The sequence below is a fragment of the Emys orbicularis genome, chromosome 17 (genome assembly GCF_028017835.1).
Source record: "Emys orbicularis isolate rEmyOrb1 chromosome 17, rEmyOrb1.hap1, whole genome shotgun sequence".
In the NCBI taxonomy this organism is placed as follows: Eukaryota; Metazoa; Chordata; order Testudines; family Emydidae; genus Emys; species Emys orbicularis.
Window position 1 is genome coordinate 13,431,527 of NC_088699.1, and position 529,393 is coordinate 13,960,919.

At 42.7% G+C, this 529,393-nt stretch overlaps 15 protein-coding genes and 4 non-coding genes across 28 annotated transcripts; 8 read left to right on the forward strand and 11 right to left on the reverse strand.

The window, feature by feature from the left end:
• Nucleotides 1–6,271: 6,271 nt before the first annotated feature.
• On the reverse strand, nucleotides 6,272–44,181 carry CRCP (CGRP receptor component). Of its 6 annotated transcripts, none has more exons than XM_065418232.1 (6): nucleotides 44,124–44,181; nucleotides 39,454–39,490; nucleotides 32,543–32,641; nucleotides 29,567–29,661; nucleotides 14,254–14,311; nucleotides 6,272–7,618 (listed from the first exon to the last, which is right to left on the reverse strand). In XM_065418232.1, the coding sequence occupies exons 1-6, from the start codon at nucleotides 44,129–44,131 to the stop codon at nucleotides 7,472–7,474; spliced, it is 444 nt and encodes a 147-aa protein (XP_065274304.1). In that variant the 5' UTR covers nucleotides 44,132–44,181; the 3' UTR covers nucleotides 6,272–7,471. The 6 variants fall into 6 exon arrangements, with proteins under 6 accessions (XP_065274304.1, XP_065274305.1, XP_065274307.1 ...); XM_065418233.1 differs by lacking the exon at nucleotides 44,124–44,181 and adding an exon at nucleotides 40,588–40,639; XM_065418235.1 differs by lacking the exon at nucleotides 39,454–39,490 and having other exon boundaries at nucleotides 32,550–32,641.
• Nucleotides 44,182–44,399: 218 nt separating this feature from the next.
• On the reverse strand, nucleotides 44,400–44,470 carry TRNAG-GCC (transfer RNA glycine (anticodon GCC)). The gene has a single exon. It is a non-coding gene; the product is annotated as a tRNA-Gly (tRNA).
• A 5,947-nt stretch (nucleotides 44,471–50,417) lies between these two features.
• On the forward strand, nucleotides 50,418–72,015 carry ASL (argininosuccinate lyase). Its single transcript, XM_065418267.1, has 17 exons — nucleotides 50,418–50,489; nucleotides 50,793–50,857; nucleotides 53,969–54,163; nucleotides 55,969–56,052; nucleotides 56,696–56,752; nucleotides 58,832–58,929; nucleotides 59,865–59,942; nucleotides 60,757–60,834; nucleotides 61,581–61,633; nucleotides 63,432–63,494; nucleotides 64,507–64,621; nucleotides 67,000–67,084; nucleotides 68,199–68,258; nucleotides 69,557–69,640; nucleotides 70,082–70,162; nucleotides 70,702–70,808; nucleotides 71,770–72,015. The coding sequence occupies exons 2-17, from the start codon at nucleotides 50,846–50,848 to the stop codon at nucleotides 71,918–71,920; spliced, it is 1,401 nt and encodes a 466-aa protein (XP_065274339.1). The 5' UTR covers nucleotides 50,418–50,489; nucleotides 50,793–50,845; the 3' UTR covers nucleotides 71,921–72,015.
• Nucleotides 72,016–75,491: 3,476 nt separating this feature from the next.
• GUSB (glucuronidase beta) lies at nucleotides 75,492–99,042 on the forward strand. The gene is made up of 13 exons (XM_065418295.1): nucleotides 75,492–75,708; nucleotides 78,487–78,675; nucleotides 80,294–80,475; nucleotides 81,896–82,038; nucleotides 86,198–86,385; nucleotides 87,529–87,681; nucleotides 88,578–88,756; nucleotides 89,791–89,937; nucleotides 91,107–91,191; nucleotides 92,880–93,056; nucleotides 94,061–94,196; nucleotides 96,990–97,138; nucleotides 99,009–99,042. The coding sequence occupies exons 1-12, from the start codon at nucleotides 75,511–75,513 to the stop codon at nucleotides 97,136–97,138; spliced, it is 1,926 nt and encodes a 641-aa protein (XP_065274367.1). The 5' UTR covers nucleotides 75,492–75,510; the 3' UTR covers nucleotides 99,009–99,042.
• A 2,831-nt stretch (nucleotides 99,043–101,873) lies between these two features.
• VKORC1L1 (vitamin K epoxide reductase complex subunit 1 like 1) lies at nucleotides 101,874–120,569 on the reverse strand. The gene is made up of 3 exons (XM_065418108.1): nucleotides 120,376–120,569; nucleotides 104,712–104,821; nucleotides 101,874–103,728 (listed from the first exon to the last, which is right to left on the reverse strand). The coding sequence occupies exons 1-3, from the start codon at nucleotides 120,567–120,569 to the stop codon at nucleotides 103,502–103,504; spliced, it is 531 nt and encodes a 176-aa protein (XP_065274180.1). The 3' UTR covers nucleotides 101,874–103,501.
• A 4,739-nt stretch (nucleotides 120,570–125,308) lies between these two features.
• On the forward strand, nucleotides 125,309–127,768 carry NUPR2 (nuclear protein 2, transcriptional regulator). The gene is made up of 2 exons (XM_065418109.1): nucleotides 125,309–125,647; nucleotides 126,321–127,768. Exons 1-2 carry the CDS (start codon nucleotides 125,309–125,311, stop codon nucleotides 126,327–126,329), a joined length of 348 nt encoding a protein of 115 aa, XP_065274181.1. The 3' UTR covers nucleotides 126,330–127,768.
• Nucleotides 127,769–129,530: 1,762 nt separating this feature from the next.
• CHCHD2 (coiled-coil-helix-coiled-coil-helix domain containing 2) lies at nucleotides 129,531–133,334 on the forward strand. The gene is made up of 4 exons (XM_065418152.1): nucleotides 129,531–129,704; nucleotides 130,792–131,044; nucleotides 132,229–132,385; nucleotides 132,965–133,334. The coding sequence occupies exons 1-4, from the start codon at nucleotides 129,655–129,657 to the stop codon at nucleotides 132,973–132,975; spliced, it is 471 nt and encodes a 156-aa protein (XP_065274224.1). The 5' UTR covers nucleotides 129,531–129,654; the 3' UTR covers nucleotides 132,976–133,334.
• A 10,270-nt stretch (nucleotides 133,335–143,604) lies between these two features.
• Nucleotides 143,605–158,557, forward strand: PHKG1 (phosphorylase kinase catalytic subunit gamma 1). Its single transcript, XM_065418349.1, has 9 exons — nucleotides 143,605–143,687; nucleotides 146,038–146,213; nucleotides 147,994–148,048; nucleotides 153,013–153,078; nucleotides 153,584–153,747; nucleotides 154,318–154,408; nucleotides 156,061–156,214; nucleotides 156,706–156,831; nucleotides 158,306–158,557. Exons 1-9 carry the CDS (start codon nucleotides 143,605–143,607, stop codon nucleotides 158,555–158,557), a joined length of 1,167 nt encoding a protein of 388 aa, XP_065274421.1.
• Nucleotides 158,558–162,292: 3,735 nt separating this feature from the next.
• Nucleotides 162,293–173,058, reverse strand: SUMF2 (sulfatase modifying factor 2). 2 transcript variants are annotated; one of them, XM_065418253.1, is made up of 9 exons: nucleotides 172,881–173,058; nucleotides 171,109–171,262; nucleotides 169,574–169,688; nucleotides 168,604–168,648; nucleotides 167,295–167,445; nucleotides 164,844–164,899; nucleotides 164,175–164,259; nucleotides 163,393–163,558; nucleotides 162,293–162,515 (listed from the first exon to the last, which is right to left on the reverse strand). In XM_065418253.1, exons 1-9 carry the CDS (start codon nucleotides 173,011–173,013, stop codon nucleotides 162,410–162,412), a joined length of 1,011 nt encoding a protein of 336 aa, XP_065274325.1. In that variant the 5' UTR covers nucleotides 173,014–173,058; the 3' UTR covers nucleotides 162,293–162,409. The 2 variants fall into 2 exon arrangements, with proteins under 2 accessions (XP_065274325.1, XP_065274326.1); XM_065418254.1 differs by lacking the exons at nucleotides 164,844–164,899; nucleotides 167,295–167,445.
• Nucleotides 173,059–175,104: 2,046 nt separating this feature from the next.
• Nucleotides 175,105–186,115, reverse strand: CCT6A (chaperonin containing TCP1 subunit 6A). Its single transcript, XM_065418569.1, has 14 exons — nucleotides 185,939–186,115; nucleotides 185,544–185,607; nucleotides 184,353–184,487; nucleotides 183,419–183,592; nucleotides 183,129–183,232; nucleotides 181,820–181,930; nucleotides 181,062–181,221; nucleotides 180,713–180,795; nucleotides 180,169–180,265; nucleotides 179,557–179,704; nucleotides 177,755–177,888; nucleotides 176,701–176,803; nucleotides 175,888–175,960; nucleotides 175,105–175,466 (listed from the first exon to the last, which is right to left on the reverse strand). Exons 1-14 carry the CDS (start codon nucleotides 186,073–186,075, stop codon nucleotides 175,394–175,396), a joined length of 1,596 nt encoding a protein of 531 aa, XP_065274641.1. The 5' UTR covers nucleotides 186,076–186,115; the 3' UTR covers nucleotides 175,105–175,393.
• Nucleotides 181,363–181,494, reverse strand: LOC135891095 (small nucleolar RNA SNORA22). The gene has a single exon (XR_010562242.1). It is a non-coding gene; the product is annotated as a small nucleolar RNA SNORA22 (small nucleolar RNA).
• LOC135891092 (small nucleolar RNA SNORA15) lies at nucleotides 182,078–182,213 on the reverse strand. The gene has a single exon (XR_010562240.1). It is a non-coding gene; the product is annotated as a small nucleolar RNA SNORA15 (small nucleolar RNA).
• On the reverse strand, nucleotides 183,813–183,944 carry LOC135891094 (small nucleolar RNA SNORA22). Its single transcript, XR_010562241.1, has one exon. It is a non-coding gene; the product is annotated as a small nucleolar RNA SNORA22 (small nucleolar RNA).
• A 14,223-nt stretch (nucleotides 186,116–200,338) lies between the features above and the next one.
• Nucleotides 200,339–207,198, forward strand: PSPH (phosphoserine phosphatase). Its single transcript, XM_065418551.1, has 5 exons — nucleotides 200,339–200,493; nucleotides 201,510–201,644; nucleotides 203,286–203,431; nucleotides 204,920–205,068; nucleotides 207,088–207,198. Exons 1-5 carry the CDS (start codon nucleotides 200,354–200,356, stop codon nucleotides 207,196–207,198), a joined length of 681 nt encoding a protein of 226 aa, XP_065274623.1. The 5' UTR covers nucleotides 200,339–200,353.
• A 3,774-nt stretch (nucleotides 207,199–210,972) lies between these two features.
• NIPSNAP2 (nipsnap homolog 2) lies at nucleotides 210,973–234,213 on the reverse strand. 2 transcript variants are annotated; one of them, XM_065418229.1, is made up of 11 exons: nucleotides 234,116–234,213; nucleotides 233,444–233,470; nucleotides 227,601–227,740; nucleotides 227,470–227,515; nucleotides 222,400–222,494; nucleotides 220,240–220,310; nucleotides 218,778–218,918; nucleotides 217,516–217,547; nucleotides 214,347–214,441; nucleotides 213,060–213,143; nucleotides 210,973–212,321 (listed from the first exon to the last, which is right to left on the reverse strand). In XM_065418229.1, exons 1-11 carry the CDS (start codon nucleotides 234,211–234,213, stop codon nucleotides 212,257–212,259), a joined length of 894 nt encoding a protein of 297 aa, XP_065274301.1. In that variant the 3' UTR covers nucleotides 210,973–212,256. The 2 variants fall into 2 exon arrangements, with proteins under 2 accessions (XP_065274301.1, XP_065274302.1); XM_065418230.1 differs by lacking the exon at nucleotides 233,444–233,470.
• Nucleotides 234,214–237,820: 3,607 nt separating this feature from the next.
• MRPS17 (mitochondrial ribosomal protein S17) lies at nucleotides 237,821–242,569 on the reverse strand. 3 transcript variants are annotated; one of them, XM_065418367.1, is made up of 4 exons: nucleotides 242,494–242,569; nucleotides 241,657–241,745; nucleotides 240,040–240,186; nucleotides 237,821–238,724 (listed from the first exon to the last, which is right to left on the reverse strand). In XM_065418367.1, the coding sequence occupies exons 3-4, from the start codon at nucleotides 240,160–240,162 to the stop codon at nucleotides 238,434–238,436; spliced, it is 414 nt and encodes a 137-aa protein (XP_065274439.1). In that variant the 5' UTR covers nucleotides 240,163–240,186; nucleotides 241,657–241,745; nucleotides 242,494–242,569; the 3' UTR covers nucleotides 237,821–238,433. The 3 variants fall into 3 exon arrangements, with proteins under 3 accessions (XP_065274439.1, XP_065274440.1, XP_065274441.1); XM_065418368.1 differs by having other exon boundaries at nucleotides 242,515–242,564; XM_065418369.1 differs by lacking the exon at nucleotides 242,494–242,569 and adding an exon at nucleotides 242,396–242,416.
• A 5,067-nt stretch (nucleotides 242,570–247,636) lies between these two features.
• Nucleotides 247,637–274,691, forward strand: LOC135890738 (merlin-like). The gene is made up of 18 exons (XM_065418143.1): nucleotides 247,637–247,669; nucleotides 249,872–249,980; nucleotides 253,152–253,277; nucleotides 253,682–253,804; nucleotides 259,036–259,119; nucleotides 260,113–260,181; nucleotides 260,439–260,521; nucleotides 261,742–261,817; nucleotides 262,669–262,806; nucleotides 264,636–264,710; nucleotides 265,744–265,857; nucleotides 266,343–266,465; nucleotides 267,419–267,636; nucleotides 268,580–268,682; nucleotides 269,792–269,919; nucleotides 272,344–272,494; nucleotides 273,188–273,397; nucleotides 274,656–274,691. The coding sequence occupies exons 2-18, from the start codon at nucleotides 249,891–249,893 to the stop codon at nucleotides 274,689–274,691; spliced, it is 1,947 nt and encodes a 648-aa protein (XP_065274215.1). The 5' UTR covers nucleotides 247,637–247,669; nucleotides 249,872–249,890.
• A 1,419-nt stretch (nucleotides 274,692–276,110) lies between these two features.
• Nucleotides 276,111–283,992, reverse strand: SBDS (SBDS ribosome maturation factor). The gene is made up of 5 exons (XM_065418062.1): nucleotides 283,783–283,992; nucleotides 281,349–281,478; nucleotides 279,990–280,190; nucleotides 279,179–279,343; nucleotides 276,111–278,396 (listed from the first exon to the last, which is right to left on the reverse strand). Exons 1-5 carry the CDS (start codon nucleotides 283,908–283,910, stop codon nucleotides 278,268–278,270), a joined length of 753 nt encoding a protein of 250 aa, XP_065274134.1. The 5' UTR covers nucleotides 283,911–283,992; the 3' UTR covers nucleotides 276,111–278,267.
• Nucleotides 283,993–285,358: 1,366 nt separating this feature from the next.
• On the forward strand, nucleotides 285,359–408,423 carry LOC135890899 (S-adenosyl-L-methionine-dependent tRNA 4-demethylwyosine synthase TYW1-like). The gene is made up of 16 exons (XM_065418373.1): nucleotides 285,359–285,428; nucleotides 287,215–287,357; nucleotides 288,157–288,297; nucleotides 288,863–288,964; nucleotides 289,702–289,896; nucleotides 291,425–291,706; nucleotides 293,016–293,138; nucleotides 306,712–306,838; nucleotides 323,332–323,384; nucleotides 326,868–326,986; nucleotides 339,187–339,296; nucleotides 343,053–343,230; nucleotides 346,882–347,017; nucleotides 380,061–380,171; nucleotides 393,639–393,806; nucleotides 408,202–408,423. The coding sequence occupies exons 1-16, from the start codon at nucleotides 285,359–285,361 to the stop codon at nucleotides 408,421–408,423; spliced, it is 2,280 nt and encodes a 759-aa protein (XP_065274445.1).
• The last annotated feature ends 120,970 nt before the right edge of the window (nucleotides 408,424–529,393 follow it).

A 529,393-nucleotide genomic window follows, 5' to 3' on the forward strand; every position in this document is an offset into this window, starting at 1 on the left:
CCAATGTGCTTAGACAGATTCTATTGCTTGTGGCCTGCAAAGGACTTAAAGGTTTAATGATGTCTTCTAAGTGCACTGAACATTTAACCAAAGCAACTTGGCTGAAGTTCTGTTAGCTCAGTTAATTCTTATAGTCTGAAATCTTTCTGCAGTAACAGAATATTTTCTTTCGTGAGGTTTACCGCAGTTCCAACCAAAACCAGATTGCCATTGACTCGCTGTGGGATCTTGGGTAAATCACCAATGCCAGGCCTCCGTTTCACCATCTTTAAAATGGGGTTGATGCCACTGACCTGCCTTATAGGAGTGTTGAAATGGTTAATTAATGTTCTTAAAGAGCTCTGGCTTCCTTTGAAGAAAGAGGCTATGTACATGCAAAGTATTCTTATTAGCACAAGAGGGCTGTGTTAGGATATCACATGGCTAAACTGTCACTACAGATTAAAAAATAATACTGTTCCAGAGAAACTCAAAGGTGCTGTCTTCTCAGCCACACTCCTTTCCCTCCTGCAACACCCCTATTTTCAGAGGGTAACATCCATGTGTATCTATCCTGGGCAATCAGAAAAAAATATATATACTTGATTGGGGCTGGAAGGCAAACACAGAAGCTTAATGCTTCAAATCTGAAGGTTTGGTAATGTATAACTGTACTAATATTGATACCACTTCTCTCTCACTTGGCTGCTTTCCAAAGTGCTTTGCAAATAATTAATAACGAATTAATCCTCCAGTTAATTAATCCCATAGCATTAATTACATCAAACGGCACTGTGCAGAGCAGGCAAAAATCTCCCGGGGAACACGCAGGCTTGTGAGCATTATCTGCCCGATGAAAGGTTACATTTAGGGTCTGGATGACATGAAGGCCACCAGCTGTGGTTCACGCTCCCACATGGCAACAAAGCTGTCTGGCTTCCATCAGCCCCTTAACAGTCACTGCAATCTCAAACAGAGACATGGCAGCAGCAGCACCTCTCTCTCTCTTGCATTTTCTCGCCCAGTTCTTCCACCCACTACCCCAAACTGGCTTTGAAGGACCCAATGGGGGAAAAACAGTAGCAAAAAGCTCTCGGCAGCCCTTCCAAATGGCAGCAGCAAGACACTGCAGACCTTCTTGGGTAGGGACAGAAGTAAGACTAGTAGCAAGTTACAGGGAATAATTACATCCAAGCCTTTCCACAGAGCTTCAGGTACCAGCTTCCTTCATTTCCCTGCTCGGGGCCAGTTTCCTAGCTGTCTCCAGCTACCCAAGAACCTTGAGGAACTTCCACCTTCCATCTCTAGGTCTCTGCTACATCACCACAATCTTCTTACATTAGTTCTAGGATTCTACCAGACCACTGGTTTAAGGAGCAAAAATGCCAATCTTTTGTCCTCACAGAGCTCTAATCCAGCCTACCCTGAGATACTGAATTTTGGTGTCACCAGACAAGCAAAACAGATCTGCTTGAATTAGAAACTGCAGCACCGGAATCCCACTCCTCTTGAACTTCCCTAGATGGATGGAACCACTCAGCTGGTGTAAAGCACCATAGCTCCACTGAGGTCACCAGCTGAAGAGCTGTCACACGGGTTTTTATGGCCAGAAAGGACCTACAATGATCTTCTAGTCTGATATCTTGCATAACACAGGCCACAGAACTCCACCCAGTAATCCTTGCAGTGGAGGAACTCGATCTTCCCTGCTGTTTAAGTGAACATTATCAAGTCCAATAGCTTGTGATGGTCACCCAATAATTTTGTGAAAATTCCAGTTTGGCTCTGGACCCAAATTCCACGGCTCGGGCCCATCTTGAATTTAAAAGGTTGGATCCTGTAACTGAACGTTATTTTACCACACAGTTCAGTTGTGCGCTATCTCTGTTACAAAATGATTTAAATGACTCCCAGCATGGGGAAAACATGCCTGTATCAGGAGGTACTTCCCAGCAACACAAATGCCAATGCTGATAAAGACTGGTGCTTAACTTTCCAATAACTTTAACATAAAATTCCTTGTAATGAACTCTCTCCTCACAGACCAACAAAACGCACATAATCTCGTCAATAGTATTAACAGGACATTAGAACCTTGCTTTTTTGTTTAGATTGAGAGCCATTTGGGGCTTGTGTATGCTGGATTTTTATCCACCAGCGGAGGCGAAAATGCCAGTATAGACAAGGCCGCCAAATGACCACACTGTTTTCACCCCAATCCCAAAACAACACGAAAAACCAAACACTTCAATAAAGTCACAGCATCGCTGGGAGTCAATTATTGTTAAAAAATTAATTCAGCCATCGGATGCACAATTGTCTAAAATGAGTGGCTGTTCATCCTCCTGGCTGATGACCTTGCCCTTCCTGGCACCGTCCCTTTAACAATCCTGGTTTTTTGCATTTACATAGAACTCAAAGTGCATTCGAAAGAAGATAAATGGTATGAATGCCATTGTACAGATGTGGAAACTGAGGCCGAGAGAGAAGTGACTTACCCAAAGGTCACATAGCAGGTCTGTGTCAGAGCTGATACTAGAATTCAGGTCTCCTGACGCCCAGTATCTTGCTCTAATCACTAAACAACACTACCTTTCTATGGTTAGTTATCTTCACTAGTTGTGTCATGTCTAAAACTTGATGGCAAACTTGGGGACAGTGATTGTGTCTTCCTGTTTGTTCTGAGACATAATTAGCACTTTTTTGGGTGCTGTAACAATTAATAATAATTGTTAAATACAATTCAAACATGAAGTAACATTCATTTCCAAACACATTGGTTCAACTTCTTGTCATCTTGCCTTACGAGCAAAGCATCAGCTGATATACCACATGCTGCCACTATGGTCATCATCCATTATTAGGAATCAATCAGTCTTAGGGTGACCAGATAGCAAGTGTGAAAAATCGGGACGGGGGGTAATAGGCGCCTATATAAGACAAAGCCCCGAATACAAGGACTGTGTGTATAAAATCAGGACATCTGGGCAGTGGTCACCCTAATCAGTCTCTCCATCACTCCAATCTCATTCTGCCGCTGCCCTCTACTGGAGGAACTAAAACTGCTAATAAGTAATGGAAACGAGATTTGGACACCTGTACTTTTGGAGTAGGAGGTTCTGAGTTCTATCCCCCCTCACTATAAAGTTTCCAGGAGCTATGGTATATATACACACTTGTTCAGTTGTTGAAAGGAGTGAGAGGCTCCTGGCTGGCTGCTAGGGACCGAGTAAGAACTGAGCGTGTGGAGGGCTACAGAAAGATGTCCTGGGAATACAGCCCCATACCAGGGCTGGACTACTTGAAGACTAAAGCCCAAGGAGGGTTAAAGAGAGACAGGCCCTGTGGACTGTATACCCCAGAAGGGATTTGTGCTGGCTAATGTGCAGACAGTGTGACTCAGCCAGAGTCACTGAAAACCCACCTGAGAACCACTGAAAGGGGTCTCCAGACCTAAAGAACGTAGACACGCCCCATCAGAAGGGGGCACTCATGAGAGGTGGGTGCCAACGCCGTTACAGAGACAAAACACTGACAGACAGATGTGGGTGTGCAAGGAAACAATGACACAATATTGGTCAGCATGACAGGCAGTGATCTCAAGATAGCAGCTATCTACCCGTTAAGTTTTTTATAGGCGTCGTGGCAAAGGACAGTTTTGAGGAGGGTTTGGAAGGAAGATGATGCTAGTTTTTTGGGATCTTTAGAGCAGGCTGCTCCCAAGCATAGGAGCAGAAGAGAAAGCACAAAAGGTGTTGGGTTTTTTTGAAAATTTAATAAGTGGGTGGTAGCAGCATCACCGGCAGCAAAAGTCAACATCTCAATAGCAAATGAGAGATGCATATGTAGGGTGGAAAGTGGGGAAAAAAGCAGCTTACATTGGATCCAATGAGAAGAGAGAGCCAGTGAAGAGATGCACGGAGAGGGGTGACATGGTCAAGGCACTGGGCTAGAAAAATGATCTTTGCAGCAGCATTCTGAACCAACATTTAGTTGCACTTGGATGGGTCAGTTTAGAAGGTAAAGTATTTGTAGAGCGATAAATGCATTACCCGACACACTTTATTACTTGATATCTCAGTTTCTGTAGAAACATAAAAGTCCAATCTCAGAACATACGTAATACAAGATCACTGTCATTTTTTATTCCACTTTCTCTCTAGCCCCTCTCCTAAGGCTCTTGTCCACGGCCTTGCTCATTTTTCACTTTGACTACTCTAAGTCTCTGGCCCCTCCTATCTCCAATCTATCCAGAACACTCTAGACCACAGTTAACTTCATCTCCTCACAATTTGAATCCCTTCACTAGCCTGCTGTCTTTTACAGCAATAATGTCAAACCCATCCTCACCTTCGAGACACTACATAACCTTAGAGCCTACACCTCTGCTTTAATTTCCTTTTACTCTTCTCCCAAGTTCTCCCTTTACTATCCCTTTCACCATCTCACTCTAGTTTTCATGCCTTTTTTCGTGCTGTCCCCTCTGCTTAGAAACATCTACCAAATTCTTCTCTATTAAGTGCTCCCTCTCTTTTCTTTCTTCAAAATCCTCCTCTTTCAGAAGTCCTACTTTATTTTCTGCAGCAATATTTCCTCCACATCATCCTTTACCTAAACTTCTGTGATATGTTTCATCCGGTCTCTCAGGCCCAGATTCAGCAAGGTACTTAAGCATGTGGCTAACTTTAATAATGTGGGTAGACTCATTAAAATCAATAGGATTATAAAAATGCTTAGAGTTAAGCAAATGTTTAAGTACTTTGCTGAATCAGGGCCTCAGAGCGTAAGTTTTTGGGGGCAGGGAATGTGTATTGCTCTGTTTTATAACCCAGCATGCACTTGCAGTACTAGATAACAGATTAGCAGTAAAAAAATAAGTGGCTTTAGATACTAATCAGCTCTTTCATGTAACGTACAGCACACCAGAAGATATCATCACATATGAAGTAATATTTGTTTTCCATAAACCATTTCTGAGTCTCAGGATCATGGCTTCCAAGTAACCAATCGGAGTGCAAACAAGCATGAAGCAAGAGCCGTTATAGTTCCAGAATCCACCGCCTGTATTTGTGCATCCAGAAAATACAGGCAGCAGGTTAAAACAAAATTCCTTAATGCAATGCAGATGTTGAAACCCTATATAATCTTTCTCAGAATATCGTTCGGCAAAATACTTCCAGGAAAATGATCATTTTTGTGTCTTCATTGAGATAAGTAGTCTATTCTTGTATTTGTACAAAAGTACATATTTTTATTCTTCTGGAAGTGATTTACTGTTAAATACTTTAAATAATGTAGTAAAAGGGCAGTTTACTAGAAATCCAAACAACACATTTTCAACTTTCAACATAAAACCACACTGACGCTGGCATATATATCAAATCAACAATTCCCGACGTGGAACAACCAGCTGAAGAAAGCGGTTAAAATACTCACTTGTATTTTAAAGGGACTTGTGATTTTGCTTCTGTTTGCTCTGTTAGCTTTATAATGACACTTCATGAGCTCGCTTTTAGAAAATACAATAAATTCTAATAGACATGGCCCATTCCTGCAAGCTGTCGAGCACCAGTAATGACCCGTAAGAGCCCAAAAGTTTCATTTTAAAACAAATTTAAAAATGTATCTTTCAGTAGTCTGATAGTCCATTAACTATTTTGGAGGGCTTCCCCTCCACCCTCTACTATGAATATTTACATGCATTTAACAAGAAAAAAAAAAACTTGGACCTTTCCTTTTAACACCATAATCACTATACCTTGTGCTAAAACACGCCTTGGCTTTCAGCCTTAGAATTTATTAACCTGATATATAGTTATTTACTTCCTAAAGATAGTACACCTCTACCCCGATATAACGCGACCCGATATAACACGAATTCGGATATAACACGGTAAAGCAGCGCTCTGGGGGGGGCGGGGCTGCGCACTCCGGCAGATCAAAGCACATTCGATATAACACGGTTTCACCTATAACGTGGTAAGATTTTTTGGCTCCCGAGGACAGCGTTATATCGGGGTAGAGGTGTAGTACTTATAATTTCTACTTGAATAGCACCTTACGTCTCAGTACCTCAAAGCATCTTACAAATATTTATGAACTGAGCATTACAACACTCCTGTGAAGCAGGTATTACCGTTCTACTTTACATAAGGGAAAACTGAGGCAGAACAATGGTAAATTATTTGCCCAGTGTCACAAAGGAAGGCTGTGACAGAGCTGGAAACAGAAATCAGATATTCTGACTCCCACTGCTATCAACCAAGAAATTCCTAGGAGTTTTTTCAAACTTTTTATTTCGGCTTTTAACACATTATAATGATTGGTACAATTTTTGTTTGCAGTCATAGCATAAGAAGAAACAGCGTGGCCTGTTACCATATATGTACGATTTGTGATTTAACGATCTCTGACACTTTCAACATTAAGTGCTTGATCCTGTAGTCTGTGGTCAGACAAAATTCTTATTGACTTCAGTGGAAGTTTTGCTTGAGCAAGGACTCGTTAAACTTCTGAAAACAAAATAGGGAAATTCTTAGTTAAGGCTCTCGTGTCATCATTAACTCACCCAGTTGTGCCATGATAGCATAGCTCATGTGGACTGTGCAATCTTCTACATGTAAGACCTAGACAACAGGTGATTCAAAGAAAAGAAAAGAAAAAAGCAGCCTTATACTTCTAATTTTTGTTTGTTTGCATTACTGAAAACCCGAACTTTATCGGCCAGATCCTTGACTGGTGTGAATCAGCATAGCTCTCTTGACTTTGTGGGATTCTGTCCATTTAAATCAGCTGAGGATCTGGCCCTATATTTAAAATAAGCATAGGGTCATATCAGAGGTGTCCTTGAGACTAGTTACCATATCAATACAGCCTTTACATTCCTTCCACTTCCATGGTATAACCCTAAAGATAGTAGTAGTTATAAGGATCTATTACTACTGATCTTATATGGATATTAAACAATTTTTGAACTTTATTCTAACTGTGTATCGATACCCTGAAATGGCTTCTTCCACACAGAATGGACACTGCATTGTAAACTGCACTCTGGAAAACAGTTGAGTACTTCAAAAACATATTAAATCAATTATAATTATAGTGTATTGGTATGATAATTAGAACATTGCCAGCTGCATATAACCCTACTCAGAAAAGAACAGCTGTTACATGGGTAATGGAAAAAAAGAATATTCAAGCATAAGGTTTATTTTCACTATGTCACAAACTGCTGTGCTATGAAACCAGTTACTATCTGTCTCACATCTCACAAAAGGCTGACATGAGAGCTCTCCTTTGATTTATGTTTCTTATAAACAACTGTTGCTCTCATGATTTATACAATAAAACATTAATATACTGTACAGTGATGTCACACAAGATTAAGCCGTGGGTGAAAAACCCCAGACATGGTCTTTGCAATCAAAAAGTTTAGCTGGTTCTTTTCTCATTAAGCTTTTGATGATGTTGCCAACTTAGGTTCAGATGCTGTCTATTCTGGGTCATCATCTTCTTCAGCTGCCATTGTCGCATGTCTCTGCAGCTCTTCCTCTGGGTTCCCTGGAAGAATGCTGGAGACTGTCTGAAGAAGTGACTCAATCTGCTCTTCTGTTAGTCTTTCTTCACTTTCCTCTACCATCTGCAAATCCAAAACAACCTACTGTCATTGTAAAATCCACACTTCCTCCCTCACCTCCAGAGCGAAGATTTACCCAGTTAGGAGATGCTGCATTAACTGGACATTACACATTGTCTGATATGCAAACTAAACTTGCTTGTAAAAAGTTGAATCCTTTTGATAAAAATGTACTGCAGAATGATAGTTGCTCCATAGTTATGATCGGAACTAGCTCTCCACTATAAGCCAGATTTGTAAGACCCCATCTTCTCCAAAAAGAAACTTATTTTTCTAAAATGTCACTTTCCATATGTCATCCCAAGGTACATTGGTATTTTTAAAGTAAAAGTGTAAAAATGAGCCAGTTTTAAAGTTATAGTGTTATGAACATTTGGCAGAAGTTTTCTTTTGGACCTTTTTCTAAGACTTTGGGCTCAGGACCTCTCTAACATGACTTGGCATAACATTGTCCAAAAGTGCCTGAGTGATTTAGGAACCTAGGAGCCTAAAGTAAATAGGCTTTAAGCGCTTAGATCATTTTTGAAAAAGGAACTTTTGCAAACATTGTCTTTGCTATAGAGATTCCAAATTTCCTTTTTTTTTCGGTTAGCCTGCTGAGGAAAGGAATGCCTTTTAGGTTTTGTTTGTTTGTTTTTAGGGGTGTTATTTTTAAATGTAGAAATATAAACATTTAGGGTGGGATTTTTAAGAGTGCTCAGCACTGTCCTCTGCTCCGACTGAAATCAATGGGAATCTTTGCCAGGCTTCAATGGGAACAGTTAGGCCAACACTGAATGCTTTGCACCTTTACGGTTTTTCCTTTTATTCATAAAAACATTTGACTATTCATTCAACACAGTGCACTAGCAGAAAACATAGGGAGCTCTGCCATACGCTAAGGCACCCTAAGTACTTAATTTTGAAACAGTTAGCTCTAAAAAAGTGAACAGTATATTAATTCTCCTGTATACATCCAACAACATATTATTACTTTAGAACACAACAAAAGGGGATATAGTACAGGCAACGTGGCAGGGTGTAACTTGCATGGGTTGATAGCAAGTTTGGAGAAATATATGGCAGGAAGAAAATGGCTGCATCTCTTAACTATTCACTTCCAGACTGTCATACTTCTAATTTTTTTTTCCTGAAGTAAAATTTCCATGGAAATTATAAATGATATTTTGGGGGTCATTCATATCTGTTGACACAGTAAGCTAGATCCACAAAGGGATTTTAGGCACCTAAGTCCAAAATTAAGATCCTCAAAACTTTTTTCAATTTACTTTTCCTTGCTAAAGCAACTGAAAAGTCTTGAATTCAAACAACTGACCTGTCACCCTATTACTAACAGTGCTGGCAAGAGAGAGAGAGAGAATGTAGTCTACCTGGTTTTGCACCAGATTATAGTGTTATATTATCAATTAGTAAGTATTATTGTAGCGCCAGAGCCCTATTGTGCTAGGCACCGTACAAACATACAACAAAGACAGACCTGTTGCCTCTTAGAGAGTCAAAGCTAGTTAAGATTGAATGATTCATTCTCAGTGCTAATGATAGTGCATTAATTGTCCAGAATGTGGCTGCATTTGGTAAACTGTAGTGTTTAATCCTGCTGCAATTCCTCATGTGAATAGTCATGCTGACATTAATAGTAATACTTGAATAAGGAAATCTTGCAGGACGGGTTGATTCCAAACAGTGACTTAAGCATTCACCCTCGTTCTTCTTTAGAAGTACTTATATATTGGAATGGGATAAAGTCTTTGTGTTTGGGATGGGCTGAGCGCGTGCTATTGAGGTCTATGTTTCTGCAGAGGTGAAGTATAACCAAAGAGCTCAAGGATCAAAAGAATAAACTAGAAAATTAGATTTCCTTCCCCCCTCCAAAAAAAAGAAACAGCAAGTGTAATGACATGAAATGTTTTATGCAGTTAGAAAACAGCAAAGTAACAAGATAAAGGAGACGTGCAAAAGATTAAACATGAACGAGATACAGATAAAGAGACAAGTGGAAATGAGTCAAATAAAAACATCAAACCAGGGAAACAGAAGGAGATTCAGTGGCTCGTTCTAAGTGCACCAGACTTTAGCACACTTCTGATTTGCACACAGGCTCCTGATTTACAATTATAAGACAAAATGCTCCCTGATTACTGAGGAAACACTAACCTCACAGAAAAAATAATATAGAAGGAAAAACACAGAAGGAGGGAAAGAAACAAACCTTTTAAGTACTAACATTTATAACTAAAGTTTCACAAACAAAGGAACAAATACCAAATCACTTATGGATTATAAAGCAGTCCTGCTAACCTCTATCCTGCAACTGGCTAAAGTTGTAAAAGCAACAAACTCTAAGCAGAAGGGCATGCAAAACTTTAAGCTAGGGGAAAATAAAATACATTTTTTTTGTCAATGAATTATTTATAGTGTATTTATTGGCAGGACCACACAATCCAAATGGAGATAGATTACCTCAGCAAATGATGCCATGTGGAGACTGTATGGCATAGTCAGCCAACATTTCAATTGGACTGACATTTTTAATGTTTATTATGTTCTCCTTGTTTATACTATGTTTGGAGATGCGGGTGGGCTTTAAAAAAGCCTCATGTAACTAGTGGAAAGCACCTGGCATTTCAATAACAGAAGGTACATGTTAAAAAACAGTCTCCAATACAACCAGACCGGCATGTGTCTCTCTCAAGGCTCAGAGTAAGAACCTTATTAAAATCAAAGTGGAAGAAATGCAATAAATCATAGTGTCCATGCTACTGGTTCTTATAAATAATTCCAAAGATGATGCTGCATTTCAGCACTCACCTTTTTGCTACCCTAAATCATTGTAAAATTTCTCTGTAGCAGATGCTGTAGCATATGAGTTGCATTTATATATATTTGCATTTGAATATATATATGAATATATGTTTTTTATTTCAGGAAAATGCAATTGTGTGGCTAACAAGATCAAATTTATTGCCATGCTGCAGTCAATCATGCTTCCCATTTGACACAGACAAATACTTCAATTCAATTATTACATTCCAATGGGATATGTTAATACTAGGAGCAACAGTCACGAGTTTTTTCTCCTTCTACTCAGCAATGGTCACTATGATAGGTTCAATGCAGGAGTCAGGAGAAAAGATATTGTAAGTGAGCACTATTCTGTAATATGATTGGAGTAAAATATTTTCAGCTGAAAAAGGGCTGTTTCCTTAGGCATTTGGGCCACAAATATATATTGCAAATGCTGGAGAATAAACAATACAAAAAACTTTAAAATACCCTGCACTGGTGAACAATTTTTGATGTATGAAGAGAACAATCTGTGGGTTGCACACTATTGTTTTTCTGTAGATAATAGTTTCAAGACCGTATTAAATGCAAAAATCAATAACAAAAAAGAGAAAGGTGCATTTTGGTACTTCTCAGAGCTATAATCACAATATACTTTTGTTCCAATGTAGGAGACACTTTAAGCAAGGAAATACCTGCAGTTTCCTCAAATGTAGAGTAATTCCAAGATGTTCAGCACAAACATACTAAGAAGACAGACCATAAGAAAAAGAAATACAGCAAAAGGCTGAATGGCTGGATTCATCTCCTTGTGATAGGAAACTAGACAAGTACGCAATGTGCATTGTTTGAAACGAAACATGAAATGTTTAAACCTTCCAGCCTTTTGCATCTTCCAGAGGAATAGGTGTTGTTATTCTCTGGTCAACAATAAATGGCAATCTGCCAGTTTGGTTGCATGGAGTGGATCCCATGAGGCAGTGAACTCCCAGGTGTGGAAGTCTAGTTTTAAAATATGTAAAATTAACACCTACTGCTCCAATGAGAGACAGATGTTGAGCAATCTGTTCTTTAAAGAGAAGCTCCTCAATCTTCTAACACATCATTGTTAAGCATTACATAAAGTTGGAACCCATGTCATGGTTAGATCAACATCACTGTCTTTCCTTCTTTCTCTGTGTGAGTCACTGAGCCATGAACAACATATGTTTGAGATTAAAGCTAGAGGTCAAGACAGCTGTACTGCATACAATGTTTTATCCAGTGGGATAAGGATTAGAATTTCATACTGCTTTTGTTGTTATCCTTTAAAAACTATCTCAGCACAGAGTCTGGAGAAGGCAACTATAAACAAAGTGGAATGATTTATGCAAGAGGAGGACAAACAAAAAAGACCTGAATTAAAACAAAAAAAAGATACCTCACCACAGAAAGATGCCTTTTAGATTAAATATAGTTACCCTGACTTATATCTTGTGCACTATTACAGGGCAGGAATTATACAGGAGAGAATAAAAAGACTTGAAGCCAAAAAGGAAACAAATAGTATTAAATATCCTTTTACATAAATTACTCAAAATAAATGGGGGGAATCACACACACACACACACACACACACACACACACACACACTCTTTTGGGGACGTGGCTTGTTTTGTAATTCGTTCCAGAAGGTGCCTCTTTTTAAAATTGAATTAATTCACTTGCTTTTTGTGAAACTTATGGTTTAAAATGTTCAATATCAATTGCTTCAGATCTGTATCCAGGGATGAGTCAAAGCTTTTAAGAAAAAAAAAGTTCACAGTGCAATCAAGATCATTTCAGAGTTCATATTAATTTACCTATATATTTTGCCTTTCAAATCCTCTACTCCAGCTAACAGACTTGCTTTCATGGAAACTTGTGTATAGACAATCCTTGTCCTCCTGAAGTCAATGACAAAACTCCCAGTGGCTTTTGTTTTTATGTATTAAATTCCTTATAAATACATGGAGGTTCTACTTGCTTGAGGATGCTGTAACACTAACTCTTGTTAACAGTAAACAGCCATTCATTACACAGATCCCAAAGGCAACCTTCCCAAAAATGGCCTGTGACAGCCTAATATTTGTTACTCCACAAAGATTGACTAGTTTAATAAAGGACCTATGTAGTTTAAGTTTTCTGCTGACTTAATTTGACACAATGCCATGTGTATATATGAGCAATCCACTCATCTTAAACCTATTGTGATGTTGGAGAAACTTGCACAGGTACATCAATAATTCACTCTATTGTCTAGTTTGGGCTACAGTTTGGGGATAAACTCAAGATTAGTTGCCAACTGTAACATTACATTACCTCCTAAGAGTAATTTCTAATTATATAACAGGTTGCTTTGGGTTACTTAGAGAATGGTTACATACCAAAATTGGTGAATTCGCATTTAACTTGTTTTATTGCCGCAACACATCAGTTTTAATAGAGCAATTTTAACTTTTATATTGCTAAACCTTGAAAGAGTTGAGGTACAAATGATGTACCAATGCAGTCCCTTTACTCCAACTCAAAAGTCATATTTTGCTTACACCTGCCTCACGGATTGGAAGCTGAAACTAATAGCTGGATATTGGAGCATAAACAGATACACTCCATGTGATGTGGATAGACAAGATAATTAGTGACTGAGGGAGCAGTCAAATACAAAGGATGTCTTGAAAGTGACAATAAGATGAGTATATTTTAAGAAGAAGAGAAGACAGAATATGAACTAGGCTGAAATCTGATGAATTGTAAGTGCAATGCAGGAAGCTAATAGAAAGACAGAGAAACTCTCAAACATTTGAAGGCTCTACTTCTTCACTTCTGAAAAGCTACCTAACCAAACGAGTGAAGCCTTCATGCTCTTGTTTGTAGCTGCAGAAAGTGGAATTAACTCATAGATAAACTTGACAATAGCAGTTCCTAGGGACTGTTCCTCCTATCAGCTGTTTTTACTGCTAGAAATTCTAGTTCTTGGCTATCAAGGATTGTGAGAAATATAGGATGCAATCCTGCTAGCATCCACTTCTAACCCTTACCCTTTTGCAACAGAATGCAATCCTGCTATTACACAATCAAGTGTCAGGATAAGATTGTCAACAGATGTTCTCCATGCAAGACAGCCTTATTAGAAGAACAGCCTTGTTATAATAATCTCCTTATTAATACAGCATTTGTGTTCTTTACACGATGCTCTGGAGAACATTTAACCGATCTATCCCTTTTTGTCTGTAATATTCCTTTATCCAAACGTTATGTTCCAGCAGATTGATAATGGATGACTTCCAACTGAAAGCTTCCCAGTGTACAGTTCTCATGCTACACAGTCACTTCAAAGGCACAGCGGCAGTCATTGCTAACTATTGTTCTCTTCCAAATTTTTGCCTTCCCTGTACCTTAGAAAAATAATGAAAAGGAATATACCACAGTAGTTTCCTAAATCAAAATTCATATTCCAAAGTATTTGACTTTACAAAGCAACAGAAGAAACCCCTAGGTAAATGTATTCCAAGGACATGAGATTATACCTCCATTTAACAATTCTGATGGCTATTTTCAATCTGAAAGTTTCAGATTGAAACACTGACACAAACATGAGAGTGAAGAGTTGCCCCTGCTGTGGATTCTGAGAGGAAGAGGGGCAAGTCTTATAGAGAGGTCTCATAGGGGAAGCAGAGAGGAAAGAAAACAAATAATCAGAAAACGTGAATATAAAGAGGTGTACAGAAGTCTTATCAGTCAATGACCATGAGCAAACGATTATTCAATTGCTCTTCAAGATTAAAGTTGCATTAATATATGGATTTTAAGCAGTTAGGAGAACTGTAACTTACCAGCTGTATCTCAACTGCAGTCATTGGCCTGTGGTTAAGCAACTGTAGCTTTTCTGCTCTGTTGAAAAGAAAACAAAAAATTATATAGGATTCTGAACAAATGAATGGTCAGATGCAAACCCTTCCCTAATAACAGAGTTATTTCCAGAGGTCATTTTCACTAGAGTTGATGCAAGGTCTCTGACCTTGGTTGTCATGATAATTCTGCAGATATCTATTCTTTGGCTATCTACCCAAACTAGTAATTTAGCAGACCAAGGTGGCAAAGCAGTTTCCATTACAATCCCTTGTTTCCACACATGCACAACTTACTGAAGCATTCATCTTTCGAGCTGGAATTTTCCATGCTTTGTCTCTGCCTCAAATAATTATTTATTAATAATACTTTGCACTCCTATAGCACCTTCGACCTGAGGATTTTAAAACACTTTACAAACATCAGTGAAATTAAGCCTCAACATGCATGAGAGGTAGGAAAGCACCACCAAGACACTGAACTTTACGATGAGTGGCTACTGAAAACCAAATTTCATCAGATATAGGATCCTTCCAAGCCCAAGGGATCAGCCACTTAGCCAGGTCAATATATAAATCAGATCTTACCCAATAATCACACTGATGCCAATCCTTTAGTAGCTAAAACTAAAAGTTTAATAATCTAAAAGAAGAGAGTTATTGAATGATTAATAGATCATATACATATAGGTGACTTTTAGAGTTCATAGATCAGGATCATAGCAGTGATGGAATGAACTGCTAGCTTGCAAAAGTCTCTCTAGAATCGCCCAAATAGATTGGGGGTCATCAGTCCTTGTTTAGAGCTTCCTTGTTAAAAATCCAGTCCAGAGAAATGAAACAGGAAATGAAGACAAAAAGGAGATGTCTCAGGTGTCTTTTTATATCCTCTGCCAGGTGCTTGGAATTTTACTATACTGTCCCAATCAAAGCCCACAGCCCCGGTTTGTGGAAAGTGACTGGCCAAAGATGGAGTTTAGGGTCACATGTCCTTACATAGCTGGCTGGATCACCGGGGTTGGCCATTGGCCTCTCGGTGTCTGAGGCATCCTCAGGGAGAGCTATCTGGGCGGGATAAGTTTCTTCTATGGCCCATTAGAGTGAAGTGTCCTTACTGGGCCATCAACACATAGCTGTCTAGCCTTGATGTAAATCTATTTGTGAGGTGTCACTCAGGAACAAACACATGTGAGATACAAATACATAGCCAATATTCATAACTTTAGATACAAAGATGATACAGGGATTTAACTATGATAAAGGTATTATATAAATGGTAACTTTTCCACTGACACCTTACATGATATACTTTGTAGAAGAGTTGTTGCAATTGTATAACAGTGGTAGCAGCAATGATACAAAGGGTCATTTTCAATCAAAAAGCATCATAAGCATTCTCCTTCTAAACCTTTCAGAAAACTGAAAGGTAAAAAGGCTAAGTGACTTATTCAAGATCACACATGAAGTCCATGACAGAAACAGAAAGACAATTCATGTATTCTGACTCCCAGGAGAATCTAGGTATTCTGACCACAAGTCCAGGATTCCTTCTGTGTTGTGTTAAATTTGTTTTGTTTTGATTTTAAGTATATATTTAGTGTTATAGTTACATTTTAAATTATTCAATTTCCATCCTTCTCTACATACAAGGAAAAAAATAAAATTAATTTAACATTTATATTTAAGCACACACATCAAATAGAGGGTTAAATTCTGCTTCTATTGAAGTCAATGGCAAACTCCCACTGACTTCAATAGACAAGTATCAGGGGGTAGCCGTGTTAGTCTGTATCCACAAAAACAACAAGGAGTCCGGTGTCATTATATAATGCCTGCATCTGTAATTTTCACTCCATGCATCTGAAGAAGTGGGTTTTTTACCCACGAAATCTTATGCCCAAATAAATCTGTTAGTCTTTAAGGTGCCACCGGACTCCTTGTTGACTTCAATAGAGTATACACCCATAAAGCCTAACTATACCTTGGATTCGCTCTGCATAATAATTCTCTCAATCTACAAATTAAAAAAAATATTACAATTGTTTTCCTCTTTAGAAGCTTTATTACTAAAGTGGAAAGAATGGAAGAAAACATATTTCAGTATTTATTTTACATCCTAGTGAAATATATATCCTCCCCAACAGCTAAGCCCCAAGGTGCTGTCATACGCCAGTATGTTTATCTCACTGCTCTCAAAAGCTACATTTTAACATTCTGGTCCTATTGACCAGGTCATGATATCGAAGTAGCAGTGATCTCAGCAGGCCTTAATGGTTTAGGGGAGACTCACACAGCTATATCACACTGCTAGAGATAGAACTGGTACAACTGGTGAGGGAATCTGCAGCAGTAATAAAGACAGCTTATAATAAAACGTCAGTAATTGTAATTTAGTAAGTTTAGATACAATGAAAATGGGAGTTAAAATACAATTTTAAAACCCCCCTTTTGAATAAAAGTATTTGTTCAAGAACTATTTTAAAATTAGAGGAATCTCCTTTCTTTATTGCAATCTGTATTTGCCCAATATTTCTTTATTGTTGTTGTTATTATTAATGAGTAAATTAGAATAAAAAAAGAATCCGTTAATATTTATGGTTTTACTAGTTTGCCATCTAGTAGTAAGCTACCATTTTAAAAGGACTAAAGCTTCTTTCCAGGTTATTTAATAGAATTCCAAAGAGCATTTAAATGTATATTTATAGCAACTCCAAATAGCTTCTCATCAGTTTCTCAGAACTGGAGGAGGTTTCAAGAAAGAGGAAACCTCACATTCTTCAAGAGGAAAGAGATGCCAAAACTCACAGAACTGTGCTCACATGTCTGGGCCCTTGCAACCAGCTGGTCATTGTCTCCAGGCCTATGCCCTCCAGATACTAGGGATGTAAAATATGAAATGATTAAATGGTTGACCGATAAGTATTAGTCTTACCGTTAACCCTCCCTTGTTTACCCACCTCCTTCTGGGTGACGATCAGCTGGCAGAAGTCCTTGCTGGGTGCCGGGGCAGAGATGCCATTTTTGGGACACCAGCAAGAGGTGATTATGGCAACCAGGAAGGGGTGGGCATCACAAGAGGTCACTGGGAGCCTAGCCCCCTCTTAAAGGGGCTGGGTCGATAGTAACACTCTAGCCCAACGGGGTCTTCGGCCCAGTGACGAGGAGGGTCCTGTACACCCCTTTGTTGGTAAAAACAGTCCCTTCAGCCCCGCTGACCTGAGGGGTGACCCCGGTGGAAGGATACCACTCGCTAGGCCAAGAAACACCTGGCAGTGCAGGGAAGCAGGATGAGCAAAGAGCCAGTCCAGGGCTTTCGCGGGGGGAGGGTGTCGCCAGCCAGGTAGAGGGAGCATGTTTAGGCCATGGGGGGCAGGCAGAGGCTGCGGGCCCCGTCGGGGAGTAAAGTAGTCCCTGGCCTCTGCCTGTGCCACTGGACGGCGCACTGGTCAGTGCTGTGGTTTCAGCTGATAATTGAAGGGAAGGGAAGCTGCTGCTGGGGTGGCACGGAGCGTCTGCGGAGGCCGCATCGGGATAAACTAGGTACCTGGGGCTTCTTTCCCTTTTCCTGGGTACTGACGATACGAGGGGGTGCTGGGACCCCTCAACTGCCCCAGGCGCTCCTGGCTAGGCCTGTTGTGTCACCCCCAGTATGAGTTCAGCTGCCCTTCCCCGTCTTTCCAGGGCAAAGAGGGAGGGGAGACGCACCATCCTAGGCACTGTGAGGCCCGAATCGGTTAACCAGTTAACCCATTAACTGATATAATTTTAATAGTTTAAACAGGTACTTTTTAAAATGATATTTACATCCCTACCAGATACCATTTCAGTCCTCAGACATAGTACCAGATTTCCAAGGCTGACAAACACCTTACAATATTTAAGACACTTCAATGCCTTATCACTTATGTATGCGCCCTAGTAACCATTCAACAGCCAAGGCATTAACATGAGAAAACAGTGACAAGTGATATGCTGCTCTGGTTTGTGTGTGTGCACGAAAGAGGGAATTTAATACTCATGAAAGGACCCTGAATGACAGCCCCGGAGACTGAAGCCCTCTGTTTATCCACAGAACATACACAGCATAAGCAGCAGTAGTACAAACTTTTCCAGGCTGCTCCACCAATATGTCTCTACTCTGACCTGAAGGAAAAATCCCACATTACCAAAGACAGGATGACCTGACAGGTCTTTACCATCTCTGATGTCCATGATTCTATGAACAGAATATTCCTATGAGAGAGAGAACACGGCTCATTCAAATCTGAACCACGCTGGTGAGGCTGAAACAATGGTGATAATTATGTGTGGTGATTTTTGTGATGTGGATGCATACCCATTAAGAACTCAGACTACCTTATTTCACAGGAAACTCCAAAGAGCTTCATTTCAAATCTGGCCAAAAACAATGTCCTAAAGGAGAAAGACTCTATCATATTTTACTTAATTCCCCGAGCCGTTCAGTTACCATTTTTATAAAAGCACTGGAAACTGTTCTAAAATAAGTCTCAACTTTAATACATTCACAATACAGTTTTTAATAATAATACGCCTGTGAAATACTTTATATTTAACAATACAAAAAATTCTACATTTGAATTCAGCACTTGAGATGACAGCATGGTCATGGATGCATCCCTTAAAGTACAACTACCAAGATTTGTTCTTCAGAGGAAAGGTACATATTTACTAAAATAAACTGAGTTTTCAAAGTGTTTTTAGAAATTCCTGTTATTGTTTCACTACCTATACAGTGGTAGTGCATACCTTATAATGTTTTACAAAACAGGTAAGGATCATAATCCCCATTTTACAGATGGGAAAATTGAGGCACAGAATGACTAATTGGCAAGAGTTCTTTTGTATGCTTTGTGTTTGAAGATTTGAAGAAAAAACAAAGATACCATCTCCCTTGAAATAGGGATCAGCTAGTGTCCCTAGCCTGTCCAGAAGGCCTGTCCTTCCTTGGCAGTGTCTACACGGGGGTGAAGAAGAGAAAGCTCCTTGCTCCATATCCTCCCATGCAGGGTTTACCACAATCTAACCCAATGTATCTAACCCAGTTTGTCCACTGCAGAGACTACATACTCTCTCTTCTGTCAGAGTACTTGTTCAAGGTTTTTTCCTCCCATCAATAATCCTTTTTGCAGCACAGCATTTAGCCTCTTTAATTCTGAAGTAGGACTGATTGCACAAGAAGAAAATGATGGTTTACAAAAGACATGCAGGAGTCAGTATTAGACTCATTTTCTGTACACATTACCCTTGCTTTGGTTTTGGAGAGTCAAGGATAAGAATCCAATATGCTTCTAGTCTCTGGGAACTCTGAATATACCTCCACTGTTTTTCCATATTAGCCATTTATGAAGATTTCTCTACCAATAATCCCAAGCTTGTTTACAACAATACAGTGTCTGTTAAGAGTGTAGCTGGATTTAGAACTGAGCTGAGGTCACATTGCTGGCTGCTTTCTGTCTAAAAGAAAGTGTTTATTACTGTTGGAGTTCATTACTATTGTGTGCAGCTGAAGACACAGACATGTAAGAATGAATGCTGATTAAAGATACCAGCATAAAATGTTCTAATGCTACAATTAAATTGGAAAAACAATCACAGAAGGAAAAAACCTACACTCGTAAAAGAATATTATAAAAAAAGCAAAACAAAACAAAAAAACCCACCCCACCCCATATAAAAAAGATGTCCTGGCTTGCTTGGGGATAGGGTGCTAAATCAGTGTCTTCAACTGGCATTGGATTAGGCCATGGTTCACCTGAGTAATCATATAAGATGAATTTTTCCTAGAGCTGAGAAGCAGTATGGATGGTCCAGTGGTTTGAGCACAGGCCTGAGAGATGAGCGATACCAAGTTCTAATCCTGGCTTTCAGTTTGGCTTGCTATGTGGCTTTGGCAAGCCACAACTTCCAGAGCTGTAAAAGGAGGATAACATTTGCCTCCCTCACAGAAGAGTTGTAGAGATTCATATTTGTAAAGCACTTTGAGAAAGAAAAGCTTTATGTACCAGTTAAAATTATTTTTAATATTAAATGACAATAGTCTAACTGCAAGTTCCTCACGCTACACACTCAGGCTTTGTTTTCCCCTCCCCTGCCATTGCTGCAAGATGCATGTTACTCAGTCCTTCCAGGTGACCCCAATCACCTCTATCAAGAAAAAAATCCTTGACTAAATAAAGGGAAAAAACTGTTTATTCCTAAACAATGGCTCTTGTTCTTGTTTTTCAGGCTGGAAGGAGCAGATGTCCTTGGATTTTGACCCTCTCTGCGCTCGACTTCAAAATGAGTTTGAAAAAAGTGTTTAAACAAATGTCTAGCTAGAACCAATTCTAACAAAATACTGGCTAGCCATAGGGTCGTAGGTTAGAACATTTAAATATATGTATTATTTGTAACATGGTCTGGCCGCATGCATATTGGTCAATCCAGTTGTGTTAGGGGCTGGTTTAAAATGATGAACCCACGTTTCAACATGGTTTCTTAACTCGGTTTGAGCCCCAGTTTGGATGGCATGCCTGCCTTGAGGTGGGAGAGATAGTTGCCACTGTTGCATTTAAAGCATCTTTTAGCTTTTGAACAAGTTTTATTCTAGAAAGTAAAGTTATAATAAAAGGGGCAAGGAACTTAATACAGAAAAAATAACAGCTGGGATCAGGTGAGTAAGCAAGATGTCAAGGTTTCCATTGCAAATATATAATTCTGAAAAATACACAGGTTTAATAATCTAATTTATAGCATCTAGCCAAAAAGAAGTCACTAACAAAGTTGTAGCCTGCACTGAACAGAATGGAGCGAGGATATATTTTATGAAAACTAAACAAAATGGTGGATCAAAATATTACCAGAAAGCAGAAGCTGTTTTGGAAAACCATTTTTGCTCTGCAAGTAAAAACTCTATTAATGGGGAAAATTGGGTTTTGACAAACCATCTTTAGCATGTCGGTTTTCCAACTAACATTGATATATGTAACATTTAGAATTATTTATTCCCCCAAACAATGCGGAGCAATAGGTTCCATCTCCTCGTACCTGTCAGGAAATAATAAAGATATTTTAAAAATACAGCTGTTTGAAAAAAATTCTGTGGAAAAACAAAAATCCCTCATTGCTTCTTCCCAGAGGTACCATAATTCATTATGGAAAAGAAAAACCTGACATTGTTTTTCTCACTTTTTACTAAATAATTATTCACTACAGAGAACATAATCATAATTGTTTGTTTGTTTTTTCCCAATTATGCCTTGAATATTGGTCACATATAGTTTTTGTTTGTTTTTTTCTCAATTATGCCTTGAATATTGGTCACATAACCATAGCTATGTCATCCTGAATATTAAAGATGTTATAATTTCAGTCTTATTTATCTAGATTCTTCTAGAACAATTTTAAAAGACACAGATCTCCAGTTAACAATACCGTGTTATTGGCAGAACAGACAACAATAAAAACAACTATAGACAAATGTACATCATAACTAGAACCATCTAATGTGATCATTAAGCAGAAATACTCATCAATCCTTGAGACAAGGAATATAGGTTCCAAGAGTGTAAAGCAAGGTCATCTCTCAAAGGGTGTTTTGACTTAAACGTCATCAATAGAAAACATAATAACCGATAATGTCGGTTTTTAGAAGGCTTATCAGCAATACAATATAATCTCAATGAGAAATGCTTCAACAAAAGATGAAATCATACAGACTGTTCTCAGTTTCCAAAATTTATGTGCAGAAAAATGAGGGGATAATTTACAAGAGGAAAGTAGCAAGTCATTACAATGTTTTATCTGGGCAATTTCATTGAGCTTTTGATCATAGTGCTCCCTTGCAGAAAAATGACTAAGTGCATCAAAAAAAACATTAGCAGCAGGGTACAAAAATCAAAAAGCAACATGAACAGTTTGTATGTTTTTTTATCCTAAGATGCCTGAACAGGTCCTAGCAGGTTATAAACTGCAAATACTAATTTATACTGAAAAAAAATTAGAAGCCTCAGGCATGAGTTTTAATGTCTTTCAAACACTGGGTATTTAAGATTGCAAACAATGCATTTGAAAAAAATATACAGGGCTTCAACTGGAGACACAAAGGAAACTATGAAAAGTTACCAAGGGAGCTATTTGAATACCAGTAACTAGTCATCTATTTACTGATCGACCTAAATACTGTTCTGACCATCAGAATTGTAGGTTATCTTCTGCTGGTAAATCATTTTGAGATAATGGTTGGGTTGATCATAAAACTAGGCTGTGTGAGTACGTTGATAGTAGTATGAATATTTATTCCCATGGTTATTTTTCATTCAGCAACCTACAACAAGAACATGTTGTCTTATAACTATTTGTTTAGGAACTATCCAGAGGTAGGGATTTGTTTAACAAATAATCCGCATGCACATAAGTGGAATAAATATAGCTGCATCTATTGCCTGGGAGGTCCGCGCTGGCAGTTCCCTCTCCTGTTTGCACAGATGTACTCTAAGGGTATGTCTACACTACAGCTGCTTCTGCAGTACAGCTACAGCACGGCAGCTGTGCGGCTGGAGTGTAAACACTTCCTACATTGACAGAAGGAGTTTTTCCACTGATGTAGGTAATCCACCTCTTCGAGAGGAGGTAGCTAGGTCCCTATAGGTTGACCTAACTATAGTGCTCAGGGGGCAAAAATTTTCAGTCTGAGTGACAAAGATGGGTGGACCTAAGATTTAGGTGTAGACCAGCCTAAGTGTGTGCTGTGAGAATACCACAGGGGATGTAAACATGGAAGCTCCTCTTTCCTCTGTATAAACAGCAAGCCCCTGACCTCCCTTTCCCCAAAGGAGAACTCTCCTCTTCTCTTGCATGCTGCTGCAGGGGAAGGGGAGATAGAAAAAAAATTCATGTATGCCATGGCAGAACAAGTACCCATGCCCTATGACACTAGCAATAGGTAGGCTACCCCCTACTCACTATATAAGCCGGGATTGAACAGCCACTGTGTTGTATTAGAGCAAAGAGCTCAGAAACTGATCTGCTCCCATCTAAGCCAATGTCAAAAAACTCTCACAGATGTCAAGTCACATAGGATCATGCCCTACAAGTGTATGTAGGGTTCCTTGCTAGCATATACACATGCAGAACCTGATTATAAACTCCATCAAAAATAATCTTCCCAAGAGGCCAATGTTGCCAGTCTCAGTATGAACCCACAATTAATGCTGCCTTTGCATGAACAAGAATACACAGCAAAGAATTTAGGGTCTGAGTTGAACTCATGGTTAGTTATACCAGAAAAACGCCAGGAACTTTGGAATTCAGGTCAACCCATCTTTAACTTGCTATAGCATACCTCGTTTAGGCAGCGCATGCCCTAACTAAGATGTGATGTGTGCTGTTAACTAATTAACAGCACACTGTTGCAATGCCTCTGCAGATTTAAGTCGTATTGTGGATGCTACAATAACAAATACAAATAATTAAGTATTATGGTGAAAATTAAGGTGGGAGCACCAACTGTGATCAATAGCAACCCAAATGAATTTTGTACATTTACTCTTTTAACCAAGTCCTTGTAATCAAACGTTAACATTAATATAGATATTTTAAGTAGTAAAACTCTCTAGGTTGTCCTTTTCAAGTTCTACACATTCTCATGGGAAAAAAATCTAGTACAAGTGCTGTACAGCAGGTCTGAGCTCTGGTAGTCTCCTCTTGCAATAAAGGTGGAGATCTGCACAAGTGGGAAGAGTAGCCTATCAGCGCCAAGATCCACCATTCAGAACTAAAAATCAGAATTTCCTCCCTCTGCATGGAGGCAGATTTATACTTAAGGAACATAATTTTTCTAGCTGCTAGAAGAAAAATCATATTGTGGCATATGCTACCATTACTTTATATTTTATCACATGCTTCAAACACACAGGGTTAAATCCGATCGTCCTAATTCAGCCAAGACTCCCCACTAGGCCTCTGGCTGGAATCAAGATTACAGGAATTGCTCTGTAGATAATACGCCCAATTATGATTGCACTGAAGCGTGGGAAGTACAATGGATATTTTTCAGGAAGCTAGAAAATTATGCTGTTACTTAAGTGGTACCATTTTGTCTTCCAAGAAATGTTTTCATTCTGAAAACTCTGGAGGAGACAGCAATGACAAAACACGCAGCCCACCCTTAAACATTTTAAGGGTTTTGCTTTGTTATAATTTTTGTCAATGACAAGGGAACAGTAAAATCAGGATGAAATACATTTTAAAGTGCTACTGATCTTCAGATCCAAATTTCTTTGAATTTGTCGGTTTAAAAACTAAAAGGACAATGTCTGGGTCCTAACTGTAATATACTTTCAAATATTTAGGTCCACCTGATATCTAAAAATTGATTCTCCTAAAATAAAAATTACATAATACAGGCAAGAAAAAGTGAGAGAATAGTCAATTTCGATTTAAACTCAATTACAAACCATAAGATTGACACCTGCTCTTTTAAATGAAGTGGTATTAACAACCACATAGAAAAATATCAGATCCTTCTACAGAGGACTAGACCTGGAAAATAAATCTAGAGTGACACACAGTATCTTCCCCTTGTTGCCTAATTTTAGGGTATTAATATTATTGTTTATTTTAATAAAGGTTATAGGCTCGCCAATTGATCTGATCAGAACTTAATAAGGTTCTTGTCCCAGAATCAGGCTACACAGAGTCTTGCAAGGACCCTCGGGATGTATGACAAGGACACTCATGCTGGGAACAAAACACAAGAAAAGACTTTTATTGACATAAATGGAATAGTAATCAAATGGAAAAGTAATCAATCAGAATTAAAACAGAAATAATACTGTTCTGTCTTAGAGGTACATGTGATATCATTTACTATAAAACTTCCTAGGTTAACATACTCACACCCTTCCTTGATAACCTGGTAGTAAGAGGCAAAGGACTAGCCTCGACTGTGGCATGCCAAAAGAGTCCGATGGTCCAGGTTCCTCAATTCTCGGGTGGAAGATGAAAAACTTAGGAGAAGCTAGAGAGCTAGAAAGCTATAGAAAGACCCAAGAAAAACTAACCTAAAACCTAACTAAATATGGTGGTTTGCCCCTTTTATAGCACCTGAGCACTATGTACCCACCTTCTATGTCCAAATTTAATTTCCTTACCCACATACTATAGGGTACGCTTACTCTATAGGCTGGTATATTCATAGGTATTAATGTCAATTAGCTCATTCTCACATGTGTCATTTCTGGCCTGAACCGGTGGTTGTTATTTCCATGTTCTTTGTGGTGTACCCATTAAGTGTAGAGGGCAATCGGTAAGCCACTTATCTATGTCAAAGATCACAAACTTGCTTTAACTCATCATCTATGCTAAAGGTCACAAACATATGTATGCTAACCTGCTTTAGCTCATACTGGATGTGGCCTGTAGGTTCCTTGAGTTACTGCCAAAATACTCTAATACAAAGCTATAAATCTATTATCTATTATAATCAACAACAAACCCATAAGAAAGGAAATAACACAGCAAGCAAGCAGGCTAGACCTTATATTTCCAAATACAACACTGCTGGATTTGCTAACGAATTAATTAAAGCATAAGACCTCAACGAGGTAGTTATATAATTTACTGGGATGTTAGCTTATAGCTTTTTTACTTTTAAATTCTCTGTTCCAAGCCTTGAATTTCATCCAAATGCTGCTGAGGCCCAAGTATGGCTACATCTCATGTCAGACAGTATCAGTGAGTTAGGTATTTGCATGGCTTTGAAACTGCCCGTTAGCAAGCCAATTGGCTGAAAGCACTAAAAACTAGAGGTTTTAAATTGTTTTAGTATATTTTACTGCTTTGTTCTCTCTTTAAGAGGACTGAAAAATAAATTCACAGGGGTTGCTAAACGCCCAACAAGTGTGTTTTGGAAAATGCATCAACATCACTGAGCACAGCAGTAATAATGAGAAATTTAGATCAGACCAGACCACTGATCCCGGAAGGCCACTATGAGGAATAAGAAAAGACTTGTGGCAGTTATTTTAATGAGCTCTAACTTGCAAGTGTAGCCAACGCCTGAGCTAACAAACCCATCTAAAATTCTGCTATATAACAAAAAGAACAGGAGTACTTGTGGCACCTTAGAAACTAACAAATTTATTTCAGCATAAGCTTTCGTGGGCTACAGCCCACTTCTTCAGATGCATCTGAAGAAGTGAGCTGTAGCCCACGAAAGCTTATGCTGAAATAAATTTGTTAGTCTCTAAGGTGCCACAAGTACTCCTGTTCTTTTTGCGGATACAGACTAACACGGCTGCTACTTTGTAACCTGCTATATAACAGTTCCCCCTAGTGTTCAATAGGTGCAATAAAATGGAAAAAGGGTTTCTCATTCTCACATAGTTCTATTGAGTTGCATACCTTAGTTCTTCCTGTGCCATTGACACATCAGACAGTACAGTTCCTCCACGGACTAAATCACTTGCCAGTTATGGTACTTTTTCCCTGGTGATCCCAGCACATCCAAGATCCTCCTGTCACTGTCTTCTGCCTGTTCTTTCTTGTCCTTTCTCACTTTCTCTTTCCTCGAATACCCAGCTGAATGTTTGCTTAGTGTGTCTCCCATCTTCCATATGATGTACCTCTCCCAATCATCTGAACCTTCTTTCTTTGATGATATTTTCTAACATGTCCTGCTCTGTCAGCTCCCTTCCTCTCACATTTGTTATTTTATTATTCTATAAAATGTATTGTCTCTTCCACAGGCATCTGTGATGGGAAGCCTCTGAGTCTCTGGTCCATACAGTAGCATGCTCAGCACATTCACATTGTATCTTCTCTTTAGTTTGACGGGGAGACTTCTGTTTGACCAGATGTTGTTCATCTTTTCAAAACATGGTGTTTGCTTTTCCTCATCTTGCATGAATATGTTTATCAAAGACACCTTCAAATGTCATTACACTGCCCAGATAGCAGAACACTTTTTACCTGTTTAATTTCTTTTCCATCCTCATACACTTTTGCATCTGTTGTCCAGTTTCTTACCTTCATAATCTTGATTTTCTCCGCATTTATTTTCAATCCCATTTTTGTTGCTTCCTATTCTACCTCTGATGTAAGAGCAATCATTCTTGTTCCACATCATACTTAGTAAAGCAGTATCATCGGCGAAGTCAAGATCATGTAACTCATTTCCGCTAACTCATTTTACACCATCCACAATGCATTGTGTTGTCTGTTTCATCACCCAATTTATTGCTAATGCAAAGAGGACTGGTGATAACTCACACCCTCATCTAACTCTAGTCACAATATCAAACTACTGACCCTGTATTTCAGCACAGGGAGAAATGTACAGTATATAATTCAGTGACGCTTGCTGTCTACACAAAAAAATGACTGTCATGGGGATTTCAGGAAAAACTCTTTCACTTTAAGTGTCAGCTCTTTATAGTAAAAGCTCTTCTCATACACACTAATACTTCCGTGTCAGACCTGGAAGGGATTAGGAGAGCTTGTCTGAATGCTTGAAGTTGAAACTGTCCTCCTAGATTATGTAATTTGCTCAGAAATCCCCAGAATGCTTTCAATTTTGTTGCATGAATGTGGTTTACAGGATCTATGTAAAGTACTCCATTGTAGGATACAATGCTGGCATACTATCTGGGCAATTAATGTTGACTACAGTTGAAACGAATGAAAGCAGCACAAGCAAAAATGACAGTATTGATATTAAAGTCAGGTGGCTTCTCAGTACTAGTACCTCAATGTCAACACTGAGAGTGATGCAAAATGATCCGCAAAATGTTGCTAACACTCTGGGCACAAGACACAAGGTTTGAATGGATTTTCTTTCTGCCCAACTTACTGCTGTTTCCAAAGAAGTAAGCATTTCCCTTGTAGTACTGTACATGACAGATAATCTTAACATGTGTCTTTTTGGGACAGAACCAAATTAGTTTTCTCCCCAGAGCAAGATTTCTTTATGGAATCTCCAGAGGAGAAAAAAGTAGTCAGAGAATCCACGTGGAGTACACTGTTCCCTTGTGGTGTTAAGCAAGTGGGTTAGAAACAACTGAGCCTTTGTGAAAAGCTGTGTTTGAAAAAGGAAGGATGGAAAGAGAGAACAGATTAAAGCTACGCAGAGGGGAAAAATTGACTCACTCCTCCCAGTTCTCATGAGCCTGAAAATTTCTGACAGGCTTCACTCACAGTTTGATGAGGTGTGCAGGAGACCTAGCCATTTCGGGCACTAGGAATACCCAGTCACACTAATGCCTAAGAGAAAAAATGTTTTTGAAGCTTGTTGGAAGTATGAGGGAAGCCAGTCAAACTTCCACTCTGAATTCCCCAGAAGAGACTATGGCTCTTGTCTGGGTGTTTATTCAAGTGAACGCAGATTTCCTGGAAATCACAGAGGATACACCTTTAGTGTCCAAGGAAAACAGAGAGGGGAAAAGAAATATCTTAATTTGCTGAACATTAATTAATTAGAGGGTACAATTCTGGGAAGCTGCTGAGCATCCGCAACTCACAGACTCAGGCAAGAATTAGTTTCTTCAACAGATTACACATTTCCCAGACATCTCTATGGGGACCTTATGTTCAGTCACACTAGTATGCCTATTCTTTGCTGGGGAGACATCAATTTTTTTTAGGAATGGAGTTATTTTTCTGAGGATAGAAATGAGCAAGATGACTCAACACACTGAGGTTTTTCTTAGCGTCCCTTTTTATTTTGCTGAAAATCCATCCACCTCACATAGTTTCTACCTCAGCAAACATATTTTTTAATACTTCTTTGCATTTTGACTATGAGAACTCATGCTGAACACTATAAGGCAAACAGTTTGAGAAAACTTTGGCAAACAGCATCCATTTAAAGCAAATGTGCATGTGTGTAGGTGTTCATCTGAGAAAAAAGGATGGTTAGACAGAGAATTTTAATTTTGTCCTTTATTTTTCCGTGAACTGGGTTAGACAAGTTAAGCAAAAGCAGACAAATTATTACATTATTTTTATGTAGAGCTGGTTTTGAATATTCTCATGCACTCTTATACACATACAGGTCCGTCACATCTTAGGCGCATTTAACATGCACGATTTCAGCTTTACGCAGTCGGCAAAAACAAAACAAACAAACAAAAAGAGAAAAATAATTTAAATACTGTTTCTGTAGTGCGGGCGATTCCACCCACCATTACACTCAATGTAATTTTGACTATACACAATTTTCGCTTTAGGCGCTGACTGTGGAACGTAACCACAGCGTAAGATGAGACAGACCTGTACTCAAAAGAAGATCTTTACTTACTTGGTTAGTTTATGGCCTTTCATTGCTATGAGGAAATCTCTCACAGTCTCAGGACTTTGGAATCTGCATGGTGTTTTGGATATGTATTTCAATGTCTGCACAAGGTTGGAAAAAAACATAGATTATTACACATTTATTTTTGCTTTGAGTCATATGAGATCTCTATGAAACAAGTTATTTTATGAAAAATCTCCTCACTCCTTCTGAGAGAAGTCTGACTGGGGAACTTAGTTCTTTAACGTCGTTCAGAAGGTGGAATGTGCTGTCATAATTGGCACAATCATTTGGATTTCCCTTGATTCACGAAGATCATATTAATTTTTGCTGAAAGTGTAAGCAACAGGCAGTATATAAAAAAGTAATTATGTGATGGCAATTATGCCAGCACTTATCTAGGAAACCCTTCTGAAGTTGGTCCATACAGAGAGACACGGTCTAATGCTGAAAGACAGGAACTCCTATGTTCTAACCCAACTCTGAGGGTTCCCTCTGTAGTGTTGGACAATCACTTGACCTCCCTGTAACTTCACTTGCCCATCTGTAAAATGGGGATAATATCTACCCAGATTTGTAAGTGCACTGAAGTGTATGGATGAAAGGTCCTTTTTTAGTGCTAAGCATTTAAACACATGCAATTCAAAGAGTATTCACCTGTAACACATTTTCTTTATTAATTTGAATGAAATAATCTTAACTGGCAGATCAAATTGGGACCAAGGTATTTTTAACATCATCAGAGATTTAGAATGTTTTGTATATGTATAATTCTAACAATACAGAGGATTTCAAAACCTTGTTTAAAAAGGCATCCAGTTGTTAAAACCGAACTGAAGAAGAACCTTATCGTATTCATCCTTGGGACCATGTAAAGTTATTTTCTGCCAAGTGTTCATGAATTCAGTGCCAATGGTACTCTCATTGCCAGGCCATAAATAGCTCATTTGAGCTCCACAACTGAAACAAAGCCTTCCAGCATAAGGATGTTTTCATCTTTTACAGCTGAAAGCGTACTGTAATCAGCATATTTGGCAGTGCTTTCCCAAAGAGCTCAGAAGTTATTTATGCAGATCACAATTAAAAAAAACTTTGCAAGGATATTGTAGTAATTTATTCAGATATTTTCAGTGAGACAATACACTTCCCTGCTTTGTTGATCTTTTACACTAACATACGCTTTAAAGGATATGTTATGTTTTGTTTCTCTGTTTAAATGAATGAGAATCCAAGATGACAGATAATACATCTTTCAACTTATCCGAGCCTGTCATCCTAACTAAATGGAAGGCTTGGTGAAGAATCCCTGCTTTAGTTTTAAATAAGTATATGCAGACTGCAGTTTACAGCTCCCTTTTTAATTTGACAATAACTTATGAGCTTTTGTGGGCATTGCTTGAAAAACACCCACTATAAGGAATTGGGATCAGAACAGGCTTCCAGAGAATTCTTGCATTTTTCTGAAATAAAAAAGTACAAACGTACTAAACATTACTATTATTTACCAATTTCCCCATTAAAATACCATTTTCTATTAGAGGAACACAGCGCTATTTCAATTCTATAATGATTTCTTTTCAAAACTCTGCTGCTTCTTCCATTAAAAAAATCAATTAAAAGTATAAAAATGTCATATTATGGTCAGATCAAAATTCAGTTCCTGTTTACTAAGATAGATCCAGCAACTGCAATACCAGTGGGCACATGCATGCACAAAACTTGTGAGTGTGTATGCGTGATGGACAGAAATAATTCCATTAAGACGAGTACCTAAAGCAAGTACACCTAGAATTAGTCTCTCTCTTTCTACTGGCACAAATAAATGTCTAGATGGCAAAATGCATGTGAAAGCATTTCATATACTGGCAACAATATAATTAAAGAGTTAAACTGTAAATTATGTTTAGACATAAATATAATCACAGAATGGTCTTTTCCCCCATATATTTGAAACACATCAGAATGAGATAGTAAATCTCAATGTAAAATTAAATTAGATTTTTGTAAACTCGATTTTATCAAATCTAAGGCTTATAAATTGCAATTTTGTCCTTTCAAACAAAAAACAAACAAAAAAAGTAAGCCTGGACGAAATCTTGCTCGCATGAACAGTTCCCCAGCAGTCAATGGGACTATTCATGCAGGCCAGGAAAGCTGGAACTGGCTCAGTATTAACCATGGTGATATTAAAGACAATTCTCTTCCACGGCCACCAGAGGTCAGATTACAATTGTTTTAAGTAATTACATTTGATAAAGCTGCTAATTGAAGATATTCGGAACCATCCCATCATGTTAACGATCAGTAAATAATAGTTTTAAAGATTTTTCTAACACCACATCAAACATTTAATACTGAATTTACCAGTGACTGAATGTATAATTTAGTTACACTGTGTAATCCAAGATAGTAGTTTCTTTTTTAGTTGGAGAATTTAATTTACTTGTTTTTAACAGAGAAATCTATAGACCATGTGTGTTCTAAACCTCAGGTCTGAAACTCCTAGCCTCCCTGGAAGTACAGATTCAAATACAGGCAGCATATGCTGGCAGGCTTAAAAAATATATTGAATGTAGTTTGCTGTGTTGAGGTCTTTTGAATGACACCTCAAAACCAGAGCCACAGCCAGTCTGCTCTCTATAAACATTAAAAATCCTTTGGCCATTTTCATAAGAGCAGGAGTTTGTCCTTGTGTCCTTGACCAAAATTGCTCCTTTCCTCCATGATGGTGCACACCAGCTAGCCAGCACTTTCCAGCTGTATTTCAGTTGTGCTGTACGCACACAGTTTAAGCACCACTTTCAGATTTTTTGGGGAGGAAAGTTATATTACAAAAGTCAAATATGTATTTACTGAAACAATGTTCATGAGTAGGAAAATTCCAAGACTTAATTTTGCATGTGTGATTGTAAATGATGAACACTGTGACACAGTCCGGCCTCTGACTTCTGCTAGAGTGCTAAGGGCTATAGCTCTACTCACTTCGTACATGATAGTGTTCAGATTCTGCTGGCCAGAGCTCTGTTTGTGTTTTCCACTATCTTTGCGCTGCTGCTTAAGATCGGTAAGTAACTGGAACACCTAAAAAGAAAAAAAAATTAAAAGATTTTTTTGAACTAGTTTAGCATTTTTTCTACTGCCATTTTTTAAACATGTGTTATTAAATATTACCAATCAACTACAAAAGATTGCACTGCTAGTGACTGACTGTGGGATTAAAATGGAGACATTTTGGTAATGGAAAAATTATTTGTGTACAAGAAATGATGAGACAGCAGATCATTCTAAATTATGGTTATTGGTCTTGAATTACACCTCTACCTCGATATTAACGCTGTCCTCGGGAGCCAAAAAATCTTACCGTGTTATAGGTGAAACCGCGCTATATCGAACTTGTTTTGATGCGCCAGAGTGCGCATCCCCGCCCCCCCGGAGTGCTGCTTTACCGCGTTATATCCTAATTCATGTTCGTTATATCGGGGTAGAGGTGTATGTTGAACAAAAAGATGTAGGAAGTGTTGGACCAAAGCTGTAGATATTTGAATGGACTATCAGCACTTGTTGAAGCCTTACCCAAAAGCCCCCATGAAAAAAGTGGTTACCAGAATGAAACTATCAGCCACTTAACTCTATTCCGTGCAACTGCTGGCTATGTGCCACACCCTGCAGTTCTCAATTGAAACTCCCACTGAAATCAATGTGACTGTTGCTGGAATACCGGCTGCAGGATATGGCCCTATGTTATAGTATGTAATGTGTGTATACGGATTAACCTACAATATTAAAAGAAAAATATTCAAAATATTCTGTTTTACAGAAACTTAAGTGTGCTGTAGGTGCAAGAAGAATGTGTGCCCTACATTGGGTTTCTGTAATGAGCCTACCAAATTAGAGCCTGATGCTGCAAACATGACTAAGTGTAGTGGTGCTACTATAAATTCACTTCAGTGGGGCTGCTTGCAGTGAGCACTATGCTTAATAGTAAGTATTTCTGGGATCAGCTTAGCAGGGTGCTCAGATGCCACAGTGATAAGTATGGTATAAAAACCTCACTAGATTTTATTAGTACTCGAGTTCCTTAGAAAAAATAAACACAAGCAGCAATATTGTTGAAAAAAGAGTAATAAAGACGTCTCCACGTTTTTAAATGCTCAGAACTGTAGGAATGAAATTAACTATTTGATGTGTTATGTAATAAGAATTTTTAAAATAAATTATGTTTCAGTTTCTAAAATAAAGTATTGACAAACCTACTACACTGTTGCTACATCTTCTTGCATGACAGTCAGAACTGTAGTAAAATGTAAAGACAACTTCTGTTATTCTTTTCGGCCCCAATGCAGCAAAGCACTTAGGCTTCAGTGGTTCACATGCTTAAGTGCTCCCAGCCAGGCTGTGGGAGGCATTCAGTACAGAAATGTTTTAAATAATCTATTTAAAATTCCTTTTATACTCTGTGAAAGTTCTGTGTTCACAGAGAGCCCCACAAAATGCATCCTTATGGGTCATCACTGATACCAAGAGTCTCCATGCCCTGATACCAAGAGTCTCTTCTGATGCATATATTGTCCTGGAATAATGCCTTCTGGTGCGTCACTAATGAGCTCAGAAGAGGGAGTAGATTTTAAGTCTAAAAAAGAATTCTCTAAATATTTAGTTAAAAAACAGTATTTCTCTATCTAAGCATTTACACTGTACTCATTATATTTGGGCCCAGAGTAGCAGATGGTATTATTTTTAAGGTTGCAATAGACCAAAAATAAATACTGCTTACATGCCCCATTTCTGAATTGTCTGTTGTAATTTTTAAACTTACTTTAACAGCAATGCTGCTTGCTGCCTTAAATTCTGGATCCATAACCACAGATCCATATTAAACTACAATTGCATTGCCTGGGAACAACTTGGCTACTTGTGCACTTATTGTGAGTGCCTTCGCCTCATGCCTCCCAATATGTTCAAAGCTGATAACAAAATCTAAGTAATGGACACCCTTCTATTTCTGCTTCCTTAGTATTTAACACGCCCCACTCAAGTTTCACTTATAAATCCCATGGCCTTGTAAAAATTATTGTAAAAATTGGTTCATAAAACTACAATGAAATATGATGAGCAATGTTACCAGGTTCATAGAACTACAATGAAATATGATGAGCAATGTTACCAGTAACTCTGCCATTACAGCAAATGTTGCTATAACGGATCTTCAAACAAAGTGCAGTCTTTATATACTAAATACAGTACAAGTAAATATAACCAAACTGGGACTTGAAAGAGGACACTGATTCCACAAACCTACATACAAATAAATATCAGGTTAAATGAGGGAAAGTGAATTAGAGCTGCATTTACACTCTACTTATTCTAACCAATGCACTACTCTTTTGTAATATTTTCTCTTATAGAAGGAGATAGGGAAGAAAGCATATTGTGCAAGATTCCCCCTGCCTTCATCTTCGGCAGCACAGTTCCTTCAACACTAGTTGGCATTTTCTAACTGTGGTCAAGAGAAACATGACTAGCCCCAATCCTACGTGGGATATCATTTCCTATAATTTTGCACATCTATTTAGCACCTGCCACCTGAGGATCTCAATGCACTGTGAACACACTAACTGTATACCACAGTACATACCAATACACTACTGAGCCAGGCAAGTGTTGTTTGCAGATGATGAAAATGAGGCACAAACAGGTGAAGCAACTAGCCCAAGGAAATCTTTCAAAGAATCAGGGATAGAACCACTCACAGTCCTGTGCTTCATTCAGACATTTTTAGTGCAAAATATTAGCTTGGCACTGATTGAGTTAGACACGCTCGTCAAGCTGCAATACAGAGAAACGAAGGCACAAATAGCAGCCCGAGAGAAATAGGATACTAGTTTTAGAGGAATCTGTAAACTGAAGAGTGCTGAAAAATGTGCTTAAAATGCCTACAGCTGCAGACACTGCAAATCCCTTCCTGAAAAGAATTAAAAAGCTATATGTGCTGAGACAACTATGCTGAGAAAGGGAAATGGTGAATGAGCAGTCTCATCAGTAATTCCATTTTCCACTTCCTTTCACTTTCTCACTCAGCACATATGGGTATATATGGCAATAGTGGGGAGGCATTGAGGCTAAGATGATGACGGCACAGACCGAGGGACAGAAAGTGGTTTTAATAAGTGCAGATATTTAGTGCATATAATTAAGGGTCCGATCTTGCAAAGTGATCAGCACCTCACTGCACTGAGCCCTTGTTCTGGGGTGCCAGAAGATTTACACAATGCAAGAATTCTTCTTGTACATGAAAGGTAGGATCCATACCCAATTTTACCATAACATCCTTGCATGTTGAAAAGGAATACAGAGAAGTATTGGAAAGGTCTGATTCTGCAGCAAGCCATAATTTCTTCCATACTTCTTGCTTTCCATTCTGAGATGGTAGATTTTTTTAAATAGATATTTAATACCACACTTACATCCTCTGACATAAAACCATGGGCTATTTTCTATTTCTTAAACAATAAGATTCCTTCCAAATATTTCATTAAAGATCTTCTAATGACTGACAGGTGGCATACTCTGCCCTCGTCAAACACTTCAAGACTTAGCTCAAAATCAGGATGAAATGGATATATAACCCCAAAACTTCAGCAAGGAAATAATCTGAAGAAAAATGTATGGTTTTTAAAGCCTTTAAAAAAAAATGCACTGAAATCCTCAAGTTACCTGATTGAATTTGCACCTCATACTAATGTCACATTTCCATCTTACCATCACCAAAAAGGCATTTTCACTCTGAAGACTGTAAAAAAGGCTCAGTAAGGCCTTCTCGTCACTAAGAAAAAAAAGGTGTTTTCTTAGCTAACATGGTAAAATCTTAATGAAGGCAAGGGAGTTGTAGTTCTCATATGTGTTAGCAGGTCAAGGTAAACCCTAGGCTCCCCTCTAGAGTTTACCTGGCCCCACTAACACATTTCCAAACAACAAACTATTTGCCATTACTGAGATTTTACCATGTTAAGAAAACACATTTTTTCTGTAGTGTGGACTTACTCCAAGATCTTTTAAAACCAAGCTGTAAGAGACTTACAAAGAGCTTTTTTTTTAAAAGCACTGATTTTAATTTCAGTAGGTACTGCAGAGAGTTCTGAGCTGCAGGATGGTTCAAGTTAAGCATGAAATAGTGACCCTGTTATCAGCAGCCGTTTCAGAAAACATCTGGATTTTTTTTTTTTTTTTGCAAAGATTTCCTCCAGTTCTAATTCTGTTTTTCTCTGCAACATGAAAATGGATTCAGCAGTTGATCACAGAAATGTAGGGCTGGAAGGGACCTTGAAAGGTCATCTAGTCCAGCCCCGTGCTGAGGCAGGAACAAGTATACCTAAGCCCATTCCTGACAGGTATTTGTCTAACCTGTTTTTAAGAACAGGGATTCAAAACGACCCTTGGAAGCCTGTTTCAGTACTTAACTATCCTTGTAGTTGAAAGGCGGTTCCTAATATCAAACCTAAATGTCTCTTGCTTTAGACCAGGGGTCGGCAACGTTTGGCACGCGGCTCGCCAGGGTAAGCACCCTAGCGGGCCGGGCCAGTTTATTTACCTGCTGACGCGGCAGGTTCGGCCGATCGCGGCCCCCACTGGCCGCAGTTCGCCGTCCTGGGCCAATGGGGGCGGCGGGAAGCCGTGGCCAGCACATCCCTCGCCCGCGCCGCTTCCCGCCGCCCCCATTGGCCCGGGACGGCGAACCGCGGCCAGTGGGGGCCGCGATCGGCCGAACCTGCCGCGTCAGCAGGTAAATAAACTGGCCCGGCCCGCTAGGGTGCTTACCCTGGCGAGCCGCGTGCCAAACGTTGCCGACCCCTGCTTTAGACTAAACCCAATAATTCTTGTCCTATCTTCAGTGGACACGAAGAACAATTGATCATCCTCCTCTTTATAGCAACTATATTTGAAGACAGTTAGTAGGTTTCCCCTCAGCCTTCTCTTTTCAAGATGAAATATGCCAACTTTTTTTTTAACCTTTCCTGTTAGGTCAGGTTTTCTAAACCTTTTGTCATTTTTGTTCCTCTCCTCTTCTCTCCAATTTGTCCACATCTTTCCTCAAATGTGCACCCAGAACTGGACACAGTATTTCAGATGAGGCCTCACCAGGGCTGAGTAACGTGGGACAATTATCTCCCATGTTTTACATAAAGGACTCCTATTAACACACCACAGAATAATATTAGCTTTTCCCACCATAATCCCCAGATCCTTTTTAGCAGTACTACTGCCTAGACCAGTTCCAGGGAGGCTAGGAGTTTCAGACCTGAGGTTTAGAACACACATGGTCTATAGATTTCTCTGTTAAAAACAAGTAAATTAAATTCTCCAACTAAAAAAGAAACTACTATCTTGGATTACACAGTGTAACTAAATTATACATTCAGTCACTGGTAAATTCAGTATTAAATGTTTGATGTGGTGTTAGAAAAATCTTTAAAACTATTATTTACTGATCGTTAACATGATGGGATGGTTCTGAATATCTTCGGATGCATCCGAAGAAGTGGGTTGTAGCCCACGAAAGCTTATGCTCTAATAAATTTGTTAGTCTCTAAGGTGCCACAAGTACTCCTGTTCTTTTATCTTTCCATGTATTGATATTATGGTGATTGCTTTATAATTGCTTGGGTCCTCTTTGTTCCTCTTTCTAAAGATAGGTACTCTGTTTGCTCTGCTCCAGACATCTGTGACCTCACCTGTCCGCCAGAGTTCTCAAAGATAATCGCTAACAGTTCTGAGATTGCTTCAGCTAGCTCCTTAAGTACCCTAGGGTGAATTTCATCAGGCCCTGCTGACTTGAATACATCTAGTTTATCTAAACATTTTTTAACCTGTTCTTTCACAGTTCAGGCTTATGCACCTTTCCCCTTGTTGTTAATATTAATTGTGTGAAGTATCTGGTCACTATTAACCTCATTAGCAAAGAATGAAGTAAATAGGCATTAAACACCTCAGCTTTCTTGATGTCATGAATTCTTAACTCTCCTTCCCCACTAAGTAGTGGACCTACACTTTCCTTCATCTTTCTCTCACTCCTAACTCACTTATAGAACCGCTTCTTATTGCCTTTTATGTCCTTTTCTAGGAGTAACTCAATTTGTGCCTTAGCCTTTGTGATTCTATCTCTACATGCTCACGCTATTCTTCTGTACTCATCCTTAGTAATTTGTCCATGTTTCCACTTTTTGTAGGATTAATTTTTTATTTTCATGTATCATTCTCTTGGCTGTATATTCATTTCTGTCTTAAGACTGGTTTAAAAATGTCCATTTAGGCACTACTTTCCACAGGTACAAAGTTGACAACTTCAAAGATTTTGGGCCTGATGAGAGAACAGTATAACTGCAAAGAAACCAGGGCAGTTGCCCAGATGTAAAACTGGTGTAAAAGAGAATCAGACCCCAGGTTATGAATACTGCATACAAACAAAGTAAGGGTATTCAGCAAATTGGTAACATAAAAATGTGGGAGAAGAGAAAAGATAATCATTAAAATTATTGATGTTCTGAAGGACTATTTTCTCATGGATTTGAGGACACACATACAACACTAATATTTGGGTTTGGGTTTTTTTTGTTTTTTCACAGATTTGGGATCAAACCCTGCTCACATTCACCATGCAAACAGTACAATAAGAGCTTTTCTAGGTCCCCTTTAAAGCCAGGAATAGACCCCATTTTACCAAACTTATAAAAACAAAAATTTCAAATGTGAGAAATCAGAAGTTATACACAAATCTCCCTGATTTCTTGGTTACAACTCCCTGGAGACATTATTTGTATTTGGACCAGGACATGCTCTCATTGACATCAAAAGGAGTATAAATTGTCAGTTTAAAATCATGGTACAAATAAACTTACCTCAAAGTTACTCAGCAATGCAGCATTTGCGTCTTTCCTGGAAAACAAAAAATTATGCATGTCTCAAACGAAACTGTCAAAAATCTATTCTCTATTCTTTGCTGATCTGTGTTGACACTAAAAAAAAAGGAACACTTCTTGTTAATTTCTGAGATTTTTTTTTTTATAAAATCTTCAGGATCACAATTCTGTTAAATCCTCTATAATTTCTGGCTATTGCTGCCTTTCGGAGTTACTTATTTTTGCACACTCCAAATGCAGCTATTACACAAACTAACTGTTTAAGAATATTTGGCTACAACTTAGCCCACAAAGCATCAGGAAGTGTTTAACTTGCACAACAGAATCCTCTGAACTGGGACACCCCACGGAATGGCTTATCATCCTAATTAAGAACCTGCCCCATTACTCCAGGATTAGATAAAACTCCCTGAAGTTTTGTCTGAGTGAAGAGCGATAGGCAGAACCATTACAGAAGACTATTATAAAAAAGAAAAAACTATACTGTACACAATACAAATGAAAGAATACAATAATATTCATTGCACTTCATCTTAATTTTGTTCTTTTAATGTTTATTTGACAAGTTCTACACTAGCAGACTGAAGTTTAGAGCTTCCCACCAACCAAATGCTTCCCTATTAAGTGAAACGTATAATAATTCTATCCCAATTAACCAAGAATCATTGACATTCACTATCATTAGGCTAAACAGGTTTGCTCTGAGTTAAGCATGCCCTAACTAAGTAGAGGATGCTGTAATTTTATTTTTTAAAATAAATAAATAAATGTTATGTAGAAAAACTAGCCAAGAGCACAATACATTCTGCTGAGCAAACAGACAGTAGTAACAACAACAGAAAGTTACCAAACAAAACACACAAAAAACACTTTTCTCTGGGGTCTGTGTTGCACCATATAAAAAGGTAGAATGTATTGTCAAGTAGTCAACTGTTTGAATAGAACTGTCACATTCATCACATTCAAACAAGCTAAATGCCTTCCACAAACTTCCACAGGTTCTATTATTGATTTTAAATGAAAGGGACCTCCTAAACTGACTCGAGAGAATCTTCAGCAAGTAAGCTCACACACACACACACACACACCAGTTTTCATTCATGTTTTACAAACCATATCACTTTTGTTTATTTGGTAAATGCAGTTATTTGGAATCTTTGCATTCAGTCAATCGCCACAGAAATCCCTATGGATGAGGACATTCTTTGTTATAAATAATAATAATGCCATGGAAGAATCACATATAAAATCATCCAATTAAAAAAGTGAGATGATTATGTGCAGTAAACACAAGGTTTGCAGGATGTGGGTCTGTGGAGAATAAGCTTTTTAAACTACATTTAAGTCAAAGGATTGGTTTGTTTTTAAAACTGTACACCTCTACAGTTCAGGGACTTTTAGGGCACAATGGCTTAAACTCTTTTCATGTACCAATGTGTGCCAAACCTAAACCCATCCAGACCTTGGATCTTCTCAACATTTTGTATTTTGCCAGGCTAGTAGGATTTTAAACTGAACAATATAATAGAAACATTATTGCTAGTGTGCTTATTCAAGTTGAGTTACCTCTTTATGAAAAACTGGCACCGTTTATAAAGTATAGATTTCAGTTTTCACATCAGTCCCAGCCCTCTTATGGGTAATAAAAAATAACCAACCAAAAGATTTAAAGAAAAGAATGTACATAAAATACCAGAACTTATTTTATTTTTTATATCAGTTCGATATATAGTTTTATATCAGATGTCTAAACATAGCACTCCGCTGACTCAGAGTTGAACGGAAAAGGAAAACTGACTTGATTTCAACACCAACTCTGTAATGTATTAGAGTCCCTTCAAGAGTTATCAATGGCCTTAATTGCTGTACTAAGTGAAATATTACTGAAAGATTTTTCTTGATATAATACTATTTATTTTACTCTATGGGAGCCCTTATTTTTAAAAAATTATTATTGGCACCTTATGCTTCTAACATTGAAAACTACATTCCATTTCTAAACCAAAACATTTTGTGAACTTTTCGGGGGGGTGGGGGGGGAAGGAATATAACAAATTTTCATCTTTGAATCTCTAGAGCTTTGTGACAATTTTATCTGAAGATTTTCCTCTTCTAAGGACTGCCTGAGGAACAAGATGGGGGTGTTTGTTCATTAGGCCCCAACAGGGCTGAGAGTTCTACATGGGGTGGACTGCACAATATTCCCACCATATTCAATGGGTCTCAGCACTGGGCAAAGGTCCACTCCCACGGACTCACTGCAGGATCAGGATCCTGCAACCACTTATGCACATACCTAACTTTACTATCATGAGCAGTCGCATTGAAATCAATGGAGCCATGCTCAGCTGTAGAGTTGTGCATGTGCATAAGTGTTTGTTTGCAGGATCAGACCCTCAGTTATGATAGGTCCTATTCATCAAAGGAATGAGTAGGAATTTTTCAATGGGCCAGATCCTGTCACGTGTTGAATAGCCCCTTATGTCCTGATCCTGCTAATTGCTTTGTGCATACACAGAGGTCCTTTCAAGCACAGTAGCTTCCAGGGCAGGGGCCTTACTTTAAAAGTTGCAACTCAGTTTAAGGCTGACAGAATACGGTCCTATATTTTTAATAAAAACAACACCCCTCTTCAGTATCCACCTCTGAATTTCAGTAAGTAGCTTTAATTATAAGAATGGAGAGACCGCGTCTCAGATGGTATAGAACACTGTTAGGTCCACTGATGTCAGTGAAGAAGCTATGCCGACATACATCAGCTGAGGTTCTAGTACCTTAATACCCATATTTATCAGAAATCAGTGCTGTATGTATGTAGATAACAGCACAACTCAACATTTATGCAACTTGCTTTCTATAAATACTAGTTTAATAATTATCTCTAGCATTCATTTTTAAACTTCAAAATAGATTAAATGAAAAATTAGATTATTTTGTGTCTCAGAGATATTGCCAAAATGGTAGTTTAACTTTTTGGAAGTGCGTACTACTGTCTATTTAGAAATACATAGGTTTGTGTTGTATACATGCACAGCACCTAGATATACAACACATTGCTGGAGTTCCTAGCACTACTGCCCTGAACCAGCACTCTTCTGCTGTAGTAACTTTCTGGTTTGTTTGTTTTGATTTTTAATTTTGTTTCATGTTTTTGTTTATTTTTGTTTGTTTGCCTTAATTGCTTTGAAGGTTTGTAGGCTAGGCAAGAATTTGACTTGCCTCTTGTGTTTCGAATTGTAGGTACATGCACATTATGTTTCCATCCTCTCTGTGCCAGTCTGCTCCATTCTTGCAAGCAGGCATAAAGGTCCCCAAGGAGCCTCAAAAGCAGGATTTGGATTTGACTTTATGGCAAGATCAGAGAAAGAAGATGGGGAGAATGTTATGTCCATGCACATCTGACTAGAAAGGATGGTTTTATTAGAGGGTTAAAACTATTCGCATGGTATTTTACTCAAATAGATGTTTCAGCAATATTTTTCAAGCAAACAAAAATGCAGTTTCTCATCAGAAAACTGTTAACAAACTGTCCAAGAGCACTGGCCTAATCCGGAGTATCAATACCTAAATAATTACAGTTTTTAACATATTCCAAGTATTTCGCCTCCGTGCCTCCCCAATGTTCCTCTTAAATTTACACAGGGAGAAAGTCAGGTGATTATTAGATTTGGGGTGCAACAAAGCACTGCACTACGCCCACCATGCAAAGCTACTACCCTTCGTATATTTCATGGGTCCCCATAGTACTTTGCAGCTATGTCCTGCATCCCACCTCAATTCTGCATCAGTGCAGGATGATACTACATAGCACCGATGAGGTGAGAAGACAATTATTCTGATGTGGTATCGTGATGGGAAGCACTAGATGTCAAGGTTCAGCCTTGGCAGAGTACAGACCCCTGTGACTTGGGGACACAACACTGTCAAAGTGCAAACACCACCACCTTCTGCAGCCCTGACCTTGGCCACGGAAGCAGCTGGCAAATGGGTGAGGGGGAACCCTCACTCCCACAGGTTTAAGGGGCAATTTCACCTCACCTCAGCAGCCCTGTGGGGTCAGGATCCCACCTCCTACACAAAATTCTCAGTCAGCCCCAACTGAAAGGGAAGCCCCCGGAAAACACCTCACGCACCATGCTCAGCTCCCCCTTCAGGCAGATCCCAACCAACAGGGGGGTCCCCTTATCCTTTAAAGTCCACATCCCACTCCTGTAGCCAGACCCCGCCCCAAGAGGAGCTCCCCTGTAGCCAAAACCCCCTAGAGGGGATTCCCTCCCCCAGCTCCCCTCGCATCCAGACCCCCCCCCATTTGGGGCTCTCCTCCCCCAGTTCCCCCTCCAGCCAGACGCCCCCCCAAGCAGGGGCTCCCCTCCCCCAGCTCCCCCGCAGGCAGACCCCCCCAAGAGTGGATCCCCTCCCCCAACTCCCCCTCCAGCCAGACCCCCCCCAAGAGGGGCTCCCTCAGTTCCCCCTCCAGCCAGACACCCCCTCTCCCCAGGAGAGGCTCCCCCAGCTCCCCCTCCAGCCAGACCCCTCAGGAGAGGGTCCCCTTTCGGTGGGTGCTCGGCCGGCGGGGGGAGGGAGGGGGCCCCTCAGCCGCGCCCACGCGGTGCCCGGAAGCGGCCTACACGCGCGCCGAGGCTCCTTACACTTCCATCTCGTCCACCCGCTGCCTCCTGCCCGCCGGCGGAGCCGCACGCCGAGGCCGCCCCCGCCCCTAGAGCTCTAGTCCCCGCGGAGCCGCGCACTGGGGCCTCCTGGCGGAGCTCGGCGCTGGGGCCGCCTGACTCAGAGCGCGCAGCACTGGGCCCCTTCTACTGTTGTGGTCCTCGGCGGGGGCCCATCCCCATCGCCTGAGAGACCCGCAGAGGCAAAAGTATTGAATCCAAGTTATTCTGGGGGAAGCAGGGGCAAAAAGCGATACTTGCATTGGCCGGGAATCGAACCCGGGCCTCCCGCGTGGCAGGCGAGAATTCTACCACTGAACCACCAATGCAGGTGATAACAAAAACACTCACTACCCTCTACTTAATTTAAAAGAGATTGACTGATTCTCTGGTTTTTATTTTCCATATATACTGACCAAAATGTGTCCAATATATAGAAGCCTTTCACAAATGCCCTGAAAATTCACTTACCTATCTTCAAAATATACTTGTCCCCCCTTTATCCTGACAATACTTTTTTGGGGAGGAGGTGAGAGGGAAGAATATTCCACTTGCCTATTAAAAAATTAACTAGTCACTGTGGATAGAAAACTCAGTACATATAGAAGCCTTTCAAAAATGTCCTGGAATTTCATTAGCTCTGGTTCCAAAACTCTTGGCTACCCTTTACCAGGATAATAATGGTGGGGAAAAACATATCTCACTTGTCCATCAAATCAAAAAAATATTGACTATGTGCAAGCAGAATTTTGCTAGTTCTGCAACAGATATATAAAACCTCTTCCCATTCCCACCCACCCACTTCTATGTGTATTTCATCATCCAGGTCATGAGCACTCTCAATCCCCTTTTCTCCCCTCCCTCCTCTTGCACCCCTTTGTATATATATTGTATTATATTTTGTATGGTCTTTTAATCCCAGAGAAAACTAGAGCCACTCTGCTGAGTAGATACAGTTGAAAATCCCATTGGCTAGGGCAGGCAAAATTCTGCCTGGGCCACTGGCTGCGAGGCAGGAGTAGATGAATACAAGAAACAGTTTCTTCTGTTATTGATCTGCCATTCAAGAATCTATGTATAAACAGTACAGCAATGATTCCTCCAACAACAGGCACAAAGTGCTTGTTTCTGGGGCTGCACAGGGAATTCACAGTCTTGCACGGACTCAAACTCATAAGGATAAGATTTAGCCATGGGCATTTTTAGTAAAAGTCATGGACAGGTCAGGGGCAATAAACAAAAATTCACGGCCATGTGACCTGTCCATGACTTCTCCTATATAGCCCTGACTAAATCTTTGGTGTTTTGGGGGGTTCCGGGTGTGCAGCTGCTGCTCTGGAGGGGGGGGTCTCTGCTGGTGTGCCTGTTGGGGGGGCCTCTGGGGTGCCCACTGGTGTGCCTGCTGGAGGGAGGGCTGGCACAGCAGGGGATGGCCCTGCCGGCCTGGGACCATGGCAGCCGCCACTGCTGGCGGGGGGCTGCTTGGGACCGCCGCTGCTGCTGGTGGGGGGCAGCCCTGCCAGGTTAGGACTGATGCACTGCTGCTGGCGGAGGGTGGCCCAGGACCGCCGCTGTTGTGGGGGCAGTGCGGCTGACCCAGGGGCCACCTGAGGGCCACCTCTGCTCCAGCGGCCCTGGGGTCAGTCGTACTTGCCAGCTGCAGAAGACACAGAGGTCCCAGGAAGTCACGGAATCCGTGACAGACTCGCAGCCTTACTCATAAGCCACTGTGAGTAAATTTAGCACCCAACTTGTTCTCCAGCATCAGGACCTGAAAGGAGGCAACTCCACGTGCCCTCCTGGCTTAGGGCCTTGCTCTTAGGTGGGATGCTGCACACTATCAGGCCACCTCTGCCAACCCTTAATGATCTAGACAGGCGACCCAACATGCAGTGTCGTGTCTTAAGAACAGTCAGCCTTTTATCAGTGCAAAGGACTGAAATATGAATGGATCTCAGGAGCCTGGATCAATAGACTAGATATCAAGTTAGCATTGCTATTCTTTTTCAGTGTGGCATGCAGGGTAGTTGTAGCCGAGCTGGTCCCGGGATATAGAGACAACTCACCCACTTTGTCATTCTTTTTCAGGCCCGGATTCCGTAATCCTGGAGTAATAATACCAAACAGGCAGAGAGATGCCCTGTAACTTTTCTGTTGGTTGGAGCAAGTCTCCGGATTGCTGCCTGCGATCCTACGTGTGCATCTGCTCCCAGTTTGATGAAGGGGAAGAAGAAAGTTATGTTTCTTTTGGGAATACAGTGCTTCCAGATTGTATTCATTTTTCAAAGTTTTTTCAACTGATCTGTTCACCCCTGCCTCCACCTTCCCTATAATACCATTAGATTTGGGATTCAACATCCTCAGCATATTCATTTTTCCTCATGGCATCTCTTTTTTATCTCTCTCTGGAATTCCATTTTATTCCTAATCATCTGCATTTTCAGTTTCCTTCCAAGGCTTTGCTGATGGACGCTTTAGGGACTACACCCTATCCCAGCTTCTTTTTGTTTTAGTTGCTGAGTCTAGGAGCTCATGCATTACCAAAATTGCCACTATGGGTCTTGCAAACAACTTTTCAGGAGAGGCGACAAAAGCAGTAATTAGCTCAGTGTTTCTAAATGCTACACTTTAGATTGGACTAGGGGTATGAGATACACAGAATAGAACATCCATAGAGAACACAGATGTGGGGTTTTCGAAATGTGCTCAGCGTGTCAACATTCTAAGCATAGGATTTTGATTGTTACTGCTAAGCCTCGGTGAGAGAGGGGCCTTGGTATTAACTATTGAAAGCAGGGGGCCTTGTAACTGCTATTGAAAGCAGATCTGCAGTGTTTGTAGTCTTTGTTATGAAAGATGTTTAGCGTAGTCAGCATTTTGCTGATCACCCTATAGTGTCTTTTTGGCATTCAAAATTAATTAAACCATTTTTTTTTAAACAAAAATGTCAACTCTGCTCCACACCACTCCAGCTGACAGTGCATTTGACTAGCGGTTTCAGTCCATATCACGGATGTACCTTTAGTTTTTCTTAAAGCAAAGTCACTGTTAAAAAAGAACCTTTTGAAGAAACTGAAAGGTAGCACTTTTTTTCACCTCTGCTCTGCATCGTGAATCAACAAGCTTCTACAATTAGGCCTATTATTATTGTAGCATATTTCTGGAAACCACTCAGAACACTGAAGGGAGTTGAACACCACCAGAAAAACACTCCTCAACGAAAAAACTATAGTTCAGAAATAGTAAGTTCGTGACCTTAATTTACAAAAGCAAGCGCAGTTAAGGCTCAAATGTCTAGTACCTAGGGGCAATGAAATGCAGTGAAATAAAATTAAACATGTCCATGCTCAGCTGCTGCACGTGCAAAATGCACTTTCAGGGCTGCCCGAGTACATCAGTTTGGAAGAGCGTGTAGCAGGAAACATCAGTAAAGGGGTGATGCTCCACTCTCTGTCCCCAGCGGGGGACGCAGTGCTATGCTCTGGCATTGCCATTCCATCAGGGCCAAAGAAGTACCTTGCATCTAATTAAATTAATTAAGTACCTTGTATTTTTTTTTTTTTAATGCTTCTGTGTCACTTGAGCAAGTACAGGTCTGTCTCATCTTACTTACGCTGGGGTTACGTTCCGCAGTCAGCGCCTAAAGCGAAAATCGCGTATAGTCAAAGTTACATTGAGTGTAATGGCGGGCGGAATCGCCCGCACTACAGAAACAGTATTTAAATTGTTATTTTTCTCTTTTTTGTTGTTGTTGTTTTGTTTTTGCCGACCGCATAAAGCTGAAATCGCACATGTTAAATGTGCCTAAGATGCGACAGACCTGTAAAAGATTGAAAGAATAAAACAGAAAGCGAAAGAAAATAAAAAAGAGAATGAAAAAAATATCTGAGATCTGAGTGTCTGATCAGGCCTGTTTTGCCTGTTTTGTCCTATTTCACCACTGCCCCCTGCAGTGCTTTACTTCCTCGCTCAAAAGCACTCCACAGAAGTCCTTGCTCATTGCCTGTCCCAATCCCTGAGACTTCTGTTTTGACCTCCAGTTTCATTTCTGTTTTCTGCAGTTTCCTTGTTGCTCATCACTGTGCAAAGGACTGATTTTGAGCTGCCTTATCCAGAAAAAGTAGGACAGAGGATTAATCACCGCCTAGAGACAGGCAAGTATATGAATATAATAAACCAGAAAAAACATCACTGCTACAGGCACCTGGACACCAGTGATGGATACCATGTAAATGCTTTTGAAGATGAGATAAATAAGAAAGATATTGTTTGATAACACCCACCAAAGGCACTTTACTTGCAAAAGTAAATCACCTGGGTTTTGTGCTGAGGCATGTAAGAGAAAAAAGAACATAAAATAAATTCCGTTAGAATGCAGACAGGGATAATACTCAAGTGATTTACAATTTGGCCTCAGTCCTGACCCAACTGAAGTCAATGGAGTTTTGGTATTGACTTAAGTGGGAGCAGGTCCAGTCACTTGATAACTCATGGAAAATATCTAGTAATAAGTCAATGGATAACCAGTACCTGGTTGCCATATATGGGGCGTGATCACCAGTCCACCTTTCACATTGGGAAAGTCCATTCCCACATCATCTTCCTCCAGGGAGACACTATCCTTGCAAGGGTTGTATAGATTCTACATAGCCAGTGTTGGGGCAGTGCAACACGCCTTCTTTACATGCCTCATCTTGTCATAAGGAAACTGTGCACTGGTTGTTTGGCCAACACAACAGCAGCCCCCCACCCCAGGCCCAACATAAGGAAAACACCTCCCCAAAGTGAGAGCAGGAGGAGAGGAGAGGGTGAAAGGAGAGAATTGGAAAAGAGGAGTAAATAGTGGGATTGAAACAAGAGGGGATGAATGGAAGGAGAGGCCAGACAACAGGAAAGGACCAATAAAGGAAAGAGAGATCCCAAATGTGCACAGAGGAAATGGCAAGAAGAAGAGCAAAATAACAAGGAAATAGATGAGAAAAAAATAATCTAAATAATCTGCTGGGGATCTGATGGCTAATTCCCTAAGGATTAATTTGCACCATTTCTAGAGTCTCTCCAATGTCTTGACACTGCAGATTGAGAATATTGCATTGTAATGTAACTAACAAATAATGCAAATAATAAAAAAGTCTCAAGTAAAAGATTAAAAGAATGAAACAGAAAGCAAAAGAAACAGAATGGAAAAAAAAAAAAAGAGAGAACACCTTTCACTGTCTGGAGAGGGAAGGAGGAGAAAGCACCCCCCTTGGCTGCTGCATTATTTAATATTTAAAGCCAAGCAATAGATTATTTTTGGGGGGGAGGGTGATTTCCTTGGCTTCCCCCTGCTCTGAAATGAGTGACTGAAGTCCTCAACTTCAGTTTTGAAAATGCACACCGCTAAGCAACATGTAAAAGTTGGCATCCAGGATGCCACTGCATATTTATATTCCATGCCAGAAGCAGCACTGGTATTTCAACTTGCACAGTTTAGCATCCAAGTACCATTCCGTTGTGCCTCAGCCTGCCTAAAAAAAGTCAAAAGGCTAAAAAGAGCCACTCATCAAGAATAATTCCAGGTAATCAGCAAGACTTGGAACCTTATAAACTATTCCTGCAATATCCACAGCAAATGGGATTAATGGAATTGTAGACGCAGAGATGGAAAAGACCTATTAAATTCCATATCAATCCCGCCATCCTTGTCAGACCAATAGACAGAGCAGACTGTTCCGGATTGATCCCTACCCACAACAGGTATAGAATTGAATGCAGTTTGCATGGGTATGTCTCCAGCTGGTGCAATCTTTTTTGGAATGCAGAAGATTTTAAACGACTACTAAATAATGAGCTGAGATTTCAAAGGTCTGTCATTGAAATAAGCAGTGGTATTGTAACCCGGGTGGTTCCAAGAGAGTAAAGAGACAAGGTGGGTGAGGTAAGGTATCACTTATCAGACCAACTTCTGTGTTGCTCCCCAGAAGGAATCATGTGCCTTACAATTAACCCCCTGGCAGGGTATTTGCCCCAACATACACAATGCGGGAGTCTCTCCCCTGTACCCCATAGCGCCCCCCCCAAGTAGTCTCCCTACAAATGAGATAGACTTGGGGTCAGCTGTGAGCACCGATTTCACCCCCTCTGCAGATCTCTGTCACTTATTAGCAATGCAGATGTTGGAGCATTAACCAGAGGCAGCATGGAGGCGGACGGAGAAGAGAACAGCCAGGATGGGGGGCGGGGATTGGCGGTGGGAGGGAACCTCCGGCCCCGCCCCGGGGTGGGCGTGGAGTGCCCGGTGGCATGAAAAAGCAGCCGGGCTGGGGCTAGCGAGGCGAGCAGTGTCGGTGCTTTACAGCAAAGCAGGTGAGCAGGGCTGGTCACCACAGCGGCGCGGCGCGTTTCGGGTTACACCAGATCTGTCCCTGTTCGTTATTCCGTGCGGTGCAATTGCCTTCTGCCTTGTGTAACCCGGCCTGAGCCAGCCCCTGGGCTGCTGCGGGCGGGCACTGACGATGCAGCTTTCATTATGTGCTTTTCTTGATCCTGGTTTAGAGTAAACAGATTGCAACAAAGCTGGGGGTACTTTCCAGGCAGGAGCGGCTACCCCAAAGCTGCCCACTGCCCTGCCCGGCTGAGGGGAAGAATCAGTGTCTTCTTGTCTTGCAGGTTGCACAAGTTGCTGAGGTTTCTGTAGGCGAGAGGGGAAAAAGTCATCCGACATGGCATCTGAGGTGAGTGTGAGCTTGGATGCATCATCAGGAGCTGTCACCTAATTATCAGTGTTCCTATCATGGGAGCTGCTCCAAATGCAAAGTACATTCGTTTGGAGGGAGTTTGAGCCAAAAATATGGCAGACCTCCATTTATTTGAGGGGTTCTTCCCATGACCAAGACTAATTCTTTTAGGTGGCTGTCGCGCTCTCCTGTTTATCACACTTTGGACACCCACTCATAGAGTTGCTTGCCCAAGATGCTTCTCTATACAAATGCTGCATTCTCAGCACTTGCCCCAGGTAGCAAAATCTGACCGGTTCCCATAGCGGTTCGTGCTTTCCATTTTCAAAAATTGCTATCACAGTCTTCTTGGCCTTATTTGCTATTGTGCACCATTGTTATCACTATTCTGATAAGCGTCTCTCATCTGTCAAAATTTGCTAGCCTTGGTCTTTCCATTGTTGGTCCAACTGGTAGCGAATTTTGACTAGGGGAGAAGCCCGTACAAAATATATTATGAAATTCTGTGACCTCTAAAAGATGAGAAAAACTGTTTGCATGTTCACAGCTAGACTTTTTTTTTTTTTAATCACTTGCAGTAAAGGTTCAGTTACCTCAATTGTCTGTTTATGCCTGAATTAATATGGGGAGAACCTGAAATAAAACACATAAATATGTCTTTTCCCATTCCCCAGTCCAAATGCTTCTATGGTCTCGTGTTGATCTCCAGATTTCATCCCCCTTCACTTGTCCTTAGTACAGAATTGATGAGGAAAAAATCATATCTACTCTAAAGTTCTGCGGAGATCAGGCTGTGTAATTGTATAGGTTTGACAGGCAAAATGCCATTCACTTGAAACAGTAGAGGAAATCAATATGATGGCAAAATCTAGGTGGTAGCGAAGCTGAGACTGTACAGAATTTGACTAACAAAATTTAGAATTAAAAATGGCTGTATTGACAAAGCTGCCCTGAAAATAAATTTTTAAAAATCTCCAACTATAGGCCCTAATTCTACAGTCCTGGGGGCAAAACTCCCCAGGACTACACTAAGTGTATTGCCCCCATAGGGACTGTAAGATAGACCCCAGGAACAATCTTTGTTCATCAGGGATTGGTAGATAAGTGGAGACAGTCCTTGGGGAAAGACTTGCTTAACAATGACCCCGCTAGCTGATGAAATAGTGGCACTGATTAACTTGAAACTGGGTCCTATCCAGTCCTCTGCCAGAGAAGGTGGCTGTGATTCCTGGCCTGCAGAGGGAGTAGAAGGGGTGTGAGAAATATATTAGATGGGCACAAGTATCCATTTAAACTCTGCTACAGGCACTTCCTGTAAATGCTTCCCAATTGCTCCTCTGTCTGCTAATATCTGCTTTGGAAACTTTATTTTTGAATCTGTTAGGCCAAAGCATGGAGTTTTTACACAGCAGACATCCCATTTGACGTCAGTGGGAGTTTTGCCTATGTAAGGACTTCAGGGATGTGTCCATCTGTGTAAACAAGTGACATGGGACCAAGGGACACATGTTTCTGTTTGCTAATGAAGCAATGCCGTTGTACAAATGCATGGTGAAATAGGTCACACGCAGGTTTACGCATTTGAGTGGCTTAAAGTGTGTTCGCTTCAGAAGGGTGCCCACAAAGAATATCGTAATGCCACACTCCAATGTCAAATTAATCAATGCAGTAGATTTACACCAGGGTAAACTTTGACCCATTTGACTTACTCTGTAAATCCAGAGTAACTGCGTTTAACAGACCAAAACCTGTCCTTAAAACTTAAAACACAGCAGGCTTGAGTCTCCTGCCACTTACACTGTTTTTATCCTGGTGTAACTCCACTGCAGTAAATGAAGTTATTCCGGATTCACACCAGTATAAGTGAGGAGAGACTCTGGCACAATGTGAATTTAAAATACTTCATAATTTCAGAAGTGTTTTTAATAGAGGTAGCTTGTATCTGCCCACAGCTCCCTCTCACTTAAAACCCCTCCCCTGCTTTTTATTCTTTATAACGAATGTATCCTTCTTTGTTCAAAACAGTGGAAAAGTTCTAGTCTTTGCTATGTCCTTTGCTGACCAATTATTTTGCTCTAAAAGGATGTCAGTGGCTTTCAACTGCTTTAAAAGCGAGGTCAATGCTGGTTGTGTGTCACATGCCCTTATACTTGCTTTGAAAAATGAGGACATAAAGATGCCATACTTGTGTTGGGGGCAAAGTACAATTGGTTAGCCCATGATCCAGCAGTAACGGTTCAGTAGCTAGACACTAATGACAAAGACAAACTGCCCATCTCTGGAACGGCATGCAAGAGTCCTGGCATTCTGAATATTACGTCCGCCTTTTTCTGATCTGTGCTCTTATGATGACTCAAAGGCTGTATTGCTTATTATCCGAGCATTGGCCACATTCTGCTCTTAGATGAATACTGGCAGTTCCCATTCGCTGCAGTTCAGAAGTGATGTATAATTATTTGCACTGTGGTAGGGCCTAGGACCCCACTGTGCTACGTGTCAACACAGAACAAAAAGATAACCCCTTTCCCAAGAAGTTTACAATCTAAATACAAGACACGAGACAACAGGTGGCTACAGACAGATAGATGGGGGAACACAAGGAAACCATGGGCAGCATGGTAGGCAGTGACCTTAGCACACCAGCTGCCGAGCTGTAGTCAAGATTTTGGTAGGTGATTACAAACTGATAAGCGTTCATAAGGGAGACGGACTCATGATAAGGGTCTGGGAGAGAGAGATGTAACGGGAGAAGCTGCGGACAGGAGGGTTTCAATGTATAAGTTTAAAGCAGGGCCTCCTTGCTCCCTTTTGTCCTGGCCTCTCTCTCTGCACAGGTTACAGCAGCGTAAACTCACTTAAAGCACCTTTGACATTACTGCCAAAGTTGGCCTGTTGATTCAATGGAAGTTAGTGTCATAGGCCAAATTAATTGACAGAGTTGTACTCCCCTACACCAGGTCTCAATTTGTTCCTTCTAATCTGGTAGATTCAGGGATGCAGTCCCACAGAATTAATACTCATCCCAAAGAGTGTTTCTTTGAAGGTTCTTTCAGATTTACCAGCATGTCCTTTTAAGCTGCATTTTTTTAAAAACTTCCTTTTCCACAGGGGGATAAACTTTGGGGAGGAAGATTCATAGGAGGCACTGATCCCATCATGGAGACTCTCAACTCTTCCATGACTTATGACCAGCGGTTGTCGGAAGTTGACATCCGAGGGAGCATGGCTTATGCCAAGGCTTTGGAGAAGTCTGGGATTCTAACCAAGGGTGATTTGGAGAAGATTCTGAGTGGATTAGAAAAGGTATGTATTTGCTTGAGCACAGAGTGTGGTAAAAGGTTGTCAGTCTGCCACAGGTACCCACCCTGACTTGAAGCTTTAACCACTGCTACTTGGCTGTTGATCTTCCTCTTTTCAGGTAGTCTACATTGTAATCTTCCTTAGTCCTGATTCAAGAAAACATTTAAGCCCATGTCCCATTATTTAAAAGTAGGCACATTACGTGCTTCCCTGAATAGAGATGGTGTCTTGAATCATGTCTTTGATTATAAAGTTGGGGGTCCAGCATCTGTCCTGACCCTTGGCTTATCTCTGCTTCCTGTTCAGTTGTACGCACTCTAACCCACGTTGTGCTTAGGCTGTTCCATGCCCCCAAACAGTTGCCTGGTGGAGATCTCCCATTTTAGTGTCTCTGTTCCTGCAGGCAGAAACACCTAATCAAGCACAACAAATCTGTAAACCCACTCCAAGCCCCTGCCATTTCCGACTCTGAAAGATTTGTCGTTTCTGTCGATAGCTATAGCATCACAATATCTGAAGGTATTACAAAGGTGAATGATTTCCCAAAGAGGCAACTCATGGTCATGAGTCCTTTATTTGCTCTTCACTTCAAAAAGAGGAGGGGTTTTTGTTTTACTGACTTCTGTAGCATGCCTGCACCACTTTGTTTTTGGAGACATGGCAGTGTATGTCTTGGGACTACTTGGATATATTTCGAACAATTGATCCCTGGAATCCTGAAGAGTAACACGTTCTAATGTCATGAACCCAGGCCAGGGAGCCAGGAACTCTAGTTCTAATGTTGTCTGACATTGGCTTGCTCTTGTGGCCTTCGGAAAACTCACTTAATCTCTCAACCCTCATTTTTCCCCCCCATCTGTGAATGACTAGTGCTATATGTGTGTTAAAGATAGTCCCATTTTTAAGATCAACAGCCTCAATAGCATCTGTTTAAGATGTGCTTAGATCTAGAAGAAACAGAACCCTGTGTTTAATATAATGTTGGCTGGTAGCCTGTGACCCCAGGTAATGCGGCAGGAATGTGGGTTCTGAAAGTCTTCTACAAATGTTATTAAAGGCCATTATAGAAGCTGGGACACCCTGCTGAGGTGCATTCAGTGCAAACCCCCTTCCCAGAACAAGCAGTACTCAGGAATTGTTTCAGTAGAAATTGGGAGTGTTCTCTTTGAGCTGACGCACAGGATGCTCTTGTGTCTGGCTGTCTGAATTAATTCACCATATTGTATAGGGGTGAAGAGAAAAGTCAGCCGATAAGCCAGGGGAATGCATCTCTGTTAATCCATTGTTGCTGCTTACACACTGTGAACAATGGGGAATCCATACAGTGTTTACGTATGAAAATGTTGGTGGGTTGTATTGCTGGTTGACTTTTCAACTCACTTTGTCAAGTACATTTTTAACCTCCCGTGTCTTAAAGGTTAGTAGCTAGAGATGGAAAAACAGATTCATGGAGTGCATCCCCCAGAAAGTGCAACAACACCTATTCCTGCACCCTGAAGGAGGGTGTGGCACTGATCTGATGCAATTTTAATGAGACTTAAGATGTATTTCTAAACTGACAGCAAGAGTCTCTTAATAATGCTTTGCACTTTTTAGTTCCTGATTTTGATCTCTTGTGCACCATTGTGCAAGTTCAGTGATTTCAGTAAAGTTATTTAATCACACCAGTTTGAGATCAGGATGAGGCCCCAATTACTAGATCTGAGGATCGCAAAACATTTTACAAACCTGACTGAATCAAGCCTCCAACACCCTTGTGCAGAAAAGAAGCGTCATTAACCACTGACTAGTGTCTTTTGCTGATGTAGATTTCTGAAGAATGGTCCAGGGGAGCCTTTGTGGTGATCAAAAGCGATGAGGATATCCACACTGCCAACGAACGCAGACTAAAGGTCCAGTTCCTCTAATTTCCTCATAACTTCCAGGTCATACCTCCGATCAGTCTGGCAGTAGTAAAATAAGTCTTCTCCCCTTAAATACTTTGATCTAAGTGTTTCCTTTTTAGGCTACATCCCTATTGAGAGAATTAAAAATATGTTGCAATGACAAAACTCTTATTTATACGTTTGGTGGCGTATATATTTTTTTCCATCTTATTTTGTATTCAGAGTGAGAGAAGGCCCTCCCAAAATATTATTAGGAGAAGACTTGGCCAGACCTGGCCCAAAGCAGCCTTGGGCCCTGATCCTACTTATGAATGTTAATCACATGCTTAACATATTATTAGTTACTACTGAATATGTATAGTCTGGTGGCACCTAAAGGCCCCAGTAGGGATTATTTGTATTGCAATAGCATGTAGGGCCCCTGATCGGGGCCCCATTGTGGACCACGCACTGTCCTAGCACACAACAAAACTGTCCCTGCCCTGAATTGCATGGCTCCAGTGTATTTGCTTGCATAAAGTTAAGCATTTGCGTCAGCGTTTGTGAATCCAGGCCTTGGCTTTTAAGCGCAGGTGGGGTCGGCTTTCTCTGCAGTCCTTATCGTTCCAATACTGCTAACGCTGATGGGAAATTCTTCTGTTGCCCTTAGGAGCTGATTGGGGATGTAGCTGGGAAGTTGCACACCGGACGAAGCCGGAATGATCAAGTATGGCAAGAATTGCCTTGTGTCATTCAGTACTTGCTTTGTCTCTTTTATTTCCTTTTACCTCCTTTCCCTTTTCTTAATTGACATCCACAACATGATCCCTTGGGACTTAGTCACTGCAGGTGTGCAGCTCATCTAGTGGCCCATGAGTGCTGGGTGGACAGAATGAGCGCAGTCACTAAGCAATGGTATTGGGTATGAACACAAATTGTACTCCATTTCTTTTGGCAAAGACGATGCAGCCAGACCCTTGCACAGCGTTCCTTTGGAACGCAATAGGAGCTCTGTGCAAAAGAGAGAACCCGAGTTGCTTCAAGACTCTTTCAAACAAGTTGCTGCTGTTCCATGGCAGGCTTCGGGGTTTCCACCTGGACTGAACATCATTCCTGCGTGAACTTAATCGTCCAAAGCAAGGACAGAACTCGGGACTCAGTCCCAACCACTTGAGCTGAAGGTGAACCCGAGATAGCTGCAGTACTAGTCATAGTCTGATCTATCTTCTGCAGCCACTAAAGGGTGATCATCTCACGCACGCTGGAGCAGGTTAGAAGTGCTACTAAACAGAGGGAGTGGCGCACATGTGCACTGCTTTGGAAAGCATCTAGCTCTCTGTTGAAGACTCTGGGATCTAGTAGCCCTGAGGGAAACTTGCATTTTCCCAGAGAGGGGGTTAGGTTTGTGCAGAGAGAGGCAGTGTGTAACCACACTGTGTATTCTGTTTCCATTTCTGAGGGACTTCAGAATCCTAAGTCTAGCCCATAGTCACGGGAATCCTTCTTTATAGCTCACACATGTGTACTCCAGCAATTATATGTGAAGAGCTTTGCAGTTACCAAAGCTGTTGCTATGGTTAGGCGAACACCTGCAGTTAATTTTTACACTTCTGCTTTGACCTCTAGCAGTTTTTCTAACTTTTTTGGTCACTGTTAATTTTATAGTCCCAGTATATTCCATTTTATCATCATTACTCAGCAATACTGACTCCTCGTCCTTTTCAATTCAGCGCTTCAGATGTTAGTCCAGGCTGCTGACTGTTGCAGTAATTTCATTTGGCAAGCCATATTCTTGACCTTTGGGATGAATATTGTGTTTAGATCCGATTTACTAAAATGTGGAGTCCATAACTTTTTTCCCAGACTCATTCTCCATCCCCCACCTTCTAGTTCTTTTTGTTTCCCTAGATAATTTTGTTTTTCACTTCTCTCTCTATGGGCCTGATCCAGGACCCATTGAAATTAATGCAGTCTTTCCAATGGCTTCACTTCAGCACCGGATCTAGTCCTGTGTGTCTGAGCACGGAGTACAGGTTTCCCAGAAAAAAGCTTAGGGTTATCTGTGAGCTTTTGGCCTCTGACAGGTAGAGGGGGGGAGGGATAGCTCAGTGGTTTGAGCATTGGCCTGCTAAACCCAGGGTTGTGAGTTCAATCCTTGAGGGGGCCACTTAGGGATCTGGGGCAAAATCAGTACTTGGTCCTGCTAGTGAAGGCAGGGGGCTGGACTCGATGACCTTTCAAGGTCCCTTCCAGTTCTAGGAGATGGGATATCTCCATTTTTAAAAAAAAAAAAAAAAAAAAAAAAGATGGACCAGACCTCTAAGCTTTGGGCTGCTTGATGTTATATTTTGAGTCCCTTCATGCTTGTATTGGCTTATGTGATTATTTTCCCCTCTGTGTTTGTCTTCTGCAGTGACTGGGACCTGATCCTAACATCAGTGGGAGTTACAGGTTAATAGCACCTTTCGGGAGCAGACCTTCTATTAAGGGAACCACTGATGGGGCCTGGGCCAAAGCCCATTGAGGTTAATGGAAAAACTCCCATTGGCTTTGGATCAGGCCCCTGGAGAGCAAATTCAAAGATAGTGAAACTCCCATTTAATAATGAATTAGATTGAAAGCCCTGAAGTGTTTGAATGGCATCCGTAAGGCACTGGGAAGTTGTTTTTCCTATTGAAAGGGGGGGGCGGGGGGGTTGACTTTGTTATCTGGTTCCCCAAGCTGGCAAAAGTCAAATACCTGGTGAGTATTGTTTGGTCACAATGTACATCATGCTCCATCTTGACTGACTGGGGATCTCTTGCAGGTTGTGACTGACATGAGACTCTATATGCGAAATTCCTGCTCTGTCCTATCTGCTCACCTGTTGCAGTTTATCAAGACTCTGGTGGAACGGGCTGCTGCGTAAGTCCTTATTTTTCCAAGCCCACGCTATGAAACAAAACGCTGTGGCCTCTCTTGGGGAAGCTGCTTGTGTGCTGTGATGTTAAAAATTCTGGGCCAGATCCTTATCTAGCGTAAATCAGTAACACTCCATTGAAGTCAGCGGTGTTCTTTCCATTCAATTCGTACAGTGTCCATGTGCAGTCAGGCAAAGTGCGTGCAGCTGCAGCTGATGGTCCGGGTAATAGGTTTGGCCCTTTCTTTCCTCTCGGGGAATGGCTGGCCTGCTGCATGGAGACTTCCTCTTATCCCAGATGTATCCTGGCAACAAATCATGTTGAAGAGACTAAAACTTAATTTTAATAAAGCAAAATCAAATAGAGGCAGCTGGGACTGCTCAACCTTTCCAGATTGTAACGATTAAAAACTGTAATGACTTTAGCTGCTGACTAAACTACAGTGAGCCAAACAATTTATCATAGACTGATGAGCTTTTGTTACAGGATATTTTCATGTCCCAGTTCTCTTCATAGCTAACAAATAGGAGGATAAATAACTACTAGACAACAAAGGGTTGGTACTACCCTAAACCAATAATGTTACAAAAGCATCTTGAAAGCCTAGTGGACTATGCACTGGACTGGGAAGTCCTGAGTTCTAATCCTGGCTCTGACACTTGGTTCATGGATTTAAGGCCAGAAGGGACCATTGTGATTATCCAGTCTGAACGCCTACGTAACACAGGTCAAACAACCCCACCCAGTTATTTCTGCATCAAGCCCATAGCTTCTGTTTGAGCTACTGCATCTATTATTAAATTATTATTGTGTTCAGTACTTCCTGGCTTATTGTGAGCCTCCAGCACATAATTTGCAGGTTGTTGGATTTGCTAGATTCTTTTGAACTGTAGATCAGCTGTCTCCCTTTTCTCCCTCCTCTCTTACTACTTATTGCAGAGAAACTGATGTGATCTTTCCTGGCTACACTCATCTGCAAAGAGCTCAGCCAATCCGGTGGAGCCACTTTTTACTCAGGTAACTTCATAGGATCTGCTGTGACAGTTTGTCCTTGGGGACCAACTCATTGACCGCTATATGTGCAGCCATGTCACATTGGAACATCAGCACGTGGTGACGCTGCAGTGGCCCCCAAAGCTAACCTAGGAAGCTGCAGTTTTGCAAGATGTCTGAGTTGGGATGGGTAGCACACCAAACTTCACGCTACCAGGAGCCCTATGCTGAGTTAACCTTCCTTAATGCTCTTCCTCGGTTGTGGGTGGGTTCAGAGAAGAAACACAGGGGCTGAGTGAATAAAATCCAAAGCTCTCCCTGCACAAACAGCAGGCAGCCAAGCTCAGGAACTAAACTTAAAGTAGCTCATAGGCTCTGCCACAAAAGACCATGGGACCAACCCTAACAGCTCCATTTTAATCTGCACTTAGTTTACCAGGGTTCTGAGCCCATGGTCTACTTTGAGTAGATTTTGCAGAGAGCAGATGATTGAGGGGGCCATGAAAAAGAGGGCACCTGTCTCCCACTTAGAGGTGGTCCCTGTAGGCCAGCGTTACAGCTCACTGGAGGGGGTAGCATGGGGAAGCTTGCACTGCTGCTGGCCTTTCCATCTCTTCACTGACAAAGCCCCCCTCACCATGGTATCTGGGCGCCATGCTTTCCATGCCCATGGTATCCTGGGCTCTGTGATCCGCTGATAAACGGGATTCTGGTCTCCAGGGTTGACAACCTGGCACTCCTTACAACAGCTACATTCCACTTTAGAGAGGAAAATGTGAAACAGGCTTCTTTCCTACCGGTCATCTTTTTTTTTTCCTTTTGTTTTTTTTCCCCACAGTCATGCAGTTGCATTCACCCGCGATTCTGAGCGTCTGGGAGAAGTGAAGAGAAGAATCAATGTTTTGCCGTTGGGAAGGTAAAGCGTTCAGTTGTTTTGCTTGTTTTTTTGGGGGGAGTAACACTTGTGTATCTTACAGAGAAAACACAGATGTGAGGGTTGGGGTCCTTCCACTCCGTGAGCCCAATGTGAGCTGTATGTGCTGATGGAGGAGGTTGTTGAGCTCTCAGTTGGAAATAGCTCAGAGGGCAAAGCTTATAACCTTCTTGTGCAAGTAATATACCCCCCCACACACTTTTGATACATTCTTTCTGACTACCCTAATCCTTGCTCTGCATCATCTACGGCATTGGAGGGATCCATCTGTGTGATATCCATTGATGGATTGTTAGCCTACTTGAGTGAATGTGGACTGAGAGCACTCAGACTGCTAGTGCTTCTCAGGTGTAATGTTGTGCCTTCAGCCCAGGGCCCCTTGGAAGGCAGATATTTCAGACATGGCTGTCTGGATTTGCAGAAGAGATCTCCAGTATCTATAGGCTCTTCTGTTGGGTACAGGGTCCTGCCCTAAACACTTCAAAATAGAAACCACGCCTTATTCACGTTGGTTGACTTTGGCCAGGAGCTAACCAAATGTACTACAGCTGCCCACATACAGTGTGCGATGGGGCAGTGCAGTAGAAAAAGCAGCCAGGTATCCCCAGTCTTAAGACGGGCATCTCTCGCCGCTTTCTGTAACTGGGTTTGTGTTGTGGACACTGCTGCAGGTTTGTGAGTGTCCGAAGTGCAGCAGGTCATGCATGAGGTTTCTTTCTGCCTTGCAGCGGTGCTGTAGCTGGCAACCCACTGGGTATCGATCGAGAGTTTCTGCGTAAAGGTAAATTGTCTTTCCATTCACAGAACCGAGTTAGTGAGGGACACAAGTCTGGGGATGGTAACAGGTGGACTGCTGCATCATAGACTAGATCACTTAAGCAAAATGCTGACTTTTGTAGGTACTACATCCTTTTCATGAGGTGGTAGGGGATTAAAGCTCCCATCAGCCAAATGCATTTAATGTACATTATGAGGAAAGCAGGACAGGCTTTAGGAGTTTAGATGCCCCTCACTATACTTACTTCTGGTGTGTGGGTAGAAACTGCTTCCAGTTCCTTTCCCCTCCTTATCCTTCCTCTCGGTTCTGCTCTATAGAGCAGGGGTGGGCAAACTTTTTGGCCCAAGGACCACATCTGGGTATAGAAGTTGTTTGGCAGGCCCTGAATGCCCACGAAACTGGGGGTTGGGGTGTGGGAGGGGGCGAAGGCTCTGGCTGTGAGTGCAGGCTCTGAGGTGAGGCCAGAAATGAGTAGTTCAGCGTGTGGGAGAGGGCTCTGGGCTGGGACAGGGGGTTGGGGTGCAGTTGGGAATGAGGGGTTTGGGGTACAGGAGGGTGCTCTGGGCTGGGACCGAGGGGTTCGGAGGAGGATCAGGGCTGGGGCAGGGGAGGGATATGGGGGGGTGGCTCGGGGGTGCAGGCTCCAGGCGGCGCTTACCTCAAGCGGCTCCCGGAAGCAGCAGCATGTCCCCCCTTCGGCTCCTACGCGGAGGCACGACCAGGCAGTTCCCGGGCAATGGGAGCTGTGGGGACCTCGCTTGGGGCGGGGGCAGCGTGCAGAGCCCCCTGGCTACCCCTACACATGCCGCTGCTTCCGGGAGCCATGTGAAGTGGCCCCCAACTCTGCTCCCCAGATGGAGCGCCGGAGCAGGGCAAGCCCCAGACCCCACTCCCCAGCAGGAGCTCGAGGGCCGGATTAAAACAGCTGGTGGGCTGGATCCGGCCCACTGGCCGTAGTTTGCCCACCCCTGCTATAGAGGGTCTTCACCCCACTTCTCCTTGCTATGCTTTCCCCTTTCCCCACAGTAGCAGGGGACAGACAGCTAGTTCCCTGCCCCCAACCCTTTCTCTACCACTCTTAAGAGAAGCCCTGGTAGTGGGGCATTTTGCTACAGCAGTCACTAGCAGGGAACACTCCTCTTTGCATCTGCCTAAGATGAAGCACAGGCAGCAAGATGCTGATCCATGCACTCTGACAGCAGTAGACCCCAGAGGCCTTGTTAAATTCAGAACCCTCCCTCAAAGACGAGGCAGTACGTCCCTGAGTTTTGTGGGTCCCTGAAGCGAACTCTGGTTGGAAACGGAGCACTCTGGTCACAGATAGCTCCAATCACCATTAAACCAGGTGTTCCAACTCCACTGTCTAGATATGGTGGAATACCTTGCCATACTGCTTGGAAAATAACAGGCACTAGAAGGCTTGGTCCAAAGCCCATTGAAATCAATGGGAAGACTCCCATCAACGGCAACATACTTTGCTTAGGGGTCATAGTCCTTCTCTTGTGATAAAAATACTCTCTGAAGTGAGATGAGATTACAAATATTTGATGCTCTGGTGCCTGCAAGAGGAACACAGTAGCAGAGCTTATCCGCTACTGTTCCCTTGAAAGTCTATGGCTAATAATTAAGGCCCTGATTCTTCACCACTCTTAAGCGTGTGCTTAACGTTAAGCAGTTGGGTAGCAATGGCACTACTCCTGCTTAAAGTTTAAGTACATGCTTGGGTAGGCTGGTGAAGCAGGGCTTCAGAGCTCAAATACTAGCCACTGGTTTGACCCTGTGTATGTTTTTTAAATTGCAGAACTTGACTTTGCTTCCATCAGCCTGAACAGCATGGATGCAACTAGTGAGCGAGACTTCGTGGGTAGGTGCAACTTTATCACTCCTTTTTTTCCCCCTCTCTCTGAATGCTCACCGGGAACCTGCTTCTCTGAGATTCTTCCCAGTAAACTTTTCAAGGGGGAGAAAAGCTCAGATGTGGTGTTTTCACACACACACACACACACACACACACACACACACACACACACACACACACACACACACACACACACACACACACACACACACACACACACACACACACACACACCCTGCACTTCCTGGTGTGAAGATTGAGCTCTTAACCTGGCAATAAATACTACATATGGATATCTGGTGTTATATTTGTGACCCAAAGCCACTGAAGTTGGGACCCTGGGGTCTGGATCAGGGCTGCCCAGAGGATTCAGGACCCACTGCTACTTCGGCGGCGGGTCCCGGGGCAGAAGGACTCCCCGCCGCCAAATTGCCGCCGAAGACCCGGAGCGGAAGAAGCTCCAGGGGCCCAGGCCCCGTGAGTTTTCTGGGGCCCCCGGAGCGAGAGAAGGACCCCGCTCCAGGGGCCCTGAAAAACTCGTGGGGGCCCCTGCGGGGCCTGGGACAAATTGCCCCACTTGCCCCCCCCCCTCTGGGTGGCCCTGGTCTGGATCCTCAGCTAGCGTAAATCTGCAAAGCTCCTTTGACTCCAGTGCTATGCCGATTTACCTATGCTGAGGATATTGCCCCTCCAGAGGAGTTGAGTCCCTCATGTGCTAAGGAGATGGAGTCACCATTAATTTGAAACTATCAGAGCTTTGTGCAACAACCCAAGTGACGGGCCTTCCACAAATCTAACAGATCTCAGGCAAATGCTTCGAAGGTGCCTAAGTGACTTAGGAGCCTGAGTCCCATTGACTTCAATGAGTCTTTGGCTCCTAAGTCACACTTGAATTTTACCTCAAATGCTTATGGCTGTTCACAGCCTGAAGTTTCCTGTGGCTAAATTACAACTGTGACTAGCAATGGCAGCCAAAATAAGACTTTCATATGCTTTTGACTGTCACCCTTCTCTACAGTGGAGTTTCTCTTCTTTGCCTCCTTGTTAATGATTCACCTAAGCAAGATGGCTGAAGATCTCATCATCTATAGTACAAAGGAATTTGGCTTTGTGACTCTGTCTGATGCCTACAGGTAACTCTCTAGGGCTTATCTCAGTCCTACCCCCCCCACACACACACACCCCAACCCATTTCCCACATTCCAAATAAAAGGAGCTCATATGAATTGTATTCAAACCTTTTATATAATATAACAGGGGATCGTGGAGGGAAAAGACCCAAAAACCTCAATCGAGCGAGTTGCTATAAATCGGCATCGCTCGCACCCTGCACTGGGATCAGGAGGGAGATGTGTCTAGCACTCCTCAGAGTGGGTTGCTATGATAGAGGGGGGCTTTCACAACTGGCCGGGGAGAATAAAGATGGCCCTGGGGCATAGCCTCCCCAAAAGGTAGTCTGCTTGGTGGGCTGGCAGTAACATACTTGTACTTCAGATGTCATCTCCCCAACCCAACGGAGCATGCTTCCAGCACCCATTTTTCCGCACCCTCTTTTCAACCCACTAGTATCGCTAGCTCCCCAGAGATGCATGTGTCCTGCCCCCATCACCACAGCATAGGCCTGGGTGGTTTGGGGAGGCAGGGATGGGCACTATATATTTGCCATATCCTAATGACCGCCTTGGCATTGAGCTGGGACTGGCTTCTCGATCAGGTGTGAAGAGAGAAAATTAAAATGTACTCAGATGTGGAGCCTCCTGCTTGCAAAGTCCTGTCAGATGCCCAGTAACAGCATGTGTTTGAGCCGTCTCTTATCATTCACTTCTGCACCTGGACATATATTCCCTGTTAACCTGATTTTTCTTTTAGACGCAGGGAGACCAGGTTACTTGTGTGACTATTTCCATTTTGGAACGAATCGCTGCTAGGAGCAGGGCCGGCGCAACCCATTAGGCAACCTAGCCTCACTCGGCCTCTTTGCCTCAGTTTGCCTGCCTGTAAGATGGGCATGGTTCTGCTTCACAGAAATATCATGCAAATTAATACTAGCGTGTCGGACGTTAGGAGCTTTATAAGTGTTCATATTACTAAAAAAATATTTGGACTCTGATCCCAGTAAAGGCCAGATCCTGTAGCCCTACTCTGCTGAATCTTGTCATACCCACTGGGCATTTTGCCTGAGTAAACACTTGTGGAATCAGTCTGTAAATGAGAAGCCTGGGGAAAAAAAAAATCCTCCTATGCTGGGAGTTCCCGTAAAAAGGGCCTTTCCTTAAACAGCCTTGTTTTGCAATCCTTCCAGATTTCCTGTTACTAGTCTCATTTCTCACTCGGACGGAGTTACCAAGCCACATTTTGTTAGTATATCCTGATACGAGAACGACCACACCCTTAGGGGACTGGGCTCCCTTCAATATACGTACATAGCTGTTGAATAAGACCGCTAAGATCTTTCTATCTAGACAGAGCTAAACCCAGAGCAGCTTTGATACTAGCTCAGGAGCCGGGATGCATGGTAGCTGTAGACAAGATGCACATTAAATGTATCTACACGCATCCCTGCTCTCTTCCCATGAGACAACCTGGCACGTCTAGGCTGAGTTAGGGGAGAAGCAGCACGTATGGGGGATCTGAGAGACCCAGGGGGGTGTGATAGTTTGCATCTTATTTAAAGTCTTCATTAGACAGACACAGAATCACTCTACTCCAGCTGCACAAGCAGCATTTTAACATGCAGGGGCTCTGATTCTGCTCTCAGCTGTGCTGGCTTAAATCCGGACTAGTTCCATTAAAATGGAGCTACAGCAGCGTCAAAGGGACAGGCTCCACTCCTGCCTTGTTGTGTAAACGAACCAAGCGGAGTAGGCTGCAGAGCAATAGCACGCTGCTCCGGTGCACAAAGGATCCAATTCATCCTTGGTGTAACCCCACTGAAGTCAATGGAGTTTGCAGGGATTCATGTGGCCCCATGTGTCTAAGGCCAGGTAAAGGAACTGGCAGTTCCTTCAGCACACAGAGAGCCACAGTTGGATTCCACCCAGTGACCCCACCATGGGATCTTACGATGAATTGCCCGTGTCTCCTTTAACATCCCAATGCAGCGTGTGGGACTGGGGGCTGCAAAGGACTAGCGAGTGGGGCAAGGAGCCGTTCCCGCATGCCAGCCCCGCTGCTAACATGCCAGAGCTGACGGGGGGGGGGGGGGGGGGGGAGGGGCAATGGGTTTAATATTCCTGACGTTGTCTGGAAAATTCCAGACATCCACTTTCGACAGTTTGGGAACCCCTGCCCCTACTGGGTGTGTCGAGGAAATAGCCCCGTTGTTCATGATGAACGCTGGAGAGCACCGGGTATTTCCTGCCACGTGCAGTTAGACTGTGCATGGTGGTGGCAGGTGTAGCTTCCCTGGGCCTCAGTACAGTGTACAGAGCCCCCGTGAACTCTTTCCCATCTCGCTCTCTCTACAGAAAGGGACCTCGCCAGTCTAATGTGCTCCGTGTTTTGGTTTCAGCACAGGGAGTAGCTTGATGCCTCAGAAGAAGAACCCAGACAGTCTGGAGCTGATCCGCAGCAAGGCTGGACGTGTGTTTGGAAGGGTGAGTCTGCAAGGGGAGGAGATGTCCGAGCGCTGGGGTGCTCGTTACGATCGTCTTTATCCCCAGTTAGCGTAGTTGGGAGAGAGATTTAAATCCCACCCATCATACTCTGGTTCTCTTCCTGAATCTGGGGGAGCCACTGGGCAAGTCCGTTGGAGGCTACAGCTGAAAAGGTTGGCTTGACTGGTGTGTGGAACATGAGACGCCTTGGGCCTGATGGCTCAGAGGTGCTGACCGTCCACAATTCCAGCTCAAGTCAGTAGGAACAGAGGGTGAAAACTGAGATCAAAGATGTGCCAGAGTTTGGGACACCCAAAGTCCGAGGCCACTTTAACAATTATGCCCTAACTTCCCTTATGTATCAGTTTCCTCAACTGTCACCTGGAGATAATGGTGCATCCCCACCATCTGCCAACCCTCCGAACATGCTATTAGACAAAGTAGAATATAATCCCTAGGAAAGGTTGTACCACAAGGCTACAGATATCAGGCAAAGCACACCTCCCGGGCTGTATCCCAGGTACACACCACAACCTGGCACTGATTGCAGTTAGATCAAACAGGACAACATGGATGATCAGCAACAAAATCCTTACAAAACACACAGCACTACTTGAAGCAATTGCACAAGGTGGCCACCAAGCATTACAAGTAACCCCTCCACTGGCAAGACTTGGCCTCTTGGTGGTAAGGTCCATCCACTGTGAATAACAGGCATAAGAAGGCGCATGTCTGCTATACAATTAATAACCATCTACAGAATCCTACTAACTGTAGTGGAACTCTGAGAATGGTCCGTCTCTTGTTGTTGTTTTGTTTTTTGTTTTTTGCTGGTCTGCCAGTAGGTGTTTGCTTTGGTTAAGGTTTTAAAAAAAAAAAAAAAAAAATCTGGCAAATAAAGGGCTGATCCTATTCCCAGTGAAGTCCAGGAGAGTCTTCCCACTGACTTCAATGGGCCCTGCGGGGATTAAGCTTTAAATGAGCAATGTCTGGTGTACAGAAATCTGGCCAGAGGATGCAGCCTTGTCTTTGGAGCTCTGCTGAGTGAAACTGTTTAAAATTCCTTGCTATTCTTGTTTTAATCCAAGTACCATAACCTTCCCCTTCTTTGCAGTGTTCTGGAATGATGATGATTCTCAAAGGACTCCCAAGCACCTACAACAAGGACTTGCAGGTAAACCCCAATTCTCATTCCATTTCTTTGCATAGACACAACAGAACACTGTCTCTCCAAAATCCATTAATACCTACACACTGCACATGACCTGCTTGGTACATGGTTGTTACATATTCAGAGATGAGGGGGTTTAAAGACTGCAGTTTGTATTTGAGTCGCTCCAAATCCTAATGATGGATTATGGAACAAAGGACAATTGAGAATTTTAAGGCTACAGAGCTAGATCCTCAGCTGGTGTCAATCCAGTATATTGATTTGAATGCAGCTATGCCAGTTTACACCAGTTGTGGATCTGGCTCAGGGTCTGGATGGCTTGGAGGCCTGATGATAGGACACAGCAGTTTTATTGCCAGATTTACTGAGGCTAGGTCTACACTACCCGCCTGAATCGGCGGGTAGAAATCGACCTCTCGGGGATCGATTTATCGCGTCCCGTCGGGACGCGACAATCGATCCCCGAATCGACGCTCTTACTGCACCAGCGAAGGTGGGAGTAAACGCTGTCGACGGGAAGCCGCAGAGGTCGATTTTGCCACCGTCCCTACAGCGGGGTAAGTCGGCTGCGATACGTCGAATTCAGCTACACTATTCGCGTAGCTGAATTTGCGTATCTTAAATCGACCCCCCCCACACCCCCCGTAGTGAAGACGTAGCCTGACTCAAATCTGGCCCAGAGTGACTGCGATCAAGGGTCTCTATCCTCTGACAACTGTTAGCTGAGCTACATTAAGGGCGTTGGTGAGGTTGCCATCCGGTTGCTACCTGGAAAGTTTCTGCATCACAAACAGCACCAAGGGTAGGTGTCACCAGCCAAGAGCTGAGTGGGTGTGGGGAATGAGCTACTCCTGTGCCCCTCTCAATAGCCACTCCAGAGCATGTGGCAGAGAGCAGCGTGGAGAAAGCTTGCGCTGTATTTGATACAGGCCTTGGCTCTCTTGGGCTGGCAGTCTGGCACCTTTCACTAGCACATAGGTTCACTTAAGATTGTTTTTAAATGAAACAATCTACAGTGTAGTCAGATGGCCCCCTGCTGAATTCCCATTGGCTGGGCTGAACTGCTATTAGAATGTCCTCCTCAGCTGGGCACTAGACTGCACGGGGAAAGAAGGCTGTCCTCATGCCCAAAGCTCCATGGGCTGGCAGTCTTCCAAGTGTGGTTATTCCCACTCGTGCACAGAGACCGAATGTGTCTGGTCAGCACGGACACTGTGTCCACTCACCAGGCTGCTGCTGCTCTCTGCTTTGTCCACTGCACTAGGCTGACTGGTTTTGTTGTTGTTGTTGTTAACAAATAGGAAGATAAGGAGGCCGTGTTCGATGTTATCGATACTTTGAGTTCTGTGCTACAGGTGGCAACTGGAGTCATTTCCACTCTCCAGGTAAGACTAACTTTTTACTACTCTGTTTTGGGTCTGCTTCTGCGCTTGCGCACTGCTGTGTAAATCAGGAGTAACTCCATCCAGGTCAAGTCTTGCTGATAAAAAGTGAGATCAGTTGAAACTGATCTCACTGACATTCCCGTATGCAGACCCCTCGAACAGGGGGGTTATATAGGGGGGAGGGTCTCTAATTCAGCAGGAGGGAGGGAGTGGTCTCCTAGCTGAAGCTTTTGTGCCTCCCAGCAGTTTAAAATGCAATATCTGGATCATCTACTGTAGTCAAACGAAAGGCAGAGAGTACATGTCTTACTCTGGTGGGTTGTTTTTGCAATGAGGCCTTTCAAAAGCCAGGCCTCTCCTGGATGAAATCTCCTGTGTGAGGACTCTTCAGTGACCTGTTAGTAGCTGTTCATTTTCTGCTTATGGTCCTCACTTCCGCAGATCCATAAGGAGAACATGGAGAAAGCCTTGAGCCCTGACATGCTGGCTACAGACTTGGCCCTCTACTTGGTTCGTAAAGGAGTAAGTATTGAGGAAATCCTAATGGAAAGCATGATGGAGGGTTTTGAAGCCGCAAAGACTCATTGGGGTGTGTCTTGGCTTGACCGTGCAAAGACAATTGGGCTCGGTTCTCCTCTTGACAACATCCCTTGACATCAATGCACAGTAGGAACAATGTTAAGCTATTCCATTTTGTGCCAACAGCTGGATACTTCAGAGAAAGGGGTCACTCTCTCCTTTCCCTGCGAGGCACCTAGTTATGTCCTGTTGGATCCCCAGCTGGTGCTGTTTGTGTCCTGAGCCAGCAGGACTGAAAGCCCCTTTGAATGTATCCCCAGCAGTGTAACTGTTGCATTGTGGCCTGGCAGACATTTTTGCAGATAGTGTTACCCTGCGTAACATGTACACCCTGTATCCCAGAAACCCCAGCCTCTGACAGCACTGGGAATGTTGCATCACCTTGTAAAACAAGGTCCACATTCACTTAAGTGTTCACACACTCTTTGGTCCTGGACCTTAGTTGCTTGCTCACTTTTTGTTGTATGTACTTCTAACTGCAGATGCCATTCAGACAAGCCCATGCTGCGTCTGGGAAGGCTGTGCACCTAGCCGAGACAAAGGGCATCGACATTAATCAGCTCACTGTGGAGGACATGAAGAGCATTAGGTTTGTATTCCTTAACTTAGCTTTCAAAGGCCATTTGCTAGGGTTCTCAACACTTGTCCCCTTGTTGTACAACTCCCACAACATCATCTCACCTGGGCATGCCTGTTCCTCAAGCCCGTCTGGGCTGAATTACCATGATGCTACTGAAGTATACATCTGGACAGTGGGTCCTAAAACTATGCCTGTGTGAAGGGGGGGCACCCTCTTTACCCATGGGGATCTGCCTTTCAGTTGGAGCCAGGCATGGACAGGGAGATGTGTGCTGGGGAGGGGAACAGATCCTGCAGCAATTCTCGCCAAAGCACTAACTTTCCATTTTTCCATGGCGTAACTAGAAAGTGATTTTATTTGTCAAACTTTTCGTTGCTGTTAATGCCAGCACCAGAAAGGCCTGGCCTGCAGTCAGCTTCTGTAACTGACAGTGTGTGACTAAGCAGCTGATTCCCTGAAGCAGGGTGGATTGATGGGAGTCTCTCCACGGACTGTAGTAGGATTTGGATCAGGCCCTAGGACCCAGATCCTTCAACGGGAGTTAGGCACCTAAATATCTTTGAGGCACTGGGCTTAAATGTCTTGCAGATTTAGACATGCTCCCAGTTCTAACGCGTGTGACCAGCTCTGAAAACTGAAGGCCTGGTTCTCCACGGCCTTGCCCCTGCCTTGTCACTGGCATCTCCACAGAGCAGGTGTAGAACACTGCCCTTCTGATCGGGTAGTATTTTACACCCAGCTTGCGCTCACTGTGCACAGACGTAACTGACTACACAAGGTGCAAGGCAGGGCAGGAGGAGGCCTTGGGAATTTTGCCCTGGACTTCAGTGGGAGTGGGATTGGGCTTCATAACCTATGCAGTTACTGGAGTGTGGCATAGCAGGCTTGCAAAGCTAAATCCGTTCAGCCTGTGGGACAGACTCCATGGTGGAGCTCTCCACTGACACACCTTCTCGCTTTGCTTCCCCAGCCCCCTGTTTGGAACTGACGTGTCTCAAGTGTGGGACTATGCCAACAGCGTGGAGCAGTACACCACGCCGGGGGGCACATCCAAGAGCAGCGTGACAGCGCAGATCGAGCAGCTGAGGGAGCTTCTGAGGAGACAGAAGGATCTGTTTTGAGCGCGGGGAAACTGTCCCGTTCACGCGAGTTTCTGCTTATCGCATGACTCCTGAGTTAATAAACCCAGGGGTGTATTGTCTTTCACTGAAAACCCTGCACACCTGTCGTGTCTTTCTTCCACAGGAGAAGCCCCACTGGGGCTTCTTCAGCTATCACGAGCGCTGGCTGGGCCAGAGCTCTAAGGAACAGAAAGCCCACCCTGACCTGAGCAAGCCCTAGGTAGGGGAGTTGTCGCTTGGTCCCCATGGGCTCTAGAAGGATTTTAGCGCAAAATCATCCGGGTTTAATATCAGTAGAAAAAGACCTTGGGAATGCAGGGGTCATGGGTACAGCACAAAGAGGATCAAGGAACACCAAAGGGGCTATCCAGCATATTAAGGGGAAGCAGAGGCGCTGACTCCATGGGTGCTCTGGGGCTGGAGCACCCACAGGGAAAAATTGGTGGGTGCTCTGCCAAATTCACGCGGCAAGCGCTGGGAGAGAGGAGGAGGAGGAATGCAGCGTGCTTGGGGAAGAGGCGGGGCTGGGGCGGGGATTTGGGGAAGGGTCCAACAGGGGCAGGGAGGGGGCGGAGTTGGGGCAGGGCCGGGGGCAGGGGTGTGTGTGAGCACCCACCAGCCCCAACAAAAGTTGGCGCCTGTGAGGGAAGTCAAGTCCCAGTACCAGGAGTTGTGGTGGTTTTCCTCTGCACACGCTTCTATCTCCTCCAGGGCATCACACCCCTGGCTTTGTATCCCAATCAGGTGGTGAGGAGTTGGGGTAGAAATAAGCCACTTTCACTCTATGTAAGGCATCTATGTAAGGTAACGCCCTTTCCGAATGGGAGGGGAGGCTCAGCCATGAAAAATAATCCCCCATTTCCCAAGAATCAAGGCTTTCCTTTCTCTGGTACTAGGGTGGACCCATTGCCCTAAAATGAAAAGAAAATGCTCACTCATTTTCAGGTGCAATTCAGAGTCACACAAGCCAGATGTTGTTTGCACCAGTCACATGCTCAGTTGCTCATTTTCCATGTTTTAGGACTCCGCTCACTCTGTTCTGGCTAGCTAGCTGGCAGAGGGAAAGCAATACCTCTGCTGGCTAGCTAGCTGGCAGAGGGAAAGCAATACCTCTGCACGAGTGGAGCCTTCTATGAAAAGGGCATGAAATAAGACAGGTTACACTGACGCACAAAACCAGCGGCTCAAAAAGGAGTGCCACCTCCTGGCCTTAAGTGGGTGTGTTATGGGTTGCAGAGCCAGCCCCTCCCCCCTCAACAAAATTAAAATCAGGCTGGGTTGCTAAGAGGTGCACTTTAAGCATTGTCTTATCAAAGCTGCAGTGCCACTTTAATCACAGCTTGGCCTCCAGTTTGCAGCTATTTTCTTTCTTTTCCCAAACCTCCTGTAGCTGAGACACTTCCCTCTGATCCCTATCGCCAAACTCGTGGTCAGCAGCTTTTAGCCACCTACTGATGTGATGGCCATTAATGCCGATTGACAACTGCTAACAGCCAGAGGGTACGTGTTGCGTGACACGGTACTGCTGGCCCCAGGAACAGAGCTGCACAGAGAATCATACCCAGGTGTTCTGCATGACCAAGCATTCCATGAACACAAGCTGTCTAACATACCTCCCATCCCTTCTCCATCACTCACACGCTAGGCTAATCCCTTCACTTAGACCATACTGGAATAACCAGAGCTGTTGTCTCGCTAAGTGAGTCACTGGGACACAAGATTCCAGTGACTAACTGCCAGCTGCTCTGTCATTGTGGCCATATGACTTGCAAGCCAGGAGACTGAAGTGAACCAGAAAAAAATCTTACTCTACCTATAAAAAAAAAATCCATCTCCTCCCACCCTTGCCTTTCTGTGCGTCTTCCTCTGCTGCCATTTCTCACTGTAACGGCGTTTAATCCTGTCGCGGTTTGGGTGGGGGGTGCAGTTTGAATGAAAGCTGCTACCCAATGACAGCCCTGACCCTGCCGCTGACAGTGTGCGGCTGGACTGGAGTCTACGGAGTTCCATGCAGGTGCCGCAGTGCATCCCTATGTCATCAACAGACGAAATGGGGCTCAGGGTCCAATCCTCTCACTAGTAACGCTCAGGAGTAGCCCCAGTTATGATCATTCAGGTGGCTTATCTTTCTTAGCCATTTCTAGAGCATTGCTCTTTGTAACACCTACACACTGCATAAGTAAGGAAAGCAGGATCGGTGGCATAGACTTTAAGGTCAGAAGGAACCATCATGATCATCGAGTCTGACCTCTTGCACATCACAGGCCCCAGAACCTGACATCAATTCCTGTAATAGACCCATCACCTCTGGCTGAGTTACTGAAGTTCTCAAATATTGATTTAAAGACATCAAGTTACAGATAATCCACCAGGCTGCAGAGGAAGGCGAAAACCCCTCCAGGGTCTCTGTCAATCTGCCCGGGGGGAAATTTCCTCTTTACCCAAAATATGGCGATCAGTTAGCCCCTGAGCATGTGGGCAAGACCCAGCAGCCAGACACCTGGGAAAGAATTCTCTGTTGTAACTCAGAGCCCTCCCCCTCTAGTGTCCTATCACTGGCCATTGGAGCTATTTGCTAATAGCAGTCGGAAATCAGCTACATGCCCTTGTAGGCAGTCTCATTGTACCATCCACTCCATAAACTTTTCAAGCTCAGTCTTGAAGCCAGTTAGTTCCCCCCCACTCCCCTTGGACGGCTGTTCCAGAACTTCACTGCTCAGAAGGTTAGAAACCGTCATCTAATTTCAAGCCTAAATTTATTAATGGCCAATTTATATCCATCTGTGTATGTGCTTATGGGGCCTCCATCACCATGGTAGCAGAGCACCTCACAAGTATTTTAAATGAACATCATGTCTCTTCTTACCAGCCTGGAAATAAATTTGGGCCTTAAAGTCACAGGGCAAACTTCTATTGTCAGTGAAATTCAGAGTAACTCCACCTATTTAGGTTGAGTCACTCTGGGTTTATATACAGGGTTGCTAACTCTCATGATATGTGGTGTGTTTCTTAAAGCCCCAGCTCCTGGAGTCATATGACTGTGCAAGGATCTCAGTTTTCCTATTGTAATAAAGTTAACGTCTAGCTCTCACAGTTGCGGAAAAATGCTTGATGACCCAAAAGCACCCGAAAGGTTATAAAAAAACCCTCAGACGATAAATAAAATTAATCTAAATAATTATTTTAGTTCTGATGTGGGGGAGGGGATTTGCATAATGATTTCTGACTGCTTGGGGTGGAGGAATCCTGAATAACTGAGATCAGAACCTGGCTCGAATTCTGTATTGGAAAATATTTGTTATCCTATTTAGACTGTGAGCTTGCCAGGACAGGGACCACATCATCTCACCTTCTTACTGGTCTGTAAAGTGACTAGCAATTGGGCTCAGTGTAGGTAAAAGACTATAATCCCCCGGCCCCAGGGCACATCCACTTTCTTCCACTGTCTCAGGCACACAGAGAGGCTGGCAAGCCCATAAGCAAGATGGCTGCAGGTGCCTCCAGCTGGAAGTCATGTGAGTGTTCCTTGCAGTCAGGTGGGCCCTGGATCAGCTGACTGCCTCTTGCAGAGCTGCCTAGCAGACAGCAGCATGGCTCTGTGCTGTGCTCTGTGCCTACTGCTGCTCTGCTGCCAGGCTCTGGCCCTGGGCGGAGGGATGCTCTACCCCAGGGAGTCTGCCTCCAGGGAGCTGAAGGAGCTGAATGGCCTCTGGAGCTTCAGGGCTGACTTCTCGGCGCAGCGGGACAAGGGGTTTGTGCAGCAGTGGTACCGGAAGCCCCTGAGACAGGTATGGAGGGGGGCACCTCTGGGGCAGTAGTGGCAAAGAGGGTATCTGCCACTGGCCTTGGCCACCGAAGAGAGACATCGGGCCAGCCTGTGAGCGGAGAGTCTCCACTGAGTCCCTGCTGTAGGGGAGTTAAATGCCTTTGTCTCCAGGGCTTGGGGCCCAAACCAGAACCCAGCCCCGGAGTTTGGATCCAGTAGCATGATCCCATCTCAATAACGGGGCAGATGGGTGAGAACGCCACATCCCGGCACCAGGATTTCAACCCCTTAAAGTCAGTCCTCCACAGAGATAAAACAGAGCTGTGAGAGTCGGATCAGGGTTCTGGTTCAGGCCCATCTCTAATGAAAAGCAGGAAACGAGCATCATAAATATCAGAATGAGACAAGGAAAAAGAGCCCGTTTCCTCCCAGTTTCTCTTCATTATATCAGTTTCCATCCTGACCCTCACTTGCTGTTTCCTGAAACACAGGCGTGAGTGTGAATACTGTATTAGAAAAAAAAAAAAGGATCTTTCTGTAGTACAACTTAACGGTTCTTTTCCTGTTATCTGGGCACGTGATTTTAGCTTCCCCTTTTCGATTTAACTTGAGGCAAATCAATTGCGGTTTACTCCCTGCATTGCGTGAATAATGTTTAGCATTTGAGTAGCACTTTTCATCTTCAAGATGCTTTCCAAATACTAATCAATAAAACTGAGCAGCCTTTTATTGTTTCTCCGTTTCATTCACAAGGGCCTGAAGCAGGAAGCTTGGAAAGTGTGTGAATGTTTGATTGAACTGTAGACAACATGATTATAGCAATCCTAGTGCTACAGAAATTAATACCATTCTCTAAAGAATAGTTATACATGCTCAATGTTGGAAAATTCAGGAAATAGTGAATGATTCTAACAAATAGCCAATACAAAAAAAAAATCGTGGAGTAAATGTTGAATCTTTTCCAAATGAAAAAATGTGTACAGTAAATCTAGAATTTACTTCAGAAGAATTATGAATACAAGAAGGCAAAGTGGTGTTATGTTTTGGTGTATTTTTTTAAAGGGGAATAACCATTGGAGTGCGAGCTGCTGAAATTATGGGGCACTTAGAGAAATAAATAATATATCTCGGAGAGGCGAGAGAGAGAACTGCATGGAGTACCATATTTTGTAATATAATTTGAGAACATGTAATAGTGAAATAATTATACCATCTCTAGAGTTTCCTTATGTCATTCCTGGAGGGAAAATAGCAAACCATTGGTTACACTTTCTAAAAGGCATGCAATTATTTTTGAATAGTTGGGGGGGGGTGTTAATATTTATAGGATGGCACTCAATCAGGATTGAATAGTTTGTAATCACTGAATAGTTATAATCTTTTACAGTGTGCAATATCGCCGAGATCCTCTTGCTTAAAAACCCACTGAATTTGCCACGTTTTGTAGCTGTAGAAAAACTACCTGGTGCTCAGAAGACAAAGGGCCAGATCGTCATCTGGTGCAAACTCAGTGTCCGTGAGGCTACACCAGTTTCCACCCGTTGAAGATCTGGCCCCAAACAGCCCAAATTCTTGGCAGCCATACTACTACTGCTTGCTATGACCAGTGACTTTAAGGGATTGTGCCTAATTGTCTGAAGTTATTTGCGAGAAAGGATGGTCCCGTGGTTAGGGTGCTAGTCCGAGCCTCAGGGGATGTAGGTTCAATTCCCTGCTCCACTACAGATTTCCTGGGTGTCCTTGGGCAGGGCACTTAGGGCCACATTTTCAAATGTATTTAGGTGCCTAAAGATACAGCCAGTGGGATTTTAAAAAGCACCGAACCAGATTAGGTGCCTAACTCCCATGGAAATTAACCAGCTTAAGTGCTTTTGAAAATCAACCTAAGCAACCCTTTGCATCTTGAGGCACCCAAATACCTTTGAAAAGCTGGCCCTTAGACTCTCTGGGCTTCCCATCTGTCAGATAAGGATAATAATAATTCCCTCCCTTGCGAGGATAAATACGATGGGAATGGATGCCACAGGAGTGCCTAAGAGATTTATGCGATGGCGGGTGTGCAAAGGTCCCTGTTGGGGTTTGGGGCTCCATTTTGTAGAAATAGCACAAACTAATTGTACAGTTGGCCACTCCCATGCCCTGCGCTGTGGCCGCTGTATGTAAGGAGTTTGAGGGGATTGGGATTGATGGAGCAGAAACGGGCACTCTTCACTAAGTGTGCAGGTCAGTTTTTGAAATTTATGCACGTGATTGTTTGTTATCAGTGAACAGGGGGAGAGTTATAATCACATGGGAAGCATGAGCACAACAGCCAGATATATTGGCTGTAAAAGTTCCTTGTAGATCCCGCCCTGTGTGTTAATGAAAGGTTTTCTATCCCTCAGCACTCCTTGCTGGCTAATTGGTGTAACTACATCAGCAGTAAATTCTGAACAGTTAGATAAATGCGACATGAACATAATCCCAAACTCAAAATCAATTTGCCTTTTGCGATGGGCCTGAGGTCAGCCTGATGCAATATGATTTTAGGTGGAAATTATGCAGAATCTGGTAGGTTCAATCTAAAATCGGGGGGAGAAAGGAATTTCCCTTTGCATTTTGTAGGGGTCCATTCCAAGTAAAGGGAGAGAAACCCCTGGTGGATTTACAGCAGTTGACTGACATCAGAATCTGGCCCACAATGGATGTGCCAGTGCACCTTTTCGCCCACAAGCCTATTTTTAAACTGCTATCAAACTTCACACTTATTTTTTAGTCCCAAGTGAACCATTTCATCCTCTGTCTCCTTTGATCCTCTCAGAGTGGGCCTGTGATCGACATGCCAGTACCCGCCAGCTTCAACGAGCTCACTCAGGATCCCAACCTGCGGCAATACACTGGCTGGGTTTGGTATGAGAAAGAGGTGCTGCTTCCCAGCAGCTGGCTTCTGAATGCCCTCAACACCCGCGTGGTGCTTCGGGTTGGCAGTGCCCATTACTACTCCATAGTGGTAAGTATGGTGGCCCGGTGAACAATTTGCCGTGCATTCCGTCTGCTCAGAGGCTCTCGAAATACCCGCCGCAAAAGCTGCCCTTGGGGACCCCCACATCCTGTATTATAGAAGAATGTTCTATTATAGAACATTCTTCTATAATACAGGATGTGGCAGCTCTGACAACACACTGTGGGCATGTCTGTATCAGGGGTGCTGGAACAATTTTTATAGTGGGGGTGCTGAGAGCTATTGAATTAAACAGTAAACCCTGTTTATAATGGAAACCACTACAAGCCAGGGGGCAGGGCAGCACCCCAAGCTCCAGCACCTATGGTCTACACCAGGGGAGGGCAAACTATTTGGCCTGAGGGCCACATCTGGGTATGGAAATTGTATTGCGGGCCATGAATGCTCATGAAATTGGGGTTTGAGTGCAGGAGGAGGTGAGGGCTCTGGCTGGGGATGCAGACTCTGGGGTGGGGCAGGGGGTTGGGATGCAGGGGGTGGCTCAGGGGTGCAGGCTCTGGGCAGCGCTTACCTCAAGCAGCTCCTGGAAGCAGTGACATGTCCCCACTACAGTTCCTACGCGGAGGCATGGCCAGGCGGCTCTGCTATATCCTGCCCCATTCGCAGACACCCATTGGCCGTGGTTCACGGCCAATGGGAGCTGTGGAGGCAGCACTTGGGGTGGGGGCAGCATGTGGCGCGGAGCCCCCTGGCTGCCCCTATGCATAGGAGCCGGAGTGGGGACATGCCAGTGCTTCCAGGAGCCATGCTGTGCGGGCCCCGACCCTGCTCCCCGGCTGGAGCACTGGAGCGGGGGAAGCCCCAGACCCCGCTCCCCAGTGGGAGCTCAAGGGCAGGATTAAAACGGCTGGCGGGCTGGCTGCGGCCCGCGGGTGTAGTTTGCCCACCCCTGTTCTACACTAAAAACACTGCAACGCCGATGTAGCTGCACCATGGTAGCACTTAAGTGAAGACGCTCCTATGGCAAGGGGAGAGAGGTCTCCCGTTGGCGTAATCCACCTCCCCTAGATCCAGTAGCTGTGTCGGCGGGAGAACCTCTCCCAGCTACAGCTCTGTCTACATGGGGGGGTTAAGTTTGGCATAACTACGTTGCTCAGGGAAAAATCCACACCCCTGAGCAGCGGACGGAGTTATACTGACATAGGTCCGTAGTGTAGACCTGGCCTATTACTTAGTCAGCACTCTGCAGTTTTTCGCTTTGAAAGTCCAGCTGCAGCTTCCGTGTTGTCTGCAAATAAGAAGAGGAGCCAAGCCACAGATCTGGAGTCCAAAGTGCAGAGGGTTCAGAACAAGGACCTGGTGGTGCTTTTCCAGCTCTAGCTTCATTGGTCCTCTGACCTCTGAGCTAGTAGCTGAAGTGTTGCCCTATTGCAGGGCTGAAGGACACCAGATTTTGATGCACCCGAAGCACCCATGAAGGTGATATTGGCTTTGTGTGACTCCACTGGGAGTTAGGTGCCTAGTAGAGCTGCAGGGGTGGGCCCTTGGAAGGAGAACTCTGACTCCAGCATTAGTGTTCAGGGAGGTCATGTTCTTCCCCCCCAGCCCAGGCTTCCCTGTGATATCTAATACTGCCACTCCGCCCTTGCTGTTCCTTCTTTTGCAGTGGGTCAATGGAGTGCAGGTTACTGAGCATGAAGGGGGCCACCTCCCCTTTGAAGCAGACATAAGCAGGATTGTTCAGGGCAGCCCCGGAGCTCTGTGTCGCATCACCATTGCGCTCAACAATACGCTGACACCTCAGACCCTGCCTCCCGGCTCCATTCAGTTCATGACGGACGAGTCTAAGTGAGTTCACTGAATTGTACCTGGGCTGTGGTGGAAATTACACACCAGAGTTATCCTCGTTAATCATCACAGCATAGGAACTCATTCAGCACCTCCAAGTAATTTGTGAACCATTAGGCCATGTTAATCCCTGTAGTATTAATAGCAAATATGTTGGAACATAAGAACGGCCATACTGGGTCAGACCAATGGTCCCTCTAGCCCAGTATCTTGTCTTCCAACAGTGGCAGATGCCTCAGAGGGAATGAGCAGAACAGGATAATTTATTGAGTGATCCATCCCCCAGTTGGCCAGTCCCAACTTCTTGCAGTCAGAGGTTTAGGGACACCCAGAGCAGAGGTTGCATCCCTGACCATCTTGGCTAATAGCCACTGATTGCCCTATCCTCCATGAACTTACCTAATTCTTTTTCAAACCCAGTTATCCTTTTGGCCTTCACAGCTTCCCCTGGCAAGGAGTTCCACAGGTTGACATACATTGTGTGAAGAAGTAGTTCCTTTTGTTTGTTTTAAACCTGCTGCCTATTAATTTCATTGGGCAGCTCTTGATTCTTGTGTTATGTGAAGGAGCAAATAACACTTCCTCATTCACTTTCCCTAAACCATTCAAGATTTTATAGACCTAGATCATATCCCCCCTTAGTCATCTCTTTTCTAAAATGAATCGTCCCAGTCTTCTTTAATCTCGCTTCCTATGGAAGCTGTTCCACACCCCTAAGCATTTTTGTTGCCCTTCTCTGTACTTTTTCCTATTAGAATAGATCTTTTTTGAGATGAAGTGACAAAAATTGCCTGCAGTCCTCAAGGTGTGGGTGTACTGTGGATTTATGATATTTTCTATCTTCTTATCTATCCCTTTCCTGATGGTTCCTTTAGCTTTTTTTGACTGCCGCTGCCCATTGAGCAGAGGTTTTCAAAGATTTATCCACAGTGACTCCTTTCTTGAGTGATAACTGCTAATTTAGACAACATCATTTTATATATATAGTTGGGATTATGTTTTCCAATGTGCATTACTTTGCATTTATCAACATTGAATTTAATCTGCCATTTTGTTGCCCAGTCACCCAGTTTTGTGAGATCCCTGTGTAACTCTTTGCAGTCACTTTTGGATATAACTATCTTGAACAATTTTGTATACGGAGTAATTCCTGTCTTTTAACCAGTTACTGATCTGTGAGGGGATCTTCCCTCTTATCCCATGACTGCCTACCTTGCTTAAGAGCCTTTGGTGAGGGACTTTGTCAAAGGCTTTCTGAAAGTCCAAGTAACTCTATTCACTGGATCCCCCTTGTCCACGTGTTTGTTGAAAGGGACAATGTGGTCTATTGCAGGAGTATTTTAATAGTACGTCGCTAACATCTGTACTTTGCTTTTTAATTCTTGTGAAATGGAATGTAACCCTTTCCCCTCCCTCACAGGTACCCTAGGGGTTATTTTGTTCAGAACACAAGGTTTGATTTCTTTAACTACGCTGGAATTCACCGGCCGGTCATGTTGTATACAACCCCCTCTGTCTACATAGACGACATCACTGTGACTACAGCCTGGGTGGGGAATATTGGTAGGTATCTAGGCAATTATGACAACTATCTTCCTATCCAAGAGGGGAGATGAAAGGAGGCAACGGGAAAGCTTCCTGGTGGGGAATTTTTGGATAGGTTGAACTGATCATGCAGTAGGTTTAGTGTGGGCAGCCACGTGCCCTCATTTGATCACAGAAGTTGTAAAAATCTCCTTCAGGGGTTTAAAAAAAGAAAAAAGGCACTTGCCTGACAATAGAGTCCAGAGGCTCTCAACCAGGAGTATGCAGAGGTCTTCCAGCGGGTACGCCACCTCATCTAGATATTTGCCTAGTTCAGTGTTTCTCAGCCTGGGGATCATAATTCCAATGGGAGTCGTGGGACAGGTTTTGGGGAGTCGCAAGTGCAGAGCTGACATTAGGGGGTGGCAACCAGGCAATTGCCCGGGGCTCCATACCACAGGGGCCCCCACAAAGCTAAGTTACATTCTTCAGCCCTGGGTGGCGGGGCTTGGGCCCCGGGCAGCGAGGCTCAGGCTTCGGGTACACTGAAATGTAAGTACAATATTTATATTCCGATCGATTTATTTTATAATTCTATGGTAGAAATGAGGAAGTCAGCCATTTTCCAGTAATAGCGCGCTGTGACACCTTTGCATTTATAATGTCTGATTTTTGTAAGCATGTAGTTTTTAAGTGAGGTGAAACTTGGGGGTACGCAAGACAAATTAGGCTCCTGAAAGGGGTACAGAAGTCTGGAAAGGTTGAGAACCACTGATCTAATCTAGTGAAAGGATCCATGTGTAGCGTCTTGAGGTGGAATTTTGTGTAAGGGCCAATCCTGCTTTGACTGCCATAAGGACTAGTGTCAATGGAGAGGATTTCATGAGCTCCACAGGAATGTTCTGGACCTCAACACACGCACACTGTGCCACATAAAAATCCTTCTGTGTACGCATCTTAGGTACTAACATGGCCCCTGTTTCTCTCAGACCTGAGCACTGACAGTCTTTAATGCATTTATCCTCACAACAGCCTGTGAGGCAGGGTCGGTCTGTTATGCCTGTTTCACAGGTGGGGACCTGAGGCCTAAACAAGGTCTCACAGGTAATCTGTGGCAGAGCAGGGAGTTGAACGCCGGTCTCCAGAATCTAAGACCAGTGCCCTAAACGCTAGATCGACCAGCCTCTTCCTCCTTTCAGTGGGGCTCTGAGCTGTATGCATCCTGTACTAATGCGTAGCCTTACGAGCCCCAAGCTGGCTCCCACCGGGGTCAGTGGCCAAATTCTCGGTGGTTTTAAATGGTTCAGGTTCAAGGTACGAAAGTGCCTGACAAAGGCCTAGTTGCTCTTCCCCTTCTGGACACTTATCAGATAGGTGCATTTGGGTTCCCCCCACGCCGTTAAACTTCCTGAGTCCCAGCAGTGCTTGGACGCTGCCTCTGGTTTTCTAGGCACACTGTCAGGTGCAGATCCTGTGTCTTCCACCCCCTTCTGAGAACTGAGACCCCACAGTCCAACTGCCTAAGTCCTGAGAGTAGGCAGGCTGCCCCATGCCCTTTCCCAGAGCACCAGCGCTGGTTCACCATTTACCATTTCAGGAACCCAGGAGAGTTGAACCACATAACACAGGCTTTGCAAAAGGGAATTCTAAACCACTCGCTCTTACTTGGGACAGCACAGACGATATAAAGATTCAGACAAAATATTAAACACACACATTTCCCTACCTCAGTTTCCTCACCACTCGGGAGCATTCTTTGGGCTTAGGTCAGAGTGCTCTGGGGGTACTGTGGATCCTTCCTTTCTTATAGCTTCTCCTCCAAATCATGGAACTTCTGTCTGCTCACTGCAGTGAGTACCCTCTTTAATGCATGCATACTCTCTTCTAGCCCCCCCCATGGCCAATAAGAGCCTTTCTTTTATAACCTTCAGTTCCTTTGTCATGTGACCCTCTGATCAGCCTTGTCAGGTGATCAATGTCCCCTACCAGGTAAGCCATTGCTTAGTTACCAGCCCACCTGTGCAGACTGGTGCTTCTGTAGCCAATTCTTTGTCTCAGGGTGCTTCCCTGGGAATAGAGGACCATGGAGTTTTAAAAACTCTCCACTGTTAACCCTGTGTCACACTCCTGGGAATTTCAGTTCAACATGGAGGTAAAAAGACAACTGAGAAGACAACCAGCCCCACGTTCAAAATGCAATCCCCAATATCGAACAAAACTCATGAGCTGTATATAGACAGATTCCCCAGATTGTCCCAGCACTTCTCATTCATAGATCTCAAAGCATTTGATAAAAGAGGATCATTAGCCCTTTTTCACAGATGGGAAAACCAAGGCACAGAGTGGTGAAGCGACTTGCAGAGTTGGTACCCAGGTCCCCTAGTTCCCAGTCCAGTGTTCTGTCTACTGGACCCTGTTGCTAGGCACATTACAATTCCTTTTACAGTCTTAATTGTTTCAGCTGCATCTCCATGGCTTGCCTTTTAACATGTTCCTCTGATTATATGGCATTGAGGATGATTATCCGAATGACTGCAATTGCTTTAAAGCCATGTCAAATGGCCATAATCTTCCAGGTACACACAGAATATAAAAGTCCAATTAAAGTGGCTCATATCCCTTAGAGAGGTAACCTCCAAAGGCAGATAAGAGTCTAGGGAAATGAAGGGATTTTTGCTTGCCTGGTCCATTTCATTTTGCATGTACGGACGCCTCTCTGTTTAGCGCTGTCACTTGTAATACATTTAATTAGTTTCCCTTGCAGCGTTAAATTGAGGGCAGCTGCTCACAAACCTGCTTTTCCCTGTAGCGTGCCTGGTGCCGGTGCAGATACTAGGCCAAGGTGGGTGCTGTGAAGGGTAATTATTTTCCCCACCCCATTTCTGACAGCAGCAGGTCCTTGCAACAGGAAATGCAAATCTGGCTTAGATTTCCACCCCCTGCTCATATTAAGCAGTAGCCAATTACTTTCCATGTTTCCTTTTCTGATACTCTGACCCTATGGCCCTCTTATCTTTACACTCTGCACTGTGTCCCCCGCATTTCCTGCTGTGTAAATGTCAGGCTTCTCCTCTGCTATGCCCTAGCCCTGCGCTTTCCTGCATCTCTGTGCACGTCAAATCCTCTGACATGCATCCCTGACTTCACCTACCCGTCGCCTGCTCCTGCCTGCCTTCCTTCTCTCGCTCCACTGGCTGTGCTTGGAACAACCTCTCCAGGCAGCCCCCACGCTATCTGACAGCTCCCGGTTCCATCAAGTCCCCGGACGATGAATCCCGTTCCCCCTCCCACTCCAGGCTGGGTGTGTTCTGTGACTGTGCCTTTAGATTGTGAGCTCATTTGGCGGGGACGTGGTAGGTAGTTCAGTGCAAACGTACAGAGCTGGACTGAGAACAATAGAGTCAGGAAGCCAACTCTGACGAGCGTATACGTGTGTGTATTTAGCACTGTGTTAACAACCAGCCCTGGAGACTGAAGTCCTCTCTCCACAGGAGGTCAGCAGGGGCAGAGGCATTGCCAGCTCCGCCAGGCTGTGTGCCTGAGCTTTGGTCTAGAATTCTTCAGGGTGAGACTGTACGTAGTCCGTTCATGGCTTGGCCTCTCTGCTGAGCTTGCCAGCAATGGGGCCAGTAGCAGCAATTTTGGTTAATGTGGACACCAGTCCAATGAGAACTGGCCTGAGACCCACCAAACTCATTTCACACGGGCATGGTGCCTGCGAGCCAGCTAAATTCCAGTCTTGGGCTTGGTCACTGGGAAGACGAGCACTATGGTACCAAGCCATAGTTGGGTGTCAGCTCATACACGGTACCTTCTTTCATCCACCGATCCCTTGGACTGGATTTAAAGTGGCAAAACCTTTATATCTCGGTACCAAGCTCATGAGTCAAACTGTCCCCACAAACCATTTACAATATAGAAGTTGGGTGAGGAAGCGATTCTTCAACTCGACTAATGCAGGGTATTGCTCTAAAGGAAGCACTGCTTCTAAGTCAAGGCGTTCAGACAGGGAAGAAACAATCTGTGTCACTCCAATTAATATGTATCAATCACTTGAAGCCCAGTGATGTAATTATTGGGAGAGCACCCAGCCCTGCTAACCTTGGTGATGTAGGACCCACATCACAATGGGGTTACCGGGAAACATGGCTGATGGGAGAAGGGTCTCCAACCTGCTCCATGCTCTCTTTTGGGCTAGGTGTGGTGCGATACCAGGTTTTGGTGAGGGGCAACACCCGCTACTCCTTGTCGCTGAATTTACGGGAGAAAGAGGGGAAAGTGGTGGCTACGGGAGAGGGACCGATCGGGGAGCTGAAAGTAGTGGAGCCAAAGCTTTGGTGGCCTTATCTGATGCACGAAAACCCCGGATACCTTTATTACTTAGAGGTAAGATGCACATATTTGTCTCATTTTGCGTGTCTCTCATTTCATTCCCCTCCTAGGATTACAGAAATCCATGGGCATCATGAAGCCTGCCTACCTTAATCCTCCTACCCTAAGAATCCTGCCTACATGCTTTCACTTCATGCCATAATCAAATCAAGTTTCACTACCTTGTTGGCGTACTGAGCTGAAAGCCAAGCCACTGGGAAAGAGAGGGCTTGCTGTGTAGGGAGGGAACACGAGGCCATTGGCTTCAGAATCTTACCACAGTGCTTGTAATCCTCGCTGCTCTCTTGTCCCAGGGCCCAGTCCATCCCTTACTGAAGTCAAGGGGAGTCTTTCCGTGGACTTTAGAAAGATCTGGAACAGAACTCGACAAGGAAAGGGAGGGAGATGGCCCAGGGAGTGAGAGAGGAGATAAATGATCCATCTGGAGCAAACTGCTAACCTGCTGCACACATTTAACAACTGCAGTGAGCTCTTTCCCCCTTAGTACAATACAGGCATTCGGCTTTGTTTTCAGCTTGCAATCTTGGAGGATTAGATGTCCTACATGGCTGTCTTTATCTCCTCTGCCTGAGTGGGAAATTAACTGTGATGTAGGGTTTAGAGAGTAGATCCACTAACCCACAGTCAGTTTGCAAAGCCCCAGGTGCATGTTGCCTGTGAGCCGGCTAAATTCTAGTCTTGGGCTCGGTCACTGGGAAGACGAGCACTATGGTACCAAGCCAGCAAAGATGGAGGGTTCTGGCTGTTGGGGTTGGATGTCAGGTCAGAGCTCTTGGGAGGAGCAAGTCCCAAGCCAGCCAGCCTGCCTCCCTTCCTCCTCCTCTACTCTCTATCTTCCCCAGCCTGGGCTCCTGCTGTGACCCACTTTCCATAGGTTGATCCTTCCCTCAGGCCAGGAGGGGAGGTGGGTGCCATCAGGGGGGAAGACTGGGAATGTGGAAGAACCAGCCAGTGTAGGACCGCTCAGAGGTGGGGTTGGCGCAGCTGTAAAATGGATGGGGAGCGCGCGGCTGGGTTGGGCTGCCTTCGCGGGGTCAGGGAGACGGAAGCATTGGCTGGGAGGGAGGCAGAACTGAGCGTATTCTCCTCAGTGCGGTCAGGGTTGAACGCGGAGGCTGGTTTGTGTTGGGGATCCAGGTGAAGCTGTCGGCGCAGGTGGGCGGTGAGCTGTCGGAAGATGTGTACACGCTTCCCATCGGGATCCGCACCGTGCATGTCACCAGCAGTCAGTTCCTCATCAATGGAAAGCCCTTCTACTTCCATGGAGTCAACAAACACGAAGATGCCGATGTAAGAGCACAGAGCGGGGTGAGGCGTGGGAGGCCGCTCTCTGCGACTCCTTCGGAATCTGCTCCAGAAACACCACTTCTGGCCCCACCCCCAGAAGGGGTCCGTTGCCTAGCATCCCCTCCCCCCGATGCACATATGCTGTTGGCAGTAACATTGTGAGGTTTATACAGAGACATCCATGAGGCACCAGGCCATTTTGACCCATAGCGGCCCCAACTGAGATCCGAGCCCTGTTGTGCTAGACACTGTGCATATGCCTATTGAGAGATGTTCTTCATCCTAGAGAGCTTACAATCCCAAATTGATAAGCCCGACAAAGGGCGGGAAGTAGTATTATCCCCATTTTACAGGTGGGCAACTGAGGCACACACTTTAGTTTGAGGATACACAGCTGCGAAACCCACTGCCTCTGCACAACACCTCAGCTGGTACTGTGGAAACAGCAAACCCTGTTTCCAGTGGCTAATGATTTTTCCAGCCTTGGTGAGCCTTCCGCCCCTCTCCCCTCCAAAGCTCTTCTGCATAAACATTCAGTTTTCAGCTCTGTGGGAGTCTTTTAAAACTCGCAAAGACAGACATATTATAGCGTTTGAAGCAGAAAGGCTCCCACGCTGTCCACTCAGGACAGAAGCTAGGCAAGCCTGAGCGTGTCCCTCTGCCCTGTGAAAGTGAGTGGAGAGCAGATGGTGCCCAGCCGGTTCAGGCTGAGAGAGGGAAATGTAGTAACATGTTTAGCTGAAGCCAGGGCTCCCCAGGTGTAACACACAGCAGTGCTGTCAAGCTTAGGGAAGCAACTGTGAAGCGCTTTGAGATCCTTCGCTGGACGGTGCAAGGGCAGTGCAAAGTATTACCGAGTTCTTATTCATCCTGGATTGTCCTGCCTGCTTTCCCCCCAGATCCGTGGCAAAGGACTGGACTGGTCCCTGATCGTGAAGGACTTCAACTTGCTGCAGTGGCTCGGGGCCAATTCCTTCCGCACTAGCCACTACCCCTATGCAGAGGAGATCATGGACCTGTGTGACGCATATGGCATTGTGGTTATTGACGAGTGTCCGGGCGTGGGGATGAGAGATCCGTAAGAGATTGTTTGAAAGCTCACTCCACCCTTTGTATTTCTCCCTGCTCAAAAACGATTCTTTACGGAGCCCCGGCTGTGGTGGGTACTCAGCACAGCCCCTGCCTGGGAAAATGGCTTTTCAGGTATGCCGAGCATCTGCAGCTCCTGTTGACCTCAGCTTAATGTGCAGGGACTCGACACCACTTAAAAATCAGCCTGTGACAAGTTCAGGCCTGTCTACACGCGCTGGTGTGACGGAGCAGGCTAGAGCTGTGCCGTTTCTCAACATCGTTAACATACTGTTCAGTCTTGCAACGTAGATGGGCCCAACCTGCATTCCTAAACTATGCTGCAGCCGTGGGTTGGAGCAGGGCAGTAGCACACTTGTATCCCAGCTACACCGCAAGGGTGAGCGGCGCCTTATCCCCATCGGGGACGGAGGCAGAGGGAATCGAGCTGTAACTGGAGCTACCAACATGGTGGCTTTGAGTAGAAAGAGAACCTAGTTCATCTGAGCCTCGTTGGCCTTGTTTTGTTTTTCCAAACCCCAAATCAGGGGTAGCTTGGTCCTGGAGCCCATTTAAACCAGACCACCAATGTTTGGGTGGGTGAGGGGAGGTTTGGCTCAAAGGCTCTTGTCTGGGGTCCTCTTTACTTCAGACACACAAGCTGCGCTGGGTGATGGTGAAATCTTGCCAGTGCTGTAGAAGTCTCTGAAAGGCTGCCTAGAAGTACGTATTTTAAGCTGGAAGTTGAAAGAGGAAGAGGCGGTGGTTTGGCTCCTGAGAAGAGGGAGCAGGTTCCAAATTCAAGGGGTGCGTGAAGTAAAGCATATTTTGCTAGAATATCTAAGGGGCTAGCTGCTGTTCTGCAAATAGTTATCCCCATCCAGAGATACAGGGCCATCTGGTGTGGTCAGATTTACACCAGGGATTAATTTTGGTCCCTGTGCTCCAAGACCAATTCGTTACATTGTTAGTATCAATAATGGATTTCAGGTGAGTTTTATTTAGCATTTTAGTGACCTGCTCTTGCTTCCTTTTGTCTTTGAGGGAGAACTTTGGGAACAAATCACTGGCACACCATCTCATGGTGATGGAAGAGCTGATCCGCAGGGATAAGAACCGGCCATCGGTTGTGATGTGGTCTGTAGCCAACGAGCCAGCCTCGGAGCTATCGCCGGCAGCTTACTACTTTAAGTAAGTGTGTGTTCTTGTGCGGGGATGTTGAGACTCAGTTTGATGGATGTGCATCATCATTTTTCAGGTCAGAAAAAGGAGTTGCATGGGGAAGTCTGGCAGGTGTTCAGGGATCCCTTAATCTATTTTAGAGTTTCTTTGTATACACGTTCTATGTACTTACTACATATTTCCCCAACGCACCTACTGTTTTGCATATTGGGTTTAATGCCCCGCAGCAGCACGCTAACCAGTTATTTCTCTGAGCTAAACTCTGAAGAGCCAGCAGGAGATCTCTTGGAATGAGATATTCCTTCAAGACTAAGCCCAGGTCTACACTAGCAGGGGGGGTCGACCTAAGATACGCAACTTCAGCTACGTGAATAGCGTAGCTGAAGTCGGCGTATCTTAGGTTGACTTACCTGGCCATGAGGACGGCGGCGAGTCGACCACTGCCGCTCCCCCGTCGACTCCACTTCCACCTCTTGTGAGCTGGAGTTCCGGAGTCGATGGGGAGCGCGATCGGGGGATTGATTTTATCACGTCTACACTAGACACGATAAATCGACCCCCGATAGATCGATCACTACCCGCCGATCCGGCGGGTAGTGAAAACCTGCCCTACGGTTCAGGTAAGGCAGAATTGGTGGAGGGTTTGGTCATTCCTACCTACAGAAAAACCAGGCTCCAAATTCTCTGCTGGCTTACCTCTATGGACTTCAGTGGAGTTAGGCCAGCATAGAGCTTGGGCCTGCATACTGAAGAAGCTGTGATGATTAGAGCAGTACCACTCATTTGTTCTTGCTGGGGCAGGCCACAGCACCTTATCTTGAAGGCTGCAGAGACACTGCCCCCTACCCCTTTCTCGCTCACGCTCTTTTAAAGTTATGTTTATGATGTCTTATGGGGACGGACACCTCTCCAGTGATTTGTACAATGGGTGTGTTTCACCCAGACAAAACAGTCTCCTGGCCCTGTGAGCTCTTAACACGTATTATTCTTAGCTAGAATTACACACTTTGCGGGGCATAAACACCATCCAAGACCCGCACTAGTTCACTTCCAAAACTCCTGCCCGTTAAACTAAACACCGGCTCCAAAGGTTGGGCGCGTGGGGGAGTTTGCTGATTTTTGTGGGGCTGTTTCTCCTTTTTGGTGATGGACACTTGTGTTTTACTGTTTGTAAACAGGACAGTGATAGCTCACACTAAAGCCATTGATCCTACCCGACCCGTAACCTTTGTGTCAAATGCTAATTACGCTCATGATCATGGTGTAAGTTTCATTTCTTTTCTCCTTTGTTTGCTTAATAAAACTGGGTAGATTTTAGGAATGTTAAATAACCCTCTTCTTCCCTCCTGCCCCCATTCTATTGAAGATTTTTGGAGGAGAGAACGTTTGAGTTGCATGGAGAAGCAAAGTTCACAGCGCCTGATCCTGCCGTCATTACTCAGGCAAAATTGAGTCCAGTAGAATGACTAGAACGGTCCCTTCTCTATAATGGTGTGCAGGATCAGACCCATTGTGTAACTGTATAACCCTATTGTGGATGTTCTGTTGTTTCACTCCTTATTGTACCTATTAGCCCCTGAGCCTCTCACTTGCAATAGGCAGTTTCTTAAAGCAGAGAATAAAACCTCTTCAAATGGGAACAGGCCCCAAGTATAGTAATGAATGTTTGTCTCCACTCATTGTAAATGTCTCTTGCTCTTCTTGGGCAGATGCCTATTAGCTTTCCATAGTCTAACCACCCCCCATGCCTGGCTTGAGCCTCTAGTCTGAGGGTATGTCTACCCAGCAAAAAAAGACCCATGACAGGTCTTTGCCGGCTTAGTCCTGCTATAGAGGCCCTACATGCAGAATTGAGGGCCTTGCTTTAAGTGCTAGTGTGTGAAAACTGGTCTCCCTCTGGAATTTCCTTGGAAATCAAAGACAACGTAAAAGGCTTTGTGATGTTTTCAGCATACCATGTCTGTGAAACAAGTCTATTTTTAGATGATGAGTTTGTCTGGCTACATATGAGGCGTGTATATAAACGACTTTCACGAGTACCTGCGAGAAATCCCATTTCATTTTCCTTTCCAAGTAAGCTAGCCTTTCCTCTCTAAACTGGGCTGTCCTAGAGCTAGCATGTGTAGCCTTTTGGAAAGCTATGACTTTTCTTCTATTGGCGCAGGATCAAAACCATTGGGGTTTGTTTCCATTTTACACATAGCAAAGAGGGCACTGCTGTTGATTACCCCAATGTCCCATCTATTGCTAGTTGCATGCACCCCATCATGCTCCAGTGGAACATGCTTTTTCCGACAGCTCAGGGAGACACAGAAGAGATTTGAAGAACTTATACACTGTAAATTCTGATTTCAGAACTTTATTACAAAACATGTTAAGAGAACATTGGATAAGTTACATATAACATCACTTTATCTTCAATGGGTTAGTGCCCTTTGTCATACTGTCCAGGTGGTAGAAAAGGCATATAACTCGCAGAATGCTTCGTCCTAAATTACACCACTGATGCATGAACTTAGTCACTACTCAAAGTAATTGACCACTAAGTTGATCATCGTGTTATTTAATAAGTTAAAGAGGATGTTTAAATGCATAAACAGATCCAAGACTCATCTTGGAATTTCCAAAAAGACCAACAAACCTAGGGATGAAACAGTTAATCTTGTTTAATTGGCTACTTTGCCTACCTAAATCTATAAGAAAATGCCAAAATTAACATAGGTTGATGGGGAAAACTGCTTGACTTGGTGAGTTTCCTCCTGTTTTTTTCTGGGAATAGGGTGGGTGGTGGGCAGTCTCATTTTTGTGTTAAAATGCTGTGGGCCAAATTGATCCTAAGTGTAACAACTGAGGTCAGTGGAACTACGGCAGAGACGGATGTAGCCATAGGAACATATGTAGTAGGTTACTTTAGGGTTTGTTACAAATATTACTCTACATTATTTCTCTAGGCTCCATACGTGGATGTAATTTGCGTAAATAGCTACTTCTCCTGGTACCATGACGCCGGCCATCTAGAGGTTATTCAGCTGCAACTCAATACACAGTTTGAGAACTGGTATGAAGCCTACCAAAAGCCAATTATCCAGAGTGAATATGGAGCAGATGCTATTGCTGGGCTTCACAATGTGAGTTTCGTAGCTGTGCCACTTTGGGAAACACAGTGCTGGTCAAGGAGGGAGGTTCAGTCACAACCAACCAACCCATGACATTTACTGACCCCTTAATTCTGAGACATGCTAGACACAATGTGAAATATACTCCTCAGCTGCCATGCACATTATACTGGACTCTACTGTTGAAACACTGGGCCCCATTGAAGGCAGTGATAGCACCAGAGGAGATGAGTTATTTAAGTAAAAGCACTGGCGTATGCTGTAAGCCACTAGTACATTTCCATAATCTCGGAGTCACTGGCCTCCTATAATTTTTTTTTGCCCCTTTGAAAACCTGTCAAACTTTTAACATTCTGATTGTGGTAGTTGGTCCTTTTTTCCTTATTCAAAACACTGCTAAAGAAACTGGTTTACAAAGTGTAAATCATTAACTGGCTCTTATGCGATGTTGCAGTTTTCCTTTTAAGCTGAATCATTGACAGTTAGGCTACAGTTAACTCACTGATTTACACTTTTGTGGTCAAACCTCCAGAAGATGCATCTTGGAATATTCTCTCAGTGCTTTGGCAGTTGTGGAGAATATTCAGCAGACAGGAAGATACAATGCTGGGGAGAAAAGTCAGTTCATTATGGGGCGATGAGATTGTGTAGCTTCAGAGAAACCATTTAGATGTAGCACTTTAAAAGCCGTTGCCAGGAAGTACATTCAGAAGTTGATCAATCAAAAAAAAATGTTGCTAGTTTCTTCCCTACGAATCAAAAAGGAGCTGCCAACATAGGTAGAAGAAGAATTCAACACTATCTAAACTTCCCCTGGCAGTTTCAATTAGATACCCTTCTTTGGTACTTCTAACCTCTGCTAAATAGCCACCACATTCCATAGATATGGCTATAATTCAGTGGTGGAGGAAGCGAATGAATAATTGTACAACTCTTTTCATATGAAAAGTCAATTGAAAACTTTTGCTGACACCTGCTATGTCCTATGTTTGAGTCTTTTCTCCCTTTGGTTACAGGACCCACCTCTTATGTTCAGTGAGGAATACCAAAAGGCTGTGCTAAAGGAATACCATTCAGTCTTTGACAAAAAGAGAAAGGAGTATGTGATTGGGGAGCTCATCTGGAACTTTGCTGATTTTATGACAGATCAAGGTAGGCTGAGATTCCATTCTATATTTAAGCTGCAATGTAAAGATAAAGATTTTCTCCCCTGACATCATGGCTTTCATGTTACAGAACTGAGGGTACAAGATTTAAGTACAAGCATGTGTTCTAGAAAACCTAGTTAGTATATGTGGCACTGAAGATTGTTAAATGCAGCATAACCTTTATTTAAAAGTTCCCTTGTCACTTTCCGCCACATAAACAGCGGAGGGGGGGGGGGGAATGAAGCATGTGCTATAGTATTAGGCTACTGGCTCAACCATCTGTCCCAAAAGCTTCCTTTAACTTCATTTTCTCTGCCAACTCGGGACAAAGTGCCCTCTCCAGGGAATTGTGAAGAAGACATGAGCACCATTAGCAGACCAATGGCAGCCTCGTCATATCTTGTTATAAAAATAGTACCATTGTTTGGTGTACACTGAACAAACTGCTCAAGTCTTTAGGCATTTGGGGAGGGTCAGCGCTACACTACAAAAGAGAACTCTCCCTTCCCCCAATTCATACACGAACACTGCGGCTAAAGCTGTACTCTAGCCAGACTGTGGGTGTAGGAGATCACTGACTTCTACAGTTGGCTGTGTTCTTAAAATGCAAAACAGTCACGCATTTCTGCTTACTGTAATAATCAAGAAGTCTGTCCTTTTGGCAGCTGTAGTGTTCAAAGCTCCCTTGTGTAGCATGCAGAAGACTTCATGCTTTTCACGAAGAACTTCAGAAACATCCTTTGGAGCCAACGCCCACAGCTTGGTCCCTTTATTTCGCCAGCGTCAGCACTGTTCGATGTTAGTTGATTTAGGACTGAGAGCACAACCTTGTCACAAAGTTGTATGTTGAGCTCTACTCTTCCATTACAGCTACTCATTGAAATGTAGCTAGAATTTAGGCCAGTTGGCTCTGATGCTTTAAACTAGGGCAAAGTTCATTAAAATGATGACTTAGTAAGACATGGAAATATTCTATTTTTGCTGTTTCTCTAGAAATGGGTTGTGTTCCAAACATGCTGGTTCATGTCTAACTCTTGCATTAAGGCAGGGGGAAAAGTGACATTTTTCCATGACCAAGTCAAGTATCTGGCTAGGACCTAATTGCAAAGCAGCATTTCCTATGCTGAATGGTCTCTCCTGTGTCTAGGTTGTGTTACGAAGTGTCCCACACGCTAAGGGAAGTGCTGTAGGAGCACCTTCATCACCAGTTTGTGGAGATGGTGCACTATGAGAGAATGCAAGTGAAGTTTGTAGAGGGACCCACCACTCACTACTCTTTCCCACCTCTCCTCTTCCCCGTCCTCCAAAATGCTCAGCCTCAACTATCCTTTTTTACTTTCTAAATTCTGCTCAAAGTTGCTTAGGTGTTTCACAAGTAACTCCCATCACTACCGCTGCACCTACACTGGCAAACCGCATTAATCATGCTGCAGGCAGCTCCTCCAGTTGTAGCCACAGAGGCTATGTACAGCAGGGCTAGATGCCATGATGGTAAAAATGGTTGATCTTGTATGCTACTGTCTCCACCACGGGTGAATGACGAGTCTTGTATGTTCCCAGGTCAAAGCTTAAGCCACAGTACAGAGAATCTGTTGGAGTTACAATTGTGACTGAGGGCTTGTCTACATTACCCGCTGGATCGAAGGGCAGTGATCGATCCAGCGGGGGTGTGGAGGGTGGGAGGGGGGTTGATTTATCATGTCTAGTCTAGACACGATAAATCGACCGCCGAGCACTCTCCCATCCATTTCGGTACTCCACCAGGACGAGAGGAGTAGGCGGAGTCGATGGGAGAGTGTGAGCCATCGACTTACCACAATGAAGACAGCACAGTAAGTAGATCTAAGTACATCGACTTCAGCTACGTTATTCACAGAGCTGAAGTTGCATAACTTAGATCAGTTCTCCTCCAGTGTAGACCAGGCCTGAGAGATGGTCAGCAGAAGCAGCGTGAGCAGTGTATTTAGTGGAATACTGTAGGAATCTGTTCCACAGGTGCTAGCTTCAGTGACTTAAGTAAAGAGCATGTGAGATACAAGGCTCTAAAGAGACCAGAGAGACATGGGCATAATAAAATTAGGAGCAGTGCAGGAAAAGATACTGATTCAAAAGGAATAGTGGGGAAAAAATTTGCAAACTTTGTCTATGACAAATCAATGCAGCTTTGGGCTTCATGCAGCATGGAGGAACGGAGGCCACTTGGAGAAGATGTCGTTTGGACTGGTTTGATTAAAAACTGAACAAATGACTAGTAAATTGGACAAAAGGGCATGAAGAGCAGTAAAGGAAAGGAATGCAGGGTAATACGAAGGGTGAATAAAGAAGAAAATCTAATTGAGTATCAAAGTAAAGTTTTTCAGTGAGATTTAACTGTGGAAATAGAGCAGAAATAGAACCCCCAGCTATTTAAGAGGAGACTGGTCATAGACTATTAAGCACTAGCTTAATTAAAATTGATTTAATTAAAGCGATACAGCCCATTCACAGGCACACTTAAAGCCATTTGACAGCTGTGAACCTATGTAAATGTGTAGTAGTTTAAGCTAAATCAGTTTTAATGAAGCCAGTGTAACAATAATCATCTTCCATATGTAGGAAGGTGGTGACTTAAGTTTCTTCTGTATAACTTGGTTGTGAAAAGTTGCTACTAACATTCTTTCCCTTTGGCTGAAGAGTTAATCCTGTCACGTTGATTACCGCAGGGAAAGAAGAGGTATCTTACTCTGTACACAGATGCTTTATTTTGTGATTCTTCTGTAAAAAACCTGCTTTATTTTATAACTTTTTATATCTACAGCAACCAGTCGTGTTTTAGGAAACAAGAAGGGGATCTTTAGCCGTCAACGACAACCAAAGGCAGCTGCATTTATTCTAAGAGACAGATACTGGAAGCTTGCCAATGAATCAAGTTGTCTCCATCCAACACTCACATATTACAATTTATGAGTGGGTATTAAGCTCAGATGTTTCCATTAAATAATATTTTGCTTAATGTTTACATTTTACTGAAATCTAATATTACAGAATTAGTGCAGTGTAAGTGTTTGAAATAGTACTAAAATAAAAATATTTCCATACCATGGGTTCTATTTAATACACACACCACCAGGGAAATTGAAATATATCCATAGAAAATTAGTAATCAATAGGCTGCATGGTTGCAGGTGGTAAAGTGGATACCTAACATTCTTAATAACTAAAGTATTTGAGAGAGGTAGATTGGGAGACATGCATTAGCGCTCCCGATTTTTAACACTGTAGTGCAGGGGTCGGCAACGTTTGGCACGCGGCTCGCCAGGGTAAGCACCCTAGCGGGCCGGGCCAGTTTATTTACCTGCTGACGCGGCAGGTTCGGCCGATCGCGGCCCCCACTGGCCGCGGTTCGCCGTCCCGGTCCAATGGGGGCGGCGGGAAGCCGCGGCCAGCACATCCCTCGCCCGTGCCGCTTCCTGCCACCCCCATTGGCCCGGGACAGCGAACCGCGGGTCAGTGGGGGCTGCGATCGGCCGAACCTGCCGTGTCAGCAGGTAAATAAACTGGCCCGGCCCGCTAGGGTGCTTACCCTGGCGAGCCGCGTGCCAAATGTTGCCGACCCCTGCTGTAGTGTTTTCATACCCTATCCCTGAAAATGGGGTGCTGGTTAGCTATGTTCTGAAGGAATCACCGTTTCCCCTCTATCCTCTGGTATCTCAAAATGTGTACTGTAATTGATTAGGGCTGCTCTACTCTAAGTGTACACAGCTAATTCTAGTTAGTATGAAATCTATACAACATTAGGTCGTTTCAGTGTACCACAGTAGCTTCTACCCTACCACTCCAGTCAATCATAAATAGATATACCTATGTATAGCAGCTCCAGTTCTTTTAAGTATGAACTTCTCTACTAGGACTACAAGGATGAGATCCAGCCCTGACTTTCAGCTTGGAGGAGCTTAATTCACATGTGGAGGTCAAACCATGGTATTATTCTCAGTAGATAGGTTAACCTATCACTTAACACTGGGTTGAAATATAGATATTGCAGCACCCTCAATATTTTTGGGGTACACAGATTTGTTGAAGTTAGATATGCAGATTCATCTATCTTATAACAAATTCAGGGTACCGGCCTTACCTTATTGGCTGCAATCCAGCTAGTATAGTGGAGGTAGTTAGTCTTTGTGTAAGAAGTTTTTATAAGTCTAGCCCTACAGCAGCATCACCTTTGCCAGATCCATGTTGCTGAACAGTGGTTGCTTACTAGATTTTGGACAGTAACTGATGTGCATTAAACTGCGTGGGTGTCCCCATTTCTGCACACCATCACCTGACCAGAATGTTTAAGCATACCATCACTTATAGTTCTCCTTTATGCAATGTCTCCTTCTCATCGCCTGACCTAACTGACTTAAATTTCTGCCCATATATAAAGAAAAGAAAATAGTTGCCACTATTTATTGGATGGTAGCATAGTGTTCTTTACCCTTGAAGCAACGCATTAGAACCCAAGGGCAATTCTAACTGGCACATGCAGCATTAAAAAAGGAAAGGGACACTCACTACAGAACTCAGAACAATTTTCTTTTAGTTTCCAAAAGAAAACCCGGACTACGAGTATGTCATGTTTACATTGCATACTTAATTAGGAAATCTGTAAAATGTAAGTAACTAAAACTCAGAATATAAAAAAGTTTATCCATGTTAAAAAGCAGTCACTCAAATGTTATCCAGTACCTTACTGAATACCATATTAATCCAATTACCAGTGTTTGAAAGTCATTTAAAAACTTCTTAATTTCTAAACTTTAATTTTCTTTCCCCATTTCAACACTGACAGAATGACATACCAACAGCTGCCACATCAAGATACAGAGACAGATTTGACATGGTTAATGCATTACAAACTAGGACTCAGATCCCTACAATATGCACAGGACTTGCAATTTCAGTAGAAAAAGCTACACTTTTGTTCACTCCAACAAGACAGATGGTAAGGGTTCAACATCCATTTGTATGGTAAGGACAAATATCAAGGAGAGTAATTTCCTGCTTAAGTTCTCCACAGCTCGTTTAAAATTTAAACAAAAAACGGGAACACATATTGCAGGTTTAGAATACTGAGACATTGTCAGAGTGGAGTTAAAGCAGATCTTCAGGCCTAACAAAAGTGATTAAAGTAACATACTTCGGAACATGTCTGCATATTGCTTGAAGAACTGTAAACAGTAAATCCTCAAGTCAATGGTGCTCAACCTTTACGTACCCATGTGCACACAACATTCAGCAATACATGAAGCTACAGGAATTTTCTGCACTAGTATCTCTGGGGACTCAATGCTTCAACCTTCTACTGCTAACATACATCTTCTTTTGAAAAAAGAAATCACAACTGAGTACATTTCTACAAACAAGATTACAGTACTGGCTTTAAAAACAGTTTCTAAGGCTCAGACTGAGTCCAAAAAGGCCTCTGATTGGGTTCATTCAAGCTCTTTGTTTGAACTGCACTACTGCAGTATAAGAATGATTGCAGCAAGACGTCCACAGGTCATTTCTACATTTATTTTTTTATACCAAAAAAAGTTGTGCAACAAATAAACATTCTTATATATTTACATTGGTTTTCTTTACCTGTTAGCAAAATTGTATTCTAAACCTCTGATATAGAGTATCTATACTGATAAAAGGAACATCTGCCCAATGACTCCACTTTAAATGGATGTTTACTCTGGAGTTTAAAGCACTAGTAATAAATATTAGATGGAACATACTATACAGAACACACACCTAATATTTAGGCCATGCTTAATACAGTTTTACGGTAACAGAATACTTCACTTTTTTTGGACTAGTTTTGTCTAGATCATGTTTAAACAATGTTGGCTGAACCAAAGTCAAGTTTTATCAGATTGTTTATTTAAGTTTAGTTCAAACAAATTAGGAGCCACACTTGCCTCCTGAAGCACCTAACCAACCGTTTTGACCAATCAAGACCTATTAGAGACTTAGTACAGTAGAAGACGAGTACTACAGCATACAGACATTTCTCTCCTCTAAATGGAGAGATTTGTTCTCACCTCTGATACTTAAAGTAGTAGGAAATGTTTCATTGGCCTTCTTGTAGCAAATATCTTACAGTAAGAAGCCTTTTCAGGAATGTTTGCTTTCTAAGCAAGTCTTGGGATTTGATTCCTTTCCCTCTCCTCTTATCACCCTCCAAAGTCTGAAAGGATAGAAGTCCAAATTTTGAAGAATGTTTGTGTTTTGAAGAAAGCACAAAATTTTATGAGTGCTGAAGTCACAGTTGGGATGGAGACAGTTTTTTTTGTTTGTTTTTTAAGTCTGGATATTATTTGCTAGCATTTTGCCTTATTCTTGTACCCCAATCTTTCCATGAAAGTTTACCAGAAGTTACCTTTAATTTGAAAACGCTCAAATTAGCAGATTTCAGTACATTTGGCATGACATTTACTCTGGTTGGGGGGTGGGGGGAAGGGAGTAAGTACTAGCCTGATACCTGGCACATTACTAATTAAGACCTGAGCTGTTTTACTGGAAGAAAAATGCTGTCTCTCATTGGCAGCAGTAAAGAAGAGAGGTCAAGAATGGGCTGTTTCTACCAAGAATCTAATTGTTTTGCCCTTTATTCACACAAATTGCATTTTCTCTGACACAAAAGAGAAACACAAGAAGAGGAAGGGGTCATTTCTAGCAAGTGTTATTTCCATGTTAGGATGAATTATAAAGTAAACTAGAAAAGCACACCAGAAAAAGATTTAAAATTAAGGGTCAGATTTGCAAGTGTGCGCACGCAGCATCGTGGCAAACTCTTATGGAGGCCAAGCCTGATATACACACAAACGGGGGCTGCAGGCGGGTGCCTTTTGCAAATCTGGCCCTGGATGATTCTGCTGAACAAACTTTGAAGTTACAGACTATGCCCACACAGTTAAGCACAGGGACACAGTGAAGATAGTCAACACCTATATTTTCAGTGGATGGTTTTTGGTTTGAGGGTTTTTATGCATTAACTCATTAATTAGACCAAATAATACTACTTATACTTGTCTCAACTGCTGCTTATTCTCAGATATTAGCATTGTGACTAATCATTTCAAGCAGCACATGTTCACCTTTTCTTTCATTGAAGAGATGCCTTAGTGTAGCAGATCACATGAATGTATCAAAATAAATCCATACAACAGATTCAACAGTGGTATTTCCCCAAACCTTGAGCCAGGAGAGGGTAAAGCTTTGAGGTACCCAGTTTAAAGTTGCTCATGTCAAATTCAAGGCATTTGAGAGAGAACTAAACATCAAGACAAGCTTTAGCTCTACTCCAGTCAATACAAAATGTATTTAATGAATACACTGTCTAGAGTTGTTAGACAAAAGAGACAAGTTGTTTAGTGTAACATGTAACAGATGTTACTCATACCATAGAACTCCATCCATAAATCAATCTCCACCTACATCCAGGGTAAGAACCAGAAATTTACCTCAACAGTAAATTTAAATACTGTTGTGAATTCATCCTAAATATCTATCATCGCTATTATACATCATACTTTCATAGTTAAGTTTATTTTCAACACTTTAGTGTTTAATTCATTTTACAGTACAACACGTAAGAATAGTGTCCCTTAAGTAGACTCACGTTTAGTAGAATCAACTAAACTTGCTTCTAAATCTGAAGATGTATTCTTTAAAAGATCTAGTTCAATCTAGCTGACATGAGGGCAGAAAAAGCATGGCACCGGCTATTGGAAACTGTTGAATCAATGTATTTTGGATTCACCGAGTTTCAGAGAATACAGTATTAACTTGTTTGAGGGTAAATGAAGTATCAGATTATCAGCCCTACATGTCTGTTTAACACATTGTCTTAAGGAACCAATAATATTGCTACCACTTCTCATTCTAAGGACTAAAATGGACCATAGAATACTTTTCTACATACTGCAAGTTTATTTGTTAAATAGCAAGGACACTTCTGCCTGCCAAGTTCAACACACACAATATTTGGTTTAAGAATTTAAGACAGAAGGCACTTTCAACATTCCACTTCAGGATATTGAGTGTAGAAACACTGTTTACGATTTTGTTTACTTTTTAAAAATAGTTATTAGAAAGAGCAATGATAGCACTAGTGTTTCATTTTCAAGAGCACATGTACCTACTTATCCCATTCAAACAGATAAGGCCCCTTGAAAGGCCAATACGTGTCAGTTCTAAAGTTCATTTCTAAATATAACACAAATCAAAGATCCTGAAAAAGATCAGTGAAATTTCTGTTTAGTCAGTGCATTACTCAGCTAGCCCAGTAAGTCTCTGGTACCCACTGTAAATTACAATTCTATTTTGCAGCCTTCAATGTAATGTCAGATTGTTGTTGGTAACACTGTATTGGGCTGTCTGACACCAGTTTAAAATGAAAAACAGATCTGCATGAAAATTAAGCCATTCCAAGAAGTGTTACTCAAATATCTTATATAAGAGATTTCTCCAGTTTCAGAATACCCCCGCCTGCGTATTTATTTCCCAATGGTGGCTTTTTGCAGGCCATATTAAACAGTCTTCATTTTGTACGGATATTAAATCACAATTTCATTACTGGATGTACCTGAAGTTTTAGCTTTAATTCCATTTTCATTAATAGGGAAAAAAGATGGAGCAAAGGTAACCATCACTTGTGTTGCTGCACTCACTACTACTAGTGCTTCTCACAAGACACTATATGGGCTCATTCCTTCCATTATTTCAATCAATCAACTATAAGCTGAACATTCTTAAAGTTGCTACACTAACAAAATTGACTGTACAGTGAGAGTTTTGCAGGAATGGATCCAATATTTCTAGTTATTTACAATATCATGTTTTAGGCAAATCTACATGTTTAAGTCCATCTGCTAAAAATGTAATACACATACTGTAAACATGGCAACATTAAATATGGTACCTCTATTCTAGGATATTTAAATGTCATGATCACATCTCGTCATATCTGAAGTTGAATTTATACACAGGATATTTTCTAGCGTTACCCACTTTACAAGTTGCGAGGAGTCTAGATTTTGTGTGGCTAAGAAATTTCTTCAAAGTAAAGTTAAAGCTTGTCTTTGATTGTATTAGAGCTTTCTCTTTTGTAGCCATATTTAAATTGAAGATTAGCACAGAAATTATCTAGGGCCCCTTCCAATTTACAGTTATTAAAAATATCAGTTATGATTCTTGGGAAAAGTGTCTGATATGAAAAATAAAAAATTACTGCAAAATAAACTTAAATGGAAGTCAGATCTTCAGACTATCGGTCAAAAGTTCAAACATGTGTTATTCCTGTTTGGGTTGGAGTTGCCGTTTCCAGGCCTCATTCAAGTAAACTAGTCGTTTGTAGTTGATGATAAAGAGAATGAAGTTCAGCAAATATGTGATGACGCATATAATGCAAAATTCCTTCAGCACAAAGTACAGAATGTATGCCAGGTACAATGACCCTACTACTGACACTATGGAGGATGTCATGAGGATTAGAGCTGCTACTGCACTTGCTGTCATACCTGCAACAAAAGACAAAGTTATTATTGCTACTTTAATGCCCTCATTCCATAGTTGAAGCAAAAAAAATGAGGAAGAACTAACATTTTAACTATTTCTTTTCAGTGAGTTTGTATTCATACAGCTCTGTTTAAAATACCATGAGTCCACGCTGGTTGCAAATCACAATTTGGAGCAGAGTTTCTAGGTTCTGTATTACAGTTCTTTTTTGATCAGCAGTGAGAGTGGTATTTTCATCATCTTTCATGTTCCTGAATTATGGGAAAGTTACAGGTTGATCAGGTTAGATCAGTGGTTCCCAAACTTTAACAGCCCGCGAACCCTTTTCACTAAGTTGTGAAATCTCGTGAACCCCCTCCTAAAAATGAATATTTTCAGGGATTTAAGTTTAAATTTCCTCAGTGTGATGGATGACCCAACTGCCCGCCCCGCTCTTCCTGGGGCTCGGGTTTGGGCTGCCAGCTCCCCCGCTGACGGGGGCAGGGCTCAGGCTGCCAGCCCCAACTGCCCGGCCCCGCTCTCCCTGGGGCTCGGGGTGTCTGCCCTGCAACCGGGTCCCACCTGCTGTCTCCAATGCCCAGGGTCCTCTGTCTGCCATTAGTGAAATTTTTCTGGCAAACCTCCTGTAACATTCTGCAAACCCCAGTTTGGGAACCACTGGGTTAGATCTATGAACATTTTCATTGATTTTATATCAGATTACAGGGGCCAGGCAGAGATGGGTTTGCATGTGTTACTAGTCACACATTTTATATCACTGGTTTGCCTGCTTGCCACATGCAGTCTTTGTGCCAGTGCTCATATTAATGATAGAGGAGTTTTAGAGCTACCACTGTGGCTGGACAGCTAGACTGGTGTAAATTGTGATTTGCACTAGTGCAATTTATCATGGTTTCATCCAGGCTTAGCAATGTTTATATCAATGTCCTGTTTTATTAACATCTATGTTATATACTTTAGACCATAAACAGAATTAAATACTTACCAAGTAACATTTGTAGAATATAAAATACAAGTCCAAAGACACTGTTTGGCTGATTTATTGCACTGTCCTTTCCAAAGATGGAACCCAACAGACCAAATCCTCGACCCCATCTGTAAGATAATAAACACCAATAATCCCAGATTTGAGATCTGCTTCTTTCTAACCCAAATTTCATTTTAGCACCATAGGAGGATGTTCTGGTGTAACTAGCGCATTTCCTATATGTAGCTCAAACTTCGCTTTAAAAAACAAATACTTTGTCACAGTGAGGGTGCACTGGATACAACACTATCCCATGCATCAATGCTAAAATTGGGATTTTGTACATTCAGTACCAATATAGCCACAAAAAGTGCAAGACACATTATAACAAGTCATTTATTTCTCTAGAAGTTATCAGTGAAAATCTTGCCAATGCATATAAGCTATAATGGTAAGTCAGGATTTAGCAGAATCTCTCTCCACAATATTATACAGAATGTGATTCTGATGTAGCATCTCAACTGGGCAGGCTTCAATTTTATAAATGATAAAGTTATAGGAGTAATAGTACAAAATAGCAAATACAGTAAGAAGGAATTTTTAAATCAACAATTGTGTATTTGTGCTAGAAACGGATGGTTCCTTCTAAGGCTGAACACTTCAAGAAATATTAGTGGCCAGAGCAAAATAAGGATAATTTTTTAAAAGTGACAACTGAAAGAGGAGATAAGCAAAGTGCCGTATATACTCGATCATAAGCCGGTTCATTTATAAGCCGACCCCCCCAAGATGGATAAGTAAAAATGGAAATTTTTTATGACCCGTTCATAAGCCGACCCTATAATTCAGGGGTCAGCAAACTTTGGCTCCCGGGCCATGAGGATAAGCCACTGGCGGGCCGAGATGGTTTGTTTACCTCGAGTGTCTGCAGGCACGGAGGTAAACCTAAGTAAACAAAGTGTCCCAGCGTGCCAGCTGCTTACCCTGATGGGCCGAGACAGCAACTGGTGGGGAAATATTTTTTGGGGGGGAGAAGCTGGGGGTCAGCCCACATGTCCCCACCCCTAGCCCGGGACCCCCCCCCCCACTCTCCCCATCCCATCCCTTCCCACCTTATCTGGGGATGGCCAGGGGAGAATGTCTCTGGCCTGGCTGGAGCTGCTCCAGCAGGCTGGTCAGCGCGGCCGCAGCCTGCTCTGGCGGGCCAGACCAGGTGGCGCGGCCGCAGCATGTTCCAGCGGGCTGGGCCGGGCGGCATGGCCACAGCGTGCTCTGGCGAGCAGGGCCGAGTGGCACGGCTGCAGCCTGCCAGCCCCAGAGCTGCAGCTGCTTCGGAGGCTGGGGGGAGAGCAGCGTGGCCAGAAGCGGAGAGACTCTGGCCCCGCCTCTTCCCTTCTGGCTGTGCTGCCTCTCCTGGCTCCCCCAGTTGCGGGGAGGGGCTGTGTCCCACCTCTCCCTCTCTATACCCGTTCATAAGCCGACCCCCTTCGCTGGTGCTTCCCTTTTTTACTAAAAAAAATTCAGCTTATGAATGAGTATATATGGTAACTTGAATACTGAAGCAATGTTAAATTACAGAACATTAGATTGCTATTACTATTCATAAGTTAGATGTCACCTGCATTTTCTCCAACTATCAAGCCAAAGTTTCCCACACTTTCACAGCCCCAATGAGGATGATTTAGTGCTTTTCATCGCCAAAACACTTGAAAATCAGGTAAGCTTCTATGAGCATTTTCAAAACATCCTCAGATCAGATATAGTTAAAGCAAATCAGCCACTTTGGAAAAGTGGGCTTATTGGTTTAACTACTATGCCCACCAACTGCCTCATCCATCTCCCCCAAAAACTGTACAGAGAATTACACGCTAGTTCCTAACGCCAGTTCCTAGATAGAGTATGACTAGATAGTCAACCGTAGTAAAACCACACTAATTTGTTCCCCAATATGAGTGTGTTCCTTGGAAATGCTACATGAATCCATGTTCTCCTAAACCTCACAATGAATGCATGAGAAATGAAATTCAAGTATAAATATTAAAACCCATATTGCTTAAACAATTTGTTCTTCCAGTGTTAAAAATAGCAAAATGCCCGGTTTCCTCCGTAAGCCAAGTGTGAGCAAAAGAGTTGGGTTTTTTTAAATGAAATCTTACACTAGGCAAAAATGGAAGTTTATGACCCTATTCACTGGTGGAAGGCTTCCTATAGCTAGTGGACTTTCAATCCTAGGTATTATGCTCTTACCTACTTTGACCTCAATCCTGCAAACACTTATGCACAGGTTTAACTTTATTAATTTGTGTAAGGCCAGGTCTATACTACACAGTTAGGTCAACGTAAGCTACTTTACATAGACCTGTGTAAGCGTCTACACTAAAATGTAGCTCCCACAGATGTAAATCGCCCACTACATCGACTAAACTCCACCTCCACGAGAGAAGTAGCACTTAGGTTGATGTTTTTAGGATAGACACTACATTACTTACATCGCCTGTTGGCTGTCAGCCCCAGGGTGAGGGGGCCTCCCACTGTCAGGCCTTGGGTGGGGGTTAAGTCAGTGGAAGCACTCTTGGGGCTGGTCTACACTGGCTGAAGTCGAAGTATCTTAGTTCGACTTACCTGGCCGTCCTCACGGCGGCAAGTTGACCGCCGCGGCTCCCCCGTCGACTCCGCTTACTCCTCCTGCCAAGGTGGAGTACGGGCATCGATTTGGGGATCGATTTATCGCATCTAGACGAGATGTGATAAATCGATCCCCAATAGATCAATTACTAACTGCCGATCCGGCAGGTAGTGTAGACGTGGCCTTGGTGAAGATGCACAGAAGGAGCACAGTGTGGACATGAAACACCCCTTTAAATTACTGCGGTGGCTGTACATCAACTTAAGTTGACTTAGGATATGTTTACACTACAAAATTAAGTGTGACAGTTCAAAGACTGGAAATCCTGCAGCAGATTCCCATTGTTACCACACTCGCCTCATCATTGCATACAGTTTCACACCATAAATCTGTGTAAGGAGTGAAAAGATGTGAAATTCTCTTGTACTTGTTCCTTTCAGTCTCTGTCTAAAATGGCAAAGTGCATTACTAACAGTCAATTTATTATTGCTGATATTTAATCTGTTAGTGATTTGGCAGCATTTAATTACTTTATAAAACTCCTGGGTGGAGCTCTAGTGCTTCTGATGCACTACTTCTCACAAGTGCCACCTCTAGAGTTCATGGTAATGTCCCTCCTCAACACTAAACTTTTCTTTCTCAGGTGATCATAATTTAAACTGAAGTAAATATTTGTGATAAATAGCGTGCAAATTACAAGGCTACCAGTCTCAAAACCAGAACCAGATTTGGGTTTCTTAGCCCTGATCTTACAGGACTTGTGAACACAATACACTTTGTATTCTGAAGAAGTGAGGTTCTTACCCACGAAAGCTTATGCTCCCAATACTTCTGTTAGTCTTAAAGGTGCCACAGGACCCTCTGTTGCTTTTTGTATTCTGTGTTGTAATTGAAATCAATATATTTGAAAACATCCACAAATATTTAAATATTTAAATAGAATACCTTTATTTTAATTGCGCAATTAGTCGCAACTAATTTTTTTAATCGCTTGACAGCCCTATAAATAACTAAATTAACTGACTCTTAGCTGACAGTCACACTGTTTCATGCCATCTAGTCTCTTGGTAACAAAGACTTCAGCCTGCATTAAAACAGTGCTTCACCTCATTGAGTGCTCTTTGTAGATTCAAGCAGATAGTACTCTTTGAGTGAATGCTTGCTAACAGAGCTAGAACAATTTTTATTGCAACCTGAAGGGACAGAAGGCTCAATTTGCGTAAAAAGTATTTGTGATTTAGAAGATTCACAATTGTTTTTAAATGTGAAACAATGCGGCATTGGTATATTTGTACTTCAGTCTGGAAAAATCAAGACTTCAAGTCTAATCTTTCAGTGATAGTAATCTGAAGTGCTACTTGCAAAAGGAGTAGGTATAAAGTGCAGGCTTCAGAATTTAAACCATATGATTAGGGAGTCGAATGAGACTTTCATGGGGCACAGATTATCCCACAGCTGCCTGCATTCTTACACCTTCCTTTGAAGCATCTGGTCTGGCCAATATCAGAAACAGGTTACTAGACTAGATGGACCACAAGTTTGTTAAGAGTATGGCAATTCCTATGTTAACAGATTAACATGTGATTTTCAAATTAACCACATGTTCTTTGACTTTTGTATTTTGTTATTCTGGTGCAGATGATTTTCTGGCTAGCTTCTTTTTTATATAAGAAAAATAGCTTCTTTAATAAATAGGCTCCAAATGGCATAGTAATCCATGGATTTGATATTGGGTCAGTTTTTCCATCCATAGTAAGAATGGACATGTGGGCAGATTTCCATCTCACAGCTATTATTATTATTAAAGCTTTTGATAATAGGACTTCTAACAGTTCCAGGATTTGTGGAGCTGTTCTTCTGCATTGTCCCAAGAAGGCCACTGTACCAAATGCAGCGTTGCTGTTTGTTTAGGTTTATGCCAAGCTTTTCCCAGAACCTTTCCCAGATTAGACCACATCCACCACCTGTGTAATCCTCCATAGATTTGAATCACAGTGAAATATTGCGTGCTCTAAGATCTTTTGGAGTTTATTTACATGGGAGGAGCAGATTTTGGCTTTGCTAAAGAAGCCTTTACAAATCGGAGATCTTAACAGTCTTGGGGATGATGCATCTGAGTCCTTCCCTATGCAATTTTATTTTATTTTCAGTATCTTTGGGAATTCCAACATGGTTTACAAGAAAGTTCAATTTCTGTAGTAATCTTTCTAGTTTCCATTCCGTAGCCAGTGAAGGTTTTTGGAAGAGATTGCTTCTTTGTAGTTGCAGCAAACTATTTGTTATCAACTTGTCTGAGAGATTCAACAGACTTGGCTTTGACAGACTACAGAAACTGGGTGCCCTACTCAATGGTAGTAACTGTTCTACTAATTACCAGTCCCATGCAATCAGTGCCACACACTTTATTGGCTCTATTGCTTTGGATTAAGGAATCTTTTTGAAGTATAATTCCAGTCTTACTTTATTGAACAGTGCTAGTTTGGCTGTTGGCTTTACTGCTCAAAAGTTCTTCAGGGCCAATGATTTTCAGCTTATAAAATGCTACTGTTTAATACACTGCTATAAACTCCCTATTTAGGTTATGGCAAAGTTCACAATAAAAAAAGGAAATTCAGTTAAACACAATAGTTAATAAAGGACTGGCTGATGCAATAAACTCAAAAAAACACAAGAAAATGTACCACTCAAGATCACCAATTCCTTCCCTTTATTGATTTGTCACTGCTGGATCAGACAAGTGTTCAGTTGCGAAAGGAATGCAAATGAAAGTACTGCATGATTTGGTGTTACACAAAAACTATACTTGGCATGTGATACTTATGCCACAAGCAAGTCTCACTCAGTTAGAGGAGAGGCAATTTGCATGAATTTTAAGACAGTTTTTAAAAGAAGCTTCCTTTAGGAAAGATTTTGCTGCATGCTTCAAAGATAACTTCAAAATACCATTTTAAAATTTTCCTCATTCAAGTTATCACAGCTTGTCAGCTCTACTTAAGTTGTTTGCAACTAATACCCCTAATGTTTTAAACAACCTTATGACTTCAAACGGTTCTTAAACATTTATGTAAAAAAGATCTCACAGTAAAGAACCTGACAATAAATTTAGAATAGTTTATCTAGCTTTACCAGAATCACTAAAACTGTGAATACTGCACACAATTCTATTCACACTATGTCCCTTCTGAAAGAGTGGAATGTTGACAAACCCTTTAGATGTTGCCTATTTTGACTTGTGGCATTTAAAAAGGCTCAGAAGCAACCAATTCTTAATGTTTTATTAAATATATGCAATTACCTCTATTTGACACTTGTTACACCATGGCACTGATGTGTCATTCTGTCCATCCATGATAAATGATCAATGAAAACTTTAGAAACTGTTAATCATTAGCTCTGAGCAGCTATGAATTTCACTAATGTTCAAGAACAATAGACCCAAAAGAGTGCACTTGAAGAACTGGCTGCTCCATTATAACTTAGCAAAGGCAGCTAAAAAGACTCCAAGTAGCATCTTTGCTATTATGCATCTCAAGATACTTTACAAGTGACTAAATAAACAGCTTACATGTTTAATACTGGTTTAGGAGCTGGCAAGAGCTATCAGTGTCTCAAAATGAAAATGAAGGTAATTCCAAGCTTGCTGAGCACAATAAAAACAAACCAAAAAAAAATTAAAACCCTGAAAATTGATGGCCAGGCATCAAATGACTATCCAGAAGACTATACACCCAGATTCAATTTGAAATGCAAGTTCTAATAAGGTCAAAGCTGGCCTGAACTCATGGGGTGCGCCTTTGATCTTTACATCAGCTTTTGATTAAAGGACCTAGAAAGTGTGTTAATGTGTAGCAAGGGTTAGAATCTTGGTTGCAGCTTTTGCACAACTCCGATGGAGATTTTGGATTAAGCCTAGTTCATAACTATAAGGTCACTTGGGTCACTCTGCCAGTCTTAACTGAAGCTCTTCAAAAACCAACAAGGAATAGATTCAAAGTTCCAATTTGTAACCTTGCCAACGTGCTCAAAAATACATTTAATACGTTTACCTTCATGATTGATTTTAAATATTAGTATACTTAAGAACAACATTTTATTCTATATACACCTTTTACACTTCACATAAGAAATAATAAATAAAAAATTAATCGTGATTAATCCCACGATATAAAAAATTAATCGATTAATCGTGATGTTAAATAATAGAATACCATTTATTTAAATATTTGTGGATGTTTTCTACATTTTCAAATATATTGATTTCAATTATAACACAATACAAAGTGTACAGTGCTCACTTTATATTTATTTTTGATTACACATATTTGCACTGAAAAAACCAAATAAATGGTATTTTTCAAGTCACCTAATACAAGTACTGTAATGCAATCTCTTTATCATGAAACTTGAACTTACAAATGTAGATTTATGTACAAAAAAAATTGCATTCAAAAATAAAAACGTAAAACTGTAGAACCTGTAAGTCCACTCAGTCCTACTTCTTGTTCAGCCAATCGCTCAGTTTGTTTACATTTGCAGGAAATAATGCTGCCTGCTTCTTGTTCACAATGTCACCTGAAAGTGAGAACAGGCGTTCTTATGGCACTGTTGTAGCCGGTGTCACAAAATATTTATGTCCAGATACACTAAAGAGTCATATGTCCCTTCATGCTTCAACCACCATTCCAGAGGTCATGCGTCCATGATGATGACAGGTTCTGCTCGATAACAGTCCAAAGCAGTGCAAACCAACACATGTTCATTTTCATCATCTGAGTCAGATGTCAACAGCAGATGGTTGATTTTCTTATTTGGTGGCTCAGGTTCTGTAGTTTCCGCATCAGAGTGTTGCTCTTTTAAGACTTCTGAAAGCATGCTCCACACCCCGTCCCTCTCAGATTTTGGACAGCACTTCATATTCTTAAACCTTGGGTCGAGTGCTGTATCTATCTTTAGAAATCTCACATTGGTACCTTCTTTGCATTTTGTCAAATCTGCAGCGAAAGTGTTCTTAAAATGAACGACATGTCCTGAGTCATCATCCAAGACTGCTATAACATGAAATATATGGCAGAATACGGGTAAAATAGAGCCGAAGACATAGAATTCTCCCCCAAAGAGTTCAGTCAAAAATTTTATTAACGCATTGTTTTTTTAACAAGTGTCATCAGCATGGAAACATGTCTGCTGGAATGGTGGCTGAAGCATAAAGGGGAATCCGAATGTTTAGCATATCTGGCACGTAAATACCTTACAATGCCGGCTACAAAAGTGCCATGCGAACGCCTGTTCTCACTTTCTGGTGGCACTGTGAACAAGAAGTGGGCAGCATTATCTCCAGCAAATGTAAACAAACTTGTTTGTCTGAGCGATTGGCTGAACGAGAAGTAGGACTGTGTGGACTTGTAGGCTCTAAAGTTTTGCCCCCCCCCTTTTTTTGAGTGCAGTTATGTAACAAAAAAATCCACATTTGTAAGTTATGCTTTCACGATAAAGAGATTGCACTACAGTACTTGTATGAGGTGAATTGAAAAAATACTGTTTCTTTTGTTTATTATTTTTACAATGCAAATATTTGTAATCAAAAATAATAATATAAAGTGAGCAATGTACACTTTATTGATTTCAATTACAACACAGAATACATATTTGAAAATGTAGAAAAACATCTAAAAATATTTAATAAATTTCCATTGGTATTCTATTGTTTAACAGTGCAATTAAAAATGTGATTAATAGCTATTAATTTTTTTAATTGCAATTAATTTTTTAGTTAATCGTGTGAGTTAACTGCAGTTAATCGACAGTTCTAATAATAAATAATAATTATAACAACAGCAGCAGCAGCTAGGCTACAATCTCACATATTTCAGCTTTTAGATCTATAGCAGATTCACAAGCAGATGCTAATTTTATAGCAGACACTGCTGGTTATTCAACTTAAGACTCAGCAATTTTCTTCATTCTAGGTAAGCTTTGCTTTGCTAAGCTACTTAGAGTATGTCTACACTTAAACCACTGCAGCCGTGCCTGCTGTAGTGCTTCAGTGCACACACTCACTACAGCAACAAGAGAGGTTCCCCTGTTGCTGTAGTTAATCCACCTCCCCAAGAGGCAGTAGCTAGGTTGACGGAAGAATAGACTGTTTGATATAGCACAGTATGTGGTATAGCAGATGGCAAGTTTCTGCACTGAAAATAAGATTTGGAAAGTAACTATACTCGTGGCCTTCAAAACAACTTCTTTCATACAACAAAACTGATTAATCCCTATATAATTGCAAAAGTTTTCAAGTATCCTAGTATTTTTGCTCTGGGACTGCCCAAAACCAAGACCTGGTCTATTCTACAGAGTTAGGTCAACGGAAGGCAGCTTACCTCAACCTAATTACGTCAGTGTACATACTATACGCCTTGCTCCTGCTGACCTAAGTGCCCTACTACACCGACATAACTCCATCTTCACAAGAGGAATAGGGCTTATGTCAGTGTAGTTAGGGCAACACTGTGTCCATGTAGATACTGCCAGTTATTTACATCCACTATTGGCTATTATTCTTGTCAATTTCACGGCTCTATGCTGCAGCTGTGATACTGACAAGAAAGTCACTCACAGGGCTGTTACCCTGGGGCAGATGAGGGGCTCCCCGCTCTGAGTCCAGCTGCACCGAGGCTCCCCGGGCTCTCAGACCCCCAAACTGCCCCTCTTAAGCCGGTGGGAGTGCTCCTGGTGAGGACGTGCACCACCGACAGAAGAAGGGCAGTGTGGACATGACCCACTGCAGTAATTACTGCAGTAGCTGCAAGTCGACCTAACATAGGTTGACTTAAGTTTGTAGTGTAGATATGTCCCAACAATCTGAAAGCTCTGTTCAATGTGAACTACAGAAGCCAAGTTAAACCCCTCGGAAGATATTTTAGGGTCAACACCAAGGGACCTGTGTTTTCATACAACGTAGCTACCTTGGTAGCTTTAATACTATAGGAATGACTGCAGCTGAATGTCCACACACTCCTGACCTTCAAGAAAGATCTACTGCTGAAACTTTATTTTTTGCTGCACTGAGTCAGCAACATCCAACAAAAATACTAGCTTGCACTCAATGTGGTTGAAGTCACAAAAGACAGACCAAAAAGGAATCTGTATTGGTGCCTCACTACTGAAGAATGAATAATATTAAACAAAACCACCAGTAAAATTTAAAATTAACACTATTTGATAAGCCAGTTCCAAAGAAAGCCAAATACCCTGTCTAGCCATTCTATCCCAGATTGCCGTTATGGTTGCTAACTCTTACACCTCAGTCACCAATAGTTGCAGTAGTCAGGGTTACAAATATTAGAATATTCTCTTGAAGCTACAGCAATATAAAAGTGCTGATGTCAGTGGACTTACCATTAAAGAGAAAGATAACTGCTATTAAATGTTCTTAACTTGGAATCAAACAAACTTGACAGACATCAAGTTTACAGGAATTGCCCCACAACAGAACTGAATAGGAACCTGTAATATAAACATCAGGTTAGGTGTGAGGTCAAAGAAGCTTTGATCTATGTCCCATTGGTTTAGATATGGTTTAGGGGTGGTTCTTGTGAACTTAACCTTGATTATATCTAAGGCCTGGTCTACTCTTAAAAGTTGTACCAGTATAACAATTTTGATTAGAGGTGTGATTTAAAAAAAACACAACACCAAAGTAGTTATACTGGTAAAAGTTCTAGTATGGACGCGATCACACTAGGCTGTATATCTTTTTCCTCTTTCTGTACAGGAATAAACAATACTGGTATAAGCATTTTAATTAATACCAGTATCAATGTCCAAAATAGGGGGTTTGTACCACTTTAACTATGCCAGATATTAATAGAAGTACAACTTTTATATTTAGACAAGCCCTAATCACTATTAATTGTATTTGATAAACTGGTGAACAGATGCCATTGTACAAAGAAAAATATTAGTGGTTACACAGCAATGCTCAGCAACTCCACATCAGACAACTGGAGAACTGCACAGACTTATCCATGAAAACAGCAAAGTTTTCTAGACCATGTTTATAAATTAATGACTTTTTAAATTCAACTATCCAAATATATTTCTTGCATAAGATATACATACAGCCACCAAATGTTTTTCAGCAGTCACCTTAGAAAGGTTGATAGCTGACGTCCTTCCACATTTTGAAATACCTTGAAGATAGAGTTCCTGAAGTAGATTGTTCAAAGAGTCGCACCCAAGTCAATGTCCACTCTTAAAAGCTATTGGACTTATCTTTATTCTAGGACTTACTTGATAAACTTAATGTGCCCAACTAGATCAATATTGACTATTTCCAAACCATCCACATTCAGCCACTTGGTGAAGGCTGCAGATATTGTTCAAGATGTAAAATTAAACCTGCCCCAATGGTCACTCACACTAGCCACCAGAAATCTGTCTCAGAGTTGCCACCAACATGTTAACGCACATTGTGTTAGGAGGCTATGCATTAATAGTCATACGCTGACATGCTCCACTCAATAAGACATTTAAAGATCAACCTGGAAGATAGCCAGGAAGCGGAAACATATCTGAAGACCTGAAACAGTCCATTGCAGCATGCAAAGGACAAAGTAGAAAAAAACCCAACAACAAGCCTTTAGATGAGAGGATTTAAAATTTAAATGTAACTTTTTAACAGTAAAGTAGCATGAACATCTTTGCATGTTTCATTCTGGGTATTTTTGAAGCTACTCTGGGATAGCCTGCTGTAAATAACAGCTCGACTATCAGTTCCTTTTGTGATTGCTATTAACAGATTTCATTGTAATTAAAATTGTACCAGCTACTTACAATTATTCTTAAACATAAAAGAATTAAGTTATTAAAAACATTACTGTAATTGCCAAGTGAAGATTTTGAATGTTTCCTTAATTCCTAACATTTTTCTCAGCTGTAGTAACATGAGTTTACAATGTTCTTGCTAACTTTTGCTTTTTATCCATTGGTAGTTTGTGAACTCCCTCCTGGACTCAGTTATACTTGGACGTCTCCCAAGGCTTCCCACGTTACTGAAGTGTCAACACAAATAGTTGGAGAGCATTCCATCTCCAAAAGGAAGATAAAATGGTAGAAAGAAAAGTTACTCCATAGCATGCAAGAGATATTAATAGGATAACAGATTTCTTGTATTCTGTAATCATATTAAAGTATAATTTGCCATCGAATACTGAATTTTAAGAAGTTACTTGTAACTCACAAAGTAAATTTCAGTTAAATATAAGCATTCTACATCCTTATTTGAGTATAAAGTGTGTTAATTATAAAATTAGGCCCTTTTTATAGTTTGCCATATATAGCAAAATAAAATTTATATTTATGTATATAATAATATATTCTTAAGAAAGTGGTCTTGCAATGTTGAGCAAACTGTCATTTTAGAGTGTCCTGATACCAGCTTGAAATAAACTCAACAGAAACTTTTATATGTTGAAATATAAGCCAAGGAGCTAGATTTCTCTGATTAATTCTTCATGATGAATTAATCTCCAGATACATGGTTTTCCAGGCCTCTCCCCGTCAATAGTAGCCTACATGAATTATTTCCATTTTCAATGCTGAGTCAATACCTGATTCAGCTTATGAGTGACTTGTGAATTGCTAAGTTTATTAATGAAAAAATATCTTCCCTGAAGACCAGAAAATTAATCACCAAACTGACCAGATCAAAGGAGAATAAATAAATTTATAGACAAGCTAAATTACACATTTACTTTTAATCTAAACACATCAACTGAATATTTTTAAGAAAGGTATTGTCCCAGGAGATTCACCTACAAACCAACAGATCCCATTCAAATTCCAGTCACAAATCTAGCACAAGGAAGAAAACTGTTGCACAACACTAACAAATTAAAGACTGGTCTTTCAGCTGAAGACAGACAACTAACTACTCTATTTGCTGTTGATTTGTGAATTTAAATAGCAGATCAGAATAAGAAGTTAACACTAAAATTACTAGCATACTTGAAATTGCTGGAATACCGTAATTTGAGCCTTCACTGTGTCTACCAATTTTGACTGGAATTTAAGTTCCAATGAAACAGTACTATTGCTGGAGGTATCAGTAACTATTTAACTGAAATACAGTGAAAGGCAAGACACAGTGTAAAAAGAAACAAATTTCCATTTGGCCGTGGTTTAAGAGTGACTATTCTTTCAACAAAAATGCACAGCTCCCATGCCACAGATAATCCTCTCACTTATGTTTTGGAAAGATTATTTGCTGAAAGCGCATTCTTCTCCTAATATGGTTTGACTAAAGAGAACTCGCATGCTCAATATCACCTGTTCCACAGACACCCTTTGCATCACCGCTCCACCTGTCCTGAGTTACTTCTTTGGTCCTTGCACAATTAACTCAATCATATCAAACTTTTCTACTTCCTTGATATCACTGCATGCTCTGAAGCTCTCGGAATGTCTATAAAATTGTAGGGAAAACACATAAAAGCCCACAAATACCACATCACAGGAACCCAACACTCAGGCTGTAGTAGTATTAGTAAGTGCTCTAATTACCCAAATACCACTTAGCAATTAAAAATTCCTTAAAAAAAAGTTAGAGCACTTCTGCATATTGAAATACTTTGTAAAAATTCATCACAAGACTGTACTTCATTATTTACTTACTTAAAACTTGAGGCCTTATACATATGCACCATTTGGAATACAGAAATTAAAGAAAGTCATGTAAAAACCTGTGGGCTAATCCTGAAAATGTTACTTTGGACTACTGTACTCCCACTGACTTCTGGCCCAAAGGTTGGAAAAATTGATTATTGTGACTATTGCCCCACTCAGTCAAAACACACAGAACCAGACTTCTGATTTTTTGTTACAACTTCAGTAACAATTATATTGTTAATGTTGCTTGAATAGTTTAACATAAGTGGCCTAATGACAGTTTAATGTAATTGCTCAAGTTGTTTGACCATCTTAATCTAAAGAGAGAGAAGACTAAGATTTTAAGTTATTTCTCAAAGAGACATGACCAATTCTCAAGCCCTTTCTTGGTTGAAAGATTAATCTGATGACTAGCAGGAAAGCAAAAATGAAGTCCCCACCCAGAGCCAACAAACTGCCTTTCAGAGATTTGTACATACACTTCTCAACACAGTACGTTGCAATGTTGGTTTCAATCACGGTAAAACTAGTTTTAAGAGTAAGTACTAATGTTAGACTAAATTAGAGAGCAAATCCCATGTGCTCTTTAATTTATTACAGGATTATTTTTCCTATGATTAAATCCTGATATGACAATACGATAATTGCCTAAAATAAGTATTTTGACTGCTAAAATATTTGAGTTAAATAGGAAAAAAGACATTTCTGCAATTCTCACTGAATTTAAGCCTTAGGTGTTGAACTAATAATCATGGATACGTTATCCCAAAAGCATCAATAAAAAACAAAACTTTTCAAAAATATAAGGAAGTTGTTTGGAGAGTATACATTTGTTAAAGGACCAAATCCCTCCAGCTCTACAACTTGTTAAAAAATATAGAGAGAGATTTCTAATCAACAAGTGAATGCTGTCTTTGGAGAATCCTCTTGTTTCTTAGGCCAAAAAGTCATTCCTATTAATTTGCTTTAAAAAAAGATTTAGAAAACTACATGCACTTTACCACATTTGTAAGTGTGTTATAGTTTGAACAGTGAATGCCAAAGTTACACACTATTAGTGTAAAAAAAATAAGGGATACATAAATTCTCAGCACCATTTATGATTAAATAACCTAGCTGCTTCCCAATGGAAGTCAGACTAGTACCATATAAAATTTATAGTCTATTAATCTCCCAAAATACCTGTAAAAGTGGAAGGCTGCTAGAAAGCAGCTATCAATTTACTTGTACTACTGATATTTCAATAGACAAGCTCATCCTGCAATATTAAGAAAAATGAAAATTTGGAATGGGGTCTTCAGTCCTGAAGCAAATAAGTCTTACCCTTAGTTTTAAACATTAAGCATTTTGCACTATGGGGTAAAACAACACTTATTGAAAAAGCACTTCAGCTGTTTATGTTAAAATTAAACAACTTAAACATCCAATATCTTAAATATTTTCCTCAAACACTGATTATTTACACCATTTAATTTTGATGAACCACGGTTTACCAAAAAATGCCTGGCACCCTAATCACCATGGATTACAAAACACTAATTGCATGTACTTAATCCTCAAACCCTTCTTGTGCCCCACAAAAGGCACAGAAGAGCAATTCCTACCTCATTCCCTCAATGAATGACACAACAGCAGCTTTCTAGCAGCCCGGGATCCACCCCTCATTTATCACAAGCCAATGACTCGATTATCATTTCCCCAAGGCTGTATCCACCAAAAGCAATTGAAATGAAGATCACAATCTGGCAGAAAGAACAGGAGTACTTGTGACTAACAAATTTATTAGTCTCTAAGGTGCCACAAGTACTCCTGTTCTTTTTGCGGATACAGACTAACACGGCTGCTACTCTGAAATCTGGCAGAGTGAAATAAACACGTCTCCTAAGGGCAGAATCCTCCACCCTTGAGGAGACACTGACGACACCCCTTTACTATTCGTCCCGAGCCATGAAATCTCCGAGTCCTGAAGGCCTCAGTGAGAGGCTGAGGGAGGCAGTGAGGGAGCCTCCTTCTCCCCCCCCCCCCGCCTTTCCCCTTGGGGAAAAGGAAACGCACCCCGGTACCCGCCCCACCGGGGAGAGGAGCTTGCTTGGGGGGAGGAAGGGGTCCTTCCCAATCCCATTACCCCTCAGCTAGAGAAGCGCCAGTCTCCGCGTCACACCGAGATTCTCCACGTCGCCCACCTGCCTCCTCCACCCACAGCCCAGAAGCCAACGCCCCCACCCCTCAATACCTGTCATCCCCAAACCCACCCCTCCCTCCTGTCCCTCCCACTCCTGACCCCCGCCGCCGGGCTTTCCCTCCTCTCCGGGCGGCCCCGTCCTCTCGGCTCCCTCCCCAGCCCCGGCCCCCGTCTCTGGCGCCTGCCCCAGCCCCCGGCGACTGCCCCCTCACCGGGAGGCGATGGCGGCGGAGCAGCGGACCCGCTCGCTGATGTCACACAGGGCCCGGTAGTGGAGGTCCAGGCCCTTCTCCCGCTCCAGGTGGCAGGCGTAGAGCGAGAGCAGAATGCCGGCCGCGCACACCACGTAGCGGGCCACCCGCTCCCAGCGCGGCACCGACACTCGCAGCAGGACGGGCGCCGCCATCTTCCCCCCTCCCTCCGCCTCAGCCCCCGTCGCGGACCCGGCAAGGGGACAGCAGCGCACGCGCGCCGGGAGCCCATTGGCTCAGCAGCTCGGCCAACCTGGACGTGGCGTTCCGCGACGCCGGCACGCCACCGAGCAGCGCCGCCGGAGGTGCGTCAGGGCGTTCCCAGGCGCCACGTCCAGGAAGGGGTGTAGCGCGCGCGCACGCGCCTGCCAGGCGCGCTCAGGTCGGAAAGCGGTCACAGGGTGGCGTGGGGGCGAGAGCCGTGAACCGCCGGGGGGGGTTGCGTGTTCGAATCCCTCCGCCTTGTGGTGCGACCAGACTCTGCTTGATCCCCGGGCGACAGCCACTCTTGCCTGTTTATATCAATGGGGGAGAAGGGATCCCCATTGATATCAGAGAGGGATGGGGTCCATGTTGTGCTAATCCCAGACCATCCTCCCTATGTTGGCTCCCCAACAGCTTTTAGGTGTACCCATGGTAGGCTGGGCATACCCTGCCGAGAACAACCCATTAACGTCGCCCTCAATTTTGTGAACGAAGGAATCTACCCCAACAGATCTACCCCCCTACTCAATTACCAGTTTTGTTTTATAAATGCTGTTGCCAGAGCCAGAAAAAGTGCATTAGGACATGGTCAAAGCCAAAGGGCACATGAATAATATTGCATGGATACGAGGGGGAAAAGAAAACATCAATATGGGGGTAGGGCCTTAAGGTGCTTCTAGATTGGCTCTAGATAACTAATATTTTTCTGCCAGAAGCCATGTTGTTTCCATGAACATCCCAAACAGCACTAAAATGTCAATAAACAACTCCAAACTCACTTTAAGAAATGAGTTAATAGACGCTTCATCCTGCTCCCTTTGAAGTAAATGGTATTTGTGGCATTGACCTTGGTAGGACAAACCATCAACGGGTTTTAGCACATGCATCTCTTTTTGAAGTCCCCTTTATGCTTTAGTCCATTTGGAGAAGAAACAAGAAAGGTATAAGGTATACCATTGTACTTAAGAACAAGTACTTCCATTAAGCCTTACTGTAATAGAGACATTTATACGGAACACATCACAGGACACCGTCAATACCGCATTGAGTAACCGAGACCGCCGACCAGGGAAATAACCCACTTCCTTCCCTGAAGGACCAAGGGACGCGCCCCACCCATGTACTTATCCGCTACACCGATACTGACTTGGACTCCTTATTCATTCCATGGGTGGCGTACCCGAGCCCACTTATCCACTGACACTTTAAAAACCCTTGCACCCCAATCTGGGTCTATGCAGGTTATGCGATATGTATGTATATTCTCATCCTTGCAAACTATACCTGTAACCCCCCATAACCCAAGCCTGACCCCAGATATACAGTACCTTGCCTCTTAACTCATGTATATTTCATTTTAAACATTAACATTAATAACAATTTTAAATATGAGAGGTTATGGAATAAGGAAAAGGGGGAAAGGGTATGTATAGGACAATAATCTTAAATTGTGTCTAAAAATCATCAGTGATTTGTAGATTCTTTTCCTGGTAATCTGCAGAACTAAACATTTTGAGAACCAAGCAGTAGGGTGATTAAGGAGGAGAGGAGATGGATTCATGAGAATATGTTTTCTTATGAATTAACGTCCTAGAACAAGATAGTCTAGAAAATAAGGTTTTTCTGGCAGGAGCAGTTTCGATACATCTCTGGTTATAGTTCGAGAAGCCAGCTAGAGTCTCTGAACAATAAATACAAAAATACAAAATAAATATAACAGCAGAGTCTAGAATGAGCCTTGCACTACCATAAGCACCATCCACACCCACTATCTTCCTCCATATTTAAAGTACAATCACAGCCCACCTATCCCCCTACTCTCTTGAGCTTTCTGGGCTTGCTGCTAGCTAGACATACTAACAGACAGTAAGTCAGTACAATATGAGCCTCTGTAGAATTTTCCAAGGAACAAGAAACAACAGAGCAACACAATGGCAGCATTCATCGCTCAAATGATGCCATTAGTGCCTCTTTTGTTCTATGGGACAAAATCAATACACAGAAACACATTGTGAAATTACTGCAGCAAAGAGAAGAGATGTATTGCTCAGGACTCATAAAAATGTATTAACAATAAAAAAGGCTGTCCTTGCTCTCTAACAAGGGTTTAAGTTCAAATAAATGTCTATTGCTGTCTAGGCTCTAATTTCTACTGATGTGGTGAAAAAAAGTCTGGTTGCACAGAAGAGATAATAAAGGTGAGGTGTGGGGGAACAGAAACAACCCTATCTCTTGCCTGGCAACAGTCACATTTTTTAAGTTAAGCCCCCAAATAACACAAAGTCTCCAGTCAAGAATATTTTTATATATAATGTAAGAACCCAGGCAGTGCCTAAGAGGTGCTTAGCACCTTTAATTCTCATTAAAGTCACTGAGGGTTGAGGACACAACTCTTCACAATAGGCACTCAACAGGTACAGGATTGGGTCCTGAATTTTTACTTCAGGTGGAACACAATTTATTTTTGCTCTGTCAACTTTTGAATGATGCTTTCCGTGTCAATGGCTGATTTATAGAGGATGTGCTATTGGGAATCACTATGGGCCCAATTTAGGAGAGAGAATTCAAAACTAGTTCCAAAATCTGAAATGACTACTATCTGGAATCCAAATTCTGTATGAGAACCTATAGAAACACATGGAATATTTTTCATATAAATACAGCACAGCAAATATTTTTCAACCTAGTTAGATTGGCAGCTGAAGTAATAATATCTTTAGAAATTATTAAAAATATTAATTATTTCCTGGCTGACAAACAAAACCAAAAAAACAGGGACATTTAGGGAAAGATATATGCCATGGAGATCTTGACAGACTGGAGAAAAGTCCAGGAAAAAGAATGACAGAGATTCAGAAGGTGGAGGAATCAGCTTCTGACACAATAGTAAAGGTCCAAACCTGCAAACAGTTTCATATAGTCCAATTGATTAAAAAAAAAATCCTGCAAACAGTTTTGTATAGTCCCATAAATTTAAAGAAATTATGTGTGTGGTTTATTTGTTGTATATATCACACTAAATGGGCAGGTTACCTCACTGATTTGCTTTTATCAAATATTTTGTTGCAGTATAAGTGGTCTGTTTGTCTCCTCTTTAATACAGGAATTAACAGAAATTACATCTGTGATTCAAGCTGCGCTTCAGACTAATAATACTTTACAAGCTGATAATACTAATGATGTGATCATGGAGAGAGAGTATCACTAGTCAGAGAACAGCAACATCGTACATAACAATGCTGAAATAATTTCCTAGCAGTATTTAATATAATTCTAGTCTTGTGCACATCCCTTACATAGCAGCAAACAACTGAGGAAAAAGGAATGACAAATTTTTTCTTCTGGTAATTATTCCTCCTTGGACTTGAGCATTAAGTTATAATGTTACATGGTAGCAATCGTATTAAATATATGAACTTCTGAATGCTTTCATACAATACAAATAAGAGATATACCTGCCAGCAATGGGAAATAAAGCAACTTGAGATTTTGCTTTTGGCTGATTCCCTCTGCCACTTGAAAAAAAAAAAAAAAAACCCTCACAAACACAGAGCCCAATCCCAGGTCCATTGACTTCAACAGGAGTCCTTCTATTTACTTCAGTGGATATTAGGTCAGGCCCCTAATCGGGGGAAAAAACTTTCCTACATTAACTGAATAAGTAGGGATCAGGAAATCAGAGGGACAAATTTATCCATGGTGTGCATATACTTAGGTTGTTGTAAGCTCTTTGGGGCAAGGACTATCTTTTCATCATATATTTGTAACGTAGCTGTGGATCTTCTATTGTACATGTAAATAACGAATCCTTTCTAAAATCTGAATAAGCTGGCTATCTTGTGGCAGCAATATCCACAGGTTAATTGTGCTGTCTAAACAAGTATTTCCTTTCATCAATTTTCAGTATATTGCCTTGCACTTTAATGTGTATGAAGTATCTAATAGGAGTGCCCAATTTTCTTTTTCTAATGCCTTTCATTATTCTTTTGACATCTATCATGTCCCCTCTCTGTACTAAAAAGTCCTAATCCTTTCAATCTCTCCTATTTTTTGCCACCTATCTCTGAACCTCTTTTTCTAACATATCCCAATCCCATAGTGGAGCTGTAGTGATCCTTTGTGCCAAAACGGATGTGCATTGGGCAAGAGAGAGCCTCCCACTCTTTGCATATAGGGAGAGATAGATAGCAAGGGTCCCCTTTGTATATAGGCTTGGGGGGGGAGGAGGCCCCCCTTTTTCTAGATAGACAAGATGAGTGCTCCCTTTATATATAGAAGTGGGGTGCAGGGGACCACCCCTTGCAGATATAGATTTGTTGGCAGGGGACTCCCCCCTTTGGGTATGAATCTGCTGTACAGGACACACCCGCACTTTGTATATAGACTTGGGGGCAGAACCAATCCCCTTGTGTATACATCTGGGGCAAGGGGCATGCCCCTCTGCATGTAGGCCTGAGAAGTGAGAGGGGGAACCTTTGGCATAGGCTTCTGTTGCCATAGCAACCCTGCAAGCCCAGGGGCCGCTAACCTTCAGAGAGGGAGCGGCATACTCTCTGACGCAACAAGAGGGGTGGGGTTTTTGGTGAGTTAGAGCCCGCCCTCCGCGGCGGAGCCAATGGGAAGGCGGAGCGGAGTGCCCCCTCCCCCAGGTGGGCGGGACAGCGCTCAGCCAGAGCCGGGCTCGGCAGGCATGCGAGAGCCAGGGGCCCGGGAGGAGCCCGAGGGCCTGGACGCCGCCAGTGCCAGGCCGCAGAAGGCAGCGCCCCCTGGGGCGGAGGAGCCCGAGGAGGCCGAGGCCCGCTACGATCCGTACGAGTGGTACAACGTGCGGGAGTGGAGCGGGCCGCGGGGCCCGGGCTCCGGCGGGAAGGGCCGCAGCCGCCGGGAGAGGGAGCTGCGCACCAACCGCTACCTCCCCGCCGGCCACGAGAGGAAGATCGCACAAAAGCTGCGCAACAGCCAGGCCAAGCGGCGCCGCCGGGAGCAGCGCGGGCCTCGCTCCACACGGGCCGGGAGGCGCAGCGCCAGGGCGAGTTACGCGCTAGGCCCCCCGGGGGGGGGTCCCCCTTCCCCACCCTTCCCAAGGCCCCGGCCTTCCCAGGGAGGTGACCCGAGCGCCTTGCACCGTCCCCCGCCCCGAAACCCCTTTGCAGCCACGCAAATCTGTACCTCGCTCTTCTGTCATACCCCCCCCCCGCCCACCCAACTCGCTGTTGTGGTGGGCGAGCCCCAAACCAGTGGTATCCCCTCTGAAAGCAACCCAAGGTCCATAATGTTCCTTCTCCCCGTACTTAGCTTGTAAGCTTCCTGAGATGGGGACTTTTTGTTCTGTTGGTACAGCACCTGGCACAGAGGAGACCAGGTCCAATGACTAGGACCCTTAGGCTATATGGTAATACACATAAATAATAATAATAATGAGCGTTAAGACTAACTGCGGTGATAAAACTTCATCGCCTCTCTCTATACGCTGCTCTTTCCCCCTCCAACTTCGAAGCGTCAGTATGTGCAGCCCAAGGAGCTGCCTGATCTTGCTGAATTTAAGGCACCACCACTGTAAATATTCTTGGGGGAGGATTGTTTCGTGCTGATTACAAAGGAAGAGGGTCGGCTTACCTCATGTTTAAATGAAACAGTGAAATGTCACACAGTAGCTGATCATGTAACTAAAAGAGACAATGTGTTGTGTCCATTTCTTGCAGGCTGAATAGAGGACCAGATGTTAAACATCTTCCCGCATTCCAACTGCTGTTCCGCTTAGAAAAAGGGAGCCCTGTTCAGGAATGCTATGCAATGGGATCTCCTTAACCTCACCTGCTGCACTGCTTAAATACCATGTCTTGCAGGACAAATAAGTGACTTTTTCAATAAGACCAAGGTCCTTGGTACTTTTTTTGCCTCATCTTGTGTTATTTTATATAATGCCAACAGTATGCTAAGAACTTTACAGACAAATACGAAGCCAGGGTTTCTGTCTTGGAGACTTTACATTTGAAGGCACTACAATCATATCTTTTAGTATGGATGCTTGTGCCCAGGTGAAGTTTCATTGAAGTCAGGGTTCCTTGCTAGTAGATCCTGTTGCAGGGTCCATAGATGCATACTTAAGTAGTCTCGTTGAACTCAATGAGCTTACTCAGGTGTGTAAAAATTTGTAAGATTGGGGCCTTAAATCTCAGGGTTGTTAAATCTAAGGCCTTGATTTTACATGATCATATGTGCAGGTGGATCTCTTGTACTCACAAAGAACCCAATTGAAGTCAGTGAATGAGAGTTGGTGTGGGCACTGGGATCCAATGGCACAGGTGAGTTTGGAAAATCAGGGCTTAAGTGAGAGAGTTGTGATTTTCAAAGCGGTGTAAATTAGGGAGGTTTTAGGCATCTTTAAAAATCCCAGCCAGAATGTTGAAAAGGGACACCATTACATGGAATCAAGGGGGTTGTTTTGTTTTTTTAAGGGGGATTAAAGTAGTTTCAAATATATATATTTTTTAATTTTCAGTATTTTCAAAAATATCTCTGTCCCTTATTGCTGTTTGAAAGACCCATACAAATAGGGGAAACCGCCTAAGGCCTCTATCGTGCACATGCTTAATTTTACTGACATGAGCAGTCCCATTGTGTACTATAATAGGGGCTACTGCCATGCTTAAAGTACGCATGTGCAATTACAGTAGCAGCAAGGGGCTCTCATCAGGATCAGAACTCTATTAGATGCTTCACAACTGCAACAGGCATTGCAGATATGGTTCTTGCTCCAAAGAAGGCACATGAGTAGTCTCACAGTGATTTACACAGGCATGTAAAAGTGTGACATAGATGTTCGCAGGATCTAGGCCTTAAAATACAGGGGCAACTACATATTAAGTGGTATCAAAACCACAGAATAAACTGAAATATACGTTCTCATCAAGTTCTGGTGATCTTAAGTGTAACAACAGTAGGTTAACACAGAGTGTATTTTAAGTATATCCCTTTTAACTGTCCTGTTAGGGCAATGTTGGTGTTTTTCTTTGTTTTGAAATGACTGGTTATGTATATTGGCATTGGGTTGTTCATAGTACCTTTATATATACTGGTTAATTGTAAATAACATTTCTAATAAATGATAGCTGTATGAATATATGTAAATAAAGGTATTATTGGCTTATTTTTTTTAAAAAAGAGTGGCTTTTATTGTCAGTAAAATCACATAAGTATCTGATTTTGATCCTGGCAATTTTTGGGAGTTGGGTTCTATCAGTCCCCCTGCTGCTCTTAAGATTGTTTTTTTTTTTTGAAGACTTTAAACGAGCTGTGTGTGGGTAGACAGCTGTTCCTGCACACAACTCTGTGTGGAATCATGGTCATAGTTTTTCTGATCAATACTCGTTTTTTTACTTTCTAGACAGTTGTCTAATCTGACGATAGGTCCCCTCTGTATGCGAAAATGACACAATTATGCTTTTTGGGGAACTGGAAATTAAATATGGATAAACAGAAAATGTTAATCGAGGCAGTGAGATATGAAATAAAGGTAGAGGGGAGAGATATCTGCTACTCCTTCTGATTGTTTATTACCTCAATGCTATAAAGCTGGAATTGATACATGCTCTAGAGAACAGGTGAAACTATTAATAGATCAAAATTAAAAGGTGGCAATAAATTTAAACAAACAGTATAATTTCTCACACATGCTAGACCAATCAGTTTAAAAGAGAGAAAAATTTAGGACATTAGCTGAACAGGTGTTGTATTACAGGGTGCTTTGTGCGAGAGTCTGTACCCAAATAAGTTTTTGGAAGTAGTATTTGTATAGTACTAACACCTTTCAGACATACGAAAAACCTTTCACATTAACTAAACTTGGCTTAATTAAATATATAATAACTCATTTAAACACAGACTATATACAACAGCATTCACAAGACTATGTAATTTGATTGTAGATAGAGAGTCCTGTGGCACCTTTAAGACTAACAGATGTATTGGAGCATAAGCTTTTGTGGGTGAATGCCCACTTCGTCAGACGCGGCATTCATTCACGAAAGCTTATGCTCCAATACATCTGTTAGTCTTAAAGGTGCCACAGACTCTCTGTTGCTTCTTACAGATCCAGACTAACACGGCTACCCCTCTGATACTTGATTGTAGATGATTCTACTCTGTAAGACTTTCCTACCAAATGCATTTATTGGATCTGTAGTCACTTTACTAATTGGTTTCCTCTGAATATTTGTTATTTTTCATTCTCTTGGCTTGAATTTTGAACAGTGGTGCTGGTGAGGGACATTAAGATGCTTTTACTATTATTAATTCACATTTCTATTTTGACAGCACTTGGAGGTCTCCATCAGGAGTGGGGCCCCATTATGGTTGCTATACAAACAGATACATTAAGTTCTTTATCATTCTTATACCATATAAAAACTGGCCATTTATAACTAAGTTTTCACCTTGTAAATGTTAAGATCAACTCCACAAGAACAGTGACCACCTGCTGCTCATAGGTTCTCAGACTGGCCCAATAGTCGCACTTGACTTCCCAATACTTCAGCCACTTCATTGACATCCATCGGCCTATAGATAGGGCCTTAACCAAGGACACAGGGCAGCCCTCTAGAACATCCTTCCTCCACCCAGCAGGGCTTCTGTGGGGATACAGGATAGCTCTTAAGGGGATTCCAGCAGAGCCTCCTCGGTGGGTCCCTCCCCACCCAGCCTGGCTTGGAGAGGGAGGCTGGTCTGAGGGCAGGTTGATGGGGCCAGGAGCAGAGTCTCTCCCATCCATGGCAGGGGGTGGAGACTGGGCCAGAGGAGCCTTAACAAGAGGGAGCACAGAACTCTTGCTATCGCGGAGCATTGGCCCCGCCCTCTGCGCCGGGCGCGCGTGTGACATCATCAGGGCGCGCCGCTGCTGGAAACACGGTGACCTTCAAGGGGGCGGAAGCGGAAGCGGCGGATCAGTCAGGCTCGCGGCCTTCGCAGGGAAAGGAGGGTGCAGCAGACGCAGTCCCGGCCGTTAGCGAGTCCGCCCGCCCGCCCGTAGCCGCCAGCATGCCGAGGGGTAGCAGGAGCCGCACGTCCCGCATGGCGCCCCCGGCCAGGTGAGCGGGACCGGGGGCAGGCCAGGGAGTGGGCGAGGAGTCTGGCGGGCAGACAGGGTGCGCTGAGGGGGGGCGGGCGAGGAGGAGGGGTCGGGGGGCACGTGGAACAAGGGGTGGGGGGGTCCCGTTAATCTCCCCTTGTCTCCCCAGGCCTGGCAGGGCAGCAGCCCCCCCGCTGTCGCACTCAGTTACAGCCCTTGCGCGGAGCCGGGTTCATGAGCTGGGGGCTTTCACGAGCCTCCCCAAGCGAGCACGGTGCGCGCAGGGCAGCGGGGAGCTCTGGCTGAGCGTCCAGTGAGGCCAAGGATGATCGAAGGCCTCGGTTATGTAACAGTCTCCGTTCTCTTCTCCTGCAGAGGGAGATGTTGTTTGTTGAGCGCTGTGGCCTTGTCGAGGCGGTCAATGTTTAACCGGCCTAGAGCCCATCCGATTTGTAACCGGGTTGGGTAGTGCCTTAGCAGTCGTGAACTAAACTAGTTTGTGGCACCTACAGGATGGACTGGCTGTGGATCAGCCTTGGCAAAACCCAACTGGCTCTGGTTTGAAAATCCACGACACGTCGATTATCCCCTGGTTCACACATTTGTTGTTTTCATTCACATGGGCAGGGGGTCTGAATCTCATGTATCCATTTGTGAAATCTTTACGATGTTCTCAAAAAGGGGACCTAAGCCTAAAGCATGAACAACTCTGACTTGGCCTTGTCTACGCTACGGGAGGGAGATCGATCTAAGTTATACAACTTCAGCTGAAGTCGAGGTACTTAGATCTTTTTACTGCAGTAAGTCAACAGCTGACACTCTCCCACCGACTCCGCTTGCGCTTCTTGTTCTGGTGGAGTACCGGAGTTGACGGGAGAGCGCTCAGCGGTCAATTTATCGTGTCTATACTAGATGCGAAAACTTGATCGCTGCCCGCCGATCCGGCAGGTAGTGTAGTCAAGCCCTTAGTACTGCAAGATGTGCATGTGGTATAAACATTACAGGTATTCAAAAACTCAGCTTTTAAATGGGGAGCTCTTTATAAAGGTTGGTTTTTTTGTTTGTTTTTAATTTTGTTGCATTAATGATTTTTTTTTCTAACACAGTCGTGCACCGCAAATGAGAGCTGCACCCCCGCCCCCTGCAGCTCGTGCTGCAGTACCAGCACCTGCCCCTGCATCTGCAGTGGCGTCTCCTGCTGCTGCACCAAGGCAGCCTGGTCTGATGGCACAGATGGCTACAACAGCTGCAGGAGTAGCAGTAGGCTCAGCTGTAGGACACACACTGGGTCATGCCATGACAGGAGGATTTGGTGGAGGAAGCAGCTCTGAAGCTGCAAGGCCTGACATTACTTACCAGGTACATGGCTTGATATTGTATCTTAAGTCTGAGCTATGTATGAAATGGGAAACTTGTAAGGTGAGCCATAGTGACTGACATTATAATCCAATGACCGCTTAATGCTTGGAGATGGTATATGGGGATACATGTATAATTCTAGTCTAGTATATTTATCCTGCAAAGCAGTTACCACCTTACCATTTATGAAATGTACTTCAAACAAATCAAACTTCAAATAGTTTAAATGGGTAGTATCATGTAGTGGTGGTTATACTGGGTTTAGAAGTGACTGGCTCTTGACACCCCACCTCACAACCCCTCAAAAAAGGGGAATGTAACAGATATGCTCAGTCAAATCTAATGCCTTTATGGTTTGATTGGTAGATTAGCCATCAGAGTAATAAGATGCTACGGGTGGAAGCTTTGGGGGTATTCAAGCGTTAACTGCCATTCTAGGATTCATTAAGAGTTTGTGATGAAGATCTGAAATATTTATCCGTTGGATTTGTGCACAAGAGAATTTCCATGTGCTGCTTTTCACTCAAGTAGAAAAAAGACTAGATTGATTAAGATGGTCCGTTAGAGGCTAGGTATAAGGCTCAGATTCTGTCAGCTGCATTTGAACATCTTATCTTGTTCTTCTTTTGTACCAAATTCTTAATCTTACTGAAATAGACTGTGGAGAGTTATGGATCAGCCTTCCATTAGTGCCCTTTCTGATCTCGTTTTTCTTTAAAATGCAGATACAACTGCAATCCAAAACATTAGCTCATTTATCAACAAGCTTCCTAAACATAAAGGGGACTAGGAAAATACCTTAATGTTTTACTGAATTTAAATTGACCTCTGTTCACCAGTGTGATGCTTGGGACCAGGCTTTTTTGGGTAGTCTTGTCCCTGTGTTGGGATTTGAATCCCTTTAGGGACAGTTCTTACATTGCTGAACTCTGGATGAAATCCTAAATTTCTAAGAATGGGAAGACTCCCTTTGACTTCAGTGGGGCCAGGATATTACCTCTAGTATTTGAAAGTTGCACAACTTGCAATGGAGCTCCTGCTGCCTTCTTCACAGGGGAAGAAATAAGCAGATGTGTACCTATTGTAATAGGTCCTCTTAAAGTGTGGTTCTCTGTAGCTGGAAATCTTCATCAGTGTTCATTTTTCAAATATGTGAATTTGTGCTTCTGTGGCGGCTTTTTCAGGAGCCTCAAGCAGCCCAGCCTGCATACCAGCAGCAGTCCCAGTACCCCCCCTGCCAGTATGAAATGAAGCAGTTTTTGGAGTGTGCACAGAACCAGAGTGACCTCAAACTGTGTGAGGGCTTCAGCGAGGTGTTGAAGCAATGCAGGTTTGCTAATGGTGAGTAGCTTATTTAGTTGTGTGTAGTCTGGTACAGATTTAAATCACCTAATCAATAAGATTAATTATCTCAGGAACTGGGCCTGTTCCTAGTCTCTCTATCAGAAGTGGACAAGAACCAGCATGGTACTTGGTAATATCCATTCTGGTTTGCATGTCAGGGCCCACTGTAGTCATTTGCAATGGAACTGAAAGAATGCACAAAAGCTTCTAATTTGTTTCCTCCTTTGCATGTCCAAGTCTGAAATTAAAGGTGGAGTCCAAAGGAGCGGTAACTCAAACTTGTACTAGCTATGCTAAACTCTGTAAAGTGCATTTACAGTGCTTGTCTAATTATGGGTGTTACTCTCCATCGGAGACAACTCTGCTGTTCTGCTTTTTATTGAGGAGAAATTGCCAATTGTGCAACTGTTAGTCTACGCAAGCACAGTTGGAATATGAAACTTAGTGATACCTAATGTCACTGAGGAATTAAGTCTTCCTGAATCGTACAAAGCAGATTGTTCACTATCTGTGGATTAAAGGTTTTCTCAGCATTAAAATTTATCTTGTCACTAATTCTAACTGTTTAATTTACAGGTTTATCCTAATCAAATTCTACAGAATGAAGAAGCTGAAAATGAGCATTCAAAGATCTGAAATTGAAAGATGCTTCAGTAGTAAACTTCTAAAGCTATCTGTGACATCTTGTTAGTTCATATATTCACAACTGAATGCCCAAACCTTGACAAAACGTAAAGGGTCCATTAGATTTTTCTGCCACATTGATAAACATGCTGGATTGTAACAGGATAGTTCTAAATGAGAGAGCAGGGGAGGGAGATGTAGAAGATTCTGAAGATGGGCAAAATATTTCAAGGGGCCTAATCAAACTAGTTGTTCTGCTGATTACATTGCTGTTGATGTGCAAATGTGAGACTAAGACTAAATAAAATTCTCAATGTTTGAAGTGTGTCTAATGAGTTATCACTTTCTGTGGGAATAAGATGTAGAAATAGATCTTTAGGGAAACACCCCTCCTACTTTGTTAGCCTAAGGACAATGTTTTCAGGAGAGCTTAGCACACACATGCCCTATTTATGCTGATGAGCACTCTTGAAAGTTTGGTCCCTACTAAAATCCAAGGCCTCTATGGTGGCATTCTCATAAATGCTTCCAGTTCCACACGCAAGGCCAGGTAGGCAGGCGGAGCTTCAGAGTCTCAATGCATGGATGAGACGATGGTGTAGGGAGGAGGGGGTTAGATTTATTAGGAACTGGGGAAACTTTTGGGATGGGGGAGCCTATACAGGAAGGATGGGCTCCACCTAAACCAAAATGGATCCAGACTGCTGGCACTTAACATTAAAAAGGTTGCAGAGCAGTTTTTAAACTAAGAGATGGGGGGGGAAGCCGATGGCTGCAGAGGAGCAGATGGATTGGACAGAGATGTCTCTTAGAGGAGAGACTATTGATAGAGATTCTCTAGGCTTTAGTCAGGGGGAGAGGATGGAAGAGGATAAAGTATGGGTCAGATCAGATGAGAAACATTCACATAAAGAATCTGACACATCAGAAAAGGGAAGACAAATAAACAGTGACAAGTTTTTAAAGTGCTTGTACACAAATGCTAGAAGTCTAAATAATAAGATGGGTGAACTAGAGTGCCTCGTGTTAAAGGAGGATATTGATATAATAGGCATCACAGAAACCTGGTGGAGTGAGGACAATCAATGGGACACAATCATTCCAGGGTACAAAATATATCGGAAGGACAGAACAGGTCGTGCAGGGGGTGGGAGTGGCACTATATGAAAGAAAATGTAGAATCAAATGAAGTCAAAATCTTAAATCCACATACTCCATAGAATCTCTATGGATAGTAATTGCATGCTCTAATAAGAATATGACAGTAGGGATCTATTATTGACCACCTAACCAGGACAGTGATAGTGACGATGAAATGCTAATGGAGATTAGAGGGGCTATCAAAATAAAGAACTCAATAATAGTGGGGGATTTCAATTATCCCCATATTGACTGGGGTATGTCACCTCAGGACAAAATGTAGAGACAAAATTTTTTGACACTTTAAAGGACTGCTTCTTGGAGCAGCTGGTACAGGAACCCACAAGGGGAAAGGCAATTCTTGATTTAGTCCTGAGTGGAGCGCAGGACCTGGTCCAAGAGGTAACTATAACAGGACTGCTTGGAAATAGTGACCATAATATAACAACAATTAACATTCCCGTGGTGGGAAGAACACCTCAACAGCCCAATACTGTGGCATTTAATTTCAGAAAGGGGAACTATGCAAAAATGAGGGGGGTTAGTTAAACAGAAATTAAAAGGTACAGTGACTAGAGTGAAATCCCTGCAAGCTGCATGGACACTTTTCAAAGACACCATAATAGAGGCCCAACTTAAATGTATACCCCAAATTAAACAGTAAAAACTAAAAGCCACCGTGGCTTAACAACCATGTAAAAGAAGCAGTGAGAGATAAAAAGGCATCTTTTAAAAAGTGGAAGTCAAATCCTAGTGAGGTAAATAGAAAGGAGTATAAACACTGCCAAATGAAGTGTAACAATGTAATGAATGCTAAAGAGGAGTTTGAGGAATTGCTAGCCAAAAACTCAAAAGGTAATAACAAAATGTTTAAGTACATCAGAAGCAGGAAGCCTGCTAAACAACCGGGGGGCCCCTGGACGATCGAGATACAAAAGGAGCACTTAAAGACAATAAAGTCATTGCAGAGAAACTAAATGAATTCTTTGCTTTAATCTTCACAGCTGAGGATGTTAGGGAGATTCCCAAACCGGAGCTGTCCTTTGTAGGTGACAAATCTGAGGAATTGTCTTAGACTGAAGTGTCATTAGAGGAGGTTTTGGAATTAATTGATAAACTTAACAGTAACAAGTCACCGGGACCAGATGGCATTCACCCAAGAGTTCTGAAAGAACTCAAATGTGAAATTGCGAAACTATTAACTATGGTTTGTCTAACCTCAGTACCGGGCAAATTAGTTGAAACAATAGTAAAGAATAAAATTGTCAGACACAGAAGAACATAAATTGTTGGGCAAAAATCAGCATGGTTTCTGTAAAGGGAAATCATGTCTTACTAATATATTAGAGTTCTTTGAAGGGGTCAACAAAGATGTGGACAAGGGGGATCCAGTGGACATAGTGTACTTAGATTTCCAGAAAGCCTTTGACAAGGTCCCTCACCAAAGGCTCTTACGTAAATTAAGTTGTCATGGGAGAAAAGGGAAGATCCTTTCATGGATTGAGAGCTGGTTAAAAGACAGGGAACAAAGGGTAGGAATAGATGGTAAATTTTCAGAATGGAGAAGGGTAACTAGTGGTGTTCCCCAAGGGTCAGTCCTAGGACCAATCCTATTCAACTTATTCATAAATGATCTGGAGAAAGGGGTAAATAGTGAAGTGGCAAAGTTTGCAGACGATAAAGTATTCTATGCAGCAGTGCAAAAGAGGTTAGGGGTAAGACCACATCTACCATGCCATACACATTTCTGCTTTTCATCCATTAGCAAAAGCTGCTTATCTGATAATACATCTTACATATGTTAAGAACATAAGAATGGCCATACTGGGTCAGACCAAAGGTCCATCCAGCCCAGTATCCTGTCTGCCGACAGTGGCCAATGCCAGGTGCCCCAGAGGGAGTGAACCTAACAGGTAATGATCAAGTGATCTCTCTCCTGCCATCCATCTCCATCCTCTGACAAACAGAGGCTAGGGACACCATTCCTTACCCATCCTGGCTAATAGCCATTAATGGACTTAACCTCCATGAATTTATCTAGTTCTCTTTTAAACCCTCTTATAGTCCTAGCCTTCACAACCTCCTCAGGTACGGAGTTCCACAGGCTGACTGTGTGCTGTGTGAAGAACTTCCTTTTATTTGTTTTGATATTTGCTGCCCATTAATTTCATTTGGTGGCCCCATGTTCTTATATTATGGGAACAAAGTAAATAACTTTTCCTTTCTCCATCTCCATTCTGCTATCCTTGAACAAGTACACTTAAACTTGATCAGCTTGTGTTTAGGCTGTAGGAGACATATGGCTATGTAAATTGTTAAGGTGCGGATGGAATTAAGGTTGGATACTATTCTTGAAATAAAGTGCAAGGATGCATGTAGATATGGGGAGAAGTTTGATAAGGTCAAGAGAGCAGTGCAACAGTTTGCATAATGGTCTGGGTAAGAATCTTTACCACGCTGTATCTTAAAGGTGGCTTTGTAGCCTGTGCACTTGCTCTTGAACTAAAGCAGAGATTTTTCTCTTCCCTCCCCATCATGACTTCACATTTTAGCCTCAAACTTCCTTCCGTAGAGGTTCCCTAGGAATCCTGTGTGGCTGCTCCCACGGGCGCCATGGCAAGACTAGCCACAGTAGTTTAAACAGTGCACATAGAATCCCAGTTGCAAGGAACTGAGCAGATGTACAGCAGCAAAAGAGCTGAGACAAGAACTGGGAAAGGCAAAGCTGGCAGATGACCCACTTCAGGGATGGAGAACAGGAGTACAAGGGGCTCAAAGAACCCTCTCAACGTTATTATTGAGTATATATATGAACATAAATGTTCAGCGCTCAGAGGGGGGAGCGAGCATGAAGGACAAAGGTGGTGAAGATGGGGCTTCTGCCTTCTCACCTTGTTACTACTCTGACCAAATTGGCTTTAGCTTAATTACCTCCCACTCCTCTGACTGCACTTCAGAAATATCCATGCTGGGGTTACAAGTCCTTTCTATGCTCTGTGTGTGAATCCCATAAAATCTTACCTAATAACAGTTGTGAATTGGCTCCAAATGCTTAGAAAAAATACTGATCACTTACAAGAAACTACTCAGCCTGCTATTACCATTCAGTAACATGGAGGAAACCCAGGAAAGCACTGCTACCTATTGAATGGTTTCTGATCCCTTCAAAATAGGGCCATTCATGTTGCTTTCCCTGACCTGCCACTCCTAAGCAGAAATTAAATGAATGTTGTGGCGATGTACGCTCATGCCTGAGGCTCTGACATTGCTTCCAAGTCGCACTGCAATTTATTTTTGGCTTTGCAGCCCTCACACGGGCGCTGACCTGCAATGAGTTAGCAGCCGTGCTGAAGGCTGGGTTGTTATTGTGGGACTCAAAGTGGTCTGAGTCTCAGACCCTTAGTGTTCAAGTTCGTTTTGACTTTTGTGGTAGTAATTTGATCCCTAATCGCTGCTCCAGGAAAATTTGGGCTGAAAGTAGACGGCAGAATCTGCAAAGAGGTAATGGTAAGTAGGGACCTGCTGTGACTAGAAACAGCTCTCTTTAAAGGAAACAAGCAGTAGGAGTACATCTACAAAGGAGAGGGGGGGGGGGGAGCGTATGAAGCAACAGGTTAGAGCTACAAACCATTGATATGTTGTGATGTTTTATATAACACTGTACAAGTGATCACCATAAATCCTTCTCAGTTGTAAGGCAGAGATCCTTGTTTTCTTATGTGCCTGTGGCATGGTGGGTCCTTTTGGTACCATGGAGGTAATTATGTAATCTTGCTGGAGTTGAAAGTCTCTCTCAAACCCACTAGTGAATGCTAAAACCAGCAAGATTTCTGAAATAAAAGTATATTGTCTAATCAGGCCTTTGGAATAGATTGTGTCCAATTCTGCTGTCATTACAATATTATAGCAGTGTAACTAGAATGACTCTATTTACTGCACTGGTGTCAAAGTAGAATTTGGCCCATTATCTTGCAATATTGAGCTTTACCCTTTTACCAAGTATGTTAATTTAAAGGGTGCATCAAGAGTAGAAAGACTGGTACTAACAGTTCAGAGAGATGCTAGTCCTGTATCTGCTATATTCTTTAGGGTTTAATATGGGGTGGCCAAACCATGGCTTGCGAGCCACATGAGGCTCTTTTACAGTTAAAGTGCGGCTCCTGGAGCCCACCATGTCCCTCCCCTCCTCAGTCCAACAGATTGCCAGGGATGGGGAGTTCGGGGTTTCTGCCCTGCAGCGGGGTGGTGGGGATTGGGGCTTCAGCCCTATGGGGCGCACCTGCAGGGGCCCTGAGCCTTGGCAGGCACCTCCCATGGGGCAGAAGCTCCGAGCCCCCCCACCCCGCCGCAGGGCAGAAGCTCCGAGCCCCACCACCCCGCCGCAGGGCAGAAGCTCCAAGCCCTGGCAGGCATGCCCAGCTCTCGAGGTTATGACGATTATCGTATGTTGCTCCGAGGGTCAGTAAGTCTGTGTGTATACATTAAACCAGGGATGGCCAATCAGTTATTTCAGGCTCTCAAAGTTTCAAAATACATGCTATGGGGATAATATGAAATGCAGACTTGGTGCAGATGTCTAGGTTTATCCATGCTGAGATAATCAATTTTCCTTCTCTAATTAAAGAGTAATATTACCCTGATAAAGAAGTCTCCTTTTACAGGACCAATACTACTACTGGACTCTCCTGCTGTTAGTTCTTTACAACAGCTGCCTGGAAAGGGGGCCAGTGGATTTTAAGCAAGCTCTGTTAGGCTGCAGCTTGCTGCATCCATTGAAGTCTATGGGAGCCCTCCCGCTGAAGAGAACTCCAAATCTAGGTCTTTTCCCCAAAAAACTAGACAAAAAAAAAGACCTTAAAGGTCTGATCTTGCAAGGTGCTGAGCATCTCCCAGGAAGTACAGAGCATTCTCAGCTCCCACTGAAGTCCTCCAATCAGGCCCTTAAGCTTTTAAAAGCCCTTAGGACCCCAGCCTGCAAGGTGTTGAGCACTTCAGCTTGGTGTAGCAGTAGAGGGCCCTCAGCACCTCATGTGGTGGGACAAGACATGACCATGAGAGAGGCCGTGTGGTGGGTGTATGTGCCCTGACACCACCTGCCTTGCCAGGTGCCACCCTTGCAGCTGAGCTCAGTAGACAGTGAGCTTTTGCTATGGGTGTGGGACTCACTCCCCCTGTATACCTGCCTCAATTTCCCCCTTAAAAACAAGCCAAATCCACATGCCCTCTTGAGGACACTTTGTCAGAGGTGTGTTGGTGTTCTCTTTTCTCCATCTGATCCTTCCCCTTATTTAAAATATCCCCTCTGTCTTGCCTTAGCTATTGGTTTATATAATGCTTGTGCACTTTCTAACTTTTATGTTATCTCCAGCAGCTGAAAGAGCTTATAGGCTGCTCTTTATAAATTCAATGGCCCTAAGTTAATTGATTGAAATTGGTTTGTGTTAGTTAAATAAGGAAGAGCATCCAGCCCTTAGCCCTGATATAAATAAGCTAGACTGATATTAAGTGACTCAGAATGGAGCACAGGTCAAGACTGAAGACCTTCAAGAAGAGCGTTTTGTTTCTTTGAACCAGGCCAAGACAGACACCATTTGAGGACATGATCTGAATGCACTGCAGAGAAATGAAAGCACCCCTGTAGGTATTGTAGCAGAATCATCATGTTACTGATAGGTCAAACAAAAAGACAACGTGGAGGCAAAATTGCAGCACTGGGACTGTCTGGCCAACTGCAACTGGCCATGAAATAAACTTGGTGAACAGCCCCTCCAAAGCTTTCTGGCACGTTTACAACAGAAACCGCTAATGCTAAACGGCTTGTGTTAGAGGCCTGTTTTTTCCAGTGGTGCTGAGCACGCACACAATGGCTGGAGAATTTCAAGAAGGCCAGGCTCAGCAAGGAGCACCGTGGGAGTTCAGTTCCTGTCCCTAGAGGTGTCTAAACTGGGGTACTGAACAAACAAGGCCATCTGTGAAAGTCAGGGCCTGACCCTACTTCCTTTGCAGCCAAGAGAGCGTAGCGTTGCCAATGTTGTATTTAAAAAATAAGGGACTGTTTTCTTAGTACCTTGTGTAACCCACAACCCTCCTGGGTGCGGGCTCTGTCCCATGTAGTGGTACCGAGACCACTGAGAGATTAATGACTCAGCTACAACCTTAGCTAACAGCCATATGGCTTTTACCTCATGCAGTAGAGGGTCATGCATTTAGCTCCAGAGGTCCCAGGCTCAATCCCGCCAGCCAACGACCGGGGTCTGTCGGTGTTACACCCGCACTGCCCCTCCTCTTGATATTATCATTATTAAATAATAAAGCACTCACCTACATTCGCCAGGGGTATTTCTTGCTGCTTTTCTGCAGCACTCAGCAACTACCAGTGTTGTACAGAGAGGAAAACGTAAGGGACATCCCTTGTAATAAGGGACTGTTGGCAATCTTAGCCACTGACTTCAATAGAAGCAGCGAGTTCAACCGCCCCGCTCCCTCCGCACATGCACACACACAAAAAGAAACAGAAAAGAGTTTGTAAGTAAGCACTGAATGTCTCCAGGGAGATTCTGAGCACCCTTAACTCTCACTAGGATCAGGCCCTAAGTGTGCAGGTGCTGAATGGACTCTTGGAAACTTGGTTTCAAAACTGCTGTATTCCACAGTGATGATACTGGGAGTCTTAGAAACACAGAGCGTGTTATCCAAACCCTGACCTTATGAAACCGATCTGCTGCAAGCACAGTGCTTCATAACACGGAGCCTTGTGGAGAAGTACAGATCTGAATGTCTCATAACTAAAGTTTATGCTGATCAGCAGAATATCCTCCTAGCAGAAGCAGCAGCTCAGATGTCATCCAGACCTAAAACTGTATTTGGGTGGGTTTTTTTCTTTCACCGAGAGTCATTTTTATTTATTTTTTTAATGGATTTAAAAAAATCCAAACACTTTAGACAGTTTTGTGACGCCTAATGTTTCATTTGAAAAGCTGACAATAATGTATCATTATGGGGGGGGGGGGGAGAAGGGCTCAGAAATAGCCATTGGCCAGTCTTGTTGACGTGCTATAGTCTATGGCAAAAGGACCCTGATGAATAAGCCAAAGATTTCTCAAGTTTCTATTGATTCAGGTTGCCCAGCATGAAATATCCCAAAAGGCCTGGTTTTCAGAGCGCACCAATCACCCGCGCTCTGAAAATCAGGGCCTTTTATCACAGTGGTTCCCAAACTAGGGGCGCGGCCTGTTCAGGGTAAGCCCCTGGCGGACCGGGCCGGTTTGTTTACCTGCTGCGTCTGCAGGTTCGGCCGATCGCAGCTCCCAGTGGCCGCGGTTCGCCACTCCAGGCCAATGGGGGCTGCGGGAAGCGGCGGCCAGCACGTCCCTTGGCCCGTGCCACTTCCTGCAGCTCCCATTGGCCAAGAACGGCGAACCGTGGCCAGTGGGAGCTGCCATCGGCCGAACCTGCAGACGCGGCAGGTAAACAAACCAGCCCGGCCCGCCAGGGGCTTACCCTGAACAAGCCGTGCCCCTAGTTTGGGAACCCCTGCTTTATCACATCTCAAGTGGGGTACCAGAGGCTTTTGAAAACCTTGGCTGTTGTTGATAGTGAGAGCAGCAGTGGTTTGAGCACAGGCCTGGGAGCCAGATACTCTTCTGATGCCAGCTCACTGTGTGCACCTCGGCATACTACTTAATTTCTGTCTCAGCTGCCTGCCCCCCGTAGCTGTAAAATTAAGATCGTTACCTTCATTCCTCCCCAGGCTTGGTGCCCGGGTTCAGCCAACTATCCCTATTAGCCAGGCACTTGAGCACGCTAGAGTAAATTGGACTCAAGCAGATACTTTGTTGAACTGTGGCTATAGTAGGGGTGCTGGTGCTGGCCCTTTGAACTGCTTGCTTGACTACAGGAAGGAATATCCCTCCCCTGCCGTCCCAGCAAGAATCCAGTTTTATTCACTAGAAGTCTTCCTGCAGGACTGGAGAAATTTTAAAGGGCCTGTAGTACACCCAGCAACCGGAGTCAATGATTGCTCACTCCAGGCGAGGGGTTAAGCAGACCCTGTGTGGCAGCGCTCTGGCAACGGAGCCTGCGTTCCTCGGTCTGTGAGATAGCGAGCCAGGGAGCTACAGCATCGGTTCACGCCCAGTATCCTCAGTGAAAATATCCCCGTGCTCACTACAGCCTCTACTATGAGGGATGCTATAGGGACAGGACAGTCAGGAAAGGGACACGATTTCACAAGTGATTTGGGGTACCTCAAAGTTTGGTGGCCCCAACTTGTGACACCTTAAAGTAGCCTGATTTTCAGACGGTGGGTGCTCAGCGCTTTCTGAAGGCCCTTCTAAGGCAGCTGAAGACGGGAACCCCAAAAATAGAGGCCCGGTCATCAGCTGACCCTCAACCTGGGCTCAACTGTAGTCTTGTTAGGTCTCTTGCTCCTGGGTCCCCAATGGAAGCCGCCACCCCTGGCCAATCTCACTGTTCCTGGCAAGAGTTCAGCTCACGCTTGGGGTCTTTTAAGAGTCCAACTACAGTTCACTTGTCTGTAGTCCCTGCAGGTGCTTCCTAGGTCCTGTCACAGGCAGGAAGCAGATCTGCAGGGTCCCTTGCTCACATCAGGCTCATAGTGTCCCCCAACCGGAGGGGGAGGAAAGGCTGGCTACTGTCTCAGACAGGGCAGTGTTGCTACTGGAGCTCGCTGGCAATCTTCCTACACCTGGGCAAGCTTTCCCCCCTCTTCTGTGGCCAATTTCACCTTCTTAAGCTCCCCTTCTCCAGATGGTGCATGTTCTGCAGGTGGGCCTAATTGGCGCTGCTTGAGTGCAGGACGGCTGTGTGTACCAGCAGGATGGGGGGTCCCAAGCTTGTGAGACACTTTGGTCCATTGAAGTCAGTGGCATGTTTCCATAACTTCAGTGGGATTTGAATCTGGCATAGAATAGGACATTCCCCATCAGTGAAATACTCCCTTTCATTTCCTTCCCCTTCTATTGCCCACCCTGACCTTTTCCTGACTTTAGAAGGAAGCAGAAACAAGGCCAACTCCCATGAGCACTGCAGCATGCCACCTCATCAGCACTGGTGTGCGCACATATGGCGAATGAATGGACGTGGGACAGTGACAAGTACAATTTTGTTTGGATTCTGGACCAGACCCTCAGAGGCAAGCAGGCTCCTAACTCCCATTTATTTCAGTGGCAGTTAGGAACCTCAGTGCCTTTGAGGGTCTGGGTCTCTGTTTCTAGTTCTAAGATCTATCAGACATCAGGACTCCAAATACAAGACAGACAAGTGGAAATCCAATAATACAGAGGTGCAGGTCCATTTTTAGCCCTGGAGACTAGAGGGCTGGTTAGAGGAAACAAAGACAGCCATGGTACTATTTAGTTGCTTTTTTTCTTGTTTTAGCTATTTGTTACCTTGAAGCAAGACTTTAGAGTGGGCGCAGTGAGGATCCAAACATGACCAAGGAGGAGGAGCTACCAGACTGGCATTCGGCCCAGGAATTTTATCAGAATTATGACCCGAAGGAAATTCTGGGCAGGTAAAGTGGGGTTTCTTAACGATGGGCCAGTTGTTTGTAGACAGAATTGCCAAAACCTGTTTGCATTATTCACACAATTAGTCCCACTGATTTGAATAGGACTCCGTGTGAGAAAGTATTGAGTCCTATCGTCCCATGTACAAACAATGATATAGTACCTTTCATCCCCAAGTATATTCACAAAGCTGTCCAAGAATACTGAGATGTGGCTACTTCTGGAGAAGAATTATACAGCTGCGTAAGAATGAGAACCAGCCTGACTGTTTAGGGCAAAAATTGCTGGAAGACACCTCATCTGATAAAAAAAACCTCCTGCTATCATTTTGTGCAGAGGCGTTATGTTACTAGCACTTTCTCGGGGTGCCCAGGACAGTTAGTCACTGTGTTACCCCTCTCCCTCAGCAACAGAGAGCATTGCTAGAACTAAACTGGGTGTCAGCTCCCGAACACTGCAGTCTGTTAGCCACCCAAACAATCTCCTCAGGGCTCTGCTGGCCCTTACTTTGCCTTGCAACTCTGAAGTGCTCCCCTATAGAGTCCAGCCCCTGTCACTGGACGCTCTCAGTAACTACCAGGTTCACTATTCCCCAGGGAACAGTGTACCCACAGCTTGATTGGTACAATTCAGATTCAGGTCCTTTGTAACACCACAGCATATATGGATAGTGAAACAATCTTACGATTATTATCAAAGATTCAAATGATACTGGGGAAGGATAATGGAAACAGAAATGGTTATATGTAAAACAAAAACGGTACAGCACGCTTCTGAGAGTCTACACTTAACAAAATCCTTCTCTAAAGCAGTTTCTGAGGAAAGCTTCCTTGCAGCATTTCCTACCAGGACAGGTTGGGATCCTGTGCTCATGAATACAATCTCACTGCCTGATTACCTCCTCAAGAGCAGGATGCCAGAGTGCTGTCCCTGGCTCCCAGTTAGAGTCCAAATGAACCTTTGAAGTGAACCCCCAAACAAAGCACTTCCACCTCTCCTCCACTGTTCTCCTCTTTCTGTTAAATCTTCATTTAGCTCAGATCTCTGGTCTGGCAGAAAACTGTTTCCAGAGGAGTGATACCTTAATGCAAACTATAAGGACATATTTTCAGTATATATAGAAAACAGGGGCATTTGCAGAAATCTAACTTTGACCCCTTTTGGGGGGACGGGGACGTTCTGTTTGCTCTTCTCCCCGCAGCCCAGGGGCTGGGAGGAGCTCGCCACCATGGCCCCAGAGCTGGAGGAATTCTGTGCCCCCAGTGGATTACTGAGGGGGGCTGTGCCCCTGCTTGCCCCCCCACCCTTGTGCATGCCCCTGATAGGAAAGATAGGAAGAGGTCAATATGCTCCATCAGGAGCTCTTTAATGATGTGAAAAATCCAAAAAGGAATCCTATCAAAAGTGGAAACATGGATGAAATGCTAAGGAAGTGTACAAAAGAACAGCGCAAACATGTAGGGACAAAATCAGAAAGGCCAAGGCACAGAATGAGTTACTGCCTTTTTTGTTCATTGCTAGGTGTAAGAAATGGTTCTTTAAAGACATTAGGCGAAAGATGAAGGAAAGTGCAGGTCCTCTAATGGAAGTCGTGTATGTAAGCACAGGAGATAATTGTCCTACTCTACTCGGCACTAGTGAGGCCTCACCTGGAGTACAGGGTCCAATTCCGGGTGCCACACTTTAGGAAAGATGTGGACAAATTGGAGAGAGTCCAGAGGAGAGGAACAAAAATGGTAAAAGATTTAGAAAACCTGATCTATGAGGAAAGGTTAAAAAAAACAAAACCCCAAACATGTTTAGTCTCGAGAAAAGATGACCACCAATAGTCTTCAAATATGTTAATGGGTATTATAAAGAGGACGGTGATCAATTGTGCTCCATGTCCACTGAAGGCAGGAGAAGTAGTAATGGGCTTAATCTGCAGCAGGGAGATTTAGGTTAGATATTAGGAAAAACTTTCTAACTCTAAGGGGAGTTAAACTCTGGAATAGGCTTGCAAGGGAGATTGTTGAATCCGTATCACAGGTGGTTTTTAAGAGCGGGTTGGACAAATATCTGTCAGGGACAGTCTAGGTTTACTTGGTTCTGCCTCAGCGTAGGGAGCTGGACTTGACTTCTTAAGGTCCCTTTCAGCCCTATATTTCTAGGATTCTATTTGCAGATACTAGATAGGGTCCACAGCAGCAGCTTGGGGAGTCAAACTAACATGTGGGAGTCCCACTGCATTTTCCATTGACCCAAACTCCCTTACCTCATCCTGTTAGCACTGTGCTAGTGCATGAGCACCAGGAAGTGAAACTGGCTAGAAATTTTCCTCCTATTCCAATCTTTTCTTTGTCTTGGTCCTGGCAGAGGGGTAAGCAGCGTGGTTCGTCGGTGCATTCACAAACCCACCAGCCAAGAGTATGCGGTTAAGATTATAGACATCACAGCTGGTAATTTATCCCCAGAGGAGGTCCAGGAGCTGAGGAAAGCCACTATCAAGGAGATAGACATCCTTCGGAAGGTCTCAGGACATCCCAATATCAGTAAGTCAAAGCATTAGTATCACTGGGCACCTGGGTAACAAATTGATCAGTGGCTTTTCCCACCCCATTTTCTGTTCTAGGTATTCACAAGAGTTTTCAGATTTTGATTAATCCCTTTGGCTCCTTGAGCTGAAATCCCTACATGGAAAGGATCCATCTTCTGTGGATGCCCACCTGATGGTGTCTGATAGCGATATCTTGCTGGGAGTTGGCTCAAATCCTAGATGAGCAGGGCCCTCGCGAGCCCTTCTGCCACTCACTGCTTCCCCCAGACCCATAATGATCCCAGTCAGCATTGCTGGACAGAGCACAGGACCTGCTAGAAGCAAGATCCCAACGCCCCATGGAACCTGCAGCTGGGGAAGACAGACTAGATGAGGTGTTAGGCCCCAGATCCAAAGCTCACGGACGTCAGGGCTCTTAGTGGGGAATCGGTGTTGACAGACGCTATCTGTGATCCGTGAAGATCTCTGCTTCAGGGCAAAGAGTGTGGCTTGGTCTACACTACAAGCTTATGTTGGTTTAACTATGTCGCTCAGGGGTGTGGAAAATCCAAGTGACATAGTTAGATTGACCTAACCGCTGGTGTAGACAACTTCTCCCGTCGATGTAGCTATCACCTCTTCAGGAGGTGGAGGCCTATGCTGATGGGAGAAGCTCTCCCCGTCGGTGTAGGTAGCGTCTTCACTCAGGGCTACAGCACACAGCTGCTGCATTCTAAGTATAGTCAAATCCTGTGGGTGGCTAAAACCTGCAAATTGACACAGGGCAAGCATCTCACTTCAGAGCCTGCCGTGTTCACATTTGATTCCTCAGGACCTTGGCTTTGGTTTGCAGGCTCCGGTACCATATGTGGAGCCTGAAATTCTGCCCTGACACCTCTGGTGTTGTGTGTTTCACTTGTTAATGACTCAGCTCTTCTGAAAAGCACAGGCTGTGACCTCCCAGACGAGGTTTCCAGTTCTGCCTGATGAAGGTATTCTAGGAAATAGAAAGGCAGCTTTGCTGATTCCTGGGATTGGTTAGTTTCTCTTCATATGATTCCAGGAAGTCCCTTTCAGTGCAGTGCCATTAGAGGATCTGACCAGAGAAAGGGCTATAGGAAGGAACAAGGGGTGTAGCTAGCATCCATTTCCCTGCAGGGACAGGATGCAGTCCTACTGCCAGAAGTTTTAGGTAGCAAAGCTGGCATTGGTGTCAACAACAACTGTCTCATTTTTCACTCTGCTTGGGGAAGGGGGAGGAAGAGCCATTCAGGAATTCTGTGGTCTGTAGGGAGGCAGAATGTAATTTCCCCAGGAGGTATTTGGCCACTGTGAGTACATACCCTTTGGTGCCAGGGGGTGAGCACAGCTAGCCAGGACTTTGGCTTGCATCTCATCTGAAAGGGGAGGCCTCTAGTAGCCCAGTGGTCCCTAACCGTGCTGGGCCATTGCCTCCTCTCTGATTCACCCACACTGCTTTCTGCAGCACTGGGTTTTCCTTGGTGGTGTCCCAGCCAAAGACGAACCAAGCTCAGCTCAGGACCCAATCCAGCTAGGTGCTGGGTGACTCCTGCAATGTGTCATGCACTCTGAGCTCCCACTGAGCTCAGTGAAAGCCTAGGGCACCCAGCCACCTTCCAGGATTGGGGAGCTCTGAGATGAGCTCACATTTTCGTCCTTAAGGAGTCAGTGGATTAGAGTCTCTTTGGGGCAGGGAACATGTCTGACTGCACGTACATAGAGCCCCGTGTAAGTTACAGCACTGGCATGATAGTTGATATCATGTTTTATTGCAGTTCAGCTGAAGGATAGTTATGAATCCCACACCTTTTTCTTCTTGGTGTTTGACCTGTAAGTACCATCTGTTGTTTTTGTTTGTTTGTTTGTTTGTTTTTTTGGGGGGGGGGTTGTCCTCCTGTCTGTCTGATCAGTGGGGGCATGGTCTGTTCAGTGACACCCATTCAATCCTTACTGAAGTCAATGGGGTTTACAGTAATGTATCCGACAGCAAAATCTGGCCCCTGGGATTTATAGATTTTCCTATTAGTGGTCGCCATACCAAACTGAAGTTGAGACCATAAAGGAGTGGGCCCCATACCGCAATAGATCATCCTTAGCCTGATAACATGCAGCGCTGGCTTTAAAAACATGCAAGACAAGTAACATGCTGGCACTCTGAGCTATTCCTGGCCTGATCCCCTCTCCTGGCAGCGAGTCCAGAGGAGATTTCCTTGGTGGTCTCCCCGCCAATCACTAACTGAGCTCCACTCTGTTTAGGACCCAGTACAGCCAGGTGTTGCATGGCTCCTGCAGAGTGCTGAGCATGTCCTGCTCCCAGTGACCTCCATGGGAGCAGAAGGCACCCAGTCACCTCAGCACCCAGTTCATAGTCAGGCACAGGAGAGTTGGGTGTTGTGGGGAGAAGTAACTGCCAGCCAATTACCTCTAAACCTCAGCATCTTGGAAGGGTCTGGCTGGTTAATGGAGGTGATCTTCCATAACAGAAACCAGCTGACGTGTACTTTTCTGTATGAACCAAGCAACCAGTGCAGAAAGCCTCCCAAGCGCCTGATCTGGTCTGACTCGAACACCCTCAAACTCTGGCTGATCGAGCTGGGATTCTGGTTTGGATCCAGCTCGATACCAGAGGCACGTGAAGCTGCCCAAAGAACTACGCAATCGACGCAGATCCCTGCAGGTTTCTCAGGAGCTCAACCACCCGTGCACATACAGCTGGCTTCAGCTGGCAGAGGGAAAGTTGTTCTATCAAGTAGCTGGTGCCAAGCAGTGTGAGGTTAGGAATGCGGCACAAGGCAAAAGAGGAGTTGAAGGTGGGATTTTTTTTTTTTTTTAAATGTAGCTGTTCCTGCCATGGGTGCCAGATTTGTATAATTTTTGGTGGTGCCCAGAACAGGTCTAAGCAGAGCTGTCCCGTCCATAGGACGGACCGGGCCAACTGCCCTGGGCCCTGCGCTTTGGGGGGCCCCGCGCTTCAGTGGAACGTAGGGTCCAGGATGGCCTGAGGGGTTAGCGGGGGGCCTGGTGCCTGCAGCAGCGAGCAACCGGGTCCCAGCCCGCTCCGCCCCATCCCGCCGGCTCCCAGTGTCGCTCGGGGGAGGGGGCAAAATCCAGAAAGAGGCGGGGCTGGCACTTGGCAAAGGGGTGGAATGGGGGTGGGGAGGGGCAGAGCAGGGACGGGAAGAGGTGGAGCAGGGGCGGGAAGAGGCAGGGCAGGGGCAGGGACTTGGGGAAAGGGTGGAGTGGGGGCGGGATGGGGACAGAGCGGGGGCAGGAAGAGGCGGAGCGGAGCAGGGCAGGCTGGGGCTGGGTCGCTCACTGCTGCCGGCGCCAGGCCCCCCGCTAGCGCCCCATGCTGCCCTGGACCCTACGTTCCACTGAAGCGCGGGGCCCGGGGAAGTTGCCTCAGTCCGTCCTAAGGACGGGATGGCTCTGAAAATATAAGCCCAAACACTGGTGGAACCAGGCCCCCGTTCCTGAATATTGGTGGAGCATGGGCACCATGGGCCCATATAACTCAGCACCTATGGTTCCTGCGGTCCCGGCCACAGGCAAATCAATCGCCAGAGCGGTCACTGGGAGGAGGTGAAATGCATAGTCAATGACAGAGAGAAACACGATAACACTTTGCACTTCCCTAGCATCCTCCGTCTGAGGCTCTCAAAGAGCTTTACAAGCCGAGTGCACTAATCTCACTGCCCCGTGAGGCTGGGAAATAGCGTCACCCTCACTTTACAGCTGGGGGAAGAGAGAGGGTAAAAGACTTGCCCAGAGTCACGTCCCAAGCCTGTAGCCGAGGTGGAAACAAGTGCCCCGCTTCCTGTTTCCCACGCTGTGCCCTTGGAGCCCTGCTGCCTGATAACTCCATTCTGGTGGGCGGTTGCTTAGCCAGGATTACGAAGAACACGGCCCTTGAGTTTGCCTTCCAGCCACATTAAAGGTCACAACAGTCTGGTTGAGAGGGGGGAACATCCCTTTTATAGAGGGCACCCTCCAGTACTCCCTCAGCATGGCAGGTGATAAACAGGAAATCCCTGGATCCAACTGAGGGGAGAAAGGTAGCCAGGAAGGGCATGGTGAGACCTCACATGGCCCTCAGAGTGAAGGCATCTTTCTTATTCTTAATGGAGATATCCTATCTCCTAGAACTGGAAGGGACCTTGAAAGGTCATCAAGTCCAGCCCCCTGCCTTCACTAGCAGGACCAAGTACTGATTTTTGCCCCAGATCCCTAAGTGGCCCCCTCAAGGATTGAACCCACAACCCGGGGTTTAGCAGGCCAATGCTCAAACCACTGACCTATCCCTCCCCCCCCCGTCTTGGCTGGCTATGATGCTGGTTCAGCTGGTGTCCCCGTTCCCACCTTACTGTTCTTCATCCCCTTCTATCAGGGGCTTCCCTGTGTACACCCACCCAGCCGGCTAGCTAAATGAGAAGTGAGCGTCAATCTCCCGTCAGCAGACACCAAGCAGGTGGCCTCTGTTCCAGTAACCGTTGCAAAAGGGCATTTGTGAATGGAATTTCACACAAGCCCAAAAAACCAACCAGGCGCCCAGCAGCACTTTGCAACGTATCCGACTCTGCCAGGACTCAACGCTGCATGCCCAAGAACATTCTCTTCACTGCTAAGGCTTCAGCCTCCCCTGCCAATACAGGGCTGGCTGCACAGGCAGCCCTCCCCCCTTTCCTCCTTGTGGGAGCGAGCGGGGTTGCTCAGGTTTCCCTGTAACCTTTGGCGAGCTCTGTCATAGATCCTGGAGTCTATTTATACATTTGGCCCCGTCTGCGTCCCCAGAACGATCTGTGCCTTATGTAATGCTTCAACTTCTGATCAGTCAGGGCTTGTGGTTTCAGCCAGCTCTTTAGAAGGTAACCAAGTGGAGTGGGAAAGGTGCGAGCTCTGTGGCTTAGACCTGATTTAACTCAGGGTGTGATGTTGCACCGATTTGGTTAAACCAGTGCAACTTTGTGCGGGGACAAGCCCAGAGAGATGCTTTTCTGTCGCTGCTTTGAGGTGGCTGCATTAACCCATCTTCTTACACCTCATAGCCACCCTTAGCAGAAGAGCCCCTGGATCTGAATGCATTCAGTGGGGCAGTCTAAGCAAAAACATGTGTCTCCTGTAGGAAGGCTCCAAAAGCTAATTGATTGCAAGAAATCACTGCATGTATCAGCCAAAGAACTTCTGGGCCTGGACAACATCTCTTGTGATGTCAGGGCACAAGGGAATGCAGCTCCGGCTTCAGGGCCGCCCAGAGGATTCAGGGGGCCTGGGGTCTTCGGCGGCGGGTCCCAGAGCGGAAGGACCCCCCGCCGCCGAAGACCCGGAGCGGAAAAACTCTCGTGGGGGCCCCTGGGGGGCCCAGGGCAAATTGCCCCACTTGCCCCCCGCTCTGGGTGGCCCTGTCCGGCTTAGAGAGTCATCACCAATGGAGCATGGGAGGGTGTGGTATTAGCCAATACTGTAAAAATGGGACTCAGGAGATCTGCCACCAACTTCCTGTGTTGTCTAGGGCACTTCTAAAAAGAAGTTTAAATTTCAAGCTTTTCTCTGTAACTATGAGGAATTAACTATGAGTGTTAATTAACACTCCCCCCCCCCCCATCAGCTTCCTATTTGAGAACTAATTACTAGTAGAGTGATCAGAGTGAAGGCTCACCCATTTGCACCCTGCACTCTGTCACAGAGGGGCTGAGAATCTAGGTGAAAAGTCCCACAGAAAAAACAATAAATAAATAGTTTTGAGTGTGTTGGGTGGTCAGAAAAACTACTATTTGTTGTGTAAAAGACTAGGGGAGTGTTCCTTTAAATAGTTTGTGAACCCTCTAGTGATGCTCAGGGTGTTCTGTTATAAAAGCTGCCAGAACCCAACCAGAGCACCCAGCATACATATGTAATGATGCCTTGAATGTTGTGTTTTTTCAGTAACTAGGGTTATTTGGACCCTACTGTGCCTCTGTGGTGCCTTCATATTATGTTTGTGGTGTAAAAGGCAAGAGAAACAACATTATTTAGAACTGGCAGCTTCTTATCCACCAGATCTATTGCCTGGGGGTGTTTGGAATCATCTCTGTGCTCTTTAGTGATGAAGATAAAGGACTTCCTCTCAATAAGTCAAAAACAATTCCAGGAGAGGGATCTGGGTTCTTTCCTAGTCCTGCGTCAGTGGAATTGTTAACTAAGTTCATTTGCAAAATCTTTATTACTGGTGATGATGCAAGAACCAGAGAGAACCCACCTTGACTCTCAGAGTGAGCTTATGGGGCTGATTAATGGGGGGGAGAGGGGAAATCTACTTCCTTTTACTTGTGAATTGAGTAGAATTCAGTGTTACCAACTCTCAGGATTTTATTGTGACACTCAATCTTTGTTGTTTTTCTTAAAGCGTCAACTCCTGGAGTCAAGTGATTATGTGAGACTCCCAGCTTTAATTTTTTTTTTAAAGTATGATTCCTCATAGTTACAGAGAAAAGCTTGAAAACATGACCCCACGGGGTTCAAAGTTCAGAAGGCAAATCAAAAGAACCCCACATTTATTGTTTTACAAATCTCATGATTTTAAAGCCAAATCTCTTGATTGTTTGAGACCTGACACTTGATTTTTGCAGGCTTGGGGTTGGAGATACTGAGATTTGCTTGAGGTCACAGAGAGACAAACAGGGAGCCCCCTAGACCTTTTCCAGGGTTGTCGCTGCATTTTACATGTAGTGGTTGATTCCAAAGATTTTATTGCCATTTTACATTGTGGCTGTGACTCAAGGCCAGCATATTTAAGTGCCTTGTCTTCCTAAACACAGAATGAAGAGAGGAGAGCTCTTTGATTACCTCACAGAGAAAGTCACCTTAAGTGAGAAGGAAACCAGGTATGGTGAGACAGACTTGAACAGCACAGTGGTTCTGCCAGCATTTCCACCTGGACAAACAGTGGCACTTTGGACTCACTAGTTGCAAGCTCCCCCAAAAGGTCTCCAGATCTGAAATGGGGTCTCTCACAGCCCAGGTTTCAAACCTTTCAGTTCCTGAGTTTGCCCAAAACTGCTGTTCTCCGCTGGCAACTTGTCAGGAGTGCAAGGGGTTGCACTTACAGGCACCTTTTGGTCCACACCCAGCTTCAATGGAACATAAGGACAACCAGTGTCTGTTCCTAGGGCCAGGTGGCAAAGCTCACTCTCAGGCTACTGAATTGGACACTGGGGTTCAGAGCTACAGTGCTCATCCCGTTGCCTAGAAGCAGGATGAGCTCAGTGTGTCTCCATCATTCTCAGGCTGTCTGTGGGGAGAGGAGAAGAGGGTATGGGATCTCTTTTTGGAGGGGTTGCTTGGCTGAAAGAGGACTTATCTCCTCCACCCCATTATCATCCCCTCTAGGAAAATTATGCGTGCACTGCTGCAAGTGATCCAATACCTCCATTCCATGAACATCGTCCACAGAGACCTGAAGCCGGAGAACATTCTCCTGGATGACAACATGAACATCAAGCTGATGGACTTTGGCTTCTCCTGCGAGTTGAATAGGGATGAGAAGCTCAAAGGTGGGATGATTATTTGATCACAGCAGTCAAAGGAGGAGAAGACCTTCTAGATTGTCTATGCTATCCCCTTGGCAGGGCAGGCTTGCTCCTTCAGTCTATACGCAGTACTTTGTCAAGCCTTGCTTTAAGCGTCTTAACCGATGGGGCTTCTACCACTTCCCATTATATTGACTTCTCCTCTGGAAGTTCATCCTAAATTTTCTCTCTTGATTTCTACTAGTTGCTCCTAGTTACACACTCCTATGACATCCCATACTAGCTTTCCCCCATCACAATCTTACTTGCAGATACTAGTTATTTCATAACCCATTGGGATGAGATTATTCAAAGGCACAAATGGCTGTTTGGCTTGGTCACTCTTCTCCTTGCCCACATTACAGGTTATAACTCGATATTGGACTTCCCAGATAAGATACCAATGAAGCGTGGTTAAGGGCTATGTAACACACACTGGAAACATTCTGTCCATCAGCAGCCGCTCAATGAATAGCTATTTACTGGTTACAGGGTGGTACAAACCTCTGCAAATTCACTGATGTTAAAGTGAAAAGTTCCATCCCTTTCTTGCAGAAATCTGTGGCACTCCTGGTTATCTAGCACCTGAAATATTAGAGTGCTCCATGGATAAGGGCCATCCAGGGTATGGAAAGGAAGTTGACATGTAAGTAGAACATTCATATGTAGTGACAAACTTTCCTAGTACCTGGAGTGAACATCTCCTCCCTTTGCAATGGGGTTTACTTCTGAAATTCTCATGCTTTTGGACGCCGGGAAAAGCAAGAGGAGCTCATACAAACTAGTCTCCAAGGATAAGAGATCTGAATACCAGCCACAACTGGCTGGGGTCAGTGAAGAGGTTATACAGTACGCAGAGCGAATGACATGGGCTAATGGTCTACACATATGACAGCGAGCCAGGAATATCAGATTTCTAATCCCAGCTCTAACATAAATTCTCTGCCTCAGTTTCCTCATCTTTGCCTATTTGAGCATACAGTGCTAAAGAAGTAGTATTATTTACCATCAACTGTCTATACCAGGGGGATAACAACCCTGCTAACTAATCCTCACAACACCTGTGAAGCAGGTGAACGGGGGTTTTGAAGGGGAATAACACATAGGTCCAGATCCATAAAGGTATTGAGGTACCTAACTTCCACTCAATTCAATCTGGGCTTTAGTGCTATGTAGGTGAAAAGCACTAACGGTCATTAATAATAATGAGCGGTGCACGATTGGGTGTCCAAAATGGTTCTTTGCCTTTTCACACTGACAAGCCCTGAAATTGGGTTTTATACACCCACTGAGAGCGCCGTCAGAAAACAGTGCTCTTCTAGGGCCTGATCCTGTTCCCGGTGAAGCAAATGGGAGCTTTGCCATCGACTTCAATGGGTGCAAGGCCAGACCTGTGCAGATTAGTAACTGTAAATAGACACGTGAGCTGCTTTCTCAGCTCTCTTCTTGGGTGAGTCACCTGAATTAAACCGGGCACCTGACAAGCCTCATGTGTGCAAAGGAGATTTGCTGTGCAAGGTTCTCCCATTCCTGGCTGACCAGCCGTGACAGAGCGACTCCAGCCCACTCCCCACTGACAGCACAGGCTTGTAAGGGGCTGACTCCTGAATTACACTGCAGTCCAGTCCGGACAGCTGACTCCTGCACTGCAAGGATGGGGCTGGGGGGCATACAGGGCTAACTGGCTTTACCAGTGATAAGCCTGAAAGGCAAAATATCCCTCTCTCATGGTCCACCAGAACTTCCCCACAGTCTAAAGCAGTGAAATCAGAACAGGTCCAGAATAAAAGTCTCTAACTCACAGCTTCCCTGGGCTAGCACAATGGCTCTGGTGAGCAAGGAGGACCACTCCACTCTTCTGCCTCAGCATCTACTCTGGCTTCCTGTTCTTTCCCACACAGAAGTCGTCATAGGTTGTTTCTCCTCCTACACAGCCCCTCACCCCCCCATGCTTCCTCCTTATGTGCCTAACCCAATGAGCCCCACCTGAGGGAACTCTTCCCTCCTCCTTACCAGCTGAGGCAGTTTTTCACAGGTGTGGCCTATTCTGCCAACCCTCCCCTCTCCCAGCTTGACGGAGTGTGAGGCTCAAACACCCCAGCGTAGGCCCAACCCGGCTCTGGCCTCCAGTTTGGTAACTGGGCCCTATTTGTCTAATAAGCCGAGCACCCCGGAGACATTTGACACGCAGCTCTGGATCAGGATTTTGCAGTTGATGCCTGTCTTGGCTTCCGTGTCATGAGCGATACTAATGAATGTGCCCAGGGGACTGATACCGGTCTGCTCTGCCTTTGGCAGGTGGAGTAGTGGTGTGATCATGTACACCCTGCTGGCTGGCTCGCCGCCCTTCTGGCACCGGAAGCAGATGCTCATGCTGCGGATGATCATGAGCGGGAATTACCAGTTCAGCTCTCCAGAGTGGGATGATCAGTCAGACACAGTCAAAGATCTGGTGAGCGCTTACTTGCCGTGGAAGGAATGGGAGAAACAGGGAATCTCTCCAGCTTTACTAGTGGGGTAGGGTGGCCTGGTGGATGCAGTAGTAGTATGGGGATTCTACTCCTGGTTCTGCCCTGTGTGATCTTGGGCAAGTTACTTAGTCTCTGTGCCTCTTTTTCCCCCTCCCACCTTTTATCAGTCTTGTGAGTATAGCCTGTAAGCTCTTTGGGGTAGGGACTGTTTCTTACTGTGTTTATACAGTGCCTAAAGAAATGACACCCCAATCTTGGGTAGGGCCTTTAGGCTCTACTGTCATACAAATAATAACCCTCAAAGTATTTCTAGATTCTGCTCTTCTTATGCAATCTCGAGGCCTGAGGAACCAAAGACAGACAAGAATCCAGTAGTGGGGACACCTGATGGAATGCTCCTGGGACAGGGTAACAATAAGGAGAGAAGGGCACGTCCGTCTGTGCCAATCCGTCTGACTGTGCCTTCCTGCAGATTTCCCGGCTCCTGGTGGTGAATCCTAAGAAGCGCTACACAGTCAACGATGCGCTGGCCCACCCGTTCTTCCAGCAATATGTCGTGGAGGAAGTACGGAACTTCAGCCCTTTAAGGAAACTTAAGGTAACAGAGTTTTTTTAGATCCTTCCATCAGGACTGGCTGACAGTGACATTTCAAATATGTTAGGAACGAGATCGCATACAGCCTTCAGCTGGTTTATTATTTATTCATCATGGTCGATAGCCACGGCTCCAACATTGATTCGACTGCTAATGAGGGTGAAGGATCAGGCTCTTAAAGATGAGCCCAAACCATAACTAAGGAGCCAAACTTTGGGACTGAATTTTGTAGCCTGGGTTCATCTCTAATGCACAGGAAGTAATAGGACTTAAACAAAACGGATCTATCCAGTAGATCAGTGCTTTAGAGAGACAATACAGTGCAGGTACTTAATACATTATAGATGACCAGAAGGAGGCCAGTTTCAAAGCAGTGCCCATGTAGTTTATTTTTTGATATATCCCAGTGGGTTTAACACTGAAATTCTTAATGGAAGAAGCATGTTACACAGAGGGATTTAAACAAGGAAAAGGTAGACTGGGCCACAAAATGGCAGATGAAAGTTGGTGTTGATAAATGCAGAGGAATGCATATTGGAAAACATAATCCCAACTATACAGACAAAATGATGGGGGGCTAAAGTAGCTGAAAGAGCTCAAGAAAGAGATCTTGGAGTCCCTGTGGATGGTTCTCTGAAATCATCCACTAAATGTGCAGCAGCAGTCAAAAAAAGCAAACAGAACGTTAGGAACCATTAGGAAAGGGATAAATAGAAGATAGCAAATATCATGCCATTATATAAATCCATGGTATGCCCACACCTGGAATATTTGTGCAGTTCTGGTCTCCCCATCTCAAGAAAGAAATAGATTCACAATAGAAAAAATACAGAGAAGGGTAACAAACATTATTAAAGGTATGAAACAGCTTCCATATGAGGAGAGATTAAAAACACTGGAACTGTTAGGCTTGGAAAAGAGATGACTAAGGGAGGATACGATAGTCTATATAATCATGAATGGCATGGGGAAAGTGAATGAGGAGGTGTTATTTACCCCTTTGCATGACACAAGAACCAGGGGTTACCCAATGCAATTAATTGGCAGCAGGTTTAAAACAAACAAAAGGAAATACTTCTTCGCACAAAGCATGTTCAACCTGTAGAGCTCATTGCCAGGGGATGTTGTAAAGGCCAGCTTCAAAAAAGATTAGATAAGTTCATGGAAGATAGCATTGACAAACCTATTAGCCAAGATGATCAGGGATGCAATCCCATGCTCCAGCTGCTGGGGCTGGTCGACTGGATGATAGGAGATGGATCACTTCATAATTGCCATGTTCCGTTCATTCCCTTTGAAGCATCAGGCATTGGCCACTGTCAGAAGACAGGAAGATACTGGGCTAGATGGACCATTGGTCTGACCCACTAAGGCCATCCTTATGTTAATGAATCAGTTTAAATTGATAGTCTGTTGATTAATTTCAGTTTTCCAAAGCACTTGCCTTTTCACATGAACTGGCTACATTTCATTTCAGGTCATCTGCCTGACAGTTCTGGCATCAGTCCGCATCTATCATCACTATCGGAATGTCAAGCCAATTACCAGGGAGGTAATGATGAGAGACCCCTACGCTCTGAAACCCATTCGCAAACTCATTGATGCCTGTGCGTTTAGAATCTATGGACACTGGGTGAAGAAAGGAGAAGCACAGAACAGAGCAGCCCTGTTTGAGAACACTGCAAAGGTGATTTTGCTGAGCTTAGCCGCGGAGGAAGCGTTATTTTGATTTATCCCTGAGTAAAACTGCTTCAGCACCATCTTAGCTTAAGTTTGTAAGAGCTAAGGCGAGCAGACGCTCTGAAAAACTAACCGCAGTCTCCTTTATGTTTTCCCAATAAAATCTCAGTAGATAATATTAAAACCCAGGGTGCACCAAACCCTGACATCCTTATTTGGCCTTCAAAAGACGCCATGTGCACAAACCTCTACAGAGCCCCATCCAACTTCAATGAGTTTTGCCTGTGTAAGGCCCCCGTGCTTTGGCCTTGCCAGACCGATATTCAACTTTCCTACAAAATGACATTTAAGGGCCTGGTTTTTTTAGAAGTGGCCTCTAATTTTGCAGCTGTAATTAACAGTGTGTGTAAATATACCCTCAGATCAGGCAGGTGAACATCTTAAACGCCAGCATTTGTGCCCCAAATTAATTCCACCGGAATGGGTTTTTTTTTGGGGGGGGGGGGGGGCTGGAATGAATTTCAGGCACAAAATTGGTCACCAAGATGAGGCACTTTTGAAAAAGAATAGAGATGGGGGCCCAAGCAAAAGCCTAGCTGTGGCATTCGGGTACAGCTCCAGCTCTGAACATCACAGCTCTGTCTTCTCTCTAATGCAGAGGGAACCAACAGAGGATGCAAGAACAATAGAATACACTTAGGGCTTCTCCTATAGGAACCACACCCTTTCATTGGCAGGATGGGCCATGCTCCCCCGAGCTGTGGTAACAGAAGGATGCGAGCGAGCACCCTCACACCTGTGGGAAATCCTCGCCAGCAGTGGTGGCAATATTTTCTGTTATTGCTGTTTGCTACGATCAGGCTCATGTCGCTCTTGCTGGTGCCCTCCTGCTTACATCTAGGCAAACCTTTGCACCTGCTCCAGTGCAGTCAGTGGAACTCCACGTGGGCGCAGAGGATCACCCTTGGGAAGCAACTTGCCAGATTGGGGCCTCGGTGTCTGGCCCAGACCAGCCTGAGGTTTCAAAGCCTCGCTTTCATTTGGTAGTGGGCACGACCTGTTCTGGGACGATGGTAGATTGGCCGTTGAATTGTTAGAGGCAAGGTAAAGGCAAAGATAATGAGTTTGGGGCACAATCGAACACCATCAGGCCAAGGTAAGCAGTGGGGTCACAGCAGCAGGAGGGAATCTAAATTAGATGGGGAGCTGGGTAAAAAATAAATCAGTGCGATGTCAGCAAGTTCAGGGAGAGGAGGAGTGAAGGTGAGAGGCAGGGGTGTGGAAAGCAGCTCCACCAATGGGATGCTTGCAAAATACTAACCAGTTACATTCAATTGACTGAGGTTAAAAACCACATGAAGAAGCTGGTCAAGCTTTGTTTTTACAAGGCGGATGTTGCTATTAGAGACCCATGTTTCCAAGCTTCTGGGCCCAGCCTTCACCGGCAGGACCTTAAGGTAAGATGGCTTATCCCACATCACTTTCGAAAATCAAGTCTTTCAGGGCACGAATACCCTGGTTTGGGTGCCGCACTGCAAAGATGAGTGTTCACTGCCTGTTTTGCCATCTGTAAAATGAGGCTAATGATACTGACCTCGCTTGTAAGGTGCTTTGAGAGCGACTGATGAAAAGTGCTGTATAAAGGCTAGGTATTATCCACTGAGCTCTCGCTTCATTTAGCTTTGGGGCTAACACATTTTCTACTCTATTAAGAAAAAATGTCTTTTCCCCCCCACCCCCCAGGCTGTAGTACAATTGGCAATTTATAACTCAGCCTTTAATACAAGCTGAGGAAACCTTCCCTGCCTGCTTGTCCACCAAACCCTGAAAATAAAGAGAGAAGCTGTGACAAAACCACCACCCTCAAATTTGTGTCAGTAGGAAAAAGTGGACCTGTCCAAATCCCCCAAACGGCAAAAACATGTGAAACAGTGTGTGAAAACAGCAATCAGAGCCTTCATCTTAATGGACTTGATTGACTCCTTCCATCGTCGATGGGGCATATTCTGAAGGGTGACTAGCATCTCACATAGCACTCTTCCTAGCCAACAGATTCCATTATGCCATTATCCCTGCCAGCCTTAGTTACTGCTATTATAACCAGTCAATCTATAAATGACGCCTTAAGCGTGACAGATGTTTTGTTTCCAAAGCTTTAATGCACTATGTTGAAGAGTAGCAATTCATTTTATGCATCTACACCTTGGGCTGAGTTTTTAAACAGCCCTTGAGTGACGGAAAATGCACATTGCAGCTAACGGTGACCTGTATACTGCATGTGTATTTAGGAGACATTTTAAAAGATATAGGGCTAATACACAGACCTCACATTGGTCAAAATGGTCAAGGGCTTCAGTTTATTTATGTCTATTTGATCAGTGCATCTGTACATGGTTTTGTAAACTGTTTACATGTCAATAAATAGGCTTCATTTTACTTAGCTGGTGGGACGTTGCATTGTTAAGCTGGTGCCTATGGTATTCTTACTATCAAGCAACATAGTATTAGGCTGGGATTTGCAAAGGGGTCTAAGGCATTGGCAGACAGTGGGAGTTGGGCACCTAATGGGAGTTAGATGTCTAATGCCGTTAGCTCACCCCCTTTTGTAAATCTCAGCCTTAATGCTTAGCATTTATATTCAAATGCTTTACAGACACTAAGTAATTCATCCTCCCACTATCCCTGTGAGGTAACTATGTTTTATTATCCCTATTTTCGAGGTGGGGAAACTGAGGTAGAGCTGAGGTTAAGGGGCAGATTGTCAGAGGTATTTAGGCACTTAAAGATGGAGATAGGTGCCTTTAAACCAATGGAAGTTTGATTTTAAAATGGGAATTAAATCAACAGGTATCAGATGCCTGGGTGTTTCTGAAAATCCCATTAGATGCCATCTGCATCTTTGACAATCTGGCCACAAGTGACAGCCTCAGGTCTTCTGGGCTGTGTCTACAATGCACTTGCTTCCTAAAATTTCCCATCACTGCAGCATGGGTGATGATAGCAACCCTGGGAATGTTTGTGGAGGCTAGTCATTGGCACGGGCCTGGGACATTTAGGTTATTTACTGTGAATACAACTGTCTAACCCTAAGAACAGTGAAGCTCTCAAAACAGGCTTCCTAGGGAGGTGGTGGAAGTTTTTAAGAACAGGTTAGACAAAGACCGGTCAGGGATGGTCTAAGTTTACTTGGTCCTGCCTCAGTGCTGGGGGCTGGACTAGATGATCTCTCAAAGTCCCTTCCAACCCTACATTTCTGTGATTCTAGACACTGTGTTGTGGAACAGTGCTCAGAGCCATGATTGTAATACCAGTGGTTAGTGTACACTGGTGCAGGTGGAGCTGTGACCATGGAGAATTATAGGGGGAAGAGAGTGTAGTGTAGCAAATGCAAAGTGTGTCTGAGTCAGAGCTGGGATTAGAACTCAGGAGTTTCTGACTCAGCCCACACCTGTCTCTCTTGGTCACCAGCAGGAACAAGTGCAACCCTTACTCACACAAGTAGTTCTTACTCCTATGGAGCCAAGTCCTGCACTCCTTATTCAAGCAAAACTCCCAGTTTTTTTCCAAAGGGAATTTTAGCCATGTAAGAGCCTAAGCAAAGGCTGCAAGAGTTGACTCATGGGCAGCCTCATCCGTCTCCCTGGGACTACTCACGTGTGTACGTGTTTGCAGGACTGGGCCCACGGGGAGAGAGCAGCAGCATCTTCTTAAAAAGTCAAAAAGAATGGAGACAACTGGACAAAACCACCCTCAATGTCTAAAGCCTCCACTCTGACACTGAACATTAGTAGCAAATGTTTATTTTTAAAATTGGCCAAACTTCAATCCAACACAGCTGCAGGGAATCGCTGGCATCTCCACAGGAGAAAATGTCTCCGGACCATTCCGATACGTGATGTCATCACAGCTCTTTTTTACTCTCCGTTTTCCTGGTTTTCTGACTCGGGATGTGGGCAGCACAGCGGAAACCCAGGTTATCCGAGGCGGAGTCCGGTGTGTTACCCATCCTAGGAAAGGACAAAAACCTCCTATGTAGATTCAGTCATAGATTTTAAGGCCAGGAGGGACCATTAGATCCTCTAATCTGACCCCCTCAATGACACAGGCCATAGTTAGCCCTGTTTTGAGCCCACTAACCTGTCTTTGACTAAAGCACATCTTCCGGAAAGGCATCCAAGCCTAAAGTGATACTGAAACATGGGGCCATTTTCAAAGAGCCCGGCTCCAATTTAGGCAGCTAAGTAAGTGGCCAGATTTTCAGAATAACTCAACCATCAACATACTGCGCTAATGAAAAAAACCTGGCCCTTTAAATTAGGGGTCTAAATGGGAGCAGAGCATTTGGAAAAATATTGCCCTTAACGTACAGAATTGCTGCAAAGGGGCTGATGAGTGATGCAGTTCCTCCACCGGGCTTTTTAAGTGATATCTTCTGACAATTAATATGGAGAAGGAAGGCAAAGCAATTTCATTATTTAGAAATTATGTAATTTACATAATCGATGACAAAAATGAGTTTGTCTGTATGATTTAAAACAGATGAACATTATTTCCCAACATTAATTACACTTTATTGTTATAATTCTATCCTTATGTTATTTTCCCTTCCTTCTCACACTGTTGTATTGGGTGTTATATACTAGCTGGCATCCAGCCTTCATTCCAGAGTTGGCTGCTGTCCACATAGAATTTGAGAAGTGTTTGGGGATTTATTAATAATAATAATAATGAAGTCTTCACATTAGTTAAAAGTAAATAATTATTAAATAGCAAAAATAAAATAGCAAATCATTTGAAATATATCTATGTAGTAAAGGTTAAGTTACTATAAGCCCCCCAATGTGGTGCAAAATAGCACTTGGCCACAACAGTAAGTAAACCTACCTAGTAGTAACACGAGCTTTGTGATTGGCCGATCCATCTACTGTGTCAATCCAAGATGCACCTCGCAGGACGTGCATTTTCTGAGCACGCTGCCTTGACATGGGTCCAGGAGGTTGATACTCTGATGCAGTCCATTCCCAGGTGTTTCCTAACAGGTCATAGAGCCCTGAGATATAGAAATTGCTCATCAGGATCCATAGGAGGACACATACACTGTCAATACAAAGCCCTTTTGGAAGCACTTTGGTGCAGTGAGGGTTGTTTAAGATGCCATCAGAAGAGGATGGTCTAATGGCTAGAGCAGGTAACCAGGAATCAGAAGCTCTGGGTTGTATTCCCAGCTCTAATACACACTCACCGTGACATTGGGCAAATCACTAAACTTCACTGTGACCATCTATTTAGTGGGGTAATAATGCTTGCTTACCCTCAAAAGGGCATTGTGAAGCTTAATTAGAGAATATTAATAAAGTGCTTTGAGATTCTCAGATGAAAGGCATTACAGAAGGGCAAAAAGTGATCAAGTATCATTATTATAAATCATTGCATGCAATGTTGTGCTTGTTGCCTTAAAATGTATCATGTCAACATCAGCCAATTTAAATAGCATTCAGAAATCTCAATGTGCCCAGCATCATCGTATCTAGATGCCAAGAAACTCAATGTCAGTTTAGGTTTTAAATTCCCGCTATAATCTTGAGACTTTAATTTATTATTTCTAAATTGAAATTAACAAAAGAATTCATTTGCAAATTGGGGCAAAGGTGCCTACTAGCCCATACCATAGTTGTTCTGAGGAGAGAATGCATTCACTGGGGAAACACCATGGTAACCATCTTCTGCCGTATCGACCTTTGGGAAGATTCCCTGTGTGAAGAGAGGATTTTACTTTGAGAAAAAAAAAAAAAAAACCCTCACCCAGGATGGCATAGAAAGGAGCAAAAGGGCTTGCGCTTTACAGAACCTCGTCATGCTTAAAATAACAGAAACTGTCTAACAGTCGTAAATTACATAATGTGAAGATACTTTAATATGACCAAGCGATAGCTCAACCATTCAAAGTGCTAAAGAGGGAGATCCCTCCCCCATGAAACTCTGAACCTCAACAGCCGCAAATGTTGAGGAATCTGGATTCTGCTTCCGCCGTAGAGAGTTGGGTGAGATTGACGCTTTGCAAGGCGTCAATTTATTTATTTATTCTGGTTAAATATTAAATATTTATGGATAAATATTACCTTTAAATTCTATATCCTGGAAGTGAGGGGAGAGAGTAAAATGGTGGCAAATTTAACAACTGACCTGACAGCCCTACCAGCTGAGGTTCAATATCTTGAAGATAAGTCAGTATGATTTACTAGCTAAATGTTTCCTTAGGTCACTTTAGGACATTTTTCTTCATCAATAAGCCATCAAGGCAACCCATCACAGACATGATGGTATTAAGACCCTACCTGCCAGAGATTTGTACGATTTGGTTGAAACTTGTTCCCCCAAGGATATACTCTGCCTGTCAAAAAAGAAGAGGTGGGACCAATTATTTCCTTCCTGTTCAAACCAGGACACCAGTAGGAACTGTCAACTTTACCCTTTCTCACTGATGTACGGGGACCAGTGCTGTTCAACATATGCATACATGGTCTGGCAAAAGGTATAAACAATGAGATGGCAAAATTTGCAGACAATACAAAATTACTCAAGATAGTTAAGTCCAAAGCTGACTGCAAAGAGTGCCAAAGGGATCAGACAAAACGGGGTGACTGGGCAACAAAATGGCAGATGAAATTCAATGTTGATAAATGCAAACTGATGCATACAGGAAAACATAATCCCAACTATACATAAAATGATGGGAGTCTAAATTAGCTGTTCAAGATCTTTCTTGAGCTACGAGTCATTGTGGATAGTTCTTTGAAAACATCTGGTCAATGTACAGCACCAGTCAAAAAAGCTAAAAGAATATTAGGAACCAGTAAGAGAGGGATAGATAACAAGATGGAAAATATTATAATGCCACTATATAAATCCACAGTATGCCAACACCTTGAGGACTGTATGCAGTTTGGTCACCCCATCTCAAAAAAAGATACATTAGAATTGGAAAAAGGGCAACAAAAATGGTTAAGGGTTTGGAACAGCTTCCATATGAGGAGAGGTTAAAAAGACTGGGACTGTTCATCTTAGAAAAGAGACGACTAAGGGGAGATATGATAGAGGTCTATAAAATCATGACTGGTGTGGAGAAAGTAAATAAGGAAGTGACTATTAGCCAAGACACTCAGGGACACAACCCCATGCTTTGAGTGTCCCTAAACCTCTGACTGCCACAAACTGGGGCTGGATGACAGGGGAAAGATCACTTGATAAATTCCCCTGATCTGTTCATTCCCTCTGAAGCATCTAGCACCAGCCACTGTCGGAAGACAGGATACTGGGCTAGATGGACCATTGGTCTGCCCAATATGGACATTCTTATGTTCAAAAGGAAACCATGCATTGGTTTTAAAAAGAAACATCATTTTAACTCTAAAGGACACAGTGCACAGCCGGGAGGGCAGCCAGTGCCCTCAACTGCTGGTCATCAGCCCTTCTGATTACCACTCCTTTCGCCAGTTATTCTGGCAGGGATTTTCAAAGGAGCCTAAGGGAATTAGGCACCCACCGCCTAGTAAATTGCAATGGGAGATTTGAACATCTAATTCCCGTAGACTCCTCTGGAAAAAAATAAAATCACAGCTTCTGCGCATAGTGATTTACAGACATGACCTACACATGGGGATCAATTCATCCACCACTAAAACGCAGCTGCCTCTGGAGTAGGACACTGCCGACTTCATACTGCTGTGAAGTGAAGAGGAATATCGTACCTGATTGAAAATGCAGGGGGAATTTTTAGGTTGGACATTAAATTTGGAGCTGGTATTTGACCCGGATGTCAGAGCTAATGTCTCTTCCCTTACAAAAAAACTGTGGGAACACAGGCATTGACAGACTTGATCAGACCCATGGGTCCACCTGGTCCAGTATCCGGTCTCTGACAGTGGCCAGCACCAGATGCCCCAAAGGAAGATGCAAGAAACTCCACGTAGGCAGATGGGAAATCATCTGCCCCACATGCAGGTCACATCTCATTCTCAAATAGAGGTTGGTTTAAACCTTGCAGCAGGAGGTTTTTTAAATCCCTTCCCATACTCTTCTTTTAAGTTTTGCATTAACTATTATAACTCTGGATATTCTTGTTATCCCTATAAACATCCAATCCCTCTGTGAATCTTCCTAAACTCTTGGGGCAAAGTCTGGGCTCCATCGAAGTCAGTGACAAAACTCCCGTTTGACTACAACGGGGCCAGGATTTCACCCGTGGCCTCAATGGCATCCTGTTGCAGTGAGTTCCACAAGCTTTGATGTTCATGTCTCATTTGTAAGAGGATCAAGCCAAGTTCACTTCTCAGGACCATGCCTCATAACTGAACAACTAATGCTATCCAGCCAACTCCAGGACTGCCCATTATCCCTGGCGGAATGCACGGCAAAGCATGAACGTTAAGGACCAGACCCAGCTCTCGTTACTGAGAAGAGAATTTGGCCCCCAGAGCTTTAATCAGAGAGATGGCTCCAAAATGTATTCATGTACCTATTTCATAGAGTCATGGGTTTTAAGGCCAAAAAGGACCATCAGATCATCTAATCTGACTTCCATCCACATCTCCCTACGGAGACCAGAACCCCCAGCAGAGGGGAAGGTAGAGCTTTGAGTCTGGTAGGATTTCATTATTTAGGAATACAAGTCCTCTCCTGGGTCATCGAGTCCTGGCCCCTGCCATCCCACCATAGAATCAATTATAATTATTTGATGACTTAGTTTGGTTTGAAAGAGATCAGTTCAAAGAGCTTTTCTTACATACTCTCTAGTCCTCCCCTTGCAGCAAATTCCCACTCTGCCTCAGTAGGGAGTCTCTTCCCTTTCCACTTGCAATATGCCTGTGCATCATTCCAGCTCACGTGTAGCACTGGGTAGTCCAGCTTGGTTTTTATCCCAGATCCTGGACCTGCTGGCTGAGGAGAATTTCATTTAACAGGTTTTCACTGAGCCATAACAACTTTATGTAAAATAAACCCAACAACAGGAAACAGTACAGAGTCTGGTAGGCCTATGATTAGACACACCATCTATACTGCCCTGAGCATCCACCACCCACTTTGCTCTGCCTATCTGTAAGGCCACTGAAATATACAAGAATCTTGGACTTCAGGTACTTCTACCTGTGGGATATTTGTATAGTTCAATGGCTTGTCAGCTAAGGTGGCAACACCTTTGAAATCTGGGAGGGGGTGAGAAAAATCTGGGGACACATTTTTTTTTTAAACACCAAAAACTTTCATTAGCCCAAGACAACTTTCTGGAAGGAGGGAGGGTACAAATGATAAATATTAAGCTAAGATAGTCTGTGGCAGAGGAAGGAATTGAACCCAAGTATTAGGTTAGTGGTCGAAATACTGGCCCAGCCTGCCTCACGTGAATGTATAGAAGGTCATACCCTGAACTTCCGCATGATTTGGAAATGCATCCTTTTCTACATGGTACAGTGCACCTTGCCTTTGACTACTTAGTAGAAATCAATCTAACTAAAGACTGGAGGATATGCATCTGTCTCAGTTAAGGACAGAACCTCAGAGACTTGCGTAACACACAGACACCAGTTCTATCTACTCTGCTAGAAAGGCATGGCTGATAGTGGAGTTTATCCCTAGACAATGATCTCAAACAGGTCTGCAGATCAACTGTGGCTTGTCATCACTTCCAGGTAGCTGGCAGAACTCCCCAATCGCAATGCCCCCTAAATATATAAACAAAATGGACAAGAACAGTGCACAGCCGGGAGGGCAGCCAGTGCCCTCAACTGCTGGTCATCAGCCCTTCTGATTACCACTTCTTTTGCCAGTTACTCTGCTATGGATTTTCAAATAAGCCTAAGGGAATTAGGCACCCACCGCCTAGTAAATTGCAATGGGAGATTTGAACATCTAGTTCCCGGAGACTCCTCTGAAAATCACAGCCTCTGCGCTTAACTCTCAATTTCCTCCTTTTATGTGAGTGGAATCGCTAATGTTGTAATTAATGCTGTTTCTTTTCCCCACTGAAGTTCAGCCCATAAGCAGATAGTCTCTGAAGCCCTATGGGATTGCAATTCGCTCCTTCGAAGGACTGCTCACCTGTCGCCAAAATGCATTGTCAATCGGCAACCACCAAGGGGCAGACTAAGAAAAAGAAAAGAGACCAGATTAAAAAACACAATCCTGCCATCTAATCATCCCCAAGCCTTGACTCTCAGTGCTTAACCCCTTTCACAGCATGCGGAGTAAGGCAGAGTATTTTTGAGTTGGGTATGGTATGGTTAGATTCTGTGGCTGGATATGAGCAGCTGGTTCATTTTAAAGACATTTCTATAAAGCTCATAAATACAGTACAGGGGGCATCTGATTTTAAAAAGAAAATTCAGGATTTAAAAAACTCCTTTAAAAATGTAGGCTTTCCTGTTTTCAGTTCTGATGAATAAATATGAGGAGATGCCTTGCTCTCTCCATACTCGCCTAGCAGATCCTACTGCACACTCTGCAAAGAGTCCAAAGTAGGCTACAAACTGGGGCCTTAAATCACGTAAGGCACAATCCTGCTCTTATTGGAGTCAACAGGAGTTTTGCTCTTGGTTTCAATGGGAGCAGAATCAGGCAGGGAAAAAGCCAAAATATTAAACCAGTTGTTACCTGGTGGTAATATTCAGCAGGAAAAAAAAATACCCATTGCAATCAACAAGGTCTTCCCCTCAGGGGTTAATGTTTATAGCAAGATAAACAAATAAGGTAACATGGTCAGAAAATAAAGTGAAAAACTCCCCAGTGAGTCCAATTCCCTCCTACTCCCTGGGGTGTGGAGCCTAAGCTTTCCAAAGGCTTGCATCCCTTCTTCTGGGCACTTGGCTAGAGCTGAAGTTAACGCCTCCTTTCTTCACATAAGGCCATAACAATAAACGGTAGACTTTTCAGGTATGGCTCTGCTTGTATTTATTCCACCATCCTGACACCACTCTGTTCTGAGGACAAACACCACAGCCCTCTTTTCACCATCGTGAATCAACCCCATAACATTGTTCATGTCACTTTACACACTCCAAATGGACTTTACCTCCAGTTTTTGGGTCACTTTTTTTTTCAGCTCTTCGGATACAAAATCCTCAAAGACAAAGCTCCAGCCGAAGGCTTCTGCTTCCGTTTTATATTTCTTTTCTCGAACAAACTCCCTGGTGTGAACAGGTCAGATATAGGTCTCTGGGTAGCATTCCCACAAGGTTAACATCACATGCACAGTAAGTTGATAAAAGTAAATGCAATTTACAAGAGCTATTCACACCATTTATAGTCTATTGAGCCCCTGGTGTAAATCCATCCCTGGTGTAAATCCAGTCAGCTCAATGGAGTTAGGTTTGGAGATGAAACTGGCCCAGTTTGTATTGGTTGCATGGAACTGCTATACTGATGTGAATTTTTTTTTAATATTTAAAAACAAATCTATAGAGTTTCTTTATTTAATTTATTAAAACAAACCAACCCAAAAGACAAACCAACCAACCAAGCCAGCCGAGTTACTCGAAGTGCCCATTCTAAGCTGTGAGTTCACTTTGCAAAAATTCACATTGAACAAAAGTCACATGCAACCACTTAAATCCACTGCTACTATTGCAAATCTGTCCCCAAAATTTAATTATCCAGGGCAGTGAATAACCCCGCCCAATCTGTGTTCTATCGCCTCCCAAAATAGCTGAGAATCAAGATGAGCTTCGCAGCATGTCCAAAAAGGACTCATTAAGATATCAGAATAATCTCTGCGCCAATGCAGGATAGTCCCTCCAATACATGTTCTAGTGCTTTGTACAATCCTTATAAAATATATTATAGGAAGCAATTGAGTATTAATAGAGGGACAGCTAGAATCTAGTCATTAGATGGCCCAACTTCTATGACTCTGCATTATGGAGAGTAACATACTTCAATGGGAAAATGGAATAGCCATCCTCTGACTGCAGTATATTGCAGTTTCATAACAGAACAACAAAGCAAAGTATTTACAAATCCAGTACAAAATAAAATACGAAGCTTTGGTATGTTACCCATGTAAAACCCCAAACAGCTGGAAAGGACCTGTTTGCTAACTAACATATAATAACCACAAGTGAGTTTTCTGTTTATCATTTCTTCTCAACAGAAATATTTGCCTTCCAGAGTGTTTGAAAACCCATTTGTATTGCAAACTGCTAAAGTAAAATGTTAACATCCTTCTGCAGTGATCCACAGATGTAGAGCAGGATTTTATAATATTCCAGAAATGTTGAGTGATCATGAATATGGGGAGATTCTCAGCCTTGAAAATTCAAATTGGTTTTCCTTAATCCATAGAACAGCACCGGCAGTAGATGTGCAAGTTCACATGCTGCTCTGCCAATGGACCTTCACTCGGACCTGGTGGGATCACCTCTAGGCATTGTAGATTGGTTCAGTCTCTGTGATCAGTCACTGGCCTCTCTGCTGAGGCTGCCAACAAAGATAAACCCAGCAAAGATGGCTTCAGTCGCTACCCAGACCAATAGCATACAGGTGAAAGTCTCCATCACCCTGTGCCATCCACTCTCTGCAAACTAAGCAAATGCTAAGTGTGGGCCTTACCTGAAATCCCGGTTGGTAACAGGATATTTGTCAATAGCAAATGACTTCACTGTCACCGCCTCGAGAGGCCCTTCATTTTTACCATCAGGTGAATTTGTTCCCATTTGGAACTTCCCGCCAGGCAGTCGTACCATGTTTCCATCATCTTCAAAAACTAGGAGAGATGTTGTGATCCAATAGAACATTAAATAGTAACAATAAAATCTTGGAGTGCATACATTCTTTGCTAGAGGTATGTTTGCATGCTGGGGAAGAGGGATAATAGAGGGTTGATAATTATATCTAGCACCTAGACAGTGCTTTATATCTTGAAAGTCCTTTGCACAGAGTAAGTACACTGAGCTTATTCCTGGTGTAACTCCATGGAAATCAATGAAATTATCCCTGAGAAAAATTTAGTCCATTCACTAATTCTCTCTATTCTCCTAGGAGGTAAACAAATAAGTATTATCTCCATTTTACATCTGGAGTAACTGAGGCAGAAAGGCTAAGTGACTCACTCTAGGTCACACGGGATAAAGCAGCAGAGTTGGAATCTCTTTTCTTAATACACTACAGGACCACTGCTGCTAAAGATACTGATATCTGAAAGACGGCCCGTCTGCATGGGGACAGATTAACCACATAAAGGAATCAGTCTAGCAGCACAAAACGCCCTCAGCCCACCCAGACTGGATCTGCCCTATGAAAGTCTTGTAAATGCACACAGACTTTGTAAAGAGAGGTTTTATTGTGAAAGAATCATTAGAGAATCTACACTGCAAAGGGTTCACTGAAGACAACTGCAGCTCAAGCTATTGCTTTAGATCAGATGCAGGGTTGGTTGATGGCACTTTATTGAGTGACATTCCTGAGTATCGCTTTGAGTTGTGAGATTTGAGTATTCACTCCTGGCATCTGGTCTCGTTCATCAGTTTTTACATGCAGGATTTCAGGCCACCAGGGGAATCTCCTTTGAAAGTATTCAAGGTCTGTCACTTTTCACTTGCATCAAATGACCCAGGATTCACTAAGGGAACTCTGAAAGGAGTAGCCCCTCCCCAGAGGGGCAGACCCAGGGTAAATACTGTGTTAACATATGTAGAAATGACTGTGCAAACCTTCAGAAAGGTAGAGAAGGGGAAAATACATCGGGGTGGAGAAGTTACCAGACCTTTACAGCTAGGAAATAAATTTGGGGCTGGGGGCAGGAAGAAGGGAAGAGGAGTAGGAAGGGAATTCCCCTAGCTTCCCCAGCATCACAATAGTCATTGAGAATTAGGTACCGGTCTGACTGAGTAGCCACTGGGCCACCCCACAAACATCAGATCTAGAGCTGAACTTTGTGGGGAATCCAGGAGGATTCTGTCTTCAGCTTGCACTTTAGCGCCAGTGAAGGCATGGAGTTCTCATCTAACTTTTCCAAAGGTTGGAGGTGGGGAGGTGCTGCTCTCTTCACATTGCTCGTTTCACCTAACTGTTGGAATAAGTTTAAGAGTTTGATGCTTGTTCCGTCAAAGGTATTTAAAAGGGAGCAGACAGGCCCTTTCTTCCTTGTTTTCACACAGTTGAGGATTCATATTAAGGCAGTATTTCAAGTCTCTTTTGCGGGGAGGATTTTAAGGTTGGTGAGAGTCAGGGAAGACACTTCCTTGAAATGAGTTCTGGTTAATGCAGCCCCTGACAGAAGGGGACTAAGTGGGGACAGGCAGCACTTATTAAGCTCTGCGGCAAGGAAAGAGCGTAAAGGGTAAAGGAGGTGGAGCAAGACATGCTTGGACACATGCACTCACCTTGCAGACTGTAGCTGCTCCCTAACACACAGGTGCCTAACAGGAGAGCCAGCTGCACTCTCCCAGCAGAGGAGAACGGTAGCATTGGGGACAGGAACGGGAGATGAACTGGAGGAGGAGGTTGAAAGGCCATCCGTGACCCAGAAGGGCTGTGTACTGGGTTGAAATGCTTCCGGGATCTCCGGCTAGAAGGGAGGCCAAAGTTCTTCCTAGCACGAGTCCCCGCCTCCCCCTGCATGGAAACGAAAGCAGGGAAGTGATGAAAGGGGAGGAGTATGCGTACAAGCGGCAGCAGAGAAGCTGGGTACTTAGCCCATGGAGTCAGTAGAGAAATGAGAGAGACGTTGCATTAAGTCGTATTTAAGCCATAACCAAAACCCAGCCCGTGCAGGATTGTTCCTGATGGTGCAGTAAATTAGTGCACCAGCTATTTAGTGGCAAAGAGGCAAAAGTCAGTCACTTTTGGCTGAAGCATTTTCCTTAAAATTGTTACCCAGAATACCTAAGATCCCTCTCATTTAAAGAGGGGAAAATATCTTATCCTTCTCCCTGCCTCCCCTCAAAAGCAAGCCTAAAACCAGAACCTATTTTGGGCACTTGACAACACTTTTCAGCTGATCAGCTTTGTGATTTCTATTGTGCAGGTATGCAGTTTGACTGCTTTGCATGGGTTATCATTACAACAAAGGAAATGTGTTTTGATTTTTAAAAAAAGGCAGGGGGGGTGACTGTAGGCTTCCATAGAGGCAGACGGTCATACAGAGGATGTAGATCTTGGAACTGTTTTTCCTTTTTTTTTTTTTTTTTTTTTTTTTTTTGAAGGTGACTAGCCCTTATATTGTGTACCTTTAAATGGGGAAAGCACTGGTGACCCTACCTGCCCCAGGCAAGAGGAGACGGTGTTTCCACTTGCAGATAAGAGTCTTTATGGAGGAATATCTTGAATCTACTCTTACTGAAATATGTTGAGATTTTCTGCGGAGGAAATTTTGCAGCTTTAGAGCCTCTTTGTGAGCTCTTACATACACAAGGATTATAGAGGCTTGCTTTTTAACTCAACTCTCCAAAGACTGATTCCTCAGGTAGTGATATATGACTGTAGTGTTATAAGATATTGTTTCAGGACTTTGCTTTTACTCAGTAGGCCTCATACTGTATTCCTTGTTCACCCATGCTCCATGTTTTGGGACATTTGGGTGCGCAAGGAATTATCAGGCCAATGCCCATATTCAGAAAAAAAAATATATATATATATATATATATATACTAAGATAGTAGAATGGAGAAATCAGTAAGCATGGCCAGAGTTGAGAGAAGTTAAAAATTTCTTGATCACTGTTACAACAAAAGGCATGCAAGACTGAAGCTAGAAGTTTTGTAATGTGGAAAATACAAGAGACATTACCAGTGGTAGGTTCCAGTGATATCAGGAAACCATAACCCAACTAGTTGTTCATATACTTGAAGTTTTGATGGAATTGTAGCTGGGTCTGGTTCAAGGTTTGACTATTGTCAAACAGTTCCTATCCATCCCTCCCCCTAAAGTCCTCAAGCTGCTGCTAAAGCAGCTTGTGTCATTGGTGAATTCACATCTGAATTATCAGATTCTGCCAATAAAATCAAAACAATACTCTAGGAACTCGCCAGCAAGTTTGTGGACTATTTTAAATCACACTGGATTGTAGATCACCATTATACATTGCTAATTAAATTAGAAGGAAGGATTATGCCTATAAATATGTATAGCTTTCCACATATAGATCTCATATCACTTTACAAATGAAGGTGCTGTTTACCCCACGCACACTTTGTAGATAGGGAAACTGATGCATAGAGGTGACATAATTGCAGTAAATCAGCACCATAGCTAGGAAAAGAATCCAGGTCTGACTCCCACCCAGTCCAGTGTCCCACACAAAAAACATTACCTCCCAGATAACTAAAGGTATTCTTCACAAACCCTGTGGAGACTCTCTACCCCAGCAAATCTTTCAAACTACAAAGAGTTTGGTGCAATCCAATCTGCATGAGTATGTGAGCCACAGAAAGTCATCCCTGCCTGGGGTATTCTAAGCAATATCCAGAAAGGTGGTGTACAGATGAGTGAATTCTGAGAAGTGACACTTCCTCCCAGTTGACAATTACATAACTACATTGACCTGTCCCAGAAAATTAGCCATCCCAACCAAAACAATGTTAAGTAACTGACAACATTACAAGATAAGCACAGAACAGAACTGTTTATTGGGTAAAAAGACTAAGTTGTACATTTCAGTGCAATTAAGAAAAAAAATAAATAACTGATTTTAGAACCTAATATTTGAATAGGTGCTAATGTTTGAGAGTGGCCATGTTTACTCCAAAGAGAGAGCTACTTCTGTTACTGTGAAGATCCATTGGAAGCTGCAGAAAATAATGCCTTTAGCTGGATTTTTTTTTTTTTTTTTTTGAAGTTACTTCATAGGGGCATCTCCCTATTCAAGGCTACCATCACAGTTGAGGGCAGATTCAATTCAACCTTTGAGAGACGACATTCCAGCTCGCATAATTTCATCAACCAAAAGAATGTTGCTAGCGATCACCGTGCTAGAAAGATCAAAACATTGATGGTCAAAACTTCTGTATTATTCTACAGTTCATCCAAACAAGAGTACCAAATGCATGCATCTCCCCGCTCAGTCCCCACCTCATACACACCCACTCCATAGATTATGGAGTTTTGTTTAAAAACTCATATACCAGCTGTTGAAGTGTCATTCTGTAAGTTCTTAAAAACCAATCTGGGGCTTATTTAAGAAGTATGATTTCTCTATGGAGGACAGAGGTGAAACAGATAAAAATGACTAGTCATTTTTATAACACTATTGTACTCACGTGTTTTTATTTCTACACTGTATCTTTAGATAGTAAAGATTAAACCATCCCATATAAATCCATCAAATTTGACCATTAGCAATGGAAGCCTATTTTAGTTTAAAATGACAAAAAAAATTTACAAAAAATTTACCACGAATGAAGTAGTTGTTTTTTGACATTATAATTATCCCAAATTCCAGCTGCTGCCGGCACCATTGGTTCACCTGGGAATGCAAAATAAATCCCCTTGAAGGCAATTGATACATTTTAGCATTTTATTAATGTAGTTCAAAATCTTGTTACAGACAGTAGGAAATCACAAGATATTAACATTCTCCCCCCCCCCCCCCAACATAACATAAGAATGGCCATCCTGGGTCAGACCAAAGGTCCATCTAGCCCAGTATCCTGTCTTCCGACAGTGGCCAATGCCAGATGCCCCAGAGGGAATGAACACAACAGGTAATCATAAGTGATCCATCCCGTCGCCCATTCCCAGCTACTGGCAAAACAACACTTGCTGCTGCCACCAAGAGGCAAACCAAAGTTCTCCTACTTCATACTAAATACTGGCCTTCCACCTTTGTGTGCCCATATGTTGCAATGAAAAATACATTTTGTAAATGAGTCTGTCTGAGCCTCCAAATGGGGAATAATGGCTAACCAAGTCAGTTAATTAATTCTCTTGCATAAAGCTATATTGAAGTTAAGTATTATTCATCATGAGTGAAGAAGTATTCTTCTAGTAATCTAATCAACTAAAGAAGCTGCTGATTGAAAAACCCGTCAGGTCTTACAAGTCCGCTAGTCCTGAAACATCTTTGGAAGCTAAAGCATGAAAGACTTGCTGTACATAAAAAAAAAGCTCTATATTTCCCTCAACAGAAACAGCACCACTTTGCTGGCTCAAAATGAAAATTATTTAACCCCAATTGTCTAAAGAACATATTTTAAAGTTTCTTACCAGTGTTCAGATCAACTCCAATAAGTTGTCCTGATTCTGCATATTCGGCCAGAACTTTCACTAGTGTTTCCTGGGGGTCATAGCCAGAGTTCTGAGCAAGAACCTGGGGGTGGGGAGGAAGCATGTTTTATGTATTAAACTTAAGCCATGAAACAATCTACAGACAGTGCATCATTAACTGTTAGTCTCTACCATATCTCCCAACACATCCCCCTGCCCGTATAACTCAGACAAAAATGAGGAAGGATATACATCGGGGTGGGCAAACTTTTTGGCTTAAGTGTCACACCGGGTTTCCGAAATTGTATGGAGGGCCCGTTAGGGGAGGCTGTGCCTCCCCAAACAGCCAGGCGTGGCCTGGCCTCCGACGCCCCCTGCTTCTCGCTCCCTGATGTGCCCCTCCCCCCCCGCCCGCCCCATCCACCCCTCCCTGTTCCCTGACCGCCCCCAGACCTCCCACCCAACCCCTCCTCTCATTCCTGATTGCCCCCCAGGACCCCTGCCCCATTCAATCCCCCCGTTCCCCTCCCCCATCCACACTCCCATCCCCGACCACCACCCCGAACTCCCCAGTCCTCTATCCAACCCCCCCCCCCCCCCCCAGCTCCCTTACCTTGCTGCCTGGAGCACCCGTGGCTGGTGGCACTACAGCTGCGCTGCCCAGAGCACCAGGACAGGCAGCTGTGCCGCCTGGCTGGAGCCAGACATGCCACCGCACAACACAGAGCACCGGGTCAGGCCATGGCTCTGCAGCTGTGCTGCCCGGCAAGAGCTTGCAAGCCCACTGCCCAGAGCATTGCGCCAGTGGCGCAGTGAGCTGAGGCTGCAGGGGAACAGCAGGGGAGGGGCCAGGAGCCAGACAGGAGGGTCCCGCGGGCCATAGTTTCCCCACCTCTGATATACATCCTTGTCTTCAGTTCAAGACATTTATTACTCATGTCTGTCCTCTGGCAAAAGGCTCTTCAGCAAAGTGGACTACTGCTAAGACATGTACAATTTTCTACATGTTATAACTGCTCTGAAACTATTACTTTAACCAGGAGTACTTTTATACCTTAGGAATTATGAGCAGAGCATCAGCAAAGGCTTGAACTCCAAACTGGGCTCTTCCTTTCACATTGGGCTTATGTTTCACAAGAGCATCAGCTATTGCCACTTCTAATGCACCAGCTCCTGGAACTACACATCCTGTAAGAGATAAGACACACTAGTGTACAGCCACATCAAACAAACAATTTAAGTTAGTGGTCATGAAGCTCCCACAGAGGCAAAGAGGTCAGTTAAGATTTGCTGACTGTAGTAAAGAGCTCCAAGCTTTTACTGGGTGGAAAGAAAGCTAGGAAGTTAAAACTAAAGCCCGTATGTTTCTACCATATTCACTAAAACATGCCAAGATATGGCCGGCTATCTAAAATATTGATAGCAGTTATGTTTTAGGCCAACTGTAGACATTTCAGCAAGACAGCAGAAGAACCAATATTCTACACAAGCCAAGATTAGTAGTATTACATGAAGTAATTTAAGTAAAAACACAGTCTAAATGTAGTAAAAGGTTTTTACATTAACAGTTCACAGTTCTCATGTGTCATTTTTAGTGAAAACATCTAGAGAGCCACTTTGTTTCACTGTTTTTTCCTTCCCTGAAATGGAGATTGGAATAGAAGAGAAGTAGCAATTCTGCAGTTTTCTTGGAATAAAACTCAAGTTTTTGTAACACCATACATATATACTAACTCAAGATATTTTAAACAGATTTCTGAAAAACAAGTTATCGGTTCATTATTTCCACTGATAAGAAATGCTATTCTAATGATACTTCCAAGCGGGAACTCCAGACTGATGATGCAGAGTAATAAACCTTTAGATGACTGGAGTGCAAGCCTTTCCTAGCCCTCCTCTATACTGTCAATGGCACGTAGGGTACATATAGCTACGCACAGCAGTGAAACATAGGCCGCGTCCACACTGCAGTATGTAGCTACACCTGGCAGAGAGAGTGAGAGTGAGAGTGAGTGAGAGTGAGCGTGAGAGTGTAGGAAGGGAGGAGGAGAAAGAGAGGGAGCAACAGCTGGGAGCTGCCAAAGTCTTTCTTTGCAGCAGAAAAAAACTGCCAGAGCTTTTCCCCACTGCTGGAGCCTTTCACTCTGTTGCAGGGAAGTGGTGGGACACTACATGTCTACATTGTTTTTAGCTATGGGAGGCACTGCGTGTAGAGATCCATGTAGGGTATATGATCTAGGGTTCTGGCAGGTCTCTACTCAGCCAAGCAGTGCTTCATGGTCTACACTGCTCTTTATACTTGTGCTAGCTGGGTGTGCAGTGTCTGTACTCTACATGCTGCCGCAAATGTAGGCATACACTTTGCAATTATGGGTATGTATTTTTTATTCTCCCCACTTCCACATGCATTGACTTTAATTAGATCTAAAGTTTTAATAGTTTTCCCTGTAGTGATTAGAGCATCTTGTACTAACAGTATTCCAGCAACTTTAACTGCAGCACTTAACTTACTGTTAACATTTAATAATACTTATTCCCTTTCTTGGAGAAAGGCAACACGAGGTTATTAATTTTGTCACCTAACATGTAACTGAAGTTACAATAGCTGACCAAATGTGTGTGTCCATCTTTCCTATATACCCACTTTAAAAATAGTAAGGCACTGGGAACACATCAAGTAGAAGTGTGCTTTAGCACAGTGTCCGTATAAACTACTAACAAAAGCTAACAATTTATCCATACTACTCAATAGAAAAATACAGGCATATAGATGTGCATTGGCAGGTATATTTTGCACATTTCAAGATGTGCCTCATAAGACCTCATTAAATGTAATAAAAACACCAGGAGACTTACCATCCTCAATAGCGTTTTTGACAGCACGTAGCCCATCTCTTACTGCATCCTTGATTTGCATGAGTGTATGTTTATTTGGCCCCCTGATCAACAGGGTAACAGAGCGAGGGTTGTCACATTTCTCAATGAAGGTAAACTTCTCTTCACCCTATATGCCAATAAGCAGCAAGTTTCTAATATCACATTTTTGCTTAACAAAAACCCCACAGCATATCCATGTAAATCACTAAATGAAAAATATTTAACAAGGGTGCATCTGAGTATTTTAAGACCGATGTCAACAAGAGAGTTATTCAGATAATTTTGTACTGGACCTTTCAGGAGGGGAGGAGAGATAGAAGGGGAGACGTTTGTCTCTTCATCTAGGCAAAATGTTTACACGTGACAAGGAGCAACGAGAAGAAGTTCCAGTGACTTTTTAGGAGACTTCCATTATTGCTCTCAAACTTCTAAATGAATTTTCATGGGCGCCTAAATGTAGGCAAAGACCTCCATATGTTTAGAAGTAGCAGAATCAACCAAGCCTGAACTGAAAAGATTGCTACAGACACCAGATAGGAGTCAGAGGAATATCTAATTTAGCCTTGGTTACAAACTCAAGGTCTTACGCACCAGTACATACTCGTAGACAAGACCAGCATGCCCCAAACAGTCAGCGTTGATGTCATCCACAGAATTCATAGCCATACCACCACAAGCAAGGGTCAATCTGAAAAAGGATGTACATAAAACACTTAAAAGCATGTTACTTTTTTTTTTTTAAATAAACTAGAGAATCTTAGTTGCCTGAATGGTCCTGAGTGAAGATGCTTTTCACACCATGCCAAAAATTGTTATAACATATAGGCTGGCCTCATTATTTGTGAATGTATTTCAAGATATTAAGGATTGTTTATTCAGGTGATTATTTCCTAGTGTTCAAGTTTAAAACATTTCAAGCCTCTTCTACACTACTCTGAGTTGAAAGCTTACTGCAAGCTTTAGTCTCGTGTCAGGATTCTCCATGATTTATACTGAACTAACAGTTTTTACTCCTGTACGAAGTGTATGTGCTTGCGCTAACAGGATATTTTACTTCAGTTTTGAAAGAAAATATACAATGAACTAAGAATAAGTTTGTAACACAAAAATCTCTATTCTTTCCCCAAGAACTGACCTCTCCATGTTCCTCCTTTTTGCTCTGCGCAAAGCTACTATTCCTTCTTTTGCAAGTGCATCCAAGGAAAATGGGTCAATTCCCTATAAACAAACAAAGAGAGAAGTACACATTAGGAATAAATAAAAATAGATTCAGTCCAGCACTAAGTACCAAATTCTACTTCAGTATGAACTGAATGTAAGTGGGAGCTATGCCATGTATCTGAAAACACGCTGCTGACCAAGCCTGACTAAGGCTTGTCTGAAGAAGCCTATACAGTTAATGTAAAACAAAGCATCGGGTCAGTCAAAAATACCAACATTTTTAGATAATTTTTCCAGTTACCTTGTATTCTCATTTATCTCACCTTTTGATTGATCACAATAAATCCTTTATTTGAATCACCACAGACTCGCTTTTTCAAATCGATGATTTTGTTCACTCTGTCTTCAATGAATTTTCTTTCAGCTTTTACTAACTTCTCTCTTTCTTCTGCACTCTTATAAAAGAATCCCGAGCTCACCTCTCTGCATAGAAAAAGAAATTGTTCAACATTACTACTAATGCTCTATAATGTTAAAATAGCAGAATCTTAAAATCAGAAGAGGACTTAACTTGTATGTTTCAGTTAAGACCTCAATTAGTCCTGTACTATAATTTTAGCTAAGACGTGTACAGTCCTTTTGAATACATGTAAAAGGAAAAGGATTCCTTCCAATGCAGAGGTACAGCACAGAATTATTCTAGCACAGAGTTATACCAAGGGAACTATGAAGTATACTTGGGTGTTCACTGTGCAATGCAAGACGTGTTGAAGGCATAGGGGAGACTTCCTGTCATTCAGTGAGCCAACAGAAGGGACTATTATGCTAATGTGTCCACAATCCAGCCCACCTCAAAAGCCAATTCATCACTCCACTACTTTGGAGTGAAACATTTGACTTCATTTCCTCCTTTTACACAAAACTAGGCTAGTTCAATTTTTTTTTTTTTTAAATAAAGGGATATTCTAAAATATTTATTACTCTTAGTACTCTTAAAAGGTTTAAGACATATATGCAAATATTAATTCACATTGCCAGAGTCAGGTATATTTCTTCCATTGTCTCACTGGTGACTACTTACGTTTTTTCATATTCTAGTGATACATTGCAAGTAAGGATGTAAGCATCTTCCACTCTTTTCTTCATGTCAGGATGACGAGCACCATGGTCCAAAACAAGTCCTCTAATCAGCCTGTAAAAAGTCAGTAAGATTACCTGTAAGAAATCCTTTATACACAGGGTAGGAAACTTCTGTTTCCCTGAAATGTAGTCATAAAACTAATACCATGGTTGATTAAACAGGTTACTTACCATACTGTCATATTAAGAATTCATTGGATCATGTATCCTACTTGTATGGACATGCCAACTTTACACAAAGCATACCATTAGGAATAAGTGAAAAGGAAATATACTCTAGCATAGTGTCTGACTGCATTAGCTACTGAAGAAGACAATGCAGAATTCATCCATGCCATTGAAGTTAAACATATCTACTTTTTTTTGTAATTTCAAAGAATTCTGAAGCATTACGATTCTCTTAAGATGTAATTCTGATAAGATTTTATACATCTTCACTTAAGACACATTAGGAGCCACCCCGGGCGGCCAATATTTTAGAGTCACAAAAGGTGGAGACAACGAGGAGTCCGGTGGCACCTTAAAGACTAATAGATTTATTTGGGCATAAGCTTTGGTGGGTAAAAACCACTTCCTTCAGATGCAAAAGGTGCACTTCTTCAGGTGCAAAAGGTGGAAAGTTGGATTTCCGTTCACCTTCCATTTTTGATTAGTTACCTAAAACTTCCACTTCTATACTGGAAGTGGACTTGCATTCCAAAAGAGATGGAATAGTTAAAAAGGAATAAGACACTTTATGTTTTTCACACTGACAACTGTTTTAAAACATTCTTTGAAAGTTAACATTTATATACAGCAGATGTACCTAATGTACATTTTATACTTGAAATTAATCTGTAGTGATAATGATGTTCAAAAAAGTGTATCAGAACACTACAGTCAGATTCTCCAGCATAAAGGGACAAGATTTAGTCTCACTTGTGTCCAGTCCCTCCTGGCCTGTTAGAAGATTAGCATAACAGAGAAACTGAAAAATAGCCTTTTTTCTGTAATTTATTTTGTAATTCTGACAATACTTTGCTACTAATCAGTTTTGTAGTTTTCCCCTGCGTAGTCAGTTTCCTCTTTTCAAACAAAACAGGAGTAAGAAAAACAGGAAAATGCAATTGTAAATTGACAAAAATTGGCAAAGGGACTCAGAGGTGGCATACTACCTAAAGTTATCTTCAACTGTTTTAAAGCAATTAAGTTTCAAGCTATGATTAACCTTGAAGTACAGAATGCATAATCAACATTTTATAGCTACCTACGCTGTTTCAGTTTCTGATTTGTGCTTCATCTCCATAATCTCAACCATGTAGAGGTCGATAGGCTCATCTGGTTTTCTGATCGCCAAAACAGCATCTACTACAGCCTGGAATAGAAGAGAATGCCTCCATAAAAACAATGCATTCTTCAAAAAAGCCATCCACCCAGTATTCCCCCAACTTTTGTACATTCCCACTCCTCCCCCAAATAGTTACAGAACAAGTTGAACACCTGGAGTTCCTGACATGAAAGGACAGTAAGGTAAGATGATAGACAACACATGCACACTTGCCTCTGTTAAGATATCAGCAAGTTCTGCATGAACTTTAGTACGCAGGGACGTTCTGGCAACATCCACAAGTGTCTCCCTGTCCATCTCCTTGGTTACTTTGACTTTCTCCAAAACTTCAAGTGCTTTTTCCTTTGCAGCTTCAAATCCTTCGGTGACTATTCTAGGGTGCAAGCCCTAATTTTTTAAAAAAGTTAACAGAATGATGAGTGGACATTTTTTCACACTTGAAAACTCCTATTTACTAGTTTTACTTGAAAAGCTGAGATTTGAAGTGTTATCTCCAAACTTCGGATACCACAAATATCCAGGACTTTGGTGCTATAAGACTGTAGTAAGTTAGAATTTGCATGCTACACCGGGGTGGGGGTGGGGGTGGGGGGGGAGGAGGAGGAGGAAATGTACTGTCCTTCTGAATACATGTAAAAGGAAAGGCACTCCTTCTAATGCAGAGGAAAAGTACAGATTATTCTAGCACAGAGTTATAGCCAAGGGAACTACAAAGCACACTTGGGTGTTCACTGTGCAACATGAATTAATAAAGGTATCAACTTAAGTCTCCTGACACATACACTGCCAGCAATGATTCCTTACTCTAGAAAGGTGCCTCTTGGTGTCATACAATTAAAAGACAAGAGCTTTAAATCCAAATAGAAATAAGTCAAAAACAAATGGTAGATACAAGATACATCCTGCATCCATCATAGATGGTTTCAACCTGTAATAACACAACCCTGGCTAGTTTAACATCATCTATTTTAGTTTTTACCCAATGTATTCACACAATAAAAGGTGTCTCATAAGAAGGTCATTCTGGAAGAGCTCTAACACCTGAAGTTTCTTTTATGAACATGAAACATTAATTGCAATGATGCTGAACAGTCTCAAAGGAAAATGTTCACTCATTTTCTTATGTAAGTGAAAAATTCATACGTACCTCAGAAATATAGAGATCCGCCTGCTTCAGCAGCTCTCCAATGATCAGAACATTTGAAGTGGTACCATCTCCAGTGATGTCATCCTGTGCTGTTGCTACTTTTGCTATCAAGGAGGCTGTTGGGTGTTGTATTTGCTAAACAAAAACAAGACACTGAACAATAAATCTTGTTGAATTGTTATGGGAGTAACTATCTGAAACCAATTTAACAATTATATCTGGCCAGAACTTACTTTTCATAACCAATAGTGCATCTGAATGATTTTGTTTTTATCAGTTTAATGTGACACCATCTAATTAAAGAATCGCATTTAAAGACCAAGCTATAGTGGTCATAGGCTTTGCATAACTGGTTTTGACCAAAAAAGCAATGAAAATAAAGAACCAAAGCATGGCACTGGTTTCTTCAAACATTAAGAAGTCCTTATCAGCCGAGTTATCCTAAAAGGATCATGTATACATGCCTGACAGAGACTTGGGGAAGAAGAAAAGGGACATTATTTTAAGAAGCCGCACAGAAAAGTTAACCTTTATGCTTATATGTTCAGTCTACTCCATTGAGTAGACAGCATTTAAAAGTATGATGTAAAGTACAGCACAATGAAAGACTGCTGTAATATTTCATTTACTGAGCATTTGGTAGGGAAACTACAATGTAGTTATGAATCTGTGTGTGGTGGAAACGGACACATGGACCACACCCACCATGCAGCCCAGTACATTTTTTTCTAAGGTTACATCTGTACCTTCCTAGATTTGGCCTCAATTCTGCATGTACATCTGCCCAGAGCCCTACTGTTTGCAATAGAAATGCAGGCCTCTCCCTGATCAGATGAAAGATTGGGACTGTAGAGACATACAAGTGTTATGTGAAGCAAAATAAATTTTGGGTCAACAACAGCTTATTTAAGAGTAACAGGCAGGATACTGCATGAAAGATCTAACCCTTTCTGAGGTCTGAGATATAACAGATTGGTAAACAACAAACCAATGAGGCAACAGATGCATTTTTACTATGGAATTATTAACTTTCCTTGATGGTTGCCAACCCATAAGATTTAGCGAACATCTGCCCAAATTACACCTGCCTTCAGCCACTGTATGAGAAGCCCCGTTCACCACCACCACCACCGCACGGAGCTCCAGCCGTTCTGCTCGCTCCAGGGGGCCGGGGGAAAGGGCCGCACTCACCATTTCGTGAAGCAGCACGTTGCCATCTTTGGTCAGCTTGATCTCTCCAGCGCCAGACACCAGCCTGTGAGAGGGACAATGCAGAACGTCAGCGGCTGCGCAGCCTCCTCCAGGCCCCGTTCCCCAGGGGCCTGCGCGTTGCCCACCCCAGCGCGTGGCTTCCTAGCCGCCTGCATGGCCGTGGGCCACCGCTGCAGCGCCGCATGGGGGAGGGGGGGCCGCGGCTGGCGGGAGCCGAGGCAGGACCACCGGAGAACCCGCCAGTCACTGCGGGGAGCGGCTCCCGAGGGCGCCCATTGCCCTCCCCACCCCACCGGGCCTCACCGCTACACCCGCCTCAGCCACGCGGCCTCTCCCGGGCCCCCGGCCCGGCCCCCGCCTCCCTCGGGTCTCACATCTTCATGGTGCCCTTGGGGCCCAGATTGGTCCGCAGCACGTCCTGCAGGCCCCGGGCCGCGCTGATGTTCACCGCCAGCGCCGCCTGGGCGCGGGCCACCTCGGCCTTCGGGTTGAGCGCCTTCACCGCCGACATCTCTACAGCGAGGCCGGGAAAAGAGACGAAACCAGGTCCCCGAGTCGCCGCCCCTCCCTTCTAGAACACTCCGCCGCGCCAGCCTCGCCCGCCCGCATCCCATTGGCCAGGCCGAGCCTGCTGCAGTACCATTGGGCAGCTCCCTTGTCGTTCGTTCCCAGTGCCCGCCCCCTGCAGAGGCCCTCGCGGCCGTTGGAAGCCGTTAACATGCAAATCATAGTAATCACGTGCGCGTATTTTCCTCAACATACGCAAGATCTCATTAATATGTAAAATCTTACTATTGTACAATCATGGCTAGTCATGTACGATTGGGACTCTCACTGTATGAATAACATAATTAATATGCACAAAATAGCTTCTCACAGTTATAGCTATTTGTATGCAAATCAAATAATTAACATGCTTCTAGGTCATTAATGGGTATATTATGTAGTTAGCAATGACAATCCCCGAGTTACTAAAATCACAAACTCGCCTGAGTTAGAAATTAGTCAATTTTTTTTAAATAGTGGATTAATATTTAAATTAGCTCAATTAATAACAGATAAACTCAATATTTCAAACAGCCTTCTTTGCTCTTAGTGCTACTGCTATACCCTTGATGTTCTGCTCAGAGTAATAAACAAATGTCCAGTATTGCCAGTCCCCAACGTTCAAAAATCATGAGTCAGGCTCCAAAAAACTGAGCTCTGCTTGAAAATCCTGAGATTTCAAAAATAATAAAATTTGAGTTTTTCTTTTTATTTGCCTTGAATTCTGAACCTTAGGGTTCCCTTTTTCAAGATTTTCTCTGTAACTATGAAGGCTCAAAACTTGCTTGTTTTAGATGAAAGTTGAAATTCTCAGGTAATCACAGGATTTCAGGAGCTGGGGCTTTAAGGAAAACAACAAATATTGTGAGACTTACGTACTTGCGAGAAAATCACGAGAGCTGGCAAGACTGAATGTCCTCAGTGGGGTGTTTTGAAACCAATTGAACAATTATATCTGGCCAGTACTTTCTGGTGAGAGAGCAGGATACGGGAGTTTTGGGAGACCTGGTTGTGAATGATAGAGATAGGTATGGGAGCCCAAGAGTTTCTATGCAGATGGAAGGTGCCAACCTGCTTGGGTTACTGACTTTTTGACTGTTTTTTATGCAGTTGGTGTGTGAGCATCAATGGGAAATATATCAGCATATTTGGACCTCTGTGGTTTTGCTGAGCTGCTGGCAAGTTATTCTAGTGAGGAACCCCAAATAAAAAATACCAGGTAAGCTTTCTTTGTCATTGCATTCATCTTTTTTAAAATTAAATATTCTAAAATGCAGGAAATTGCACTTGGTATCTCAAAATGTACTGTTAGCGGGGACCCCTGGAATTCTAATTTTAATTGTTTGTCTACTAGATGGGTGTCTAGCTACAGGCCTGGAGAAAGACTGCACACATGGCTTTTTGGGATCTCTATCCCCATATATCCTGCAAAGGATAGCTCAGTGGTTTGAGCATTGGCCTGCTAAACCCAGGGTTGTAAATTCTCAATCCTTGAGGGGGCAATCTGGGGATTTAGTTGGGGATTTGTCCTGCTTTGAGCAGTGGGTTGGACTAGATGACTTCCTGAGGTCCCTTCTAACCCTGATATTCTATGAAAGGAGACTCCACACATCTCTGATACTCTCCCCCAAAGAATTCCACAGTCCAAGTATCACACCCAGACATTTTGACATGCACCTATGATTAGCAGGCCTAGCCTCTAGCTGTAGCACGTAGCATGCAACTGGGCAATATAGTCAAGCACACACACACACACACTCCCTATCCTTCATATTATGCAATTTCCAGGTCTACGCAGGGCCAGCGCAACCCATTAGGCGAGGGCACTACAATTTGGGGGGCGGCGACCGCGGCGATATTTCGGCGGCAGGACCTTCTGCCGCCTCTGTGGGGGGCGGCATTTCGGGGCGGGACCTTCCGCCGCCTAGGGCGGCAGAAAAGCTGGCGGCGCTCCTGGGTCTATGATCTTTTCCTGTGATGTTCCCTGGAAAGGGGGCAGTTGTATTGCCAATATAGATAAAAAGGGGTCAGTGTCGATATGAATCCAAGTCACAGGTGAAGCCATCTGTAAGGCGTTCTGGTTTAGCCCTGCCCCAGCCCTGGTGCCTAGAGTGTTCAAACACTCAGGAGCTATTTCAGACAGGGGGCTTTGATTTAGTGCAGGAAAAAAACTTAGTCACTTTTTTGTTTTAGTTAGAGTTTTGACATGTTTTATCAGAAAGAAAAGCCAACTTCAAAAGAAATCTGACAGCCCTTAGTTTAAGTCAGTATCTACACTTCTCACCAAATGGGGTTTTCTCAGGAGCCTCAAGGAGTTAGTGTCCAATTCACAATGACTTTCAAGGGGGTTGGGGGTGCCTAACTCCACTAGGTCCCAATGAAAATCCCAACCAAAAGTCTCTGTGCTTCCTCCCCGGACCACACATTTGGGGGCTGCTGTTTCAGAGTATGTAGAGCAACTCTTTCTTATTACTACTTTTATATTTGTAGGGCACTTAAACTCCCATTTTGCAGCAGTCTTTTAGGGAGCCGTGCAAACCTGTCGGTTTATAGCTCATTTTCATTTCAGTTGTTGAACTGTTGTGCATTTAATTTTTAATGTACAATAACAATATAAGGGCTGGAGTAAATTGTCCATTGAAGTCAGTGGTGCTGTGACAATTTACATCAACTGAAGAACTTCCCTATAATGTTTAAATGGATGAAAACCTGTCTATTAAACCCACCTAAATCTATTGAAACCAAAGGGGGGATATTTCTACTTGAAGTATGCAATAAGAATTCTGTTGGCCAAATTATGCAGTCCTTACTCAGGCAAAACCCCCATTGGGATTTTGGGTAGAAACCATTTTCTCTCACCTTTATCTGATTCAATTTGTCCAGCATCAAATTGTGATTAACCCATGTTAAAATAAACTGTTTCTAAGCCTGTTTAAAAACACAATGTCCTGACAAAGATAAAACTAATAAACAGGATCAGACTAGACATTAGATACGTCAGTGTCACTCCAATAGGGGGTCCTGGCATAGGAGTACTCTGACACAAGAAGCTACACATAGGTGCTCATATTGACCACTGATTATTTAAATATTGTTAATATTTGAAACAACAAGGATGACATAGAAGGAGGCATAGATAAAGCTTGTGACTTTAACTAATCCACATAAATTGGAGGAATAAGGTTGCCAGCATTGCAAAACAGCTGATGCATGAAGTGTGACTGGCTCTTGACAATCTTTTCATAAGGATGCCAGTCACAAGACTGCCCATCAAGAAGTGAATAAATGGAGCTATATCAGCCACAACAGCTTTCCTGCCTTTGAATATAATAACCAACTTAAAAGGAGAGACGGGGTTTTTTTTTTTGTTGGCTTCCTGAAGCTCCCTAACTAATGGTTACAACTAGAGCTAGTCAAAAATTTTCTGATGGAATACTTTACCACTGGAAAATATTGATTAATCCAAATTGAAACATTCTGCAGGAACGTGTCAATTTTGGCAAAATGTAATTAACTGCCCCCATACCCTCAGCTTCGAAATGAAGCATTTCAAACTTATCTGAATGGAACATTTTGATTTTTCATTTAAAAAACAACTTTGTTTCAAAATGTATTTTAGATTACATTATACACTATAATATAACCTTTTAAAACTTTAAATTGAAATAAAATGTTTACATTTTAGCTAAACAAAATGTGTACAGTGACCTGAATCAAAATTTATTGAAAATGTCATTTTGCAGGAAATTTAGAAATTCAATGTTTCTTTCCAATTCAGAACAAAACCAATTTTGAAATCATGCAATTTCCCATAAATGGAAATTCCAGTTTCCACACAGCTCTACTAACAATCCAGATTATTCATAAAAAGAAATCCACCCTCTAATTTTGGAAACCACTATAATTTCAGCCCCTAATTGAAAATCCACAGGAGTGCCAATATGAAAGACCATACGCTATCTTCTACATTTGTTTAAAATACTGTAAATTTGGAGTGATCACACTGATCTAAATAGAGCCACTCCAACTTTATATTGGTGTAAAGGTTGAGGCTTGATCCTGCAAGATGCTGAGCAGCCTTCTGGTTTTGATACAGCAAAGTACCTAGGCATATGCTTAACTTCTTTAAGATTGTGAGTAATCCCATTGACTTCAGTTCTTCACTAAAACACATCCCTTTTTAAAAAATGAGAAGGTCTAGAAATCCTCCAGATCTAGCTTTTCTATTCAGGAAAATAATCACTGGCAGATTTGGCTTAAAGGAGGCCTGGCACAATGGGCAGATCCCAACGTAGCTACATCAGTTTACATCAGCTGAGGATCTGTCCCCAAATCTCCACAGGTACCTCACAATTCCTTCCTATGTTTCCATAGTCATGTGTAATATGTATCAGAGATGTCTACATTGGCCTGTCAAACCTTGTATAAAGCAAGTTCATCTGAACCGTGCTTGAACTGGCCAAGCTAATTTAGTGAAAGCCCCAGCCTAGAAGGGGGCTACATTAATCTTCAAATAGACCAATACTTCTTACGTCTCTTTGGTACCATGTGTCTCTCAATTCAGGTGAGAATGGAGATATTCCTCAACTCCAAGCTGGACAATTTAAGGGGTCAGATCCTCAACTGGCGTAAATCAGTTTAGCTCCACTGACTAAGAATTCTTCTGTTACAAATATAAACACCGAGTTATCCTTAGTTCAGGGGACAGCCTTTGTAATCGTGTTCCTTGGGGGATTACTCTGCATTACTAGGGATAGTAACCCTGGACCACGGCACCTAACATCCCTACACCCACCTCTTTGTGGTTTTGTGCCAAGCTCTTTTGGTTCATTTTGCTGAGGCTTCAGAACCCTCATAAATTTCTGTAGCACAGAGTGACATATTAAACGAGCAACTCCTCCACCTCTCCTTACAATGCTCTCTCTGCCAGTGCCGGTACATCCTTAGCCAACCAGGGAGCTAGCAAGGCTGGGCTATAGGGGCTCCTCCTCCAAAGGGGGCAGGATTGCACCTCTCTTTCCTAAGCCTGTCAGCGAACAGCTGAACATCTCTAGTTTCATGCATGTAACGATTTAAAAAAAAAAAAAAAGTAGCCGTGCTTACTCAGCAGATTATAAAGAGCTATTTAGAAAATGCACCTTTCTTCCTGATCAGTCCGTGCCTTTGTATATATATGACCAAAGGTCCCAGCTGATCATTTCTTTCCCTGCACAGCCAGGAGGTTTCCAGCAGCAGCAGCAACAGCAGCCACGGGCAATACAATACTGTAAGTCACCAGGACTTTTTTTTTCTCTGTTTAGAAGGGGATGTCTCTCTGAAAGCTCATATCCAGCTTGCTCCCAATTTGTTTTCTAGCAAAGACAGTATGTGATGGATTTAGTTTTCAGAACCCTTTGGGTATTTCTTGTTGTTGTTGGTATGATTGTGTTCTCACACCAGATGCAGTGACAGTGAGGTGCCGGTTTTGCAACAAGAGCATAAATGAATGATGCAATCCTATAGAGGGGAATCATCATCACTTTGCCAGATGAAAGCACTCCCCAAAAAGCTGGAGGGGTCCTATGTTTATGGCTATCTCATTTGGTCTCCTTTGCCTTTTCCTCATCTATTTTTTTATAAAGTATTTAAAGCAATTTACCCCTATGCATTGCTGTCAAATGTCAACTGACAGTTGCAAGTAACCCATCTGTTCATTCAAAATGCAAATATTTATTTACATTGCTTCCTTTAAAGCTGAACTGAAAATCAACAAGTTGAAGCAGGCTCAGTGATACTAGTACACCCAAACTCCCAAGGACTATTATTTGGGCTTTTAATGTAATTACTACTAATAATAATTTGCTCAAATATAGCTCCTTTCATCTGAAGAGCTCAAAGTGCTTTTCTAGCATTGTGAATTAAGCCTCACAACAACCTTGTGAGGTAGGTATTTGTATTCCCATTTTACAGATAGGGGAATTGAGGCACAGAGAGATTAAGTAATTTGCCTCATCCTAACATGCAGCCCAATCCAGCACCAGCTGAAGTCAATGGAAAGACTCCCATTAACTTCAGTGGGAGTTGGACCAAGCCCCACAGTACGTGGCAGAGTTGAGACTAGAACCCATTACTCCTGACTCTCATTTCTCTTTAGTTCACTAGAAACAATGTAATACAGTAAGAGTTAATTTCACACCTGTGCCACAAACCAGGGTTCAATTCTGCCAAGGGAATATAGTAATATCTCAGGATTGATTCTGTTCTCACATACACAGATGTAAACAAGGAGTAACTCTTTTGAAGTAATTGATATTACATGAGGGTTAAACCAGTGTAAGTGAGATCAAAATCAGGCCTCTTGTGCAGTCCATTACTATTGATAAGGCGTTTACAGTTTCACTGAAGAGGAAGGGGGTGGGAAAGTGGGAAACACCAGATACTGTTTGTGATGTGCACCACAGCCCTAATGAGCTGTTTAAGGAGGTACTTTTGGTAACTATTTCACTAAGGTTGAGTTGATCTTCAGTTTTTTATGGCAACAAGTGCAAATGCAACAAAAAGTGACGATGGGGATGGGTAGCACTTCTGAAAACTAACATATGATAACAAGTGAAGTGAGATTGGGATGTTGATTTTCCGATCTCACTAGACAAATCAATGCCTAGTTACGTCAGGCTAGAAATAAACGCAGCCAGAAAACCACATGGCTTCTAAACGTCATTCCCTTTTTCCTCTTGAAGTATTATTTATCAGACGTTTTGCTTTTCACAATGTACACAACATTCTTCCTCAAAGGATCAGAAAACTGGAAATATTTCAATTGTTTTCTTTAAACAATAACATTTGGCACTGCATAGCTGCTAGTCCTAATCCACTGGCTCCATCGCCACTAGGTTGTGTAACAGAACTCATCTGTAAACTGTGGATGTGCCAGTGCTTCTTCTGAGTGTCCTGGCAAATCCAGATGGTTGTGGAAAGATCTACTTTCCCTTCCTTGCCACTGTGAAAGCTTATGGCCAAATAAATTTGTTAGTCTCTAAGGTGCCACAAGGACTCCTCATTGTTTTTGCTGATACAGACTAACACGGCTAGCACTCTGAAAACTGCCTTCTTTGTTCCTCTTTTCTCTTCATCGTTATCTTTCCTTTCCCCCAACTTTTCTACTTTGCTCTTCTTTCTGATTCTCTGAACCTTTATTCTCTTCTCTTAAATCTTCTCTGATCTCTCCTTTTCCACTGGCTTCTCCTCTTTCCCATTTTCTTCTTTCACCTTTTTGTCCACCTTCTTCCATTCACTTATCAGACTTGTATGAATGCTTGCTGTGTGGAACCTTTCCAAAGTTGAAATGACAGTCAGAAGTCTAGCCTTCCTTCCAGAAGTCAAATGCAGTAACTCCTCGCTTAACATTGTAGTTATGTTCCTGAAAAATGCTACTTTAAGCGAAACGATGTTAATTTTCCCATAAGAATTAATCTAAATAGGGGGGTTAAGTTCCAGGGAATTTTTTTTTGCCAGACAAAAAAAAATATATGTATACACACACACACACTATAAGTTTTAAACAAACAATTTAATACTGTACACAGCAATGATGATTGTGAAGCTTGGTTGAGGTGGTGAAGTTAGAGGGTGGAAGAGGGAGGGATATTTCCCAGGGAATGCCTTACTGCTAAATGATGAACTAGCACTCGGCTGAGCCCTCAAGGGTTAACACATTGTTGTTAATGTAGCCTCACACTCGACAAGGCAGCACAAATGGAGGGATGAGACACAGCATGGCAGTGGTTGCAAACATTGGAAACTGAAAGGGGTGATGAACCCACACTATCCCACTGGAGCACACCACTCCCTCCACTTTCCAAAATGCTGGCGGGGGGTGTGAGACACTCTGTGTGTGTGTGTGTGTGTGTGTGTGTGTGTGAGAGAGAGAGAGAGAGAGGGAGAGACAGAGAGATATGCCATGTGTGAGTGTGCGAGAGAGACATGCATTGCCCCTTTAAGTACGCTGACCCCACTCTAAGTACACTGCCTTTTAAAGTACTGTAGATCAGCAAGTTGAGACAGCAGCTGCTGCAAGCAAGCTCCCTCCATCCTGAGCCCTGTCGTGTCTCCCCCCCCCAGCTCTGTGGAGATGGGGTACATGAGCGGGGGGAGGGGGACACCCTGCCATTAGCACTCCTCTTCTCCCTCCCACCCAGCACAGCAAGCAGGAGGCTCCTGGGAGCAGCTCCAAGGCAGAGGGCAGGAGCAGCACACGGCAGTGGGGGGAGGGACAGCTGAACTGCCTGGCAATTGATAGCCTGCTGGGTGGCTGCCGCACAGGGAACTTAGGGGAGCTGATAGGGGGGCTGCCGGTGCATCCTGGTTCCAAGCCCCCACCAGCTAGCTCCAATGGGCTGCTCTTTCTACAAGTAGTGGACAAAGCAGGTGGCTCCCAAACAACATTATAAGGGAGCATTGCACAACTTTAAATGAGCATGTTCTCTAATAGATCAGCGGCATAACAATGTTAACCGGGACGACGTTAAGTGAGGAGTTGCTGTGCTAGAAAGAGGCAGGCTTTTCCAATTTGATTTACCTGCATCTTTCATGTGGAGATAGGCCTAACTGATCTTAGTTGTGGGAATTCATCCTTTTCTGTCTATACGGCACAAACCTCAGTGCATCTATGCTAGTACATTCTCTTTTTCTCAATGCAACTGATCTTTGTCAGCCTTAGAAGATTACATAACCTCTTGAACCATGGGTCTCTGGAGTAAAGCCAGACACGTGATAGTTCCTGGTTCTCTTCTACTTGGAAGTTTGACAAAGTTTTCAGTTCTCCTTCCACTCTTTTTGAGATCTCGTACACTATACGTCTGCGCAATGTCCTGGTCTTTATGCTCATCTGTTTCCAAGCAACACCTGCTTGTGAATAACCTAGCAACTCCTTCCTTGTGCAGGCTGTGCTCTTAACTGTTGTACTCCACCTCATTTGAGGAACCGCCAGAGAGAAAGGTGCAGGTCATTGCTTTCAGCACTGGAGAAAAGTCAGATTAGAGACCACCTCTGTCTACTTCCTCCAGTGTCTCCCCTCCCTCCTTCCATGTTTGTGCTCTGTTTGAAGAGGTTCTTAATGGGTGGGACATGACCCAGAAGTGGGTCCCCAGGGGTGCTTTGTTGGTGTGGCAAAATCACTGGGTCAGGAGGGCCCAGTGGGAGTTTGGGCTGACGCTGTGACTGCTCCCTCTGCCCCGACCCCTATTGTTCAGTACCAGTCACGGGACAGCTCGGTGCTCTACCTGCTCCCCTGTTACTTTCAATTCCAGGGCTAGGGAAATGGCTTCAAGATTCTGTGAAACTGGTTCTGTAGCCCCTTGGAATGATGCTTCCTAACCCTAGAGCTCCTTGAGCTGTGCAGGCATGGAGGACAAAAGAGGAAGAACCCCACTTCACCTGAGGTGTATCAACCCTCACCAATTCCAGCAGCATTGGCTATACCTACTTAAGAGCCCCTCACTGCAGTAGCATCAGCCTCTCTACCCCAGGCATGCTCTGCACCAGCTGCCACACCCCACAAATCCTCCATCACCACCTTTTTGATCAGCAGCCCAAAATGCCCCAACAATTAGTTCATGACTCAAAATCCTAGCTGTAGTGTGTGGTGGGATGATTTTCCAGAGATTTTGCAGATTGCAGGCCAAAGGAGATTAGAAACATCTGCTCTTTTTTACACATCAACCCCGGATTCTTCTCAGGGATCAAGATCATACCGCCTAAGCATCTCCTTCCACAAAACATGGCCTTAAAGTACTTTCCAAAGAGTCACTGCATGTAATAAAGAGAAGGAAGTATTGGTCTCAGTGGTGGCTTCACAGCTGGCATCCATGTTTTTTCTCTCCACCCTATATCCCAGTCCATCAAAGTCAGCAGCAATGGCTACGTCACAGCAGGGAATGTCCAGGAAAGGGAGCAAACTGGAAGCGCTGATCCCAGGGAGAGGCAGAAGCCAGTTGGCGCCCATGATTAGGGTTTCTGCCTATCCCAGTTTTCACAGGATAGATCAGATTTTGAGGAGGCATATCCTGAAAATATATTTCAGGCTGGCACTACATTATCACATGGCAATGCTGTGTCGCCACAGGATGATATTGCATCCTGATGTGATATTGCAATGCAACCTCACGTTCTCACGATGCAACATGATAACTGCATAAGGATGGATCAGCATTGGGACATCATGACACAAATGTCATGCCACTCTGATACAACATGTTTGTCCGGTAAGGCAAACTTTAAAACCAGCAACTATAGCCAGGGTTGAATTCTTGATGGACTTCATAATTTTTCTGCAGACTGGATTTTAACAGCATGCTATCCCACAAATGTCAGTACATGCTCTTTTCAATTCCATTGCTCAATCACATGGTTTTCCAACTCTGCCCCAAAGTCAAAGCAAACAATTCCAGTAATGGCATGACCAGGCAGATATGAAGTCAATTTCAAGTTAAGGCTGATGCAATGTAAACCTGGAATTCAGTCACATACCCACCCACTGTGAAACCATAGTTTAGTACCAACCTGTAGGTATTGCAGGGAGGTTTATGTTTTATTCCTATAGCTACGTCGTAGCACTAAGTTTCTTTTGCATGCCATGTTCATGTAATATTATTGTATTAAGTGTTCTTTATCCAATTGCATAAGTGTAAAGTGGTGCATCACAGAAAAGTACATGATGATGTCCCTACTCCAGAGAGCTTATAGGCTAAATGCTCGGGGTAGATTGAAGTTTACAATCTGCCCTGAGTGAGGGACAGTGCGTAGCTGCATTACCCCAGAGTCAGAGTCCAGTCCCTGCTTCCCCGTAGTGCCCTGAGAGAAATAGGCTGCACCAGCCATTTTCTTAGAACAGGTTACTCGCCCTCCACACTGGCTCAGCTGTGCCAGAGCTCTGCCCACTCCTTCTGCCCTACCTACCCACTCCCAGCCCACCTGCATGGGAGGGGAATAGCAGCCCTGCAGCAGCGGTTCTCCCCATGCCCCTCACACTCCTACCTGTGGGACAGATAAGTGCAGGAGGGTAAGGGGGCTCCTTACATCCCTGTGTGAGAGCACAGCAGAAGTCACAATCTGGTTCTTGTGGAGTGTGCCACACAAAACCTTAAACCAGATAGACAGACTACATGTAGCACATACTGCTATTTCACAGGTGCCTTAGTAGAGTTTTATTTTTAATAGGTGTTTTTTGCCAGCTAAATCTCGGTCTCTGCCTCTCGTGGTGCTATTTCATGCCCAGTGCTGATAACGTCCTGCTAAATACAGAGGAGCATTTACAAATAAGGAGTTACCTGTTCGAGGTAGCATCTTTGGCTGTTGTCTTCTGTCTCATAATGAAGTACTGGAGCATTCCTATTTATTCGGTTAGTTGTGTACTACATGAACATTTACATGTCAGTCTCTTTGACGACTATGTGTGTAGTACATATGTTTTCAGTTATTACAATAATTGTTCATAGATCCTTTCATCCCAAAGGATCTCAAAGCTCTTTCCACAGGGTATATACAGCCATTTCATCCACTGGCAGGGCCGAGTGCCATAAACATGCATGGTGTTTTACAAAACACAAGGACCCTGCTCCAAGGAATCTCACTCAGACAAATGCCAATACATGAGATAACAGTTTACACACACGTAGCCATGGAGACATCGTCAGTCAGAGCTCTGTAAGAAGGCTACTGTTTAGGACAGGAAGTGAAGAATAACTCAACCAATTAAAAATGCATTGGGAATGTAGGTAAGGTGGATGCAAGTACTCAAATGGGAATTCTGCCACATGACTGGGCTTAATGCCCCTTTCACATGGAAAAGGTCTTGGGATGGATAAGTGAGCAGGACCTCATTCTTTATGTTTCATCAGAGGCTTTTATTTCTGAGTCAGAGTCCTAGCAAAGTGGGGTCCTGGTCCCTTACTGGGGTTCCTAGGTACTGTGGTTATACTAAAGGTAAAGTATAATAATGTGGATCTAGATCATGAAGAGCCCGTTAAAGTCAATGGAAGTGTTGATCAATTAAGGACTGCTGAATTTGGCCCTAAGTTCTTACTTGGTTTTTAATTAGTCCTTAGATAAAATTCGTATCACTCTCCTGGGAGTTTTATCCAAGAGAGGACTAAGTAATAAATGAGTGAGAACTTCAGGATTTAGCCCAATAATAATAGGATGGACTTAAATAGCAGCTTTCCTTCTGAACATCTCAACTACATGTAGCCTACCTATAGGTGGGCAAATAGTATTATCCCCATTTTATAGACTGGGGAACTGAGGCCATGTCTATACAGAGAGTTTGAAACAGCAATAGGTCAAAGCACACTATGGAACTTTTAGTGCGTGGGGGCAGGGTCCACACAGCCAGTTAGTGTGCAGCATGCTAGTGCACTGTAGATTTACACCCCCGCTTGCCATGCACTAACTCTCTATAGGCAAGCCCTGAGACACAGAAAGGTGAAGAGATTTATCAAATGTCACACACAGGTGCATTGGCAGCATGGGAAATAATAATAGGACTAAGGTTTCCTGACTCCTAGTCCCCTGCTCTAACTATTCAGCAATGCTGTCTCTCAGTTGCTATCAATCCTACCACCTACTGTCTCTGGAGGTCTCCCATCCAAATACTGAATCAGTTCAATCCTTCTTAACTTGTGACACTTACCAGGATCATGCCACAAGCAGGTATATTTGCAGGCAAGGTGGCAAAGAAGTTGACCGTGAGTTTTCTGATATATATTGGGCAGAGGTGGGGAGACTATCCTGGAAAAATTAAAACACTTACCCCACTGCACCCGCTGGCAGCTGTTTTAACCATTCCCAGAGCCAAGCACTTTCTTACAAAATCAAAACATCTTTTACTTTAAAGGTGCCCTTACAGAGCTGGGTGTGTGACGATCAGGGCCCCATCTCCATTGGCAACAGTGAGGAGCCCAAGTGTAAGAAGCGTGTTTTAAAAGGACAAGAAATATGTTCTCTGTGGGAACCAGCCAGGTCCTCTGTAAGGAGCTGTAGGGCGTCTTGCCATCAAATTGTAGATGAATACACAAGAGGCAAACAAATCTGCATACAGTTTAGTGTGATGAAAAGAAAAGATGAAGCTGTGTGACATGACACCAGATGGCAAGGCATTTTCCCTTCACTCGGGAAGATTCAGGTTAATCACATACAGGGATGTATAGTAGAAAGTATAGGTGATTAGAAAACAAATCAACCCCAAAACAAACCAGCCAAACAATAACATCTGGGGTACGGGGTAGGTCTAAAGCTGTAGCACTGAGCATTTCTCCTAAATACAAACCGATTGCTAAATATGGAATTACATCTTGCCTATAAAGAGAAAAAGCACAAGATGATTAGTGTGATAGCAGGAAAGTATTCTTATGCTGTTTAACACCCAGCTGTAAATCTTGTGTTTCTGATCTGCTGAATTAACTGTGCCCAACACAGCCAAGTGAACAGATACAAAAGAAAGGGAAAGCTATTGTATTTCAGCAGTTATTACGCACCCTGACTGTCCAGCTGAGTGACACTTTCAACTTCTAATTTTTAAACATAGTCCTCTGGGGAAAAGGTTGTGGTCTCATGACATTGTGACTGATGTCTTGATGTGCTGGGTCAAGTTCACTGAGACCAGGAGTATAGTAGGATTTATAAAAGAATTATGTTTACTGTCTGCTGGGCTTAGGCAGAAACTTCGCCTCTGGGCAGATTAATCCCTAACTGTCCTGGATGTGATTTCTTGCATAATCCCCTGGAGCATTTGGCACAGGCTTAAATGGACCAGGGGTCTGATCCTATGTCCTTCTACAAGTCCTTGTGGTGAGAAGTCTTGTTCCCTTAGACCTGAGAGGGTGAGCTGGAATTTAGTGTCACAATTTCTGCAGGAGAGCTGGATTCATAGTTGTTTCATGAAATGTCAAAACTATAAGCTTGAGCCCCATTGGAGCATCAATAGGCAGCCCCTGCAAAGAGCGAATCAACAGCTGAGCCAAATCTCCACTGCCCAACCCCAGCTTTGAACTCAGACTGATCATCAGCAGGCAGGCACCACAGAGAGCAAATCAGCGACTGAGCCAGATCTTCACCACTGCCCACTCTCATTAATAAGGGCTGGCTGCATTCAGCACTAGCTGGCAGATGACAGATCAGTTTCTTAGATGGCTCAACACAGAGTGCAGTGCAATGACAGGCAGAAAGAACTTCTCCTCTTCTCTTGCAGCAGGAAGCTTTCCAGAAGGATGGCCTCCCTCTTGGAGCTGAAGGAAATCTTCCGCAATGCCGATGCAGTGTGCTTTGATGTGGATAGTACAGTCATCAAGGAAGAAGGAATCGATGAGCTGGCGAAATTCTGTGGAGTTGGGGATGCTGTGGCAGAAATGTATGTACACAATTTGGTTATTGATTCCATTGGCATAGCAATCAATAGTAATAATGGCTCAGCTTCATCCCTGGCCAGTGGAATTACATCAGGGATGAATAGGTTAAAGAGGATCATAGTAATAATAAATAGCATCAATGAATACTGGAATAACTTACAATTTGGAATTGTGGATATATGGGGCCTGAGCCAACGTTCATTCAAATCTGTCCAATGAACACCAGGCCCCTACTTTGTTACGGGGCTTTTAGTTAAACTTTGCAAAACAGTAGCACAGCCTGGTCCCTCTTTTTTGTGAAAGAAAGAAAATACATCTTGGGCCATTCTGAAGCCTGATCTTGCCCCCATTGGTGCCAATAGCCAAACTCACATTAACTTCATAGGGAGCAGAATCAGGCCATTACTTAAGGAATGCTGGTCCAATATGGAGAAATAAAATAAAGATTTTGTCAGCTGGTTCAGCCATGCTCAGGTACAGCATGATGTCAGGGCTACCTATCTGCTTTGCCTCATGGTCCTCCTAAATCACAGCATTTATCTTTAGAAGTATCAATGATCCTCTTCCACTGAGCCTGGGGAAAGTGTCTGTTTGTGGATGCTGTAAATAAATATCTTACAAACCTCAGACTTAATGAGTTGCCAATAAGTAGTCATCAATCATCAGTTCAGCTCCACCTTTTTTAAAGCTCTTTGCTGCCCATCTTCTGTATTTTGCCCAGTAATACTGGTCAGGTAACTTCAACCTGCCATGTTAGAGTGCTCTCCCTCTTTGCTCCATTGTAACTAGAGGTGGATCTGAACCGCCACAACATTTTTGGAGGGGGATTTGAAATCTGGCAGCAGTTCTTAAATATCATGCAAATTTCTCAGCTCATACCTTTTCAGAATGTGTACACAACAGAGCCTAGAACTAATGGCACTTATGAATAATTCTTCTTCAGTTAAAAGTCTTTGTGACAAATCATCTCCTGTCGAGTGTAACTGATTTGCATGGATTTGTTTGGATCTCAATTTAGGACACGGAGAGCTATGGGAGGCTCCGTGACATTCAAAGCTGCTTTAACGGCACGACTAGGACTTATACGTCCCTCCTGGGAGCAAGTGCAAAAACTAATTTCAGAACATCCTCCTCAGCTCACACCAGGCATAAGGTAAGATGCGTTTCAAGTGAGCTTCCAAAGCCACAGAAGGCCAGATGCTCAGTTGGTGTAAATCAGCATAGCTGCGTGAAGTCAGTGGAGTTACACCAGCTGGGGATCTGCCCTAGAATGTTTTCCGGCTTGACTTTTACATGGTATGTGATGTTCAAATCGGGATGTTACAGTGGGATGACTCCATTTCTGTGGACAAGTGTCCACATCAAAGCAGGCACCATCTCGGTGGGTACTAAGGGGCATCCTCATTGACAGTCTCAGCACACAGGCCAAGGACTGAATGGTTATGGACAATGATCTATCCCGTCACCTTTAGAAGTGGTCTTTCTAGGTCCAGGGTGTGGCCCTTTGATTGCACTGCTGTTGCCCTAGGCGTGTATGTTCTGGAGATATAGAATCTGACCCTGTGAAGTGCTGAGGGCATTCAAATCCCAGGACTGGGCCCATCTAGAGGAGTCCATTCTTCAAGACTATCAATTCATTACTAAAGTCACCAACGAAGTTTTAAAGAAATTGGGGCTCAGAGTAAGCATAACTCATTTCAACCTAATAGGTATTTTCTACCCAAAAGCAGTAAGTGGCTGAAAAAAGGCTCTTATTAGAAAACTGCCCTCCTAGCAGGCTCTAATACTATAATACCGAACAGTGTTGTGAGAAGATATTGCATCTGTGTTTTCTCCTTGAACTGAAACACAGATTTGTTCTCTCTGTAGGGGCGGCAAGAACACAAACAGCACATTGTGTCCTTGTTTGGAATCACGTGATTCTCTTCTCTTTACTTACACTCACCCTCTTCCTTTTCCCCCCTCCCCTTTCCTGTTCAGACAGCTCCTCTGCTTTAATCCTGTATTTTCCTGTCTGTGTTCTAGCACTTCCTCTCTTGCTACCGCCTCTGCCGCTTTGCTTTTGCTGCTTGTTGGTCTTTTGTTTTAGGGCAGATCTTGCCAGGTGCTGAGTGCCTTCAACTCCCCTTGTCCTCACGGACTGGGGGTGAAATTCTTTTATCTCCGATACAGCTTTTGATGATTCTTTTTCTGTAGCTATTGCCTTTTCTACAGGAAGGCTGTTGCTGTCCAGTGTTCCCCTAGGAACTATCCAGCAAGAGATACGGCTCAGGGTCAGTGAATCCAAAAGATCAGCTTGTGCTTTAGATAACTTTAAGCACATTCTCTGTGCGGCTTGGTGCTATGGACTCAACCGCCTATATTGCTTGCATATTGTGGATTTTTTTGATGGTCTTATTCCCACATTCAGGAGAATTTCTGGGCTGGATCAGTTCTCATTTGTTCACTGGAATTGACCTGAATGTCAAGAAAGTTGACCCGAATATCAAGAAAATCAGTTCCCTGATCCACTAATTTCTGAGCAACTAATTGCCAGTCTGTGTCTCAATATAATACAGATTTGTTATAGCTCCTTTCATACAAACTCTACATGAGCCTGCAAGGGAAGAAGGGAAAGTGTAAGGCTGCACTAAAGTATGGTATTGAAACCCAATTCCTGAATAAACAAGGATAATGCAAATTGTAGTCAGCTTTGTTAATGAACGATATAGTTGGGATTCCTCCTTCCCTCTCTGTTATTTCCTGATCTTGCTAGATATTCAGGGCTGGTTGTTGTGTTTTCTTTTCCTATAAGGGAGCTGGTAAGCAGGCTTCATCAGCGAGGCATCCAAGTCTTCTTAGTATCCGGAGGGTTTCAGAGCATTGTGGAGCACGTCGCTTTACAGGTGAACATTCCAACAGCAAATGTGTTTGCCAATAGGCTGAAGTTTTACTTTAACGGTAAGATGTGATTGATGGCTCTTTTTTCTAATCATTGATTGTGGGCTACGGTGGCTTAAGAATTTAATGGAAAATCAACATATTGAAATATGATCATTTTGCTTCTATGAATGACCTCTCTGAACTGAGGCTGATGGTTCTCAGTCCCGTTTCTTGTGATCAAGCATCCACGTTATAAATACCGTCACTACAAGTGGCACTGATTGTCCCTTGTTGGCCGTCTTAGCAGAGAGGCCAAGGAGAGGTCAGGGTTAAGGCAGTTTGGTGATGTAAAAGCATTTTAAAAGTCACAGGACGTAACACAGAAAATGAAGCGTGGGTTCCAGTAGTGGCTTTATAGCCACAATCCATGCTGTACCGGAACCATCCAGCCTGCATCGTCTCAGTGCCAGTTCAGACACAGCACCAGGCAAGGAAATTGTGAGCCCCTCTTCTTTCTCTCTCTCCTGATGTCTGCCAATCAAACTCTGGGGGGGGTGCTGTTCTGTGGATGGAAAACCGCAGACTCCTGGGATGTCAGGCTGGCAACTTTCTCCAGCACTAAGTCGTCCCCCCTCACCCCTCCCCTGAAACCCCTTCTCCCAGAACTCCCCTCTCTCCTCCAAACAAAACAAATCCAGTTGCAACAATTTCTGGCTGTACAAATTGTTCATTGGAAGCTATTGTTTTCCCTGAGACAACATAACACGCTAGGGTAAAGAAACAAGCATGGGAAATACCCTACTAGTAATGATAGTTGGTTCAAGCTATTGTGTGTCTAGAATAAAAGATCAAATACATTTTTTTTTTAATTATGGGCTGTACTAGGGAAAAGCAGCAAACGTTGGAGCTCCTTTGCACGGCAGCGGAGGCGTAGAAAGTCACATTCTTTTACATTCTTGCTAGGGGTTTGATAAGATTTCTCATTAATAACAACACAGTTTCAGTTCTTTTAGCTTCTGCTCTCAGTGACTTTGGGGTAAATCCAGAGTAACTATTGACTTCAATGGACTTGACTTCAGTGGAGTTGCTCTGGATTTTACACCAGTGTAGAATTGGGCTCAGTGGGGCTCATTATTCTGACTTACACTGATTTTAATGGGGTCACTCCTGGATTACACCGTGACAGTGTAACCGAGGGTAGAACCTGGCCCAATGCATCTGTGAATTTGTGGAATTTTTTGCCTTTGCTCAGCATTCAACACTGTGAAAATTCACATCTTTGTGGCACTGTAAGACCCACAAAGTGATTTAGGTCAAATCCTACAGTTTTTAATGCATGCTTAATTTCCAATTAATTCAGTGGGGGCTTTATGCATGTAAAGCCTTCGGGATTGGGCCCTAATTAGTTATTTCCTAATGAAAAGGCCATGGACAATGTAAAAATCCCTCTTGATTTTCAAGAAGTTCATTGGTGTCTTTCCTAGGTACCTGTGATTCTCTGCAACCCACTGAAGCAATTGCACATGCTGCCCAAGTATCTAACTCCTCCTCCCCATATGTTTTTAGGAGAATATGCAGGGTTTGATGAGACACAACCAACAGCTGAATCAGGTGGAAAAGGAAAAGTTATCAGTCATCTGAAGGAACAGTTTCACTTTAAGAAGGTAGTTATGATTGGAGATGGAGCTACAGACATGGAGGCATGTCCCCCTGCTGTGAGTATCCAAGAATGGGATTTCCCCTTTAAACAAATGCTTTCTTATATTTATATATATAAAGCAATGGCAAGACATCATCTGTTTGACTGTTATACAGTATTTAAGGGGGATCGTTAATGCCTTTCAATCTATTCTGAAACAGTATCTTGTGGGCTATTTGCAGCAGCAAGGGCTGTGACAGAGATCAGATTTCCTGCCTGACACCAAGAGGGGGATGTACTGATGGGCATTCACCTCCCTGTGTCAGCAGGCAGTGGGATCACCTCAGGGTGGAACAAGGGAACAGGCCATTCACTCATGTACCCCTTTCATTCTGGGCCTGGGTCACACACGCACACTCATCATGTCTCTCTCTTCTTTGTGCCATTTGAGCAAACACCCACACCTGCAGCTGAGGTCATCACCTCCCTGCCTCTCCAGCCTCTTATATGAGACCTGAAAAGAAACATCATAATCCTGTTATCACCTTACACGCATCACTCTTCCTATAGCCCACCCAAGCTTCTCTTCTGACTGCTCCCTTTGGCTCCTTGACCCACTCCCAGCTCCTTGCCTTCTTTCATGTTGCACTTGGAACAGACTTGGAAGCCAGCCAAGCACACTCCCTCAGAAATCTCCTGAAAACCCTCCAGTGCCACTAAGCAGCCCACTAATGCCTTCCAGCTGGTCTGGACAATATTGTTCAGCACTCAACCTGCCTTTTAGACAGTGGCCAGCACCTCCAGATTTGCAATCCTTTCTTTGGTATTGTTTACCTTTTTTAAAGGCATTGCTTGCGCGCGCGCACACACACACACGCCACATCTTTTGTCAGCGTAGCACTAGGATTCCTGCTATTACTGTTAGTATCATGGTGCTTCTACACAGATTCCATCAAGTGCCAAGATCTCAACCTGGGCCACTGATTTATGGTGCTTAGGAAGCACGCTCCTGCACCCTTCTGGTGCATGTGCTGCCTAATACTAGCAGAGCAAGGGTGCTAGTCTGATGGCTTGGAGGGGTGGGTACCAAGATCCTTTCTTGCACCAGAGATAACTTCTCATGGGGATGGAGCAGACACCTGCCATCCCCTCCCCTGAACATGGCAGCTTTCACAGAACTGGGAATAATTTAAAAAAGAATTAAACACACAACCTAAAAAACAAAAAAAAAGTGCCTTTTTACAGTGGGTGTGGATCTAACTTGCAACCTACCATTATAGTCAAGTACCTTGCTAGAATAGTAATGCTCTTGCTCTGTCAGAATCAGGAAGCATGTACCTTACTGTGGGCCTGGGATGTGCTCCCTAAGCACCATAAAATCAGCACTGCAGTATAAGGAACATGCATGATGCTAGTTCCAAGTGCCAGTGCTTGTGTGATTCTGTTATTTTTAATGCTAACAGTGCGGATCTTGGCAGCAAGTGTATGCACTACGCTTCCAGATTAATATTTGTTTAATGCCTTAAATATCTCATGAAACAGCAAGAAGTGTAAGTTTAAATGTTGCATTTTCATTGATCTAGATTGTCTAGGCTCTAGAAATGATGATTGTTCTTGGTTAATGATTTGAGCCATTATTAGTTAATGATTACGTTTGGTATCTGTCACACGAGGTGAGTGGAGTTAAAATAAATAGCATAGGTATAATTGTGATATTGTGCATAAACATTCGCCTGTGAACTCCTACTGGACCGTTAGGAGTTCAAGGTACAGTAGCAGCGTAAGTCACAGGAATTTTCCTCAGATTTTTCAGTGAAGTCTCAGATGTGGACAATCTCAATGTCACAAGGTATTAGAAAATGACCCTGCTCCCATGGCAAAGTTCCCATTGACTTCAAGGGTGCAAGATCAAGCCTTTAATGAAATCCATCCTAGGAACAAACACAGAAAGGCAAATTTTTTTTGGTGAGGGGTTTTTGCTCCAGTTTTTGAGGATAAACTCACTTTTTAAAAAATTGAACATATTTACACTAAAAATCCCCATTTGATTAGCGGAAAGCTCAATAGACAAACCTATTCATTTCTGTTTTGCTAGGATTGCTTCATTGGATTTGGAGGAAATGTAATCAGGAAACAAGTAAAGGAGAAAGCCAAATGGTACATCACTCACTTTGACGAACTGCTTAAAGAACTGGAAGAACGATAAGTTATACAGTAACATAGTATTTTTATTAACAATTATAGATCAATATATACAATGCAATTAAACGTATTTTTGTTTGCACAATTGTGTACTAAATTTTTTTGTTTGAATTTGATGCTTCCAGATAACTTCCCAAGAGGTTCCCTCTCGTACCTGCAGTTCACACTGCAAGTGGTCCCATTCCCATATATTACCCAAACATTTGCTAATCAGAATTCTTATGGGGCAATGGACGCCTTTTATCCGATAATCTTTTCCAAGGTGGAAAAGTCAATGGATTCATTCACTGGCCCATCACAACTGAAAACCCATGTTAAGAATTTATTGGCAAGTTAATAATAAATTATTGGTCTGTGGTTACTTTATAATGTATGTTTCTTCAAATCACTAAGGGCCCCATTCTGCTACTTTCATTCAGCTTGAGTAGCACCGTACTCTCCCGCAGAAGGGTCAGATTTGCTTGGTGCATGACAGGGAGGGAAAGGCATTCACTCCCTGGCTGTGGCCTGACCTACATTAACTAGAACACCATCTGGCTAGGGTCCCTTATAGATCACATGCCAGCTGAGAACTGGCCAATCAGTTACTTTGCCTCCTCACGCTCCCAACAGCCCCCCCTCCCCCTACTGGCGTGGGTAGGTAGGGCAGCTGGCACAGGGTCCAGCTATGCTGGATGTGCATCAATTGAGAAGTCCTCCTGCTGAGGGAATTCTCAGCTGGCCTGAGTGGTGCAAAGGAACCACTTCAGGGTGGAGAATCTGGTGCCATGTTTTCGATGTGCGTGTGTTTGCTTTGTGGAAAACAGTGAGTAACGCCACACTGAGCTGAAAAGCTGCTTTGGAATGTGAAAAATAAGCTGCTGCCATTTGCTGAAAAGCATGGTCAGGGCTCACAGTTCCAGCAGAGACGTGCCATACTTAGTTATGCGATGTACAACTAACTCACTGGGGGCACCGGCTAGACAGTTTCAGAGGTCACACCTGAGTGTGCAGTTGCTTGCTCAGCGTGAACGCTTGTTGGCAACTTCCTTAAGTTCAGATTTCACATGTCCACTTATAGTGGTATAGAAAGGACACAAATGTATGCAGCGTAGTTGTAGCTGTGTCACTCCCAGGACATTAGAGACACAAGGTGGGGGGTTTAGTCCAATAAAAGATATACCTGAGACACAAGGTGGGGGAGGTAATACATGAGTCATTTTCTGTACAAAATTCCAAAATACTGCATGAAAACAGTATGGAGGAAAACCGACGCCCAAGGAAAGATGAGCATACTATCACCAAAAGATTTGATTTTTTGGCGACTCCTTTCAAGTTTGTTCTTTAGCAAGATTTAGTTGATTCACACCAAGGAGCAGCTAAACCCAACAAGCGGATTTATTTTTGAAAAGGTCTTTCCAAACAGACCTTTCTTAGTGAGGGCTGACTTAGAGGGCAACATCCGCTCTGCTTAATAAATCTGCATCTGTACTCTAGCAATGGGCAGGACAGCAGGCTGTTTACTACAAGATTCTTCAGCGGCCTACAAAAAATACTCTTTTAAATTCATCTTGAAGGAAATCTCAGCAAGTTCCAAGAACAGCTCATGTACAATAAGTCTTTTGTTTGGGGAGGAGTGTTTGAATAGGGTGAAAGAAAGCTCTTGCTCTTGCTGTTATTCAGGGTGTTTCCCTGCTCTCCTCTAAGGCCTGGTCTACACTAGGAGATTGTCGAATTTAGCAGTGTTAAATCGAATTAACCCTGCACCCGTCCACACAACGAAGCTATTTAGTTCGACATAGAGGTCTCTTTAAATCGATTTCTGTACTCCTCCCCGACGAGGGGAGTAGCGCTAAATTCGACATGGCCATGTCGAATTTGGGTAGGTGTGGATGGAATTCGACGCTAATAGCTCCAGGAGCTATCCCACAGTGCACCACTCTGTTGACGCTCTGGACAGCAGTCCGAGCTCGGATGCTCTGACCAGCCACACAGGAAATGGAAGTTTCCAGGCATGAGACTGTTTTTTGTTAAGATATCATGACAAAAATCTAACATCCAATACAGCAGCTATGGCACTCACTCAGGCCCTGACTCTGCAAACAATTGTACACATACTTAATTTTAAGCATGAGTAGTCTGACTGAAGTCAATGCGCTAATTTAAGCATATGCAGAAGGGTTTGTACAACTGAGGCCTCAATGTACATCTGAAATTCTTCTCCACGCCCGTCACTGTGATTGAGAGTGGAAAATGGAAGCGTGGATTGTACCTGATATTTCACAGGGGTTCTTCAGGTGTGGTTGTTTTGAAAAGTAAGAAAACCGTTCTCCATTGGGCAAACACCAAGCCACACCTCTTCCTAGGTGGAAACAAGAATTATTATTTAGCTCAGTAAGCAGGTGGCTCTCTTCTCCTGGCTGACCTCTTTGCTCTGTAAAGCACGGAGTGCTAATCAGAGGCAGTACAGCAGTGAGACAGCAGCAGGAAGAAAGTTTCCACATCACAGGTAAGGTGCCAGTCCAACTGCATACAAGATCCATCACAAAAGTGCCCAGGAAAGTTTTGGGAAACAATGCAAGGGGTAAAGTAAGCAGGCAGGTGATCCCCTGACAAGAGGGGAATAGGAGAAAGTAGAGGAAGTTACAGAGGGGAAGGGAAATGCCCTACTTGACACAGAAGAGGAAGGAAAATCATGCAAAGCCATTGCTCACTTACGAAAAATCTGTTCTTCAGTCTATGCTCAAGCACATGCATTATATTCCTTTCCCCACACTTTCTCTCGTGTGTTTAGATTGTAAGCTCTTGAGCACACAAACCGTCTTTCACTCTGTTTGCACAGTGGCTAGAAAAATGAGACACTGGGTGCTACCACAACACAAATAATACCGAAGTTAGGAAATCATTAATAATAAAGTTAGGAAACTATTAAGATGAAAGACCAGATGTGCACAGCTGCTGGAACTAGGAGTGATGAGTGTGTGTGTGTGTGTGTGTGTGTGTGTCAAAATGACTGTCAGTACATTAGCTTTTCACCTGTGAAGACCAAGGTGAAAATACTGATGCCAGTCAATAGTAAGTTTAGGCATCTAGACTGGAGCACCGGAGTACAGGGGATGGAAATTACAGGCTAGCATGCAGGATTCAACCTAGTCTCCATGGTCTAGCACTGCAAAGCCATTCAACAATTGGGCATAATTAAGTAGCTCTACTCAAGAGAGGCCTGGCAATAGAATGAAACAAGGATGATGCAGCTCAAGGGGTCAAGACTGAGGTATCAGCAGAATGTTAAAGCTTGCAGTGCCAGGCTCATCCCTCACTCTCCTCAGCAATGAATGTGTTCAATAATTAAAAGCAAAAATAAGCCCCCCACAAAAAGGAATACAAATTAGCATGGATCATTTGAAGCCATACCCTGCAAACCAACATGGGTCCTGATCCTGTAACCGGATCTGGCACCATGGATCCTTGCACCCTACATGGAGATCTGCTGGCTCTACATGGGTGCAGGGCTCCACACCAGCAGATCTAATTGAGGGATCAGGGCTGTGGGCATACTTCCCATTTCCACATCCCAACACCACACACTTCACAACCTAGCATCTTATTTGGAAATTGTACGTAAATATCAGCTGACAGCATGTCTCTGTGGAAGTGATACGCTTCTGAAAAAAAAAGGCACATTATGGCAATGTTGGCCATCTAAACTGAAATACTGTATACTTCTCCCCTACCCCCCTTTTTCATAACAAACACTGCACAGATGGATGGAGTCATATGGTGCCAGTAATATGTGAAAATTAAAAGGATTTTATTGACTGATATGTTATTGCAGAAAACTCATTGAAATGTACCAACTGGACATTCAGTATGTGATTTGTACATACAATATATTACAGTGATTCTTTAACTAGTTTGAATAGACATTGTTTTCACTTACAGGATGGTCACGTCATTATAGATACTAAAAAGTTGATATGCTCTAATCTAAAAGTGAAATCAAAACAGAACCGGACATAACGATACATTGCTTTATGCTAATCATATTGACTCAACATGCGCCATCATCACACCTCATTTCAGATGCACCTACTGTATTGTTAGTGAAACACCTGATCAAGCATATATCTGAAGTCATGATTGCTTATTAAACAAAACCTCTTTTCCTAGCCTTCAGAATTATTTTCAGAAATAGACGATTAACAAAACATGAGTGCCTGTAAAATTTCACACCAGTGTTCCTTGCAAATGTCTACTCCAGTACTATAGATCATACAGCCCAAAGCATTGATTAAATAATTTCATAAAGTTAGTTCCAGATATAGACACCTAGATGGATGTTTATTTGTTTCTACTTCAGAGCCTTATCAAAATGGAATCCACTATTGTCTGTACATTCAACTATCACCTGATTTGTAATTCATTTTCCACGAATACTTGCACTTTGTTTACAAGTGAGAGTAGTTCAGTAATTCTACTGCACGTTATAATTTAAATATTCTTGGCTAGTTTGTAAATTCATAATTATTTACTGGCTCAATTTCCAATAAAACTGATATAATGGTATGAATTTCTCAGATACAAAGCTTTGTTTAAATCTCTCCTATTTATGGGAACCAACCAACACTGATTTTTCAATCGGTAATTACTACAAAACAAATATACATTTTCCATTATACAAAAGCCCCCTGAACTGTAACAATTTCCCCAGGATTTAAATACAGCATTAGTTCAAGACTTTAAATGGCAGATGTGCAACTCTCCCTTTGCTGCTACTGAAGCGTGGGCATCAGTACACATCAGGACACACCACATACTTGTATGCCAGGCTCAGCTCGAGGTGCCAGTTTCACAGATGAACTGGGTATGTCTTTTGAGTTCTTAAACTACAACCCTATTATTGTTTCCCCGGTACATTTCTAAATGCATAAAGTCTTTAGATTCTGAAGAAAAGAGGTTTCTTTGACAAGCTCAATATGGTACTTTTATGTTTCTTTGACCATGATATATGATGTATACCATCAAATTAATTTAAGACAAATATTTGTCACTTCAATCTATGTAGGCACAGGTAAGTCAATAACTACTGAAGTGGAGAGATCTTCAATGGTATCATGATTCTGGACTCCATTTCCTGAATAAGTGGCACTGAAAAAAGAAAAGACAGGCTCTCATTTACTAATAAAGATCCCATTAGTAATTCTGCATACTCAACTTGGAGTACCGCGTTCATCAAACTACTCTACTCGTTAGTGCATGTCCAATCTTTACTAATCACCAACCACCCCTCCCCCGTCACCGAAGAAAACACCTGTTGCTTTTCAGCAAGATTTAAGGTTAGCTTGCAATTGTACTGTAATATTTCCATTGTAATCTGATGGAACAACATTTGAAATATTTAGCATAGCTTACATGCCAGATTTGTTATGAAAGCTGTTTCTGATATCAAAGGTCTCCTGGATCCTGGCTCCAAAGTCTACTTTCCCTCTTTAGAGGAATTTATTTCACAGGGCCCCAATGTTTCACATTATAGCTTGTTACAAAGAAAATCTAATGGATTCTTTTAAAGATATATTTCACTATTTACTGCATAAGTTTTTGTGCACAGAAAATTAAATCTTTGAACAGATCTATTCCTTTAGTAGATGCTCTTTAGTACAAACGTGTTTTAATACAAACATTTATACAGCAACTACTTCAATTTGCTGACATTTACAAAAACTGAAAACAGATTATTTAAACAACTGACTTTGTAACTGACGAACATACCAGCAAAATAAAACATTTATGACAGTGTAACTTACTGAAACAATCATGGTGGCATCTCTGTCCATTAAAAAAAATATGTTTACTCCATGGCCCATTCTAATTTAGTTCAGCTCTTACCTGTATAATATACTAGTTCATCCCAGCCATGTTTATTCCATGCAGAATTTCTTGTATCTTCTCTGGACTGGAGGTCTTTGTAAGCTAGAGGAAAAAAGTACACACACAAAATTTAGTACTAAGTCAATGTCCTGCTGTCCATAACTTATCATATAACATAACATATCACGCTTTAAAATATTTAATTCTGTGGTTAAGAGGCTGCAGTCATTTGGAAGAAAAAAAAAAAAAAGAGCTTCAGATGCTCCTCTTCATACAAAAGAAAAGCTCCAAGACCAGTGGAAAGGGGGAACGCAGAGAGCGCGAAAAAGTAGGTCTACAGCATATATGGAAGCCATTCCATGTGAATATCACATGGCTGGTGCTCCCTGGGTTTTGCTGCTCTGCCTGACATTTAACCCTGGCAACCAGCCGTAAGTATTTCTAGGAAGGTTGGTAAAAGTCACTGTAGGTCATTGAAACATAAAGCTCCACCCCCATGCTGACTTTCCCCTTTCAAATGGAAGTAAGATGCAAGTGTGGCAAGGGATGCCAGAGGCAGAAAGGGCATTGAGGGGGCCTGAATACCATAATTATAGCTGCATTAGAAATAGATTAGACAGATAATGCAGCACATAGGGGCTGGATCTCTGCATGGGTGCTCTAGGATCCATGGTGTTGGAATCCAATTTCCTGTGGATATCCTTGAGGTCTGAAGGCTGCAGCGCATGTTTCCTCAATGCAGTTGTTAGATTGTGAGCTTCTCTGAAGAGGCCTGTCCTCCTGAACTGTCTGGAAACCACCTAGCACACAGTGGGTGCCACTGCAAATAAATAAATAAATGTTCGACTCTCTCTGCTGTGAGGGGAGCAGACAGTGGTAACCGGAAGAGATACTTGATTTTTCCCTCCCTCTAGAAGGGTCTGATTTGACCCTTAGAAATTAAATCTTCGATTACTAATTTCAGTGTGAATTTGGCCCGAGGGAAGAAACTGCAGGACTGAACTCATTATGTTCACTTTACTTGAAGCAAACAGTAAGACTCTGATAAGAAAGGTTTGTGATGCTTTACTGTAACTTCTGACAGAAATTACAAAAGGACAAGGAAATGTTTATTTTGTGCTTTTAACTTTGGCAACTAAAACTGCAAAATAAAATTTAAAACCCCTTGTTGATATCAAAATGCAATTCACATGGTTCTCTCTCTATTCCACATCTCGTTATCCTGAACAGAATAGGTCCTTGTTTTAAGGACCTATTCAGTATAGTGATAGAGGAGTGAGTGTAGCAGAAAACAAAGAAGCCTACCCCAAAGATGATGAACCATATATAACTGTCCGATTTGTGAGAAAAATCCTCCAACTGCTTCATTATTGTCCTGTCGGAAACGAATAGCACGAGCCCTACAAGAGACAAATGGAACCTCTAGAAACAGTAGATGGGCACAGGAAACAAGTGGTGATTGGAAGGAAAGCAGAGTTAGAATTAACCCCATCTCAAATGTTAAAGCATTTTGCAGCAGATTCCAGATGTAAAAAACAAAAATACAACCCAATTCCCAGCAACAAGCAATTAAAATAGAACTTGTTAAGCCACATTAAACTTGGAGACACCCCTTTATTAGATTGCATGCTGATCATTTTCTAGTCTTCAACTTTTTAATTTTGGAGCCAGTAGGATAATCATTGTTATGGTTTAAAATGGCAAGAAATTTCTAAAGGTTTATCAAAAACGGAATCCTCCTACCTGCCAACTTTATACTACTTTTGAGTGTTAGTCATATCAGGAAGATATGCTATTTGTGAATGTCATCTTTCACACTTACACACATGGATTTTAAGTTACTGGAATGCAAAGTTCTTGTACACATGCATCTTTCCTAGGCAGTTGCATCTCATGATGCCGCAAGCCTAATTTTAAACTTTTAACTCAACTAGAAGCTGCTACATTTTCTAAAGTGGATCTGTTGCCAACCTACAAATGTATCTGAATGTGTACCTCCCCAATAATAGTAGGAAACCAAATTTACTGGCAAATTATTGAAATTAAACCAATTATCTTGATGCACATTATGCTGTTTGAAAACTCGAGTCTTCATTCTTATTCAAAACAACTGTAAATACTCACAATCATGCAACCTTAATTCATTAGAATTGATTGGATTTAGCTACTGTAAATGCAAGGAACTTATACTGGTATTAAACAAGATAAAAAGCAGGAGTATATACTGAAGAGGAGACAAACACTTTTACCTATATATCAAAATATAAATGTGATAATCAGTAGGATTTTAAAATGAGTTTTATTTTAAAAAGATAAAAATCTAAGGTTTGGTATTATAAAAATTGTATCTCTAACTTTGATGCTGAGGAAGCCAAGAATGATCAACATAGTGTTAAGTAGTTAACCCTCTGAGTTTCAAAGGGCAGTACTTTCTAGCGAAAACATGCATTGCCATGAATTCTGCAATACAGTACTGCTTTGCTCAGAAGGCAGTCGGGACATCTGGCCTTAGTTGGGTACACCCAGCATAGGGAACAGAAAACACTCCGTGAGAAGGGGGAGGATTTGTCCCTAATAAAACTAGCAAGTAATTCAGTATCCAAAACCTGCTGAAGCCAAGCACTTTCCACTGCTTCCTCGGCTGCCCCTGTCCCATAGGAAGCACGGCTCGTGGAAGACTCTAGCATGCACTCCTCAGTCTGGGAACCCTCTACCCATAGAAGTTGGCTCGAGGTTACAAAGCAAAATGAAAGATCCGAGACTACATTTAATTCCAATTAAATTGAATCTACAGAGGCCTCTCACGGGGGAGGGGGGGGTGAGAAGTATGCTATTTCTAGTGACAATCCTTCAAATGCATGACTTCCAGAAGCAGCAACACACATAAATGATTAGAATCTTGAGACTCCTTAATTTTTTGGGAACAGAAAAAAAATCCTTCCTTGTAAATTAAAACTACCACCACCTAACCACTGCCAATGTCTTGTACTGTGTACTAGTCAAACCATAAGGATGTTAACTTTGGGGAATTGGCCAATGGGTTAGGAGTTAGGTGACCATATTTTCAAATGAAAAAACAAGCATGTTTTTGCAGTAACTTTTTTCTGATCATCAAATACTCAAGTCCTCTGCCTTTTGGCGCCTTTCTTTGATCTGTTCCACCTGAGCTAGAAGAATTCCATCTGGAGCAACAGAAAAACCAAAGGAAGGCTCTGCCTCTCCCCACCCCCCGTGTTCCTCCATACCTATTTTCCCTCCTCCATGCAGGTCTGGCAATTTTAGAGAAAAGGGAAACAACAGAGAGACCATCAACCCCTCCCCCCCCCGCCTCCCATTTCTTGAGGGGTCAGAGCAGAGGTTTTGCACTAATTAGGCTGGATCATTGGCCTTATTACTGCAATTTTGGCACATTACAAGTTATAACAAGCTTTGGTTTTGAACAACCGTTGGCGTGTTACACACACTCACTGTGGGAAGGACGAAGCAGGGTCCTACCAAATATCTTATAGCAGTATATTTGAAACATTTTGTAATGATAAGAAACCTGAAAATTTTGATAGATGAAGTAAAAAACCGGGAAATTTCAGGTGTTCTGAAAGAAGTTCTCAGGAAACAGACATATGGAAAACTGGGAAACAATCTCTTTGTGTAAAGGTATTTGTTTGTTTTGATCACACTACTATTGACAAACATGAGGGGGACGGGCAAGAGTGTAGCTGGTAGAGATGTACAAGTGAGAATAGGCGAGATTCTTAGTGGTAGAGGACGGTAGTTCATTTTGTAGCTGTGAAAGAAACCCAATGCCAGTAGTGCCCAGGTGTATTAGAAAGGTGATGGTGTCCCTTCTACAAATGTCTACTCTTGCCAAGAGTCTGAGCCTGCTCTTACCGAAGTCAACAGCAAAATTCCTATTAACTTCAATGTAGGAGGATCAGGCACCAAGTCAGTAATATTGGTGCTGTCCGTGAGGAGACTGATTGGGAAAGTAGACTGAACATAGGACAGCATGCAAAATAATCTAGTTTTAATCTTGGCTCTGACATCCGCTCGCTATGTGTCCTTGGGAAAATTCCTTCCCCAATCTGTGCCTCAGAATCTTCAATAGTAAAATTAGGATAATACTTCCCTTCCTCACACAGTTGTTGTGAAGATTAATATTTAAATGCTTTAAGGATGAAAAATATGATAGAAGTGTTAAGTATTATTTACTTCTCAAAAGAATGATGGCTTTTAAAATGACAACACACAAGAGAGGTCCCAGCATTGTTCAGGGAGGCACTCCCTTTCCTTCCCAGAAAGGCAAAATAAAAGAACTAATTTGTCAGAGTTGTGTAGGACCAGAATCAGCTTATTAGCTCTGTGTATCTGGAAGGGTGTGGGGATTATTCTACCATCTCCACCTACATGGTTTTAAACTATGAAATGTAATTAATAAACTTAAATTACAGCACACAACATGGTGAAATACACTTACCAGTAGTTGCCCCATTCAATCATTGTTCCAGGCTGAAAGAAGAAGAAAGAAGTTTCAGGTCTAGTATTTTAAGAAAACTAGAGCACTGGGACAGTTCTCAATGTTTTTGAAAATGGATCTGACAAATGTGAAGTTATATGAAGCAAAAATATAAAGGGGGGGGAGGGAAGAGGGTCTTCCTTCCATATTTCACAAACTGTCAGTGATATGCCTGCTGCTTGATCTAAGCACCATGTTATGACCATCAATCTTCTGACCAAGTTAAGATTTACAGGGCTCCCATTCTGAGTCTGTTAACATGCCACATTAACCAACTGAAGGAGTTCCTTGAGTGACAGAAGGCACTTCTTTCCCCTGAGAGGCTGTGCATGCTGCCTCTGCAGGGTCCTTAAATGTAAAAGGTAAGAAACTGAGATTTGACTTTTCAAATATTTTTAGAATATAATTGTTCAGGCTTGACAGACCATGCCAGCTGCTCAAGTCCCCACTCCTGCCTGCTGGCATTATTACAGGTTTTTAATAGTGCTTCCAACAATAATATATTTTTAGCATGTCTTTTCTGCCAAACTGAGCACTGTTTAATTTTCACTAATCTGAAAGGTGTTTTTTTTAAAAATAAAAATGAGGGAAAAATAAAAAATACGATGGCATGAGCCAAGAGCCATTGAGATCCATTATCATCATCATCGATTACTTGTATTATTGTAGTGCTTATCGTGCACTAATGACAAAGGGGAACTAAAATGGTTTTAAACAAGATATTGACATAGCCACAAATGTCAGTGATGCTTTTTTGAGCTACTTCATCTTGCACGTACATGTTAGGAGAACAGAACATTGAGAATTCAGTCATCAATATTACACAGGCTTCCATTCTCACAGCATTTCCATTTGAAAAATACCATCATTTATCAAACACATTGATTCCTTTAAGTGCTTAAAGTTAGGACTGTCTATTCATTTGTAATTACACTGTACAGCTATTATATTTTCTTTCAGTCTCTTGCATGAGTGTGTGCGCATTTCAATGAGAGGCAAGGGTGCTCAGCACGTCTCAGGAAGTGGCCAGCACCTTGTAGGATCCAGTCTTTATAGCTGGATTCTGCACACACTGAAGCCAGTAACACTTTTGCCATTGACTTCAATAGGAATAAGACTAGATCCTTAGTTTATTTTTAAGAAGGTCTGTGTTTTATTGTACACGTGTGCTGAATATTTTCAATTTTTAATCATTTACAAAAGAAAAAATATTTGACACTTACTCTAAGTTGATAAGATCTCAGTTCATAAATATTAGGACCCTCCCTGGGAACAGGTTCATTCCAGAAACTAAACTCCAACAGAAGCTGGTTCTTGCGAGAGAGAAGCATGTTACCCCTTTCTTTGCGAAACTCCGTGAATTCCTTAAAAATAATAGTCATCATGAAAATTTAATAAGTTACATTAACAAATTCTACTCTTCTATAGAACATAGTGGCTGAGATTTTCAAAACCACCTTGGGGATCTGTACACTCAGTTCCCATTGAATTTAATAGTATCCAAATTCCTTACGCAGCTTTGAAAGTATCAATCAGTGTGTTTACACATCACAGTCTCTATTAACAATTTTTGTACTGGGCAGTTTGCGTGTGAGCTGTTCTAATAAATGCCAAGCTAGGTAAGTAAAATCCAGAGGAGCGATTTTCTACACAGGCTGTACTGAGTGGCTTCATGGCAATAATGTTTTAACTGACAATTAGATTGTGTGTGTTCTGAATGGCCACTGACAGTATCCTGAAGAATGTAATTCATTGTTTTTCAACCTGGGCTGGTGCCAGATTAGTTAAAGTGGGTGTGTGGGACAGAGGAGAGGATCAGGGTGGGTGAGGAAAGATGTAGGACTCCAGATCTACACCATCCCCATATACAGCAAACATGCTGGTGCATTTGCATGTAAAGAAGCAGGTAGCTCATTAAAAGCTAGCGGACATTCTTCCATGCTTCCACACAGCACTTAAGGTCACTGGCTGTGGCAGCAGCTCACATGTACAGTGCTGAAGGCTCACACAGCAGCCTGCCAGCTCAAGCATCACTTTTCTGCTCCCATTGTAATAAGTATAGCCTGGGCTCCAACAGATACCTCCAGCCCCCAGCATGTGACCTTCAAATAAGTGGGAAAATGGGGAGGGGAGAGGAAGAGTATCTGCAAAAATCATGTAAAAGAGCATAATGAGAATAAGACAGGAGGGGGGGGGGGGGGGGAAAAAACAAAAAAACAGACAAGACAAGAGAACCAAGTAAAGGAGCAGCATAATGTGAAGGGACATGGTGGTGGGGGCATGCCCCGCTAGCAAATAGGCTCTGACAAAAGAGCTGAGAATCACAGACCATTCATAACAGCAGAATATAAATTACTAACACCACTTTGCACTTCTACAACGTTTTACACCTACGGAACTCAAAACGTTATATAAACATTAATGCATTCCACCTCAGCACTCGAGAGGTGTGCGTGATCCCCATTTTACAGACAGGTCCAATGAGGCACGGAAAGAGGAACTGACTTGTCCAAGGTCACACAGCTAGTCTGACAGAGCTGGAAATAGACCGTAGGAGTCCAAACTTCTAGTCTTTTGCTCTGACTTCTAGACTATGTTCTCTAGGGACACTGGGAAAAATATTTCTCAGTAAAATATTTATTATTTCTAGCCAAAGTTTAAAATGTAGTCTTCATTTAGACTTACTTTATTTTGTCGGAGCTTATTCATGACCTCGGTAAGAGCTGGATAGCCTCCCTCATACCGCCAGAGATGTACTGAAATAGAAATAGACCTTTTTAGAGGCTTATGACAAAAGATATGAAACACCATAATGTAAACAAGGCCATTAACACTACAGAATGATACAAAAGTAAAAGCTGGCTAGCATGTTCAAAATGTATTCTCTGTGCAATACAGTGGAGCTATTTGCCTTTTGACAAGGGGCTTCCCCTGCTATTCTACAACAGATGATTTACCCTGAAGGCAAGAATGTACAAAGATTTCTGAAGGGCACTTTTGCTGTACACTACTTAGATGTGATGCTTTTATGTGACTATAATTAACGTTGAGCTTCAACTTAAAACAGTGTCTTATGCCAAAAATGACTTGGTGCACAGCTTCAACTGATAGTAGCACAGTGGTGGCATTTGTATTTCAATTAACTACACAAGCAGAAGGAGCACAAAACTTTTTTGTGGGATAGATAAATAAAATAGATGCCATTGTTAATTTTTTAATTGCTCAGTGATAAGAGGCAACCTTCAAAAGTACACCAAACAAGACCCAAAGCCTCTAAAATACACCGCTACCTCGATATAACGCGACCCGATATAACACGAATTTGGATACAACGCGGTAAAGCAGTGCTCCGGGGGGTGGGGCTGCACACTCTGGTAGATCAAAACAAGTTCGATATAACGCGGTTTCACCTATAACGCGGTAAGATTTTTTGGCTCCCGAGGACAGCGTTATATCGAGGTAGAGGTGTATTTGGAATCAGGAGGACTTTCCTCATCAAATAATAATTTCAAGATGGGTGCCTATTTTTACCTAAATTTGACAATGCCCTTTAAGTGCTCTGTGTAACAAGACTTTTTTACAAGCTTTTAGAATAGCAATCGACTCCCATTCCCACCCTCTTTTCTTCCATCTTCCCTCAAAGACCCACAAAAGCTACCTTTCCTCCAGTGGAGATGGGGTGGGCATGGCTTCCTCTGAACTAGTTAATGCTGCTTTGGAAATGATTGCAGGGACATTCTCTGTCAGTATGCTTCGGAATTAACTGTCAAGCAATATTTCAGGTTTATTCCTCTCCGTACCTAAACATTCTCTTCATTTTTTAAAATACTCTCTTAGAAGCTGACAAATCTGTGTCTACAGATATCCTCTCACCTTTGGCCAATGCTAATATTATAATTATATAATATTCAGCGAATACAGCTGAAATTAACATGCTGATTATGTGGTTCCCACAAAATGAGGGCTGCTGCTATATACCCCTTTAACTTCTCAGAGACCAGGGACTGTTTTAAAAGCCATTTAACATCATTTAGAAGTCTCCCCATACCACATTATAACACTGATATAACACTTTGTAGTTATAGAGCATATTTTCAACAATTTGAAGGAATGCATCTGAAGAAGTGGGTTTTTACCCACGAAAACTTATGCCCAAATAAATCTGTTAGTCATTAAGGTGCCACCGGACTCCTTGTTGAATTTGAAGGAAGGTTACATTTTGATCCTGAATTACTGGACACTGTGTGTTTAAGGAAGAGATACCTAGGGTATTAGTACAGGACCCAATTGGCCGGGAGACAACAGTTCCATTACATTTTGTGATAACTTCAACGTTGCATAACAGTGCCATGCAGAACAATTATAATAGGACACGGAAAGTCAAAGTTAAGCTTTTAAACTGGCTAACACAAGCTAAATTCTATCTCAGTACACCTTTTAAGCCTAAATTTTCAGAAGTGTGATCTGTGCCTGCAAAATAATGCAGGTGCAAAAATATGCAGGAACAAGAGGAAGGGGCTTACCATGTACTGCCACCCTCTCATTGAGAAGAGGTAAAAGTGTATTAACATAAGTATGCAAATATGTTTGAAAGAGAGTATTAGATTAGTGCTGCCTGAACAAGCACATTTTATGAATCAACACTTCAGTATCAAACTCAATGTGATAAAAACCAAGCAATTTTAAAGTTAACAATCATTAACCAATTATTTTATGGAATCAACAGCACACATATCCTGAAGTACACTGTTAAAGGTTTATGAACAGTGAGGACTTAAAAAGAAACCTGCCAAGCACACATTTCACTTGTACGGTTTTACATTCTGTTGTACTTCTATCTCCTACCAGCCTGATCTTGCTCTCCGTACCACGTGTTCCAAGTCCCCACCAGTGCACACGGGTAGTGTTTTTCTTCATGAATCTTTGGCAGCACCTCTTGACTTAAAAACAAGGAATACAGACACTACGTTGCATTTCCTTCAGGGAGGCTACATTTGATATGCATAACAACTCATAATTATGCCACCACATGTTCATTATAGTATGAACATTCACAAACTTCATTTTTCAGAAGAGAAAGCAGAAATACAAAAACCTGCTGTATGCAGGAAAAACTGATCACTACAACTCTCTCTATGTAAACTTAAGCATAACCATCTGTAAGGCTGTATGTCTAATACACAGCATGACACATCCGGTCTTTTGATGTGAACCCATAAAACATGTAATGTTACCTGGCAGGTTACCTGATATATTAGCAAGTTGTCCCAATCTGAGGGTGTGCAAAACACCTGCATGACTTGGTTCAGGAACAACTTAAAAAGTTTTCTTTTGTTAGCAGCAATGGTAAGACACAGAGATGGGAAAGGATAATTTGTCTCCGGCACTAAAGTTCTATAACTGACATTTCTATTATGCCACACAGATGAAAATAATCAATCACTTTGTCTGATGGACATGAGTAAAGTCAAGTGATGGCTGCTCGCTGTAGCATTACTGAACAGATTAGAAAGCAGACCAGGTCTGAAACTAATTTATCCATTAAAGCACAATGTACACAGCAAAAGCTGCCTAAAATCCATCTCCTACGTGCAACCTGGTCTTGAGCAACGACTGGTTTCTTGCATGGTTGTTTAAGACAGTTTTCACTGTATTGTACTTTGGTGAATAAGCTTGTTTCAGACTAGCTGAATTTTCTCTTTATTACGTTTTATTGCTGAATAACTGTCAGACATTTAGCATTCTGGCTAGCAGCCACGGATTCTATGTACCATAATAAACAGGGAAGAAGAATGGTCTTATGTGTAAGGAACAGCATTCAGAGTTGGAAGACCTGGGTTTTATTCTCAGCACTGCCACTGACCTTTCATGTGACCTTGAGCAAATCTCATTACCATTTGTGCCTCAATTTCTCCATCTGCATAACAGGAATAATACTATGCACTGATCTCACAGAGGAGCTGGGAGTTTTTAACAATTTATGTTTGTGAAGCATAAGAAGATCCTAGGATAGCAGTTGTAACAGAAATGTAAATTATTATTATTATTACTACAATAAAACTAAAAGCTAGTTTTTGCTCTAGATTAGAAAGAATCCCACCTGATTCATTCACATGTATGAGCACCACCTTTTTGCCTTTTATTATTGGAAGTCAAATTGGCTCTCAAAACTTCAGAATGGAGCCCCCTATCTCTGAAGATTCATGAATTAGTGTTATACACCGCTACCTCGATATAAAGCGACCTGATATAACATGAATTCGGATATAACGCGGTAAAGCAGTGCTCCGGGGGGGGGGGAGGGGGGGAGAGCTGCGCACTATGGTGGATCAAAGCAAGTTTGATATAACGCGGTTTCACCTATAACGCGGTAAGATTTTTTGGCTCCCGAGGACAGCGTTATATCGAGGTAGAGGTGTATCTGTCTTTGTTCTACTATTTTTCTATTAATTCATACAGTCATAAAAATGTAGGACTGGAAAATGTCATCAAGTCCAGGTTCCTGTGCTGAGGCAGGACCAAGTAAACAAGACTAGACCATTCCTGACAGGTGTTTGTCCAACCTGCTTTTAAAACCTTCACAACCTCCCTGGGAAGCCTATTCCAGAGCTTACCTACCCTTATAGTTAGAAAGTTTTTCCTAATATCTACCCTAAAACTTTCTTGCTGCAGATTAAGCCCCTTGCTTCTTGTCCTACCTTCAGCAGACATGGAGAACAATTGATCGCAGTCCTCTTTATAACACCTCTTAACATATTTCAAAACTGTTAAGCAAGTCCCACCGCAATCTTCTTTTCTCAAGACTGAAGATGCCCATTTTTTTTTTTTAAACTTTTCCCCATAGGGTCAGGTTTTCTAAACCTTTTACTGTTTTTGTAGCTTTAACAGCAGGAGGAAAATGGGCCATCTTGATTATCACTACAAAAGTTTTTTTCCCCCTCCTGCTGATAATTGCTCATCTTAATTAATTAGCCTCTTAGAGTTGATATGGCTACTTCCACCTTTTCATGTTTATGTATATATATCTCCTTACTATATGTTCCATTCTATGCATCTGAAGAAGTGGGCTATAGTCCACGAAAGCTTATGCTCAAATAAATTTGTTAGTCTCTAAGGTGCCACAAGTACACCTTTTCTTTTTTCTAAAGACAGCTACTCTGTTTGCTCTTCTCCAATCCTCTGAGACCTCACTCATCCTCCATGAGTTCTCAAAGATAATCGCTAATGGTTCTGAGATTGCTTCAGTTAGTTCCTTAAGTACCTCAGGGTGAATTTCATCAGACCCTGCTGACTTGAATCCATCTAACTTGTCTAAATGTTCTTTAACCTGTTCTTTCATAATGCAGGCTTGTGCACCTTACCCCTTGTTGTTAATATTGTGTTAAGTATCTGGTCACTATTAACCTTATTAGTGAAGACTGAAGTAAAACAACAAGGAGTCCGGTGGCACCTTAAAGACTAACAGATTTATTTGGGCATAAGCTTTCATGTATCTGAAGAAGTGAGGTTTTTTACCCACGAAAGCTTACCCAAATAAATCTGTTAGTCTTTAAGGTGCCACTGGACTCCTTGTTGTTTTTGTGGATACAGACTAACCCCCTGATACTTGAAGTAAAATGGGCATTAAACACCTCAGCTTTCTTTGATGTCATCCATTCTTAACTCTCCTTCCCACTAAGTAGTGGACTTACACTTTGGTTCATCTTTTTCTCACTCCTAACGTACTTATAGAACCTCTTCTTATTGCCTTTTATGTCCCTTGCTAGGTGTAACTCATTTTGTGCCTTAGCCTTTCTGATTATGTCCCTCGGTGCTTGCAATGTTCTTTTGTACTCCTCCTTATCAACTCATCCACGTTTCCACTTTTTGTAGGATTCCTTTTTGATTTTCAGATTATTAAAGAGCTCCTGATAAAAATCACATTGACCTCTTCCTATCTTCCCTTTGCATCAGGATAGTTTGCAGTTGTGCCTTTCATATTGCCTCCTTGAGAAACTCCCAGCTCTCCTGAATTCCTCTTACCCTTAGATTTTCTTCCCACTGAACCTTACATACCATTTCTCTAAGTTTGTCAAAATCTGCGTTTTTGAAGTCCATTGTCCTTATTCTGTTGCTCCCGTCTTTCCTTTCCTTAGAATCGGGACATCTATCATTTCATGAGCGCTTTCACCCAAATTGCCTTCCACCTTGGGATTTGCTACCAATTCCTCCCTGTTGGTGAAGCCTCCAGGGTCAGGATGCCAAGATTCATGATGGCTAATCCTTATCACCCTGAGCTGGCAGGATGTAACAAGGACTCGGACTGCTCAAGCTGAATTTTTGGAGATACTGAGGGAAGTTCAGGGAAGCTTCAGGTTTTCATCCCTCCATTCTTAAGATGGACCCAATTCTCTCCTTTCTACTTGAATATTTAGGCTGACTTTGGTTTGGAAAGACCAAATCAAATACCATAGCTTTCAGCAGATTGCTATCACTGTCCCTTTCCTTGAAAATAAACATCTCTGCTTTGACTTAACGTTTATTTATCTGATGAAGCAGTGCCATTTCTCCACTTCCCTACCTCATATAATTATACATGTTTATACTGAGCTGGTTGAAAGTGATTTGCTCTTCTCCAGGTATGCTTTTCTTCTTTCAGTCATGAGAGGAAAAAAGATTACCATGGAAACTACTTTTTAAAGATTTCCCCACTTGTGTTGCAAAGAACCACCTTTGTTTAATTTAAATGAAGAAAACTGTCCCCCCCAGTACATTCTCTCTACTTTGGGCAGTTTAACAAAGGATCATTCATACCATACTAGAGATGTAATAGTGATTTTATCCAAAGCACTTTACAAAAATTAATTTATGAAACCTAGAAGAACCCCTGTAAGGTAGCTATGTATTATTCCCATTTTAGAGACGAGTAAATGGAGGCACACAGAGGTCAGGTAACCTACTCATGGCTACACGGAGAGTCATTAACTCTCTTGAGAACAGAAGTCAGGAGCTGTGACCTCCACCTACCGTTCTAGCCAATAAACCACACTTAAAACAATACTGGTTGCATTACCCTAAAACAATGTTCTATTTAATGGAGATCCTCTCTTAAATGATCAGTGTCAATGAGAAAGAACTGCCATTTTGCAACATGGGAGGCTCATGTTTCCCAACTTGAGCGTTTAGCTCTTTCAAAGTGTAATGGCTACGGCTCTAATGCAGCAAATATACAGCTAAATCAGAATTTCCATTTCTGTAACTGGTCTTTAAATTAGTACAGTACATTAAAAAACAAATATTGATACTTATTTTTAAACAGCAAGAGAGTTTTTGGAAATCCTATATAACAGCCCTGTGAGTAAAATTCACTGCAGATCAAGTCCACACAAGGATTCACAATACCTCAATTTATGGTTCTCAATAATGTCACTTTTCATAGAAACATCAGGGTGCGTGAATGTCAAATCTTGGGGTTTATCCCCTCCCTCAAAGCTTTACTTCTGTTTTATATTTGATATTTAGTGGCCCCTCCCAAGTGACCCTCTCTCTTTTCTTCCAGTCTGTAGACAGAACTCTCACCAGGTAGATTCTTACATTGTAGCTGAAGGAAGGGCAAACTGGGACAGCAGCGTCTGCCTAAAAAGGCTGCAGTAGCCTTAAGACAACTAGGGGAGGGAAAAAATGTGCACCTGCGTCCCTCTCATATACACCCTAAAAACAGGATCTGGTGCAGTTCAGTGAAGGAACAGCCCAAAAAAGGGGCAGTAGTAGGGGAACTGGAAAGAAGCATCTGTGCCAACTGTCTCCAAGAATAAATGGTTTATTCACAATAATTCTCTTCTTCCCAAATAAATATATCACACATCAGCCAATTTACAGAATCTCATTGCTCAGATTCACATGTTGAAAACCACAAAGTATAATATATAAACTTACCAAAGTTTGTTGTAGGCATCTAGATATTCTGGCTTTACATTGTGAACTGAAACAACAAAATTCAAGGATAAATGTAGTAGCAAAAATAAAATAAGATAAAAGGAAATGTTAAATATAAAAATATCACCCACACTGTATTTTATACAGACTGCTGGTCTCCCTTTTGGCTAGTAGATTGGAGTGAGCATCTTTCCTTGGATCCACTTTGCGAACAAAGAGTGATTTTAACCAGCTGTCTTCACCTGCTCTGTTAGTTGATGATGCCAGCCCCCTACACATCAATGAATACATTACATTGTCACTGAATGTTTATTAAAAATGCACAGACAGGAGGAAAGTCAGTCAAGATCAAGTTTAACATAATATGGTAATGTATACAGAGGAACGATGCTAAATCTTCCCATTACCTCACTCTCCAGCAGTGTAAAGGTACAATGTTTACCCAGCAAGGTATACACCTATTGAAAAGACTTCCTGGGATGACACAGAACTGGTGCAGCTATACTACCCCACTTGCACCCCTTGTGCTGAGGAAGGGCATGGATAGAATGCTTCTGTGTTCCAGCAAGTCCCAGCTGATGCAACAGACCCAGGAGCCATTGCAGTCAAGCATATGGTAAGTAGTTTTGATGCTGCTCTAAGGCCTTGTCTACACTGCCACTTTACAGCGCTGCAACTTTCGCGCTCAGGGGTGTGAAAAAACACCCCCCTGAGCTCTGCAAGTTTCAGTGCTGTAAAGTGGCAGTGTAGACAATGCACCAGCGCTGGGCGCTACTCACCTCGTGGGGGTGGTTTTTTTTACAGTGCTTGGAGACCTCTCTCCCAACGCTGGTGCGGCGACTACACAGCCACGTTAAAGTGCTGCTGCGGCAGCGCTTTAACGTTGCTAGTAAAGACATATCCTAATTTATATCAGGTTTTAAGCCAACCCCAAAACACTGTGAGGCATAAAACCACTTTTGCTTCCCTGCCCTGCTCCTGCATTGATTAGAGCTCTGTAAGAGCAGAGAATGGAAGCCACTATATACAGTATATAATTTTTTAAACTCTCTTTGCTCAAGCAAGATATCTACATCCTCCCAGAAACTTGAGGTCAAAAATGAACACCCTAGTGCAAGTGCATGAGAAAAGAGTGTGCAAACACTGCTTTGTTTACTGTGAATGGCACAGTAAATGCCACATGTTCCTGTGTTTACTGAAATAGATTTCAAGAAAGCATCATGGAAGAGAAGATATACAGGTTACAGCATACTCTACTTTGGGACTAGATTAGAGTGGCAGACATCAAGGAGTCTGCATAGATTTTAATTTTTGAACAGTAGCCATTATAATGTTCAGGATTCAAATTCATTTTCTTTGTTCAATATTTACAGTTTTTCCCACTTAAAAACTGAGTTGACTTTGATAGATTGTCTGAAAGCCTAGCTAGCTTAACAATTTAGTTTCTGCAAGTACCTCTGCAAAAATGCTATTTTTTACCTTCTTACAACAATACAGTACACAATAAAATCACTAAAGACAACACGGTTCTTCTTAAAGTAAGAATATATTAGGACTATTTTTTCCCCTTTTTCAGTGGTAGAAAGACACCAGAGCCACCAAATGATGTGCACTAGCTTTATCTACACCAATACGAATAATCTTTCGTTCAAGTGAACAGCAAACAGAAAAGATTCAGTTTTTACTGCTTCATCTTTATAATATACTAAGGTGGCCTTGATCTTACAATATTTTCCTTCCTCCCGACCCGTTAGAAGCATTTGCTTGCAGCTTCTCCCCATTTCCTGGAGGATTGTGGAAAGATTTTAAATTATTTAATTATACTTAATTATTCTGGAGGATTTTAGTTATTGGCTGGGAGATCCATAGGACAGATTACAACTTCCAACTGTGATATTGTCTTTCAGGTCCTAAATAGACTGTGAAAATGTTCCAGAAATAAAAATGTTGGAAAAAAACTGTTTTTGGAAAAACAACACCTTGCAGTTCACTTTAAAAACACATAAACCCCCCCAATTCCCATTTTTAAAATCCCAATAATAATGGGGCATAAAATGATGTGGTAGTTTATATTGCTTATGCAAGCAACATGCTGAAGGAAGCAGAAGACATGTGACAGCTAAGAAAAGAATAGCTGGGAATGAGGTGACCTTCAACACAAAGAAGTGACATGAAAACCTCTCACTGCTCCGCTCCACTTATTGAAAAGTGTATTCACTTTCTCTGACCCCATCCCAACAACTATTGTGTAGAAAGCTAAACAGGATACTACTAAACACAAGTATTTACAAAGACCTCCAGTGCCAAAGATATTGCCTGGGGGGTAGAGCTAATGCAGTTGATCTGTAGCCCTTTTGTGCCACATAGCCAATGGAAAGGGCTTAGAGGGCCAACTTAAGTCAGGCCTTCTCTCTATTATATAAGGTTGATACGTACTTATCTTCCCTGGAGGGTGTTGCGAGGATTAGTTGATGTTTTACAAACATCCTGACAATAAAAGTCCTAAGTAATCATGTTTACTTCCTCATTTGTGCACTAACATTACCACTATCAGCAGCAAGAACATGAAGAGTTATGGGGATACTATTGGATAACCAATTCTTCAGCTAATAGGAGACACTTATGCCTTTGTTGTTATTTGCCACATAAAATTAGGAGGTAGTTTTCTCTTAATTTCTCAATGAAATGGTGACGTTAATAATACTTTGCAGTTGCATGGTACTTTTTATCCAAGAATTGCAAAGAGCTTTATGAACATTGTTTAATAAAGTGTTACTATACACCTGCTAACTAGCATTAGCAACATTTTACTTATAAGGTAACAGAGAAAGGTTTCAGTTAACATTTCTGATAGTGGACACTTGTTCTGTGTCCCAAGTTCAGACAGCTAGGATTTGATTTTTAATTGTCCTGAACACCTGCAGCTCCCATTGATTAACATAAAAGTCATTGGTGCTCAGCTGGTAAATCCTGACTTAGGTATATCATGTTGGGCATCCAAAAACAGACAGGTCCCAAACTAGTGGCCATTATTGGGAAATTGGAAACTGAACCCAACTTTCTTGACTGCCCATCTTGGGCTTAAACTGCAAATCCATCCTTCCTTTTTAAAACACAGACATGTATATATATTTAAACGTGAAAGACATTCCCTATTAGCGTTACAAAAATCTGAAGGAAAAGTCTTGTTCTGAAATAAGTGTGTTCACATTCAGATAAGACAAAAAATTCTAGACATGTCATGTTCCCATGGGTTTAAGCTGGGAGAGTTAGAAAAGGAATCACATTGGCTAACATGAGAGTCAGAAAAATAGATAATGCTGCATAAGGGCACTTAGCCCACAAACTACAGATCCTTCTGAAAGTGTAAGGCAAAATTTATTGTGAACACAATAGTTCTATTAGAAAAAAACTGTTTTAATCCCCACTGAGATACTATAAGGCACATAATTATACAGAACATTTCAGTTTAAAGACCAAGCTCATTATAAGTTACAGTACCTGAGCAGGAGAAAAAGGAAAGAATGTATCTGAACTTTAGCATATTGTAACTGAATAGCAAATAATGCATTTTTTTCAAATGAATGTCTGATGCAACCGGGGCTACAGCTTCTGGGGCTAGACTTGAATGTCAGTAATCAGTACACAGTGAATTTTCACAGCAGAGGACTAATCAACTGAAAAATAAAAGTTAGTAAATTAAAACCATGGCCCAATTTAATGATTATTGCTGAACAGTCACCTTCTCAAGAGTTTGTCAGGGACAATAATGAAAACCTTGAAATAAAACAAATGCAATAAACCTACAACCATAAGAAATCAGCTTTGTAGGACATATTACTAGGTAGGGTACAGTATTTGAAGATTGTAAAGTAATATGATTATCTCTGCTTTGAAAGTTACTACTTCTTAGATGTAATCCTGGTAGTATAGAGAGGTCCTCAATTCCTAGGTGTATTTTATAAGGACACTACAGTGCTTAATATTTTTTAATAAGAACACTATCAACTAAAACGTGAGCAACATTTAGAATTTTGGGAAAGAAATCATTTTACAAAAGTTCAGGTCCAACAGGTATATTTCCAATAATTTGTTTTAAACATCTTCCAATATAAACAGTTGTTTTTAAACAAAAGCATCTTCCTCCAGTGTTGTCAATTCAAAGATTGCAGTGCTAAGAACTTCAAAGAGAAACTGACTATAACCAAAAGAGAAACTGACTTTGTTGATATTAATTGTTGAGTGGTAGTGGAATGCAAAAGATAACACCATATAAATGGAAAAAGAACTTGGATTTTTAGAATTATTTGAAATAATAATCAAATTTATAATAAATATGCTTACAATATGAATTATAAGTTGACAGCATCCCCTTAAACTCTCCATAGTTTTACTTCTCAGTAGTTTGAAGTAAGACTTATTTCCTTAACAATTCTCACCATTTGACAAAAATGGATACTTTCCTATATTTCTAATTAATTTTAAAATCAGCATACATTTTGTACACAGTATCATCGATGTTAGCAAAACTTTGAGAACTGTCTCTCGTGTCTTACTACTACAAAGCCAGTATATGTGTTGGTCTTAGATGAGCTGTTTTCCACCAAAAATAGTCCAGCTATAGAGAAATAGATTTTCTTTAAAGGATATCCTGACTGCTATTCTGAGCTTTGAAAGAGACAGAAAAGACCCAAGTAGGTCTAATCTCTTTACTAGTTCAGAAATGTTCTCTGCAGTAGAACATTAGTGTTTTAAATATTTAAAGCCATGGCATTCCCCAGTGGAAGATCATTCCACAGTCTAACAGACTCATAGATTCCGAGGCCAGAAGGGACCATTGTGGTCATCTAGTCTGATCTCCTGTATAACAGAGGCCACAGAACTTCCCCAAAGTAATTCCTAGAGCAGATCTTTTAGAAAAACATCCAATTTTGATCTAAAAATTGTCAGTGACAGAGAATCCACCATAATCCTTGGTAAATTATTCCAACGGTTAATTACTCTAATTGTTAAACATTTATATCTTATTTCCAGTCTCAACTTACTGTCTGGGAATGTTTCCTGATATGTCCTACCAGATTATAAAACAGGTTTAAGAAAAAGTTACTTGACAACATCTCCCTAATGCCAGTAACACAGCATAAAATTTTTGGTTTTCTGGGGGCCATATTTCTCACAGCATTACAGGCAGCCTATTGTGGAATCATTATCAGTCCTTTTACTAAGGCACTGCCTGATTTTGCTAGCTGTGGTCCCAATCCTACAAGCATTTATGGATGTTCTGAACATTAAGCATGTGAATAATCCCACTGAAGTCACTGGGCCTTGCTAGGTACTCAGAGTAAAGCATATATGCCTAAGTGTTTGCAAGATCAAGGCCTACAACTGCACCTGGTAGGTAAGCAATCATGCAGTGTGCAATGGTGTGTCCACAATGGCTTGTATAGAGAGCAAATGATCAGCCAATGTGTGTATATATTTGAAACTGCTAGTGGCTCCTTTAGATGTTGTTTTCCAAAAAACAACAACAACAAACAACCCAGAAAAAAATCATTGATACCCAAGATTTCAAATGGACACTATCAGGTTAAAACAATGTTACAAAACAACTTTCCTTGTTTTAGAAGCATCATTGGTAACTTGTAACAAAGAGAAAGTTAGAATTTTGAAAATGTAAGTTTATTTTTCACTGTTTTACTTTTGGCATTACCCTTCCATTGAAAAATAGTAAAAGACTAATCAGTTTCTAATCAATTTCACCTCTCTTTTCTCATGTACAAGCTCAGTGGTACAGTAGGCAGCTGCAAATGTTTATTTTAAAAATTGCCTACATTAGATTAAAAACACACAGGGAAATATTTCTATCAAGTTTTCTTTTAGCCGAAAACCTATATTCAAGTTAAGTACAAATCCTAAATTTTTGCCCTGACACCATCCCCCTGAAAGAGAGAAAAATTTGAAAGAAACACTTAACTGAAATTCAACCAACAGGTTTTGATTTCTGTTCTAAACAAATATCAAAGTTAACGGAAAGTATAAAAATAAATCAGAGGCTTCAAACCCATTCCAACAGGTGCCTGTTGGGGCATGGGGCATCAGACACTTAGACTACGTCTCGTGGGTTTCCCTGTGGGGGTGCGTGTGTAGGGGGGTTATATAGTCCGATGGGTCCCCAGTCTCAGATGGGGAGCCTCCTGTGTGTGCAGAAAGGAGGAGTTTCAAACCCAGGATGGGGGAGGGGGGTTGTGTGGGCATGATCCCAAATCCGGATCGTGGGGCGGGTCTGAGGCGGACAGTACATCTGTGGGGCGGACTTCCCAGGCCCAGCTCGGGGCCCCGCATGGGGGACGCACAACCTGGGGTGCATGTGGAGGGGCGGGAGTGGGTGCCCGGTGCGGGCTGTCCCTAGGCGGGGCGGGGAGGCCCATGACCTTGCGGGAGACCCCGGGCTAGGAACTCCTACGCGGGGCTGCCCCTCTCCCGCCCCACCGGGGGGCTCTGCCCCCAGTCCCGCAGCCCCCCCCCCCCCGGCCAGGGGGGCGCCATTTACAGTCCGGAAGGAGTCAGCGAGGGGCACCCAGGGGGACCGGACTCCCAGCGCCGCACTGCAGGCCCGGGGTCCCTCCTGGAGGAGCGCCGTGCTCACCTGAGGGCCAGGCTGCCGCGGGCCGGGAGGCGAGGCCCTGCCCTGCCCAGCCCGCCGGCTCCCCCCAGGCTCCGCCGCAGCAGCACTCGGGTCGCCATTTTGCTCTGGCCTCCTCCGCCCAAGTTCGCCCGGGCCCGGGAGGACGACTCGGGCCTGCAGTACCCGCTGGCGGCCACTGGGGGAGACAGCGGGGCGTGAGCGGCCCCAGAGCGGAAGAAGGGGGGCTTGGCGCTCTGAGGAAGGGTCGAGGGGGACAGCCCCCACCCCTTCTCTGCACCCCCCCTCCAGACCCTACTCTTTAACCCCTTGGCTGCTGGGCTTGGTATCCGTGGCCCTACAACTCCCGAACACATCCCATTAAGCCAGGCACCTGCAGCATCAGTCTAAGGGGATGGAGGGGATTTTAGGGTGGAGGCCCTTTTGCCCCCATGCAAATCTGTTAAAGCCTATTTTAACCCACTCAGTATAAGGCCCTTGCGGCTCATGCCAGTGCCTTTCCTCCTCCACTGTTGTCTCTCTCTCGCAGGAGAATAATTCTGCATCTCATCCACACTTCAGAGAAGAAACATTTATTATCTCTGTAAGAAGACCAGGGTGCTGGAGCCAGCTCTGCCATTGGCTTCTAGCCTTGGAAACAAGCCCTTTCATCTTTCCGTGCCAGTTTCCTCCTCTGTAAAATAAGGATAATACTTTGCACGTGCTTAACTTTACTACTGTGAAGAGTCCCGAGGGTGCATAAGTGTTAGCAGGCTTGGGGGCCTAAGGTATTACTTGCTAACCCTTGCCACTGTGGTTTCCACTCTGCAAGACAAAAAACCCAGCCATGTGCAGAAGTCCTAGCTCTGAAGAGCTAACAGTCTAATGGTTGGCTGCTCTTTACACTGTTGTTCCTTTCATGAAATGTGTGATAGACGCACAAGTATTTTGTGTTCAGGGTTACCTGTAGCTTCTTACCACTCCAAGTTATTAGAGAGTGGAATGCTCTTTTTCCTGTCGCCCTCCCATTGGAACCCTGCAGGAGCAGATATTAACACACACATTTGTTCCAGTAATACATTGAAGTAATGGGAAAAACTCAGTCTTTTTCAGTTATCACACTATGTTTCACTTGTCACTCATAATTACAATTTCATTTTTTTGCTGGAGGAAAGAACCCAAACTGGAAAATACCTTCACACTGGAGATATGGCATCTGTATACCACAGTGCTGAGAGCACACTACATAGGCAAGGTGTATTTTCCCATACATACCAGACAAGCAAGGCTGTACTAACAGGGTTAAAGCAAATGTAGGGGTGCTGAAAGGGGTCAGTGTAACAGCCCTGGAAACCATTATACTATTATCGTCAGCCCAACCAGCAGCAGTGCAAAACTCCTCTGAGCTAGTGTGTGAATGTGCCTCAATCTTGACTCTGAAAACAAACCACTTTTGATGAGCATAGTGGATAAATTACAGACTCTCTAGCTCAAGGTCCTGCAAAATACATGAATAAAGATGTAAGCATCCCAGACTCCCACTTTCTAAATTAAATACAGAACTGATTTTTGACATAACTTTAACAATGTAAGATCTTCACCCCCACACAAACTAAAAAATATTTTCCTTCTCTCATCTTTTACTCTAGGCTTAGGCATTAATTTAACAAGCATAAAAAATTCAGACTTTTTAAAAAAAAACAAGGACTGTAAAATATACTATATATTATCAACTTTTAAAGTAGTAGTTGAATTTTGGGACTGCTGCGATTTATGTCATTAAGGTATACAGGCACGCATGGCTAGAAAAGGTACAGTAAATAGGTATTTTAAAAGAACTGGTGATAGTTGTGAATAAGTAATTATCTCTCCATGACATTTCCTTCCTTAGGCTCTCTGCTGACAGGGACTTCAGTGAAAGTCCTATTAATTCAGCGAACAGGTACATTTCCACACCACATGCTTCCAGCTAGCAAGGGTGTCAATTAGATCTTTGTTAAAACTACTTTGTGTAGAAAAACAAATCCCCTAATGACTAAAAATTATATGTAAGCCTATCAGAGCAACATACTGCACTAACAAAAGCTTTGCCCAGCCAACTGTTTTATGGTGGTGAGCACAGAGAGGATATAAATTCTGTTAACACCATAAATGTCCAGTAGTGTGAAAGGGTTTGACTTGTTCAACAGAAAATGAGTTCAAGTACTGTTTATAATAGTTAATTTTACAAGTTTTGGTTTAAAAAACAAATAAAGTTCACTTGGCCAGTTATTTTAAGATTTGATATTAGCACACACTGCACGGAGACCTATACAAACTTGCATATACAATGTCCTTCAATATTAGTGAAGTCTGATGTTGCATCTTAAATCATTGATAGCCACTGACTTAAGACTCCCCATTTACAATTTTTTAAAATTAGCATACCTCAGATTTTTCTCAGGTATGTATCATGTTTTGATTTAAGCAGAATGAATGGGTATGTTAAATCTCCAGGAAACAGCTTGAAGCATTTTTCACAAGTCATCTCCAGTCTGAGAAACATGAATTCCATTCCCTGTTTACATATTTTTCTCCCGCAATATTTGAAAAAAAACAAACCAAAATCCAATCACTCTAGTGCTATATAACTGCTAGTGCAGAACAGTGGGCACACGGATAATGAATGAGTTGATGAGCAAAGCATGGTTTTTGGCAACCGCTGAACAGATTCGCAAGCACCAGAGCCTAAGCCTTTAGTGTAGCATTTCCCACAGCATAATGCAATCACCCCTGGGGGAGGAAAGCGTATAAATTAAAATGGGTAGAGCTTTAACCACACATAGTAGACTGGAAGGGGGCACAACTGATTTCATATTCCTGAAGAGGGGCTCAGTTTCCAAAATCTTGCTTTATCAGTAGCACCTAACCCTGCAAAGTGATGGATGCAGGTACACCTATACACCCATTTGAAGAGTCAGTGAGTGAAGATTCCTTCCCCCAGCTCTGGGCCTGGCCCCTGTGCAGGTGCACCATATATGTTCTTCTGCTGACCCCCACAAACCTTGTATTTTGGGCGTGGGAGAGGATGTCCCGGTAGATTTGGCTGCTGAGCAACCCACAGGCCCTGGAACAGCTCTAATTTATGGCAAGGGGCGCAACAGTGTCAACAGGCCCAGAATCACAGCAGCACCAAGTCAACTGTAATCCTGAATTGCCCTGGACTATTTGTTCTTTGTTACAGCTTTTAGAGACTTGATCCCTGCATCTCTGCAGGATTTGGGGCCTTAATCAGATTTTTCTTATTAAGAGATAAGACTTCAGGCATCTTTACTTCCACTCTTTTGTATTACATTTATGGGATTTTTCTAATATTCCTATTTTGTAACTTTTCTATTTGCAGCAGAATACTTAGGTTAAAAGAGATACATCCCTCCCCTATATCTGTGCTGGATACACATCTACTTTTCCTTTGTTTTACAAGCTATTTGAATCATGAAGGACCCACTTTTCTCCCTCAGATACGGATTTTACCTCTACCTATTGGTTAAGAACCTCTCTCATGAAAGTCAATAGCAAAACTCTCATTGACTTCCCATTCCCCTTTGACTTCAATGGGTGCTGGATTATGTCCCTTCACTTTGTCAAACTATGCCATTGTTTCATTGTAGCCTTTTATCAATTTCACCTTTCCTTTAGTATGTCTTGTGATAAAGCAGATAAAATTTGTAACAGTAAGCAATTAAAATTAGGTGGTTTAAATGCACATGATTCTATTACTCATTTTATACAGAAGGTTTATGAAATGTTATAACAGGCTTACTGCTATAGTGTGGCATTACTAATAATAAAATGAAATAACATATATAAACATATGGCTATAAGATTTCTACAATATTTTAAAAAAGTTTTAATTGTGTTACTTTAAATATAAGGCTACAAAACTCAGATTCAGTTCCAGGGTTCAGACAGTCAAACATGGGAAAAACATCCTCCCATGAATATTAAACTATATATAGATTTATTCTCTTAAACATCTTAATAAAGAAGAACCATTCTTAATTTTGTGACTGAGGTGATAATTTTGACATTCTTGCTAAAGATAGGGCAAAACTGTGTGTTAAGAAAATAAAACATTGAGAACACAGCTTAACTGTGATTTAAGTTTTTTCCACATTATTTCTAATTGATAAATTCCCCAATTTTAAAATATCTCTGTCATTTTGGTGTTGGAAGTAATTCAGTTTATTATTTATTGTTACTAACAATAGAAAGATTTTACATCCTAAGACAATGGGTACAACCAATCCCTCATGTAAAGATGAGAGGTAAAGCCCTCGGTTTATTGGCCTCTTCCCACCCTTTATTTCTCTGTTGAGGAAACATTTAGTTCTTGGAGCTTTTCACTTAGATAGGTGGTGTCTGCCTCAGTTAGACTTTCTGAGTCTGTTAGACTTTCCAGGAACCTGGTTCCTGCGCAGGCCTTTCCAGTCACTGGGTCTATGACATTTCCAACCTTGAAAACAATCTCAGCCAGTTCATGTTTCACATTTTTGGTCCTCCGCTCAGGCAAAGCTTTTAGAAGAACAATGTCTCCGATGGCACATTGCTGCAATGGATCATGAGCGAAATAAGTTTTTCGCTTGTTAAAGAACTGTTGGAGAGAAGGAGAAAAGGAAACCCAGGCATTAGGACTCAAAACTAAAAGATGACCAGTAAACTTATGTTCAAATGCAAAATGAATTGGAAGTTTCGCTATCAGGCTGATAGTGCAGGTATGCATAACTAACTGGGTTTTTGCCCAAGCAAAGCCACTGATAGATGCATATGGTATAACGGTAGAACTGGGCAAATGTAACATTTGCTCTTCTTCACCCAGGATAGGTCTTTTGCCCTAGGTACTGTCACTATTCACCAATCCCTGACTCATCAACTCCATTCTTGACCGCTAGTTACCTCTGGTTTATCATCTCAGTCCCTCCCATGCTTAAGAGACACCAGAACGACAGTGCATCACATTCAGCAAAAATGGTTGTCAAGGCTCTTCCAAGCCTAATAATAATTTGCATAAACTGCAGAGGGGAAGAGGTCAGGAAACTATATAATTCTCATCCTTCTCAATTCACCCAAGTCCCTATCACTGTGGTATTAGTGTTGCACCAATATCTCCCATATGAGCACATTTTAGTCCAGTTTTAGTAACTTTTATTGTCTGGGGAAAATATCAGGATCCTTTGAGAAGATTATATAAAATATCTATATCCTTTGAGAAGATTATGTAAATTAGGATTGAAAAGCTGTGTAAAATGCACACTAAAACAGAAAAGAGTCAATTACAAATCTAACCTACCTTCTTTTATCTTATAAAGTGCAGAATTGACTAAAGGGAGCATAGTTTCTCTTGAATCTAGTCTTTAATAATAACTGAGGGAGGCTTGCCTTATAAATAGTCCGATTATTTTATTATTGATAGATCTATATTGATTCAGTGGTTCAAATGCTAAAGAATATTTCTGCAATTACTTATTCAACAAAGTGGTTAGGATAAAGATATAGTAGGCAATTATTTTAATATCACCATATACAAACACATTTTATTTTATAACTTCAAGCTTTCAAAATGGAGCAAAACCCCAGAAACTTATAATTTTTTTTTAAAAGGACTTTTCAAAAATCAAAGCACGAAATTAGTAGTCCACTTTCCCAGCTCAGATCAAAATGTGTGTTAACAGAATCATTCAAGGAAATACATTTAATAGATAATCTGATATGGCAAATTTTATGTTTTTACACTGGTTTTCCTTTCTATGCAGTCATATTCAGAGCCAAATTACCACTCAATGTTCTTAATTAGTTAACAATGTAAACAGTTTACAATGAAATCCTAGTATTTCAGAAAGTCAATACAATTTTCTTTGATAGTGAATATGAAAATGATCTTGCAAAGTAAGTTGGTGACCAGACCTTACCTTTAGTAAATAAGGATCCAGCACAAGCCTTGTCACTCTCACTTTGGCAGTTTTGTGCATTTTGGTTCCAATTACTTTCCCTATTATCCATTTTGCATGGACAGCTCCACGTAGTCCAGACATTGTTTAGCTATGATCATCCAGTGCCTGGAAAGAAAACTGCAATGTTACTTCATAAAAAAAATGAAGTGGTTTCTGATTAGTGCCAAAATGACAAACCTGGTCCCAACCCAATCTCTCTTTTAATCCTCAGAAGAGGTAAGGCACAGACAGCAGCAGTTCAAATTTCCCCACATTCCCCTTCCTCCCCCTTGTATCAAAACCTACAAGTAGGTGTGTAAATGTATGTCAGCCTCTACACCCAATTTTGAAGACAGCAACTGAGGTAGTGATTTCAGGGGTGTAGACTTGGACCCCTTGTGTCCACTGAAAAGTGAACTGCACCCAATTCATTTTACATGGCCCAAATAGCCATCCGATTAAAATGCTGGATCCAAATTCGTAACCTAGAAATGAAAAACTAATTATGTTAATATGAACCTAATCCATATCCAAATGACTGTTCTTGTCTTACCTTTCTTTGGTATCTTCACTATAACCACCTTACAATTTTACCTAACATGAATAGAATGATGTAGAACAGCAAAAAAACCAGAAACAAACAAACAAAAGCCACAAACAAAAAAACAAAACTGCTACATGAGATATTCCACAGTTTTAGGGATAAAAATATTGTACATTATGTCTGTATATTCCATGATTATTAATTCAGAAACTGAAACTTGAAGAAGATGTCATGATACTTTCAAGATGCACTGGGGGCTAACTAAGTTAAATGTTTTTTTTCTCACATCAGATGCAGTCCATGAAATGACTACTTTTAAAATTAGTTCTGCTGTGCAAATAAGAGTGTGTGAATATCACACCAGTCCTGTCTAAACAGGGAAGAGTTTCTCTGCAGTTGCACATTACCTTGATGAGCCCAAAAGGAAAACTACATCTTCAGAAATAAAAATAAACTAGGGCAATTTAAAAATTATTAGTTCAGTAAACACCTGTTCCCCTTGTCCAAATAAACTTTGCTAAAGACAGTCGTCAACACTAAAGGAATTATAATATAATACATGGAGATATACCTATCTCATAGAACTGGAAGGGACCTCAAAAGGTCATTGAGTCCAGCCCCCTGCCTTCACTAGCAGGACCAAGTACTGATTTTTGCCCCAGATTCCCTAAGTGGCCTCCTCAAGGACTGAATTTACAACTCTGGGTTTAGCAGGCCAATGCTCAAACCACTGGGCTATCCCTCCCCCCAATTCTTAATCTGGCATATTGTTTTACTAGTTATTTCCCACTAAGCAACAAAAGCAGAAGTACATAACTTATATACATATATACAAGGTGAAACATACTTTTATTTCTACAGTACTCAGCACTAGAAAAGTAAATAATACATTTAAGGAAATACTACAAAAGTAGAGAAATGTATATCTGAAGTCCCAAGCCTGAGAGGGTGCTAACACGAACAGTTTTTCTTGTCATAGACCTTGCCAAATTCCAGCTACAAACAATTAATGTGACAAAGAAAGAAAATAGCATTGATCTTTTCTGACACACCTTTTGTGCAATGTTATGCTTGGCTGAAGGGTCTCTCCAAAACCCCGGAGATACTTCCCTCTCTATTTTTTACTGTGATCTCCACATACCTATATAAAACAAACAAACAAAAGCACAGTTCAACATGGGAGTTAACAGCCAGATCTTCCCTGCACATTTACACGCAATAAAAATATCAGTTCTCAGTTGCATGGTCTAGTGGTTGGAGCATTAGACTGAGAGTCAGGATTCCTGGGTGCTAACTTGTTGAGTGAACACAGGGGACAAGTCGTTTTCCGTGACTCTAGCTCATTGGGGATAATGATACAGGAGTGTTGTGAAAGCTGAATCACTAGCGTTTATAAGGCATCAGAGATGCACTGGGAGAGAAAGTGCTGTAGGCAGGAAGGCCCAGATCCTTACAAGTATTTAGTCACCTAACTCTCATTGATGTCAATGGGAGTAAACCACCTAAGTACTTTTGGAGGATCTGGGCCGAAGTGGTCTCACTGGGAGGGGAAGCATTTAGGGAGAAAAAGATCAAGTCAAGGCAGCTGTCGTGGCCCTGTCCTGAGAAGCCCCCAGAGCTCCCTCTCTGCGAGGGCCCCGCCCCCAGAGTCCCCCTCACTCAGAGTCCCCCTCTCCCGCCCTTAGAGCCCCTACTGCCCCATCCCCCACACCCACCCTCCCTCGGCAAAGGCCAGCCCCAGAGCCTATCACTCCCCCGACCCCAGCGCCGAGCAGAGGCCCGGGACCGTACAGCGGCCTCCGCTCTAGGCCGCGCTCCGCCCGCGGGCTCTGCCAGTGCAGCACGCCCCCTCCCCCAGCGAAGCAGGGACCGAACGGCCAGCTCCTCACCGGCCAACACTCCCGACTCACCTCACCGGCCGGCCGAGAGGGAAGAGCCAGTGCCGGAAGGGGCGGAGCCAAACCCGGAAGGGATGGGACTGTCCCTGAGGGGCGACAAGGGGGCGTGGCCAACCGCCGTAGAGGAAGGGGAGGGGCCATTTAAAGGCACAGGGGCGGTCCATGCAGTAGCAGTGTTACCCCTGTCCTCAGGGGAGGAGAAAGGGAGGCCCCCTGCTGTGGCAATGGGTGGAGGGGTATGGCTCCCTACCTCCCCCGGGATTATAATGGGCTGGAACAGGAGGGGAGCTTGGGCTGCAGCCCCTCAGGCAGGGGAGGGGGAGCTCTGTTGCTTGTAATAAAGGGGAATCTGGGCTCAACTTCAACCCCTGCACCTGAGCAACAGGGTGCGCCTACCAGGGGGGCCGGGAGGGAGGCCTGGTTGTGCGGGGTGGCTGGACTTGGGCGGTGGGAATGGGGTGGCTGGGCTGGAAGGGCCTGAAGCAAAGGACAGGGAGGAAGAGAAAACAAGACCTGAGGTGAGATGTTTCATCTTGCTTCTAGGAACGTCATGTAACCATGAGCTTGCTCTTGCGGTGTGTTCAGGGTGACCAGATGTCCCGATTTTATAGGGACAGTCCCGATTTTGGGGTCTTTTTCTTATATAGGCTCCTATTACCCTCCCACCCCTTGTCCCGATTTTTCACATTTGCTGTCTGGTCACCCTAGGCGTGTTTCTGGCAAGTACTTTCCATTTACCCACATTTTGCCACCTCCAAAGGTGGTTGAGGATTTTGAGTGTGCGCTCCCTACAATGTGGTCTGCCCAGGTGGCAGACAGAGAAGTCATGTCTTCTTAGAGCTGGTCTACACTGGGGTAGGGGGGTGGGGGTGGGGGTGGAGGGGTATCGATGTAAGATACGCAACTTCAGCTACGGGAATAGCATAGCTGAAGTCGACGTATCTTATTTCGACTTACCTTGGGTCCTCATGGCGCGGGATCAACGGCCGCAGCTCCACCGTCAACTCCGCTACCGCCGCTCGCCCTGGTGGAGTTCCGGATTCGACGGGAGCACGTTCGGGGATCGATATATCGCGTCTAGACGAGATGCGATATATCAATCCCCGATAGATCGATTACTACCCGCCGATTCGGCAGGTAGTCTGGACGTACCCCTAATTTCCTTCGCTGGCCAGTACTGGCCCTGGGGAACTACTTTCTACAGTGGAGGGGAAAACTGCAGTCTTGTGTCATGGGACTATTCTAACCCTACCATTCCTTGCCACCTTTCCCATCGGGGCCAGGATCGCGTCAAGTCATGGTTCGAGCAGTCACAAAACCCCTCTCACAGATGGGTATGAGTAGAGCTGGTTGAACTCTTCATTGTGATTAACTTAGCTGAAGATTTTGTCAAATTATTCATAATTACATTTTTCATTATTCAGCTATGGGTGTATTTTGTGGATTCCTGGTTGGAGGTGCCCAAAGGAGATGAGGATGCAAAGGTGTAGGAACTGAGGTGCCTTGTTCCATTTCACCAGAGTCCCTGTTAAGAACTATGTTTAAATAAAATACCCCTTTGTTTTATTGTGAAATGGTGTCCTTTTGCACCGGAGGAAAGCAGAATCTGATGAAATGGAGGCCTTTCTCAGAGGGGTTTATTGGACCTCCGCTCATTCTCAGACCAAAATCAGATCAATGGGCCAAATTTTGCTGTTACACCTGTATAAAAGTTTACATTGGTGTAACAGACACGGGAGTTTGGTCTATTGTCCTTGCTTATCCATTTCCTAGTAGAATTTGGATATTTAAGAAATTGACTTATACTGTAGCTCAACTCTAAAGCCTGGTCCACAACTAAAATTTAGGTTGATCTAGCTATGTTGCTTAGCAATATGAAAAACTCACACCCCTGAGAGATGTAGTTAAGCTGACCTAAATCCTGCTAGGTCGATGGAACTATCTACCATCTCTTGGAGGGGTGGATTAACTACAGCAGTGACAAAACCCTTCTATTGCAGTAGCATACATCTACACTACAACGCTATGGTGGCACAATTGCAGAGTTATAGCCCTAAGAATGGCAAAGGATAGCCTTGGTGAGTCTCTGCATTCTGGGCAATGTGCTTTTGGTAGCTTGTTGGCACTGTTACCCCCATCCCATTTCTTTGGCTTTTCCTCCGATTTGGGGCTAGCTGAACTGCATTCAGTTTTGTTTCTGGGTAACTTTTGGTCTGTGATTATATTGGCCATTGCCCATTTCAGTGTCCTACTCTCTTTAGATTTTATCATCTCATCACATGTCACCACAGCAGGAAGTAGCAAGAGGCAGGGTGGTGTTTACCTAAGAAGAGTACATAGCACAATCTCCTTTTTTTAAGGTGGTTGGCTGCTTTGAGGTAAAGCTACTCTTTGTGATTGGGGATACTGTCAAAATAATACGATCAAATATCTTTAAAAGGGTTGTGACACTCTCAGTTTTTACATATGTGTGCATCAAGATTTACAGGCTTCTTCCTGAAGCACTCCTTATGTTTTAAGGTCTTGCTGCTTAAACTGCAGTGAACGGAAAATTGGGGAGGAGTCTAGCCAGCACAGGCAGGAAATGGTTAACAGCTATTCATATCACCTGGGAAAGCAATTCTTTGATTTGTCAGAGGGCGCTAACAGGCTGCAATTCATAGGAAACAAAGGAAAGGGAAGCCTGGATTCTTAATTTCAGTGACAGAACCGAGGAGTGAGGCTGGACCTTGATGTGTGCTGCAAAATGTGGAATTTGGGATTGAAAGTAATTTTTTTGTCCTATCTTGGTTCAGAGAGGAAACAGGGAAATAAATCTGGTTCCAACTGGAGAACTTTGAATAACTCACAAGAAGTTATCTGAGAGGTAAGGAAATTATTTATATCTCACTCACATGTTAAAAATAATATTTAAGCAAATCCGGGTGGGGAGCACAGATAGAAATCTTTAAATTCAACTTTTGTAAAAGAAACAAAACACCATTTAGCTCTTAACTATCTGCATTCTGTTTATTTGCACTAATTTCTGGTCTTAAAGTATAGAAACTTGGGAAACAGGAAAAACAGATGAGGCAGTGGAACTTGTGAATAAAAGTTGCAGTAAATACTTCAGTGATGATGAAGGCAAGAGCCTTTAAAAGCACTATATTGGCAGAAACACTGTCTAATTTGAAAGTACTCTGCTCCTTTTACTGCGGGATCTCAAAGTGCTTCACAAACCTTAATTCATTAAACACCATTTCAAAGTGCCTGTGAGGCACAAATTTGGCGCCTCCAAAAAGAGTTTATCGGACATGCCTGAAGATTCTCATGGTTATCCACAGACCACGTACAGCACAGTCATTGCCCCACCAATGTGCTTGAATCCTAATTTGAAAGAATTAATTAATCCTAATTAAAAGCTGACCCTTCTTGGCTCATTCATTTCTTGGTTTATCTGCTGAGAAAACAAGGTTGCCAATTAAAGAGGTGTTTGTGTGTGTGTGTGTGTCTCTCACACACACACATGTGGATGCTCTTCCACTTGGATGTGTCTATGTTTGTGTGAGACACACTTGGATTTGGACTGAGACTGCTAAATTATGATCTAGCCAGTAACACTTTTACTCACTATCTGTATCAGCCAGAGCTGGACTAAAGCAAGTGCCATATAGGTGAAAGCGTTTATATCCCATATACAGTTTCATGAACAATCCAGTTACTTTGGTAGTACTAAATTGAAGGTGAATAAAACTCAGCTTCTTGGGAGGGTTAATTACAGCGGCCTTGGTTGAGATCTTTTGATACCCTGGTTTCTGTAATTGAATTACCTCTGGTAGCTATATTATGACTAGCAGGATTACTGATTCCACTTTTTTTCCAATTCTGGTTTAGGTTGATGTCGTAAGTCTAATGATCTGGATTGTTTACACTTTTGACAAGCTCTTCAGAGCAGTGACATGTTCTGTTTTATATGTCTGTAAAGTACAATGCACACCTATGTGCTGTATAAATAAACTGTAATCCTTGCAACGCTCCTGCAAGAGTTGCCTTGCCAGTTCTTCCTGCTGCTATTTTCCTTTATCATTCTTCATCCTGATCCCTTGGTCCAGGTGCTAGTTTCTGGGTTTGTCCACGGGCTGTAGCAGGCAGGAAGAGGGCTGCACTCCAGTGAGGAGTGGCTGCTTGGGTCAATTCTGGAAGTTCAGAGTGCTTAGCAAACCATTTTTCTCAGTGACCTTGGTGAAAGGTGGGGCCATTATAATTTCGTTCCAGTAATTACATTAGATCACTGCATTTCGATTTCCACCTTTCAAGCAGAGCTTATGTCATTCTTCAATGAGTTATGAGGGGGAGGAGGAAGTCCTGGAAATTCACCACTTCTCCACGGTTCCCTGGCTCTAAAATGTCAATAATTTTCTACCCAGCCAATGACTGTGTTTTTCACCTAACCCTCTCTACGTACCTGCTGTGGCTTGCATTGTTATTTACTAAATATTATGACATGCTTCTGTTTATCACAATTTGTAGCTTCTGTCGCTCCGGGAATTTCGTAAATAAATCATTGGAACTCAATGAAGGAGATCGTATTTTGATACAAGTTGCCCATGACTCACAGTCCAAAGTGGTTATTACTAGCAAGAAGACTTGACACTGTTTACCATTTTGTATTTCACAAAGGATTTCAAAACCTGATTATGCTGGCCTGCAAAGTTTCTTTTATTTGAAAAGGTTCCTTTGTTGCTAAGGGCCTGACTCTTCTCTCACTTACAAGGGTTTTAAACTGGTATTAGGGCTCAGTAGAGTTACTCTGGATTTAAACTGGTGTGAAAAAAATCAGCAGTGGGTCCTTGGATTAATCATTGCGGAAAAGCTCTCCTCTTATGTTCCTCAGAGTAGGTCTGGTTGAAACTAGAAAATTCCCTTTAGTGAGAAATTCTGACATTTCAAAACTTGGGGCTGTGTAGTAATTTTTGTTGTCAGAAGGCGGTCATGGTGCAATGAAGTTTGAGAACCCTTGGATTAATGAATTCAAAGTATACATTAAAAACAGATTACGTAACTTCTTGCTCTCTTGTCTCTAGCTACTGATTCTCTGTCTCTGCAGGACTGGGGATAGAAGGTTTCATTCCCCTGTTTCACTTTGGTTCTGCTGGCATCTAACAGTCATCTCCTGTACCAGTGCTAAGTACGTCTTCTGTAATACTCTAATACTTCCAAAAAGTACAACACACATAGTTACCTTTATAAAAGGAAAAGCTGTGTGGGAGTGTCCTTTTGAATATACTAGACACACAAAAGTACTATTACCGTCATGTGCACTGGTCACATCTAGAACAGCTTGGAGGATTGGGGCCTTAAAAGGTATCAAAGTAATTAAACACTTGTTTTCATATAGCTTCAGTTCAGATCCTTACTGAGACTTATGATGGTGGCTGAGCTGGCAAAATGTTAATTTAATCTTTTGACAGAAGTACAACTTTGTATACTAAATACAGAGGCAGTATACTGTAGTGGTTAGAATGCAGGCTCCAATTGCCCTGTGGACAATTTGGATTGGTTAGACTGGTGAAAAGTGGTCTCACCCCTCTAGGAAAATACTTCCAGTACAGGGATTGTTCTGGAGGTGTGAGTGAGAGGGTTTGGCTAGGGCACGTCTGTGTCCCAGCTGTTCCTCAACCACATTACAGCACGTCGGCCTTATAGCCAAGGCACAACTTGGCAGTGCTGATCTGTGCCTGAGCCTGAACCAGCCTCCAGCAGCCTCAGGATTGGGAGAGTGTGAGCCACGTCCCCATGATTTCTGCAATGGTCTCAGTGCTGGTGCAGGGATCGATTCTTCATTGAGAATCTATTCCCGACTCTGCCATTGTTGTTTGTGTTTTGTGTATTGGTTGTGTGACCTCGGGTACCTTACTAACCTGCTCTCTGCTTCTGTGTTCCCATCAGTGAAAAGAGAATGTGCGTGCTTGCTTGAGATATTTGGTTGAAATGCAAAATACATGGAAAATATTGTGTATCTTTGCCAATTTACAGCTTAGTAGAAGAGAAAAAAGGAACAAAGATGCTTTATAAATTATTGGGAGGTTCAGACAAATGGACCTTTTCAATTTAAGCTAGGACCTTCTTTAGGAATTTTTAAAAACAAGATTGGAGGTTAGCCACACTATAAGAACAGCCTTAGTTTGTAAGAAACCAAGAACTCTGGGTCTCTTCTTGGCCTATATCGCCCTCAGATGTTAACTAGGCTGTGTATGTTTCAGATCAAAGCTATTAATTCCTGTTTTTAGTTTATGGAACAAAACTTTATGGACTACTTTCCTACACTCCTAAAATCTGAGGACAGCATGGTGCGGATCCATGTCCCACTGCCGAGCCCCCTGTTTGCAATGTTTAGTTGGGCTAGAATCGACAAAACCATCTGGCTATGGGAGTAACACACATTTTCCATATAGTTTTATATATAGTACTCAGTCAGCTGTATTTAAAATATATGTTATGTGGGCTTATGCAAAACTGAACTAAACTCACATCACAAGAACTCGTGTGAAAATAAATATTTAAATTACCTTACATCAATGAGGCTTAACTGATCTTTTAAATATATATCCTAGAGAAGTATTAAAATGTAATTTATTCACTGCATATGTTGTTGGCACATGTGTCAGTAAGATGAGGGCATCCTCGGTAACAGGCAGAGCAGGATTAAGAACAAAATTGTCCTCTCTGGTCAGCGCTGTGGATCTCTGCTCTTTGGTGTGTATTTTTGTTGCGTATTCTGCAACACAACTTCCATTGATGTCAGCAGCAGTTCTGTGCTCAAAGAGTATGGCATATGCAACATAGATCCTGGCTTGGGAGGGAGAATTTTGTCTAAGTCTGTAAAGGGACAAGATAAATGTCATAATTTGTGTTATTGCAACACAATAGCGAGATGTTGTAGTTTGTAATATTTTGACATTTATACTGCAACGCTGCAACAGATGAAGGAAACACTTCAGTACCTTGGGGGACTGGATCTGAGGATGTGTGGCTCGCATGTGATAAGAGGCAGTCAACAGGCCCTTGCAATGGTGGGTCTGAATATCTGCTCAAATTGGAGGAAAAGTTGGAGACTTATTCATATAAATAATACATTAAGAAAAAGTTTGCTCCTGTACCGTAAAATCTTAATCTCCTTTCTTGGTTATGGTCTGGATTTTCTATTGTTGTCAGGTACGCTATCACATACAGAGACAACTCATAATAGAGAGTGATTTCCTCCTCCTTTCCCAAGATCAGACTTATTTTATATTGGGATTTATTAATTTATTCCAGAAAATACACAATTTGGGGCTGCAAATCTATTTAAATGTATACTTTTGATAATGTTACTCTTGTTCAATTCTAGCTGCAGTTGTCCTGAAAAAATGTCCATCAGGGGACTGAAGAAGAAGCAACCTAAGACTTTTAAAGTGAAAGTTATAACAATGGATGCTGAAATGGAGTTCAGCTGTGAGGTAAGCTTCCTGGAGGTGGGGGAAAGAGAGAGAGAGAGAGAACCGGGGTGGCTCCAGGCACCAGAGCAGCAGGCACGTGCCTGGGGCGGCAAGCCGCGGGGGCCGGCCTGCCGGTCCCTGTGAGGACGGCATTCAGTCTGCCTTCGGCGGCATGCCTGCGGGAGGTCCGCCGGTTCTGCGGATTCGGTGACAATTCGGCGGTGGGTACGCCAAAGACGCGGGACCGGCGGACCTCCCGCAGAAACGCCACCGAATCGGCGTGACCAGCGGACCGCCCGCAGGCGCGTCGCCGAAAGCCACCTGATTGTCATGCTTGGGGTGGCAAAACACATAGAGCCGCCCCTGGAGAGAATTTAAATCCTCCATGTTACTAAGGTCTGACTTGGAGAATTCTGAGTACAACCACAAACAGGCTTTGGAAAAATAATTGTTAATCAGGGGCCTGGATGGCTCAGGGGCTTGGTAATGGGATTTTGAACCTGACTCTGCACCGTCCTGCACCTTGTGTAGTCACTTACATCTGTGCAAAGTGGGATTCTGATCTACTAGCATTTCATGTGTATTTTGCACAGGTGGTTAATGAGTACATGAGGTGCAGGACAGTTGAGAATCAGACCCATAGTCTCTCACCTGTAGGGTGCTGGTTTGAACCCAGCTCAGTTCAGTATTGCCTGCAAGGCATTGCTATGTATTGGTTGTTCAGTGACCTGTGTGAAGTAAGTTGGGTGGTCTCAGTCCAGTTCCCAGTGGATAAGTGTCCACGTTACAAAACCACTTAGCACTTGTTGCCACCTTGGGGATCTCAGCAGAGAGGCCAAGGATTGAATAGACCGAACTACCCACAACCTTATAGTAGGTCCCTCCAACTTCATGGTGGAGGCATGCCGATGGGGGAAGTGTAGGGAAGCTTGTGCTGCCACTGACCCTGCCCTACATATAGCGGTAATGATTAGCAGCACTAACTTAATAAATGTTCATTTTAAAGTATTCACCAAAATACACTGACATGGTATATGTGAAAAGACAGTCGTACAGGTAAAGAATTAATCAAGGCATGCACTCTGTAATGGGTATCCATTAAAGTCCTCAGTTAATAGGCTATTTAAGAAATAAAGGATCAGACCTAAGGTGAGGGACCATTAATTGTCTCAGAAAACATGTTCTGTTATGCACCCTTGACGTCATATGCTCAATAAAAACCTAAAACTACCTCCGTAAAATTAATTTCTGATTGTAGCACCACAGTACAGCTGAAGTGGCATTATGCCAGCTGGAGAGATTTCAGTCTGATCCTTCATCCTAGTCAGACTGGTGTGCAATACAAGGACCTCTTGTAAATATCAGTGTGTGCGCACATATATAATCTTTGTACAAATGACATAGTCGTGTAAGGTGCTGATTGTGGCCCATTCCCACTGACTTGAATGGGAGTCGCGGGTGCTGAGCACCTTGCCAGAGCAGGTCCAGGGTCTGTAACTTATTTTACAAGTTGCAGAATGATATCCCCCTGCATATTTGAGTTGGGAACTAAGACCTTATCCTCAAAGGTGCCTGCTTGTTTTCTGGATTTAAACACCATTACCATGCTCAAGTATATTTGTTTAGTCAGAATAACTTTTAGAAAGTCCAAGCTCTTGTCTTTTCTGGGGGAATCTTTTTTGGGGGGCAGGGGACAAATCTGGACACACAAGCTAGTTCTTTCCTTCCACTGGTTGACTCCCCAGTAAACAAAATCGAGAAATACAGGCTCAAAAGAAGAGAGTGAATGAACGCCACATGCAGGAGAATAATGCAGCAGATGACCAGTCACTGGTTGAATTGGGGTTTACTGTGGAGGAAATACAGAGATGGCCAGCTGGTCAACACATACTAAATCAACAGTAGCAAAAAAGGGTGGGAAATGATTTTATTTAAAAATCAAAGGTGAAAATTTAGAACTGGTATGGGTTGAATGAACTTGCCATTGTGCGAGTTGGCAATCTTGTTTGGGATTGTCAGTTCTGGATGTGAATTGTTACATAATCCTTGGTTTTTAGAAGTCACCCAAAGATCAGATAACCTAGTTACAGGTCATATGTTGCTGTTACACATTGATCTAAAATAATTTTGTCAGATTAACAGAAATAAAGGATTTTGGAATATTGCTTACAGCTCAGGAACCTTGTTAAATTCAATGTAATGTACTCTCTCCCCCCTCCTTTGCAAAATATTATTGTTGTTTTTTTTGGTGGGGGGTGGTAATTTCCTTCTCCCCATCCAAATATTACTCATAAATTCACTTTTTTTACCATGAAGTTCTCAGGGTCTGACCCACGTTATTAGACAGCAACTCTTGTAACACCCCGCCATATAGGAGAAACAGATGTGTAGCCTTTTCAGAGGAAAAAAAAATAAAGCTACGTGACTGTGTGTGAGAGAACTTCAGGTCCTTTAATCAAAACCTTCTTCCTAGACGGAGCTGGCCTAGCAAACTAATTCATTCTATATCTATGCCAGGCCTATCATTAGACTATGTCATTAAATTTTTTTCCTGGATACAACAAATCTTGCCTCTATCGTGGGATCAGTCCCATCCCAATGAAGGCAATGGCCAACCCCATTGACTTGACTGGGAGTAAGGTAAGAGCCTGTATAGTTAAGAGGTCAAGCTGGTCTGTGGTGTAACTCACTGAAGTAATGGAGTTACATCAAGGATGGATTTACCCTATGATTTTTATGCATTACTGTTCTTCTAGGCTTGGGCTTCCCTTCAACCCACCTGCCCCCATCTTTCCAATTTGCATGAATTATTAAATAATACTTTACAAATTATTAATAAAAGTTTGCAACGTAGCACCATCCCTGGTTTTATATGCAAGTAAAATACAGGATAGAGAAGTTAAGTGACGTACTCAGAAGCTGCACTGTGAATCTGTGGCAGAGCTTAGAAGAGACATCAAGAAGACTGGGCTTTTGGGCCTTGCTCTTGGGCCTTTCCTCTGACCACTAGACAACAGTAACACATTTATTTGAAAAGCAAAAGGTGAGATAAATGCAGTTCTCAGGAAGAATGCAAACCATGACCTGCTTAATCCTCCATGCTTTAGAAAACCAGCCCTAGAGCACCTCATTAAGATAATAACATTTGAAAAATCCATTGTCATTTTTTTTTCTTTCCCATTCTCATTCTAGATGAAGTGGAAGGGAAAGGACTTGTTCGACTTGGTGTGCCGAGCATTAGGACTAAGGGAAACTTGGTTTTTTGGCTTGCAATACACAATAAAAGGAATGTACACCTGGTTAAAGATGGATAAAAAGGTATTGAAAACAATTAGCCTGTAAAAACAGCAACCTGTCAACCTCCTTTCAGCTAGGTTACTCCTACAGGAGCTACTACTTCAGCTCAAGAGGTAAAGGCTCATATGTTTAGCGATGACCTGTGACTTCTAGATTTTTAAGGCCAGAAGGGACCATTGTGATCATCTAGTCTGATCTGCTGCATAAAATAAACCATAGGGTTTCACCAACTGATTCCTGCATCAAGCCCATAATGCATAGTGTTAGTTGTTAAAGTTAGAATCGGCAATGTCCTTCCTGCTCAAATCTGAAAGGGTTGCTTGGCTCAAATGCTGGCTGCTTTCTAACTGATATCTGGAATTGTGTTCTGAGGCATATCTGCACCATTTTCACTGCTGCTTCTACTAATGCTTATTTTTAAATAGGTTTTGGATCAAGAAATCCCCAAAGAAGACCCTGTTAGCTTTCGGTTTTTGGCTAAATTTTATCCAGAGAAAGTGGAAGAGGAACTATTACAGGAAATTACCCAGCATCTATTCTTCTTGCAGGTCAGGAGGCAGTTTTTAACTGTTAACTTTGTTCATCCCATCCCTTTTCATGATTTGTCTTCTTTGTTCTTGTCTGTAGTTTAGTCCTCAATGTGATGCTGCCCATAGCAGGCAAGCTGCAGTTTCTCCGTGGAGTATCCTAGTTGGAATCCATAACAATCATCTCCTCCCCTGGTCAGTGGGCTCAGTCACCTTATTAAACGACCTACCCATTGTTTGGGCTACACCAGCTCTGGGTCTCCTGGTGGCTTGTGTTGCTGTGTCCCTATTACAGGTGGATTTACAGCTGCTGGGACTTACAGTCCAGAATGTGAATCAAGCAGTCAGTGTTTTGGGTGTTAATCCCATGTGAACATAACCTTTGAGTATTTCAAGGTTCATTCATCATTATTGATTACCTATTTTTTCCTCAGCAAGGGTGAGAGAGAGAGAGAGTGTGTATGTGTGTGTAAAATCTTCAAGCAGACCCAGGGAGATTTGGAGAAGCTTTTTACTTGATGGCTGGGGTGAGAAGGAAGAAACATAGCAAAACCAGGAAATATGAACAGCTCCATAATTTTTTTTTTTTTTTAAGACCTACAGTTCTTTGGTCTGGAAATCTTCTGAGCCCTGGGGTTTTCAATTGTTTGAAGGCAAGATCAGACCAGCTTAGCAAATCAGTGTCTGTAGTCCTTGTTGCTGCTGCCTGTTGTTTCTGTCTCTTGCTCTGCTTCCTGGATTTCTACCCTTGGGCTGAGAATGGACCTTCATTCTTCTGATTGTATCCATCAGTTTTCATACCTAGAAAGTCTGCCCCGAATATGTTTTGAAAACCTGTTGGGACAGCAACATAAGAGTCAAGGAATCCCTTATGGATTCAATCACACTGAGGGGTCATGTAAAATGCACAAAATTGGACATGGAAATCCGGGCGGTCTGGCAAACTCTTAAATTTTATTGGGATAAAAAAGTAATTTATATAAACAAATCAATGGACTCATCATACTTTTGGCCTAAATCTCTTGCAAACTTATTACAGATAAGCCAAGTTTAGGACTGGTCTAACTCTTCAAATCAAGTAAACCGTATACCCTGTTTACTGTACAACAGCACCAATATACTATGTATGTTTCTCTGGATAGCATTTCAGGGATATTCAGAAGTCCTCTGGCACCTTGCATGCTCCTAACTTCTGCCAGCCAATTGGAGTTGTGTTCCCCATCCCTGGGAATTTAATGGAATCCCACTGCACACAGAAGTATAATTGACCCCACTCCCTGCAGTGGGGTTGATTGCATTAGGAAATAAAAATGGTGGTTTTGCTGGGAGAGAATGGAATAATTTCCAGCACTTCAATAACTGTTAAGAGGGGACCTGTTACTAAAGAATTGGAGTTGCTCTTTGTTTTCAGAAGCATAGTGCAGTAGTTGTGAGAGCAGAATTCTTGAGTCAGGACTCTGGGGTTCTTTTCTCCTCCTGACACCCTAAATGATCTCAGGCAAGTTGTTTAGCAGCTCTGTGCCTGTTTCCCCTCTTTAAAATTGAGATTATCTCCCTCTCACTGGTGCTGTGAGGCTTAATTAGTATTTGTTAAACACGGTGAGATCTCTGGATGGAAGGTGCTAAAAAACTAAGATAAATTCTACTTGTACATTAGAGCTAGTAGCTCTGCAGGGCTGCCTTTCTAATTGAATTGCCAGGGTTGGTCATTTCCATTACGCTTGTCCTGGAGTCTTCTATGGTTCTGGTAATCCTTTGAACGCTGTGCACTATGCGCCAAATTCTTGTCTCATGCTGAGTTAACAGGCTTTGCTTGGTGACCTACATAGAGATGGGTGAGCTCGAATCCTTCCCCAACCTGGAACAAAGAAACCATGTTGTCTCGCCACAGCTGCTAGACTAGCCCTTCTTATACACCATGCATGAAGGTTTTGGCCAATTATTCATAGAACCACTGCCAATTCCTCGGCCTGCCCCAGCCCAACTTCTCTGCTACTGTGTACAGAGCCACTGTAGAGCGCTGCTCCATCTGCTTCTCAACAGATGGCTTCCTCTTTGTAGCAGGACCAGGGCAGTTCTGCTTGTTTTTGGAACTTGGATGTCTGTGCAAAGGAGGTTGGAGGCATGGAATATGATTGTCTATATGCTGTATGATATTAAATATAGAAGCCCAGCAGGTATACTTGTTTCCTGGCAAGTATTAATTCATCAAGTAGTTGGACAAATGCCATTGTTCCAAGGAACTGTTGTTCCATTTGGATTCTTTTAACCACTTGACAATTGGTTTCTTGAATCCTTTAGGAAAGAGATGACAGGACGAAAACTCTCCTCCTTGCCTTTCTTTTAATCCTCATTTTGCCTTTTTTTTTTTTTTTTCTTTCCCCTTGAGCCTGCCTTGACTGGCTTTGACTTTCAGATATGCAATTAGTGTAATTCTTCTCATTCCAAAGTAGAAAGACATGGCAAAAAACAAATTTGAACTTGCAGAGTTTCCTGACAATAAGAATTTAAGATTGCACCTGGATACTACTAGGAAAGACATGTACAGACATCTGCATGCCTACAGATTTCAGCTTTATAGACTACTGAAATGTCTAAATATTAATGTGGCATAATAGCATTTTGCCATATGTGTGAATAAAACTACATGACTAAAACTCTTCATAGTTGTTCTCTAATGGACAGAGAAAGTTATCTGCTGCCTAAAGACTTATAACAATTCGTGTTTGTAATATTTAATTTCAAAATCCCAAAGACATGCATATAGAATTTGTCCAAGGACATTTTCAATTGTGAAAGATATGATTTGTAACATGGAGTATAAAAGCTGCAATTTTCCAGTTTGGAAGAAAAACCCTTTCATTCTTTCCATTTTAGCAGCTTAGAAATGAGTTTCCCTGCACTATAACACAAATTCACAGATTGTGCTCACCAAAGGAATAAAGTTTTTAATAATAAAAATCCTTCCTTGATGTTTCATTTCAATTCACAGAATCTGCTATCCCAATGCATATTTGTAAAGATAACTGAGTTACCTCAGGTCATTCCTTCCTTCTATTTTGGAAGTGTTTAAGGCTATAAATTCCTCAAGACTTTTTCTGTTTCCAGGTTAAACTCATTTGCAATTGAGAGGGGGATTTGTGAATATTATATTGCAATTCTCCTTTAAATTATTGGGCTAAAATCAGATTTAAAACAAACAAACCCCCTCACATTAGTACCTGTGTTACTACTATCAGTTTAGATTATTAAAATGGAAAGAATGTTTAAAATATTTAACTTTTTACCATTTATGTCGTTTTTTCCTCCTGAACTTTCTGCACTTTGCTCTGCCTGGTCAACTAAAACACTTGTTAGTTTCACTATTTTACTAGTCAGTTTTACATTGTGGTTCTCCTTCACTAGTCCAATGTTGCAATGTTTAAACTTCAAGCACTGCAGAACTGTATTAACTGAGGTGGTTTTTTTTACATTTGAGAACATTTCTATTAACTTTACATTTTGTAAGGCTGTTTTAAAACAAAATTTAAACTTTTGGCCTAAGCTACCTGGTAGAGCCCTATTTAGATACAGTGGGCCAGATTCCCAGCTGGTGCAAATTGAGGTAGCTCTTCTGAAGACAATTAAGTTGTTATGCTGATTAACAGTAGCTGAGGAGCTGGCTCACCTCTTTTTTTTTTTTTTTTTTTTATTGGTAAAAGCAAGATGTGTGTTAGCTTCTCTCCTGGATATATATGCTTGAGTGCCAAATAGATGGGTGAGAGAGAGAGTGGTGATTCATTCCGCATATACGAATGTGGGATAATGAGTAAACCTGATGATTCTAGATTCACAGTAATAAAAGCTTCTCCCTTACATTTTTCTCACCCGTATGGAAAAAAAACCTGCTCTTGCCATTTTAAAATTTAAGAATTTGTGATGTCAAGCAAACTGAGCATTATATTTTCATTGGGTTTTCTTACTGCTGTTAAAATGTTTCTTCAGTTTTAACACTTACTTCTGAGACAATTTTCATTTACATTCAGGGAGCTTTACACCACTCTGGCAGTGTACAGGGGCCTGGAAATGGAGGCCTGTTTGTGTTGCTGGAGTGGTATAAAGCAGGCTTTGTATACATAAGAATTGGGCCCTTGATCTCTAGTTGAACACTTGTTTTCCAGGAAAATGTTGTATCTCAGTAATTCTCAGATGATCTCTGATAATATTTTGCTCTTGTAAAGCACCTTTTATCTACTGTAAGGTAGACACACATTTTTATTTTCACACAGAAAAAAACTGGCTTAAAGTGAAATGAAGGCTAGAGGCACATATTAGTGGTTTGAAGGCATATTACCTTTCAATAACATTTGAGTTAAGAGAAAATTCAAATTTCAGAAAACCAGGACAGAGTTAAGATGAAACTCACAAGAAACCCAAACCTCTGACAGATGGAAATTCGCAGTTAAAGTAGCCAAAGGACCTTAACTCTGTGCCAGTAACGAAGTGCTGAGAAAATAAGAAACATGCTCTATCATATGGTACTTTAGCCATCCAAAACAAGTGCCTTCATTTTAGCATTGATCTCAAAAACTAGGATACTTTCATCTTAATCATACAGTGGTTGAGCATCTTTCTGGCCTTCTCTATGGTCATATACAACATGTGCACACAAATCTTCCAAATTCCTGAATAGACAGATAGCATATGGAAGGCAATCATTCCTCACTCTTCATTAGGGTCCTGATCTTCGGAGAGTGCTCACCATCTATGATTCATGTGTCATCCAACTAGTCACATGTCTTTAGACCCCAAGCTAATGTGTTTCTCTATAAAAGCCTCATATGCCTGGATCATAAGATTAGAGCAGTTAGATGAAAAGTGTGCAAGTTAGCATGGTGAGAAATCATTTCACTTAGTATTGGATATGTGGGCATGAAACAAATGATAAAATCCATGTTCTGTAGTACACTTTTTTTTCAATCATCTGCAAGACCGAGTAGATAGCTGACGGCTATCTCTGTGGGGATAGCCAAACTATCTTAACTGTGATTTCCATAGTTTCAAAGGTTTGGGTTTCCTGTAAATTTAACCTTAACTTTGAATATCCTGTGTTTCTAAAGTGTATTTTTGTTTGTTTGTTGCTGTTATTATCTCATAACTGTTAATTTCTGGTGCCAGGTTGTGGTGAGAGCTTGTTTGATTCACTTCAAGCTTAGTTTAAGTCCTGATTTTGGATTGTCTTTCATAACTTGGTATTGTTTTTCCATCTTTAGGTTAAGAAACAGATATTGGATGAAGAAATCTACTGCTCTCCAGAGGCTACAGTTTTATTGGCTTCTTATGCTGTGCAGGCTAAGGTTAGTGCACAAAAGTGGCTTTTCTTTTTATTCAGTTTTTATCAAACATGATTATACAGTTTTAACTAACACAGACAATACTGTTAAACTTTGCTGTGAAGAAAGTAGGTCAGCTGGGGACATGGAGGTATTGCAGAAAGAGGAGTGTTCTATTCTATATAATTACTTGCAATTAGGGAGAGAGAGGCTTGTTTGCTATTTTACATTATGCTTTTAACAAGTTAGAGGACTAAAATTAGATCCTGTTCTCTGGATTGTCCTATTGCGCTAAGAGGCAGAGTGTGAGCATGTGAATATCTTGACCCTGAAACATCTGTATATAGCACTTTGGTATAAGCTTATATTAAAATGTAAAATTATTCCTGGCTCTTTAAAAGACGTCCATGGATCCTGCAGGTGGCTGGTTGCCCTCAGTTCCTACTGAAATCAATGGGAACTGAGGACATTCCGCATCTTTAAGTATCAGAGGCCACCATATGCTCACAGGGGTCAAAATTGCCCAATGGCAGAAGGTCAGCACCAATCCCTCTGCACTGCTGACTGCAGTAGCCATGTGTGAGTGTGTGTACAGGAGGAATAGCTGAGCCAGCAAAGCCACCACATCCTCAGAATGCAGCTGAAGTGGGCTCCTTGTCGCCTCTGAATCAGCTGAGGCGAAGGAGGATGTGGGAGGGTGGGACAGGGAAGGAGTCACTTGATCTGTAGTTACATGGATTCACAGACTGGAACTTCTGCAAAGGGCTGTGGAGGGACTGTGCCTAGTATTTCAGTCCATAGACTAGAACAGTGGCTTGTTGAAGCCACATGCCTTGGCCACAGACTAACGACAAATTCCATACCCCAAACCCATCTAGTGGATCCCTGCACAAAGCCCATTTACTTGGGCTGTACTTCCCCCTTGAGGCAGTCATTCTAGACAAAAGTTGTCCAGCTACCAAATTCTCCAGCATCCTGCAGGTATTTAACCAAGTCTGTTGTCTTCTTCTGTGACAGTATGGTGACTATGACCCGAATTTTCATGAGCCAGGCTTTCTTGCCCAAGAAGAGCTGTTACCCAAAAGAGTAAGTATTTCCCATGCCTGAACATGAATATTTTTAGCTGCATGAAGAAGCAAATATTTTCATGGGGCTGGCTATAACCCCAGGAATTCACACTGTTCGTGTATGTGTGTTTGCTCTGAACTTGGCAAGAAGTCCCAGCTGTGAACTTTGTTGACACTTATACACTGTGTTGTTTGGGAGCGGCAGGTAATAAACACCCCACTGGCAGCACGTCTTCATATGTTCAAAAGAAAACCAACTCCTTCCCTGCTCTGTAGGTCCTCAGGCAGTATCAGATGACAGCAGACATGTGGGAAGAAAAGATATCAGCTTGGTATGCAGAGCACAGGGGTATTGCCAGGTACTGTAACACTTCTTGGGAGATCATAGACATATCCATTACATCAGTACAACCCAGTTGGGTTTTACAGGTATAAGTCAGCGGATGGGTGTCTGACCCCCATTTATGTTGCTTTATCAACATTGTATTCCTAATAAGAACATTTATTACTGAATGGAAAAATACAATATTTTGGTACTAAGATCCTGCTCATACCAGATGCTGAGCAACTGAGAGAGACTTAGTGCCTTCGACTTGCATTGAAGCCAATGGAGGGGTTGAGGCCCTGTTTCAGAGGCACGCCATACCAGGCCCCATGTTAAGCTAAAGAGAATGAACCTCCCTATATCTCAGACCTACTTAGGGAAATCCGAGAGAAATTGCTAGGGTTATAGAGGCACGAGTCTACTTAGCTAGGAACCAAGATGGAGGGGGGGGAATCGACCTGTACAAGAATCATGGGGTTTGTCTTGGTGCTGTTCCATGTCAATGTTCCAGGGCTTATACAACTAACAGTGATGTACTCAAACCTGTTTGGCAATAAAATAAAACTCAATATGAGTTTTAGGCATCCAGAGTTGATCTAGCCCAAGTTGTTTTAATTCATTTGTTCTTTATTTAGCTGCCCTGGATGCACATTAACATTCTCTCCTCAGTATTTATTATTTTGCCTGGCTTGAAAGAAGAATGGCAATGATGTTGATGAGTGGCTGAAAGACTTTCTCTGTTAGTCAAAGGGCAGCTTCGGTGTGCCTTTTGGACTTTAATGCAAAATGTTGTTTGGAGCCTCTTACAGCAATACTTCTCAGTGAACCACTTCCTGAGGGGAAAACTCCTGTGTCATGCAAGACCATGTTAGAGTAGGTCTCTAGCCAGTGGCATCTGTTAACATCTGAAAGAGGCAAAACTGACACACAGAGATGAGATTGGAGCCAGTTACCAGTAATGGGTAAAGGTTATACTATATGTGACTCAAACAGGGTTGGTAAAGCTTTACTCTGTTCATCTGGAGTAGACTGCACTGGTTAAGCTGTCAGCAATAGATCATGCACTTAACAGTGCAGCTCTTAAAAGCTGTACAGCAAAACTTAAGCACAAGTAAACCAAATTACAAAGGAGCAAAAGACCCAGTCACCTGGTTAGGATTGCTCTCTTCAAAATAGTAATGGAAAATTAGAGAAGAGGAAAATTGGTTGGAATTTACTTGAATTTCCAAGTGTAATCACTGTTGTGCTTTCTAGGGATGAAGCAAAGATGAACTATTTGAAAATTGCTCAGGACTTGGAGATGTACGGTGTCAATTACTTTCCTATTGCTGTAAGTGTATCATATTAAGCTGTATTTTTATTTACTATAGATTCATTGATTCTAAATCTTCAGCCCAGTGAGGGCCAGTGTTTCCTGAGCAGGGGACTTAGAACTAGGATTCATAGGTTCTGTTTCCACCTCTGCCACTGACTGGCCATGTGGCCACGGACACACTACTCTCTCAGCTTACTAGTCTGCAAAATAAATACAATAAGTTCCTGTGAATAGAACTATTAGGCTTAATTATTTAATGTCTGTAAAAGGTCTTTGATATCAGCATGTGATGACACCCTAGTGAGGTCACCTCAGGGCTGCCCGTGGGGGGGGGGCAAGTGGGGCAATTTGCCCCAGGCCCCGGGCCCTGCAGGGGCCCCAACGAGAGTCTTTCGGGGCCCCTGGAGCGGGGTCCTTTACTCGCTCCGGGGGCCCCGGAAAACTCTCGTGGGGGCTGGGCCCCCGGAGCTTCTTCTGCTCTGGGTCTTCGGCGGCAATTCGGTGGCGGGGGGTCCTTCCGCCCCGGGACCCGCCGCCGAAGTGCCGGGTCTTCGGTAGCAATTAGGCAGCGGGGGCCCCCTGCCGCCAAAGACCCCAGGCCCCCTGAATCCTCTGGGTGGCCCTGGGTCACCTATGGTGACTGAGACTGGGATCTCTGGATCTAAAACTATGTGCTTCTACTGGCTAAGCTAAAGGACCAGGCCTGTTGGCTAGAGGTGGCAGCAGACTAATAAACCTCTTATATGGTGGAGACACTAGCCTCTAAAATATACAAATAAATTGCTTAGAATAAACAAGCTGCTGGAGTGTGGTTGTACATGCCACTAGAAATGGTGGTGTTCATAATTTATTGTATTCCTTTGCAGCAAAATAAGAGTGACACAGATCTCCTACTTGGAGTTGATGCTAAAGGTATTCACGTCTACAGCATAAATAACAGGTTCTCTCCAAATAAGTCTTTTGAATGGAGTGGTATCAGAAACATTTCCTATAGTGAGAAAGAGGTAGGATGGATCTAACCTATTACTCTCTTTGCGGTTGCGCGTGCACACACAGGGATTCTTGTAATAGATTGGAAGCAGTCTGTCTGTCTGAACAGCTGAAAAACCCCCGAGGATGGGGGATTTGTAACAAAACTCAGAATTATGGGCCTAATTTCCCCTCCCCCCCCCCAGAGGTGCTGAGTACCTGTAGCACCCATTGGTTTCAAGGGGAGCTATGGGTGCTCAGCCCTCCCTGAAAACTGAGCACCTCATTGCAATCTGATGGCTCTTTGACCTGTGAAAAAAGTGTGGTGGTTTTGTGTTCATTTTCCAGAAGATAAGGCCTACAAAAGCCACCATGATTGGCTCCAGTTGCCCCTGTGGAGAAGCCAAGGATTGAATGATCCATGAAGACTGAACTCTATCTTCATTTACAGAGCTAGTGCCTCCATCCTGACCTGGAGGGACTATGGCAAGAGAGGGCATGTAGGGAGGCATTTGCATTTTCTACCTGCACTCTATCTGTTCTGTGAATAAGTAGAAGACTTCCGTCTCCAGAGCTATAAATCCAGCACATTTCATAAGAGTTCAGTTGGATTTAAAGAGATTACAGATCATCCTCCATACAAAGAAGGGGGAGTGTGGAGGGGAAGGTGTGAGAGATACCTGAAATATTGCTAACTGGAAGACTGATCAGGAGAAAACATCAGCACTGGAATCCCCAGGAATTAACACTAAAAGCGGAGCACAGTCTGTCCCTTTCTTTTCAATGAGTCCTTTCAAATTGGGGTCCAATTCTGCTCTGGTGTAAATCCAAAGTTAGAGGTGTGCATGTATGAAAACATTCATTATCTTCTACTATTCAAACACAGCCTTGCTTTGGGCAAGATGTTTGAATGACTGTTATCCACAGAATAAAATGAGCTATAACAAGTTTTATTTATAATCTCAGTGAAACTGTATCTGAAATCAGGTGACCGGCACTGAGATTATGCAACAAAATGCAAATGAGTGAATCGGAATAGAGTGCTAATTCATGAGTCACAGCGAAGGCCAGGATCTAAAAGAAGGGAGCTGCTTTTATTGTACTGTTGAGTTGAATTCAACATAGGAAGTGAAACACTGTGCTGGCCCCCTTGCAATATAGCCCTTTTTCACTGACTCCTCAGAAAACAATTTGGGAGATGGACTCTGAATAAGGAAAAGTTCCGTGAACGGGTCCTGATGTCCAGTTTTTATCCTTCAGGCCTTTTGTTGTGTATTTCCTGTTTGTTTGGTTTATAACCAGAGCTAGAGTGACCAGACAGCAAGTGTGAAAAATAGGAATGGGGGTGGAGGGTAATAGGAGCCTATATAAGGAAAAGACCCAAAAATCGGGACTGTCTCTATAAAATCAGGACATCTGGTCACCCTAACCAGAGTGGTGTTGGATACTTCACAAGGGCAGGCTTGGAGTATTAAATTTGTTAAAAAGACAACTTCTAGAGATTAATAATAACTTCATTATAATGATGACCATTGAATTTGATGGCCTCAATCCAGTTCATCACAAAGCCACTGTCACAGCTGGTACTAACTGGCCCCATTGCTGGCAGCTTCAACTTCTAAAATCCCCTTAGCAATCTGATTGCAGGACTGGAAACCAAGAACTCTTGTTGTCTAATCCCAACTCTGGCTCTGATTCTCTGAGGTCTTGAGCAATCATTAACGTCTTGCCTCAATTTCCCCTCTATGCTGGGGATAATACTTTCACGTAGGTGTGGGTTCGTTATTGTCTGCTGTAGAAATAGTATTGAGTAGTTTCAGCTTTTTATTGATCCAGACTTTTCTGCTTCCTTTTTTTTTTCCAGCTAACTATTAAACCTCTTGATAAAAAAGCAGAAGTTTTCAAATTCTTTTCCTCGCAGCTCAAAGTGAACAAACTGGTAAGTGGGCTGCTGCTCTTTTAAAAAATCTGAATGTAGTAACCATTTCAGTTGCATTGATTGATATCAGAATGAGAAATCTTATTCTCAGAATACGCCATGGTCATGTGTGTCATGAGTATTGGTACTTAAGAGGCCTAAAGCCATAATAAAAATTAGTGTTGCAGTAATTTAGTAAAAATTAATGAGAGAAACCGGTGTACCATATTGTGCCCTACATGAGAGAACCCACCCGGGGACCAGGAAACTTTGTCTGTCTGAACACTTGCTTTTTTCATCTAAATTATTCTGTTTGTGGGTGACTTTGCCCTCTTTTTTTAGAATGGGCATGGGAGGAGACTCACCAACTGTGTAAAAGACCAGAGAGCCACAGGGAAATCCTGCAGATCTAAGGCTAGGGCATTGTGGGAAGGCATGATGCCCCCTTTGCTTCCTCAGGAGCGGTGCTTCTGTGGATTCTCATTTCCTCAAGGAACAACAAGGAAAGGGAAGCAGCATACGATACTGCTGACTGGGTTGCCATTATCTTTCATTGAAATATCCCTATGGGATTGATGGGGGGAAAACACCGGCTCAGTCCTCTCCCTAGCTAACCAAATCCTTTCCCAACCTGCAGAGCCCTCATCTTATTATGCACCTGTGGAGGGTCTTCTGCAGATGACCTGCCATGCCACTACTGCTCTTCTCCCTCATATGCCCCCACCCCGACTAGTTCCATTTACCTCTCTTACACCAGCAGAACTGGAGGAGAAATTGGTGCCAGAGAAGGTGACTGAATAAGGAAAGAGACTTTCAGCCTGTTCTGAACCTGTCCAAATCATATATTTGCTGACTAAAGATGTGCCTTACCTTGACTTGCTAGGCTAGAAACCTACAAAACTAATTGTCACTTTTATTGGAGGGGGAGGAATTGCTAGCTCCTGATGACTCTGAAGTTCGCCCCCAAGTAGGAGATGTGTTTGCATTCCTGTGCGGTGCTCTTCACCCAGCTCACTGCAACTCACTTGTGTTGCAATTGCTTTGCTTTTTGCAGATTTTACAGTTGTGCATTGGAAACCATGACTTGTTCATGAGAAGGAGAAAAGTAGACTCCATCGAGATCCAGCAAATGAAAGCTCAGGCCAGGGAGGAAAAGGCTAGAAAAAAAGTAGGTTCCTTCTGCTCCTTGTTGCTGAAAGTATTTATTATTCCATTCACTACACATACATTATTCTTCACCCTACTTGTTCATATCATGAGCAGAGATGAATTTGTGTGTGTGCGCGCTCTCAATGGTGTCTGTGTTGATGCATGTGGAGGGACTGAGAATATGAGCAGCTGTGGGAGGTGTGGAATGTCAGAGGATACAGTATGTGTGTTGTGTATGGGTGGTATCTGTGGTAGAGGGATGCGCATGTGTCACTCCTCCCTTTGTACTACACCTGCGCAAGTGCTCCATATTGACAGCACTTTTAAATAACCAGGCTCACCAGCTGTCGGATTCAATACAGATGAACTGCCCTGGCAATTTGCAAGTTGCCCTGATAGTGGCAGATAGCCGTGCAGCAGCCGGACAGCTTTCAGTTCTCTAGAAATATTTACCCAGTTTGCTCTGCAGTCCCAGTCGGTGAGCATCACTCATTATCTTTCCAGATGGAGACTCAAAGGCTGGCCAGGGAGAAGCAGCTCAGAGAAGAAGCAGAGCGAGCCAAAGAAGAGCTGGAAAGGCGCCTCTTCCAGATGGAAGATGAAGCCAGGCAAGCCAACGAGGCACTGGTGAGCATTGCAGTAGTCTGTGAATGTCATCTGGCCTTGGGCGAAGTCAAGATTTATTAGCTCCTTTTCCTGTGGCGTTAGCTAGGACACTGAGGGAATGTCTGTACTGCAATTAAAAACCTATGGGACTGAGTCTCAGAGCCCAGGTCAATTGACTCTGGGTCACAGGGCTCAGGCTGCGGGGGTAACAATTGCAGTGTAGCTGTTCGGGCTCGGGCTGGAACACAGGCTCTGAAACCCTCTGTCCTCATGGGGTCTCAGACCCCGGGTTCCAGCCCAAGTTCGAACATTGACACTGCAATTTTTAGCTCTGCAGCCTGAGTTGGCTGACCTGGGCCAGCCATGGCAATGCCACAGGTCTCTTATTGCAGTGTAGATGTGCCCTGAGGGTTATTGTTAAGGAAAGGAGGGAGATTTTCTGGGAGGCAGGGCATGCTTGCACTCTTGCAGGGAGCCAGGCCTGCCCCCAGTCTCCATTTGCTGGGAACCACCCACTTCCCCCTGATTTTTCTGCCAACACCTTGTTCAGGCCTGGAGCCAGAGGGAGAGGAAAGCAGGCTGCATCAGGAACTGAAGCTGTGGAGAAGCCAGTAGCAGGTGGGACTGGTAGCTGAAAGGAGGCAGGCAGAGTTCACTAGGCTCTGCCCATTTGGGAGATGTCTTAGTCCAGTGCTGAGTAAAGGAGGAGAGGTCTTATATGGCGGAAGGAGTGAGGGAGAGAGGAAGGCAAGAATACTGGAGCAGAGGGAGACTAGACATCCTGGAAATGTTTACTTGGCTCTAGGCCCTCAGTAAAGAGGGCTAAGGACGAATATAATGATCCTTGGTATGTTAAGGCTTAACATTATTATGATCTGCAGGGGAAAGACCTCCTGCTTCTAAGCTGACTGGAGCTATTTTTCCTTTCTAAATGTTGCATCATAGTAGCTAAGATAAATCCTGTCTCTTTTTAGCTCCGGTCCCAGGAAACAGCAGAGCTGCTGGCTGAGAAAGCTCAGATTGCAGAAGAAGAGGCCAAACTGCTGGCCCAGAATGCTGCAGAAGCTGAGCAAGAGAGGCAGAGATTGGAGATCACAGCACTGAAAACCAAGGAGGAGAAGCGTCTGATGGAGCAGAAGATGCGGGAGACAGAGCTGATTGCAGTAAAACTGGTGAAAGAGTCGGATCGAAGGTTAGATTTGCTTGTGGGTCTGGTGGGTGGCATCTGTCGGCCATGGCACTTGTGGATATACTGTGGGACTATCTTCCTACAGTTTACGTGTGGAAGGAGGAATTCCCCAGGTGACACTTCACAGCTTTGTGCATCTTGTTCGTTCCCACCTTGTACCAGTGAATTTGAAATTAGTGCCAGAAATTTTAGCAAAAATTGCATCCTCCGCTGTAGAGTTTTAACTGTAACTGTGCAGCAACTCCTTCTTAGCATTATCGAAAGACTGAGGGCTACTAATGGAGAGTCTAAACTTACATTTAAAGCCTTGTGAACGCTAGAACCATGCTAATTAGAGGAGTTTAAACTTATAAGCGGTTTGCAGGATTCTATTATGGGGTTCCTAGCCCAGTGTAATGCACTTAATATAGACACTGTTGTAGATTATGTATATTCTATTGTTTGCACATGTATAGAATGCTAGGGCTCAGTGCTATCCTAAAATACAGGGCGTGCCTCATGTTATTTGTTGTTACAGGTATTTGTAAAGTTCTTATCACCCTGGTACCTGATGGCACTTTACTTATGCTAGTATGGTGTTAAACAACATTTTCCCAAAACAGGGAGCACTTACTTTTCAAACGAGCATCCCAAAGAGGATCTTTGATGTCAGATAATGGTTGAGGGCCCAGAGATTACAAGACAATGGGTGCAGAACTGGGCCCATAGGAATTAGAGATAGAAAAGATCTATTAAATCAGCCAGCTAATGCAGGACTGTTCCCGCAATCACCTCTTCTTGTGCTTTGTCCAGTTTACAATGTCCCATGCAATCAGGCTTTCACCTGTGAAGACTATTTCAAAGGCTAACAGATGTCTCTCAGGAAACAAGCTAGGTGTATGAACTCAGTGTGTTGCCACATGTTTGAAATCTACCACCTAACATTCACAATATGTTTGTCTGACAGAGCCAAAGAAGCTGAACATCTAAAACAGGATCTGCATGAAGCCAGGGAAGCTGAACGAAAAGCAAAGCAGAAACTTCTGGATGTAACTAAGCTTAATTATCTTGTAAGTTACCCAGTTTACATTCTGGGCAGCACTTTCTTGGAGAGTGGACAAATAACCAATCATCATTTAAATGTAGATACAATGTAACTAACAAGTAAATACACATTATCCATGAAGCTTGCTCAAGACACTTTGTTACCAAGCTGATGTATTTATAACCTCTTTGTACTTTGCAGTCTTTGGACTTCTCAATTTTAACATATCATGACAATTTAAGGAATATCTATCTAATCTATCTAACACCATCACTGTTAATCACGTAGCATACACAGTACCCAGAGATGTTTGCAATTTAAGGATACCTGGATGTCGTACTGACAGAAGTGAAATATGGAAACTGAGTGACATTGAGAGAACTTTAGGAAGGGCTCAGAAAAGGAGCTTTGTGGATGAAAACTTGTCTGCGGCTTCAAACTTCTTTTGTATGCTCCAGTATAGCAAAAGAGGGAATCTGCATTGTCAAAACAGAGGATTGGGACAGTCAGGTTCTACTCCATTCTTTGCCACTGTGTCACTATGTGAACTAGGGCAAGCAACTTAGGGTAAAATTTTCAAAAGCGTCCGAGTCCCATTTTCAAAAGTGCCAGACTCCTCAGTACTTTAGCTTCTATTTTTGTGAGCATAACAGGACCAGATGAAAGTTTATTCCTTCCGGCCTGTGTTTAAAGTAAAGCTGTGGGCTTGCACAGAAGCAGTATTTGCCACTGTGACCTGAGGTGCCAGGAGCAAATGCCACTAATCCTTCTTATGGGGAAGCCAATCTGTGCACATGCTGCACTCTCTGTGATAGCCACAAAGTTTAAAAACTAGATGGGAAACATTCCAGCCGTGATGCTTCTCTCTCATTGGCACCCAGTCTGTATGCATTGTAATGTATTGCATTGAAGGCTAACATTTTATTTCAAAAAGATTTGTGTAGGGCCAGCCAGCCAGGGAGGAAAGGGATACGAATGCCGACAGCCATCTTTAGAATCCATGGGAAGACATCAATTTTGGAGACCGCGTGTGAGATTCTTGTAGAAGCTAGAAATATACTTGAAATTAAAAACAAACGTTCTAATTGTATTGTTAATGGAACACACTCTTTTTGATTATCTTGCATCTTTTAGCATGTGGCCCGGTATCCTCATCATTCACCTGCTGACACCAGAGATGTCAACTTTGACAAAGGATCTGTAAAGATGGATTTAAAAGACGTAGATCTGAAGAGACTGTCCTTTGAGATAGAAAGAGAGAGGTACTGGAACACTCCTAAGATGTAAATAAACTAGGGAGTCTTAACCTGAGAAACTAGAGGTGGAAAATACCTATTGTATCTCCTGATGTATCCTCCTACCAGTGCAGGATTGTTCCGCACAATACATATGGGTGATTGCCTTATACAGAAGTAATAGCATCAGCTCTGTAACACATTAGATTTTTAGAAGGAGAAAAGATGTTTTCTTGGCATCTAGCCATGAAGAGTACAGAGCTCTGGGATTTAAAGGAATACACTGTCTAGGGGCAAAGCACTCTGCTCCGATATGAGTATGCAGGAGGATGGAAACAACTGACTGGTGCATTGAGAGGGCTTTCCTTTCCTTTGCCCCATTGTAGACTGTATACTGGACTAGGGGAACCATTGTTCTGTTATGGTCTTTCCTACATTCCTGTGAAAAGTGGCTTTAAAATCTACCAAAAGACTATTCAAAATGTTCCTAGATATTACACTTGCTTGCCAACACAGATCTTGGAGAGTATCAAGCTGGTTCTGTGGCTATCTTGAATGTTAAAAATGGTTTATAAGCTGCATTGTGGGCAAATGGACATAAAGTGGCAAGACTCACTCTTTTTAAAACAATTTTTTCACTCCGCATGCACTATAAAGTATGCTATGCTTTCATAGAGTTTATTGTCCGAAGAGCCCATTAGTCAGCTAGCCTAACTTCCTGTATATCACAGTCCAGATACCCCCATATGGAGCCAAATAACTTCAGCAGTATCAGTATCTGACTGATTAATGCATTTCAATGTTCTGATAGTACATTAGCTGACCATGCAAGGAGCTAGTACACTTATTATTTGCATCATTGTTGTGCCTAGGACCCCCAGCCATGGACCAGGACTCCATTGTGCTAGGCAATGTCCAGTCACAGAACAAAAAGATGGTCCCTGCCCCCAAAGAGCTTATGATCTAAGTAGAAGACAAGAGACAACAGATGGATGTAGACAGACTTAAAGTCTTATCTATACCTATTGTGGGACCCTCTATGATTCTGCAGATTCCTATATAAAGCTGGTTCTCCGACTGTTTAATAACACCTAACAGGAGATTGTGTGTGTGACTGCTGGATTTCTAGTTGAGGGGGAGCAGGTATTGCTGTGATCATCTGGAAGTAAATGTGTCTTCACAGGTTTCCCATGCAGCCCATAGCCTGAGCTTACATTTCTAACCATTCCCCTTTGTTCTGACTTCTCCCTGTTAAAGCAAACCTCCCTCCACAAGCAGACCCAAATCTGTAAACTTCCTGCAGGTACTGTCAGCAGTTCAGAATGAATGTAATGACAACGAAAAAGAAGTCAGGGTCACTGAAAGCCTTTCCCTGTAATGAAACAATTGGAGAACAGAGGTCCAGGCCCATTTGGAGCAAATATCAGAATAAATAAAATACAAATCAGATGAAGTTATTGACTGTCAATTGAATAACTTCAAGTGTCAAATTAATTTCTGATGTAAGATGAGTGGATTTACAATGGGGATGGGTTTTGCCCCAGAAGCTATGAATGGAAATTTCTTACAAATTGCCCTTACAAAATAGATGAATGTAAAAACTACAAAACCCTCCTTTAGAATCATAGAAGATCAGGGTTGGAAGGGACCTCAGGAGGTCATCTAGTCCAACCCCCTGCTCAAAGCAGGACCAATTCCCAACTAAATCATCCCAGCCAGGGCTTTGTCAAGCCTGACCTTAAAAACCTTTAAGGATGGAGATTCCACCACCTCCCTAGGTAACCCATTCCAGTGCTTCACCACCCTCCTAGTGAAAAAGTTTGTCCTAATATCCAACCTAAACCTCCCCCACTGCAACTTGAGACCATTACTCCTTGTTCTGTCATCAGGTATCACTGAGAACAGTCTAGATCCATCCTCTTTGGAACCCCCTTTCAGGTAGTTGAAAGCAGCTATCAAATCCCCCCTCATTCTTCTCTTCTGCAGACTAAACAATCCCAGTTCCCTCAGCCTCTCCTCATAAGTCATGTGCTCCAGCCCCCTAATCATTTTTGTTGCCCTCTGCTGGACTCTTTCCAATTTTTCCACATCCTTCTTGTAGCGTGGGGCCCAAAACTGGACACAGTACTCCAGATGAGGCCTCACCAATGTCGAATAGAGGGGAATGATCACATCCCTCGATCTGCCGGCAATGCCCCTACTTATACAGCCCAAAATGCCATTAGCCTTCTTGGCAACAAGGGCACACTGTCGACTCATATCCAGGTTCTCGTCCACTGTAACCCCTAGGTCCTTTTCTGCAGAACTGCTTCCTAGCCATTCGGTCCCTAGTCTGTAACAGTGAATGGGATTCTTCCGTCCTAAGTGCAGGACTCTGCACTTGTCCTTTAGAGCTACCACTGGCTAATTAGATTCATTTTTTGTCGTCTTCTCTCCCTGTGTGGCTTGCAGGTTAGATTACTTGGAAAAGAGCAAAAAATTTGAAGATCGATTGAAAGAGCTGAAGTCAGAAATCCATGCACTGAAACTAGAGGAAAAACAAAATGGGCTCTACTCTCACTGGAATGAAGTTCTTGGATCCTTGGATCGTTCAATAGGAAATGTATGTAACCCTAAATATAGGTTTTATAATAAGAATAACAGATAAGCTTACTCATGCAGTAGAAACTAATAAATATATAAGGTTCAGTTAACACCATAAACAAAGAGACATTGGAATCCCTATAATGTTTCTAAAAGCATATGCTAAACATATGCTTCATATTTTGGTACGAAACACACATTCACTATCTCTATTGATAATGAAAAGTGGGTCTGGAGACATGAAAAGTGGCATTTTCTGCTGGAAGCGTTTTATGGGAGGAATCCCCTCAAATGTACAACAGTGAAAGATTGTGAGCTCCCAGGAAGAGTCCCATGAAGGCTGTTGGGCAAAATAAGCTCTTGCAAGCTCATAACAGTTAAATGTGGCATAGTTGTAATCAGTCTCTTTCTACTTCATGTGTGTGTGTGTGTGTGTGTGTGTGGTCAGCTTTTTATGCTAGGTTCTTGTGATTTAGCAAACAAACTTTCGAGCCCCTTTCTGGACCAGTGCAACAGTAATAGGCCCCAGCTCTTCTAGATTTCTCCAAACCTAATAGAAATTTGTCTTAGAGTAACACACGTTAGAGACAAAAAAAGGAGGCTTGGGTGAGAGAAGGGTCCTATAATTTCAGGTCCATGTATTTGATATGCCTTTGGCTTAACGTGAGCTGATGTAGTGAGAACACTGTTTCACATATTCTGTCCTTTAAAGGCTCCCTCATGGATGAAAACCTTTGGAGCTGGAGACTTGTTGGATTTAAATCTTCGAAAGCCCTTCCCAGCTTATCCATTAAATGCCACAAGCAGCTGGCCATGTACCAACAAGAATCAACATACAGTGCCAGTGGAAAAGTCAACTTTTCAAACAAATACCTTGGTTGCCAGCAATGTGGGGACAGGAACTAGAAAACAGATTATAAAGGTAATGGATTTATATGTATTTTCCCAAAATGTGAATGAATTTATAGCTTATGAAAGTAAGGAATTAATAGCTTGGGCAAGCGTCTTCCACCCAACTCTGCCAGTGCCCCTCAATCCCAAACTGTGAAGGACTGCTAGTTATTCTAGTCCTTCAGTTTGCATGCCATTTAAGGCAGCTTGTAAAATGGGCATCATGGGGACTAGGATGAGATCAGCTGACTCCATTCCACCTGTGATCAAAGCTGGAATATGAATGAAAGATAAATCCCGTTAGACAACAAGAGGATTTGTATTAAATAGCTGCATTTTCTTTATAGTTTGACCAAGCTTGAAAGTAAATTAATATGTCCTTAGTGCTGGCATCAGCAGTTTAAAACATAAACATGATTCCCTTCTGCACTAGTATTTATGGCTGTGAAAACCTAACTTCTAGCATTAAGGAGTAGGTAATAAGATACCAGTAACAGAAATTGACCAGACCGCCTACATATCGGCTCTTACGTGGCAATGGTCATAGAACACCGCCTCTCTATCAGCTGTTTCACACCAGTGCTGTGTGGGTCCATGAGGGAGACCCTGTGTTCTTGTATGCTTGGCTCCTTCCAGGCGAGTGAATACATTGGGGGGATATAGAAGCTCAGTCTGCTTCTAGAGTTGACTAACTGGAGTGAGGATTGGAGGGGTGTAGAAATCCTGTTCTGAATATGAGACTGGTTTAAGGGCAGGCAATTGTTATTGAACAGTTACCAACAAGTAACTTTATGCACTAATAATGGTACTGGTTGCCAGAGAACTAACTGGAGGTTTAAAGGAAAGTTTGTCTGTGAATGAGGCTAGGGCAAGAGTTTCTATTCTATGATCAATAAACTTGAGCTGTGCTCGTCACCTCCTTTGTATATTTATTGTAAAGATTTTTCAGAATCACTAGAGACTGTCACATGACCTTAACGTGCAGACTGTGGGCATAGAATTGTAAGATACAAAGTCCAATGCAGTTGGACAGAAGCAGCATCTTCCTAATGCAAATAATAAGGTAATTGTTTTAAGAAATAGAATCCAAACTGCAAAGTGATGTCTGTCAGTGTGAAAACTTACATGGGGAGGACAGGAAAAAAAAGTCAAGCCATTTTGATGCGACTTCCTCAAGGCCACAGAGAGTTGATGTCAAAGCCAGGCTTAGAGCTAAGGAATTCCTGTCTCCCACTCATATGCTTAAACAGAACTTTAGGGTGGAAATAACTTCTTTGATTTGCACGTAGGTTCAGCAGCAAGACTCGGACGTGATCTACATTTGAAGCGTCTTAGCAATGCTTTCATCAAGAAGTGAATAGGCAGAACTTCAGAGTAATCCATTTGGCTGCCACAAGTTACTTACACAAAACCACTATATACCTTTAGCTACTCGATGTCAGCATCAAAACATGTCCTGTAATGAGTGTGGTGCTGCTCAGCGTCCAGAGAGGCAGCATATGCCTGTAGCACTGAAAATGACAAGCATCTTTCATAGTGGCAAACGTGAAATAATATAGGAGCCAAGTTACATCATTTGTGTTTCGTGAGAAAACATTTTACATTTAAAATGCCTTTTATCCTAAAGTGCTTTTTAAACTACAGAGCACCACTGAAATGCAGGACCCTTTAAAGCGAAGAGTAGCAAATAGTCCGTGGAACACACTGTGGGAGGAGGAGATGTTTGGGAAAATTCCTGCTTTTATAAAAAAATTTACACAGAGCACACATGACTTTGTGTTTTAAGTCTTAGCAGCTGGTGGGACACTTCTAAAGCCTATTTCAGCATAGTTGTTAGTCCACAGAACATTTTTCACTTCTTATCCCTAAACATAACAGACTGTCCACATACTTGACTTGTATTTCTATTAGAGTTTAGCTCTTAATTCTAAATTTAGGAGTGGACAGGCTTTTTTTGTAGGTCTTAATACATCTATTTTGATGTCTCCATGGAGATGTGAATGAATCCTTAGTGTGGAAGTGCAAGGCTTCTGTTTCTATATGGTTTTTGTGATAGTGTGGAATACCTTTTGCTGCTGCCACCTGTAGAAGACTGCATAACTTACTGTCTCAGAGAAATTTAAGTACTAGAGACAAAGGACACCTACCTGGTATCTGCTAAAGAGGAACTCGTCTCTGATGAAGACTAAACATGGTATCCACCACCCAGCATCTACTTTAACAGTAGAACCACTTTATACTTGAGGATGTTGTGCATTAGATGTATATTTAACTGAGATCTTCATACAGACTTCGATGGAAGTAGACAATACAAAATTGTAGCTAAAATAGGTTGAAGATGCAGGACTGAGTAAAAATGGATGTTAATGTTCATAAACATCTAGTCCTATAAGTTAAAAATCTAAAGTATATTGAATAAAGCTTCAATTCCTTCTAGCTGTCAGCTTTTTAAATGCGTATGTATATATTGCTTGGATTTAGCTTTAAAGGCAGAGCATGAACTACTGAAAGTTTTTTCAGCTCTGAGCATTGACAAGGTAGGTGTACTACATGTGCTCCTTTACTAGTCTTCATCTCTACTTCCTCACTTAACTTGCTTATCCTCTAACAGTAAGATGACAATTATAAGCCTCTACATGTATCTTCTTGAAATGTGATTTGTATCCATATTCAGGAAAACACTGTGCAAGGAAGTACAGGTGTTAGTTGAAGTAGAGCTGAAAGTCAACATACGGGCTAGTCAACAACTTTAATAAGTTTTATTTTGATACCTGCCAGCCATTCTTCCTGACCCATAAATACTAAACAAACCAACTGTACATAAATTACAAGAAATCAAAAAGGAACTCCCTCTACTAAGAAAAAACCTGAAAAATTCACCCAAATCCAGGAGAAGGCTTTACAGGGAAATAGACTCTCTCCCCCCCACCTTCTCAGCAAGTTTGTGAACTGGATTCTGTTAAATTACTGCAACTCCTCTTTCTCCTGCTGGCTCCCAAGTTTACTCTTCAGAAACTAAGCTTTATCACTAAAGAAAAACCGCTCTAATCATTATGGATGCAGTGATGGCTGAAGCTGCAGGCAACCCAAAACACTAGATGAGATTAATGAATTGCCCAGTTAATCTCAAGGGGATATTAATACTGATAAGTATCTTTGGTGCTCAACCATCTCAAAGATGAGCACAATCAAGAGCTTATCAACATGGGGAAATGTGCCAGCTTAACTGTACCAGTATAGTTTGTGTATAGCCACTTAGTCTAATGTATGTCCACATAAGAAGACATGGCAGCAAAATCACACAGGTAATTTCAATTTTCAAAATGCTTAATGACTAAGGAACCCATATCCCACTGACTATCAGTGGGACTTAAACACCAATGCAACTTAGGTACTTCTAAATTTCTTATTGGCCTCCCCTGCAATCTGACCCATGAACAAGCTCAGGCTGTCAGAGTAAAGGGGAGGTAAATTTCTGAGAGGGGCTTTGCTAGGTACTTGCGTGTTGCAATATCTGTTTGTTGTAGTTATAAACTAACAACATCTAGGTCTTCACAGAAACTGTATGCATCAAATCAGAGGACAGCTGACAACTTTGTCACAAAATACATATGCCACTTCCCTCTAGGAGGCAGCAAGTGACCACTGTACTGGCTCATCCCCTAAACTAGGAAACAGAAATAGTACCAAACAACTAATGCATATTTTGCTGCATCATACTACTGTCACAGAAGTTGATGTTTAATGCCAGGGGCTCCATTTAAACTCTATGTTTATCCTTGAACAATCCATGGATGGGTAGGCCAAGTTAGTATCATTTACTCTTTCCCCTCGATTTTGTATTCTCCCTCAGGAAGTATGAATACATCTCTTGGAGCTGCTTAGCTGTATTATTCATATACTATCTTGTTTGAAAAACTGTACTGTAATTTTAGCAAAGTAGTTTAGAGTGCTGTATCTTCTGCAGCAGGTGGGTTGGTAGAATGTGTGTAGACATCAGCAAGACACACAAAGGGTCTAACATGAAGATACTAGAGAAGTTTAAAGCATTTTGGCTTTTATCTTGGATAAGAAAAGGAACATATACAAGTCCAGCAGGGGAAAACTAAGGTACACTGGGAGCTTGTCTAGCTCAAGGAGCAGATTCCTTTACCTAGTCTAGATCAGGTTTATTTTAGTAGTGAATTTTTGCATATTTTAGGAGCACAGCTTCAGCCTCACAGAAGCATAAAGGACCACTACACTAGTGCCAGATCCTATAAAATACTTTATGTATATATTATAATTCATTTAACAGTTGAAAGAATGAATTAGGGGAACACTTTTCTCCAAGTTAGGATGTATATTTTGCATGTATCCCATGAATAAAATATAGAAGAACGGTCGTCTATTTACAAATAGTGAAATTTCTCTAGCAGTAGCATGTGGCAGTCTAGGTCACTCATATTTAATTAACAAGGTTAATAATATATGCACTGTTTTAAGAGTGACACTTCATTTAATTCTTTTGCCTGTGCATGTTTCTCCTCATACGCAATAAACGGCTCTGGGATATATGCAGCCTTCCACCCAGCACTAAATTAAAGGGAAAAGGGCTCGGCCCAGATGAACACCAATATAATCAATACCCACACCAAAATGAAGCTAGTATAGCCTTTCACTGTTAAGTCCTATAACTTTATCCTTAGTGCAAATCGAACACTCAAACCCCTCTTTATTAAAAGGCACTTGTTACCCAGACAAATGCAAGGAAACACGGCCTGGAATAATCCCAAATAGAGCTAGTGACAGCAATTATTTGGCAGCAATAGGTTGGAAAAACAAAAACCTTAACAGAATGAGGTGGCCTAACGCTGCCTCTTTATAGTGTTTGCCACAAAAGTGATGTTGGTGGAAGGGTTTTATTCAAACTTTTCATCTCCTTCTTCCACATCTTTCAGACTGAGCACTTCGAGCGAGCCTTTCCCTTTAGTCTCACACCGGATCAGTTCGTCGATCTCCCTGAAGCAGCCTGGATCAATGAGGCACACCTGAAACATTTTACATATCAGTCAGTGAAGATTTTAGCCTACACTGTGTCCTTTTCTCCTATGGCAATTTAATATACAGAGATGACTGACCCACTAGGAGTTAAGAAAACTTTTCCACATCCCTAAAATCCTCTATTTAAACAATCCACATGGATCCCTCTTTTGTCTGAGGGAGTTTTGCAGCTCCACCTGCCAATGCTCAACCTGGTGCTAATGCAGCAGTGAAATTGCAGAAGAAGCCCAGTCTGTTGTAAGTAGCCCAAAGTATCACTGATTACGGATCTTGTTTAATTTATAGTTATTTTGGTGGAATACCTTTTAAATAAGTTACAGTATGGTTAGAACTGAATTGCAGTAAGATATGGTGCATGTGTTTTGCACGGTGACAATTAAAATTTACCATCCTAACATATAGGGGACTCGCAAAATGAGAAAAGGAGGAAGTTAAACATATCACTGCTAAAAGTTGCTGCATTGTACTTTTCAAAGTTTGAGCCAGCAATTCTACAACAAATATGGGTACAGGTAGATGACTGAGTCAAGAACTCTTATTCCTCAAGCAAGTGTTCCGACAGTCCTGAGCCTTTTAAGGCTTGAAAGTAGTCACTAAGACCATGAAGAATTTAAAAAACCAAAACCCCAAACCCTAAATTATGCATCTCTGATTAATTCAATTTCAGTGCTTTAGTACAATTTCAGCTAACCCAAACACAGGTTTTACATGTAGCCTTCAAAAGAACAACTAAATGTAGAAAAATGGACTATAGAAACTAGATTCTTACAATTTCTAACTGCTCATCGAAGTCTTCACTCTCTATAACTTTGATCAGTGGTTTGAGCTTCTCTTTTAGCTTCTTGCCCTCTTTTGCTGGGAGAATAAACCGCAGTCTCATATGAGCCCGCTCAATCTGCATAGTCTCCTTTAACTGTCTGATCACTTCCAAAGCCTGCAACGACATTAACTACAAATGAAATTCACATATGCTCATTTGTTATTTACATAGCACCATATCCCACACTCAGGTTTAGCATTATTTACAACCGCTTATAGATGCTCCAGAAACATTCCTTGGTACCATCCACTGGAATTCTCCAGGAATATGTTTGGTATATTCTAATCAGAACTGATTAACATGAAAAGGCAGATCTTCTCAATAAAGTATTGCTGGAATTGGACTTAAGGTGTCAGAAAAGCAGGAAATGTTAAACAAGGCTTTTATATCAAAACTATAAAAGTCAGGACATTCAAAATTAAGGATAAACACACTGTCCCACTGAACCACAGGAGGTAAGAAGAGAGCATAAGCATTGAGTATTCTTGCTTTTGTTTTACACCCAACTTTGCTGCTGTTTTAATAATCTGTAGTTAGTTTCCTTCCTCCCTTTCGTGGGCAGATACAAACCAAACTACAAAGTTTCAGAATACAAGTGTTTCTTTCTAACATTCAGCTCCTATGCCACCTTTGTCTGTCAAACAATGCTCACTTACCATCCTTAGATTTAGGTTCAAGTGACTCCTGCGGATGTTAATAAGGAAACTATATACAAAAATTCTTTTAAGTGAAAACAGAATTTTTGGGAACTGATACAGACCTGCTGTTTGGTGCTCTTGTTTGGTTTAACAGAATAGTGGATATCCTTCATGGCTCTTTCTATAAGGATTACTGTGTATGGCCTCTTTGTTTCAGGATTCACACATTTCTCAGCGACAATAGTTGCAATGTCTCTAAACATCTGCTCCAATTGTGTGTGTCGCTCTTTGTCAGATACCTGCAATTCCCCTTTTGTTAAAATCTAGAAGTGATTAATCAAGAATTAAAAATTATATTCAATAGTAATAATACATATTTGACTGAAGAATAGCTCTGGGAAAGTTATTGATTTGTTTTCCAAGTAACAATTACAGTATGTCTTAGCTTAATTTGTGTATATATCTTTAACTTGACTAGGTTATTCTGCAGCATGTCAAGTGTAACACTAGAATTTTTTCATAATACAAAAAAAACCTTATGCAAAAGTGTAATGCTTGTCTCATTAAACTACAAAAAGGAAACTAGTGTTTTTCAGATAAGGGTCAAATCCTACAAATGAAGTTAACAGTTTGTATAAGTGTACCAACTAGGGGACCAAAAAAATAAAAATGTAACAGGTTTATTGAACACTGAAACTATTTCAAAACAAACAGCATTACTGAATATCTTGTTGGATTAAAAATGCAGATTTACTATTCATCCCCACTCATTCCTATTACATTATAAATAGGCCAATATAACAAAAAAAAAATCTTTTGGATCAAGACACTTGTGAAATAAAACTTTATTACATTTCTTCCTCCATCCCTATCTTACATTAGAAATTGGTCTAGCTAAAGTTCTTTGGGACGGGGACCTTGCTTCGACATGTCTGTAAAGGACAATGCATCTTAATGATGCTATATAAAAAGTGCAAGTGGTCAGAACTCAGTTTTATAAATATCTCACTAGAAAGATCAGATATCAAGAAGAATGCCCCTTCCCTCCCCACCAAGAAGCTGGTTCAGTAGTGACTGAAAGGGAAAAGTATCCTTTACTGAATCAGCAACATACCTGCCTATAACAGCTAGGCATTGCAAGGACATCCCCAATCAGTCTACTGATCTGATATGACCCTGCTTTGCTCACAAGATCTGTGAGGAACACATGACAAGCACAAAGTGGTGTTGCTGAAGACCACAGATTTAAACCGCTTTATTTCCAAAGAGAAGGGGAAAATATGTTTACCCAAAACTGTGATCAATAATAGAAAAAACAAAAAACAAAATATGTAATATACTAGAAAAGTCATTAAACTCTAACAGCATCAATTAACAGATGGATATTCAGTTTAGCTAAATTTTAATGGAGGAAGGCTAGAGACCTTTGTGATTCACAATAAGGTGTGTTAACTCTATGCTTTCATGTATAGAGGACCTACCGTCTTGCAGATTTCTGTTTGGTCATCAGTTCCAAAAGCTTTGAGGAGATCTTCCTTCTTTGCAACTTGACCTTTAGAGACGTTTACAAATACTGTGTTGGTCTGTAGAACTTCATCAATGTCTTTTTCACTGGTAAATAACAATTGTATTCACAATTAGAAAACACATGCAAGCATAGCATTAACTAGCAGGGAGTAGTCTTGTGGCCCCTACTCTGCATCTGAGGCTAGGGCACCAATTAGTGGAAGCTGGGAACTTGAGTGTGGGCAGCTATCAGACCTTCTCCCCAGGAGGAATGCTATTTGGGGCCCTCCGTAAACCTAACTCTATCCAACACAACATGAAGATGCCTTTTGTAGCTTTATGGAGTAGTTAATTCATTACTAACTTCTTAAGAGGACACCATCAAGTGACTTAAATGAGACACAAATTTCCTTCCTAGATTACTATCACCATGTTGGTTATTAAAAAGGAAAGGATTTTAACATTTCCTCTAGTTTATACTGCTTGTTTACTTTCCATCACTTCTTGCAGCTGGAACCATGAAAATCAATTAAGTCGGTCTCCTATTTTGGTTCTCGATGCTGAAACATTTGCGTTGCATGCACTGCCGAATGTTTTTGTTTATAGAGAACTATTTTCACTGGAATTTTAAAAAATGTCATTGTTTAAGAGTTGGTTTTCACACAAAAAAATAAATAAATAAAAAATTAGATGCTGGGGTTAAACAATGGCTAGTTAAGTCTGTGCAGTCATTAATGTTCCTTTAGGACTCCAAATATGACATAAAATACTAATTTTGTGGGACTAGTCTTTGATTTTTTTCAAAGTTAAACCCTTCGACTCAGTTAATCTACTCCCAACAAGCGGCAGCACCTATATCAGTGGAAAAAGCTCTCCCACTGCCATAGTACTGTCCACACCGGTGTTTAGGTCCATGCAACTTATGTCACTCAGGGGCTGACTTATACTGACATAAGTGGTAATGTAGACATAGCCTGAGTGTAGGCCATGCTTAGTTACAGGAAACTAAGGCCATGTTTACTCCTGAATGAGAGCATCTACACGCTTTAACTTATGTGCATTGACTCCATGCCTCTAGCTGATTCTTCAAGTTCCAGAGAGCCCGCAAGTAGACAGAGTAGGTGCTTTCAGACCCTCTGTCAGTAACGCAGGGCAGGGCCGACTCCTAGCTTCCCTGCACGCTGAGAACACCTCCCTGGGTGGGAATCCCTCCTCGAGTGGGATGAGGGCAAGTTACCCCTGCTCTGGCCTGGTCCATTTCACTAGGAGCTGGATGTTGACAGGCACCTATTTAGATAAGGCACTTCCCAGCACCACCTGGGGCATCCACCCCCCTCCGTTCCAGCTCTCAGATAGCCGAATCTCCTCCCCTCCAGAAACCCCCTAGCGAGGGGGTCCCACCCCAACCCCTCAAATGTCCTCAGACCCTCACCCCCCCTCCTGGCCCTGCACAAGACTCCCCTTCTCCCCAGCAGCCCTGCACCTGCCTCAGACCACCCCTTCACGCCACGCCCTACCTTCATCTTCCCTCCACGCCCTACCCCATCTCTCCCTCCTCCCGCCACCCCTACCCCATCCCCCTAGCGCCTGCCCTCTCCCCAGCCCCTTACCGCCCCCCCGCCCGGCCCCAAGCCCCCCCCCCACATCTCCTCCACGCCCTACCCCGTATCTCCCTCCGCCCTAGCACCCGCCCTCTCCCCAGCCCCTTACCGCCCCCCAGCCCTGCCCCAAGCCCCCCCACATCCCCTCTACACCCTACCCCATATCTCCCTCCTCCCTATCCCCCCTCCGCCCTAGCACCCGCCCTCTCCCCAGCCCCTTACCACCCCCCAGCCCTGTCCCAAGCCCCCCCACGTCCCCTCTACACCCTACCCCATATCTCACTGCTCCCGCCACCCCTACCCCATCCCCCTAGCGCCCGCCCTCTCCCCAGCCCCTTACCGCCCCCCCGCCCGGCCCCAAACCCCCCCACATCTCCTCCACGCCCTACCCCGTATCTCCCTCCGCCCTAGCACCCGCCCTCTCCCCAGCCCCTTACCGCCCCCCAGCCCTGCCCCAAGCCCCCCCACGTCCCCTCTACACCCTACCCTATATCTCCCTCCTCCCTATCCCCCCTCCGCCCTAGCACCCGCCCTCTCCCCAGCCCCTTACCGCCCCCCAGCCCTGCCCCAAGCCCCCCCACGTCCCCTCTACACCCTACCCTATATCTCCCTCCTCCCTATCCCCCCTCCGCCCTAGCACCCGCCCTCTCCCCAGCCCCTTACCGCCCCCCAGCCCTGCCCCAAGCCCCCCCACGTCCCCTCTACACCCTACCCTATATCTCCCTCCTCCCCATCCCTCCTCCACCCTAGTGCCCGCCCTCTCCCCAGCCCCTTACTACCCCCCCGCCCGGCCCCGGCCTGTACTCACGCCCCGCTCCGCCAGCCCATGACTTTGTTGCGGTAGCAGGCGATCTCGAAGCGCTTCCCGGCGCGCCGGGTGCGCACCACGGCCACGTTGGTGAGGCGGATCTGGTTGGTGGGGGTGAAGATGGACATGTCGGCAGCGGTGCAGGGAGCCCGGGGCCCGTCAGGCGGCTGAGAGGTCTGTCAACAAGCAGCGCTGCGCCACTGCTATTAGCCACCTCCTCCTCCTGTGACGTCAGCGCAACTCCGGAAACAGGCGGCTCGGGGGGCCGCCGAAAGGCGTCCGGGCGGGGAAACGCGGCCCGGGAATCAAGGGTTCCGGGGCAGCGGCCACAGAGGGAGAAGAGCGCGCGCGCGCGGTGGGTGTGTGCGCGCGCTACTTCTCCTCGCGCGTGGGGTCAGTTCCCCCTCGCAGGGGCCCAGGCTTCCCGGGGGGAGGGCGCCAGGCCTCGGCACCCGGGCTCGGGGCTCTCCCAGCGCCGTGGCACCCTGCGTGGGGGGCTGACCTGGCCCCCCGGGAGAGGGGCGGTTTGAAAGCAGGGCCCGGAGCCGATGTGAGTGGGCGGCAAATCCCCCCCTGCCCCGTGCACGGTTCCCCTGGCTTGTGGGCACCGGGGGGCCGCCCAGAGAGAAACACGCCTGTGCCTGCCCCCAGCCCCACGTACCTGGGGGGCAGGACACCGGGCCACCCCCTGAGCCACATACCAGACCCCAACCGGCCACACCTCCAGGAGTATTCATGAATATGAGTGCGCGATGGGGTATTAGTGCATCGCAATAGGGCTATGAACGGAGCCCTGTCACCGGACAGGATGCTGTGGAGGAGCCCGAGACAGTCCCCGCCGGAGGAACTCACACACTCCGCGCAGTTTTACTGCCAAACCCACGCGCCCATCCCCGTGTCTTCCTGGCCGTGTGTCTCCCTTCTCTGGGGCATGGCTGCAAATGGCTTCTGGGTGGGGTTCATCAACCACAGTGACATGCTCCAGAGGGTCGGCTGGCGTGGGTGACTGTACTCCCGGGATCGTGTGTGAGAAGGGGCTGAGAGTGGCTTGACTCTGTGTGATTTTGTAGCGTGTGTTTCCCTGGCGGGCTGAGGTTCTGCCTGTCGCTCCGTGCTTCAGTGTGTTTCTGTGACTGTGTTCGTGGTATTCTGTTTCTATGCGATTGTGTGTGGGGTGTATGTGTAGGATCGGGCGCTCCTCCCTCCCGTGATTGTCTTTGCTGTATTAGGTTAGTATCCCATTTCTTTAGCCCGGTGAAGTTGCACTGCCTATCTGATGTTTTTGCGTCTGAGAGATTGTTTTTCTATGATTGTAAATGTTTAGAGTGTTTGTGATCGCGTGTTTTTGTTTTCTAGGCACACACCAGCCCTGAGCTCTGTAAAGCTTCCTTTTCATCAGTAGCAATCTATAAAGTGAAGTGGGGAGGAAGGGGAAAAAACAAACGCCCAGACTCCCAGCATCCTTCTGCAAACAGCATGGCTGCCCCCAGGAGCTCATGGGGATTTCTCTGTCCTAGTTAAGTTTGTTACCTAAAACGTAGAAGGGTAGCTGCAAATTGCCACATCACGCTCTGGAATGCTGAATTTTTGGCTGGTGTTTCAGGTCCTAACTATCCTGGCTGCTTGTGCTGGCGTTCATGCCATGGGTAAGTACTATTGTGTGGAGAGGCCTGATGATTTTTAGGGGATCGTTGTAGCTAGTGCCTTGACAGAGGATATATCTCCTATTAAACTGAAACGACACTGGTTTAACCATAACACATCAGGAATAACCTGTTGTCCTGCTGCTCCCAGCAAGGTGGGAAGGGGCTCACTTGCTTGCTACTGTTAGGTCTGCGTGCAACACACACTCAGTTGCTTATTCTTTTAAAAAGGAGTCAAATTAGTGCCAACCCTGGAAGGGGTGACCCCTGTGACCAATATCTTGAAACCTTAGGGCTGCTGGGACCACTCGAGTGCAGGTTGGCTTTACAAATAGAAATGAGATTGGAACATCTCTGATGGAAATACCCGGAGTGAAATCTGTTAGTATCAGAGAAATGTAGGAAACAATAATATAAAGGTAACCCTGAATTACTGCTGCACCTTTCTCCAGTGGTGCCCCTGGGGAAGCTCCTCTGAGCCAGCTAATGTTGGCTTTTGGGTGTTAATTTCCAGCCAGGGTTCAAGGGTGTTAATTACAGGCAGCTGAATGTATCTAAACTCCACAAAGGGAAGGTGTGTGGGATTGGGAGCAGTGAGGAACGGGAGAGGCTATCTTTGGGGTTATGAGTTTGCTGCATGGGATGAAGGTAATTAGAGATTTTAGCCAGATTGCTTTTAGGTGGAATTGAATTAGAAACTGTTGCAATAAAACCTCCACCCATAGGATTATTTGTACTCAAAGCTGAGCTTCTAATAAACCTTTTTGTTTGAAGGGTTATGCTCTTTGGCCTTTCTCCCCATTTTACAAAGAGGGGGAATGAGACCAGAGAGGTTGAGAAGAAGACTTGTTACAGATGAAATACCAAGCCACTCGTAGAGTAGGGGTTAGTACCCAGGTCTCCAGACTTCTAGGAACACTTATGTTTTTTTTAGATATCCCTTTTACCAAAAAGGCATTTTTGTTGCAAGGAAGGCTAAGCTAAGCTTTTATTTGCCTGGTGCTCATGATTTGGTTGTGGAACTTGAAAACTACTTTATTAACTAAGCTGATTCTAAAGGGCTTGTTTAGATTGGGGCAATTTGCAGCTGTGTGATTACATCTGTGTAGTGACACTGGTGCAAATTTCTATCTAAACAAGCTCTTTGGGTTTTTGCTGCTTCAAGAATATTGGAAAACATCTGCTACTCACAGTCATTGTCACAAACATTTTGTTGTCTTCAGCATTGTCTGTACTACAGCTCTGGCCTCTGACAGAACTAATTGCTGTATAGCTGGCCCTGAAGGCAGCTGCTTGTAGAATTGGCTCTGGTTACAAACTGCTATCTCAGTGACTCCTCATTCTGATTGAAATGCTAGGGAAGGATGGGCTGGTGTGTGGTATCAACTTGGGCTCATGTCTGTGCTCTGTACCCCCAAGTCTCACCTCCCTTTACACATACTCACGCACAAAATGAGACAGCACACCTCAATAATCAAATACATCAATTGCAAATTAGCAAGGAGGAAGCAAATTGGCAAAAAGGTAAAGCCCCATCCCTCTGAATTCGCTACCCATGGACTGGGTGGTAGCAAGTTCTGACGGGTAGCTAAAAAGGCCATATTAGCATAACGGAAAAACTGCTACTGGTAGAAAAATTGGAGGGATGCTGTTTCTGCCGCTACAGTGTGTGTGTGTGTGTATGTGTATGTGTTTGTGTGTTGCTTTTTTAAAATGGTTGATGATGAAGGAAACTGCTGCTGCTTTTGCTGAGTTGGAAGAGGGCAGTCATGATTTATTCTCATTTTAGATGCATCAGTGGATACTTGGAGCTACTTCTACACTCATCTGATGTCCATATGGCTAAACAGGTTTTACATCTACTCTTGTGCGGCTTTTGGCATCGGTATTTGGATCTGCTTTCAGTTCATTGCCACCAAAGCCAAAAAGCAGGTAAGTGAGACTCACAATTCTAGCATTTATATTCTTTCAACTGGGAGTATACAACAGTAATCCTTTAACCCACTACTGAAATGTGTCCTCCTTTGGTGTGGGAGTGTGGCATTTCATTTCAGTGTAGTCCACTCTAGGCCATGTGCAAGTTCTAACTTCTTAAAGTTTAAATGTGGTTTGGCATCCTCGAAAATCATAGTACTCGACGTGTGTTAGAAATATAACAAAAGCATACCTGTTGAATATTTTATTGCCTTGTAAGCGACGTGTGAACTGATCTCACATAATCACCTCTGTTTATTATGTGAAGAAGATTTGCCATTCTGGACTGGGCCAGCACTTTTTCAAATCCTGTCTCTGCCAGCTGCTTACACCTGATATTTGAGAAGCAAGTCCTGTTCCCATTGAAGTTAATGATAAAAGTTCCATGATTTCACTAGGAGCAGGATTACGCCTGTCAAGAGGGTAAAAACTCCCTCATAAAATATTCAGTTGTGTATGTGGGTGAAGTGTGTAGATATGTGGGATGGGAGGAAGGCATGTCTTCAGACACCTGCTGTGATCAAGTCACACCCTATAGTGTGAGATCAGATTACAGTAACGTGGCTTATTTAAATGAGAGGATGCTAGTTTGATTGTTTTTATGGGCCAGTGGTAACTCTAAAACTTATCACTGTTACATTTGCTAGAGCTCACCAACCATGCTGAAGATTTGACTAGGTGGTTTGCGTTTTATGTGAAAACTAGCTTAAGATGAGTTTGAAAGTGGTAAGATTGGGATACTACAATTGTTTTGTAGGATGAAAAATCCACCGAGAAGCTAACTCCATCTAAAGTAACACAAGATGTGCTAATAAATGGATATACAATGCCAAAGACGAAGGAGGTTTATGTTGCTGGGGTGAAGGTTTTCTATGGCTCTCAGACTGGCACTGCTAAGGTAAGTCATTTTATTCTACTTGGACAAGGTTAATTCAAAATGTTATTGAAGTGTAACTTTGGCTTGCAAACAGTGCATGGTTCAAGAACCCGAAAGCGAAATTGACTAGGTTTTTGTTGTCCAATAAAATAGAAAAGTGAAGAGGAAATTAGATTTTAAAGAATTATTCATCTTTAAAAATCTAAGGGATTATTACATCAACTCTTTAAAATATACTCTATTAATCTTTTGGTGTCACTTTAAACTCCTCTTGTGTGGAGAGATGCTGCTTTATAATGTTTCTCTGTCAAAGACAAAAACTGATTAAAGTGGAGTGATTTTTTGTGTGTCTGTAGAAATACTCACTTTTTCCAAAACAAAATTTACTTCACTTTAAAAAAAAGAAAATGTGTGTTTTATAGGTATCTTTGTTCTGTTTCTGTACATGATAGCCATATGAAATATCCGCTTCTTGTTGCAAGGTTTGTGAGTTTCTAACACCCTCTCATGAATTTGTTTGACTCTTCTTTCGGTTGGGTTATTGCAGATAAAGCCTTTCTATGTCTCTCTCTCTCTCTCTCTCCAGGGATTTGCAACAATTCTTGCTGAAGCTATTCTCTCCCTTAATTTGCCTGCAGAAATCATTAACATGAGAGACTATGATCCCGATGATTGTCTAGCCGAAGAGGTTAGTATTTTTCTTTCTTCCCCCTTCCTAGATAGGTAAAATATATAAATGTAACAATTCCCTGGGTCTGTTGAGAGGTCTGATGTCTTCTGCATCTCCCTGCAGACCTCCCCTAGTTCCCTGCAAATCCCACAAGATTTGTGTTGAAGAGTGCATCTGTGGGGTAAATGGAAACCTTCAATGCTGGGCTTCTTACAGCCTAAAATACCACCTTGAAGTAATTTAATATTGGTCCTTATTTGATATCAACTTGATATTTCTTTTCTAAGAGGAGGTAGGATGATAGTCTCTGTCTAGAACCCAGACCTATGATCCTGGGAGATCTGAGTTCTTTTTTTGGTTCTGCTGCAAGCTTTCTCAGTAAGAAAGATATTACTCAAGTCCCTCACTGTGCCTCAGTGTCCTGTCTGGGAGTAATAGTAATTCATCTCTACTTCACTGCGGTGTTGAGATTTATTTAGTTAATGTTCATAAAGTTCCTTTAGATTTTTGAATGGAAATGCTATATGGGGCAAAATGTTTATTAATACAGTTTTTCCTAATTTATTGAATCCATGGTTTATACAAAGAATGAACTTACCAGCTTCATGCCTAGGGTTTTCTGCCCTAGACTTCATACCTAGACTTCTAAAAAGACAATAACATTCTCTTCCTGACACTCTAATATTAAAGTTGTTTTAGAAAATCCACTGATCATCCCTTTAAAATATTCTTTTCCTCTGCTAAACTGTCTTCAGGCAATCAGCAAAAATATTTGTGTGTTTCTGGTTGCTACCTACACTGATGGACAGCCAACTGAAAATGCAGCATGGTTCTGCAAATGGTTAGAAGAGGCTGTGAATGACTTTAGGTTTGGCAAAACCTATCTGAAAGGCATGAGATACGCTGTGTTTGGCTTGGGAAATTCAGTATATGTGGACCACTACAACACGGTGAGTTTCTCTGGATTTTCTTTTTGTTTTCTGATCCTGAAGAATTGCTAAGCATCTTTGGTGTCTGCAGACATCAGTGAGACTGATGGTGTTCTGCACCTCTTGGGTCAGGCAGTTAGTGTTCTTGAGACTCGTTGCTTTTAAGAGGAAGTTGGAAAATTAGATGTTTAAAGGATGCAGTATTTAAGGCCAGATCCAGGTCCCCTTCAAATGCAGCACCCTATCAAAGTGAAGAGGAATGATTCCCATTGGTACTATGTTAACCTGTGGAGTGTTTTCCTCCGGATGGTAGTTCAAACACTTGTAAAACTGTATAGTAACTCTGATCCCCAGCCTTTGTAATATATACAGAATACGTTTTGCAAATCTCTCATATTGAATTTCCAGGCTTTTAAAACCAGTAATTAGTAGATAAAGCTGTCATATTTGTTTTGTCACAGGCTGTTCTGTACGATTTTTAAAGGGCAAAATAAACCACTGACTTATTATTGCCTCTCTCCCTTTTTTAAAGTACTCCTTTCTCTGCATTTCATTTACTATACTGGATCATGTAAATCTTTATATTCGCCAGCTATATGATAGTCTGGTGTTTATCTGACTGAGATTATCTAAATCAGAAAGAGAAAAAAAGATGTAGTTTATCAGACTAATGTACTTATACAGTGCTTGATGGCCTGATGGCAACACCTGGTATTGTACATACATAGGTTTTGTTATTACTAGCAAATGCGGTAAAGTGAAAAACTATCCCCTAAAACACATCTAGTATAGAATGATAGAAATACAGGGCTGGAATGGACCTCAAGAAGTCATCAAGTCCAGCCCCCTGCACTGAAGCAGGACCAGGTAAACCTAGACCATCTCTGACAAGTGTTTGTCCAACCTGTTTTTAAAATCCTCTGATGATGGAGATTCTACAGCCTTCTTTGGAAGCCTCTTCCAGAGCTTAACTATGCTTAGAGTTGGAAAGTTTTTCCTAATATCTAACGTAAATCTCCCTTGCTGCAGATTAAGCCCATTACTACTACTCCAACCTCAAGTGGACATGCAGAACACAGTCCTCTTTATAACAGGTCTTAACAGATTTGAAGACTGTTATCAGGTCCCTCCTCAGCCTTCTTTTCTTAAGACTAAACATGCCCAGGTTTTTTTTAACCTTTCCTCACAGCTCAGGTTTTCTAAACCTTTTATCATTTTTTGTTGCTCTCCTCTGGACTCTCGCCAGTTTGTCCACATCTTTTCTAAAGTTTGGCGCCCTGAATTGGTCAGACTCAGTGGTGCTATTAATACTATTTTACCAGTGAAGAAACTATGAGGTATAGAGAAGCTAAGGTTTAAGTTCATACTCTGCGTCGGCAACAGAACTGGTATTAGAGCTCAGAGATCCCTGGTTCCCAATCACTTAGTCAGCCTGCTATGGCCATACGTCAGTAACCTTTTTCTAAATTCCTGTCCAATTTGTTTTCTGAATGACTGTCTGTAAGTTCCTGGGCCTTGTTAATGGGCTTTTTTTCATTTCTCGTCTTAGGTTGGAAAAAACATTGACAAATGGCTGTGGATGCTTAGTGCTAGTCGTGTCATGACTCGTGCGGAGGGGGACTGTAATGTAGCCAAAAGCAAGCACGGCAGCATCGAGGCTGACTTCAGTGCTTGGAAGGCCAGGTTCCTCGCTAGGCTCCAGGCACTTTACAAAGGGGAGAAGAAGCCCTGTAGCGGAAAGTGTAAGAAAGGCAAGTGCAAATCCAAAGGGAAGAAGAGCAAGGAGGGATCGGATCATGAGCAAAGGGTGTCAGAGCAGGAGAACACTGAGGTAGGTCCAAAAATCACAGGCCATTACTTCTGTGACAAATCTCTCTTAGCAGGGCTGGTATAAGGGACTCTGTGGGTTCTCTTGGAGAGGTATTGGACTCCTTCCTTCACTTCCCCAGCTCTAAGGGCTTGGATCCGCTATGTGACCTTTTCCCTCACACTTGTCCCTTGCTTCTGTGCCTTGGGGAGGGTGCAAGTACAGGGCCAGAGAAGAAGTAGAACTGAGGGTTGTGTGTGTGGAGGGGAGCTAGGGGAAATGGTACAGGGAAGTTTCCCTTTAAATGGGAGCCAGGATGTGCCGGAGCCATGCTGATTTCTCAGAAGGGTCTTAAGTTATCTCCACCGCCAGGATGATGCTTCTTATTTACTGTGCCATAGGAGCAGTTAACAGCACCACTAGCATTTAGTAATCTGTCGCTGAACAGGTTGGCTGCTTTGGTCCAGGGTCTCTCTTTGCAGCTGCAGATTGGCAGCACTGTCTGAGGCAGTTCTGTCTCTTCCTCTGAATACTTACATCTAACTGCTTGTCTCTCTCCCACAGTGTTTGTGTTAATAACAGGTTTTGATTAGGGGATCATCTCTCTTGCTTTGTAGAAAGTGAAAGCAGCTGATGCTGAGACACTTTATCATCCATCTCGTGCACAGGGCATCATTGCTACTGCACTATAGACCCTACCAGAAGACTGCTGCTCTTCGCCCTGGGTGGGTTTGAAAGTTCAAGGCTACCTCTTCCTTAGGCTACCACAAGAGGAATAGGCTTTGTTAATATTGATACAGGACAGCTGCTATGCCTGACTCTCTACAGGGGAGTAAGACAAGCCCCCTGCCCTGAGGAGTTTACAGTTTGAACGGCAGTTCCCTTCCTGTCTTGTTCACTGTGATATTGATCACTCTGGTGTGGATTTTCAAAGGAGCCTAAGGGAATGAGGTGCCTAAATCCCATGGGAGTTGCGTGCCTTAGTCCTAACCTCTGATTTTAACTGCCAATGATATGGTGGCAAATGGACGGATCAGGAAAGAGAGAGAGCGAGAGAGAGACAGGAATGAATCTGGAAGCCAGATTTCCCAGGAGACTGAAGGTCAAATGCTTTGTGTACTCTTAAATTCATTTTAAAAAACAATTCATCAGGCTTTTTATTGGTACAGCTGGGAGTTGTGTGCCTTGTATAGGTCAAATGTCCCATTGTTAACTTTCCAGAAGTCTTTGCCGCATGTTGTGTAATTGAATCAGCAGGCTAGAATAGGCAGGGGTTTATATTTAACATAGCACGCAAGCTTCTAAAATTCATTCTGCAATCTTTATTGCATAGGTGGAGGATTTATTTGAAACCACCAGTGAGGAGGAGTCGGGCGCTGAGGAAGATGGAAGCCGTAACTCTGTCATTGATGTCGAAGATCTGGGCAAAATTATGGGTCACATGAAGAAGGCCAAGGTACTGCTATTAGAGCAAGCTTAGTACCTGGAGTTTCCTTATCACCAAGGTAGTGAGTTGATTAAAATATTACTGCCCCTGGCTTGTAGCTATAGAGGTAAATTATAAACAAAGCAGTAAACTCCGTTGGCTATCATCTAATGACACAACAAAAATGTGACTTGAAATATTTGGAGGTAGGTTGGAGGTGCTCTTTTCCCACTTCAAAAGATTTTGCAATAGTCTTATTTTAAAGTTATGTGAGTGTAATAAAAGGCACTGCTGCCTGTGCACTTTTCAATCCAAATTTTCCAGAGTACATCAGCAGCATAGATGTTGCGTTTTTAAAATTTCCCTCCAGTTGTGGGTGAACAATACGGTTTGTTTAGTGTCACCATGATGCCAGGGTACAATGGATAAAACTCCATTTTAGGTGGACAAGCAGATGATGATGACATGCCTTTATAGAGACTGTGGCATGACAGTATCTTCAGTCATGTTAGACAGCTGAATGCTTTTGGGTAACAGGGAGGCTTTCCCCTGTAAGGGCCAGAAGGTTTGGGGCCAGTCAGCCCTGTTCAGTTAGCCCCATCCTGCTGCAGCTGCGCTGGGTGTTGGATTTAAGAAGAGGAGCTCCATGAGGAAGGCAGGCCAGAATCCCTGGCTAGGGAGGAGAACAGGTGAGCTGACTGAGGAGGAAAGTCCAGCAGTTGAGTGCTGGCTGGGGAGGGAGTGGACGGGCTGCTCCTAAATGAGGGAAAAAGTCGAGTGTGAGCTAGGAACTGGCTGTGGCCTGCCAGGGTCCCTTGGTAAGAGGGTAGACCTGACCTGGATGGTTGGTGTGTTTGGATCTGGAGGTGAGATAATGAGACAGGCTATTGCTGCTGGAAGCCTGCCTGTAAAGACTTTTTTTTGTTTTGGTGTTGCATTGGACTTAGATTAAGGGACTCTGTTACCCTGGAAAGGATTGAATGTTTAAAGTGGCTTGGCTGGAGGGCCATGTCACCTCTCTGGCAAGAATAAGCCGAAGAGTGTTAAGGGGAAACTGAGGCGCAAGTGCTGCAACACCTGGTCTTGCAACAAGGGGGCACTCTGGGATGGTGAACTGTGTTCATGTTGTCACAAGAGTGCTTGCTAGCATGAAGTTTTGGTTGAATTGTCTTTCCTGACTAAAGGAGAAAGTTGGAGAGTCTTTCAGGAATTTAACAGAGAGCAGGAATTAGTTCTTTATGCTGGGACTGTCACTTGCTACATATTTGACCTATTTGCAGAATAATGCAGCTCTGACTTGGTTGATGCCTCTAGGGGTGACTTCAGCATAAATGTCTAATAAAAAAGAAGAAAAATAAAAGTTTGAAATGCAATGGGGCTAGGACAGGGCCCGAAGTTTCTCTTTGGAAATATAGGTGCATGCACAAATATTGACTCTACTTTGGGTTCGTAGAGGAAAAAGTGGTGTTCCTGAACAATGAATGCGAGGTGCCCTCAGAAGTTATTGCATAACAGTTATTTTTGCCAAGCACAAAGATGAGTTTTCTACTACAGAACTAGGCCTACAATTTTACATTGGTTTTATAAAATGCTCGCAATAGCCAAAAGTGTAAAAAAACAAACAAACAAACAACAAAACCTCCTGCCTCTGCCACATGCTCATTATTCCTGTTATATTGCAGATCTGTTTGGATTTATCTAGTAAGGCAGCTGAGGCAATAACTCCAAAGTTTCAGCTGGGTGTGCAATGAAAATAATTGATGTGCACATTTCTTCGTGGTCCATAACAGTAACGGTGGTTACCAGTTTGTTTTAAGAGACAGTTACAGAGAAATCTGGCAGGCCTGATCTTATATTGTCTTAACACCCAAAACTCTAATTGATTTCAGTGGGAAACATGGGAGTGCAAAGAATGCAGAACCCCTTGAGAGGGGATGGAGCTGTCTGAGGATGCTTAATCTCTTTTCTTAAGGGGAAATTCTGAGATTAGCGGGTTTCTCCCCTGAACTCATACTGCCTCATTAACTGTCATGGGGGAAGATGGGGGACCTGTATCTGAATGTCTACCTTTCCTTAGTATAGTGTCAGCTTAGTATCTGTGTCTCCATTGGGGGAAACTATTTTCCACGTACAGGTTGATGAACTACTAGATCTTCCTCACCCTTAACATGCTCTGATCCTATTTGCAATAGGGTACAGTCCTCCTTTTGGCTTCACTGTCATACGTATTCACCACTAAAGGTCACTGGAGAAAAGAAAAACATTATTTGTGTATGCAGTGTAGTTGTAGCTGTGGAGGTCCTCGGATATATGAGAGACAAGGTGGGTAAGGTAATATCGTTTATTGGACCAACTTCTGTCGGTGAGAGAGACAAGCTTTTGAGCCACCTTGAGCTCTTCTCCAGACTTAAAGCTCGAAAGATTGTGTCTCTCACCGACAGAAGTTGGTCCAATAAAAGATTCTTTTTGGTAGCCTTCATTTGTGACATGACTCGAAACCACTAAAGGGAAAAAATAATTATTTTTGCAACCATTTTTATAGGAGATTAAATCTCAAGGTTTCACTGACTAATAAAATCTAGCAACAGCACAAGGACTGTGCAATGTAAAATAAAAATATGCATAGTCCATTGTCTAGTTTATGAACAAGCAAATGACCACACCAGTAAACTACAACCACTTCCTAACGTTTTGTGATCACTGCTTTGGTAGTGACCAAAGTCAGAATTTCCAGTATAATTGAGTGTTACAAATAGGCAACAAAAACTCACTGTTGCTTAACACTTGGCCTTTCTAGGATCTAAGATGGAGTTTTCTGTCTCTACCTCTCATCCTTCCCTTATTTTGTCTGTGGAGCTGGAGTCTTTTATTATCCCAGAAGTGCAACCTCCCCCTCCCCCCCATACAATCTAGGGACTCTATCTTGCAACTAGCAACAAAGAGTCCTGTGGCACCTTAAAGACTAACAGATGTATTGGAGCATAAGCTTTCGTGGGTGAATATCCACTTCGTCAGACGCATGTATTCACCCACAAAAGCTTATGCTCCAATACATCTGTTAGTCTTTAAGGTGCCACAGGACTCTTTGTTGCTTTTTACAGATCCAGACTAACACGGCTACCCCTCTGATACTTATCCTGCAACTCTTACACTAGTAGACCCACTTGAGTTCAGGGAGGCTACTTGTACGAGTAAATACCTCCAAAGCATCCTCAGGGCAGGTCTACACTTAAAATGCTGCAGTGCTTCAGTGAAGACGGTATGGGGGGCTTCTCCTGTCAGCATATTTAATCTACCTCTGTGGGAGATGGTAGCTATGTTGACAGGATAAGCTCTCCCTTCGACATAGCACTGTCTAGGTCGGTATAACCTGCATCACTCAGGGGTGTGGATTTTTCATACCCTGTCGTGATGTAGTTATACTGATGTAAGTTTATAGTTGTAGACCTGGCCTCAGTGAGGCTGGGGGTAAGACTCTTGTATTTCCTCTAGCTATGCGTTGGCTGTGTGTGTTAATGTCTGAAAGTTGCATTTCATTCTCCTCTTAAAAATTGCTTGTCCAGGATAGGTTTCTTAACTACAGCCATATCCTTCTATCAATTTTAATATAAAACTCCAATTGACTTCAGTGGAGCTCCATACACAGAACAATGGCAGGGTATGACCATATAAATGCTGCATGCGAGAGACTAAATAGGTGGCTGTCTGTATCATTAGCTGTGAGAATGAATGGCTTTGCCTCCGTGATGAATCTCCCGGGGAATATGCAGACTGACTTACTAATGGATTTGTGCAAATGCTTGAATTGTGGAATGATCCCATAGGTGCAGTCATTTATTGTAATAAAAATAAGCACCGAAGATGTGATATTAACATGCAGAAGAATCTGAAATGTGAAACTAATTCTTCATTATCGAGTGGTCTGATTTCCAAGATGGAAGGTACCATTGTTGGTTAAGTCCAAGGCATCCTTCTTTATAGAGTTGTCCTTGCTTTAGCTGCTGTGCATTAGTGCAATGAGAGCTTTTGTCTTTCAAATTAAGATTATTTTAAAAACCAATTTACAGAATAATGAGTTGCACATGTTCAGTACTTAAATTCACAGGGCCTGATTCTGATCTCACACTGACTCTACTGAAATCAATGGAATTACATCACTCTGACTTAAAATGGGATATGAGAGACCAGAAAGGGGCCTAAAATCTATTTGTAGAATACGTTGTTGTATCTTAGCTTCTGATTTTTTTTTTTACAGTGCTGATGTATAAATAATTCAGGCTTTACTATATGATGTCAATCTCGTCCTTCCAATATTCCTGTGGCTTTGGGATGGATGTACACTTGCACATTTCCTTTGTGCGTAGGGGGCAGTAAAAGATAATTTTTGAATATTTTTAGGACCTAATTTTGATCTCTTGTATGGCTGTGTAAGGATTGGTGACAGAGATTTGAATGCCTGGGATGTCTAGTCATAAATCCTTGTTGTCTTGATTTTTATGCAATGGCAGCATGAGCGAGGTCATGACAGCAGCATCTTAATAAAGAATGTTTGTTCAGATCTCTGCAGTTAATCTTAATTTAATTTTGCTGAATGAAATTCCATCTCCCATTACATGACTTGCTGGGAAATCTAGACTAGATTTTTTGTTTTATGTATTGCCTTTCACACATTGCAAGTTTCTTAGGATTGTACAAAATACGGCATTTGATATAGGCAGCAGACCTTTTCTCATAATGCAAGGAATAGTGGACTTAAAAACCGATAAAAGGAAATACTTTTTTTACATGACAAAGAGCTAACTTGTGGAACTCTTTGCCAAAAGCTAAAATGGAAGCCAAGTCCTTAATAGAATTCAAGAAAGGGATTAGATCTTCATATAGGGGTTCTCAACCTTTTTCTTTCTGAAGCCTCTCCAGTGTGCTATAAAAACTCCACGGCCCACCTGTGTCACAACAACTGGTTTTCTGCATATAAAAGCCAGGGCCAGCATTACGGGGTAGCAAATAGGGCAATTGCCCGGGGCCCCACGCCATAGGGGGCTCCGCAAAACTAAGTTGCTCAGGCTTCTGCTTTAGCCCCAGGTGGTGGGACTTACAGTCCCTGGCTTCAGCCCCATGCACGAGCTTCAACTTTCTGCCCTGGGCCCCGGTGAGTCTAACACTGGTCCTTCTTGGTGGACTCCCTGAAACCTGCTTGTGGCCCCCCAGGGTGTCCCGGACCCTGCATGAGAGCCACTGAGAAAAATCCACAGTTTTATAAAACAGGATAAAATAAATTCCAAGGCATATTAAAAATCTCCATGCTTCAGGACATAAGGCAACCACTAACTGATGGGTGGTTAGGAATAATTAGTCCATTTGGGAGGTTACTCCATAAGTGGTCCACCATGGGATTTCTTGCACCTTTCTCTGAAGCATCTGGTACTGGTAATTCAGAGACAGGATGCTAGATTAGATGGAATGCAGCCTGACCTAGCAAGGTAATTCCTATGTTTTCTTGCCGTTAGCTATAATTTTAATTTTGTTGCTTTTCAAACAGAGAATTTGGCTTGGTTTTATTCCCCCAACCAGCTTTAGTTTAGCAGAGGAAGGTGTTGGCTTGTGATAGATTTAACAGCTACTTCTGGTTTTGATTGATAAAAATGTGGTGCACCTTCTCTGTCCTCTAAAGTAAACACATTTCTGGGGAGTTATCAGATAAATGTGAAATTTAATAGATGTATTTTTAGCCTTTAAAGCTGTAGTCATTAATCACAGGGATACTGTTTCTTAATGCAGTGTGTCTCTCACAGCTGGATGATTATGATAAACTAGAAATACAGATCTGTCCTACCAAAAGGAATTGCTTTATTAACCTTCATATTTATAAACTACATTTATGAATAATAATAATAATCACCTAAGTTTTTTGGATCTGTTGAGAGGTAATCACGCATGCATATTTTCCTTTGTACCATCTTAATATTAATGTCATTGTTTTGTTTTCCAAAACAAACAACTTTAATGTTGTGTGTGGACACAGTTGCAAAGTTTAAAATACAAGGGGGGGGGGGGGAGAAAAGAAAAGGGGTGGTTGGAAATGAACCATGTGTTCAGGATGGAATTGAAGTGGGGGACTAGGAGTCAAGACTTTAGGATACTATTCCTGTTCTGCCACTGATTCACTGTGTGTCCTTGGGAGGGGTCACTTGACCTCTCTTGGCTCATTTTGCCATCTTGTAAAATGGGGTGGATATTTACTCAACTCCCGTGGGGTTTGTAAACCTCCATGTTCATACATTTATTTGAGATCCTTTAAAGTTTTATTATTGTGAAAGGCCAAATCTTACTGTCTTCCCTTAAACAAAACTCTGAGTGAAGTTGGTGGGAGCTTTCCTTGAGTAAGGACAACAGGTGTTGGTTCAAAATCTGTGCAAGAAACATGGTGTCAGCAGTTGGTATCCAAACTTAACTGAGTGAGCTTAGCGTTCTGAACTGTAAAGCTTCACAACTAACAACCAAGAGCATGTGCACAACTGGAGTAGGGTTGCCAGATGTCTGGCTTTCGACTGGAACGCCCGGTCTAAAAGGGACCCTGGTGGCTCCGGTCGGCAGTGCTGACCAGGCCATTAAAAGTCCAGGCAGCGTCGCAGCAGGGGCCCAGGGCTAAGGCAGGCTCCCTGACTGCCCTAGCTCCACGTGGCTCCCAGAAGCAGCAGCCAGGTCCCTTTGGCCCCATGGCACATGGTGGGCCAGGGAGGCTCTGTGTGCTGCCCCCGCCCGAGTACTGGCTCCCCAGCTCCCATTGGCCGGAAACTGCAACCAACGGGAGCTGTGGGGCGGCACTTGCAGGTGCAAGGGCAGTGCACGGAGCTGCCTGGCCATGCCTCTGCCTAGGGGCTGCAGGGACTTGGCGGACACTTCCTGGGAGCCACGGTAAGTGCCGCTGGGACCCCGCAGCCCCTCTCACACTGTCGAAGTGTTTGGCATAGTCCCTAAATGGCAGTTAACTCTGAAAGTTTGTCTTCTGTCTTGCCAAAGCGTGCTCCTTTTCTCTAAGGGTGGGGTTATTCCGAAATATGTTACCCATCAGGTCCTTTCTTCATTTTAAGGTGATGCACAGCTTTGCTTCCATCAGCAAATTGGTTGATTTTTGTTTTGAGCACTTCAGAGAGTTGATGGACAGAAATCCCTCTCTGTCATTTGTGGCAATAGCACCTTGTGCTGCGACTGAGATTGAGACTCTGTTGTGCGAGGTGTTATACTTCATTGCTATGTGTATGTATGTCTATCCTGAGTTTAAATACACAAGATGGACAAAGGGTAGGAGAAAGGAAGTAGTATTAACTCAATTTTACAGATGTAAACAGGGCCTAAGCATGCTGTAAGCTGATGTATTAAACTGTACCTGTACCCAGAGGTTACTCCATACCAGTTTACAAAACCATGCCATGGAGTTTGTCTTGGTTCATAGTACAGCTAGGTCTTAGCCAGGGAAACAGTGTTAACCTGTTTCTGCCAATAACCTTATATAATTGTAACTCTAGGGGTGCTAATCTTGCTCTACTGATGAGCGCAGTGTTGGCCTGTTGTATACACTTGCGACATGTGTAGGCTAGGAAATGACCTGTGGTTGATCAAGGATACTGACCCATCTCAAGTGGGGTTGAAAATAGCTCGGCCTCTAGGCAAGGAGAAATTGGGCTTGACTTGATTTGGGGTGCAGGAGGGGGCTCTGGGCTGGGGTTGAGGGGTTTGAAGTGCGGGAGTGGGCTCTGGGCTGGGGTGGAGGGTTGGGCTGGGGGTGAGTCCGACTAGGGGTGCGGGTTCTGGGGTGGGGCTGGGATCGAGTGGTTTGGAGGGCAGGAGGGGGATTAGGGCTGGGTCAGAGGGTTGGGACACGGGAGGGGGTCAGGGGTTCAGGCTCTGGGCAGCTCCCACCTCAAGCAGCTCCCAGAAGCAGTGGCATATCTGCCCTTTGGCTCCTATGCAGAGGCGCGGCCAGGCGGCTCTGCACACTGCGCTGTCCGCAGACACCGCCCCCGCAGCTCCCATTGGCCATGGTTCCTGGCCAATGGGAGCTGCAGAGCCGGCGCTTGGGGCAAGGGCAGCACGTGGAGCCCCCTGTCTGCCCCTACAGGTAGGAACGGAAGTGGGAGATGCTGCTGCTTCCGGGACCCGCGCGGAGCCTGCCTTAGCCCCGCTGCGCCGCTGACCAGCTGGTGTTCAGTGATTCAGCTGAGGTCTTAATCTGAATTGGAACAGACCTATTAGCTCATCTAGTCCATATTCTTGCCAGGACAGTGTTGTTTCCTGTGGTCAAGGCCCTTTGTTTTTGTTTTGTTTAAAAATTCATGGGAATTTATCAGTGTTTATTACAATAATTAAAAAATGGGTGAAAAATCAGTGCAAAAAATTAACTTAAGTCTTTCTGGGTAAATATCAGGGTTAATATTGGGGGATGGGAGGACCAAAAGAAAGCAACAAATAGAGAAAAGTAAGAGTATTGGAAATAAGAGTAGTTTAATTCCGCGGTTTATTTCATGAACTTTACATTCAGTACGTACAGTGCACGTGTATCTTCCACTCAATTGCCTTGCATTGACACTTAGATATTAGATTAACTTAACATAAACATAATAGACTGGATTTTCTTAACATAATCAGTATTTTTGTGTACTCGTGTGGTACAAAATTCGGGTCAAAAATCAGTAAAAACTGAAATCAAAGGGCCTTACTTATGGTGTATTTTTCTAAGACTTTATTCCTTCCGGTTTTACATGTTTGAGACAGTGGGGCTTTTAGCACTTCCCTTGGGTGGCTGATAATCCTGCCTAAATTTTCCCTTTTATTTTTAAAAGCAGCAAAGAGTCCTGTGGCACCGTATAGACTAACAGACGTATTGGAGCATGAGCTTTCGTGGGTGAATACCCACTTCCCTTTTATTTTTGTTCATTATTGCTAGTTCTGTCCCCTTAGATAACATTAAGTAACTCTGTCTCCTTGGTGTTTGCGCGCTTCAAATATTTGTAGACTATCCTTCATTAAAAAGGTTGGATCCATTTGACTAGAAAACCAGTCTTCCATAAGCCAGGCCAACTTCTGAAGGTCCTTAGCATGTTTCTCCTGGGAGAATAAGTAATGGTCTGGACCATCTGTGAAACAGAGTTTTATCTTTTGGACATTATGGGTGGCAGCTGCCATGCTGGAGTAGAGAATTGTATAGTGAGTTACATCAACAGATTTTCTTCAGCTGTGACCCACTGAGGACGAGAGCCACATTTAATGGGAGGTTAAAAAGACTTAAATTAACTGTGTGCGTAGTTTAAATTGAAATGGCTAATTTTATCCACAGAATGTGTTTTGAATATCTTGAATTCTACGTAACGAAGCCAAAAATGCAGCTGAGGAGTTTTGACAGTTTCAACTATAACCATCTGTGGAGGTGTTCTCCTCCATGTCTGCAGATATCGGCAGGACCCCAAATAAACACACGCTGCTGAAAGAATTTTACGTTTTGTGTGTGCTTTCCAGGCATATTTGTAAGAAATGCATATAAAGAAGCATTTGAAACATTTGAGCTGTGAATTTGCAGATAATGAATGTTGCACTGCTTTCTATTCCTATCCTAACCAGGAATACAGAACCTTCTCTACTAAATTGGTCAACTGATCCCCTCTTCTGCCTTTTGTAATGGCTAATACTTGGTCGTTCAGAGGAAGGTGGATTTCTCTGGCTTGTTCCATAAAGTGCCTAGCTGATTGTGTTGTGCTGTACTTATAGGAATAAAGAGAAATACATTTCTTCCTGACCCAAGATTGAGGTCAGTTTGTGTCCGCAAGCATGAGGTGTAATTGTCCTTATTTAAGTCCCAATGAAGTAGAGTAGCAGAACTCCTACAGGCTTCAGGATTTGGGCCGTAAGTAGCAAAAATCTGAATCCCCAAGTTTTCATTGTCCATGGACTTCTGCTGCCTGTGAATATAGAACAGAAGGACGGGTGTTTGGCTTGTTTTATTGGCAGCCACATTATTTCAAGGGCAAAGAAAAGTTGGCTGTAGCCACTACTTGCTTGATTTGTTACAGAAAGACAATAAACTTGCCTTAGATTTACTTCAGTGCGTCTTGCTAAATCACCCTTGGAAGTTTGCGCTCTGTGCTAAGTTGTTTACTTTTGTTCTTTTCTTTCAAATCCTAAATAACAAACATGAAAGGTTTATTATTAAGCAAATGAATAAATACAACTCCTAGGGCAGCGAGTTGCTTTTCCCCTCAAGAAATGTCTTGGATTGAATACTTACCAAACACAAAACAAATTGGGTACTCAGCTAAGATTGGAACAAATGATTGGTGTCCTGTTTACACAGTTTGAAATCAGCCTTGAAAGAAAGTGGTAGACAGTCTCTTAAAGGTAGGAAAAAATAAGAATTTATTTTTTGAATTTAAATATACAGATTTCGATTATGTTTTTCTAATTAAATAGACTCTTTATGCTTCAGTACTTTGCTGAGATAATTCAGTGAGTGTAGTATCTAGAACAATAGATCTGCTAGGACACTTAATCATGCAAGATGACTTTTCTTGTATTCAAAGATTGGTTCTGTATATGATGATTTATTTGTACTGCACACTTATGTGAATGACTACATTTAATACGGCAACACAAATACACATTGTGATCTCTACTCCCGTAAAAGGGAATGCTGCTGCATCAGTACATTCTGTCCTGCCCTCAGAGGGAGAACAAGAGGCAATGGGTTCAAACTACAGTAAAGCAGATTTAGATTAACTCTCAGGAAAAACTTCCTAACTGTAAGAACAGTAGGACAATGGAGCAAACTGCCTAGGGAAGACATGGAAGCTACTTCACTGGCCATTTTCAAAAAGAGGCTGGATAGCCATCTGTCTTGGATGGTTTAGACTCAACAAATCCTGCATCTTGGCACGGGTTAGCCCAGGTGACCCTTGTGATCCCTTCTAACCCTATGGTTCTATGATTCTATGCGGTACAAGAGCTGAAATTTACCTTGTTACTCACGTTGAGTAATGCTGCACTCCGATAAGTTAATGGGACTACTCTGAGTAAGGTACTGCCCACCTTGAGTTAAGGGGAGAGCAGAATCTAGCCCAGACTTAAATTATAGCTTTTAGGGAGAGGGCTGTTCAGTGTTCAATACTTACGTAAAAGATGACTAACTTACCTTCTCCCTGCTTATGTATGAAGCTTTTTCAGTAACATCAATATTTTATTGTCCAAGTGTCTTGATGAGTGAAGATGGAGTCTTATATTGGACTTAGAAACCTATTTATATTGACAAGAGGGCTGTATGTAAGACACGTGAGGTAATTGTCCTGCTCTACTTGGCACTGGTGAAGCCTCAGCTGGAGTACAGTGTCTTTAGGAAAGATGTGGATAAATTGGAGAGAGTCCAGAAGAGAGCAACAAAAATGGTGAAAAGTTTTAGAAAACCTGATCTATAAGGAAATGTTTAAAAAAAAAAAAATGGGCATGTTTAATCTTGAGAAAAGAAGACTGAGAAGGGACCTGCTAATAGACTTCAGATAAGTTAAGGGTTGGTATAAAGAGGATGGTGATCAGTTGTTCTCCATGTCCATTGAAGGTGGGAGAAGTAGTAATGGGCTTAATCTGCAGCACGGGAGATTTACGTTAGATATTAGGAAAAACTTTCAAACTATAGGGGTAGTTAAGCTCTGGAATAGGCTTCCAAGGAAGGTTGTGGAATCCCCAATCACTGGAGGATTTTAAGAACAGGTTGGACAAACACCTGTCAGGGATGGTCTAGGTTTACTTGGTCCTGCCTCAGCACAGGGGGCTGGACTTGATGACTTCTCAAGCTCCCTTCCAGCTCTATATTTCTGTGATTTGTATTAGTGACTGGGTGCTTTATGTTGTGGACCTTTTAAGAAAGTTTAGATGCATTACACAAATGTTGGTAGAATTGCTGATGTAATGCTGTACTTGTATTTTAGAACGGTTTTTGAACAAACTATGAATGCAAAGAAGCAAAAGTTGGACCAGATCTTACTAGTTTAGTAAGGGCCAGATTCTGTTATGTTCTGATGACTGATGCCTACTGCACAAGTAGTCCTATTGAAATCAACAGGTACTACTTCAATATGAAGAGGGGTTAGAATCTTCTATCCCATATGACTTCCCGGAAGCAATGGCAAACTGAATTCTTTGATGGTTCTGAGCTGGCTCTAAGTGTTTTCTGAAAATTTCTTGGAGTTCAAATGAAATACATATGTGTGTCTTGAGAACTGTTTGAGTTACTGAATCTGGTCAGGAAGACCATGTGGAGCTCAGGAAATTAAGAGCAATTGTTTGATTAGTATCTGTTTCTTTAATAGGAAGTAGAAATAAGCCAAAACTGGAAAAAATTATTGGAACTTCCTGGTACTCTGTGTGTGTGTGTGTCTATTGATTTAAAATAGACCTAGATCAGGGGTGCAGATTAAAATGGACCTGGTTGTGAAACAACTTGATTTTTGGGAAATCAGAATGACTCCATTTTTAAACACCATTTGTCTGTAACGTATGTATATTTTCTTTGAAATATTTAAGGACAAACATAGTACACCTTCCATCAAATATCAAAGTAATTATTTACACTTCCATGTGTGCTGTCCAGGCAACTATAAATGGCAATACAATCTCAGAAGTGACACTCATACAGCAAGGGATTCACAATTATGATGTACTCTTTTTTTTGGCCCTCTTTTAACTTTATACTAATTTGTGTTATTTCTTTATTCATGTCAAAATAGACTTCGGGGATTAGCCATATGTGTAGCATTGTATCTCTGGAGAGCCCAATACTCTTGTTATACTGTGGCTGATAATGGTGGCTCTAATCTTAGTTGGGTTCCATGATGAGATTTAATAGCTTATTTCTAAACAATGCAGTTGGTTGGGTTTGCATCGACAGTCCTGAACTGATGCAGCGTCACAGCATGAAAGGACAAGTTATGTTTCTGGAGTGGGTGATGCTCCAGATAGACATAAAACAGAGGTCTGAAGCACTGGCCAGGAAAGGTCCTATGGTACTTAGTGTAAGAGTAGGAGAAACATTCCATGTCTCCAAGTCAGTAAATTGTCTTGCCTATCTAAAACCCTTCAGTGTTTTAAAACGGTTATGGGCATTCTTCACTGACCTGTGCTAAATAACTGTGCAGTGCTGAGCACTATTGGAACTACTTTTTACCCAAGAGGTGGCTGTAGTTTACTGGCAGGGAGAAGTGATCCCTGCACATACGGATCAGTTGTAAAGCACTTGGAGATGAAAGTCACTATGGCTGGGGATTTTCAAAGGAATTTATGGGAATTAGGTTCCCAAATCCCATTGACTTTCTATGGGATTTAGATGCCAAACTCCATTAGACTCTTTTGTAAATCCAGGTAGTTAAGTGTTTTGGACAGCATGACGAAGTGGAATAATGGACGATCAGCTTTTAACAAATGAATTGCATGAGTGCCAGGTTCATCTTGGTGTGCCAGAATTGTTATCCAGTTTAATAGCTGTGATTTGAGATTGCTAGGAATATTCCTATGTCTAAATATTGCATATTCAGCTAAATGATTGTAATTAATTCTCTTTTAACAGAAAGAATGTGAACTTGAGGAAGAAGCTGGCAGGACAGGTCCATCTCAGCAGAGCAGTGGGAAAAATGAGGAGAGTGAAAGGAGGGAGATGATCACTCCAGGTCTTAGAGATGCACTTACAAAACAAGGTGAGGGTCCATAAAGATGGTGTGCAGACCAGATTCTGGATCAGGCTTCAAAAAGTTTTTGTGTGTATAGATTTTTATCAGAAAGGGTGCAATGTAAGGATTGCAAAGAAAGGATTGAGCTATTGTATGCCTTTTGTTTATGGTGGGTTCCATGATGCCTGCATAATAGATATGGGACTGTCTTTTTGTAGGTGTCACCCTCCTGCTGCAAAGTTCGGACACTGGTGAAATTACTGAAACCAAGCAGTCCAGACCTAAAATCCTTAATTGGGCACGGCAGCTCTTGAAGTCATAAACAGTAGTGACGGAACAGGAATTTTGGAGTCTAGAGGGCACCAATCTTCTTCGTGAGCCAGTTTGTTAATGTTTTGGGGAGAAAACACCCTGGTGCATATCCAGCTCCCAAAAGAGAGGGCTTTTGAAGGGCATTTGAAAATTGGACTCGCTTCTAATATTTTAGTCCAGTACTTTCTTCTCAGTTTCATACTCTGATTTCAGTGCTGAAATTCATTTCCCAAAGATAAATTCATTCAAATGAATCTGAATGGTCCACTGGAGGAAAACTAGATAATGACTTCTCTCAAGAACCATACAGAACGATGTTAATGGACTTAAGGCCATTATTTTAAAAAACATGTATGCGAGAATGCATGAAAAATGCCAGATTTACAGCTCTGCAGACCAAAAGCTTCAATCTCCAGAACAGGTACAGCTTGGGCAAAGGTAGCACAATGCTCTGCAATGTAGCTCAAGGGAGTATGAGAGAGTAGTTTGGTCTTCAGCTCTAAAGATGAGAGGGGAGTTTAGTTTTCATGCCCATTCACGCATTAGATCCTCTGCTGAAGCTTCTGAAAAAGGGTATCTGTTGTGATACGGATGTCTAACTTAATAGCTGGACTGAGATAGGCCACAGCTGTTTGAAACAAGTTCACTTTCTGTAACATTTTCAGTCACTGACAACTTGATCTAGCTTCTTTGATCTGGTCACCTGAAGGTGACCCAACTCCCTGTCCCAGCCATCCAGTCTTGTCACATGGTGGTTTTGTTTTTTGTTTTTTTTGTTTTGTTTTTTTTAATTAACTTAGACCAGATGTAAAAGAAATGGGAAATTAATAAAACTCAGAGTTAGAATAAAAGAATCTAGCAAAGGCCTCGTAAGAAATAAAGTGCTGCAAAACTTGGCCACTAACCTGTAGTGCCTCCATGTGGGTACCTGTCTTGCTACTTGCTGACACCTTTGGAAGCCTGAAGTGTCTCCCACATGTCCAGGTTGCTTAAGTCTTTTTTGCCTTTGTCGCCAAAGGTCATAATTTCGGTGAGAAATGCAGTGTAAACCGCTGCAAAGTAGTTGAATATGTGGTGCACTTTTGAGTGCTTCCCCTGTATAACTTTAAGGTCAAATCCTGTCTTAGGACCAGGGATGCTGGTAGATGCGTAGGGTGGAGAGGGAATGTGAAAAGGGATGGATGGTATGCAAAGCAGTAGCATCTATTGGAGATAGTAGCACGTGCAGTAGCTGCCTGGGAATTTGGGTTCTGGCTGTTCCCTGGGTTGGAAGATTGACCCCGATGTGCTAGGCAGCATGGCAGCTGGTACCCCGCTAAGTGATCTGTGGAGTCCTAAGGAGGAATCTTGCTCTGCTACCACATGGACGTGAGGGGAGAGGCTTTTACTGTCTTTCAGTTGGTGAAACACTTTGATGATAGGAAGTGATTATAAATGCTGCTTATAGCCGTGGCCCTTTGACATGCTGGGGGCCATCAACTGCCATGGGAGCTGAGGATGATCAGCATCTTGTGGGATAGGGCCCTATGTTTGCATTGCAGTGCCCTGCCCAATTGTGAGGCTGCATTATGTCTTCAGGAAGGGTGAAGCAAAGTGACGGCAATGATTCAGGCATCTTCACTTTTCCAATTGCCTTTAATTTGCTTTGGTGGTGTGGCTTTGATGAGATATCTATCTATTTGGTGTTACATAAAAAAACATTCAGTTAGATGATCAAAATTGCACACAGAGCCCACTTTTCTACAATTCAAGTTTTAAACACCAGGGCAGATCTACCTGAGAAATTTCATCATTTGAGACCTTCAGGGAAAATTGGAAGAATTCACTTTCCTGTTGGCAGATTGCATTTTTTTTTAGGTACATGTGTGATTTACATTTCCTTTCTGGAACATGCCAGCAATCACAGCTGGACGAATAAACCTGCAGTCTCCAAAGAGTTAATTTTAGCATGCCCATTTCTGTTAAATTAAAACCTCTCAGTGCAACACTTTCCCACTGTGCACAGAGTACACTATATTCACAAAAACTAGCATCCGAGCAGCCTGCTCTATAGGGGTTTAATTTGCCTTCCTTCTGTTTTCACATGTCAAAACAAACATTCTTCCGGAGATCAGACTATATAGACATATTTACATGGTGGTTTTAAAAAAAAAAAAAAAAAAAAAAAGTGGAGAGGATTCAAAAGATCATATAATTTATTTAGCAGTTACTGGTTGCTATGGGTTAAACTTCACTTTCTTTTCAATGTTATCCCTGAGGGCATAATTAGCTCAAAAGAGGTAAAAATCAGTGCTAGTGATTCAGAATGAAACTGCTTCTTTAAAATTTAGTTGCAGCACACGAATTTGCTTTTGTCTCTTTAGACAATCTTAACGATCATTCATTTATTTTTATTCACCTTCAGGCAAATTTATCTTGCTTGGTCTAGGTGACTTGAATATTGATTGAACAACTGGGCTTTATTTTAGCACCAGTTTAGCACCATGGATTTTCCACCAGTTAAATGTACCGTTACACTCAGGTTGGACAGCAGGGGTGGGCAAACTTTTTGGCCCGAGGACCACATCTGGGTATGGAAATTGTATGGCGGGCCATGAATGCTCATGAAATTGGGGTTGGGGTGTGGGAGGGGGTGCAGGCTCTGGGGTGGGGCCAGAAATGAGGAGTTCAGGGTGTGGGTTGGGGTGCAGGGGGGGAGGTGGCTTTAGCTGGGGGTGCGGGCTCTGGGGTGGGGCTGAGGGTACAGGAGGGTGCTCTGGGCTGGGCCAAGGGGTTAGGAGGGTGGGAGGGGGATAAGGGCTGGGGCACGGGGTTGGGGCACAGAAGGGGGTCGGGGTGCAGACTCCAGGTGGCGCTTACCTCAAGCAGCTCCCACTGGCCATGGTTCCTGACCAATGGGAGCTGTGGGGGCGGTGCTTGGGGTGGGGACAGCACACGTGGGAGCCAGAGGGGAGACATGCTTCTGGGAGCCGTGCAGAGCCATGGCACATGTGGAGTGGGGCAAGCCCCCGACCACTCCCTGGCTGGAGTGCCGGAGCAGGGCAAGTCCCCAACCCCACTCACCGACGGGAGCTCGAGGGCCGGATTAAAACGTCTGAAGGGCCGGATACGGCCCCCGAGCCGTAGTTTGCCCATCCCTGTTGTACAGGGTAGTAGGAGCTTGTAGCTGTGTATTTACTGATTAGTTTAATAAGGGCATTCTTCAATAGTTTCCTTCTATAAAAAGCTATAGTCAATTTTGTATAGTTAGGAGATGTTAATTCCCTCTCCCTCTTCAGTGTTAAATCTTGCATAAAGTTCATATGCAGGGTAAGCTGTTCAGTACTTCCAAATAACAAATATAACTTGAGAGAGAAAGAGAGAGTCTTAGCAATGAGTCTATTTCAAGTATTTGACTGTGGGTGTTATGTTTACAGTGATATTACTTTGCAGTGTTAATGTTATAGTAGATTTCATCTATTTAGGCAGACAGGAAATGAACTGAAAATAGAAATCAACCATTGATATTACTTTGTTTGCCAGAGCAAACAGTATGTAGCTAGAGCTGAGACATGGCTTATATTCTAACTCCTTTAGTTGCTTATAGTTTTTCAAAACAGTTCCTTCTTGGCTGAAACTTGGTATGCTTGGTCTTAAGATGAATTTTTGTGTGTAGAAAAGCTTACCTCTAATGACTTATAAGTGTTGGAGGCTTAATTCAGATGAGGAGGTAAACTTAAGTGTGGCTTTAGCTTTAGAGGCACCCTTAAATTATGGTTATGATCAGAAGAGAGTGACTGTTAAAGTAAGTCCATTCTGAATCAACATATCTGTTCCTTGTGTGTAATCCAGGTCAGGTCTGCTTATTTTACTAATGCAAACAATGTGGTAAACTTTTACACTATCCTGCTAGCTCTATAAAATCAGCGGTGGCATAGGAAGCTGTATTCTGTTCTGGTTAATGAATCATTCATGGGATTTGAACTTCTTTATGATTTGCAGAATCCTTATTATCGGTGATAGACAAGTCAGAATGAACCCATCTTGACATGCAGATCCCAGGGTGAGGGCTGGGAATTAGAAAAATAATCATTTGTCTAGTAAGCAGACTTGTCTCCAAGTGATTTTTGTATCAATAAACATGATCCTCCCACAGTGCCAATTTTGAAGTCCATATTGAGGACTATAGCTACAGTCTTACGGTGCTTAAGAAGAGCACAGTAAAGCGAACCTTAAACAAGCGGGAATATAAATGCAAAAAAATAATAAGGCTGAGAACCCAAGTGGGGGGGGACTCCAAATAAGGCTTCTTCCATGTCGCCGTTAACTTGGGGTATGTCTACATTTCAGTCATGGGATGTGATTGCAGCTTGTGTAGATATACCTGAGTTAGCTTTAATCTAGCTAGTTTGGGGCCTGCGCAAAGAAGCTGCGGAAGCATTGGCTTTAGCGTGGGCTAGCTGCCTGGGTAATTATCCATGTGTATTTCACAGTATATATACATTTTATACGTGCGTGTGCGTGTGTGTGTGTGTGTGTGTGTATACCCCACACACCCACACACACACACACTGTGTGTGTATATATACGGTGTATTGCACAGTATATATTTAGTACAATGTGGCTGAGGTAATGTTCCTTATATACTTACAAAGCAACCTGGGCCAAATTCTTCTGTTGGCTGGAACAACTTTGCTGAAGTCCAATGGAATTGTTTTCTGTTTACACCAGTGTAAATGAGAGCAGAATTTTCAGCCTTAATAATGTCCAGAATGTCCTCAGTTTCATGGGGCTTGATTTCTCAGCCTTGATGATGTTGCATTTAATTATAACCTTAATTTCCTGTTTGTTAGCTGAATGGTAATGGAAATGCCAAGTGATCGGGAATATCCATTGCAATAGTGCGTGTACTTTCTCTCATTCTGTTCTCTAATGTCAAAGAATCATCACATTATAGAAAATTGGTTTCTTATTTAATGGGCCTCGGTAGAAGAGAAATCCAAGGGAAAGCAATAGTAGAAGAGAATACAGTATCAGAAATAGCAGGGGCTATTTCAGTCCTGTAACGTCTTTGGTGCTCTCTCGTCCCATTAGGATGTCAATGTAAAGTGTTTTGATCTAAGATTTTCAGCTTGTGTGGGACATGCAGGCATTGATGTCAGGAATTGCTCAGGGTCCATTTTCCAAATGCTCAGCGTGTAGAGTTGAGGCCAGACTTTTAAAAGTACTCAGGAGCTCCCATTGTTGATTCGGATGGCCAGATTTTCAAAAGGGTTCAACACCCAATATTCTGAGCTCCGTTGAAAATCTGAGCTTGATTTAGGGTGACCAGACAGCAAGTGTGAAAAATCGGGAGGGGGTGGGGGGTAATAGGTGCCTACATAAGACAAAGCCCCAAATATCGGGACTGTCCCTATAAAATCGGGACATCTGGTCACCCTAGCTTGATTATGGGTGCTGAGCCCTTTTGAAACTTCTGGCCATAAAGGCTAAATGTGCTGTGAAAGTGATGCTGCATTCTGCATAGGAATTGTCACTGATTGTCTTAAGAAGCATGATGTACCCCTGCATGGGTTGTATACTTAAGGTTATATTTTCATCTTTCAGGCTTGGGGATAATACATGTGTAAATCCCTGTGCATCAAGATGAAAATAAAGCCCTTGAACTCCAGGGGGTGCTAGCAGTCTTCCGGCTGGGTTATGTATTGGTAACAACAGTGCAGCCACTGAAATGTATGCTATAGAACAACAATAGAATTCAAATGTTTGCCTTGGAAATATTAACCGTGAGTTGTGAAAACAACTAAAATAAAATAATTCTCACTCAAGTGCCTGTAAGCACAAGAATGCAGTGGTTTTAAAAGATGAGGCTCTAAATCTGTGAAATTTACTTAGAGAATTTGTGTATGTTTCAATAAATATGGAATATAAAGTTAAAGAAATAACACCCTAAGAGCAGGAGTTATGGAGGCTGAGCAGGGTCATGGTGTGGGAGCTGCCAAGAGCTCATGGAGAAGTGGCTGATCTTCATTTGCTAGTCTAGATGCATAGCATTTGTGGCACAAAGCGACAGAGTCCTGTGGCACATTATAGACAGACGTATTGGAGCATAAGCTTTCGTGGGTGAATTCACCCACAAAAGCTTATGCTCCAATACATCTGTTAGTCTATAAGGTGCCATAGGACTTTTTGTCGCTTTTTACAGATCCAGACTAACACGGCTACCCCTCTGATACCTGATTAGTGGCACAGAAAGTAGTAGTAATCGAGATTCTGTGGGCCTGATTAACCTTTTGCTTACGTCAGTGTAAGTCGATGAAGTTACAAATGTAAAACTGGTGGGGAGAAGAAATGGACTCTTTCTATTTCTATTTTAGGTATATCTATTTTTCCAGGTTTTTTTGAAAGGGGACGGGACGTAGAGGGGGAGGTTTTGAAGTCATGAGGCCTGTTAGGTTTAGACAAAATACAGGTTGTAGACATACAGACAGGCAAGGATAAAATTCTCTCTGCATTCTTCATAATGCTGTCTGTCCAGACAATAGGAGGGGTGTTTTTTTTTAGAAATTGAAAAAAGTCCTAGGCATAAGAATAAATGTGCCCAGTTCATGAAATAACAGCTGGAGGAAAGAGATGCTTTAAGAAAAACCAACAACTTGGTCTCTAGCAGCCAGTAAAACTGACACACACGTGTACACGGAGAATATACTCTAAAGTTTCCATCATGCTGCGCATATCTCTTCATGCTTCAGTTTCCCCATCTGTAAAATGGGGATAATGATACTGACCTCCTTTTGTAAAGTGCTTTGAGATTTACTGATGAAAAGCACTGGGTAATAGCTAAGTGGTATTATTTATTAGTGCACCTAGAGGTTCAGGTAATGATAAATATACGCCAGCTCCTGTTATCAATGGTCACTGTATCACATCACCCCTGGGCAAACACTGCCTTCTGCCTTCTCAGTCCTCATCCTCAAAGGGAACCTGCACAAGAGCTGCAAAAGATGAGCCTGGGAGCTTAAATTTATAACTTTGCTAGACACGAAAAATCAGGGTCTTAATAAAGATACTGGATTTATGGCTTATTACAACAATGTGTAACCCGCTAATCCCCCCACCCCACTCCTTCTTTTTTTTTTTTTTTTTGGTCCTATGACTGCAGAGGTGTTAACAGGCCACTTCACCTTGAATGGTCCCTTAGAATATGTGTTAACTACTTATGCTAAACTATCCTTTCCACCATTGATTTAGCTGTGATACGGGGAGTACTTTTCCCAGACCTGAAGAAGAGCTCTCTGTAAGCTCGAAAGGTTGCTTCTCTCACCAACAGAAATTGGTCCAATAAAAGGACCTCACCCACCTTTTCTCTCTAATGTCCTGGGACTAAGGCCATGTCAACACTACCACTTATATCCGTGTAACTTGTTGCTCAGGAGTCTGAACCCCCTCTCCCCCGAGTGACATAAGTTATTCCGACAGAAGTGCCAGTGTGGACAGCGCTGTGTTGGTGGGAGAGCTTCTCCCATCAACATAGCTACGGCTGCTCGTGGAGGTGGGGTTTTTTATGTCGACAGGAGAGCTCTATTCTGCTGGCATAGAGCGGCTACGAGAGCAGTCTTATAGTGGTACAGCTGTATCGCTGTAAGCTCGTTAGTGTAGATGTGGCCTAACACAGCTACGACACCACTGCAAACAACTAGTGATCACATCAGTCTTTTATGGGTGGGGGCTGGAGAGCTAATTTTACAAAAAGGATGGAAAATTAAACTTCCTGCAGTAATCAAAAGATTCCTCACTTGACCTCTTATCTCTGTTTCCTCCTGAAGTTGTGTTTGCTTTATTGTATGTAAAATCATATTGGCGTTCCTCTTGCTGGTGTGTTTCAGGAATATTACTGGGTAATATCTTGTGATAGTTGTAGGGCAAGTTCCTTCATTCGACCCAAATACTGGAAATTCAGTCGACATTACTTTGTTAGTGGCAAGAACGTTTGCAGCAGCTCTGTGGGTGGCTCTGCTTACCACTTTGCTCTGTCTATACCTGCATAAAGCATGAGGTTTTTTCAGCACTAGTTTAATGTAGATGAAAACACTGAAGTGGTATTTGTGGCGGTCTATTTGTCAAGCAGACACTTTGATAGGAAATGGTGCTCTGATACATCGGTGGTTTTATATGCTCCGCTAGTTTGGCAATTTTGTAATATAAAGATGGATCTCTGCTTTGATTAAAATGAAAAATAGTATCATATTGGACACTGAAATTTTAAAAATTTGCCAAGTATTTTATGGTCAGTAAATTAAGGTTGAGGCTGGAGTTTGTTGCAGCTACTGGCAGTTCATCATTGTCAATTTCCCAATCTCAGTTTTCTGACATCTAGGTACATATGTTTGCTTGTATCTAATGCACATGGCTTGAGAGCTTGTATTTATTAGTCATAGCAGGTTTTTACAACATGCTGAAAATGCAAAAATAAGTTTTTGATAGTCACAGAAGACGTTAGGTGCTCAAAGCAACATTTTAATAGCTCAGTTGGGAGGCAAAGAATCACAAGTATTAAGCTGCAATTGTTTCGCAGTCAGGGTCCAATCCTGCAATCCTTTGTCACATAAACACTCTCATTGGGAGTCACTCTGTTAATTGCACTACTCATAAGAAAATATTTCAGGATCAGGCCCTGAAAGCTTCCTACCCCACAAGCCTATTTTTAAAGTACTTTTACCCCCAAAATGCTTTAAAAATGATGTTGTGAAAACTAGGCCTCGTATTGGTTGTGTTGATTGATTTCCCCCCTTCACCCCTCAGCCATGAGACACTGGTCAGAGCTCAGAACAAAATCCAGTGTGTGTTTATAGTTTAATATCCACCAATATGACTGGCCAACCTGTCCAGCTACCAGATACTCTTCATATTTTTGCATTAAATACTAATTTAATTCCAGTAGTTTTCTTTCAGCCTTTGTGAGTTTTGTGGTCTCTTTCCCACCTGCTCCCGGTTTCTCTGCCAAGTAATCTTTGCCAAGTATCCCTGTTGTGTGGTAGCTCAAGCAAAGAAATTGCATTATGGCCTTCATGATAATCCTTAATGTTGAAGGTGAATTACTACTGTATTAGTGACCTTATTGCAACCCTTTTACACTCCACTTTTGCATTGTGGGAGCAAATGGGAAACTTTATTCCTGTGAACATTCTCCTGATGAGTGTCAGGTTTAACAGGCAGCAGTCACTTCAAACCAGAGTGTTTGTTTAAGGAGACTGCTTAATAGAACCAGACAAATATATTGGATGTTTATTATCCCCTGTTCACAGCAGCTCTCTGAATTTGTCTGATTTTCAAGTTCAGTGTTGCATCGAATTTGCTTTCACCAGAGCTTGCAATGATGTCTTCCTTATTGGGGAGCGTGGCTAATTTTTTGCTCTTGCACCTCCTGGTGATTTCAATTGCTTATTTAGTTCAGTCTGTCATGGTTAAATCCTTAATTTTACAGTCCTACATCTTTCAATTTTTTGGCAAAACAATTTTTTGATAGTGCAATGACCCTCCATTGTGGTGTTCCCTACGTTTCTGTGCTACTTAGGGCTGGTCTGCACTAGATAGTTGTATAACTATATTGCTTAGGGGTGTTAATTTGTACTGATACAGTTAACAGTACATCTTCCAGTGTGGATGCAGTTATACTGATACAAAGATACCTCGTACTGGTGTATAGCTTACTTCACTTACCAAACTACATTAAGCTTATACCGGGGTAAGCACTCGCACTGATACCAGTATAACTGCATCTGCAGTAAGAGGGTTTTGCCTTTTTAATTATACCAGTGTAGTTAAAGTGGCAAAACTTCCTAGTGGAGACAAGGCCTGAACATCTGAGTTTCCTGGAGATGTTTTCGGTTCCCATGGATGACATGCTGTTGTAATGGAGAACGCACTCTAACCTTTTACTGGTGATGAATTCTCAGTGGTGGAGAACATAGGATGTGATCCCTGTATGGATACCAAACAGTGTTTTTTTTTTTTTTTTTTTTAAATCACTTGATAAAAATGGTGCAACTTGGGTCTGACTTGTGGTTAAATTTTTTCACTGTGTACATCCTGCTGCTTGACAGCTGTAACATAGCTTCTGTCTCTTCTTTTAAAAGTCTGGCAGTCAGAACAGATCATTACCAAATGTTCTTTTTATCCCCGTAATATTATAGCCAGAGGACACTCATTTCTCTCAAAAGCTGACCTGCAGGCTATAATTCATGTCTTTTATAACACTCCGGCTTGATTACTGAAATTCACTATTTGGCAAGCTCTAGTTTTTTCAGAATTCATCAGCTAGAGAAGGCTCACTTGGTACAAAGTCCCAGTTTTGAAGTCCTTGTGCTTTCAGTAAAAATTTTTTTGTTGATTTCATTATGATCCTCCTTATGATGTTAAAGGTATTTCATGGGCTTGACTTACATGAATATTTGGTCATTAAAGATGTGTTGATGAGTACTTCTTTTGAGCAGTGATATGACCATAAATCCATCTAGTTGTGATTAGAGAGAGTGCTGTCTGGAAAGCATTTTTTTATTTGGAGTATATTGAAGCTAAACTTTCAGCTTAAGCCTGTATCTCATTATAAGTGTCTTGGGAAGATGTGAAACTTGAAATTTCTTTGCTAGCACCTTGAAACTACTAGCAAAGGGAGTTGAATATGTTCAGAATATCCTTGGGAATATCAGGCTTGCCCTGAGTGCTTTTAGATGGGACCAGTAGCTGGATTTAATTGAGACGGCCATTGTAAGCATAGCAAATAGGAAAGAAGATCAATAGAGTTACCACAGAACCAAAAAAGTATAACAGTGAAGGTGACCTGGCACAGCTGATGGAAAAGGTGTCCTGGCCTAGGCTACTGAAGGGTTCATTATGTATGGTTCAGGTAGCAGACACAACATAATGAGAGAGAAGAGCCTCATTTTGATTCTGTCTCCTTTGCATCCACAAAAAATGCTACCGTATCCTGTATAGTTTAATCATGAGTATGCACAGTCCTTTGTGCTCCTTTCTTCTGTGTTACTTAGGCTGGATGGCTGCCGGTATTGGTAGACCAAATGGGAGATAGATAAATGGGTTTTAGAGAAATTGGAGGAATGGTTTTATTCGTTAAAATAGCCATACTGAGCTGTTAAACTTTAGCCACTAACCTGCATGGGGATGGGTTTCATTTGGCTTAGGACTTGGCCATTACTTAATAGTCCTTGAAACGACTAGGATGGCTGAGTGGGTAATTGTCACCAAACTTTCCACACAGTCAACACAGCAGGTGAAGAGCTTGGCTTACCAGCTACATAAATTGCTTTTAAGCACTTCTGCAGATCTCTGTGCTATTTCTTCCAGTAGTATAATTCCTGGCACAGGCCAACTAGATGAGTCAGACACTTTTCATCGCTAAAGTTGAGAGCTTCAGCCCCTCTTAAATGTTGAGCAAAATCTTAGGAGGTGCTGAGCATGTGCAATCCCCATTGCCTTTATTGGAGGTTTGCAGGTGCTCAGCATAGTGCATTTGGCGTGAGTGGCCCTTTCTCAAGGGAAATAAACCTGGTAGGTTCAGGATCCCAGGGTCTCAACATCTCTTAAGATTGATCTAATTTTTTCATTACCCTGAACTGGTCAACAGGGGATTTGGGCAGGTGGGTTTTATTTTCAGTAAAACTTTAATATAATAGTTTTTTTTGTTAAGTGATAATATTGAGACTGTCTTACTGACATGCAGTGCTGTAGTCTTGGGCCTGGTCTACACTAACCCCCAAATTCGAACTAAGGTACACAACTTCAGCTACGTGAATAACGTAGCTGAAGTCGACATACCTTAGTTCGAACTTACCACGGTTCAGACGCGGTCCACACGCGGCAGGCAGGCTCCCCGTCGACTCCGCGGTACTCCTCTCGTCGAGCTGGAGTACCGCAGTCGACGGCGAGCGCTTCCGGGATCGATATATCGCGTCCAGACCAGACGCGATAAATCGAACCCGGAAGTTCGATTGCCAGCTGTCGAACTACCGCGGTAGTGTAGACCTGGCCTTGGAGAAAATAAATCTCTCCTAAAACTGTCAATGGAGGGCTGCAAAGGGCACCCGATGAATGGGTAAAATGTTGTTTAAAAAAAAAATAGGGCATGGGAACGCTGTCGAGTGACATGAGCTACAAATGTGGTCAATGGAACCTTCTTGGAAGGGAGGAAGAAGACGTGCAGTTAGTTCTACTCAGACAAATAATAAAAATGAATTACAGTAGCACCTAAAGGCACCAGTTGAAATCAGGGCCCCACTGTGGTAGGCATTGTAGAAACCTAACAAGAGGGAGTCCTTACCCCAAAATGCTCACAGCCTAAATAGTCAAGACAGACCCAGGACAGAAGGGGAAGAAGTGGCACAGGGAAATGAAATGACTCGCCCAAAGTCACACTGCAGGTCAGTGGCAGAGCCAGGAATAGACTCCAAGTCTCCTGACTTCCAGTTAAGTGCCCTATCCACTAGACCAGGCTCCCATGCCTCATATGGCTTTGGGTTTTTTGGCTTTCCTCTGCAGCATGTGGGTGTGAGCCAGTTGCCAGGATTATCTGAGCATATCTCACTTAATCATTTCCCTGCCATTGCGGGGGCCTCGGGCTCTGGTGCACATCTGGCCCCTGCTATTTCCTGCTTGTGGCGCATAACAGTCTCCTGAGGGGTGTAATACTTTGGTCTAATTTCGGTTGTTGGGTTTAGCGTGCGGGTGCTGGGTGATGGTGGTGGCCTGTGATGTACAGGAGGTCAGAGTAGGTGATCTGGTCCTTTCTGGCTCTAAACTCTCTCTCTAGTTTTGGTGAAAATAAATCCCACATTTTAAATGTTGATTGGGGGCTACATAGATCCCCAAATACATTGGTAAAATGTGTAATTTCCTAAAAAGATGGGGACAGACCCTCAGCAGGTGTAAAATGGCATAGCTCCATTCATAGAATCATAGAATGATAGGACTGGAAGGGACCTCGAGAGGTCGTCTAGTCCAGTCCACCAGGACTAAGTATTATCTAGACCAGTGGTCCCCAACCTTTTCCATGGGGCGGGCGCCAGACGACTACCCGCCGAGGACCGTGGCCGCCGGACAAGCAGCCGCCGAAATGCCGCCATGAAGCGGCAACGTCAAGAGGCGTCGCTGCCGAAATTCGGTGGCATTTCGGCGGCTGCTTTTCCGGCGGCCAGTAGGCGGGTGCACATGGATGCACCGGCGGGCGCCATGGCACCCGCGGGCACCGTGTTGGGGACCCCTGATCTAGACCATCCCTGACAGGTGTTTGTCTAACCTGCTCTTAAAAAATCTCCAGTGACAGATTACACAACCTCCCTAGGCAATTTATTCCAGTGCTTGACCACCCTGACAGGATTTTTTTCCTAATGTACAACCTAGACCTACCTTGCTGCAATTTAAGCCCATTGCTGCTTGTCCTATCCTCAGAGGTTAAAGAGAATAATTTTTCTTCCTCCTCCTTGTAACAGCCTTTTATGTACTTGAAGACTGTTATGTCCCCCCTCATTCTTCTCTTCTCCAGACTAAACCCAATTTTTTCAGTCTTCCCTCAAAGGTCATGTTTTCTAGACCTTTAATCATTTTTGTTGCTCTTCTCTGAACTTTCTCCAATTTGTCCACTGTAAGCTCTTTGGGATAGGCACAGTCTCTCTCCATTGAAGTTATTCATTCTGGCCCATAGGATTTTTGACAGCCAATAGTTCATTGTCCATCAGAATTAATTTTTGTGTAACTTCTGCCTACGTAACCTGCTTTCGGCTGGTCCTTTGAGGTGCTGAGTGCTCTCTACTCCCTTTGACTTCAGTAGGAGGTGAAGGGTGCTCAATACCTATGAACACGAATAGCCTGTTGAGTGCTGAATATGCTCAGTGGATAAAATAGTTGCACAGCCTCCTTCTGTGCTTGCAGTTTGTCATGCTGCTTTATTTGTAGCTGGAACATCTGCCTGAGATTCTTGCTCTCATTTTAATTCTGCACTGACTTCATTGGGGCTGCAGGGGTGTGTAAATCAGGATGGAGCATCACCCTGAGCCTGGTTGCAATGAGATGTGCGTGATAACTTCACAAGTGAAGAACATAAAATAAACACACTAATTCCGCTCTTTGATTCGCTGTGGGTGGCAGTGATTGGTTCCTTGTGCCGAATGGAATTTTATATCTAGCTCATGCTTCTGGGCAGGAAGGAGGACTTGATTCATAAACTTTTATTTGCCTTAAAAGAATAAACATCATAAACATCTGCTGGAATTAACCAAGAAAAACTAGCTAGCTGAGGTAAACCTTTGGGTCTGTGGGTGTCCAGTCTGCATTGATTAGTAAAGAGCTCTGCATTTGGTCTGAGTTATGCAAGTGGGCTTTCTGAATCCCACTTATCTCTTTGTGCCCATTTCTTAGTGAATTTAAATCTTACAGACATTTGGGTATCTAAGTTTTTTTCCTCTTTGAAAAAAAAATTATACTTAATGTAGACTATTTAGGGTAATAGTGGTTAGAGCTTAATGAACATTATCTAATTAATCCCCACATCCCAATGAATTTGAAGAGATGTGTCAGTACTGTTGTGATGTCAAATTTACATTATCTTCAGAATATAGGGTTGGAGTTGTCGCTGGTGTAAATCAGCATAACTCCACTAAAGACAATGGAGTTACCCCAATTTACACCAGCTGAGAATCTGGCCCACAATAACTTGAGTCCTGTTTAAAATCCCGAGGCTTCCTTCCTGCTTCTCTCCATTCCAAGCCCATCATTCTCCTTTCCATTTCCGACTCTTATCACTGTTGCAGCACGAGTGGGCTGAGGAGAGCTGGCTATGATTCTCCTTGGTCTGTCAACCTTGCTGAAGAAGATCCCCTTTCCTTGTCCAGGGGAAGAGTCACTGCTAGGCCCCTAGTTTAAGGTCTGGCCAGTTTGGAGAATGACATACACTGGCTATTTAGCGGCCTACGTGAAGCCCTGGGTTGGTCTCTGCCCCGTTTTAGTGAACAAATATCACTTCACATAGGCCATTTGCTGGTACTCTTGAGTCTATGTTGAAAGGGCATGAAGATGGAACAATCGTTCTCCTAAGGTGCTCCCTTCATAACTGGGCAGAGACACTAGTGTGGGAGAAGCTTCTGGAAGAGGTGAGCAGAGGTGTGATAAGTCTTGTTCTGGGTATAACCTGTGCTTTTGTTTCCTGCACCTTTCTGAAGGGCTAGATGATGCATTATGAGACTGAAGGGTCTTTCCTACATTGTCTGCTTTATACCCTTTAACCCTACCCTAGAAACCTATTAAGCACCTGGACTTTGCACCATGCAGATAGTCCAGATTCACCCCCTTTTGCCTAAGCTTTCCTCCCCCAGGTTTAGCTGTTCCCAGGATTATTCCTGAAGACCCCTTGTGTTCCAGACCCTATTTCCTTTTGCCCCTGAGAGAGATTCCATCCTCTGTATGGCTGGTTTGGAGCTAACTGGCTTGTTTGCTGCTGTGATTCTGCCATAGTTACAATGTGCCTAAGTAGCAGATGCCTCAGCACAGACTCTTTGTCACTGTGCTTCGTCCTAGAGTCTGCCACTGTGTTACACGGCCCCATGTTGGGGCCACCCTCTTTTCATCAGAGGGAGACTGGGCAATATAAATATATCATCTGTAAACAATCAGCCGCCATCCTGAATGAGGTGGAGTCAGTTTTGAGTGGCATGTGGCTTTCCCTCTGAGATCTGGGCTCGCGAGAATAAAACAAGGCCGATGCTATCAATGAAATAACTCTAATGCAGGGAATTGCTGGTGTGTGTGTGTGTGAAGTTTCTCCACCATGTTAACTTAGGGCTTGACTTGCCACACACTAACTCTTTATGTAGACAAGGTGTGACTCTCCAGCACACGAGCTCACCAAGCACTAGTTTGCTGCGTGGACATCACTACAGTGTACTAAAAGTTCCGTAGTGCACTTTGTAGCGGGGGCCACGTGACGAGTTAGTGCGCAGCAAGTTAGTGTTGCTGCACGTCACACTCTGGCTTGCAGCTCATTAGCTCTCCATGTAGACAAGCTCTAGTATCGTGTCACATCCACCATCTGAACACCTTTAATTTTTAGGGGTGGCTAGCGGGGAAGGGAGATGTTAATGCTCGGAGACTAGATTAATTTTGTGTGCCAATTACTGCAGCTTAAAATCAATGGAACTAACCCTTCCCTTTTTTCTGTGCAGGTTACAAATTGATTGGAAGCCATTCCGGTGTGAAGCTTTGTCGGTGGACAAAGGTACCTTTTTATTTTTTTTAAGGTTTTGCAAAACTAACAAAAACAAACATCTAGAGACCTAAATCAGGTGTGACCCTTCTCTGTCCAAAATAACCATTTGAAAATAATTACCTGTAACCAAACCTTAAGCTGTCTATAATGTTGTCGCTTTGCATTTTGATTTATTAAATCCCTGCTGTGAAGAGTGGAAATATGATTTAGGCAAAGACGTTGGAGCCACTCTCTAGTAGTCTCATTTTCTGCAGTTTATTCCTGTTGTTGTAGCTCCTGTCTGCAGTAATATATAGCATGAAAAATAATTGGGAATGTTGGGGAGATTGCTTTCACCACAGAGGCAAGGTCTTCTAAAGCAAAGACGACACATTCCATCGTAAAACTCACCTAGCTGTAGCAGGGTATTGAGACCAGTTTGTCTTTTAACTGATGTTTCTGGTTTTCTGTAGTTGTACTGCCTTGTCCTTGGATTTTCAGCATTTGTCAATCAATAAACTGGATTTTATTTCTAAGGAGTAAAATAACTTTACTAGTGTGTTAGATTCTGAAAGTTGAATAGTACAATATTGCCCTGCCCCTCCTTTAAGCCCTATGATCCTATGTTTTGTGACTGATCTAAAGGGTCTGCTCTCTCCCCTCAGTGGAAAAACAGAGAATGTTATGAATTTTGCAGATTCAGTATATATTTTACTAAAACATTCTCAGAATTATAAACTCTGGGATTAAGCACTTTTATTGAACGTGCTGACACATCTTTAATTATGGAGTCATGGCAGTGATAAGTTCCCTGGTCTCTCTGTTTTTGGCGCATGATTAGCGTGGTCTGTTTTGAAAAGAACTCTTTGAATGATGATTGCCAACATGGGTGGCTGAATCTAGCTTTTACTGAAATGCCTGATGGAGAAGTGTCACATCACAATATCTGCACCTGTGAATGGTTTAAAGCGCACCCTGCTGTACTGTCATGAATGTTTTGTAAGGCATATTGATCCTGCTAATGCTTTTGGTGACCACTGCATCGATTGAAAAAAGTGGGCTGTAAAATTACTTTTAGAAATGTTCCTTCTGTGGTTTTTAACATACTAGCAGGCAGCGATATACTTAAAGAAAAAGTTGTCCGACTTTGTCAGTGCTGCAAATGAGAGCGAAGAATAGAGAACTGATTTGTTTTAAAGTGCCATCGCTTCAAGCAATATTACATAAAACCCATTAAAAAGTATTGAAGTACAATTTGGGAATGGATGGGGGCACTACATAGTTATCCCGAAGTGTGTGGTGTGAATCTGGCCTAAGTTACCAGTTTCAGACTGGTATCTTAATTGATTTTAGTAGATCTAATTTAAACCAGTGGAAAGCAGAAATAGGCCTAAGGTTTATTAATGAAAACAATCTGTACAGTGCCATCTTAACTGATTAGACGTATTTATGCTTTGCCATATTACAGAAAAGAATTGGCAGGTACGAAAAATTTGTACTTCTGGGCATCTCAGAATATCCATCTGCACTATCTGGCTCTCTTAGATGATGTGCATCTTCTAAAATCCATACATATGGCATTGGGCAGGGACTGTGTTTTTGTTCTGTGCTGTTCTGTACAGCACGAAGCAAGGGGTCCAAGGACTCCTAGGTGCTACAATAATACAAATAGTAATTTAACACCTGTTTGGAGGCAGAGGGCACAATCACCTTTTTTAACCCCCTTTAAAAAAAAAAAAAAAAAAAAAATCACTTAGTGCATAATTATACTGTAATGGTTAGGCGTTAGCTGTATTTTCTTTTTCTCTGAGAGGATGAAACTTTAATCTGGATCACTGGGGCTTTTTGATTAAAAGGGTTTGGTTTAAAAGTTAATCCATTATATTCCTCTTTCCCTCTTGATAGTGATAGCGATCCTGTCCCATTTGTTGTTGTTGATCTGATGTGTTGTGCAAAAGAAAAAAAAGGCTCTGACCCAAGCAACATACATTCTAAATAGACTGCAAATTCCTAAGGGAACAGGGGTCCTCAAACTTTTGTACGGGTGACCCCTTTCACACAGCAAGCCTCTGAGTGCGACCCCCGCATATAAATTTAAAAACACCTTTTAAAAAATATTTAACACTATTATAAATGCTGGTGGTGAATCGGGGGTGGGGGTGGAGGATGACCGCTCACGACCCCCCAAGTAATAACCTTGCGACCCCCTAAGGGGTCACAACCCCCAGTTTGAGAACCCCTGGATAGACGCTGAAAACCCAGGCTTAAGGAGATAATGCAATCCTCCTGGAACAGACTCTTGGTGTAAAAGAGGGTTTGTATTGCACCTCTACCCCAATATAACGCTGTCCTCGGGAGCCAAAAAATCTTACTGCGTTATAGGTGAAACCACGTTATATCAAACTTGCTTTGATCCACCGGAGTGGGCAGCCCCGCCCCCCCGGAGCGTTGCTTTACCGCGTTCTATCCGAATTCGTGTTATATCGGGTTGCGTTATATCGGGGTAGATGTGTATTTAGATTAGGATTGAGAAAGAAGCAGTTTTTCAGGAGAATTAAAACAAGTGGATGTTTAATAAGGCAGCCTTTAAATTGATTTTTATTACTATTTGTAGTAACTTTTTACAAGAAAGTTACCTTAAATGTACAGCTAAGTGGCGTAACCTGTTGCTTATTGATAGTGAGTGTTTTTGTAAGGCTAAAAGCTTTAACAACAGATGTGGTACATGATACTATTTAAGAAAAAATGTTTAAGCTCCAGCTTTGTTTGTTTCCTTCCTGTAAAGGAGAGTCATGAATTTTCCAGCACTGATGTAAACTTTTTATATAGGCACCATACATAAGCTGCTGTATACTGTGTACACTGATCTGCTTGCCATAAATTTTCTCAAATAGACTATATCAGTCATTATTGTGACCTACTGCATACAGTTAACCTGGCTTGTGGAATCTGTCCATGGATGGATTTGAAAATCAAAGTGGCTGATGATTGTTCCCCTAACAGATCTTCACTTTCAAATAACCATACAGCATTTGATATGACAGTATTAAAAACAAAAATGATGCAAAACTTAAAGAAATGCCTGTAAAGATGTTTGAGTGTTGCTGTATTGCAGTTAATACAGCATCGGGGACTTAATCTCCATTCCAATGCATTGACTCTGCTGTGGATTCTTTGGCAAAAGGAAGCTTAATTTAAGCAGCTTTATTGGTATTCAGGTTACTGAGCTAATTAGTCACAGGTATAAGTCTCTAGTGAAGTCAGTTACATTGGAATTTTCATACATTCCTAGGTTGTAAAGCCAGAAGGAACCATTGTGATAATCTAGTTTGATCTCCTGTATAATGGGAGTAAGAATTAAGTTTGATCCATTGTCTTATTTCTTTCTATGAAAGAAGCTGAAATATGGCTGGAGTTGTCAAATCTTGTTGTTCTAGATTATTTTGCTTTTTGCATCATTTGGTTGCAAACGGTGTGTTAAACTTCTATGCCTTTTTCTTTTCCTGTTTCTAGTCGATGCTGCGAGGTAGAGGAGGCTGCTACAAACACACCTTTTATGGCATTGAAAGTCACCGCTGCATGGAGACCACACCAAGCCTGGCTTGTGCAAACAAATGTGTGTTTTGCTGGAGGTAAAGTACTGATGATGATTTACTTTGGTGCATTAATTGGTGTGTTTATAATCTCCTCCTGGATTCTTAGCATGAGAGAAAGACCTGCTTGCAATTCTGTGAACTCAGCATACCTATTAAAAAAACCCCCAAACAATCATTCAAAAAATTAAATCTGATTTGTTGCGTGCTGACAGTCTGCTGAGTGCTGTGTACACGCACTTAGTAATACACAGCCTTGATCTTGCAACTGGACATGTGCTCGCATGTGGAGATCCAGTTGCAGGGACAGTACCTCAATGCCCTTCTTATTACAATTGCAAATGGGAGGTTTTTAAGTTTAAGGTGTTTCATTACCAAAGGCTGCTAAATTTTGCATCCAGAGTAAGAAAATATTAATATGATAAATTTGATTTAATAGCCCTCTTTAATTTTGAATCCATTTGTATGACATTTTTAAAAGACATTTTAAAAAGATCCTTTTATAGTGCCTGAGAATTTGGTGGAAGGATTAATTCAGTGTATGTTCTTACTGTTTCGATAGTGAGAGTGGGAACAATTTCAAAAGCATCCTTGAGTTTCCAAAGCATTTTTCATCTGGAAAGATGACATTTAGGCTATAAAGGAGCTAGCCAAGGGACTGAACATGCTGTGCTTTACTATGCAGCTAGTTTTTTCTTGCAATGTTAAGTCAACTGGAAAAAATACCAACCACTAATACGCCATCTCGGGACCTGATTCAGTTGAAAAAAAAATGAGTCAGCTTCCACATGGTGCAGGGTCACAGAAGGGTTAAATAAATGTGTTCATATGTTCTATATTGTATGAACCTGGGTCTCTAGTGTGTGTGTGTGTGTGCGTGCGTGCCTAAGTACCCATCTCAAGATGGATGGTCTTGTTAATAGTGTCTTGAGGGGCGTGGGCTTTGTCGAGAGCTGAAATTTAAGATAATACCTGAACTAGCACTCCTTACTCAGGCAAAAATTTCATAGTATTCAGCAGGAATTCTGTTGCCTGAGTAGAGAGGACCAGGTAGGCCTGGTGGGAAAGAACGTAACCCTCAGTATAAATAAAAACACTGAAGTGAAAATGTGATGAATGGGAGTAGTTGAAAGTTATTTCAACTTCTCAACTGTTCTTTCTTCTTCTATCCCATTAACTAATTCAATACCGTTCAAACTGTACTTAGCTTGGTTATTATTTCTCCCCAAGAGCACATAGACACCATTCATTTTCATATTCTGCCAGTGTGCTGGACCTCTCAAGATCATCCTGTGAAAACAGCTGCATTCCCCTGAGTGTCAGTTGCTCCCCCTATTTTGATAGTCTGCAAATTTAAGAGTAAAAGTATTTTAAATAACAGTCCCAGTGCAGACCAATTGATATCATTTTGAAAAGGACTTTGAAGATTACTACTATGTAAATGCTAAGTTCAAGCGTTGTGTACTGGCCCTCCTATTTAAATCAACACTTGAGCCTTAATTGGTACTGTAATCCTAAATAGGCTTTCCACACCTCATGGTCTAAAAGGACACCATGAGTTTCATATGGCATAGTTAATGGGTGTTATTTTCCCACTCTATTCTACAGTATGTCATAACTGTTCTGTAGCTAGGAAACAAAATGTGGTTTTTCTTTTTTCAAGACTTCAGTTTGTAATGATCAGTTAATTCTGCAATGGTAACTGTGCCATTAGGAGCGATTTTGACGTGTGTGTGTAATTGTGTACCCAATCCCAACACAGATGGGGCGTAACATAAATGTAAAATAGAAAGCAATAAAACCACCCAAACGGAGCTTTTTGGTACCTCGTGTTCTATTACAGAAAATTTAATACTGTTCCCCTCCAAAACAACTCAACTACAGTATTTTCTATCAGCAGGATTCTGTGTCTTGAAGTATGGGGCTGAATCAGAGACGCCAAGGAAGAGTAAATTTGAAAGTACGATAATTGGGATAAATCACCAAGTGTGACACCCGCCATATGACTCTAACTCATAGCTCTGTGGAGGCCATTTGTCACTTTTTAAAATAATGCTGGAAATGGAGTAGCACTAATGAATACTAATGCTGAAAAACGGATTTTACTAATGGTGACAAACGGAGTGCAAGGAAATCACTTTCTAGAGGACTATGCTGAAAAACATTCTAGTTTATTTGCTTTGGGTGAAATGGGTCTAATTAGTAAGCTCTTCGGTATGAACAAGAGGAGTGTCTCTTCAGCTGTCAGGTGCAGTTAAAAACACGGATACAGATGTGAAAAACAGATGTGTCGCAAATTTCAGAGATCTAGGGTCATCCCTAACTCTTTCTGACCAGTTTTTTGGAGAAGCTAGGTACAGCCTAGGTAGTCCCGTGGTTAGGTCACTGGCCTAAAGAAGACCAGGTTTAATTCCCTACTGCACCACAGAGTCCCTGTGTGACCTTGAGCAAGTCACTTAGTCTTTGTGCCTCAGTTCCCCATCATTAAATTGGGGATAATGGTGTTGCCCTGCCTCATAGGGCTATTGTGGGGATAGATACATTCCAGGTTGTGAGATACTCAGATACTGTGGTAAGAGGGATCACCGACTGGTGGAACAGGCAGGCTCAGTGGTACTCCAGTACATCAGGTGGCACCCCAGAGTGGAGGGTAACCCGTCATAGTTACCATCTATGCTGTTGGAGACTCATGTGGCAATGGTTTTTGATCCAATGCTAGTAAAATATTTGTAATATGTATTTCCATCCTGACTGGCCCTGTCAGCTAGCTCTACACACTCCCCCCTCACTGGGTTTCAGAGCACAGGTTCCAGCCCGAGCCTGAACGTCTACATTGCTATTGTTAGCCCCGTAGCACAAGCCTGAGCCAATTGACCTGGGCTCTGAGACTTGCTGCTGCAGGTTTTTTTTTTTTTTAAATACAGTATAGACATACCCATAGAGGTAAATGATGGCTGTCCCAGTGCAGGTGGGGAAAAGGCACAAGGACCCCTTGGTACGTTAAACTCTGCAGCTTTGGTCTTTTTTTTTTTTTTTTTTTAAGCGTGGTTTGGCTCACTCCATCATCTGTGGAAGCATTATGCCTTGTGTAGATATAATGCCCAGCATTCGTGAAAGGAAGCAATTAGGGGTGCTCTGTCTTCAATACTACTTCCATTCAGAGACAGGCAAAATTAAACTTGGCCCAGGATTTTCTAAGCACAGTGTACACATTGTCGTCATATGCTAATACTGTAGTCTCTTCACAGGGCTCAAGGGATAATATGCCTGTTTTTTAAGGGCTTATTCATGTCTGAGTAGAGTTGGCAATGGGAGCAGGAATTAACCTTTAATTATTATAATACATAAATATCCCAAACTAATAATTCACTTTACAAAAAAAAAAAAAATAGTCTGTCACTATCCATTATTGCTCTCAATCTGTCCACTGTATTTGTCGTCTCTCTTCAGCTTAATTGTCTAAATGGAAAAATGTAAGTGACCAAATCTTTTAATCAGTTAGAGGAAGCGTACTGACTAAGTTTTCCGACACCGTGCATATTATGTCATGATTACTTAGGAGATCACTAAGCAAACCTGATTTGATTATATCCTTTGGCTGAGTGTCTAAAACCCAATCAATTACTGTGGAGAGATGAAGCAGTTAAATAAATACAAAATAATAAAACCTATTAATTGAAATCTTGAGTAGGAGGCAACCAGAATAAAATACCCTATAAAAATTAGCTCATATTTCTTCTTTTAACACTACATTGATTACAGCTGTGTCCAAATGCTCAGTCTTTCACTAGTACAGCAACCTGAAATTTTGTGGCTTGTACTCCTCAGGGATGGATTTCCTTACCGTAGTACTTGAATATCTGTATTGCCAGCCCGCAGTGTTCAAAGAGCAAGAGTCCGGCCCCCAGAAACAATGAAATTTTGAAAAGAAATACATTGTGAGTTGTCAGGTTCTCAAGCTTTTCTCTGCAGTTGGGAGGGCAAGAAACGTACCTTTTAAAAACAAAACCAACAAAAGCAGACTCTCATCTAATAACTTGACTCCAGAAGCTTGGGCTTTTAGAGAAACATTAAATATCATGATAAAAATCACGAAAGTTAGCAACACTGGAATGTAATAGAATTACATGAAATAGAATTGGAGCCTGTAAGGTGGAGAAGGCCCCTCCCATCGCCAAACAATCTATTCATTTTAATAAGTGAAGTCATCTTCCTGTAGGGGTTTGTTCTGTTAACAAAAACAGGGTAATTCAAAACTAGCATTACTTAAACCCTAGCTTTAGCCTTCTCCCCAGGCTTGATTTGTCCTCTAGTTTGTTTTCCATAAGACCAGACTGTCCCAGCCCCTACCTTCCTTTGCAGGTCACACTGGCTCAGTAATAAGGACCCTATGGGTTTCAGCACCTGTGTGACAACGTATAAAGGTGCTTGTAAAAGTCCCCATGTGTAAGGGGGTTCCTGCCTATCACATGGGTAACCTGGGGCTGGGCTAAAGCAGAGGCACAGCTAGCCAGAGAAAGGATGTATTTCTTCCCTCTCGGCTTGCTGGAGTCTTGAACGATGGGTAGTGATGGTGACCAAGTGTTCCAACCAGCTTTGGTCTTGTTTTTAATTTGTTTGTATTAATAATGCCAGCCTTGAGGAAAGAGCCTTGGGCTGAATGGTAGCGTGGGGCTTGAGTTTATCTTCCCCTGTTGCCAGGTGAGGCGCTGGGAGAATTCTGTCACAGGGCCTAATTCTGGATTCCTTCCACAGAGACAGTTCAATTGACTTCAAACATGAGGGTAAGCTGGACGGTTTGCAAAATATATAGCCTGGGTTTGATGCCAGCAATAAATGGTGGAAACTTAAACATGCTAACAAAAAGGTTATTTGAATGGAGAGCAGAGAATACCTTCCACAGGCCTATAGGTACAGTGGCTTCTGTGGCTGACACCTCCATTTTGTAGCAACTTCTTTATGAGGTGCTCAGTTCGGTATAAATACCTAATTAAATCCTGCCTTGTCAAGTCCAGGCAATATAGGTTGGAATAGGTCTCACTATATATAGTGACAAAGTTCTGTCCTTGACTCCATGGGTCCTGCGTTTCCTGACGGATTTTTGCTAGCCTCAGAGGCTAGTAGTAACAACACAGAAAGGTGTCCTAGACAATGAGCTTGATTCTGTTCTCCCTTACAACAGTGGAGTAACTCCACTGAATTCAGTGGGTTAACTTGGTATCAACAAACAAACAAAAAAATGAAGAATCAGACCCTAAAATGGTCTTTAAAAAATAAAAAACACACACACACACACACACACTTCTGTGCCTCTTCTGTTTTCAAACACACTCACTATTATTTTTAGAAAGTCGAAAATGAAAGTTTCTCCACTAATTTTGTGCATTCCCCTAGCCTCTGTTCATGTTTTGAACTGATCTGAAATTCACAAAGGCTGCCTGCGTATTCACAAGGCTGCCTGTTTGTTCTCTCATTTGAGCACTTGCACCATCAATTTCAGTACAGCTCTCAGAACAAATTTAAAGCGCTGTAGAGGGAACAAAATACCTTACTGGCTCTCACGCAATAGCACTGATGGATTAAAACAGTGAGCAAGGAATACAGGATCACACCTTCTATCCATACAGCATTCACAGCTCAGGTTACTGTGCAAAACACTGCTCAAGGAAACGCTGATATAAGGATCATTTCGGACAAGTAGTTTTTGACCTGCAGAACTTAGACTCTGATATTACTCTTCTATAGTCTTCAAGGCCACTTGCCTTCCTCAGTCTTCCAGCTACATACAGCTCATGCATAACATCTAATATGTGGCTAAAAGAGGGAAGGAAGAGATCGCAGGCCAGAATTAAGGGCCTGACTGAAAGCCCATTGAGTTAATCAAAAGACTTCTACCAATGTCAAAGGGATCTAAGTGAGAAAAACCCTTCAACCTCACACTTTGACAGAGCCAAACTAATTGATTCTCAACCTAGCACAAGGCCAAAGTGCCTGTTTGGACCAAATATCCTTCTCGTTCAGGTAAAGAACAAATGCATGCACTGATGCCTGAAGCATCTTTAACTTCTCACAAAGGGAAAATACATAAATAAAAGTGAATCTCAACCAAAAGCAGCTTTATTCTTCTCGAGTTTCTCCAAAAAAACCAATATTTTATCCTGCCAACATGGAAAATTTTGTGAAGGTGAAATTTAAAAAGGTATTTATACAACTCTTACATGTCTAACTCCATTGCTTGTACCAGGCATATTTAATAAGGTGACTTGGCAGGAAGTGGATAGATCCTTGAGGGACTCCGGACGCCCATTCATTATAAGCGTCTCACAGGCCTTGATTTTTTTAATACACTAACTGTTTAATAAACACACTGGGTCATGTCTACAAGTGGCTTATTTGGCGTATGGAGTTTTAATGGGGACACAAAGCATATTTCATGGCTTTGGAGATGGCATTTCCTAGTTATTGCAAGAGCCAATAATTCACGCTCACGTTTTCGTTCACCAGCAGGCTCTAAGGTGTCCTAGAACATGTGCCCGACTAGTTACTCCGGTCTTCAGAACAGTCCAAGATCAAATTTAAGCAGGTAATCATAGGGGACTGTAGCGGGGCAGTTACCCCGCTCCTAGGGAAAAAGGTAGGCTGATTGGGGAGACGGCCAAAGCTGTGGCCACACCCAATCAGGCCACAGCTGGCCCTGATATAAGGGCTAAGGGAGGAGCTGGGTCAGTCTCACTCCAGCCGTGGAGTGGGAAGGACCTGGCTGCCTGGGAGTTCAGGGTACCGGAAGCAGAGCAGTGCTGGGGAAGGGCAAGAGGAGCTCCAGCCTGGCAACTCCCCAGGCTGAGGCCTCATTTAAGGCCTAAGCAGGTACTGGGGCTGCAGAGATGCAGCCCGGGGATAGGCAGAGGCAGCTGGTCCTACCCCCTTGCCAGTGATGAGTGGCCATTACAGACTGCAGTCTGCCCCAGAGAAAGGGGGCTAGATGATGACTGGCAATAGCCACTGAGGCAAGGTGGATGTAGAGGGTTGGGGGTTCCCCTGGGAGGGGAGACCCAGAGTGTGGGGGTACTGCTGGGGGCAGAACCCGGAGGTAAAGGGCACCAGGGTCCGGGAGGGACACGGGGGCCTGAGGCAGGCGAGACACCGGCCAGCAGAGGGCGCTCCAAGCACTGGAATTGAGCTAATTCCCGAGGCAACCAGCAGGAGGCACCGCGGCAGTGAGTCAGTGATCTGCTACAGGGACTTTCTTCCCCTTCCAGCACTAACACACCATACTCAAAACAAAGGGGAAAAAATCCTATTGTATTAGAGAACTTTCAGAGTCAAAACATTTATTTAAGAGACTGCTCTGCTACTCTAAAATATAAGGCATGATTGTTATAGTGTACTGCTATGAGAAACTGATGAAAGACATCACCTGAACACAACAGGAAGTTTTCAGTTCATTCTAGCGGTCCCTCAGCAAATCAGTGTGGCCTACAAGTGAACCTTATTTGTATTCTCATCAGGCCCTTGATCTACCTATATCATTTACCAATACTACCCAAAGGGCCCTGGCAATTAATCATAACTTTTTCCCAGAAAGATGAATGCTCCTATGGTGTAAATATTTACGATAAAGCAACTGCTAGTTTACTACCGTGGGCAAGTTCCATAAACACTATTTGCTTAAAATGGAAAAAGGTCAGTGAATTTACTGCAAACCTTTACAGAACAAGGAGTTATTTTCCACTGTGAAAAAGTAGCCCCGTCCATTATAAAGAAACAAATAGCAGGAAAAAAAATTGAAGTGCCAGTGTCTGCCTGCCGAGGTAACTCCGAGTGCGAGACCAGCAATAGGAAGCTTCTACAGACAGTATGGGGAAGTATGGTCTAGTGGTTGGGGATTGAAAGTCAAGACTCCTAGAACATATTCCTGGTTTGCTACTAACTCTCAATGTGGACTTGGGCATGTCATTTATCCACCCTTAGCTTCAATCAGCAGCAAAAATTTTACTCTGTCAGCAAAGATGGTTTTGTACTATATATTTCTTTTGTTTGTTTTATTTTGGGGGCTGGGATGAGGAGGGGAAAGAGTTGGGGTTAAGAGCCATGTAATTTGGTAGAACATGCTTTTTCTAATAGAGACCTTTGAAATGCATTAAGAAAACAAAGTACTTCTCAGAATTCAGCCGAGTGTATCTAATATTCTTTCCCTAAGGAAATGTGTATTGCAGTCAACACAACAACTGCTCCCCACTTAACAAGAATGAGGAGACATGGAAGCTTCTCCTTCAAAATCAACTCAGACTGTTTCTAGCATTCTGTCAAAAATGGATTGGCAAGACTGAGTGCCATTTCACCAACCATGTGCAATAATTAGTGGAGGAAAGTGAGCACTGTGCTTCCAATAGCTTTATTATATTGTTATGCCTTTTTGACCCGAGCGGCTAGCCATAGTTCAGGGCCCTGAGGATGTTCCAGTTGGAAGCACATGTTGATGGAGTCTGGTATTTTCTTTGATGCAATCTTGTTTATTTACAAGGAAAGTACAGAGTCCTGCTTCTCTGAACACAGAAGGAATCAAAAACCAAAAGAGCAATTTCTTAGCTTACAGCCCCAAACCTTTTTATCCAACGACCCAAAAGCACGATCTTTTCCCAGGGTCGCACACCGTGCTCAGAAGGTACTGCTCGGCTTTCTTGCTTTTTCACCTCTGAGCCTCTGTCTGTTCTGCCATCCCTCACACCCACCCAGAAACAACACTCAGCAAAACCCCACCACCCACCTAGTCCAAAACTCCTGGGCAGGGTCACCTAACCCTTTTGTCTTAGGTAGTGGCTTGTGATTGATTTGTCCTTACAGTTATCTTAAATACAGGGTAAATTCATACACACCAATCTCAACAAGGTTTTTACTCAACCCATAACGATACCTTACCAGCTCATAACAATATTCATTACTGATACCATAGTACTGTATCACAAAAGCTTTATAGTCACAGAGAACACCACGGACATAAAAGGTACGAGATATGAAACATCATGGTTTTGAGATACAAGAGTGGGAGTGATGAAAAATATGGATTTCAGTGCTGGTATGCTGTTGAGACTGGGAAATTAATGTTGAGGGAAAGGTATCTCAATAATGATACCAGCTAGCTTTTCAAAAATGTTTTTTGTCCATACAAAGGAGGAAAGTATCATCTCCATTTCACAGATGGGGAAAACTGAAGCAGAGAGGTAAAGTGCCTTGCCCAAGGTCATCCAGTAAGTCAGTGGCAGAGAGACGAATACAAGCCAAGTCCCAATCCAGTATCCTGTCCACTGGACCAGACTGCCTGGTTTTAGAGGACTTTTTGGATAGATATTATTGCTTACTCACTATGTGACCCTGGGCAAATTACTTCACTTTGCTGTACCTCAGCTTCCCCTTCTGTACAATGGGGATAATAATACTCCTTACTTTGTAGGGCACTCGTGGAAAATACTATCTAAGTGGAGAGTACTATTGTGTATATATATATTGTGATGGGGCAAGGCCAGATGGCTACAGTAAAGTAGTGAGGAACAGGTATGTTAGCCCCAGGCTAAACAAATCCCTGGTACCATGGTAACCAAATGGCAGTTGCTCCAGGTTAATCAAGACACCTGGGACCAATTAAGATCCTTCTAGAAGGCAGGAGAGACAGCTAGATTGATTGGGACACCAGAAGCCAATTAAGGACTGGCAGGAACTAGTTAAAAGCCTCTCAGTTAGTCAGTGTGGGGTGGGTGTCAGGAGCTATAGGAGGGAGCTGTGCTGTTGGAGGAATGAAGTAGTATGAATCCATATCAGGTGCAAGGAAGGAGGCCCTGAGGTAATTGTGAAGAAGATATTGAGTGGGGGCTGCTGTGGGGAAGTAGCCCAGGGAATTGTACATGCCCTATTTCCAAAAAGTCAACTTTCATAGCTGCTAAGTTTAGGGTCCCTGGGCTGGAGCCCGGAGTAGAGGGTGGGCCCGGGCTCCCCCCTCCCCTCCCTGATTAATCACTGATACTGGGAGACAACAGAGACACTGTGAGGGAGGGTTGTTTCTCCCCACCTCCCTTGCTGGCTTATGATGAAAATGGCTCAGTAGACTGTGACCCTTGCCTCTAGAGAGAGAAGGGCTATGTGGAGGGTCACAGTGAGCCTCTGAGGCTAGCAAAAATCCGTCAGGAAACGCAGGACCCATGGAGTCAAGGACAGAACTTTGTCACTATATATAGTGAGACCTATTCCCCATCCTATATTGCCTGGACTTGACAAGGCAGGATTTAATTAGGTATTTATACCGAACTGAGCACCTCATAAAGAAGTTGCTACAAAATGGAGGTGTCAGCCACAGAAGCCACTGTACCTATAGGCCTGTGGAAGGTATTCTCTGCTCTCCATTCAAATAACCTTTTTGTTAGCATGTTTAAGTTTCCACCATTTATTGCTGGCATCAAACCCAGGCTATATATTTTGCAAACCGTCCAGCTTACCCTCATGTTTGAAGTCAATTGAACTGTCTCTGTGGAAGGAATCCAGAATTAGGCCCTGTGACAGAATTCTCCCAGCGCCTCACCTGGCAACAGGGGAAGATAAACTCAAGCCCCACGCTACCATTCAGCCCAAGGCTCTTTCCTCAAGGCTGGCATTATTAATACAAACAAATTAAAAACAAGACCAAAGCTGGTTGGAACACTTGGTCACCATCACTACCCATCGTTCAAGACTCCAGCAAGCCAAGTAACAACACACATGTTTCTGCACAACATGAATCACTTGTTGTAAAGGGAAACCATGCTTGATGTACTACTATTTTGTCTGGCAGTTAGCGTGTCTTTGGAGTTTTGCACAGTTGAGTTTCGATGGATTTGTAGTATATCTGGAAATCTAAGGGAGAGGGTGAAATATAATTGCAGATGCTTGGCCTGTGGAAAAGGAATCAGTGCAGGCAAATCAGTTGAGTACAGCTGCTGAGACATTGATATAAGTGCCTTTGGGTGGGTGGGCTTTCCTGACTCTGAGCAAGCTGCTGCATTGTGGTCTTACTCCAGTTCCGTCTCAAATGATTGACTGACTGTTTTGTTTGCTGCTTACTTCAGTGCGGAGAACTAGTACTTTGTTAGGTTTCAATAATCCAATACTTTAACAAAAATTCTTGTAAGCAACCAGAGAAGCCCCCACCTGAATAAATCTAGGAAATTAACTGGATCCATCATAAATCTCTGATCTATTGCAAGTTACGCAGTCCTTTTTTTATATTGAATAACAAAGTCTGCTCTTGTCCATTTTACACTGGAATTCACAGAAAGGGTATGGCTATTGTGTTAGAAACAAATCACTTCATTGTCAGTTGAGGATAGCACCTGTACCTTCAATATATGGCTAAATGGCCTGGGACCTGCCTCCTTGAGTGTGTCATACTGCCACAGCTGCACTCATTGGAGATGCTAGAGCTGGATCCCCTTGATTTTAATAGAGGCATGGTTGGAGGCAGAGTGTTCCCTTGGCTGCTGAACAAACTTTTGCCCGTGGTCCAGAATAGTTAGGCTTGTGGCCTTCAAAGTGTGCTGCAAGGCCCAGCTTTCTGCCTTGAAGAGAAATTGAGGGATGGGCAGAAGAGCGAGGGGAGAAGAGAAATTGAGGGATGGGCAGGGGGTAGCATAGGCAGGGGAAGGCTGTGCCTCCCCAAACAGCCTGGTGTGGCCCCATCCACGCTCTGCCCCCAGGCCACCACCTGCCTGCTTCCGGTTACCTTTCTGCTCTTCTGCGGCCGAGAGGCTGAGTCAGGCAGGCTGGTGCAGTTGCACACAAGGCTCGGGGCTGGGGCTTGCAGGGGCTGAGGGCGCTCCAGCTGCACCCACCTGGTGTGCTTGGTTTGGGGATGCTCCCGCCACCCAGCACTGGGGCGCTAGCGTTCGCGAGGGTATGTTCGGTCCAGGCTCTAACGGGGAGGGGGGGAAGGACAGAAGGGGACGGGAGGGGGAGCAGCCAGGGGCTAGCCTCCCCCAACAGCGTGTTCACCCATCGCCCATGAATTGAGGGCTGATGGAGCTGGCTGCTTTGTTAGAAAAGTCCCATATATTTATTGGGTTGTGCGAGAGTTGGAGTTGTTTTGGGGATTTGTAGCTGGCTTTTGTTATATTGTATTGTTTTTTAAATAATGTCAGAGGTGCAAAGATTGGCAGGTGGGCTCATTCTTGTGCGTTATAAATCACAATAAAAAAATCCAGTATTTCTCTTTTCAGGCATCATACAAATCCAGTGGGCACAGAATGGCGGTGGAAAATGGACCAACCCGAAATGATCTTGCGGGAGGCCATTGAAAACCACCAGAGCTTGATCAAGCAATTTAAAGGTAATTTAAATTTATTTCTTTTAATGAAGCTGTAAAGCAGAAATCAGAACAGACACGAACTAATAAAGTGTGGACCAAAAAATGTCTAAAACACTAGAAAAGAAACATGAGACTAGTAAGGGCCCTCAAACGTACGTAACTATGAAATTTTTATGGCACATTATTTATTGTTGTTTTTCCCCCCAGATGATTTGTCTTGTTTACATCATTAGAACTCAACTGCTAGTTGCTGCCATGAAAGAGCTGAAGGGAGCTCTTTCTCATATATGATAGCAGGAGTAAGATATATGATTTGTGGACAGAGGCCCCACAATGGGTGGGGGCAGACTGGGTGACTACAAATCTTGACCTTGCTGTATAAAAAGTAAGTAGAGATAAGAATGGAAGCTGCCCATTAACGTGAGCAGAAGGAGTGCCATAGAGCCTCATTGGAATGAGCTCCGCAGGGTATTGGCTGCATTTTCTCTCATGTTTATGTACCTGGTTTATTCACTTTGAGGGTCTGATTCCCCCAGAAGTACTCGGCACCCAGAACTCCAACTGGAGTCAATAGGAGCTGCAGGTGCTCAGCACCTCTGGAAATCAGCCCACCTGAATGTGTAACCTGAAATCTTCTTGGCTTTGTTTCCTGTATGAACTACTCATTAGCTCACATCCTTTTTCAGATATAGAAAATTAGTTACCTTGCCATGGTCAACACTTGTGCACAAGAAAAGCCAGCTGATTTGACAGGAAAACTCTAGAACTAAGCTCTTTCTTATTGACAGTTTAGATTATGACTCTGTCAGGAGTCAAATGAAGCATCTGTAAAATGTACAAGACGAGTCTTTGTCTTGGATGTCATTGGGTAACCCATTTGTCTATCATGGCTGAGCATGGAGTGCGCCCAATGGATGAGAAACACGACAGGCAGAAACTTTTTTCAACAGTATGGAGTGATCCTGTCTAGTTCATTGGTGTTCTCTCTTATGTAAACCCAACTTGAGTTAAGCAAAGTCGGTCCTGCCTTCCTTTTTCGTTAAGTTGCTGATTTAAATCCTGTTCTGTTTTGGACGAGACAGTTTCTTAGGATCTTCATACACTAGAAGTTCATGGCCTGATTCTAACGGAGAGGGCCGGGGATGGTGGGGCCTGGGCTGTGGGGCTGTAGGGGGATAGAAGAGCTAGTATTTGTTGCGGGAATGAAGTGAGGGGGTTGTGGGTACAGAGTGGCGTTGTTGCTAGAATGGGTTGGTCCTGGCAGTGCTTCTCCTTGCTCCACCCCCACCCTGACACAGCTTCCAGCCACAGAATTCTCCACTGTGTAAATGATATATATATATAGAGAGAGATCTTATTGATTGATTGGCTGCTGAAGGGGACAGGGGCAGGATAATTTATTTGATGGATACTTTTTCTAGGTAGTGACTAGTAAACCCCATTGCCCTTCCCAAGGGCACATGCTGCATAGGCATAATAAATAAATAAATAAAAACCCAGAAAAGCAGGTACCTTTGGTATTGCAGTCTTGGATTTGTAACGAAGTGTGCCCTGAAAATCTAGGTGCTGTAAGAGGTGGGGAGGGAAGGTCACTTATCTGCGTGTTTCTGATATGTTTAAACAAGATCCTTAATACAGTACTATAATGCCGGTCCAGTATGAACAGTGAAGCTTGGTCCATAATGTCTGTTGCCCCTTGAGCTGCGGTGCTTAGGCATATGTGAAATTAAAGTCACAAAGAGCTGAGGAGGTGGAAGAGTAAGCGCCTTAGAACTGAAAGTGAGCTCCGCCACCGGAAATGGGAAGTTGAATGCGGTCATTATGTTTAGTTATTAAGTGTATGGGAGTTCATGTGCTGCTTAACGTGTCCATGTACTCATTGGGAATAACCCTGACTTAGCATATCATTTATGCTGGTCAAAATGATTGCTTCTAAAACCTCAATACCCCACCATTGTGTATGTAGTGCATGCCATGTTGGACAATAACTGTTGTAGGAAAATTTTAGAGAATTAAAAAATGTACTATTGGGATTATTTCTTATTTCCCTCTGCCTGTAAGCCTGGTGCCTTGGTCACCATTGTCCAATAGCGTAGGGTTCATAGGGGAAGAGAAATTAAGCTAAATGCCTCCCAGAATAACTTTGAGACATGGAAATGTCATGACTTTAATGTCTGATATCTCTGCCCCTTCCAGAACTAGAAGAAAGTGCTGTTTGTCCCATTGTAAAGCTGCGATTTTCCTTTCCAGTGGGGTAAAATTCCCATTTCTAGTCCTGCAGGGTCCCAAGCGAGTAGATACTAAAGCTGTCACGGGCTCAGGACTAAATCTAACTCATTTTAAACGCACTATACACCTCTACCCCGATATAACGCGACCTGATATAACAAATTCAGATATAATGCGGTAAAGCAGCGCTCCGGGGGCTGTGCGCTTCAGCGGATCAAAGCAAGTTTGATATAACGGGGTTAGATTTTTTGGCTCCCGTGGACAGCGTTATATCGGGGTAGAGGTGTACTTCCTGATTCTGTTCACAGACCAACTTCTCTATTTAAGGTTGAGGCTGTATCCTCAGAACACCTTTTTTTACCTTGATGTTGCAGTCTAGTGGGTAATTTTCTGTACCATTTGAGCTGCAGTGTCTAGGCAACATGAGGTGAGTTGAGGACTACGAAGCCATAACTCTTTTAAAATGCTTAGTATATTATTCAAATGCATCAAGGCACCTCAGGGCAATATAAAGTGACATCTTCAGAATAGAAATTTGAATTGGCTTGTCTCTTATTCCTAGTGAAATGAGTTCACGTGCAGACGCAGAAGCTCAGGGAGCTGGTAATGGATGGGATAGAGCGCTCTTCATTCCCAGATCGCTAGCATGAATCTGGCTCATGTTATTAGGAGCTAAAAGCACTTACATCTGATGACTGTTCCATGGGATCGCTACAGTTGGTAGCCTTATTGTTTCTACCTTCTCACTTGGAAGTGGTCCTTGCAACTCAGGGATGAAGCAGTGTTTGTGTGTTAATAGGCCTTTTGTCTCTTAGGAAATGTCTTAAACCAGATGGTATTGGTGACTGATACTGATTTGCAATGGAATATTGTTGCTGTGTTAAATGAAATGTGGGCCTTTGTTTTCATGTGAAATGCACAAACTACTTTCAGCTCCGAGGGAGGAGGAATATAACTTTTTCATTTCTTAAAGAACGGCGTATGGTGCTTGGTTTTGTTCCCTCGTTCCTATTCCTTCACTTGTGTTTTGAGGACTTATATATGGGCGAGAGACTATTCTATACTGTGTACTAAAATATTGCCTTTGTTGTTTATATAGGTTCATTGTATACACAGTGAGCTGAGTCCTCCGTTGGTGCAAAGCAATGCTGGGGCATTGACTTCAGTGATGCCATGTTAATTTACACCAGCTGCGGATCTGGCTCAGTAGCGTCAGTCATCAGTCCCGTTTTCTTGATCTTGACACAATGAAAATCTTAAAATGAGTAGCAGCACAGGTGGATTGTTTCAAGTAGATGATTTAGAAGGGCTGCTTACAAATTGGTGTTCAGTTATTGGAGGGTAAAATGTTGCTTTTTTTTTTTTTTCGGGATTAACCAATCTTCTCTTTCCCTGTGATGGTCAGCAAATTTTCATCCGCACTTTACTCTCTTCCCAGTTTCCAATGAATATTCAAGATTGCTGTGCATGTAGGTTTTGCATGAATTATTCTGTAAATTCTTTCCCCACAGCACTCTTTTTCTCCCCCCCCCCTTCCCTTTTTTCCAGGTGTGCCAGGAGTGAGAGTAGATCGCTTTGAAGAAGGGATGGTGGTGAAACACTGTGCGCTGTCTCTGGTGGGAGAGCCAATTATGTACCCAGAAATCAACACGTTCTTAAAACTGCTGCACCGGCACAACATCTCCAGCTTCCTGGTTACAAATGCACAGTTCCCTGTGGAGATTAGGTGAGAATCCTACAAAGTGTTTTTTTTTTTTTTTTTTTTTAATGGTTTTGTCTTGTTCTAAAGAGTTGGTGATGTATGGTTTGCTTATACTTTATCATAGTGGAAATACACAATGCCACAGTCTGCATTAAAATTATTGCTCAGAATCTGCCTGGGTCATAGTTTTAGTCTCTCTGGGCTCGTTTCCCTCCCTCTTCCTTCTCTTCTCCATACCAATGTACATTTACTTTATTTTTTTTCCCTGTGCCTCTTAAATTCAGTGCAATTACTTTGAAGTGAAATATAGGCAGTATAACCAAACGTCCATTCCAGAAGGTTCTGGAGATACCTAAAGTCTATAAGGATAAAACAAATGAAATGCAAATTGTATTGTGCTTTTGGTGTTGCAGTTGAGTAAAGGAAGGGAGTGTTTCTAATAGACGGGGCACAAATTAAAGCTCATGAGTTCTATTCCCAGTTCACTCACTCGCTTCCTTGTGACCTTGGGCAAGTCACTCACTTCTTCTCTCAATATTCCCACCTGCAAAAGGTAATTAGTCATTTTTATCTAACCTCGCAGAGGGAGCTGTGAAATTTAATATTTGTAAAGCATTTTCAGATACTTCGATTAAAGGTCCTGGGTGAATGCAAAGTATTATTTGTCTCTTTTGAGAGTGCTTGACCCCTTTTTAACCAAAAATCCGTACAGCACTGAAAAACTCGCTGCTAATGCTCAGACCTTGTCTTCAGCTCCCACAACTGCGGGGGGGGGGGGGGGGGGGGGAGTACTCCGAAAGGCATTAGTTAACAGCATAGACCCAAATTCTTCTCTGGTGGAATGCTAGCAGTGGCAATGGAGGTACAGCAGCAATGGCTTTGTGTTATGTTTCCCACAATCTCTAATTCCAGGTGAACAGGACATTCCATTTGTTGCAAAAGAATAACTTACACATCAGCAATCGCTGATATTTTGGCTTCCTCTCTGGCTCCCTTTTTTGGTCTGAATGTGGGGAGTGGAGGGGGAAAACTGCACATTTTTTGGAGTGAGTAATTAGGTACTCCAAAGCCATTCCAAATGAGTGGGTAATTGTGTAATCAAGTTACTTTTCAAACCCTGTATTATGTGCCTGATAGACAGAAACTGCTCTTTCTAGAAACTAAACATTGAATTTAAAAAGAGAGCCAACACTATTTTTGAAAATATATTTCTTTGAAACTGATGTCTTTTTTTTTTTTTTTTTTTTTTAGTGATAAAATTCTAGTTTGGCTCTCTCATCAGCATGTCCATTGAGCCCAACTAGCAAAATGTCCCCATCCTTCTGTGGTATAACTTCTACACCTCTACCCCGATATAACGCTGTCCTCGGGAGCCAAAAAATCTTACCGCATTATAGGTGAAACCGCGTTATATAGAACTTGCTTTGATCCACTGGAGTGCGCAGCCCCGCCCCCCGGAGCACCGCTTTACCGCATTATATTCGAATTCGTGTTATATCGGGTCGCGTTATATCGGGGTAGAGGTGTAATTCTGCTGGCTGCCTGCAGCTGCTGGGGATGGGGTATGCTTTGGTTCCTTGGAGAAGAGGAACTTTTCCAGTTACCATTCTGAAAGTGACTAGCTCTGTCTTCAGTGATACCTTAATAATAATATATTATTTTATTAGGAAAATGTAACATGCAAAAGACTGGCTACACTCTTTGTAATTGAATATTTCAATCCCTTGATACCTGGAACACTTGGCCATTTAGGTGATTGCCACTTGGACTGTCAGTTCAGAGCATGCTCACTAGTAAAACGGTTCTTAATCTAAAATGTTAGATTTGTTTCCCATTAATGATCTGTTCTTGTCTGAATCTGGAGAGGAGGAATATGCTTGGGTACTTTGCAAGTTCATGTCGAGTAATTGGATTTTCTGACCATTGACAGCTCAGCTCTGGTCTCATTCCAGGCAATTCTTGTCACTTTTAGTTTTTACCTTCATGTTTTTTTAAAGCAGGAGTGATTGACAGCTGTATGAAGGATTATTTTTTTAAAGCACCAGATCAGACTGGAGTTGTAGCCTGCTCATTAGTAGCCTTCACAGGCAGCATTTGTGGAAGGCTCTTCCTTAATTTCCTAAGATATTGAGTTAAGACCCATAGAGCTGTGCGATAAAATTTTGAAGCTGTCACTTCGTCTAGAAGGCATTGTGGTAGAGTGTTTTTGCCCAGTGTTTGACAAATGTCACCAGCCCTCCAGAAGAGACAAAAGGGTATAAAAATTAATTTACTTTGTCTATTTCTCTTGCTTTTAAGGAGCTTGCTAAGTCTGATTCTCTCAGCTTGTTACTCTTTGTTCATTATTCCTTGCATAGCAGAATACAGTGTTATTTATTCTGCTCTTTGCATCCCCAGTTATCTGTGTCTGCATCACACTTGCTAGCCTTGGGGTTCCAGCATGGATGAAATCAGTCACAGGCTCATGGAATAGGTTTAAGCTTTTAGAAGTCGCTTACGTAGTGCTTGTGTTAACCCACTGGTGAATGTGTGTTTTAACTGGGGGCTGTGACAACTCCTGTCCTCTGTGGATCAGCTTAGAGGGGACCTGTAACACACATTCACCAGGAGATTACACTTGTAAACAGCGTAATGTCTTCAGTTATAAAAGAGCTATAGCATAATATGCTTTCCTGCAGAAATCCAAGCTGCAGCCCTTTCCACTTAGACTGATGCAGGCTGGGATTGCTGTAATGACCTCTTTAGTCAACTAGACAAAGGCATTGATGTCCTTGTGGGAGCTGTATCCCACACTTTTTGCACCAGAGGAACAGTCCTCAAAATGTTGGAACTTGGGAGCCTGGGCTATTAAAGTGTGGGGAGGAAATTATAAACTAAGGATATGCTTTGGAATCAATGTCTCATATTATAGTAGGTCTCTGGCCCCAAGCATGCTTACAGTAGTGCTAGTTGAAAAGGATTCAGCGCAAAATTTTGGGCGGGTCCCATGAAATAAGGTCCTCTACAAAGTACCAGGAGCACATTTCTAAAGCCACTTTTATACTTCTTTTGTTGCAAAATGCCCGTTTGTGTTTGGCTACAGTTTTGGAGCCTTAAAGTTCCACCTGCCCAGCTCAGAGATGTCCCACTCTGCCGGGTGAACTCCATTGAGCAGCACTGCATTTCTGTTGAATAGGGCTGCCTTCCTATAGGACAGGTTGCATTTTAGGGCACTTTGCCCGCAGATGCTCTAATAGGAAGTGAAGCTTTTAAATGCTTCTGTTGAGACCACAGGCTCCTTTGATCACAGGCCGCTTGGGAAGGTTCTTAATTAGTGTTCTACCTGGATGAATATGCTGTTCAGTGAGGATTGGATCGTTGAACTATCACTGGGTTTCACCCTTCTGCGAGTGGTTAGTATGTGGTGTTCCTTGCTTTGTGGCACATTATGTGGTGAAAGACTATTTTCTGTCGCTATTAGAAACCCCAGCCATTTGCTAAAGATGCACTGCTGAACTTTGAGAGAGTATGCTGTAAATATTACATTACTGCTTTTGCTTTTGGGAACAGAGCAGAATCCAGCATAGTTATTTGATCTGCAATGTTATGTCTTATGGATGCTTCTGTAAAAAAGCATAAATTCAGTTAGCTATAATGTCTGAAAATAATGATTCTCCTCTCCTTTTTATTGACAAGGAACCTTGAGCCAGTAACGCAGCTGTATGTCAGCGTGGATGCTAGCACCAAAGAAAGCCTGAAGAAAATTGACCGTCCCCTCTTCAAGGATTTCTGGCAAAGGTTTCTAGACAGTTTAAAGGCCTTGGCTGAAAAGGTACCAAGTTAAGAATAGTTTTTGTTAACTTTTTCCCCTTTCTGCCCATTTTCCGCTCAGGAAGGCGGGGGGAGGTTGTGGGGCTTGAAGGAAATGGGATGCTGAAATGAAGAGCTTTATTTCTGTGCTCTGTACAGTTTGTGGCGTTAGGATAAGCAGTCTAGCAATCCGAACTCAAAGCTAACAAAGGACTTTGGGGTTTTTTTATATGGGAATAAATTTCAGGAGACGAGAGCTAGGATGTGTGTCAGGAAGAGAATCGTATATTTATTTTCCTGTCCAAAATGGAGGTAGTCCCTGCCGAAACAGCTCGCAGCCAAAATGAGGCAGTTAGAGAAAGGTAGGAAGCCCAGAAGAGGGCATGAAAGCACATGTGATAGCTAACTTTCGTTTCCAAAGCTTTCACCAGGATCTCAGCAAAGCCCCTGTCTTGTGAACACTTCCACATTGGCTGCAATGGGACTACTGATGTGTAAAAATAAGCGTACGTGTAAATGTTTGTTTGCAGGATTGGGGCCAAAGATAGTGGCTGTATATACTTGGGCAATGTAAGGATGCTGCCTCTTTCTGATATTTCCAGGTTGTAACTTTCTTTCTGTACTGCATAAGGCAGTTGAACACTGGGCCAAATTCACTGCAGGCTTAAGACCTGCTTATACCAGCTGTGAGTTTAGGCCACAATCTTTATCGTTTTCCATCTATCTGAGAGAGCTCTACTGATCTGATTTGGGCACTGTGTGAATTAACAAGATAGGTGTTTTGTGTACATGTTTTCTCTTGTCTTTACTATTGCAGCACTCTGAAAAAAAGCTTTTATTCATATTTCTGGCACAACTTTACATGCTGCCTGTGAGACTGAGCAGATGGGAGATGCTATTTAGTGTATATAATAAGCTTTGCTATGTTCTGAGACTACAAATATTAGGCCTGTTTCTGCCAGATTTACTTACATGAATAGACCCATTAACTTCAATGGAACTGCCCGAAGGCTTGGTCCTGCAAATGCATGCAATTAGTTTTTTCACGTGGATACACCGGTTTCACTTGCTGGCAGTACTCGCACGGGTAAAGGTACTTGTGTTGAGTGTCCGTGTACAGGATCATCTTTGTAAACTCAGAGCGGAATCCTGGCTTCAGCAAAGTCAGGGGCAAAATTTCCATTAACTTTAATGGGATCAGGATTTGGCTTGGGGAGGCCCAAACTCGATTAACCCAAAAGGAAACAAAACCAACCAAACAAAAAAGGGGGACATTTTGATATATTAGGAAATCTGACTTTGGCTAGTAGAATCTCTCTCTTGACCTTGGTTATATAAGGTACATTCACTGCTGAATTCCTGCCTGTTGTCAGAATCTTTCCACCTTCATTTTTTGTGAGGAACATATTGGCAGTTATATCCATAGAGCTAAAAATACTTTTGGTCAAGGTGAAGAGGAAGGGGAAAAAAAGCCATGCTGATAGCTGCATTTTTTCCCCTTCAAAGACAGATTTGGGTGCTCTTATAACACTGACAACACAGCACCCTCTTAATAGCAGCCAAGGTTGATGATATCCTTGATCAGCAATGGGGTCTGATTCGCATAATACCAGGGCAAAAATATGCAAATGTCAAAATCCCCTAGGAAGCTTGTATATTTTTAGATGATTTTGTAATTTTACACATGGCTGTGGTTATAGGGGGTGTCTAGAAACTCCTGAAGTGATTTATTAAGAAGGAGAACCTTCCAAGTTTTCTCCTCGGTGTGCATGCTTTAGTGACCAAGTCAGAGATTAAGCACTGTTTCATAGGACTCTGATGAATTAAGTGTGGGGAAAGCTGATACTGCTTCTGATGATCTCAAGGTATACGGTTCATACTACAATATGGATGTTGGGATAGGGAAGCGACGATGCATTGTGTTGAGAAAAGCAGTGCTATTTATCAGGAAACAGAACACAAGTCCTCAGTTTTGCACGATGCATTCAGCTGTCGTGTCTTACATAATTCCTCCAAGACACAGACAGGATGATATTGTAGTTGATATAAGGTCATTGTTATTAAGAGTTTATAGTGGGTTTTCATCCCCTGTGCTGTCAGAAAATAAAAGGCTTCTAAAAACTGACATAAAATGTCTTCCTGTGCTTGCTACAACCTTGTTTGTTTGGCAAGAGTTGTTCCTGTATTCTTGCTCTCCCTCATCCTGCCTGTGGTTGGTTGCTTGTATCACAGTAGCACACAGAGGGCCCAGACAAGAGCAGGGCTCTATTGTGGTTGGTACTGTAAGTATGAGAGTCAGTCCCAGCCTGGCATCTTGGAGAGCCAGGTAGTCTGGGAGCCCTGGGGTCTCCAGCTCTGGGGAAAGCTGTCTGGAGTCGCAGACCCGGGGAGATCGTCCCAGGACTTCCAGGATCCCAGCTCTTGCAGGCTCCCTGCTGTGGTGCTGAGAGTCCTGGCTCCACAGCAGAGATCCTGGAAATCCTGGCATGGTGGGACTGTCCTGGAGCTGCAAACCCTAGGCGCCTGGGGTCTCTAGCTCCAGGGCAGACTGTGTGGCATGGCAGGATTTCATCAGAACCCTAGCGGGGCAGGGTTTCACCCCTAGTTCGTTAAACCAGTCTTGCTTTCATGAGAAATTTGTGGTTCAATGACCTGGTGTTTTCGGAATAAAGTTTCCTCAGAAAATCTCTGACCATCTCTTATCAGGATATCACTTTCCAGTGCAAGCAACAGTGTATCTTCCAGCTGATGCGGAGAAGCTGTTTTCAGGCGTAAGTCTTGCTCTCTCCAAAGTAATCTTTATTGCAGTGCTCTTTATGATGAATTTTCCATTCTGAGATACGCTTTCTGAGAGATCTGTGTGATTTAGTGTTAGGTAGCTGGTGGGTACTCAGAAAGCTTTATTTGTTTTAGATCTAAATGTATATTCTGAACATGTCTTAAGCACTGTTTATCAATGAAAAGTAAGGGACAGGTGTCAACTGAGTGATTAACCTTACATCTAATTTAAAATGTGCTTCTTCCAAGCTTCATGTCTGAAATACCCAGCAGAGCTCACTCACCCCTTCATCCTTCCAAAGCAGATGACTTTAGCTGATCAAAAAGATGAAGGGCTGACTTAATTTACAGTTGACAAGTACCTTCCTGGGGAGAAAATGACTGGTACTAAAGGGTTTTTTCAGTGTAGTGGTGAAAGAAATAATAAGAACCGGTGGCTGGAAGGTAAAGCCAGACAGATTAAAATTAGAAATAAAGCTGATGCTTTTAACAGTGAGGGTCGTGAACTACTGGAACAAACTACTGAGGGAAGTCGTGGATCCTCTATCTCTTGAAGTCTTTAGCTCAAGTTTGAATACCTTTCTGGAAGAGATGCTTTAGCCAAACCGAGGGTTTTGGGCTCAGTACAGGAGCAGTTGGGTGACATTCCATTGGCCTGTGTTACACAGTCAGACTAGATAATGTAATGGCCCCTTTTGGCCTTTAAAAACTATGATTCTATAGACTTGATTTCCATGAATTCTACTGAGTGAGGTTCTTTACGATGACAGCTGTTGAAAATTAAGGACCTGTCTGTGCTGCATGGACAGTACAAATCCGGTGACACGTTTAATAAAAAGAGGGTGTGGCGGTTAGTACAAGGGGTGGAGCGACCTTGTGTGGGGACCCCAAAAATAATTTGGCTCATAGTTGGTCAGCTGCTTTGGGGCTGAAAAATGGCATAAAAATGTACTCCCTTTAAAATCGGATAAATTATATTTTATGGTAAGTGACTTACATAGTTGTACAACAGAAGCTGTAAAATTATCTTGGAGAAAAGTTGAAGTAGGTGTCAGCAGAGTGTTAAGATCTGCATTTGGGATCCATCATTACCCTGTGGTACCTGTGCGCACACGTATATTTTTCTTTGAGAAATTAGTTCAACTAATTTTTAAGCAGGGAACTGTTTGCTCACTCATAAAGGAAATTCATGGAGCTGATGAATACCAGAGTATAGGAAAAAGTCAATTTTGTGAGCTTGGCGCATTCTGCAGAGTTCTTTTCCGCCTCCGCATGGTGCCACCTCTTTGTCATCTTTAGGTGCCCCCTAGGTACCTCTTACTTCTCCGTCTCCTTGACTTAATCATCATAAATCCTTTCCAATCTGCTCAGTACACTGTACCTCAAAGTACTTGCTGTGCTGCCAGACACCAAGTAGGCATTATTGCACTGTTTTAACTTTCAGAGTGCAGGTGCCAATGTTCTCTTAAACAGATTAGAACGTTGGGGCGAGGGAGCCCAAACCCTAGGTTAATATAGCATTATGGCCCTGCAAGAATTGATGACAGAGCAGGACATTATCCTGCCCTTAAAAAAGGGTCACACAAGCTAAGGACCTCCCTAGTGAGCCTTTCCAGAGTTCATTCTGAATTGTATCTTTTTGTGGGATTTGGATCCTAAGTTTTAGATCTTTTCCTTTCTTCAAGTTAATTGAAATTTCATTGGGAAAAGGGTAATGACTCTTTGCAGATGCAGTGCTGCAGAAGTTCCTCATCTTCAGCATGAAAGAAGGTTCTTAACTCTGCTTAACTGGGGACTTCACCTATTGAACAGCCAGACCCTTAACTGCAGTGCCATACTCCCCGATCCTGCCAAGCGATACACACACGTAGATCTGTACTCCATGCATGGAGTCACCTTAAGGGATGGTGTTTGCAGACCCATTTGCAGGATCAGGGCCTCAAAATGTGAAGCGGCAATTATACATCAGTTTACCACTTTCTGACTCTATTTATGACATCACTTCTATGTAATTCCTCATAGATATCTGAGTGTATATGGAGATGCCTGCATCTAGATTTCAAAATTATGCAAGCTTGTGTCTGGTCCTGTTTACTTAACTCTTCTTTTTAATGTGATTCTTACTGCAACTTACTCTTTGGTTCTGTGTGTTTACACATGATGTTTGTAAATTCGTATACTCTGGGAGTTGAATCTTAGTTGTGTTTGGTGCTAATGCTCTATTACATTATACAGTATATGCCAATAATTATAGCCTTTATGCTTGCAACAGATTTTGGTTTGTGTGGAGATTATTTTGTGTGGTTGAGGGGAGAAATCTCTGTTCGTCAGTTTGAAGAGACTGGTCTTTGTTTCTGAATCAAGATTTATTTTTTTAAGGAGACTGTAAAATGCAAAATTTGCAACAGATGTTGAAATCAGTAATCAATTTTGTGTCACTATAAATTTAGAAAAATCTGCCTCTCATGCACAGTAAACCATCTCTTCTCCACGAGCTGTTTGTTAGTTTTAATGATTTTGTTGACAAGATTTATTGGTGTAATCATTGTGAATTGGAACATGATGAAAGTTTTATAAAGGTACAATGTTTTATGTTAAGTGATACTCCCTGAAATACTTTGCCCTCTTTCAGCATGGCCTACCGAGGAGTATAACCTGAATGAATCTGGAACAAAAATATCTGGACTTGGAAAGAATAAACACTTACTTAGCCTTTTCTAACCCTTCTAATATCTCTTGTAGAAAGGAAAAGGGAACGAAGAAGTTTGTAAATAATACATTGCAAAATCAAACCTGTTTAATATTCCACATCACTGGTCTCTACTGGGATACCTGGAGACCTGAAATTACAAATGATTACATTTTAAAAGACTGGTTAAGGATCAGTTCCAGTTTTGCTTACCTGGTGTCAGACTTCAATTTTTTCCTCTGCAGGAGTTAATTCCTATCTCTTATATAGCGTTTTTCAGCTGTAGCTCTCAAAGCGCTTTACAGAGGAGGTAAGCATCATCTTCCCTATTTTATAGATGAGCAAACTGAGGTGAAGTGACTTGCCCAAGGTCACCCAGCAATTCGGTGCCAGAACTGGGAATAGAATCCAGCTCTGTTTAGTCCCAATCCACTAGACCAGGGGTCGGCAACGTTTGGCACGCAGCTCGCCAGGGTAAGCACCCTAGCGGGCCGGGCCAGTTTATTTACCTGCTGACGCGGCAGGTTCGGCCGATTGCGGCCCCCACTCGCCGCGGTTCGCCGTCCCGGGCCAATGGGGGCGGCGGGAAGCGGCGCGGGCCGAGGGATGTGCTGGCCGCAGCTTCCCGCCGCCCCCATTGGCCCGGGACGGCGAACCGCGGTGAGTGGGGGCCGATCGGCCGAACCTGCCGCGTCAGCAGGTAAATAAACTGGCCCGGCCCGCGAGGGTGCTTACCCTGGCGAGCCGCGTGCCGAACGTTGCCAACCCCTGCACTAGACCATGCTGCTCTTGAGAGTTGATGATATGGCAAATACCCAAAAGAGAGCATTCTCTGTCCTTCCACTGGGTTGACTTGGGAAGCCAGAGTTCTGTTCTGACCCTGACATGTTGGGTGACCTTGGGCAAGTCCCTTAACTTCTTTATTCTTTATCTGTAAAACGGGGCTGCTAATACTGACTTTTGAAAAGCACTTGGAAATCTTTAGCTGAAAAGGTTCTGTGTATATATGTATTCGTTGGAACTCTTGCAGGGGAAAGATGGGGACTAATCACTGGTTGTGGCAGCTAAGTAAAGGAGAATTAAATCTCATTTTATTTAGAATGGTGCTGGCCCAAATGCTGTGTAGACTTGTACTGGTTCTGTACAAGTTTTCAAGGTGTTGCATAATGTTCCCATCTGTTAAATGATGTGTAACCTCTTTTAACTGTTAGACATTTCTGTTGTCTTTAAACAAATACCAAGAAGCTCTAACTTGGTGATTTATAAGGGAGTATTTATTTCGTCCATTGAATTTTTTTTATTTGACATTTCGTGAAAGAAGAGGAGTTGACATTTCCAAGGGTGATTTCCATTTCCATTTCAATGAGAACGAATGTAAAACTGATGCAAAAGCACCACAAACAAAACTGAGAAATTCAGTACTGTGAAGAATATAGATACTGGTGTGCTAATGCATATCGAAAACAGAGGGAAAGAAAGAAACATGGATCCTTCCACACCCAAGAAAAATGGAATAGTAAGATGGCTCTTACTAGAATAAGAGAAATCCACAGCAAGGCTGAAAATGCAGTCTTTGGTCCATGTGGTAGGCTGTTTGGGTTGTAATTGTGACTTCCATATAGAGCTAAATTGTGCTCTTAATTATGCCTGAGCGGCCAAGGACAGTTTTTGGCTAATTGCTTCTACTTGTCTAGAAAGGATTTACCACAGCACACTGCATTCCAAAGAGAAAGGGCCAGGTTTTGGTGTTCAGATTCAGGTTGGTGGCATTATTCTAGATCATACCAGTGCAAATGAGAGCAGAATCTGGCCCTAAACTTTCACTTTTGTTGGGGTCGCCATATTGTGAGTGAGCTGAGTGCCAATTTGCTTGAGCGGGGTTCTTTTTCTTGCAGCCTATAGTAACTAAGGCCTTAACGCTGCAAAGAGAGTGCCATGTGTGGGGTCTTTGCATGAGTGCAAGGAGTATGTACCTTAAACAGTTCCTTTATTATAACTGTACATCCACCTAGCAGGACACGAGACCAAAGCTGTTCCTAGCTTTGTCATGCAGTTGCTTACTGGACAGCATTCAGATCCCTGCATGGCTATACGAAGGGTACCTTTGACTTCTCCAGCCACACCCATCAGCTTTAGTAACTAGCAGCTTCTGCGGGCAGCCAGGGCAGGCCATCCGTAGTCTAGTTGATGATGTAGGATGTGAGCTTTAGGGCCAGAGCCTGCATTTCTTCCTTGGACAAAACTCCCATTCAGTTTGCCACTCTAAGGACTGGACGGCTCGCCCTGCAGCGATCTTCAGAGCCCTTTCTGAAGCTGCTACACTGAAGAATTGTTTTTCAAAAAATTAAAATTGGAGATTCCTCCTCATGAAAGCTTAACTACCTTGAGCAGAGTGGAGTCGGCTTGGAACTGAAATCTCTTAATTAGAGATTGACCAAAGGCTGTAAACTAATTGCCAGTTAAAGGTAATTTTTTTTGTTTTTACATTAAGGCTTGTCACTATGTTTCAATTTAATGGGTTTGTTCAGCTGCTCTGATTAATGGTCAGCAATACGGAAAGGGAATAGTGTGGCAGTCAATTTTATGACTAGCATTAATACCATTGATTTTTGATGTAAGGACCATGTAAAGTACAGTAAATCTGAAAGGACAGATGTATTTTGATCAATCTTTCCATCACTGTTTTCTCACCTAATTGCCTGCATAATCTTGCACTTCTGTTTAAGTACAAGAAACTATGGGAATTTACTAAATTTCATATGATAATCATCAGAAATGTACCGCGTTAGATGCACATCAAAGTAAACTGGTGGTTGTGGAACATGGAATGAAAGATAAACTGCCTTGTGAGACTGAAAACATGCTGAAGAGAGATTTCTGTGGTGGTCATGATTTTTGTAAAGCCCTCTACCATATTACAGTTAATTGAACATTATAATGGGAAGATAGTAATTATCAGAATGGGTCAGACCAGTGGTCCTTTTTCTGACAGTGACCAGTATCTGATGCTTCAGAGGATACGTCATGGCGGTACCTGACCACAGCAAAAATTTCTCCTTAACCACTGTGAGCTGTTATCAGCGTAGGGCCTGAAGCATGAGGGTTTATTACTCCCTGTAAAAAACACATTTCTAAAATCATGTGTAATAAATCACTGGATGTTTTCTTTATTCATATAAATGTCACATCCTTCTTTTGAATCCCACTAATTTTTCAAGCTATGGGTTCTGCAGTTTAATTTTTCATGCCGTGCAATGAAAAAAAGTGTCAGGGTTTTAAAAGCCATTGCCTTAATATTGGTACAAAGCTTTAGGAAATGCATACCACTCTCTAATGCTAATTATTTTGTTTCAAAATCTGAAAAAAAAAACCTGTAAGCATTTTTTTATTTTGCATTTGTTTAATTTCAGGAAATCCTAGTGGTGATGCATACAATCCTGTTTGGTTTTTTTTTTAAGTCCCTTCTACTCATTGAGCTACCAACTGGTAACTTTGTAGAGTTACTCTTCATCACCTCTTCCTAATAATAATATTTATTACTAATTTGTATTTGTCACATTCTGGGGTGAGGGGTTGTCACTGCCTGCCCTGTAACCCTGAGTGCCTCCAAATGCTCTTCTACTGTGGTTCTTTTGTCTGGATGCTCCCAGCCAGCATCCAATCCTGCACTGAGTGTCCATGAGTTAAACATCTCTGACTCAGCAATTCTGGTTCCAGCAGCTTGTTTGTGACACCTCAGCCATGCTCTGGTGACATCTGGCAAGATGACCCCAACACACTCCCAGGCCTGAATTTTTCCCAAAATCATGTGCTCTGCAATGTCCAGCCCTGTCCATTGAGAGAGAGATTAAGGGTAATTGTTCCTTTAAAGGCACAATACCCAGCAGCTTGCCACCTTAACTGGAGTTAACATTCACTTTAAATCAAACACAGCACTGGGTTGGTTTAGATTAAAAGTAAAACAAGTTTATTAACAAAAGGAGATAGGATTTCAAGTGAGTTCAGATACAAAGGATAGAGTTGGAAATGGGTACAAGCAAGTGAAAGTGAAAAGGACTTTCTAGAAGCAAAGACTTGAACACAACAAGCTACAGGCTTTGTTCAAGGCAGTTTCCTTACCGATACTCCTACCAGCAAGATGCTGACCAAGCCCTCTGGTCAGGATCTCCCACAAAGTCCAAAGGGCTCAGTTCCTTTGTTGTCTGAGGTGAAAGATAACTTGGGGTTCTTTGCCTCTCCCTTTTTATAGTCCAATGAAGCTTTGAAATGGTTTCTTCTGAAGGTTACCCCCCAAAATAAAGTTCATTCAAACTGGTGACGTGGAGTCTCCTGGTGAAGGAAGTTTCATGCTGCTTCTTCCCCCACTGGTGTTTGCTAAAATGCAAATTGATCTGTTTTCTGCAATCTCCTCCCCCTGGTGTCTTGATGGTCCTGTGTACCTTCTATGTAATTTGCATTCCCGTTGTCTCTTAATGCAGCAGTTCTCAACCAGGGGCCCTCTGGGGGCCACGTGCAGTTTTCAGGGGGCCTGACAAGCAGGACTGATGTTAGACTCACTGGGGCCTAGGGCAGAAAGCCAAACCCCCGCTATATGGGGCTGTAGCCCGGGGCCCCAAGCCCCGCCACCTGGGGCTAAAGCCGAAGCCTGAGCAACTTAGCTTTGGGGGATCCTGTGGCGTGGGACCCCGGCGAATTGCCCTGGTTGCTACCCTCTAATTCCAGCCCTGACTTTCATATGCAGAAAAGCAGTTGTTGTGGCACAGGTGGGGCGTGGAGTTTTTATTGCATGTTGCGGGGGAGTGGGGGCTTCAGAAAGAAAAAGGTTGAGAACGTCTGTTTTAATGTACCTTGGCGATGCCTTCCAGGATGGGATAACTTTTGTCCTGGCTGGCAGACACACTTTGATAACATAATTTCCAACATGTTTGTAAATTTTGAATTTGTCCTCTGTAAATATATATCACAATAATATGAATGAGCTGTATGTGGTTAGCTTTCTATTGATGTTTTACCTGACACCTTTTAGATACAGGTTATGACATCAGTGGACTGGTCAGGGCAGGCCAGGTGAAAATCACTACCAGATTCCAATGTGCACCTTGCCCGCTTGCATTGGGATGTTAGGGTCACAGCATTGTCATAGCTTTTCTAGCTTCTGAGCTGCCCCATGTCCTCTGTTGAGCTCCTAAAGTCACCCCCTGGGGATAGGAGTGGAGTTTCTTCACAGCCAGCGTTTTGCTCTCCGAAGTATATTCCACAAAGGCTGCAAATCTGCCAGCCAAATGGGATCTGGCAAGGAAAATCAGAAACTTAGTTAGGGATTCATGGGGAGAAATAACTTCAAATTATTATTCTTCATATTACAGCACCACCTAGAGGCCCCAACTGAGATCAGGGCCCTGGTGTGCTGGGTGCTGTGAGACCGTCTCAGCCTCATGGAGTGTATAGGTTAAATAGCTGAAGAGTGGGAAGGAAAATGGAGGGATGGGGTGGCAAAGTGACTTTCCCAAGGAATAGAACTCACATCTCCTGACTCTGAGCCAAGTGCCCTAGTTATCTTTCTATGGCAGAGAACGGAAAGTCTCCAAAATCGCTGAACGGGCCGTTTTCTACATTTAGTGTGCAGATGAATCTGAAGCTGAAAGCATGCGCTTTGGATACTGTGAAGTTGCACACATTTACCCATTTCTCTCCAGATGAAGTCACCCCCACACAAATGGTCCTTAGTAAAAATGTCTGTAAATAAACAAATCTATTGTGTTCGTTTTTAACTTTCTCTTGGGCTAGAGGAATGCTGGCTGTGGTGAGCAGGATGGAGTCTCTCCCCCCTATTACTCCCAGAAGAGTACTCTGCTGTCTCCATGTTTATCAGATTGGATGCTTTTACAATAGGCACAATATAAATGATCTCGTCTCATTCTTTTTTTTAAATTAAACTTCACTAGTCCATTAAAAAAAAAAAAAAAAAAAAGTCTGTGAAATCTGAATTAGGAAGTGCCCTTGTAATAAAGACACATCCTGCATAAAGCCATTATGCAAATCCATTAGGTATACTTAATCCTTCCTCAGCAAATGACCCCTTCAGCCCTACACTTCTATGTTTCTATGCTAACACCAGTAGTCTGTGCTGGTTTCTCTTTTAAAAGAGACTGAACATTGTTTTAATTTTAGCACTCAGAGAAACCACAATTCCTGAATGTGTAGTTTGCAGTAAAACCCATTTAGCCAGAATTTCAAATAGCAAAAAGAAGGGCAGTTGAAATATGATATGGAGACATCACATTTTCTTATAAGGTGAAGCCCGGAATCTAAAAAGACAGTTTCCAGCCTTGTAACAAACTTACCTTTGTCTTTCTGTTCCTGTATGTGCCTTGACTTTGTTGCACTAACCTGCTCTTGTCTTTGTGGGCTGTGATTTTTTCGAAGGATCCTAAGGCAGTAGGCACTCGCTCCCATTGACTTTCAACCTAACTCATTCAGCTCCTCTGGAAATCCCAGCCCACAAGGCTTTGTATCAAGCCCTGAATCCTGAACATTTTGATTCTCCCGGAGGGTATGTCTGCACTGCAGCTGGAAGTGTCCGTTCCAGCTCAGGCAGGTGTATATGATCTAGCTTTGATCGCGCTAGCATGCTAAAAATAGCAGCGTAGCTGCAGTGGCGTGGGTCGTGGTACACGCTAGATGCCTCGAGTATTTACCTAGAGTCTCATGCAGGACTGTACTTAGGTGGCTAGCCTGTGCCACTGCCCTCGCCGCCATGGCTACACTATTTTTAGTGCACTTGCTCCGTCAAAGCTAGCTCATGTACATCTACCCAAGCTGGAAATTACACTTCCAGATGCAGTGTAGACAAACCCTGAGACTCATCCTATGCGGTGCTGGGTTCCCTTCAGCTCCCATTCCTTTTAATGTGCGCAGAGGACACTTGGCACACTGCAGGATTAGGCCCTGAATGTATGTTTCAATGAGCCTTTTGAGACTATCTGTTGCAGGTGGCAACACTTGGGCTATCCAGCTCCCATCCCAGCATTTCAGATCTGGGGGTGAAATTCACCTAATCCTCTTCCCCTCCCCACTTACCACACAGCCAGAATGAGCATGGTACAGGGAGCTAAGTAGGGGTTGAGGAAGGGGGAATCCAACCACTGATCCACACGCAGGGCACAAGTCGGCTCTGCATCCATTCCATGGCCGTTATTAATGGACTATAACAAGGTTCAAAAAAGAACTAGATAAGTTCATGGAGGATAGGTCCATCAATGGCTATTAGCTAGGATGGGCAGGGATGGTGTCCCTAGCCTCTGTTTGCCAGAAGTTGGGAATGGGCGACAGGGGATGGATCACTTGATGATTACCTGTTCTGTTCATTCCCTCTGGGGCACCTGGCATTGGCCACTGTCAGAAGACAGGATACTGGGCTAGATGGACCTTTGGTCTGACCCATTATGGCCGTTCTTATGTTATCAGCTGCCAATGCTTTTTTATGCAGAGCTTCTAATCTGCTGCAGCCACCTGTTTTTGGATCCAGCAACCCTTTCCCCCATCGTTCACCTCTGCATCCTGGTGGTTAGAACCAACGTGTTGTCTACTTCCCAGCACACCATGGTCTGAAGGCCTTTCAGCATGAACACGCCCCGTGGCTCTAACTATATAGTATTACAGGCATGAGGGTTTCACAGCACAGGGAGCCTTGTGTGGGACCTGCCGAAGGGGGAAGATAGCTCATGCCAACTGCACTCATCCGGACACGGTCTTGCTCCTGTGTCTGTTGTATATCTAAACAAAGAGACGTGGACATTAATTGTCTGTGTCCTAAAGCTGCCAGATGGGACTCGGTCTCAAACTATGAGGAATTTTTATAAAAAGTTACCTTTGACTTTCCTGTAGGAAGACACTGCTGTTAGACGCTAGATTGTGAAAAGCAAAGTCATTCTCATATAAGTGCACTCTAAGAGGCCATGTGCTAGAACCAGAGCTATCATTTGTCCATTCCAATGCACTGAAACAATTTTGGACTTTTCTACTGCACTGTAAGGAGAGTTTCGTTCCATCCGAGTTGGCTATAAGCAGATTCCCCGTAGGTGACTTTACAACAAATTAAAATATTTAGAACGGGATCATGAGGAATTGCTCATTAATGCGACAGCAGGGGAGAAAATGCAAGTGGTGGGAGCAAATCCAAAACAATGACTAACATTAGGACCTAATTACCAAATTCATATTCCTGTAAAACAAATTGGGAGCAGTTTTCCCGCCAAGCCTGTTTGTATGCCAAATACAGAACCTAATAGGCTCTCTAAGCTGTTCTGCGCCACTGCTGGTATATGTTACCCGGTCTGTCAAGACTCCCACATTTCACAGTTGCAATGTATCTGCGTCCCCTGGTATTTCTTTTTAGTATTATTTTATATTTTATTGAGGGTTCCCCCCCCAAAAATAAGGGGGAAAACAGGGAAAAAAGAACTAAAAAGTAAAGGGAAGGAAGGAAGGGGAGCAGGGAGGGGAAAGCAAAATTACATCTCTGTTTCCATCCGCTAAGAATTAATCAAAGACTTCTAAAAAAGTTAGAGCAAATCTTTTCAAATTTGCCTGTGGTGCCTCTTGTCCAAAACACTGCCCACTTTCTGCTGCCACCACCACCATTCTACCTATGCTCCTGTCGGAGGGAGTTGATGGAAAGGCTCCCAGGAATGTTGAATTAGGTCCTGAATGAGAAGTGTTTGAAAGTGGGGTTATACTAGCTGCCAGTGGTAATACATAATTTCTATCTAGTCCTTTTCACCATGGATCTCAAAGCACCTTGCAGCTCTAAAGACAGGCACAATTCCATTCACGTCCAAGAACTGAGCACTTTTTTTTTTTTCTTTTTTCTTTCTTTCTTAAGTAGGGCCTGCTCATGCATGGTAGTAACTTTACTCTTTTGTGTAGGTCTAGAAGTCGGCTGGATCAGAGTGTGAGCTCCTTCGGCCCCAGATCGTATCTTCTTGCTGTCTCTAAAGCATGCAATTGGTACTATATAAAAATTATGTTATTTTAAAATCACATGAGCAATCCTGTGGAGCTATGCTTTTAATAGGATGGGCAATTAAATTTTTTAAAGCCCATTTACCTTTTATAATAATCATTATCTTAGATTGTAACTATTGGAGTAATATAATGGCACTACAAAAGCAGCTGCCTTCAAAGCTCTCTTAAATCAACAAGACATAAAACGTATCTTTCTTCTGCCTTTTTTTTTTTTGTGGTTAAATTCAATTGGCAGAATTACAGCAAGTCAGGTCTTTTAAATCTATTTTTTTAAGGTAAATTAGACAAACCCCAAAGAAAAATACTCATAAATCTCTTGCTTCATAGAGTGTTAGAGAGGTGTTCTATAAGGTAATTATATTTTTATGGCAGATTAATCTGTACTTTATTATTTAGCCCTTGCAGCTGCACTGGTGGTTTGTTGCTTTCCTGATGCTTAGCGTGTTATCCCTGTTCTTTTAACCATAATATTAACTTGTCATACTTCAGTCTGTTTGACATGCTGATGTGCCACGCATTAATCATACATAACATGTATTATGTCTGAGTTATTGGCCGCTACTTTCAGTGAACCATACCTGTGACACAGCTGAAGTTTTGTCAAATTGTGAAAATCTTTCATTTTAGTAGGCATCATGCCTCTTAGTGTTTCATTATCTCGGTATCACTTATAAACTATCATTGTCATAGGATTATGTAAAATGCAGAGTTACTCTTCCCCCTCCCCACATATTCCCGGTTGGCATGTAAAAAATAAGAAGTCTGAACGTTGCAAAAGATGGTCTTTGCATGAGAGCATATCAGATCCAAGGGGAGCTGAAAAGTCATTTTCTTTGGCCAAGATTTTTCAACAATAGGAACCTACAGTAAGGCTTCTAAGTCTTTAGCTGGGTGCTCTGGTAGGGTGTACCACCCCTTTACAGGACAGTCTGGAGTTCACAGCCAAGATAGCCTGGATGCAGTCCAGGAATGCCCTGCCCTGTCCTTGGGACTGGGTTATATAAACAGGAAAAGAAAGCTGAGCAAGAAATTGGGGACCAGAAGCCAGGCTGGCTGATAGAGGACAGGCACCAGGTTACCGGCCTGTAGACTGTTTTGCTGACTATACATTTGGTGGCTCTGAGTGAAGGGCCTTCTGAACTGGGTTAAGTGACTCATTCCCCAACTTGACCTAAGGAAAAGGGAGAGAGCTTGCTTGCCATCTAGAACAAGAAGAGAACTGGGATTGTTGCAGGTGGCTGGGATCAGTTTGGAGACCTTCTTAGAAGTGACTTTTATTTTTTTGGGGGGGTTAGTTTTGGCCTCCCATTTCTTGGATCTTCTACAGGCATGTAAATAAGTGTCTGACTTTCTAAAGTGCTGAGCACCCAGCAGCTGCTAGTGGAGCTGATGCGTGCTTTGCAATTTTGGAAATCAGTCTGCTTATTTATATTCCTAACTATTGACTATTTTTAAAACCTTTGGCCCTGGTTTTCATTTAGATTGTTGCAGAGGTGGCTGGATTATTTCCTCCTTTCTCTTCCCTCCCTCCTCCGCCCCGCATGAAGTTCCCCACATTGTTTGTCAATATACTTTAAATGTTGCTCTTCGGTAATGATGATAATACCTCGCTGTTATACAGTGCTTTTCATCTTTCGCTCTCAAAGCACTTCACAGGGATTAAAACTGAAGAACAATTATTTTTAATGTTTCAGGTTTTTAAATAGCATTTTCATGGTCTTAAACTGTACATGAAACTTTTTCATTAAAACCTTGCGGTGGTGATGTAGAATCAGAACTGAGTTGGTATTCCAGCTGGGGTTGTAACCAGGGTCCCAGCCCAGTGATATGGGGAGATAATGTTTTACAGATGCGCCTTAAAATTGAGGGCTGCCCACTTGAGTTTTGTTCAAACTGCAGTGGCTCTTTTCATGATAATACATTGGTAGCCTTGATGTACTGGCCATATTCCAAGGCTAATTACTTTCCACCTCGCTAAATTGCCCATGCGATTTGAATTGGAGATAGTGGTCGTCATTTCCTATTCTGAATAGTTGCTGTCTGATGTTCTAACTGCTGCTGTATTCCACCCTAGTGACTGCTGCTGTATTTCATTGGTCGGTAAAGCGAGTCCTTTATGTATAAAGGCCCTGATCTTGTGAATACTTGGGCATGGATTCACCAAAGCATCCCTGTTCAGACCTGAATGGGGTCTTATTACTCGGGTGCTTGTTTCCTATGGGTATGTCTATGCTGCAGCTGGGAGGTGTGATTCCCAGCTCGGGCAGCGAGACTTGTGCTAGCTCTGCATAAGCTAGTATGCTAAAATAGCAGCGTGGATGTTGTGGCACAGGTGGTAGCTTGGGGTAGGCTCCTGAGTCCAAGGCAACCAAGTCATGGGTCTAAGCGTGGGTGACTAGCCCAAGCCACCACCCGTGCCGCAATGTCCACACTGCAATTTTTAACACAGTAGCCTGAGTAGATCTAACTCATGTCTGTCTATCCAGGCTGGAAGACTCATTCCCAGCTGCAGTGTACACATACCCTAGGAGTTCTCCTGTAACTCAAGCCCTGTGTTTTCGTAATAACGTTATAGGATTGGGCCATGTGTTAGCAGTATCCATGCTGCTCCTGATACTTGTCTTCTCTAATGTTGGATTTACCTAATTTCCCAAAAGGAACTGAAATATCATTGTTCCTGTCGGCCTGTTTAACAATAAATCTGAAGTATGTTTTTGCTGATGGCTGGATATAATTTGGTTTGCTGCTCTTCTTTTATTTTCAGGAACATTGCACTTGATTGTCTACTGTGAATATAAATTTTACATGACAGTCCCCGGGAGCCAGCCTAGAAATAAAAATCTTTCTTAATCAATAAAGGAAATTTGGTAAATGATTTATAGAGATAAGTATGTTAAAGTGGAAAAAATAGTGAGGACTCTGGATCTAATTAGTAAAACAGTTTTCAGGCCTCAGCACAAACGTTTAGTTAACATTTTATTTCCAGCAATTTTTAATCAAATAAACAGAACAAAGACTACAATTGGGATAACAAAGTAGGAATAATAGCTTACAAATATTAGTGTATAAGTAAAATGGGTCACAGAGAATCTCAAAGTTTAGTGTTATGGATTTGGTAGGTGAGCAAGAGACATGAATCATAGTTAGTTCTCTACTTTTTTTTAGTCCTCAATCTAGCAAAACACAAGCACATGCTTAACTTTGAGCATGTGAGTAGTTCCACTGACATACTTAAGTGCTTTTTGGATAAAGGTCTTGGTGAGGGAATTGGTAGTGGTATGTTCCCAAAGCATCTCTGTAGATTATTTCTGCCCTTTCACTGGAAGGATTGTAGATTTGGCCAGTTACAGTTGGGTTAAATTAACTCCCATCCAAGAACCAGATCTAAAATGTAGAAGAATTGACTGCAGGATTTTCCACCTTTTTAATAATTTACAAATACACATTTTAATAAACGGATTTCTCTGCATTGATAACAGGGAAATATATTGAGGCTGTAGAAGAATGAGAAATGGTTTTATGGATTTCAGCCTTGGTACCTAAGTTTAAAAAAAAAAAAAGCAGATAATTAAAACTGAAAATTTTAAAAATCTGATTTCCATTGTCTTTGTCCTGGCCGGTACAATTTTCTTGTGTAGAGAAGCTCTCGGTATTTACAGGATCCAGTCCCTAATCAGTTTGACATTTACTTAGTCAATTTCACTTTTGATTCTCTTCCATGACTAACTCAGTGCAGGAATGGTTTGGAATGCAAACAGTGTAGGGGGGTATCTATGTTTTGGAAATAAAACTATAATTTTTTAAAGGAACATCTCAGGTGCTCTTTGACATTATAAACCTGGGGTCAAATCCGAACTAACGCTGGCCTTGTCTTCACTGCTTAAAAAGATATTTTCTTATAGCCTGGTAGCAAAATCCTCAGTGGAGAAGATGGAGTTAACCAGAGATCAGCACTATACCCCTGCCTGGGGCTGATCCTGTCTAGGTTATCTGTCAGTAAAACTGAAGGGCCTTGTCCTCCCTATGGTTTTTACTGCCAGAGCGTCTTTTTTTCTGTATTTTTTTAACCAGTGAAGAAGAGAGAGCCCAAGGGCTAGTCTACGCTAGAAGCTATACAGCTGCGCCACGGCAACGCGTCTGATGAAGATGTTCTATGCTGATGGGAGAGTGCTCTCCCGTCGGCATAATAAAACCGCCTCCGCGAGAGGCGGTAGCTGTGTCGGCGGGAGAAGCTGGAGTGTGTACAAACCCCAAGTTACTTTAAACTGGCATTTGAATAACAAATGCCTGATCAATGTATCACAAGTAATGGTGTTACACACAAGATAGATAGCCTGTTCTGTTTTTGCCTGAATGACTGTGTTGGACATTCTAAAGAGAGGAAGTGAAACCTCACTGCTATGTGCTACCTGAGTTAAACTTTTAAGGAGTAGGCTTGGTGGTATAGTTCACTTGGGATGGTGTCTTCTGAGAGCCTGGAAACTCAGGTGCTTTAGTGAATTAGGGAAAGGCTAGTTTGAGCTCTCCCAGAGGCTGGGAGTTAAGCCTGGATGAATCAGATGGGGCCACTTTACTCTCAGAACCAAGAATCTCTCTGCTAAAACTCTGTCACCAGGTTGCTTTATAAAATCATGGAGGCTTCTGCATTAAAATTAGGGGCTGAAAACTGGGATTTGTTGACCTCATGACCTTTGAATTTATTTGCTGTGTCTTAGATTTATTGGTTTTATGCATGTTGCATATCATAAGTTGATGCATTGCTAAAGTTTTCTTTTATAGCAAATCCCTGTAACAAGTGATTGCTGCTGTGTGATAAATTGTGGCCAAGGTTATGATAACTTTACTCAGAACTTTAAGTTAGATTGCTTTTGGAGTAAGATGCTCCTCAACCCGAGAAAGGGCATCAAAATCTGGCCGCTGGAAATTACTATTTTTCTATCTTCAGAGGGGCTGCTACTCCAAAAGTTAACCTTGCCTACTGCTCCCATATTTATAATAAACGACCTGCCAAGGGCACCAGGAATGAAACAGTGGTCCTAAAGTGGTGCATGTTTGTAAGAATTTAAGCCATTCTATATTTTGATAAGGTGTTATAGTACTTGGCAATTCAGATCCTTTTAAAAAGTTGTCTCAGGCCAGGGTGCAAGTCAAGACTCTTTGTCCAAGAGAGCGCAGGAAATACTAATGAAAAATCCAAAAGCTGGTTTCTGCAGTAGCTTCCTATTCATAATCTAATACCTACAAAGTATCTGCAATGCTGGAGTAAGACAATAGTCATTTTCATGTCGGATTTATGTAATTGAATCTTTCACAAGTCTTTTTTCCCATTTAAGCAAAGCTACCTTTGCATTTCGTTTGTACCACTTACATTACTTATTTAATTCCACTAGGCACAGAATATGAATTTACTTTGAAGACCAGGTGAATAAAATGTCTTATTTTAGTATAGAGATAAGGTGGGTGAGTTAATATCTTTGATTGGACCAACTTCTGTTGGTGAGAGAGACAAGCTTTCAAGCTTACACAGAGCTCTTCTTCAGTCTGTTTATATCTAAGGAAGGTATATAACTATTCAGAAGATGCATCTGACGAAGTGGGTATTCACCCACGAAAGCTTATGCTCCAATACGTCTGTTAGTCTATAAGGTGCCATAGGACTCTTTGTCGCTTTATTCAGAAGAGTTTGCTTTAAGCAGTAGAATAGAAATCTCATACACTTTGGGTGTATTGAATACTTAACAATCTGACTTGTAACTCCATGAATATGTCCAGTTCACTTTACCAGAGGATTCTCATACTTTAATGAAGGAGGGTGTTAAACCAACATATGCCTGACTGAGTGCCTGATCCTGCCCTCCCAGGGAGGAGGAAATTTCTGCAGGCATCTCTCTCCTACTGTCTCATTAGGTATGGGTTTCCCAGGAAAAAGGCTAAGGTTGCTCCAAATCTGTTGGAGCCTGGTGGTCTGCAGAATGCCAAGGCCCACTGTGGGTAAGCCCAGAGTGCTTCTACTGGCACTGGCCATTGTGGGCCCTGCTTTTGATGCCCTAGTAACACAGCTCACTGGTGCGAGTGGCGAGTTCTGATTTGAGAGCGCTTTGCACAGATATGCACAAGATGCAAGGCAATCGGGAGTCAGGCCTGCGGTCTGATCCTGAGCTGCTGAGTACTTACAGCTCCCACTGAAATCAGTTGCAGATGTTCAGGATCAAGCACAAGCTTCAGCATTGCTTTTGTAACTTGTGTTATGGATTCTGTGCCTTCCCCCTCCCTTGAAGGGAAATTTTTCCTCTTGCCCCTAACTGCACCTGTGCAGGGCCATTTATAGTAACAGTTGTGATATACATCCCCCCCATCTGAGATTAGAACTGGTATGTTCTGTGAAGAATAATTATATCTGATCTACAAAAAGATGAATGTTAAGGTGGAGGGAATTAAAAAGAGATGATAAAAAAAAAAACAGCCTAATCCCTCTTGGTTATTGAAGCAGGAAGGGAGCACTTTGTCAAGCTGACATGCAAAACCTACCTTAGCAGATTCTAGAATGATGGATCGTAAAGAGAGCACTGTCTCCTATATTGGCTTTAGCTGATTGCTGAGATGCATGGGATAGTTTGGCTTTGCAATTTGGACAAAGTCAAAGCTTATGCCTAGAACAAATGCTCACTTGCAAATTGTACGGGATTGGAAAACTTCCTGACATGGTTGAAAAGTGAGATTTAATTGCATGCTAAAACTCCAGTAAGTTTCTGTGCCTGTGTCCAACATCAGTGGTGATTGTCAGTTGTGTTCTTTGCCTCTCTAGCAGTGAGACATAAATTCTTACCCTACTGATGGGTAACAGGATTCAAAAGTCTTCTCTGGAGAAAAAGGTTTTATCTCCTTGTCTACTGGGTAATAACTTTGGATTCCAAAGTTTTTTATTATAGGATTTTTATTACATTTTTGTTCTCTGTGCCCCTCATTGGCAATTGGAAGATGCAATGTTTCAAGAAACTAATCAGTTGTACGATAATAATCTAATAGGAACAAAAACAACGAGGAGTCCGGTGGCACCTTAAAGACTAAGATTTATTTGGGCATAAGCTTCCGTGGGTAAAAAACCCACTTCTTCAGATGCAACGGGAATTTAATAGGAAAATGCTGTTTTTCATCAAGGTTCCTATTGCATGGAGTTGTTTGAAATGTGTTTTCCTTAAGTAGAAGAGCAAGAGTCAGTATGTTTAGGGTTTACTGCAAAAGTATGGCAGTGCCAGTACCTGGTTCTTGTAGTGGACGGAGGGGAAAAGATCAGTAGAGCATACTTATGAGTCTCTCTGGTGTGATGCCTAGACTTGCCTGGTTTACGTATTCCCTGGTATAGTAAAGGTTTAAGAATTTTGCGGGAATGGATTGTGCCATGTGGTATATATTGAACAAGCTTCTAGTTTGACATGGTCCCTGATCAAAATACTGTACTAAGGCTGATTTTAATTAACTGAATAGCACTATGAGCTCCAGAAAAACCTCTCATAAGCAAATTTGCTGCTACTTAGAACTTTGCCCTGATTTGAGATCCTCGGGTAACGTTCTCTCGATGAGGATTCTAAAGGAAAAAAGAACAATGAGGAGGTTAGCAAGAAAAAATTCTGACCGAGAGGTGGTGGTGCTGCAATCCCATGCGCAAGGTCTGAACATCTGAAGTGGGGAGCTGGGTCCTGTCCCCCACAGGGCCTCCCAATTCTCCCTCACCCCCGGATAAAAAGAGCTAACATAATTTCCCAAAAATGAAATGAAAAAATTATATATATAAAAAAGTTTCACGGAGCTCTATTTTTATATAGGGATCATTAAATTTCTCTAGTCTGACCTTCTGCAAATCATAGGCCATGGACTATCACCCGATGATTCTTCCATTGCCAGTTAGATCAGAAATAGGGCCTATAACTTCATTTAGAGTCATAGGGTAAAAATTTCAAAAGCACCTACATTGCTTAAGCTCCTGAGTCTCATTTTCAAAAGTGACCTAGACACTTTGGAGACTGTCACTTTGGAGTTTGGATGATGATGTTATTGTTCATAGGGTTGCTAACCCTCCCTGTTTCACCAGGATTCCCCCGAAATTGGGCTCTATCTCCTGGAGGCTACTGAAGCCAATCCAGGAGATTTTAAGCTGGTAAAAGTCTGGTGGCGCAGCAGGGCTGAGGCAGGCTCCCTGCCTGTCCTGTCCTCGCACTGCTTCCGGAATTGGCCAGCACATTCCTTGGGGGGGGGCGGGAGAAGGGGGTCTCCGCATACTGGCCTTGCCCTGAGCGCTGACTCCGCAGTTCCCATTGGCTGGGAGCTGCAGGGGTGGTGTTTGCAGGCAGGGGGCCGCAGGGACGTGATGACTGCTTCCGGGAGCAGCGTGGAGCCAGGGCAGGCAGGGAGCCTGCCTTAGCCCCACTGCACCGCTGACTGAGAGTCGCCTGAGGTAAGCGCCGCCCAGTTGAAGCAGGCACTCCTCAACCCCTCCCGCATCCATCCCCCTGCCCCAGCCCCATTCCTGCACCCAGGCTCCCTCCCAGAGCCTGCACCCTGTCCTGCACCCCAACCCCTGCCCAACCCGGAGCCCCCTCCTGCACTCAAACTCCCTTCCAGAGCTTGCACCCTGCACCCCCTCCTGTACCCCAACTCCCTGCCCCAGGCTCAGCCCACAGCCCCCTTCCACACTCCAAACTCCTCGGCCCCAGCCCAGAGCCCGCACCTCCTCCCTCAACCCAATCCGCCCCAGCCCGGTGAAAATGAGTGAGGGTGGGGGAGAGTGAGTGACAAAGGGAGGGGGGATGGAGTGAGTGGGGCGGGGCGGGGCCTCGGGGAAGGGGCGGGGCGGGGGAGCAAGGGTGTTTGGGTTTGTGTGATTAGACAGTTGGCAACCCTAGTTGTTCATCATGAGTAAAATTCAATAATGAGTGAAATTTTTAAGATTCATAAGTGCTCTGGCTATACAGAAATATACTAAATATAGAGCTGTTGTAAATAACTCATAAAGTATGTGGGTATAAAAAGCTACATTTGCACTGTATTGCCTAAGGAATACTGACCAAACACAGCTATAAAATCCACATTGGTATGCCAGTGTTGACAGCATACACACAGAAGTCATAAAATACTCTTTTTGGAAGATTGTAACGTAACGCTCCTTTATTTCTTAGAATCAGGAACCTTAACATGCAAGAACTAAAAAAACAGAGAGAGACAAAGGAGGCTGCTCCCTAATGTAGAGTCTCAGAACTCATCCCACCTTGCTCTGAGCTGACTCTTTGCAGACTGACTGCTAAAGAACCAGAGTGCACTCTTCCTTACAGGGGCCCAGAGTCTGCCAGGAGTACAAGGAAAACTCCTGAGAATTTAAAGTGACAGCTTATAATTTTAACAGTTTTCAATACAGCCCAGTCAAGAAATATAAAAACACAAAATAGATCTGTTGGTGTGCTGCAAAGAGACTAGTTTATTGTAGAAGGAACTCCTTGGTTTATGCATCTGGTTTTGGTACTGGAATTAAGCAAATCTAAAGAAGAGTTTTCCTTAAGTGCTACTGAAAAAAAACTTCATTATCTCTGTGAGATTGTTAGTGTAAAAAATAGTCCTCTAGGAGTTTGTTGTTCAGTTTTTTTGAGAATAGTGGACCAATAATTTGTAAAATGCGGTTCCCTCTCTGGAGCCATTGGTCAGTAAGAATGATTTATAATTGCTGATGAATACTCTAATATAGTCAAGGATATATTATCTCCGAGTACCAGACTGTATTATATCAAGGATACACCTTATTTCAAATGTGGCAGCTCAGGTTCTTAGGTAGGCAGACATTATAACATATTATTAGTAATTTTCTGAAATCTTAGCTCTTTTTCAATATATTGATTTTAAAGTTGATCTGACTCTGATGGCTCTGAATGGATTTGCTTCAGTATGCTTTACTGCTCTTTTCTTCTGCTACACTCCCAGCTGTTCATTAAGAGCTGAATCAGTTGGTTATCTAATCTACCTTGATTATAACCTTGTGATGATGGGAGCTAGTTTTTTTTTTTCCTTCTGTAATTATGCCCCATGACTGTAGAATGCACTTTCTGCTGCTGTTGATAATTGTTGGTCTAGGTCGATATTTTAAACCAGGCTAAAGGAATGTTCCATATGTTTGCTGCTGCTTTTAATTGTTGTTAATTATGGATATTTTCATAGAGCTGAATTGTACACTGCCCTCAACTCCCCCTGTGAAGGGTGATTTAGAAGAGTTGTGTTTTGTATTACTGGAGCAAGTCAGAACTATTCATTTGGCATATGTTGTTTTCTTTCTCCAAAGTGACATGTTTGTATCTTCCTCCTAGATGCCATTTCTACAACTTTTAATTTCCTGATTTAGCTTGGTCTGTGTCAGAGGAATTCCATTTAGAAGAAGAGCATATAGTTTTTTGCAGCCTTTGTCAGATTGTGCTAGTTCCAATAGCAATGTTAAGTGGCGCTGTTCCATGTGTCATTGATTTTGGAGGATGGTAAGCATAGATTTTTAAATAAAACTTTTGCATTTTCACTCCCTCAAATTTCTTCTTCTCAACTGAATTATCACTTGGACAACAGTCTGCTAGCTTTTATTATTCATAACATTTTAACTAGAGTTACTGTGATAGCTGTCTGAATTGAAATACTGATTGCTTTTCCTGGGAACATAAGGCATGTAACATTAGACAGTAAATGTTAACATTCCAGTGTTTTGGATTGTAAACTCTTAAAGTGTAAGATGTCTTATTCTATGTTAGTTCAGTGCATACTATGGTGGGGTCTGTTCAGAAGAACATAAGAACGGCCATACTGGGTCAGACCAAAGGTCCATCTAGCCCAGTATCCTGTCTTCCGACAGTGGCCAATGCCTGGTGCCCCAGAGGGAATGAACAGAACAGGTAATCATCAAGTGGTCCATTCCTTGTTGCCCATTCCCAGCTTCTGGCAAATCATCACTGCCCACCCTGGCTAATAGCCATTGAAGGGGTCCCTATACGCTGACCTAATACAAACACTAATAATATTATGATAATATGTGGCTATTTTTGCTTGGGTTAGTGCTGATGATTACATATAAGGATTACTCACATGTAACACATTGCGGGATTGGGCCCTTAGTCATTTTTATATACTTTTTTTTTTAAAATGAAAAAGTGAGTGAGATTAGTCTTTTTTTCCCACTCAGTCTACACTTGAAGTATATTGCCCTCTGGATGTACGTTACTTCAGTTACAGTATTAATTCCTGATGCTGGTTAACTTTTTTCCTGTCCCTTTGGGCAGTATTTCAGTGTTCTTCATCTGTTTCTCTCAGAGCCACTAATAATTAGCTAATATTTTTTTCTAACAGTTGGGTTGTTAAAATGATTGATAATGTACGCTGACTGCAGTTATTAAATATCAGTCAGCTCTCCCATTTAAAAAATACTTTTCATATGCTTGTAGCAGTTTCAGTTTCACGAAGTGGGTGAAGTGTGTCAGACTTTTAAAACAGACAAAAATTTAGATGTGAACATACCAGTTGAGATCTAGGTGACAGGAAACCAAACAACTAATCTGTACAGTACTTCATTATTACAGAAGGAAATCTGCATGGGCACAATGGGTTTATCACTTTCCCCAGTATAAATTAAAAAATATTTAATTTCCTTTTTGTAAAATCCTCCTTCCATTTTCAGAATTCTGTGGCTCTTCTTTAATCTTTACCCTCAATTAAAAACACCTCCTGTCATCTCTTACTGATGCAAGAGGGCACTTACACAATTTCAGTGTGCTTATTTATTATATTTACTCTAATGTACACTTAATGGTATTATAAGATGTTGATAAATTTTGGTAGAACATTTTACGGGCTTTTCCCAAGGATCTTGCTACAAACCAACGGTACTCAAGTGGATAGCACATTCCAAGTAGATACTACAGCTGTGCATGATGCCTTGTGAATTGCACTTGTTTCTTAAATCTTTGATTCTGCCCTGAGCTGTTAACACTTCAGTTAGGGCTGATCTACACTGGGGGGGATCGATCTAAGATACGCAACTTTAGCTACGAGAATAGTGTAGCTGAAGTAGACGTATCTTAGTTCGACTTACCTCCCATCCTCACGGTGCGGGATCAATGGCCGCCGCTCCCCCGTCGACTCCGCTTCCACCTCTCGCCCTGGTGGAGTTCCGGAGTCGATGGGGAGCGCGTTCGGGGATCGATTTATCGTGTCTAGACGAGACACGATAAATCGATCCCCGATAGATCGATTGCTACCCGCCGATCCATGATTTTGCAAAGAGATTCTCACCCCATTTGTGTCTTGGCTAATTTTGTTTTCATTTTTATTTTGTCATTATTAACATACATGACCTTTCAATTCATGTATTAACAAATATTATAATTCTTAGCCCGTATTTGTTGCATTGAAAAGATGTTTTTGTGTTTGGTCAAATTCTGTGCATTTTTGTTCAAATTCCCCAAAATCCTAACTATATCTCATAAAATCTAGCTGATCCTGATATAAGACTGTCTGTCTTCTTCCCCCTGTTGAACGGATTTCACATACTTCATTTCTCCATCTCCATGCCACTAATATTGGGGAATTTGTCCTTTTCCAAAAAGGGGCTATTGTAGATCTGGCTTCTGGCAGTAGTTGTGTTATCAATGTGTCCTTCCTTGAATCAATAACCTCCTTTAGATTGTAACCTAGTAGAATTGCTAAGGGTTCTGTGAGTAGCCTAAATGGAGTGGGTAGTTTTTCTTGATTGGTATTCAATCTGCCTATTCCAATGGGGATTATTGAGACTGTGATGGAAATCCATACAAACGGGCGTTTCCACATTTTAATGAAAAGATTCTGTTGGGGCTTTAACCTCCGGACAGGGCGGTATCTTCCTTCTCTGAGTCACTAAAGATTTGTGCATGTGTATTATCAGCATGTTGCATTTTCTGCACACACAGCAGAAATGCACTGGGCCCTGTTCTTGTTGTTGTTTTTATATGACATTCCAGTGTTACCTCTAGACTTAATTCATGCAGGGCACACAACTCACTGATTGCATTTGGAGTGTATTCTTCCTGACTTTGGCCCTTTGCATTGACGAGCTTGTATTAAGAGCCATTAGTTTACTTAACATTACGTTGAAGCTACACATATTTATTTTCCAGTTCTAGCTGACCCTTGGGGAGCAATTTCTGATCTAATTGGTGTGACAGTCTGTACCCCTATGTTCACCCTTTTTACAAGACTATGATAAATTTTGTACAAAGTGAGATATCATTTGAAAACTCATAATCTGCTGAACATTATTGTAGTGGTTAAATATGTGTGGCAACATGGTATGCAAAGTTATAAAATTCTATTGTATAAGACATATTCCAAATATGGGGAAACAGCTTCAGACCAGTTCCCCAGAGACAAAAGGCTAGCCAAGGTCTCAGCCAGGTATCAACAAAATGACTATCACCTGGTTAAGTTGCCATTCTTTGGCAGGAAGAAGGGTATAAGCAAAAAAAAATTGCATAGTAGCAAAGAAAACAGCTTGGAGGTTCCTGTCCCCCAGACCTCCTGTCTTCTGAACCTCAGCTGGAAATGATCTTCAAAGGGAAAAGAGAACTATAAGAAATGGGAAGAGATGCCCCAAAATATTCCTGCCTTTCTCTCTGCCTATGACAGCTACAACACCTGAATGACAAAGAGAGAGCTTTGAACTGGAAGTAGGGTTCTCGCTGAAAGGATTCCAGCCAGTGACACTGTAAAAGGATGTGGTGAGGGACATTTTTGCTTTAAATTCACTTAGCTTGTTAAGTTAGATGTTAGTTGGATTTTACTTTTTAGTTTCTTTGTAACCAATTCTGATTTCTATGCCTCATTACTTGTAATCACTTAAAATCTTTCTTTCAATAGTTAATAAACATGTTTTATTGTTTTATCTAAATCAGTGTGTTTGGAATGAAGTGTTTGGGAACCTTCATCTGAGATAACGGGGTCTGTGCATATCATTTTCTATTAATGAAGCAATGGACTTTCTATGAGCTTGTATTATCCAGAAACAAAAAGGCGGGCAGTACAAGATGCATGTTTCCGGGGGGAAGTCTGGGACTGGGAGTTTGCTGGTGTTGCCCTGTAATATAATACATGACTGGCTGGCTAGAACACTCTTATAATATAGCTGGGAGTAATTTACATGCTAGAGTCTGTGTGGGAGCAGACCAGGAGTGGTTGTTCTCACAGCAAAGCAGCGTAAAAGGCACCCCAGGTTAGAGAGTTGAGGAACACAGCTGGTCAACAGTCCAGATTGTACCCTGGGTAATGTCACAATTGCTTAAAAAATGGTCAGGCATGCAATACAGATGAGATTTTACTGAAGTTAAGATTTTTTCGTAATCTTTGGTTTCCTTTCCCACCAATAACCTTGTACAAGATGCTGTATCCTTAGCATTCCCATTGTTCTTTCTCTCTTTAATAATCCATTTCATGACCTTGCTGTTATCTCACCTCCTGAACTTTCCTTTTGCTACTTCAGTTATATCACAAAAGCCTTCACCCTACCATTCCCAGAAGGCAACAAGGTTATGAACAATGGAGAGCCAGTGGGAGGACAGATACTTCATTCATGCCAGACTCTGGCATGAATCGTTCCTTCTTCTTGATGTGCCAGGATACTTGTCACATGGACTAGAGTCTTTTAGAAGTGATATCACTTGTTAAAGTAAATTAGATTAACGTTATTATTGTATCTTCATTGATTATCTCAGCTGCTACAGATGGGCTTTCTACGCAATGTAACTAATCCAGAATTTGGCAGCTAACACACCAACTTTCAAGAGCGATGCTGTTGGTTTCCTGTAACATGTATATTAATCTCAGGTTTCTTCTCTTCTATAAGCTTTTGTGTTAGCTTATCATATCAAACGGTTATTGATTCTTTATATGTAAGGTCCTCACAGAGGTGTATCCCTTCAAGGACTTTGCGGGTTCAGCTTTTAAGGCTAGCGGTAACATTTTAAAAAGTGCCTAAGTCTGATTGAAAATGAACAGTAATTAGGCTGCTAAGACCCAGCTGCTCAAAGGTCTCTAGGCCCATAACTGCCTTTGATTTCAATGGGAGCTAGGGGCCTAGATACCTTGGAGGATCTGGGCCCAAGTCACTTTAGGCACTCTTGAAAATTTTACCCTTTTTCCTTGAGTACCATGATGACTTTCTGAGGCTTTTTGCTCATCATGGACAGAAGTGCTGAGGCACAAAGGGCTGGATTTTTAAAGGTATTTAGGTGCCTACAGCTGCAGGTAGGTGCCTATCTGCATCTTTAGGCACTTAAATATCTTTAAAAACCTGGCCCAAGATGTTCTTAAATATTAACTAAAGGAGCAGTCAGTCTTCAACCTTTGTTTTCAAGCCGTGTCACCCAGTCTGGTTTTGTCTGCTGGTCCTTTGCTAGTAAGTGATCCCCAAAATGCATTCTGTATTTATAGCTATATCTATATAGATATGAACACTATAGATTTTTATACACTGTAGATTGTAACTAAATCTTTTAGTTCACTTAAAGGTGAAGGTTTCATAAAAATCAGGTGGAAAACGACGTTATATGGAAACTAGACGCATACAGATCCGAGGAAGTGTGATGTTCCTGGGAGTTGGGACTGGGACTTGAAACCATCTGGCTATCAGCAGGCAGTGTTGCCTAGTGGATAGAACACTGTGCTGGGACTTAGGAGCCCTGGGTTTTATTCCTGGCTCTGCCACTGACCTAATGGGTGATTTTGGGCAAGTCACTTCACCTCCCTGTGCCTGTTTCCCTATCAAAAAAGTGGATGATGATACAGTACTGACCTCCTTCGTGCAGCCCATTGAGATCTACTAATGAAAAGTTCTATATAAAAGCTCCAGGTATTACTATTATTGTTGTTAATATAAGAGCTAGGTATCCTTATTAGCATGTACTTCTGGAGTGAGGAAATATTTAGTATATTCTGTAATAAACTGGCTAGTGTGTATGTGTACAACTCACCTATACTGATTGGAATTAGGATGGCTTATGAAATTCTGTCGTAGGCCCTGTAATGCTGACAGCTAGCAGAAAATCTCTTCTAATTCAAGTAGTAAAGGCCTGATTCTTCTGCACCAGAAACATTTGATTTCTCTCCCTGATGTTCCTGTGAATTTCTGGCCGTGGTATGCAGCCTGCTGACAACCGTGAAGTCTTAGGTTGCCATGGATTTGTTGCATTATCTTTTCGAAGTAAGCTGGTACTCTTGTAACATTTTACAATGTACTCTCTGCCAAGGATGTAAAATGAGTTAATGGAAAAAACAATTTTGCTGGAAAATTGCTCTATAAATAATGTTTTATTCTACCAGCTTCTGTTTGGAATATAGTGAAAGATGAAGGAGCTGGGGGAATAAGAGGGCAAATGAGCTTTCTCAAAAAATAAAACTAGAGCCTCGCCTTATCCCATAGTTAAGTGGCTTCCTACTTACAAAAGGGTTGTTGCTAGTATCTGCTCGAGCAAGCTTGCCCTAAGAAAGGGACTAGCAAGAAAATTTTTTGCTATGAGCTGGGGATGTATCAGTTGGAAATGACAGAGGAGGAGAAAGACCTGGGTGTATTGGTTGATCACAGGATGAGCCGCCAATGTAATATGGCCATGAAAAAAGGCTAATGCAGTCCTAGGATGCATCAGGCGAAGTATTTCCAGTAAAGACAAGGAAGTGTTAGTACCGTTGTACAAGGTACTGGTGAGACCATTTCTGGAATACCGTGTGCAGTTCTGATCTCCTGTATTAAGAAAGATGAATTCAAACTGGAACAGGTGCAGAGAAGGGTTACCAGGATGATCCGAGGAATGGAAAGTCTACCTTGTGAGAGACTCAGAGGTTGGCTTGTTTAGCCTAACCAAAAGAAGGCTCAGGGGAGATGTGATTGCTTTCTATAAATACATTAGTGGGATAAATACCCTGTAGGGAGAGGAGTTATTTAAGTTAAACGCCAATGTGGGCACAAGAACAAAAGGATATAAACTAGCTATCAGTAAGTTTATGCTTGAAATTAGATGAAGGTTTCTTACCATCAGAGGAGTGAAGTTCTGGACCAGCCTTCCAAGGGGAGCAGTGAGGGCAAAAAGCCTAACTGGCTTCTAGACTGAACTGGATAAGTTTATGGAGGGGATGGTATGATGGAACTGTCTACAATGAAATGTGGCCCATCGGTGACTGCTAGCAGCAAATATCTCCAATGTCTGGTGATAGGACAGTAAATGGGGAGGGCTCTGAGTTAATACAGAGAAGTCTTTCCCAGGTGTCTGTCTGGTGGGTCTTGCCTATATGCTCAGGGTCTTAACTGATTGCCCTATTTGGGGTCAGGAAGGAATTCTCCCCCCTCCCCCCAGGTCAGATTGGCAGAGACCCCAGGAGTTTTTCACCTTCCTCTGTAGCATGGGTCACTTGCAGGTTTAAATCAGTGTAATGGTTCTGTAACTTAAAGTCTTTAAACCATGAGTTGAGGACGTCAGTATCCCAGCTGGAGGTTATGGGTCTATTACAGGAGTGAGTGGGTGAGGTTCTGTGGCCTGCAAGGTGCAGGAGGTCAGACTAGATGATCATGATGGTCCCTTCTGACCTTTAAATCTATGACTCTGTAAAGAGTGAAGCTGCTGAACAGAATCACTTTATTCTTAAGAGACGCACAGGGCCAGTACTATGCATGAGCGTGTTTACTGTGGACATCCTAGGAAATAGGCTAGTGCGATGAGAAATCCCAGTGTGTGGATAGACTGTGTTTCACCAGTTATTGAAGAGAACAGCTTTGTGGAGAAAGATTTTGTGGAGAGCAGGTAGAAACCTAGAAGTAGTGGTGGCGATGTGTTGATGAGATTCAGAGCCGGGATAGAGTGCTGCTGATGGATTGATGTTGGTTTATTTAATAGCATTGCAAATAATGCACACTATTTTTAATGGTTTATAGCACAGTCTTTATGGATTAGGTTGTGAATGGGACACACAAATATTTTTTGGTAGTAATTTTAATTGTCACTTTTGTTTCCAATAAAATGCATAACTTGTCATAAGGGAGCTTTTTCTACAGCCACAGTGAACGTAGCGTACCATAGCAATTGTCAGCCCTGGGCAGATGAAGGCTCCCTCTAGTTTAGTTGCTCGTCTCCATTACTGGCAATGCCACATGATTCATCTTGATGAAATAAAATATCCTTATTGCAACTAATGGTGAAATGTCATACCAAAGGGGAAGAAATTTTCTTGATTTCTGCTGGAACCAAGTGATTGTCCTGATAATTAAATACTCCCATATGTAATTGCATATGGGGAGAGAGTGTTAGATGCAGTCATTCTAGATCAAAAGTTAGTTAATGTAGCATGGGTTATTCCCTTTGTTATCTAGATTACTGCAGTCTTCCCCCCAGTACTTGGAACTAGGACTCTACAATAAAAAGCTTTTTCTTTTTTGGTGATAGTTTGAAGATTGTGAATTACAAAGTAGGAAACGTCAATGGCTCATTAAGTGGAGTGCAAAGCAAGTGTCACTGAACTGAGTTTTCGTCTATTTCAGCAACAGCGCACAGTGTATAGACTGACACTGGTGAAAGCTTGGAACGTGGATGAACTCAAAGCCTATGCTGAGCTGGTGTCCCTTGGTAAACCAGACTTCATCGAAGTTAAGGTGAGCTGCGTATCAGTACTTTTCCACTACATAGCTTCTATTTTTTTCCTCTCCACTTTCTGTAACACAATTCAAGATTACATGAGCACCAAGCAAATAAATGACACAGGCATGGCTCTCTCACCACAAGGAGGCGCACACCGCTGCATGGAAGGGACTCCTGTCTGGGAGTGTGCGAGCCTCTTGTACACACCAGCACAGAGGTCCCCAAACTGTGGGCACGTCCCCCTGGGAGGGCCCAGAGGAATGTCTGGGGGAGTGTGTGGCTGCTGGCCCCTCACTCTGCTACTGACCCCATGCCTGGGGCTCCGAACCTGGGGTCCCAGCTGCCGGCCCCGTGCCTGGGCTTCGCTCCTGGCCCTGCCCCAGCCTTGACCCCCTTACCCCTGTCCGCATGCCCCCCTCCTGGAGTTGCGGCCCTACTCCTGGTCCCAGCTGGGGGAGGGGGGCACGGACAGGGGTAAGGTGGGGGCACAAGGTAAAAAGTTTGGGGACTACTTCGTTAGTACAACCAGGGACAGCTACCAATGAGCCTGGTAGCAGCCCCAGTGGGCAGGGCTGGGATGGTACAGCCATGTCAGAGGAGCTGCCTGGGGTGGGTGCGGACTCCTGCGAACGGTGGCCTGACATGCTGCTGCTTTTGCCGCTGCGGTTCCTGGCCCAGTCACTAGCCATGGCCCTGCTGGTCTCGCTCGTCGTCGCTAGAGTCCTCCACCTCCATGGATATCTGCTTTATATCTGCGGATATAAATTTTGTATCCGCGCAGGGCTCCAGGCACGGTGCCACCAGGCATAGAGATGGTATGTGGGCCAGAGTGTCTCATGCTTATGTCCTTTAAGGGGACGCAGCATGCATTTTGCCTATCAATGGCAGACTCTGCACATAGGCCGAAAGAGGTGGGAAACCTTCTTGGGGCTTCTCCATTCCTCTTGTCTGCCCCTGTACATGGCCCTTAATTACAGCTGGCTGAAAATTTTTGCAATGTACAATTTCAACATAAGCTGTATAGTTCTTAGGGCATGAAAACGACTTGTGCATTGGCTTTCTCATTTAAAGGTTTTTTTTCAATGCACTTGGTACTGTACATGAAGACAGTAGCTAAGTTAGAAGACAAAAGTGGACAGTTCAATACAATAAAACACAAATAATTGGTTGGCATAGTCACCTGATAAAAATAGACTATCCGCAAACTAGGTGAATCTCCATCTATTGCAGATCCTGCAATAGCCTCCATTTCTCCACTTGAGTCATCACAGAGCTTTTACATTGAATTGTACTGTCCTGTTACTTTAATGCATAAGAACTGCAGCAGTGTGTATGTCCTTAAAAAACAAACAAACAAAAAAAGCTTAAATATGAAGCACCCTATTACTTACAGCATTTGCAGGCAGTGCCCATTCAAGATGGGATTTTTCTTTTCCTGAGAACTGAACTGATCTTATCACTGTCTGAACCAAATGGCACAGCTGTCTATGCATCAGCGGAACATTTTTAGATTTGGATGGCATTTCCGTCTCTTTAAAATGTCATGAAATTTTCTGACACTTTCCTGGAGCTGAGATTTGCTTGACACTTGATTGTTTTGTTTAAATGGACTGTAATTTATAGTCAATGAAGGACAAACACCTCCTCATGGGTTTTTCAGTGGATTTTTTATTTTTAGTGCTTTTATTTTGGGGCAGGGCTTTTTTTTTTTTAACCCTTTTCTTTCATCTTTCAGTTCTTTAAAATGGGTGTAACATTTTAAAGGGGGTAAATGTTGTGCTCCGTAGGAATAAAGCATCTCACACTAAATTTAGCATTCGGTCAACCAGTAACCTTATTTGTTCCATATAGTTTTATTTGCCAGTTTCTGCTAAACAGCAGCATTTTTGAAGTGCAGAGGGTTTGGCTCAGCGGGGAAGGCACAATAGTTTTCTCCTCTTACTGTGCTGTCTCTGTGAATGTGATTACATGGTTTCTTACTTCAAGAGTGGAACTGATTTCCCTATTATTTTTTGGCCTCCCTTTCCTCTTGGCTTCTATCGAGACAAGGTGCATCCCAACAAGGATGAGAGAGACACATTTGTGGCCACTTATACCCCAGTGAAATAATGCCAACATGGGAAGGCAGCACCTACATCTTTGTTTTAACAACAGTGGCTTCTATCGACTTAGATTATTTTCCCCATTTGTACCTGAGCTGTGGCTGTCTAGTGTGGGGTGGGGATGACAGAGACCTCAGCTGAGGTCAGCGTCCCATTGAGTTATGCTGTATGAACGTATAATAAGAGAAAACTCTCAGTGCTCCAAAGAGTGCTCGTACGATGTAAATAGGCAAGTCCAGAGGGTCAGAGAGAGGAAGTATAATTATTTTATACAGATGGGGAACTTGGCTATAGAGAAGGGAAGTGACTTGTTCACGGTGACGCCAGGAGTCTGTGGCAGGACGGGGCCTGGAATCTAGATTGTTCCAGGTCCTAATCCAGTGCTTCCACCACAAGACCATGTTTCTGCTAGTGCATGTTGCAGAGAGGCTAGCAATACGTCTGTAAATATAGGTAGCTGCAATAATTTCAGGGCCATCTTCGCCAGTCTCTGTGCCAAGTCATATGTGTGTGATCAAGTGAGTGTGCAGACTATGTAATTTTGGTAATGCTGATAAAGCAAAGTCCCATACTGCTGAACAAAATGAAAACTGTATATTTCAAACTGCTACGTGGCTTGCTGGTATTCTAGTATCGGGGTCTATACTGCGAGATGCTGAGCACTTCTGAGAGATTCTGAGTGCCTTCAACTCCCATCTTCCAGCTCATCCAGAGGGTGCTCACCTCCTCCCAAGAGTGCTGCAGGGTCATAGTGAAGAGAATGGTAGAGGAGTGATAGGCCTTTTGTGGTGAATCTGTTCGCTAGGAGTCTGAGCATGAGAAAAACAGGAGAACTCTGGGTCTTGGCGTGTGGACAAAATGAGCCTGGAAAAGGGTTCTGGGTCCTGATGAAAGCCACCATAGGCTGGATGCAGTGCCCAGTGAAATCCGAGTCTGTCCATTGACTTTAATGGGGTTTGGATAAAGCCCCAAGACTCTAGATAGGAATGTGAGTGCTTCCTATAAAATGCTGCTGCCTGAGAATCTGTAGTCCTGAAAGCAGTGACCCTGCACTAAAATGCAGGCAGTCTGTTTTGAGTTACGGAGATAGGTGATTATCTTATAGGTGATGCAGTTACTGAGCCAAACCCACTCACTGTTGCCTTGTTGCAGTCAGTGAGGTCTGCTGGGGATGCATTTGGCCCAGGAATGTAATCCAACAGTTTTGGCAACACTATGGGGATTAAGTGCAATGAGTCAAAGTTTAAACTCCTAGCAGCATGGATGTCATGTAGCACTGAGAAGGGATCAGATCCAGGGGCTCTGAATAACGCGGAGTCCATTCTTTCTTTCTGCACTTGCTGGGTACAGTTGTATGTATTACTTAGAGTTCTTAGGTGCTATTTAACTTCTTGATGTCACTCCTGCTGATAGACATAGGGGTCTGTCCTTTAGTGCAGCTATAATATTTTTGATAAAGGGACGCCCAAGAGAGGATGTACAGAGCACCTGTGATGTGGGAACTTTCCCTCAAATCTTTCCTTGATTTACAAGGTATTATTTTTAATCCTTTGGGAATGAAGTAGATTGAAGAACTCATTGGAGACCAAGAGTCATCATAGTCTTTTTTTGCCCTAGTTATTCTAGTGCAATGGGTTCAAGAAAGGAGACCAAGAAAAAAAGAAAAAAAAGGAATTAGGTCCTGTAGAGCATCTGCTACAAAATGAAGCTTCATCTCAGTGGGATTTTCCTGGTTAAATACTTGAAATAAATTATGTTCATTTTAAATGAATGTAGCTAATCCACTGTTGCTCCAGAAACACTCTTGGGGCGTAGTGGAAGGTCAAAAGATCTAGAATCTAATTCTGCTCTCATTTACACATCTTACATTGATGCAACTCTGTTAAACCCTATTCTTCTCTCACTTAAACTAGTGGAAACTAGCATTCATTTTGTTGTTGGCGACGGTTACCCTTGTGTAAAACCTGTGGGTCAGGAGAATGAGGCTTATGGAGATCAAAATTAAGAGATCCATATAACAAAAACACAATTACTGCATATTTTAATGCCATAATAGGACTGTCACACTTTAATTCAAAAGTGATTTGTGTATTTAATCTATGGAACATGCAGTTTGGCTTTTTATCGATGACATACCTTATCAGATTTTTGCCTAGGAAGCCACCAGTTTATATTAATAAACACACAGTATCTTGCAGTTTTTTTCAAATCAAGTGCATTCATAGATTCATAGCATTTAAAGCCAGAAGGGCACATTAGATCATCTAGTCAGATGTTCTGTATGTCACAGGCTGTTAAATTTCAACAGGTTTAACCCTATATTGAGCTCAACAACTTATTAGAGAAGCCTGTGTGAAATTTGATAAAAGGTTTAGTGTTTGGATCCTTAATAATTCATTCCAAAAATATGGAAAACATAGTGCATATGCAGTAGATTAATTTATTTAAAAATGCACTGGCGGTGCTACCGGGATGAAGGCCAGATAAGCACGCAGAAAACAAATACACCTCTAAATGGCGTGGTTTACACAGCAAATCTGTTACACTAACATTCCTAATTGTATCTGTGCCCTTGTGTGCACTTACTCCAAACCTCTCTCTGCAAACTGACAGTAGCTTTCAGACAACATGTGTGGGAGCGTTCATGCGTACATAGCCTCTTGCAGCTCTGACCCTGATTTTGCAGACCCTTACCAGTCAGTGCAGTAAAGCTGGTGATTGTGTTTGCGTGGCCCTTTGTATGTCATTGCTAAACAGACACGAACCTACCCAGGAACAGTACACCTGGGGAGCAGGCTGGCACTACTAAAGAAAGGCCCAATTGTGCAGCCCTGAGAACACTTGATTTTGGTAGGCTCACGTAATAGGAAAGCCTCTAGGATCAGGCCCATAATTGATCCTCTTCCTTTGTCCTCTTTGTATTTGACCAATTTCTTTCACTTAAAATAAAAGATTGTGCCAGATTCCCAGTTACCCAAGGGCTATTTTACACCATACTGCTACTTCAAGGAAGAGCTCTGGCAGGGTAAAGGGGCCTTAAGTATAAATGAGACTCAGGCCCAGTATGTATAATTTCCAAAAGCCTTTGTCAGATCAGTCTTTTGACCACTGCTGCTGCATTTGTCTAGCTATATCCTACATCACTGCTTCCAGCTCAGCACTTCGGGGGTTCTGGGCTAGTGTATAAGGGATGGTGGATCCGGTGTCAGTCAGAAGGAGGAAGGGCTTTCTGGAACTGGTATCTGAGGCTTTGCTATCAAATTAAAATGACCAGTTAATAGGCTGACTGGGTAGGGCCACACGGAAGCATCTCCCCCATTCTGCTTACCCGTGTCATATTAAATGTTAAAGATTAGGTAAGTGTTTAAAACAGAGGAAAATTAATACTTCTTTAATGAGCTTTTACTTGCAAGACGTGAAAGCTGATTGCCTTCACCTGTCAAAAAGCTATCCAGAGTCCTGGGTAGTGTTCCATTCTGCATTTAGATGGAGAGAAGATGAAGTTAAAAATCACGTGTCCTAGTGAGCGCTATAAAACAAAAACAACTGATGTATAATTTTCATGCTTGAGAAACGCTGACCTGTGCCATTATCTACAGAACTCTAGGTTAAATGAGTCATAGCTTGACAGAGAGAAAGGGATGTGCCAAAACTGCACGCGGCATGGTGTGATTTTCAGAGAGGGTGAGCTCCCACTGAAGGCCCAGCCCCTTTCAATACCAGGCCAAGTAAAATTTTGTATTGGAAAAATATACAGCCAGCACTTTTTGCTATTCCTTTTTCAGGATAAGGCCCCAGAGTGGTAAATGCATACATATGTGCTTAACTCGATTTGTATCAGACATCCCACTGAAGTCAAGTCACTTATTCAAGAGCTTCAAGTTAAACACATGTGAACATTTTAGCAGGAGGTTGTATTTTTAAAAACAAATCTTGAATTCTAGATGCACTCTGTCAGGTAGTTTGGGCTGAAAATTTAGTCATTTAACAAAATCTAGCATCAATACACGTTTTCATGATGTGAGAGAGAGAAAAATTAAAGCAGGTTACTTTTTTGTTTTGATTTAATCATTCCCCACATTCTTTTTGCAGCCCAAACATTGCGGCATTGTGTTGGTGTATCAGTGTGTGAAAATAACCAGAAGCCAATCTGAAAGACTCGTCTATTTTAATTGTCTAAGCCAAGAGTAATGTATAAAGTAAATAGCAGGTATAAACCATGAAAACTGATGTAGATATCTGAAAGTATTTGTTATCATTAAAAGTATTATTATGGCACAATGTAAGGTGATCGCCAAATCTGGACCATGATTTTTATACACTGTCACCACCTAATGCTAATAGAGTAAATAATAACACTTACATAATACTTTCCATCTGTGGATCTGAATGCTTTGTAAAGGTGGATAAGTATCATTATCCCTATTTTACTGATGGGAAAACTGAGGCATAGAGCGGGAGATTAGCATTAGGATAGACAGCAAATCAGTATCTGAGCTGGTGATCAGTTGTCCTGACAGCTAATCCAGTGCTCTATGGGCAGGTGTTTGTACAAACAAACCAGATTTGGAACATGATATCCTTTAAAACTTGATATTGTTTTTTTCTTTAAATATCTATGCAGTCCATTTCTAAATGTTAGAGTACAACCCACGTTCATGGAAATAGCCTTTATATTGTGGTTGCACTTCATGACTAAACAGTTGAATTATTGGGATGTCAGATATAATTGATGCAAATAAACTGATGTCCAATCAGCTTGAGCGTGGATATAAAAAAACACATTTCAGTGAGGAGTAGCTGTGTATTATAGCTTTAGACAATATTGAAATCCCAATAATATGCATTTTTATTGCAGAGTATTTGATCCATCAACGGGCAGTTTAAGGTAGTTACATTTGCCTTGGGTCAAGATTGGCCCAATTTCTGAGCAGTAATCCAGTCTCTCTAATAGTAGGTCAGCCACATTTTGATGGCAGCACTTTATTCTTTTGTCATTTCACACAGTACTCTGTTTAATGAATTTATAATCAGTGGTTTAGTAGATAAGAGAGTTCTCTTGTTCATAATAATTAAATTGGAAGGCCTGCAGTTTATTTTAGAAAAGAAGCAAAGCTCTCTCATTTTTAGTTCACAGGTAATCTTCCTCCACAGCCATTTGGATTAGAATGATTCATGATTGTTCAGGTCCTTGGAAAGGATCCAAATCTCAAAAGAAGAAACTCTCTCGTGACTGAGTGAGCACCAGACAGCACTCCTTTTTGTGTTTCTCATTCACTGTAATTACAACCAACCTAGCACAAGACATGGTATAAAATCAGTGGTGAAAATTCAGCTCCATTACACCAGTGTGTAAATCCACAGTGAGTTCAGTGGAGTTACTCTGGATTTACATGCGCAGAACCAAAAGCACAAATTGGCCCGAGTATTTAAGACACTTTTGAAGAGGTTTGGATTTCAAGGTATTTGTCTGAAAGCTGTTACTATAATTAGCATGCTGAAAACATGCATATTAAAGACTAATTAAGAGAGTGTCATTGATGTTTCCACTACAGAGAAGTTTATATATAAGCTATTGTGTATAATAGAACTGTTTCCTTTTCAATGGTTGGCTTCTAAGTAATCGCTATTTTCAGGTATTGCTGAAAAATATAACAAGACTGCCCTAATCAACCATGTATGTTTTAGAGGCATTGTTGGCACTGTTAATTAGCTCAAGTTTTAAGAAGTTGAAAGCTGATGTGCTTTTGTACAGTGTGTTGCTAAGATGATTTTCACTCGTGTGTGTGTGTGTGTGTGTGTGTGTGTGTGTGTGTGTGTGAGAGAGAGAATTAATCAGCCGTCCAAGTACTTGGTAATTCCATTTGCCACTGCGTTCTCTTTGCTTGTAAATGATATCTTTGAAGTTTATTAAAGGAATGAGTCATGTTGTAGCTTCCTAGGAGTTTTTCCCCCTCTGTAATCATACATTTTTCATGCTGCTCAAATCATAATCTGCATAATGAATGAGGGGAAAATATTGCTCTACAAAGCTGTCTCTGTACAGCTGAGCCTTTGAGATATATATTACGTTATTTGGGTGTCTGGTTGCTTTTATATAGGCATGTTTAAAATCTCTTCAAACTTCCAGTGCAGGGTTAAATTAATGTACTTTCCTGTTCAGTACTCCCTCTACGTCTCTTGTGTCTTGCACAGTGCATCTGTTACCTCACTGGTACTGAGCTACAGGACGCCGCTTTAATATCTTTCACTTGGGTAGATTAACAGAGGCAGTCCACCATAGATTAAAAATGTGAAAAACAATTGCTTCTAAAACTAGTATGGTTTCTAATTAATGCAATTCCATTTCTTCTTAAGGATGTTTCCACTATCCTAAGAGTCTCTCCTGCTTGTATGTTTCACTTGCCCCCGTTTCAAGCCTTTGCAATGTAAGGACTTGGCCCTGTTTTTAGTGCTCAGCACCTTCAACTTCAGTACCTAGATTTTAAACTCTTTGGGTACATCTACACTACCCGCCGGATCAGCGGGTAGTGATCGATCTATTGGGGATCGATTTATCGCAGCTAGTGTAGACGCGATAAATTGATCCCCGATCGCTCTGCCGTCGACTCCTGTACTCCACCGTGGCGAGAGGCGGAAGCGGAGTCGACGGGGGAGCGGCGGCCGTCGACCCCACGCCATGAGGGCGCAAGGTAAGTCGACTTAAGATACGTCGACTTCAGCTACGCTATTCTCGTAGCTGAAGTTGCGTATCTTAGGTCGATTTCCCCCAGGCCTTTGAGGCAGTGACTGTCTTTTTGTTCAGCTCCTGGTCTATGAGTGTGCTTCAGAGGTGCTACAGCAATGCACACAAAACCGCTGGAGGTTTGAAAGAACAGGTTAGACAAACACCTGTCAGGAATAGTCTACTTATTACGTAGCTCTGCCTTGAGTGCAGGAGACTAGACTAGATGCCCTGTTTAGGTCCCTTCCGATCCTACACGTCTATGATTCTATAATAAACATTAACAACACCTGCAGGATTGGGTCTTGAGAATGTAATGCTGGAAAGGATCAGGGCTCCATAAACATTTGGTGGAGATGCAAATGCTGATTAAAAGAAACCCAAGTTTCTTCCCATTGGAAAACATAAGTTTCAAAACATAATCCTCGATAGAATTGCATGTGCTCTGTTTTTAAAGGCACATATCTGATAGCATTTTGGGACCAAATAAAACATCCCCAATCATGTAGCAAAGATAATAAAATGGCCAGTGGGAATGTGGGGACAAAGCGGCCAACTTTTATCAGAGTTTTCAGCATTTGCTAAATGTTAATTTGCTAAAAGATAGTGATGTCAGAATAATCTCAGCAGTGTATCCTGCTACAGTAAGTTCTTACGAAAGATTGGTATGTGTATGTGTTTGTGCACACGTGTGTATAATGTATGGTACAGATTCAGCACTGAGAAATATAACATAGTACAGTCTTTATGTCAAGGGGAATCAGCCCATCTCAGTCCACCTGCAAGTAATTAACTGCCTAGGTGGCTGATTGACAGCTAGTTGGCTAATAAGCACCTGGACTGGACCTAAAGACTACCAGAGCTCAATTAGGGGAGAAAGCTCCTAGAGAGAGGCAAGAGGGCACCTCACGCTCTCATTGGCCGTTTTATCGTCTTTGCTACTTGATTGGGGATGTTTTATTTGGTCACAAAATCCCATGTAGTCACAGGAGGCCCAATCTGCAGGAAGCTGCATGTTGCTAGGAGAAGAGCTGTAGTCAACAGGAAGGAAGGCCTTGCAGAGGTCCAGGCTCCAGGAAAGGAATCCAGTTGAGAATGCCTCGTGGATAAAGGACCTGGCCTTGAGGACAGTTAGACTCAAGTGGGACTCAAGTGCTAAGACATGTGGTTGAAGGTCTCTTCCTTGTGTGTTCTGTTGAACTTTTCATTAATAAATGAGACCTTAAAAGGGTGGTGGTGTTTGATGCATAAAAGCCTGATAGAGCTTATTAATGACCCAAATGGGGAAATTAAGGCAGGGCATACCCACAGAGATGCACTTGGCCATAAGGGGTGTGCATGGATGGCACAGAGCCGTAACATGATGTAATTAGCTGAATTCACAGCAGATGCTTGAGTGAATACACCTCAGGGATGGCCTTGTGGATTTTTAAGTATCCAAAAGCTGTGTAAGTAAATCAGATGGCATGTGGGTCAACAGAGCAATTTAATGCGTCTCCTATGCCATGTCCTTCATTTTGTGTACTAGCAAGGGGAGTTTGTAAGAGTTTCCATGCTGGTCCCTATTGGTATTAACGTCCATAAGAAATGCATGGTGTTCAAACACTTATTTCCTTTCTAATATTTAAGTAGAGCAGGGCAATGTGATTCCCCCCCCCCCCAATTCATTTTGTACATTTAAAGCCCAGTCCTGTAAGGTGCCAGGTGTCTGCTGAACAATGCTGAGCATTCTTGATTCCACTGCCTTCACTGGGAATTGAGGGGAGGGATTCTCCCATTGGCATAGGTATTTGACCTCCCCGAGACACGGTAGCTGGGTCAATGGGAAAATTCTCCTGTTAACCTAGTGCTGTTGACACCGGGGCTTCGGTCAGTTTAACTGCATCGCTGAGGGGGTTGGATTTTTCACACCCTTGAGCGATGTAGTTATACTGACTTAGTTTCCTAGTGTAGACCAGGCCTTAGAAGGGAGGAAAGTGCCATGTTCAGGACCCTACATTTATGAAAAATAGATTTGGCTTCCCCCAAACATTCAAATGGCACACACAAACTAACAGCCTGCAACATTTCAGTGTAGATAATGCTGCAGGTTTTGAGTTGTAGAACTACAAAATAGCCTCTGAAACTAGGAACTTGTTTCTTTTGCATGTCTGAAAAAGCCAAGCAGATCTTCTTTACCTTGTTTAAAAATCTACCTGTCATCTGGCAGAGGCCTTATGTTCCTGCTTTCATCTTGGAGCCAATATTTGTCCGAGTTACACAGTCATGAAAATACAGCTAGGTACAGTAACGGAAAAACTGGCATACTTTTCTTTAAGCCATGCTAGTTGTTACAACAGGAGTCTTTGTCACTTTTGTTATTATGAGTTCATATTACTGAGCAATTCAGATTTTTTTTCCTCTCAGGGATGTTGAGAAATAGAGGTCAGAGGAGATGGGAGTGAGAGGGAGAAACAGAGGGAAGGTCTTTCTGAAGTGAAGCAAAGGAAACCAGGGTTGTCACTAGGAAGGAAGGAGGTGTTGGAAGGAAGGAAGGGGCCACTGGTTAGGATGCTGGCCTGGGATATGGGATACCAGAGTTCCATTTCTGGTTTCCAACAGGCTTCCTATGTAACCTTGTGGAAATCACTTCATCTCTTTGTGCTTCAGTTCCCCATCTGTACAGTGGGGTAAGAGCACCGCTCCACCTCCCAAATAGAGCTCCTTGGACTTTGACGGAGTTATTTGTGATTTACGTCATGGTAAGTGAGGCGAGAACTGGACCCAGTGAGGCGAGAACTGGACCCAGTGAGTTGAAGCTTTTGCTCTAAAATTCAGGTCTTTCATTGTTGTGCATTCACACATAGCACCTGCCTTCTGAGGGCAGTCCAAGTTCACTATGCAAGATTCCTCTGCTTTATAACTGCTCCTTGTCCCCCTTACAACAGAGCAGTTTTGCTCTCAAAGCTTTCCCAAGAGTCACACTTCATGCACTTGCACAGAGGATTAGGAAACATTTGCACGCCTGCAATATGATGATTTTTATTTTCCCTTGAAGAGAGAATGGGAGTGTGCATGCTTGAGGCTTGGGTGGGCCATCCATTTTCTTACCTTCGTCAACCCCTCCAGAAGAATATCTAATGGGTTTGTTGCTGGTCCTCATGTTGGCATTCTGCGTGTGTATTTTACAGTAATTTCCTACTGTCTGTTTTATGCAGGCAAATTCTTTTAGAATAGCAGTGGCAAGAAATTAAAATGGCCAGTAGTGAGTTATTTGAGATCTTGGGCTGCTTGTGGAAGTAAAATAAAGTGCTTTACTAACAGTGGACTAGTTGACCTGTTGCAGCAGAAATGCAGTCTGTGCTGGCATATAGCTAAGTCTGCCATTTGCAGCAGCCCCACAAGATGGCTTCTAGTTCACATGATGTAGAGATTTTTGTGTTTAAGGCAGGCTGTGGTTTCCCAAACTTGCATATTCTGAACCACATTTTAATAATAATGAGTGTCTCCTGCACATCCCATTCATAACTGTGTGGCCTATCTCCCCTTTTCTTATTTATGATCTCCTTCTACTTCTGGCAACTACAGTTGTGTATCCTGAAAAGTAATAGTAGCAAGTTAGTGGGTGTATTTTCAATGGTCTCTTAAATAAATTTAGAAGCTGCAAATGAGAGCCAGTTAGTTCTCTAGGGCAATGGCTCTCAGCCTTTCCAGACTACTGTACCCCTTTTAGGTGTCTGGTTTGTCTTGAGTACTCCCAAATTTCACCTCACTTAAAAACTACCTGCTTACAAAATTAGAAGTGTCACAGCACACTATTACTGAAAAAGTGCTTACTCTCTCATTTTTGCCATATAATTATAAAATAAATCCTTTGGAATATAAACATTTTACTTAGATTTCATTGTATAGTATAGAGTAGTATAAACAAGTCATTGTCTGTATGAAATTTTACAGTGGACTGACTTCGCTGGTGCTTTTTATATAGCCTGCTGTAAAAGTAGGCAAATACCTAGATGAGTTGATGTACCCCCTGGAATACCTAACAAAATTTAATACGTGTACCCCTGGTTGAGATCCACTGCTCTAGGGAGCAGAATTTAAGAACCACTGTGGTAGAGAATTAATTTTTGAGGGGATGGAAGGAATTAGTCTTCTGTAACTTTTTACATTTTGTTAGGCTGCTGTACATACAGTAATACTTTGTACTGCGATAGTACCTTCCTTCCGAAGATCTCAAAGCTGTCTATGAACATTAAAGGTGTGGTTTTCAAAAGCGCCTAAATGGCATAGGAGCACAAGCCATATCGACTTTTGCTATGTTGCTGCTGCTGTTTTTTTCACACCCTAACGCATTAAAGTGTGTGAGTTGGAAGGGGTGGATTAGACCCTGTTTTACAGAAGGGGAAATTGAGGCGTGGATTGCCGAAAGTGGTGGGGAGAGAGCCTTCAGCAGAGGTGAGATTATTTCCTTATTCTCTTCCTAGGTTCTTGCTGCAAGACCATCCTTCCCCATCCAACACACACTTTGGCTGATAATATGGGTGTAAATTGTCAAAAACGAGCTCGCAGAGTATATTGAAGTGTGAATTGTACATGTGCGTGTGTAAATGCTGCCTTAAATTTGTAGCCATCTTTAAAAGGTATTTAGTAATTACTTCAATGTGTTTCGACAGGGAGTGACGTACTGCGGTGAAAGCTCGGCCAGCAACTTAACCATGGCCAATGTCCCCTGGCACGAAGAGGTGGTGCATTTCGTCCGGGAGTTGGCTGACCTGATTCCAGACTATGACATCGCGTGTGAACATGAACACTCAAACTGCCTCCTGATAGCTCACAAAAAGGTATTGCGTCTTTTTCCTGGTGTGTGAAAACAGACACGGCATAGAAAGATTTGACTCCTCACTTCCTAAAAGCTGTGAGCTTAGAGTGACCAGATGTCCCGATATTCTGGACTTTGTCTTATATAGGCCCCTATGACCCTCCACCCCCATCCCGATTTTTCTAAGTCTAAGCAATTGCTCTAGTTCAGCAGGTTTTTCCTCTCTAGGTTTGAAAGATTAGCTTTTTTTAAAATCCCTTAACGCATTTATCCCATGGAGCTCTGGGGATTAGTTTATAAGACTGTTATGGGTTCAGTGACTGTCCTGTTACAACCTGCAGTACTGTCCTTGATGACACAAGCAAGATCTTGAAAATATCAAACAGTCTTTTGGCTCTCAAAGAAAATGAACGTATCTATCTTGCTGTCTTTGCTTTGTATTTTTTGGCAGCAGGAACAAACTAAATGGGGATGGGTTGATTGTTCTACTTCCCGCCCCTATTTCTTCCTTAATAATGTTCAGCAATGAGTGTCCCCATGCAGATTAGACATTGAAGGGGCACCAGAGCTTAGAGGAGTTTGGGTGTTTTTTTTGAATCATTAGAATTCCTGTCAAAGCTGTAGACATCTTTATTCCTGTTACTCCGAGTTGGAGGAGCATTGGGGACTGCGTTCCTTCTCTGAGATAAACAATTTCTGCACAAGACAAATTGATATGTGGGTGTTAAGCATGGAAAAATTTCCTCTCAGAGCAACTTGATGTGTCTGGTTTGCAGTATCTGAGAGATCTCTGCAACTGTATTTCTAGAAAACAGATCTTAAAGGACAAACAATAAAGCAGCTCTGTCATAATTTCATACATTCTCTATCCATATAAATGATAGATAAACAACTCTGAAACTACTACTGCTGTCATAACAGCGACACCAGCCCAGTGGTTCTGTCAGGCACTAAAATATTTTGTAGGCAAAGCATGTTTCAGTGGCGCATATATGTATGTGTATATATAATATATTTTTCTTATAAATGCCATCAAAGTAATTTGAAATGCATGTGAAATGCCAAAAGGATGGTTAATTTTTATGGGTGTGGGGTACGGAAAATATTGTACTGTTTGGCGATCTAATGTACAGAAAAACATTTAAAAATGAAAAACAAAGGACTGTCTAGGGAGCTGATGAAATTACTACTTATTATCTTGGTATTAGATTATGCTGTGTGTCTGTCTGTCTGTGTGGTATTCACCTGTTACCTCTGATCATTTACTTCAATTGTGAACTCCTTTTGGGGCCGTTCTCTTGTCTCCTGCGTGTACTGTGCCTACCACAGTGGGCTCTGGGCACTACAACACACACACAATAACAAATTAGTCTATTTGGTTAAAATCCCGACTTGCAGAAAATCAGAAGTTATTTTTAATTGGTGTTTGCAACAAATTATAGTGGCTGAAAATTTCCAGTAGGAAATTTCAGAAGGTGCCAAATTCACATTTTTTTAAAAAAAGGGGGGTGTGCAGTAGGATTAAAAAAATCTGACATGCTACTTTCTTGGCCTGTGTCCTCATAATATTTCCTTATTTTTCAATTCAAATCTTGTGTGGTGGAACTGGTAGCTGTGCCAGAGTGCATTCACAATGGAAAAGTCTCTTCCATAGCAAGGTCTATGGCCTAAGGAAAGGAAACAAATTTTTGCCTAGGTCATCGAAACATAATCTAAGTAACATCATTATTAACAGTAACAAGAATAGATGGATACTAACCTGTGAGGAATTCTACAACTACTTTGCTTTCCAAATTCATGACGAGAGGGTGTCTCTCTTCTTGGAATTCTCTTGGAAGCAATCATTACCCAGGGTCTAAAATAACTAATAAAAAGGAAATTTATTTCTACTCCTTTTTAATTCTGGATTTCAAGCTCCAGTAGAGAATAAAACTTATCAGTATTTTACTTGTGGAAAACCAGAGCTATGGGAGCCATTAGGCTGCATAAAAGGAACCTTTAAAATAAAATAAAAATGAGTGGAGAAAAAAGGATAGTAAAAATAATTAAGAAATTTCATTTGCTTCATTCTGTTTTGCAAAATCTAGCTGTTTTATTAAGTTCAAATTAAAAAAAACAACCACCCTTCATTGAAATGCCTGCATGTTCAAGAGAATTTAAAAATGGCAGAGAGAGAGTGCGCAGTTTAATATCTGTTTTGTCTTAAATTAGGGGCATTGACTACAATTGCTTTAAATATGAATAATCACTTAAGCACTTTTGAAAAGTCCCATTGTCAAAAGGACTTAGGCATTTGGGTGGTTGACTCATTGATAGTGGATGTGATTTCGGGACCTAAGTCCTTTTTGAAAATGGGACTTAGTCACATTTGAAAATTTTACCTCTTCGGGCCCAATGCAATTCCCATGGAAGCCAGCTGAAAGGCTCCCATTTATTACAGTGGAAGTTGGATCTGGCTTTCAGTGTTGCATTAGCCACTATGATTAAAAAAACTTGGTTAATAGATCTGTATTAACCTGTAGATCAAGAAGCTGATACTTGTACTATTTTGAGGTTGGCTTGATACTAACTGCTGTAGAGTAGCCATTGCTAGCGAGTGCCATTGTGTTCAATGAAGGTAGATAGCCCTATAGTAGCCAAGGGGATTACTACTACTGTTGCTATTTATTCCTTGCTTGTATTGCCCAGTGTGTGCCACTTTCAGAAGATGTCAGTCCCACTTGTCTTTTCTGTGTTCTCCCAGCTGTGTCTTTTGCAGCACCCTCTTTTCTTAAACTGATGACTTCCATCTCCCCTTGCTAGGTGCCCAGAATATTCCAGCTCCCTCCCATTTGATTATATTTTCCCAGCATAGCTGTTATAGTCTCCAGTAATTGCATTTGCTTTGTGGCAAATCCTATGAACACTCAAGTACAAAAATCTAATTTATTACAGTGCTTTTGAATTAATTGGTGGAGATATCAAGACAGCGGCAACTTTATAATTTAACAATTAATTCTAATAACCTTTCCAGAGAGAGAACTTAGGCAGCTGGTTTTCCTTGTGTTGTAACAATAAATGGTATCCTTGAGACAATCAGAGTGAGTGACTAATAAGGGAGAAAATCTGCTGCAGATGCCTCGCAGCAAGTATCTTTTTGAATGAAAGTTACAATCGCAGTAATTTCTGGAATAAAAACGTCTGCTTCTCTTTTGTTGCTGTTGTTGGATTTGTTTTACCCTGGTGTTTGCCATGTATTCCATTGTGTTGAAACCCTTGCTTGCTAATTACATTCTATTATACTGATTTTAAATAACCTACCTTGTTTTTGTGATGGGTTTGTTTTCCATCAGTGCTGTCTCTTTGGCTTTACATTCCTCGGTTTCTCATTAGTGCTATTTGTATTATGTGCTACCTTTCTTGCTTTCTACTTCTGTTGCTGTTCATTTTTGATCAGCTCAAAGCAGATCCATAACACTGAAGGATTATTTTTAAGAATTTAAGTATATTGTGAGCTTCTTCCTTTTTGGTGTAGTGATGAGTATCCCCACCTGTCATATGGAGTACCTGGGTTTTTTCCCCATGCCAGGAGACTGCATTTTGAGGTGGCCAGTTGGGCAAGGCATTGGGCTACTACTGTATTATGTTGTGCATGCGTGGGTTTGAATCCCACCTTCATCAGTCTTTAGGAGGTTTCAGTAGTGTAGTTGCCTATCATGTGGAAGGTCCCCAGTTCGAAACAGGATAGAAACAATCAAAGTTCGGGGTAAATAGGTAAAATCCAAAGTCCTGTGTTATACAGAAGGTCAGACAAGATAATTGAATGGTCCCTTCTAATCTTAAAATCTGTGAATTGACAGACCTTGTATAGGTGGATCTGAATCCAAACGGTGGAGCCAGAGATCCCAAAACTTTGGGGATGTTTGGCTCTGTATGGGACGGTTATAGCTCAAACCCTCTCCTAGTACCTCTTGTATTCTACATTGTCTGCAGGTTTCAGCACTGGATTTTGTGGGCTGCAGTGCTTTAGAATCAGTGTTTCCCAGTGGGGTGGGTCCTGACCCCTCAGAGGGTGGCGGATTGGGTCTACATGGGTCTGTGTAAGCTTCAAAGCTTGTCTCATTCATCAACAGAAGCTGATCCAATAAAAGATATTACCTCACTCACCTTGTTTCTCAGAAAGATCCAGAGCATTTTATTTCCTTCCTGTCCCTAACAGTCCCACACTTTGCAGGTCAATTTTTGGGTATAAGCATTCTCTGTCCTCCTAGAACCTGGGATCCAAAATCTGGACTGCATTCTCTTCTTGTTTATGCTAGTTTGATGTCAGTGTCATTGTACCGACGACAGTAGAGTTGCATTGTGAGAGGAGAATTGAGCCTACGCTGCCATAAATTTGAACCAGATATAAAACATCCCTGTGTTTACAGCAAGCAGGGAGACCCATGTAGCTCCCTAACCTGTCAGTGAAATTTCAGGGCTGGCTCTGGCTTTTTGGCCGCCCCAAGCAAAAACAAACAAACAAACAAAAAAACGGGGTGGCCAGAACGGCAAAGCAAAAAAAAAACCTGCGGCGCGGGTGCAGGGGGACCAGCTGGGAGGGGGAGGGGGAAGGAGCGGGCGGGAGAGAGAGAGAAGGGGGCGGCCAGGGCTACAGCAGGGGCGCTGCCACGCGGCCCCTCCCGCCGCGCCGCCGCCTGCCGCGAGGGCTCCGCTCCGGTCGGTGGGGAGGGAAGGAAGAGGACTGCCCTGCAGGGCGCTCTGGTTCTCCGCGCCGCCGCCCCCTACAGGGCGGCCGGAGCGGAACAAGGGAAAAAAAAAAAAAAAGCGGCCGTGCCGCCCTAGGATTGGGCAGAATGCCGCCTCGAACAATCGGCCGCCGCAAGCACCAGCTTACTCAGCTGGTGCTTGGAGCCGACCCTGAGTGAAATAGTCTAACTTCTCGACAGCAATATTATTGCAGGCATGGGATTGTAACTTGATGTTTCTGTGATTTTCTTTAGTGTCACTCTCAAAATATGAGGTTGGTTCTGCTGTGCTTGATCTGTTAGTTATTAAAAAGGGCACTGTGGGTATTCTGAAGTAATCCATTTTTCATCCATTAGAATTAAAACTGTCTGGGTGTAATCTATGGCTTAATTGGTAGATGGGCTGCTCCATAATGATGATGGTAAGAATTATATATATAAAAAATCTACAATAATGCATCTTTTATATAGAATAATCTGCATAAGATTAGATTTAATAAATAGCAGCTAATAAGTTACAGAAGAGAGATCCCAAGTGTGGATGGCATTATGCCACTATACCGAGGATGATACAGACATCATGTTGCAAGGCTTTAACTCTTTTAGAAAGTGCGATGACAAATTGAATGTATAAAACTTGATCAGTGCTAAATTTGAATGATGATCTGACTGTCTAAACTGGTGATAATGCTGTTAAAGTGTTTACAAATCATGTGACTAGGGTACTTATGGGCAGAGATAGATTGTTGGGGGTGGGGTGGGGAATGGAAATTGTTCATGGATGGTGGTTTTTAAGATTTCTGGAAAGATATAGTTCTGCACCAATATCATTGTCCTCCAGCAGTCAGTGCTGATATACTGATTTTTGTTTTTACCCCTAGGATACAGTATGTGGTAAAATTCTCATAATTACATGTCCCATACTCTGTTAGAGTTTTATAACATTCCATGCCACATGTTTGACTTGATTCACCTCTTAATCCTAGTTGCTTCTCATGGAGCCTAAAGTTATAACTAGCAATTAAAAAGTAACACTGAGTTCTGAATTAGAAGTGGTGATATGAGCCTGATAGAATTCAGCTGTCTGACATATTTCTTTTGGTTTCACATCAGCTCCAGTCCAGTCACTCCTGCCATACAAGAAAGCATATATTAAGAACCTTAAATAGGTAAAGGAACTGTCCACAATAACTTAATGAATTATTCAAGTTGACTCAGACAGATTTCTATTGGCAGGTGGTGAAAATAGCCTTGTTATGAAAATTTGCATAATGTAATGCTGTGCACTGCCATTATGTTAATCTGTTTAATGCTACTTTGTGAATGTATAAAAGCTGTTTTATTAAGATATCTCACTGTCATCAGTTTAAATTAAGGAACTGAGGCTGGAAAGTTGCATGAGAAAATGCATTAATTTTTTCCCCAACTAACCTAATTTAAGAATTTTCCTCAATGCTCACGTTAATGAGAACAAAGAGTGGTTTATGCTGAAATGGTGCAAAGAAAATGGCATAAAATTGAAGCACTGAGGGGCCCTAGATAAGTAAATAAAGTGGTCATAACTTTTAAATAGGAAACTTCCTATAATATTACATTGCACTTAGATAGCTCCTTCTGTCTGAGTTAAGCAACACAGGGAGGGAAAGTGGAGGTGACAGTAATATCCCCATTTTAGAGATGGGGAAAATAGAGGTATGGAAAGGTAAAATAACTTGAAGCTTAGTGGCAGAGCCAGAACCAGATCTATTTGTTGGTCTAGGTTTTTGCACTGCACCGCATTACAGTGGTATTTGAGTACCTTCAGACTCCTGGCTTCCAGGCATTAATCAGTAGCCAATTCATGCCTCTTTGTTCCATACATTGTATCGTATTGCACTTTGTACATCAATATATTACGTGCACAAATATGGTACATGTAGAAACTTTGTAAGCCTGGTGCCATGGCTTCAGAGAATAATATACTGCAGTAGACCCACATTCAATAGCCATTTTAATGCTGTCTAGTCTTGCAGAGCTGATACACTTGGTCTCCATGAACATGTATGGGGGGGAAAAGAAAGAAAATGGGCAACAGCCCTTACCTTCTGTGCCAGCAAATGGGCAATTCATGGAGTGGCACTTACATTAGCCTAAAAGGAAACATCTGTTTTATGCTGGTGTTTTGGGAGGAGTGTTGCTCTTAGTTGGCAAAATATGGGTTTATTTTGACCCAGGTCTACTGGTTCTTTCTGGGAAGTTACAGAGCACCATGCTGCTTCTACAGATCTGTTCTCTAAATATATTGAGACAGCTTTGAAAATGTAAAGCATTTTGGTGTGTGTTCATGTGGTAACAATCATGTTAGAAGACCACTAGCAATCAACGAGAGTATCAGATATGATGTGCTAGCGTTCCTACAGGCTTTACAGTATGGCACATTTTTAAGTTGGAAGAGTTTCTGCAACTAAAAAAAGCATCGTAAGCTATGTGTGCACATCTGTACTCCTTCTTCCTAAGAACATTTTGTGTTTAATGGAAAAAGAATTGTTTAAGCTCAGTAAGAAATCACCTGAGGGAAGCTGCTGAAAATAGGGACTCAAGAGGGTTGTTCTGATGCAACCCTAACCAGTGCTTTGAAGCTAAGTCTTACATTTCAATAAAACTTGTGTGGGAGTGGTGGTCATTTTTTTGATCAAGTACTTCGTCAAACGACTGTACTTTGCAATAGAGTTAAAGGGACATTCTCAAGGTTTGCGGGCCCAACATGGAACACTTCTAAAGGTCATTATTTGTAAAATGATTTTCTGCAAGTGGATAAGTGTGACCAGTCCCGCCCAAGCCCCAATTGCTCTGGGGCTGGGGGATCCAAACGCAAAAACAAGCAACCTCTGATAACAATTCTGGTTTCTGTGAGCCTTCCACGGATGGAGAGAGACACAATGTTGCCTTGAGGCATCGTTCATGTCAAGTTTAGTTCCAAGCTGGCTCACAAGAGTGTGAAGCAGTTTGGGAAAGCAAAGGGGACAGCAATATGTGTGTGTGTTGGAAAACTCAACAAGCCCATGTTCTGAGCTCTCTAGTTGGAGTGCTCAGCTAAGAAGCTGGAGTTTTAACACTCTTGGAGTCCTTCCTGTTGAAACCTAATAAATAGTTTTTGAATGTCTGATAGTTGGGTGTGGGAAAGTAAATTTCCATTTGTTTTTTTTTTTTTAATGGGTGGATAAAGGAGGAGGAAGATGGTAACCAGAATTCAACTTTGGGTCTGTCAGCCTTAAAAAGCTTCCCCTTCAATATTTGCTGGTGAAAAACCCTCTTTTAACATGTGGTGCTGTTGGCAGACTGGAAAAATGTTGGTTGAACATTTGCGGAAACCAGATTTTAAAATTTTGTAAGTTAGAGTTGGAAAAGCTCTATCACATCCTCCAGTCCATCTTTCTGCCAATGCAGGGTCATTCCCTACAGTACAATCCTGGAGCAGTTTCTGTGTCGCCAAGCAATGCCAGTGAAGCATGCACTACTTTTTCTTTCCACCGAGTGATTTTTATGTAGTCTAGAAAAGATTTATGTTTAACCATTATTTTTTGGAGTGCTGTAACTTCTGCATGTAAAATGATGTACCTTGAGGTTATTAAAGAATAACGGATGAAAAAAGTAATGCCCTGTTTTTCCTGTGTAGTGGTGGTGTGAAGAATTACTGTGTAGTTAAACTCTTGCATTTGACCTCAGTTTGGCGCATAAATTAAATGCAACATGCTTATTGCCGTTCAGTCAACAGTGGAAAGAATTCCATGTTTCATAGCCCTTTCAGTTCAGCCTTTCTGACAGTCTGCAAGGAGAAGACCCTAACGAATGAAGTGGGCAGGGCAGCTAATTATCACTCATCCCACGAGAGGATGTGTCCTTCCAGCTCAGGATTAGCTCCAGAAGGGTAAAACCTGGATAGTAACGGCAACAGGCTTCACTGCACCACTCTGGTTGAATTTCTTATTTTGCCTAGAGTACGTTCTCTTTGTCTGGGAATAAGTATATAAAGAACTGCCAAAGTGAATGGATGAAGAGACACCTTATTCTCCAATTTAATGCACATTCCTCAGAAGAGAATAATAGTGTCATTCTTATTAGGAGAAACTAATTGATTTTTGGCTGACTTCCATTTTTCAGCTGTAGCATTTCATGTCAGTCTTTGTTTCTCTTCTGTATTATACCCCTCCATATAAATCTGTTGAGGCTTTTATTTCTCTGCAATTATGCGTGTCTGATGGAATGTAGTATATTGTACTACAAATTATATTATCTCAAACATAAATTCTTTATACATTAGTTACTAAAAATTGCTTATGCAAGTACTGTTACGAGAAGAAATATGCGCTGCAGCAATTTACTGTTTTCCACATTTTAATCTGTTCTTTTCTTCAAGAATGTTCAGTTTTACGTAATAAGCTGCTCTATTTTCAGCGTAAAGAAATTCAAGTGGGAATGGTATTCCAGTAGATAATGCCCTTTGAAATAATGTTAGATACACTTCCATTAGGGGTAAATAAAAAACAAAGTAGTCAACATTAGCTCATGATGTGCTGTCAGTGTTGGCCTGAAATGACGTGTCCCCTTCCCCCCCCCCCCCCCCCCCCCATATCAACCTCTTCCCTCAGGCTTGATCCAAAGTTCATCAATGGAAAGAACTCCCATTCACTTCAGTAGGCTTTGGATTGCCCCCCTTCCCCCCGAACTTGCTGGGGAAATTAAGTGGGTTTTTGTGCATATTGAGGCAGGGTGGAGGGGGAGTGGCTCCCTAGAGTAAGTACTGGAAGGTGCTCAGATACTGTGGTAATGAAGGTGGTGTAAATATGCCTGTATCAGATAGAGGAAGATCATCTACGGTGTGGGCTAATCATCCCAGAGATAGGAACCAGTAGAGCAGTCAAGCCTGAGGTGAACATCTGAGCAGACCTTAATATAACCTTACTGTTGTTAAAGCCAAACCCCAGAAAGGGGGTGAGTTTTCACTCTTCAGTGACTTAATTTTAAAGCTGGTTGGAAAAGACAATCTCACATAGCCTGTGTTACTTTTTTTTTTTTTTTAACTGAACTAACTAAAAAAAGTAGTCTCTTGTTCCTGTATTTATTACCTTAAAACACTAACTAGGTAGTGAAAAATACAATAAAAAATCCCCACTGTATTGGCCTTTTTAATAACACGAGTTTTTAGAATTATCTTTCCATTGTTTGTGTGGACATTGAAATACTATAGAAAGTCTTAAATCTTTCACTAGCTGGAAAATGCTCATAAAATTGTTGAACTCCAATCAGTAAATCTGTGTGGACGACCGAAGAAGTCGTTGTCTCGCTCACCACTGTTTGTTTCATTTTATTGCCTTGGAGGAAATAATTGGTTTCCATGATCAACTGTGCTTAAAGGTGACTTTTTCATATCCACGTTATATTGCTATTGCTTCACAGCATTAAAAATATTAAATATTTCTTCTTCTGTTTTTGTAGCAAAATACCATAGACTCTTAGCTTGATTGTTGCTATGGGAGATGGATGATGATCATGATGAAAGCCTGTAAAGGACCCCAATAGGGATTAAGGGCCCCATAGTGCCAGGTGACTTCACAAGTGTTGAGGGTTCATCACAAAAACCATAAGTAACGTGAACCACCTGCATCTTTGGCTAGACTTTTTGGGTTGTCTGGCTCTAGTTCAGAGTGGGAATGATGACATTTGGTACGGGTCCTGAAGGGGAGGGATCCTTGGGAAAAGATTTAGCCTGGGGTTCCTGGGATGTTATTTTGGAATTTCCTTTGTGTAATAAAACCGGGCCCCCGGAAAGGGTGAATTTTTGATCTGGTGATGAGTGCCTATCTTTTGCTTGGAGCTGGGTGGGAACTCCCCCAACTCGCATTGACCTTGACTGGTTAAATTGCTTCCTTTCACTGTGCCGCAGGTTGCCCAGTTAAAAATATGACTTCTGATTCTTACGTGCCTTTTTAAGCACTTTGCACACTTTTCATGCATGGACCTGCAACTATTATTGTTGCATTTGGAATTCTATACGGGTTTCCCTGCTATAATTCAGATCTTATTTGTTTCTTGCACACTCCCTTTGTTGCACTATCAAGTTTTTGCTGTTTGACCCCAGTTTATTTGGGCTTTGATAAGGGCTTGGTTTTAGGTCCTCACTTGGTTTCTTTTGCATATGTATGATCTTGTTGAGTAATAGCATTTGATCCCATGGTTCCCAGTGCTATTTGTATGCAAGAAATGCTCAAATAGACCTTTCAGAGCCTGCATATCAGATGAAGCAGATTGACACTTTATGTAATTGCATTCGGTCATGAATACTGTCTGATTTTCTTAAGGGGATTGTGCGGGTTCATTTTTTCTTCAGGAATCTGACCGTTCATGTTGCATAACTTTTAAGAATTCTGCCCTCTTGTTACAAAAATAGCCCATTGGACACTAGTGCTGGACATACCATTTTAGTTCCCCCAGTTATTCTAGTATGCTTTGACAAAGATTAGTGTAGTCTTAGTAGGACAGTTAGAGCAATGAAATATAACACTATTGTGGCCTGAAAAAAGTAAGTAGTTATTTAAAATAAAAAGCTTCTAATTTTTCTCCAAAGCTCATTTTTAAAATCTCATCTCTGTAAGAGACCACTTTCCCCAACTAAGGGCATGTCTACACTTACCTCTGGAGCAGTTGACCGCCGAGCGCTCTCCCGTTGACTCCGGTACTCCACTGGAGCGAGAAGCGTAGGCGGAGTCGACGGTGGAGCTTTAGCAGTCGACCTACCGCAGTGAAGACACTGCGGTAAGTAGATCGAAGTACGTCGACTTCAGCCACGCTATTTTTGTAGCTGAAGTTGCGTAACTTAGACCGACTTAGCTTGCCCCTGCCCACCCCCACCCCCAGTGTAAACCAGGCCTAAGTTGGACAGCAGTGGAGTTCTGTATGTGTAGCAGCTGCTGTGCGCTGTGAAGAAGACGACATAGCCCATTCATGAGTTTAATTTCTTTTTAACCCACACATTCATGTTCTACTGAGTGCGGGTGAAACTGAATCACTATTGATTAGATTGTCAGTGCAGATGTGGGTTCGGTGGTAGTTCTGTTGATCCTTCAGATAATACACAACAATACCATATTGTTACCAATTTAATAATCTAGCTAGCTAGAGTAGTCTGCTGTCTGGACTGTTGCTGTAGTTTTTAATCTATATCTTTGTTTCATCTTGACTTAATGACTTGTGGTTATAGCCGTTTTTCTTATTATGGGAGTGGGTACAAAGTTCGTCAGCTGCTGAATGCAGTTAAAATAATTATTGCAAGGTTTTTCCCCCCCCTTTCCAAGGTAAGGGCACCTCGTTAGTTTGCAAGAAAGTAGGCTTGTTGAACTATCCATTTGCTGAATTGGTTTCAGGTTTTAACTATTTTATTTGATCTTTGATCACCATCCACTAGGTTGCCCTTTATTTTCGCTTCTTTAAATGGCTTTGATCCATTCCATATATATATGGAGTTCCTTGTATAGTCATGGAAATTGATTCACTGTGTGTTAAACAGTTCACTTTCATGGTATCACATACTTAAGGCTGCAATGACAATCCATTTGTTGGTTTCCTCTCTTTAAATATTGTGTGTGCATTGTATGCCAACGTTTGTTGGAATCCTGATACATTTAATGAACTTTCTTAAATGTCTTTCGTTCTAGGGGTTCAAAGCTCTTTTAAGCCATTAAATAAGTCTCTCTCATTCCCATGAGGATAGGGGGAGCATGATAGCTAGTTGACCGATTGGAGAGTAAGGCACAGAGAAGTTAAGTGACTTGCCCAAAGTCACAAGAGTCAACGTGAGCTACAAACAGAATACAGGAGTCCCAATTCCCATTCTCCAACTCTAGCCACTGAGCACCATTGCATCTGGAGACCTCAGCCAAGAGAAGCGCCCCATTGTGCTAGGAGCATAGGACATGGGAAGAGTCTCCGTGTGCTGCAGAACTTCTAGTCTGAGTAGACAAGAGACAAAGGTGAAGTGGCTTGCCCAGTGTCAGGGACAACAATAGATGTAGAGCCCAGGTCTACTCTCACTGGATGCACTACCCTATCCACTAGACCACACTGCCTTATAGGCAAAAATGTCTCTTTAAATTGGAAGTTGCTTTATTTATTAGCTGTATGCAGAACAATAGATACATCGCCTGGTTTGAACACGGCCTTCGTATCATCACATATTTAGAGCAAACACTGAATAAAAAGTATTTGACAATGCAATCATTGCCTGCAATTATGACTCTGCATTTTCCCGTTCTTGGCTAAGAGAACTATGCTGAGGAATCTTCAGACAAGCCATCTTCATAACTATTAGATGGACAGCAATATATTAAGAGGAGCAAAGTTTTATTTCAAATGTTGCTGATGTCAGCATTTTTTTCCTACTGAAAAGCTTTTAGCTCTTGGGCACCAAGTCAGATGCGATTTAAATGCATAACGTTCAATTTTTAAACACCCTCTCTCCCTCCCCCATCCCCCGTGCCAGAACATTCTCAGTCTTTCTTGGATGGAGTGTGTAATAGGCACTTACTTAGCTCCAATAAAGCCTAATTGAGGATTCAGTCAAGGCTGTTGATAAATTAGCAGAGCTGGCTTATTAGACAAATGCAGTATAGACTTGTCAAAATAAGCAATTCTTAAAATTCCCATTGCATAAGAGTAGAATTCATGTAATTAAGCTTCTCTTCCTTTCTCTGTTCCCCAGATGCTGTCCTCTTATTCTTGAAGGATAATTCAAACCTGTTTCCTACAAAGGCACACCTGTATTATTTACCCTATTCTGTTTCACTCGGTGGTTGCTAATGTCCTCTAGCTGGTATTACAGCCTGCTTATGTAACCCACTGGTGAGAGTGTGTCACAAGTCCTCATCCATGCTGATCTGCAGAGGATATGAGTTGTTAAAGCCCCCAGCTACAAGGCTTTGGCTATTTAGCTGAACCGGGAGCATCTCTTGCTTTTAGCTCTGAAGGAACCCATTGTAATTCCCAGTGTTTCAGTCAAGATAATGGCTGTTACGCAGGTTGATCACTGTGATGGGACAATATTCTCCAGACAGGGATACCTCACTGACATTGTGTAACACACAAGGCTGCGACAGAGTGTTTTCCAGCACCTGAAACCATATTCTTCATATAAGAATGAACGCTTGGGTGAACGCTGAGATGGCTGCGAAATAGGCTGTCGAGTGTAGCCAAAAAGGATAGGATGAGGTATTCCTTCCAAGGAGGCAGCACTGAGTGTTAACAGGATCGGAAGGACATTTACTTTTGACATGCAGGTAATGCACCCAAAAAATTACGTCTATATGCCAGTAGATAACACTCAATTTTGACTAGCGCCTTAAGAAAAGGGACTGTTCCACATCTGTCTGCGTTTTGTCAAGCTTCAAGATGTGAACTGGAAAAAGTGGATTTCCATTGATGGTGAACAATACACTGTCTATATGGTTTTTCACATTCAGTCGTTATCATGTCTTAATTTTTGGATGGCTTCTTTTCCCTGGGAGAAACGCTGTGTCTAGAGAATAAGAATGCTGCAGTTTGATGACCCAATTTAAAATGTAGCTATGAATTCATCAGCTTGGCTAAGTATATATTCAGGTTTTTTTGGTACTCTTTATTGCTCCCAGATATGACAATATTCTTTTTTCCCCTTTCTAGTTCAAGATCGATGGAGAATGGTGCACGTGGATCGATTATGATCGTTTTCAGGAGCTGGTCCAGGAGTATGAAAATAGCAGGGGATCAAAGACCTTCACCGCAGCAGATTACATAGCCAAAACACCACACTGGGCAGTGTTTGGCTCCAGAGAGAGGGGCTTTGATCCTTTGGACACTAGATTTCAACGAAAGAACAAAACAAAGGACATCTCAGGGTGTTGATATCACTAACCTGATTGACAGCTAGAGCTATTGTTTGGTTTTTTTTACTTGTATAGCGTAACTTGGATACAGAATATTTGCACATAGCCCTGACCCTTGACAGCAACAAAAAGGCAAAAGTTCTTGGTAATCTCTTCCCTTCTGTTCCTTCTAGCTCTGCGATTTAAAATATTAGACACTTTTTAATCTAGTACAAATGATCCATATAAATAATTGGCATGGTGCCATGTAAATTTTATTCTGTGTATAGACTTTGCAATTAGAGAGTAACTGTGGCCCACACAATTTAGTGTTACAGCTTTTATTATTTTGTTGCTCAACTTTTTGGAGTGGAGAGAGCTGGCACCTGTTTGCTTCCTGTTTCAACATTTAAATGTTCTGTTTCAATAACAATGATAGGGAGAGTTGAATTTTTCAGTGTAACTATCCCCCTAGTTTGGTTGTCTGAGGGCATGAAACCTGGGAGCTCTGGTTTTAAAAGCCTGACCCATACCAGGAGCATCATGCCATTGGCAGCACCTAAGATTTATGAACATGTATGTCAAATACAAACACTTGTTGCTATAAATAAAAAAAACAAATTAATCTAGAGCCCGATCCAGCAAGGTGGAGAGTATCCACTGAAGTTATAGAACACCTCTAACTATCCTGGTAGTGTGAAGCCTTTAAAACATGCCCAAGTGTCTTCCAACTTCATGGATTCTTATATTTAATATTTCCTAAATAGTCATGCCTCCAAACAAAATGTGTTCGGTTTTGTATGAACTCTTTTGGGCCAAATTGTGCTCACCAGATTTGTGCACAGTGTCCTGTTGATTTCAGTGTGAGTTTTGAGTGAGGTAGGATCAGTATTTGATCATTTGAGTAAGCCGGCAGTGAATTTTAATTTGAATCCCTGACCAGTAGGAAAACCTAAATACATCACACCTTAATATCTAAAGAATCATTTCTGCCTTTGAGCGGAAAGACTGGAACGATCAACAATATTTTGAAATGACTAAGAATAAGGCACCAACAGAATCTCTCGAACCAGATCATTACTTGCATTTTTGGCTGGGTGATGGTGGCTAATCTTCAAGCCTAAGTGCCAGCGTGTTTGATCAAAATTGTCAGTTGTGAATGAAGAGCAGTTTTGATTCTAAGCAGTACATTTATTCAGGAATATTACTTGTTGTCTAAACCCTTCAACAGTTTCAGTTTTTGTGACAACTTCTGATTGTGATGGTAGAGCCTGGACTTGGGGCCTTGTTGTGAACTTCCTTACATATATAAATATGCATAAATATACAGTAACAACAGTGAATTTGTCCAAGTTATAAGTGTAAAACTGGTGTAAGTAAAGTCTGAATCAGGTTTGGGATTTTTGTTCCAAGAAAACTATTGTCTTTTATTACAGAAAAGTAAAGGTCACACTGATGTGCATGTTATAAATGTATCTGTTGGAGAGACTGGACCACAGATGGCTTTTTGTGATATTCTGAGATATTAAAGTAACTGCTACTGGGAATTTACATTTAAATAAAGGTGGTTTTTGTTTACCACTGAGGAAATAATTGCTTTTATATCTCAACAATCTGCACCATTCTGTTTATGAAATATGCTTGGGTGTGCTGCATGAAAACCCCATGCAATATCAATATGTCTGCTCATGTACAAGTTACTAAGCCTCAATGTGAAAATATCTAAGGCCAGATTCTCAGCTGGTGTAAATTGGAATAGCTGCATTGAAGTATTGATGCTGTGTTGACTTGGACCAGCTGAGGATCGGGGGTTTATTTATAATCTCCATCTATATGGATTTTAGACTCCTGTTGCATATGGCTACTATAGAATGGAGCTATATTTGAATATTTTTCACTTACAGCAAACTCTTAAGAAGGAGTATAATTTGCCTGTGCAGGTTAAACAATACAATCTCAGGCATATTATGGCGATGTGTTAAAGAGAGCTATGCTTACTGCCATGTTTTTAAGATATATGCATCTTTTAGATGTGTTCTCTCAGGGTTCCCAGAGAATGCCATAATGTATCCTGACTGAAACCTACCTACCTAACCTGGCTGTTTTATGAAAGTCGTTGCTATTTTTTAATTTCTTTGTTACAGTAGCTGGTATTTTCAAAATTAGTAATATCCCTGCCTTAAAACTTGGACATGTCGGTATTCGTGGGATTGGAATTTTTTTAAAGTGCAATTCTTAAACTGTAAAAAGTGATTCAGAAAAGGCAGGAAATAAAGTACTTGACTTTTCAACGCAATCTTTTGTGTGTGATTGTGCCCCGTTCACCATTTTTTCTATATGGGGACATGAATGAAACATTTAAAAAAATTTTTTAATGGGAATGTAAACGTTTGAGCTTTTGGGTTGCTTGTAGCGAAAAGTGTGTGTGCGTGCGTGTGTGTGTGTGTGTGTGTGTGAGAGAGAGAGAGAGAGAGAGAGGGGTCTGATCTAGTGTGGAAGATGTCCTAATAGGTAATTTCTCCAGCTTTTTTCCTAAATGTTCAAGTTTGTTCTCATGCTATGGAGGTTAAAGGTGCCAAATACAAACAGCCGTGATTCTCTAGAGAGCGATATCTAGTGGTTAGAACATTTTGCTCACTGTAGTATTGGGTATAATAAAATGGATAGCTTTTGTGCATTGTTGCAAAGTCAAAAGTAAGAATCCTTTTGTTATCCCCATACCATCAACCACAAAGACAGCATGCTGGCCTTTACACTATCTCTACTCTATTAATTGGAGACTAGAATTCATATATCTTTCGATACTAATATGCTAGGAATGTATTAATTTTATATATATCAAGAAGAAACATGGTTGTTCAGTGAATTGTAAAGGAAAGATCATTAGATTTCATTGATCCTTTAAAGGTATTGGAAACTCATAATGTAATGCAGTTGGCATATTTAATTACGGTAATGGTCAGAAAGCCATAATCAAACATGGGGTTTTTTTCCTTTCACCATCCACGTCCCCAAAATACTTTCTAAACCCTAGTGTGAAAAGCAACTTTGTGGTTCCAATTTTTCACTGTTTTTTTCAATTAAAAAGTCTAGGGAGCAACGCTTTTCCTTTCTGCTCACTGATCTGGGCTTGGAATAGCTTACTGACTCTGCAAGCATTTTTAGTGCTCTCATCCAGGTGTTAGTGCAAGATATCACATCTTAAAAAATCACATCATTATGATTACCCACTTGTTTCCTTTCAACTACATTCTAGCAACTACTATCTCAAGCTTCCAATATTGGAAATTATTTTATACCATCTGCAAACTGAGATGCCCAGCTTTCTGTCATTAGAAGCTATTTTGTAAGAAAATTCACTTTTACTAGTAAAACTTGAGTTTTGCTGGTACTGTCTCTTCCAAGTGAATAGGGCTTTTTAAAATATGGATTATAGCTCTCAAAATATGGATTACAAATCCCAAGAATTCAGAGGAGGCTGCGTTCTGGTTTTGCAAAACAAGAACCAGAACCGGTATGGATAAATCCTCTTGGGTTTTTTCAACTCTTGAATGAGGTTTTTCTCGTTGGCTGGAATGGATGTTACATGCTAACAGTACAATCTTCTTTCTGTCAGATCCTTAAGGTGTGAAGCTGTTTATACAATGGAGGTCCAGAAGTATTTCATTGCATCAAAATGTGCAAATTTCACTTTGCAATAGTGAAAGTCGTCTTGTATGATATAGGAGGAAGGTGGGAAAGAAATGATCTCGCTTAGAAGTGCTCCACTGGATTTAATATGAGGGGTAACATGTTCAAATAGAAGTTGTCTTCCCTGGCAGTTTAGCTATCATCACACAGTGTATTTGTTCTTGAAGAGCTGCAGTTTAAACAACATTGACATGCTACTGCTCCTCGGCACAGACGTTCCAGGAGGAGTTACCCTCTGATGGAGATGTCTGTAGACTGAGACCTTGTCCAATCCTGTTATGTTTCATGGCAGCCCGAATGACTCATTAGAAGTTCCTTCAAGGTTGGGGTAGTGGGGTGAAAAGCATATTTCTTTGAAATTAGGGATGTTTTGTGTGTTGCTAAGAAGCACCAGAGTGTAAAGCCACTTCTAGTTTCCTATATAAATCAAATCAAGATAATTGCCAGAAATCCACTGCCCTGCATAGGTTCTGTTAGATTAGTATTAGCACTTAGGCCTCAATACTGCAATTGACTGCTCATGCCTATTCGCAGCAAACTGTAGAACTGGGGCCCAGCGATGCACTATAATGTACATACAATACTCCATTTCAGGCTTTCTGTGATATAGCTGTTCTGGTTTCCTAGGGCCAGATACTCTGATCACTTCCAAAACTCGCTGATGTTCCATGGAATTACACAGCTATAAATCAGCCCAGAATCTGGTCCCCAGGCTCTTAATCTACCCTAACCTCCCTGTTCAGACCATGCACTGCAGTATAGTTAGTCTCTGCTTCTCCCTTGTATTTAATCATTGAAGGCTGAGAGTTGGATTTTACTAATGGGGTGTGTGCTGCTGTTGACTGCTGTGGTGGTAATTAGGCAGTTAATGCTGTATAACATCTAAGTGCTGGATCATCCTTTCCCATGGAAAATCCTAGGGGAGTGCTAAAGAGTCAGAAAATGCTCCCATGTGTTCTATCCGTCTCTCTAAGGTTCTCTATTACTGTCGTATTTGAGCACCTCCCAATCTTTAATGTATTTCTCCTCACAACACCCTTGTGAGGAAGGCAGGCACTATTATCCCCATTCACACATGGGGAATTGAGGCACAGAGGCTAAGTGATGTGCCCAAGGTCACATGTGGAGTCTGACAGAGCAGGGACTTGAAGCTACATTGTTCTACTTCTAGGCTAGTGCACACTGGCCCATCCTTCCTCTCTGTTCTGATCCCATCTTGTCAGAGGTCCCTCTCCCCACTAAATGCTCAGGAGCTGAATAGGCCTGTATTGCTTTGAAGGCTTTTTAAAAAATTATTCAGCAAAACTTGAGCTCACCAAGGAAGCGTTTCAATGACTGGTGTTGGTTACTGATTTGTAAATATAAATCTCTCGGCACACAGTGGGAATTTCTTGCGATCACTGACAGGTGGCCACTTCAACTGGAAATTTGCAATGGTGTGAAGAGAAAAAAGAACGAATACTTCATTTTTCATTTAGTGGAAAACAAAATTGTGTTTAGTACTGAGTGCAGCTAAGGGCTCAAGCCCAGCCTAAAATGCACAGACATAGTTCAGGTTGAAGTCAGTGGAATTACATCCATGTATGCAATGGCGTAACTGGAGCTGGAATATCTCCCCTTGATCATGGCAACAGTTAATGGCATGATCAAGGTACAATATTTTAGTTGCCTTAGGGAGCAATGCTTTGGGATGAGTGAAACGTGAAAACCTTGAAAATTAGGAACATTGAGCAAACTAAGGGCCAAATGTTGTTCACTTGAGTAGTTCCATTCACTTTTAGGACTATTCAAGTGAATAAAACTAGCTGGATTTTGTCTTGCAATTATATCTGAGTTGCTTTAAGCACAATACATGTCTTTCAATGCCCATATCCAAAACCAAATCCTCTTACACAACTAGCTTTCAAGTGTACAATTTAATATGAATTGCCATCCAGCGTTGTTCCTAAAATATGCTAAAATTCAGACCCATGCAACCAGAAGGGATTGCTCCCCTAGGTTAATATATCTGAAGAAGATAGGCTAGATGTTGTATTTGGATTCAGATATTTGGTACTGTGAAGTCTGTCCGTTTTGCTGGACATTTTTTTTCAAATCTGAGAGAGGTCCTTTGGTTCTGAACAATCAACAATAACATTTGATGCCTTCACAGAAATTGCTTATTTTAAGGTAGATTTAAAATAGATTGCCTCTCTACAAGACATTCACTTTGCCTGTGATGTACACCCTTTCTATGCTAGGGGTGTATTGCGACAGTATTCATCCAGCCTGCACAAGAAAAGAGAGTGATCTTTAGGGTTGCCAAACTCTATCCTTTCCCTTTTGACATAGATTTATAAAAGGGCCTGGTCGTGGGAGAACTCCCATAGGGCTCAGTGATCGGGCTCGGGACCATCCTCTTTGGATATTTTGATGTCACCTTTCCGTAAGAGTTACTGAATAAGCTGCTAGTCAGGGAATGTCAAACATATTTTTTATATGTATTAGTTTGTAACAGAGCCTATTGTCTCAGCAATTGTGTGCCTTTATTCAAAATATGCACACTATATCAAACTCCCAGCCTCCCATACATTAAGAACATAAAAATGGCCATACTGGGTCACACCAGTGGTCCATCTAGCCCAGTTTCCTGTCTTCTGACTCTGGCTGGTGCCAGATGCTTTAGAGGGAATGAACGGAACAGGGCAATTGATCAAGTGGTCCGTCCCCTGTTGTTCAGTCCCAGTCAGAGGTTTGGGGATGCCCAGAGCATGGGGTTGCATCCCTGACCATCTTGACTAATAGCCATTGACAGACCTATCCTCCTCAAACTTATCTAATTCTTTTTTGAACCCCTTGGCCTTCACAACATCCCGCGGCAATGAGTTCCACAGGTTGACTGCGTTGTATGAAGAAGTATTTCCTTAGGTATGTTTTAAACCTGCTGCCTGTTACTGGTAGCAATGGTCACATGGCCATTTAAAAGTCTGACTTAACAGCTCAGTCTTTTCTTTGTGGCCTGAAGCTCCCCAGATTGAGGATCTGGCACCACTACAGGGAGCAATGGCCAAAAGCACGACTCTTCTTGCCGAGAATACCCAGGTTCTTCTCCTGGAAACGTTCAACTCTAGGATCCAAAGGTAAGGTGGATTTTAACCTCTGCATTGTCTTGGTGTAAGACCTTCTTAGTTAGCATGCCGTAAACCAAGTTAACCTGTCAAGGATCAGGCAGAGCTGGTATTTTGTGATCTAGTGGTGCCATCATTTTCTGCAGAATTTAAGCTTTCACTTAAAAAGTTCTAGCCCTGTTCTTGGGGGGAGGAGGAAGGGGGACACACCACGGCACACACCTGAATCTAGCACCTGTGCAGCACTATCTTTCTGAGATTGTGCTTAGCAAAAATAGCTCTGAGATGGTCAGCTATCCCAATTCATCTCCGTGACGTTCACTTTGAAGCTTCATGATGATCATCAAGGCTGACATTTCACAATGTTGGTCAATTGTTGATGATTGTAGCTGCAACATCCAGCTACTGTAGAGTTATGGATAGGAATGGAGTAGAGAACCATCACTGTCATCCCTGACCCACTAAAGTTAGTCTTCTCAAAGGATAGAAATAGCTTTTTCATAAAGAGCAAAATCATGATTAAAAACTTCCCCAAAACAGTCGCTCTCTATCAGCTCTGCCTTTACTTTGCTTCACCTATGAATGATTTTGAACGTTATATTTAGTATGATGCAATAAGGAGAAAATGGAAAGAGACATCTTCATTTAAATAAGGGTCTCTCTTTCCTTTCATCCAATGCAAATTGATTCATGAGCTGGCACAGGGTAGTGGCCCCTGAGTGAAAGTAACTGATGGCAGGTACAACCAGGCATTGTGCAAATGACTTAATATGATGGAGCAAAGGAAATGAATATTGGGGAAAATATCAATTAAAATGATGCATGCATTCTTAAAGGATTCCTTCCTCTTTGCTGAGTAGAGAACTTGAATTCTCTTCCTTCCCCCCCCATTTTTGTGTGTGGTGTTGCCTGATTTGCAGGAATTTTCAGCTTTGTTTGTTTGTTTGTTTTTTAAAAAGTGATGTATATGAAATAAATTTTGGTTTCTCTTTATTGTTTTGTCAATCACCAATTAACACTTAGTTTGATTCACTTACTATAGTAGAGGTAAAAAATTTCAAAATCGCTTAAGTCCCATTTCCAAAAGGGATGCAGGCATTTGGGTATTTATGTCTCATGGAAAGTCAATATGATTTAGGGCATGTCTACACTATAGCTGCTATGGCTGAAGTATCATTTGGAATCATTCAAACAAGCAAAAGTGCATTCTTGTTTGATAACCTTTTTCTATGGCGAGCTTGTAAGTCAAGAACATCCAGGCTGTCTGAATTCAAGTTTTATATATATATGAGTTTCTTAAGGATCCAGGGCTCTTCTGCAGAAAGCCTTGCTATCACCAGGTCTAAAATTACATCCAGTCTTCCTCTAAACCAATCTTGACTTTCTTCACCTGCACTCTGCTAATACTAAGGAAAAAGGTTCTCAAGATGCTATTTGTTCCAGCAAGTGCACATTTTGAAAGCACTATCTTTAGTGCACACTGAAACTTGACACCTTTTTCAATGGCTTTTACAGGCAGACACTGACATGTTAAAAGGCAGCAAGATTATTTATTATTAACCCTCACATTTTTGTGTCATCCTTGCTGTTTGTATGCCCAGCAGAAATATAGTCAGAAAGGGTCTTGCTTTACAAGTAGGTATTGTTCTGTTTCATGCCTGAACTAGGGGGGGATTTAATTTTCCTGTCAGGGTAGATACTTGTGTGATAATTTTTAACTTGTTTCTGCTCTAGCACAAATGACTTTGCCTTAAGATTTAACCGCTGGATGCTGAGTCAGACAACTCTGACTAAAATGCTAGAGCTAAAGAATTGCTACCTCACTGGTTGTCTGTTGGATGTCGTATTCTCCTTTAGAAAAATAATATGATGCTATTCGACAGCAATCACGCAAAACACTGTCTTAGGTACTTATCTGGCCACCATTGCCATGGTATCTGAACATCTCACAATCTCTAATGTATTTACCCTCACAACACTTCTGTGAGGTCGGGAATTACTATTATCCCCATTTCACAGATAGGAACTGAAGCACAGAGAGATTCAGTGACTTGCCAAGGTTTCATAGGAAGTCTGTGGCAGAGCAGGGAATTGAAGCCATGGTGCCCAAATGCTAGGATAGCACTGTAACCAATAGGCAATCCAGCAGTACTACGGTAAGATGCAATCTTTTGGGCCACTGCTGTCGTGCTTTTAGAAATGGAATCCTGCAATATTTTTTAAAAGAGCTATAAAGCACTAAACAGGAGATGACAGCCGGAGCACGTTGTAAGAACGGGAGCTGAGTCAGTTTTGTGGCAAGCGGAGCTGTGGTTAAAGTAGGGTTTTTTTTCTTTTGTGCTCCACCAGATCAACCTGTAGATTAGCATGAGACCCAACAGCTTCCCCTTACGCTGGCCAGACAAGCTTTCATCTGGCTTGTCTGGCTCCTTCAAGCTGAGTTATGTGATTGCTACAGCAGGGTCTGAGACGCACACACTGTTTGATCTAGCCCTGTTCTGAAGTAGAAGATCCCAATGAACTGGAAGGAACAGCAGTCTGCTTAGAAGAAGGTGGTCTATTATGTAAAATGTTTCTGTGAATGTCTAGCTGGAAAGACACAAGTAGCAAATTGGCAGTTTGTAGGAGACGGGGCGGGGGGAAGATACGTATTAATCACTGGGGTTGTGATGGATCTTTGAGGCCCAAAGGGGAAAGATTTATTTTAGTACTCTTTGTTAAGGCTTTAATTATGAAGAAGGTTGGAGACCCAACAGGGACCTGTAGATGCAGACGTAGAGGATGGTTATATTTAGTCCTGTGGTTTTAAAAATATTTCATTTAGAAGAAGTTGTTGACATCAGGCTGGGAATAATTTGAAGTGACAGCAAGTGCAGCGGTTACTGGGTTTCAGGGCTCCTGAGTCCTGTTAGTGACTCTGGTTCGAACTACACTAACTTGCAGCATGGCCACGGGTAAGTTGCTTAGGATCCATTGTTCAGAGGTGCTGAGCACCCACTGACTTCAGAGAGAATTGGGAGTGCTCAGCACTTTTGAAAATCAGACCCTCAATTTTTATCCAAGAGTCTCCGAGCTATAAAATGGGCACATTTTTCTATCCTAGAGGATTGATGGGAGAGTCAGCGTATGCAGTTGTTTTCACTTTGATCACGATATTGTCAGTCCAAAGGGTTAAAAAATCATAAGATTGGCTTAATAAAAATTGAGACTTAAAAATGTTAATGGGAGGGGTGTTCTCTTTAATCACCAGTCTGACTTTTGAATCTTTAGGATGCGCTTTTGTTTTTTAAGCTTTTCTCTGCTACCATGAGGATTAGAAACTTATTATTTAAAAAAAAAATTCTCATGTATTCACAAGTGTCCAGGAGCTGGGAATTTAAGAAATGTTGCAAGACCTATGATAAAATCACAAATCAGCAACATTGCTTTCATCATAAAGTCTCTTTTTTTGACAGGGAATATTTTTAGAGATAACCCTGGCGCAGACAGACACGTAAGTAATATCATACAGTTGTAGAGACAAAAGCTTTCGAATCAGCTCATCAACCATATTTAAAAAAATTTAAGTAGCAAGAATTGTAGTGCTTGGCTACACACACTTAATTCACGGCAAACTGAGGTGTAAATCTCCGCTGCACTAGCCTGCCACGGATTAAGTTCTGACGCACTTAAAGTTCCCTCATGCACTTTGATCTATTCCTGTTTCAAAGCAGGATAGATCGAAGTGCACTAGGGAACTTTTAATGTGTGTCAGCAGGGTCCACACCGACACTTCGTGCGAGGCAGGCTAGTGCAGGGTAGATTTATGCCTCAGCTTGTTGCAAACTATAGAGGAGCCCTTAAATTTGCAATTTTGGGGATTAGGAGTAAGAACAAGATGATTTAAAAAAAATCTTCTAAAAATTGTGAAGTATAAATTATATTTAGACCCTTGTTTCAACTTGCTGCTCTGGTTAGATACAAAATGAAGAGGAGTATATTTGAGACTGGTACATCTCATTACAGGGGCAGTTGTTAATTACAGTTTCAGGATGATTATCTGACAGATGGATTACCTGCCTTTCCTGTGTCACATTTATACCTTAACTATGGAATAATCTTAATTGTTTCTTCTCTCTTGGGCCTGGTTCAATAAAAACTCCATCTGCCATGTGTGCTGTGCAAGCCCAGTGTTTTAGAGAGGAGGGGGATTCTGTAGCCTGGATGCCAGACGGAGTATTCTAGAATCTGGCCCTAAGCCTTTTCCATTTTGCCGTCTGTAATGATATGCTGCAATATGATGCAAGTGCCACTGCAGTACAGTGCTGCTGCAATATGATATTACTCTTGCTGGAGTGGGAGTGGGGTGGAAAGTCAAGAGCTGAAATTCCTGTCGCTGCAGCTGCTATGTTCTGAGTGATTATATACCACCTTCTTGTCCTGAAACTGCAAGCTGAACACCGTGCCTTCAGTCACAGCCCTCAGCATGGTATGTTTCGTAAACCTCACCAACCCATGAGGCAGCATGAGCCAGTGTGTAGGACACTGGACTGGGAGTTAGGAGACTTGGGTTCTAGTCTTGGCTCTGCCACTGACTGGCTTTGATACCTTGGGCAAGTCACTTCACCCCTATGTCTTGTTCCTTTAGGTGGTATATTCTTTGGAGTTTACACTGTCACTTACTATGTATATTGACAGCATCTAGTACCTTGGAGCTCCAATCTCTATTGGGGTCTCTAGGCACTACTGTAATACACATATATAATGATACTTCCCTCCCTGCTTTACTCTGGTGAGATAGTTGTTTGTTACTAGCTTATATCAGCAGTACATTACAGCACCTTCCAAGCTAGCTCAGCTACACTGGTTGGATGCACCAAGGGGGCAGAGCAAAGGTGCATCCATTCCCCGGCCCAGCCACTCAGGGGAGCATGCCTGCTGAATCCCAAGGTCTGTGTGGCCTGTGCAGGCATGTAATGTGAATTCTCATTTCCCCCTGACTCTGAGCAGCTGTGTAGGCCAGGTCACAAGCTGACTTTACATGCCTTTAAATATCAGTGCTCCACAAATCATTTCACCCTTTGTGGAGAAAGCTGTCAGGAGGCTGAAGTCTTGTGTCCTAACCTGCGCTTCTCTTTTTCCCACTTCATTGCTGCTGAACACTCTTCTTGCCAGAGGCTCCCCATCAGGCTCATCAGAGCCTTCACATCTGTTGCCGCTGGTGTTTGGTGTATTTGAAGCCAACCCTCATACAGGTTTAGTCTCCGCTCCGTGTTCTTTAAGCACATGAGCTGAAAACTTTTACCTTCCAATCCAAGGGCAGTCAGGACATACCCATTTCACAGCTCATGAATATGAATGGCTGCAATACTGACTACTTAAATGTGTGTCCGCTATCTGTAGAAGACAAATTCTACATGGGTGGCTGTTCAGAATATTATTAATTTGGGGTCAAATCCTGACTCAAGAAATCCCAGTGAGAGCACTGGGAATATGGACAGTAGGCTGAACCCCTTTGCTTCTATGTCTTTTCTTGAGAACACAGTTAGACCGACTGATGCCATGGAGGAAAAGAATTCACACTGTGTTTATATACAATGTATATGTAGGTATCACTTATATTTATACAGCAGCTTTGCAAACTCCTATACAGGTTATAAATAGACATCACTTCTCTTGCTTCTGCAATGTGGCCATCTCAAGGGTGGAATGTGGCAGCTGTTTAACTGCACAGTAGCATCGCAGAATTGCTTATGACAGGAAGCAAAGAGTACTGCCTTATCCAGTTGAAATGGAAGTAGGCAGAAGGTAACTACTTACCTATTCGGCTTCCTTCCTGCTGGATAGCCAGCCACCAATGCCTCCTGCAGCACCTAGGAGATCCTTGATTTTTTCCCCATCAAACCACTTGCCTAGGTGAAACTCGCTTTAGGGACTTCTTGCATGAGTGTGATTAAACTAGATTGGGCTCTTGCACTGGGAAATCTGATGTATGAACCTACAGTATTTGGCTTGCCTCCATATCTAGCTCCAGTCAGGGTTGATATGACTGGTTATAGACTAGCATTAAAGGTTGCTCGCTAGTTATAAAATTTTTGCTACGGGCCCCAGCCTGCAAAGACTTATGCATATGCTTGACTTAATTGACATCAATGGGTCAACTCACATGAATCCAGTTAAAACAGGTGCATTTTTTCAGGATGAGGCCCATGATGATATTGTTCATGTGAGAGAAAACATCTAGTTGATGGGAAAGGAAGGAAATTTTAGAGGCTTAATTAGTTACTATTTCCCCCACAATGCTAGTATTCTTGGTTGATTTCTCTGTCTCCCTTTTCTAATGGATTTGCCATACATGTTTTTTATCGCCAGGAATTTTTATGCATGCTGATAATAGTGTAATCCTTACCTCTGGGTCAGCCATCTGGGAGTTTAAACTGCCATCGCCGTGCTAAATTTCATCCTCTTTGCCAGGGGCTCAGATTGGATCAGCTGTTTAAATCATTTTAGCACTAAATACATGTTATTTAGAAAACAGAGAGAAAGCGTCAGACGTGAATAATTAGCCACTAAATGCTCCATTCCCATTCAGTGGATTGCCCCAGGAAATGAGAAGATACTTGTCAAAATTATTGGCACTTACGCAGTCCCCAAGTGGTTGTCCTGTTGTCAGCGACTTGTAATTTCTCCTGAATCAGGTTGCTCATGGGGAAACTAAGGTATTGTCTACACAGCACCTTTGCTTCAGTTTCAGTCATCCGTGACCAGCCAGGTGTAATTGCCTGTGTGCGGAACCCTTTATGTAGACAGGCAAAGCTACTGTTTACAGTGCTTGAAACTAGGCCATGCTATGCTGGTGCAAATCTGACTGTCGGCATTTTACCCTGTCTGCACGAAGCGTTTGCTGTGATGCAGCTACACTTGTGGCTGAAATCTGTGCCTAGCTCCAAAGTCGACAAGGACTGACTGAGGCAATTTTGCAGGAGGCAATTTTTCTATATGTCTCTAGCTAATTACACTGAGAATATGGAACTTGGCTTTGAAGTATTTTTCAGGGAAGCAGTCCTGTTCCGCTCTATAGTTTTGAGTACAGCCTGACAATAAAGTTCATTACCCTTAGGTTCCCCTACACAGTACATTGATATGGGAGGAAATTATGCATTTAGGTGTCACATTTATCAGGTCGGTCTACATTATCCCTACAGCTGCACTGACTCACTTCCACTTCCCAGTCAGTGCTGGCAGCTTCATTTGTTACTCCACGTTATCTTGTGTCTCACCCAAAATCTACTGGCTTCAAAGGTGATGGAAAACCTTCAACGGAGGATAATGACCAAAAAAGTCTCTACTGCACTTACCTTGAAAGAATGTGCATTGTTCCTTTACAGTGTAGATTCAGTGCACGGCCTCAGTCAGTTCCTGGGGCAGTTTTCAAACTGTATCATGCGCAAATTCTTGCCTTTACTGGTTTCAACACTGGACATAAAGCCTTTCCTCTACTTTCCAATAAGTGTGGCTTGTTATATTGATTCAGTTGTGGTTGGGACCTCTAGATGCTAGTATAATATAAAAAATAACAGCCAGAGCATAGATTTGCAAGCGGAATTTGGCCGTCTCAGCCATGTGGAGTAGGTTAAGCATTCAGAACACTGAGTGTGCTTAACGTTCAGTTCACTAACTTTTTGCCATTCTGTGAACAGTCTGGCTTCTGAAAAGCACCATGGTTTTATCTTGTATTTGTACAGCGCCTAGCATAATGGAGTCGTGGTCCACGACTGGGGCTCCTAGGCACGACTGCAATACAAATAAATAATTTAGCAAAACCCTGATGTTCTTATGCCATTGTACACAGCTGATTTAATCGTTATAAATTACAGTTGATGACTTATGGAAACTGAAAAAAAAAAATGCTCTTGAGGGCCCTCCATTGTGTAACCCATTGGGACCTCTTTGGCTAAATGTAGCTTTCAAACATCTTTCATCTGTCTGAGCAATCCAGTTACAAGTTTAAATATTCGGGTTCATGCTGTTGATCTGTGACAACTGTGGAGATTTTGGGTCCCTCTGCCAATTAGTAGATTAAAATGATGGATAAACATCACCTACGCCTGGTATAACCTTGTAAGCAGTGTAGCTATGTTGGTCCCAGGATATTAGAGAGACAAGGTCGGTGAAGTAATGTCTTTTATTGGACCAACTTCGGTTAGTGAAAGAGACAAGCTTGGACCCAAAGAAGAGCTCCATGTAGCTCCAAAGCTTGTCTCTTTCACCAACAGATGTTGGTTCAATAAAAGTTATTACCTCACCCGCTGCGGCTCTCTGGTATCACCTTGATCCTTTCTTGATACACTGGCACTTTATAACTTAATGTATCAGAACGGAACTTGTTTTTGTGCTAGGTGGTGGTGAATAGTCATGTTTATTGCCTGAGGTCCAACCAAGAATGGGAGCCCTTGTGATAAGCACTATACAAATATAGAGTAGTGGATGGTCCCCTGTCCTGAAGCATTTACAATCTAAATAGCCAAGACAGGCACAGGGTGGGGAAGGGGTAGAACACAAGCAGAGTGAGCAATGTGATGGCAGCAAATGGCATGTTAGCTTCAGGATTTATTGGGGGGTTGGTTTATTTAGCAGGGGATCAGCTGAATAGAAAGAAAAGTGAAAGCAGAAGAGACATTGAAGAGAAGCAGGTGAGGAAGATAGGGAAGAGGGGAGAAGGGATAGGTGTGGAGTGAAGCTGAGGTGAAGAGGCGGGGAGAGGGTTGGAGCAAATGGACAATCACCACAGACCAGAGATAGTCCAGTCAGAACTGTAGAAAATTCTCTGGGATCAGAAGGTCCCTGCTTTGGCTGTATCTGTGCCAACCCATTGGAATCTCTGGCTGGCTTCTCTTTGCAGTTTTCGCTCTAGAACCACATGGTAGGGGGATGGAGCGAAAGAGGCTCCATCTGGGCTCTAGCTTCCCTCAGAGAACTTCATTTCCTCTCCACAAGGACAACAGTAAATATCTGTCAGGTATATGTTATGTGGTCTCTTAACCATGATTAGGCCCTGAGAAGTGGGAATAAATATTTAGTGTGTAATGATTCCTTAATATGGTAGAGCCAAGGTGGGTGAGGTAATATCTTTTATTGGGCTAATTTCCATTGGTGAGAGAGACAAGCTTTTGTGCTTACATGGGTTTTTGAGACCTGAATGCCTCATACAGAAACTTTGCTAAACATCCTAGTTAGATACGATGGGCGGGCCACATAGCACGGTTGACGGACAATAGGTGGACTGCAATCATTACTAAGTGGTACCCACGTGAACAGAAAAGACCACCTGGTCGGCCTCCAAGAAGATGGGAAGATGACATTGTTAAACGTTTCGGATGAACATGGAGAAGAAAGGCAAGAATGCGAGAAGAATGGCGGATGTGTTACAATCGGCGCAGTCTTAACGACAGCTGAAGACCGATCGATCCGGGTGATCCTAGTCTACTTGTAGGTTATTAAGTTTTCTACCTTTATGGCCCTTGATGTTCATTGCTAGCATGAAAACAGGATGTTTGTTCTGGAGAGCTGATTTGCTCCTGCTGTCCATTTCCCACCTGAAGACAGGAGAATGCTCCTGTTCCCATGAGGGCTGCAATTGGCTTCAATTTGGTAGAGATGAGCCTGATCTGAAAAATCCAGCAAGGCTAAACTGATATTTCTCACCTTGCAGAGATTATTTTTTATCTTTCTTATATTCTTTATCTGTGTCTTGTTTTTTTATAGGTGGGTGAGGAAATATATAATCCTGAGGGTAGATGATTTGGTTAGCTATATAACATGAACGTGTCTTAAAATTGCATCAGCAGTATTTCTTATCTTCAGCTTTTAATTTGTTCCATAGCTGTGTTTGGGCCTGATTTTATGAGATTTCTCTTTGGGAGGAGCTGAGCGTTCCCAACTCCCATTAAAGTCTTTGAGAGTTGAGGGCACTAGGCCTGTTGCAGAGGTTTCTCAGCAGTTTGTCGGATCAGAACCTTTGGTATTTTATTAAATATTGCCTAATACAATTACATGCTCTGATCTAGTAAGGAGCTTTGCCCAGGCAAAGGAACGAACGAACGAACACACACACAGACGCAAAGGAATGAACACTCACACTCCCTCCCTGAAGGACAGGGGCCTTAATTCTTTTAAAAACAAAAAACAAAACAACCCCCCCCCCCCACCAAAACAACACACTCCATTCAACTCTCCACCCTGCCTGTGTCTGTGTCATTTAGCATGTGGCCAGCAAAGAACCTCACTGCTCTGCAATGTTCTCTATTTGAGGGCAGGAAGATACATGACATCTAGAAAAACCTTCTGCATTCTAGTAAATGGGATTAACAGTCCTTCGGGATAACTAATTCAAAAGGCTGGGTCCCTTACATGAGTCCTCTCTAATCTTCTGCATGATTCTAGAATGACAGAGTGTAGAGCTCTTTTCTGTTATCAGTTTTAGAGTTTCAGAATTATTTTAAAAATAAGAAATAGATACCACCAGCCATATCTGTAAAATACGGAAAAAACTGCAGGGACCTTATTTGATTGAAACACTTAGGTTTAGTATGGGTGCAGATGATCTAGAGAATTCCATGTTTATTTCATTCTTCAAATCATGTTTATGATTAACATGATTCAAATCAAGAAATGGCAATATTTACAAATTGACTGATTGCTTTCAAATAAACCACACCGTAATATACATTTCATAATTCTTGCCATTGACAGATGCATTCTCAAGTTACATTTGATCATTGGACGGGCAAAGATGCCTTTATGAACATGGTTTGCTTATTTTTATTTTAAATTGCTGCTTGAAAGTCGTAGAGTTGCTAAAGAGAATCTTTGCAGTGCAGTTCTCATTATATGCAAATGTCAGGTGGACATGGTGGTCCTCCTTTTATTTCCTGTATTTTATTTCCTGTATTTCCTATTTCCCTTGTACCAGAAAGAGGGCTCTGGAGAAATGATGTGGATTTTAGCCCACCTCTATACACAGAGGGTATGTAGAAAACTCAATTTCCAGAATGTAAAAGTCAATTGTATTGTGATTACATGTGGCATAATTTGGGTTTGCTCAGTTCATTGTTACTCTGTCTTCTTACTGAGCAATGAAACGGTCATGTTCTATGAAACAGAACTCTGAGAAGGTTAATGCTTTGTATTGGCAGTTGCAAGCAAAAAAAAAAAAAAGGTTAAAAATATTTTAAAAGTTACAAAATGTAGTGGTTTACCTATTTCCTGTGCTTCTTGGGGGGCATTCATGTAAATCAGATCCCCCCCTCCTTTTTTTGTATGAAATACATTCCCCTATATAAAGAGGTTTAGCCTTTACTTGTAATTTCTCTTTGCCATTTTGGGCCAAATGACTGGCCTCAAATCCTGCTTTCCCATTGTCATAAGCAGGGCCATTTTTCTGCAGTGCAGAATGAGAGAGAGAAAGAGAGAGAGAGAGAGATCCCAGGATAGCCAGTAGCCCAGTTGTTAGGGCACTTACTTGGAAAGTTGGAGACCTGGGTTCATAATTCCTGCTAGGACCTGATTCAGAATGGAAGTAGGTGCTGTCTGCTTTCATACTATATATCTGGCTCTTCTCTGCTCATGGTGCCGGGTGCCCAAACTGCCCATCTTCCCTTTTCCCTACTGCAGCCTGCACAATTGGGGCACACTGGCACAGGCAGATGACCGAGTCCAGATGATGGCAAAAGGGCCGGGGGGCTGCAGGTTGTGTTGCTGAAGGATCTGAAATTTCTCATACTGTCTCCCCTACGTGGTACCTACCATACAGAGGAGACAGTGCTCTGAGAATCCTCTGTATTGGACAGAATGGACAAAGGGCATGTAGATCCTTGGCCCAATTTTTATTTTAATGGTTCACATTCAACTTTCCTGCTGTAAACTATTGTGTATAGAGGCGAAATCCGAATTCTCAGCTGGGTCACTGTCAAATCTTATCTACAAATGAGAGGGTGTTCAAAAGCACACTTGTTGTTTGAGTGTGTTGGGCTGATTTACATAATAATAGACAGAGCTGTCATTTCCAACGCCGCATACTGACAATACATTTCCTTGCACTGGGGCTGGTGTATTTCGCATGCACATCACTTACAAAGTGGCTAATAAATAAAAATCGTCTTCGGAATTCTCATGTAGGAGTGACACCACTTTGCATATTTCAACCCAGGGCCAGGGACCATGGGGGAATACGAATGTGATTCAATCTCACCCAATAGGCTGCAGTGTGAATGATACAATATATCATCCACATATATTGGAAATCAACTTTATAGATTAATTCTGCAAAAAATAAATCTCAGTGGGGTTTTCATACAGTGGACTAGGTAATGATTCCAAGAGGCTTGCTGTGGATCAGAAAATTAGTAAATAATAAAATATTGTTCTTTGGTAGCAGGCTTATGGCATTATAACTAAAGCCGCTCTGGTACAGTATTTAGTCTTGTTTAGCCTGATCCCTTGTTCACCTCCCATTTCAGCTGCTAAAATTGCTTGGAACAGAACATCTCATCTCTTTTAAGCAAATAAGCTACCCGAGACATTAAATGTAGTGAGACAATACAGCCACATAAAACCAAATTCATTTCGAGCTGTTCCAGCTGGAAAACTGCACTGAGGAAATAAGAAAAAGAAGAAGCTCCTGTAGTTTTGTGTTTCCAGCAAACTTTACCTTTCTAAATAAGATTCTGGAGTCCCCAAAAGCCCTTCCTGCTTTGGGCATGTTCCCAGCATGCTGTTAGAACATTGAGCCAGTGGCGGGATATTCACTACCAGATGCCCTGGAGGTAATTTGATGACAGAGTTCCACTATTAGCCTGTATAGTAGGTAATAGAACAGTACGCAGTCTAAAGTAACCCATCTGCACACCGTAAATTGGTAAAGCAGTGCAGTCAAAGGTAGTGAGGTAGGTAATTACAGCGAGCGTATGTTACCATGACCGGCTTCTTTGATGGATAATGCAGCTAGAGCATATGCACTCATATCACTGCAGTGTCCTGCATACTGTCACTGCTCTATAAGAATGTGTCATTTAATTCCTTTTCGTTTTCTGGATGGTCTCTGCTTGTCTCTCAGGAGACCCACAGATTTCCCCCCAGTTTTCTCACCTTAAAGACCTTAGTGAACTTACGCCCACCAGCAGAGAGTGGGAGCCATCTTTAATAGTACTGGGGCTCAGGGCTTCAGCCCTGCGGGAAGCACCTGCCTGGGGGTTGGGGCTTCAGCCCTGCTCCTGCCGAAGCCCCAAGCCTGGGCAGCCACCTCCTGTAGGGCTGAAGCCCCCGAGACCCCCTTCCCCGCTGGGCAGAAGCCTCTAGCCCCGCTGCAGGGAAGAAGATCCGAGCTCCCCGCTCCTAGTCTGGTAGCTGGAGAATGGGGGGGGAGAGCATGAGGGGCTCTGTGAGCCGCACTTCAAGTGTAAAAGAGCTGCATGCAGCTCATGAGCCACGATTTGGCCACCCCTGGTCTAATCTATCAAAAACTAGAGGACTTCACTCTCCAGGGCTGCCTATCTGGCTTCTTTCACCAGCAGTAAATGTAATTAGAAATTTTGTGTTAATTTCCCAAAGGGATGAAATATAATCTTACAGTAGGATGTCACCTTCTGATGGACACCTCGACTGTAAGTTCTTTGGGGCAGGGAGTGTTGTCTTTATTTTTCTGTACAGCACCTTCCACCATGGGGTCTGTAATGGGTTTCCTATGTGCTGCTATAATACAAATAACAAAGGTAGGCACTGGTAACTTAAGAACAAGAAGTCAAATGAAAGCAGCACATGCATCATGACTTGCCCTTTCTTTCATGCCTGACTTTTAGAATGTGCTGTAGGGTCTCACTCCCACACCACATTGTTTATGGAAGACCGAGTAATACTTAAAAGCAAATGAAGGGCCACACGCAGCTTCAGGCTCCCCAAACGGAGCATTTTTATCCTAGAAAGTCATGAAAAATGTCCTTTGGCTGTAATCCCAATTTATATCATAGCAGAAAATGCCCCAAATGTGGCGGTAACCTGTCCATTTGGTCACGTATTGTATGGTATGAAGATATCAAGCTAAAATCAAGAGAGTTATTTACTATCTGTTAGACACCATACATAACCCAAAGGAGTAAGTCTGAAAAATCAGGGTATTCCTTCTCATACTTTTTTGGCTTTCTTTAAAATGGCAGGTGTAAAGGTTTATTGCTTAAATTCTCTTTAAAAAAAATTGCACGTAAGACAAGGCCAATCCCGTTGCAATCTGTTTTATGTCAGTGAAGGATTCATCTCGAGAATGAGCTGCACAAGCGGATCAAGTATGCAGATGCGGTTCTCATTTAACGCTAAGCTGTTATTTAATGGAGACAGAGCACAGCTTAATTTTCTTGCTCAGTCCAGGCTCCTTTGCACTCTCCTCACAGCACAGTAGCAAGGCCAATATGTGTTCCGAAGAGCTGTGAGCCTGGCCCGTCCCCTGTGGTTGAGATGGGAAAAACGGAAGCCCCTTGTGCTTTGAGTTTTGTAAGGAATGATATCCCTTTAAGACTAAGGAAGGAGTCTGGATGAATGCACAGCACCCTTTGCCCAATCAGATTGCATTGAGCTGGCAAACCGCAGCAGACTCCTTGTCCTTGCTGTCAAGGCTTACACTGTAACAGCTACTTACAGGTGGTACCCTCGCTTGCCCATTCAAACGCCAAGTCATTACAGCTGGAAGTGGCTAGTTGTAAAAAAAAACTCTTTGTAGGTCAATGATTATTCTGTATAAAATGTGATGACGGTGTTTGGTCTTCGGTGTGTGCAAACAGCTTCACCAACTTGAAACTGTGAATGTATCTATTATTTGTAGCGGCCTACAGGCCCCAGCTAACATTTGGGCCCCATTGCCCTAGGTGCTGTGCAAAGACATAGTCCCCCAAAACCATACATTCTTGATGAGACTGAGACATAAGTAAGCGATGTTATCCCCACCTAATAAATGAGGAACTGAGCCGCAGAAAGATTAAGGGTAACATTTTCAAAAGCACCTAAATTCCATTTTCAAAATGAACTTCGGAGCCTAAGTCTAATGGAAAGACAATGGAACATAGGCTCCTAAGTGCCTAGGTCAATTTTGAAAAAAAGACTTAGGCTCCTCAGTCACTTAGGTGCTTCTGAAAATATTACCCTACGTAACTTGCCCATGGTCACCCTGGATGTGTGTGTTGCAGAGCTGGGAATTACCCCAATCTCCTGAGTTCTAGTCCAATGCTTTTAGACCAAGACCATCCTACTTCTTTAAACCATCTTTCTGCTTTAAGCTGATAATAGGTTCACAGCTAACACAGCTAATAGCAAGGGGCTGGTTTAATCACTTTGCCTCATCTACAGTAATGGAAACTCATTTAAATCAATGGTACTCAACTGCAAGAGACAGCCCTTAATACTAGAGCTTATTACACACATCCCTATCCTCCCTAGGGGCATTGTTTATGTCCTTGTAATGACAAGCACAATCCTACAGGTCACCCGTAGGTATAACCAGTGTACATACAGTGCCAGTTCAAGAGGAGAGAAAAAGTATGGAGATGCAGCAGCTGGTTTTACAAACTGCATGGCCATCCATGTCTGAGTCTGGGGGATCTCAGAAGCCTTAGAGCTTGATTCTAATCTCAATTTACTCTGATGTAAATCAGGAATGACTGCACATCTAAACCATCACACTGGTGTAAAACTCTTGTGAGAGCAGAATCCGGCTGCATCTTCCTTGACAAACTACAGGCCTGTAATCCACCATTAGTCCAGCTCCATCATTGGTGGGTAGTGTAGTGTAGACAGGGCTCCAGAGCTTTTTTTTACTTCTGTGTCCTCATTGGAGTTACTCCTGAGTTATACTGGTGTAAATGGAGGCATAATAAAACTCTAGGGACTCTGACATCCTCTAATCTCAGGGTTTGTGTAGAGACACTCCAAGTAGGGTTAATGTTGTAAAAGTCTGTCATCTTTCACCACTGCTCCCACCAGTGGCAGCACACAGCTTGCAAATGATGAGTCCCGTTTGTTCGGGGTGTAGTCATGGCCTTCAAGATCAGTGACAGAACCGAAGTTACACCCTGCGAGGCTGCCTGAATGAATGTGAACACTGCATGTTTCCATTTAGCAGGGTTTCCTTTAAAAACCTACTTTTGCTCTAATTGAAGCCAAAACTTCCTGTTGTCTTCAGTGGAAGCAGGAGCAGGCTTTCAGTTACTAGCTCTATAAATTCAGACACTTATTCAAGTTAGTGCTTCAAGCCCAGGCATTCCATCATCAGTAGTTATTGCTTTTCCTAGATACCACTGGATCAAGAGCCAAGCCAATATGCCTACCTCAAATCTCCTCTAATGCTTTTTTAACTGGAAGCCAGATTTACTGTTTCTTGTAAAGACTGAGGCAGGAGTTGTTTTTGTCGGATCTTTGCTGTTTACCTGTTCATGACATTACAGTTAAGCTTCTGTCAGTGTTTTTGTGATAAATCCTTGTGCTTGCCATTTTATGGCTTGGCTGAAAACGTTTGCTGTGGGCTCAGAATTGTCTTGCAAGGTCTCTCTGCAAAAGTAAGAGAGGTCGGCATTTTAGATGTTACTTAAAAAAAATTTTTTTTTTTTTTTTTGCAACTCCTTGTGAAAAACACAAACAAAAAAGCCTTTCATTTGCCAAAATAAGGCAATTTGTAAGCAGTTCTGGGCCGCTCTTCAGAGATGCTGAGTACCCATAACTCTCATTGGCTTTACTGGGATCTGTTGGTGCTCACTAGCCCATAAGTAGATCAGGTGTATTGGTCCTGCTTCTGATCCCATCGTTTTCAATGGGAGAAAGATCAGGCAAAAACTCCATTTTAAAAAATGAAAAATATTAAAATAGCTAATATAGGACCCGGTCCCATAAGTCTTCCTTAAAGACTTGTTCACTTCAGTGGGGCTACTTATGTTAGAGGAAAGTAAAGATTGCAAGGTTCAGGATACACATACAATTGTAAGCCTGTTGAGGCAGGGAGTATCTTTTTGTTTTGTGTTTGTACAGCACCTAGCACAGTGAAGCCCTGGTCTAGGACTAGGGCTGCTAATAGATAACGCCAATAAATAATAATAGTATGCCGTACTGTGTAGGCTACCATTGCAACATTGCTCTTTACATTTTCCTTAGAAGTGCGGGAACACCCCCGAATAGGAATATGCCTAGTGGTCTGATTCATTTATTTCTTGAGAGGTTTTGAGAGTCTGCACGTCCATTGGGTGCAATCTGGCAATCAGTCCATGAATACATATTCACATGGTAGTCTGTAATGGCTGATCTGTGGGAGGCAGATGCATTTCTATGAGGTTTTAAGATGTTTAATGTTTACCCAGCAGACTGGAAGATTTCCTTGGGAGCCACCCCTGAGTTCAGCTAAGCATTGTGTATCAAGTTCCATAATGATACAGTCATTGAACACTTTTAAATAAATAAGTAGTACACACTTAAAACAATCTGTGTTTATGCAGAGGACCATAAGGACAAGGCACAAGCAGTTGTCATTTGTCACATGCTTAATTTCTTTTACTTCTCTTTTTCTTACTATGTACCTTTTATTTGTAGTAGTGCCCATTAGAAGTGGGTGAAATTTCTCAAATGAAACTTTTTTTAGTGAAAAATGTAGATTCAGTTCGACCAAAACACATCTCAAATTCATGTAGATTTTGGCAAATTGTATCAGTTGGAAAAAAAACCTAAAAAAAGAAAAAATAAATAAAACCTGAAAACAAAACAAAACAAAACATTGATTTGACATTTTCAAAATGAAACATTTTGGCTTTTCAATTCAAAATGACTTTTTGTTTAGGAATTTCCATCTATATATATAAAACAAAACAATGCTTGAAATCCAAATAATTTTGTTTTACTTTTCAATTTGCTGAATATTTTGAAATTTTTTTATTTTGGGTTGATCCGAAACGCTGTTTTTTCTGAATGGCCAGCAAACAGAAAAACCCATAATTCACACGTTTAGTGCCCACTGTGCGTGAGACAATTTTCAAACACCCAAGAAGATGATTCCCCACTGTATGAAACTTGCATGGTAAAAAAGATAAGTAAGGAGACAAAGGTTAGGGGAAGGGGAACAGCAATAGGGAATAGGCAATTTATATCCAAATAAACTCAGTTCATTGAGGACAGCAGAAGTGGATCTTTAAGAGGAATTAATAATTTGTCACCTCTTTTAACCTTAATTCTTTGTTTGCTTCCATTAAGATTTGGCTCTATTGGGGATTCACTGTTTGAGGCAGAACAATGCCATTTGTTTCTTTGGAAATGTAGCCAGTGTTCAAGTGCAGCTCCAATAAAAGCTGTCAAATGTGTACTTTGGCTTCCCTGAGATTTGGCAAAACGTTTTTTTTTAAAGTCAGCATTTTGTCTCTTACTACACTCCTCAATCACATTAATTGTCCTGTCTGTTCCTGGATCCTCATGCTAAAAGACTTGCAGTCCTTTCTGTAGTTTGTAGCTGCTGAGGTCTCTCCTGAGACTGTTAGTGAAGATCAGAACCAAAGACTGCAGCCCCGACAATAAATTTAGATTCCCCCCCCCCTTTTTTTGGGCTGGTTCCCACAGTGTAAGTGCAGATTTCAGTATCTCAGTTGAATGGAGCGGAGCCAGAAACTGCAGCAATGGTCACCTTATTAGAGCAGAGCTAGCATTATATAAACTGTGTGATAATGGGAAAATTGTGCTGTGTAGCAAGCATAGCTGCATTGAAGGGAATGAATGAGGTAGGAGCAGAGAGGGACTGTTATGTATTCCACCAAACAAAATTCTTCTTTAAAAACAGCTTGGGTTTCTCAAGTCCCAAACACAACCATAAAAGAGGGTGGGAGACGACCAGTTAAGTCTGCAATACACTACTGATGTTCATTTCTAACCACGAAGCATGATTGGAGATGAAGACAGCATGTTTTGTGTGGAGGGGTAGGCTGGAGGCGTGTGTTGTGGATGAGGTAAAGTAAAGAAAGCCAAATCATGTTTGTAAGATTGCAAGGGTGAGGACTTAACTAATGATTTCCTAGGCGCTTTTATTTGCGATGGTCACTGTTGAGTCTAACTTATTTGCATCATCCCTTAAGGGTCCAGTCCTGCTGGAAGGACCCGTCCTTAATGTAAGGATGGACATCAAGTTTATAGTATGGGAGTGACTATGTAAATGTCTGTGTCAAGTTTCTGAGCATGCCCAGTATATGAGAGACGTTTCCAGAAACTTGACTTGAGTCACAGTGAGCCACGTACTTGTGCAGGTTATAAAAGTCTTCTCTTGTGGCAAAGGTGGCTTCTAAGGGCTTTTGCCTTCACTGAGCGCTCTGTCTGCATAAGACACATCTGACAGTGAATGGATTCTTGCCCAAGATTTTCAAATGTGGTGGCGATTTTGGGTGCCTCAATTTTTGCACGTGTAACATGAAACTCCTTAAAGAGGACTGGTATTAAACATGCGCTTGAGCACCCACCTTTGGATATCAGGCCCCTCTAAGGTGTTCCAGGTTAGGCGCCCCAAATTGCTGGTGACTTCTGAAAAACTTGGCCTTGAGGGTAGAACTGCCAAAAGGCTGACAAAATCAATCCTCACAGCTCGTTAAGCAGTAAATATTAGAAAATACTTATTTTAAAAGCTTAAGTTTTAAAAATAATTGGTACACTTAGCATTTCTTTTTATGCTTCTGTCTATCTATCTGAGGTGTCTATATGGCCCCTGTTACCATGTTGTCCAAGAAGTTCACAATTATAATTTCTTGTCATGGATTTTATTAATTGCGGGGAACGCAGAAAGTAAACTCATTTTGCAGTTTTGTTATCACTTAGAAGTTAGTGCATTGCCTTAACAGTGTAGCATAAGGTACCTTACCTGAATTCCTACCTGGATGCTACCTTGATATTCCTCCTCCTCCACCCCCCAAAGATCTATTTCAGTTTACTCAAGTCTTCAGAGACATCTATTTCTTATTTTTCTTTCTCCTTCTCCGCCCTAAGACTAACCTGAGAACACAGAGAACATCCAGAACCTTTTGAACAATACTTGTGAGGCTCTGATCTCTTCAAAGGCACTGTTCGATGTTTGATTTAACAGATGCTAGGCAGATTTCATTTAAATGTCTCTTGAAGGCAGTGTTGTGGGACATTACAAGAATGCGGCGCTCTATCTAGATTCCTTTGGTTAAAGGAAATTCAGTGTTCTTAGATTCTGCTTATACAACTGGGGTTGCACTTAATGATCACTTTGTTCTTTTTCTATTAACCCAAGAACAGTAAGGTATGAAGAGTGAAACCACTGGCACAAAATCCTTCCTAATTATGACTCTCTCAGAATAGGCAGGAAGGAGAATCTTGCATCCACCGTGACAAAGAAGTAAACCTTTGATTTGTTTCCAGAGCTCAGATACCAGCACAGAGATACTGGAACAGCACAGGGAGCTGGAGGAGGATTCTGGGTAGCACAATGCAAATGAGCACATGAAGCAACCCCATTAGTTGCGGTCTCTGTATAGCTCCCCTGATGACCCTCAGGAAGGCTGAGTTGCAGAAGTCCAGCCTGACTGTACTTCTCAATGAAAAGGGAGTGGTGTGGTCATTACATCATCCATGCATCTGAAGGAAGTGGGTTTTTTACCCACGAAAGCTTATGCCCAAATAAAGCTGTTAGTCTTTAAGGCGCCACCGGACTCCTCGTTGTTTTTATCATCCACTTTAATTAGTCCTTACTTGGTGTCATATGTGAACCAGTGCACTAGAGGTGAAAGACTCCATTTCCTAATAGGTTTGGCCCTGTGAACCATCCCATGCATGTCCGCAAGGTAAACTTTCTGCACCACATGCCACCGTCTATACCACACCTGGTAAAATGGTGCCACTACCATTGCGCCATGACTGTTCTGTTTATTTTCATATCATAGATTTACTGTAGTGTTTCCTACTGTGGTGATAATTACAGATCATGACATGACACTGGGTACTGCTGGTGGCTGGTTTGCAAATAGTATATTGGCAGCTGACAGGAACCACGTGATTTTGTTCTGAGTATAATTTCTTCAGTGCCCAGACAGCTTTAATACAGAAGAAAAGTCTTTGACAGGATCAGAAGCTTTTGTGAAATCTTCTAAGATTTCTGTGCAACTCGTTTTTCTGCATGAAGCATTTACAAAATGCTCCTGACAATACATTATCCATGTCACAGTTTAAGTGCCAGTATTTTAATATGGAATAGACGCTAGAATGAAAGATATCAGCATGTTTATTTTTCTATTTTCTTGTGTAATGGTCCATTAAGTCAATATTTTCATTATCATAAAAAAAAAACCCCTGAAGTGACGTGCATGCAAATAAAGCTATTTATATATTTATATCACTGCTTATGGTCTCCACTTTCTATAAATAAAGGAACAACTGCAGTGTAGGCCACTTTCTCGCTCTCTGAAGAATTCCTTAATGAGGTTCTAAATTTTAATTGACATATAGGGATTATTTCTGTAGGAGCACATGCAATAATGGATTACTTGTCATGGTGAATGTACATCAATTTTTCTCTCTCAGTATAAACACATTTGTACTGAAATTGCATTCAATGTAAATTGTGCTATGTTAAGTTTTTTTTAGCACAGAACTAGCACGTGCCTGTCTACCTGGGCTGGGAGGCACACTCCGTGCTGCAGTGTAGAAATACCCTAGGTGATGTGCCCAGGACCGCATAGAAAGCCTGTGGCAGAACCGAGGATAGATCCTAGAAGTCCTGCCTTCGAGCCCTGTGCTTTAACTAGAAGACCATTCTTGTTTTAGATCATGGACATTGAATCTCATGCTTTAGCATGTCATCCGATCACCTCCAGGAGTCAGGAAGGACACACTGTTAGCATCAGCATTTTTCTGAACCATCTTGCTGGAGACAGACTATCAGATGAGAAAGTATCAGTGGTCCCTTCTAGTTCGGTAAGTCCGATGTTCCTGTTAAAGATGAGTCTGAGACACAATGTCTGAGGGTGCAAAGAGCTGCTGGGCCCACCTAGAGTTCCTAGAGACTTGGTTCTGCCATGTGCTAAGCATCTTTAATACCCACTGGTGCCTGTGGGGATTTGAGGTCTTGCACCTTGCAAGATTGGACCCTGCATTTGGAAGTATCAACCCCCCCCACCCCCACCCCGCCATATTCTCAGAATCTGTATTCTGCAGGCTTCCCTCCTTTGCCTCAGAGAGGAAGTGCTTTCTATTGTGTCCCTTTTCTACTATTTTCGAGGTAATGGCTCAGACTTTCCTTCCACTCTGCAGTGCTAACTTTTAAAGCGCCCCACCTTGTAGCTGTATGTTTGCTGAACATGTGCTGCTGTTTCTCATGCACCACAATGTCCCCAAAATGCAACCCGTTTTCTCCAAAACGCGTAGTTAGCTTCTTTTTATTACAAAAATTGCCTTGATATTGTTGCTATAAATTGTAAACTTTTCCAGAAGACTTATTTTAGATCAGTACATTTTATCCAATTATGTGGGGATAAAGCAATCAGCAGCCCCCCCCCCTTTTCCCCCTGGGAGGGTGTTTCTCAGGATTATGTGATTAAACAAAGGCTTAAAAGAGGAATCTTCTTTAAACAGCTTATGAAATAGTTATTGAAATCTTCTGAGAAGGAAACTGTACTTAAAAATGCTGATAAAGGTAATTGAAAGAGGGTCAGCAATGCAGGAGGTTGACTTGACAATTTTGTTTTTTGGGGTCCCAATCCTACATGGGTACAGGCATCTTCTTATGCTGAGGTCATTGCAGAATTGGGGGCCTTAGTTAATATTTTTGACTAATCCTGATGTCTTTATGGTTGAATCCTGAGCCATTGGATCAATGGGTGTCTCAGCATCCTCTCTTCTGATGGATGGATTTGAATCCCTTCTGTGTTTTTAGGAAGGTGGGCTAGTGGCTAAGGTGCTAGCCTCGGGCTTGAAACACCTGGGTTCAATTCCACGCTCTGCCACAGACTTCATGACCTTGGGCAAGTCACTTAGTCTCTCTGTGCTTCAGTTCCCTCTATGTAAAAAGGGGATAATACCACTGTCCTGCCTCACAAGGGTGTCACGAAGATAAACAGGGGCAGCGAGGTGCTCAGGTACGATGGTAATATAAACACAATAAATAGATTGTGCTCATTATAATAATTGGGTTCAGTACATATTATTTTCAGCCAAATCTCCGAGCACTTTACAAAGCCTCTTGGCACACCCGTGAAATACCTATTAGTACCAATCTATTATATTTAAACATTCGTGCCATAATAAAAAAAAATTATCCTCATTTTGCAGATGGGGAAACCGAGACTCTGAGTGATGTGCCCAAGTTCTGTGCTTCTCAGACACATCTGGGAAGTGAACCCAGGAGTCCTGATACCCTTTTTCAAATTCTAACCACAGGGTCACGCAGCTTGCCTCTCTCCTGTGCCCTTGACCCTGAGCTATATCATAGCCTTCTAGCTCCCTTCAACATCATTAGTGGATTGCTTTCAGGATCACTCTTATCTTATGCAGACAACAAAGCGGTCACTTTAAGCCTCTCTTCCTGATCTGAATATCATGCTATCCTTTTGCTAACATTATTGATCGCTACACCCCTTGAAAAAAGATTTTCAGTGATTAAAGGGAGAGAGGGAGAGAACAGATTAATGGCTCATCTACTATTTTTAGTCTGTAGGGAGGTGATCCTGCTCTGCCTTTAAAGTACCAAGATGGATTCTGCTGCCATTAGCCTGGTCTGAATTCCACAATCACAGCACTAGCCGAAGATCCATGGTCGGGCATACCAGATGGAGCAGTGCAGGAGTTGCCTCTCTGGGACATGCACAGAACATTTTTAGCTCCAGTAAGGCTGCAGGAACCTTAATTAACAGTGGCAAGGCATTGCCGGGAGTGAGGTTTCTATATTGCTCCCTGCCACAGGGGAAGTCTCATAACTCCTAGAAACTTGCTGGCAATTCTTTCACTTTAGCAAATTGTGCTGCGTTCAGTTCTGACTTTGCTGGGATTGTTTCAAGCGTTTTTTACTGGTGCTGTTCTTGTACTATGGGTCGGTGCTTTGAATGTGCTATTATGGGAGGTTGTAGCAGGGAGCGCAGCTTTGTGCTTGAGGTACTGGACTGGGAGTCAGGACATCTGGGTTCAGTTCCTGGTTCTGTCACAGACTTACATTGGGACCTTAGGCGAACAGCCTACCCAGCCTGTGGCTGCCCGCGGCAGTGTGCCTCCCAACCCAGATTCAGAGACTTGGGCTAGTGGGGCTAGTGCTCTAGAAATAGCTGTGTGGACAGTGTTTTGAAGTTACAGCTTGGGCTCTGACGCCTCCCGCCCTCTCTTGGCTACAGAGCCCGAGCCGCAACTTCAAAGCACTGCCTACCTAGATATGTTTTAGAGTTCTAGCGTGAGCCCTGCGAGTCTAAGTATGTCGCACCAGCCTCGGAAGGTCCCTGCCACGGGCTGCACACATGTATGCTGAGGGTAAAATTTTTAGAAGTGATTGCAAGACTTGGAAGCATGAGTCCCATCTAAAAGCTCATATCCGTGCTCGTTCCCTACTGAGTACATTCTGACCATTTCTGAATGGTTCATAGAATATCAGGGTTGGAAGGGACCTCAGGAGGTCATCTAGTCCAACCCCCTGCTCAAAGCAGGACCAATTCCCAACTAAATCATCCCAGCCAGGGCTTTGTCAAGCCTGACCTTAAAAACCTCTAAGGAAGGAGATTCCACCACCTCCCTAGGTAACCCAGTCCAGTGCTTCACCACCCTCCTAGTGAAAAAGTTTTTCCTAATATCCAACCTAAACCTCCCCCACTGCAACTTGAGACCATTACTCCTTGTTCTGTCATCTGGTACCACTGAGAAAAGTCTAGATCCATCCTCTTTGGAACCCCCTTTCAGGTAGTTGAAAGCAACTATCAAATCCCCCCTCATTCTTCTCTTCTGCAGACTAAACAATCCCAGTTCCCTCAGCCTCTCCTTATAACTCATGTGCTCCAGACCCCTAATCATTTTTGTTGTCCTCCGCTGGACTCTTTCCAATTTTTCCACATCCTTCTGGTAGTGTGGGGCCCAAAACTGGACACAGTACTCCAGATGAGGCCTCACCTATGTCGAATAGAGGCGAACGATCACGTCCCTCAATCTGCTGGCAACGCCCCTACTTATACAGCCCAAAATGCCGTTAGCCTTCTTGGCAACAAGGGCACACTGTTGACTCATATCCAGCTTCTCATCCTCGGTTTTGAAGGTTTTTAAAATTAAAATTAAGGGAAACTTCGAAGGAAAAAGTTATTTTGATCCAGGACATTGAAAACAAAATGTTTTGCCTTTTTCCCTGATTTTTCCAGAGTTTTTATCTAAAGGAACAATTTGGTGAAACCGAAGCAAATTCGCAAAATGATTTGATGTCACCGAATCTGCATTTTTCAGCCCAAAAAAAAAAAAAAAAAAAAAAAAATTCAGCTGAAAATGTTGGCTCTGCTCTCATGGCTGTCCTCATTGCAAAGAGCACCTTCTGGAGCCTATCCGTGCTTCTCGATGTGTGGTGTCAAGAGTGTCACCTCAGAGAATGGCATGAAGCTTCCTCTCTCCAGGGACTGAGCTGAGCAGGGTGTACTGTGGAGGCTTTGGACAAAGATGGGCAAACTTGATGTTGGCTTTGATTGTGCGGAGCCTTACTGGTCATAGTCTTGTTCTTCAAGCTGAAATCCAGGGGGGCTCACACCTGGGTCCCATTGCATTGGAATGCTCCCATCTCTCTCCTCACACACACTTCCAGGGGTTCAGGTGCCTTTGGCCCATCTTTCCTCTTCATGCTTGTGCTGGAGAAGCAGATTAAAGAACTAGCAAGATCTGAGCTCTGCCCCATAATACAAAGCCGTTCCTGATTATCATAATTGGCAGAAGACTGTGTCCCAGTGGCCTGTCAAGGAGGGAGAGATACAGGGACAGATGTTGTTACAAAAACATTAGGAGCAGAAGCAGGTGTCAGGGACTTTAGGAAGGCAGGTGGTTTTCCTCCTTTACCTGGGATCTTGACACGATGGCACCTAGTATCCACTGAAAGGTTTGAATGTGGATGGTTTGCATGATGTCTGTAATCTGATGTCTGATGTAAACTAAGAACATAAGAACGTCCATACTGGGTCAGACCAAAGGTCCATCAAGCCCAGTATCCTGTCCTGTCTCTGACAGTGGCCAATGGCAGGTGCCCCAAAGGGAATGAACAGACAGGTTATCATCAAGTGATCCATGCCCTGTCACCCAATCCCAGCTTCTGGCAAACAGAGGCTAGGAACACCATTCCTGCCCATTCTGGCTAATAGCCATTGATGGACCTATCTTCCATGAATCTATCTAGCTCCCTTTTAAACCCTGTTATAGTATTGGCCTTCAGAATAGATGTCTACCTGTGGGCAAACACAGATATACTACCACAGCCCCCTGATTGTGATGGGGGGGAAAAAAGCACCAGACAAATCTGATGGTTCCATCTAGCTACAGAAACTAAAGCGACGTTTGCAACAGAGGAGATTATTGGAAATATGTGTTAGCCACTAGGGAATACTGTTGTCCTCAAAAAAAAGCCATTCGGATGTACTTAGCTGTAGCAATACTGTTGCATCAGAGAATGCCTGCAGGCTGGAAAAAAGCAAGTGGCTCAGGAAAAATACTGACCTGAATATAGGGTGACCAGACAGCAAATGTGAAAAATCGGGCCAGGGGCAGGGAGGTAATAGGAGCCTATATAAGAAAAAGACCCCAAAATCGGGACTGTCCCTATAAAATCGGGACATCTGGTCACCCTACCTGAAAAGGTCAGCTGTAATAGACAAGCTGCTTGTTTTGTCAGAGAATAACCCAAATGGCTGGGTTTTCCTGTTGTTCCTTCAGGATGCTACTCTTGGTTTTGACAGTGGTAGATGTAAAATGAGCATATTGATGGTCATCTGTGTATCAATGCACATGTAGCTATGTAGTGAAAGGTTCTCAACTAGATACTGGGGGATACCAAGTTTCAGAGTAGCTTGAGATGCTTGTCTCCATGTAGCCCGGCTGACGTGGACTTTCAAGCAGGCTGCTTCCCTTATTATGTGATCTGAGGCTAGGTCTACACTACAGCGGGGGGTCGACCTAAGATACGCCATTTCAGCTACGTGAATAGCGTAGCTGAAGTGGCGTATTTTAGGTCGACTTACCTGGCTGTGAGGACGGCGGCAAGTCGACCGCTGCCGCGCCGCCGTCGACTCCGCTGCCGCCTCTTGCCGTGGTGGATTTCCGGAGTCGACGGCAGAGCGATCAGGGATCGATTTTATCGCGTCTTCACTAGACGCGATAAGTCGATCCCCGATAGACCGATTGCTACCCGCCGATCCGGCGGGTAGTGAAGACGTGCCCTGAGTCATCATTCACGTATGGTTATAAACAAAGGCCATCTGTGTATTTTGTGCCACTGTAGGGGAATTAGTGAAAGCTGAGGGCAAGAGTAAGGGAAAATTTGGGAGTGCTGACCCCATATTAAACCCTTCTAATGCAGAGTAAAGATTAAGTGATGCTTGATTTTCAAGTGACTGATTCAATAGGAACTGCATTGAGGCAGAGCTAGGGTGAGCAGACGTCCCGATAAAATTACATCTTGTTACATTTTGTCCCGATATCCGCCGGCAGGACTGTTTTTTTTTTTTTTTTGCTCTGCCGGCGGGGACCCCCCCCCCATGTGTCCCGATATTTTCTTCCCCACATCTGGTCACCCTAGGCAGAGCAGCTCTGGCCCACTTCCAGAAATTGATCTTCTGCTGACTATGAGCCTTTAGCAGCTATGCAGCATGGTCTGATTGTTGGGCATGGGTTGGATAAACCCTCTTGTGTTTTTTCAGTATCAAAGGAGTTTATGGTTCAGGAGTGGCCAGGAGGCCAACACGACGAGATGCTTTTATTTCAGAATTAACACACATGCACCATTTATGCCACCCCGAAAACATGCATCTGTCATTGTTACTTTAATGACATATAACATTTATTATTGGGCTCTTGCGATATAGCTGGTACCCCTGTAAGAGAATCAGCTTTGTCCAAGCGATTTTCTCTTCTCAGACCACGGGGAAAGCCAGTTCAGTGCCGAGAGCAAACCGTGGATAAAACACTGACATTTTGGTTGCTGTTTGGGATGAAGGGAGCAATGCTGTGGTCAGATGCTCCATCCTGCCAGATTGGGTGCAGAGAGGTCAGAGGAGCGGAGTTGAGGGTGAGGCGGCTGTGGCTTAAATGTTATCACCAGTTTCTTCCAGAGCATCAAATGCTACCATTTTTGCAGATAAAAGCTGCCAAAAATTCTGAGAAAGAGGGGAGGGGAAAAGGCTTCCTTTTAATGAAACCCAAGTTCTCATGCATAATCCCCAGGAACTAGAGAACCCCTTCCCATAGGGAACCCCATGGGAAGGAGCCTGCGGGGAGATTTCCCCCCATACGGCTCTATTGCAGTGGGGGAAAATGAGCTAAGGGTTCTGCCCCACAGATCCTGGGCCACCTATGTGAAGCCTCTGTACTGGCACTGAGCCCCCCGTATTACTTCTTGAGAATTCTGGTCCAGTGCCTTAAGCATCCTTTTGGAGTTGCAATGCACAGGGCTGGAATATTTGGTGTGCACTGGGCAACTTAGAGCCACTGGCCCTCAATTAGTCTCAGAAACAGCCATCCATTATTAAAGGGGACAAAATTCTGATTGTGACCACACCAGTGTGAGGGGAGAGGCTTTTTATGTATTGATTGACACAGTTAATGATAATGCACAAAGGTTCTGATCCTTCAAAGACATACACACAAGCTTAAATTTGTGCCCTTGAGTAATCCCTATCGCCATGCGTAGAGTGAAGCGTGTGTGTAAGACTTTACAGGGTTAGTGCCCCAGCTTGGAATAGAGTGTGGAGCTGACCCTCACCAGGACTGGAATAGCTCAGAATGTACTAGAGCCCCCACCTTGAGGATCCCTGAACATTAATTAAATAAGCCTTACGACGCGCCATCTAATCTGTCCAGGCATTTATGCCACAAGCATCACCGAGACATCTGAACCACCCCTATGAAGACGTTAAGTCTAATTCTCCCCTACTACTACCACTTGATCACACTCTTTCCCTCTTGCATTAATGCTGGTTGAGATTGGCTAATGTTTTATTTCTTCTGACGTCAGACAAGGCAGGTTCCATCGACTGCGCTGAAGCTTGTGTAGGGCTCACAGGAACGCACATTAGAGCTGCCCCACTTCTCTCTGCTTTTTCATGACTGTAATATTAGCCACGAGAATGCAGGCAGCTCTAGATAGGAGAGAATGAGTGAGTGTGCATGTGTGCGCAGAGCAAAGAGAGAGGAAGGAATTGAAAAAGATATGCATCTCCCAGAAGTCTGTGCTGGAAGAAGACATTAAGCTTGGAAGAATGATGGGCAAGATAAAAAAAGCCCAGGGACTGAGGAGAAGTAGGTGGGGGAAATGTAAAAGAGAGCAGATGCATAAATGGGGGGAAGCAGAGAAGAGAGAAAAGCAGAAGAAACACGACAGCAGTGATGTTATTTAATGGCAGATTTGATGTTTGCAAGAACCCCCTCTCCCCACAGAGGTAATGGTGAAAATTAAAGCAAACCCAAGGGAGATACTGGACTGCTCATTAGGATTATTTTTAGTTGTGAGTGTTAAGTTACAGTATTAAAGAAAATAATCACTAAATAGGATCTCAGTATGCTGGCAAGAGCCTGGGGTTTTAAGCTGTACGTAGGGCAAGTCCACTCTTAACCCTACTGCAGCTGCACTGTGAAAATCTAATTTCAATGACGCTTGTTATATGAGGGTGGAGTGGGAGAGAGAGAGGTTGAGTGAGAGTCTTGAGGCTCTCAAGATTATAGCTGAGATGAAGACATGTTTGATCTCATCAAAAGTTAAGGAGGTTTTAAAAAAGCACAGAAAAAAAACAGTTCAGAGGGAGGGCTATGCATATGTGAGCACTGTCTCTTTAAAGATAGACAATGAGCTGGATTCAGGCTGATACCTCCAGCCATGACAACAAGCAAAAGCATGATTGTCAGGCTAGAACAAAAAGGGAAGGGAGAGCTGCCTATTGGAAATAAGATATAAGAAAGGCAGTGGGGATGGCAGGGCAGGGAGGCAGAGAGGCAGACAGGATTCCATTCTGGTTTTCCAAAGAGCCATAATTACAATAGTGAATGACTGAGAAAGCAGACATTGACCTTGGCAGGAGAGACAGGCTGCAATATCCCCTCTGTGGGTGACCTTTGGGTGGGTGGGAAGTGTCTGCTCTGCTGAAAAGCCAGGCACATCAAACATACACGAAAGCACTGAGTCAAATAGAGGATGAGATGAGACACCGGGTATTGGACATGTTGCCAGGGTTAAAGTGTTAAAGAACAGGGGTAGCTGAGGAGAGGATGCATGCTCGAGAAGTTATGGCTTATTCCCTGTAAGGACACAAAGTGTGCCTATCAAAGTGGGCCTATCTTTGCAGAGATTTAAGACAAGGGGGTAAAATTTTCAGTAGTGCCTAAGTGACTTAGCAGCCTAAATCCCATTGAAGTTAGTGGGACTTTGGCTCTAAGTGGCTTAGGCACTTTTGACAATATAACCCTGGATCCATTAGGCAGAGCATGGTGTTTGGTTGTAATATTTCTCTCTCTTGTTTCATTATGACCCAGGTAGGAATTTTAGACGGTTTGGGGGAATTCCCACAAGCCATCTTTAAGAGGTAAAACAACCTTCAACCTCTGACCAGAGGCAGTGAAGAGAAGGGGTCTGGAGAGTCCTCTACTCAAGATTCGTGGCTATTATGGCACAGGCTAAGCATTCCTTGCCCCAAGGGTGTATTGTCTTCAGGGCTATGGGTCTTAGGATGCATCAGAAATGCCTGATGACCATGAGAATCTCAAGAACTGAGTTTACAGGGGTAAAACAATAGTCTAGGATATGGGTGATGGAGGTCCACTTACCAACAGGCCCGTGGGAAGTTAGGTGGAATTACAGGGAGAGAGCTTTTCTGGAAATCTGTGTGGAAATCATGGGTGCTTCAGAAGTAAATATAAGTTTAATGCGCTCACTCTATTCTCTGCTGGACACCGAGGGCTCACTTCCATAATCGCAAACCTCTGATTTGCTCTGGCTACACTAGGAAAATAGTGTAAAACAGGTTAGTGTAAATGTATTAGCTAGTCATGGTCTATTTTCCTAGTCTAGATGTGCTCAATGATTTTAATGGAAGTGGAATCAGTTTTTACTTAATCTCAGCCAGTCAGAGATATTTCTAACAGGAGAACATTTCACACCAGGCTGTTATATTTTGATTTCCCTCCCTTCCCCCAGTTTGTGTGTGTTGCTTAAACTGTAGGAATATTTAAAAAAAACAAGGAGTCCTTGTGGCACCTTTGAGACTAACACATTTATTTGGGCCTAAGCTTTCGTGGGCTTTTTTGTGGGTTTTAGCCCACGAAAGCTTAGGCCCAAATAAATGTGTTAGTCTCAAAGGTGCTACAAGGACTCCTTGTTGTTTTTGCTGATACAGACTAACACGGCTGCTACTCTGAAACCTGTAGGAATATAGTTGACTCAAATAATTTGATTGATTTGAGTGACTACATCCTTGTATCTTCCACTGGTTTGATGTGGTTTAGTATCTAATGTAACAGCACAAACCACAGCATGATGGTGTTTTCTGGCCTCCAAAGGGTTAATCAAATGCCTTTTGGGGATTGGGCTCTTTAATATTTTGCTACACTGTCAACACAATGATATTGGTGGCTACTTTAACAGCTTTTCCTGTCCATTCCCCTTTTGATCTTGCATAAAGTATAAGAGATATTGCAGATAGTAAGAGCTATTCACATTGTTTACTTTCTTCTATACAGCAATTAATGTCACAGATTTGCAAAAAGCCAAGCATAAGGGCTGCAAAGAAGTGTTGCCTATGAAATTTTAAACACCACAGACTGCACAGACTGATTGGGTTGATTCAGTTGACCTTTACCTTGCCTAGTATTCTAATGACCATTACATTATTCTGTTTACGTGAAACCTTTAACATTAAAAACATATTTTAAGAGGAAGTTCTTTGATTCCTAATGGCTCTGTTTAAAGAGGTTGGTGGAAAAATATCTATAATTACTGTCTGTATATATCTATTTTCTCCCTCCTCCTTTGAGGCTGAGAAGCTATTTAACGTCCTACTCCGATACTGAATTCTCATTACCGGTGGCTGTTAAATTCCTTCCACCAAGTGCATTGCATTTAATCTTTCCCATCAGAATTGTAGTGTATCCCAGAGTTGAAAGGTGTGGGCCTTTACTCTGGCTCTAAAACTGCCCTGGACATTGGATATGGATCCAAGCTTTTGAAATCAGTTGTGTGAACCCACTGAGAAATAACTCTTCCCGCTTCTCTCATAACTCTTCTCTGGAGAAGTTGAGAATGAACGCTTTGCAAGTTTCTGAAGTGTTTGGAAAAAGTTTTGCTTTCCATGCCCAGTTTGCATCTGGGACTGGCACTGGAAATGCTTGAGATACCACAAGAAAAACTGTTCTGGCAGGTATTCCCATTAGTGAACAGGTAATGAAATCTCACAATAGAGTCTTTTCTTGTGGATTTCCAGGTTGCTTTTCCAGACTCATGAGGTTTGAATACTTCAGAGAAGCTTTGGATGAGCTTTCAGATACTTATCTGAACTGAACCATTTAGGGTTCACCCATCACTTGTGCAAAATCAGTCAACAAGTTTGTAAACAACAACAATGCTAATAACATGTTTTGCTCATAAAGAAAAGGTATTTTGTTTAATCCCTTAAAGTTCCAATAAACACAAAGGCCCAGATCCTCAGCTGGTGTAAACTGTCACAGCCCAATTGAAGTCAATCTAGGTTAATTTACACCAACTAAGGATCTGATCTAAATAGTTTGAATGGTACTGCTGCCTCAGAAAAGATTGAAATTTTGCGCCATTTGGAGGAGTGCAGGGGATATGTCCCGGTCAGACAAACTTTTTTGGCTAGATTGTTGCTTTGCCCTTCACCTTTGTTGTAACCTAAAACCAATTTAAGCTACCCAGGAAATTACCCCAGTGTTAGGGTGACTCTCTGGTGGCAGAGAACCAATGTCCCCACTCCTTTCCCCTGATTGGATTAGCCATTTTGATCTTAGATTGCATTTTTCGCTTCTTCTGAGTGCTTGCAACCTGGCTTAAGGTAGAACAGCTTTTGGGCTGCTCTTACATGGTGCTCGAACAGGGCAACTGGCTGTGTGCAGAGAATTACCATGATCAAGGGGATACAAAGGTGAGCTTTGAGCCACCGTAGCATACCAGCCCCTCCTGACCTGTATTCTGTGCAATGCAGCCAAACCCCAGGACTTGGCTTTTCCTTCAATGTAAATATTAATGATGTGGAAGAAATGGAGCTAGCAGAAACCTGACCTGGCCATGCATTTTGAACTGCAGAGGAATATATAAATACTTTAAAAGTAGTTTCCCAGAAGAAATTTTCTTCAGGAAGCGGCTATGCTATGACATACCTTTGTTTTTGTTTGGAAAACTCCAGGCCAGCGTGCAGTTCAGTCCAAGAGATGTGTGTGAAGTTTGGGCTTTCGGGGATGCTTTGCAGCATGGTGGCATCAGGAGTCATTTTTGCTCAACATGGATTTGAGGTACTGACTCAGCATCTCCAGGGAATCAGCTTGTGATCCTAGGCACCTCTGTATTCACACCCTACACACTACTGGAATAATGTTTGTACAAAGCATGCCTGTGAGATATCCTATGAAAGCTAGTAACACGCCGCTTATTCATAGTGTAAGATACATGTGTTAACCATATATGTGAAGTTATGAATTCTCTCTGTATGATGTTACTAGAACATGTTTAAGACCAGACTGCCTAGCCTAGATAAAGGTGATGAACAGGTCTGTCCGAGACAAAGGAATGTGGATTTACCTCGATTTACAGATTAGTACTAAACAAAGTCATTGAGCTAAACTGGGGGGATTTTCCTACTCCTGAACTCAAGAGACAGAGAATTAACGTGGCTCCTGCACCCCAGAGACACAAGAAACTGAATCCCGAGGAGGCCTTCCTGACTTGTAAGACAGACATCCCTTAGGGATATAAAGAACAGAGAGAGACTCCATCTTTATTCTTCTCCTTAGGCAACAGAGACCAAGTGATCTGGTCTCTGTGATGGATCCTGGCCAGTAGAGGAGACGTGTGTGTGTGTGTGTGTGTGTGTGTGAGAGAGAATCCATCTTGAACAAAGACTGTATCTTGCTAGATTAAGTTTTAGACTCTTAGATGCATATTTTCCTTTTATTTGCTTGTAACCATCTCTACCTTTCTCTCTTTTACTTGGCGTTACATAATCCACGATTCCTTTGTTAATAAACTTGTTTTGCTTTCATTATAAATCGGTGCCGGGTAAGTTCAGGAAAGTGCGTGCTTGTAGAAAGCTAACAGGTTGGAGTGTTTTACTGGCTCTGAAAAGGCAGCAAATCGGCACTTTCTCTCTGAGGGTCCAGTTAGAGGTACTGGTCCCTGCACTAGGATGATTTGGGGCTGGAAGGGTCCCAAGGTCACCCTGCAAGGAATAAACCAGTTGGGCAAAGCTAGGGTGAAGCTTGTGGGCTGCCGGCAGAGCTCAGCCACAAGAGAGCCAAGGTTACAAGGCAGATGGTGGCCTGGGTGAACCCCAAAACATCACACTGATGACATGTGTTTTATAGGAATTAGTGATGAGAAAGAGAGGGAGAATGGAGGTTATCTTTAGGATGCCTCCTGCAGAGGCATGTAGGCTAGGCTCATCACTTGCTGAAAGAGAGCTGCTGCTGTTGGTTCACCTCTGAGTCCAATGCACGCCTCATTCCTTGATTAAAATGTGCAAATCCCTAAGTGATAACATTCAGCTCTAATTTGGAATCGATTTTACGACATTCTCAAAGCCCAGCCTTGCGGTGAGTTTTCAAAGCTGTGGACCAGCTTATTTAAGCAGCACTTTATTTAATGCAGCCAGAAAATAATGGAGGAAAAAATAAAATTAGGGAGACAGATTAGTTAGAAAACAAGAGGGATTCTTTTATAATTTAAACAAGAAGAAATAAAAAATCCAGGATAATGGAAGGAGTCAGACATCACTCCAGAGCTCTGTTTTTCCTCCAACAATTTGGCAAATTTCACTAGTTCTGGAAAGCTCACTTTTTGCAATTCAGAGTAAAAAGAATTTTTGATTAGTCTCTCCATATTTTTCAAGTTATTTAGGCGCCAACACCGCTGGAAATCTGGGCTTAAGTCACTTTTGAAAATGGGACTTCGGAGCCTGAGTGACTTTTGAAAATTTTACCCAGGATCTATAAACCTCATGATTTATGTACTTCGGTTTTGAGACTTAAACAGATCCTCATCTGGAAGTCCTCAAAGCTCTGACAACTAACACCAGCTGACGAGGATCTGCCCTTGGGGGTATGTCTACGCAGCAACAGAAGATCCATGACAGTGAGTCTAAGAACCCAGGTCAGCTGACTTAGACTTGCAGGGCTGGTGCTGTGTGGCTAAACATAGCTGTGTAGATATTCAGGCTTGGGCAAAAATCATTCAAATCTGTGGTTTGAAAAAGCAACTTGCTGGGATTCCACCATTATAGCTTTAGAAGCTTAGTGATGTGGACAGTTCACATTAAAAATTGATACACAGAACATATACTATAGTAATTAATATGGGGCTGAGAAGTGATCTGAGAACGTTCAGGTGAGCTATAGGGAAGCAGCTAATTCCAATATTTTACCCTTTAGAAGATTTGTTTACCCTTTAATTATTTGGGTTTCTTGTGATCTGGGTAACTTTACTGTTTCGGTTTAAAATGGGTAGCTAGTCTCAGCTTTTTAAAATGTCCAGCTATGTGTACTTCTATGCTTTCCAATATGCTTTGACTAATAAGCAGTTTCTTTGCTGTGTATTATAAAAGGCAGCCAAAGCTGGGTTCTTGCATGTGGACTTGTCACCTTGTTTTCATATACTCAATAATGGCCCAAATTTTCATAAGTGGGCAGTGATTTTGGGTGCTGAAAGTTTTAGGTGCCCAGCTTGAGGTCTGACCTTTATAAAGGCCAGATTTTCTAAGGGTGGGTGCTTAGCACTTTCTGAAAATCAGGGCCCTCTAAGGTGTCTCAAGTTGAGGACCCAAAATTTTGAGGCACTCAGAAATCACTAGTCAATTTTTAAATTTTGAGTCAATATTCCCATACATCTGCAGATTACCGAAAGTTTAGTGTTGCTTGTTTTATAGGAAGATACATTTATCTGGTAACTGATCTGTTTAGATACTTAGGCAATGTAAAATGCAAAGGAGAGTGAAACTAAAGAAAACAGAGTTTTAAACAGTTTGAATGAAAATTATTACTTTTCTAGTTGGTGTAATAATCCTACCAGTTCTCCAGTGGCCACGGACTCCTCCAAGGCATATAAGACCTGAATTTTTATTGTAGAATAATAAGCATGAGGGGAAAAAACCCCACATCCAATCCCTCCCCCAAAACCTTTCAGACCTTTTTTATACATCATAAAGAAGCAAAAGAGGAGCAGAAACGGTTTTTGTTCCTTTGCAGGTCACCTTTAAGGGGCAACTTGTTATCCGTTGCCAACTCCATCTAATGTGTATTGATGGAGACTAAGGAGATGACAGCCAATGTGGGAAAGAGCCACATTGCAGAATAGATTGTCAAATTGGAACTGAGCCTACCCAACAGCTGAGGTTATGGAAGTGGTGGTAGGCATTAGACAGTAGATGCAGAAACTTTAAGGAATAACAATAGTGAAGACCAAAGCTGAGCAGCTTCATCAGCGTTTCATTTTGTGTTTGATTGGAACTAAGGAAACTACAAAGCTCACCTGATTGTGACCATGTTAACTGTATTACTGCTTTGCAGTCCCATTGCTGGGGAACACAGACCTTGGAAAAAACTGAATTCAGTAAGAAAAGTTGCTGAAGTTTTAGGGCCTGATCCATGGCCATTTGATCAGGCTCTTAAAAACAATATATTTGGGGAGTTAGGTCATCACAAAAATACAGTCTCAACAAGTTACGTTGGGGCAAAAGGAATCGAATCAGAGCAAGTGTCCAAAACATCATGGAGCATCTGAGAAGTGGAGGTGCTGAACTGTTATTTTTAAAGTATTCATTCTGCACACGCACAGAGATACACAGAGAAACCTATGTCAGACCTGCTCATAATTGTTTTGATGACACATTATTTTTTTAACGGCTTTCAACAAAAATGGATTTTTTTGTGTGTGTGGAGAAATTTCATTTTGCTTGAAATTTTCTGTTTTTTTTTTCTTCAGTGAAAATCTGGAAACTGAAAAATGTGGGATAACATTTTTCTGTACAAAAATTCTGGGAACAGGGTGAATTTGAATTGGTTTACGCCCTCTACTGATATTCTGTTCAGAGCAGGATGGGACCTCCACCTGCTCACGCTTGGCTTTTTTTTTCAATGTTTCTCAGTCAGACCTTTGTTGGGCTTCTAAACAATGGGGGGTGTACCTTGAAGATGAGAGTTTATGCAAGCCCAAATGTGCATTGTAGGAAACATTTCAGAGTCCCAAATCTCTCTCCCCCAAATTAGCTTAATTTCATCTGCTAGGACATAGACATTTTTTAATTAAAATCCAGAAGCATTCTAATCCCTAGTAAAGTTTCTGCATTCTCAAGTAAATGCACCAAGGGATAAATTTGATGGTGGCATTGAATCATGGTATGAGCCAGGGGAATTTCACACAGCTGTTTAATAAAGCAGTGTTTACCTGGAATAGCATCACCTTGATTTTGATGGACACTTGAATTTAATGAGAGCTCTCTGAAGGAACACAGCCCCCATCTGGCACTCCTAGAATGGTTGCAAATGGACTAGTGCCAGCAAATCCTGCTTTAGTTAGGCTGCAAAACTGCTATAGACCACAGACCTAGCAACCTGAACAACTGTAAGTTGATGAGTTCACCTATAGACATTGACATGCTTGTTCTTCTGAATTCCCATGGCATGGGTCCCCATGGCGTGATAATCCAGAGCAGCAGTATACCAGGTGTGAATGTTTATTACACCGTGCTTTCCCCTCCACAATTCCAGTCATTAGTTAGGAAAACAGATAATAAGAATCTTCTCCTTTTTTGAAAACTAGCTTTAAAAATGAGTGTGATGTTCATGGCTGATAGGCATAACCTAGAATCCGATTCTCTCTCTCGGTGCACAGAATTACAGGTGCTGTAGGGGCAGTCTGATTTCCCCTTTAGTGTCTCACCAACGTTCCTGGTTAGGGATGAGAGGATAGCTCTGTCTCAGTGGCCCATCCAGGCCTGGACTCTCATGGGAGTTTTTGTACTATGGGAGCATGTCCACTAAGAGCTGGGCTGAACAACCTCTCCCCAACTCATTACACATCTGGTAGTGTAACACGCTGCTCAGAGTGTGTTTTGTGTCCTCTACTGTGCCAGATCCATGGAGGATATGGATCTCATACAGTCCCCAGGCAGAGAGTTTATTTCTGTAGCTTGAGCTGTGGAGACTTATGATTTTAGCTTTGGAGGCCCTTGGTTCAGATCCCTGGTGTCTCTCAAGCAGAGAGCTGTAACCAGTCTCATACCAAAAGGGGAGAAGGTAACACACACTGACCGGTGTGTTACATATACAGAGCCAGGCTGTCAAGCAGAGAAGCTGTAACAGACTGGTGTACTCTGTAGATTAGGCATACATGTGTAGCACATGCTGACCAGTGGGTTACAGCAGGTCTCTGAAAAGCTATCAGTTAATCACTACTGACCTAGGTTGGATTCCGGCAGGTGGCATGGTGATACACCGATCTATGACTCCCAACGTAGAGTGTTGAACTATCTGGTTGCTCAGCAAGTTTTATTCTGAAGGTAAAGTGATGTCTTCTATGACTTTGTAGAATGGTCAGCAGTGTTTCTGAAGAATACTCTTCCAAACCAAACTTGCCAGATACATTGATCAACATTTCTTCCTTCTATATTTTGCTCCCATTGTGAGATCCTGAATGTTTGACTCCAGGTATTTGGAAATACTGGGAGCAGTGGGCAAGTTTTTCAGTTTCAGGAGTGACTGTTGATTTTGGGTCTCTGACATGAGACACTTTTATGGGGGCCTGATTTCCAGGGTGCTCAACACTTTCTGAAATCCAGGCCGCTTTAAGTTGCTAACATTTTAGGAACCCAAAATCATTAGTGACTTAAGCAAATCTTGCCTTACATGTGCAAACCTTTCTGGGGTTTCTCAATTGTAAAACCTATCTGCATGCAATGGTGACTGTTGCTCCTTAAAAAACAAAGAAGATGAGAGATATGAATATTAATATGAATCCTGCAGGAAAACAAGGAACTGAGATGTTGGCTGTGACTAGTTATGCATTTTGAAGATGCAGAGAATGACTATCTAAGGATGGTTGAACTGGTTTAGTGAGACTTGGAAATTCCCCTTGACGCTCATCAGAACTCCAACCAAACCTATTCTCATGGTCAACAAAGCTTATTGAGGAGCAAATTCTGCCCCTGCCCTCATTGCCTCCTCAAGAGGATCCCGCCTGCAGTGGAACTGATGTGGGGCTGGTACAGCCAGGATTTGGATAGTTCACATACGTGGTGCATAGCCCCGTGTACTGTAGGGCCCAGCTTGCCTCATATCCCCATGCAGCTGGGAGACAGAGGATGAGGCAAGGCCAAGGCCAGCAACTCACGGAGCAAGGGTGTAACTGTAAAAGTAGAACTGCAGTAGCATCCCTGAAGCAGCTCTGTTACCCCTCAGTGGTCTGAGGCATGGGGAAAGTTTTTCTCCTCCCTTCATGAAGCCTACTGTGGCAAGGGTAGCTTCTTGGACTTGGTGGATGGGGAGGAATTGGCCCTCAGCTCTTCCTCCTCTCCTTTCCAATTTTTGAATATCTCTGCCCTTGTGGGTTCCAACAAGGGTTCAAAGAGGTAGCACCAAAGTACCATGAGCGAGGCTGGTTTGTGACGGACACAAGAATTTCTTAGCTTTCGACGAGAGAGCCTCTCCAGCCTAACTTGGCAGAGCTGAGAAGTCCAGATAATTCAGATAAGCATCTAATCGTGTGTGTGTGTGTGTGTGTATCAAGCCCAAAACCTCAAGCCTTTCTTGAGACCTAGGCCCTTCACCCCTTGCTACTTTGAAAGCAGCACTTAACATCCTGTTTTTATTAAAAATCTCCCTGGAAATAGCGTGTGTCCCATAGTATTCTACTCTTGAACGTCAGTTTTCTGTAAATAGCTATGCAAGGTGGAAATGAAATTTAAAAAGCTACTTGGGACACCCAAGGTCCTTTTGCCACTAGTTCATTTTCATTCTCTTTTGGATTATTTGTAGGTCAATCTAAATTTATTTACCATTTTCAATCTCAAATTCAATCTTCTACATGCCTGATTGTAAAACCAAATCCTTTAGCATTTTCTATTTGCCACAGTTAAACTCTCCTCTTTTTATCCCTGATTCTGTGTCATCAGCAAATTGTTCAAGTTTGTACTGCAGTCATTTGGTCTGTCTAGATCATTTGCTGTCAGTGGAATGAAAAGCAGCGGTAAGCTAGAGTTAAGCAATGACTTCTGCTTTAAAACATTCCTCTGTGTGTGTGTGTGTGTGTGACCAGCACTGCGATCACTTATCTCGTCATACAAGAGCCTCCTGCAGATATAAAAAAGTATGCTCAGATCACATGGATGTCCTTTGTCCTTGTGAATGTGGATCAATTGTTAGGACTATCTGGGTATATCTCACTTAATCATTTTCCTGCCTCAGGCCTGGTGCACCTCAGTCCTTCGTATTCTCTCCTGGGACACATAACAGTCTTGTCTGCTTTGGGGTGTAATTCTTTCGTCTAATTTTGGTGGTTGGGTTCTGTCACTGGGTGCTTGGTGGTGTTGGTGGCCTGTGAGATACAGGAAGTCAGACTAAATGTTCTGGTCCCTTCTGACCTTAAACTCTATGACTTTCTGCCTCCATTTAAGCAGATGTTTCAGGGAAGTTCAAGAGGAAGGTTTCCACCCCCCCCCCCCAACAGACACCCTTGAATGACCACCAAAGTCTAGATGGAAGCCAGGGAATAGTTACTGTCATGCTGTGGTACTCTAGTGATGGGAATCAGGTGTAACTAGCTAGAATAGATTTATATAAAAATCCAAAGCCTAGAGTTAGGGCTACTGTAACCTCCTCCAAGGAAAAGAAACATCGTAATGATGCGTGACAATTAGAGATGGGCCCAGATGAAAAGTCTGAATTTGAACAGCACTAAACTCCCTGCACATGGGAAAGTTAAGATCCAGATATGTTGGCCCAAGCCTATTTCTGTTTCTACAATACGTCATTTATTGTATCTGTTGTTATTATTTATTTGTACTGCAGCTATGCTTATGGGCCCCCGTAGAGATTAGGGCTCCATTGTGCAAGATGCTGTACAAACACCTAGGAAAAAGATGAACCCTACCCCGATAAATTTACAGTCTAAGTAGGATTGTAATGCATCTGACTTAGCACAGAGCCAAAGCTCCATAAAGATACTAAGGAGTGACTTGCTGATGAAGGTCCCACCTTTTGAATGAAATGTGAAACTGAAGAGGGGAAAGAGTTCAGGTGGGTTACAGTTTTGAACCAAATGTGACAGATATTACTTATGCATACGTACTGCACTACTGGAAGGCACTGAGATAGTACAGTGATGGGGGAGGTATAACAGCCTATGTAGAACAGACTAGAACAGAAATGAGAAAATGCAAAACTTGATGGTTTCACTTCCTGTTCTGAACTGCTGTTGAGCGTTCATTGTTAAACATCTGCTATTGTTCACCCCACAGGTGGCTGTATTCTATCAGTGAGAGAAAAGGTATCTATATACTTTATATGTTCTTATAATTAGGGCCCAGTCCAGCTCCCATTGAAATCCAAATGTTTTATTTTTGTACATTAAAGGGAGCAGGAGTTTGTAAAGCACTTTCGGAGCCGTTAGGATGAAAGATGGTCTAATGCCGTATAGGTTCAAAGAGTCACATCAATCACTGGTTCAACTGTAATGAAATCAATGGAGTTGCATCAGTGATGAATCTGGCCTAAGATCACAAGCATCTGTGTGGATTGTGCTCCCCTAACTTATCCTCTTACATGGTTTCTTTTTATTATGTGCATCCAGGTACAGGTCTGTCATTTCCTCAGCTAGTTTTGCTCATGTTATCCTTTTTATTCTAGTTCTTCTTGGTCTATAAGATAATTTTTCCATGATGTACTTTAAAGCTCAAAGAAAACCCCCAGTGTGTCATGTAGCAGGCCCTAAATGGATAAACCTCACTCTTACTTCTATGGACGCCTTCCAGCTTATTGCATTGAAAGCCAATATCAGATGATAATATTTTCTCTTCTGAGTTCATGTTTTGACTTATTACTTCAATTATTTTGTCTTCCTCTACAATTTACTTTCATATTTTATCCTATAATAGGCTTGCTGTTCCCACGGATCTTTTAATCTCTTATGATGATAATAAAAAAAATATTCTTGGCGCTACCTGCATGCATCTGATCATTTCCTTTGCATTCCTAATAACAGAATTACACGTGAGCACAGAGCGTGTTTTGACATCTTTTTCTTTTACCTAGCAAAGAAGAATTACCAGTATTATCTCCATCATTCGCAATGATGCAGCAACAGGGTAATAGAATCTCTCAATGTGGGATAACTGGACTATCCACAAGTTGATGTGGGTACTGCTTTACAATCCAAGAATCCTCTGTGTAGAAATAGATTACCTCCTAAAGGTTCTGAAGAGATGAATACACAGAAGTACCCCAAACTTAACACTTTTTGTGTTTTAAAATACTATTATTATTAGGATTGTGTTAGTATTATAGTTTGATTATTATAGTATTATCTATTTGTATTATGGTTGAGCCTAGAGGCTCCAATTTGAGATCAAGGCCCTGTTGTGGTAGGCACTGTACAAACACAAAGTAAGAGAATCCCTGCCCCAAAGAGCTTACAATCTAAATAGACAAGACATGCAGAGAATTGGAAAAAGGAAGTAGGCCTATCCCCATTTTATAGAGGGGGAAGTGAGGTGCTGGGAGTTTAAATGTCTTGCTCAGGGTCACATAGGAAATTTGTGACTGAGCCAGGAACCCAGATCTCCTGAGTAACAATGCCTTAACCACATCATCCTTCCTTTCTAATAAGGTTTACAAACATTAGCTGTTTCATCTTCATTCTGAGGTAGGTAAATATTGCTACACTCAGTCCCTGGATGAGGAAATAGAGGCAGACATGTTGCATGAGTTTTCCAAGGCCTTGGAGGTAGGGCTGTGTGAATAATGGATTGTTTGATTCACTGACAATTCTGGGGGGGAAAATTGGCGCAAAGAGAAAATGAACTTTTTCAAAATTTTTGGAAAATCAAAAAAGTAAAAAGAAAAAAGTTTCAGGTCAAACAAAATGTTTTACATTTTTCAAATAAATGTGAAGGAATTTTGTAAATGAAAAGTGGTTTTGAAATGAAAAATTTAAATGTTTTGGTGTCACCGAACTTGCATTTTTTACTGAAAAATGTTTTGACTGAAAAATTTGCCCAGATGTATTTGGAGGGATCTAGTGTTGACACTGCAGTTGGAACACAAAATATTTTATTCTATTATGTGCTTAAACCATCTTATCCAAACCTTTTGGCTCTGCAAAACAGTAGGGCTGGAAATTATTTAGATGCAAGCTATTTGTGGCAGGGGACTGTCTTTTGTACGGTGCCGAGCACTGTACAATCCTGGTCAATGACTGGAGCGCCTGGGTGCTGTTGCAATACAAATAATAATAATCAAATGATAAATGTGCTGAGATTTCCTTTCAGCTTGGCAGGATATGCCAAAATAATGCCTTGGCTCATGGAGTGTCAGCATTTCTAAGCATGGAAGCACAAAGAAAAGTAATAAAAAAGAATAAACCAAATCTTTACGTGTCTAAATACCTTTAAAAATCTGGCTCTTAGGAGCCTAAATCCCATTGAAAGCCTATGGGAATTAGGCTTCTAAGTGTCTAATTCTTTTTTTTTAAATGGGACTCCTAAGTCACTTATGCGCATTTGTAAATGTTACCCTTTTACACTACCTGTATTATTTTTGTTTTTCTAGGCCTTTTTTTACTGTACCAAGCTCTTTTCAATTTTCCTTTCTTTTCATTTTAGGTGCTAATTATTTTTCTCACAGCAACGAGTGCTTCAGTGCTCTACAAAACCAAGTCACTCCTCCTATGCACTTCCCTTCAATCAAATATTTATATTAGTATTTGCTACTTGGTTTCTGTCTCCCACATACCTAATTAGTAGTACACTAAAAAGTCACTTTTGCATATCTGTCTCTTTTGAGCTTCATAGCTAATTCCTGAAACCCCATTTTGATTGTGACTATTTCTCTCCAGAAAGTAGAACTCTTCTCAGTTTCTATTCAGTATAGCAATCATATCCTTTATGAGGCTAGTTCTATCTTCTAATTGTAGAAGCTCTTTTGGTAATTATCCATATCACATCTGGATTGAACAGTTTCCCCCTTACTAGAATTGAATTGAGGAAGACTCAGTGAATAGTTCCTACATGTCTTCACTTCAGCAGGTGAGGGAAGAGGATTTCTAAGCCTGAACACTGTTGACCCTTGGTGAATAGTGGCCGCAGGGGCGCTCGGGGTGGGGGCAGCGCACGGAGGCACAGCCCTGCCCCGCCTCGCCTCGGGCCACAGGGAGGGACCGGCAGCTACTGGAGCGAGCAGGCAGACGCTGCTCAGCTCCGCTGTGCTGAGGGGGGAGGGCCTGGGGGTGGCAGGTGGGGCCAAGGGAGAGACCCGGCCCCAAAACTGCTGGAGTCCCGTGGGCAACATTGGGGAGGCTCGTGGGCTGCAGATGGCCCGCGGGCCGGGAGTTTGAGACCCCTGATTTAAATAATGGAAATTTGTGATGTTGTAGCTAATGTTAGAGCTGACTGGGAATTTTTTTGACACAACGTTTTTCATTGGAAAATGCTGATTTGTCAAAACCAAAACTTTCTATAGAAACTTATTGGTTTTGATGAATTTTTCATCTAGACAGTGTCTTGGGTTCAGGGTGGAATTTTGAAGGAAAAGAAGGAGAGAGAGGGAACCGCCCCGACTAGTCAAGAGCCTGGTGGTTAGGGCGCTCCCCTGGGATGCGGTAGACCTTTGTGCAAGTCCCTGCTCTGTCTGATTTGGAGAAGGGATGTGAACGTGGGTCTCCTATATCCCAAGTGAGTGCCCTAAGCACCAGGCCGCTATCTATTCTGGAATGAGCCTGTCTGTCTTTTCCTGAAAAGTTTGGAAAGGTCTGGTTTTTGTTCTAACAGGGAGAGCAAACAAACGTCAAAAACTACAGATTTTTTTACAAAAACAGTTTTCTTGTTTTCTCGACAGCTCTATCAGAGTTCTATCAAGTGCTGTAATATCATTGGGCGTATGAGAAATGGTATGAAAAGTTTTTTTTAAAATGCCCAATAGCTTCTAAAGTGATCTCATCTTAAATGGATCAAGTATCCATAAAAATACCTTGATTAGCCATTTTTGAATTAAAATGAATTGAACTTTGAATTGTACTGTATTTAATACCCAAGACCCTTTTGCAAAACCTAAACTCTCCTTACTTAAGCATGCACTAGAGGGCACTGTGTGATGCGCGGGGATATATATAGAACTCTAATCTTAATACAGCCAGGATTTGTTTTCCTATAATGCAGAGAGTACTCATGCGAACATATAGAACTGACGCGTGCAAAAGCAGTTGTGGGAGAATTGTTACAGGGTGTTGCCACGGTTACAGTCACCATTTGCCGCTGAACCAGTGTTCTGATGACAGCCGCTACGTGTGTAAAACAGAAAACAAGGCCACCTTCAATACACACATTCTCCAAACCGCTGCATCACAAATATGCTACATGAGAGAGTCTGTAGAAGGCAACTGTTACAACACCCACAAGCATGCTACATGTTGAATACAGACTATGGCTCCTGGTCTGAAATTGCTCATAATATAAATGATGGGGCAATTGGGACGTGAATTCTCCCTGGATGATATATTATTAACCTGATAATCTGGAGATTACTGATGTATGATGGGTGATGCTTACATTGGCAGATGCCATCCTATCAACTTCCTTGTGGCTTCACTTCTGGAGTGGTTCTGGCGCATAAATTAAGAGGTTTCTAAGCATGATCTTCATTTCTTGCAGGGTTCAGATGTGCCAGTTTGGAATATTGAGGCTGCATTGGGACTGTAGCAATGCCATTGGATCAAGCCTCATATCTTCTTTTCAGATACGTTGGCCCCGCTATGGAGGTGCCATATAGTTGTCTGAAATTGCTATGAGATGCACAGAAGCGTCTTGTGAGGGGCCATTTCTGCACTGAAAACAAACTATGTCACCGTCTCTGCCTTGGGCAGGGGTAATCCGTTATTTTTTGTCAAGGTCCAGATTTCTCGGTCAAGGTATATAGTAAAGGTCCAGACTCCAGAGAAAATAATATAAAAATAACAATAATGATAATAAGTAAATAAATAAAAAAGATTTTGCGGTCTGTTCAAAAGCATCTGGCGGTCCGGATTTGGCCCATAGTCTGCCTATTGACTACCTCTGGCCTTGGGTCTGACAGGAAGGCTAGGACGGGCATGTTCATTTTTAGGTACAGTATTTCCCCTTGAGTTGGACTCTAGGGCATCCAGTGCTAAGCTTGGTTTGTACTGTATGTGCTGAAGAAGAGTGTATGAATATATGGGTGCTAGGCAATATTCCAAGCTTTGCTGAAAAGTGTAGTGTGTGAATAAGCAGAAGCCACATACTTTTTGCTTGATGTAAGTTTTCTTAAAATTGTGCCTTCCTTGGAACTTAGTATAAAAATGGCGAGGAAAGAAGGGGATGAAGGAATCCCCCTCAGTGGAGCGGCCATTGCACAGTCAGACTCAGGGTTCACAGAGGTACTGTTCTCTCATCTAGGGAATCTCGGTTAACTCTGCCCCTGGCTGAGGCTCATGCTCCTCATCCCCAGAGGTGTAGAACCTTCTCACCCCATTATTTTGTTTTGTTTGGAATGAGAGATTGGGATTGAATAGAAGGGAAGATGAGTGGTCTGGTGCTTAGGGCACTGGACTTGGATTTAGGACACCTGAATTCATTTCACAACTGAGACACTTCCTGTGTGACCTTGGGAAAGTCACTTAATTTACCATGGGCCTCAGTTCCCCCTCTGTAAAATGGGGCTAGCCCTACCTCTCAGTGGTGTTGTGAGGACAGAAACATGAATGATTGTAAGGTGCTCAGATACTACGGTGATAGAACATATACCAAGCTAGCTAGAATAGAAATGGGTCTGTTTCTCCCCTCGTTGACTAGCATAACTCAACTGACATCCATGGTGTTACTCCTGACTTATCGCAGTGCAAATGAAAGAAGGATCAGTCCCACTGCATCTGAACTTTGGAGAAGTGCTGCTCTGTGTTCAGCTCCTGATCTGAACTTGACAGCTCAGGTCTGTCTCTGTCATGGGCCTAAAATGGAACACACAACTTTGAAGGGCTGTGACCCTTGGGCAGATTTTGGGTTCAGATTTGAGTCTGAAGTTTGGCCCCACCTCTGTTCAAAACTGGTATCCCTGGTATGAAGCGAAAAGAGAAAACTATGACCAGGTCTAGCACAGTAGGGAGAACCATATGAGCACGGAAATTATTTTATGTTTAGCTGAAGCAAATGTGAGGTTGGCAAATTCAACAGACTGTCTCTTCAACTGGGTTGGGCAATCTGTGATCCAGTCAGTGGGTGTCAGGGACTGGAGGCTGTTGTAAATTACAAAGAGATTGTATTAATATCGTGTGCCTGGAAGAATGATCTTGTAAACTGATTTAAAGCAGGATGAGTTAAGAAGACTGAAGTCCAAATTGAAAATAAAGGTGCAGCTGTTCAGCTGGCTTGCACCATCCGTACTTAATCAATGTGTGTTCTGTAAGCTTCCCTCCTGACTGTGGGGCTACAGCAGAGATGTGACTAGACCTGGGGTCAGCTCCAGATATTTGAACCTCTCTTCCTCACCTGGAGTGTATGTCCGTTTGTAGCTGAGTCTAATCACTCAGTCTGCCTTGTAGCCAATAACTGAATATATTAAGCATATACCATGCCAGTTTGATGTAGGCCCAAGCTGTGTTTGAGAGCTTCTCGAGCCTCATCCTGATGGATATCTGCATTCGGGTATGGCTCACTGCTTAGACGTCCCATCATTGTAAACAGTACTTATTTATCTTATTTTTGGCACTCCTCACTATAGCATCTAGATGCCTGTATATTAAGAACATAAGAACGGCCATACTGCGTCAGACCAATGGTCCATTTCGCCCAGTATCCTGTCTTCCAAGGGTGACCAATGCCAGATGCTTCAGAGGGAATGAACAGAACAGGGCAATTATTGAGTGATCCATCCCCTGTTGTCCCCAGCATCTGGCAGTCAGAGGTTTAGGGACAGAGCATGGGGTTTCATCCCAGACCCTCTTGGATAATAGCTGTTGATCAACCTATCCTCCAGGAACTTATCTAATTCTTTTTTTAACCCAGTTATACTTTTGACCTTTATAGCTTCCCTTGGTAATGAGTTCCACAGATTGACTGTGTGTTGTGTGAAGAAGTACTTCATTATGTTTGTTTTAAACCGGCTGCCTAATAATTTCATTGGGTGACCCCTGGTGGTTCTTGTTACGCGAAGAGGTAAATAACACTTCCTTATTCACCCTTTCCACACCAGTCAGATTTTATAGGCCTCTTTCACATCCTCTCTTAGTCGTCTCTTTTCTAAGATGAACAGTCCCAATCTTTTTAATTTCTCCTCTTATGGAAGCTGTTTCAGGCTCCTAATAATTTTTGTTGCCCTTCTCTGTACTTTTCCAGTTCTAATATATCTTTTTGAGATGGGGCAACCAGAATTGCAAACAGTATTCAAGATGTGGGCATACCATGGATTTATATAGAGGCATTATGATATTTTCTGTCTTTTCTGTTCCTCTCCTAATGGTTTCTAACATTCTGCTACCTTTTTTGACTGCTGTTGCACATGGAGCAGATGTTTTCAGAGAACTATCCACAATGACTCCAAGATCTCTTTCCTGAGTGGTAACGGCTAATTTAGATCCTATTATTTTGTATGTATAGTTGAGATTAAGTTTTTCAATATGCATTTTATTGCACTTATCAACGTTGAATTTCATCTGCCATTTTGCTGCCCAATTTTGTGAGATCCCTTTGTAAATCTTCGCAGTTGGCTTTGGGCTTACCTGTCTTGAGTAATTTCGTATTATCTGCAAACTTTGCCACCTCAATATTTATTGCCTTTTCCAGATTATTTATGAATTTACTGAACAGCACTGGGCCCAGTACAGATCCTTGGGGGACCTCACTATTTACCTCTCTCCACCATCAAGACTGACCATTTATTCTTACCCTTTGTTTCCTATCTTTTAACTAGTTACTGATCCAGGAGAGGACCTTCCCTCTTATCCAGGGGTGGGCAAACTTTTTGGCCCGAGGGCCACATCAGGGTTGCGAAATGGTATGGAGGGCCAGGTAGGGAAGGCTCTGCCTCCCCAAACAGCCTGGCCCCTGCCCCTATCCACCCGCTCCCATTTCCCACCCCCTGACTGCCCCCCTCAGAGCCCCCAACCCATCCAATCCCCACCTGCTCCTTGTCCCCTGACCGCTCTGCCCCCTAGCCAACTCCCCCCCCCTCCCCGTCCCCTGACTGCTCCGACCCCTATCCACACCCCCGCCCCCTGACAGGCCCCCCGGGACTCCCACGCCTATCCAACTGCCTCTGCTCCCTGTCCCCTGACCACCACCCCCAAAACCTCCACTCCATCCAACTACACCCTGTCCCCTGACTGCCCCCCGGAACTCCCCACCCCTAATCGCCCCCCGGCACCCCACCCCGTATCCAACCGCTCCCTGTACCCTGACTGCCCCCAGAACCCCCTTCCCCTTATCCAACCCCCCTCCCCCGCTCCCCACCCCTTTACCATGCCACTCAGAGCAGCAGGACTGGCTTATTGGAAAGTCTGGGAGGTGGGCGGGCACAAGCTGCGCAGCCCGGCAGGAGCGGCGGGCCAGAGCGCTCCCCGCGCAGCAGTGTGGCTGCAGGGGAGGGGGGACAACAGGGGAGGGGCCGGGGGCTAGCCTCCCTGGCTGGGAGCTCAGGGGCCAGGCAGGACGGTCCCGCGGGCCGTAGTTTGCCCACCTCTGCTCTTATCCCATGACTGCTTACTTTGCTTAAGAGCCTTTGGTGAGCGACTTTGTCAAAGGGTTTCTGAAAGTCCAATTACACTGTATCAGCTGGACCGCCCTTGTCCACATGATTGTTGACTGGTGAAGCATGGTTTCCCTTTACAAAAGCTGTGTTGACTCTTCCCCAACATACTGTGATCATCTATGTGTCTGATCATTCTGTTTTTACTATAGTTTTTTCAACTAATTTGCCGGTTACTGAAGTTAGTCTTACTGGCCTTTAATTGTCAGGATTGCCCCTGAAGCCTTTTTTAAAAATTGGCATTACATTAGTTATCCTCCTGTCACCTGGTACAGAGGCTGATTGATGTTATTTTGAAAGACCAGAGCTATGGCAAGCCCTAGGCTGGGTTTGTAACTCATTCCCCATTGCTCCCCACTGCCAAAGGTTCATTTTTTAAAGTGTCCACTCTTGGGCTTATATTTCTTAGCCCCGCATTTTCTTTTCTATTTCCCTTGAATGTCCTGTAAATCAGTTTTATTCATTTACATTTCTTAGATGGCAGCCTTATATTTCAACGTGTTTACAGGTATTTTAAATCAAGATGGGTTGTCGTTCTGTAACAGATGGCCTGGCTGAGCTGCAAGTTATTGGGCTCAGTGCAGGAATCATTGGATGGACTTCTCTGTCCTGTGCTATATAGGAAGTCAGAGTAGATGATCATAATGGCCCCTTTTGGCCTTGGAATCTATTAATCTGCATTTTGATGATGTATAGCATCCTAAATCCCTCTGCACAGGATGATGAAATGATAAAATTACCATTGTGTGACTGCGATATTGATAGCAGGTTAATAAGCAATGAAAAGTAATAATACAATAAAAACTGAAGTGAAAATGCTCATCAGAAACTCTTCCTATTGTGGAACAGAGCGGCTGCCCTGAAATTTCCATCATTAATTCAATGCTTTCCCTGTAGATTGAGTGAGTATTATAAAAGTAAGCATTTTTCAGCACACAGTTATGCTAATGGAACAGACAGCTCTCAGGTAACCTCAGTAGAGGTGGCTGTTACTTATCTTCCTTTGAACTGAATAATTCCAGCAATCTGAATAAAACGTACAGGCTTGTATTTGCATTTTTAGTATACTGTAGCTCTGTAGGAAGTCAGACAATCGCTGCTGGAGCTGCCAGAAGCTACAAAAGAGTAACTGGAGCTGGCAAATGTCTCTTACTCCGGGACCTGTTTCATATCATCTGTGAGCAAAGTCCTGAGGTCCTTCATCTGGCTCAGACCAACCTGGAGAAAAGGGGCTTAAGGAAGATATCTCCGCAAGGATCATCTCATGGACATCTCCCCAGATAAATTTGTTAGGGATGGGCATGGTTTAATCTTCCTTCTTCCCTGGAGAAAAGGCCCTGGGGCTGTCCCCAGATTCACAGATGCTAGGGGCAGGTGAGAAAAGTAGGTTGGGGGAGGGGGGGGGGAATACCTGGAAAGGAACAGTGCAGTGTATATAAAAACATACAGTAATGAATGGACATGGTTTGTGGCTTGTCATTGTGTTAGTTCTGTCCTGTCCGTCTGTCTCTGTTTGTGCCATATGGTTTTTTGCAAGGTCCAAATCCTGAAGCCCTCATTCTGGCAAACTCTCCAGGAAGTTTTGGCTGAGTAAACAGGGAATAAGGGCCTCCAATTGATACTGTTCTAGGGGCTGCAGAGGGATGTGGGTGTTTTGGGGAATGAGCTCAGGGTCCTGCCTCCTCCCCTGTCCCTTTGCCTTCTCCCCAACTGCTTGGGGCAATTTGTACCCCCTTTAGGGGTAATTTGTGTCCCCAGAAGGGAGGTTTCTTTGTTCTTGCCCAAGCCCAGGAAGTGTAACCATCTCTGGCCCTTGCCAAGAGGTGCAGACGTGTGAGTGGGTAAGTGAGGAAGTCTTCATTGCTTCCCCCACTCTCCACCCACGCCAAGGTCCAGGCCAGTTGGGTGCTAATCTCTGTTCCTTCTATCATCCCTTCAGCCTCACATATACCCACAGCACCCCGTTCCAGTCACACGGGTGATTGTAGCTGTTTGAAAAGGCAATGCGCCTTCCTAATTTTTAGCAACATAATGGTCGCTTCTCCCTGCATGTTATCGTTAAGACGTTTTCTTTGTGCTTCTTATTTAAAACATACAGATAGCCCATGGGGGGAGGGGGGGGGAGAGAAGGGAATCAAATGAGTTTTGAAAAGAATCCTGATTAAGGGATAAGGGTCACACTAATGGTTAATCTTTGTCCTTCACTACCTGAATTGAACTGATGTAATCCTACATATGTTAATGGGAAACTCTGCATGAAGATATTAGCAGTCGTCACATCCTAGTCCTACCATTATTTGATTTGCTCCCATTTAATATCAATTCAGGATTAACCCAAGAACAAGGTTTTACGAAGGAAACTCTTTTTCTTTTTAGTTTAGTTTCAGGGGATTCATAAATCTCACTGTGGATTTCACTTGCGATAGTTTAGAAAAGGATGCAAGAGTACACTGCAGCAGCAGAGGAAAGAGGACAGAGCCGCAGAGATTCAGAGAAGCAGACAGCCATTACACTCCATAATTCTTCGGAACAAAACCAACACAGTGGATTAACACTCAGTGGGGCCTGGATAAGTAACAATAGTGGGCACTCGGGGTCCCCTAAGAGCATCAGTCAACCCCTAACTCCCTCATCTCTGCTTTCAAAGCTCCCACAAATAAGCTTTCTCCCTGTCTCCCTCACCCTAGTTTGGGAAGTCTCTGTTTCTTCTGAGACTCCAAAGTAAGCCCCTTAACAGCCTCCCCAAATAGACTTGGTTACTCACTGCATCACTGGACTCCTCAGATTCCTATCCTATCATAGGGACCCAATGACTGTACCTTGATCTACCCATGAAAATCACCTTTGATTTTCTTACGTGCATGCACACACCTTCTTTCACAATTTACTTCCTGGGGGCTATATTAGCATATGAATTGAGATAGATTAACGTTGGTACTGCATCTTTCTGCACAACAGGTGCAAAATGAGAGAGAATTATCATGCCTGTCACTGTGCACTTTCTCAACCCCGCTGATGAAGAGCAGAGCCGTGAGAGTGAGACAGGCTCTGTCTGCCTTGTATTCATGATATCAGAGTGCCAGATGAACAGGGCATCAAATGTGTCACTTTGGAAAGGAAGCACCATCTTGTGTTCTTGTTCCCTACTTTCGCCACAGCTACTATTTGATACTAAATCAAGGCAAACTTATTCTTTCTGTCCCAGAGAAAGTTCCATACTAAGCACGAGGGGAGGAAATTGTCAAAGGCACAAATGGCAACTAGGCACCTAACTCCCATTGGCCTTTGCCCATGATGTTTGCAAAGGATAGTATGGCCTACATGCCTTACTCTTTTCCTGGAAGACATTGATGCACTATGTTCCCACAATGATTTCATCTACATCACAACCGGTTGGCTTGAGTTTGCATGATTTGCCGCACAATTTTGGAGGTGTTTGCATCTCGTGAGATTTGCGTTATGGTTCTGGGTGTTGTTTGAACCCAATATGGAGGCCAATATGGTGAGTATTTTTAAGCATTCCTATCTAGAGGCAGATCTTTGGTTCCAGCTGGTTTACACCACGCAAAGAAACCAGAATGCTACTCCAAATATCAGCTCTGGATTCTCCTGACAGAGGGTGCTACTTGCTCCCCTCCCTTCCAAGGGCAGGGCAATTTTGGGAGTGGGGCAGAGTAAGTGGCATTTTTCAGGGACAAGGCAGTCCCTGTGGGGTGGCTGAAGCCTTCGGGCTGCTGTAAATTACACTGCAGAGCAATTTTGACCCCTGGACAGCCCAGGACCCTACAGTGTCTGGCTCTCTCTGTGCTCCCCGCAGCTGTGTAGAGTGTAAACTTGGCCCAACTGTGGATCTGGCTCATTCTGCCTATGATGCCACACGTCATCATGATACCTGTGGGCCTCAAGAGCTTGCTCAGCTCAGCACACCTTCTGTGACCACCTGTCCAAGCTGTGACTAATCATCGCTCCTATCATTATGAAACCACAGCACATAGACTAAGCTCTCTGCATTTGACTAAATGTCTGTGGGCCCAAGACAATTTTACAAGGAGCTCTGCTGGATTCATTTCCATTTCATTTCCCAAACTAGACCAGATTTTGCTTAGTTTTGGGTTTCCATTGTAAAAGGATGACGCAACCCTGCTCACCATGGCAACAGAAAGCTAAGGTAGAATCCACGCTGTTCTTGGCAACATCCTGCGGGTAATGGACTTCATTCACAGTACTACTGTATCCGCAGCATGCAGTAAAAAATACCGGCACAGAACGCTTTTCTACAGTGATAAACATGCAATTAGTCTTTGCTGTCAGATTCACTTATCGCTTTTAGTTTAGACAAATACCTTGAATCCATTTGAAATGTTAACAGTCAAGTATGGGTTGAAATGAAATCTTTTCTACTCTATCTCCTGTTCACAATCATATGTTAGACATATGTATAAGAGAGAGAATATGATTTGATTTATATTATTTATGGCTGCGCTGAAGCTACATAATTTGTTAGCATTAAATCTTGCTTAATGTGTTAGGTGATAACTGCTACACTTCAAAGCATTGCTTAATGACTCTTTCCCCCTTTCCCATCCCCTCAAAGTCACTCAAACAAGAGAGATACAGAAGCTCATAAAACCCAATTGATGATTGTAAAATCTCTTTGGATGCTGAATCAAGGACGAGGTTTTGTACCGACTGGTGGGAGTCTGCAGTCATGCCTCCATTAGGCTATTGGGTATTTGCAATTGCATGAATGTTGTAGACCAGCGGTTCTCAAACTTCTGTACTGATGACCCCTTTCCCATAGCAAGCCTCTGAGTGCAACCCCTCCTTATAAATTAAAAACACTTTAAAATATATTTAACACCATTATAAATGGTGGAGGCAAAGCAGGGTTTGTGATGGAGGCTGACAGCTCAAGACCCCCCAGGTAATAACCTCACGACCCCCTGAGGGGTCCCGACCCCCAGTTTGAGAACCCCTGTTGTAGAACGTGGCCCACAAATGTGAGAGCTCCTTACTGCAAAAGTAGCTCAAGCCAGAAATGCAACTGTAAAACCAAGCCCTAGGGTTGGGATTTCTCAATCAAAAGGAGTGAAAAATATGTTAGTGGTTTCCTGATCGTCACAACCCTTTTTCTACTCTGAAGGGAGCATGGACCGAAAATTACACTAACCTACTGAAATGGTGTGTGTGTGTGTGTGTGTGTGTGTGTGTGTGTGTGTGTGTGTGTGTGTGTGTGTGTGTGTGTGTGTGTGTGTGATAAGAGCATAAAGCTTGTGTGTTGACAGCTGTCTTGCTGTTATAATGAAACCTACTTCTTGGCTCACTCTAGAATGGGACCTGTGTTCAAGGCTGCTCAAAGTCATGCTGAAATAGAGCAGAAAAGAATAAAGAATCATAGAAAGGAAGGGCTGGAAGGGATCTGGAAAGGTCATCAAAAGTGCCATAAACAGAGCTCAAGAACTTCCCTTCGGGATAATAAAGGGAGGAGTTCTATAAACTCTATTTTTAGGGGTTTTGTTGTTTGTAGCTGGTGACTCTTGGCCCTGGGCAGGTGATAAAGTAGCAGTGACCCTATGGCAATGCTATAATGGATCAGATCTGTGATCCATCGAATCCCCCGTCCTGTCTCTGCCATTCACCAGCATCAGAGGCTGGAGACAAAGGTTCAACTCAGCAGCAAATCTGGTAGGGGGAAAAAAAATCATAATTTACTAATTGAAAATGTTCTTTATATTATTGAAATAGTGTTGAAATTTTGAAAATATACAACCACCTCTCTAGCTGGTTTAAGTAGGGGGAAATGTAACAAAAATGGTATTAAACATATTCCTGATTTTTTTTGAGTTTTTAAAGTTTTCAACCAAATCTACCCTGCAGCAGGCAGTTGTGGATTAACCTTCCCATGAACAAAGTTTCTTCCTAAACCTCTATTAGTTAGAATTTGATTTATGCCCTGAAGCAAGAGTGTTTATATTCTTTCCAAAATCCTCCACTTAAAAAAAAAATCCCTCTGTTATAATTAGATATTCTTGTTATCCATATGCGTGGCCAGTCCTTTTATAAATGCTGCTAAGCTCTTGGCCTCATTGATATCTTGTAGCACTGAGTTCCAAAGGCTAACTGTGCAAAAAAAAAATTGCTATATCAGTTTTAAATTCAGTTTAATTGAATGTGCACTTGAGTAAATTGCAGCATCCAGCCTACCTTCTCTATACACAGTTCACTATTTTGTGTGTCTTTATTATGTCCCTTCTTACACATCTCACCTTAAAGGTGAATGGTCCCAGCCTTTTCAATCTCTCATCATATGGATGTTTATCGAGGTTTGTAATCATTTCTGTCACCTGTCGTTGGACCTCCTCTATTTCTGCTTCCCAAATCCATTATTGAGATAGGGTGACTAGAACTGAACACAATATTCCAGGTGACTTGTTCAGTGACTCCAATATCTCACTCAACAGAAAACTTGCCTCTTAAACCCTCTGTTTTCTTTTATCTTCTCATTTATGATTTTTCTGGAGCATTTATCATTGTAACCAGCACTGTTATGGAAATTGGTTAAATACCCATTGTAACTTATCTAGATTTCAGAGAGACATTTGTTTGCCACATGACAGAATGATTTGCAAAGCCAGGAAAGTGTGGGATAAGGGGGCAAATTTACAAAAGTGTGTTAAGAATTGGTTCATCTCTATGTTTAACTATAGTTTTTGTTTCCAAATTCCATTTAAAGTCCTAAATAATCTCCTGTGAAACTTGGGTAAGACAAACCAAGTGTTCAGATCTTCCTGCTGGAAATCAGGAAAGCCAAACTGGACATGTGTTCTGATATGTTTTATTCCCTTTACTTTTTCTTCACTAGCAGAGTGAAACTTGTAATAAATATAAATGGGGAATGTCTATACTTGGTATTTTTTGGTTTAACATAATCCTGCATTTGAAGGTTTTGCTCCCGTCACAGAGCAGTTGTGTTTAGTCCTCCTCCTGGTTGGTAGGAAACAAGCACAATCTGTAAAAACAAACCCCAACCCCTTTTATTATTATAGTTACTATTTATTTATTATTTATATTATGGCAGCACTTAGGGGCCTCAGTCAGAGATTAGGCCCCGTAGCGCTAGGCACTGTACAGACAAGTAAAATTGGTGCATTTCTCTGGCCTCTGTTATGCAGCAAATGAGATTATCGTTGTGGTACCTTCTTGCCTTAAAATCAATGTAAGTGAGACAGAGGACACTCCTTGCCCTAGAGAGCTCATTTTAGATGGCAGGCAAGACGTAACAGAAAAAGTGTGTGGTGGAAAGATGAGGTAATAACATGAAATGAACAGGATTTAGCATAAGAGCAGAAGTCTGAGCTCCCCACTTGCCTAGCCAATGTGAAGTGGTAGTGATTTTCCGGCAGCATGCCAGGTCCGTTTTAAAGAGGGATTTAAAAGACGATAAGGTGGTGGCTTTGGACAAGAATTTGCGCCGTTCTGTTCCTGCCTACTGTACATGTCCTCACTCGTCACCTCCTTGCTCGGACCCTGTGCTCCATCAGATCTGCCTCAATGCCCTGCTTTGCTCCTTTCCCATCCAGAGTTACAACAGTAAAGATTACAAAACCCCAAGAGTTTTGACAAGGAAGCTTAAACCCCCCTGCTAACAAGTATAAACTAGCTTCTAGTTAATTAAGGTTAGGAAGAAACTAGCCCTGTGGGTAGATCATTCCATAGCTGCCGACTGTGGGTTTTTTTTGCTCCTTCACCCACTGTTGGTGACAGGAGACTGGACCAAATGAACCATGGGTCTAGTCTGACAAGTCCCATGTTCTCCCATAAGTGGCTTTTCCTATGATGCTTTTTACATGATGCCTGACTCTGTAAAACATGCAACCTCATCTGGTCTTTCAAACTTTGCCTCAAAAATCACTTTCTCCACAATCTCTTAACTCATGATCCTCTATTTCTATTCTAGCTACAATGTAATAAAATCAAATCAGTGTAATTTCTATTAAAAAAAGAACCTCACCAAAAAAACTAGGCGCTAACAGCTACTGTACCAATCAAGCAACTCTGTAATTTTCTGCATCTTACTTATCCCTCTTTCCTGTCATCTCCCCTTGTTACAATCAGTGAGAATGTAACCTTGTTTGGGTAGGGGCCATGGATGAAATCCAGACCATTCTGAAGTCAATGGGACCTGGATTTGACCCCATGTCTTTTATCTTTATGTAAACGCCAGGCACATCTATCGTGCTAATGCTCAAATATCAAATAATGTTAGTAGCTCACTTCAGCTACTAAAGCACGGTAAACACAATGTATGTTTACCAGTAAAGAATTCAGCTGAAGAAAACATGGTGAGCAGCTATGTTTGCTATCTGTTAATGTGGAGTGTGATGCACTCGAAAGCTCTGAAGCATAAGAATTGCTGAGTGAATGTGTACAATGTAGCAAGGCCTGCCTATATATTAAAACAAACATCTCACATCCTTGAAAGCATCCCAGCAGACTTATTTGCTGAAGGAGATAATGCCATGTGAATTGGACACAATATTTAGGTTTTGTTTAAAAAAAAAGTTTTACAAAACCTGCATGAAGAGAAATGATATCAAGACACTTAAAGCATACATTAAATGAGAACTGTTTTTAATATGGATTTAACTAACCATAGGCTCAAGGGGGTGAGTTTCAGATCTCCATTTTGAACACTCTGAAGCATTGGGGTGTTTGCTATGGCTTTGGTTCAGCCCAATATAAAGGGAAAGAGCCATATGCAGAATTCAGGTCTGGATTTCAGACATCCTCAAAGTTCAGGGATGTTCTTTGTGATTTATCAGGCCCATTAACTAGTTTTCTGGGAGGAGGCGTCTTTAATTTTTTGCCCAATCTATGTGGGAAGACTTGAATGAAAGACCCATTTTTAAAAAAACCTAGGTCTGGAGTTGAAACTTGGAAATGAAAGCAATGCTGAAGGGCCCTCTAAAAGCACAGCTCCATAACCACTTAATTGATAACGCTCATTCCTGACTATCAGATCAAACCATTAGCATGGTGGCTGCAGTGAATCCAGTGAGAACATTGTCAGCAAAAGGATCTTATCAGGAAATTAGATTCCGCACATGAAGGCCTGTCGCACCTCTATCAAACTGGGATTTTTCACGTGTATCACACTTCAGCATGTGATGCAGTTTTTAACTTTCTGGATGGATACTTTAATTTAAATGCTTAGTATTTCGTGGTGTGTTTAATATTAGGCTGGAAAGACAATGCAATTGGTCATGGGATGAAAACAAGTCAAATTACGAGGATGTGTATTTTTCATATTTTTGTGAGCATCCTTTAGAAGCCCATACAAATTCACATACGTCAGTACACAGATTTATAATTCAAGGAATAACAACTACTGAATGTCTCTGAGACTCATAAAAGAGAGCAATATCTCCCAGCTTAGACTGGAGGCATGAGTCTCCAGAAACAGACTGTCTCTGCTGACATTTACCTCTTCGTTTAGCAAAGTGCTTTTGTACCATGCTTTCCCAAGGAATGTATTTAACTAGCAACTTACAACTGATGGTTAACCTCAACCAGAGGAAAAGTGTTAGCTCAGGAAATTACAACTGCTGTATACTCTTTATCAAATTGATTTGGAAAGAAGAATCAGAGGCAGTCATGTAGGTTACCAATATTCCAGAGCTGTGTGAAAATTCTCATCTGAAGCCCACTGGAGTCAAGGGGAGTCAATGGACTTTGGATCAGGCCCCAGATATTTTAGAGAAACTGGCTTTCAGAAGGGTCAGTAGGTGATGCAAATTGAAGCTCTGGATGCTTGATTCCTCTGAAAATCTGGCTCCAAATTAGCTTTCTCTCAAATTCTCGGAGCCAGAGGGGTGTTAAGAAACTAATGTAAATTCATGGAAGCCATTTCAATCCAAACAGAATGGAAAGACTCCAAATTTAGGCCTAAATTCTCCATTTTGCAGAACTCTCTCATCTACAGTGCTGTATTATAATATTCTGGTTCTATGTTGGGAGCGCCTGTTGATGTTAATGAGAGTTCCACTCATAGAACAAGCAACAGAAAGCCAGAAGATGGATCAGAAAGGGAGAACTTTGCCCCTCGATCTCAACTTTGCAGCTTGGGCCCCTCTCTAACTTTGATGCATTTGTTTTAGAATGTGAATGAAACCCACAAGTGACTTGTGACCCTTTCTCCCCATCTTTTAGTTCCTCCATTCTGCTAGTGTTCTTCATTCATTTATAACACTGGTAATTATCTGAACAGCTTGGGACTGGTTTGCAATCTCAAATTCACGCAAGCATTTTTTGTTGTTGTTGTTGCAATTTTGCTGCAATCTCAAGCAAGCCCAGAGAAGATGAGGAAGAAGTGGAATAGTCTTTCTTTCCCTGCTTCTCCCCTCCCTTATTTAACTTAAGATTTGGCAAAGCCTGGCCCAAGGTGTGCTAATTCAGTATTCGGTACTTTATAGTAAATCTTCAGTAGCTGTTTGCTAAGACAAAAATGAGAAAACAACCTAGCAAAGTTAGGAAACGTGCTTCCATCATAACTGCCATGCCTAAGAAAATGGAGATACTGTAGCTTTAAGGAATGTTGCACACTGGAATTCTGATATCCATCCTGAGAACACCTGGAGGACTGAATGAATCTGCTGATGGCGTAGCCTGGGAAATCAAAGGAAGAACAAGTATTTTTGCAATATGGGCACCTGGAAATCCAGTGCATATGTTGGGTCTGATTCCCTGCTGCACTGGGTAAAAACAATGATTCCAGATCAGAGTGGTAGCTTTTCCAGTTCACTTTGCACAGATGTAAATTACAAGGGAGCAAGACAGTGGTAGACTAGGGCCTTGTATTAACATGATTGCCAGGCAGAAGCAAGGGAAGTGCATCAGTTTCAGCTGCAGGTCCTTTACCCCTCACTCGATTTGGACAACTTACTAAAGTCCTTATTCAGTCAAAACGCCAACTGATTTCAGTGAGGGATTTGTCCTAGTACTCAGGGTCAGGTCCATTGGTATTAGGAGAGATGCAAGCATTTTAACTAGGACAGAGGTGGAGAAACCCTATCCTAAACTGAAAAAGCTGGAAAGCATTTGTGGATTGAAAACGTTCTTTCCCTCCTGCTCCTAATATGCTTCAGGTCACCTTGTAGACACAATTGCCAGCATCGCTGCTTTCACTTCATTGTTTGTTAGCCTCCATGCCTAGGCCTGGTAGTATTGATTTACAATTTGTTGTTGCTGCCACCAGGTAACTGTTGTCGCTCCTTGCGACATGGTTACAGTATTGTCAGCAAGTTATCCGCAGGCTCTGGTTTGCTGCTGCAGCTGATGGACTGAAGTGAGAGAGGATCACTCCTAAGGGAGCAACAACACCAAATTGGGATTCTAGCCCTTTAAATCACTTAAAAAAAAAAAAAAAAAAAAAAGAGCCTTCAGACTCTTTTAATTACAGCTTGTACTATATTCTGTCTTTCCAAGTAGCTGCAGTTACTCTAGGTTCTTCAGAAGAGTTTAGCCATTCACTGGCCCCACGTCATGGATTTTGGAAGCTGTTCCCTGAGATCAATTGTAGTAGGTATGCTCTTTTTGGGGGGGGCTTTTATATTGAAAGTGGGCTGATTGCATGCTTTCTTCCTCTTCTAACAGCCAGGTTGAAAGTGTCCCCATTTTTCATCTGTTTCTGATTTCTGGGCATAAATGCAATTGATTTCTTTTGGCTCCTTGCTTTGTTCTGATTACAAACGAATCATAAGAGGAGTATGAGTTGTCCTCCTTTGGGGCACAGTTGTATGCCTTGATCCCCCCCCCTCCTTGTTTAGAAAATAAAGTGCATGACCTAGAGTTTTTATTGCCCCTTAAATCAATGACGTGCCACTCAGTGGAAGATAAGTTGAGCTACTTCTTTCATAAATTACTGGAGAACTCATTCCCTGTCACTTACTCTATAAATTGCCCCAGCTGGACTACAGTATTTGTATTCTGCTCCTCTTTGCTTTCTTTTTTAAGAATACCAGGCTAACTGAGTTTTGCCATATTCTTCCATGTGCGTTGCACTCTTAATGCAGAGCATTTCTTCAGAGCATAACAGCTGAACGTTAGGTCTATTAAGGACTGTGTTGTGTTTGGATTGGAGTTTGATGTACTCGGGAGTATAACCACAGTGGATTTATCTAGTCTTATAAATTGCCTTTTAGTGAGAACAGTGTGTACAGAGAACAGTTAACTGTGACCCATCACATGCACCAATTGATTTTTTCTCCCCGCCTCCCCACTGTTTTTTACTGAGTGATATCTTAATCCCTAGTTCCCAACAGCAGAGCTGTTTCTTTAAATTACACATTGATGTTCCTTCATTTCTATCTCTGAGAGTCCGGTTATGAGCACAATTAAGGTTTTTTAATGTTAATGAGCAATTGTCTTTATCTTTGCAGTCAGATCCCAGGTGAGCTGAGGGTCCTCAGAAGCCCTTATGTGGTGTGGCTCTCTGAAGGGGAACATAGGCTTAGAAGAAAAGCATTTTCGCTGATGCCTATCTGAGTTAAATAACACTTTTGACAAATAACAGACCATCTTGAAGTAGGACTGAAAAAAGCAGCCACTAATCTCCCAGAAAAGGGCTAGAATTTTAACCACATGTTTCAGCATATAATGAGACAGGTTGTTTATACATGGAGTGTTAGCGCAGCAAAAACTCTGCCATTAATCCACAGGCAGAGAACTATTACTGTGGCCACACCTGTTGACGAACAGCACACCCATTTAAGAAATTCTGTAAATTCAGCATGTATCAAAGTGCATAGGACCATAAGGATGGCCACGCAGGGTCAGACCAGTGATCCATCTAGACTAGTACCATCTCTCTGACTGTGTTGGGTACCAGATGCGTGGGAGGAAGAAGAGGCAGGAAACTTCAAAGTGAGTAATATAATGTAGAGTAATAGACTGACAGCTGTTGCATGAAGAAGAATACAGGTGCAACTCCAAGTACCATGTATCTTCTGTCCACCAAGCGGTGGCTGCTGGTGCCATGAATTGAATAGTTAAAGGAACAAACATAGTGAAGGATTGCATTCCCTGCAAGCCAAAGCTAAAGATGCCAGAGCACAGTGAAATCTGAACCATAGAATCTATTATTAACTATTAAAAGGAGTAAGATATACATTTTCTGTGTCCTATACTTTTAACAGGTTTCCACAATCTTGGTTTCCTTCATCATTTACTCTGTCATCCATGAATTACTTGACTGTAAAGTGTTAATTGTTTGTTCGGGTCGGTGAGCATATGAAGGAGCTTGGACCTCGTGACTAAAGCCCAGGATAATAGGTCTGCTGTTTTCAGTTTGCAGAGGAGAAGTAAATAAGCTGGCAAGGAAACCTGAAAGTGCCTTTTAGTTTTGTAGTTAGAAAAAAAAATTGTGTGTATGATCTGACCCAGGCCGCCTTGTGTAACTCCCTCCCTTCCCTTGGTAATTAGCAGAGTTTAACCCTAGTACCTTCAGACCCATAGTGCAGATCTCTACCACTTGAGTTAAAGGAGTAACTCTGTTAGCTAGTAGCTATAGTAGGCTATCATCAAGCATGTGCACTAGATTAATAGATTTTTTTAGACCAGAAGGGACCATTCTGATTATCTAGTCTGACCTGCTTAACACAGGCCAGAGAACTTCACCAGGTATCTTTTGCATCAAGTCCATAACACGAGCCACCAGAGGGGTACATGGCATGTGCTGTGTCAGCATGTGCTGCACAAACACAAAAGGCCAAATTCAGCACTAATTGGCACCCATGCAACTCCGTTGTTGCAGAGAAGAAACTGAATGTGCAATTTGGCCTGTGCTACACACAACTTGACATAAGTAGTCCAAAAATGGTGGTAACTACATTTCGTTTATTCAGGTGCATCTACCAATATGTTATTTAAGTACTAAATAAATTGAATCAGCCGTATGATAAAAGACAAGTGTATTCAGATTCCCATTTCTTAAACAAAATAACAGCCATACTGGTCAGACCAAAGGTCCATCTAGCCCATTATCCTGTCTTCTGACAGTGGCCAATGCCAGGTGCTTGAGAGGGAATGAACAGAACAGGGAATCATCAAGTGATCCATCCCGTGTCGCTCATTCCCAGCTTCTGGCAAACAGAGGCTAGAGACACCATCCCTGCCCTTACTGGCTAATAGCCATTGATGGATCTATCCTCCATGAACTTATCTAGTTCTTTTTTGAACCCTGTTATAGTCTTGCTGCTCCATCTCTTAAATTAGGAAATACGGTAACTGTTTCTCTGGAACAGGCTTGCTTGTAAAGAAGCACAGACCTGCTGACATTTACGCAGTAGCTCCAACAGCAGCTTTGCTGGGCTCTCAAATTATTGCTGCTTGTAGATGTTGCTTTTGGTCCCACCGCCATTGTGATGGGGGTTAAAGCATCTGCTGCATATCCAGAGATGGCATATCCTAGAGCAGAGAGGTGGTTCTGAGTTCTGTATGATTGAGGGAGACCTCACCTGGAATAGTGTGTTAATTTCAAGGCACCTCACTACCAGAAAGACTGACAAACTGGAAGGACTTCAGAGATGAACAACAAAAACCATTACAGGGAGGAAAAATGAAGAGCTAAATAGCTTGGCTTTAGTGATGTGACACCAACCAGCAAGCTTTCGACAGGTGCAAACACCAAGGATGGGTAGTAATTATTTATGGTGGTATAACCAGGAGTAATGGTATGAAATTAAGAAAATGACAATTCCTGCAATCGGGAAAAGCTTCCTGACCCTGAGATGTGTTTTACAGCATCCAAAGCATGTTTTGCATTGCAGAAGAGAAATATAGGCCCTCCTCCAATTACTTTACAATCTAAGGCCCCAATCCTTCAATGAATCTTGTTTAGACAGAATCCTGTGTGAGGCCCCAGTGAAGACAGAGGAGCTCCATCCAGGCACAGGGATCCACCCACATGGAGAATCAAGGCCTAAATGTTGGTTGTGATACACCAAGTAAGAGTGACAAGCAGTAGGGAGGGGATGCTGCATTGTGGAATAATGCCCTAAAGGAAGTTAGCTGTGAACACGTACAATTAGACAGGACAAAACTTAACATACAGAGCCATGCTTCACTGGCAGGGGATGGAGTAGATGACTGAACAAGATTTTTCCATTTTTAATTTGAATGCGGCTATTAAAAAAGAAAAAAGAAAAAGCCAAGATCAGCAGCTAGTATAATTCAGTGTATTGATCTTCATAATTAAACTCTGTGTTCTGTGCTTCAATAATGCTCTTGAACTGTAATGACAGAAGGAATGAGAGGGGATTGGAAGACACACATCCAAGCAGAAAAGCACTCACCTGGCATCACTTAAATTAAAGGTGGCCTACAAAAAATATTTTTAATTGAGTTTGTGCCCTGTTTTTGCTGCTTTATGATAGATAAAGAAGGCCTGGATTTTTTTTTTTTTTAAACAGTAGACTTTTCAGGATTATGACTCTTGTCTTTCCCTGGTGTTGATGGAGAACTTCTTGGAGGTCTTGAAAATGTTTGTTGTGGTCTCTTTCCTCTTAAAAGGAGGAGCTTGGAATTTTTAACACACATCCTCTTAGCTAAGTGTTCATGACACAATAGGCTTACATAAGATCTTACCAAAAGCAATCAACCAAAATGTTTTAAATAAACTCAACCCCGTTCCTCCCTCAAACACTCAGCTTTCTCTCTGTAACTGCATCATAATCCTACCATAGGTCAGATCATCAATTGGGATGAACTACATAGTTCATCAATTTACACCAGCTGTGGATCTCTTTCCAAGTCTCCAGTTGTCATAGCATCTTCTAAGATAGCCAAGACCTGAATATCAAGTATGAAGAACAAGCAGAAAAATTGTTCTCCCTTTGTTGTGGGAGACAACAATTCAGGCTTTCTTTATACACCGCTACCGCGATATAACACAACCCGATATAACACGAATTTGGATATAACTCGGTAAAGCAGTGCTCCGGGGGGGGGCTGCGCAATCCGGTGGATCAAAGCAAGTTCGATACAACGCGGTTTCACCTATAATGTGGTAAGATTTTTTGGCTCCCGAGGACAGCGTTATATTGAGGTAGAGGTGTATTGTATTTTAAAAGGAGCACACAACCACAAAAAGCACAAGTCTAATATTCGCAAGACAAATACTATACCTAGGACAGGAGGGGACCAAAGTGGGTCTGAAGAGGTAATATCTGTTTACTCACTCTAGCCCAGTGTTTCCCAACTTTTTTGATACCAGGGACTGGCTTGCTGCCTTCCTAAACTGTGTCAGGGAGATCTCAGGGACCGGAGGAGGCTACCATGGACTGGCGCCAGGCCACAGACCGGTTGTTGAGAAACACTGCGCTAGCCTATTTTGTTTTTCAGAGCGAGGGACATGTGTCAAACCCCTTCTACATTTCTGGCAGGATATTACAGTTTGAATTAGTAGGATAAATTAAAAATAGTCGTAAAATTGTATTGTCTGAATGAAATCACACAATTATTAACTGATGTGTTTGAACTAGAAGCATTAGCATGAACCTGTGACTGGGAGAAGCGGGAAACAGTCATGTTAGGAGAAAACGAAGTGATCTTGATGTGGAATAGTCTTTACTGATCATCAAAATGTGTTAGTTAGATTCAGGTCCCCTTTCAATATGGGCTAATCCTCCATCTGCTGGGATATTTTCTTTCTGGATCTTTATTTTTTTTTATTCAGGGACTGATCTATTTCCTCCCTTTAAATTTAAAGCTACTTTTAAGTGTACTCCTTGAAATGTGGTTTGGAGGGAGGAGAGAAAAAGAATGTACAGGGGACATTGAAAACCTTGTCCTCAGTGATTGCCCAGGAGAGCAGCAAAAATCAATTGCCTGGTAGAGACTGCTTTTTAAATAAAGTGAAACAAAATTGTAATGGAGGCCTTGGGGCACCTTTAAAGTAGTTGTTTAAGGAGGGTGTGTATAAGAAGTGGTGCTTAATTTGATTGAGGCTTAAGTTTGATGATTTCTTTTGTGTTGGGGCCTGAAATTCTGAGCCAGAAGATTGATTCCAGATTTGGGGGGGAATGTCACAGGCGCCCTTAGTGACTTAAGAGACCCATTTTCAACTGGGACTTATGGGAACCTACATCTCATTGAAAAGCAAAGGGCCTCAGGCTCCTAAGTCACACAGATGCTTTTGAAAATGGTACCCTTGATCCTGTTGTGCCCCACCTGTTGTTATGGGACCAAAGATAAATATCTTTATTTTGGAATATATGGAATCAAAGATAAAATAGGGAGAGATTTTTATTTTCCTATAATTCCCTTGGAAGTAAGGGTTTGTTGAAACAGCATATCGAGAGGAAAGGCATAACTTTAGAAGGGCATGGGGGCTGCTCAAGCTTGAGAATCAGAAACCTGCCCTGCTATGTTTTACCTGAGCTGGATGCAGGCTTCTCCTCTTCTACCCGAGGGATACATTAGGCTTGAATGTCCTCTGCATCTCAGTGATTTATAACACCATGCATCACTATTGACATCAGTGGATCTTACGCCCGTGTAGGTGAGAAGAGAATCGGACCGGTTATGTGCAGGGGAGGTGGAGCAGACTTGCTAGTTTACTAGGAAACTTCAGAAAAGAAAGGAAGTACAATGGCATGACCAGGACTGCGGTGGGTATTATTGTTTAATATTTGTATTGTCGTGGCAATTAAAGGCTCCGGTCAGGGATTGAGAGTCCATTGATCCTAGGCACTCTACATACGTATAGCAAAAAGACAGTCCATGCTCCAAAGAAATTATGCTACTTTGTAAAAGATTTTCAAGGGAAAGGCGTACAGGTCCAAACTAGGGTGACATGCACAAAGATCGTGTGTATATATATGTAGTAAGCCAATTTATGACACGAGTCTGCTTTCAACATAAGGCCTTATTTTGCTATCGTTTAGACTGGTGTAACTGCATCAACACGAATGGAGCCATTCCTGATTTACACCGGTGCAAGCGAGCACGTAATCAGACATATAATATCTAAATTAGCCCTGTTCTACACACAGTACCATATCATAACTATGGCGATCATAATGAGGACTTAATGAAAATACGTGCAGGCACATGTGATAGGAGCTAATCAAGGTAAAAAAAGATGGGAAACATGCTCCAATATTCCATTGATTCTGGTAGAAATCTCCCCATATCAGAGGGGGAAATAGTATGTTTTACTATAATATATAGGGGAGCGTCTCTTTGTTCTGTGTTTGTACAGCATCTAGCACAAAGGGGTTCCATGCCTAGGTAATACCAATAGCAATAATGCTATCCGAGGGCATCGATCTCTGTTCCACAGCTTTTGGAAGGCGTGCCCATGAAAGTCATTTCTCTTTCTGTGCTAATGTGTTTAACACAGCACCACCATGGGAGGTATTCATGAACAGATTAGCTGAGACTAATAGTGGGAATTACATAAGGAAATTGCCCTGTGCAAAGCAGGAGGCGAAGTCAAACCAGCTGATTCACTGGGTCTTTCCCTTACCATTAGATTAAATAGTTTATGCCTAAAATTTGACTTACCTTAAAACTGTTGGGGCCTGATGGAGAATATCGTCCGAGTTCTAACTATCCCAGGGTGAAGTGAAGGGAAGAAATCCTTTCCTCCCTGCCTCCTGCAGCAGGAAAACCTATGCATATCTCAGGGAACTGTACAGACACGACATGCCTCTGCAAGGGAGGCCTCATTTGAGCCCCTCTTGCATGGGTGCTGGAACTAGGAGTGCTGAGGGTGCTGTTGCTTGAAGTGGTTTCTATCCTATACAGTTGGTTCATTGGTTCAATGGCTCTCAGCACCCCCACCATACAAATTGTTCCAGCGCCCCTGCCCCTCTGATCCCCCAAGGGTCAGTGGAGCGACCAGGAATCCTGTGCAGGTGACTGTTTCTAGAACTCCCCTGTAACAAGCCCATATTACCTTCGGTGTCGATTCCCCAGCTAACATCCACTTCATAACCGTAATTGTTTCCACACTTTCTCTGTGATAAAGGCAACAGTGCTAGGCGTCACGCTTTTCACTTGGATCTGGTCTTGACTCGCTGATATGTTAACAAGGGGTACTGCCCTCTTCCACATTGCCTGTCAGGGCGGGTTTACATTCTCCAGCCAATCCCAGATGTCAGTCAGGGAGCTGCTGTTCATAGTGCCTCTTAAGCCACCCACATCGTATTTTTGTAGCACCAGCAGTGTGATCCAGTAGATAGAGCACTGGACTGGGACTCAGGAGACCCGCGTTCCATTTCCCACTCCATCACTTCCTTGTTGTGTGACCTTTCACCTCTTTACCTCAGTGCCCCCATCTGTACAATAGGGATAATGAGACTGCTGTGTTAGAGCTAAGTAGCATTATCAGCATGCCATCTAGGGACGATAAAACTTAAGTGGACACTGCTTTGGCAATGCTCGTGTTAGACACGACGACTGTTCAAGTGGCTCCAAACTGTACAGTAATTGAAATGTTTGAAGTAAAATGAATACAGGTTGGTAGGGTCAGCCTTAAATAGGCTTCCCTAATAGCTGGCAGGAGAAGAATTGGAGAACAATTACAGTGATCTATGAATGATGACTCTGGTGCTTAATTCGAACGAAACATTAAATAAATAGGAGAGAGACTGAGAGAGAGAATGCAATTAATCAAGATATATACCCTTAAGCAAAAAAGCCTAGCACAGTCGATATTGCATGTGGTAGAATTTCAGCAGTTTAGCTCAGAACTTGTTTGGGTTTTCCAGTAAATTGAGCATTTGAGAAAGGAGTTGAATTGCTGTTGGAAGTACTTTGCAGTCTGGAATATTTGTTTAATAGGTGTATGTGCAGCAGCTATCCCAATGGGTCCCCAATGATGACTGGGGACTCAGGGTGCTAATGTAACACGGTCTGAATAATAACTAGTAATATCTTGCGGAAATTAGAGTCTCCAGTCAAAGCCCTGATCCGGAAAACACTCAAGCACATGCTTAGCTTCCATTGAAGTAACTGAAGTCAATGGGATTTAGGCACATGCTTAAAGTTAAGCAAAAGTTTGTGTTTTCCTGAATAGGGATGGATTTAAGCACACACTTAAGTGCTTTCCTGAATCAAGGTCAAAGTCTTCTGCATATACAGTTGTGCAGTCAGTCCGGCACTCTCTGAAGTCAATGGTAAATTTTGCTACTAACTTAAACAGCTGCAGCATTAAACCGATGTAATGACCTGCACCAGCTTGATTTGATCTCTTTTATTCTATGTTAGTGTAGCTTTAGGGTAGGGTATTAGTTATGCTAATCTCATTAGCCCAGGGGGTGGTCATGGGGATGGTGGGGTAGGGGGAAGTTCAGAAGTATGCACAGAACTAGTCCTCCTGTGTAGTGGATTATTGTTTTTGTTTTGTTTTTGATTATTGTATTGTTTTGACGCATTTTGGCTCCTTGAGGGGCAGTGGGGTAGGCACTGTTGGGTAGAACAAGAGACAACTTGGGCTTAGGTTTTTTGTGACAGGCACTGCCTAGCTTATTTTGAATCAGATACAGTCTGTTCTTCCTCTTCTGCAGTAGGTTGGCTCTGAATGTGCCTATGTGTATGTTTCATCTCCCTACTTTCTGATATTAGCATCCTCCATGGTGATAGCTCTGGAGATTTACCTCCTTCGTTTCGCTCCAGAACAGGTTCAGAATAGGTAGTGACAGCGCAGATGTGAGAGGTTGGCTAAATCTCAGTGCCCATTCAGTCCTCTGCCATCTTGGCTATCCCTGTCAACAATCAGTTTCCTATTCAGTGGTGATATTGATAATGAGGTCATGTGTCCGTTGGGAGCTGGCCTGAGACCCACCAATTCATTGCACAAGGCCCCTCAAACAGCCTTTGGATGGTAAACAGATATCGATCTGGAAAACCTTTTGTGTGTAATGGTAATGAAAGGGAAATCAGTGCAGATAAACTGATGAATGTTTGAGGTTTGCAAATGACAAAACTCCAGGAACGGAAAGTCAAGACTATAATGTCACTCCTAATTAAAGAAATAAGACAAGTGGCTAAGAGTTAGTGATGAAGGATTATTTTATGGCACTAAGGGACAGGCTGGCTCCCTTAAGTGTTAATTTCCAGACATCGTGAGGTTTGAGGTTTTAAAAAAATGTTACATTTTTTGTAAGGACATTTTTGAGTTACTTGGACTCCATTGAAATGAATTCCATCGTAAGTCTTCACTAACAAAGTTTTTTGTTTAGGATCTATATATGTGTGTGTGCATTAATAGACTAGAGCGCAAACCTTGACAAAGATTCAAGTGAAGTTGTGCTGAATTATGGGACGTTGCGTGTTCAGTTTTGAGCAAGACTGGGGCAATTTATGGTATTGGGAGGAACCAGAGGAAACACTGGGTTTGACTAGACCAGGGGTTCTCAAACTTCATTGCACCTTCTGACCCGACCCCAGGAGGGGGGACCAAAATCTGACCCCGCCCGAGTCCCACTGCCCCGGGGGGTAGGACAAAGCCTAAGCCTGAGCCCTACCACCCCGGGCGGGGAAGAGGTCAAAGCCGAAGCCCAAAGGCTTCAGCCCCAGCCACGGGGCCTGTAACCTGAGCCCTGCGGCCCGGGGCTGAATCCCTTGGTCTTCAGGCCTGGGTGCTGGGGCTTGGGCTTTGGCCCCGAGTCCCTGCCAGTCTAAGCCAGCCCTGGCGACCCCATTAAAATGGGGTTGCGACCCACTTTGGGGTCCCGACCCACAGTTTGAGAACCGCTGGACTAGAATTAAGTTATAACCTGAATCTCAGTCCTGACCTCTTTGAATTTCATTGACATCTGACCTCCCCCAATGGGGCTGGTGACAATTCTAAGCCAAACGCAGACAGGATTGATTTCCCCTGTTCTGGTTTGGATGCCCTTGCAAGGCTTTCGGCCCAGGAGAGAGGGTGGCCCAGTGATTAGGGCACTAGTCTGCCACTTGAGAGACCTGGGCTCATTTCCTGCTGAACTGCAGACTAGTTGTGTGACCGTGGGCTGCTTAGTCTCTCTGTGCCTCAGTTTCCCATCTATAGAATGGGGATAATAGCACTTCCCTATGTCACAGGAGTATTGTAAGGAGAAATACATTAAATATTGTGAGGCGCTCAGATGCTACGGTAAATGGGGGGCAAATGAGTTCCTTAGAAAAGTAAATAGGTAGAAAGCAGGAAAGTTAACCTCACGACATTTCCAGTGTTTTGGGCCAAAATATTGCCAGGACAGCTCACAAGATTTTGGCGCTGTTACATCAATACCTGGGCCCTGGTTGCACCCTGATTTGGAACTCTGAATCCAGCTTAAATCTGATCCGGACCTGAACGCTTTCTTTTTGGCCAACCTCTGATTTTGATCCACATCCAGGGAGAGGTGGTGGTTTTGACTGAGTTTAACTTTGTGTTTTGGGGCGCCTTTGGGGTTGAAATCCAAGGGGAAGGAAGGTGAATTCATGTGCACGCCACCCAAAAAGAAAGAAACAAATAAGAGCCTGGCTCATACTCCTGCAAGCCCGACCAGCTGCACTCATGTAGCTCTAGTCCTGTGATTGTAACCCCTGATATAAAAGCGAGGGGTGAGGCCAGGCTACTGGAGTAACCTATTAGTTGCATATGTGTACGTGCTAATGAATACTAACACTGTCCAAATAAGCTCAACCAGTATTTGTACAGGGCTGTACTCTATGCAAAGGCCTTTGTGCAGTCTTTGGCTGTTAGCACCTGCGGCTCTGAATTCAGAATAACTATGTATCTGCTCCTTTAGGTTCATTTGTAAGATTGCACTAAGATTCATTGACCTTTCAGCCTAGCTCCTCTCATCAGCAAACATTTCAGCTAAATGCAGATTCAGCACCGCCAAATATTGACCAACCCCCCTTTTCTTTAATACTGGACTTTTTGCTACTCTCAAAATCTTTTCCGAGTTCTTTTGAGATTGGTACGGTTTGGCTCTCTGTAGGATAATTAATTGGCAGTTCCGTGTTAGCAGCAGCAGTATCTCTGGTGAGTTAGCTTCAGCACACAGCAATTACTTTATAGAAGGTGGGTGAAAGAGGGCAGTAACGATTTGCAAGTCATTTAGTCAGTGCTGCCAACAAAGTCTCTTTCATTCTTGTTGTTCGTTATTTCTTTTTTCCATGCAGCTTGGCAAGTTTCTCTTGTGTTTTTCTTTCATTCTGTTGTCATCGCACAATGAGAACAGTACGTCATTTGACCTAAACCCTTGTTTTATAATTGTCCTAACATTGCCAGTTGCTTTTTCAAAAGACCATACATAATATCAGAGCTCCTTGGTGAGGAACAGTTATTCTTAGGTGCTTGCCAAACTGCTCAATTCTTTAGGAGCTTTCCGGATATTCAGCACAATCTCTTCCTAGCATCCTGTGGTTCCAGATTTATGCTAATACGCTGAATGGCATCCAACTGACCCTAAAATTACGCACTGCAGGCTGGAGGATCTATCACTTGGCGATAGCAAACCTGTCTGCTTGAAGGGAAGTTTTCCTATAAGTGTCCCTTGTTCTCTCGGTTCATTATGAATCAGGCAATGTTTTTGAAATATGTTGCCCCAGATGATCCATGTGGGTCTGTTTTGGTTATTGCTTACTCTGGTGGGAATCAGTACTGACTGAAAAGATTAGGAATACGCTGGTATGGAGTAAGATTATAATCAGGCCCATTGTGTCAGATAATCCATTGGAACCTTCCTCTTTCTGCTGTCACGGAATTGTGTTTTGGACAATGCCAATTCCAGGCAGTGAGATAACCAAGGCAGGTCATGCAACCCTTCCATGACTAATCCTGATACGAGTAAGTAACTATTTCAGTGGGTCTTCTCACTTGAGGGCTCACAGAATGAGTCCAAATATTGGTACAGATGAAAGTGCCAGGTGAGATAGTAGTCCTGTTGTACATGGAAAATGTGTAGGTGTTACCTGTAAGGGTTAAAGTGAGTGAACCATTAATCATATTGGGATCAGGCAACTACAAGCAAGGGAAAAGCTCTCAGCCACAACACCACTGCATTAGCTGTTCTGCCACTCTGGCAAAATGGTACTTTCTATTTACAAGGGTAAAACTCATCTGTGCAGGAGACAGAACTTTCTCAGGAGCTGATCCTAGACTTTGAATGAATGAATTCCTACAGGAACTAAGGGCCATACAAACCTCATCACCTTCCGCTCACGGCCAGTGCTCCAAATGCAAAGTGCGCTGCTCCGACCTGCTTTCTCTAACATACACACAGAGCAGCGTGTACGTTTAAAAAAATATTCCACAAAATAAAACCTAGGCCACTGGAAGGTGCTCAGTGCACTACTGGAAACTGTTCAGATACTACAGTGATAAGTTTCAGAGTAGCAGCCGTGTTAGTCTGTATCAGCAAAAAGAACGAGGAGTACTTGTGGCACCTTAGAGACTAACACATTTATTTGAGCATAAGCTTTCGTGGGCTAAAACCCACTTCATCGGATGCATGCAGTGGAAGATACAGTAGGAAAATATATATACACAGAGAACATGAAAAAATGGGTGTTGCCATACCAACTATAATGAGGGTAATTAATTCAGGTGAGCTATTAGGTGAGCTATTATCAGCAGAAGAAAAAAAAAGTGATAAGGGCGACATAAACCACGTGTATAGAATAGAACAACAGAAAAGTGAAGAAAAACTACCCATGATAAGGTAGAAATCCAGCAGCCGCAATATCACAGAGAGAGAATACAATGTGGGTTTTTTCATACCATTTTAATAAAGGGCTCCAGATCCAACGAAAGAATTGACCAAAAGGCTTCTAAACAGGCTGAGTTCAGACATCATCTACTTTCCAAAGAGAGCACGTCTGGAACAGCTGTTGATTTCCATTTTAATAGTATTAGGTTTTGAGCTATTAAGAAGACTGGAAATAACCACAATTTATTTGAATCACAGAACAGATGTTAAAATCCCCACTATGTAAATTTGTCCATCCCATGGAAGCCATGATATTGAGATCTTTGAAGTGGCTTTTTTTCCGACATTTTGCAATAGCATCTTTGCTATTATGGGAAGAAAGAAAGTTGTTGTTTTTGCATCTTAAATATCATTTGTTTTGGAACTATTTAAGATGCTCTTCCTTAATTTGCTTTATACCAGATATACTGTGTGTTTAGGATTTTCTTGCCTTTTCTCGGCATAATATTTTTAAGGCAAATGCCAATTAAAATGAAACCCCGTTGAAAGAATACATTGGGATGAAGAAATGCTGAATGAGTGGTTGAGCTTGAGTTGGTATGCTGTGTTGTAAACCAGTCCGGGGTTTTTACATTTGGAGTGACAGACTGAAAAGAAAAAGCAAGAAAGGAAAAGAAAACTTTAGACAAGAAGCATTGCAGTGCTCGGGGAGCCAACTGAACTTGATTAGTGATCACTTTCATTCTCATCAGTTTAAAGGATGACGCTGTCACCCAAAAAACCCGAAGAGCTCTGTGCTGGTTTTACAGTTACAAGCAAACTCGGTTCAACTGCGATGAAATGTATCTTAAGCAAGTGTTCAAAGGACCAGACAAAAATTGGACCTACTCAGAGAGATAAAAAGGATTTTTGCCATGTGGGGGTTTTATTAATTATAAGACTGGAAAGGTCTGAGGTCTTTTTATTTCTTCTTAAGTTTCCTTTTCTGGTTTTTTTTTTTTCACTTTGCAAAAACATACCAGAAATATCAAATCTTGTCTTTGCTCTTTCTGTTGGAGGTTGTCTTGGAAGATTCAGAGAAGCTTTCTCAGCCCTTAACTAGGGGTGTGCGTTGAATCTTTAACAAAGTCTCTTTTTCAGGCAGTGGGTTGTTAGTTGTTTAATGATAATTAAACAAAAAAACAGATTTTTTTTTTAACCATCTGAATATGTATTTCTTCCTCCTCTCCATCAGGTTACATTGGTTTGTTACTTGTCACACTACATTACTGCTATTTCTCCAGTCATCCATCTTTTGGGAAAAACAAAGTAGACAAGACCTGAATTTTGAATATTAAAGATAGAGGCAAGAATTTTTTTCTGGCTTCCTGAATGTATTGGAGGCGCATAAACTTAATATGCAGGCCTTTTTGATAAAGGAGGAGCAGAACTGTAATCAGTACATTATGGGGTACTTTTGGCACTCCTCCTGAGACAGGAGTTTGTAAGTGCAGTTTCTGGTACAGGTGTCAATGAAACTGTTTCCAAAGAGTCACCAGGACTATTGGTCCAACATCCAGATTAGTGGAGCATATAATATAAAGAAGCCATTACATTCTTGTGTTAGAGGTGGTTTGCTCTCGCTGAGTGGTGGCTTCATTTAGATGCAATGTTAAACGTTTTTGGCTGAAATCTGCTTTAACATCTTCTCGGATACACATACTGTCATGGCAACTAAACGCATACCTTAATACCAAAGCATATCCTATTCTCACAATAATGCTTTTGGGGAAACTTGGCTCAAACTGAACAGGCTTATAAAAGAAAATTCCCAATGGGAATGTTCAGCTGTCTTGTCCCTATCACCTGACAATTTTGTCACTATCACATGGCAATGATAGTCAGAATTGTTTGTAAAGAGAAGTCCTTTGAACAGCTTTGGATTCTGCTCTTATTTTTCATGCACTCTACCAGAGAGTCAAGGAAAGTGCAACAAGATTTTTTTTAATATGTAAAATTCAACAGAATTGTGGATGGAATGAAACCCTCTAGGGTAACCAGGGTTTAATCTGGATGGTGTCCTAAGTGGCACAGGTCCAGAAACTCCATAGAAAGAATTCTGCTAGAGCTGACTGTTGGCCTTTTTAACCAAGATTAAAATTCAGGATATGAGGTATAGAACAGGGGGACAGATTTGAATGACTATGGGAAAAAGTGAACTACCCCTTTAAGGGTCAGGCCAGAGCCTATGACCAGGAACAGTCTGGGTGTATTCAGAGAGGCCCCGCCCCCCCGGGCTGGGGTATTTAAACAGAAACCAGAAGCTGTCAAGGGAGAGGGGAGAGAAACTGTGCAGGCTACAGTGGGTGGTTTCTTCCTCAGGCTCCAGGTGACTAGCCTGACCTAATTCAGAGACTTTGTTTGAGGACTTTGTTTGGGAGCACTGAACAGGGGCCAAGTGAGAACCTTATGAACCAGTTATTGTAATTGCTCCTATCCTGGATCCTTATTAAAGGGTTTTGCTACTTTGATAGTATGTGTCTGCTTCTGCTTGCCCAGATCTGTTAAAGTGAACTTATTGATGCCCATTGAGGAAAGGAAGGTGGGTCTCACCTGCAGTGCCACACCTGGCCACAAGGAGGCATACAGGGATTGTCCACACCTTTACAGACCACAAGACCTCTCTGTGGCTCTCCTTAGTTCAGCCTTGAACAGCCATTGACTGTCTTACTCTCTGTTGTTCAGTGCTCCCTACTGATTGATGGGTTCCTAATGTGGCTTTGATTAGCTAACTGATCTTGAAGTTCAGCAGCTATCTATAAAAAAGCCATTTCTGGCTGGCGTTAAGTGGCTGGCTAGCAGAGTGAAATACTCAGACATTATTAGTAAGAAAATTCCTTCATAAGTGCCGCAAATAAGATGACCGGCAGAGAGAGGAAAGAATCCAGTTATCAGAGGAGGTGTTGAAAGCCCGGCGTTGCAATAAGTAGGGATGGACAAAACCGTTTGAAAGATGAGTCTATCCAGAGCTCAGAAGAAACCCTTACAGAGTTTATCATCATCATCAATTATTTGTATTACTGTCGTGCCTAGAACAATAGTTGTGGATCAGGAACCCACTGTGCCCAGCGCTGTACAAACACAGAACAAAAAGATGGTCCCTGCCCCAAAGAACTTACAATCTAAGTATAAGACAAGAGACGACAGAAGGATACAGGCAGATGGAGGAGTGCAAGGAAACAGCGAGATACTGGTCAGCCTGACAAGCAGTGGTCTTTGCACACCAGCAGCCTAACTGTTGTCAAGTGTTTTGTAGGCATCACAGAACAGGAGAGATTTGAAGGAGGACAATGAGGTAGGTTTACAGAGAGTTCCTCCCAAGTGTGAGAGGCAGCATAGGAGAAAGTACAAAGGTGAAAATTGAACAAGTGGGTGATGGAGGGTGGCATCATGGGCTGATCGGAGGTGGGAGTCCATATCTCGATAGTGAATGAGCGATGATAGGGAAGGTGGGGATTGGCTGTGATGGAACTTGAAGTGAAGACAAATAACTTACAGCTGATACTATGGAGAAGAGGGAGTCAGTGAAAGGTGGGGGACATGATCAAAATAAGGGGGCTAGGTAAATTATCTGTGCAGGAGCATTCTGAATGGACAGACGTGGGGCAGGATGGCATTTGTCCAAGCCAGAGAAAAAGATGAGATGAGGAGAGCTTAGATGAGAGTTTTAGCTGTGTGGATGGATGAGAAAAGACCATACGTTAGAGATGCTCTGCAGACAGAACTGGCAAGATTTAGACGTAGCCTGGATAGGCGGTCTGGGAAAGAGGTTTGAGTTGAAGATGATGCCCAGGTTATGGACCTGAGCGATGGGCACGATGGTGGTGGTGTCCACAGCGATCAAGAAAAGAGGTCATAGGGAGAGCTTGATGAGGGGAAGAGGAAGACTAAGAGCTCTGTTTTAGCCATGTTGAGGTTGAGCTGACAGCTAGACATCCACAAGGAGGTGTCAGAGAAACAGGCTGAGATTTTAGTTTGGCCAGAATGAGACCGGTCTGGAATAGACCTGTGAGTTGTCTGCAGAGAGAGGGTAGTTGACTGTGCTTGCAGTTGAGATTTCCCAGCAATACGGTGTAGAGGAAGGACAGAAGGGAACCATGGACAGAGCTCTGTTGAACCCACACAGAAAGTTGTAGGCAGATGAGGAGGATCCTCTGAAGGATCAATTAAAGAGATAGGAGGAAAATCAGGAGAGGACAGAGTCATAGAAGCCAAAGGAGGACAAGATTTAAAGAAAAGCACAGTTGGCTGTGTTGAAGGTGGCTGACAGGTCGAGGAGGATGGAGTATTGGTTCTGAACTTTGGCTTCTGAAGATGTTATTTAGAGACTTCGGTGAGGGCAGTTTTCAGTGGAGTGCAATGCCTGGAAGCTGGACTGGAGAGGGTCTAGGACGGAAGTGAAGGAGTAGAACTCCAGACAGCCATGGGAAACAGCATGCTCAATGAGTTAAGAGATGAAAGAGAGAAGGGAGGTGGGGCAAGTGGGGTCAAAGGTGAAATTGCTCATAGTGTGAGGAGAAAGAGCCAGAGGAGAATGAGGTTAAGGAGAAGAGTAAGGGAGGGGATAAGAGTAGGTGCTAGGTAGCTCAGGAGGTGGGATGGGGTCACTGGGGCACGTGGAGGGCCTAGAGGAGGAGATCAGATGGGAAACTTCATCTGTGGCAGGGAAGAAAGAAGCAAGAGTTGCTGACAAACTATGTAGCTAGTTGCTTGACCACACTTTGGTTTGGTATGAAATATATTCAAGAAACCAAATACCCAATGTCATTCATGTTTATTATTAAAACTCAATAACAGTACAGAAGAGGAAAGAAGGTTCAGTAGGATACCAGTTCCTGGGAAGCCATCTCCTGCAGTTTGGTTAAATTCACCTTACAAAGAAGGTGTGCTGTCAGACTGACATTCCTAAAGCTATCCTTTTTATACTCATCCATTGACAAATATAAGGTAGTGTGTGCCTCATCTGAAATTAGATTGAACTAATCAGCTTTCTACTTTTTGTCTACCCCTTATCTCTTTGTTCTGAACACATGCGTTCCAGGTACCAAGGGGTGTGACGGCACCTTTTCATGACTGGGGGAGTTGAACCAGGGATGCAGGTCAAATGAAGAGTTGAGGAAAGATGCAGCTATGGAGTCAGAAGTGGTGGCAGGGTAGAGAGAGGCCTGGGATGGGGGCAAATGTCCCAGGAGGTGAGGGGAAGGAGGCAGAGGAACTGCGTGGATGTGAGATCTGGATTTGGGCTGGAGAGGGGAAAATGAACATGGAGAGTTGGTGGGAACTGTAAAGGGGTGAGGGTACCTAGGATGAAAAAATGGGGTCAGTGGGGGGAAGGGGAGGAGTGGAAGAGGACAGATGCTCTGATGCAGAAGAGGGGTGTGGAGAGAGCCTCGCGGGAGTGGCAGATGGGACAAAAAACAGAAATGGAGAGCTGAAAAATGCTCTGGTGGTAATTCTTGTAGCAGGACCTCTGCTGCACAGCAAGCATGAATGCCCCCTCCTCCCTTCACGAGGGAGGGGCAAGAAGGCAGTGGGCTGTGGCACTGGGACAATCCGGGTAGGGGGCGGGGGACTGGGGCAGGCATGTCTCCCTGGTGCTTGCTGGTCCACCTGCTAAGCATATGTTCAGATAATGACCCCCTGTGCCTCTATGCTAGCTAGAAGTGGGGAGGAGGGGGGACAAAATGCCACAGGAAAAGCTATTTCTTGTGGTACTTCTGATCAGACCAGAAGTAGGGGTTATAAGGGATCTCCCAAGAAGGTCTCTGCCCCTGAAAATCCCCTGCTCCCACTTTTCAGCTCCAGAGCTATGGAGAGGGTTTGGGTTAATCTAAACCTCCTCAATGATTGAATTTCATCCATCAGTATGGAATCAAAAGGCCTGGTCCTACACTCACTGAAGGACTCCATTTGAGTTCAGTGGGGGCGGGGGCAGGCCCTAAGGGAGGATCTGGACTCTCTGTAGGGCTTACAGGCAGTGAGGCTAGAATGTGACTAGCCCAGGGTTGGATGTGGGGACAGAGAGACTTCCTCTCCTTGTGCCTCTGTAACAAGGGTAGTCACGCTCTCCATCCCTGTAGTGTGGGAGCTCACAGGCTGCTCCAGCCTGATGCCAGCAGCAGCTATCACTTCCCCACAGGATGCTGAACTTGCCCTTCCTTCAAGCCGGCCTTCAGAGCACGGCACGGGGAGGGAGCCAGGGAAGTCTTGCACCCTGCACATTCGCCTGTATATTGGGCCTGACTCTAATCTCTCCCTGGTTTTTACCCCAGTTCCCTGGTTCCAGTGGTGTTACTCCTGATTTACATGAGCGTCAGTGCATTCAGAATCAGGCTCATTGGTTCCAGTGGAGTAGTCCCAATTTACATCAGTCTCAGTGAGTTCAGAACCACTGTGCCTATATCTGGCCCAGTGCTACTGAGAATATCCTTTCAGGTGCTGCACCTCTAACATTCCCATCACTGTGGGGTTGTGGCTGAATCTATCCCTGGATTTGTCATTTTGTCTATGCAGACGTTGTTTGCAATGAAAACAAATGGGCAAGGATCCCTGCATACCTGTAAATAGTGGGGCTGTCTGTGAAAGCACGTCATTTAACCTGTGTTTTAATATTCTGTGGAAATATCGAGCTTTTTTTTAATAACTAAACATCTGTTACAGCTGCAACTATTCACTGTTTGTGTCAGTGTTGTGCTGCCATGGTTGTCCTGCTGCCCACTGAAAGGGTGGTATGCATTATTAAACGGTCTAGTTTAAATAAATTATAAACTAGTACAGTGTGTGCAGTAAGTTTCTGTCAACTCCTTGCAGAGTCACGTTGCTGGCTTTGATGTCCCCCTGATGTGGTCACCCATCTTCTGCAACCATTCGTCTCATCTGCCTGATGGGGCTGATAGAAGAACGTGGAGAGGGGCAGATGAAATGTGAAGATGATCAAAAGGGAGAGTCTCCCAGAGAAAAAGAGAAGATCTCAGAATCTCTACAGAGAAGCAGGCAACCAGAATTCCCTGTCTGGCAAGTCTCTTTCTAATCACAAACTGTTCCATTCAGTAATGCATGGGTAGCGGGTATAGTAGGCCAGAGAAGGCTAAGCCTCCCCTAACCCAGGCCATGGCCCCACCGATGCTCCGCCCTCTCCCCCAAGCTAGCGGGAGCTCAACTCCGGCTGGAGGCAGGTGGCTGGGCTTGGGGGCGGAATTTAGTCTTCAGATTTATGTCCCTTCTCATCTGTTGTGTTCTTGCTATTCTGGTGCTGCCTTCAATAATGCTGTCTTCCATCTTCTATAATGATGCTTCCCAGGTAGCAATAATTCCTCACTTGTTGTACAGCTCTGTCGTTTGCTGGAATGTTGCATGTTTGCCCAGGATCCTTGCATACCACCATAGTTATTGTCTTTAATTGTATTAGGGGAGCATAAAAGCTGGCCTGAGTCTGAGTTTATTAGTGGGTTTGGGACAGCCAGTGCCTCACTTTGTGTTGAGCAGGAACTGGGAAGTCCAAAGGGATTTCTGGAAGGCTGGAAATCTCCAAAATGGATTCTTCATTATTTTTTTTAAATGGTTTGACTCACATTAATTGCGTGAGGCTATGGAGGAGTCACAACAGACCATCTGTTTCAGCTGTTTGCAGGCAATAATTTGTATATATTTTTGCCACTTTTGATATTCTTTGGAAAAAATATGTGCTTGGGTGATTTCAGAGTTACTTTAAAAAAAGAGAGAAATACACAGTTGATGCAGTTGTTGTAAAAGAAATATATTGTTATTGGGTTTTCTAGATGGAGATTTTGTCTCTGACAGGCAGGCTGAAGGACACTATGTACTGTGTATTTCCTCTTCAGCAAGGAATCATGATGCATGCTCTGCTAAGCTCTATTACAATGCACTTAGGAAGAATTTTTGCTGGCTCTGCTTTGATGTTAGAAGGATTTGACTACATCGGGATCGTTCTTTCTTTCTTTCTTTCTTTCTTTCTTTCTTTCTTTCTTTCTTTCTTTCACCACTACATTTCAGGAGTTGATTACTGAGGCACTTTGATTAAATCAGCCCTTTGCCTCCAAGTTATTCTGCCCAGAAACTGAAACATTAGTTAATTCCTTGACTGGTGTTCACGGTTGAAGTTTCAGTTTGTGACTGGGCATCTCACACAATAATTACAGGACAAATCAGTCTGATTCACACTGGCCAGCTGCAAACACTTATGTCCATGCTCAATTTTATGCATGTGAGCAGTGCCATACATTGCAATCAGGGGCTCACTGTGACAATGATACAAACAAGTCTGTGATACCTGGATATATTTCTTGAAGGGGTACGGTCTGTCTGCCACACATCTGTTTGAAAAATTGTTACCTAATATTGTTACAAGAAGCACCTAACATCACTGTAGCTGATAGATATTAGAATATTGTTTTGGTCTATTGAATTAGTTTGTTTACTTTGAGCATTTGATAGCACTTAGTAATGGGCCAGGTGTGATTGCAAAACCCCAAAAATTGACCACTGGTTGTGGGGGACTACCATAAACTCCTTTTTCTGAGATGTCCTATTTCAAGTTGGTGGTGTCCCTTTAAGAGATGAGGCTACACGGTATGGTGATGTTTGGTAACTGATCATGAATTCCATGTCTGAGAGAGCAGATTGAAATAGAGAGGTTTATACCAGGTATCAGAGAGTTGCATTGTTTCATGGCATGTGTATCCCTGGATCCCTGTACTGCTGCTTTAATGACACAAGGTAGCACCGATATGGCAGAGCTTGGTGGGTTAGCACAGCTAAAAGGTGGTCCTGGGGCATGGATTTATTTCAACAACCTGCATGCCACAAAATGTTGCCTGTTTTGCTCTAGACCAGAGGTTTTCAAACTGTGGGTCGCGACCCAGTACTGGGTCATGGCATGTAAGGCACTGGGTCGCGGCGGCTCTGGTAGGTACCACCAACCGGGACGTTAAAAGGCTGGTTGGCAGTGCTGCTTGGCTAAGGCAGGCTAGTCCCTACCTGTTCTGTCACTGCGCTGCACCCTGGAAGCGGCCAGCAGCAGGTCCAGCTCCTAGGCAGGGGGGCCACAGGGCTACGCTTGCTGCCCCCATCCCGAGCACCGGCTGGCGGGGTGGGGGTGGGGAGTGGGGCAGTGCCTGCAGGTGAGAACCACACGCAGCCGCTTGCACACCTCCGCCTAGGAGCCAGGCCTGCTGCTTGCCACTTCTGGGGTGCAGCACAGTCTGCGGTGCCAGGACAGGCAGGAAGCCTGCCTTAGCCCCCCCGCTGTGCCGCTGATCAGGAGCTGCCCGAGGTAACTCCACACCCCAACCCTGTGCCCCAATCCCCTGCCCCAGTCCTGAGCCCCCACAAACCCAGAGCCCCTTCCTGCACCCCAAACCCCTCATCCCTGGACCCACCCCAGAGCCTGCACCCCCAGCCCAGAGCCCTGATCCCCTCCTGCCCCCCGCCCCAGCCCAGAGCCCTCTCCCACACCCTGAACCCCTCATTCCTGGCCCCACCCTGCAGCCCTCACCCCTGCACCCCAACCCTCTGCCCCAGCCCTGAGCCCCTCCCACACTCCAAACCCCTCATCCCCAGCTTCGTTGGGTCGCGGGCATCAACAATTTTCTTCAACTGGGTCACCAGAAAAAAAAGTTTGAAAACCACTGCTCTAGACTCTTGGTGTCAGTGAACATGAGTTGTTGGCGAATCCAGCACAGAAGACAGATGCTCTTTGACCTGTTTGTGACATTTGGGGAAAATAATAGCCGGGGTTGTGGAATAATAGCCAGTTGTCCCATTCGGACTATGGTCATTCAGCAAAATTGTAAACGTATTCCAGAAGATGCTGTCCTAAACTGGGCAGATTAGTATTATAGTGTCAGGATCTAGGAGTTCATTCTGTGCTTGGTAGCCCAAATGGGGCATCTTGAACAAGCCGAATGACCCAGGTATGAGGTTAGTTAACTTCTGGTTAAATATCAGTTAAAGGGACCAATCCTACAACTGCCACCGTGCCTGTAGTAGTTCTGAAGTAGTTATGCTGTGCAAGGTAGGGGATGCCCACGGTGTGCCCAGGCTGAACTCTACGCTAGATCCCTGTGCACCAGCATGCAGTAGTTGAGTGGGGGCAGTATATGGGGTGGAGGTAGCAGCCCCCTTTCCTCCCCCTTTGCCTGGGTGAAGCCTCAAGGCTACAGTATCAGCTGTCTCCCAGGGAGAGGGATGCATTTTTTCTTTCACTGACACCCCATGCATCTCTCCAGAATCTAGCGCAGCTACTTGGGTTGAGTTCTGGGGAGCAGGTTTTCCCCTAAGGGCTAAATTAGGCAGAAACTGCACAGAGATACCCGGCTGTAAACCCAAACCCAACTTGAACAGCAGCAAGAGCATGTGGTGGGGGCTGACTGAACCATTTTAGGTCCCCACCTAAACCCCTGGGAAAGCCACACCTCAGGTCTGCCGTGGAGAGGCATTCTTGGTCAGGGCTGAAAGGTGGTCTGCACACCCATGCATGTGCTGCTGGATGTAGGGTGGTACCTACACGTACTTCTCCTTTGCAGATTATTCCAACCCCCCACCAGGGAGGGATAAGTTTGGTGCATAGAGCTGCCACATTCCAGATAGGCGGGTTTTGTTCAGGAGCCATCCCTGCCTATCTTAGAGATCATGATGTGCTTTGGGAGTTAGGTATAAAAGAAAAAAAAGAGATGTCCCCATCAGTAAAATTTCCCATTAGTGTAAAGTCTGAATGGCGCTTCACCCCCCCCTCCTCCCAAAATGTCTCTTATGTCTCTTGCCACTGGGAAGTCTAAAAATAAGCACATTCTCAACAAAACATTTTAAGATGTTTAAAATGAAAAGCAACACAAGATTTAGAACATCTGACTCATTAAATTACAGGGCTATCTTTGATGACGAAAAAACTCCCCACTGCCACTCCCTTGTAAATCTAGAATATATATACATTGCCTTATAGGGTACGTCTACACTGCTAAGCACCGCGACTGGCTCGTGCCTGCTGATTCAGGCTCGCAGGGCTCAGGCTGCTTAATTGTCATGTAGATGTTCGGGCTTGGGCTGCAGCCTGGATCCTCCTCTACTCCCACAAGATCACAGAGCCTGGGCTCCAGCCCGAGCCTGAATGTCTACCCTGCAAGGCTGCAATTAAACAGTCCTGCAAGCCTGAGCCCCCTGAGCCTGAGTCAGGTGACACGGGCCAGCTGTGGTGTTTAGTTCAGCATTTCTCAAATGCGGCCACCAGGGGCTTTTCTTGTGGCCACTGCCTCCTGGGTGGTGATTGGGGGGGAGAGGGGAAGCAGCAAAGCCACAAACGCCAGAGGAGCAGGCAGCCAGTGTGAGTTCCCCACCTTTACAGGGGCGGTGGGGTTCAGCTTTGGGGTGGTGGGCTCTGTCCGGCCACATGGCAGCAGGCTCCATCCTACAACTGCGGGACTTTGGGCTCTGGCCCCAGTCCCGGGCTCTCCACACCATTGCCCCTGGACTCTGTTGCCTCCGCTGCTTCCCTACCCACCTCCCCATCTAGGGCTTAATTTGTCCTCCGGCTTCCCAGGGCTGAGTAAGTCTGTTGTGAAAAGTGGTATTTGTATGTTTGTTAATATCACTTTTCACTGCCTTCTAGCTATCAAGTCTGCTGCTGTGAAAAGTGATATTAACAAACATACTAATATCACTTTTCACAGAAGCAGACTTACTAGGTAGCAAGTCATTAAAAAAAGCAACCAAAAAAAGCAAAAAGACAAGAACATGTAAAACACCTTATTTGTGTTTCTATTCTGTTTAGATCCAGTAAAGAATAGAGACAACTGGACGTTATTTTTATTATTAGGTCTTCAAAAAACCCTACATAAATTACACTGATTTGGACCTATTTATGTACATATTTGTTTGTTCTAAAGTTAATTAAGTATTTTAGGAAAAATTGTCAGAGCGGCCACCAGCAAGAGTTGGTGGCTGCACTCTGAGGCCACCAAATTTTTTTCTGTGAGAACCCCTGGTTTAGTTGCAGTGTGGACATACAGATAATGACCTGTTCAAATAGCAATGGTCTGGGATGGTATGGGATTGCACCTTTATTCCATTTTTAATATATAGAGTTCCAGGGCATAATCTATGTCTAAACATTAATAAAAAAAACACCCATCTCAAAGGCATGAGCATAGGGTGCTTTTTTCTCAGGCTCGATGGCGATTCTGCCACAGTTCAAGATCTTCCATGGTATTGTTGGAAGTTGAGGCTACTTCTTGAAATGAAAGATATAAATTTACATTGGTCCTCACGGTATGTTTCCCTCACCCTCTCTAAGTCACAAGTGTTTGGAGTTGCAATTGGTAGTGAGCAGATTTTTGTGGGTGTTGTCAGAGTTACCTACAGGTTTATTTTGTAATTAAAAGGCATTCTTGTTTTATTGTCCGGGTTGAAAGAGTTTACTAACGGGACCTGCAAAATCAAACTGATTTCTAAGGCTCCCATCCTGCAATGAGCCACACTCTGGGTGGGAACCTATTACAATACTGAAGCCGTAGCTAGCACTAGTAGGTAAGCCTGAATCAAAACCCTGGACTTTCAGACAGTGGGAAGGGGTGGTCAGGTGCCAAAGCTAAGCCTAGATCTGATGTTTATAGCCAGTCCAGTCTCTCTAATGGGCTGAACTGAAACTTTGGAACCAAGCACATGGAGGGGATGGAGCTAGAATCAGAGAGTCATAGAATTTAAGGCCAGAAGGGACCCAGATCATCTAATCTAATCCCCAGTGTATCACAGGACACCAACAGCATCTAGCATTCGCACACCAAACCCAACAATTGAAATTAGACCAAGGTATTGCAACCAACAGGAGACTAAACTATTGGGTGCCACAGGCAGAAAATAGGATGCACCGAGGTACACCCCGAGGCCTCTGCAATGGAAGGCAATTGATTAAGTGAGATTATACCCATACGATCCTGGGGCATGCGACCAGGAGAAGTGGATCTGCTAGAAGTTTTGCAGCTCAGGCCCTTTTCTAGTAAGCATCTCCTCTGCCGTCTACAACTATTCTAAGCAATGCGACAGTTGGATAATTTAAGCCTGATGCTGCAACGCTTACTTGTGCTGAGTTGCACCTTGTTCTGTGAGTAATCAAAATCAATCCTCTTTGTGGAAGAAGGTACTATTCAGTGTGAACAAGGGCAACAACACTGGGTTATTAAAAAGCTGGGGCAGATCTGCCTTCTCTCTCTTCCCACAAAACAAGCACTGTTAACTGTTTTGCTTCCTAAACTACCAACGATCTTCCATGTGGTTCCTCTTCTGCCCCATTGCAAATACCTAATCAATCAACATCAATTACATGAGTTGACAAACACAATAAGCACTGCACAGAAGGATCATAAATCCTCAAGCAGAACCTACTCACTAATTATTAAAGCTAGCTATTTAGCTCTAAAAATTGCCCATTAAACTTCAAAATAAATCATCCAATAGAGAAATGAAATAAAGGAAAAAGTTTCAGAACAATTTGCCTCTGGAATAATTAACCATTGTTAGAAGGGTATAAATATCCAGGCTGGGTAGCAATTGTTTGGGATGGTACACAGGGGTTTAATTAGGAATAATGGGATGAAATTAAGCAAAAAGAAAAGTCAGAAAACGTGTTCTAATTGTGAGACCTATTAGGGTATGAAGTATTAGTGAACTGTCCCAAAGGAATTTTTGAACCTACACTTTTTGGGACATTTAAAACTAGAGTGGACAGAGGACAAGAACACATAGTATATTGTAGGGAACAATTCTGCACTGGAAGGTTGATAGTTTAGATGGACCTAATAGATCTTTTCTAGTTTTGATTTCCTCAATTGAGCAAAACTTCTACTGATTTCAATGGAAGATTGGCCATTTTAAAGATCTCTATGGTTTGATGTGATGGGTGTGTAAAATTATTACATAGCTATGGGGGAGGGATAGCTCAGTGGTTTGAGCATTGGCCTGCTAAACCCAGCGTTGTGAGTTCAATCCTTGAGGGGGGCATTTGGGGCAAAAGTCTGTCTGGGGATTGGTCCTGCTTTGAGCAGGAGGTTGGACTAGATGACCTCCTGAGGTCCCTTCCAACCCTGATATTCTATGATTCTAATAATGGGGAGATATTTTAAAATGTCAGCCCTTTCTAAAATTTTACATTGACTTGGATTGATTGCCTCTTGACCTCTCCCTTGTTCTGCTGCAGGTTGACCAATGATCTAATCTGGTTTGGCCAATGCAGCTGGTATGTTCCTAGTAGTTGTGGTCACTTGTTAAATGATAGCTCATAGCTATGTATCCATGGTGTTGCTTGGTCTGTGCTTTTACCACAGAAAGAGCAGCTCAAAAAGCTGATGCATAGATAAAAAAGAAAAAAACACCACTCCAGTCATGGGCTTACTGAGCCGTCTCCTCTGAACTGGGTGATACCCAACGTTTGATTAATTGTTTTGGCTGATCTGAAGCATGTTTATGACAAGTTACATCAAACCATGATGCATTTGTTAGTAGAGCGATGCCTCAGTGACAACTATCACCAATTACCAGCAGGCAGCTAGGCCTGTGACAACAACTTGCTCTGTCTTTAATAATTTTTCACTGTATTACTTTGTCACGTTGGTATTATATTGTCTCCCTCTGCATTATTTGCAGAAACATAATGCAGATGACATACTTGTGATTTCTGAAACTTTCATCCCTTAATGAAAAATACACATTTTCATGTGCTTGTGCCATGAAGAGCTAGCATTTGTGTCCACACGTAGGAACAAAATTGGTAATTTATATTTATTCTTATAACACACAAGGTTTTACACAATCAGTAATATGTTTTAAAGGATGTGGAGTAAAAGAGAGGGAGAACCAGATTCTGATCTCAATTTTGTGGATGTAAATCCAGAGTAACTGGGGTTACTTTGGATTTATGCAGGTGTAGCGGAGATCAGAATCTGGTCCGTGAACAATTTAAAAAATAAATATAGAACTCCAATCATTTTCAAATTACTATTTTCAAACCACAAGGCAGATGCTTTTGCTACTGGATGGCAGGGATTTGGTTACTATCTTTGGGAATTTATGGGGGGAAAAATAAGCCTAAAGAGGGAATTAAGTTCTTATAAATTGATTAGAACTATAATGGGCCAAACCCTGCTTGCTTTACTCATTCCAGTAGTGCTCTTAAAATTGATGGGGTAACATATAAGCAAATCAGGCTTGATCCCTTTAAGAGTTAACCAAAGAAAAAAGGAAAAGCAAAAGAATGAAAAAGCAAGGAATTCCAACCCTACCCTGGTGCAAAATGTAATGAAAACATAGGCGGCCTATGGGTTATCAGCTCCATTCCCATTGACATCAGCGGGAGTTATGTTCATGGATCAACAATTGAAGTGTTTTCGTTGGACATGGATATGTGTTCTATATAATGAAGATAATGCAGTGCCAGATTGTAGTCTGGCCTATGTACCCTTATGGCGATGTACGAAGGAGTAAGAGAATCCCCGTGCTCCTGCATGGCCTCCCCAGACCAGGGGCCCAGGTGCATGTAACATGCACCCAATATCCCTGCCCTCCGGGGGTGAGGAGTGGGCAGAGCACAGAAGACCTTGGGCTCCACCCTTCCAATGCATTGGTCAATGCAACTGATTTGGTTCAGGAGGCAATAATCTGCAACTAGTCAGGGTTAACTAGCTCGCTGGAGCACATGAGGAGCATGGAAAGGCAGGATCCCTTCCTTGAACTTCTGCTCTCATTCACTGTGCTTTAAAGGCCCCATCTAGCCCTAAGTGTTGGTAACATAGTGATTCACTAGTTTGGAGAGAGAGGCAGCAGATAGGAAAGATTTTTACACTGGAAACATACAACACTAACAAGCTATGAATTAAATACCCTTGAAATAGAAAGATGACACGTGATCCATGAGGCCACACAGTCTTTGCTTAATATTAATGTGATTGTCAGAGTGTTTTAGTAGCTGCGGAAAACTCTCCAGGTCGTTTCCTGAATACTATACACACATGGCTCAAACAGTGGGCTTCCATTGGAGACTATGCCCCAGTTCTGACGGTTAGAACATTTCTCCAGATATCAGCCTAAAGAGTCTTTAGTTTAATTTCATCACACTATGGCACCCGGATCCTTTGTTCCTTGGGTACTGCTTACTCAGTGGGAGTTCTGAGTGACACTGGTGCAGGGTCAGGCCCCAGGCGTGTAAGGAATGGCTGGCTTTGCCAAGCAAGCCATATGCATGCATTCCCATGAGGATGGAGCTACCTTATAGAACACCTTCCATGGTGAAGAAAACAAAAGAGAAACAGCTGCTCAGTCACATTAGAGTGACCATGTCAGTGCTTTTCAGACATGGAGAGAGCGCCCTTCCCTGTGTGAGTAAAGAAAGGAGAGACGGGAGAAAAAAGAAACCCTACTAATCCCAGATATCGTGGTTAAAAAGACATAAAACTCAGTGGTGTCTTCTGGCTGATCTAAACTGTCTGGAAGCCATAACTCTTCAGCTTAAAGTGATGCTCAATAAACCGCGAGATGCAGAAAAGGTAGCCTTGATATTCTATCCCTGCATGAATGTGTCATAGAACTTTAGAGAATTTGGAACCACTTCAGAGGGCTGACTGCCTGATAGGAACAGTGATTTATGATCATTTGGCAACATCTTTCCTCCTTTGCCCTCATCAATATCTCTGTATATAAACACAGAGAGAGCACTGCATATTGTCAAGAAGTAAGGGTGTAACTGCTAGGTCTTTGTTGAAACACATACCTGTTCATTCAGGAGTCTTGTGGCAGTGTTTAGTTATGCCTTTTCTTTTGTTTTGTTTATAAAAATGCTGGTATCTGATTCTACAGTCACTTACGTCAGCCCATCAAACATGTCTTTTGTGAGCTATTCTGAAGGATTGTGGGTTTTCATAGTAGGTCAGAAACAAAATTATTTGGCACTTGGGTGTCTAGAATTGTGACACATTAGTAATATGCACTGTGTTTGGCTTTGCCTGTGTCCCGTGTGTTGAGTTAGTCTTTGGTCTAAAGACGGGGAAGATGATTTAGTGGTTTGAGTGCTAGTCTTGGACTCAGAACACCTGGGTTCAATTCCTGCTCTTCTGCAGACTTCCTATGTGACCTTGGTCAAGTCACTGAGTCTCTGTGCTTCTGTTCCCCATCTTTAAAATGGGGATAATACCTACCTGACATGGGTTCTGTGAGAATAAATAGATTAAAGATTGTGCATTGCTCAGATACTATGGTAAAGGGGGCCATATAAATATCTAAGATAATTTCTAGTTAATATCCCGTAGTGAAATATACAACATGTAGGAACTTGAGCTCTCACAGGGTATGTTGACACAGAAACTAGACACCTGCGGCTAGCCCATGCCAGCTGACTCAGGCTCACAGGGCTCAGACTGCGAGGCTGTTCCATTGCTGTGTAGAATTCCGATGGCTCTGGGACCCTGCGAGGTGGGAGGGTCTTTGAATTAATTCTTCAAATATGGGCCTTAAACTGTGTTTAGTGGATTGTGCTGCTAGCCAATTAGAGGATTGGTGAAAAGTGGTAGCATAAGACTGGCTATAAATATCTTCCTCCAGCTATCTCACTCAGAGTCACTTCCTCCCCTGGCTGCAACCCTTACTGCCTATGCTAATTTTCTTCCCTCTCATGTCTCCTCTCCTTCCCTCCCCAGTCCCCTGGACTGTCTATCCCAGCAGTTCTCAAACTTCATTGCACCATGACCACTTTCCGACAACAAAAATGACTACGTGACCTTGCTCGGGGGGCAGAGCCGGAGTCCAAGACCCACTGCTCCGGGGTGAGGTGGGGCCGGAGCCCAAGTCCCAGCCCGGCCATCGTGGGCTGAAGCCCTTGGGCTTTGGAGTCAGCAATGAATCTAATGCTGGCCCTGGCAACCCCATTAAAATGAGGTTGGGACCCGCTTTGGGATCCCGACCCACAGTTTGAGAAGCGCTGTGAGTCTATCCCCTTTGGTCTCTCCCTGGGAGTTTTCTACATCCTTGAGTCTCCCTCAAGGGGACTCTCTCTCTCTTTTTCTCTCTTGGGGTCTCCACATTTTTTTCTCCTTTCTCCTGGGATGCTGCTCAGGGCTGGGTGGTTTGTGTCTCTCCCCTTAATCCTCACCTCTTTCCCTTTCCCTCCCTCTGGCTCTCTCTTTGCCCCTACCTCCTCTCAGCTCTCCACCTCTCCTCTCTAAATGTGCCCCTCAGTCCTCCTCTCTCTGCCTCACCCTGTTAATCTGCCCCTCAGCCCTCCTATTCCCGTTGACTTTCCTCTTTCACCCTCTGTCCCCCACTCCCTTTATTCTCTGTAGCTCTGCTCCCAGGCCCCTCTCCTCTCTGCCTGTCATCCTCTGTCCCCCTACTCCCTCAACCCAGCCTCTCTGTGCCTCCCGCGGCTGCCCAAGCCAGGAGCCACAGATCTGCATGAGTGCGCCTCACCTCCTGGTGAGGAAAGAGTTACCGAGGGCCCTGGCGCAAGGTGTCCAATATGAAACGGCTCCAGTGTGCAGGAGTTTTACGTGGGCAGCTTCTCATTCGGAGGGGAGGAAGCTGTAGCTAGCTGCCTGGGTCTGTGTGCACGGAGGCCAGGCGCTTCTCCGCTGCCTGGCAGCAGAGCGGGGCAAGGCAAACCGGAGCCAGCCGAGTCCAGGTTCCTGAGCCCGAGGAGGTGGATGGGGGGTGTTTCCCAAGCCGCGAGGAGCCAAGCCGGGGAAAGGCAGGCGCTGTAACTTCGCCATGGGCTGCTGGAGGCACCGCGGGGGGCAGGCAGCTGCTGCATGGAGTTTAAAGGGAGCCCTGCCTGGGGAGATGGAGCACTGACGGCTCCGGGGCGCACCTGTCCCACTGCCGGAGATTGAGCCCAAGTCTTCCCCCGAGTCTCACCCCTCTGTCCCTCCCCCCGTCCCATGCACCCCAAGAAAAGGGGAGCGCTGCAACCCCGCGAAAGCCACCGGGTGCCTCGGGGGCTGCATGTTTTCTACCCACTTTGTGTGTGACCGGAGATTGCTCGTCTTGGGCGGAGAAAAATAAACCACCAACGCGCCCCCGGCCAGCAGCGACCTGGAGGGGGGCAGAGAGAGCCAGGGGAGAAAACCTGTAGCGGCGGAGGCGCCTGCTTGAAAGGTGAGTACAGCGGGGAGGCAGAGCCTGGGGCGCGGTCCCCCTCCTCTTCTGCATCCTCCTGCCAGCCGCCCGGGCGGGCGAAGGGAATGATCGCGACTAGCCAGCCCGGGGGTAAGGGTTTTATTACATGGAAAGAAGGGATCGGGGGGAGGAAGTCTGTGTGTGTGTGTGTGAGAGAGAGAGTGAGGGGGGAAAAACCCCTCTGAACCTGCTGAGAGCGGCTTGTGTGTTGATTGTGCAGCTGTGTGCTGGTTTCTGACCATCATTTGCTTCGATTAGTGTGTGGTGGGGATGGTCACAGGACTGTGCGTGGTGCAGGCTCAGCAAAGACCTTTCTCTGCAAGGAAGAGTGGTGTGTGCATGCATGTGTGTGTACACACAATCGTGTGTGCATGCGTGTGTGTGTGTGTCTATAGAATATACCTATCCCCATATTCTATTAACCATTCCCATCTGCTGCTGGACAGTGGGCTCGCCCTGGGGGACCCGGACCGATTGGCAGCCGGTTCATTAGGCGCAGAGAGGTTGCAGGCTGGAGGATTTTGCACCTGGCGGTTTAAAGGGGGGGGGGGGGCGTCCAGCCTTGGCTGTTGGGGGCTCCTCCAGCTAGTGTTGGATGCGCTGCCCCCTCCAAGAGTCTCGACAGAAGGTTGAGCTGAATATCCCCCGCTCTCCCTCCCCCGGGATGGAAGCAGCAGAAGGGGGAGGGCGGCAGGGCTGAGGCGAGGCCGGTGACACAGCGGGCAAGTCGCAGCGTGGCTAACATGTTGGCTGCCTGGCGGGAGGCGCAGGTACCAGACCCCGGGGGAGGCGATGCTTTGAACTTGCACCGTGTCGGGGGCCCTTGCGCCCAAAGACCACCGCATCCTAAGCAAGCCCCGAGCAGCTCCAACGCCCCGGGGGAGGGGGCAGCCCGGGGCCGGAGCGCCAGCTCAGCTCTCTGCATGGGGGCAAGCTGGGCGCAATTCGAACTTGTTCTTCCCCCGGGCAACTTAATGTAGCTGTTGAGCAGCAGGTCGAGCTGTCCCTGGGGGAGGAGGCTGCGCGGAGCTTAACGCAGTTAAAGGGCTACAGCTGTGCCACAGGGTGTGTAGACAGACAGAGAGATCGCCCCTCCCTATCTATATTTTAATACACTGTTTTTGTATTTATAGCAACTGTGAAACGTACCCATTGGGGCACACACATTCTCTCTCTTTCTCCGTGCCCACATGATTTCTCCCTTTCTCTGTGTATGCACATTTCCTATCACTCCCATTATTTTCAATAACAATCAGTAACACAGACCTGCTTCTGCGTTGAGTGTTGTGTGCATCCGTATGGGATATAGATTTGGGGGTGGGCGCGCACACTCTCACAAGAGACAGAGAGGTTCACAAGTTCTCATTTAACAGCATCCCACTAGTGTTCTATTGTATTTTCCAAACACCCCCCAGGCCCAAGAAAGAAGATACACGATTGTTTGGTAGCCGTGTAATACACAACTCTGTAGGTAGGTATAAGTAGATTTACAGAGAGACTCAGAAAACAAAGGGCTATGATTTCCCCTCCATTTGAACACCCAGGTCCAAATTAGTCCATTGAAGTCAGGGAAGTCAGTGAATTCACACCATGGATGAATTTGGCCCATAATGTCAACTAATCTTAATGGCAGTAATGAAAAGGTGATGGTCCTACCTGGCGTATGCACAGGTGTATTAATAGGTTTTATGGATTCAAACACACATTGGTTCATTTGATTTTAAATATAATTTCAATCACTGAAAGAGGATTTGTAGTGTTTGCATCCTCATTTATCTACTAAAAGAGCAAAAGGAATACATTTAAGAAAGCCTCCCTCTTAGCTTTCTTGCTTTCTGAGGTCTTAAGGCTGTATAATACCATTTCAGCTGACACTGATAAGCTATTCAAAGAAGTTTCTGCTAACATTTTCCAGCATGTTGAAGCTGCATTTTTCTTAGTATTAGCTGCATAGTGTTTCAATTCTTAATTGTGCACAGTGCAGGATTTTGTTGTGGTGATGGTCATTTCTCTTTTGAAATTCGTAATGATACTGACTGCCTCAATGAGAAAACGATAGTAGAATTCGATCCATTGTGGAAACAGCTGTCCACGTTATCATTGGTCTAAATGATTTATATTGATATTATCTATATATATCAGTGGTCCTCAAACTTTTGTATTGGTGACCCCTTTCACACAGCAAGCCTCTGAGTGTCACCCCCCTTAAACACATTTTTAAATATTTAACTCTATTATAAATGCTGGAGGTGAAGCGGGGTTTGGGGGTGGAGGCTGACAGCTCGCGACCCTTCCTGCCACGTAATAACCTCGCGACCCCCTGAGGGGTCACGACCCCCAGTTTGAGAACCCCTGATATATATGTATTTAAAAGAGGAAACATGCCACATTATATTTATTGTGTTTATCGGGCTATTAAAAAAACTCCTTATGTAATTGGAAATGGGATTTCTCTGTTTTGCTGTAAAGCAGATGCACTGGATGTGATTGGTTATGGATTTGATTGACTAGGTTGCTTACATCATGTAGGTGGCTGACATCAAAATGACACTTCGTTTTAAGTCCAGAAGAACCATCTAAGCAATTATCTGCGATTAGATCACATATATATGATGTCTTAGTGCAAATAAAAGTCTCTCTAGTCCTCCCTCCCCCGTATTGTTTTGTAATGAGCCTTTCATTGCAGGGATAATGTTTAGGTCACATTGGCTATGCTTTTACTTTGAATTAATGCTGATGTAAGCTTCCTTGACTTGAAATAATTTTCTGTTCCAGTCTCATACAATAACCAATGGAAGTTCTACATTTAAATTATACTGGTCGTTTGGAATATAAATTCCACCAGGTGAGCACCCTGAAAGTTTTTATTCTAGAAAGACTGTCCCAGCTGTTTTACGTTATGGTATTTCTGTGAAAGTTTGTTTATTTATTGCAGGAAACTTTTTATTACCTCATATGTGTGGCAGGAAAAGCTTTGATGTGACAGATTTACCCCTAGTCAAGTTTTCTATCTTATTCTAGATCCTGTACTCTTTTCCTTGGCATATGCACTGCACCTACTGAGCCAAATCTGTCCTGACATCAGTGAGGTAGCATGGGGTGTAAGTCAAGGAAAAATTCAAACCACACTGTACGTGGATCTGGATGATGGTACGTGTGGGGCAGATTTTCCTCATGCAAAATACCCACTTGCAGTAAGGACTGCAGGATTAGACCTCTCAGGGTGAGCTCTGTCTTGCAAGGTGCTGAGTATGCATCCTGCATTTGACTTCATGTGTGACCCAGCCTGGTTGTGACTGACAGCCCCCCATTAATTTCAGTAGTGCAAGAAGAAGGCTCATAATAAAGTATGCTTCTTCATGCTGATGAATTACATTATAGTGCAGGGCTTTATAGAAACTATATGTATTATGGAATCTCTGGCCTAAACTTACACTGCAAAAATTGTATTCTGTTAAAGATTCTAGTTGTATATTCAAACCTTATTTTTATACAGAATTCTGTTTTACCCCTCTCTCTCATATTACACAAGGCAAAGTTATCATCTCTCTCTCTCTCCCCCGTAACACACTTTAACATCATGCAGTCTTTGTCCAATCAGAATGTGGTTCAGGATTATGCTGATGCATCTTATCTATGGGAGATCATTTTGTGTGTGTGTGTGTGTGTGTGTGTATATATATATATATATATATATATATATATACACACACACGTTTATATATGTGCATGCACATACACACTCCTGTGGCCACTTGTTCCAGCCTTTACCTCAACAGAACCAATGCAAACCCAGTCCAAATACATTTCAATGGCTGATCCTCTGCTTCTAATCCAGTCTCCAAAAAACCTTCCCCTCTAAGTTGTAATGCACGGCAAAATCCTTCCTCCCTCCACCCCAAAATGATCTAACTGGTAAGGCAGATGAAACATTGCTTAATGAGTGGCAAGATAACAGCACCTAGTTAGTATTCAGGTTTAATCTTCAACAATGATCTGTAAACTGAAAAAATAATGCCTCTGTAAAAATTGTTTGCATTAGCAATGCTAGTGTGCATCATTTTAGCCAATTTCTGCACACATAACATCATTGAGTCAGCATGAAATGTGGCTGACAAAATCTGTTAATAGATACAAAAGAAAATGGGAACTCTTTTAATATATCATGGGATTGTGGAATGTCTTTTAGAATGTTTGTTTTATTCAGTGGGATTGGGTTCTGGCAACTAAAGCAATTATTGTATGGATATTATAAATAATAGCAAGTCTGTTTTATATAGTAAGCAGTACAATAAAATGTACTTAGCTGGGATATTAACTGGAGGAACCGATATCTATAGACTGACTTTCTGAAGGTAGATACCCGCTGATTTTACTTTGCATCTGTGAATTTGACTTTGTGCTCTAAGCTGTAAGCAAGAAACTGTAGAAAACACAGGCTATTATGTAACAGGAATTGGATTATCGTTAATGTGATGCAATAGAAGAACTCCACTTTACATTATTACTTATAATTAAATGCATCCTGCTTTGCTAAAAGGCTTAAAGGATTAAAATGTGGTTTAGAATAAAGACACTAAACAATAGTAATCAAAATCACATTGTGGATTTAGTCTTATGAACCCGAAGTCCAGGAGTACGTATAGAAATAATGAGGTGGTTTTAAAACTGCCCTTTCATTCGCTGAACTTAATTTCTGTTTATGAACTCTTTGTGGGCATAGTTGTACATACCTTTTTACAGCATAATAAAAGAAAATCTTAAACATCTGCATACTGTCATTAAGCCTGGTCTCATGGCTGTACTATATGCACAGCATATCTCCCCTTTTCATAATAAGTGACAGTACTATTTAGTCTGGATCTGAGGTTTAGGATTCATGTCATTCGTTGCCTGCAGCCATATCACTTTGTGCTGTGATCCTATCAGCATAAATGGGAAACCTCCAAGGAGCACTGAGATGTTCCAGGATATAGAGTTGGTGATTTAGTAGTTGTTACGCTTCTCTCTGAGCCAGGAGTTAACCAATGCCCCAGTGTGGTGTTAAGGAGTATTGTGTTGGTGGTGGTGCTGGGCCAGCCTCTGATTTAATCTCTCTGTCTCTCTGCCTCACCTTGGTATTTGAGGGCACTCATACAATGGAGTGGCTCCAGATTTTCACAGATGTAATTCAGATAATCTGGCTCTCTATCTTTCAGGTCAGGCCGAAACAGAAGATGTGATCACTTATGGTCATTAAGGATCCCATGGTATTTTTTACAAGATTAAGGAGGGCCATTCCCCTCAACATCAAAAAATGTGGGTCACAGCGTGTGGCGTGTGCATGCACAAAAAGTATTCATGCAAAACACTCAAAGTATCTTGGGATCCACTTCTTTGGTGTACATAACTTTGTCGTCACCTCGCTTAATGATCCTTTGCTAATCAGTTGCTTTCAGCAATAAGAGTGAGAGGGACAATAGGTCTGTTTGAAATGTAGATAACTTTGGGACTAAGATGAATGACGTTCCTTGAAATGAGGGACAGTTGAGTGATATGATGCCCTTGGGATCCTGGCCAAAATCCAATTCAGGTCATTACATTCTGACCTAAATTCCACCTAGATATGGAAACAATTGTATAGTGTATTTAATTTTGTCTTCATTTCCTGCCCATGGCCCTAATCGTGCAAAGGGATCACTGTGGTCAGAATCTCATTGCGGTCAATGGGACTAAGTCAGTAGGATGCTGTGAGGGTGGATCTTTATGCCTGTACTGAAACTTTTTCAAGTCAATGAGCTTTTGCCCATGTTTCTTTGTTGGCAGGGTTGGGGCCTTTAAACTGTCATATAGACTTGATGAGCACTTTTAAATGACTGCCTAGTCTTACAAAACCTTACTAAGGTAACTAGTTCTTTTTCATGCAAATGATTCCGTTGACTTCAATTCGGGACAACTAATGGGCACAATCTCTTGCATTTAAGTTAATTGGCGTTTTGCCATTGACTTCAGTAATGATGGCAGCATGTGGGTAAGGTTTGCTTCTGCGAGTATGTATTTGAAGGACCAGGCCTTGTACAATGAGTTTGTTAGCTTTCTGAAGCATTTGGGGAGCTATCTAGATGAACAATGCTATAAAAATGTCAGATTGATGTGTGTGTTGATACACATTGCCCCATTTTATAGAATTCCTTGATCTTACATATTCTGTTTTGTCTCCTTCTAAAAACTGTAATTTAAGAGAAATGCCTTCTTTCATATTAGTTTTTTCTGCATAGTATGATATCCTCCAGGGCAATAATCTACTCTGAAGCATTGTCAACATGTCAACTGTTATGTAAATGAGATTCCAAATAGTTAATTGACCCTGCTAAGTATTACAATTATGAGCAAGAAAGCAGAGTTAAGCCCAGGAAAAACAACGAAACGAAGTCTACATAACTGTTTTCAATTATTCAGTCTCAGTGATTCTTTTTATAGTTCAAGAAGTGACATGAAAATCTCTCTGGAGCTAACTTGTTTACGGAGCACCAGCAGGTTTAAAGCACTGCCAGCATCAGACTTCTCTCTTGTATATTTCCTTCAAATAAATACTGAATAAAAATAAGAATCCTGTAATTTGGCCATCCAAAAAGCTAAACACTATGCTTCAGCAGGAAATTATCATTTCAAAATCTCGGGACAGCTTTGTGACAATCTTCCAAAGACCAGTACCCTGAGAGGAAAGAATTGCATAATTTCTAAAGAATTTTAGCACTTTACTATGGAGTCTGATTATCCCATAATTATCACTTATGCTTTTAGGCCCTGATTCAACAAAGCACTTATGCAACTGCTGTAGTCTGATTGAAATCAGTAGGACTTAAGCATGTACTTAAGTACGTTGTTGAATTGGGTATTAAATGCATAAATCCTATTGACTTCAATGGAACTGCAGCGCTTGCTTAAGTGCTTTGCTGAACTGGGGCCATAGGCATTAATCCTGAAATCTTCTCCATGCCAGCAAACCCCTGTACCCATGCAGAGTTCATTGTGCAATCAAAACCTAAATATATATTCTTCCCCTTATCCTGCTCAGTGCTACTTAGGTACTATGGTAACTGGTGTTATATATAAATGCCACAGATGGACAGGCAGTAGTTAGCTCTTTTCCTTTGGGTGGACATTATGACAACCTTAGATAGTGGTGTAAAAAATATAATATTAATGTTTTAGAATCCTCTGCATATCCTAGTCTGAAAGCACCCTGTTAACGCATCTGCAAGATCTCCTATAATAATAAATAGCCGTACAATTTTGGGAAAGTGTTGCTATTGAATATAACCTAGGTCAAATGTCCTGGTCTGATCAATCTGGGACTTTGGAAGTCTACACCTACACCCTAATTTAAGGACTGGCCACTTTCTCTACAATGTACTCAACCAAAAGCCTAGATCCCAACGCCCCATGACTTTGAAACTTAGATCTGCATTTGAATTTTGTATCACATTTCATCTCTAGTTATTCCAATTTTATGATTTCCTCCCCTGTTTTACTACTTTCTATCTCATTTATGATATTTGCATGGCCCCCAATTACCATAACATCTAGACAACTTCAGTAAGAGTTACCTGCTGTTGCTTTTAGAACTGAAACCACGCAAGCTGTCCAATAGTTTCCTTTCAGGAAGGAAGGTGATGAATATCACTAGAGTAATTAATTCAGAATATTCGCTGGAGTAATTAATTGTCCCATTATTAAAATTAAATGTTTTGGCACTTTACAACAATACCCAATCAACCCTGAGACTATTTGTAATACCATGTTGTTTTGTTAAATCTGTTGTAAAAATTCTTCATTATTGATGTATTTCCATTTATTATTACTCAGCTATGATATGTTCAGTCTATTATGAATAGTAACTTGTATATATATATTTTTTAAATTGAGGCTTTTTGTTCAGTATACTATAGTGCAGATAGGGAATGCTTTGAATTCATTTCTTCAGCTCTGCTATAACTGTTTGAAATGAAGGCAATGGGACATGGGAAAATGAACTAAAACATGCTGGGGAAAAGAATCCTTACAACACTTGTGATAAACAAACCCACAACAGCCATATCCTCTGTTATCAGTGATAGACAAGGTCTTTAAACAGATTAAGAGAAGATGTACAAATGTATAATTGGAGACTTAAAGACGCACAAGTGACATTTCCTTGCTACTTTGATGTTCTCTTAGGAAAATCTTTGAAATATAGTTTTTTCTTACTGCTAATAACAATCTTCTTATTCCATGTTGTCAATTAGTTCTGTATCATCTTTTTGTGTCGACATTCTACCCTTTCTCTAGGCCCTGATTCTTCAATGAGCTCTGCATGGGCAAAAAAAGTGAGATAAATTACTTCAGAAAGAGACAGATCTCAGATTTTTTGGACTTAACAGTAAAGATCCTTAGAGTGCTTGCTGGCATAAGGGTGTTGAACAAACAAAGAGGATAGTGCGAAGACTCTATTGCACTGGTGACCTTTGATGGCCCCATTTGTTCACTTAGACATTATCGCTGTTGACTTTGTTCAGTTCTCCGTACACCAAGTGCTCTGCTGGTGAGGGGGAAATTGCTGATTGCTAGATGAGAGGAAAGAGAAACAGCGATGACTACCACTGCATGTCAATAAGGGGGAAAACAGTAAGTAATTGCTGGGCATGGATTCAGAGAGATCTCTGCTGGCATCATCATTCATTAGCAGGGTAACCTGCTTTGGGCAGAGTCTAAAGAGAGCCATAATGGGAGACAGCGATGAGATAATGCTTGGGATAGGTGCAAGTATCCCAAGGGGGAGGGATAGCTCAGTGGTTTGAGCATTGGCCTGCTAAACCCAGGGTTGTGAGTTCAATCCTTGAAGGGGGCCATTTAGGGATATGGGGCAAAAATCTGTCTGGGGATTGGTCCTGCTTTGAGCAGGAGGTTGGACTAGATGACCTCCTGAGGTCCCTTCCAACCCTGATATTCTATGATTCTGAGTAAACACACAGTATAACATTTAAGTTCTTTCATAGTAGATGTTCTGACCTGGGCATTTATACTGTGTTAATAGGTGTGGTATCTTCATAGATTCATAGAGTTTAAGACCAGAAGAGAGCATTAGGTCACTTACGGTATGTCTACACAATGAAGAAAAACCCGTGGCTTCCCTGCGGGACTGTTGCATTGCTGGGTAGAATTCTCGGGCTGGGGCCTGGGCTCTAGGATGCTGTGAGATGTGGGAGGGTCTACACAGCAATGAAACAGCCCCACAGCCTAAGCCACGCAAGCCTGGGTCGGCTGACATGGGGCAGCCATGGGTTTTTCTGTGATGTGTAGACAAAGTTGTAGTCTGATCACCTGAATAATTCCAGCCATTAAATTCAACCCAGTTACCCCTGTATTGAGCCCAATAACTTGAGTCTGGCTGAAGAATGTCTTCCAGAAAGGCATCCAGTCTTGATTTTAAGACAACAAGAGACAGAGAATCCGCCGCTTCCTTTGGTAGTTTATTCCAGTGGTTAATGACCCTTACTGTTAAAGATTTGTGCCCCATTTCTTATTTGAATTAGGCTGGCTTCAGTTTTCAACCTTTGGTTCTCTGCAAGATTAAAGAGTTCTTTACTACCTGGTATTTTCTCCCTATGAAGGTACAGATACGCTGTAATCAAGTCACTTTCCAATCTTCTTTTTTACAAGCTAAAGAGATCGAGCTCTTTGTCTCTCACTATAAGGCATTTTCTGCCACCCTCAAATAATTTTTCTCTCTCTTTTCTGTACACTTAGCAACTATGTCTCCTGCTTCTTCTTTTCTACTCATACATTTCCAGTAGTCCATGCTTCCAATCCCACTGTAGAGGCCAACACTTAATTTTTTTAGGACCCTGGACTTCACTGAAATTTCTCACACTCTGAAACTTATTTGGATGGAGGCATCCCAGAGTGCATTGCAAGCCAGACTTGGCGGAAACAATCCCCAGGGCCCAGCAGACAGGCTGAGACTAGAGAGGGTTGGAAAAAGGAGTTTTTCCTGTGGAAAATTTTTACAAAAATACCACCATCCCACCCCACACACAAAATACATTTTTGTTTGTTTTCCATAGAAAATTTCAATTTTTTTGGTGAAAAACTAAAAATTTTCAGCCAACCCCCCCAAAATTTTCTGCTGAAAGATATTCGAAGATAAAAATTTCTATTTGGAAATGCTGCTGTGATCCCTTATGGGTTTTGTAGTTCAGTTACTTCATGCTCCCATTCTCCTATATGAGCTGGGACCCCAGGCCTGACTACATCTCCCATGCTGCTCCAGTGTCTCCCTTCTTGCTGAGCCATCACATTATATCATGGGAGATGTAGTCCCACTGGGGAACCCAGCCCATAGAGGGAATGGAAATGATAATGCTCATAGGTAACACAGCTGCATTTCCCAACCTGGATTTTCAGGCATTTGGGTTTTTGATGGAAAGTCAAAATTTTCCATGGAAAGCAGACACTTTTTGCAAAAAATGTCATATAACAGAAAAATAGTTTGGGTGGGAGTTTTTGCAGAGTGGGAATTGCAGAGTGGGAATGTGACGCTATCCCTTCATCATTGAAAAATGATGAAGGGATAGTGAAAAGGAAGCAAAGGAACTAGTGCAGGGCTGTGGGAGGGTAAGCAAGCTAAGGGATTGCTGGATGGCTACAGGAAGGGAGGAAGAGCTAGGGGGACGAACGGAGGACAGCATGGAAGAATTAAATATAGTTGAGCTGTTGAGGGACTAAGAGGAGAGTAGGATGGATCTGAGTCTTAAAGATGATTTAGATTTAAGCTGAGGATCAGTCTAGTTCCTACTCCCTCTTTTTGTTATTTTTAAACTTAGTATAATAATGTGGCTTAAGACTTTCCCACCATATTTCAGTATTTTCAGTGTTTAGAAAGGGGTTTATATATTTTATACTCAAGTTTTCCTTTCTACTGTTCAGAACTCAAAAGAATCTTGGCATTGCTGAAACTTCTGTGTTTTTCAGCCTGGTGTCTTTTAAAGTGACCCTCACTACCATTTTAATTGTCAAGTTTTCTGGAGGAGGGGAAAATCCAGCACTAGCAGCATTTGAGGTCACCATACCTTTATACTTGTCAACAACCTGGAAGCTCCTAGCTAATGAAATGGCTTTGTGACACTGCACCCATCAGGCTAATTGCTCAGGTTTTGTTTCCTTCATTTCAAAGAACTAAACTGCTTCCCAGGTTATATCCTTAACTGTCAAAAATAATCTGAAATTTGTAGTGACCCCTAACCCACCATGGGTCATCAGCAGGGATTTAATGTTCAACCTTCATTATTAAAAGCTTGATCCATTACCCACTGACTTCAATAAGCATTGGATCAAGACCTAAAAGCACAGGCTTTTACTACTTGATGGGAACTAGAAGGGGAGGGCTCCGAGTTACTACCGAGAATTCTTTCCGAGATGTCTAGTTGATAGGTCTTGCTCACATGCTCGGGGTCCAACTGATTGCCATATTTGGGGTCAGGAAGGAATTCCCATCAGGTCAGAAATCCTGTTTTTTTCCATAATTTGAGTATGTCAGTAACTCAGCCAGAGGTTATGGGTCTGTTACAGGACGGGGTGGGTGAGGTTCTGTGGACTGTGATGTGCAGGAGGTGAGACTAGATGATCATGATGGTCCCTTCTGACCTTAGAGTCTGTGACTCTATAGTTAAAGGATTTACTCCCTTAGGCCCCAATCCTGCAAATGCTTAACACTTAACTTTACTCATGTGAGTAGTCTCATTGAAATCTGCGGGAGTACCTATGTTTGCAGGGCTGGGGTCTTAGCAGATAGCTCTAACAGTCTCTTCTCCTTTAGCTAGATCACCCACTAGAAGGGGACATAGCATTTAACCAGCATATTACAAGGGTGTGTGTGTGTGTGTGGTTTTCAGTTCATACACCCTTGGTCCAGTACAAACCAGTATTAATTATGTCAGAGTCTCCTGTAGTAAACTGCATATGCACTGGTTATAACATCTGTTAACTAATACTTGGAGATTCAGACTTGTACTTACATGTTCACAAGTGGGGAAAAATTCTATCAGAGAACACATGGGCTATTCTGCGCTCCCAGTATGCATAATGAGCTTGCATTGGAGTCCATGGAAATTTGGCTCTTAATAAAAAAAAATAAAAATAAAAAAAAAATGGAATGAACAGATTGCGTTGCCCGTACCAATGTAGCAGGGAAATCCATTTGTGCAGCCTAGGGTTCAAAGATATGTAATCTCTTTGGTATTTTGTCCTGTGTACTTGTAAAGTACAAGTTCACTGCATGTCGGCTGTTCAGCTCAGAGCATGTCTTGCTACTTGTTACAAAAGTGATGATTGTGTAACAACCTCTCTCAAACCTTTATGATGCAAACACAACACAGTGTAATAAGCATTTCTTGTTGTTATTTCAGTATTGCCTTTCCCACTGGGTTGCCTTGTGATCCATGAGCTATTAAGAAGGGCTGTAAGCAGGCAAAGTTCCCACCCTTTGCTGCTCATAATATATACACACTATATATAACTCCAGCTTACGCCCTCCACTCCTTCCTGGCATCTTGGCTTTGTTGATAACTTAAATAGCAGCAAAAATATAAACTTCATTCTAGGTTTTCTCCCAAAGATTGTCTATTCTTACAGCTTTTCCGGTCAGACCTCCTCTATCCCAGACCTTATTTCCCTCTGCTCCAGAGACCCCCAAATTCTCTTATAGCCTGTTTGGAGCTATAACAAGATCCACCTGCCAGCATAAGTGAGCTATAATTCTTGTTTATCTTTATACACTTGAGGTTTGGGTGATTAAAAAGAAGACCTCTGCATTCCTATGCAGGGTCCTAGAATCTGGCACGCTGTTAGAAGAGCCAATCAGGCACTCCTGATATGCCTGTTAATGCGCCAAATATATTTTCTGTTGCTGTATTGAGACTTTTTGGGTCCTTCCAAGTTCTTTGCTGCTGGATCTAGTATTGAAATGTAAGGAGAGCCAACTCTATGCCCAATAGGAGACATGCAAAAAGAAAAAATACACAGTCAGCAACAGCAAATCCAAGTACTAATGCACAAGGTCAATTAATACTCTGACTAATGGAGGGGTGTTGCCAAAAGCACATGTATGCAACAAGTTGCTGACTCCCATTAAATATATTGGCTACAGTGGGAGAGATGTGGATTAACTCCAGAACAGTTGCTCAGATGAAGGGAGGGCATGGCTAAAGATGGCTCTCTAGTTACTGCCTCTTCCATGGTGTGATGTCTCTGTTAAACCTGCAGCAACTAGGGCAGAATGAGGAAGACAATGAGGAATATTTGGAAAGACAACTGTCTCGCCTGGCTGACATGCTCAGAAGATGGAGGGTGAAATTATTCAAGATATGTCCTGTTGATGCACAACGACCTATCTGTGTTTTATTCTGATCTTTCCTCTGGGCCAAGTTAGAAGCTCAATTATTAGCCTGATTCATATAGATACCTAAGACTGTATCAGCAATCTTTCAACTCCGTGGGAGATGGGTAAAGTGCCAGAGATCTCTCTCTTATTTGCCTCAGTTACTGTACTTGACCCTTCCTCCAATTTTGTTCAACCCAGCCCCACTACTTAATTTGGTGAATCTTTGCAAAAGGGGCTTATAACAGGACCTGAGGGTGCTTTATGGCTCATAAATTTGTTTCCCTACAATCTAATAATTTTGTGGTCTTTCTTTCTTTCTTTCTTTCTTTCTTTCTTTCTTTCTTTCTTTCTTTCTTTCTTTCTTTCTTTCTTTCTTTCTTTCTTTCTTTCTTTCTTTCTTTCTTTCTTTCTTTCTTATAAAATCTATTCTTTGCTTGCACATCTTCATGTGGAAGGTACTTGAGGCAATCACTGGCAATCATATATTGCTGGACATAATGAAGAATTTAATAAAAATGTTGCATATTTTGGTAGCCATCACATATCTGCCAGTATAGTTTCAGGGTAAATTTGAGCAATCTATTGGCCAGAGCCACTTAAATTATCCTAATCCTGCAGTGAAGGCCTCAAATGCACTTAATTTCTAGTTAAAAGAAAGTTTCCAGTTTAACAATCAGATGAATTTTCAGTAATGTCTGAAACTCTTTTTTTTAAACATAGGAGCTGAAGAAGAATGTAAGCTACAGCAATGTTTCTCAACCTTTTGATACCAGGGACCAGTTTGCTGCCTTTCTAAACTGTGTCAGAGAGATCACAGGGACCAGCACTGGTCCAGGGACCGTTCATTGAGAAACACTGAGCTAAAAAGACTCCTGACACCAAAACACCAGTTGAATGAATAATTAGTAGTAAATAATTTATTCAGTGAAATTCGCTTTGTTTTCCTGTTGATGAATTGTCCAGGAGCACCTTACATTTTTCCTCAAATGTATTTGTACCAAAACCCTAACAAATATATTTGAAAATGCTGCTGTCACGCCTGGTGAGAAATGTAGTCTGACTGGTGACCTGGTTCCCCCAAACCAGCAACTCCCTGAGGCATCACGGCAGCATTTCCAAATAACATTTTGGGGGTTTGGGAGATTCATTTTTTTTTTTTAAATAATGAAAACTCAACCTTTTCCATGGAAACAGACTCTTTTTGCGATTGAAAATTCAATTTTCTTTCAAAAACCAGTTCCAGTGGAAGATTTTCAACCTGCTGTAGTATTCATCCAGCTTTACCAGTGTTGCAGTCCCTAAATGAGAGTCTGTCTGTCTTGAACTATGCAAAATAGTTACATCATGTGAAAAACATACCAGAAGCTGCTCTCTTGAGCCTTTATTTGTTGCTGGTAGTTTGAGGTGTATTTCCCCCTTCTAGGCTGTGTTGAGGTTGTTGGGAGAGGGTGTCACACAGAGACTGACTGGTGCCAACTGGCAAAGGACTCAAGGTTCTTAACAAGCAATTCCTGTCTCAGACCTGATAAACTCACTACCCCTGATACACCACTTTCATAGTATTATTCTATAAAGGGTAGCATGTGAGGTCTCTACTGAAAGCTTGTATCTTATCGATACTCATAACCATGGCAAGATGTGTGTAGGGTCATATTTAAGGAATAATGTAACTATATGGAAAATTATGCCCTTATGGTCTTGGAGTAAAAGTTAGTCAGCAGGGAATCATATATCTCAGTGTTGGCCCATTCAGGTGGCAGGAAGTTGTCACCACTCCCTGGCTAACTGGCTACGTAATGTATTGCTCAGTGCACTAACCCAGAAAAGTCAGTGGAAAACCATCAAGGACAAACTATAAACATTGAAACTATCTGGAAGTGTGTTGTAGCCCACGAAAGCTTATGCTCTAATAAATTTGTTAGTCTCTAAGGTGCCACAAGTACTCCTGTTCTTTTTGCGGATACAGACTAACACGGCTGCTACTCTGAAACATATCTGGAAGTGAAAAGGAATGATAGGACAGTGAGGAGCGCATCCTGTTGGGGAATAAAGACAAAAGATTGATTCAGTATATGACAGGATGGAGAAAGACACTCTGGATCCATTCACTGAGGAGGGGTGCTTCATGAAAGACTGGGTCCTGTCTCCTTGCGACTAGAAAACACTGGAAAAGGCTGTACTTGCAGGTGAGAATCTGCTCTGTTGGCTAGGAAAGGTAACTATTAATATGTGAAAAGCAACAAAGAGTCCTGTGGCACCTTAAAGACTAACAGATGTATTGGAGCATAAGCTTTCGTGGGCGAATACCCACTTCTTCAGACGCATGTAATGGAAATGCATGTGTATGTGTAATACATGTAAGCCCTAGTTCACGTTTTATGATTTTGTTTTGTACGTAGCCATTTGTTTCCATCACTCGCACTGGTTTCTATTTGAATCTCTTGTCTTTCTTAAATCTGTATTACCATGACTGAGCTCAAGTGCTGTGTGTGGTGCAGGCATGGTGGGCTAAGGTAAAATGGGTAAGCTGGGATACACTATTCCTTTGTGAGCAGAGGATCTGGGATTTCTATGGTTATCCAGTGATCAGGTGCTGGACACCATAGGAGGACATTTTGTAGGGACCCAGGGGCTGGGAGCATCTATTGTCAGGGCAAAGGCAGGGCTGGTGTAGCCCAGAGGAGAGTGCTTGAGTACCTGACAGGCTGGTTGTGTTAGGGAGTTAACACCCAGCTGACACCGGTAAGACTCCCTCACAATGGAGGCAGGTGGCAGGGAGGTGAGTCTCAGCCCTGGGTGCCCTGAAAAGCGTCACAGTGGGCTCCAGAATTGGAGATCAGGTGGGTGGTGTGAAACCCGTTCTCCCATCCACAGTCACTAGCATTATGAAGTGGGGTGGATCCTCCACAGGAACACCCCCTTTCTTCTTTATTGTCCGTTGCAGCTGTGAGCTCAGCCAGGCAAAGGATGGGTCAGCATTCTGCAGCTGCTTCACAGGTGGAAACCCTCCAGATGGAAGGGAGAGTACGCTTGGTGGTGACTGGGTATTTGATGCTACAGAGGCTGCTTCCTGCGGGACAGAACTCTGGATTCTTTCTTATGCTGTCTCTGTAAAAGGGCAGAAGAAAGTGCTGTGTCCCGTTTCCCACCTAATGATTTAATGAGAAACATGTTGACATGGCTACAGATTCAGCAATAGGGATTCCGGTCACATGCCAAGTGTGAGAGGATGCAGGGTACCACCCGCTCTCAATTGAGCAAGGGTTGGGCTGGGTAGCACTGTGAGGTCTCCTGAGAGCAGGAATGTCTCTAGGCTAGTAATGTTGCCAGCCTGGCTGCTCTGAAGAGTGCCGGGCAATGCCAGCCCCTTGCTTCCCCCTGTGAAAGGGTTACACAATGCCTTGCCGTTTCTTTTCCTTTAAGGCATAGTCTCTTTCAAGAGTTCCTGCCTGAGCAGTGAACCACCAAGGCTGTGTCTTTAAACTACCATTAATTAAGTGCTCAGACTCATTAAGATAGAGTCACTTTCTCTTTATTGCAGGCGAAGAGGAAAAGGTCAATATTTCTACCACAAAGGGCCTTCCTCAAAAAGACATAAAACATTCAGTACAGCAGTGTGAATACAAATGAGAGAGGGACTTGTCATGCAGACCTTACTCGAGCAAAAACTCCCATTGAAGTACTGCGTGGTTTGAGGTCTGGCAGGGTCAGGCCTACACAGGTATTTTGTCCCTCAAGGTGGTGTGCTCCTCTAATGCTTCCGAAAGTGTAATGCAACTTATGTAAGGTCAGGACAAGGAGGTACACCGGGTGAAATCCACCTGCCTCACACAAAGCTGGAGTAAATCATCTTGATGGTGGGGGGCTATCTTGGGGCAGGGAGAACGGAGTACACTCCTTTTCCCAGTTTGCAGACATAGCCAGTCCTGCAACCCATCCATAGTTAATAAAGGACTTCCGCTGCACATGACCACTGCTAAGGTTTGTGGCTGCTTAGATTAGTGTAATCATGGACCCACAGGCTAGCTTAACATCTCCTTTGTGTACACATAGTCCAGCTGTGTCTCATTTAGGCAATGCCATGTGCAGTGTCGTTCTTACCTCTTGCCGAAGAGTCATCGTGTTTCCACCACCCTCTGTGACCCTGCTTGCGATAGGAGGATTTTGCTCAGACTGATCATGCAACAATCCACCAGCAAATATGACAAAAAGCGACCCCCTGTCTATAAACAAACTGTCTATAGTAGAGCACATCACTGATTACCAGATGGGTTGATATTTACCCACTCTCCCATAAAGACTTTGCTTGTTTCAGAATATTTTCCCTTTTTTGTATGGCTCCCCCACAATCCAGGTATTGCAATCCAGATGTTCTGCTTCATCTCTCTCTAGAGGGATTCCATTCTGGTGGCAGGATACCTCAAGCTTCACTCTGCTGGCAGTTGGATGTAGATTTCAAACACCCCAAAGTTCAGGGGATGGTTACCTCTGGTATTTTAAAAATCATTATAAAGACAAGGATTCGCAGGTCTGATTTTTAAAATGGCTAGGTATGCAGCTACATGCAGAAATCCATACCTTATTTGCGTGTGAATGATTGCAACTGTGCACACAAATTGGATAACCTTGGACACCGTTCTGGCCTGTTGTGTGCCCTCAGCTGCCTGATTTGTGCATGTTTAAACATCTGACCCTGTGTGAGGAGTTGAGATCTGGATTTTAGATATCAAACTAGCCCCAAATATGTGACTGCTCAGGTTTAGGGATTTGGTTTAAGCCCCTCTCTAATTAAATGGGATTTCAAAAGTCAGTGTAGTTGCTTTTATATTGGAAGTATGATTATGGAGGAAACATGCAGATCAATTTACGTTTAAATATTTCATTGTGTGACATGACAGCCAACATGAATGCACAGCTTGCTGGAACTGCTGTCTGACTGGTCAGCATTTAAATATCCAAACTGGCACGGAAATGGTGTTCACTGTTCTCCTTTTGCTGTGTATATAAAGTTAGTGCCTTGGCAACACAGACTGATGTATCTGAGTGAAACACTTTAATTGGTAAGTGCTGGGAAATTATCTATGCTTAATGAAAAAGAAAACCTATTTATGTTTTTAATGTGCTGCTGAAGAAACTAGTTCCAAAGTAAATGTATTTTAAAAAGGATTAGGATTTGTTTGCATAATTACAGCAAGAGAACTGCTATGTATGTACAAAGTAATGACAGGGAAACAAACTTTTTCTCATTCTGTGTTACCCGTGTATCAGGTTGGTTTGCTCTTTAAGGCTATTTAAGCTTTCATAAACTCAGTGAGGTAGAAAGTCATTCATTACAGGATTAAGATGTGCATGTGTTTCTATATAGAGTGTATGTGTGTATATATATGCGTCTGTTTTATTGACTATACTAAGAACATATGGTGGTTGTAAGAGCCAAATCACCCCTGTAATTCTTACCCAAGTGTGGCCAGAAGTTGAGGACATGATTCAATAGGTGGCACTTGTCTCTCGGAGGCAGTGCTTCAGCATGAATGTAGAGGTGATGTCCTTTGAATGAGATGCAAAGGAGAGACCCTATAATACGTTTTTATAGAGAACATTCAAGGGACCAGTTCCTCAGCTGCTATAAATCAGCACAGTCAATGTAGCTACATCGAATTACACCAGCTGAGGATCTGGCCCAAGGTATTTTGGCCTGTGTCCTGGCCAAATTCCAGTTTGTGTAAAAACATTGTGCCAGAGCCTTGGCTGGTACAAATCAACATGGCTCCATTGACTCTGCTGTTATATCCGCTGAAGGTGGATCTTTTACACTATGAAATGTGCTACGGCTGAGATGGAGTCTGATTTACACCAGTTGTGGATCTGGCCTACAAACATTTCAGTTTCAAACATAGTTTCAGTTGGTTACAGCGAACTTGCTTCTTTCCTGTCCATCCTAAATCACTGTATATTATTGCCATGTAACTGCCATTTTTGACTGGGGAAATGGCTGTCCTTTGATGAAACGTACCCTAGGTTATGGTGGGCACTGCTTATGCTGTAGGTGAATTGCAAAGAAGTTTCCATTGCAATCTCCTGGGATGCTTTCCTAGTAATACTTTTCTGCAACATTCATATACTGGGATGAAAATGTTCATCTCCAGTCCCTGCTTGAAGGTGAAATTCCTTCCTTCAGCAAGAACACTGCAGTTAGATTCTTTAAACTGTGGCATGGATGTAATCTCATTTAGGATTGGTACTCAGCACTAGTACTAACATTTCCTGGCTGAGATGCTGAAAGCTGCCTAAGGGATTTGGATGTTCAGTTTAAATTAATGGGAATTGGGCGTTCAGATCCCTTATGCAGCTTTGAACATCTCAGCTCTGACGCCTTGTGATTTTGCATTCTATTAAATTCTCCAGGTTGAACATTGCTAGGTAAATGCAAAGGATTATTATTTGGCTAGGACATCTGCATTCTGCCTATGCTAACTCTCCCCC

Excerpts from the sequence above, each read along its gene's own strand:
- NIPSNAP2 (XM_065418229.1), bottom strand. The coding sequence starts at position 234,213 with ATGGCGACCCGAGTGCTGCTGCGGCGGAGCCTGGGGGGAGCCGGCGGG. Across the intron at positions 227,741-233,443 it reads AACCTGTTGGTTGAATTTCA|GGGGCTGGCATCATCAACTA; the intron begins GTTAAGTGTTTC and ends ATTGATGTGTAG. Across the intron at positions 217,548-218,777 it reads TGAGATCTTATCAACTTAGA|CCTGGAACAATGATTGAATG; the intron begins GTAAGTGTCAAA and ends TTCTTCTTTCAG.
- ASL (XM_065418267.1), top strand. Across the intron at positions 54,164-55,968 it reads TTCTGAGTGGATTAGAAAAG|ATTTCTGAAGAATGGTCCAG; the intron begins GTATGTATTTGC and ends TTGCTGATGTAG. Across the intron at positions 69,641-70,081 it reads GAGTCATTTCCACTCTCCAG|ATCCATAAGGAGAACATGGA; the intron begins GTAAGACTAACT and ends TCACTTCCGCAG.
- PSPH (XM_065418551.1), top strand. The coding sequence starts at position 200,354 with ATGGCCTCCCTCTTGGAGCTGAAGGAAATCTTCCGCAATGCCGATGCA. Across the intron at positions 200,494-201,509 it reads GGGGATGCTGTGGCAGAAAT|GACACGGAGAGCTATGGGAG; the intron begins GTATGTACACAA and ends ATCTCAATTTAG. Across the intron at positions 201,645-203,285 it reads CAGCTCACACCAGGCATAAG|GGAGCTGGTAAGCAGGCTTC; the intron begins GTAAGATGCGTT and ends TTTTCCTATAAG.
- LOC135890899 (XM_065418373.1), top strand. The coding sequence starts at position 285,359 with ATGCTGAATTTTTGGCTGGTGTTTCAGGTCCTAACTATCCTGGCTGCT. Across the intron at positions 306,839-323,331 it reads AGATGCACTTACAAAACAAG|GTTACAAATTGATTGGAAGC; the intron begins GTGAGGGTCCAT and ends TTTTCTGTGCAG. Across the intron at positions 343,231-346,881 it reads CAGTTCCCTGTGGAGATTAG|GAACCTTGAGCCAGTAACGC; the intron begins GTGAGAATCCTA and ends TTTATTGACAAG.
- NUPR2 (XM_065418109.1), top strand. The coding sequence starts at position 125,309 with ATGCGAGAGCCAGGGGCCCGGGAGGAGCCCGAGGGCCTGGACGCCGCC.
- CCT6A (XM_065418569.1), bottom strand. The coding sequence starts at position 186,075 with ATGTCGGCGGTGAAGGCGCTCAACCCGAAGGCCGAGGTGGCCCGCGCC. Across the intron at positions 177,889-179,556 it reads CAAAAACGCTATTGAGGATG|GATGTGTAGTTCCAGGAGCT; the intron begins GTAAGTCTCCTG and ends TATCTCTTACAG. Across the intron at positions 175,961-176,700 it reads TGGAGTTGATCTGAACACTG|GTGAACCAATGGTGCCGGCA; the intron begins GTAAGAAACTTT and ends TTGCATTCCCAG.
- GUSB (XM_065418295.1), top strand. The coding sequence starts at position 75,511 with ATGGCTCTGTGCTGTGCTCTGTGCCTACTGCTGCTCTGCTGCCAGGCT. Across the intron at positions 88,757-89,790 it reads GGCGTGGGGATGAGAGATCC|GGAGAACTTTGGGAACAAAT; the intron begins GTAAGAGATTGT and ends TTTGTCTTTGAG. Across the intron at positions 94,197-96,989 it reads TGATTTTATGACAGATCAAG|CAACCAGTCGTGTTTTAGGA; the intron begins GTAGGCTGAGAT and ends TTATATCTACAG.
- VKORC1L1 (XM_065418108.1), bottom strand. The coding sequence starts at position 120,569 with ATGGCGGCGCCCGTCCTGCTGCGAGTGTCGGTGCCGCGCTGGGAGCGG. Across the intron at positions 104,822-120,375 it reads TCCGCCGCCATCGCCTCCCG|ATGGGGTCGAGGATTTGGTC; the intron begins GTGAGGGGGCAG and ends ATTATCTTACAG. Across the intron at positions 103,729-104,711 it reads TATTCTACAAATGTTACTTG|GTATGACAGCAAGTGCAGTA; the intron begins GTAAGTATTTAA and ends CTTTTGTTGCAG.
- LOC135890738 (XM_065418143.1), top strand. The coding sequence starts at position 249,891 with ATGTCCATCAGGGGACTGAAGAAGAAGCAACCTAAGACTTTTAAAGTG. Across the intron at positions 260,182-260,438 it reads AAGAGCTGTTACCCAAAAGA|GTCCTCAGGCAGTATCAGAT; the intron begins GTAAGTATTTCC and ends CCTGCTCTGTAG. Across the intron at positions 273,398-274,655 it reads CTAGAAAACAGATTATAAAG|GTTCAGCAGCAAGACTCGGA; the intron begins GTAATGGATTTA and ends ATTTGCACGTAG.
- MRPS17 (XM_065418367.1), bottom strand. The coding sequence starts at position 240,162 with ATGTCTGGACTACGTGGAGCTGTCCATGCAAAATGGATAATAGGGAAA. Across the intron at positions 238,725-240,039 it reads TGGATCCTTATTTACTAAAG|TTCTTTAACAAGCGAAAAAC; the intron begins GTAAGGTCTGGT and ends TCTCTCCAACAG.
- CHCHD2 (XM_065418152.1), top strand. The coding sequence starts at position 129,655 with ATGCCGAGGGGTAGCAGGAGCCGCACGTCCCGCATGGCGCCCCCGGCC. Across the intron at positions 129,705-130,791 it reads CGCATGGCGCCCCCGGCCAG|TCGTGCACCGCAAATGAGAG; the intron begins GTGAGCGGGACC and ends TTTCTAACACAG. Across the intron at positions 131,045-132,228 it reads GGCCTGACATTACTTACCAG|GAGCCTCAAGCAGCCCAGCC; the intron begins GTACATGGCTTG and ends CGGCTTTTTCAG.
- CRCP (XM_065418231.1), bottom strand. The coding sequence starts at position 39,513 with ATGCATAATTTTTTGTTTTCCAGGAAAGACGCAAATGCTGCATTGCTG. Across the intron at positions 32,642-39,453 it reads CATTGCTGAGTAACTTTGAG|GTGTTCCAGTTACTTACCGA; the intron begins GTAAGTTTATTT and ends TTTTCTTTTTAG. Across the intron at positions 7,619-14,253 it reads CTGCAGTTGAGATACAGCTG|ATGGTAGAGGAAAGTGAAGA; the intron begins GTAAGTTACAGT and ends TTGGATTTGCAG.
- PHKG1 (XM_065418349.1), top strand. The coding sequence starts at position 143,605 with ATGACCAAGGAGGAGGAGCTACCAGACTGGCATTCGGCCCAGGAATTT. Across the intron at positions 143,688-146,037 it reads CCGAAGGAAATTCTGGGCAG|AGGGGTAAGCAGCGTGGTTC; the intron begins GTAAAGTGGGGT and ends TGGTCCTGGCAG. Across the intron at positions 156,215-156,705 it reads CAGACACAGTCAAAGATCTG|ATTTCCCGGCTCCTGGTGGT; the intron begins GTGAGCGCTTAC and ends GCCTTCCTGCAG.
- SBDS (XM_065418062.1), bottom strand. The coding sequence starts at position 283,910 with ATGTCCATCTTCACCCCCACCAACCAGATCCGCCTCACCAACGTGGCC. Across the intron at positions 281,479-283,782 it reads ATGGGCTGGCGGAGCGGGGC|TGAAAAAGACATTGATGAAG; the intron begins GTGAGTACAGGC and ends GTTATTTACCAG. Across the intron at positions 278,397-279,178 it reads TCGATGAGCAGTTAGAAATT|GTGTGCCTCATTGATCCAGG; the intron begins GTAAGAATCTAG and ends AAAATGTTTCAG.
- SUMF2 (XM_065418253.1), bottom strand. The coding sequence starts at position 173,013 with ATGGCCTTTCAACCTCCTCCTCCAGTTCATCTCCCGTTCCTGTCCCCA. Across the intron at positions 169,689-171,108 it reads GTTACCAACCGGGATTTCAG|GGAGTTTGTTCGAGAAAAGA; the intron begins GTAAGGCCCACA and ends TGTTCACACCAG. Across the intron at positions 162,516-163,392 it reads AAAGCTCGTGTTACTACTAG|GATGGGTAACACACCGGACT; the intron begins GTAGGTTTACTT and ends GTCCTTTCCTAG.